The sequence below is a fragment of the Mastigoproctus giganteus genome, chromosome 2 (genome assembly GCF_048544385.1).
Source record: "Mastigoproctus giganteus isolate SK-2022 chromosome 2, ASM4854438v1, whole genome shotgun sequence".
NCBI classification, from domain to species: Eukaryota; Metazoa; Arthropoda; class Arachnida; order Uropygi; family Thelyphonidae; genus Mastigoproctus; species Mastigoproctus giganteus.
In genome coordinates this window covers 262496953-263072001 of record NC_143576.1, presented here as the reverse complement: position 1 = coordinate 263072001, position 575049 = coordinate 262496953, and the positions used below count along the sequence as shown (strand labels likewise).

At 38.3% G+C, this 575049-nt stretch overlaps 3 protein-coding genes and 2 non-coding genes across 6 annotated transcripts; 3 read left to right on the top strand and 2 right to left on the bottom strand.

Moving 5' to 3' along the window:
* The first annotated feature begins 17473 nt into the window (after window positions 1–17473).
* LOC150090444 (bestrophin-2a-like) lies at window positions 17474–202440 on the top strand. 2 transcript variants are annotated; one of them, XM_090389888.1, is made up of 10 exons: window positions 17474–18002; window positions 85042–85176; window positions 88595–88761; window positions 106820–106977; window positions 120335–120412; window positions 132827–132982; window positions 143334–143414; window positions 143554–143705; window positions 175923–176182; window positions 202143–202440. In XM_090389888.1, the coding sequence occupies exons 1-10, from the start codon at window positions 17824–17826 to the stop codon at window positions 202187–202189; spliced, it is 1413 nt and encodes a 470-aa protein (XP_090246014.1). In that variant the 5' UTR covers window positions 17474–17823; the 3' UTR covers window positions 202190–202440. The 2 variants fall into 2 exon arrangements, with proteins under 2 accessions (XP_090246014.1, XP_090246012.1); XM_090389886.1 differs by having other exon boundaries at window positions 175923–176192.
* A 33812-nt stretch (window positions 202441–236252) lies between these two features.
* On the bottom strand, window positions 236253–504413 carry LOC150090443 (integrin beta-PS-like). Its single transcript, XM_090389885.1, has 22 exons — window positions 504108–504413; window positions 460754–460835; window positions 449949–450040; window positions 448013–448117; window positions 438411–438495; window positions 421056–421187; window positions 420385–420481; window positions 416111–416201; window positions 408233–408319; window positions 395702–395785; window positions 390019–390096; window positions 379402–379587; window positions 372176–372252; window positions 354587–354638; window positions 343607–343762; window positions 335605–335744; window positions 313808–313880; window positions 295518–295817; window positions 280961–281087; window positions 280527–280643; window positions 269310–269479; window positions 236253–236733 (listed from the first exon to the last, which is right to left on the bottom strand). The coding sequence occupies exons 2-22, from the start codon at window positions 460821–460823 to the stop codon at window positions 236662–236664; spliced, it is 2391 nt and encodes a 796-aa protein (XP_090246011.1). The 5' UTR covers window positions 460824–460835; window positions 504108–504413; the 3' UTR covers window positions 236253–236661.
* A 29550-nt stretch (window positions 504414–533963) lies between these two features.
* On the top strand, window positions 533964–573311 carry LOC150090440 (uncharacterized). The gene is made up of 6 exons (XM_090390314.1): window positions 533964–534045; window positions 558888–559020; window positions 562776–562918; window positions 570692–570809; window positions 572854–572979; window positions 573062–573311. Exons 1-6 carry the CDS (start codon window positions 533964–533966, stop codon window positions 573309–573311), a joined length of 852 nt encoding a protein of 283 aa, XP_090246440.1.
* TRNAF-GAA (transfer RNA phenylalanine (anticodon GAA)) lies at window positions 560939–561011 on the top strand. The gene has a single exon. It is a non-coding gene; the product is annotated as a tRNA-Phe (tRNA).
* On the bottom strand, window positions 561425–561497 carry TRNAF-GAA (transfer RNA phenylalanine (anticodon GAA)). The gene has a single exon. It is a non-coding gene; the product is annotated as a tRNA-Phe (tRNA).
* Window positions 573312–575049: the final 1738 nt, after the last annotated feature.

The window sequence follows — 575049 nt, the reverse complement described above, 5'->3', positions numbered from 1 at the left end:
TATAGTGTGCTCGCCAAATTTGCACAAGACTTATTTGCAAGAAGGAGAACACAAATTGCAATCAATAATGCACGCCGTTAGCCCAGGGCTCCATGCACATGAGCATCCAAACTGAACCAGACTATGGCCGTTATGGTGGGACCTCACTCTCTCTCCTAGGATTGAACATCCATCACAAATGATAAGCGATCCGACACCATATATGCGGACTCCTACTAGACAATGATCTCTCTCTGGACGAGACGCTTTCTCCAATGTGCGACGCAACGACTGGACCACATGACCACAGCAACTCTGCTGCAGCACGACGCCTGGCGTTCTGAACTGGGCAACTTTTCCCAGTTCACTTTTAAAAACCCTATCCCTAGGCAGGGAAGGGGAAGAGATGGGCCTCTGTCTCATCCCCACCCCTGCCCCCCTTTTCTCCCTGGTGGGGCTTGCTCCACTGACACTCCTGGGATCGCCTTCTCTTTCGTTCCCATACTTCTACCAGTTCCCCCCAATCTACCTTTACCGACCGTGAATATCCCACTGCAAGCTGCTAAACTTAAATGTGGAAAATTAAACCTAACCTTCATTTAAAACCTATCTCGGCCTTATCTAAACCTCTAGTGTCTACCCCATTTTTTTTTTTTTTTTTACATAGGCCCTAGCCACTGAAATCTCAGGAAATTAGGTGGCAGGGCCTGCCAGAGTATATAATGTAATACTGGTGTACCTGGTCTGCCTCCACGGGGCCAAGTGTGGGCAACGTTGGGCCTCAGTAGGGGTCCAGCGGCTAAATGACCAGATGAACAACGGTACACGACAGTACACATGTACAAAATCCGTACACTTTTAAATCTCTAGCCTCAACAGTGTTCTGTTTCACATGACAATGTATACAACGCGGAGATGGGGGAAAACCCCTGGTGCCGTTTGACACGAATACACTTTACACTTTACTTTACATCAATAGCAGTGACTAGTCTGCGTGGGTAGCACAGTGGTATCGTCACTGTCCTCCTCACACCGGGTGAAAAAGGCCCGGGTTTGAATCCCGTCGATGATGCGAGGAACTTTAGTGGAATTTTTTTCACTCCGTGGCTGAGTTAGTCGGTCTCAGGCGTAAATAGCAAGGTTTTTTCCCCCTCAGAAACTGAGATTTTTTTGTCCAGCAAAACAGGCAAATCGACCAGAGAACACACGCAATTTACAGACACGAATACGGGTTAATGTAATCATTTACGGGTAACCCTAATATAGTAATTTGATTTTTTTTTTATAGCAGTGACTAACATTTATTAATTTGATTGCTTGAACTGTTTTTTTTATAGTGAATTGATTTTGCTTATCTAAGATTAGTTATAGCCCTGAACATTAAGTAGTTACCTTCATATGACATCCTTTTGACAGTAATTCCCCACAGCATATCCTGCAGTTCCACAGTTCCATAGTTGACCACAAAGGTAGGATACCGGAAGAATTTATTCTAAACCATAATTTAAGTGTTCTCAGTGTGCAGGGGAACCCTCCACATTTGATAACTTACATGGAAGTTCCAATATTCATGTTATCATTGCAAATCAGCAACTTAGCAGGAGGGTTTGTCATTGGGATGTGATGCTTGGTGGCATCAACAGTGACCACAGGGCCATATTGTTTCATGTACTGCTGACTGATCTCCATTTAGATAGTAATAGTAGTAGTAGTAGTAGTAGTAGTGGCATGTGATGCAAGAAAGCAAATGTATGAGCTTATGCAGCATCAGCCAAAAAAAAAAAAAAATCACACCATTCCCTCCAAATGCCTGTCCAGTTTCTCCTTAAATTTATTCAACCTATCAACTTCCACAACGACAGATGGAAGTTTGTTCCAGCAATTAACCACCCGCTGGCTAAAGGCAAATTTCCGCACATCTATTCTACATCTGTCTTTTCTTAATTTGAATTTATGCTCCCTTAGATTCGTAATCTGAACAAGTGGAAGGATCCCATCAGAATTCAGCGTGCTCAACCCATTCAAGGCCTTATATACCTCAATCAGATCACCGCGCAGGTGCCTAGTCTCCAGACACTGCAATTTCCAGAACTTAAGCCTCTCTTCGTAAGAGGATCCCTTCATTCCCCTCACCAATCTAGTTGCCCTTCTCTGTACACGCTCAAGTAAATCTACCTCCTTCCTAAAATGAGGCCTCCAGACCTGTACGCAGTACTCAAGGCGTGGCCTGACCATTGCCTTATACAGAGGGATAATCACCTCCTTTTCCCTGCTAGCAAAATTCCTATATATCATTGACAAAACCCCATGACCTGCCCTGGCAGCCTGTCTGCATTGCTCAGAAAACTTCATATCTGACTGCACAATTACTCCCAGGTCTTTTTCATTTTCTACCACCTTAAGTGTAGTACCACACAGTTGGTACGTTTCTCTGGGGTTACTTCTACCCATATGCAGTACTTTGCATTTGTCAAGGTTGAACTTCAGTTGCCACTTCTTAGCCCATCTGCCCAAATTATCTAGATCCCGTTGCAGTAGCACACTGCCATTACTGTCATTAACAACCCTGCCAACCTTTGTGTCATCTGCAAACTTCGACATTAAGCCTGATATACCTTCATCAATATCATTGATAAATACACAAAACAACAGAGGACCCAACACCGAACCCTGTGGGACTCCACTAATAACATTAGTCCACGAAGAGCAGCACCCATTGATTACCACCCTCTGTCTTCTCTCACTTAACCATCCTTTTATCCGTTGTAGCAACTTACCCTTAATACCATTCTGCTCCAATTTGTACAATAGTCTTCCATGCGCAACAGTGTCAAAAGCTTTCCTGAAATCCAAATATATGATATCAAAATTATTTTTCGCATCCAGTTCCTTTGTAACCACATTATAATATCCTATCAAATTTGTCAGACAAGACTTTCCCTTAACAAACCCATGCTGTGTCTGAATTATTGCTGCAGTCTAGTCTAGATGATCCTGCAATGCATCTTTAACCAGCGACTCCATTATTTTACCCGGAACAGAAGTTAAACTAATTGGTCTGTAATTACTCGTGTCACCCTTCGATCCCCCTTTGTGAATTGGGGATACATTTGTACATCTTCAGTCCGTGGGCACCTCCCCTGAGTCCAAGGATGCTCTCATAATTATGGCTAAGGGTTTGCTTAGTTGCTTTGCCGTCTCCTTTAATATAACTGGATAGATCCCATCCACCCCAAGTGCTTTTCTTACGTTTAACTTCAACTATTTCTCTTCTACTTTGCTCTCGGTTATTACAAAATCATTAAGTATCTTGCTACAATTTGATAACCTTCTGCCATTTTCAAACCTTAATAATTCCTCACGTGTGAATGTAGATGCAAAATATTCATTTAGTTTGTTTGCTATCTGAGCAGGATCATCAACAGTCGAACCATCGATGTCAAGTGGACCAATCAGATTCATCCCCTTCCTTTTAGAGTTTATATAAGTAAAGAAATCCTTGCTGTTTCTCTTAGCATCTTTTGCCAAGGATTTCTCGTAATCTGCCTTCGCCTGCCTAACCTCCTTTGTAACTTGGTTACAGATCAACTCCTAGCTATCATAGGCTTCTGTGTCACGTGTTAATTTGTATGCACCCCATGCATTTTTCTTCTCTGTTACGAGTCTCATTAGTTCATTTGACAACCATTTAGGCCTAAACCTTGAACAATATTTCTTAATAGGTATGAAACTTTTAGTAGCTTCCACGATTAATTCCTTGAATGCTTCCCACTTAGAATTTACTGTTGGTAACATCATCAGTTGATTCCACTGTACAGAATTTAAAAACTGTCGGAGACCACTGTACTCGCCTTTACGGAAGCAAAAACCTTTTCCTTTACCCCTGATAGTAATTAAATCTTTAAGTAAATCCCACGTCAGTACACTGTGATCACTGCCACCTAGTGGTTCTTTTATCTGCAAATAATTTGGCATTTGATCATGTAAGATTTGGTTATAAATGAATTAACCGGAATAAATGTAAGTATTCTTTAGAAATATCTTTTAATAATAATATTTTGAGTCAATTAAACAGTTTGAATGCTGTTCAATATGCATTTTATGTGCAAAATGCTCTGTATAGAGCTTTACTGTTAGCTGCTAAAAGGGAAAGAGAAAATAAGAGATGTGTGCCTTGGTGGTCCAATGGTTTTGATGGTTTTACGAAAGGAAGTGTTTACCCTTAAGGAAGAAATACAAAAGATGTAGAAGTAGAGATTCTGCTGATGCAATAGTGTTTAAAGAACTGTACAGAATTAAAAGTAAATAATATCACAAAGAAATATATGAACATAAGTTAGCAGCATGGAGGGATTTTGTACTAACAACAGGGAAAACAGATCCCTGGGGACTTTGGTTTAAATTGTCAAGAGACAAACTGCACATTAATGTTATTAATACGGTTAACTCAAATAATATAGAAACTTGTGATTGACTTTCAACCATTAAAACTATTACAGATGAGCTGTTTGTGTATGATACTGTGGATGATGATACTGAGGAACAAAGGAAAATTAAGGTTGATAATTTTAGTTATGTAGGAAATAATGACATACAACTGTTCATTACTCAGGAGTTATTAATGATATGTTCTAAATTAAATGAAAATAAAACTCCAGGCATGGATATGAGAGAAAATAATTGTATAACTAAGATGAATGAATATTATCCTGAGATATTGGTAGTTATGTATAACAAGTGTTTGTTGAAGGGTAATTTTCCAGGGTTCTGGAAAATTGCCCTTCTAAAGCTTATACATAAATCTCGTAAACCTGTTAGTAATCCTAGAGGATATAGACCTATTTCGCTGTTGGCAAATTTGAGAAAACATTTGAGAAGTTGTTACTTTTAAGATTAGAACATGTGTTTATTAAGTCCAAAATGGAGTTTATAGGTCAGTTTGGATTTAGAAAAGGTCTTTCAACCGAAGATGCTATAAATACATTGGTGAGTTATAGTTCATAATCAACAAGTAAATAAGTTTTGGCATTATTTGTAGATTTTGAAGGTGCGTTTGACAAGGTGTGGTACAAAAACATTTTATGCTCATTAAGAAAAATAAATTGTCCTCAAATATTGTATCAAACATTAAGAAGTTATTTATGTAGTAGGAGAGTTCAAGTATATTCACAACATTTGAAATTTGGCAGATCTTAATAAAGGCTGTCCGCAAGGATCGGTGCTCGGTCCGGTGTTGTGGAATTTGGTGTTAAATGAGTGGCTGGAGAAAGAAATTCTGCATTGTAAGTTGGTTGCGTTTGATGTTACCATTGCAAATGGTAACATCATACACTTTAAGCGATTTAGTAATATGTACTGAGGGTAAATCCAGGTTAGTATTAGAGCAGACGATGGGAGTTGTAGTAAAAGATCTGAGTATGTGGGTAGGTGTAAATAAACTTAAGATCTCAAATAAACTTAAGATCTCAGTAATGATGTTGCTGAAAGGCAAGTTAGATTATGGAAGGCCACCGAAATTAATAATTAATGGAAATCAAATACCTTTGAGATCTCAAGTTAAATACTTAGGAATTTTACTAGATGACAAATTGTCATTTTTTCCGCATCTTGATTATATAAGTAATAAGATAAAAAAAAAATTACATCAGCAATTATTAGAGTAACAAAAACTGACTGGGCACTTGGGAAAAAGGGTCTTGAGTTTATATTATAAGGCAACATTTCTCCCAATCGTAGTTTACGCTGTATCTGTATGGTTTAAGCGTATAAATATTGTTAAGTTTAGAAAAAAGTTATTATCCCTACAGAGAGTAATAATGTTGGCTTTTATAAGAGCATGCCAGACCGTTCCAACAATTACTTTACAGGTAATTGGAGGGGTGTAGCCTTTAGATTTATATGCTATTTGTAGAGCATTTTGTTGTTTTTTTGAGAAAAGGATAAGAACAAGATTTTTGGGGGATAAATATTACTTGTATGGATGTTAAAAAAGAAAAGGAACTGATTAGAAGCAGATTAGTAAAGATGTGGCAATATCGTTGGGAGCAGAGTTTAACGGGAGAAGTTACCAGATTATTTATTCCCTATGTGCGGTTTAATCACAATGTAAAAAATAAGAAATGGTTTTACCCAAATATCGAAACATCATATTTAATTACGGGGCTTTGAACCAAAAGTTGTTTTATTTTGGGTTAGAAACTCATCCTAATTGTAGTTGGTAGATGACTTTCATCAACCGGTGAAATACCAGCACTTTGCTTATTGGAGGCTTGAAGTGGTGAAACCCATGTTTAGTCTCTAGAGCAAAGTTTCCGGCATCCCCCTTCCCCCATACTTCTCCTTCAACCCATGCACGGTACTAAGTACTATAGGTTTTGATACCTTTCGTGTTTGGGGGTTTCATAAAAAAAAAAAAAAAAAAAACATGCACACTGCCGTAATCGTGGGATCATATTTTATTTGATTTCCCCATATATGAGAACTACAGGAGGGAGTTAACACCTTGTTAACACCATGTCAGAGGACAAGAGTACGTTTGTTTAGATTATAAAGAAGCTTTTCACGCCTTACAAAATTTTGCAAGATTCGTTTTAAAGAAGAGAAATCTCTTTTTTGTTGCTCACAGTTCATAAATGCTGTACACTTTTTTTTTTCTCACTGGATTAATTTGGCCTTGTGGAGGGGAAGGATTTTTATTTTATTTTTATTATTATTTTATTTTATTCATTTATTATTATTTTATTTAATTTTTTATTGTTATTTACTTATTTTTATTTTACTTATTATATATACTGTATATATATATTTTTTCTCTCTCTCTCTTTGCTGGCCATCTAGTGAGTTACTAGAACTGAGGATGCTAGCATCAAGATAATTAGTATTGACTACTGTACTTGGTGCGGGATTGCAATGTGTTTTTCCATAAATGGAATGGCAGGTTGTTTGTGTATTTTTTCCCCCCTGGCTTACTTTGGATATGTGGGGAGAAATTTAATTGAATTTTTTTTGTTTATTTAATTATTATTTTTATTTCTTATTCTAGTTTTATTAATAATTTTTATTTATTTTATTATTCTATTTATTTACTTTATTTATTTTATTTATTTACTTTATTTATTTTATTATTCTATTTATTTACTTTATTTTATTTATTTACTTTATTTATTTTATTTATTTACTTTATTGATTTGTTTTATTTCATTATATTTATTTATTTTTTTTACTATTATTTTTTATTTTTATTATTAGCATTAGCATTAGTAGAGGCATATGATGCAAGAAACCAAGCTTATGCAGCATCAGCCAAAAAAAAAAAAAAAAAAACACTCCCATTTCACCCCTCCGTTCGTTCGAAATACCTGAGCCTTAAATTTCTTTAGGCTATCAACTTTTATTATTATTATTATTATTATTATTATTATTATTATTATTAGCCATATGGTACAAGGAAGATTGAGACTTATGCTGAACCAGCCAAAAAAAAAAAAAAAAAAAAATTCCCGAGTTACCTAATGAAAGAGAGAGAGAGAGAGAGAGAGAGAGAGAGAGAGAGAGAGAAGTAGAAAGGAATCACCAAGAAAGAGAAGAATGATGATATCCAGCTCAGGACTCTGGGTTTGCCAAGCCCATACGCACCGGATGTGAGCCCTCAGGGTCCACAACAACGGATGGAAGTCTGTTCCACCAACCAACTACCCGCTGGCTAAAGGCAAAATTTCCGGACATCTATCCTACCTCTGTCTTTAATCAATTTGAATTTATGCCCTCTCAGGTGATTATTCTGAGCAAGAGGAAGAATCGCATCGGCATTGAGCATGCTCAAACCATTCAAGCCTTTATGCACCTCTATCAGATCACCTCGCCGGTGCCTAGTCTCCAGACACTGTAATTTGCAAAACTTGAGCCTTTCTTCGAAAGAGCAACCTTTTGTTCCATTCACTAATCTTGTTGCCCTTCTCTGTACTCCTTCCAGCAGCTCTACATCCTTCTTGAAATGAGATCTCCAGACCTGTATACAGTACTCAAGGTGTGGCCTGACCATTGCCATTACGAAGGGAATAATCACCTCCTTATTCCTGCTAGAAAAATCTCTGTATATCATTGACAAGACACAATGAGCTACTCTTGCAGTCCGTCTGCACTGCTCAGAAAACTTCATATCTGCCTGCACAATTACCCACAGGTCCTTTTCATTCTCTACCACTATCAGCGTAGTACCACAGTTTTGATACGTTTCTCTGGGGTTACTGTTTCCCATATGTAGTACTTTACATTTTTCAATGTTAAACTTCATTTGTCACCTCTCAGCCCATCTGCTCAACTTTTCCAGATCCTGTGCAACAGCATAGTGTCCTTAACAACCCTGTCAACTTTTGAACATTAAGCTTGATATACCACCATAAATATCATTTATAAATACAGAAAACAATAATGGACCCAACACTGAACCCAATGGGACTCCATTAATAACATTAGTCCACGATGAGCATTGTCCATTGATTGCCACTCTCTGTCTTTTCCCCCTCAACCATCCCTTTATCCATAGAACCAATTTGCCTCCAATGCCACACTGCTTCAATTTGTGCAGCAGTCTTCCATGTGCAACAGTATCAAAAAGCTTTCTAAGATCCAAATATATAATATTAAAGTTATTCCCTGTATCCAGTTCTTTTGTGACTGCATCATAGTATCCAATCAAATTCGTCAGGCAAGACTTTCCCTTAACAAAACCATGCTGTCTCTGAGCTATAACTGAAGTCTTGTCTAGATGATCCTGCAGTGCTTCTTTAATCAGTGCCTCCATTAATTTTCCTGAACAGAAGTTAAACTCACAGGTCTATAATTACTTGTGTCAGCCTTTGATCCTCCTTTGTGAATTGGGGTCACATTTGCACATCTCCAGTCCATGGGTACCTCCCCTGAGTCCAAGGAAGCACTCATAATTATGACTAAGGGTTTGCTTACTTCCTTTGCTGTCTCCTTTAATATAACTGGATAGATCCCATCCGCCCCAGGTGCCTTTCTTGTGTTTATCTTCAACAATTTCTCCTCCACTTTCCTCTCAGTTATTGCACAATCATCTAGCTCACTGCCAGAGTTTACTTCACTTCTGGCATTCCCCTTCCTGAATAACTCCTCATGTGTGAATGTAGATGCAAAATACTCGTTTAGTTTGTTAGCCACCTGAGCAGGATCCTCAACTGTTGAACCATCAATATCCAGTGGACCAATCTCATTCATCCCTTTCCTTCTCGAGTTTACAAAGGTAAAGAACTCTTTTCTGTTTTTCTTTGCATCCGTTGCCAAGGATTTCTCATAATCTGCCTTTGCCTGCCTAATCTCCTTTGTGACTTGGTTACAGACCAACTTATATCTATCACAGGCTTCCATGACACCCATTAATTTATATGTATCCCATGCCTTTTTCTTCTCTGCCATATGTCTCATTAGTTCATTTGACATCCACTTTGGCCTAAACCTTGAACAATATTTCTTAGTTGGTACGTAAAGCCTAGTAGCTTCCATGAAAAGTTCTTTGAATGCTTCCCATTTTGAATTTGCTGTTGGTAACATCATCAGTTGGTCCCACTGTATAGAATTTAAATACTGTCTCAGACCGTCGTAGTCGCCTTTATGAAAGCAAAGACCCCTCCCTTTACCCCTGATGGGGGGTTACCTCTTTGAGTCAATTCCACTTCAGCACACTGTGATCACTGCCACCTAGTGGTTCTTTTATCTGCAGGTTCTTAATGCATGAAGAATCACTACTGATAATCAGATCAAGAGTATTACTCCCTCTAGTCGTCTCCCAAACATGCTGATGTAGAAAACAATCATTCAATAAATCCACAAAAGCCTTGCTAGTGTGTGAGTGACCAGCCCCCAAATTCCAGTCAATATCTGGGAAATTAAAATCTCCCATAATAAGACTCTCTGATTTACTGGCCCACTCTATTTCCCTGTACAGTTTCTTATTATTATAATCATCAGAGTCATTAGGCCTATAGCACACTCCTTCTCTAAATTCTGATCTCCCAATGCTTATGACACACCAAACTGACTCGACACTGCACTGTCCAGCGATGTCGACTGGCTCACTTCCTTGGATTTTTTTGTGTTTCTTAACTAATAGTATAAACCCTTCTTCTTTCCTATCCTGTCTATCCTTTCTGTACACATTGTACTCCCCCAATTCCAATTCTGCATTCCTTCTATCTGTGTGAAACCACGTCTCTGATATCCCAACAATATCTGCCTTTGATGTTTTGAGTATAATAGTATAACCCCTCCTCCCTTCCTATTCTGTCTATCCTTTCTGTACACATTTTACTCCCCAAATTCCAGTTCTGCATTCCTTATATCTCTGTGACTCCATGTCTCTGATATTCCAACAATATCTGCCTTTGATGTTTTGAGCAATACATCAAATTCATCAAATTTATTTACTAAACTCCCAGCATTAGTGTACAAGCAAGTATACATGCACCTGTTCCTATTGTTAGCTACCCTAACACAACCAATGTGCTTAATTGTACCGCAATGACTCCCAGCAGTCTCTGAAATACCCTGCATCTTGTTTTCCAGGCTTCTGTTCATTCCAATAGAATCAGTGCAAGAATCACTTTCACCTCTGCCAGTGGCTACTGTTAATCTATTAGTCTTTGTATCCCTCCCAAGCTAGCAGTTTTCGGACCCACCTAACACTGCCTCGATAGCATCAGAAATATTATTATTATTATATTATTATTATTATTTATTTATTTATTTATTTTTTGCTGGCACTCAGGTTGGGCAAACTGGGTGCGGGATGTTGGCACCCACTTGTATAGCACTTCTTGAGGTGGGTGCGAGATTAGTGCCAATTTGCACAATAAGAGAATTTGTAGAAACAGGTTGGAAAATGTGCCTGGGACGGGCATCAGGCACAGGCACATTTTCCAACCTGTGTCTACAAAAGCTCATCTGCAAACATGATATTTAACCTGATATACCTTCATCAATGATATTGATGAAGCAGTATCTTCATCAATGATATTGATGTAGGTATATCAGGTTTAATGTCCATGTTTGCAGATGATACAAAGGTTGGCATGTTGTTAACGACAGTAAAGACAGTATGCTACTCCAACTGGATCTAGATAAGTTGGGAAAATGGGCTGAGAAGTGGCAACTGAAGTTTAACATTGATCAATGCAAAGTACTGCATATGGGTAGCAATAACCGAAGAGAAACGTTCCAACTGTGTGGTACTACGTTCAGTGAAGTGGAAAGCGAAAAAGACCTGGGGTAATTGTGCAGTCAGATATGAAGTTCGCTGAGCAGTGCAGACAGGCTGCCAGGGAAGGTCTTGGAGTTTTGTCAATGATATATAGGAATTTTTCTTGCAGGGACAGGGAGGTGATTATCCCGTTATACAAGGCAATGTTTAGGCCGTACCTAGAGTACTTTGTACAGGTCTGGAGGCCTCATTTTAGGAAGGATGTAGAGTTGCTAGAACGAGTACAAAGAAGGGAAACAATATTGGTGAAGGGAACAAAGGGATGCTCTTACCAAGAAAGGCTTAATTTCTGCAAATTGTAGCGCCCCGAGAGTAGGCACCTGCGTGGTGATCTGATTGAGGTGTATAAGGCCTTGAATGGGTTGAGCAAGCTGAATGCTGATGGGATTCTTCCTCTTGCTCAGACTAAGAAGCTGTGGGGCACAGTTTCAAATTGAGGAAAGATAATTGTAGAATAGATGTGAGGGAATTTGCCTTTAGCCAGCGTGTAGTTGATTGATTGGTGGAACAGACTTCCATATTTTGTTGTGGAAGCTGATAGCCTAAATAAATTTAAGGCTGAGCTGTAGAGGCTTTTGGAACGAATGGAGGGGTGAAATGGAAGGCTTTTTTGGGCTGATGCTGCATAAGCTTGCTTTCTTGCATCGTATGCCTCTAGTAATGCTAATCTCTGCCAACTAGGAAATTTAGGCGTAAACCGAGGTTGACATCTATGCGAAAGATTAGGTACGGAATTTCACAGCCTCGGATTTCATGGGAGAACCGAAGCCTACCTTAACATTTTGTACAATTCCAAGCTTCATGCAGTTGTGCAGCTGTTCATTACAGACCCATATTTGCTTCAACAGGATAATGTCCTACTCCATACTGCCAGTGCTGTTCGAGAAACTGTCATGGACATGAAACGAATAAGAGGTGGAACGGCTGGTGTGGAGAATCCTGATTTGGAACCCTGCGAACACCTGAATGATGAATTGGAACGTCTTGCGAAGGCCAGACAAATATGTCCTACATCGGTAACTCAATTGGTCATGATTCTAATGGATGCTAGAGGAATGGAGGGCTAATCGCAAAGAAAACTGATCGCTGAGATATGAAGAAAATTCTAGACGGTTTGTTTTGTTCGAGCAGAAGCAACACTAAGGAAACGAGGCATTCTGTGGTCAGTTTGTCCATTTTTCCTGCAAAAGAAAAAACGTTTTCGGACAAAAACTTGTATAGGAATATATCTGAGGCTTTTTGGACATAGTGTCGAAGAACGGAATCATAAACATTATACTATTCACAAAGGTATCAAGAAATTCTACGAAATATTTTGTCCGAAGGTATAAATGAGAAAATTATACTGTGCTGAGTCTAAAAAGATATAGCGCCATTATTTTCATGAATTATGGTCATGGCTCTTCAAAACAAAGGAGCAGTCCTCAGCTACCAAGCTTTTAATCGGGAGTGTGAAAAAAAAAAGAAAAAAAAAGTCATATTAGGGTCACCCAAGAATTAATTCATCCTCTTCTCGATTTGCCTACTTTTCTGGACGAAAAACACGAGTTTCGCGGGGGGCAAAGCGACATTCACAACCACGATAAGTAAAACTTCAGAACTACAACTCATAACAAAATAACTCCTAACTAAAACTCTTCATAAGTAAAATTCAGCTAAAATGACTCAGTTGCTCAGCAATATGCTTCCCAGTTTTCGCACCAGAGCTTGTACCTACCATGAGGTTTAGAGAGAGAGGGGGCGCACATTCCATAGTTTGCCTAGAGTAGAGTTTTTCTGGTTTGTCAGGGGCACCGCGTAGCCACTGCCACAATTCCTTATTTATCAGCTTTGTAAAAAAAAAAAAAAAATATTATTTTAGGGTTACCCGTAATTAAATACATTAACCCGTATTTGTGTCTGTAAATTGCGTATGCTCTATGGTTGATTTTCCTGTTTTGCTGGACGAAAAAACCCTAGTAACTGGGGAGAAAAACCTTGCTATCTACGCCTGAGACCAACTAACTCAGCCACGGAGTGAAAAAAACCCATTAAAGTTCCTCGCGTCATCGACGGGATTCGAACCCAGGCCTTTTCCACCTTGTGTGGGGAGGACGGTGACGATACCACTGTGCTACCCGCGCAGACTATCAGCTTTGTAAGCAGTATGAGAGCTTGAGCCAGTTTGGCTGTAATGGGTGATCATTCTCGAGTGGGGAAATTATCATATCGATAGCTCCGTCACCGCGGAACTTGAAAAGCCAGGTGTGAAAAGCCAGTTAAACCACATGCACTGTAGTCTAAAGCAGTCACTCACATGCTCCTGATTTCAAGATATTTCAAGATACTTCTTCATTACAGTAATTAGATTATATTCTAACGAATGCAACTACCCTGCTCTCGGAGTTTTTACGGGCCCTGTCTAAAACACATAATACAAATTACGGGTTCTAGACAACTATCCTATTTGTCTAGGCATATATTTGGTTTTGGCCTGCCCTTTCAATTGATTTGTTCCACATTTCCTTGTTCCCATGTTCCACAATTCTCCGCTTCCCTCTATGATATTTTTAGGAATCAAAATTGCAACACCAACTTTTACGTCACAGTCTCTATATCCGTTTAAGGAAATATAGTTTCCATTTATTAGTTTTATAGTTATTTTTTCCATTCGCTTGGTTTCTGCTTAGCCCATTACATTTAACTCCTTAAAGTTATAGAATCCAAGTGATCTCACATTGCAGCTAACTTGGCATCTTTCAGTGTTCCGAGGACTTTTAGAACCCTCTGCCTTCTTTTTTTTTTTTTATAATTACTACCATGATTAGTTAGAGTCCCGAGGGCCTCCAAGTGGACGGTCTTATTTATTAATTTTTGAAATTCATGTGGAAACCAGTGAAGTCAAGTCGTATTGCTTCATGTTGGCAAAACGTCTTAAAATAAACATTTCATGGGTTCATTTACCAAGCTGCATCTCTCCCACTTCTGATGGACGTGCTAATTCAAATAATAATGGAGGAAGACGGTACCATGTGAAGATGCACGAAGTGGTTTGTAGTCATATAGGCTAACCAGACTTAACCTAGTCTCTAATAGTTAAAGAAAAAAAATTCCATCAGCAATTTAGATCACAGGGACAGCGAAACTGTACCTTATGGATCCCTTATGCTCTCCATATGTTATAATGAATAAGTAAATAGGGACGTGCAAAATGGTTTTCGGCACCAGTGTGAGGGAACATTTCACACGTACCTACTGAAAAAGATAAATAGAATATACAGGATGATCGTAAATAGTGGTCCAGAGTAAAGGAGTCGGTACACTGTGTTCTTAGGTATCACGTACAGGAATTTCAGTTACTTTTAGTCAAGATTCTCGGAAAAAAATAAATTTCATTTTTTTTTTAAATTTCTGTGTCTTGCATCACTAATTTGCCTATAATTTCAACAAATATCAATATTTTTTAATTCTGTTTTTTTATTATTACTCCTGAATAGGTGCACTATCGTAAACAAATACATTCGACTAATTTAAAGTCAAAGGTTTTTAAAGAAATTCATTTTTTTCCTATTTCGATACTCATCTCCAAAAAGTCATGTGACTTTAGGTGCATATTGTCTAAAAAAAATGTACTACACTGTCAGTGCCCATTAATTTAAAAAAATCATTATTAAATCAAGATTCTAAAATGGTACAACATTAATTGCTAACAGTTCAGAAAAAAAAGTTATTGGCATTTAAAACAAAAAGCAGCTTAATTGCCTAAGATATTTTGGATTCAAAGCTTTTTTATTTTAAGTTCTTTGATTGGGTTTTTTGAAATAAAACATTCTTTTCAAATTAACTATTTATTTCAACTAAACGAAATGCTCAAAATGGCCACCATTAGCGGTGATGCATGCTCTGCATCGCCCAATAAAAGATCGTTTGAGTCTGCGAGCAAATCCGTTTGCATTAATTTCTTCAGCCGCCGTTTGAATCCTTTGACGCAATTGTTCGACAGAAGTGATTTCCTCTTTGTAGACCTTTTCTTTCAGACACCCCCAGTAGAAAAAATCTAGGGGGTTGAGATCCAGTGAACGTGGTTGCCATAAAATTGGGCCTAACCGCCCAATCCATCTTTGTGGAAAAGTTTGATTTAAATGTTCTCGTACAATAACAGCGAAGTGAGCGGGACAGCCATCATTCTGCAGCCACATTGTGTCTCGTATTTCTTGGTCGACATCTCTCAATAACTCAGGGAGGTCGTTTCGCAAAAAATTTAAATAGTTTTCCCCATTCAATGTATCGGGTAGCTCAAAAGGGCCAATTATTTGCCCTCCAATGATCCCTGTCCACAAGTTTATTTTAAATTGATACTGGGATCGATCTTGCCTCATTAAATTGGGATTTTCCAGCTGCCAGCTGTGAAGGTTATGCATATTAAAATAACCATCTTTTTTACATGATGATTCGTCACTCCATAAAATCTATGGAAATTTATTTTTTTCCGAGAATCTTGACTAAAAGTAACTGAAATTCCTGTACGTGATACCTAAGAACACAGTGTACCGACTCCTTTACTCTGGACCACTATTTACGATACACCCTGTATATAAATATATATAATTTTATTTTTATTTAGGGACTGAGGCTTGAGAATTAAAGAGAGTAATCAGGATACGCTACACCAACCAGACCGGGATAAATTAGGCAGGTAGGCTGGGAAACAACAGCAGAGGTTTAACATTGATAAGTTCTTCTTCTTTAATGCTGCCGCCATTCGGCAGCATTAAAGAAGAAGAAGAAGTTCAAGTTACTGCATATGGGTAGCAGTAATCCCAGAATAACATACCATTTACTATTTGGTTGGTACTAAGGAAGTGGAGACTAAAAAAGATCTAGGGCTAATTGTACAGTCCGACAGGAAGTTCTCTGAGCAGTGTAGACGGGTTGTTAGGACAGTTCAGAGAGAGCTGCCAATGGTACACAGCAATTTTGCTAGCAGACACAAAGTAGTGATTATCCTATACTATAAGGAAACAAAGCGCCTGCGAGAAGACCCGATTGAAATGTTTACGGCTTGAAATGGATTGAGTAAACTTTTTTTTTTTTTTTTTTTTTTTTTGATTTGGTAGTTGTTGGCGCATCGGCTTCTGTGGCCATATTGCACCTCCCAAGGTTTTTGCAGTACTTTGATCCAAGCCCGAGGCGGGAATCGAACCCGCGACCTTTGGGTTGCCGGGCAGGTACTTTACCCACTCGGCTAGCCCGGTCGGCTAAGGATTGAGTAAACTAAATGCTGATGGCATTCTTCCTCTTGCTCAGACAACCCATATGAGGGAGCGAAAATTTAAATTAAAAAAAAAAGATGGCTGAATGATTAATGTGTGGAATTTGCTTTCGAGAGTAGTTGATATTTGGGATAAACTTTCACCTGGTGTTGTGAAAGGGACAGTTTGAATAAATTTAAAGGACTGGAGAAATTATTAGTAGGGACGGGTCAGGTAGATGAAGTGATTTTTTTGTTTTTTTTTTTAATGACTGTTAGTGTATAACTTGCTTCCTTGCATTGTGTTATAGATACTAATTCTAATTTGCTTAACTTGGAGTAGCCGTGGTCAACTGGGAAGTACAATACAGTAGTAGAGGCGTTTGTGTTGATCGATGGTTCGATTCCTCTCGATCTCTAATAAATGAAAGATAATATTCTTGTCAAATAATTAGATATAAACTGCTTTGATCTATGTTGTCGTGCCAGAAGATAAATAGAACTTTTTTTTTTTGCAAACATCACAAGACAAGTATGTAGCAATGTTCTCAAATAAAATGTTTTACTGGGAGGAACACACACAACTTTCATTTGCCTTTTATCAGGCTTATCGACTGATGCGTGTGGCCATTTTGGTCGTGATTATGCATTTATACCTGTGGTGATAGACCGAGGTCTATATTAATATAGCGAATGTATGTTATACTCTCTCTCTCTCTAAGCATTAATTAAAGTGTTGCACACTACATAACTGCATTGAATTTATGTGGCCACTAGAAAGTAACCAGTCGTGCACAACGAAGAGACAATTGTTTTCATGCGTTACTGTAACTGTTTTTAACATTTGGAACGTTCGGTGGAGAGGCGCAAATGCCCTTTTGGCCAGCTGGCAGAGACTGCGGAGGAAACTTTGCCAAATCCAATTTTAGCACCCTTTCCACGGCGTTCCCTCCGCCGCAGCCTTCGCGGCTCTGACTTCTGCGAACTTCTCGAAACGAATTTTAGTGGAGCGTGATCGTCTGTCATTTGGGACTCATACTGTTACAGGTGTCGTTGCGAGGGCGGTTTGTATACGAAAGTGTATTCGCCTATTTTTTTTTCATTTCTCATTGATCCATCCATTCCATCCTCGAGTTTAACTTTCGTAGCAGGATTTTACTAAACAAATCTTTCGTTACTGAATATCAACGCACTGTTTTCTTAATTCTTTTGGTGTTCCTATATCTAAGCCTTGCTTCTTCTTCTTTTAGAAGAAGATTACGTGCAGGATAAACCTGGTGTCTTGATATACAACATTCCGTAACGGCCAACAGTTCATTATCAAAGGATTACGAAAATGACAGTGAGTTACCAGTACGACGTTGCTTCGTCCACTTCGGGAGGTTTTATCCGTTTACTTTTCAGGTGGAGGGGTAGTGTTTGGAAGGCTGTTTACAGAGAAATGTTAGTGTTCACTGGTATCTACGTTATTCTAACCATGTTGTATCGGTTTGGGCTTTCTGAATTACACAGAAGGTAAGTTGTTTGTTTCGTTCTTTTTTTCTTACCTCAAGATTATCTTGAGTAGTAACACAAACTTCAAAGTTAATGAATGGTGTACTGTATACTTTGAAATTTAAAATCTTAGAGGTTAAATTATCGCTGAGATAATTGATTGCTTTTTGCCTATAAATTTTGGCAGCAGCCATCTAATACAATAAATAAATAATAATAATAAAAAAACAATATAAAGAAGTAGTATACAAGTTTTATTTATTTATTTTCCCTGCAATCCCAAGTTAACAGGAATATTTGTCTTAACACGTACAGTTTTCTATCAGTATATCCGCTAAGGGTGAATGTATGAAAATGCGTGAATATTTAATTATTTATTTATTCATTATTAATTTTATTTTCAAAGGAAGTTTACTTACAGCTTGTTGTGGAGAACCATTTTTTTTTTTCATTCGTTGAAAATTTTATGAAAAATTACAGAATTTGTTTTTCAAAAAAAAAAAAAAAAAAAATCTTCGAAATAATATGCACACAAAAGCATTGTAAATCCCAATTTTCGCACGACTATTTCAGAGGGCAGTACAACAAGATATTCTTATTGTCGCGCTGCCCCCTGAAACAGTTTTGTTGCTGTAGTAGCGTTTTAGGAGCATCAGCGACTAAGGCCATATTGTTCCGTGTATACGGTCTGTAAATTGCGTGTGTTCTGAGGTCGATTTTTTGTTTGCTAAACGAAAAATCCGAGTCTCTGAAAAAAGAAATCATGCTACCCTCGCCTGAGAACGACTAACTCGGCCACGGAGTGAAAAAAACCCATAAAAATAACCACGTCATTGGTGGGACTCAAACGCAGGTCTTTTCCACTTGGTATGGGGGGGGGGGGGTGATGATCCTACCAACTGTGCTACCCACGAGGACTTCCATTCCTTGCTAAAAATAGCGCATTATGAAGACCTGGTAAAACATCCATCAACGTTTCTAGCTTCCAGTCCATTTACATTTACAAAAACGTTGCTGCGAATTCATTAGTATATTTTTTGTTTATATTTCTTAAATATAAACAAACAAACAAAATTATTTATATCGAACATGAGTAGTAAAATTATGCAAATTTTCCTATATCGGTAGACATGAAAGCTAGCTGGCCACATTCGGCACCTTAGTACATTGTGCGCGATATTTCGCTCACTGAATTAAACGAGTAAATTATATATTTATTGAGGTGTTGTAGTAGTAGTAGTATTAGTAGTAGTAGTAGTGGCACATGATGCAAGAAAGCAAGTGTAGGAGCTTATGCAGCATCAGCCAAAAAAAAAAAAAAAAAATCACACCATTCCCTCCAAATGCCTGTCCAGTTCTTCCTTAAATTTATTTAACCTATCAACTTCCACAACGACAGATGGAAGTTTGTTCCAGCAATTAACCACCCGCTGGCTAAAGGCAAATTTCCGCACATCTATTCTACATCTGTCCTTTCTTAATTTGAACTTATGCCCCCGTAGGTTCGTAATCTGAACAAGTGGAAGGATCCCATCAGAATTCAGCGTGCTCAACCCATTCAAGGCCTTATAGACCTCAATCAGATCACCGCGCAGGTGCCTAGTCTCCAGCCACTGCAATTTGCAGAACTTAAGCCTCTCTTGGTAAGAGAATCCCTTCATTCCCCTCACCAATCGTGTTGCTCTTCTCTGTACACGCTCAAGCAAATCTACATCCTTCCTAAAATGAGGCCTCCAGACCTGTACGCAGTACTCAAGGCGTGGCCTGACCATTGCCTTATACAGAGGGACAATCACCTCCTTTTCCCTGCTAGCAAAATTCCTATATATCATTGACAAAACCCCATGACCTGCCCAAGCAGCCTGTCTGCATTGCTCAGAAAACTTCATATCTGACTGCACAATTACTCCCAGGTCTTTTTCATTTTCTACCACCTTAAGTGTAGTACCACACAGTTGGTACGTTTCTCTGGGGTTACTTCTACCCATATGCAGTACTTTGCATTTGTCAAGGTTGAACTTCAGTTGCCACTTCTTAGCCCATCTGCCCAAATTATCTAGATCCCGTTGCAGTAGCACACTGCCATTACTGTCATTAACAACCCTGCCAACCTTTGTGTCATCTGCAAACTTCGACATTAAGCCTGATATACCTTCATCAATATCATTGATAAATACACAAAACAACAGAGGACCCAACACCGAACCCTGTGGGACTCCACTAATAACATTAGTCCACGAAGAGCAGCACCCATTGATTACCACCCTCTGTCTTCTCCCACTTAACCATCCTTTTATCCGTTGTAGCAACTTACCCTTAATACCATTCTGCTCCAATTTGTACAGTAGTCTTCCATGCGCAACAGTGTCAAAAGCTTTCCTGAAATCCAAGTATATGATATCAAAATTATTTTTTTGCATCCAGTTCCTTTGTGACCACATCATAATAACCAATCAAATTTGTCAGACAAGACTTTCCCTTAACAAACCCATGCTGTGTTTGAATTATTGCTGCAGTCTTGTCTAGATGATCCTGCAATGCATCTTTAACCAGTGACTCCATTATTTTACCCGGAACAGAAGTTAAACTAACTGGTCTGTAATTACTCGTGTCACCCTTCGATCCACCTTTGTGATTTGGGGACACATTTGCACATCTCCAGTCCGTGGGAACCTCCCCTGAGTCCAAGGATGCTCTCATAATTATGGCTAAGGGTTTGCTTAGTTGCTTTGCCGCCTCCTTTAAAATAACTGGATAGATCCCATCCACCCCAGGATACTTGTATTCAGCTGATACTTGTTAGCTGATACTTGTATTCAGCCGGTCACATGGCTTTCTTTAATAGCGCCTATCGGCCGGCTAAAACGCATGCTGCTCGTGCACTATTAATTCCCCATTGATTTCTTTCCTGTGCCCTCCGATCTAATAAAAATTTATTTGTAGCAGGGAAGCCACGTGTTGGTTAAACTGATGAATACAACTGTCAGATTTAACTGTTAGAAATTCAGGTTTCTATGGAAACACCATTAAGCTGAATTACGGCAGTTTCAGTCACTCTCCACCTGGGGGCAATAAAATACTATTTCACCGTTCATATAATTAATATGAAAACAGACAAAATCAAACAAATTCTGAAATAAGCCAAAACAGCTCACCCTATTATTTCCTAATAAATTTATGTTTGAAATTGTTTTGAACACTGTTTTCTAATAATTAAATACACAGTGTTGTTAAAAAACAAAAGAAAAAAAAAAGTGCTGTAAGGGGGACGGATTCAAGTTTCGTGGAGCATGATACAATTTTAGGGGCCTTCTAGAAAAAGAATACAAAATTTCTTTGTATTTTTTTTTCTTAAAGTTGGCGGCCGCTCCTCCAATGCCACCCGAAACGAGGGGCAGTGTGACTAATGGGAAGTCGGAGTGGAAAGAGATATCATTCTTAACCGATTGTGGTTAAAATATCTTACTTTTGCAAATTTTACAAAAACATATGACCATGTGAACGCATTGCTAAGGGCCACTCCAATGGCCTCAGAAGGGACCGGTGTAAGAGAGGGGCCCTGAAGCATAAGCTTCATTAGCTTCACTGTAAATTCGCCTCTGACTGTAATAAATAATTCAAGCTCGGTTTAGAATGGGGATTCTTAGGATGATAAATATCTATTCAGTGCGTTAATGGTACAATGAAGAGTGTCAGTATCTATAGATGGCCAATTTTAAGAATTTTTTAACTTTAAAATTTTAAAGTTATGCACGTGGTTGTTGTGAAAACAGCAAAAGAAAGTGTGTAAATGCAATTTACAGGAATCTATTATGCATTATCAAATCCATCCTTGAATGTACTTTTGTTTACGACCTTACACTTTAGTTCTGCATCTGTAAAGATTCATGAGCCATTCAGGGCTCACAATAGATCAGAACGCACCGGAACGCCGTTAGGGTTCGTCAAATACAAATATATACATGGCATCGGTAATGCCATGTATATATTTGATTATTAAAATAATGATTTATTATTAACGGGCCTTCCGTTTCGTAAAATTTTCTATTTCGAACTCTGGATTCATTCGAAATTTTTTTTTTTTCTTTTTTAGGAAAACCCCAAACACGAAAGGTAATAGAACATAGAGTGCTTAGTATCGTATATGTCCTGAAGGCTGAGACAAAAGGTGCTTGTTGACCTTAGGCTTGAATATGTGTAGATTGTAATTTTAAAATATAAAAATTATGAGAAGGAAGGTTGCTCCGGAAAACAGGAGCAGAAGGGATAAATGAAGAAAAGCTGGTGGAATGTGTGATGAGTAGTTGAGGCATGTGTTCGGACTGGTTTGGAAGAGGGTGGGAACATTACAGATGACAGTTGGAAAGTAGGGTTCCCATGAAAGTATCTATAGAAAAGTCATGCATCCAGACTCGCGTTCAGGTATTCTTGCTTCTGCGTTCAAAATAAACTTAGGAAAACAGTTCGAATAGTCAAAGGAGGAGTTAAAAAATAATCCGTAAAGAAATCGCGATATTTGGAAAAGGTCGAGAAGTTCATCATCCAAACTCGCATTAATTGTTCTTAATGGATTTTGAGGACACGTAACTGTTGAACTAACTGGTTTCGTAACTGGTTGAACTAACTTCTTCTTTTCGTTAATTTTCGATTTTCAAAGCCTGGCAGTCTGTTTTTTAATTGATCATTTGACATGTATTAAGCGATCTTTTATAATAAAAGTATGTAATAGTAATAATAAGCAAAATTAATTAAAGAGCTTTTCTAATTAAAATCTTCATAGAATACAAACTGTTGTACTAGAGCGTGAATGTTCGTCTCATAAGGAAGAAACAAAACGAACAATCTGATTTCAGTAAGTATATTAAAATAAAAATAAGACAACACCAACAGCCACCCTATTGAAATTAACGACTTTTCTCTCTGTAATCACCCTTAAAACTAATTTCATATATTTTTAAATTTATATAAAAAAATATATACATTTATCCCTCCTTCCCATTCTCAATCATCCACTCAAATTCATCCTAGAATTCCTTTATTTCAACCAAATATTCTCATACTTAACTTGCTGTGTAGCTTTTAGAATATTTGCGAACGTGCTAATAACATTGTAGACACTGCACCAATGAAATACACCACCCCCACACCAGTAAATTCAGTTACACCAAGAAACCACCTTTAAGAAACGTTAGCCATTCCCACTCATTCAGAAATTTAAAAATGTTGATTTTAGTTTTCAACTTTTTTAATTGTACAGTAGAGACTCAAAAATCCGGCGCTGTTTGAAGAATTCTCAGAGGGTAGAAGTGAAACAGCTAGCTGAACTTTAAGAATAACTGCAGATGTGGGATATTTATCGGATCGAAGTTATAATGGAACATTATAACTTCCAAACACTAATTTCTCTCTATTTTACGCATTTCCTAGACTGTATGTCATTGATACCACGTACAGCAGCATATGCTACGCATAAATTCGTTCATTTTGCGAGTCATTCAGCACTGGTTCATAAAAGAATCCTTTTGATAGTACAGTAGTATGTATTTAGTTTAAAGATTAATTGCTGAAATCATATTCCACTACCAATACCTCTCATTAAAAAAGTGTTAGACAATCACAAAAATGCCCATACCAGGGGCAATATTCGAACCTGTGACCATTATTTCTTAGGTAAATAGATCCAGCGAGTACAGATTACTCGCTGGATCAATCGGCATCTTGGTTTAATACTGAGGACTATCGTTCTACAGAGATTTAGGGACCAGATTATTGTATTATATAATAAAAATAACCAATTACCAACGAATACGTAGGTTATATGCATAACCTTCATAAATCTGGGTGCCTACAGAGAGGCTGCAGAGCATTTTCTAACTGCTCTAAATCTCCAAAATGCTGGACGTGGACCTCAGGGATCTAGGGCAACCATGTCAGAAACAATTTGGTCTACACTGAGGATGGTAATGACTTTGATGAAGCGACCTAAATTATATGAAGCCATAGACAGAAGAGATCTCAATTGGTTAAATAATGAATTCAGTATGGATACAGACACTTGACTAAACCATTTATTAACTGAATCATAATATGTTAAAATTCTCAAATATACTGCGAATAAGATTTATAATTATAACATTATTATATATGTATAACATATTACAATTCAACTTGATGTTATCAACAGGTGATCTGTAATATCCATAGAAATATTTTACTGTATATAACATTTTGTTTTCCTAATTGTACTACTATAGAAGTAAAGCATCACTTGGTATATACTATAGATTCTCAATAACTCAGAGTTAAAGGAAAAAGAAAAACAGAATTTTTGAAAATTACTGCTTTTCTGTTAAAAATTAGTTGCAACTTAAAATACAGTAGCCCTTATTAATACATTGTCTTACCACTCAGAATTTTTAACTAAATTTTATATTAAAAATTTTTTTATAACTACAGAACTTTATAAATGTTCTATTAAAAATGTAAATATAAACTTAAACACTTATTTTATTTAAAATATACAGTAAGAAAATTTTTAACTAAAAGTTTAAAAAGAACTTTAACATTGTATTAAAAATATAAGCATAAACTTATCCACTCACTTTATTTAAAATATTGAGTATAAGAATTAATGTGTACATTTTCTTCATCGATTCACTGATCCACAGTGTCCTCAATATGATTTATTGAAAAGAAATTATTTTCTGTGGCATTTGGAAGACTCAATAAATCCATGTAGTACATCTATTGCTTTCAGCAAGTAGCCACATTAATGCCTTCTACATCATTACCTTCCATTTCATGCTTGTGTTTTACTTTCAATTTTATCTGGGAAGTGGTGGCATGGCTGCAGTATTGAAATCATTTCAGTATTGCAACCATTTACAAATTCATCAATGAAACTGCTTTGTGTTATGTCCAAAGCAGCAGAAATTAGATCATTTCAGATATTATGTGGAACAAAGGCACAGCTACCGAAGGCAGGCAAGGCAATTGCCTCCGGGCCTGGGCGCTTTAGGAGCCCAGCGTCTTTGGCTGTCACCTGTTTTTGCAATTTTCATTAATTAAGTAGGGGCCCGAACATGTTCTTTGCCTCCGGGCCCGAAAAAGGGTAGCTACGCTACTGGTATGGAACATTTATATCCTGACACCTACTACAATAGCATTAACAGAGGCATCATTGCAAGCTTGAACAGCATAAACCAAAAAAAAAAAAAAAAAAAAAACCCTTCCCTATTTCACCCATCCATTTGTTCCAAATGTTTGTCTAGTACTGCATTTATTTGGGCTGTAAACTTCTACAGCGACGGATGGGGGTTTGTTCCAGCAGTGAACCGCCCACTGGCTGAGGGCGGAGTTCTGCACATCTATTTCTGCAGCTTTCTTTCCTCAGTTTGAGTTTGTGTCCCCTCGGGCGATTGGTCTGGGCAAGAGGAGGAATCCCATCAGCATTGAGCATAGAACCAGTTGTTAAAAATTCAGCTAACCTTATATAATTTATTATGTTTTAATAACAACATTCTATGCTTCTTGTTTTTCTCATAGTCTATAGTAGTAGAGATTGATTCCAACAGCATTCCCATTTTTTGTTCTGGATTCACTTCTGTTTGACTTTCAGATCATTTTCTAAAATTCGGAATAATTCCTTGGATCCGGTTCAAGTTCTGTCATGGTGTTTGATGACAAGATTTTATCAATTTTCAGTTATCAATAAATCACATGATTTTTTAAAAAAAAAAAAAAAAAAAAATTATCTAACTTCAGTAGCCATTTAGAAAAATTTCAAATTCATAAATACTTCTTACATAAACACCAAAAAGGAGAGTAAAATGTTCTCTCCTGTGTTTACCATTATGATTCCCATTGATGATCACTAAAGAATTTCTAGTCCTCTCTTTGAGGTTGTAATTAGATAATTTTGGGTGAAGGGCGTAGAGTTTCCTGTGAGCTTTTTCAGGTTTTTCATCCCACACAACATGCAAATCAGCCTGCAAATGCACATTACCCACAACCATAAGTCTATTATGACATAAAAAATAAATGTGACATTAATTAAAAATTGTCGGATTAATTTTTTATGCTTACTGCTATGATAAGAATTGCCTTTAAAAGTCATTTTTTTGGCAGGCAAACACTTATCACACAAGCCATTCATCTGAGTTAAATATGTTGTTAGGACTGTAATCTTATAAAATTTAAGATAACTTTTTGCATTCATTACAAACTTTCATCACTTAATATTAGAACTCTCTTTGCAAATGTTTCGGAATAATATCGTGTCTCTTATGGAAATTTTACGAAATAGCATGATTGTTCATGAAAAATTATGATCATTCTTTATTGAAGAACTCTGGTACATATATCAGTGTGCCCAGAGACGTAATGCGGGTGGCTCGGCTTTACTGAAGTGGAAATCAGCCACTGTTGCTTAAACTGTGGGGATGTGTGTGCATGTGACAAAGCAAATATCATTTCAATAACCCTTATCACTCATTTTTTTAACTAATAATGGACTGTGTATTCCTTTTTAATTGATATTCTTCTCCGACACCTCGCTTTTCAAGCTGTTACAGGTTGGACTCATGGGAGGTCCCCCATGGACTGGAGTTGTGCAAATGCATCATCAATTCACAAAGGGGGTTCAAAAGGTGACACAAGTAGCTATAGACCTGTTAGTTTAACTTGTGTTCTGGGGAAAATAATAATGGAGTCACTGGTTAAAGAAGCATTACAGGATCATCTAGACAAGACTGCAGTAATAGTTGAGACACAGCATGAGTTTGTTAAATGGAGGTCTTGTCTGACCAATTTGATAGGATACTATGATGTAGTCACAAAGAAACTGAATGTAAAAAATAATTTTTATATCATATACTTGAATTTTAAGAAAGCTTTTGATACTGTTGCACATGGAAGACTGCTGTATAAATATGGCATTAAGGGTAAGTTGCTACAATGGATAAAGGGATGGTTGAGTGGGAAATGACAGAGTGGTAATCAATGGACACTGCTCTTTGTAGACTAATGTTATTAGTGGAGTTCCCCAGGGTTTGTGCTGGACTCATTGTTTTGTATATTCATCAATGATATTGATGAAGGTATATTAGGATTAATGTCCAAGTTTGCAGATGATACAAAGGTTGGCAGGGTTTTTAATGACTAATGGCAGTATGCTACTGCAACAGGATCTAGAAAAGTTAGGTAGGTGGACTGAGAAGTGGAAATTGAAGTTTAACATTGACAAATCCAAAGTACTGCATATGGGTAGCAATAACCCAAGAGAAACGCACCAACTGTGTGGCTACACTCAAGGAAGTGGAAAGACCCGGGGGTAATTGTGCAGTCAAATATGAAGTTTGCTGAGCAGTGCAAATGGGCTGCCTGGGCAGGTCATGGAATCTTGTCAATAATATATAGGAATTTTGCTAGCAGGGATAGGGAGGTAATTATCTTGTTGTACAAGGCAATGGTTAGGCCACACCTAGAGTACTGTGTACAGGTCTGTAGGTCTCATTTCAGGAAGGATGTAGAGTTGCTAGAACGAGTATAAAGAAGGATAACAAGATTGGTGAGGGGAACAAAGGGGTGCTCTTACCAAGAAAGGCTTAAGTTCTGCAAATTGCAGTGCCTGGAAAGTAGGCACCTGCGAGGTGATCTGATTGAGATGTATAAGGACTTGAATGGTTTAAGCAAACTAAATACTGATGGGATTCTTCCTCTTGCTCAGAGTAATCGCCTGAGCGGGCATGGATTCGGATTGAGGAAGGACAGTTGTGGAGTGGATGTGTGGAGGTTTGCCTTTAGCCGGTGGGTGGTTGGTTGGTGGAGCAGACTTCCATCTTTTGTTGTGGAGGTTGGTAGCCTAAATAAATTTAAGGCTGAGCTGGACAGGCATTTGGAACAAATGGGAGGGGTTGTTTTTTTTTTTTTTTTTTTTTTGCTGATGCCATAAGCTTGCTTTCTTGCATCATATGCCTCTGCTAATGCTAATTTTGAACCTCTATAATTCCGAGTTTACAAAAAGCATTATTTATCAAATTTAAAAAAATGAAAATAGAAATTATATAAAAACAAAAAAAATGACAACTTATTAAAATACAAAAAATGACAGGATGTAATACACATACATACCTCAAAATATGTTGATGAATAAAATTCAAATTTAAGATTATTCATTTAAACATTAAAAAAACATACATGAACATAAAGCACTGAAATTTTAATAATTTATCTTTCACTTATTTCAACTTAAAAATAAATAAAAGTTTGTTTAAAATATTAATTTAAATTTTCTCCTGTTTCCATTTCTGGGCATTCCCTGGCTCAATGTGTTGCATAATGGCTTCAACTTATTCAGAGATATCAATCAGCATGTTCGGCATCCCAGATACATACCTTTGAAGGGTAACTAAGCCTTAAAAGCATCTTCCTTAGGTGGGAAAGGCACATCCAAACTAGCATCAATGTTATTTTCATAGTCTTCATCGCTATCACTCACAGTGGTTTTCGATTTGTTAATCATGGGATCATACACAACCGATAGCCAAGTCATTATCGAAGGAAAATAGTCTCCAAAACTGACAGCCCCAATATATTTCTGTCGATTACTTCCTTCATTTCTGTACTTTTGAACACTTCTGCAGGCTGCAGAGATAGTCTATTTCTCTTAAAAGACGTTTTCTATGATTTATTTTTTTTTTTCAACAGTGACCTGTACTTGTTAAGTAATTCTGCCGGTCTCCTACTCTTGATATCATTAGTGCCAACGTGTACAACTATATCACCTTTTGTGCCCTTAAAAGATGATATCTGCTCTACAACGTCATCAACCTTTGCCCCTTGCAGACATTATGCTTAATTTCTGGTAAAATTTCACATTAACTTTCTAATCAAATACTGACATTTAACTTACTAACACCACAATGGCACTATATGCTTTCTACTGCAATGTGTACATCAAACAAGAAAGAAACAAACCTTGGGGAACACCAGCATTAGTGAAGAATCCAGCCCAGGTTTCTGGTTAATGGGATACAAACCACTGGCTTCCTTGCGTAGCCAATGAAATGTTTCACCTGTGGCCGCAGCAACCTCAAGAAACAGTTGATGACAGGTCATTGCAGGGTTTCGTCTTGCTGTTAGAGTCAGATAGTTGTCTTTTCTGGTTGACGTAGCCCTGAGCTAGATATCATCATTCTTCTCTTTCTTGGTGATTCCCTTCTACCTCTGACTCTTGTTCTCTCTCTCTCTCTCTCTCTCTCTCAGGGTAACTCAGAATTTTTTTTTGGCTGGTGCAGCAAAAGCCTCAGGCTTCCTTGCACCATATGGCTAATTATAATAATAATAATAATAATAATAATAAAACTGGAACTTTTCAAAAATCCGTATCGTGATGGTGCAGTGCCTCCCGAGAATCTGGATGAAGTCCGTGTGCTTGCATACCGTTCACCTACCGTCATGGGCCCAGGCAGTATGGTGCTAGGCAGTGCAAGTGCACCACCTTTGGATTTCGAAGTAATGCACATTTTTTGATTTTTCATTAATTTATTGAAACGTAAGGCATTGCATGTATTCGAAAATTTGGTGAACAAAAAATGTACTCCTACATGCACCACATTGCAAAATATCCTGCCAACGCCCATGCCCACCTTAATGTCCTCGTGAGCAGCACAGTTGGTAGCATTGCGGTCCTTCCAACACCGATTGAAAAAGAGCTGGGTTCGAGTGCTGTCGATGACGTGAGGAATTTTTATGGGCCTTTTTCACAAGGTGGCTGAGCCAGTCGGTCTCAGACGATGGTAGTATGCTTTTTTCTCCCGGAAACTCTGGTTTTTCGTCCAGCAAACAGAAAATTGACCATAGAACACGCACAATTTACAGACAGTATACACGGATCAATATGGCCTTAGTCGCCGATGCTCCTAAAATCCTACTAGTACTACTACTAATCATCTGCCTCAGATTGACATCAATATGCCCAGATTAATTGGAATAAACAGGAGGGAAACTCACTCTGGGGTATTTTTCTAAATAAACTATATGATTATTATTTTTACTACCAGCATGTCAGAGAAAACACTGTCGGAAAGAACATACTTGATCTTATCATTACTCACGAATCAAATGACATCACAGGGCTTAAAGTACAGGAACCGTTAGCGGCAGTAATCAAGCAGTCGTTAATTGGAAGATGAAGAAAGATGTTTCAGTAGTCAAAGGAAAAGACGGGTTTTAATTTCAGAAAAGGGAACTAGGACAGTTTAAGGCGCTACATGGCATCCATCAATCGGGCGGATTGCAGAGGTAGGGCGAATACATTAAAATTGTAGAACACCTTTGAAACAATAATTACGAAAGCCATGAACACATTTAAAATTAAGAAAATACAACACGATAAGGATGCCGAGATGGATGAATAAGCAGCTGGCCAGTCTAAGAGAGCAGAAAAGAAAGCATGAGAAAGTTACACGAGCTGTGAAAAGCACTGAAGACTACAACAGCTACAGGTTAATCTGTAATAGTAGCACAGTGGTTATAATCACTGTGCTCCATACACCAAGTGAAAAAGTCCTCGGTTCGAATCCCATCAACGACGATAGGAACTTTTATGGGCTTTTTTTCGCAACGCAACTGAGTTACTCGGTCTCTGGCGTGGACATCAAGGTCCGCAACCCCCGAAACTCGTGTTTTCTTCAGCAAAACAAGTTCAAATTACGGGGAAGAGGGTTAGACTAGATCGAAGAAACTTTGCTATAAGTACAGTGAGTGACAAAATTAACAGAACACGAAAAAAAAAAAAAAAAAACGTGGTGTAACTCCTGCAGCTTGCGATGAAGTGGAGCAAAATTTGGTATGGTGGTGTGCCATAGAATAACGATGAAATCAGCAGACAATGAGAAACTTCGGACAGGTATAAAGGACAGTTATAGGGGTTGTATAAGAATTACCAAAAAGGTCACATTATAGAAGCCGATACAAGATGATCTAAAATATAGTCATATGACATCAGTACGGAGTATGATCCCCTCCAACGGCTAAACAGGCCTAAGCGCGATGAACCAAGCTCGACATTAGGATGTCTATAAGATTGTGTGGCAACAAATCCCATTCTTCCAACAGCGCAGACCTTAGCTCACCAAGTAACCGAGGAGTTGGCCGTCCGCGTGAAATGCGACACCCAAGGGCCACACATGTTCGATCGGATTAAGTCTAGTCATCGTGCTGGCCACGGCAGTCGTTGGATATCTTCAGTTTCAAGATATTCCTCCGCCGCTTGAGCTTTATGTGCAGTGGCGTCGTTGTGCATGAAAAGATAAACAGAATTTATTTATTTAAAATCTGGGCTAACCTCACCCCTAAAATTTCGTGCATAGGTTTCATGGGTCTGTTCTCGGTACTCTTCGCAGTTACAGTACCTCTATCAAAAACATAAAGAGGGTGCAGCCGTTGATCATTATTCCGCCCTACACGACAACACCGCCTCCACCGTTGTGTCCCTTTCTTTGATGTTGGAGGGATGGTACCGCATTCTTAGTTGTCTCCAGATGAAATAATGTCTAGAATCTGTTTGTAGACTAAAATGGGATTCATCAGAGAACAGAACTGTACCCCACTTGTCAGGGCTCCAAGCCACACGTTCATGGCACCAGTTTCGACGAGCTCTTCGGTGGTTTCTGGTTAATGGGATACAAACCACTGGCTTCCTTGCGTAGCCAATGAAATGTTTCACCTGTGGCCGCAGCAACCTCAAGAAACAGTTGATGACAGGTCATTGCAGGGTTTCGTCTTGCTGTTAGAGTCAGATAGTTGTCTTTTCTGGTTGACGTAGCCCTCGGCCCTCGGGTGACCTTGGCCAGCTCTTCTCGTAATGGTTCCTGTCTCCTGAAACTGCTTCCATAGTGCCAAAAAAAAAAAAAAAAAAAATTGTATATATATATATATTATTATTTTTTAATTTGATCTGTAAATTGCGTGTTTTCTCTGGTCGATTTGCCTGTTTGCTGGACGAAAAACTCCTAGTTTCTCGGGGAAAAAACCTTGCTATCTACGCCTGAGACCGACTAACAGCCACGGAGAGAAAAAAGCCCACTAAAGTTACTCGCGTCATCGACGGGATTCGAATCCGAGCCTTTTCCATCCGGTGTGGGGAAGACGGTGATGATACCACTCTGCTATCGCGCAGACTCTTCCATAGTGCCGAGACAACACTGCGTGACACATTAAGCCAACATGCCACTTCTGCGTGCGACTGCCGCTTTCGTGGACAGTACAGTTGATAGGATCGCCGTCATTTCAAAACCAGATGGAAAAGACCTGAGTTCGAATCATGTCAATGATGGGAAGAAATTTTATGAGCCTTTTTCACAACGTGGCTGAGTTAGTCGGTATCAGGCGAGGGTAGCATGATTTTTAGTCACGGAAATCGGGTTTCTCATCCACCGAAACAGAAAATCGACCTGAGAACATACGCAATTTACAGACAGCATACACGGAATAATATGGCCTTAGTCGCTGATGCCCCTAAAAAACCCTACAACAACTGCGATTGCCCGACTTCAATTCGCCCAACGGTCCGCCATCTCAAAGAATATCATCTAATCGACGATGGCTTGTCATACTGAGTACTGTAGATGTGGCTACCTCACTGAGCAAGCCAAAACACGGGAATAAAGTGACGTGGTTGCAACCCGTATTTTTATAAGCATGAATAATTTGCATAATGTTCGGCTCTGCAAGGTGGCAGATCGATTTCTATTGGATACGTGGAATTTGAATTCCACCGACGCTTATTATATCTAGGCGCCTCTGCAGCCAGGTGGGAAGGAGCAGCATTGCTTCTTGATTAGACCGGGGTTCCAGCCTGTTACCACCAAATACGGAGGATGCGGAAAGGTCAGGGAATGACCACCGCATATCCCGGAGCAATATGGCCTTAGTTGCTAATACTCCTTAAAACCAAACAACAAGCTTATTATATCAAATATTCACCTTCTGCGACGCTGTTCACAATAAAATATTCATGAAAAACATTTTGTTCTGCTAATTTTGTCGATCAATGTATTATTGGTGTCAATCATATAGTGCAAGAAAGTCGTCTGCGTGACAGTAGTATCGTCACCGATCTCCCCCACCGCGTGGAAAAAGCCCCAGTTCGAATCCCGTTGATGACGCGAGGAACTTTAATGGACTTTCTTTTTTTTTTTTTTCACTCCGTGGCTGAGTTAGTCGGTCTGAGGCGTAGATAGCATGGTTTTTTCCACAGAAACTGGGGTTTTTCGTCCAGCAAAACAGACAAATCGACCATAGAACACACGCAATTAACAGACATAGGACACACAGCACGGTAGCTGAATTTAATTATTCGGGTGGCCTAAAAAATAATACTTTTACTTTAGTGCAAGAAAGTCAATTTCTGCTGTACCAGCCAAAAAAAAAAAAAAAGAAAGAAAAAGAAACAATAGATAAGAAAATACAAAACAAATTCGGGGCTTAGTGTCAGACAACGTTAACTACAAAATTGCATTTTTGTTTTGAGACAACTTTAGTTTAACTTTTTACAAATGACAATGCATATCATGTCATAGAAATGTATTTCTCTAGTAGTTTACAAGTTAGCTTGGGCAATAAGCACATTTCCGATAAACCAAATTACTTTTTCTTGGTTAATTACAAAATCGTTTAATATAAAATGATTTTTTAGTTAACGTTGTCTGACACCAAACCCTCGAATTGTGCGCTTCCCTTCTCAAGTAGGTAAATGTCCAGTTGATCTTTGAATTTCTTCAAATTGTCAGCCGCAAATACCGCAAGGGAAGCTTGTTCCAGTATTCAACAGCTCCTTGGTTAAAAGAAAACTTTTTACAATCTAGTTCATACTTCTTCCCCTGTAATTTGAATTTATGGAATTCCCCAGTTCAGGAATTCTTTATAACAGCAAAAATCTCGCCTTCATTCATTTTACTAACCTCCCCCAGAGTCTTATAAACCTCAATCAGGTCCTCTGTAAGGAGCCTGGTTGCCAGGCTCTGTAGCCTACACAGTCGAAGTCTTTCGTCGTACGGTAGCCCTTTGCCGATCTCACCATGCGAGTTGCCCATCTTTGGACCCTTTTAAGAAGCTCAATCTCTTTTTTCAGACAAGGTCTCCATATTTAGACACAGTATTCCAAATGCAGTCTTACAATTGCTTTATACAGTGGGATTATGACTACCCTATCTCTACAGAATAGGGAGGTCATAATCCCACTTCCTGTTCGATAAATCATCGATAGGATCACTCCGTCCTATAGATGATTTATCTTTTCTAGCCGACTGTCTACACTGCTCAGAAAACTTTATATCTACTCATATCATAACTCAGATCCGTTTCTTCCCATACTGTTTTTAATTCAACCCCATCAAATGTATAATTTATTTCGGGGTTGCTATTTCCCAGGTGTAAGACCTTGCATTTTGCTGCATTAAAACATAGTTGCCTCTTTTCTGACCATTCTTGAAGCCTGTTCAAATCACCGTAACTTTAACAGGCTTCAGGAATGCTGCTTAGCGCTGATCATTAACGATTCTTCCAATCTTTACGCGGTCTGCAAATTTTGACATTACGCCTTTTATCCCTTCATCGATGTCGTTTATGAAAATCAGACACAAGAGTGGTCCAAGAATCGATCCTTACGGGTTACCACAGCTGATGTTACACCAATCTGAAGAACACCCATTAATCTGAACCCTCTGCCTTCTGCCCTGCAGCCACTCTGCAACCCACCTAAAAATCTTTAGAATAATCCCAACATGTTGCAGTTAATGCAGTAGCCTCTGAAGAAGGACTGAGTCAAACGTTGTTGTTGTTGTTGTTGTAGTGTTTATGCACATCAGCAATTTTGGTCATATAGCGCCATGTATATAACATGTCTGTAAATTCCGTGTATTAGCATTAGTATGCCATATGGTGCAAGAAAGCAAGCTTATATAGCATGAGCCAAAAAAAAAAACACCCTTCCGATTTCACCCATCCATTCGCTCCAAATGTTTGTTTACCTCCACTACAACAGATTGCTGACCTCCACTACAACAGATGGAAGTTTGTTCTAACTAACAACCACCCGCTGGCTAAAGGCGAATTTCCGCACAACTATTCTATAATTTTCTTTCCTCAATTTCAATTTATGCCCCCTCAGGCGAGTAATCTGAGCAAGAGGAAGAATCCCATTAGCATTGAGCTTGCTCAATCCATTCAAGGCCTTATACACCTCAATTAGATCACCTCCCAGTTGCCTAGTCTCCAGTCGCTGCAATTTGCAGTACTTAAGCCTTTCTTGGTAACACCTACCCTTTGTTTCACTCACCAATCTCGTTGCCCTTCTCTGTACTCGTTCCAGCAGCTCTATATCTTTCCTAAAATGAGGCCTCCAGACCTGTATACAGTATTCAAGGTGCAGCCTGACCATTGCGTTGTACAAGGGGACAATCCCCCCTTATCCCTGCTAGCAAAATTCCTGTATATCATTAAGAAGACATGAGAAAATCTTGCAGCCTTTTTTCACTGCAACAAAACTTTATATCTAACATATCTGGTCCTTGAGGTTGTCACAGACATTCTCTCAGATATGCCAGACAAGCTGTACTTGCTACCTGGGAGTCTAAAACGTTAAACTTTAGTTGCCACTTCTCAGCCCATTTGCCTAACTTATCTAGATCAAGTTGGAGTAGCATACTGTCTTTACTGTCGTTAACAACCCTGCCAACCTTTGTATCATCTGCAAACTTGGACATTAAACCTGATATACTTTCATCATATCATTGATAAATATACAAAACAACAGTGGGCCCAGGACAGAACCCTAGGGAACTCCACTAATAACAATTGTCCACGAAGAGCAGTCTCTATTGATTACCACTCTCTGTCGTCTCCCACTGAACCATCTCTTTATCCATTGTAGCAACTTACCCTTAATGTCATACCTCTCCAATTTGTACACCAGTCTTCCATGTGCAACAGTATCAAAAGCATTCCTGAAATCCAAGTATATGATATCAAAATTATTTTTGGCATTCAGTTCCTTTGTGACATATAATATCCAATCAAATCGGTCAGACAAGACCTCCCTTTAACAAACCCATGCTGTGTCTTAACTATTACTGCAGTCTTGTCTAGATGATCCTGCAATGCTTCTTTAACCAGTGATTCCATTATTTTCCCCGGAACACAAATTAAACTAACAGGTCAATAGTTACTTGTGTCACCTTTTGAACCCCTTTTGGGAATTGGGGATACTTTTGCACATCTCCAATCCATGGAGGACCTCCCCTGAGTCCAAGGAAGCTCTCATAGTTACGGTTAAGGGTTTTCTTACTTCCTTTGTGCCTCCTTGAACTTCAACAATTTCTCCTCCACTTCGCTCTCCGTTATTACAAAATCACTGAGCAGCCTGTTAGAGTTTAATAAACTTCTGGCACTCTCCTCATTGAATAACTCTTCGTGTGAATGTAGATGGAAAATACTCATTCAGTTTATTAGCTACCTGAGCATGATCATCAATAGTCAACCCATCTATGTTAAGTGGTCCAATCCGATTCATCCCTTTCCTTCTAGAGTTTATGTAAGTAAAGAACTCTTTGCTGTTTTTCTTTGCATCTTTTGCCAAATGGAATGTGAAAAATATCATACAAAACCACATGCACAACTATAAGATTTCTGTGTAATGGATCCCTTGATTAACTGTTACAATTCTAGATGATGCAAAGGCAGAATTATGTGCAACAATCACCAAAATGAGATCTTTGTTGGGTGGCTCCACATAATTCCTCTACACACAATTTACATGCTGAAACATGGATTCTAAGCCAATACATCTTTGAAGTTTTGCACCATCTTCCATATTCTTCTAACCAATTCCTCCTCAGAATTCTCCTTCTTTCTATCTTGAATTACTTTTCTCGTAAAAAAGAATTTTCACGATGGTATTCTATGTAACGCAATAATTTCTGAAAGTGAGTCTTGGTTTAAAGGTCAAACGGAAGTGGCTTCCAAAACTATATCTATTGGAGGCAGCAGAAATTGACCTCCGTCTGTTGATTATTTAGAATAGTTATGGATTAGGGATTTTTCTTGAGCAATTCTTGGACTTTCTTTGTGTCTATTATTGACATTGGACGTGATGATTCTCTATCTCAGTCACTTTTAAGTTTTTATACTTGAACATGCAACAGGAAGATACCTATATCTTCATCTGAAATGACCTTGTTGCAAGACATATATCTTCACGGTATTACGGTAGTTACAATCATCGTTCTCCCTACAATGGTGAAAAAAAGCCAGCTATCACATCTAGTCAATAAGGCGAGGAAGTTTTATGAACTTTTTTTGACAACGCGGCTGTTAGTCCGTCTCAGGAGTAACGTGTTTTTTTGTTTTTTTTTTTCGCCTAGCAAACAGACTGAAGAAGACGTGCAGTTACAGACGCAATATACGCCTTAGAGGCTTTGCTTTAGCACTCGATAGACACCTAACATCATCTGCAGAACTTGAGGTGCTTCCTGTAATCTATGTGCACCGTTTCTGAAGGTCGATACGTATCAGAGGAGTTTATAGGATTCGATAACAGCGAAATGTTGACATTTTCCATCTGTTAATTAGGGGTGGAGCTATATATAAACTTACAGATTGCGGAAGAATGCTCCTGCTCCATCAGAATGCAGTAAAGATGAAACACGACAATAATCTCGTGAGTTTACCTAAGCTCGAGAACTTCTATGAAGGAACGAGCCACAATGTATAAACAAACTGTCTGCTTAAAATACTTGCCTCTTCCTATTAGGACTCCATCAGCCATATCACGCATCTTGACCTGTTTGGGAAGAGGTGCGTTATCTACTAAAAGCCGTAATTTCGCTGTTCTGTAAATAGCCCTCAAAGTTTCCGCGAATTTATTAACGAACCATGAAACTTAAGGAGAAACCAGGACTTCACCGCTGCTCAGTTCTCAAACTGTCTGAAGTGCTCTTCAATGGGACATACTTCTTAATATTGTACTTGCGAAGTACCGGAAGCTGTACTACTTTTCAGAGAAATTAAACAGAATGAAAAACAGTGTTTGCCAAGTTGGACGACTCTGTAGTACCGGTATTTATAATTCCTCAAGTTAATATACACTTTATGAACGGTCAAGTCGCCCATATTTGACATTATGCTGTGAGGTAGAAAATAAAATGATATAGTATCCTGAACAAGGGAAGAGGAAATAGGATTTGTAGTGTCCTGTTTGCCGAGACAATCCTTTGGATTATGAATTTAAGAAAGTAAGAGAATTTATCACGAAGAGGAGTACGATAAATAAAGTCATAATGAAACTATCTTTTCTGTATTTCAAGATGAGGAATTCCGTCCTTAATTATGGACGGAATTAAAAATACGAATTACGTACAGGATTCAGTTCTGCAGAAATTTTCCGGAACCGTTCTAAATTTAAAATTAAGATAGAAAAAAAAAGTACAGCAGCTCGCACAGGACTGTGATGAAATAACCCTTGAGAAATTGTATTATTATACAGAAAAAATATTAATTAAAACAGAGGCCTCCAACAGTTACAGGTGATAAAAGTTACAGGTGAAAACCTGACTGCTTCTTACGTTTTGCACACCAGTGTACTAGTCAGTGCAGCTTTATGATAATTATTTCTAAATATGACTAGTTTCAATATTACCGTCGAGTCGGTATGAACTATTTTACAATCGGTTTGCTCGATTTTTGAGGTGAAAAGCATAAAAACCATTGGGTCGGATTGAAATGTGGCTGAAATCGCGTTCATCATCATCATCATCAGCCATTTTCAATCCACTGCAGGATGAAGGCCTCTCCAGCAACTTTCCAGTTCCTTCTGTTTTGAGCACTGGCCATCCATTTACTACCCAAAAACTCATGAATTTCATCTATCCATCTCCGCCTTTGTCTTCCAGGTTTTCGTCTAGCTCCTCTTGGGTACCATTCTGTTATTTTCTTAGTCCATCTGTCATCATGTCTTCGAGCTAGGTGTCCTGCCCAAGACCATTTTAGTTCTTTAGTTTTGATAAGGATATCCTTTACTTTAGTTTGCCCTAACCTATGTGTTTCTCTTCTTATCTAACAGTCTGATTTCCAATATAATTCGTTCTATTCTTCGGTGTGTAGTTCTCAGCTTCTCTTCCATTCTTTTGGTGAGTGCCCAAGTTTCACTTCCATAAGTCATGGTGAGGAGTATACATTGGTTCATTATTTTACGTTTCAGACAAACTGGGATATTCCTCTTCAGTATGTGACTATATTTCCTGAATGCTATCCATCCAAAATTTATTCTTCTCTTGACTTCCAGCCATTTATCATTATTACAGCTAATGACTTGTCCCAGATAAGTATATGACTCCACCTTTTCAATTACTGCTCCTTCAATCATTATTTTCCTTTCTGTGGCATACTTGTTCATCATTACTTTTGTTTTAGCCATATTCATCTTTAGTCCAAAATCCTTACTAACTGTGCATAACTGATTAAGATTTTCCTCTAATTCTTTGGGATCGTGGCTTATGATCACAATGTCATCTGCAAATCGTAAATGGTTTAGGTACTCTCCGTTCACATTGACTCCTTTCTGCGACCAGTCTAATCTTCTGAAAGCTTCCTCAAGGGCAGCAGTAAACAGCTTCGGAGATATTGTGTCTCCTTGTCGAACTCCTTTCTCGATTTTAAATTTCATACTGTCTTTGTCTAGTCTAATAAAGAAGGTAGCACTCTCGTATATTTTCTTCAAAATCATAATATGTGAGGTATCTATGACTTGTCTTTCCAGTGCCCAAAACATTGCCTTATGCTGTATGGAGTCAAATGCCTTTTCATAATCCACAAATGCCAGACATAATGGTGTTTTATATTCATTTGCTTTCTCCATTAGCTGTGACATTACGTGAAGGTGATCCATAGTTGAGAATCCTGTCCTAAAGCCAGCTTGCTCTTTCGGTTGATTCCCATCAAGTATTCTTTCTAATCTGTTGGTACTGACCCTTGTGAAGAACTTGTAGATGTGGGATAACAAGCTAATTGGTCTATAATTTCCAATTTCTGATTTATCTCCTTTCTTATGCAGCAAAACTATGATTGCATTATTCCACTGCTTAGGCGTCACACCTTTTCTAATGCACTTTGTGAAGAGCCTTGCCAGTTTTTGTGTTATGTCTCTTCCTCCCAATTTTAACAACTCTACAGTAACTTCATCTTCCCCCGGGGCTTTCTGATTCTTCATTTTCTTCAATGCATGTTCTACCTCATCAGGAAGAATATCGGGTATGTCGTATATGTTGCTACTTTGCAATCCATCTTCCCCACTGCTGGCATCATTCCCTTGCTCTTTGTATAATGAGCTATAGTAGTCTTCTGCTATTTGAATTATGCCTTCTCTGCTATTTATAAGTACACCATTGCTATTCTTCAGTTTCAGTATCATTTGTCTTTCTGTATTACTGCTCATGGCTGCTGATTTAAATCCTTTGTTTTCCCTTAATGCTTGTTCTACTTTTCTTGTGTTAAATCTTCTTATATCCTCTCTGAGTTTCTTTCTAATAGCTTTGCATAACTCAGTATACTCAATTTTTCCCTTGTCAGTGTTTATCTTGCTCTTCATTTTTCGCCTTCGGTTCATCATAACAAGTGTTTCTTGACTAATTTTTACTTCTTTGGATTTCTTTTTCTCTATAGGTTTCTTGGGCTTTATCACTTTCAGAAAGTTGTAATATTCTTCGTCGATATCTTGGTCCTGAGCAGTCTGCAGAAGCTCAAACTTGTTCTTAAGTTCCAGTACATACTGCTTTTTCTCCTCTTCTGTTATCTCAAAGACCTGTGTATTATTTACTCGAGTCAGTTTTTTCCTTTCCTTTCCTACATCTATATCAAGTGTACACCTTACCATTCTGTGATCACTTCCAACATTTACCTTATTCAGGACGGTAACATCATTCACAATATATCTTCTGTTAGTGAGGATGAAGTCGATTTCATTAGTTGTTAATCTATTTGGACTCTTCCATGTCCACTTTCTGTTTACCCTTTTCTTGAAAAAAGTGTTCATTACTGACAATCCTTGAGATTCTGCAAATCCCACAAGTCTTTCACCTCTTTCATTTCTCTCACCAATTCCAAAATTTCCTATAGTTCCCCTTTCTGCGCTGCTTTGTCTTTTTTCAACCTTAGCATTGAAGCCCCCCATAATAATAGTGTAGTGGGTTTTCTGCTCATCTAGAAGACTCTTAATTTCGGTGTACATTTCTTCAACCTCTTCATCATCATGGCTCGATGTTGGTGCATAAATCATTATAACCTTTAGCTTGTACCTCTTAGAAATCTTGAGTATTAGTCTTGACACCCTTGGCGATGTACTTTTGAATTCCAAAATGTTGTTTTTAAAATCTTTATGGACCAGAAACCCAACTCCACCTTCACTCCTTTCACTGTTTCCATTGGTGTACAGCATATTTCCACTTGATAAACTTATAAGTGATTCATTTCTTCTTCTTGTTTCAGCCAAACCGATGATATTCCAATTCACATTTTCTAATTCCTTTTCCAGCTCTAATATCCTGTCTTCACCGATGAGTGATCTTACGTTATAACAGGCCAAGTTCAGTTTCCGTGCATGGCAGCCTGGTCGTACCCAAAGATTCTTAGCACCCTCTGCTTCCACTCTGATCCTCTCGCTGCCGTAAGAGGGGGAGTGAAAACTGCTGGGGACTGAGGGACATTTGTTTTGTTGTGCTGTCATATGCTGGAGGGTCTGATCTTTTCCTCTTCACGCTGACCAGGCGTCTTGATGAGAACCACTCTACACATTTGTTGCCACCTAAGTGATGTAACAGGGCTTACCATCGAGAAGGTATGCATTAGTGGATTTTAGGGAGACAGGCCAACCGGACTTCTCCTAAATCTTCTGTAATAGAGAGATATTGGATGCATCAGTGTTTTAGGCTGAGTGTCTGATAACACACAGGATACCTGTTCCCCTCTAAGCCCATCTTAGTGTATGATGTACCTAAGGAATTAACTCAGGAAGATATTATTAGGGATTTATATAAGAAAAATCTTCAAGATTATGGATATGAGGAGCAAGAGATCAGAGAGGGCACTGTTTTTAGATTTAGTAACAGTTCCAAGGCAAGGTTTAATAATTGGGTGATTGGGATAGCTCCTCACATGTGGGAAAATTTGATGTGTAATGACAGGTTGTATTTTGGATATACGTCACACAAATTCAGGCGTTTTACAGTTGTGACTAAATGTTTTAAGTGTTTGGGGTATGGTCACTCTAACACAACACTCCACACACAAGACCGTGTCGTGTGGTCATTGTGCTCAAGGTGGCCATCTCTTTGTTGATTGCCCAAATAAAAATAAAGATCCATGCTGTGTGAACTGCAAACGCAGAGGTAGAGCTTATGATCACTCATTAAGGAGTAATAGTTGTCCTGAGTATAAAAAGGCTCTAGAGTTTGCAAGTACGCGTACTTATGATGGATAACTGTAGTACGTTTAATGTGAATGGTAGTTTTAATAGAATAGAATAGAATCTTTAATTGCAGCATGATATACATACAATTAGTCCCGTCACGGCATGGCGGTGCCAGGGGTTAACAAACATAAAGATGAAGGTAGTGTGCTTAAGTTGGTTCAACTCAACGCCCAAAGATGTCGTGCGGTTACTGATGAAATTAGAATGGTGGCCGTGCAAGAAAGTGTTGACATTTTGTGCATGCAGGAGCCGTATGTTGGTTGCTTTGCACATGGACATAAAATTGTTGGTTTTCCTGCTGATTCCAGAGTTATAGGTGTAGTTGATGTTAAACCTAAAACAGCAATTGTGGTCGTTATTGCAGATAACTGTCCTCTCAGGGCTGTGAAGTCAGAACTCAACATGTGTAAATATTAGTACTCCTAGGCTGTCTTTTAATTTAATATCTCTTTATTGTCATCCAAGTCAGAAATTGTTAACTCTATCCATTAAATGGAAACAGTTTTCAGTGAAATTGGTTGTAGTCATTTAATTATTATTACATTGGATTCCAATGCAAAGTCTAACTTATGGTTCAGTGGCATGACTGATCAGAGAGGTCGCTTAATGGAGGACTTTATTTTAATGAATAATTTGGGTCGAACATTGATTTGACTTTAGTTACTCAGGGATTATCCAGACGAATCTGTTATTGGCTTGTGAAAACAGACTATACGAATAGTGATCATAGATCTTTGGTTTTTCATATTAATTTGGCTGATTTTGATACTAGTTTAGATTTTGATAATTTTGAATTAACTAGATTTACTTATAAGAAGATTAACTAGTCTAGTTTTGCACGGTCAGTGGCTTTAGATTTTTCAGAAGACAATATGGTTAATTTGAATTTCTTAAATGCTTGTGAGTATGCTGCTTTCGTTCAGTCTTCATTGCTTAGAGCCCTCAGTTGTGCCCCAAGAAGACGAGTTAAGAGGCGAGTTCTTAATTGGTGGAATGCGGAATTATCCAGGTTAAGGAAAGAAGTATTTTTATGTAGGAAGGCATATCAGAGGTATAGGCGGTGGGGGCTGGATGAGGCTCAATTTTATCATGCATGTTATAGGAATAAAAAGAAAATTTATTAAAGGAATATTTGACAATACGAAATTTTTAGAAATCTTCAAGTACCGTGTTAATAGACTAGAAAGAATAGCGAAAGCTTAAAAAGCGGTACTCACCTTGAAATTAATCTGCGATGGTTTACTTAGGTAGCGTGGTTAATGTTTAAGTGAATCACCGGATTCACTTACATAGTTTTTTTAAATTATTCTTCTTTCTTTTATTTCGATGACAACCAAGGATTGGATGTGTACACTTCTGTTTCCTTGAGCCCATTTAACTCAGTCAACTTTTACCTACTTCCCTCCCATTTTAATTTTTCAATTTAACCATTCAACTTAAACATTAACCACGCTACCTAAGTAAACCATCGCAGATTAATTTCAAGGTGAGTACCGCTTTTTAAGCTGTCGCTATTCTTTAAAGGAATATTTATGAGAGTAAATTAAAGGCTTGGAGAAGTCTAGTTACTAGTGTGGGCAATACAGATCCTTGGGGATTAATTTATAAACTAAGTATGAATAAAGTAAGACCTGGAGAGATAATGAATACAGTAATCGTTAATGGTGTGGAAACAACTGATTGGATTACAACAGTGCGGGCAATAACATCTGAGTTGTTTCCTCATGAGGAAGGAGAATGAGGGGGTAGACAACAGAGCAAGACGGTATCAGGGACTCTAATGTAACATACATTAGAGTCCCTGATACCCTGATATTAGCTTAGTAAATAAGCTAATATCAGGGACTCTAATGTAACATACATTAGAGTCCCTGATATTAGCTTATTTACTTTAGAGGAATTGAGAGCCGTTTCTAAGCAAATTAACATTTCCAAAGCTCCGTGGATCGATTTAGTAGAAAATATCGCTGTTCTTAAAGTGATTGAACTTTATCCTAACATCTTGTTAAACTTATATAATAAATGCTTACTTCAAGGTACCTTTCCTGGGATCTGGAAAGTTGGTTTGATTAAGCTGTTAGTTAAGAAGGGTAAAAAATCGAATGACCCAAAAAGATGGTATAGACAATTTCGTTATTGGCCAATCTTGGCAAAATTTTTGAAAGATTGTTATTTTTAAGACTGAACCAAGTCATGTATAAAGATGGATTGACCCTGCCTTATCAGTATGGTTTCAAGAGAGGGCATTCTACGGAGGATGCCATTAATGATCTCATGAATTTCACCAACCAGGCAGAGGATAAATATGTGTTAGCCATCTTTATAGATAGATTTTACTGGAGCTTTTGACATGGTGTGGCATGAGAGTATTCTGTCTGCATTAAGGGGTATGCAATGTCCAGACTTATTGTATAGAACGATACACAGTTATTTATATGGTAGGAAAATTATACTGAAAGCTAAGCATCTACAGTTTAATTGGAATCTTTCGAGAGGGTTTCTTCACGGGTCTGTATTGGGCCCACTTTTTTTGAACTTAGTCTTTCCTTAATTTATGGCTAGAACAATCAGCTGAAAATCTGCATAAGATTGCTTATTCAGATGATTTGGTTTTATGTGTTACTGATAAATCCAGGATTGTGCTTGAAGTAAGAGTGGCCCAGGTGTTTGAAAGTCTAGTGTTATGGGCTGATCTGCATAAACTATTGATATCTACAACTAAAACTGTTATGATGCTTCTTAAGGGGAAACTAAATTATGCGCGACCGCCAAAAGCTTTAATTAAGGGGAGGCCGATTCCCCTAGTATCTGAAGTGAAATATCTAGGTATAAGAATTGATGATAGATTATCGTTTTTTCCACATTTTAAATTACTTACATGAAAAAGTTTAAAAATTTAGTGCAGCAATAATTCGATTAACTAGGTCAGATTGGGGATTGAAAAGGAGAGTTTTAAATTTATACTACAAGGCAGTCTTCTTACTCAGAGTTGCGTACGGAGCATCAGCATGGTATTTCAGAGTTACTAACGTTAAATTTAAACAGAAATTGTTATCGATTCAGCGCTCAATGCTTTATATTATTTCTAGTTTGTGCAGAACAGTCTCAACGAATGCTATGCAGGTTTTGGCCTGGCATTTGCCTCTAGACTTGTACATTGTGTATCGGGCCCTTTGTTATTACTTAAAAAAAGGCATAGTGGTTTCTTTCATGAATATTACATCTGATGTCACTATAGAGATAGCTAAAGCTAAGAAAAATGGTCTAACACAGTTGATTGGTATGTGGCAACAGAGATGGGATCTTAGTGTCACTGGGGAGGTGACTAAATTGTTCATTCCAACGGTTACATTTACCTTTGATAATAACAACAAATGGTTTTTCCTTCTATGGTAACATCGTTTATTTTAACTGTCCATGGCTCATTGAATTTTAAACTACATTACTTTGTTCTAGTCAGCTCTCCTTTATGCACTTGCGGTCAACCTGAGACTTGGAGTCATTTATTATATCATTGTAGTTTGTATGTTGAACATAGAGAAAGGCTAAAAGTGCAGATTGGTAATTTAGTTAGAGGCTGTGAAAGTGATCTTATTGCTAATCAGGATAAATTTCAAGCACTGTAAGAGTTCTGTGTAACTGTTTTTCAACGGAAAAGACATTGGAATAATCTAATGCTTACTAATTAAGATTTGGTTATATACACTTTGATTATCTGTTTTTTTTTTTTTGTTTATATTGTATGTATATGTGTGTGTGTATATTTATATGTATGTGTGTATACGTATATATATATATATATATATACAGTGTATTTTTTTTTTTTTTTTTTTTTGCTGGCTCTCAGGTGTGGGCAGCCTGGGAGCGGGATTGCTGGCACCCACCGGTATAGCACTACTTCCGGTGGGTGCGGGATTTTGGTGCATGAGGCACTGTTAAAATAGTAGACCAGGCCCAGTACCAAGTGACTATGGGCGGCCATTAGGGAGCAGCTGGCACCTAGACAGCTGCTCCCTGGTGGTGAAGAGGCCTGCTATACAGGCCTGTTTCGCAGGGGTTCTGCACAAATTCAGTTTATCAGGTGGAGATAGACGGAAGTCTAGGTGCCACCTTAGAAATAATAATAATAATAATAATGTTGACAACGGTAATTGTAATGGTGGTCTGTTCATCTTATATTGAACCCAGCTAAAAATAGTGAAAAAATTGTAAACATAATTTGTAATTCTGGCCTTGGGGGCTGGATGATGACATTTGAAAAAGTTTATTAAAATTTTTTTTACAAGGCATGGCCATTGCATTTACATTCGTATAACACCTTTCTGTCTTTAGAATAACATTGGATCTAAACAGAGAGATTTTCCAATGCCATGCAAGCTATTCGACAAATATTTAACATATAAACCGTTATGCTGAATATTAATTAATATTCAACACTTTATACCACTTTATATATGTTTTATACTTCGCAAACTCGCGATGCAATGTTTGAATTTGTTTAATGTTTCCTTTATATGTGGTTAGCCATTTTAGTGTTTGATTACCATATGACCTGCGTATCTATGGGTGTCTTATCTGTTTCTCAAGACTCGAAATAAATAAATAATTACCAAATATTTTTGATTGTCAACACATAAAGAGTGTTTAAAAAATTTTGTAATAATGATTGTTAAGAATTATTAACTATTCTGTAGAATTCTAAATCGTCAGCATGTTAAATTTAGTATTTCGAATAACGAAAAACAATTCTTTAATATGCAAATTGAATGATAAAGGCATAAAATCCATTATTCTTTATTATACTATTAGCCGTTATTATTATGAGCATTCCACCAAACCTTGCAGAAGCCCATAATCCAAAATTCATATGATCCTAATAACCCAATAGTCAATGTAAGATTCCCATAATTATAATGATCCAATAGTCATATGTAACTTATATGTCCCGGTCGAAGGAATTGCAATCTTATACGTATGACTACTAAATACTGTATATCAGATAAACAAAAAGGTTAGTGCAGTTACTTCAAAGTTACTATTTTTAACTTTGTGGAAGAATATGTGAAAGCCATCTACAATGGCTTACACATAATTACCATCGATGCACTGCGAAAGAACAAAGCCTTTGCGGTAGCACAGTACATGCAATCATCGGTTGCATGTACTGTGGAACCCATGGATTTTCAACAAATCCGTGGGTTCGAATCCTGTCAATGACGTAAGGAATTTTTATGGGCTTTTTCACAACGTGGCTGTGTTAGGCAGCCTCAGGCGATGATTGCGAGGGTTTCCTCTCGGAAACTTAGGTTTATCGTCCAGCAAACGGGAAAATCGACCACAGAATACACACAACTTACATACAAAATATAGTGATGCATAACAAATGAACGTGTAGTACATAGTACGAACATGTGATGCTGTTGCTGAAGAAGAGCTCCATTTAATGAGAGGGGTAGGTGTACATATTAAAGACCTCCCGGTGAACATTTCAGGAATCGGTCCGATTATGCAGCATGCAAGGATCAAGTTAAGCTAGCTGGCTCCTCGTGAGTTGGTCATTAACAATTTTTAAGCCGTTGGAGGAAGAGAAACGTATAGCAGAAATTATTGAAGACTAGTAAGGTATGGAAGCAAGTTAAATACGCTAACGACCACGCATGGTTGAGGTGAACTAACGTTCAGGAGTTGGCCAACGTAAGACACAACACATATCCAGTGGTATCTTGCGTGCAATTTAGAAGCCGCCCCACGGCTTCCCTTATAGTGTCTCATCTGTGGCATGTAGGCAGCAGCAATGTCCAACAGCGATCTGTTCGAAAATATGTGACAAGTTCGAGGTTGAATTCTGATTTCCTCAGAAACTCTGCAAAATCACCTCCTCTAATATTCTCCTGTGGAACATGACCGCCTGTGGGCAGCTTTAGTTGTACCTTCAGTGGAGTCTTGATTTGGTTCCCCGTGCCTATAGTGTCAGCTAATTAGGAATAGCAGTATTTGATGGGAAGGGGGGGGTTAATTTAAATAAATAAAAATGAATATGTTGTTTATACTCCGATTCGGCCACACAGAATTAAAGGATTTTACAAGTTAAGAGTATACAAAAACAGCGTCATCTTGAACAGTCACTTGGGCCAGAAACACAGTCAACTCTAACGCTTGTACTGCTGTATTCTCGCATTTGACCACTTTGGTGGAATACCGTCACCAATTTATCGTAGATGATAATCACTATGAGCGCAATTTTGACAGCCGACAATTTTGACTGTTCTGGTCTGATCTCGCAATGATCTGTATTTAGATTGTTAAGCCAAGCAGCTGTAGGGAGAGATTGGAGAGGGCTGAAAATTCAAAGCCTATATCATCACAGCTTGAACTCATGCATCAACTGTAATGTTTTTTTAATATAAAAACTGTTACTCTGACGTTCTACTGTCGAGTTATGCAAAAATTTGTGAATTCTTTTTTTTTTTTATCTTAATTCCACTGCCTTATCGGTGACCGAGCATTCATATGTTATAGTTGGCTAAAGTGCAGTTAGTTAACAAAGAAAGTCGAGTAAAACTGAGAATTTTGAGGCCTTGTGTACCACCTTGAAGCACCAGGATTGTACCATCTAATAGGCCTAGTTTACCTCCCACCTGACCACATAGATGCATCTAGGCTTGAGCTTCAATCTTGGCTGATGACCAATCTGAACTCAGCACTCCCTACCATTCTTGGTGGTGATTTCAACATGCCACTTCCAAGGCATTCCTTGGCACTACATGACTTAACATTAGCATTAAAATCTGCAGACCTTATAAAACTTGATACGCCACCTACAAGAGATGGACAAGCTCTCGACCTCCTTTTCCACAGCTGACCAGTTGTAAAAATGCAGCTTTCTCAGTTTTCCTTTACGTCAGACCACCTACCCCTCACATGTACCATCGTTGTCACAAAGGGGATAAACACCTCCGTAAGCTAACATCACAACGTAGCTAACCTACTCTCTAAGATCTCTCAGGCCGCAGGTTGTTATGTCTCACCTGACTGCTTATGACTGGTTCAGAATAAAAAGTTTAAATATAGAAGAAGCAACTATTGAACTCTCACAACAGCTGAAACTTATTGCTACAGCTGGAGCATCAAAAGAACTCACAGTATCTGTCCATACCAGAAACTGGTTCAATAAAAACATCAAGGTGGCTTTCACAAGAAAGCAAAAATCATACAGAAGGTGGCTGAAATCAAGAACCTTAGCCAACCAGGAAACATACAAAAGGGACCGTGCTCACTTCCTCAGATTAAAGAAGTCAGTCCACAACAATCTTATCCTTTCGCACATGAAACAGTCTAGAACAGGGGTGGCCAGCTTAATTTGTGATGCGACCGACTTTTTTTCTTCAAAATCTGCCGCGATTTACCATCTCAAGAATTTTATTGCACATGGTTAAAAAGGTTAATCAACACATTGAAAAATATTGTTTATAAATTTTAAAATTAAATACAATTCAGAATTCTTATTTTAAATTCGCACGTATTTAAATTTTTAATTTATGTGAAGTTTGTCTTCGCTCATCTGCCAAGCTTTCAAAATCGGGGATATACTGTGATAAGTCAAGAATCTTCTATATGCAAGTCCGTAAGAGTAGAGCGATTCTTCGTCTTTTTTTTTTTTTTTTTTGGTTTCAAATACGAAAAGGCCAATTCACATAGATATGTCGAATCAAAACAGGAATTTAAAAGTTCACTGCATTTTTTTACATTTGAATACTTTTGTCGGCAGACCTATTTTCAAGTAATATTTTTTCTGCAGTTTGTTTTGTATCTAAGTAGACATTAAATAGATAAGAAATATATTGAACAATGTCTTCAATTGTTTTAAAATCACTGAATCTGGTTTCAAAATCGCCCACAACATTCTCATTTTTAGAAACATATTTCTCACTATTAAATTCTAAAACAGGATATTTTTGCAAATGATCTTTCATATCTGCAAAATGATCGAATTTTTTTCCCTTTGAGATCCTTTGCCATTGCCAAAAATTGATATTTATATGCAGAAATACTACTAATCACGTCACCAACATTTTTATTTTTTCCTTGTAATTCCAAATTTAGATCACTTAATTTACTAAAAATTTCTAAAAATGCGTCTTTGATGAAGAAACGACTCACTTTAAATGATGCTACAGTTACTGCTTTCGATTGTAAATTAGGTGTCACGAAAAAATTTTGTTGCGCGAATAATCTGGATTTAAGTTCTTTTAATTTATTTTTTTCTAAGGTCTCTATTAGGAAGAAAATACAATTGGCATTTTATATTTACCATGGAGTGCGTTGAAGTGCCTTTCTAAATTTCCTTTTTTGGGTATAGCCACGGAAGCATTGCAAATCAAACAACGACATTTCCTTTCATCATTACAAAAAAGTATTCTAGTTCCACTCTTGATGAAAATTTTACTCTTTTTCGTAGTATTCAATTTAAATCAAACGGTATTAAATTAACGTATAAGTACTGTCCAGTTATTAATATTATGTAATCTAAATAAGAATTCGACACATACGCTATGCTCTCCACAACTAACTGCGTGAATTATCACTAGACAAGCCTATCGGCTGCGCGGCGACAAGAGTGGTCATGTGGTTCAACGGATTTGTAATAAGTGTATGCAGTGGGGCACATAATAATAACATTTAGATTTTGACTAATCTATTTTTAGCCGAAATTAAAGCCACGATCGACTTGTTGGCCACCCCTGGTCTAGAAGGATTCTTGCACGACAAGACCACAAGTTTGGTATGGACAAAGGACTTCTTTTCAAAGTGGGCTGAACAGACCTTCAGAGAACAACAATCGCCAACTACCGGCCTTCAACTGTTGTGGACCGTTGTATCCCACAGGCCATGAAAGAAATCACCATTACTAAGGAACAGTTAATTAATGTTATTAACAACTTACCAAATAAAAGCTACCGTTGGGCCAGACGGCTTCCCCCCTATTTGCGATAAAAATAGCCTCAATTTATATTGTTGAACCCCTTTTACATATTCTCTAACGCATAGTGAAAACTGGGGGACTGTCCCGTCTCTTTGGAGGACCTACTATATCAAACCGGTTCCAAAAAAAAAAAAAAAAACCCATCCAAAGTTACCAACTGATTTCCGTCCTATATCCATCGAATTCTCCCTCTTGAAGATCTTTGAAAAGCTGTTACTTCCAAAAATAATTGACCACTGCCTCCGTGACACCTCGATGCACCACCGATCTACAATAACAAACCTTTTTGACACGCTGTTTCGGATTCAACATGCCATCAGTAAACTATTTTTTTTCTTTGACGTAAAATCAGCTTTCGACAATGTGTCAATTAAAACACTGCTTCATTTATTACAGAACTACTACAAGGCAACCGCCTCACTAATCTCCATCCTTTGCAACCTCCTTAACGAGAGGATACTGATAATATCCCATAGTCGCTACCAGACTATGACAACGGTAAGACGAGGAGTAGCACAAGGTGGAGTGTTATCTACCACGCTCTTTGCACTAATCTTACAACCATTTCTAGCGAGGTTTAGAAACTTCGACTCTTACGCTGATGACTTGAAGTTGTTCGTCATCTCTGATGACATTAAAAGCGTTCAAGAAATAAATGAAAACACTGCTACACAAATCACTACATTGAAAGGTGTTTCACTCCCATCGCTTTATACGCGTCTGAGTTATGGTCTTCAGTCCCATCAAGTACTGTAAAGAAATACCTGGCAATTGAATATTGGGTTCTGATGTGGTTGAACAGAATCCATGGGAACCCATTCACCATCTCTAGATCTATTCTACATGCGAACATGAACATGACACCACGGAAGATCAAAATTCTGGAAAAGAACCTCATCACTCTTGCCAAACTGTTAACTAACAGGATTGATTCTCCCAACGTGCAAGAAATCATCTTAGCCTCAAGTACCCACCCAAAAGAGCGACATAAACAACGGTATAAGTCGACTCTTACCAACTTTGTCCGTCTTAGAGATATGTTCCCTGCAAACATTATGGAACATTTCAACAATCTTCAAATTAACCCCAACGAACTGTTGGATGACAAGAAATACAGGAAGAATATCCTGGAAGACTTGCATCGAAGCACCGACCTCCAGTGAATCTCGGCAAACACGATCAAGTCATTTCATCTACCAGTCCATCACAGACGCATAAAATTCTCTGAAGTTCAAGATTTCACAAGGCTGTCATTTAATAGGTTGAATTTATGTAAACTTAATTAATTCTGTATATATGTAAATTTAAGTTCAAATGTAAGTTTTTCCCTCTTGAAATATGTATACATATGCTGTTCCAACTCCAGGCAAGCGCATTGTCAAATGTTATCTATTTCCTTTTAATATACACTGTGCTGCCACTTTATTAGGTACACCCCTGCGGTGCACACAAATGGTTTGTCCCACAACGTTGCAAGTCACATGACCACAGTTGTGGATATAAATGCAGCAGAACAACCTTTCTAGTATTAGTTAAGCGTACAAACCGTAGCAAGAATAGGGCAAAATGAGTGATCTAACGGACTTCGAACGTGGCATGGTAGTAGGTGCAAGACGTGCTGGGACAAAGCATCTCTGAAACGGCAGTTCTCCTGAACTTTTCATGCACCACAGTTTCAAGGTTGTATCGAGAATGGTGCAACGAACAGTAAACATCCTCTCAACGGCACTCCTGTGGAAGAAAATCGCTTGTTGATGAGAGAGGTCAAAGGAGGATGGCTAGAATTGTGCAAGCAAACAGACGGGCCACAATGTCGCACATCACGTCAGAATACAACCTTGGTGCGCAGAACAAAATATCGCAACGGACCACTAGTCGCACTTGTCGCGAATGGGCTACAACAGCCGACGGCCACATCGCGTACCTTTGTTATCAATGAAGAACAAGAGAGCACGCCTCCTGCGGGCACAGCAACACCAGCACTGGACTATCGAGAATTGGAAAACAGTGGCTTGGTCTGACGCGTTGAAGTTCCTGGTGCATCATGTTGATGAAAGGCTCAGAATTTGGCGAAAACAACACGAATCCATGGACCCGTCATGTCTGACGACTACTGTGCAAGGTGATGGGGCCAGTGTTATGGTGTGGGGAATGTTTTTTTGGCACACGTTGGGTCCATTGATACCCCATAGATTCACATCTGAATGCCATATCGTACCTAAACATCGTTGCTGACCAAGTGCATCCGTTCATGCTGACAGTTTATCCTTAGTCAGATGGTTATTTCCAGCAGGATAAAGCCCGGATCACTATGGAATGGTTCCATTGAAGAACACATACAATGACTTTTCTTTGCTGCCGTGGCCCCGCTCAGTCCCTGAATCTCAATCCTATTGAACATACTAATACTAACATCTTTGGGATGAGTTTGAAAGGGCTGTTCGCTGCAGGCCTACACCTCCGTCGAATCTCAAGGAACTGCGTGACACACTCATGTCTGCACGGTACTCCATTCCTACAACGTTTTCAGCACCTTGTTCAATTCATGCCTAGACGAATTCAGGCTGTTTTGAAGGCTAAAGGAAGCTCAACGCGCTACTAGGTAGGTGTACCTAATAAAGTGCCAGCATAGTGTATGTATGTAAAATAAATAAATAAATTTTCTGTTTATACTCCGGGACGACCAAACAGTCAGAGGAGTTTACAAGATAGACAGAATACAAGAAACAGCACCGTATTCATGTATGTATTTTTCAATTATAATTCCATGTACACCCTTCTAGCCAACCAGCTGTACAGGGGGTGAAATGAAGCTTAATAAACTGAATAATAATAATAATAATAATAATAATTTTGGAAGTGTGTGATTGTTTTTTTTGTTTGCGAGCATTTCCTAGGATGCCCTTATCAGTGTTCCTATTGGCCACGATGTTTCTGCACTGAGATGAAAGAAGTTTGCTAGGCTCTGAACGATGTAAATAATTTCATTTTATTCAATTGTTTCACTAAAAAAACTGTTGAACGTGACTCTAATTACGATGGTTAACTTGTCCTAACTTTTTACTTTTTGGATTATTACAGAGTTATTATTTTTGGATTATTACGTCCCCTATCATTTTTGTTTTCTTTTGGCGAAAAACTATAGCTACCATTTCGAGTTTTTGTTCCTATGCTAATATCTTCAGGCTTTGTTTCAAAGTGTGTGGCACTCAACCGTCCTGCGTACAATTCGGATTTGTCACCATGTGAGTTTCGTGTTTTTGGTTCTAGTTTTAAAGGACTTCGTTTTAAGGCTCACACTGAAGTCATTCACAGGCAATACAAGCGTATCTAAGTGCTAAAGGTGACATTAAAAAAAATAATAATATATAAAAGTCTTAAACGTGAATTTATTTCAACTAGCCTCATCAGGCTAGTTGATATAAATCAAGAATCTCCCTCAGCCCCGGCAAGGAGGACCGGATGGATCAAAGTTTAATTCTTGCATCCGAGGTCTTTCCCTGAATTCTAGGATAAGGACGCAAAAATGAGAGAGAGATCCATTGGGGCCCAAAAGAGGTCCTTGTGCCAAAGGTTGGAACTCGCTGAAGTTGCTCTTTCGTGAATTAGATCTTTAGAAGCTAACGGAAATTCGTCGCTACTACCACAGTAGCTATTAGCGTTTTGTTTCCACACTGTAGAAAAGGCCTCGATTCCACCCAGTCTAGTAGAGCATTCGCTATAGATGCGAGAAATCTCTTATCATTTGAGCTCAACCAACGGCGTTTTTTTTTTTTTTTTTTCGCGGAGTTAGTTGGTCCCAGTTGGTTTCATTACTGTAAATTTCGTCTGTTCACCATCAACCCCACCTTAGAATACACGCAATTTATAGACACAATTAACGCCTCATGGTCTTTGTTGCCTTGGCGCAAAAATCAACCAATTAAAGGGAAAATGTTTTTCTTGCCCTCAGGTTTTCAATTCAGTGAACAGTACGGTGTTTTAATTTTCAATGAAAACATTATTTTTATAACAATTTTGTGGTTGGTGAACTGTCTGCACACATTTTAGGCCGTCTGCAACATGATTTCCAAGCGCCTACTAATCACTTGTTTGATCATTCGCCAGAAAATGTCTTCAAGAAATGCCAAAAAAAAAAATTGGCACTTTATTCTGGATGCAAGCTTGAGATAAGTTGTGAAGAAGATAAAAGAAACTGTTCGAACTCCTTTCTTAGCACTGTGGAAGTATAAAAGCCGAATATCTTCAAATAACTTAATTCGAGTGTAACATACAGGCTTGTTATCTCACACTCTCAAGGTAGGTTGTGGCCACGGTGGTCTGCCCGCGGGGGTGGAATGATAAAAGGATTTAAACTGCCTCGTTAACGCATTGCTCACAGAAGAAGAAACTTTGCCTTTGCAGCGGGATGCCAACATGATTGCACTACTTTCAAACAAATGGCATCACCAAAAGGTTAAGGTGTCATTTATTTAAAGCGATTACCTGCTGTCTGATTAAGGGACAGCACCTACTGACACAGGCTAGCACAGCGGTATCTCATCTTTTAAGTATATGACAAATAAAGTTAGCCATTTCTTTGAAAGTAATGCAGCAGGAGGGCGACTCGTGACGTAGTTATTGTTTTTGTTCGCATAACGCAGTTGTTATAATCACAGTTGTTACGTTCCACATCAGATGAGGACAGCGAGATTTTATTCCTCGGAAACTCGTTTTTCGTCCAGCAAAACAGGCAAATCGACCAGAGAAAACACACAATATATAGACATAATACACATTAGTGTAATAAGTTTATTCTCGTGGAACTCTAATATGGCAGAGTTTTTATTTTTTTTGTCTTTGTACTCCAGTAATACTGAATTCGTTTTCTCTCCACACAACATAAAAAAGCTACCGGATACCATTCATTTTGCTTAACAAGGCCGTGCTCACAAAGTTTTTTTTTTCGTTGATTTTAGGTCCACCGACTGCATTTAGAGAGAATTCCCATGTGTTTGTTATTAAAGTGCCAGAAGAGAATGCAGTTTCCTTCCCAGACTTTCAAAACAAATACAGTCGTCGGCATCTCTCAGCGCTAGAAATGTTGGCCCAGTTCCAGTCACGTAGAAAGTCGGTGACACGTGTTGCTCTGTGCATGTTAGAGACTGAGTGGTACTGGCACTTGCTCAGATCGAAATGGTAATTATTTCTTTTGGAAGTACAGGTGATGGATGAAGGTATTTTTCCAAGTGCAGATAATCATTTAAGATTTAAGAACTTGGTGATCCCCTCTCCTACATGTACGGAGAATAGGTCCCTAATATTTCACTAAAAAGAACAAACTGAGAACATAGAGAGATTGTAAATAAAAACAAACAAAAAACTAATACCTTTTACTATAGTATCTGATTTGTTTGTTGTTCTTAGGAGGGCGACTAAGGCCATATTGCTCCTTGTATATTGTCTGTAAATTGCGTTTGTCTTAGTTCAATTTTCTGTTTGCTGTTCGATAAACGGAGTTTCCGGAATAAAAAACCATGCTACCCTCGTCTGTGACCGACTAACTCAGCCGCGTTGTGGAAAATGCCCATAAAAATTCCTCCCGTCATCGCTGAGATTCGAACTCAACGGGATTCCAGTCTTTTCTGCCAGATGTGGGGAGGACGGCGATCTTACCAACTATGCTACTCACGAGGGCCCTGCTTTGTTTTCTCTCAGGTCTATACACATACAAAAAATAATTTGCTGAAAATTAAGTTTTAAGAAAGGCATAAACATAGTGTGCATAGTGTTAGGGTCGGGCGCCACCTGTGGTTTCCCATCTGCGCCATATGTACACTGTGAAGAAATACAGAACACTGTAAATGCCAGAAAAGTGTAGTGTGTTGAGTGTGTAGTTTTGTGTTGGGTTCTGTTGTGTGTCCTGGCATTTGGCCGCAGGACCCCAGATGGGACCCCCACGTTGCCCGCACACACCACTAGGAGGTAGCCAGGCATAAACAATGAAACAATCGATTCAAAGTACTGCATTGTTAATTTTTTCAGGAAAAATTGATAATGCGGTACAGCAATCTAGAATTACACGTACGCCGTTGAATCCATCTCTTTCAACTCAGAGAGGGTTATAAATCTCCAGAGAAAAGTTCGTAAACTGTGTCCTTTAACATGCGAGGATTTTTATGTATTTGCGCTAAACAGTTTCATCTCACTCTTCTTCGTATACAGTAATTAACAGGATGCAGAAAAATTATTTAATTTCATTATACAAAGTTTGAGGGAATTTCTATGGAAGCATCGTGCTTCATTACTTTTGAATTTGTCGCTTGTTGAATTTTTACTTATTTTAATTATATTAGGAGTGTGACTACCAAACTGTTTTGTAAGTTAAGTTGCAGTCAAATAATGCGAAACACCAGAATACCTGCCATGTAGGTTTATTCGTTTTACTTAGCTCTTGTAATCCTGACATTCAGTTGGCGATTAACGTAAAATGTTCCTTCTCAATTTTTAATGATGTTGATTAGCGCGAATGACATAAAAATCTTCACATGGATTTCTATATCAAACCCTGCCAATTCAAAGAGACCAAAAGTGTAGGAGTTAAGCATGTTTATCGGTCTTGATATATTATTGGAATCTGTCTCTCTCGGTCTCGTCAATGAGGACAGGGCTGTTGTTATGTTGTTGTTAGGAGCATTAGCAACTAAGGCCATATTGTTCCGGGGATATGCGGTGATCATTCCCTGACCTTTCCGCATCCTCCGTATTTGGTGGTCACGGGCTCGAACCCCGGTCTAATCAAGAAGCGTGTGCTACGCACTGCTGCTCCTGCCCACCTGACTACGGAGGCGCCTTGAGGACAGGGCAGATCAAGCTTTAATTCTCGTACCTAGCCCTTGAACTATAGGATCGATCCCGCTTTGTGTTTTTTTTTTAATTAATGAAACGACCAAACACGAAAGGTATTAGAACCTATAGCGCTTAATACCGTACGTCGGTTGAAGGTTGAGAAGACGAAAGCAGATCTTGTTGACATTAGACTTGAATTTTTATAGATTGTGATTTTCAGGAAATACGTGTGAAGGGAGGTTGTTGCATGAAACCGAAGTTGAATGAATGAATGAGGAAGAAGGAGAAGAAAAGTTGACTCTATGAGTTTAAAGTTGGACATTAAAAGTATTTGGACTGGTTTCGAAGAGAGAGGTCTTGGAATTATAGACGTTAATTCAGAACAAAACATTCAAGTTACTTCAGTCCCTACAGTTCAAAACATTCAAGTGTACTACAGCCCCTACTCAGAGCATTGTCCTCAAGTTCAATTAGAAGCTGGCTATCTAAACTGTCATGTATGTCTTTTCATCCTGAAGTCATTAAGATGTCAGAAATTTAGATATTCCAAAAGAGCATGTCGTGGAGTCTCAGTCTGCCGAAGGTGTGGAGTTACTGAGCATAAAACTGAATGCCTTACAGAGATTACTAAATGATCAAACGGCAAGGAAAATCATTTAGCCTATTCAAAATATTGCGAACGATAGGGACAACCATCCAGAAGTACAAAGATAAGAACAAAATAACCTCCAAGGAAGCTAAAAATTGCATCACACATCACTCACAAACTTTCTTATAGCATATGTCTTCCAAATAAGCCGATTATTGCAATTCAGACAGACATTCCAGCCTCTGACTGGGCAAATAAGATCCTGCCACTGTACAAGGCAATTGCAAGACCTCTTTAAATATCCAAGTACAGAGACAGCACCTGAAAAGACGTCGATCTTGAAAGAGTCCAAACACTGTAACCTCCTTGGTGAGATCTATAAAAGGGTGCGTGTACTAAGCAAGACCAAATATCTGGGTTACACAGCCAACCATGCACCATAGAGGGGACCTCACCGAAGTGTATAAGGCTCTGAGAGGAGGCAGTAAAATGAACAAAGGCGAAACATTCACTGTTAAAAATATTTTGAAACAGGGACCATAAATTCAAATTACCCGGAAGCAATTTAGACTGGAAGTTTTCTTTTAGTCAGCGCTCAGTGGGTAGTTGAGTCTCACAAGTTAGGGGAAATTCATAGGTCAGCCGAATTCGAAGGTCATCTGTTTTTATGCTCACCTAAGTGAGGAGGGAAATACATAAGTAGGTTATTTACTTTTTATTTTTTTTAGATAAATTTTTAGTATTTTATTATTTATTTATGTTATTGCTTCATTATTATTAGTTTTTTCAACTTTTTATTTATTTTTGACGGATGCAGTAAAAGCTCGTGTCTTCCTTTCACTATACGGCTAATAATAATACTAAATATTAAAAACCATCCATGAATCACTCAAACGCATAACAAGTTTGTAGCACCGCATTATCACTCTCCAGCTAGCGTACATTCAAGAAATCACATGATCAATTCAACCGCTATTGATTGCAGCGAATCATGGATCTTGGCAAATTTGAGAAACACGAACCAATTTTTGAGATACTGTACATATCGAAAATGATTCAGACCGACTTTTTTTAAAAATAACGAGTTAAAACTGATAAGTGTAAGAAAATTGATAACAAGAAGCAGTCAGATTCATATCCCAAAAAGAAGTAATAGTTACATTTCTATTGTGGAAACTGTAGAAGCTTTGGAAGTAAAGCAGATGATATTTGCCATTTAACAAATGAACATAACCTGGCTGGAAAATAATTTTTCAGCTAGACAGCTTATATTCATTTTTTTTGTTTGCAAGAAACTTAACCTGACAGGTCAGCCCTACAGACGAGACAGAAAGTATACACAAACTACTCCTGATTGCGCTACCATACTAATTAATTTTAATATTCTAACTTCCTGAACATACCGAGATGCATCGAGGCAGCCTCGCTCATCCCTTGGCCAATCCTCTATTCATGCGATGTCGTACTAGCTGTCACCTTGCTTACCAAATGGATTGTCTCTGTGACAAGGTATGCGGCCAAAAGAAAGGTCCACAATCTCTCCACACTCTAAAGCATGGTGACAGCCCCATGACCTGAAGAAGCGCTTGGACTTTAAGCAACGCCTGCACAAATTCTGGAAGCAGTCTCAGAACGATACGGATAGAATTGCCTACTCGAGAGCTCGAGCCGAGTTTAATCACCAGAAATCCAAAGCGATCAAATCGTACCTTGACAGGACCATACGGGAGAGTTCCATATAAGGATACTCCTTCAGGTTTTCCCCCACAACTTGATTACATCACCAGGTTTACCGCCATTGTCAATCAAGATGATCAGCTCCGGCTACTAACATCTGATGCCAAATTTGATCCTCTGACCACCATATTAATATCGATACAAGAGCTAATTACTGCCATAAACTCGCTGCTAGCAACTTTCTACTACTGGACCTGATGGAATCCTGCAATTTATGCTTAAGAGCCTATGTCCTAACATCATACGGGCTCTATTACATATTTTTAACTCAGTGCTCTCAAACCGCTGCTTCCCATACCAATTGAAGGAATAACTAATGAAGCCCAGACCAAAAATCCGAACTCCATCACAGGTGAAACACTACAGTCCGATCTCAAACTAATCCTGCCTGTTGAAGCTGCTAGAAAAAATACTGCTGCCGATCCTCACCAAGCAGATTCTACCAAATTACCCCACACAAATTCACTATGCACTTCTACACAGATCAACTGTGACCAATATTTTAGAAACTACCAACCGAATCCTCACAACTTTTGAGAATAAAGAAGAAGAAGAACTAGCAGCCACCTATGTAAACATCGAATCTACATTCGACGCCGTGCACATCCCATCTCTCCTAAAGCTACTAGAGAACCACTATCAGATAGGTGGTGACATCTTAGCTTTTCTCACATCTGTGCTGCATAACCGCATAGTGAAACTGTCTGTAGGTAATTCCCAATACTGCAAAGTAATCTCGGTTGAAGTCCCTCAAGGAGCAGTACTATCTGGTCTCCTATTCACCGCCCTCATTGCTCCGCTGGTAATCCGAGAGCTAATTACCCAAATATATGCCGTCGATCTAAAGATACTCACGCCAGTTAAGGCAAACCAAGACCTTCCAAAACCAAATCTCAGAAGAACTAACATACACAATCTCAGCAATATCTACCTACTTCAAACAATTTGGTCTACGCATTAATCCTGAGAAATCAGAAACTATGGTTTTCTAGTTAAAAAAAAAAAAACCCAACAAAAATCTATCCACCCCTCAATGGAGCTTCCATCCCTCTTGTCCAAAATTACATTGACTTAGGGATAAGATTCGACCCAAATTTCTGTTCAGGCAATATGTAGACATGCTTCTCACGAAAGCCGCTAGACTAAGATGGTTATGCAAGCAGCATCTGCAACATGTGACAGACAAATCCATCATGGTCAGATACATTTCAACAATTGTTTATCCCCCGCTTCTTTATGCTGCAGAGATCTGTGCATCCGCATATTCCTCTGCCACCAAATCAGTGTTCTCCTCCGAGCATTGGCTCCTCAAATGGGCTAGCCACAAGACCAGCCAACCTCCCTAGCTCCGAACCACCGCTATGGACAACACACTCGACATCCCACGGCTCACGTGGCTCATTGATGAAAGGAGACTAGTCATTACGGTCACACTCACGACTGCTCTAATCTCCTCTCCCTCTGTCTGGGATGACTGTGCATGGAGGATCGGATCCCAACGGCGCATCTAAGAGCAAATCAACAACTATGCCCTCTTCAAACATGCCTTCACTTGTCGGACCGGTACCTTTCTCACCAGATGTTATGAAGCGTCCAAGATGTAGATGTCGACTTCAAAAAGTTTAGTTAAAATCGACAATATAGAAAAAGAATACTCCGCAGTGGGAGGCCAAGGCCACCACTATTTTAACCTGAGTCCCGAAAAACGTATTCTCTTACTCGATCCAATGTATATAATTATGCTATCGATGCCCAGTGTATTCTTATGTTACGTATTTTGTGACTAATACAGTATTCTGTACACTCATTTAATGCTTAGTATACTCAATTCATTTCTCTATTTTTCTAATGCTTTATTTAATTTATTCATTTGAATGGGTTGAATGGGTTGAGCACGCTGAATTCTGATGGGATCCTTCCACTTGTTCAGATTACCAACCTACGGGGACATAAGTTCAAATTAAGAAAGGACAGATGTAGAATAGATGTGCGGAAATTTGCCTTTAGCCAGAGGGTGGTTAATTGCTGGAACAAACTTCCATCTGTCGTTGTGGAAGTTGATAGGTTAAATAAATTTAAGGAGGAACTGGACAGGCATTTGGAGGGAATGGTGTGTTTTTTTTTTTTTTTTTTGGCTGATGCTGCATAAGCTCCTACACTTGCTTTCTTGCATCATGTGCCACTACTACTACTACTACTACTACTACTACTACTACTATTTTTATTTTGCTCTTTTATTATTTTGGTTTATTCAGGCAACTTTGTCCTTACATTACATTGTTAACCCCTAACCACTGTGCCATGACGGGCAGTTGCAGCCTTACATTTTTGTCTATCGCTAATTTGCCTGTTGGGGAACATTAATGGACACCACCCATTATGGAGTTCTCCTGAAACGGACACACAAGAGTGAATAATTGAAGCTGATTTAGACGTCCGTCACCTGATTAACAGTGATTCTGAAACCAAACTTTGAACGGCCAGTTCATTATGACCCACTAAATAGTGACCACTTGCTAATAATGTTCAAATTGCGAACAACAAAAGACCCATGTGACGAACCTGGCAGAATGTGGCAAGGAAAACCGGTTAGCTTTTAGTCTACATGAGAAATTAGATCCGATCATTTATCTCTTCCCGACCTAATTATGCAGTAACTGACAGTACAAAGCGAGTGGTAGACACAGCAAATGTCTCAATTCCACAATCATCACCAATACATCGAATAAGAATAAATCATTGGATCAGTGGTGGAATCAGGATGAATACAAGGCATGGAACCATTTCCGCAAATGTCTTACTACTGTCAATCGGATAACCTACAAGAAACTTAGAGAAAAAGCAGAGCAAATCGCCAGAAAAGCAAAGAAAGATTACTGGATTAGGGTTGTCTTAGCAATTTACAAAAGCACAAGAATATTAGATTAATTAACGGAAAGTTTCCACAAGTTCAATCACCAACCATAAGCTGAAATAGAACGAATTATCCTCACCGCAATAATTACGGACACCATGGGAGAAGCATTTGCAGAGTTATCCGCAAAACGAAATTTAGCCCAAACTGTAAGAAAATAAAAGATGAACGAGCCTGATTTCCTTATATATTTTTGCTTTAACTATTATTAATAATTACATTCATATTACTCTGGGATTACTGCTACCTATATGAAGTACCTTGCATTTATCAATGTTAAACTTCAACTGCCATTTCTCAGTCCATTAACCTAATTTTCCTAGATCTTTTTGCAGTAGCTTACCCTGATCACTGTCATTAACCACCCTGCCAACTTTGTGTCATCTGCAAACTTAGACATGAAGTATTATATACTTTCATCAATATCATTAATAAATATTGAAAACAACAACAACAATGGGCCAAGCACTGAGCTCTGGTGGACTCTACTAAAAATATTACTCCATGAAGATAAGTGACCATTGATAACCACTCTGTCCTTTTCCACTCAACCATCCCTTTGTACATAGTAGTAACTCGCCCTTAATGCTACATTGGTGCAGTTTGTATAGCAGTCTATTATGTGCAACAGTATCAAAAGCTTTTCTGATGTTTCCAAGGTTCAATTTGAGCTCACTTTGAATATGTAGTCTGTTTAGGGTTAATTATTTTCCAGGACTCCGAGTGATCAACTAATTTTTCAATGAATTCACTGATCAACAGATTCGCATTGAATTTATTTCAAAATAATCTATATATTTATACAAAATAAGCAATTTTATTGGCAGCCCAAACATTCCTAGACTTCTGAACCCTTTTATATGTGTTATTTCCCATTTACTTTGATAGTTAACGCACGTTAATATCACAATTTTATACAAAAACGAATATATTTAAAATAATATCATTAATAAAATACAATAAAAGTTGGTTTAATATAAATTAATTAAATGTCTGCAGGTGTCGGGCAAGTGCTCCGTATGTCCATACATAAATCTGGGCCTGTCTGGATCTTTATTTGTCATGTTACTGACATCTGCGTTGATATATAATAGGAATTTTAGGTCGCCATCATCATCAGCCATTTTCAATCCACTGCAGGACGAAGGCCGCTCCAGCAACTTTCCAGTTCCTTCTGTTTTGTGCAATGGCCATCAATTTACTACCCACAAACTCATGAAGTTCATCTCTCCATCTCCGTCGTTGTCATCCAGGTTTTCTAGTTCCTCTTGGGTACGATTCTGTTATTTTCTTAGTCCATCTGTCATCATGTCTTCGAACTATGTGTCCTGCCCAAGACCATTTTTGTTCTTTAGTTTTGATAAGAATGAACTTTACTTGAGTTTTCTGCCTAATCCATGTGTTTCTCTTCTTATCTAACAGTCTGATTCCCAATATAATTCGCTCCATTCTTCTCTGTGTAGTTCTCAGCTTCTCTTCCATTCTTTTGGTGAGTGCCCAAGTTTCACTTCCATAAGTCATGGTGGAGAGTATACATTGGTTCATTATTTTACGTTTCAGACAAACTGGAATATTGCTCTTCAGTATGTGACTATATTTCCTGAATGCTATCCATCCAAAATTTATTCTTCTCTTGACTTCCAGCCATTTATCATTATTACAGCTAATGACTTGATTTCTGATTTATCTCCTTTTGTATGCAGCAAAACTATGATTGCATTATTACACTCCTTCACGCATTTTCTAATGCATTTTGTGAACATTCTTGCCAGTTTTTGTGTCATGTCTTTTCCTCCCAATTTTAACAACTCTACAGTAACTTCATCTTCCCCCGGGGCTTTCCGATTCTTCATTTTCTTCAATGCATGTTCTATCTCATCAGGAAGGATATCGGGTATGTCGTATGTGTTGCTAATTTGCGATCCATCTTCCCCACTGCTGGCATCATTCCCTCGCTCCTTGTATAATTCTCTATAGTAGTCTTCTGCTATTTGAATTATGCATTCTCTGCTATTTATAAGTACACCATCGCTGTTCTTCAGTTTCAGTATCATTTGTCTTTATATATTACTGCCCATGGCTGCTGATTCAAATCCTTTGTTTTCCCTTAATGCTTGTTCTACTTTTCTTGTGTTAAATCTTCTTATGTCCTCTCTGAGTCTCTTTCTAATGGCTTTGCATAATTCAGTATACTCAATTTTCTCCTTGTCAGTGTTTATCTCGCTCTTCATTTCTCGTCTTCGGTTCATCATGACATGTGTTTCTTGATTAATTTTTTCTTCTTTGGATTTCTTTTTACCTGTAGGTTTCTTGGGTGTTATCGGAAAGTTGTAATATTCCTCGTCGATATCTTGGTCCTGAGCAGTCTGCAGAAGATCAAACTTGTTCTTAAGTTACAGTACATACTGATTTTTATTCTCTTCTGTTATCTCAATTTACTCCAGTCAGTTTTTTCCTTTCCTTTCCTACATCTATATCAAGTGTACATCTTACCATTCTGTGATCACTTCCAACATTTACCTTATTCAGGACGGTAACATCATTCACAATATATCTTCTGTTAGTGAAGATGAAGTCTATTTCATTAGTTGTTAATCCATTTGGGCTCTTCCATGTCCACTTTCTGTTTACCCTTTTCTCGAAAAAAGTGTTCATTACTGACATTCCTCCAGATTCTTCAAATTCCACGTGTCTTTCGCCTCTTTCATTTCTTTCACCAATTCCAAAATTTCCTATAGTTCCCCTTTCTGTGCTGTTTTGTCTCTTTCTAACCTTAGCATTGAAGTCTCCCATAATAATAGTGTAGTGGGTTTTCTGCTCATCTAGAAGACTCTCAATTTCGGTGTACATTTCTTCAACCTCTTCATCATCATGGCTCGATGTTGGTGCATAAATCATTATAACCTTTAGCTTGTACCTCTTAGAAATCCTGAGTAGTAGTCTTGATGCTGTTTTTTATATATTTATGGACCAGAAAGCCAACTCCACCTTCGTTCCTTTCACTGTTTCCATTAGATCGCCAGTGGAGTAAAAAAAAAAAAAAAAAAAAAAGCTTGTAATAGTTAATAGCCTGCTAAATAAAATGATCTGCAACGTTTTAAAAGTGCCTATAAGTTTCATCCCGAGTATGTAGGAGACAACCATTACTTTTGTTTGTCTCTTTTTGTGCCATTTTCTCTCTTCAGCGGGAAAAGCTCAACTGGACAGCCACGCCTAAAATCATCGGTTCTTTTGGTATATGTTCCTTTCTGTGACAATATTATGGCAAGAACAAGCATCAACTGTAAAAGATGAATCAGTTGACAATCGTAAAGTTTGTATTCTGTTTATTGAGCTGAAAACACTCAGGAAAAAACATACTGATAGTGGAGGGCCGAATTTCTGGAATATCTGTGACAAAAACAAGTTCTGTTTTCAAAATAAACGTTATCCGTGCTTCTCAGGTGAGCAATGAAGTAAAAAAGTTGTTACAAAGGGGAGGCCAAAAGTTTAGCTGGAGGTCACGCAATTTTTGATATCGTGCCAATACGTGTGGTGTAGAAAGCTATGAAAAAAGAAATACCGTTCTTGCTCTGATGTTTTTGTCACAGTTTTCACATTTTTTTGGTTTGCGCATGTCTGTCTGTCTGTCTATCTGTCCATGCTTTGAATGGTCTCCAAGCTTCGGCTGTCGTACTGTCTTCATAATTTCACAATGTGAAGGCCCCGCGAAATTTTCACTGGAACAGCTTTCATATTGTTTATGATGAACATCATAAACAATTTAAATTTTCCAAGTTTATTTTTAACATACGTATTGAAGATGGCTGCTGACTAAATAGTGGTACCGACTGCGGCCCAGATCGAGGAGGATAAAATTTCAAATATTAAATGTTGGTATGAATTCCAAGGCGCATTATGATTGATTCGACTTTTACGAATTTAAATAAGCGTATATGTGGGATATTACGCATTCTCTTCAACCTCGTTGCCTTCAATCCACGTAGATGGATCACTCGATTTTTTCTCGTTTTTAAAGAAGTGGGAAATCGTTGGTTCGATGAATCCGTCTGTAATAATCTTGTTAAGGCAATCATTTGTATTAACAGGTCTGCGGTTGTCAGGTGCCCTTCCCTTATTTTAACTTGGACGTTGAACTAGAGTGGGTGTTCTGGGAGTCCGAATAAGCTATTTTAATTTTTTTTTTTATGCCATCGTCTTTGTCCTAAAATGAAGTCTTTTAGACAGCTGCGACTGTAATTTTAAGAATTTCCGTATCTTTAAGTTGCGGTTGTATGAAGAAGAGCTCTCACGGTAGTACAGTTGGTAAACCGCCGTCCTCTCCACACAGGGTGGAGAAGACCTGAATTCGAATCCAGTCGATGACGCGAGGAATTGTTTTGGATCTTTTTTACAACATGGCTGATTTAGTCGGTCTCAAGGTAACGTGGTTTTTTCTTCCGGATACTCGGGTCCAGCAAACAGCAAATCGACCACTGAAAACATCTAGCTTACAGACATATACAAAGGTGTGGCTAAAATGAAACGAGAATGGTTGCTTCCCAACGCCTTACACTGAGTGGACAGAAATCATGGAATACCTACCTAGTGACGGGTAAGCCCACCTTTAGCTCGGATAACGGCAGTCACACGGCGAGGCATTGAGTCCATTAGTTCACAAAAGCGTTTCACAGGTATATCCATCCATGATTGCTGCACCGCTGTCCAGAATTCTGTCGCATTTTTGGGTGAAGGATCCAAAGCTCGAATGAAGTTTTCCACAGAATCCCAAAGATGCCGCACAGGGTTCATGTCCGGTGACAGGGACAGTCATACAACACATAACCTTCACCCGAGACTGACTAACTCGGCGACGAGGTGGAAAAATCCCCTAAAAATTCCTCTCGTGTCGACAGAATTCGCACCAAGGCCTTTCCACACAATGAGAAAGAGCAGCGATTATATCCATTGTAATTACTGATTTGTATAAAGCAGAAGACTCGTATTTCCTTAAATTAATATATTATAAATTTCTTACTATGACTTTATGACTTTTAATTTGATGTGTACAGTTAATGAATGCTATTCTGGTCACTGTGTTTCATTGCCACATAATCTGTGTGGACCATCCTTATTTTGAATTTACAAAAAAATGAAAATAAAATAAAAATTAAAGCCATCTAATCCAGCTATTCTTCGTTATTACCATGAAGATCTCGACAGCTTTCTGTCCTCTTTCTTCCTCGGTACTTATCTGGAAAAATTTGGGTTTGAAATACTGTCCAGAACTAAAGGAACCTCTTAAAGATGTTTTCACTGCGCCGAAGGTGTAGGATTGCACCTTAAGATAATTTGTCTTTCTCTCTCTGTAAAACGCAAACCAATAAGAGAATATTTTTCTACGAACATAATGCACACTGATATGTATTTGCCCCTGTATTTGAATTTACCCTGCTCTGTTTTGTGGCGAAATAAATTGGAAAAATCTATTATTTTTCTTAGAGTTCGCATCACCTCCGATTACATCATGGTTAGCCGGCTCCCGTACATCCGTAATTTACTTTTATTAACTCAAATGTAAGCCACGATCTGGCACCTTGACCACTCGAAAATAATCAATCAGTTCCATACCAGACCACGCAGTAAAGAGAACAAGCCATGCCCTGGTCACTCTGGGACCTTTACATTGTTGCTACTCCATTGTTGACAATAGTACGCCCATCACTGTTTAATTTACCCCGAAATATTTCAAACCGGAAACTGTGTTTCGACGAATTGTTACGAATGATATTTGAGCCCAATATAAAGTGAAGCTCTTGTCCATTTTTCTTATTTCTATTCAAAGTGGAGTGAAAGATCTTCTGAGTGATTTGGATAAGTTTAGATTTACTGGCCTTAAGATGGATCTCAATGGGAAGCAATTTTTTGTAGATTATGAGGGTCAGAAAATGGAAATGGCACATCGTAGTAGTTAATTACCTAAACGGTAATTTTGTGATTATTAGGTGATTAGAGATCACCTAGATCAGGAGCACGTGCATTACTTATAATGGATGCTTATCACCTAACGTCCAGATGCTGTATGGGTGAGACGAGGGTATGTAGGTGGACATTTAGCACCTTCTGTTAATATACTGTAAGTGTTCTTCCTCAGATAGGATGTGCGATGGCGTGTGTTCAGTGATTTCGAAGATATGATATGGCTTTGCCGTGTGCAATGATACGAAGTTCACTTTGCATACAGTCAGCATCCAGTCACTTGATTTCGTCAGGAGCACGTGCATGTATTAATGGCTTCCTTTGCCTTTGATGTGGTATACAACCATTCCACAGTCAGGACGCAATCGTTTTCAACTTGAAGCGCGCAAAGGAGGGCCAAAGGCCCAACAATGAATATCTCGAACATATGAAAGCAAGGTACGGACAGGGATTGATGAGTTTGGAATCCCAATAATAGCTGATTTATTTCAGATGAGACTGCGATTGTGGTCGTTTCAGTACGACTAAAGAGATCATTTAAAATATGACCACTCTACATTAGGGCCAGTGATAAGCTAATCCTCACTTTGTAGCTATCTTTTGCTAAGCACTCATAATTAGGTGGTCACTCAATTAGTGATCATCTAATTACATACATTTTACATACCATATAGGAGAGGTGAGGTGTGGGGGTATGTCGATGGAAATTTAGTGTCATTCATTAATTTATTATCTATGGAACACACTGTGATAGGCTGAAACACCCGCGTGCACTGCATGCCAAAGTTTGGCTTTGGCATCTTGGAAATGGTCGGGGTGATCTGAGCGTATCAAAAGGGGAGTCTGTTTCATGTAGTAAGTGCTTATTGTGGAAGAAGTGGCGTACCATCACTTTGATCATTGCGGATTCCTCCGGAAATTGCGATGTGCGCAATGAATACATGGATGAACTGATTACCACGAGACCAAAGGAGAGGTTGAGGCGAGGGGTTTAATGGTAAATGCAGTTCCGTAGGATATAAACAAATGGATGCATTGATTTTTGTCCATTATAACAGCAGTTCATCTTTGCTTGAGTAATCTAAATTATGCAGATCGAATTTACTCTTGAGTAAATTCGATCTGCATAATTTAATTTCAAACGCTGAAAATAATTATTTGAACTTAATTTTAAAATATAATTAAAAAATTAGGGCTACTAAAAATTATTTTTATAAATGTTTCGGAGAAACTGGTGAGAACACAAGATGTCTCTCTATGCTATCCTCTGTTAACAGTGAAGAAAATCCATGTTGAAAACGCTGCTTACCAAAATAATGCTTTGAGGTTACCCCACAGTCAGGAAAACAATTTTCCCGGCAAACGTAATGTCCATGCTTCTCTGGCCAATTGAGGAACTGTCGAAACGGTATCTGCCATCAACAGTGGTACAAACTGTTATTGTGAAAAACTAATAGCGACTGAGATGGACTGCAACATTTGGTTTGCATTTCATATGGAAAATCTCGGCTATGATGTAAGCGCAACTCATTACTTACTGTAGTTAAATTATACTCGTGACTTTTCAGACCTCTAGACCTTGTAGGTGGACATTTATTGCCCGCTGTATCTGGTTTGTGCGCAATAAAATATCTATTCGGATGGAGCTCCTTGTTTCTTATACGCCAATTCGAACGCTCCTGTTACTTCTTGAACGTTCCTAAACGGCTTCTTTTAGAATTGCTAATATTATCAATTATCAAACCAACAATCATTCAACCTACGTATAAAGGAAAAATCAAAAGTGTAGCAAAGCATCGTGACCTCGAGGTGATCTTCGACGCAAAGTTACGGTTCAATCACCATCTTGAACATCTACGCCAGCAATTGAGTCGAAATCGCTGGATGGAGAAACAGCACCTTCTCTATGCAGGCTGCCATTTTCTAACGCGTCCTCTACGGAGTAGAAATTTGGGGTTCTGCATATGCAGCCGAGTTTTGGTTTTCCGAGCTCATTTAAACTGTTGCGGAAATATTTGAACAGTGTTGACTTTCTCTTTTCATCAATCAATTTCCGATAGCCGGCAACAATCTTCCCTGGGCCCTGGCGAAATAAATATCGCGGAGAACCTCAAACCTTTTGTTTGAGGTTCTCTGCGATACGAAAGATTTCATCTAGTTCTTTTACCGTTATCTCCTTCGCGGTAACATTTCCATCTGGCTCATTTAAAATTTTGAATTTTTAAATGCAAGTCTGCATTGACTTTATTAGCAGGAGACAAACATGTCTTCTTCCGATGGTTGATGGAACACACCGAGGCGGGCAGCAGGCAAACGTTAAGCTTACCGCGACTGTACGACTCGCGGTAAGCTTAACGCGCGATTCAAATATTTTTCAACTATCGCATAAAAAAAAAAAAAAAAGATCGCGTTAACTGGAAAAAACACGAAATTTGCATCGTGTAAAGTGAAAAGTGGTATCATTTTTCAAATAGCGTTAACTGAATATCACGTTAATCGAACTCGCGTTATGCGAGGCCTAGCTGTACTCGTTATTATTGATTGGCAATTAACGCAATAGCCGTTTGCTTTCCACTTAGTTTGCGGCAACGATTTGTTTATTATGACTGCGAAGTTTTCAACAGACTTTAGGAGTATCTCGTAGCCTTGAAGCTGCATAATAAAGTGACGCAACCGAGTTCGTGGCATCCGTTTTTTTATGCGCCTCAATGCTGAACAAACAACGCATTTTGCCAACTACGTATACAATAGATGTGAATCATTTGGCAAGCAAAGCGGGAAGGCCGCTGTCAGTCAGTTTTCTACTCGACAGTGACCCCGCTTAAAACAATTTAAGAGGTTTGGCAAGAAAGGACAGGGACTTTGGTAGCCACTTTATTTACTCTCCTCCATAGTGAAAGTTTAATTTTAGAAATCCGCTTGTTTGTGTAAATAAAGTGGATCAATTTGCCATTTAAGCAGTTTTGGCATTGTATTCCACAGAAACGGGCTGTTCGTAAATTAAAGAAATAGTAATTCGTAAGAGTCGGGGTCGTGCAGATAAGTTTGACGAATGAGCAACTGCTCAGGGCACCTCACTTATCGGCTACATCTCGCCCCCCCATAATAATAATAGACATCACAATCATGTCTCTTCGGGAGACAAAATGCTTAGGCACGGCGTTCAAACAATCGTATAGGGTGTAAGAAACTTAGCTAAAAACTAATTAGAAATTTTCAAATCATTTGATAATTCCAAGAAATTTTGAAAGCAGTATTTTTCCCTACTAGATCCCTACTACTGTATTAACTACCATCGCTATCGCGAGGGGGGGTCATAGAGTAATGTCCACCTTACTTCGGTTGGGGTAGTTGCTGATTAATTTCAGAGAAGATGGCTACATATCAGCTAGTGTTCTGTGCCTTTTGACATTTCTCAAATTTGGAGACCCCACGAATCATCACAATGACTCTTTTGTATGGTGGACATTTCAGTATACTGCATACACGCTTTAACAACTAAGAAATGCTATTTATCCGAATATGCCATCCTCTATTCCTCCACGACACTAATTAATGCCCATTTCACTATCCTCTTTTGAGGATAGTGAAATGGGCAACAATTTCAACGAAGCATTCTCGAGCAACTCTCCGTATTTCCCTAATCAATGAGAACCGGATGACTTAGTCAGGGACTTAGATCTCACCAAAACCAATGCAGAACCATTGACATAGGAGACAAGGCAATAAAGTTCATGGACTGGTGCTATTGCGGTCATGTTCGATGACCGCAACAGCACCAGTCCATGAACTTTATTGCATGAAAACAAACGTAAGAAGTATGTTGTAGTTCAAACACCTCCTCCAACAGATTAGCATTAGTAGAGACATATGATTTAAGAAAGCAAGCTTATACAGCATCAGCCAAAAAAACAGATGAGGCCGCCATAGCCTAGTGGTCAGGCGCGCGGGTGCATAAGTACACGTGCATGAGTGACCGGGGTTCAAGCCCGTGACTGCTGAATACAGTGCTGTTTCTTGTATTCTGGCTATCTTGTGAACTCCTCTGACCGTTTGGTCGTCCCGAAGTATAAACAGAAGATTTATTTTATTTAGTTGTAAGTTTGTTCCAGCAATCAACCACCCGCTGGCTAGAGGCAAACTTCCGCACATCTGTTCTACAACTGTCTTTCCCCAGTTTGAATCTATGCCCCCTCAGGCTTGTAATCTGAACAAGAGGAAGAATCCCCTCATCATTAAGCCTGCTCAATCCATTCAAGGCCTTATACACCTCAATCACATCGCCTCGCAGGTGCCTAGTCTCCAGAAGCTGCAATTTGCAGAACTTAAGCCTTTCTTCACAAGAGCACCCCTTTGTTCCCTAAACCAGTCTTATCTCTGTACTCGTTTTCTAGCAACTTTAGATGCTTCCTAAAATGAGGCTTCCAGACCTGTACACAGTAGTCAAGGTGTGGCCTCACCATTGCCTTATACAAGGGAATAATCACATCACCTCCTCATCCTTGCTCGCAAAATTCCTGTATATCATTGACAAGACCACATGACCTAATCTGGCAGCCTGTCTGCACTGCTCAGAAAACTTCATATCTGCCTCATACCTTCAGAAGTATCTCAGTTTAGAGTACTGGTTGCTTAGACGGATGAACAGGGTGGTAGGCCACCCCCTAACTATCTCCAGATCTATCCTACAAGCAAATCTGGGCACCACTCCCTGGAGACATATCATCGTGACAAAAAATGCCCTCACGCTTGCACGGCTTATAACGAGGCGAATTGATGCTCCATCGGTATCCACATTAATCTCTGGCCCTAGGAGGGCAAGAGGAGAGCACCCCGACTCCTGTCTCCCTCTACGTCTTATGCTGTCAAACATCGATTCCCTGAGGAACATGTTTCCAGCCAATTGTCTTCGCATCTTTAATAAATTTAGGTTCCACCCTGATAGGTTCTGTGAAGACAAGCCCTACAGGAAAGAAATCCTCAAGAACTGCTACCAGATTATGAACTTATAATACTCACCTGCTCCTGGACAGACTGTTCTTTTTTTTTTTTTTTTTAACTTGCCTATTTGTATATGACAAAGACTTTTTGTCTTCATGCAATCATATTTTGTATATTACTGTATATTTTGTACATTACTGTATATTTCATCCTGTAAAAGTCTCGGGTCGAGCATGCATGTACTCTTGTTTATTGTACATTGTGTTCCTCGCACCTTAGTCTGTAAATATTCACACCCTTCTGGCACAGAAGGGTGTGAATATTTACACCCTTCGAAGGTGACCCAAGCTTTCTTGGGAAATAAACTGATTTTAATAATAATAATAATTACCCCAAGGTCTCTTTCATTCTCCACTACTCTGAGTGTAACACCACCCAGTTGGTACATTTCGCTGGGATTACTGCTAGCCATATGTAGTACTTTGCATCTGTCAATGTTAAACTTCAGTTGCCGCTTCTCAGCCCATCTACCCAACTTTTCCAGATCCCGCTGCAGCAGCATACTGTCATTACTGTTATTAACAACCCTGCCAATCTTTGTATCATCTGCAAACTTTGACATTAAGCTTGATATACCATCATCAATATCATTGATAAATATACAAAACAACAATGGGCCCAACACCGAACCCTGAGGGACACTACTAATAACATTAGTCCACGTAGAGCAGTACCTATTGATTACCACCCCGTGTCTTCTCCCACTCAACCATCCTTTTATCCATTTCTCTAGTCTAGTACAGTAGTCATGGAAGACTACTGTACCAATTTGTACAGTAGTCTTCCATGCACAACAGTATCAAAAGCTTTCCTGAAATCCAAGTACAATATATGATATCAAAATTATTTTTTTCAACCAGTTCCTTTGTGACCGCATTATAGCATCCAATCAAATTGGTCAGACAAGACTTCCCCTTGACAAACCCATGCTGTGTCTGAATTATTGCTGCAGTCTTGTCTAAATGATCCTGCAATGCTTCTTTAACCAGTGTCTCCATTATTTTCCCTGCAACAGAAGTCAAACTAACAGGTCTGTAATTACTTGTGTCACTGTTTGATCCCCTTTTGTGAATTGGGGATACATTTGAACATATCCAGTCCGTGGGGATTTCCCCCAAGTCCAAGGATGCTCTCAAAATTATGGCTAAGCCATAATTTTGAGAGCATCCTTGCTTACTTCCTTTGCTGCCTCCTTTAATATACCTGGATGTCACTCTTCTCCTTGAATAACTCCTCATGTGTGAATGTAGATTCAAATGGTGGAGGAAGAAATTGTTCAGTAGGCTGAAACTCTTGCTACACAGAAGCAGCGATCGCCAGGAAGGCTGCTTACAGATACTCGTCCACACCACTGGAAGGTGGCCAGTTCCAGCAGATGGGACGCCTAAGGTCTCATTTCATGAGACAAATAAAAAAAATCAAATTATTATATTAGGGTCTCCCGTAAATGATTACATATACCCGTTTATGTATTATGTCTGTAAATTGCGTGTGTTCTCTGGTCGATTTGCCTGTTTCGCTCGAGGAAAAACTCCAGTTTATGGGGGGAAAAGCTTGCTATCTACGCCTGAGACTAACTCAGCCACGGAGTGATAAAAGCCCATTAAAGATCCTGGTGTCATCGAAGGGATTCGAAGCTGGTCCTTTTCCACCCGGTGTGGGGAAGAAGGTGACGATACCACTGTGCTACCGCGCCGACAGTTTATGAGAGAAATAAAATAATAAATAAATAAATAAATAACACCGGAGGTCCACACCAGAGGTAAAAAAAAAAAAAAATAATAAATAATAAAAAAAAAACACACCAACAAAAAATACAAAGATCACACTAATCAGAGTTAATCGAAGTTAAACCAGGTCTTAGTTGTGGAAGCATACTTCTTCTCAGATCAAATGCGGTTTTAGCAAAAGTTTGTAGTAGCTGAAGTTTATCTCCCTCCATCAAGAGACAAAACTGCTGTCCAGGAATCACATTCACCAGGAGATTACTAATTATTGATCGCGCACTATTATAAATACAGTACTACATTCACACAAAATATGAAACCAATTTTCCTTGTCTCCACATAAACACAATTCAGTATCTGTTAATCCTAGAGCAAATTTCTCATTCAATGAGCCGTGGCCTGTTATTATGTATAACAGGCCATGGCTCCTTCAGCGTAAACCATTCAGTTACTCTTCAAGTTAAATGATTTCGTAATAACTGCAAGCAAAATAGAGGGGAAATTGTTGAAATTGAACATAAGAAAGGCACTTGGGGTGGATCGAGTTATATGGATGCGGCAAAGGAAGTAAGAAAACTTTTAGCCATAATTATGAGAGCTTCCTTGGATTCAGGGGAGGTACCTATGGACTGTCACCTCAAGAAGAAATAACTTTGTCACCCTTCCAGCAATTACAGTGTCCCAAATCGTTTGCGATAGGTTAATTATCTCATTCATACACCGCCTCTTTCCCCTTTTAATATCTACCTGAGTATCAATTGTAACGTTATGAAACGTAACGGGTATCTTCTTCTTCTTAATCCGATAACATAGTCATCTGTATATCAGGAACAAGTCCAAAGGAATAGCCCCGGCCAACATCTGAATTGCTGCAGTAGACACGGTCCTACACACTCTCATTTGCTTGGAACCTCCCAAACACAGCACGATTAAACCAAGCACCTGCTGCATATGTTGTCATCGGGAGAAATATTGCCTTATAATATAACGGGATAAACCCCAGTCAGACTTAGAAACACGAATAACAGCACCAGAGAACTTTTTCACTTTAGCTCCTAAATATGTCAGATGTTGAAAAAATGATAGTTTATTGTCTATTACTATTCCTAGATATTTAGCTGTTGTTGTTATTGTTGTTATTTGGTTTTTAGGAGCATTAGCAACTATGGCCATATTGCTCCGGGGATATGCGGTGGTCATTCCATGACCTTTCCGCATCCTCCGTACTTGGTGGTCACGGGCTCGAATCCCGGTCTGATCAAGAAGTGTGTGCTACCACTGCTGCTCCTGCCCACCTGGCTACGGAGGCGCCAGATATTTAGCTACAGATACCATTGGTAGCTGAATACCATTTAACTTTATTTGTGGATGTCGATCAGGGTCCAATTTACTTTTAAAAGCATCATTTTAGTTTTATGCGGATTAATAATTTATAGTTTTGTGGCCAGAGATGCAAATCAGTCAATACAATATCAGCATTATGTTCAAGACTACTCGAACTCCCAGCCACTATAATTATTAAATCATCGGTAAAAGCTATTGTCCTGCAATTGGAAAAAGATCGAGCTAACCAATTTTGCAAGACAAGGGGACAACCACGATAAACCTGCTTTTTAATATAAAAGGTTGTAGATTTAACAATTATGTATCTGTCACTAATGTAACTTCCAAGCAATTTATATAATTCTTAAGAACATCCAGCAAGAGCAGCCCCTAGCATACCGAGTCAAAGGCACCCCGGAAATCCAAAAAAAAAATGGCTAATTCATATTTCAAAGCAGAATTTTCGATGTGTTCGAAGGTCTACTAAAGCATCCTCCGTTGATTTTCCGAGTGTAAACCCGTATTCTTTACTAGATATCATTCCATACTGCTCTGTTAATTGTGTAATGTGCAAAACCATCAATCTTTCTAGCAATTTGGCTTGATTAACTAGGCTTGACCTGATGCTGCCTCACAAGACGTTTCGAATTTGATTTTAAGCAAAGCTGGAGTGCACACCAGCGTCCGTAAAATGCGTACAAAGCACCCTTCTTATGAATCTTTCGATGTAGCTTGCTCGCCCTATGATTGGGATGGTATTCTTAACCCTCACCTGTGGCCACTCAGCTCTAGGGTGAGGGAATTTCGGGAAAATTCTCAAATCTCTGTGCCCAGAAATCGTAGCTAGCAACTAAAGGGATCAGAAGATATTGGAACCGACAGACTGTGCTCAATTTAACTCAAAACATCAGGAGCATCTGCAATAAGCTCCATTCTCTACAATCCTCTTGTTCCTTGAGGAATTTGGGATTATATGCCTTATGAAGACCTGGATGTCATCCAATAAACAGCTCGATACGTTGTTCAGAAACTCATCTTACCACGCAGCTACTAATGATCGTATGGGAAGAAGAGGGGGAGGCGTTATGATTATTACCATCGTAATTTTTCACTCTCTTGCCTGAGGAGCAGCAGTACAGAACGCTTTGAAGCTTTGTGTGCCAGTGTTACATGTAGAAATCCAAATATGTCTAATTTATCTTCCACCTGATCACACACAAGATCCCAGGGATGAATTGCAGTCTTGGCTCGCGACCCATCTCACCTCTGATAAACCAACCTTTCTTACAGGGAACTTCAATATGCCAACCCCTAGACACTCTGAAACTAGACGAGACTTCATCACCTTCATTGAAAATTTAGAGTTGGATTTCGTTGAGTCACACAGCCCACAAGGGGCGAACAAGCATTAGACCTAGTATTTCATCGTGCTGCAGATTTGACACTCACAATATCGACCTTCGCTTTTAATTCAGACCAGAAACCACTCGTGTTCGCTTTTACGTTCCCGTCGATGCAGCCTAGGGATGATGAAGTCCTAACCAAAACCAATTTCTCAGTTAATTTCATCAGGCAAGATATCATAATGAGTTTTCTAACATAAACCAACTGGGGAGCACTTTCTACCCTGCCGATCGAAGAAGCCACTAATCGTCTGGCTTCCCTCCTAAAGGCAGTGGCAATTCAAGGAGCTTCAAAAACCATCAGAATCTCTAAATGGACTAAACCATGGTTCTCTAGAGACCCGAAGCCCACTTTTCGGGACAAGCAGCGTGCCTACAGAAAATGGAAGAGTACTGTATCCAAAAGTGATTTTATTAGCTTTAAAAAGAAACGTGCACTTTTCCTGAAGCAAAAGCGACTCGTCAACAGTAGATACGTAGCTAATAGGTTAGTATGCTCTAAGCGGCCATTTGCAAAGCATTTCAAAGATGTTAAGCTGGATGAAGGCCTTTTCGTTGAGTGGGCCGATAATACTTTTGGTGAGAGTTACGTAAAGAAAGAATCGAATCCTCCCTTCTCCATCCCATTACGTGATTTGACTCCACTGCAACACTTAATATGACGAAAGGAGAATCTGATGAAAGTAATAGACGGGTTACCGAATAAAGCTACTGTCAAGCCTGACGGATTTCCCTTTTTATTATTAAAATATCCTGTGTCTTCGTTGTGGATGCTCTTCTGCTACATCTTTAATGAAATTTTGCGCACCTCGACAGTGTCCCAGATTTGGACACACTACTGCGTCAAACCCATTCCCAAGAATTCGAGGCCAAAAGCTGTGAAGGATTTTCGTCCGATCTCAGTGGGCTCTGGAATCCGTAAAGTTTTTAAAAAGGCAATCCTAACTCAACTTATAGAGCACTGTTTCCACCATAGACCTCGCCACCTTCACACCGTGGTTCCTGAAAGATCTATTACCACCATTCTCCTTCAAACTCTCTTTCACATAAAGAAAGCCTTGAATTCTCGAGCTCAGCTCGACATAATTTTTCTTGACGTCAAAGCTGCATATGATAGGATTTCCATCACATCGTTACTTAACATCCAGAAGAACTACTTCAGGATCTCTGATAACCTCCTCACCGTACTCAATAAAATTTTGTAGGAAAGATGGCTCCTTATAGAATACAATGGTCTTTCTCGTTCCTTTACTCTCTGCAGAGTGGTGCAAAGTGCAAAGCGTGTTAAGTGTCTAACGGCACCAGAGGTTTCCCCCATCTCCGCGTTGCTTTCATTGTGAGTGTACCAGTTCACTGGGAAGGCCAGAGTGTGGGGATCAAGTGTGTGGATCATGTGAGTGTGTAATGTTATGTACCGTTGTTCCTCTGGCCATTTAGCTGCTGGACCGCTGCTGATGCCCAACGTTGCCCGCACTTCGTCCCGTGATGGTAGACCAGGTAACCACTAGTTTAAAGTTTCACTCTGGCAGGTCCTGCCATCTAGTTTCCTGAGATTTCAGTGGCTAGGACCTTAAAAAAAAATTGCATGGGATATTGCGGTAGAATTGGAAAAGCCAAAATGGTGGGCGAACAGTGTAATTTAGATACGGTTATTTTTGACGTGTGGGGCATTCGCTTGCGTACAGATAGAATGGGGTAGGGAGAATGAAGATTGGGGGGATAAAGACAGAAGAATGAGGTCAATAGGGAAGACGATCCCAGGTGGGTTGTCTTCTCTATGCAGTCCTCTGCAGAGGGGTAAAGGTGTAAGGTGTATTGATGTCATGCGGCACCAGGAGTTTCCCCCATCTCCGCGTTGCTTTCATTGTGGGTGTACCAGTTTGCTGGGAATGCCAGAGATTTAAAAGTGTGTGGGTATTGTACATGTGTAATGTCATGTACCGTTGTTCATCTGGTCATTTAGCCGCTGGACCCCTGCTGGAGCCCAACGTTGCCCCACCTTCGCCCGTGGAGGCAGACCAGGAACCCAGTAGACTTAGTTACTCTGGCAGGTCTTGCCGCTTAGTTTCCTGAGATTTCGGCGGCTAGGACCCATATAAAAAAAAAAAAATCATAAAATCATAATCATAAAAAAATCATAATGAGTATATACATGCGTATATACACATGTATATACTCATTTCACTTGTCTGCATACACCATACGTTGTATGCCTATACACACCGCTGGGGGTTCGATATTACGTAGATGGATAGGCCGAGACTGGGCGAAGATTATTTTGAGTGTTGTTAAATTTAGTGGCCGATAGGATCCAGGATCTGAGAGGGACTTAACAGGGTTTTTGTTTAACTTTAATAAAGCTACCTTCCAATCTGTTGGAAAATATCCTTCTACAAGACATTTGTTATATAGCAATATTAACAAATGCGGAACCAATTTATAAAACCGAGAAATAAATTCATTTTCTATCAAAACATATCCTGGACATTTCTTAAAATTTAGGGTACCAATTACGCATGCTAATTCATTAAGTGTAGATTGCTCCTAGTTAACTGAGTTACATGTAAAGATTTATCTCTTCTTATCGAAGTCTGCTCCTAGTTAACTGAGTTACATGTAAAGATTTATCTCTTCTTATCGAAGTCTGATTTGACGTGTCTTCCAAGGAATCATCTTGTGGAAATAGTTTGTCAAGTATCCATTCAATGGAATCCATCCATCCTATTGTTTCTGTCGAACTTGTACGCACAGTATTAAAAACATCCGATGTATGTAGCTTGTCTCTTGTAATTTTATACAACAGTTCCCATGGATTCGAATTCCCCGACTCTTGAACGAATAATTTCCATATTTCCCTCTTACGAATTGTTATTGCTCTTCTGTAATCATTTTTCAGTGCTATGTACTCTTGATGTAATCTAGCAACCTCTCTGAGAGGCTAGTGCCGATGCCGCTGAAGTTGCGTCCTGGCGCGATACACAGATCTATGCAGCAACATTAAATCTCGTGACCACCATGGACATGATTTAGTAATACTTATCTTCTTCTAGCAGACATAGGCAGCTTTTGTAATAGAATCTTTAACATACCTAACTACTACCAGTGCAGGTAGATCTATTAAATCTTGCTGCTTAAGCATAGGAAAATCCATGCGGACAGTATCCTCAAACATTGACCAGTTTTTGTTTTAAGTGAAATCTAATTAGTTCCGGAATTCGATCCTGTATATTCTGAAATGGCTATACACTATCAACGTAGAAAGAAATAGCACTGTGATCACTAGAGCCCAGTACGAAAATACTCGCCAGTCGTACAAACAATTCCGTAACCAGCTGTTGTAATAGTTATATCAATATTACATTCTCCCATTGCTCCACTAAGCATTGATAGATGATTGGGTTTATTTATTAAATATAAATTATGACTAGAAATAAAATCTTCCAACATCAAACCTCTCATATCAGTTATTGAACAATGCCAAAACTAGATTTGGCATTAGCATCAGTTGTTATAATTACATTATGTGGTCTTAATATTAGTAAAGCATGCTCCAAGTAGTCTAAAAATTGTTAAAGGGAGAGCAATACACTGATATGAGATAAACACCGGTTTGAAACTGAAGCAATCATTACAAAGTAGCATATGAATTACATAAACTATGTACTATCACTATATCCAATTCTCTATTAAAAATTACAATACCCGTGTTAGGCTCTTCTAGCACAGAGTGTATAACTCTTGAATATAAGGGATATCCTAATATTCTAGATTTATGATTGGGATGAATTATAGCCCAATACGGTTCTTGGATTTATACCACATTCACTTGCTTTTCTTCAGCTATTTGTCTAATCTCATCTGCTACCAATTTTGAACGTTGACCATTTATTTGCAATATCCTTATCTTGCAATATCCGTATTGTTTACGCTACCAATTTGCACAAAATCATGATACATTCAACTCATCGTGCCCTAGACTAACATCAGTATTGTTATCAGCCATACTAATCATATAATGTCTTAGCCTGTACTAGTTCGAGTGGTCGCAAATACTCAGGACATCTGACATCTGGCGCTTCGAAGACTATTGAAACGCATTTCCCGGGTGAGGCCCCAATTTCAAGAGATGGGCAGCTAGTTCTTTTTGTACGACAATGCTCCAGCACGTTCCGCACCTGTTGTGAAGACATTTCTGACGAAATATGGCATTGTACAAACTGCTCAGACTTTCAGACTATATACAGATAAAAAACTTATTAGGAAGACCCAAGAGCTATCATATCTGCCCTTGTGTATTATGTCCATAAATTGTGTGAGTACTCCGGTCGATTCTCCTGTTTTGCTGGACCCCGAGTGTCCGAGGGTGAAAACCTTGTTATCCACCCTCAGATCCAAGAAATCAGCCACGGAGTGAAAAAAGTTCATAAAAGTTCCTCGCGTTATTGACGGGATTCAAACCCGGAACTTTTCCACCTGGTGTGAGGAGAACGGTAATTATAACCATTATGCTACCGCACAGACAATAACACAGACAGATAAAAGTCGCAAAATCTAGCGAAACACATTTACCGTGATCTGTTTGCAATATTCAGATGAGATACCATAAAGCACTGAAACCACCATTTGTGGGACAGTATAGTATTAGTAATCGCCATATTACTAATAAGTAACAAAAAAAAAATTATTTAGGGTCCAATGTAAATGATTACATCTACCCATATACTGTATTTATTTTGTCTGTAAATTTCGTATGTTCTCTTTTCGATTTGCCTGTTTGCTGGACGAAAAAAACCCCAGTTTCTGGGGGGGGAAACCTTGTTATCTACGCCTGAAACCGACTAACTCAGTCACGGAATGAAAAAAAAAAAAGCCCACTAAAGTTGCTCGCGTCATCGACGGGATTCGAACCCAGGTAAGGCGCCTCCGTAGCCAGGTGGGAAGGAGCAACAGGGTTCGAGCCCGTCACCACCAAATACGGAGGATGCGGAAAGGTCAGGGAATGACCACCGCATATCCCAGAGCAATATGGTCTTAGTTGCTAATGCTCCTAAAAACCTAACAACAACGAACTCAGGCCTTTTCCACCTGGTGTGGGGAGGACGGTGACGATACCACTGTGGTCGCGCAGACAATAAGTAACACCCCTGTAAAGAGAGACGTTGAGTATAAGTCAACTCGGGATAATAGCTTTACAATGGCCTTCACTAAACTTGGCGTATTTTCTTCCGCCTGTATTATAAAATCTGGATGTAATTCTTATAATATCTAAACTGTATTATTTACAAACAGGATTAAAGCAGTTTATTAGCTGGTTTATAAACTCATTTTGGAATCCATACTAATACAAAACGGTTCATCTTTTATGTTTGGAAAAATATAAATGTAATTGTTTGTAGAGTCTCCGAACAAAAGCTAACACTCAGGCGTCTAGAAATGTACCAAGGACTCTCGTGGCCAAAGGTTGTACAGGGGTTGAGCAACTGTTGCAATATATACAAATGTATATATTTTTATTTTATGAAAACCCCAAACACGAACGGTATCAAAACCTTTAGTACTTAGTACCGTGCATGGGTTGAAGGAGAAGTATTGGGGGAGGGATGCCGAAAACTTTTCTCTAGAAACTAAACATGGGTTTCACCATTCCAAGCCTCCAATAAGCAAAAATGGTGGTATTGCACCGGTTGATGAGAGCCATCTATCACCTAGAAATTTGATGATGATAATAATAATACCAAACATCAATATCTATTACTTGCGGTCTAAATAATTCTGTCTATATATATACATACAGTGTGTGTATATATATATAGTTGCTGAAGTTTTTTGAATAGTTGCTAAAGTGTTCTGTCTTCCGTCATTTACTCTTTTCCCCCTCCCCTCGAGGTTGTACCCGTGATATCGTTTGAGAAGCACTAATGTACTCGACACAACGAAATAGACGAACTAGAAGTATCATTACTTTCCTTCTGTTAATTTGGAGCATTGTTTTGCATCTATATAATTATTTATATTATTTAATTGTCCTTATTCTTTTTATTTTCCTCTTTCTACTCCCATTTTGTATCTTGCAGGTTCTTTGAAAGAATCGTATTTTTCTGCGCTACTTTTATGGATTTAATTCCACTCAGTTTTGTACTAGGATTTTACGTCACCTTTACTGCCACCAGGTGGTGGAATCAATATACTGCTATTCCGTGGCCTGACAAGTAAGTTTTTTTGTTTTTTTTTTAAATTAAAATGCATGTATATCTCCACATATGATATGCGCTAAAATAAAGTAAATTTACATTAAGTAAAATTAAATAAAAAATTAAAGTAAATAAAAGTAAAATTTTATTAAGTAAAAAGAGGTAACGTGCAGCCATTATCAACCCACAGCAAGATGGAAGCCTCCTCAACAATTCATGCTGAGGGAAATGGACCATAATCTGCCACGCTGGTTCAGTGCGGGTTGGCAGATCGACCGTATTCAGGGACTTGAACCCCGGTCTACTCAAAGAGCGTGTGTTACTGCACTCCCACTCATGACCACTCGGCTACGGAGGCCCCTAAATGGTTCCAACTAACATCGATCGTGACTTATTGTGTGGGCAAAGTAGTTTCAGCAAGGCTTTTGTGTGGCGAACTTAACACCTTCAAAATGCGCCAACGGTCTTGTCTGCTGTGACAGCTCGATATCTACCAGAATGACAGCAACGCTGTATCAGTTCGCTAAATGTCTTCAAATTTTCGACACCAGTTTTAAACCTGAGCTCTTACCGGGATATACTTTTTGGAAATGGTCCAGAAATGCAGCTTTTGTTCCACTATCCTATCCATTTCCCCATGACTGAAAATAATGCTCAACAGCAAGTTTTTTGTAATTTTTTTTATTTTGACGTTCCAAAATTGTGCACACTGCCAGAAATTACATAAACGCAACTCCAACAACACACAATATTACCAGTTTATAACGTTTGTGATACACGATGTTGCCACTACGGTAGCTTTCATTTTGTTGTACAGTACTTTATTTTGGCGTATAAATATATTTAAATGAAGGTTAATTAATAAACAACTTAATATATATTGGTTGTTGCCATTCTTAAAGAACAACAACAAACCAAATTAACAAGGTGACCATGCCTGAAACAGGAACAGTAACCATAACAAATGGATATTGCAAAGCAAGATAATATTATAAGATGGCAGAGGGATATTTCAGCTTAGGAAATCAAATGAAGCTGGAACACATTAATGCTTTAGATGTTCGGTCACCGGGGTCTTTCTGCTCCTTCTGGAGGTAGACGGCGAGAACTGGTCACCAAAGTTTGGTCTTATGTCCAACTTATACCGAGACATATTGGATAGTATTACCTAAACAAGCGAACCCGCTATTTATCACGGATTACAAAAATAATATTGAACATATGTTTGAATCAAATTACAGAAAAGAATACAATAGTTATTTTGATAGCACGTTCGTAGCAAATTTCATCAAAATCGATCAATCCATTTAAAAGCTATAAAGATTTAAAGTTCTTTAAAGTTCAGTGAAAAATATCTCTCATTCCTGGCACATGAAAGGTAATTTATTAGAGGACTATATTACTCGAGTCCACATTTCTTTAAGGGAGCCGGCAGAGACTTTAATATTGCAGTTTTCGAGTAATTAATTCATTTTTAATGATCAGCAAAAAAAAAAAAAAAAAATCTACAAACTTAAAATAACAAAAATGTTTTTATTTTATTGATTTTTAACTTACTCATTTATTATGTATTTAAGTGACTTGTTGCTTTTTGATCTTCACATCTACTTGTGGGCACATACATATAGTAAACACAAACGGGAGGGCATCATGCACATTGCACCAGGATGCTTATTAACTAACTATTAGCTCATTAACTGTCTAACCCCTGAAAAGACAGAACGCGGAAATTTTGATAAATGTTATTTATCAAAATTATTTGAAGGGCACAAAAAGCAGAATCGGTGAAGAAGACTAGAGTTAATTAATAGCATTGCATCATTACATCACTTGGGTACCTACCCACCGAAGAAGGGCCAAATAGCCCTGAAACAGTGCCTGGGTGGTGGTATCCACTGAGAATAAGTAACTACAGTCTTCTCCTTTAGGTGAAGCGTTACTTATTCGAAGTAGTGCAATGTCATAGCAACTCGTCGTGAAGGTATTCACAATATGAGATATGACTTAAACGATGCCGTTTTTGCAAATAATTTGCTAATCTAGAATTGGCTGTGTACTAATATGATGCAGTTGCACTCACTTGTACATGGTCTAACTCTCTCGCAGCCTGAGGCATAAGCCCTTAATGCATTATAGTCTTAACAGCATTTTAAGAGTAGAAGGCATAATTTCAGAGAATCAGAGAGCTAATAAATATTGTTTTCAAAAATGAAGAAAGTGTGGGCTTAATCGAATTTTTTTACGTCCTATTTTTAATACATTTTTTCCATACATCATTATTTCCTTCTTTTTTTTTATCCCTCATTCCTTAAATATCTAACTGCGAGTAATTTTGACACTTCAAAGGTAAATATTTGATAAACTTGGAGAAATCTCTGGCAAAGAATGCAAAGAAAAACAGCAAAGACTTCAATGCGTATATTAACAGTACAAGGAAGGGGTTTAATCACATTGGGCCACTTGATGCCTAGGGGTTAACTGTCAACGACCCTGCAAATTGCAGGATTGTACGTTTCTTGGTTCTGCAAATTGCAGCGTCTGGGGACTGGGCACTTGCGAGGTGATCTGATTGAGGTGTATAAGACCTTGAATGGTTTGAGCAGGCTCAATGCTGGTGGGATTCTTCTTCTTGCTCAGATTACGAACCTAAGGGAGCATAAACTCAAATTGAGGAAGGATGGTAGCAGGATAAATGTACGGAAGTTTGCCTTCAGTAAGCGGGTGGTTGATTGCTGGAACAGGCGTCCATCTGTTGTTGTGAAAGTGTATGGGTTGAACAAATTCAAGGGAGAACTACTAAATAAATTCTTGGAGGGGTATGGCTTTTTTTTGGCTGATGCTATATAAGCTTGCTTTCTTACATCATTTGCTATTACTATCTTCGCAATAGCACAGTGTTATAGTCACCGTCCTCTACAAACCGGACCAAATACGGAGGATGCGGAAAGGTCAGGGAATGACCACCGCATATCCCCGGAGCAATATGGCCTTAGTTGCTAATGCTCCTAAAATCCAAATAACAACTACAAACAGGGTTCGAATCTCATTAAGAATGCAAGGAATTTTTATAAACTTTATTTTTTATTTCAAGAGGCATTGCCATTACCAATGTTTACCGAAATTTAAAAAACATGTGCCTTTTATTTCTGTAAATCTACCCAGCAATATGCAAAATGCATACATTTGTATATGTGTGTATTGCTATTGTTTCTCTTGTGGCGACTTCTGAAAGTAATATTTGTTTAAGTAAGATTCCTCTGCGCCCTTTGAAATATGTAAACTTCAGATATGAATGGAATACTGTATATCCTTTCCATAGGTAACAAATATCTCAGGTTATGTGAACTTTGATCATAATCATTCCGTAAATGCAAAGAAAATATTCTATTTTTTATTCATTTCCATATTTACTGACATAAATTGGTTGTCTTTTCAGGTTAATGAACATAATTTGTCTCTATGTTCCTGGAGTTGACGAAACAAGTAGAGTTTTGAGGCGTACTATGATGAGGTATCTCAATCTGACTCTAGTGTTAGTGCTGAGGTCCATCAGTATGGCAGTGAAGAGGCGTTTCCCAACAAAGGACCATCTGGTGGAAGCAGGTTTGTAATTAGTCAAATAAAAAAAATAAAAAAAAAAACACGACAAATAGTACAATGAGATTTTTAGTGTTAGTATTGGCAATGCGATGCAAGGAAGAATAGCTTATACAGTACCAGCCAAAAACAAAAAAAAAAAAAAAAACCCCACAAGATTTCATTTCCTCACTCCTTCCAATAATATTTCCAAACCTTTCCTAAATTTATTCAACTTATTAACTGTCCACAATCAGGCGAAATTTTATTCCAACAATTGACTACATTTTGGCTGAATGCGAATTTCCATACATCTATTCTGAAATCATCATTTTCCAATTTAAATGTATGGCCTTTCTGCGTTTCATCTGAGGAAAAAGCAGTAGTAGTAGGGTTTTAAGAGCATTATCAACTAAGGCCATATTGCTCCGCGTATACTGTCTGTGAAAATGGTTATTGCGTGTGTTCTATGATCGATTTTCTGTTTGCTAGGCCGACTAACTCAGCCACGTTGTGGAAAAGGCCCGTAAAAATTCCTCACGTCATCGACGGGACTTGAACTAAGGTCTTTTCCACCCTGTGTGGGGAGAACGACAATTCTACCAACTGTGCTATCACGAGGGCTCTGAGAAAAAGTAAAGTTGCCATCAGCATTTAGTTTACTTAACACTTTTCAAGCCTTATACACTTCAGTTAGGTCATGATGGAGAAATGCCTAGTTTCTAGAAACTCCGATTTACAGAACAGAAGTCTTTCTTGGTAAAAATATCCTTTTGTGACCCCCAACTAATCTTGTTGCCCCTCTTTGCAGCCATTCCAGCACATCTACATTCTTCCTAAAATGAGGCCTCCAGACTTGTTTGCATTACTGAAGATGCCGCCTAATCGTTGCCTTATACAGCTAGATAATCATCTCCTTATCCCTTCTGGCAAAGTTCCTGTATATTCCTCTATTTTTGACACCCCGTAGATTCTCTTGAAGTACCATGCCCTGATTAGTTCATTAACCTTTGTGCTCACCTTTGTTAAAAACATCACAATTAGACACCCAACTTTGAATACACACAAATATCATTAATAAATATTAAGAACCGTAATGCTCCAACAATCCCTGTGGAACCCCACTTATCACATTGGTCCACAAAGAGCACTAGCCATTTATGACCACTTTTGTCTTCTACCACTTGACCATCCATTTATTCATAGCAGTAACTTCCTTCTAACGCCACAATGCTCCAATTTGTACACAACGATCATACATGTGTTACACAGCGGCGTAGTTACAATCTTTTGCACCCGGGGCGGATCCTTCTGGTGTCATCCCCTAAATAATGTAATCAACTTGAAAAAAAAAAAAAAAAAGTCTTAAAACTTAATTGATTTTAAGAAAAATCGCAGAAAACTAAGAAACATTTTGCAAGGAATGTTAACAATTTAGTAAATAAAGTATAGTCTATTGACATAGTATTTAATATAATAACAAAAAGCCTAAAAGAGATACAAAATATGAAAATCAATAAGAGAAGAGATTTATAATTTCCATTTTCGTGTCTTCATTTCGGCAAATTTATGGATAACCTCATCAAAATTAATTTTAATGGTATATTAATTTTCAATAGATAATATAATAAGATTTGATAATCTAGTCTGACCACTGATGAGCGGAAGTAATTTTTAATTAATTTTAATTTGGAAAAGCTTCTTTTGCAAGAAGTTATGGATACAAATCCGAAAAATCCCATTTATAATAAAGAAACTCCCCAAACTGCAAAGCTGTCCACTGTTTTGCTTCCTCAACAGTTATTTTTGCAGCTATAAGTGACATCTTGTCGGACACTTTCTAATACAATTTCTTAATGACGAAATTCATCGAAAATTTCGGTCAGCTTTGAAATATGCATCTCATATTCTTCTTTCTTCGCAACAACCAAATTAAACGGTTGAATAATGGCAAACGTTGAAAGAGTTTCGTCCATTGCTTTCGAATGAAGCTCCAATTTTCGACGAAATCTATCCAGGCATTAATACATCGCTCTTTTTAATTCTTCTTGGAGTGAGGTTCGCACTTCTTGGACGTTCGCACAATGTTTGTAGAGCGGAAGTTATTTTTTCAAATTCACTTTGACCATACTTATAGATTCATAGTCTGCACGAATAGCACAGTGGTATCGTCACCGTCTTCCCCACACCGAGTGGAAAAGCCCGGATGATACAAGGACCTTTAATGGGTTTTTTCCACTTCATGGCTGAGTTAGTCAGTCTCGGGTGTAGATAGCAAAGTTTTTATTCCCAGAAACTGGGTTTTTCCGTTCAGCAAAACAGGCAAATCAATCAGCGAACACACGCAATTTACAGACACAAATACGGGTTTATGTAATCGATTACGGTTATTTGATTTTTTTAAATTTTTTATTACAGATTCGTAATATGCACTCCACCTTGTCTGGGCAAGTCTTTTGACCGTGTCATTCCTGTATATTTTTTCATTATTTCCCAACGGTGTGGAGAGACAGAAAAGAAAGAATAAAGGTGTTTCCAAAGACGAAACGTTTGCAAATGAATACGCTCCGCATAAATTTAACGAGTGGTTTGTACAGGGCATAAACAATGCTTTGGGATTAATTTTCTTGATTTTAGATCGTACCCCACCATGAATTCCTGCCATGGCTGTCGCATTGTCATAGCCTTGATCACGGGACATATTTATATTCAGTATATCCTTTTCTAAATTATTCAAAATTTCTTTTGTGAGTTCGGCTGCTGCCTTTCCAACTATGGAGAAGAAGCCTAAGAATGACTCTTTCACTTCAACCTTGTCACCTATAATGTGAACATGTTTAATTACTTCACACATTTTGTCAGTGTGGGTCTGACAAAATGTGACAGTACACCAGTGATAGGTCTGGTGTACTGTCAAATGGAATTCCAAAATATTTAGCTTGTTTTATTTTATCAGCTACTATTTTTTCCCTCACATAATTTCCTAAAATGTTAATTAACTCATTTTGAATCTCTGGCGATAAATATGAACGTTCTTTCCCATCAGATGAACGTTCAATTCTTAAAATTTGTTCTTTCAAAACGGGATCATAATTTGAATTTGAACTATACCATTTATCCAAAAATTTCCTTTATTTGTAGAAAATATGGATTCATCATGTCCACGAAAAGGAAGATTCTGACGAGCCAGAAATAAGATTACATCTAAAAGCCAACGTAAAACATCTCTCCGTTTCTTTCTTTCTTTATCCAGTACTGTCTGATGAATGTGGTCAATAGTTTGTTGAAACTTCAACCCTGCGCTTAAGGTTTTCTACTTCTCCAAGCACGAGATATGCTGTTCACTGTTTTCATGGTCAAATGCCTTTGGATTTAATTTCCACCAAGTTTTAAATCCAGTGATAAAGTTCGATGTTTCGATTTATTCTCCAATCAAAATAGTTTGCAACAAAAACAAAATTAATTTCCTGATGATGGTGAATAAACTATCCATGTTCTTAAATTTCTCCTTTTGGCAGTGTTTTATAAAGCCAGGAAGCTGTTAGCTGTCGAAATTTCTCTTTATTTTTTTCTCCTGTTCTTTCAACAGTGTAAAAAAGTCCGTCCTTATTTTGAAAATATTCACTGTCATTCTTAATAAAACAAATTCTCAAATGATTTGGTACCGGGACAGGCCAAAAAGCGATGTTGGAATACTTTAAAAAATATGGTCATTTCCTCTTCCTTTTCAGAATCTTCTCTCTGCTCATGTGCATTTTTACTAGATTCTTTCTCGACTAGTGGAAGAATTTTCTAGATTCACTACACTAGTGGATGAATAATTTTCTCTGTTAGATCCTCTTGGGAAGATGATTCTTGTACTTGCTCTTCTGGTCTATCATGCTGAATATCTGGCATTGCTTGAATAACTTCACTTGCTTTCTTTGTACAGAGAAATAAAAAAAAAAAAAAAACCGGATAAATTAAAATGAAAAATGAGTTTTCAGGAAACACAAAGGCTCCCTTGCATACTTCGTATAAATCCATCACCAAAAATGTGGTGCTAACTTGTAAGAACTATGGAAAAAAAAAAAAAAATTGGTTTAGCTAAACTCGTTTGTAAAGCTGAATATTGTTTTGATTCCCAGTTTTATATGCCTTAATAACATACCAAAAATTTAAACAAAAGTATTGTATTACAGTTGCAGTTGGTTGACATACAAATCGAATTATCTTGTCGTTACACGCCGACCAGGCTAGCCGGGTGGGTAAAGTGCCTACCTAGCAACCCAAAGATCGCGGGTTCGAATCCCGCCTCGGGCTTGGATCAAAGTACTGCAAAAAAAACCTGGGGAGGTGCATTATGGCCACAGAAGCCTATGCGCCAACAACTACCAAAAAAAAAAAAAAAAAATTGTCTTTAAACAAATTGTGTCACGTAGAAATTTCAACTAACAACTGCAAATTTAAGTGGAGAAAGACAAATTAAAAAAAAAAAAAAAGAAGTTTGTGCTGAACTCCAGATTATAGGTATATCTTATCTCCACGGTGGGGGCATGGCCAAATTCGGGACGAATTCATGCAAAAAAAAAAAAATTTTTTTATAAACTTTCATTTTTGTGTAGTGAAAAAAGGTTACGTTTGTTTAAGCTAGTAATTCGGGACGGATTCAAGCAAAAGAAGCCACTTTCTTTGGAGATGTACCCGTAATCTGGAATTGTTCCAAAAGTTTAAATTATTTTGTTAAAGTTAATACTTTCTTTCTAGTATTTTCAAATGATGGCACCCCTTTCTGGCTGGCACTTTGGGAGGACATCCCAGCTGCCCCTCCCCCCTGTACGGGTGGTATAATACCAAAGGCTTTACAGAAATGAGCCTCGTGGCAAAAAGAAAAATGCATAGGATACAAATAACTTATCAGGGGACACAGAAGCCTATGGAAGGTATGTAATGAAGTCACAAATGAGGTTAGCATTAGTAGACGCATACGATGCAAGAAAGCAAGCTTATGCAGAATCAGCCAAAAAAAACCCCTCCCATTTTACCGCTCCATTCGTTCCAAATGCCGGTCCAGCTCAGCATTAAACTTATTTAGGCTTTCAACTTCCACAACAAAAGATGGGCCCATCCGTGTTGTCCATGTTGGTCCGTGTTGGGCCCATCGTTGTTTCCTGTATTTATCAATGATATTAGTGATGGTATATCAAACTTAATGTCGAAGTTTGCAGATGATACAAAGGTTGGCAGAGTTGTTAATGACAGTAATAAATGTATCCTGCTGCATTAAGATCTGGGGAGGTCGGGCAGATGTGTTGAGAAGTTGCAACTGAAGTTTGACATTGACAGATGCACAGAACTGCATATTGGTAGCAATAACCCAAGAGAAACGGACCAACTGTGTGGTGCTGCACTCAGGGATGTTGAATGAAAAAGACCTGTGGGTATTGTGCAGTCAGATATGAAGTTGTCTGAGCAGTGCAGATGGGTTTCCAGAACAGGTCATGGGGTCTTGTCAATGGAATTTTGAGAGTAGAGATAAAGGATTCACATCTGGTGAGTATGGGCTTGGCATATCTAGGGTCCTCAGCTGGATATCATCATTCTCTCTCTCTCTCTCTCTCTCTCTCTCTCTCTCTCTCTCTCTCTCTCTCTCTCTCTCTCTCTCTCTTTCTCTCTCTCTGTCTCTCTCTCTCCCTCTCTCTCTCTCTCTCAGGGTAACGCGGGAATTTTTTTTGGCTGGTGCAGAATGAGATTCAGGCTTCCTTGCGCCATGTGGCTAATAATAATAATAATAATTACGACTCCGTACTTCATAGCTGGCTAATAGAGACCCTGAAGATCTAAAAGGGCAATCCGGAAGTAAAAAACGTCTTAGCAGAAACGAAGACGAAGACAAAGTGGAGTACCACCATTAAGGTCGAAAACATCACAACCAGGCCAATTCCCATCAGGAGAGGAATCTTTCAGGGAGATGCCCTGAGCTCATTGTGGTTCTGTCTATCACTTAACCCGCTATCCACCATGCTCAACAATAGAAAGTACTGATATAACCTGAAAGAAGGAAGGAAGAACCTGTACACTCTCACCCACGTGATGTACACCGATGACATCAAGCTCTATGCGGGAACCGAGAAGCACCTCCAGCAACTACTCCAGATCACCAAAGAATTCAGCAGTGATATTAGGATGGAATTCGGTCGAGACAAATGCAAGACACACGGATTACACCAGGGAAAATTAGTAAACCGAAACTACCAGCTGCACACTGGTAAAGAGATCGAAGCCATGGCAAAGGGAGAGTCCTAAAAATACTTGAGGATGATGCAGGCTCAGCAGTTACACCAAAAGGAAATTAAGGCCTGTCTGACCGAAAAATAACATCAGAGACTCAGAAGCCTGTTGAAAGCAAACCTGAACGGTGGGAACACAAAGCCATAAAAACATATGCAGTTCCAGTACTAACATCGAGCTGGAGGATATCATGAGAAAGACAGGGACAATGATTAGCATTTGCATTAGCATTATTAGAGGCATATGATGCAAGAAGGCAAGAAGGCAGCATCAGCCAAAAAAAAAAAAAATCCATTTCACCCCTCAGTTCATTCCAAATACCTGTCCAGCTCAGCCTTAAATGTATTTAGGCTATCAACTTCCACAACAAAAGATGGAAGTCTGTTCCACCCTCCAACTACACGCTTGCTAAAGGCAAATTTCCGCACATCTATCCTACATCTGTCTTTCCTCAATTTGAATTTGTGACCTCTCAGGTGATTATTCTGAGAAAGAGGAAGAATCCCATCATCATTCAGCATGCTCAAACCATTCAAGGCTTTATACACCTCAATCAGATCACGTCGCAGGTGCCTAGTCTAAAGACATTGTAATCTGCAAAACAAAAGCCTTTCTTCGTAAGTACAACCCTTGGTTCCATTCACTAATCTTGTTGCCCTTCTCTGTACTCGTTCCAACAGCTCTACATCCTTCTTAAAATGAGGCCTCCAGACCTGTATACAGTACGCAAGGTGTGGCCTGTAAATTGCTTTATAAAGAGGATAATCACCTCCTCATCCCTGCTAGAAAAATTCCTATATATCATTGACAATACATCAGAAGCTACCCTTGCAGACCGTCTGCACTGCTCACAAGACTTCATATCTGCCTGCACAATTACCCCCAGGTCCTTTTCATTCTCTACCACTGTCAGTGTAGTACCACAGAATTGATACTTTACTCTGGGGTTACCGATTCCCATATGTAGTACTTTACATTTGTCAATGTTAAACTTCATTTGCTACCTCTCAGTCCATCTGCTCAAGTTTTCTAGATCCTGTTGCAGCAGCCTACTGTCATTAGTGTCATTAACAACTATGCCAACCTTCGTATCGTCTGCAAACTTGGACATTAAGCTTGATATACCATCACCAATATCATTTATAAATACAGAACACAACAATGGACCCAACACTGAACCCTGAGGGACTCCACTAATAATATTAGTCCACGATGAGCAGTGTCTATTGATTACCACTCTCTGTCTTCTCCCACTCAACCATCCCTTTATCCATAGCAGCAATTTGCCTCCAATGCCACACTGCTCCAAGTTGTGCAGCAGTCTTCCATGTGAAACAGTATCAAAAGCCTTTCTAAGATCCAAATATATGATATCAAAGTTATTCCCTGCATCCGGTTTCTTTGTGACCACATCATAGTATCCAATGAAATTGGTCAGGCAAGACTTTCCCTTAACAAAATCATGCTGTGTCCGAGCTATAACTGAAGTCGTGTCTAGATGATCCTATAGTGCTTCTTTAACAAGTGCTTCCATTAATTTTCATGGAAAATAAGTTAAACTGACAGGTCTATTATTACTTATGTCGCCCTTTGATCTTCCTTTGCGAATTGGGGTCACATGTGCACATCTTCACTCCATGAGTACCTCTCCTGAGTCCAAGGAAGCTTTCATAATTATGCCTACGGGTTTGCTTACTTCCTTTGCTACCTCCTTTAATATAACTGGATAGATCCCATCCACCCCAAGTGCCTTTCTTATGTTTATCTTCAACAATTTCTCCTCCACTTTTATCAGTTATTACAAAATCATCTGGCCTAAGTTCTGCAAATTGGTGTCTAGAGACTAGGCACCTGGGAGGTGATCTAATTGAGGTGTATAAGCCTTGAATGGTTTGAGCAAGTTCAATAGTGACAGGATTCTTCCTCTTTCCCAGATTAGTCACCTGAGGGGACAATAAATTCAAATTGAGGAAAGACAGTTGTAGAATAGATGTGTGGAAATTTGCCTTTAGCCAGCGAGTGGGTGGTTGCTGGAATAAACTTCCATCTGGTCTTGTAGAAATTGGCAATAAATTAAAGTCAGAACTAGACAAACATTTGTAGTTAATGGATGGGTGAAATTGGAAGGTTTTTTTTTTTTATTATTCGGTGAGGTAGAGAAGGAGACTTCGAAAACTATTGACAACTTCCTTCTACGCATCCGTTAAACTTAGAACATGTTCGCGCTGTCATCCATTTAGCGACATGATTTCCCTTTATGCTAGTGGTGAGCAGCGGCGTAACAGGATTTGTTGTCAGCAGGTAGATTCACAATTAAGGCGCCATTTTCTTCCTAGAAAAGCGCTACAAAATATCAGAATTCGGTGTCAGTGGGTACAATGTACCTACTAACCCTGACTACACCACTGATGGTGGCAATCTTGTAATTCAGAAGTGGGAGGGGGACGCATGATAAAAGATATAGGTAATTTTTTATTTTATATTTCATTAATGTCACCACAAATTGTTGCCCGGTGTTCATGTCGCTGTTTTGTTCGTAGCATAATCAAAGCAACAAAACGAAATACCGCGATAGTTATTTTTATGAGAGATAAATTTATGAGAGATAGATTGGGAGTTACTCAAAGAGGTAACTACCATTAGGGGTAAAGGGAAGGGGTATTGCTTTCGTAAAGGCGACTACAATGGACTGAGACAGTATTTAAATTCTATACAGTGGGATCAACTGATGATATTGCCAACAGCAAATTCAAAATGGGAAGCATTCAAAGAACTTATCGTGGAAGCTACTAGGCTTTACATACCAACTAAGAAATATTGTTCAAGGTTTAGGCCTAAATGGTTGTCAGATGAACTAATGAGGCATATGGCAGAGAAGAAAAATGCATGGGATACATACAAATTAACACGTGACACGGACGCCTATGATAGATACAAGTTGATCTGTAACCAAGTTACAAAGGAGGTTAGGCAGGCGAAGGCAGATTACGAGAGATCCTTGGCAAGGGATGCGAAGAAAAACAGCAAAGAGTTCTTTACTTATGTAAACTCTAGAAGGAAGGGGATGAATCAGATTGGTCCACTTGAGATCGATGGGTCAACTGTTGATGACCCTGCTCGGGTAGCTAACAAACTAAATGAATATTTTGCATCGACATTCACACATGAGGAGTTATTCAGCGAGGGGAATGCCAGAGGTGTATTCAACTCTAGCAGTAAGCTAGAGAATCTTGTAATAACTGAGAGCAAAGTGGAGGGGAAATTGTTGAAGATGAACACAAGAAAGGCACCTGGGGTGGATGGGATCTATCCAGTTATATTAAAGGAGGCAGCAAAGGAGGTAAGCAAACCCTTAGCCATAATTATGAGAGCTTCCTTGGACTCAGGGGAGGTACCCATTGACTGGAGATGTGCAAATGTGACCCCAATTCACAAAGGGGGATCAAAGGCTGACACAAGTAATTATAGACCTGTGAGTTTAACTTCTGTTCCCGGAAAATTAATGGAGGCACTGGTGAAAGAAGCACTGCAGGATCATCTAGACAAGACTTCAGTTATAGCTAGGACACAGCATGGTTTTGTTAAGGGGAAGTCTTGCCTGACCAATTTGATTGGATACTATGATGCAGTCACAAAAGAATTGGATGCAGGGAATAACTTTGATATTATATACTTGGATCTTAGAAAGGCTTTTGATACTGTTGCACATGGAAGACTGCTGCACAAATTGGAGCAGTGTGGCATTGGAGGCAAGTTGCTGCTATGGATAAAGGGGTGGTTGAGGGGGAGAAGACAGAGAGTGGTAATCAATGGACACTGCTCATCGTGGACTAATGTTATTAGTGGAGTCCCTCAGGGTTCAGTACTGGGGCCTTTATTGTTTTCTGTATTTATAAATGATATTGATGATGGTATATCAGGCTTAATGTCCAAGTTTGCAGACGATACGAAGGTTGGCAGGGTTGTCAAGGACACTACTGACACTATGCTGCTGCAACAGGATTTGGAAAGGTTGAGCAGATGGGCTTCGAGGTGGCAAATGAAGTTTAACATTGACAAATGTAAAGTACTACATATGGGAAACAGCAACCCCAGAGCAACGTATCAACTCTGTGGTACTACACTGACAGTGGTAGAGAATGAAAGGGACCTGGGGGTGGTGGTGCAGGCAGATATGAAGTTCTCTGAGCAGTGCAGACGAGCTGCAAGAGTAGCTCATGGTGTATTGTCAATGATATATAGGAATTTTTCTAGCAGGGATAAGGAGGTGATTATTCCCTTGTATAAGGCAATGGTCAGGCCACACCTAGAGTACTGTATACAGGCCTGGAGGCCTCATTTCAGGAAGGATGTAGAGCTGCTGGAACGAGTACAGAGAAGGGCGACTAGATTGGTGAATGGGACAAAGGGGTTCTCTTACGAAGAAAGGCTTAAGTTTTGCAAATTACAGTGTCTGGAAACTAGGCACCAGCGGGGTGATCTGATAGAGGTGTACAAAGCCTTGAATGGTTTGAGCATGCTCAATGCTGATGGGATTCTTCCTCTAGCTCAGAAAAATCACCTGAGAGGGCATAAATTCAAATTGAGGAAAGACAGATGTAGGATAGATGTGCGGAAATTTGCCTTTAGCCAGCGGGTGGTTGGTGGGTGGAACAGACTTCCATCCCTTGTCGTGGAAGTTGATAGCCTAAATAAGTTTAAGGCTCAGCTGGACAGGTATTTCGAACGAACAGAGGGGTGAAGTGGAAGTGGTTATTTTTATTTATTTATGTTACTTTTTTTTTTTTTTTTTTTTTTTGGCTGATGCTGCATAAGCTTGCTTTCTTGCATCAAATGCCTCTACTAATGCTAATGCTAATGCTAAATGCTAAAAACTTTTGCTTCGTTTATAGTCCTGGCGCCTCCGTAGCCAGGTGGGCAGAAGCAGCAGTGCTTTTTGATTAGACTGGGGTTTGAGTCCGTGATCACCAAATACGGATGAAGCGAAAAGGTCAGGGAATGACCACCGCATGTCCCCGGAGCAATGTGGCCTTAGTTGCTAATGCTCTTTAAAACCAAATAACAACAATTTATATTCCTATAAAAATTTTACGTCGTAGTTTAATATAAATTCGTCGACTTTTTATTTCTTTTGAATATTTTGTGGTTTTTTGTTCCCCAAATTTTATCGCGGTGAACGGAAAATGTGTGCGGTTCGGTCAGCGGCATTGTTGAAATTCAAACAAAGGTAAAAAAAAAAAAAAAAACACTGATGTCGAGGCAGCTCGTTCGTTAATTTTTGTGAACGGTTATTTCTGGAAAACACAGCAAACCTGCGAAGACAAATATACAACTCGTTGGTAAAAATGTATTACCGTGAATGTCCATTTACGTACTGGCTTACTCATTAGCATTAATAGACGCGTATGATGCAAGAAATCAAGCTTATACAGAAGCAGCCTGCTCAGTTAGCTGAAAAACTGAATAAGTATTTTGCCTCTACGTTCACACATGAATTCTGAAAGAAAGTCCAGGCCAAATATACAACCAACAGTTATCAAACTAACAGGGAGGTAAATGAATCTTCAATAACAGAGCAAAGGAGAGGAGAAATTGTTGAAGTTAAACATAAGAAAGGAACCTGGGGTGGACGGCATTAAAGGGAGGCAGCAAAGGAAGTGTGCAAAACGTTAACCATAATTATGTTTGGTTTGATTTTACTGGCACAAAAACAACTGTCGTTATACTGCGCCAACCATAATTAGCAGAGCATCCTTGGATTCAGAAGAGGTTCCTATGGACTCGAAATGTGCAAATGTATCCCCAATTCACAAAGGGTGACACGAGTAATTGCAGACCTGTTAGTTTAACTTCTGTTTCAGAGAAAATAATGGAGTCACTGGTTAAAGAAGCAATGCAGGATCATCTAGACAAGACTACAGTTATAGTTCAGATGCAGACAAGGGGAAATCTTGTCTAACCAATTTGATTGGATACTACGATGTGGTCACAAAGGAACTGGATGTAAAAATAATTTTTATATCATATACTTGGATTTCAGAAAAGGTTTTGATACTGTTGCACATGAAAGACTGCTTTATAAATTGGAGACAAATGGCATTAAGGTCAAGTTGCTGCTATGGATAAAGGGATGGTTGAGTGGGAGAAGACACAGAGTGGTAATCAGTGGACTCTGCTCTTTCTGGACGTGTTATTATAGTGGAGTCTCCTAGGGTTCAGTGTTGGGCCCATTGTTGTTTTCTATATTCATCAGTGATGTTGATGAAGGTATATCAGGCTTAATGTCCAGGTTTGTAGATGGTACAGAGGTTGGCAGGGTTGTTGATGGCAGTAATGACAGTATGCTACTGTAATGGGATATAGAAAAGGTGGGCAGATGAAGTGAGAAGTGGCAACTGAAGATAAAAATTCACAAATGCAAAGTACTGCATATTGTAGAAGTAACCCCAGAGTAATGTATCAACTGTGCTGTGCTACACTCAGGGCAGTGGAGAATGAAAAAGACATGGTGTAATTGTGCAGTCAGATATGAGGTTTCCTGAGCAGTGCAGACAGACTTCTGGAGCAGTTCATAGGTTCTTGCGAATGATATATAGGAATGTGCTAGCAGGGACAGAGAGGTGATTATTCCTTTGTATAAGGCAATGGTCAGGCCACACCTTAAGTACTCCATACAGGTCCGGAGGCCTAATTTTAGGAAGGATGTAGAGTTACTAGAATGAGTACAGAGAAGGGCAACAAGATTGGTGAGGGAACAAAGGAGTGCTGTTACCAAGAAAGGCTTAAGTTCTACAAATGACAGTGCCCGGAGACTAGGCACCTGCAAGGTGATCTGATTGAGGTGTATAAGGCTTTGAATGGTTTGAACAGCTAAATGCTGATGGGATTCTTCCTTTTGCTCAGATTATTATTATTAGCCACATGGTGCAAGGAAGCCTGAGGCTTATGCTGCACCGGCAAAAAAAATTTCCCTATTACCCTGAGAAAGAGAGAGAGAGAAAGAAGTAGAAAGGAATCACCAAGAAAGAGAAGAATGATGATATCCAGCTCAGGACCCTGGGTGTGTCAAGCTCATACTCACCAGATGTGAGCCCCTGGGGGTATGCAGGGAGTAAATCCAAAGGAGAGGGCATAAATCCAAATTGAGGAAAGATAGTTGCAGAATAGATATGCAGAAATTTATCCAGCAAGTAGTTGATTACTGGAGCAAATTTTCATCTGTCATTGTGGAAGTTGATAGCTTAAATAAATTCAAGGAAGAACTGGACACTTTTGGAGCGAATGGATGGGTGAAATGGGAAGTGTTTTTTTTCTAGCTGATGCTGTATAAGCTTTCTTCCTTGCAGCATAAGCCATTACTAATGATAATGCTAATCCAGTACTGAACAGGTTAATGTTTTCCCTATGCATTTTACATTTTCCATATTTTTTAACATTTACATTTTCTTTCTTTAATAATAATTATTAATTTAACATTTTATCTGATTAAATTTATTATTTTTTTTATTTTTTTATTTTTATTTATTATTATTATTATTTGTTTTTTTTTCGAAACAATAATATTTTGTCCATTAATTTTTTTCCCCCTAAAATTGTCAATTATGCTGGTCCCTTGGGAGCAGTTTTTTTTTGCTAGTTCTTTAGGGTTTAGGATTCGCTGGTCTCCAGTTTATTAGCGACGGAATTTTAAACTGCTTATACGCAGATATGGGCTTCCTAGATACAGGAACTGCTGGCATCCATTGCTATTGCACTTTCTCCACTGGATGTGGGATTCTTTGTGGTATTCACCACCGTACGAATTATAGGACTTGCGCTTATTTCTATGGGTGCTGGAAATGTTACATTTAGTTTAGTACATGTACAGTTGGGCCTGCCTCCTCGTGGCGTGGATGGGTATTGGGAAGCAGCCTTCCTCATTATTTCTGCTTCCTGGCAGCAAAGCAGCCGGAAACAGCTAAACAACCCACACGCTATGCAAACATAACACTGCACTCATTTCTGGCCATTGTACAGAGTCTTATATATATCATCACAGAGAACCATGGCAGAGATGAACTAACATTTAGGGGCTACCTTGTGTAAGACACAACATATGTCCACACACACGTCCACATATACGTTTTACACTCTTATAAGTTACAGCTCCTATATTCCTATTTATACAGGGTGTTTCAAAATTATGTATACACATTTTAAAAATTTATATTTAATGAACAACATGCACAAATGTAATTTTCTTAAATTCATTTTGTAGCTTAAAAATAGACATTTTTTTTTTACAATAATTTAATTTTTGTTTTATTTTATAGATACCTCAAAAACAATGGAGAGTACCCAATTAAGTTTTGAAGAAAGAAAGGCAATTATAAAATGGTATTGGAAATATGAAAATGTCAATGAAGTTTAGCATGCTTGGAAATCACAATATGGAACAAAAGTGCCCACATGTTTAACAATGCTCGTTTGTGGGATAAATTTGAGGAGCACGGAACCATTCAGAATATCAATAACTTAGAATGTGGCAGGAAGAGGACATCAAGAAGTAATGAAAATGTTGAAGCTGTAAGAAATGCAATCTTGGGTAAAACAATAAAAGTAAAGTTTTATTGTAAAAAAAAATTGTTTTTTGTCTTCAAAGTATAAAAAAAATTTACATTTGTATATACAGGGTGTCTCAAAAATACATGGCATAACTTCAGGAATGAGTTCCTCATATGTAGACAATAAAAATATTTTATATCAACATAGTTCCGGAAATGCTTGGTTTCCGAGTTTTGAAGGTCTGTCTATGACACTTAACTGTTCACATCACCTTATAGTAATTGTTCAAAATGTCCACCTTCTGTCTGAATACAGGCCTCACATCGACATCTGATGGACTCACGAAGACAATGCCAAATTCCTGGCGTGTTTTGTATTGTCTCACAACCTGCCACGATTCGATTGCGGAGAGTTTCCACATCAGCTGCTGGAGTCAAATACACCAATGACTTTAAATTGCCCCACAAGAAGAAATCTAGTGGATTTAAATCAGTGAGCGTGGAGGACAGGCAGTTGGTCCACCCCTCTACTTCAGGAGTCGTAGATCTTGGTCGTCCTCTGTTGGCAGCACGAGGTGTAAAGGTCCCATGTTCACAAAGGCGGCGATGGATACCTTCAAACGTTTTCCTGTCTGGACATCTTCGTTCTGGGAACCTTTCGTAGTACAAATGACAAACCTCCAGAGCATTGCCATCTGCCAAACCGTACATAAAGTGCATATCCGCTTGCTCCTGATTTGAGTACATGGTCGGAATGGAAAACCACCAGATTCTGTCAGTACCTTGTGATGAAGGAAATCACCTGTGGGAGATAAGACATTCCGGTTAATAACTCAGGAACCAAGCATTTCTAGAACTATGTTGATATAAAATATTTTTATTGTCTACATATGAGTAACTCATTCCTGAAGTTATGCTGTGTATTTTTGAGACACCCTGTATATTTCCCATTAAATATAAATTTTTAAAGTGTGTATACATAATTTTGAAACACCCTGTATATAGACCATCTATACAGGGTGTTTCAGTTAAACGTTTCAGAACTTCTAAGAGGGGTAGAGTACATCCTGACAACTCGAAATCATATAGCAATGTGGGGTCGGAAATGCTTTCCTGAAGCGGTGTTGTACACAGAAGCACCATAAAGAAAAGAGACCGTAAGTGAGAAATCGTTTTAATAATACATGAAAAGAAGCAAAAGGTACATGGATTAAAGTAAGTGTTCGAAGTTTCTTCCACGGGCTACAATGCACGCCTCACATCTCCGACGCATGGACATCCGAACATTCTGGAATACTCCAGGCAGCGTGTCCAGACACAGCAATTGGAGGATTATGCACCTCGTATTGCTTTCGCACAGTGGTACCTTGGAAAATGTGCTACAAATCCTCTTTTTCCTGCTGAAGTGTTGTTTTCCGATGAGGCATCCTTCACAAGGGAAGGAATTTTCAACACGCATAACGACCATATCTGGGCGGTCGAGAACCCGCATGCAATACGACGTCGTGCAGCACAGATTCGATTTTCGGTCAATGTATGGGCCGGTATTATGGGAGATCACTTCATCGGACCTTACCTGTTACCGTGTCGTCTAACCGGACCTATCTACTTGATCTTTCTGCAGCAAGTATTGCCACAACTTTTGAGAGATGAACAGATTTCTGCATCGACGCAACAGACAATGTGGTTCCAACACGATGGAGCCCCTGCCCATTATAGCAGAGATGTTCGTAACTACCTGGATGTCACATTTGGTCAACAGTGGATCGGATGTGGTGGTCCCGTGCGTTGGCCTGCTCGGTCACCCGACCTATCATGTCTTGATTTTTATTTCTGGGGTCATATGAAATCGCTAGTTTATGACACCCCTGTTGACAATGCTGAGGAGCTGGTTGCAAGAATCGCAGTAGCTGCCGAAGAAATTCGAAATTCGCCTGGAGTATTCCAGAATGTTCGGATGTCCATGCGTCGGAGATGTGAGGCGTGCATTGTAGCCCGTGGAAGAAACTTCGAACACTTACTTTAATCCATGTACCTTTTGCTTCTTTTCATGTATTATTAAAACGATTTCTCACTTACGGTCTGTTTTCTTTATGGTGCTTCTGTGTACAACACCGCTTCAGGAAAGCATTTCCGACCCCACATTGCTATATGATTTCGAGTTGTCAGGATGTACCCTACCCCTCTTAGAAGTTCTGAAATGTTTAACTGAAACACCCTGTATACCCAAGTGTATTGTTTACTGACACCGACCAAAGATACCATTTATAAAATACTTATACTAAATAGGTAGCCAGGAAAGCCCATAGTGTCCTATCTCTGATTTTTTGAATAATTCCACATTTGGAATACTGTGTCCAAGTATGAGGAAAGACTTTGATTATGTGGGCTATAGAGTGTGGCAAGCAGGCACCCTTGGAGGGGATCTGATTGAGGTCTGTAAGGGTCTTAAGAGGGGTTAATAAAATGAATGAAGATAGAATTTTCACTGTTATAAAAAATTCCAGAACTAGGTGCAAAAAATTATAGGGGAAGAAGTTTAGACTAGACTGTTGGAAGTTTTCTTTTAGCCAGTGAGTTGTTCATTCCTGGAACAAGTTGCCTCCAAAGGTAATTGAGGCTGACAGTTTGAAAAAATTCAAAGGTCAATAATCCACAATAGTAATAATGAATCCAGAGCTCACAGGCCTCTTTAATCAAAGGTCAACTGTATGCAAGGAGGGAAGTGCATGTGCATAATTTGTATTTTCTTATTTATTTAGTATTTTTTTTTTTTTTTTTGGCTGGTGCAACCAGCTGCTTACCTTACCTTTTTTGGTGCAGCAAAAGCCTGTGGCTTTCTTGCACTAAAAAGGTAAGATAAGCAGCAGCTGTGATCAATCCACTGTAGGATGGAAGCCTCCTCAACAATTCATGTTGATTGAAATGGACCATAATCTGCCATGCTGGTCCAGTGTGGGATGGCAGATTGACCATATTTGACAGTCAGGGGCTTGAACCCTGGTCTACTCAAAGAGTGTGTGCTACTGCACTCCTGCTCCTGACCACGTGGCTACGGAGGCCTTCTCTTGCACTATATGGCTAATACTAATTATAGTATTAAATTAACACTATTACTACAGTACTGAATTGTTTACAGTTTAACTTAAGATCTTGATATAATGATGTGGTGACTATTATTACTGTCATTCCAATAAGTCTGAAATGAATTAAAATTAATTTACTCTGCTTCTTTTTTTTTTTTTTTTTAATTATGTCTTATTCTTTGTTAGGTTTCATGACCAAACTTGAATTGGAGATGCTGCAATCAGTACCTTCCACTGAATTTAATACTTTCTGGATACCATGCACATGGTTTATAAACCTCCTCAGGGATGCTCGGAAAGAACGTAGGATCACAGATTCCCATGGTGTGAAACTTATTATGGAGGTCTGTAAGAGAATTTCCCCTGTATTTTGTAACACATTTAAAATGACAAATTTCTTTTCAATGCAATCTTACATTATGATAAGAATGAAAAATTCTCTGTATTTGCATATAGAGATAGAGTTAGTTAGGATTAAAGATCACTTCGTATATGAATAGTTGCAGCTTATTGTATGACGCTGCGATATATGTAACAATACCACATTTAATAAGAAAAGCAAAAGCTGAATATGGGAAATCACTGGCAAAAAAAGATAATGGGGACAAAAAGTTTCTTATATGTAAATGCAAAAATCATACACAGTGTGCCAATTAAATAACAAGACTGTATGCACTCTGCATTTAGTATTAATGTAATAGGCCAAAATAGTACATGATTAGATTTGCTAGAGTGTGCTCTTTCACGAACTACTGACTGGACAAGTTGAAACTTGTCCAGTCAGTAGTTCGTGATTTATGACGGAAAGAGTAATAGTAGTTTTGTGCATGTCGTCGGAAAACTGAAAATGGAGCAAAGAGCAGTATCAAATTTTATTGTAAATTGGGAAAAAGTGCTACAGAAACTTTTGACTATTTAAAAAAGTTTATGCTGATGCATGTTTGTCTTGACCAAGAGTGTTTGAATGGTTTTCTCGTTTTTGTAAAGGACGTGAGTCGTTAGAGGATGATCCCTGACCTGGCCACCCCAATGCACCCTCACATTCTTGACATTTGACAAAAAAATTGATTCCAGTCATCAACCCCCCCCCAATTCTCTGGATCTGGTTCCTGCAGATTACTTTTTGTTCCCCAAAATGCAAATAGCCATGATAGGAACATGATACGGGACAATAGAGGACATCCAGGCTGCAGTGACTGACCAGTTGAAAGCAGTTCCAGAAGTGTTTTCAAAACCTGTATAAAAGATGTAAACAGTGTATACACATTGGAGGTGATTACTTCGAAAATATATAACCTTACTTTGCATTTGCCATTAGTGTTATTCTTTTTTTTGTAGTGGTGTAAGTCTCGTTATTTAATTGGCACACTGTGTATAGGTCACCTCCAGTCACTGATGATTTAGCCAGAATTGCTGATGGGTTGAGCAGGTATTTTGCATCCATTTTTACAATTGAAAGCACATTTGAAATGGGAGGTGGAGGAGAAACAGAGAAAGTGAGTCAGATTATAATGAGATTAGTGATATAATGATCTCTGAGAAGTACATATCAGAAAATCTACATGGGCTGAAAGAAAGTATGGCTTCTGAGGCAGGTGGGGTTCTCCAATTATATTAAAGAACATAGCAAAGCAGTACATCATACCATCTGGATTGTTACTGAGATCATCACTATGCTGGAATAAAGGCAAAGTTAAGTTGGAAAGTGGATAACTGTAGAGTGGAGAGTAAGATAATGAAATTAGTGATTAAGAATGAAATCCTAAATGGAACACAGCATGGGTTTTTGAAGGGGAAGAAAGCATTTAGATGCTGGAAAAAATTTCAATATTGTGTATCTAGATTTGAATAAAGCTTTTGATTTAGATCTCAATGGGAGGCTCCTATACCAACTGGAGAAAGCTGGGATTACTAGGAAAGAAAACAGAGGGTGGTATTTAATGGACATTCTTCAGAGTGGATTAATGTAGCAAGTGAGGTCTGTCAGGGTTCATTGTTGGGCTGTTCTTATTTCTTATTTAGCTAAATGATATTGATGAGAGTATACAGGAAAAGATGTCAAAGTTTGTTGATGATTTAAAGGTAGATAATATTGTAAACAATCAGGATCAAACTATGCTGCTTCAGAATACTTAGATTGGTTACACATGGTCTTAAAGATGCCAACTGGAATTTAATCTTACTAAATGTAAGGTTTTGCATTTGGGAGTGAATAAATCTGGGGGTGACATACAGACTAGGGAGATGCAAAATTAAAAAAGATTAAGGGGTTATGATACAAGCAGGTGTGAAGTTTTGCTTGAAGTGTATGCAGGCAGCCAGGAAGGCTCAGGGTGTACTATTAATGATCAATAGGATCTTTGCTACCAGGAAGAAGGACATTATTTCTCATTATAAAACAATGGCAAGACCCCATTTAGAATACTGTATTGAAGTCTGAAGTCCTCACCAAAAAGAACATGGTATTTCTAGAGAGGGTCAAAAGAGGGAAACTAAATTGGTTGAGAGTGCTAAGAGTTGTCCCAATAGGGAACATGTGGACTGCAGAGCCTGGATACCTCAGGAGTAATGTAATAGAGGTTTATGAGGCCCTTAAAGGATTAAGCTTTATGAATTGGGGGTATTTTCACATTGTTAGGTGAAGCTATAACAGGGGAACACAAATATAAATTTTGGAAGGCAGTAAAAGATTAAATCTCATGCTCATATAGTTCATGTTTAGGCAGTGCTAATTGATAGAATAAGTTGCCTCCTAAGGTAGTTGAGATGGAGAATCTGAAAAAGTTTAAAGCAGAGTTGAATTTTTATTTTTAGAAATGGTTAAACATGATTGTGATTTTGTATCATTTGGCCTGCATAGTACTAATTACATACTAATCATTTACAAATTGCACAGCTTGGTACTAAATATTGAAATGCAGACCTTTTGCACTGAAAGAATTATATTTGATCCTGGAGACAGAAATTGTATCTCTCTTATTCTCAACTACTACTGCTATCTGACTTTAAATATGTAGTTCAGTCTTACAGACAAAATGAAACTAGTATAGACAAGAAAAGACTATTTGGACAAAGATATACTGGAGGCAATTTAGAGTTCATCTAATGTGTGCTGAGGGTACAAAGTACCCTCAGCACACATTAGATGGTGGCATCAGACGTGAAAGCAACTGGGTGCAGTGCACCAGGTATTGAAAGCATCTGTGACTTCTGAAAGGAAAGCTGGTCCCAGAGATTTATCATGGATATTCTAACTGTGATGATAGCTAAAACTGCCACTCAAAAATCCAAAATGCAGTTCAGTGATATTCATATTCCATTTGTGAGTCAAGTGTATGCAATTTCAGTAAGTCATTCTGAAACAGATGGATCCATTCTTTGTATCTTCATGCTGGTGGTGCTTAGTAACTGAAGTATATCTCCCATGTGCAAGATCTAAAAATACTATTAATGCTAAGATAAGCAGAGCTCAAGGAGTATCATCCACACCACAGAAAGGAATGATCAGCTTTTGTGACTCCAGGCAGTATTAAATAGTAGAAGACTCATCACCTGGTGGAATACCACCACTTTGTTTATTGAGGTCTGAGCAGCCAAAACCTATGTTTTTCATCCAGAGCTGTGCTCTGGTAAGCCAAACATAAGTTTTTGCCATGTTATTTCTCCACATCTCTTCTAACATGCAGTATGAGCAAATAGACAGAGACAAGAGGCATTATACACTGGAGATGTGTAAACATTTTTCCTATTCAAAAAAGTGGTTCAAAGAGTAAAATAGGGAACAAAGATATGTAAGTTTGACTTAGGTGGCAGGAAAGATTATAGGACCTTTAATTAAGATGTAATAGGATCATCTGGGCAGGAATGGAATTATAGTGGAATCACAGCACGGCTTTGGTGAAGAGAGATCATGTCTGACTATTCTGATTAGCTAATATTAGGTCACAAAAGAGCTGCTGGATGAAACTAAAAATTTTGAATTCATTTACTTAGATTTCAGTAAAGCTTTTGATACAGTCCCACATGAATGATCGTTGCATAAACAGGAGCAATATTGCTTTAACTGTGGCAAAACTAGCATAATGCAAGGTCCAGATCACCACTTGGGGTGGGGGGGGACTCAACAACTTTGATTTGGTATGGTTGTTAAAGATCACATGGAGGTGTTGGGCAATCTGAAGAGGAGGCCTAGAATTTATTGTTTTGCCAAACATTAGGATCAAGTTACTATTATAGATTTAGGAATGGTTAAGTGGTTGTAGACAAAGAAAGAGTAGTTATCAATGGGTGCAGCTCTTTATGGACTAATGTTGAGTGGAGTCTTACAAGGCTACCAGGCTCTTTATTGTTTCTGCTGCTTAAAAAAATTAACAGAACAAAATGTTTTTCATGAATATTTTATTGTGAACAATGTTGCCAAAGGGAAATATTTGATATAATAGGTATCCTGGCATGCAAATTCCAAGTATCCCATAGAAATTGATCTACCACCTTACATAGCTGCACATTATGCAAATTATTCATGCCTATAAAAACACAGGTTGCGACATCACTTCATCCCATTTTCTGATTTGCTTAGTGGGATAGCCACATCTCTGGTATACAGGATGGCAGGTCATTGTCATTTAGATGATTCTTTGAGATGGTGGGCTGTTGGATGACTTGAAGTCGGACAGTTGCAGGCGGAGGTGCCACATTGGTTTAATGTGTCACGCAGTTTTGTCTCAGCACTATAGAAGCAGTTTCAGGTGAAAGGAACCATTACAAGCAGAGCTCACCAAGGGCTATATCAACCAGAGCAGACCATTATCTGGCTCTAACAGCAAGACAGAACTTTTCGATGTGGCTGATGCTGTATAAGCTTGGCTTTCTTGCATCATATGCTTCTGCTAATGCTGATGTCCTGTCATTAACTGTTTCTTGAGGTTGCTGTAGCCACAAATGAAAACATTTCCAACTGGCCTGTGTTAAGAAGATTCAATTCAAGTGGAGCCTATGCATGGAAGCTAGTGATTTGTATCCCATTAACCCAAAACCACTGCAGAGCTCATCGAACCCGGTGCCATGAACATGCAACTTTGAGCCCTGAAAAATGGGGTACAGTTCTGTTCTCTGATGAGTCTTATTTTGGCCTACAAATTCTAAATATTTCATCTGGAGACAACGAGGAATGTGGTACCATCCCTCCCTCCAACATCAGAGAAAGGGAAACTTATGGTGGAGGTGGTGTTCTCGTGTAGGGTGGAATAATGATAAATGGCCACACCACTCCATGTTTTTGATAGGGGTACCATAACTGCGCAGAGGTACTGAGAACAGATCCTCAAACCCTATGTGCGACTTTTTAGGGGTGGTTGGTCAATTGCATGTTGACTTTCTTTCATGCATGACAACACCACTGCACATAGAGCTCAAGTGGTGGAGGAATATCTTGAAACTGAAGATATCCAGTGACTGCTGTGGACAGCATGATCACCAGGCTTAAATCTAATCAAATATGTGTGGGTTGTTTGTTATTTGGTTTTTAGGAGCATTAGCAACTAAGGCCATATTGCTCTGGGGATATGCGGTGGTCGTTCCCTGACCTTTCTGCATCCTCTGTATTTGGTGGTCATGGGCTCGAACCCCGGTCTAATCAAGAAGCGTGCGCTACGCACTGCTGCTCCTGCCCACCTGGCTACGGAGGCGCCATATTTGTGGGACGCCCTTGGATGTCGCATTGCACATCGACAGCCAACTCTTCAGTCATTTGGTAAGCTAAGTTTTGTGCTGGTGTAAGAATGGGATCTGTTGTCACAGAATCTTATAGACACCCTTATATGGAGCATGGTTCAACACTGTCAGGCCTGCTTAGCTGTTGGAGGGGATCATACGTTATACTGATGTCATGTGACCCTATTTTTGAGGATCTTATATCGACTTCTGTAAGGTGACCTTTTGGTAATTCTTATACAACCCTTATTGTTATTATTGTTATTGTTATTTGGTTTTTAGGAGCATTAGCAACTAAGGCCATATTGCTCCGGGATATGCGGTGGTCATTCCCTGACCTTTCCGCATCCTCCGTATTTGGTGGTGACGGGCTCGAACCCCGGTCTAATCAAGAAGCGTGTGCTACGCACTGCTGCTCCTTCCCACCTGGCTACGGAGGCGCCACAACCCTTATAAATGTCCTTTATGCTTGTCTGAAGTTTCTTGCTGTCCTGTGATTTAACACTAGAACATGCAAAGCCTTACATTTTGGTAGCAGTAATCCTAGAGCGCTGCACCACTTGGGCAGCACAAAACTCAAAACAGGTGATAGGGTGGTTCATGTGATTATGTTAGTTATGCACAGGAACTTTCACAGCAGAGAAAAAGAGCTGCTTTCATTATATAACGAAATTGTTGGGCCACACCTTGAATATTGCAAACAGGCTTGGAAACATCTCTCCTATAGTGAACTGGTGCAGTGTGCCAGAGATTAGCATTAGCATTAGTAGAGGCATTTGATGCAAGAAAGCAAGCTTATGCAGCATCAGCCAAAAAAAAAAAAAAAAAAAAAAAGTAACATAAATAAATAAAAATAACCACTTCCACTTCACCCCTCTGTTCGTTCGAAATACCTGTCCAGCTGAGCCTTAAACTTATTTAGGCTGTCAACTTCCACGACAAGGGATGGAAGTCTGTTCCACCTACCAACCACCCGCTGGCTAAAGGCAAATTTCCGCACATCTATCCTACATCTGTCTTTCCTCAATTTGAATTTATGCCCTCTCAGGTGATTATTCTGAGCAAGAGGAAGAATCCCATCAGCATTGAGCATGCTCAAACCATTCAAGGCTTTGTACACCTCTATCAGATCACCTCGCTGGTGCCTAGTTTCCAGACACTGTAATTCGCAAAACTTAAGCCTTTCTTCGTAAGAGCACCCCTTTGTCCCATTCACCAATCTTGTTGCCCTTCTCTGTACTCGTTCCAGCAGCTCTACATCCTTCTTGAAATGAGGCCTCCAGGCCTGTATACAGTACTCTAGGTGTGGCCTGACCATTACCTTATACAAGGGAATAATCACCTCCTTATCCCTGCTAGAAAAATTCTTATATATCATTGACAATACACCATGAGCTACTCTTGCAGCCCGTCTGCACTGCTCAGAGAACTTCATATCTGCCTGCACAACCACCCCCAGGTCCCTTTCATTCTCTACCACTGTCAGTGTAGTACCACAGAGTTGATATGTTGCTCTGGGGTTGCTGTTTCCCATATGTAGTACTTTACATTTGTCAATGTTAAACTTCATTTGCCACCTCGAAGCCCATCTGCTCAACCTTTCCAAATCCTGTTGCAGCAGCATAGTGTCAGTAGTGTCCTTGACAACCCGGCCAACCTTCGTATCGTCTGCAAACTTGGACATTAAGCTTGATATACCATCATCAATATCATTTATAAATACAGAAAACAATAAAGGACCCAATACTGAACCCTGAGGGACTCCACTAATAACATTAGTCCACGATGAGCAGTGTCCATTGATTACCACTCTGTCTTCTCCCCCTCAACCACCCCTTTATCCATAGCAGCAATTTGCCTCCAATGCCACACCACTCCAATTTGTGCAGCAGTCTTCCTTGTGCAACAGTATCAAAAGCCTTTCTAAGATCCAAGTATATAATATCAAAGTTAGTCCCTGCATCCAGTTCTTTTGTGACTGCATCATAGTATCCAATCAAATTGATCAGGCAAGACTTCCCCTTAACAAAACCATGCTGTGTCCTAGCTATAACTGAAGTCTTGTCTAGATGATCCTGCAGTGCTTCTTTAACCAGTGCCTCCATTAATTTTCTGGGAACAGAAGTTAAACTCACAGGTCTATAATTACTTGTGTCAGCCTTTGATCCTCCTTTGTGAATTGGGGTCACATTTGCACATCTCCAGTCCATGGGTACCTCCCCTGAGTCCAAGGAAGCTCTCATAATTATGGCTAAGGGTTTGCTTACTTCCTTTGCTGCCTCCTTTAATAGAACTGGATAGATCCCATCCACCCCAGGTGCCTTTCTTGTGTTTATCTTCAACAATTTCTCCTCCACTTTGCTCTCAGTTATTACAAGATTCTCTAGCTTACTGCTAGAGTTGAATACACCCCTGGCATTCCCCTCGCTGAATAACTCCTCATGTGTGAATGTCGATGCAAAATATTCATTTAGTTTGTTAGCTACCTGAGCAGGGTCATCAACAGTTGACCCATCGATCTCAAGTGGACCAATCTGATTCATCCCCTTCCTTCTAGAGTTTACATAAGTAAAGAACTCTTTGCTGTTTTTCTTCGCATCCCTTGCCAAGGATCTCTCGTAATCTGCCTTCGCCTGCCTAACCTCCTTTGTAACTTGGTTACAGATCAACTTGTATCTATCATAGGCGTCTGTGTCACGTGTTAATTTGTATGTATCCCATGCATTTTTCTTCTCTGCCATATGCCTCATTAGTTCATCTGACATCCATTTAGGCCTAAACCTTAAACAATATTTCTTAGTTGGTATGTAAAGCCTAGTAGCTTCCAAGATAAGTTCTTTGAATGCTTCCCATTTTGAATTTTCTGTTGGCAATATCATCAGTTGATCCCACTGTATAGAATTTAAATACTGTCTCAGACCATCATAGTCGCCTTTACGAAAACAAAAACCCTTCCCTTTACCCCTAATGGTAGTTACCTCTTTGAGTAACACCCACTTCAGCACACTGTGATCACTGCCACCTAGTGGTTCATTTATCTGCAGATTCTTAATGCATGAAGAATCACTACTGATAATCAAATCAAGAGTATTACTCCCTCTAGTTGCCTCCCGAACATGCTGATGTAGAAAACAATCATCCAATAAATCCACAAAAGGCTTGCTACTGTGTGAGTGACCAGCCCCCAAATTCCAGTCAATATCTGGGAAATTAAAATCCCCCATTATAAGACTCTCTGATTTACTGGCCCACTCTATTTCTCCGAACAGTTTCTTATTATACTCATCAGAGTCATTAGGCCTATAGCACACTCCTACTCTCAATTTTGATCTCCCAATGCTTATGTCACACCAAACTGACTCGACACTGCACTGTCCAGCGATGTCGACTGGCTTCACTTCCTTGGATTTTATGTGTTTTTTAACTAATAGCATAACCCCTCCTCCCTTCCTATCCTGTCTATCCTTTCTGTAGACATTGTACTCCCCAAATTCCAGTTCTGCATTCCTTATATCTGTGTGACACCACGTCTCTGAAATCCCCACAATATCTGCCTTTGATGTTTTGAGCAATACCTCAAATTCATCAAATTTATTTACTAAACTCCTAGCATTGGTGTACACGCAAGTATACATGCACCTGTTCTTTTTCTTAGCTACCCTAACACAACCCATGTGTTTACTTGTACCCCAATGATTCCCAGCAGTCTCTGAAATATCCTGCATCTTATTTTCCAGGCTGCGGCTCATTCCAATAGAAGCAGTGCAAGAATCACTTTCACCTCTGCCAGTGGCTACTGTTAATCTATTAGTCCTTGTATCCCCCCAATCTAGCAGTTTTCCAACCCACCTAACACTGCCTCGATAGCATCAGCAAACATTCTTGCACCCTTTCTATTTAAGTGTATCCCATCCCTGTAGAAGCAGTCTCTCCTGTTAACAAGTACAGACCAGGCTGAAAAAAATTCTACCCCTTGAGCCCTGCACAATCTTTCCAGGGCCGAATTGATTGACAGGGCTCTCATCATATACTCCCTCCTATCGTGTCTGGGCAGAATTGCAGACACTTTCAATTTCAACCCTAATTCACGGCTTTTTTTCATCAGTGACCTGTACTTGTCAAGTAATTCCGCCGGTCTCCTACTCTTAATATCATTGGTGCCAACGTGTACAACTATATCACCTTTTGTGCCCTTAAAAGATGATATCCGCTCTACAACGTCATCAACTTTTGCCCCTGGCAGACATACCCTGGTCCTGTTCCACCTATCCTTTTTACAAAGCATGTTTCCCGTTTCCCTGACAATAGAGTCACCAACAACTACTAGTTCCTTCGGGACCAGCGCATTCTGCCTTGGGGGTTGTCTCTGTGTCACGCGATGCCCAAGTGCAAGCTCTGGCGTTGATGTGGGCAGCTGAGAGCTTGATGGGCCCCTCAATTTAGTTTCTTCGAGGGCAACCACCCTGTCCTTCAAGCTCTCATATAGGCCCACAAGAATGCCGAGTTGTTGCTTGATATCAATACACTCCTTGCATCGCGCACACACAAAGACATCCCCCTTGGCAGTATCATGTCCCGTACCCGATTGCTCTGCAAACATCAAGCAAACAGTGCATTTTATAAGGCTGTGAGTCAGAGGACAACTGCCCCCCTCAGTTCTGCTCTGAGCCACAGCACTTCCATTAGCTTGAGCCTTTTGCTTTGCCGCTCTGGTCTGAGTCATGATTCTATTAATTTATTAATTAATTATAATTAATTATGTTATGTTATTAATTATGTTAAATATAATTAATTATATTACGTTTGTAATCTAAGTCGTTATATGTATTTATTTAAACGTACAATTTAACTGCTAACGAAGTTCAACTAACGCTATCTAGTACGGTATATAACTATCGTATCACAAAGGATGGATCTCCTAAACAAGCCTACCATTCTTATATTGAACTGGTAAAATTAAGAATAGGGCCACAAAATTGAATTTTGCACTAGGACCCACAAGACTTTGCTATGCCACTGCCTAGAAATCCTATTTTTAGAAGGATACGAAACTGTTGGAGATGGTACAGAGAAGAGCCACAAGGTTGGAAGGCTATGAAGGAGTATTCTTTTAAAGAGAGATTTGAATTCTGTGGAATAGTGTTTGGAAGCCAGGCATCGGCCTAGACCTGTGTGAGGTATTTAAGGCCTTAAAAGAGTTGAGGAAACTAAACACTAATGGCATTGTTACACACGTGGCATTACAAAAGGGATAAATTTTGGTTGCGAAGAGTTAATTGTAGGATAGTTGTCCAAAGATTTTACTTTAGTCAAAGAGTGATTGATTGTTTGAATAAATTCCTCCCGAATTTCTTGGAGTTTGGAAGCTTATCTAAATTTAAGGCAGGATTAGAGAAATTCGTGAAAGAAATGGGTAAATGAAGAGAGGGAAGGAGACACTAATTACTCCATTTTTTTTTTTTTTGGCTCATGCTGCATAAGCTTGCTTACTTATATCATTTTGCCAGTATTAATGCCGACCGGGCTAGCCGGGTGGGTAAAGTACCTGCCTGGCAACCCAAAGGTCGCGGGTTTGAATCCCGCCTTGGGCTTGGATCAGAGTACTGTAAAAACCTTGGGAGGTGCATTATGGCCACAGAAGCCGATGCGCCAACAACTAAAAACAAACAAACAAAACAGTATTAACATTAATATATATACTCTCCTCCAACATAGCACATTAAGTTAGGAAATAGTGGCCTTTTCCAGTGGTCAAATTATATATAAAACAATTGGAAAGTTGGAAGCAGGTTGTGATGAGAAAGAGACCTCAATACACCCAACTTCCGAGATGAGAAAGAAACATTCAAGAGAACAGGGATAACATTTGGACCACCTACTATGAAAAAGATGTTTAATAGGGTGGGATAATATGTATTGTATAGCTACAAAAGCCTGACTATCACTTCATAACTCTAGCAAACAACTGCCATGGTGCATGGAGTATAACAAATAGAACTTATAGCAGTATCAGAAGATGACAGGGAAGTTATCAGGAATCACATGCTACATAGAATGTGCATGAGAAGAATGCATCTGAATGTTGTGTATGCTTTTGTTATACACCGATGAGCCAAATCATTAAGACCAGCGAGTCGTTATGCAAATCGAAGCAACTGCAGGTGAACAACGGCGCATGTGCGGGTCAGGACACAGTATAAAAAAAACACCTGATACTGAGCTCCGTTAATCAGTTTTACTCTTGTTCTTCAAATGGGAAAGGTAGTGGACTTAAGCGAGCTTAACAAAGTCCAAATTGTAATGGCCAGATGACTGGGTCAGAGCATATCCGAAACGGCACAGCTGGTGGGATGCTCGTGGTCAGCCGTGGTGAGTACCTAGCGAAAGTGGTCCGAGGAGGGGAAACCCACGAACCGTCGGTGAGATGTTGGATAACCGTGGCTCATCGATGCTCAAGGTGAGTGAAGGTTCTCCGGGATGATACATGGCAACAGAAGGACGACTGTGGTGCAACTTGCCAGTAATTGGAATGCTGATGATGGGAGTAATGTGTTACAACACACAGTACATCGAACCCTGCTGAAAATGGGGCTGTGTAGCCGCAGGCCACTCTGAGTGCTCATGCTAACCACAATTCATCTGCGACAGCACCTACGATGGATACATGAGCATTGAAACTGGACCTCGAGTGATTGTAAGAAGGTTGTCTGGTCCAATGAATCATATTTCCTGTTGCACCATTTGGATGGCCGGGTACATGTGCATTGTTTACCTGGGAAAATGATGGCATCTGGATGCACTGTGGGACTAAAACAAGCCAGTGGCGGCAGTGTCATACTTTGGGTGATGTTCTGCTGGGATACCCCGAGTCCAGTCATCCGTGTGGGGCACTTTGACATCTTCCACCTACCTAAATATCATTGCTGACCAGATACACCCTTTCATGTCACGGTCTTCCCCTCTGGCGATGCCGTCTTTCAGCAGGATAATGTGCCATGCCACACTACCCGGATTGTTCGAGACTGGTTTGCAGAACATGAGGAAGACTTCTAGGTATCACCCTGGCCTCCAAATTCCCCAGACATCAATCCCATCGAGCATCTGTGGTTTGTGTTTAAACAGCAACTCCAATCTGTGGTATCTCAACCACAGACCTTACAGGAGTTAAAGGATCTGCTGGTTACGTGTTGGTACCAGATACCACAAGACACATTTAGAAATCTTGTAGCATCCATGCCTCGATGAGTACGAGCTGTTTTGGCTGCACGTGGAGGACCAACATCATATTAGGTAGGTGGTCATAATGTTTTGGCTCATCGGTGTATAGGCTGCATTGTACCCACAGTAAAGTTTAGTTGTGGTAGCATAATGATTGAGGTTTAACATGGTTTGGTTATAGTAGCATAATGGTTGGGGTTTAACATAGTTTTTCCCAAAAGACAGACCTATGGCAGGTCCATTGGCATTTCCACATAGGATCATCGATATCTACCATAGCATTCTAGACAATTCTGCCCTACCTGCATAGGAGAATTCTATGAAGGGGATGCTAATTATACCAACTCCATGATGATATACCATGTGAAACAACTCAACCAATAATTTAGTTGTCAGGATAATGTTCTGGAAAAATTTTACCCTGACCATCCATTTGAATGAACTAGATATTGTCTTGAGGGATAAGTAACACATAATTCTGTTATATAAATTCAGGTGCCTTGTTGAGATTGCAGTACCTTGCAGGACTGCTGTTGTAATTAGCATTAGCATTAGTAAAAGCACATGATGCAAGAAAGCAAGCTTATATAGCATCAGCCAAAAAAAAAAAAAACCTTCTCATTTCACCCATCCACTCGCTCCAAATATCTGTGTAGTTCTGCTTAATCTATTTAAACTATCAACTACTATTAATATCTGGTGGCACCAAAAATAAATTTTTGCTTTACTCAAAAACTAATCTGCTTTCTCTCTCTGTTTTTTTTTCCTAAGGAGTTCAATGAATTCAGATCTAAATGCGGATTACTCTGGAGTTATGACTGGATAAGTGTACCCCTTGTATACACACAAGTAAGTACCACAAAACTACACTTTTAAGAATTTTTATAACCTACTAAAAATATGCATATGTTATGTAGAGAATGGTATGATAACTAGCCATTGGATTATATGCACTAAAAACAGGTAAAATATGCACCAAAATGCTAACATATGCACTGCAATTTTTACATTTATAACTCTTTTATTACAATTAATCAAACCACAATTTCTTTGTTTGTTTGTTTGTTATTTGGTTTTTAGGAGCATTAGCAACTAAGGCCATATTGCTCCGGGGATATGTGGTGGTCATTCCCAGACCTTTCCGCATCCTCCGTATTTGATGATCATGGGCTCGAACTCCAGTCTAATCAAGAAGCGTGTGCTACGCACTGCTGCTCCTGCCCACCTGGCTACGGAGGTGCTGCAATTTCTTTGTATTCAACATATTAAAGTAATAAAACCGTTTATGAAAAATTATTTTAATATCTTTTTTTAAATGTTTTTCCTTTCAAACTCACACCTGGAATAATTTTTGTTACAATTCACAATTATATTTCTCAACGTGGTCCATTGTAAATTTGTAGTCTTTATCGTCCAAGATCATTTTAAACGCAGCGAATGGCCTTTCTACTTCTATGGAAGTGATGGCTTGGCTGTATAAAAAATGTGAACTTTTGAAGCCTCTACTTGAAATGAAGTTTATTTCCTTTCCCATTTATAAATTCACCTATTTTCCTTAAAGTGTGAAATCCTGAGTTCTTTTATAAAACATTAGTGGACATTGTTTTTGTTAAGCGGTTCCTGTGGTTCCCCACAAATCTATATTGAGTACTCTCTGAAGTATGCACAACATTGCAAGGCCAGTCAGTGTGGGTTATGTGTGAGTAGTGTGTTGTTTGTGTTGTTTAACTGGCCTCTTAGTTCCTGGGAGGCTCAGTCACCGTGGAAGGAGCCTTTCATCATCAGTCCTCTGGCATGAGGAACCGGGCCAGGAAAGTAGAAGGAATGCCTGACGAGCTCTCTCTCCATTTGCAAAGCAAGAAAGGAGAGAGGCCAAGTTAGAGGAATGGAGCATGATGGATAGAAAAGATTAGAAAAGGGGAAGGAAACAAGGGTAGGCAGAGCTGAAGGCAACCCCCCAGCAGAGGGGCCAAATGGCCAGGTGATCTCATGCCTGACAGTTGACCAGCGTCAGCAGACCCCCTTCAATGAGGACTCATCGAGGGTGGTTAAAATCCTACCTGGGGAGTGTCCCAGGCTAGCAGAAGAGCCTGAAAGCAACTAATCCCACGCCAATGGAGAGGCAGTGTCAGCAAAGGAACTTCAAGGAGAAAAGGTGAAGGCAGGAATCCCCTTGGTTTATCCCCTGCAGAGAGAAGTGTCGGCAAGAATCTCTGGTGGAAGCTTTGTCAAGAGAAGTTGAGAATAACCAGTGAAGTCTTCTAGGAGCAGCAGGGAACATGTTGGAGCACTGCAGAGAAGATGAAGTTACTGTGGATGGACAAGGAAAAATTAGAGACAGCTCTCGAGTGCCCACATAATAGAGACTTGGTGATGTGATTGCAATGGTGTATCCTGTGGAGCACAGACTCATTACTGGGATTAGTATATCCTTATGGCTGACAAGTTATTTAATTTCTGGTGTGACTGGCAGTGGGGAAGCTAGTTGACAGAATGAGCTGTGGTAGTCACAGGTGTGCCAGTTGGTGGTTGTGAGTGATAGCGGCGTCTGTTGAAGACCGCGGTGGCATAGGTCAAGAATGCTTTGTAGGCTTCTTCTGATTCCAATACCCTAGCCTCTGGATGGATTGTCGGCGCATTGAGGGCCAGAAGCAGCTGGTTGCGGATGTCAAGATAGATCGGAGAGGAGGGCATCAATGTGGTTCCAGTCCTCTGGCTCTCCACAGATGCAAAAAGCATCGACAGCCAGACCAAAGTTGAGAAGATGCCTTTTAAATGATCCATGGTCAGTCAAAAGAAAGGGACGTGTAGACATTAGGATAGAACCTGTTGCAACTTCGTTTGTTGAGGAAGGTGACATCCGGAATAAAGAGTTTAGTAATTTTACCTGTTGATGAGCTGTTCCATCGTGTCTGTCATAGGGAAACCAGTTCAGTTCACACACGGGTCATCTTATGTTTGATGTTAGTGTCTGTACGTGTTTTAATGGTGAGTATTTCAACCTCTTTATTCTTCTTGATCACATGAGAGAGGCCGAAGTATATGACATGGAGATCTAGAGTTAAGCATCTGATAAGAACTTGTAGTGCAGTGGTTGATGTGGTCCAAACATGCACCAGTCATTTGCATCATCATAAGCCGCTAGACCTAAAGGATCAGACTTTGCATTCTTACTATTTTATAAAACATTATTGTATTTTATTCTTATTTCTTCTCCTGTGCCTCCAGGCATGGTTGATATTTGCAATTCAACATTTTCCATCTCTCCAATTGTGCTGCTCAGAGAAAGTTCCCACATTTAAAATTTGGTTATACAACTAGATAACCAGCTGAAATGGATCTGGATGAACAATAAATGTTTTCTAGCCAAAGAATCAGAAAGCATTCCCTTAGCACTACCAACAGCTGCCGAATGCCTACTATCCAAATATGCATTTAAAAAAATTCATTTATAGAATTAAAATTTTTAGCATAAAATTATGCCCTCATAACCACGTTCCCCATCTAACGAGAACAGGATCAGGTGGGAGAGGAAGAGTCGGTAGCATATTTCTGTAAGTTGCTAATCTCAAAGGCACTTTGGACAAAACTTTTGGCTAAGGTAAAGAAAGCCAACATAAGAACCATGGTAAACTACAGGATACTTACTGGACAAACCAGTTTTGCCATTATCGCAGTCTCTCCCTGCGTTCTCAGCAAACAGATGGTGTGTTGTTGGTCTTGAGCAGAAGTCGAGAATGATATATTAATTGACACATAGGCATGACAGACGATGTAATGATTCTTTGAATGATGTAATGATTTTCATGAAAAAAGGAAATGGTTTCTTTATTTTTCATTACATTTCCTAACCTGACCTTTAAGGTTAGGTTAGGAAATGATAGGAAAAGAAAGAAAGATTCTTTATATATCTACATATCACCGTCAATCAATCACTTAATGCTATGATGTTATCGTCTGTTGTGTTCACACACCAATTAGTATATCATCTGTCACGCTTGCATGTCAATCAATATATCATTTTCGACTTCTACTGCTGCTACTGATAACACACACCGTCTGTTTACTGAGAATGCAGGAAGTAACTGTGGTGGCAGAAAACCAGTTTGTCTGGTAAGTTTCCTGTAGTTTGCCATTGCTCTTGTGTTGGTTTTCTTTACCTTAGCCAATCTTTTTTTGTACTAGAAATAAGTTTAATTTCACTAAAATTTCACCAAATGTTTGTTTGTTTGTTTGTTATTTGGTTTTTAGGAGCATTAGCAACTAAGGCCATATTGCTCCGGGATATGCGGTGGTCATTCCCTGACCTTTCCGCATCCTCCGTATTTGGTGGTGACGGGCTCGAACCCCGGTCTAATCAAGAAGCGTGCGCTACGCACTGCTGCTCCTTCCCACCTGGCTACGGAGGCGCCCTCACCAAATGTAAGCCACAGGCTAAGCAAGTAACATGGATTAGATTTGGATAGAAAACTTGTAATGGCAAAGCAAAAAATACAGACTGTTTTGCTATGAGTTGATTCTGGGCATAATAACTGCAAAAGAATCATTACAAAATCTTGCTATTGTAGAGCAATTCACCTTTTTTTGAGGGTCTTACAAGCAAGTAAATAAAGACATGATGGTTCTGTGTCTAATTTTCCACTTATAAAATGGGCAATTAGCAGCCACAAATGTCTGTCATTTCGGTAACGGAGATCCAAATGTAGTTTTCTCTAATATCTTGATGAATTTCACGAATAATGGCATCATAAAGAGCGTTAAGGTAATTCTTTCCCAAGGCAGATTTGTCTGGAATATTTTGATATATACAATATCATCTGGAGACTAGGCACCTGCGAGTAGATCTGATTGTGGTGTATAGCACCTTGATTTGATTTGAGCAAGTTCAATGCTGATGGGATTCTTCCTCTTGCTCAGATTACACACCTGAGGGGGCACAAACTCAAACTGAGGAAAGACAGGTGTAGAATAGATTTGCGGAAATTTGCCTTTAGCCAGTGAGTGGTTGATTGCTGTAGTAAACTTCCATCTGTTGTTGTGGAAGTTGATAGCTTAAATAAATTCAAGAAAGAACTGGCCAAACTTTTGGAGTTTTTTCAAAAATTTCTTGAATACTCGATTGTTTAAGTGATAAAAAAGAGGTCTAAATAAAGCTGCAGAACATAAAGGTATCATTTGCAATCAATATGATACTGGGAATCAAGCCCAGTGAGTTTGAATGTGTAGTGGTGGGAATGCCTTAATGTACATTGGATTATAGGATTTCTCAAAATTCTGAAGACCTCCATCTGGAACATCATACACAATTGGAAGGCAATCAAATATTGTCAAGGAATTTAAAAGATATCTCTAATAGTTGGTCATGTCTGGAAAAACATAAAAAATGTTGCCAAAGAATCATTTAAGAGGTCCATACATTTATATGTATATAGGAACAGTTGCCACTGTACATATTGTATTCAAAGCATTGCACCAACAGGTTCCACTGATGAGCTGCTGACAGACCATCCATCACAAAAGCTAATGGCAGGATAGGTTTCACACTCAATGGAACTAGACTTACTTCTGGATGGGTAGAAAACAGATCTTCTTGAGCATTGAATCCTGATATATGCTGTTTTCATTAAACAGAAGACTACAGGTGTAGTGCCATCCCAAGCAAAGTTTTGAAAAGGACTACATCACTCCATGAAGCATAGTGATGGTAGCAGCAGTCTTCTGAAGATTTGTACCTGCTCTTTATAATAATTGTTGGTCAAAAGATTTTGTGTAAGACACTTTGCAGAAGAGAACTTTGGTAATGTTCTTCCAACACCAATGCAGTTTTATATTGCAGAATCTTGTTTCTCTCAAGAGGCAGTATCCTGTCACAAAGTTCAATGCATGATGACTTAGTTTGCAAAGAAAAATGTGAAATATGGACTGGGATGTTCAGAACTCCAATCTGAGCCCAACATAATAGATTACATATTAATCACTTTTAGATGAATTGGAAACTGTTCTGCTGTGTTGTATCAGGTAAAGGAGGAACTACACAGCATTAAAATATGATATTCTAAAATCTTTTCTTCAGTGTTTCAATATTCTTGATAGCATAATATATTTTGTGCTCTCACAATGACATATGTTTTGCTTTTGAATAATTTATGCCTGTACTAAGTTTTTCATGAAATAGTTAGTGCCACTGTATGAAATGTACAATAATGATATTTTTTTTATGATGATTTCAAATGTGCAGCCTGTTTTTAACTAAGTATCTTCAGTTAGGAAGATATTTTGTGTTTGTTTTCACATGCTTAGATTCTGGTCTGTCTGTTCATATTAGTTATAGTGCTCATTGAGAGTTCTGGAGTCAATGGTTTTCTAAATCTCCCCTACCATATTCCGTGGTAGGACGGATTTGTGATTTGTACGGAGTGAACAGCTGTTTGGAAGAAAAGTAATGCCAAGAGTGAAAGAGAAAACCAAGATTTTTAGATGCAGAGGAAGCAATATTTGTAATGTGCTTGTGCCAAGAGAGATTAGAAGTCAGGGTAATCCCAAAAGAGATATATCAACTTGCCTAGAAATCCGAGTGTCACCAATGATAAGCATAGGAGCAGAAGAATCCTTTTTGTGAGATATAAGACAAGACTGAGTTTTAGAAGGATTGAAATCAACTAAGTTGTCTTTGCCCCACTGGAGAATTACCTGGAGATCGGCATTTAAGGAATTGGTAGCAGATATTTGAGGCATTGAAGCTGATTGAGCAGGACAAGGTTTCTCAAAATGGAAAGTGGAAAGTGCTATTATCAGAAAAACTATGGATAGGATTTCCAGTCAATGGAAGAAGATAATTAATATACAAGAGGAACATAGTGGGGGAAAGAACTGAACCTTGGAGGACACCAGCATTAGTGGAGAAGTTAGAAGACAGAGAGCCATCTACCATCACCCTCAGTGAGCGATCAGAGAGAAAACTCGATAACCAATTACAAAAAAACAGTTGGCAAACCATAAGATGGAAGTTTATTAAGAAGACCTTTATGCCAAACATGATCAAAAGCCTTTGAGATGTCAAGAGCAACTTGTGTTGAGATGCTTGTGTTTCACCGAACTTTCCCATTGAATTTGTCCATAAATAGGTAACTTAGTAAAAATTTCAGAGCTGCAAGGCTCAATAACTTCCACAATTTTTCAATATATTAAAAAAATAAGAGATTACCTCAATCTTTTTCATCTAATGCTTCCAGTTAATTCTCTCCAAATGTAATGAATAAAATAAGATGAAAAAAAAACAAATTAATGAATTCCCTCACTCATAGAGATATGACCTAATTCGACGTGCAACGAGAGCCCCAACCCTGTTCTTCCCTCTTGCTCGGCACAGGTAAATGATCTTGTATACAAGATTTCGTATAGTCAGTGTGATTCATCGTACAAAGGGTCCATTCACTGCACGTTAGATTTATACGTCAAGCAATATGCTGCTTCCATCTGCACATCGTGCGCAAACGCATCGTAGTTGGCCTTTCATGCAGTCAATGATGGTCACGTATTCCTATTCAATGAAGTGGAAATTTTAAACATACAATGCAATTACATAAAATTATTAATCGCTGAAACGCTTGAAATGAAACTATACAAAAATTCTATCAATGTGCGACGTCCTTACCTAATTTCGGATTTTTGGTCTTTTGTATGCATGCTTCAATACAAATAATCTCTCTATTTTAAGAGCCAAATACACACACACAAACACTTCACGATATTCCCATCCTGTTAACACGGTGATCAGCCGAAAAGTGTGGTCTGCTTAAGGAAGGGAAATAGCTGTGCATTTCGTTTAATTTGAGTGTTCATCCAAATTTTAATTGTGATTTTAATCTTTTTTAATTGAGATTTTAATCTTTTTAATCGTGGTTTTAATTAATTTTCTGACAACATGTCTTCTCACACTGATGGCCTTGCTACGGTGGTTTGATGTGTTTCGGGATCGGGTTGGGGCTCTCGGCTTTCGATTCTGTTGCGCGTCGAATTTGGACTTATCTCTGTGAGTGAGGGAATTAATTTAATTCGTTTTTTTTTCATCGTATGTTATTAGTTACATTTGGAGAGAATTGACTGGAAGCATTCCACGAAAAAGATTGAGGTAATCTCTTATTTTTTTAATAAATGGGTAACATAAGCCAGAATATCACCAGTGGATTGACACTGACAGAATCCAAACTGGCGATCATTGATCAGATGAAAGGTTTCTACATAACTTTATTTAGGCTGCAAGATCAGAACAAGAAGAGGTCAGCTCTTTATATATGCTGCACTCAGAGTTGGAACAGTAGATGGCGTAGAGCACAAGAAAAATTGTCCATCTCTGCAGAGGCAAAACAGTATATTCTGGCCTACAATTTATTCTGAGATACTGTCATGATGGGAAGTTAATGCTGGTTACTTAAGAGGGAAAGAAAAATGGACTATAAGAAAAACTCTCTGTGTGGCAACGTTTATAAGGAAACAGAATGTATGTAGTACATTATATGTTTGATTAAAGTGTTTTCAAATGAATGACTCATTTTTAAGATAGAATATGAGAATAGAAAATATTATTGTATTATATTTGAAATTGGTCATTCATTAAGTTATTGAAATTTCAGTATATATTTCTACATGATAGGGACATAATTTTGGTATTTTTCGAATCAGTGGATCAGTTTCCTTCAGCATCTTCAACTTTTGCTCTGGAAATGTGATTTTTTTTTTTTTTTCTTGAGACAGAGGGCTAATAATGATTTCACTGCTTGAGAAGTAAAAATGGCTCCACAAATATATTATTATGATTATTGTCATCATTTACTTTATTGTGCTAAAATAATAATAAAAATAATAATTTCAGCATAATGGCTGATGCTCACTCATACTTTTGGTCTCCTTCATGGACCTCCTATAAAGTGTGGGCTCTTAATTGTTCACCATATATAAGGAACTGGAAATTTGGAAATCTTTAAAGAAAGTTTGTGATTATTTTTTTGGCAACAAAATTGTGCGAACTATAAAACATTTGATTAAGAATTTATTACAAGCCTATCAAAATCTTGGTTGTGATATGTCTGTAAAAATAAATTTTTTCCATCCCCATTCAGAATTCTGCAATACAATGTTGAAAAAAAATGCGAGTTAGGGTTGAATTTGAAATTGTCTGCAACCTTGCCCAGACACGACAGGAGAGAGTATATGGTGAGAGCCTTGTCAATCAATTCGGCCCTGGAGAGATTGTGCAAGGCTCATGGGGTAGAATTTTTCCCAGTGTGGTCTGTGCTTGTTAGGAGAGACTGCTTCTACAGGGATGTGATACACTTAAATAGAAAGGATGTAAAAATATTTGCTGCAGAAAACTGCTAGCTTGGTACGATACACTGAATAATAGATTAACAGTAGCCACTGGAAGAGGTGAAAGTGATTCTTGCACTGCTTCTATTGGAATGAGCAGCAGCCTGCAAAGCGAGGTACTGGTGATTTCAAGGGCTGCTGGGAGTCATTGCAAAAAGGTAAGTACATGGGCTGTGTTAGGGTAGATAAGAATAAGAACAGATGCATGTATACTTGCTTGTACACCAATGCTATGAGTTTAGTAAATAAAAATTTCATGAATTTGAGGTGCTGGTCAAAACATCAAAGGCAGATATTGTTGACATATCAGAGATGTTGTGTCAGATATTGTTGGGATATCAGAGACGCGGTGTCACACAGATATAAGGAATGCAGAATTGGAATTTGGGGAGTACAATGTGTACAAAAAGGATAGACAGGATAGTAAGGGAGGAGGGGTTATGCTGTTAGTTAAGAAACACACAAAATCTAAGGAAGTGCATCCAGTTGATATGGGTGGACAGCACAATGTCGAGTCAGTTTGGTGTGACATAAGCACTGGGAAAGCAAAATTTAGATTAGAAGAGTGTTATGGGCCTAATTACTCTGATTATAATGAACAACTGTACAGAGAAATAGAGTGGGCCAGTAAATCAGATTGTCTTGTAATAGATGATTTTAACTTTCAACATATTGACTGGAACTTGTGGGTTGTTCACTTGCACACTAGCAAGGCCTTTGTGGATTTATTGGATGATTGTTTTCTACAGCAGCATGTTCGAGAGGCAACCAGAGGGAGTAATATTCTTGATCTGATTATCAGTAATGATTCTTCATGCATTAAGAATCTTAAGATAAAAGAACCAGTAGATGGCAGTGATCACAGTGTGCTGATATGGGATTTACTTAAAAATATACCGACCATCTGGGGTAGAGGGAAGGGTTTTTGCTTTCTTAAAGGTGACTACAGTGGTCTGAGACAATTTTTAAATTCTATACAGTGGGACCAGCTGATGATGTTACCAACAGCAAATTCAAAATGGGAAGCATTCAAAGAATTAATCTTGGAAGCTACTAGGCTTTTCATACCAACTAAGAAACGTTCGAAGTTGAGGCCTAAATGGATGTTAGATGAACTAATGAGACTCGTGGCAGAGAAGAAAAATGTATGGGATGCATATAAATTATCAAGGAAACAGAAGCCTATGGTAGATATAAACTAGTATACAATCAAGTCAGAAAGGAGATTAGGCATTCGAAGGCAGAGTATGAGAAATATTTCGCAAAGGCTGCAAAGAGTTCTTTACTTATGTAAACTCTAGAAGGAATGGGATGAATTAGGTTGGTCCACTCAATATCTATGGTTTGACTGTTGATGATCCTGCTTTGGTAGCTGACAAAGTGAATATTTTGCATCTAGATTCACATATGAGGAGTTATTCAGGGAGGAGAATGCCAGATGTTTATCAAACTCTGGGAGGAAGCTAAATGATTTTGTATTTAACTGAGAGCAAAGTGGAGGAGAAATTGTTGAAGTGAAACATAAAAAAGACATCTGGGGTGAATGGGATCTATCCAGTTATATTAAAGAAGGCAACAAAGGAAGTAAGCAAACCCTTAGTCTTAATTATGAGAGCTTTCTTGGAATCAGGGGAAGTCCCTGTGGACTGGAGATGTGGAAATGTGAACCTAATTCCCAAAGGAGGATCAAAGGGTGACACAAGTAATTTCAGACCTGTTAGTTTAGCTTCTCTTCCGGGAAAATGAATGGAGGCACCGGTTAAAGAAGCACTGCAGGATCATCTAAACAAGACTGCAGTTATACTTCAGACTCAGCATGGGTTTGATAAAGCAAAGTCTTGTCTGACCAACTTGATTAGATACTATGATGTGGTCACAAAGGCAAAAAATAATTTTGATATCATATAATTGGATTTTAGGAAAGCCTTTGATACTGTTGCACATAGAGGACTGCTGTTCAAGTTGAAGCAGTATGGCATTAATGTTGTATGACTGTTAGATAAGAAGAGAAACACATGGATTAGGCAGCAAACTCAAGTAAAGGACATTCTTATCAAAACTAAAGAACTAAAATGGTCTTGGGCAGGACACGTAGCTCGAAGACATGATGACAGATGGACTAAGAAAATAACAGAATGGTACCCAAGAGGAGCTAGAAGAAAACCTGGAAGACAAAGGCGGAGATGGATAGATGAAATTCATGAGTTTTTGAGTAGTAAATGGATGGCCAGTGCTCAAAACAGAAAGAACTGGAAAGTTGCTGGAGAGGCCTTCATCCTGCAGTGGATTGAAAATGGCTGATGATGATGATGATGGGTAAAGGGATGGTTGATTGGGAGAAGACAGAGAGTGGTAATCAGGAGACACTGCTCTTTGCGGACTGATGTTATTAGTGGAATTCCCTAGGGTTGGGGCTGGGTCTATTGTTGTTTTCTGTATTTATTAATCATATTAATGAAGGTATATCAGGCTTAATGTCCAAGTTTGCAGATGATAAGAAGATTGGCAGGGTTGTTAATGACACTAATGACATTATGCTACTGCAACAGGATCTAGAAAAGTTGAGCAGATGGGCTGAGAGGTGGCAGCTGATGTTTAACATTGACAAATGTAAAGCTCTACATATGGGTAGCAGTAACCACAGAGTAACATATCAACTGTGTGGTGAAAAAGACCGGGGGGTAATTGTGCAGTCAGATATGAAGTTTTCTGAGCAGTCTGCAAGGGTAGCTCATGGTGTCTTGTCAATGATATACAGGTATTTTTCTAGCAGGGATAAGGAGGTGATTATCCCCTTCTATAAGGCAATGGTCAGGCCATACCTTGAGCCGTTGTAGAATTTGACAGCTTAAATAAATTTAAGGCAGAACTAGACACATTTGGAGTGAATGGATGGGTGAAATGGGAAGGTTGTTATTTATTTATTTATTTATTTTTGACTGATGCTGTATAAGCTTGCTTTCTTGCATCATATATCTCCACTTATTCTAATACTAAACATGGACATGTTAGTGAAAAATATAGTAAGCATTTTCAATATATTGCTTTTTGGAGAAACATTACCAACTAAGATGAAGGCCCAGTGTGCTAATAGGCTATTGCTGGACATTGATTAGAGAGGCCTTTGATCGTTGCAAAAGAATAAAACAAATAAAAAAATATTCACTACATATTTATGCAATTTATTGTAATGCTAAAAATTTCAATAAGCATAACATGCATGTCTCTTTAAATCTGCACTTGCTGGGTAATATTTGACTTTAAATTTGGATTCAGTTTATCAAAATCCATGACATGTATCATATTTGAGAAGGCAAAAATGAAAAGCTTAAAATTTGTTTTCTAGTGTCATGAATAATAAAAAAAAAAAAATGTTTTGTTTATAATATTTATTATTGTTGTGGAAGAGATGCCAGACATTAGCTATGGTAATACCCAATATGGCATGCAGACTAGGGGTTAACATATGATAGACATATGATAATAACATGACCAACTTGATGCCCAAATTAAGCCACTCTTATGCTACATAAAAAAATTGCAGTTAACTGCAACAAGGACAACAGTTTTCATGCACAGTATAAGATTGATTTAATGTAGACACCATTTAATTTATTCTTTGAGTTGAAATAAGAAGAGACCATTGGCACCATATATGCAATGTGAGAAAATAAAATAATCATAATTACCTTGGTAAATGAAAGTTTTGATTGATATTCAAACGTCCTTCATTGAAGGATATGTTTATAGGCCATGTGTGTAAACTTTGACTGCAGATAATACTTCCTAAATAATTTGTCATTTTATTTTTTAAGGCAACACTTTTATTTTACAAAAGTATTTTGAATAATATCATATGATCTGTTTCTCCATCCCCACACCCCATTTTCTTTTCAGGTTGTTACCTTAGCAACATATGCATTCTTTGTAGCATGCATCTTTGGTCGCCAGTATGTAGAAAATCCAGAAAGTGCCATATCTGGTTATAAGTTCGAATATTACGTCCCAGTGTTTACCATTTTCCAACTGTTCTTCTACATGGGACTTCTCAAGGTGTGCATAATATATTATTTTTTCAGTTATTATTTCAGTGTAAGATGCATTCTCTTTTTACTTCCTCCCTAATAAACTCTTGCTGTTGCTGCTTAAATATTTTTATATAATTAATAACAGATGTTTAAACAATGATATTTCCAAAGGAAACACACTTTTTCTGTTTGGGAAGAAATGTTGAATTACTAAAGTGACTTAGATAGTCAGGTTGGTAATACAGTGAAACTTCAAAAAAAAAAAAAAAAAAAAAGTGAATATAAATTCAAGGAAAATCTAAATTGAAGACATTACAATTTTGCAATAAAAATTAATAATAAACAATGCCAAAATACATTAACTTTTTTTTAAATTCTGCAGTATTGCCTTTAAAATTTATGAAAATAAAAATTAATATAATAAAAATTTCTGCTCTATATGAAGAATTATAGCTAAAAGGCTTCTAGTTGTTCTTTAATGGTATTAGTTTGAAAACATTTTAGAAACAACTCACCTCCTTATTATTTAAATTTTCATATTGAAGCAATTAAATTAAAAAGAAGGAAGACTAATAAGTTAAGGACCATTAAAATGTACCTCAATATCCTGAAAGAGGCCTCTGAGGTCGGGAAAACTCATGTCTAAGAATATATAAATTCATACACCGACCATTGAATAAAATTTAATATGACTACAATTTTTACAAAAAAAAAATATATATATATATATATATTTACAATAAACTATTACGGAATGCTAAAAACTGTAATAAAAAGGTCATTTACAATAAAATTTGCTAAAATATAAAACATTAAAAGCGCTAAAAATCTGAAGCTTTCGGGAGCGTCAGCTCCCTTCTTCAACAGTGATATAACTTCCTGCAACATCTCCTTAAGTAGCAGGCTCACGGTACCTCCACACTGGTATTTCTCCACGTGGTTCAATCGGCACATGGTCAGAACTGGAAGCGGAAATGTCTCGGGAACGTGGCAAAGAAAATCGTTCATCCGACCTTAATGTAATTGTTTCAAAGATAGGATTTAGGTCGGATGAACGATTTTCTTTGCCACGTTCCCGAGACATTTCCACTTCCAGTTCTGACCATGTGTCGATTGAACCACGTGGAGAAATACCACGTGTGGAGGTACCGTGAGCCTGCTACTTAAGGAGATGTTGCAGGAAGTTATATCACTGTTGAAGAAGGGAGCTGACGCTCCCGAAAGCTTCAGATTTTTAGCGCTTTTAATGTTTTATATTTTAGCAAATTTTATTGTAAATGACCTTTTTATTACAGTTTTTAGCATTCCGTAATAGTTTATTGTAAATATATATATATATATATTTTTTTTTTTTTTTTGTAAAAATTGTAGTCATATTAAATTTTAAATTTTATTCAATGGTCGGTGTATGAATTTATATATTCTTAGACAAAATGTACCTCTTTGAAGTGCATTTCATTGAGTGAGTTAAAATATGCCAAGAGGTGAAAAAAAGATAATTTAATATGGTGGGATAAAGACAATGGCAAGGAGAGAAGTAATCTTTTTGTAAGAACACATTGTTATAATATGGCAGTAGGCAGTGTGTAAGAACACATTATCAATTTCCATATGACAATTGGGCCTCCAACTTACTGTGTATGATACATACACAAAGTACAGTATAGTCCTCTAACAAGAAGGCCCTTGACTTTGTTGCAACTGACTAGTTCATTGAAATAAGAAGATCAGCTCCAAAATATTTGAAAAAAATTCCCATCGAGCAAGCAGGATTCCGCCCAAACCGAAGTTTGTAGATCAAGTCCTCTGCTTAACAATGCACATTGAGGCAGGGTTTCAAAAACATCTGAAAACTTCGGTAGTCTTCATTAATCTAACTGCAGCTTATGTTTGGAGACACGGCTTAATATATACAAAATACTCCGTACAATACCCTGCAAAACAACTGCCAGACTTATTGATAACATGCTCACACATAGAACTTTCCAGGTGATAATAGGACACACAATGAGCAATAAAAAGAAATTCAGCAATGGCCTACCCCAAGGCTCATTCCTTTAGCATTTAGCATTAGCATTAGTAGAGGCATTTGATGCAAGAAAGCAAGCTTATGCAGCATCAGCCAAAAAAAAATAATAATAATAAATAAATAAAAAATAACCACTTCCACTTCACCCCTCTGTTCGTTCGAAATACCTGTCCAGCTGAGCCTTAAACTTATTTAGGCTATCAACTTCCATGACAAGGGATGGAAGTCTATTCCACCAACCAACCACCCGCTGGCTAAAGACAGATTTCCTCACGTCTATCCTACATCTGTCTTTCCTCAATTTGAATTTATGCCCTCTCAGGTGATTATTCTGAGCAAGAGGAAGAATCCCATCAGCATTGAGCATGCTCAAACCATTCAAGGCTTTATACACCTCTATCAGATCACCTCGCTGGTGCCTAGTCCCCAGACACTGTAATTTGCAAAACTTAAGCCTTTCTTTGTAAGAGCACCCCTTTGTTCCATTCACTAATCTTGTTGCCCTTCTCTGTACTCGTTTCAGCATCTCTACATCCTTCTTGAAATGAGGCCTCCAGACCTGTATACAGTACTCTAGGTGTGGTCTGACCATTGCCTTATATAAGGGAATAATCACCTCCTTATCCCCGCTAGAAAAATTCCTATATATCATTGACAATACACCATGAAATACTCTTGCAGCCCGTCTGCACTGCTCAGAAAACTTCATATCTACCTGCACAACCATCCCCAGGTCCCTTTCATTCTCTACCACTGTCAGTGTAGTACCACAGAGTTGATACGTTGCTCTGGGGTTGCTGTTTCCCATATGTAGTACTTTACATTTGTTAATGTTAAACTTCATTTGCCACCTCTCAGCCCATCTTCTCAACCTTTCCAGATCCTGTTGCAGTAGCATAGTGTCAGTAGTGTCCCTGACAACCCTGCCAACCTTCGTATTTTAGCCTTTACATTGCAGACATGCCTGAGACCCGCTCCAGATACTTTGGCTATGCAGATGATTGGGCAATAGCAACAAGACACAAATCAATCGAAAAAACAGAAGGGATTTTAACAACTGACCTATCCACCTTGGGAAAATTCTTTTGAAAGTGGAGGCTCCAACCTAGTGCAGCCAAGACTGAGGCATCTTGCTTCCATCTCAATAATAAGATGGCGACTGGAGAGCTGCACATACACTTTGAGAACGTCCGTCTTAACCACAACAAATATCCAAAATACTTGGGTGTCGCACTAGACAGAACATTATCTTACAGTGAACATTTGACAAGGATTGCAGCAAAACTGAAAACAAGGAATAACATTCTGCAAACGCTATGTGGTACCACATGAGGCTTCTCTGCTTCAACCTTACATTCGTCCGCTCTCGGTCTTGTCTATGCAGCTGCAGAGTACTGTGCTCCAGTTTGTCTTAACAGTAGCCACATAAAAAAAGGTGGATGTACAGCCAAATAACGCCATGTACATCATAACCAGAACAGTCAGGTCCACCCCTACCTTTTGGCTACCCATCTTGAGCCACATCCTGCCAATATATCTCCAAAGAAAATGTGCCCTCATCAGAGAATACAGAAAAATAATAGACAACCCCGAGCTACCAACAAACTCTGACATTCAAGACCTAGGAATAAACAGGCTCCGTTCCAGACATCCACCAATCTTGATGGCTAAAATGTTGCAACAAGCCAATTTCAACCTTCTGGATACCTGGATGCAAGAGTGGCTACAAAACTCCCCTCCTCAATGTCATACCATGTCTTGTATCTCTGAAACATCACCTGGTTTTGACCAGCCTTGTAGGATATGGCTAGCACTAAACAGAGCACGAATGTGCCACAGTAGATGTGCGGACCTTCTCCATAAGTGGGGTGAAATTCCTTCCCCAGTGTGTGACTGCAGAGCCAATAGACAGACCATCCAACACATAATAGAGGACTGTGCCTTGCTAGCCTACGAAGGAAACCCTGGAGACTTCTGGTGGTGACCGATGCAGCAATTGACTATTTAAATAAGTTAAATGTTCATCTGTGATTCTCGTTCTGTTTAATTTAATTTTATACTTAATTTCATATCTATCATTCTTGAGTCATGTAATTTGATTCTATGTGTACTGTACAAGCCATACGATAAATAAATAATAAATTGAAATAATAGGTCGATTTGTTAATTTACTGCCAAAACCTGTTAAGGTTTTTTTTGCTTTACATTTACTTGACATTGCCATTGTTACTCTTTTGCTTTTGTAGGGGATTGTTTATCTAAATTTTAAGATTTTTATTATGATGTCAGTTTTACAGAAGGGCAAAGGTAATAAGAAATGTATGCATTAGTGTCAAATGTTGAAAGGAAGCAAGCTTATACAGCATCAGCAAAAAAAAAAAAAAAACACTGCCAACCAAATCTATCCATTCCCCTTAATAATTTGTATGGTTCTTCCATAAATTTATCCAAAATATTTAAAAGTATTTATTCACAAAACCAGGTAGAACTTTGTTCTGACAGCCAGTCACTCTATGGCTGAAAGCAAATTTTTGCACATCTATCTTACAACCATCCATCCTCTTTCAATTTAAATTTATGTTCCCTTATGTGTGTTTTCTGAGCAAGAATTATGATGCCATATCTGTCTACACAGCAGGCCCCTGTAGCCGAGTGGTCAGGAGCGGGAGTGCAGTAGTACACGTTCTTTGAGCAGACTGGGGTTCAAGCCCTTAACTACTAAATACTGATATGGTCGATCTGCTAATCTGCCCTGGACCAGCCTGGCAGATTATGGTCCATTTCCATCAACATGAACTGTTGACGAGGCTTCCATCCTGAAGTGAATTGATAAAGCTGCAGTTTACCTTTTTTACCTTTATCTGTCTAAATTACTCAGAAAATGTCATGTCAAACTGTACAATTTTCCCCTAGGTCTTTTTCTTTCTCCACTGAGTATTGCATTTCTTGAGTGCAGTACCACCCAACTGGTATTACTGATTCCTTTATACGGTACTTTGCATTTGTCAATGTTAAACTTCAAATTCCACTCAGTCCATCTGCCTAATTTTTCTAGGTCTTGTTGCAACATCATACTGATTTCTATCTTTAGCCACCCTGTCAATCTATGTATCATTAGCAAAATTTGACATTAAACTTGGTACGTCTCCTTGAATATCATTAATAACTATTGAAAACAATAAAGGGCCAACCACTGAACCTTGATCAACTTTACTAATGAAATTGGTTTATAATTTATTTACCTAAAAACTGAAGTCAGCTAACTGAAAAGACTGTACTTGAATCTCATACAGACAAAAGAATGAACATAATTACAAAGTTATAAAATATAGTTTATTGTGGGCATTAGCATTAGCATTAGTAGAGGCATATGATGCAAGAAAGCAAGTTATGCAGTATCAGCCCAAAAAAAAAAAAAAAAATTCCATTTCACCCCTCTGTTCCTTTGAAATACCTGTCCAGCTGAGCCTTAAATTTATTTAGGCTATCAACTTCCACAACAAGGGATGGAAGTCTGTTCCACCAACCAACTACCCGCTGGCTAAAGGCAAATTTCCATACATCTATACTACGTCTATCTTTCCTTAATCTGAATTTATGCCCTCTCAGGTGTTTATTCTGAGCAAGAGGAAGAATCCCATCAGCATTGAGCATGCTCAAACCATTCAAGGCTTTATACACCTCTATCAGATCACCTCGCTGGTGCCTAGTCTCCAGACACTGTAATTTGCAAAACTTAAGCCTTTCTTCGTAAAAGCAACCCTTTGTTCCATTCACTAATCTTGTTGCCCTTCTCTGTACTTGTTCCAGCAGCTCTACATCCTTCTTGAAATGAGGCATCCAGACCTGTATACAGTACTCAAGGTGTGGCCTGACCATTGCCTTATACAAGCGAATAATCACCTCCTTATCCCTGTTAGAAAAATTCCTGTATATCATTGACAAGACACCATGAGCTACTCTTGCAGCCTGTCTACACTGCTCAGAGAACTTCATATCTGCCTGCACAATTACCCCCAGGTCCTTTTCATTCTCTACCACTGTCAGTGTAGTACCACAGAGTTGATACGTTGCTCTGGGGTTGCTGTTTCCCATATGTAGTACTTTACATTTGTCAATGTTAAACTTCATTAGCATTAGCAGAGGCATTTGATGCAAGAAAGCAAGCTTATGCAGCATCAGCCAAAAAAAAAAAAAAAAAAAAATTTGTCACCTCTCAGCCCATCTGCTCAACCTTTCCAGATCCTGTTGCAGCAGCCTAGCATCAGTAGTGTCCTTAACAACCCTGCCAACCTTTCTATGTATCGTCTGAAAATTGGACATTAAGCTTGATATGCCATCATCAATATCATTTATAAATACAGAAAACAATAATGGACCCAACACTGAACCCTGAGGGACTCCACTAATAACATTAGTCCAATATGAGCAGTGTCAATTGATTACCACTCTCTGTCTTCTCCCCCTCAACCACCCCTTTATCCATAGCAGCTATTTGCCTCCAATGTAACACTGCTCCAATTTGTGCAGCAGTCTTCCATATGCAACAGTATCAAAAGCCTTTCTAAGATACAAACATATAATATCAAAGTTATTCCCTGCATCCAGTTCTTTTGTGACTGCATCATAGTATCCAATCAAATTTGTCAGCCAAGACTTTCCCTTAACAAAACCATGCTGTGTCTGAGCTATAACTGAAGTCTTGTCTAGATGATCCTGCAGTGCTTCTTTAATCAGTGCCTCCATTAATTTTCCTGAACAAAAGTTAAACTCACAGGTCTATAATTACTTGTGTCATTCTTTGATCCTGCTTTGTGAATTTGGGGTCACATTTGCACATCTCCAGTTTATGGGTACCTCCCCTGAGTCCAAGGAAGCTCTCATAATTATGGCTAAGGGTTTGCTTACTTCCGTTGCTGCCTCCTTTAATATAACTGGATAGATCCCATCCACCCCAGGAGCCTTTCTTGTGTTTATCTTCAACAATTTCTTCTCCACTTTACTCTCAGTTATTACAAGATTATCTAGCTTACTGCCAGAGTTGAATACACCTCTGGCATTCCCCTTGCTGAATAACTCCTCATGTGTGAATGTCAATGCAAAATATTCATTTAGCTTGTTAGCTACCAGAGCAAGATCATCAACAGTTGAACCATCGATATCAAGTGGACCAATCTGATTCATCCCATTCCTTCTAGAGTTTACATAAGTAAAGAACTCTTTGCTGTTTTTCTTTGCGTCCTTTGCCAAAGATTTCTCGTAATCTGCCTTCGCCTGCCTAACCTCCTTTGTAACTTGGTTACAGACCAGCTTATATCTATCATAGGCTTCTGTGTCACATGTTAATTTATATGTATCCCATGCATTTTTCTTCTCTGCCATATGTCTGATTAGTTCATCTGACATCCATTTAGGCCTAAACCTTGAACAATATTTCTTAGTTGGTATGTAAAGCCTAGTAGCTTCCAAGATAAGTTCTGTGAATGCTTCCCATTTTGAATTTGCTGTTGGTAACATCATCAGTTGGTCCCACTGTATAGAATTTAAATACTGTTTCAGACCATCGTAGTCGCATTTACGAAAGCAAAAACCCTTCCCTTTACCCCTGATAGTAGTTACCTCTTTGAGTAAATCCCACTTCAGCACACTGTGATCACTGCCACCTAGTGGTTCCTTGGCGCATTATAGCCTTAATTGCTAATGCACCAATAAAATACAAATCAAAACCTAGTGGTTCCTTTATCTGCAGATTCTTAATGCATGAAAAATCACTACTGATAATCAGATCAAGAGTATTACTCCCTCTAGTTGCCGCCCGAACATGCTGATGTAGAAAACAATCATCCAATAAATCCACAAAAGCCTTGCTAGTGTGTGAGTGACCAACTCACAAATTCAATGACAAACGTACTGCTGAAAACATTAATCATCTGGTTTAAACTACTTTTATTTATTACTGGCATTACCTTTTTTAAAAGTGACTTGTTATTCTTAATTTTTTCATAAAATTCATTGCAGCCTAATTCAATGTTTAGTTTGCATAAAATTAGGACCTTTCACTGTTGGCAGCCAATTTACCTCTTTCTTCAGACCATACATTGCTCATCTCTGAGAACACTCCTTCAACTGGAGCAGAAGTGCTTGGAAGGCAGAAAATGTACTCCACAACTCGGCTGAGGTTGGGTACAGAAATATTTCCATTCTCTTCTAGTACCTTGAACAGATTTTTAACTCCTTGTTGTGTAAATTTATTATCATGTCTTTCTTCAAGGTCTCTTTTCAATTTTTCAAATTTGATAAGAATATCAGTCACACTTACATTTGTTTTTTCCATTGTCTAGATTGTTTTCTTCAATAACGTGAGTTTTCCCCGAAGAAACCACAGATAAATTTCCCAAAAATTATTCTCAGAGAACTTTTTTATCATTACCAGGCAGTGTTCTTGAGAGCAAAAGTAATACTTTAGTCCATTATAAATTTGGAGGATCCTCTCAATAGCTAGAAGTAGAGAAAGAAATTGGGTGTTGCCACATTGCAGAACATTTTTGTACTCAATGTCTACAGATTCACAGAACTCTTCCAGCTGGTTATGCACATGATGTAATTGCGAAAATATTTATATTTTACTACGAGGGCTTTTGCTACAATAGGTAAGGCATCATTTGCAGTTTGAAGCTAGTTGTGAATGATATTGGCACCACAACCAACACCCATAATATTTCTTTCCACTTCTTTCTTTAATTTTTTTTTTTTTTTTGGTTGATGCTGTATAAGCTTGCTTTCTTGCATCATATGCCTCAACTAATGCTAATTGGCTGTAAACATTATTTTCTCCTTTCTGTTGCACACCTACAAAATTGGTGTTACAGTTAACAGCACAAAACCCAACAACTTTTTTGATTAATCATGGTTTTTGATAATTGACAACAAATACTTTATCTATATTTCTGAAGTTTCTCCAGGAACTGACTGAAAAGCTAAAACCCTAACTTTTATCCCTTGTTCTGGTATAAACTATTGAACAACACATGATACAATTTTAACTTCTCTTCTGTTGGAAGCACTGGTTGTTATGGATATAAAATTTGGTTTACTTAACTTTTCATTAAGTTCATCAGTTGCCATTAGTGCAATTACTTTTAGAATAATAGCCTCACACTTCGTTCTTACAAGTTCAAACTTTAGTTCAAAGAACTGTTAACCTTGATGAACAGTTAGCTGTTTTGAAGCTTAAATTGTGAGCAGCAGTATGGAATGCAAAAGTTGCTTCTTCAGCAACTATTAAAAGTTCTTTGTCAACTGATCAGTTCTTTTTAAAAATTATGGAAGTTTTGAAGAACTGGCAGCTGCAGCCAGACTAGCCTTATATCTTTCACATTTCAGATGGTCTTTTATGTCTGAATGCCTACCATGAGACACTTAAAATCCAGATGAACACTGTTCACACTTAACCCTACCAACATAACCATACAACTTTTTCATAAAGGATATTCTTCTTTTAACCGATCAGTAAATGTACATTTTCTTTTTGGCATTTTTAAACTGTAAATTTAAAGAGTTTATGTTTTTTAAAAAATCCACTTCAAAATGTAAAATATCATTCACAGTTGTAACAAAATAAACTCTCTTTTACAACTAAAAATCTTTCTCTTATAATATCGTTTTTTGTGCCATCTGTTAGCTGCCTATAGGAAGAAGTGGTAGACGCACTAAATTTTAATATAATAAATTTAAGTTCTTTTATTCTGACCAGGATAAAATGACAAACTGGCTTTGATGCCAGAACAAGACTTAAAAACAAGGATGTATGGTAAGCCTAACTATAAGTATCATTATTATTCTCTTCACTTAATCATTAATTTTATATTCTTTAGTATGTTGTATTATATGGTGCAGAAAGTTTCCAAGAGGTTTAACTTAATTTGAACTAATATATGAAAAATGTATTTTATATTAATCATCTGGTTGGATTCATCTTTTCATAAATTATCTCATCTCTGTCAACTTATAAATAAATAAACCTTTACTGCAGGTACATACCATAGCCTATAAAATCTGAACTGAAAAGGTACATTATGTCTGTCATAGCAGGAAGACAGAGACTCACAGATTTTCTTCTTTATGTGCTAGATATCTAGAAAATTCAAGGCTGAATTGATTGGCCAATTTTGGGAAAATGGAGAAAAGGATGAATGACTGGGAAAGTTATTATTATTATAACTATTTTTATTGGCTGATGCAGAAAATGTCTGTTTCCTTACATCATTTTGTCATTTTAATACTAAGAAATAAATTTGTTTATAAGTATTAATACTAATCCAAAAAAATAAATTTCATTACATTTTAGGTGGCTGAGCAACTTATTAATCCATTTGGAGATGATGATGAAGATTTTGAACTAAACTGGATCATTGATCGCCACTTTAAGGTAAGTACTCCTACTAATATTTACATTTTTTAATATATGTATGTGCATGTATAATTTTTTAATGTGTACATGTCATTTTTTAATATGATTTCCAAGATTAGCTGTATATTCAAACTATTCCACTACTTTTTAATTGCAGGTTTCATACTTGGGAGTAGATACTCTAAACACTGTACCACCTCCCTTAGTCAAAGACTCTTATTTCTATGAATTGGACATGAAGTTACCTTACACAGAAGCTTCTGTTAGCTACAAGAAGAGAACTTATAGAGGCTCAGTGGCAAGAATGCAGTGAGTATATTTTTATTATGAATTTGGCATTCTTAAACCAGGAGTGGACTGGCTTAAGTGGCTAGGTGGCAGTTGTGCCGGGATCACTACCAAATTTAAACTATTGACTAATAGCCATTGACACAAGTGATAAATTTGCATGCAGAAGATACCACTGACACTTGTATCACATTCAGACTCTCAAAAACTTAGAGAAATTGAAATTTCGAGAAAAACATAAATCCCCAAAATCCTATGAAAGAGCATCTGAAGGAAATCTTTATTGCCTGAAGGGGTGCAGGCTAAATACAGCATTACCATTACAGTAAGCAGATTGCCAGTGGTTAAAAAATATAAAAAAAATGAAACATAAAAATTCAAAATCCCTTAAAAGTCATAAGAAAGCACTGCAAGAATAGCTGTATATGCCAGCAAAATGAAAGCTATTTAAAGTTTAATCAATAATGAAAAATTTGAAAACTGAAAAAATGATACTGAAATTATACAGTGTACTGAGGGTGAGTGATGGCTGATTAAATCTAGTGCATTTTTTTGATAAACTATAAATATGAAATACAAAATACTAGTATGAATCACAAAATATAATTTTGCAATGATCATTGCTTCGGGTAAAGTCTGGTAAGTTGTTAATGTTAAATAGTAATATGATGACACAAATTATTGTGGCTAAAGAATTGACTGCTAGTTTACTATTTTGAAGCCAAGTTATTATGACATAAATTAGCTGCATCAAAGAGAATGCCTTTAATTAATAAATATTTAACTCTGGCTTATTCTTTATTTCATGGTTAAAGTTGGTAATGGGCATAATAGAATGATTAATTATGTGTAAATTAGTCAATTATGAGATCTACACCTATTTACAATAATTGAGTATGGCATTTTCATAACTGATTATATGCAAATTAGTTGATTACAAAATCAACAATAGTACCTGAATGAAATATATATATATGCATAGTGAAGAAAATTAATAAAGGAAGAAAAAGAAGTAATAAAATAAGAAATTTCTGCAATTCCAGTGGTTGATACCTAATGAAACACCAGGATTCTGAGTTGTACAGCAACATTCCTTTGATTTTTTTTTTTTTTTTCTTTTCTCTTCTCTCTCTTACTACTTCTTACCTTTATTTTATCACCTTTATCTTCTCTCCTTTTCTCTTTCTCACCCTTTACTCTCTTATCTCTCTCTTATTTATCTTTATTTATATTTTTATACAGCAGACTCTCGACTTACTAGGAAGTGGATTAAGTGGAACACTTCAAGACTCCAAATTAAAAAAAAAAAAAAATCAACCAGAAATCATAAAATTCAAGTAATAACTAGAATAGGTATAAACAGATGTTTTGCAAGTTGTAAATAAGCAACAAGAAGTGGCGTTATAAGTTGTCATTGGGAGATTAGTGTACCTATTACTTGCAACCCCCACTGTCTTCACACCCGCTGCTCAAAAAAAAGAAAAAAAAAAGAGAGAGACCAAATGTTTAGTTTGTTTTAGTGTGTCGCATCGATTGTTGTATTCTGTTGCACCGCAAAAGGAGTGCATTATAGCCTTAGTCGCTAATGCGCCAATAAAACCCAAGCAACAACAACAACAGCACCGCAAAAGGACAAATTTTGTCTCATTATTTATGTCAGGAATGTTGGAATTTATTTTTTTATAGTAACTATTTTAATGGAGGAAACACAGTTAAAGCCATAAACACCTATGCAGTCCCAGTGCTAACATACTCATTCAGGGTCATAGACTGGACTAACACTGAGCTGGAGGATATCATGAGAAAGACAAGGACAATGATGACCAAGAGCTGCCAACACTACCCAAAATCTACCGTGGAGAGACTGACAATTGCCCAGGAAGAAGGAGCCTGATAGACCTCATTGAGCAACAGAAGACAGTGATAGTTAACCTGAAGGATTACTTCCAGAAACACACACCTTATTCTACCATTTGGTCCTTGAGGTTATCACAGACATTCTCTCAGATATGCCAGACAAACTGCACTTTCTACATGGGAGTCTAAAACGCTGATGGAACTGATATTCGGGTGACACTCAAGTCAAGTGGACCCAATTTCAGCGAAGTCCGGATGGTCTGTGATAGCCAGATCCTCTGCTTGCACCTTCACGATGGTGGGACTGTTAGTAATCCTGGGTATAACCTCCATGCACAAGTACATGGTGGGTGACCACCCAGGTGTGAACCAACATAAGCAGGGGTTGAGGTGTGGTGCCCACACCACATGGAGGAATGCCACCCCTCTATGTTACCAGGCAGTACTAGGTGGTAGATGACTCTCATCAACCGGTGCAATACCACCACTCTGCTTATTGGAGGCTTGAAGTGGTGGAACCCATGTTTAGTCTCTAGAGCTAAGTTTCGGTTAACCCTTCCCTATCTCTTCCATCATGCAGTATGATTGATGACTTTTGAGGTTATGATGAACATCGTGGCAAGATCCAATATTCCTTACATTTCGAGGGTACAGCTCTAAAACGGTGTTCGCAGGCTAGTTAGTACACCAGACCGAACCTATTGGTAACTCTCTAGGAGGCTTCTGGATCAGCTAGTGTATAATCTTGCTACTTCTACTCTGCCAGATAGTGACTGGAGGGAGTCTGAGTAGTGTGTATGTGGGGAGCATTGTCGAGGCCACATTATGTCAAGGATCTGGATATATACTTACCATGTGTACGCCATATCCAAAAATTTCATTACTTCATACAGCATGTCCCATTCACTTTTTCTTACTATTGAATACACCATGAATTGTCAAACTACCAGGCCATAAGAAGACAGACAAGCGGTATATCCCACTCAACCTAAGTGAGGAGTCTCCCCCAACCAGGAAGTACAAATGAAGTTAGAAAGATGGGCAGAGAAGACACTCCATGGCAGACAATACAATGATCTCCATAAGGATCACATAAATAAAACTGCTTCCAATACATGGCTCACGAGCGGGACACTCTTCCCCGAGACTGAAGGATTCATGCTCGCCATCCAAGACCAGGTAATCAACACCAGGAATTATAGAAAATACATCGCCAAGGAGCCCGGAGTGTTAGATGACACATGTCGACGCGATGCCACCTGGCCTCAGAAATGATCCAACACATCACTGTGGGATGCAAGGTGATCACCCAGACTGAGTACACTCATAGACATGACCAGGTAGCCAAGATAATACATCAGAAGCTAGCAAGAAAATACCAGTTGATCGAAGAAAGTGTACCGTACTACAAGTACGAACCCCAGGCAGTACTAGAGACCCCAACCCACAAGCTGTACTGGGACTGCGCCATAATAACGGATAGGACAATCCTGCACAACAGACCAGACATAACCCTTGTGGACAAGAAGGAAAAGGCTACCTATCTTTTTGATTGACATAGCGGTACCCAACACTGGCAACCTGCAGAAAATCCAAGGGGAGAAAATCAGGAAGTACACAAACCTAAGACAGGAGATCAAAGAGATGTGGCATATGCAACAAGTAACGACCATCCCAATCATCGTGTCAACCACAGGTTTGGTGCCAAAGACCCTACATAACAGCCTAGCAGCAATAGGTCTCCCAGCGAACACCTGGGAGACCTATTGCTGCTAGGAACACAAAGTCGCCATCCTGAACACCTGTAGGGTAGTCAGAGAGTTCTTCGGCCAATAGTAACATCAGACATAACAACAGCCACCCTGTGTACTTGGTAGCAATACCCGTCACGAGGTGGAAGCCCCAATCAGGGAGAAATAATATAAAAGGAATAATAATAATAATAATATGCAACAGTATCAAAAGCTTTCCTGAAATCCAAGTATGTGATATCAAAATTTTCTTTTGCATCCAGTTCCTTTGTGATCACATCTGAGTATCCAATCAGATTGGTCAGACAAGACTTCACCTTAACAGACCCATGCTTTGTCTGAACCATAACTGCAGTCTGGTCAAAAGATCCTGCAATGCTTCTTTAACTAGTGACTCCATTATTTTCCCTGGAAAGTTAAACTAACAGATCTGTAATTAATTGTGTCACCCCCTGATCCCCCTTTGTGAATTAGGGATACATTTGAACATCTCCCGTCCATGGGGCCCTTCCCTGAGTTCAAGGATGCTCTCATAATTTTGACTAAAGGTTTGCTTACATCCTTTGCTGACTCCTTTAATATAACTGAATAGATCCCATCCACCATAGGTGCTTTCTTTTGTTTAACTTCAACAATTTCTCCTCCACTTTGCTCTGAGTTATTACAAAATTATTTAACTCCCATTTAGAGTTTGATGAGCTTCTGGCCTCCACTTCCATACAGAATTCCTCATGTGTGAATGTAGATCTAAAATACTCATTTTTCCTTGAGTTTAAGGATGCTGTCATAATTATGACTAAAGGTTTGATTACTTCCTTTGTTGCCTCCTTTAATATAACTGGATAGATCCCATCCACCCTAGGTTCTTTTCTTATGTTTAATTTTAACAATTGCTACTTCACTTTGCTCTCAGTTATTCCAAAATCATTTAGCTCCCTGTTAGAGTTTGATGAGTTTCTGGCCTCTACTTCTGTACAGAATTCCTCATGTGAGAATATAGATGCGAAATACTCATTCAGTTTGTCAACTACCTGAGCATAATCATCAACAGTCAAAACATCAATATCAAGTGGACCATTCTGATTCATCCCCTTCCTTCTAGAGTTTACATAAGTAAAGAAGTCTTTGCTGTTTTTCTTTGCATTCTTTGCCAGAGATTTTTCATAATCAGCCTTTGCTCGCCTAACCTTCTTTGACTTAATTACAGACTAACTTATATCTACCATAGGCTTTTGTGTCGTCTGATAACTTATATGCTCCAGTGAATTTTTCTTCTCTGTCACGAGTCTCATTTGGTTATCTGGCATCCAAGTAGGCCTAAACCTTGAACAGCATTTCGTAGTTGATATGAAAAGCCTGTAGCTTCCAAGATTAATTCCTTGAATGCTTCCCATTTAGAATTTGCTGTTGGTAACATTATCAGTTTGTTGCACTGTACAGAATTTAAAAATTGTCTGAGATAACTGTAGTCACTCTTATAAAAGCTAAAAACCTTCCCCTACCCCTGATGGTAGTTACATTTTTAAGTAAGTCTCACATCAGTATACTATAATCACTGCCACAGAATGCTTGCTTTAATTTGCAGATTCTTAATGCACGAATAATCACTGCCAATAACCAGATCAAGAGTATTACTCCCTCTGGTTGCCTCTTGAACATGCTGCTGTAGAAAACAATCATTCAATAAATCCACTAAAGTTTTGTTAGTGTGCAGGGACCAACCCACAAGTTCCAGTCAATATCTGGCAAGTTAAAATCCAACATTATAAGACTTTCTGATTTACTGGCCCACTCTATTTTTCTGTACATTTGTTTCTCATACTCATCAGAGTCATTAGGCTTATAGGCAGTTGTATGCTGGTAAATTTTTAACAACCTGCTTGCTAAAAAAAAAAAAAATAACAAGACCAATATTATGTGTGTATATATTTATTGTAAGTTTTATTGATTTACGATACTTGGAATAAAAAAAAATTTCAACAATAATAAAATATTTTTTTATTATAATTTCCATATAGCCAATTGATTCTGACAAAATGTTTTTGTTGACTTTTACCGAGCTGTTGCATCCATAGCCAATCTATGGTTGCGATTTAACCATGATTTGGCAAATGTAGTGCATCCCAATTCACTAACTCTTCTCCCAATAAATTTATCGTTGTTAAATTCAATATATGATGATATCACAATGATATCATTGTCCTTGAGGTTGGTCCTTGAGGTTGTCACAGACATTCTCTCAGATATGCCAGACAAGCTGTTCTTGCTACCTGAGAGTCTAAAACGCTGATGGAACTGATATTCGGGTGACACTCAAGTCAAGTGGACCCAATTTCGGCGAAGTCTGGACGGTCTATGACATCCAAATCCTCTGCTTGCACCTTCACGATGGTGGGACTGTTAGTAATCCTGGGTATAACCTTCATGCACAAGTACATGGTGGATGACCACCCAGGTGTGAATCAACGTAAGTAGGGGTCGAGGTGTGGCGCCCACACCACATGGAGGAATGCTGCCCCTTTATGTTACCAGGCAGTACTAGGTGGTAGATGACTCTCATCAACTGGTGAAATACCACCACTTTGCTTATTGGAGGCTTGAAGTGGTGGAACCCATGTTTAGTCTCTAGAGCTAAGTTCCGGCCAACCCTTCCCTATCTCTTCCATCATGCAGTATGATTGATGATTTTTGAGGTTATGATGAATGTCGTGGCGAGATCCAATATTCCTTACATTTCGAGGGTACAGCTCTAAAACGGTATTCGCAGGCCGGCCGCTAGATAGTACACCGGACCAAACCTATTGGTAACTCTCTAGGAGGCTTCCGGATCAGCTAGTGTATAATCTTGCTACCTCTACTCTGCCAGATAGTGACTGGAGGGAGTCCGAGTAGTGTGTATGCGGGGAGCATTGTCGAGGCCACGTTATGTCAAGGATCTGGGTATATTCTTACCACATGTACGCCATATCCAAAAATTTCATTACTTCATACAGCATGTCCCACCCACTTTTTCTTACTATTGAATACACCATGAATTGTCAAAATAATAGAGCAAGCTTATCTGCAAAAAGATCTAAACCTCCCAAGGACTTCCTAATTCATTTCACAAATATACGTGGTCTCAATTCCAATCTCAACGATGTCCATTTCCACTTGCAGTCTTCCAAACCCCATGTACTTTTTCTGACTGAATCTCAGTTATCAGTTGATTCAACTACTGCTCATCTCAGATGTCCAAATTATTTGCTGTATGATTCCTTTCGCCTCAAAGGTGGTACTTGTGCATATGTCCGTTCTGATATTCCCTGTCAGAGACTTGGCAATTTGGAATCTCCTCTCTTTGATCTTCTCTGGCTTAAAATCTCTCTACCTTATGGTGTAAAATTCATCTGTTGTCTCTACCGTTCTCCCAACTCCACTAATCACTTGGAGCTCTTTGACTTCCTCTCTTTGCAACTTGACTTTCTCCAGTCCAGCTTTCCTAACAGTGAGGTAATTTTCCTTGGTGATTTTAACGTTCACAACTCCAGCTGGCTTCCGTTTTCTAGTCACACCGACCCAGCAGGTCGAGATGCTGAGGCTTTTGCAATTACTAATGACCTAGCACAGATTGTTCATTTACCTACAAGAATACAGGACAATCCTAATCATGCAGCCAATACGCTTGATCTTTTTCTCACAAACAACCCTTCTAAGTACAAGGTTGAAGTGAGAGGTCCTTTAGGCACTTCAGATCACAACTTGGTGATTGTCTCTTCTCCAATGGAACCTTTATCTCATGGCTATTCCCAACCTCGTATTGTTTGGCATTACAAGAATGCAAAATGGGATGACCTGCGAGACTTCTTTTCTTCTTTTCCTTGGTCTGATTACTGTTTCAAAACTTCTGATGTCAACGTTTGCTCAGATCGTGTCAGTGAAATTATTCTTGCAGGAATGGAATCCTTTATCCCACACTCCACTTTAAAATCTTGTCCTTTATCTAAACCTTGGTTTTCCAATAAATGTGCTAAGGCTGTCCAAGAGAAGAATGTTGCATATCGTAATTGGCTTGTTTCTAATTCTTCAGTTTCATTTTCTGCCTACACCAAAGCTCGCAACAATTGTAAAGCAGTTATTAATCAGTCCAAACTAGAGTTTGAACAGGCTAAGAGTAGAAAACTTGCTTCTTGCCCTAATGGTAGCCGAGCATTCTGGTCTCTTACCAAAGCTATTGGCCGCAACTTTTGCCCATCTCTGCTCCCACCTCTGTCCAAACCAGATGGTTCTGTTGTCACTTCAGCCAAGGATAAAGCTGACCTGCTAGCATCCCATTTTTCTTCCAGCTCATGTATTAATGATCTTGGTAAAACACCTCCCACCATTCCTAACACGCTCCATTCAATGCCTCCTGTGGTCTTCCGTCAAAAGGATATCAGAAGGATTTTGATGAATCTTGATGCTAAGAAAGCTCCAGGTCCTGATGGTATTTCTCCACTTGTTCTCAAAACCTGTGCTCCTGAACTTACTCCTATTCTTTGCCGCCTTTTTTCACTTTCTTATTCCAAAGGTGTTTTTTCTTCTGCTTGGAAATTTGCTCATATCCAGCCAGTTCCTAAAAAGGGTGACAAATCCCTCCCATCTAATTATCGTCCCATTGCAATTACTTCTACTCTTTCTAAAGTAATGGAGAAATCAATTAACTGCCAACTCTTAAACTACCTAGAAACCTTCCGTCTGATCAACGATCGCCAGTATGGATTCTGTCAGTGTCGATCCACTGGTGATATTCTGGCTTATGTTACCCATTTATGGACTAATTCAATGGAAAGGTTCGGTGAAACACAAGTAGTTGCTCTTGACATCTCAAAGGCTTTTGATCGTGTTTGGCATAAAGGTCTTCTAAACAAGCTTCCATCTTATGGTTTGCCAACTGTTTTTAGTAATTGGTTATCCAGTTTTCTCTCTGATCGCTCACTGAGGGTGATGGTAGATGGCTCTCTGTCTTCTAACTTCTCCACTAATGCCAGTGTCCCCCAAGGTTCAGTTCTTTCCCCCACTCTTTTCCTCTTGAATATCAATGACCTTCTTCCATTGACTGGAAATCCTATCCATAGTTTTGCCGATGATAGCATATTGCATTCAACTTTCCATTTTGAGAAACCTTGTCGAGCTCCAAGTTCTCGAAAATCTGCTGCCAATTCCTTAAATGCCGATCTTCAGGTAATTCTCCAGTGGAGCAAAGAGAACTTAGTTGATTTCAACCCTTCTAAAACTCAATCTTGTCTTATATCTCGCAAAAAGGATTCTTCTGCTCCTATGCTTATCTTTAGTGACACTCCGATTTCTAGGCAAAATGATATATCTCTTTTGGGGATTACCCTGACTTCTAATCTCTCTTGGCACAAGCACATTACAAATATTGCTTCCTCTGCATCAAAAAAACTTGGTTTTCTCTTTCGCTCTCGGCGTTACTTTTCTTCCAAACAGCTGCTCACTCTGTATAAATCGCAAATCCGCCCTGCCATAGAATATTGTTCCCACATCTGGGGTGGTGCCCCCAAAACCTCTCTCAGGCTTCTTGATTCCATTCAGAAGAGGGCAGTTAGGTTAATTAATGATTCATCTCTAACAGAGTCTCTCCACTCGCTTTCTCATAGACGCACTGTTTCTGCTGCATGCCTCTTCTACAGATACTTCCATGGGCACTGTTCTTCTGAATTGGCTTCTATAATTCCCGCTCTCTCTTTCAAAACAGTCCGAACACATGCCGCCACCAGCCAACATCCATTTACTGTCCAACTTCAAACCCACAGAACAAACTTTTTATCTTCCTCATTTATTCATTCAACTGCCGTTTTCTGGAACACCCTTCCTTCATACGTATTTCCTGAAAATTACAATCTACAGAAGTTCAAGTCCAATATCAACAAATATCTTCTTTCGTCTTCTCAACCTCCAACCCAAGCACGGTACTAAGTACTATAGGTTCTAATACCTCTCGTGTTTGGGGTTCTCATAAAAAAAAAAAAAAAAAAAAAAAAAGATATATCACAGCAATTCTAGAAATGCAAAATCTTTGACAGATGTCAAGCATGGGAATGTCATTACATTAAGAAGAAGCAGCCCAGGTAAAATTAAGCAGATGTTTGTTGGAAATAATATTCCTGTAAAATTGTTAGTTCAGATAATTCTACACGGGCTACCACATAGAGAGGTGCAAAATACTATCATATATTGGTTGCACTTACTAAATTTCGGTCCAACAGTCAGCATTTTGCCCATTTAGTGGAAATGTCTGAAAGTGTTGGCAATTCTGCCCAGACATCATAGGAGGGAGTATACGGTGAGAGCCTTGTCAATCAATTCGGCCTTGGAGAGAATGTGCAAGGCTCATGGGGTAGAATTTTTTCAGCATGGTCTGTGCTTGCTAACAGGAGAGACTGCTTCTAAAGGGATGTAGAACCAGTCTAAATTATCAGGTGCAAGAATATTTGCCGACTGGGCTAGCCGTGTGGGTAAAGTGACTGCCTGGCAACCCGAAGGTCGCGGGTTCGAATCCCGCCTCGGGCTTGGATCAAAGTACTGCAAAAACCTTGGGAGGTGCATTATGGCCACAGAAGCCGAAGCACCAACAACTACAAAAAAAAAAAAAAAAAAAAAAAAGCAAGAATATTTGGCACCCCCGTAGCCAGGTGGGCAGGAGCAGCAGTGCACAGCACATGCTTCTTGGTTAGACCGGGGTTCGAGCCTGTGAGCACCAAATACGGAGGATGTGGAATGGTCAGGGAATGACCACCACATATCCCCGGAGCAATATGGCCTTAGTTGCTAATGCTCCTAAAAACCAAATAACAACAATAGCAAGAATATTTGCTGATGCTATTGAGGCAGTATTAGGTAGGTCGGAAAACTCGTAGCTCAGGGGGATACACAGACTAAAAGATTAACAGTGGCCGCAGGCAGAGGCAAAAGTGATTCTTGCACTACCTCTATTAGAATGAGCAGCAGCCTGGAAAGCAAGGTGTTGGGGATTTTCAGGACTGATGGTAGTCATAGTGGAACAAGTGAATACGTGGGCTGTGTTAGGGTAACTAAGAGTAGGAACAGGTGCATGTATACTTGCATGTACACCAATGCTAGAAGTATAGTAAATAAATTTTATGAGTTTGTAGTGCTAGTCAAGACATATAAGGTGGATATTGTTGGGATATCAGAAACATGGTGTCACACAGGTATAAACAGTGTAGAATTGGAATTTGGGGAGTACAATGTGTACAGAAAGGATAGACAGGACAGGAAGGGGGGGGGGAATTATGCTGTCAGTTAAGAAACACACAAAATCTCTAAGGAGATCCATCCAGTTGACATTGGTGGACAATGAAATGTTGAGTCAGTGTGGTATAACATAAGCAGTGAAAAGGGAAAATGAGAGTAGGTGTTTGTTATAGGCCTAAAGAATGTGATGAGTAAAATGAGCAGTTGTGCAGAGAAATAGAGTGGGCCAGTAAATCAGAATGTCTTATAATGGGGGATTTTAACTTTCCAGATATTGACTGAAACTTATGGGTTGCTCACTCACACACTAGCAAGACTTTTGTGGATTTATTGGATGACTGTTTTCTACAGCAACATATTCGAAGGGCAACCAGAGGGAGTAATACTCTTGATCTGATTATCAGCAGTGATTATTCATGCATTAAGAATTTGTAGATAACGAAAACACTGTGACAGTGATCACGGTGTACTGATGTGGGATTTACTTAAAGTTGTAACTACCATCAAGGGTAAACGGAAGGAATTTTGCTTTCGTAAAGGTGACTACAGTGGTCTCAGACAGTTTTTAAATTCTATACAGTGAGACCAGCTGATGATATTAAAAAAGTGAATTCTAAATGGGAAGCCTTAGAGGAATTAGTCTTGGAAGCTATTAGGTTTTTTATACCAACTAAGAAATACTATTCAAGATGTAGACCTAAATAGATGACAGTTTAACTAATGAGATTCATGGTGGAGGAAAAAAATGCGTGGGATGCATATAAATTATCAGCTGACACAGAAGCAATGGTAGTTATAAATTAGTCTGTAATCAAATCACAAAGGATATTAGGCTGGCGAAGGCAGATTATGAGAAATCTTTGGCAAAGGATGCAAAGAAAAACAGCAAAGACTTCTTTACTTATGTAAACTCTACAAGGAAGGGGTGAATCAGATTGGTCCATTTGATATTGATGGTTTGACTGTTGATGATCCTGCTGTGGTAGCTGACAAACTGAATGAATATTTTGCATCTACATTCACACATAAGGAATTCTGTAAGGAATAGGAGGAGAGAAGTTTAATAAACTCTAACAGGGAGATAAATGATTTTGTAATAATGGAGAGCAAAGCGGAGGAGAAATTGCCGAAATTAAACTTAAAAAAGGCACCTGTGGTGGATGGAATCTATCCAGTTATTTTGAAGGAGGCAGCAAAGGAAGTAAGCAAGCCCTTAGCCATAATTATGAGAGCATCCTTAGAGTCGGGGGAGGTCTCCATGGACTGGGGATGTACAAATATATCCCTAATTCACAAAGGGGGTTCAAAGGGTGACAAATAATTATAGACCTGTTAGTTTTACTTCTGTTCTGGTGAAAATAATGGGGTCACTGGTTAAAGAAGCATTGTAGGATCATCTAGATATGACTGCAGTAATACTTCAGACACAGCATGAGTTTGTTAAGGGAAAGTCTTGTCTGATCAATTTGATTGGATACTATGATGTGGTCACAAAGGAACTGGATGCCAAAAATAATTTTGATAACATATACAGCAGGCCCCCATTATAACGCGGTTCGCTTTACGCTGATTCGCTATAACACTGTTCTTATATTATAACCCGTATCTGACTATAACGCTGTCACAGATCACTATAACGCTCGTTTACAGATTACATTTTTGACATATTTAACGAAATCGTTTCATTTGATGGAGTCGATAGCTTGAAAATGAATAGCAAAACAGCATTAAAACGTTTCCCACGCCGACTTGAGCAATTTTCCCACGCTCAGTGAAATTTTCTCACACGCTAATTTAAGTATACTCACTTGTTACGTAGTTCCGAGATCAACATTTTAAAAAATTATCAAATATATTGCTTGTAATATTTGCGTTATATGCATTTATCCGAAGTCTAGTTAGTCATCACTCAGTACAGTATTAGACATCGTGCATAACGGACAGTTTACTTGAACATTGTATCATAATTAATTCAACCAACGCAGTTATATTTTCGAAGAGCTAATAATGACCGACAGGAATGAAAATGCAACAACGTCTGGGCGCAGTACGAAGCCTATAAATGTAAGAAAAAGACTGAATTTGAAAATTAAATTAGACGTTTTGAAGCGAATCGATTCCAGTCAACGACAAGCGGATGTGTGCCATAATTTAGGACTCGCAAATTTCACTGTAAGAACAATTATGAAAAAATAAAGAATTAATTTTAGCAGCGGGAAAGATAGCTGTTCCACTGCAAGCAACTAGGACTAGACCGGCTATTAGGATTGAAATGGAAAGACTAATTTTATTGAAGATAATATTCCAATGCAGAATTCAGTATGCAGAATTAAATATAAAAAAAAAAAGAGAGAGAGAGAGAAAGAGATTAGCCAATATTAGCGATGATCTGAAGAAAACTCGCCTAAAAAAAAAAAAAATGTGGAACCATTTAAAACTGGTAGAATAGATTTAAAATCCCGGGAGAAGCCGCTAGTGCAGATTAAGGAGCCGAAACTTTCAAAAAAGAACTTGTTAAAATTATTGAAGAGGGGTATTATGTGTTATACTTCTCAACAAGTTTTTAACATAGATGAAGCAGGACTTTTGGGGAAACGAATGCCTAAAAGAAGTTTCATATTGAAAGAACAAAAAACATGCCAGGTTTCAAAGCGGCGAAGGATCGGTTGACTTTATTGTTGGGTGGTAACGCTGCGGGCCATTTAAAATTAATACCCCTTTTAGTTTATTTGGAAGAGGGCCAAAGTTCAACTCAAAATCCACACATTTTTCATGATTAAATTCACCCATTAAATTCATTATTTTAATTGGAATTTTGTTTACTTTTGATACGCAAGTAGTTACCACATAATTATACGTATGTAATGCAGAATATTTTATATGTGCAAATATTTGAATATTAAATATTTTGACCGACATTTGTGCATCTTTTCATTACCGTTTATTATTGATTAGGAAATATCCTATGGCACCGACCGCAGCTCACAAATACATATGTTACCTTATGGGAAAGCGGCGCTCGCTTAGCGCGGATTCACTTAGCGCTCTGTTTTTCCGGAACGAATGATCAGCGTTAAGCGGGGGTCACCTGTACTTGGATTTCAGGAAAGCTTTTGATACTGTTGCATATGGAAGACTGCAGTACAAATTGGAGCATTATGGCATTAAGGGCCAGTTGCTACAATGGATAAAGGGATGGTTGAGTTGGACCTCATTTTAGGAAAGATGTAGGGTTACTAGAACGAGTAGAAAGAAGGGCAACAAGATTGGTGAGAGGAACAAAGGGTGCTCTTACCAAGAAAACCTTATGTTCTGCAGGTTGCAGCATCCAGAGACTAGGCATTTGCAAGGTGATCTTATTGAGGTGTATAAGGCCTTGAATGGTGTGAGTAGGCTGAATGCCAATGGGATTCTTACACTTGCTCAGATTACAAACTCGAGGGGGCACAGATTAAAATTGAAGAAAGATAGTTGCAGAATAGATGTGCAGAAGTTGCCTTTAGCCAGTGGGTAGTTGATTGCTGAAACAGACTGCCATCTGTTGTTGTGGAAGTTGATAGATTAAATAAATTTAAGGTTGAACTAGACAAATATTTGGAGTGACTGAATGGGTGAAATGGGAAGGTTTTTTTTTCTTATTTTGGCTGATACTATAAGCTTACTTTCTTGCATCATATGTCTAACCAATGCTAATGGCAATGTGAAACAGAAATGATGCAAATTATGTCACTTCCTAAATGACGCTAATGCAGTCACTAATGTTGCTTTGGTAGAGGAAGTAGTGGGCATGAGCTTAAAACCTTACATCACATACTAAATATTTTGGACTGAAGTAAAACCGAGTGGTATTGAAAATGCAAGAAGACATTTAGGAAGTAAGCGGGCGTGAGCATAAGCTCAAATCTGCTACTTCCTAAATGATGCAAACTCAGTAATTAACGTTGATTCGGTAGAGTAAGTAGAGGGTGTGAGCATCAAACGTTACATTGTTCATAACTTCAGTTCTAGCCGTTCGATTTTAAAATGGTTCTGATTAAATTTAGGTCACATTATATATGCTGACTGTGAGTAAATGATATGGAAGACTGAGTATTGTGGTGAATGTGTGTGACTGATTGTTGTAGTGAATGCAAGTGATTGATTGTTAAATTGATAAATGATTAAATTGAACTGCTAAAATTCTAAATTAAATAACTCAAATAATTAAATTTATAAATTCATTGCTTGAAAAATGACCCGTCACCACCAAATACGGAGGATGCGGAAAGGTCAGGGAATGACCACCGCACATCCCCGGAGCAATATGGCCTTAGTTGCTAATGCTCCTAAAAACCAAATAACAACAACAACATAACTTGATAAATGATCTCTCACCTGAATAATAACAGTAAGCTGAGAGTCACTGTGGTATCGGTGCCTCCGTAGCCAGGTGGGAAGGAGCAGCAGTGCGTATCACACGCTTCTTGATTATACCGCGGTTTGAGCCCGTCACCACCAAATACGGAGGATGCGGAAAGGTCAGGGAATGACCACCGCATATTCCGGAGCAATATGGCCTTAGTTGCTAATGCTCCTAAAAACCAAACGACAACAACTGTGGTATCCTTGTGTGAATGCTTAAGTTTAAATACTTGGAAGTGAATAGATGCATGGCTGTGAGTAAATGATTTGAAAGACTCAGTAATGTTGAGAATGTGAGTGACTGGTTGTTGTGGTGAATATGAGTGACTGGTTGTTGTGGTGAATGTGAGTGACTGAATGAAGCAATGAATGTGAGTACCTGAATACTGTGGTGAAGGTGAGTGACTAGTGTGGTAAATGTGGAAGCTTGAGCAGTTGTGGGAAATGTGAATGACTGAATATGTCTGAATGAGAATGGCTGACTGTTGTAGTGAATGGGAAACTGAGTTGAGTGAGTGAACAAATGAATGCGTGGATGAATAAATGACTGTGTGCATTATTGGATGAATGTTGAGGTGCATAAGTGAAAATAAGAGTATGAGAGAGTGACTGACAGAATGACTAATCAAATGAACTGAATGAAAGAACACAAGTAATAATATCTGGCATAAAAGGAACTTTTACCCCATTATATAAGGCCACATAAATGTGTGAATATCTATTAATTTGACCAATTACTTCAATTAGTTATTCTCTCATATAGGCTAAATTAAATAATGTTGGTTACTGACATATTTGCCATATTGACTGCATACCTCACCTCCCTGGTGTAAAAGAGATTATGGATGAATGAACAAACAAAAAAAAATATTGTATTAAGGTAAAATATATAAAATGTAAGAAAAAGTTAAAAAATCTAAAGTGTAAGAAAAAATTAAACAAAAAAAAATTTTTTAAATGACTGATGGCTATGCAGGCCATCCTCATGGTTATCCAAGCTGATGCATGCTGTAGCTTTTCCTAGCTAGGTAAGGTGTGGTGTGGGATGCTGACACTGGCCACTAGGGTAACCCCATGCCAGTGTGGGACAGAGCTGCAAAACTCACGCTCCACAATAAGGATCTCTTTCCCTATGTTCTTTTATTCCTACCACCTAGGGTGATTGAGTCTCCTGCCCCCACACTGGGTGGCCCTTATCTCCCTTTTTCCTGGTCATGGGATAGCATCCCATGAAATGTAACCCACTAAATGGACACCATAACCTAAAGTGATAAGGAAATCTTGGACAGGACTAGTTCCCATGAAGGACACCATAGCTGGACACACGTGCAGCTTGCTGCTGTGGGCTGCATTCGTGCTCCCTTGCCTGGTTTACTTTTAATACCTTCCTGGTGGGGGGAAGGTATTATCCACGGCCTTATTGTCTCCTCCCCTCCTTTCCATCCCTCTCTTCCCTGGTGAGGTATGGGCCTGCTCCACTGACAAAACTGGGGCCATCTTCCTTATTCACCCCATACTTCTATCTTTTTCCCCCAGCCTTCAGTCTCTCTACCTCCCTCTCACTATACACTACAGTGTATGCCCTACACAATCCAAATTTAAATTCCAAATTCAATGCTACAATCGGGTATCACTTTCAACTACAAACCTCATTAGTGTCTCACCCCCTAGAATCGCGTGCATGTTTTTTTTTTTTTAAATAGATCCTAGCCACTGAAATCTTAGGAAACTAGGTGGCAGGACCTGCCAAAATAAAATATTAGACTACTGGGTACCTGGTCTGTCTCCACAGGGCTATGTGTGGGCAATGTTGGGACCGTTAGGGGCCCAGAAGCTAAATGGCCAGAAGAACAACGGTACATAACACAACACATACAAAATCCATACACTTTTAAATTTTTGGCCTTTCCAGTGAACTGTTACACCCACAATGAATGAAACACAGAGATGGGGAAACTTCTGGTGCCGTTAGACACAAATACACTATGTGCTATACTATATGATATATGCTGTGCAAGAAGGAGTAAGGTTTTTAAATCATCAAAGATGTTTTCACAAAAAACATCTTTTGTGCATACAAGGTACACATGCTTTTTTTTTTTTTTTTTTTTTGCTAGTGTCATTGGTCTAGGCTACCAATGGCACAGGATGTGCTGGCTCTCACCAGTATTGTACTTCTTTTGGCTTGCTTGGCCAAGACAGTATACATATAGTAGAGGTCCACCTCCTCATGGCAGGAATAGATACCTGGGGACAGCTTGTGATCTTTTAGATTACTACCTCCTAATAGCTAAGTGGCCAGATACAACACTTACAACATAACCCAAAACACACATCACGTTCACTAATAGTACAGCTGCCCTTTTTTATAGCATTCTGTATCAGCAGTGTACTGTGGCAGAGCTGAACAATGTTCAGGGACTACCTTACTTTAGACACGTAGACACATATATACATATCGCCCTAGTCTGTCCTCTGTGACAGTATGGTGCTTTTTTCACTTGTTTGGAGATGTCTGGGTTTGATTCCCATTGACTGTTTATTTACTAAGCTCAATAAAACATGCCCAGGACTAGTCCGCTGCCACTCCCATATCTGTGCCTCCTTATGCTCCACTGATAACAAAAAGAGAGAAAGAGAGATAAGATCAAAAAACCTGAACTGCCCAGCATAACACAGGAAAACATGGACATCAAGGTAAAGGAGACACCAGATGATTCAGTCTTGAAACTCTTTGCAGAGGAAGAAATGGATACAGGATGGAATCCATACTTTCCCAAAAACATAAGTCCAAGACTGAGAAAACTAATCGATCAGCACTTTGGAAGATATCACGGATCCACAAAGTATAAATAATGGCCATTTTTATACAATGGAATTGCTGTGGGTTCTGCAGGTATATTGAACAAATAGGGAATGGACCTGCTCATGGTGGAGTCATCATCATAGTGGACAACCACACTCCTTTCCAAGTAAAACCATAGATGCGGTTGCTATTTGCCTCTTTGTAAAGTTTCTTTTCACAACATGTTCAGTAGATTTTCTACCTGGGATCTACATCTTGCAGACAGACCTTTATGATCTCATTGTGCAACTGCCTGCTCTTATTCTTTTATTAGGAGATATTAATGGATATAATACCCTCTGGGGTAGTGCAGACACTAATATAAGGGGCCATAAAATAGGATGCATATTCAAAAATAATGAGCTATCTCTCCTAAATGTGGGAACAAAAATTTTTTCCCATATGCTTACCTGTACGTTTAATGCCATTGATCTTTCTATCTGCCCCTTTTTCTTCACATGGGAGGTTGAACAAAATCCCTGTGGGAGTGACAATTTCCCTGTGATATTTGTTTTGACAGCAAAAAAAAAGCCTGCGTCAACCAAACAAGGATATCTCGGTGGAAGTTTGATAAGGCAGACTGGAATCCCTTCGAATACCTGCCACAGTTTGACTTCATGACAGTCAGCCAGGAACGCACCAATGATGCAGTTACATATGTTATAGAAGGTATTATCCATGCATTAGCAATTGCAATTCCAAAAATATCTACATGGTTTCCACCATTTCCAAAACCTTGGTGGAATTCAGAATGCACAGCAGCAAGAAAAATTCAAAACAAGGTATGGGAGATATTTTGCCAATATCCCACCACAGAAAATTTAATATCTTTTAAATGTGTATGTTCCAAGGAATGCTATATCCAACATAAAAGTCAAAGAGAATCTTGGATCTGCTTTACCTCTTCCATAACCTGGGATGCTAGTTCAAAAGTAGTCTGGGATAAGATTCAGCAAATAAAGGGATTCATCATACTCTTCAGTGATCCTAGAGCACAATGGATGTCAATCGCAGATTCAACTGCAGGCAGTTGCAAATACCCTAGGGAAAACATTTGCAAAAATCTTTGCAATAACATTATTCCCCCACCTCCAGAGTTCTTGTCTCTTAAAGAGAAATGAGAGAAACATGTATTCAACTTCTTAGCAGAAGGGCTTGAACCATACAACAAGTCCTTTACACAGGAAGAAAGTTGTTGTTGTTGTTTGGTTTTTAGGAGCATTAGCAACTAAGGCCACCGGAGATATGCGGTAGTCATTCCCTAACCTTTCCACATCCTCCGTATTTGGTGGTCACAGGCTCGAACCCCGGTCTAATCAAGAAGCGTGGGCTACTCCTGCCCACCTGGCTACGGAGGCGCCGGAAGAATTAAGTGTGGCACTCTTCTTTCCCGAGCAAGTTCGGTCGGGACAGATGACATCCATTACAAAATGATAAAATACCTCTCACCACAATCTAAGGACTGCATTTTAATTTTATTTAATAGAATTTTTCTTGTCAAAGAATTTTGGAATTCCTGGCTAGAGAATTGTCTTGCCTTCCCAATGCCAGAAAAGGATCCTGCAAATCCAAGTAACTATTGTCCAATCACTCTGACAAGCTGTTAATAGAAGGTCCTGGAAAAAATGGGTAATGTTTATCTTATATGATATTTGGAAACAAATAGTCTGTTTACCAGGACACAGTGCAGATTCTGGAGAAACAGAGCCACTTTGGATAATTTCAACAGACTCAAAACTTTTGTGATGCTTTTATTAAATCCAAGCATCTTGTAGCAGTTTTCTTTGATATCTAAAAAGCATACAACACTGCCTGAAAATTTAACATATTGCAAGACCTCTATAACTTTGATCTTAGGTGTAACCTTCCTGTTTTTATTAAAAACTTTCTTTCTAATCACCAATTTCAAGTCTGTTTAGAATCCATGCTCTCTCAAGTTTTTTGTCAAGTGGAGGGAGTCCCACAAGGACTCCCTCCACTTGGAGTCCTAAGTGTCATGCTGTTTGCCAACAAAATAGTAATAGTAATAATAGTAATCATGGCATTTGATGCAAGAAAGCAAGTGTATGAGCTTATGTAGCATCAGCCAAAAAAAAAAAAATTCACACACCCATTCCCTCTAAATGTTTGTCCAGTTCCTCCTTAAATTTATTTAACCTATCAACTTCCACAAAGACAGATGGAAGTTTGTTCCAGCAATTAACCACCTGCTGGCTAAAGGCAAATTTCAACACATCTATTCTACAGCTCTTTCCTCAATTTGAATTTATGCCCCCTTAGGTTCATAATCTGAACAAGTGGAAGAATCCCATCAGAATTCAGTGTGCTCAACCCATTCAAGGCCTTATACACTTCAATCAGATCACCTCACAGGTGCCCAGTCTCCAGCCGCTGCAATTTGCAGAACTTAAGCCTCTCTTGGTAAGGGATCCCTTCATTTCCCCTCACCAATCTTGTTGCCCTTCTCTGTACATGCTCAAGCAAATCTACATCCTTCCTAAAATGAGACCTCCAGACCTATACGCAGTACTCAAGGCGTGGCCTGACCATTGCCTTATACAGAGGGACAATCACCTCCTTTTCCCTGCTAACAAAATTCCTGTATATCATTGACAAAAATCCCATGACCTGCCCTGGCTGCCTGTCTGCATTGCTCAGAAAACTTCATATCGGACTGCACAATTACTCCCAGGTCTTTTTCATTTTCTACCACCCTAAGTGTAGTACCACACAATTGCTACGTTCCTCTGGGATTACTTCTACGCATATGCAGTACTTTGGCATAAATAATATATTTATTTATAATTATAAATAAATTTATATTTATTATTATTATTTATATTTATTACTATTTATATTTATATTTATTATGATTTATATTTATATTTATTTATAAATAAATAAATATAAATAAATAAATACTTTGGCATAAATAAACTATAACACAGAGCAACTTCCATCAAAGGTAAAAAATGTGGTCTACATTGACAATTTCACCATATTTTGTCATTAATATGAATGACAAAATATCATGAAATATGACGATCACTGAAAGGCAACTGCAAAAAGCAATTGATCGTCTTACACCTTGGTCATTGGCTAAATGGGTTCATATTTTTGTCAGAGAAGACTGTTTGTGTACACTTTTGTTGCAAACATAATCTTCATCCTGACCCAGAATTAAGGCTTGGGGAAAACAACATCCCACTGGTAGCGCAGAAGTCATATTCCTATAACTTATTTTCAACAAGAGCTGAACATTCCTACAGTGTACTCGTCAGCTAAGGACAATGTGTGTCAAAGGGCTTAACATCCTTTGTCAACTTCATGAGGTGCAGATTGCTGTATTCTTTGTCTCTACCAAGGTCTTCTCCGTTCCACTTTGGATTTTTAACCAAATTTAGTCGATTTATTAACCAATTGTTATATCAAATTATCTTCTATAAGTAGATTATAGACCTAGTCAGGATCCTTAGTTTATTCTAAATTGAGATAGCGAGATTTCGAAACTAATCAATACTTACGAGTCCGTAGAAATACCGTTCGTGAATTCCCGCCATTTTTACACGATAGCATAAGCTTAGTGTAGTATACTGCATAATATAATATTGTCAATTAATCAGTAAATCTATTAATCTTGATAAACTTTATTGTCAATTAAATTGTATTTTTAACTCTATAAATATATATAACGACTTAATCGTAACAAATAATTAATACATAACTATAGTGGTACACGTGATACGGAAGTTGTATAAAGGGAACACTAGATACCGAAAAAAAAAAAAAAAAAAAAAAAAAAATATATATATATATATATATAACATAACTGTTTTGGGATATAACTTAAGGATTTAATTTTTGTTTTAAATTTTATTGAATTAAATTGGAATCATGACTCTGACCAGAGCAGCAAAGTAAAAGGCTCAAGCTAATGGGAGTGCTGTGGTTCAGGGGAGAACTGAGGGGGGCAGTTGCCCTCTGAATCACAGTCTATTAAAATGCACTGTTTGCTTGATGTTTGCGGAGCAGTCGGGTACGGGACATGATACTGCCAAGGGGGATGTCTTTGTGTGTGCACGATGTAAGGAGTGCAAGGAAATCAGGCGACAACTCAGCATTGTTATGGGCCTTTATGAGACCTTGAAGGACAGGGTGGATGCCCTCGAAGGAAATAAATTGAGGGCCCATCAAGCTCTCAGCTGCCCACATCAACGCCAGAGCTTGCACTTGGTCATCAGGCAACACAGGGGCAGCCCCCTAGGCAGAATGCGCTGGTCCCACAGGAACTAGTAGTTGTTGGTGACTCTATTGTCAGGGAAACGGGGAACATGCTTTGTAAAAAGGATAGGTGGAATAGGACCAGGGTATGTCTGCCAGGGGCAAAGGTTGATGACGTTGTAGAGCGGATATCATCTTTTAAGGGCACAAAAGGTGATATAGTTGTACGTTGGCACTAATGATATTAAGAGTAGGAGACCGGTGGAATTACTTAGCAAGTACAGGTCACTGTTGAAAAAAAGCCGTGAATTAGGGTTGAACTTGAAAGTGTCTGCAATTCTGCCCAGACACGATAGGAGGGAGTATATGATGAGAGCCTTGTCGATCAATTCGGCCCTGGAGGGATTGTGCAAGGCTCAAGGGGTAGAATTTTTTTCAGCCTGGACTGTACTTGTTAACTGGAGAGATTGCTTCTACAGGGATGGGATACACTTAAATAGAAAGGGTGCAAGAATTTTTGCTGATGCTGTCGAGGCAGTGTTAGGTGGGTCGGAAAACTGCTAGTTGGGGGGGATACAAGGACTAATAGATTAACAGTAGCCACTGGCAGAGGTGGAAGTGATTCTTGCACTGCTTCTATTCAAATGAGCAGAAGTCTGAAAAACAAGATGCAGGATATTTCAGAGACTGCTGGTAGTCATTGCGTTACAAGTAAACACATGGGTTGTGTTAGGGTAGCTAAGAATAGAAACAGGTGCAGGTATACTTGCGTGTACACCAATGCTAGGAGTTTGGTAAATAAATTTGATGAATTTGAGGTATTGCTCAAAACATCAAAGGCAGATATTGTTGGGATATCAGAGACGTGGTGTCACACAGATATAAGTAATGCGGAACTGGAATTTGGGGAATACAATGTATATAGAAAGGATAGACAGGACAGGAGGGGAGGAGGGGTTATGCTATTAATTAAGAAACACATAAAGTCAAAGGAAGTGAAGCCAGTTGACATCGATGGACAGGGCAGTGTCGAGTCAGTTTGGTGTGACATAAGCATAGGGAAATCAAAATTGAGAGTAGGAGTGTGCTATAGGCCTAATGACTCTGATGAGTATAATAATATATTGTACAGGGAAATAGAGTGGGCCAGTAAATCAGAGAGTCTTATAATGGGTTTTGTGGATTTATTGGATGATTGTTTTCTACATCAGCATGTTCGTGAGGCAACAAGAGGGAGCAATACTATTGAACTGATTATCAGTAGTGATTCTTCATGCATTAAGAACCTGCAGATAAATGAACCACTAGGTGGCAGTGATCACAGTGTGCTGAAGTGGGATTTACTCAAGGAGGTAACTACCATCAGAGGTAAAGGGAAGGGTTTTTGTTTTCGTAAAGGCGACTATGATGGTCTGAGACAGTATTTAAATTCTATACAGTGGGACCAACTGATGATGTTACCAACAACAAACTCAAAATGGGAAGCATTCAAGGAACTAATCTTGGTGGCTACCAGGCTTTACATACCAACTAAGAAATATTGTTCAAGGTTTAGGCCTAAATGGTTGTCAGATGGACTAATGAGACATGTGGCAGAGAAGAAAAATGCATGGGATACATACAAATTAATGGGTGACATGGAAGCCTATGATAGATATAAGTTGGTCTGTAACCAAGTCACAAAGGAGATTAGGCAGGCAAAGGCAGACTACAAAAAATCCTTGGCAAAGGATGCAAAGAAAAACAGAAAGGAGTTCTTTACATACTTGAACTCGAGAAGGAAAGGGATGAATCAGATTGGTCCACTGGATATTGATGGTTCAACAGTTGAGGATCCTGCTCAGGTGGCTAACAATTTAAACGAGTATTTTGCATCTACATTCACGCATGAGGAGTTATTCAGGAAGGAGAATGATGTAGGTAAAGTAAACATTGGCAGTGAGCTGGATGATTTTGTAATAACTGAGAGGAAAGTGGAGGAGAGATTGTTGAGGATAAACATAAAAAAGGCACCTGGGGTGGATGGGATCTATCCAGTTATATTAAAGGAGGCAGCAAAGGAAGTATGCAAACCCCTAGCCATAATTATGAGAGCTTCTTTGGACTCAGGGGAGGTACCCATAGACTGGAGATGTGCAAATGTAACCCCAATTCACAAAGGAGGATCAAAGGCTGACACAAGTAATTATAGACCTGTTAGTTTAACTTCTGTTCCAGGTAAATTAATGGAGGCACTGGTTAAAGAAGCACTGCAGGATCATCTAGACAAGAATTCAGTTATAGCTCAGACGCAGCATGGTTTTGTTAAGGGCAGGTCTTGCCTGACCAATTTGATTGGATACTATGATGTAGTCACAAAAGAACTGGATGCAGAGAATAACTTTGATATTATATATTTGGATCTTAGAAAGGCTTTTGATACTGTTGCACATGGAAGACTGCTGCACAAATTGGAGCAGTGTGGCATTGGAAGCAAATTGCTGCTATGGATAAGGGGATGGTTGAGTGGCAGAAGACAGAGAGTGGTAATCAATGGACACTGCTCAACGTGGACTAATGTTATTAGTGGAGTTCCTCATTGTTCAGTGTTGGGTCCGTTGTTGTTTTCGGTGTTTATGAATGATATTGATGATGGGATATCAAGTTTAATGTCTAAGTTTGCAGATGATACAAAGGTTGGCAGGGTCGTTAAGGACACTACTGACGCTATGCTGCTGCAACAGGATCTGGAACGGTTGAACAGATGGGCTGAGAGGTGGCAAATGAAGTTTAACATTGACAAATGTAAAGTACTACATATGGGTAACAGTAACCCCAGAGCAATGTATCAACTCTGCGGTACTACACTGACAGTGGTGGAGAATGAAAAGGACCTGGGGGTAATTGTGCAGGCAGATATGAAGTTCTCTGAGCAGTGCAGACGAGCTGCAAGAGTAGCTCATGGTGTCTTGTCAATGATATACAGGAATTTTTCTAGCAGGGATAAGGAGGTGATTATTCCCTTGTATAAGGCAATGGTTAGGCCACATCTTGAGTACTGTATACAGGTCTGGAGGCCTCATTTCAAGAAGGATGTAGAGCTGCTGGAACGGGTACAGAGAAGGGCAACAAGATTAGTAAATGGAACAAAGGGTTGCTCTTACGAAGAAAGGCTTAAGTTTTGCAAATTACAGAGTCTGGAGACTAGGCACCGGCGAGGTGATCTGATAGAGGTGTATAAGGCTTTGAATGGTTTGAGCATGCTCAATGCCAATGGGATTCTTCATCTTTCTCAGAATAATCACCTCAGAGGGCATAAATTCAAATTGAGGAAGGACGGATGTCGGATAGATGTGCGGAAATTTGCCTTTAGCCAGCGGGTGGTTGGTTGGTGGAACCGACTTCCATCACTTGTTGTTGAAGTTGATAGCCTAAACAAATTTAAAGCTCAACTGGACAGGTATTTCGAACGAACGGAGGGGTGAAATGGGAGTGGTCTGTGTTTTTTTATTTTTATTTATTTATTTTTTTTGGCTGATGCTGAATAAGCTTGCTTTCTTGCATCATATGCCTCTACTAATGCTAATGGATTACGGTTCTCAGGTTTATGCTTCTGCTAGAGATAGTGTACTTTGGTGGTTAGATCCAGTTCACCACTAGGCCATCCAAGATCGCCAAGGGAGCATTTTGCATATCTCCTGTCCAAAGCCTTTACATTGAAGGAAACGAACCAGCTTTGTCTCTTCAATATAAGTAGTTGTCCTTTTAAATTGAAATCCCTGCCTGACAATCTCATATGGTCATCAGTTTTTGAGCCACAATGGAAAAATCTGTATAACACCCATTGAACTGCTAACTGACCTTTTGGTATTCAAATCCAAAGGCTGTTAAATGGACTAAACATTACAGTAGAGTATGTTGCCCAGTCACCAAGGCAATTCCTTCCACCCTGGCATGCCCAACTTTCAACTTGTGGCTTCTCCATCAAGATCTGGAAGAAGCCTGCCACACTACCATCTGTCTACCAGCAACTCTTTGCATTGCATGAAGTGCAGTATTCTGACTTCATGCCAATCTACACAGATGACTCAAAGTCATAATCATATGTAGGATCAGCTGTAATCTTCCCAAACAAAACAGTTTTCAACATGATTCCACAAGAAACTAGCATATATACTGCAATGTTGCATGCAATAGATATAGCCCTTGATCACATTGTAATTTGGAAAGATAGTGATTACCAAATGTACATGATGTATACTGATTCATTAAAAATGTTACAGGCTTTATTATCTGTGAGGTATAACCCTCATCCAGTCCTGTCCTGGATTCAGCAGATGCTTTTTTCTCTTATTTCACTGATACTGCTGCCAAATCAGCTAAAAAAAACTGCCTATCAGTCCCCTATATAGACTACAGGCAATTAATATGCACCAAATTATATTTCCAATGGCAAGATTTTTGGCACAGACAGGACAAATAAACTACATTAGATGAAGCCTGTAATCAAGCAATGGGGGTCCACTCTATGCAGGGTTTGAAATGAAGAAGCTGTTCTTGCTCAGCTCTTCATAGGTCACAGTCAGATGACACACTCCTTTTTGCTGAGGGCGGATGACCCACGATGCGTGATGATTGTGAAATTATTTTAATCTTTCATCATGTTTTTATAGAATGTCCCGTGTTTAGAGATGCACGACAGCCGTGCTTTACCACTTTTAATAATTTGTCTAAACTGTTTACACTCAGCCTTATTTTAGATTAGCATTAGCATTAGTAGAGGCATATGATGCAAGAAAGCAAGCTTATGCAGCATCAGCCAAAAAAAAAAAAAAAAACCCACTTCCATTTCACCCCTCCGTTCATTCGAAATACCTGTCCAGCTGAGCCTTAAATTTATTTAGGCTATCAACTTCCACAACAAGGGATGGAAGTCTGTTCCACCAACCAACTACCCGCTGGCTAAAGGCAAATTTCCGCACATCTCTCCTATATCTGTCTTTCCTCAATCTGAATTTATGCCCTCTCAGGTGATTATCCTGAGCACTAGGAAGAATCCCATCGGCATTGAGCATGCTCTAGACACCGGCGAGGTGATCCTCTATCAGATCACCTCGCCGGTGTCTAGTCTCCAGACACTGTAATTTGCAAAACTTTATTCATCAGACCAACCCTTTGTTCAGTTTGCTAATCTTGTTGCCCTTCTCTGCACTTGCTCCAGCAGCTCTACATCTTTTCTAAAATGAGGCCTCCAGACCTGTATCCAGTACAGGTCTGGAGGTGTGGCCTGACCACTGCCTTATACAAGGGAATAATCACCTCCTTATCCCTGCTAGAAAAATTCCTGTATATCATTGACAAGACACCATGAGCTACTTTTGCAGCCCGTCTGCACTGCTCAGAGAACTTCATATCTGCCTGCACAATTACCCCCAGGTCCTTTTCATTCTCTACCACTGTCAGTGTAGTACCACAGAGTTGATACGTTTCTCTGGGGTTGCTGTTTCCCATATGTAGTACTTTACATTTGTGCGCCTCCGTAGCCAGGTGGGAAGGAGCACCAATGCGTAGCACATGCTTCTTGATTAGATCGGGGTTCGAGCTCGTCACCACCAAATACGGAGGATGCGGAAAGGTCAGGGAATGACCACCGCATATCCCGGAGCAATATGGCCTTAGTTGCTAATGCTCCTGAAAACCAAAAACAACAACAACTTTACATTTGTCGATGTTAAACTTCATTTGCCACCTCTCAGCCCATCTTCTCAACCTTCCCAGATCCTGTTGCAGCAGCATAGCGTCTGTAGTGTCCTTAACAACCCTGCCAACCTTTGTATCGTCTGCAAACTTGGACATTAAGCTTGATATACCATCATCAATATCATTTATAAATACAGAAAACAATAACGGACTGATGGACTAATGTTATTAGTGGAGGCGTGAGGGACTCCACTAATAACATTAGTCCATGATGAGCAGTGTCCATTGATTACCACTCTCTGTCTTCTACCCCTCAACCATCCCTTTATCCATAGCAGTAATTTGCCCCCAATGCCACACTGCTCCAATTTGTGCATCAGTCTTCCATATGCAACAGTATCAAAAGCCTTTCTAAGATCCAAATATATAATATCAAAGTTATTCCCTGCATCTAGTTCTTTTGTGACTGCATCATAGTATCCAATCAAATTGGTTAGGCAAGACTTTCCCTTAACAAAACCATGCTGTGTCCGAGCTATAACTGAAGTCTTGTTTATATGATCCTGCAGTGCTTCTTTAACCAGTGCCTCCATTAATTTTCCTGAACAGAAGTTAAACTCACAGGTCTATAATTATTGTGTCAGGCTTTGATCCTCCTTTGTGAATTGGAGTCACATTTGCACATCTCCAGTCTATGTGTACCTCCTCTGAGTCCAAGGAAGCTCTCATAATTATGGCTAAGGGTTTGCTTACTTCCTTTGCTGCCTCCTTTAATATAGCTGGATAGATCCCATCCATCCCAGGTGCCTTTCTTGTGTTTATCTTCAACAATTTCTCTTCCACTTTACTCTCAGTTATTACAAGATTATCTAGCTTACTGCCTGAGTTGAATACACCTCTGGCATTCCCTTCGCTGAATTACTCCTCATGTGTGAATGTCAATGCAAAATATTCCTTTAGTTCGTTAGCTACCTGAGCAGGATCATCAACAGTTGAACCATCGATATCAAGTGGACCAATCTGATTCATTCCCTTCCTTCTAGAGTTTACATAAGTAAAGAACTCTTGCTGTTTTTCTTTGCATCCTTTGCCAAAGATTTCTCATAATCTGCCTTCGCCTGCTTAACCTCCTTTCTAACTTGGTTACAGACCAGCTTATATCTATCATAGGCTTCTGTGTCACCCATTAATTTATATGTATCCCATGCATTTTTCTTCTCTGCCATATGTCTCATTAGTTCATCTGACATCCATTTAGGCCTAAACCTTGAACAATATTTCTTAGTTGGTATGTAAAGCCTAGTAGCTTCCAAGATAAGTTCTTTGAATGCTTCCCATTTTGAATTTGCTGTTGGTAACATCATCAGTTGGTCCCACTGTATAGAATTTAAATACTGTCTCAGACCATCGTAGTCGCTTTTACGAAAGCAAAAACCCTTCCCTTTACCCCTGATGGTAGTTACCTCTTTGAGTAAATCCCACTTCAGAACACTGTGATCACTGCCACGTAGTGGTTCCTTTATCTGCAGATTCTTAATGCATGAAGAATCACTACTGCTAATCATATCAAGAGTATTACTCCCTCTAGTTGACTCCCGAACATGCTGATGTAGAAAACAATCATCCAATAAATCCACAAAAGCCTTGCTAGTGTGTGAGTCACCAACCAACAAATTCCAGTCAATATCTGGGAAATTATAATCCCCAATTATGAGACTCTCTGATTTACTGGCCCACTCTATTTCCCTGTACAGTTTTTTATTATACTCTAGTCATTAGGCCTATAGCACACTCCTACTCTCAATTTTGATCTCCCAGTGCTTATGTCACACGAAACTGACTTGACACTGCACTGTCCAGTGATGTCGACTGGCTTCACTTCCTTGAATTTTATGTGTTTTTTAACTAATGGCATAACCCCTTCTTCTTTCCTATCCTTTCTGTACACATTGTACTCCCCTAATTCCAGTTCTGCATTCCTTCTATCTGTGTGACACCACGTCTCTGATATCCCAACAATATTTGCCTTTGATGTTTTCAGTATAATAGTATAACCCCTCCTCCCTTCCTATCCTGTCTATCCTTTCTGTACTCATTGTACTCCCCAAATTCCAGTTCTGCATTCCTTACATCTCTGTGACATCACGTCTCTGATATCCGAACAATATTTGCCTTTGATGCTTTGAGCAATACCTCAAATTTATCAAATTTATTTACCAAACTCCTAGCATTGGTGTACACGCAAGTATACATGCACCTGTTCCTATTCTTAGCTACTCTAGCACAACCCATGTGTTTACTTGTACCGCAGTGACTCCCAGCAGTCTCTGAAATATCCTGCATCCCGTTTTCCAGGCCGCTGCTTATTACAATAGAAGCAGTGCAAGAATCACTTTCACCTCTGCCAGTGGCTACTGTTAATCTATTAGTCCTTGTATCCCCCCAAGCTAGCAGTTTTCCGACCACCTAACCTGCCTCGATAGCATCAGCAAATATTCTTGCATCCTTTCTATTTAAGTGTATCCCATCCCTGTAGAAGCAGTCTCTCCTGTTAACAAGTACACACCAGGCTGAAAAAAATTCTACCTCTTGAGCCTTGCACAATCTTTCCAGGGCCGAATTTATCGACAAGGCTCTCATCATATACTCCCTCCTATCGTGTCTTTGCAGAATTGCAGACACTTCCAAATTCAACCCTAATTCACGGCTTTTTTTCAACAGTGACCTGTACTTGTTAAGTAACTCTGCCGGTCTCCTACTCTTAATATCATTAGTGCCAACGTGTACAACTATATCATCTTTTGTGCCCTTAAAAGATGATATCCGCTCTACAACGTCATCAACCTTTGCCCCTGGCAGACATATTAAACTTCAATTGCAATTTTTCAGTCCATCTGCCAAATTGTCTGGATCTTCTTGTAGTAGCATATCCTGATTACTGTGATTACCTATCCTGCCAACCTTCGTATCTTCTGTGACACGGAGAAGAGTTATGATTCTCCGTTTGGACTGCTCCTTTGTATTTGGCTGAAAGTTGGACCTACATCTCATCCATGGTCACACACCTTGCAAAGAAATTAGATAGCAGAGATGTGTCTGATGTTTTTAACTTTCTACACTCAATTAATTTATACATATAGATTTAAATTTATATGTTTATATATATTTTTTAACTTTATTTATACTTTAGTATATCATATTTAATTTCTTGACATAGTAGCCTATTTATAGGCTACCAAATGTATTTAGTACTGTTTTTATGTTGACTTAGTGCATTATGGCTACCAATCTGCCATTAAACGCAAAATTAACCAACCAACCAACCATAATAACATACCTGACAAGAACCACAGGTTAATACTAACTATTACAAATTCAAAAAAATCATCTCTTTTCTATGATAGAATGGGAAATTGCACTTTTTTATATAATATCTTTATTGGAATCACTGAAAATATTACACAAGTAAATTTTACATGCATACCTGATGCAATGCCCATAACAGCAAAAATGCTAAAGGATAGCCTGAGTGAACAACAGTCCACAACCATAACATTAGCCAGAGACGAATGAATCACATGATCTGCCTTTCTTTCCTTTCCCATGTTCTCTAAAGCTTGTAGTCAAGAACCAGTTGATTCCTATGGACTGCTCAGCATCCAGTGAAGAACACAACCTCTGAACTCTTTGTTTCAGATACAGATCCTCTGGTGTGATCAGAGGATCTGTATTATGTAAATTTTTAAATATTGTTTAATTATTTATCTGTAGATGAAGGAACCATAGGATTCCAAAACATAATATTAAGTTTATATTATAGGTAATCAAGTAAAATTTGTCTGTCTGCTGATGGAAGAGTCCTGTAATGGTCAATGTAATGGTTCAAGAACAGTTATTGCCTGTTAATGTAGCTCACCTTAATACTACTTTAATATAGTCTTAATAATCTCATTTCAATTGCATAAAAAAATTTATTTGCATTCTAAGACAATTTTACAGCATAGCAGCGTTAGCACAACACAATTAACAGTGGGGCATGTATTATTTGTGGCATCATGCAGATTCAAACATGAAACAGGTTAATCTGCACCACCATGAACTATTACTGCTTGATAATTGAATGTTAAAAAATGATATATACATGTTAATCTCATTACTGTGCACTTTTAAACATCATTTATTGCTGTTTTGGAGCACTGAATATTTTTATTTCCTTTATTTGTATAGAGTACCTCAGGAACAGCAGGGTCTTCTTGTTCCAGACTTCTCTGAGGAAGATGATGACGAAGTGGCTGCCCAGTACAGTGGAATGGGACACCGTCGTGCATCAGTGTGGACCATTGTTGGTGGAAAGATCAGCAATCAATTTAGTGTCAGTAACCAGAACTTGGATTCTGAATCTTTAGGAAGTTCTTATTCTATGTACATTGGACCCAATGCTCCTCCACCGCCACCACAACAAGTTGATGACAAGAAAAAAGCTTCAGGTACCTGGGGGTAAGATTCTGCCCCATTTTCTCTTTTAAATTTAAATTATAATTTCTTTCTACAAGCAACAGAAGAAATACAAGCTCTGAGTAGTTAAGTGCTTATATACAAGCTGACTTAACAACACAAGCTCTGCCTATCTGTTATAAAAGTATCTTTATTGAGCTTTGTAATTCACTTGATTGTGCATTTTTTGAAGATGCACATTCCTTTTAAATTTTTATAAGAATACAGAAAATCCATTTACTATCAGTTCTACAATTTTTTTATTAATCCAATTCTTTGCTTCGCATATGAATATATAAGTATATGCACGATTACTTGAGTGAATGAGGATCATAATTTTCAGTATGAAGCAGAAATTTATGGGGTTGAAATAAGATACTTTGTTAACTTAAAATGGAAAAAATTTGAAATTTAGATAAATATCAACAGTTTACAGTAAATATGAAATTACAGTTGCTCAGAGCGAAACGGATACAAAAAATAGATTGTGACAAGTTTAATAATAGGAAAATATACATATATATGAGATTACATACATACAAATAAAAGCTTTCGGTTGTTTAGACAACCTTCCTCAGTTAAACTGACAGTTAAGAATGGAGCATGAGGGCATGTACTGCCAATCTTGTACGTGACTGATTGTTGGATGTTGAAGCCTGTGGCTGTGATGTATGCGGACGTGGCCAGCGTTTGTCAATGGACAGGATTGCTGTTTCGGTGATAGGGTGGACTTGACATCCACTGTTCCTGTTCACTGAGATATTGGAGCATTTGATGTTTAATGACTCCAACCAGGCACGTCGCTGATAGTGGCAGGACTTATCCACAATCATGACATCGTGGTGTGGGTCAATGTCGTGGTGGGTTGCCCAAATGTGTTCGGCAATAGCTGAGTGCTCCACATCCGCTAAGCGGATTGCTCTTTTGTGTTCGGAAAGGCATTTTTTGAGCCATCTAATAGTTTCCCCGATGTAGCAGCTAGGGCAGTCATGGAAAGAGATGCGGTAGACCAATCCGCTTTGTAGTAGGGTGGGGACAGGTGTTTTTACCTTAGAGATGAGGGATCATAATTTTCTGCCTAGGAGTCGTATGCATTTTATCCCATGTGATTTTAAGATTCTACAAACCTGTTGCAATAGGTTTGGGTAGTATAGGATAAAGGCGCTCGTGGCTGAGTCATCACCTTGGATGTTTCTGTTGGTCGCTACGTGGCCACGTGTCTGTAGGTCACACCTGTCAAAGGTATTGATGGGATAGCCACACCTCGTAAGATCCTCCTTGACTTTAGCAATTTCGGTGCGCTTCTCATTTACAGAGCTAGAGTGTGTCCAGGCACGAGTTAGCAAGGTTCGTGCAGTGGCGAGAAGATGGCTATATGCGTGTGCTGACCAGAAGTTGGTAAATTGGCCAGCACACATAGGTTTACGATGGACAGTTGTCTTCAAGCGCGTACCCTCATGCCGGACAAGGGTGTCTAAGTATGGTATGGTGTTGTCTGACTCTAGCTCAATCGTGAATTTTATGAAAGGTGACAAAGAATTGAGGTGGTCTAAGATTCGGTCACCTGAATTTCTGGGGATAACCACGAACACATCGTCCACATAGTGACACCAAAAGGCAATGGGATCTGGTACATTTGTAAATGCACGACCCTCTAATTCCTCCATCGCGATGTTTGCCATGACCAAACTAACTGGAGAACCCACGGCTGTGCCGTGTACTTGTTGGTAAATGGAGTCGTTAAACATGATTGCACCGCCTGTTAAGCACAGTCTGAGGGCAGTGGAGATATCGTCTGGTGTTAGTTTGGTTCTGCTGCCAAGGGTTTCATCATTATCTAAGAGTTGCTTTGCACATGTGATGGCAAGTTCTACTGGGATGGAGGTAAAAAGTGAAACTACATCAAATGATGCCATAACTCGATCTTGTGAGATGGATATGGTTCGGATCCTTTTTATGAACTCACTACTGTTGGAGACCTTGCCTACTAGGGGAGAAAGGAGTCTCGAGACAAACTTAGCTAATTCATAACTCGGTGAGCCACAACAGGATACAATGGGTCTTAGCAGTGTGCCTTCTTTGCGAACTTTCGGTAGTCCGTAGAATTGTGGAATCTGGCAGCCGGAGGCACAGAGGTGATTACGTGTTGATTATGTTATTTTCTTCTGTTTGAGCCAACTGCTGACAAGGATGTTCACTTTCGACTCCCATTGTTCCAAGGCTTTGATGGGAGGAACGGATAAGGGTTGGTAAACAGAAGTGTCCTGCAAGAGCAGCAAGGCTTTTGTCTCGTAATCTGTGTGGTTTATTACGACTGTTCGACGTCCTTTATCTGCTGGTAGGGTGACGATGGACGAGTCTCGTTTCAGTGTCTTAAGGGCAGAAATTTGTTTGTGGCTGAGATTAGAAGAAGCAGGGCGAGCATGGTGTAAAATTGCTGCAGTTTTTAGGCGAATTGTGTTTGCCACATCTTCAGGGAAACGTGTTAAACACGCTTCTACGCCTAAGGCAATATCAGTGATCGGTGGGTTTCTTGGGAGAACAGCAAATTTCATACCCAGAGTCAACAGGTCTACTTGTTCTGTAGATAACTGTTTGTTGCTCAGGTTCAATACAAAATCTGTGCAACTTGTGGAAGGTTTATTATGCTGATGACGAAATCGACGGGATTCACTAATTAAAGCATCGAACTTACGTTTTTGACGTGTACAATAGCGTTCAGATTCTCTGACGGCTTGGTAGCACAAGGTATGGATTATATTGGTGTAAACAGGATCGGGAATTAGACTTCTAAGTTCGATCAGCAGGGCTGCTTTATTCGTTGAAGCATATTGTAAGTCTCGATGAAGGCAGCCAATCCATATGTTCAGGGTCTTGTAGCTGAAGTTTTGACAGGCACATCGCATACATTCGTTAGGAAACGGTGGTTTGTAGAGAAATCCTTTCAGGATAACTTTGTTTGATTTGCACCTGTGAGCAAATCTTAGATGTTGTTTGCCATGGGCTATAAAGATGAAATTCTTTTGCAGTTTCATGACTATGTCATATGTTGGTTGGCCAAGAACAGTTCGAATATGATTAAAGAGGCCTGTGCGCTCTGGATTCATTATTATTATTAAATTACAGTTGCTCAGAGCGAAACGGATACAAAAAATAGATTGTGACAAGTTTAATAATAGGAAAATATACATATATTAGATTAGATACATACAAATAAAAGCTTTCGGTTGTTTAGACAACCTTCCTCAGTTAAATTGACAGTTAAGAATGGAGCATGAGGGCGTGTACTGCCAATCTTGTACGTGAAGTGTGTGATTGATTGTTGGAAGCCTGTGGCTGTGACGTATGCGGACGTGGCCAGTGTTTGTCAATGGACAGGATTGCTGTTTCGGCGTGAGTCAACAGTATCACCGAAACAGCAATCCTGTCCATTGACAAATGCTGGCCACGTCCGCATACATCACAGCCACAGGCTTCAACATCCAACAATCAATCATGCACTTCACATACAAGATTGGCAGTACATGCCCTCATGCTTCATTCTTAACTGTCAGTTTAACTGAGGAAGGTTGTCTAAACAACCAAAAGCTTTTATTTGTATGTATCTAATCTAATATATGTATATTTTCCTATTATTAAACTTGTCACAATCAATTTTTTGTGTCCGTTTTGCTCTGAGCAACTGTAATTCATTAATAATAATAATGAATCCAGAGCACACAGGCCTCTTTAATCATATAACTTCAGTAATTTTTGTCACAAATTTCCTCAATAGCAACCTATACAAGAAAAGAACTCACTTAGATTTCCACAGTGAAAACATCTGAGCTCTTTCTGATAGTTCAATAATCATGATCTGTTTATCATACTATGAAGTTTTACTTCATGGAATAATTAGTTCACTGGCTCTCTTAATGAAAAGCATTTTAATTTGGTTGTGTAATATCCCAAACTAGTAATTGAAACAGAAAGAGTAATACTAAAATGAATGACATATCCATATGTATCAAGTTGTGTGTTATTCAGAATGACCACAAAAATGCCAATAGAGGTCAGAATTTTATCTGTGTATGTATTTTAGTTGTGTTTTACTGGTAGGGTAGATTTGAGATTTGTACAGAATGAGTAACTATTTAGAAGAAAAGTAATAATGAGAGCAAAAGAGAAAACTCAATTTTTTAGATACAGAGGAAGGAATATTTGAATGTGCTTATGCCAAGAGAGAAAAAGAGTAGGAGTAACTGCTAATAGACACATGGGATATTGATTAGAAATCTGAGTGTCATTGAAAATAAACAGAGGAGCAGATGAATCCTTTTTTGCAAAATAAAAGATAATACCAAGTTTTAGAAGAATTGAAATTAACTAAGTTATCTTTGCCCCACTGGAAAATTATCAGGAGATCAGCATTTAAGGAACTGGTAGTGTATATTTGAGAAGTTGGAGCTGTTTGTGCAGGGCAAGGTTTCTCAAACTGGAAGGCAAAATGCAATGTGCTATCGTCAGTAAAACTATGGATAGCATTTCCAGTCAATGGAACAAGGTCATTAATATACAAGAGGAAAAGAGTGGGAGAAAGAAAGGAATCTTGGTTTTGGTTTGTTGTTTTATGGCACATTGGATGAACCTTGGGGAATACCAGCATTGGTGGAGAAGTTAGAAGACAGAGTGCCACCTACCATCGCCCACAGTGAGCGGTCAGAGAGAAAACTGGATACCCAATTACAAAAAAACAGTTGGCAAATCATAAGATGGAAGCTTATTTAGAAGACCTTTATGCCAGACATGATCAAATGCCTTTGAAATGTCAAGAGCAACTGCTTGAGTTTCACCAAACTTTTCCATTGAATTTGTCCATAAATTTGTCTACATAAGCCAGAATATCACCAGTGTCAATGACGGAATTCATACTGGCGATCATTGATTAGATGGAAGGTTTATAGATAGTTTTAAGAGTTGGCTGTTAATTGATTTCTCCATTACTTTAGAAAGAGTAGAAGTAAGTGCAATGGGATGATAATTGAATGGGAGGGATGTCACCCTTTTTAGGAACTGGCTGGATGGGAGCAAATTTCCAAGCAGAAGGAAAAACATCAGAGAAATAAGAAAGTGCAAAAAGGCAACACAGAAGAGGAGTAAGCTCAGGAACACAGGTTTTAAGATAAAGTGGAGAAATACCTTCAGGATCTGGTGCTTTCTTAGTATCAAGATTGTTCAAAATTCTTATGATATCCATTTGAGGAAGACCACAGGAGGCCATTGGGTGGAGTATACTGGGAATGGTAGGAGATTTACCAATATCATTAATGCAAGAGTTAGAAGAAAAGTAGGATGCTAATAAGTCAACTTTATCTTTAGCCAAATTGGCAATAGAAACCATCAAGTTTTAACAGAGGTGAGAGTACAGATGGGCAAAAATTGTGGCCAATAGTGATGGCAAGAGACCAGAATGCTTGGCTACCATTTGGACAAGAAGCAAATTTTCTACTCTTAGTCTGTTCAAAATCTAATTTAGACTGATTAATAATTGCTTTACAATTGTTGCAGACTTTGGAGTAGCCAGAAAATAAACCTGGAGATTCAGATACATGTCAATTGCAATATACAACATTCTTATTTTGAACAGCCTTACCACATTTATTGGCGCCTCCGTAGCCAGGTGGGCAGGAGCAGCAGTGGATAGCACACTCTTCTTGATTAGACCGGGGTTCGAGCCCGTCACCACCAAATACGGAGGATGCGGAAAGGTCAGGGAATGACCACCGCATATCCCGGAGCAATATGGCCTTAGTTGCTAATGCTCCTAAAAACCAAAATAACATAACAACCACATTTATTGGAAAACGAAGGTTTGCATAAGATGTTATTTTAAGATGAGTGTGGAATAAAGGATATTATTCCTACAAGAATAATTTCACTGACATGATCTGAGCAAACATTGATATCAGATTTAAAACAGCAATCCAACCAAGGAAAAGAAAAAAAGAAATCTTGCAGACCATCCTACTTTGCATTCTTGTAATGCCAAACAACACGAGGCTGAGAACTGCCACTAAAGCCAGACACTGTGTAGCATGGTGTTAAGGCCTGCTATTCTTAGACTGTGGACCAATGGAAAGCTGTGTTTTGGAGTGATGAGTGACAATGCATAAGTCTACCAGTCTGATGGTTGTGCCTGGTTGTGGCAGATACCCAGAGAAAACTACCTGCTGAACTGTATCATCCCAACAATGAAGTTTGGCAGGGCAGCATGATGGTCTGGGACTGTTCATGGTTTTTAGTCTGGAACCATTGGTTGTAGTGGAAGAATCAATGAATGTCTATCTAGATATCCTGAACAATAATTCATTACCTATGTTGTAGCAGCACATTGGGGAAGGACCCAATGTGTTGATGTGATGCAGATCAGCAGAGCATTGTTCTGCTGATCTGCATCAGCAGAACAATGGAAAAAAAACATGGAAAAAAAACTGGAGAGTGTCCCTGGAGTCTAAAGCAGCATGAGAAGAGAAGAAACTGTCATAAAGGTTATTTGCAGATATGCAGGTGTCTGGATATTAATGATAGGCAGTGTATGCACATATAAAAAATATATATATGTGTGTGTTATATATTAATAAAAGTTGAAGAGAAAAGAAAATAGAAAAATGGAGGAAGACAAAAGGGAAAGATGAGATAAACAAAAGGAGGAAGTATAAATATAGAAAAGTAAAACGTATAAATATTGAAAAAGTAAAAAGCATAATAAGAAAAATACATTTTAAATATAAGACAAATATATACATATGTATATAAATATATTGTTGCTTATCAAACAACACTGGCATCTCCTCAAGTGTCAACCACCAGAATTGTATGAAAAACTGCAATATAGTGTCTTCTGTTTCTAACATAAAGTACATGCCACAGCAAAATTGAATTATGGGAAATAAGAAGGATATAAATTTAGAGTAGAACAAAGTATAGATACAAGTAAAATGATAGGTATAAGGGAGGATGTTAGCATTAGTAGAGGCATATGATGAAAGAAAGCAAGCTTATATGGCATCAGCCAAAAAAAAAAAAAAAAAATTCTCATTTCACCCATCCATTTGCTCCAAACGTTTGTCCAGTTCTTCCTTGAACTTATTTAAGCCGCCAACTTCCACAATGGCAGATGGAAGTTTGTTCCAGCAATCAACCACCCACTGCCTAAAAGCAAATTTCTGCACATCTGTTCTACAACTGTCTTTCTTCAGTTTGGATTTATGTCCCTTCAAGTGTGTAATCTGAGCAGGAGGAAGAATCCCATCAGCACTGAGCTTGCTCAAACCATTCAAGGCCTTATACATCTCAGTGAGGGGATACTTCCGCTTGCTCAGATTAAGAACCTGAGGGGGCATAGATTCAAATTGAGGAAAGACAGTTGTAGAATAGATGTGCAGAAGTTTGCACATTGGTGGAACAGACTTCCATCTATTTTTGTGGAAGTTGACAGCTTAAATAAATAAGGCTGAACTAGACAAATATTTGGAGTGACTGGATGGGTGAAATGGGAAGGGTTTTTTTTTGGCTGATGCTGTATATGCTTGCTTTCTTGCATCATATGCCTCAACTAATGCTAAATGCAATCGGATCACCTATACATAGCAGTAACTTTCCCTCAATGCCACATTGCTTCAGTTTATATAGCAGTCCTTTATATGCAACAGTATCAAAAGCCTTCCTGAAATCCAAGTATTTGGTATCAAAATTGTTTTTTGCATCCAGTTCCTTGTTCACTGCATCATAGTAACCTATCATATTGGTTAGACAAGACCGCTCCATAACAAACCCATGCTGTGACTGCAGTATAATTGCATTCCTGTCTATATGGCCCTGCATTACTTCTTTAACCAGTGACTCCATTATTTTCCCTGGAACAGTGTTACGCTAACACGTCTGTAATTACTTATGTCACCTTTTGATTCCCCTTTATGAATGGGCTTCCGGAATGGTCAGGAAAGTTTAAGCTAAATTTAATTATATAATTTGAATTTTCTTATCCACTTGGTGTTTTTTTTTTTTTGCCAGTGCAGCTAAAGCTTGTAGCTTCCTTGCATTGTATGGCAGTTACTATTACTATATCAAGCTTAATGTCAAAGTATGCAAATGATACAAAGGTTGGCAGGTTGGTTAATGACAGTAATCAGGGTGAGCTACTGCAACAAGATCTAGGAAAACTGGGATGGGCTGAGAAATGGCAGTTGAAGTTTAACATTGACAAATGCAAGGTACAGCATATGAGTAGCAGTAATCCCAGAGTAACCTATGAACTGTGTGTTACTATACTCAGGGTGTAGGAAAATGAAAAAAGACCTAGGGGTAATTGTGCAGTCAGATATGAAATTCTCTGAGCAGTGCAGACATGTGCCAGGATAGCTCATGGAATTTTGTCAATGGTATACAGAAATTTTTTGTAGCAGAAATAAGGTGGTTAGGCCACATCTCGAGTATTATTGTATAGAGGTCTAGAGGCATCACTTTAGGAAGCATGTAGATCTATTTGAATGGGTGCAGAGAAGAGCAGTCAAATTGTTGAAGGGAACAAATTGGTGCTCTTGCGTAGGAAGGCTTCAGTTCTGCAAATTGCAACTTCTGGAGACTAGGCACTTGCAGTGTGATCTGACTGAGGTGGTTAAGGCCTTGAATGGATTGAGTAGGCTGAATGTGAATAGCATTCTTCTTCTTCTTGCTGAGACTACATACAAGAGGGGGCATAAATTCAAATTTAGGAAGGATGGTTGCAGGATAGATGTGCAGAAGTTTGCCTTCAGCTAGCGAGTGGTTCATTGTTGGAATAGGCTTCTATCTCTTGTTGTGGAAGTGGATGGTTTGAATAAATTGAAGAAAGAACTATACAAATTCTTGGATGGGTGAAGTGTTTTTATTTTTATTTGTTTTTGTGGCTGAAGCTATATAAGCTTGCTTTCTTGAAACGCTTGTCACTACTCGCACTACTACTGGTTAAGACATGACCTAACCATTGTCTTACAGAACAGGATAATCACCTCCTTATCCCTGCTGGCCCCATTCCTGTATACTCTCATCATACAGGAATAATACAACAAATAGGTTTACGTTTGAGAAATTTTACTATGGAGCAGAAGGCATAAGGCCCCCCTTTTTTATGTGTAGGAAACAATTCAATTTACTATATGAAATAACAATGATAGTATGATTAAATTTTTATAATAATCCAGTCAGTATAATTAACAGGGGCAGCTCATCCATAGCACAGCAGCACTCCCAGCTATTTAAATCTAGATATACAGTGAACGGAGTTATATGAAATTTTGTGAAGAACAATGAATATTTTTATAGGACCAGCATATAATATGCGCATCCTCTATTTCCAGTAATCATTTCAATAATAAATGAATAAAAACAATAAAAACATGAAATCGCTTCCAACTTTGAAGTTTAATTAACTGTTGGCCTCACTGTGCACCAGGCAGTGACACATTTTGTATTCCAGTGAATATCTGATAGTTGGTTGCCATTGGCAACTTGCCAATATACATTTTTTATAGGTGAAATGAATCAAAGTCACTGTAAAGTGCGCAGTGCAGATTTCATCATTGGCCATGATCGGTGTGTAGCCACAATGTTGGTGTCTTTTTGTTATTCACCCTAATTCCCATTAAGTAACTAAATAATATCAGTGTTAAGTCAATACCCAACTATCAGTGTAATTATGTGATTACAGCTTAATTGCGAATTGAACTTGAACTTCGTAAGTTGAAGTTATATTATGAGGTGATGTGTAAGTAAAACATTATTTCTACAACACATGATTTTATGAAATTTGATTCAATCATGGCCTCCATGCTTCTCCATGAAGTAAATCACATGACAGCGAATAAACTTCAGCAATTTAGTTTTTCACAATTATCTCTCCAAGAAAAAAATGCAATTAAAAAAGAAGGCTGCCCCACACCAAAGATTCAAATTTCTCAGTGGGGAATAAGTAATAATAAGAAATATATTCACAGTTTTAAAACTGAATGGTATCAAAGGAAAAGTTGGCTTTGTGGTTGTGAAGTTAAAAATGCATTGTTTTGTTTTCCATGTTTACTGTTCGCAGGTGACTTGAAGTAGACAAAAAGTGGCTTTATAAACATAAACAGAATGAAAGAAAAAACTCTAAAACATGAGAGTTTGAAGAAACATATTGATAATGTCATTTCACCATTGCTTTTAGAAGTGTAAAAGTTAAAGAACAGCTTAGTGAGGCCTACAGACTTTCGATCTGCAAACATAACAATAAAGTTACTAAGAATCGTGAAGTATTATCTAAAATAACAGACTGCATTAAATTTTGTGGACAGTTTGAGATTCTTTTATGTGGACATGATGAAAAAGACGATTCTAAAAATCCAGGAGTATTCAGAGGATTAATAAATTTCGCTTGTACATTAGATTCCAATTTAAAGAACCATTTAGAAAGTAATGCAGCATTTAAAGGCATTTCAAAAACTATTCAGAATATTCTTGAATGTTTGCTGCAAATATGCTGGGATGAAATAAAAAGAGAAATTAAAGAAGTTTCATTCGTAGCTGTCATGGCTGATGACACAACAAATGTTTCAGAACATATACAAATGGTAATTTTTTCTGAGATATGAACTGAATGGAGACATTTTTGAGTGTTTTTGTGGTTTTTTCACTCCGGAAAACCAAACAGCAGACAGAATATCGAAGTGCATTTTAGATCAGTTAGACATAATCCTCGAAGGAAATACTCAAAAACTGATTGCTCAGACATTTGATGATGCATGTGTGATGAAAGGCAAGAAAGGGGGAGTTCGGGCTAAAATAAAAGAAGTGTACAAAAATGCACATTTTATTCACTGCTATGCACACCAACTGAATCTGATGATGAGAAATGCAGCAAGTAGTACTCGAGATTCAAGAATATTCTTTTTGAACCTCATGTTGATACCAACATTTTTCTCGAGATCACCACAGCGTCTCTCTGTTCTCAGAAAGCATATGGACAGCCATGTTGCCCGACCTTCCTCTACAAGATGGAACTTCAATATACGCACCGTGAACAGCATTTATGAAAATTTTGAATCCTTAAAAAAGTGCATGGAGGAACTACAAGCGACAACAAATGCAGATAAGATGATTTCAGAAGCAACTGGAATTTTGCACATCTTGAGTAATGAAAAATTCGAGTTTTGGTTAGAACTTTTCCATCAGATAATGCCTCACGTGGAAGTTATTTATAATCAAATGCAATCTCGAGAAATTGAGGCAGTTAAAATACATGAATATATAGGAAAGTTTAAGAATGCCATTCTAAAAATTATTAATTCAATGTAATGTGAAAATCCTTCAAAAACACTCATGATTGATGCGAAGGAAGTATGCGACTATATAAGTGTTGACATAGGTGAGAGATATTCTTTTACAAAGCAATTAATTGCTGCTAAATTGTTTAACAAGGAGAACTTTGTTATTTTTTGTATGAAAATGCCCATGGAAGAGGTACGGAAGACTACTGAGGCATATCCCATGATTGAAAGAGAAAAACTTCTTACAGAATTACAAGTTTTCTATAGCAGACATGATCTACACAATTATTGCAAATTAACTGACTCACTGAAATTTATCTCAGAAAATAATCTAGCTGAAGTTTTGGTGAACTTACAAAATTCATAAAAGTTCTTTTGACCATTCTGATGACTGCTTCAGAGCCCGAACACTGACATTCGACATTAAAAAGAATAAAAACATTTTTAAGGAGCACTATGAATCAGGAAAGGCCAAATGCTCAAGCAATGCTTTCAATAGAGAAAAGCTTGATCAACTGTGCACCAAACTTGGATGAAAAAGTTATTAATCTATTTTCAACAAATAAAAACCAAAGAATGGATTTTGTTTTTAAATAAAAGTTCAAGTCTGTTAATGGTAAGTGTCTAGTTAATGTTTTGTAGTATTTTTAACTTGCTTATTATTATTACTGTGTATGTCTACATGTCTTATAACCAAGGCAATTTATTGTAACTTTAAGATGCAGCACCCCTAAATGTCAGAGTCACGAGCCGCCACTGATAATTAATGATCAAAATGATATCCAAGAGCCTCAATAAAGAAGTCTTTCTTCTATGTTTTAGTAAACTTTAATACATAGGGCTGCATAAATTTTTAAAGCTGCTCAATAGTTATTACTTTGTTGCATGTTTAATATGATAATATATTGTTTTTTTTAGATAATTGCAGAAAAAATGTACAGGGTTAAATCTGGTGAATTCAGCAGGTAGGTCACTAGGTCCATAATGGCCTATCCCCTTTCCAGGAAATTGCTCATCCAGATATATCATCAAACAGCAAGAGAATAATAAGAAAGGGCACCATCCTGCATGTAATAAATAACTTTTCCCTGAAGATGTGATTAGGTAAATTCATTTAACATGCTTAGATAGAGAGCTACAGTAACTAAATCTCTTTCTGAGCAAGATAAAAAAGATCCAAACACTCCCTCAGATGATATTCCTTCCCATACAACTCTAGTATAGTCAATTTCTTTTTAAATTGAGAAGAAAGATTTTTATCTGCCTAATATACACAATAATTGCAAAGAATATCCTTATTTACTGAAAAACTACTTTGTGACCAGAATATTTTTATCAATATCAATGACTGCTCAAACCTTTAGAGAAAAATTCCATATTCCTCTCAAAGAAGGATACTATACTAATATGGCTATACAAACCTTTGATTTAAGATATTTTTATAGAGGTTCTTCATATGTCTGTTTCATTTAAAAGTCTCCAAGTCAGTTTTGATGGACTTCATAGAATTTATTCTCATGTTACAAGTGTTAGCATCATTTAGTATTAGTACTGGCAAAGGATGCAAAAAAAGCAAGCTTATACATAAGCATCAGACAACATAAAAAAAAAAAAAGAAAGGAAGAATTTTTATAGTTCTTCCTTAAATTTATTCAAACTACCCACTTCCACAACAACAACAGATGGTTGTTCTGGCAACCAACCACATGCTGGCTGAAGGCAAACTTCCACACATCTCTCCTGCAACCATCCTTCCTCAGTTTAAATTTATGTCTAGATGATACAAAGGTTGGCAGGACGGTTACTGACAGTAATCAGGGTAAGCTACTGCAATAAGGTCTAAAAAAATTAGGCAGGTGGACTGAGAAATGGCAATTGAACTTTAAAATGACAAATGAAAGGTACTACACATGAGAGCAGTAATCCCAGATTAAAATACCAACTGTGTGGTACTGTACATTCAGGGTAGTGAAAATGAAAAAGACCTAGGGTAATTGTGCAGTCAGATATGAAGTTCTTTGAGCATTGCAAACAAGCTGCCAGGATAGCTCATGGGGTTTTGTTTATTATATACAGGAACTTTGGTAGGGGGTAAGCAGGTGTTATCCCATTTTATAAGGCAATGGTTAGGTTGCATCTTGAGTACTCCCTCATTTTAGAAAGGATGTAGATCTGCTGGAATGAGTGCAGATTCGGACAATGAGACTGATGAAGGGAACAAAAGAGTGGTCCTACTGAGACAGGCTTCAGTTCTGAAAATTGCAACATCTGGAGACTACTTGCCTGTGAAGTGATCTGATTGAGGTGTTTAAGGCTTTGAATGAATGGATTGAGCAAGCTGAATGCTGATGGTGTTGTTTTCTCCTGCTCAGACTACACACGAGGGAGCACAAATTCCAATTGAGGAAGGATGGTTGCAGGATAGATATGCCTAAAGCCATCGTGTGGTTGATTGTTGGAAAACATTTCCATCTGTTTTTGTGGAAGTCATCATCATCATCAGCCATTTTCAATCCACTGCAGGATGAAGGCCTCTCCAGCAACTTTCCAGTTCCTTCTATTTTGTGCAATGGCCATCCATTTACTTATGAATTTCATCTGTCCATCTCCGTTGTTGTCTTCCAGGTTTTCTTCTAGCTCCTCTTGGGTACCATTCTGTTATTTTCTTAGTCCATCTGTCATCATGTCTTTGAGCTATGTGTCCTACCCAAGACCATTTTAGTTGTTTAGTTTTGATAAAAATGTCCTTTATTTGAGTTTGCTGCCTAATCCATGTGTTTCTCTTCTTATCTAACAGTCTGATTCCCAATATAATTTGTTCCATTCTTCGCTGTGTAGTTCTCAGCTTCTCTTCCATTCTTTTGGTGAGTGCCCACATTTCATTTCCATAAGTCATGGTGGGGAGTATACATTGGTTCATTATTTTACGTTTCAGACAAATTGAGATATTGTTCCTCAGTATGTGACTATATTTCCTGAATGCTATCCATCCAAAATTTATTCTTCTCTTTACTTCCAGCCATTTATCATTATTACAGCTAATGACTTGTCCCAGATAAGTATATGACTCCACATTTTCAATTACTGCTCCTTTAATCATTATATCCCTTTCTGTGGCATACTTGTTCATCATTACTTTTGTTTTTGTATTATTCATCTTTAGTCCAAAATCTTTACTTACTCTGCATAGCTGATTAAGATTTTCCTCTAATTCTTTGGGATCATGGCTAATGATCACAATGTCATCTGCAAATTATAAATGGTTTAGGTACTCTCCATTCACATTGAACACTTTTTGCAACCAGTCTAATCTTCTGAAAGCTTCCTCAAGGGCAGCAGTAAACAACTTCGGAGATATTGTGTCTCCTTGTCGAACTCCTTTCTCAATTTTAAATTTACTTCAACTGTCTTTGTCTGGTCTAATAAAGGAGGTAGCGTTCTCATATATTTTCTTCAAAATCATAATATATGGAGTATCTATGCCTTGTCTTTCCGGTGCCTGAAACATTGCCTTATGCTGTATGGAGTCAAATGCCTTTTCATAATCGACAAATGCCAGGCATAATGGTGTTTTATATTCATTTTCTTTCTCCATTAGCTGTGACATTACGTGGAGGTGATCCATAGTTGAGAATCCTGTCCTAAAGCCAGCTTGCTCTTTCAGTTGATTCTCATCAAGTATTCTTTCTAATCTGTTAGTAATGACCCTTGTGAACAACTTTTAGATGTTGGAAAACAAACTAATTGGTCTATAATTTCCAATTTCTGATCTATCTCCTTTCTTATGCAGCAGAGCTATGATTGCATTATTTCACTCCTTAGGCGTCACACCTTTTCTAATGCATTTTGTGAACAATCTTGCCAGTTTTTGTGTCATGTCTCTTCCTCCCAATTTTAACAACTCTATAGTAACTTCATCATCCCCCGGGGCTTTCTTGTTCTTCATTTTCTTCAACACATGTTCTACCTCATCAGGAAGGATATCAGGTATGTTGTATGTGTTACTAATTTGCGATCCATCTTCCCCACTGCTAGCATCATTCCCTCACTCCTTGTATAACTCTTTATAGTAGTCTTCTGCTATTTGAGTTATGCCTTCTCTGCTATTTATAAGTACACCATTACTATATTTCAGTTTCAGTATCATTTGTCTTTCTGTATTACTTCTCATGGCTGCTGTGGATTTCTTTTTACCAATAGGTTTCTTGGGCTTCATCACTTTCAGAAAGTTGTAATATTCCTCATCGATATCTTGGTCCTGAGCAGTCTGCAGAAGCTCAAACTTGTTCTTAAGTTCCAGTACATACTGCTTTTTCTCCTCTTCTGTTATCTCAAAGACTATATTATTTACTCGAGTCAGATTTTTCCTTTCTTTTCTTACATCTATATCAAGTGTACTTATACCATTCTGTGATCACTTACAATGTTTACCTTGTTCAGGACAGTAACATCATTCACGATATATCTTCTGTTAGTGAGGATGAAGTCTATTTCATTAGTTGTTAATCCATTTGGGTTCTTCCATGTCCACTTTCTCTTCACCCTTTTTTGAAAAAAAGTGTTCATTACTGACATTCCTCGAGATTTTGCAAATTCCACAAGTATTTCACCTCTTTCATTTCTTTCACCAATTCCAAAATTTCCTATAGTTACCTTTTCTGTTTTGTGTCTTTCCAACCTTAGCATTGAAGTCCCCCATAATAATAGTGTAGTGAGTTTTCTGTTCATCTAGAAGACTCTCAATTTTGGTGTACATTTCTTCAACCTCTTCATCATCATGGCTTGATGTTGGTGCATAAATCATTATAACCTTTAGCTTATACCTTTTAGAAATCCTGAGTAGTAGTAGTCTTGACATCCTTGGTGATGTACTTTAGAATTCCAAAATGTTTTTTATATCTTTATGGACCAGAAAGCCAACTCCACCTTCACTTCTTTCACTGTTTCCATTGGTGTACAGCAGATTTCCACTTGATAAACTTGTAAGTGATTCATTTCTTCTTCTTGTTTCCGCCAAACTGATGATATTCCAATTCTCATTTTCTTATTCCTTTTCCAGCTGTAATATCCTGTCTTCACCGATGAGTGATCTTATGTTGTAACAGGCCAAGTTCAGTTTCCGTGCATGGCATCCTGGTCATACCTAGAGATTCTTAGCATCCTCTGCTTCCACTCTGATCCTCTAGCTGCCATAGGAGGGGGATTGAAAGCCGCTGGGGACTGAGGGCCATTTGTTTCATCTTACTGTCATGTGCTGGAGGGTTTGGTCTTTTCCCCTTCACGCTGACCAGGCGTCTTGAAGAGAACCACTCTACACGTTCGTTGCCACCTAAGTGGCGTAACAGGGCTTACCATCGAGAAGGTGTGCATGAGTGGATTTTAGAGAGGCAGGCGAACCGGACTTCTCCTAAATCTTCTGAAATAGAAAGATATTGAAATAGAAAGATACTGATAACACACAAAATGCCTGTTCCGCTCTAAGCCGCTTTGTGAAAGTGGACAGTTTTAATAAATTCAAGGAAAAAGTAGGCAAATTCTTGAAGGGGATGGTCATGTAGTTTGGGGTTTTTTTTTTTGGCTGATTCTTTATAAACTTGCTTTCTTGCATTATATGCCACCACTACTAGTACTATGTGTACTCTCATAGAGTCATTTTATTTCTTTATTTTATATCAGGAATGAATATGGAAAACTAGAAATCTAGAATTTTACAAAATGGAATAATGTAAAATTCCGGATTTGTATTATCCTGAACAGGCAATTTTTCCAGTTCATTATAACAGAACAGAAAACAGTTAATCCATATGTATGCTATTGCTGATGTGTATAACGAACTAGAACTGTGCTCTGGTGTCTGTTCTAAGTCCTGTCATAATACAGTTGTGCACATTATTTTTTTTTATATTAAAAAATCCATTTTGTTAAAGAAAATACTTGTTGCACAAAATTTATAACTAATGTAGTACTGTATTTCATTAGGAATGCATAATCATAACTATTTTATTTCAAACATTTTGTTACCTTAATAATATATACTTTCTATTGTACAGGTATGCTTCACTTAATGACAGGGTTAGGTTCCTTGGAAGCAAGTCGTTAGGCAAAAGGAGGTTTTCTATTTAATTTCACATTATGATGATAGATGTGTTTCTTGAAAAAAAATTACATGAATTTTAAATATAACAGTTGTTATAGTGGCCTCCATAGCCGAGTGGTCAGGAGCGGGAGTGCAGTAGCACACGCTCTTTGAGTAAACTGGGGTTCAAGCCCCTGACTTCTAAATATGGTTGATCTGCCAACCCACACTGGACCAGTGTGGCAGATTATGGTCTATTTCCCTCATCACGAATTGTTGAGGAAGCTTCCATCCTGCAGTGGGTTGATAATGGCTGCAGTTTACCTTTTTTTATTTTTTTTATTTACAGTTATAGTGAAAGAAGTAGACATATCTATTGTGCATAACTATTAATAATAATCTAGCCACATAATGGCAAAGAGCAAAACTTTGTGGCACAGTGGTTTTTTTAATATCGAGCTGTCTCCATTAAGTCTGTAATCATGGAAGAAAGGAAAATTGTAGAATAAAAAAAAAATTATAATTTTTTTGTTTTTTATTGATTTTGGTCAAAGACAATGAAGATTCCTCTGCCTTTGTTGTAGATGTTGAGTGGTTAAGTTCATTTAAACTTGTTCTTCTTTGTACAATATCATAGCATTTGTATGTTTATTTTTATGCTCCTGTTTACTTTGCTACTTCTTTGCATACCTTCACTTTTCTCTATAAAGATAGCCACTGCAGCTTCTGTGCAATGGGTAAAAGCTTCTGATAATGTCCTTGGTTGCTATTAATTCTTTTAACAGCTGCAACATTGGCACTTATTAAACTTTTTCTTGCAGTTTTTCAGTTTTGAAATTCAAGCAGTCCATAATTAAGTTCAGGGCAAAGCCTCAAGCTATGAAAGCTAAAAAACTCATAGTAAATGTTGGACATAGCCTCTTTCTGTACACAGCTCTTAGCAAATTGGGTTATTATTATTATTATTAGCCATATGGTGCAAGGAAGCCAGAGGCTTATGCTGCACCAGGCAAAAAAAAAAAAAAAAAAAATTCTGAATTACCCAAAGAGAGAGAGAGAAAAGTAGAAGGGAATCACCAAGAAAGAGAAGAATGATGATATCCAGCTCAGGACCCTGGGTGTGCCAAGCCCATACTCACCAGATGTGAGCCCCTGGATTTGCTGCTTGAGGCATTGATCTCTTTTTGTGCATGTACTTTGTCACAACTTGCTTTGGTGTTGCACTATTCTAAATAAAACACACTGCTCTAATAGAGAAGAATATTGCTTTTTATTTAAAGTGTATGCCACTACCCGCATGAGTTTCAGTCCTTTTGTGGATTTCATTGGTGGGCAGGTAGGCATTATGAAGACCTGAGAATCCCAGTGACAAGATGTATATCCGCAATATGTGAGATGCAAGATGGCGCAGTAAGCAGTGGGTAAAATGAGTAGTAAGTAGGTGAAGTGGGTAGTAGCATGCATTTAAATAAAAAGCAATATACTTCTCTACTGGAGCAGGGTTTTTTTATTTATAGTGCAATACTAAGGTGAAGTGCCTCCACAAAATGAGACCAATTCACTAAGCAGTAAATCCAGTTTTCTCATAGTTATTTAGAGAAAGAAGCTATGCCTGACATGTACAATGACATTCAAGGATTTCTGTAGTCAAATATTCACCATGTGATATGAGTAAATCAACCACATGATCCTCACACCATTATCCTGGCTAGCCTCTTTTGCAATAATTTCCACTATGTTTCTTCGTATAGCATGCACTGGCATTCTCAAAGGTAATTTTGAATACAACTAGGCCATAGTCTTTCCATGGTCCATTCACATCTGTCTTAACTTCTTTCCATGATGTTTTTTCTATTCAGGAGTGTTTTGAGCTCATTTTGGAGGGAGTATTAAAGTGAAATCAGTAAGTGAATGAGGTAAGCACAGAACAGGTAAAAATATATGTTACATATATATGCTGTATGTATGCTATATAATATATATATGCTTTATATTCTTCAATCATATACTGTTTACTTTTCTACAACTAAAATTCTTCCACACTCTGAGCTATTAGTGTAATACAAGGGCAGGAGTGTCTATTTCTATCCTAATTACCTTCCAAATTTCGCCTCCCATTAGCTAAAAAGCTAGACAATGACTTTTAACTATAATACACAACATTTACGTAAAAAAAAAATATATATATATATATATATATTTTTTTTTTTGCAAATTATTTTCAGAATTTTGTTTTTTTGCACTGCATTGTGGGTTGCAAAAATGTTCAAAATGCATTTTTTAGATGGGATATATATCTATATGAAATAAATCCAATAAAGACTCCACCTGATATACCTAATTACCATAAATATCTTCCCAAAGGGTAAAATGCGTAATTAATGGAAATATGAGAAATCATGCAAATGATAATCATGACAATCAAACATACATTTTGATTGCATTTACATGTACAAACTGAAATGACAAGTTCACGTAATAGTATTATGTACTGTAAATCAGCAAAATAAGTCCTCAATATTTTGTTGTTCCTTCTACAGCTGCAGTTAGAGCCTTGCAACGATCTGGCATAGAGTTAATCAACTTCTGGATATATGGTTGCCCAATTTCATGGTACCACACCCTTACAATGCTCTCCTGCAGCTGAATCTTACTTATTGGCTTTTTCTGAGCAATTTTAGACAACATTATTGAAAATAATGTTGTCTAAAAATTTCAATAGGGTTCACAATTTTCAATAGGGTTCAAATTTGGACTGTTGCCGGGCCAGTCCAATGCTGTAATGCCAGCATTTCTGAGCTATGACTGCACCTTAAGGGAGGAAAAACGAGGGAAAACATTGGTGTAAGTATGTTTTTAAGCCTTTTTTTAATTAGCATTAGTAGAGGCACATGATGCAAGAAAGCTTATACAGCATCAGCAAAAAAAAAAAAACCTTCCCATTTCACTGAACCATTAATTCCAGATGTTTGTCTAGTTCTGCCTTGAATTTATTTAAGCTATCAACACCCACAACAGATGGTAGTTTGTTTCAGCAATCAACTACCCGCTGGCTAAAGGCAAACTTCTGCACATCTTTTCTACTATTGTCGTTCCTCAGTTTTAATCTATGCCCCCTCAGGTTTGTAATCTGAGCAAGAGGAAGAATCCCATAAGCACTGAGGCTGCTCAATCCATTCAAGGCCTTATACACCTCAATCAGATTGCCTCGCAGGTGCCTAGTCTCCAGAAGCTGCAATTTGCAGTACTTAAGCCTTTCTTCATATGAGCACCTCTTTGTTCCCTTCACCAGTCTTGTTGCCCTTCTCTGTACCTGTTCTAGCAACTTGAGATGCTTCCTAAAATGAGGCTTCCAGACCTGTACGCAGTAGTCAAGGCGTGGCCTGACCATTGCCTTATACAAGGGAATAATCACCTCCTTATCTCTGCTCGCAAAATTCCTGTATATCATTGACAAGACCCCATGATCTACTCTGGCAGCCTGTCTGCACTGCTCAGAAAACTTCATATCGACTGCACAATTACCCCAGGTCTCTTTCATTCTCCACTACCCTGAGTGTACCACCACATAGTTGGTATATTTCTCTGGGGTTACTGCTACCCATATGCAGTACTTTTGCATTTGTCAATGTTAAACTTCAGTTGCCACTTCTCAGCCCATCTACCTAACTTTTCCAGATCCTGTTGCAGCAGCATACTGTCATTACTGTTACTAACAACCCTGTCAAACTTTGACATTAAGCTTGATATACCTTCATCAATATCATTGATAAATATAGAAAACAACAGTGGGCCCAACAGTGAACCCTGAGGAACACCACTAATAACATTAGTCCATGTACGTAGAGCAGTACCCATTGATTACAGCTCTCTGTCCTCTCCCACTCAACCATCCTTTTATTCATTGTAGCAACTTTCCCTTAATGCCATACTTCTCCAATTTGTACAGTATTTTTCCATGTGCAACAGGATCAAAAGCTTTCCTGAAATCCAAGTGTACGATATCAAAATTAATTTTTACATCCAGTTCCTTTGTGACCACATCATAGTATCCAATCAAATTGGTCAGACAAGACTTCCCCTTGACAAACCCATGCTGTGTCTGAATTATTACTGCTGTCTTCTCTAGCTGATCCTGCAGTGCTTCTTTAACTAGTGACTCCATTATTTTGCCTGGAAAAGAAGTCAAACTAACAGGTCTATATTTACTTGTCTACCTTTGAACCCCCTTTGTGAATTGGTGCCACAACTTTAATATACCTCCAGTCTGTGGGCACCTTCCTGGAGTCCAAGGATGCTCTAATAATTATGGCTCCGGGTTTGCTTACTTCCTTTGCCTCCTCCTTTAATATAATTGGATAGATCCCATCTACCCCAGGTGCCTTTCTTATGTTTAACTTCAACAATTTCTCCTCAACTTTGCTCTCAGTTATTACAAAATCATTTAACTCCCTGCCAGAGTTTGATAAACATCTGGCCTTCTCCTCCTTGAATAACTCCTCATGTGTAAATGTAGATGCAAGATACTAATTTAGTTCGGCAGCTATCTGAGAATGCTCATCTATAGTCAAACCATTGATATCAAGTGGACCAATCTGATTCATCCCCGTCCTTTTAGAGCTTATATAAGTAAAGAAGATGTTGCTGTTTCTCTTTGCATCCTTTACCAAAGATTTTTCATAATCTGCCTTCGCTTGCCTAACCTCCTTTTTGAATTGATTACAGACTAGCTTATATCTACCATAGGCTACTGTCGCCTGACAATTTATGTGCATCCCATGCATTTTTATTCTCTGCCACAAGTCTCGTTAGTTCATCTGACATCCATTTAGGCCTAAATCGTGAACAATATTTCTTAGTTGGCACAAAAAGCCTAGTGGCTTCCAAAATTACTTCCTTGAATGCTTCCCATTTAGAATTTGCTGTTGGTAACATATCAGTTTGTACCACTGTATAGAACCTAAAAAATCTCTGAGACCACTATAGTCGCCTTTATGAAAGCAAAAACCCTTCCCTTTATCCCTGATGGTAGTTACATCTTTAAGGTGCTCTTACGAAGAAAGGCTTAAGTTTTGCAAATTACGGTGTCTAGAGACTAGGCACCAGCGAGGTGATCTGATAGAGGTGTATAAAGCCTTGAATGGTTTGAGCATGCTCAATGCTGATGGGATTCTTCCTCTAGCTCAGAATAATCACCTGAGAGGGCATAAATTCAAATTGAGGAAAGACAGATGTAGGATAGACGTGCGGAAATTTGCCTTTAGCCAGCGGGTGGTTGGTTGGTGGAACAGACTTCCATCCCTTGTAGTGGAGGTTGATAGCCTAAATAAGTTTAAGGCTCAGCTGGACAGGTATTTTGAACGAACAGAGGGGTGAAGTGGAAGTGGGTTTTTTTTTTTTTTTTTTTGGCTGATGCTGCATAAGCTTGCTTTCTTGCATCAAATGCCTCTACTAATGCTAATGCTAAGTAAATCCCACATCAGTACACTGTGATCACTGCCACGTAATGGTTCCTTTATCTGTAAATTGTTAATGCACGAATAATCACTGCTGATAATCAGATCAAGAGTGTTACTCCCTCTTTTTGCCTCTCTAACGTGCTGCTGTAGAAAACAATCATCCAATAAATCCATAAAAGCCTTGCTAGTGTGCAAGCGACCAATCCACAAGTTCCAGTCTATATCTGGGAAGTTAAAATCCTCCATTATAGGACACTCTGATTTACTGGCCCACTCTATTTTTCTGTATAATTGTTCATTGTATTCATCAGAGTCATTAGGCCTATAACAAACTCCTACCTTCATTTTTGCTTTCCCAGTGCTTATGTCACACCAAACTGACTCAAAATTGCGCTGTCTATCTATGTCAACTGGATACACTTCCTTAGATTTTTTTTCTTAACTAACAGCATAACCACTCATCCCATGCTATCCTTTCTGTACACATTGTACTCCCCAAATTCTAATTCTGCATCCCTTATATCTGAGTGGCACCACGTCTGTGATATCCAAACAACATCCACCTAGGATGTCTGAACCAGCACTTCAAATTCATCAGGTTTATTTACTATACTCCTAGCACTGGTGTACATGCAAGTACACAGGCACCTGTTCTTACTGTTAGTTACTCTAACACAGCCCATGTATTTACTTGTTTCATGACCCCCAGTAGTTCCTGAAATCCCCAGCAACTGGCTTTCTGCTCATTCCAATAGAAGCAGTGCAAGAATCATTTCCACCTCTGCCTGCAGCTACTTTTAATCTATTATTCTGTGAACCCCCCCAAGCTAGTAGTTTTCTGACCCACCTAACATTGCCTCAATAGCAACAGCAAATATTCTTGCACCCCTTTTATTTAAGTGTATTCCATCCCTGTAGAAGCAACCTCTCCTGTTAACAAGCACAGACTATGCTGAGAAGAATTCTAGACCATGAGCCCTGCACAATCTCTCCAGGCTGAATTGATTGACAAGACTCTCATCATATAACTCTTGTCGTGTCTGGGTAGGATTGCAGACTTTCAAATTTAACCCTAACTCGCGACTTTTTTTCAGCACTGACCTGTACTTGCCTAGTAAATCTGCAGACTTGTGAGACAAGAAGACAAACTCATCATTAAATCTAAATAGCATAAAATTTACCAATTTTGCTGTGTGGCAAGGTGCTGAGTCCTGTGGAAAAATGCAGTTGTGGATGTCTATGTGGTGTTCCATAATAATGGGGTTCAGGCACTTCTCCAAGATAGCAGTTAGATTTCTGCATTCACTGTTCCATTAATAAACTTAATTCGCCCCACCCCTTTGCTTGTTATGCATCCCCAGACCATCTGACTGGCAGGGAACTTTACAATCGGTGTTATGTAGTCAGGATGCCATGCCTCCGATTTTCGTCTTCTGACGTATCGTTTGCCATCGGAGCCATGCAGGTTGAATTTCGATTCGTCAGAAAAGATGGTGTCCCAATTGCTCTTTTGTCCATGAAACATGAGTTTTGGCCCAAGCAAGTCACTTCTTCCTCATTTGTTGGGTCAACAAAATGCTTCTTCTTGGGCTGATAGGCATGCAGATCACATTTCGAAAGCCATCTTTGGATAGTTTGTACACTTATTTCGACACCTAGAGCCATCTCAAAGTCCAATTTTAGATCAGGAGCACTAGCATGGCAATTTACGAAGGCATAGCCTTTTCAAATATTGATCTTGGGCAGGCGTAGTCACTCTTACAGCCTGATCCAGATCTTCTTTTCACATCACCGGTTTTATGCTTTAATTTCACCCGGGATACTGTTAACTGATGGCAGCCTATTTTATCAGCGATAGCATGCGTAGAAAGCCCTTTCTGGGACAGAGCAACAGCTACACTTTTTTTCTTGGTGTCAACTGGTTACACCTCAGCAAAACAGGATACTAATGAGCATATATACCTTTCCGCTGTATTTATAGAAATGGCTGATGCAATACCTTGCAATTACTGTCTGATGGAATAGAAGCATTATCTGACAGAATACCTTTGCTTTGTGACAAACAAAATGACTGTAATCAAACAATATGTTATACTTTTCACTATAAATTTTATTTTTTTTAAGGTGATGCAGTTTTTTTTTTGTCTGCCACTGAACATATTATATATATAACTGCAAGTAAATAGAGAATGGAAAAGGGTTGGAGCAAAAAAAAATATATATATATGTATATAGAAAAAAATTAGAGAGAATCATAGAATTAGCGAAATAGAAAAAGAGTATCAGATCAGATTAATGCCATCAAAATATTGATTAAACATTACATCAGTCTGTAAAACTGATATCACAGTATTTTTGGAACTGAATACTAGTGGAATCATATGACTAATGAAATTTATTAAGAATATGGACTATATGTTTTGGTAGTAAAAATATACCCATAGAGCCATAATAAGACCAAGTATTTAGGTAACCTAAGTTGGACTTCATTGTTATACTCTATAATTAAACACATAAATTATATTAAAATAATAATAAAAATCAAATGATGATGAAGCTTATTTTTATTATTATTTTATTTTATTGTATTTTAATATAATTTATGTGTTTAATTATAGGGTATAACAATGAAGTCCAACTTAGGTTACCTAAACAGGGACTCACATCTGGTGAGTACGGGCTTGGCACACCCAGGTTCCTGAGCTGGATATCATCATTCTTCTCTTTCTTGGTGATTCCCTTCTACTTCTGACTCTCTTTCTCTCAGGGTAACTCAGAAATGTTTTTTGGCTGGTACAGCATAAGCCTCCTTGTGCCATATGGCTAATAATAATTATAATAAATACTTGGCTCTATAGGTATATTTTTACTACCAATACCTATATTCCATATTCTTAATAAATTTCATTATTCATATGATTCCCTTGGTATTCAGTTCAAAAAAATACTGTAATATATATATTATTTATATAATATATATTATTATTTTTAAAGTGTTGTCAAAACATAGTGGGGGATGTCAGTTCACAAAATACTTGTACTATTATTACATTAATTCTATGTTAGTGCAAACCTAATAAAATCTTGTTATTTTCAGATACTCCAAAAATTGGGCTTTACCTGAAGAAAATCTGGGGCTGGTGAAATGTCTGAGCAGAATTCTACGATGAATGATCATCCTTTGAGCTATAAATCCAGGCATAAGGAATCTGTCATAAGTACAGGCATCACTCCATCAGGTCTAATGAGTGGTAGCCCAAGAAAGCCTCTCATTAAAAAGATAGTTAAACGCATCAATCCAGCTGGAAAGCCAATCCGAACGATCAACCTACTGCGGAGAGGTGGCCATCATCATCCTCATAATCAGAGATGGAGAATATTTCAGACTGATCCCAAGAAAGACTATGGACAAGAATTTTGTCACTTTTCCAGCCAATTAGCCCAGATGCTGATGGAACAGCTAGAGTAGATGATGCTCAAGTTCTAATTCATTCTGAAGTTCCAGTTCAATCACAAATCCAGCCTCTAACTATGATTTCTGAAGATACAGAGGGAGTTCTGCCAGTTAGTGGGGAACCAGAAGATACAAGTTTTACAACAGTGCCATATATTGATGAACAGCAACCAGGTGATACGCTAATTTTCATGGAATGTCCAGAACCAGAGGGGTATGTTGAGGTTGCAGATTTAGGACCAGAAATTTATGACTACCAATCACCATCATTACCTGCATTTTCTGGTGAAGCTGAACTGGATCAACCTGTGGATTTCTATGATTATGACCATGATACATACCAGCCAGGAATTCCGAGATCAGCCAGCCAGGCAATACTTGTGGATCCATATGTAGATGAGGATGTAGATTTAACAAGGTCAGGAGAGTATATGTTAAGTTCTTCTTCCTTTCCACAGTTAACATTTACTAGAGCCTCCCCAAGCATGAGTTCATTATGCAGGAATCATTCACTGGATGAAGAACGAGGGCTTGAAGTAGAAGTAGATCCTGAAAAGGATGACACTGACACCAAGACAAAGGAAAGTAAAAGAGTGTGAACATCTCTCCCAATCCTGAAAAGTCTCCAATTAGGTAAAGGGATGGAATCAGTTGATGCGGCACAAATTTGTGAAGCAAACTGAAGTTGGCAATTGATGTTTGGATAAAGAATGCGACTCAGAATCTTCTATCAGAACCAGAAGAGACAAAGCTAGTATGCCTGTTTGGATATACTGGCCATCAGTATAAACTAAGCTGTACTGAATACTTTGCAAAAATCCTATGGATTTAGATACTCCGACTGTCTGTTATTCATGCAGAAGTACAGAAATTATGTACATCACGATGTACAGTGTGTTAGTTGTCTCACGGCACTGGGGATTCCCCCATCTCCACTCACATCATGATTTACAAAAAGAAATACAAAATCCCCATAACCTCAATGGTTCTTTACCATTCACAAAAATGAGTGGTCTCCTTTTAAAAGAAGGTTAAACACACAAGCCATAAGCTATACAGATTGCTGTTATACTGAATGAAGTTCCTCTTGCTTAATCATTTTAATGCTTCTTTTTACAGTAAAATTGGTATATTAAAACATTTTTAAGTGAAGACAATACAGATCCTTGTAATCAATACAATTACATATGATTATGTAACTTAAGAAATACTTGGAAATAAAACTGCTGCTACTGTTTTAAAGTAATTTCAATCTCATTAAAACAATCCTAAAATTGTGTTTTTTCTCTTTTATGTTAATAATACAGGACCAAAAACTTCACATTTCAAAACTCATATCTGCATAAGATTTCATGTTTTAAGCCAGTGATATTTGACTTTTTGTTGGTTGAAATACTCTATGGTAATGCCAGCAACTACAATTTATGTGGTTAATCCAATATCAAATTTTTAAATTTTTAAAGAGACGCGTTTTTTTTTTTTTTTTTTTTTGTTAGTTGTTGGCACATCGGCTTCTGTGGCCATATTGCACCTCCCAAGGTTTTTGCATTTTCTACTCTGATCTAAGCCCGAGGCGGGATACGAATCTGTGACCTTTGGGTTGCCAGGCAGGCACTTTACCCACCCGGCTAGCCTGGTCGGCAAAGAGACATGTAAATGAAATTATACCGAATAATGACTGAAATTTTCAATTTTACAAAATTTTAAAACTGAAAGAGAATTAAGCCATTCAAAGTGTGCAAATGAAAATAAACTCAGTAAGCATTAAAATGTGAGAAGAAAATGGAAGTGAAAACCAAATAAAAAATTCATAATGGTAATAAATAAAATTTGTAATACGAGAAAATACTGAAAAGTTAAATTGAAGGAAGGAATATTAAAATAAAGATGAATAATGATAAAGGATGACATAAGTGTCACATATAAACCACACACACAACTTTGGTGCTTAACTACTTTGCTGTCAGAGAAGAATTCTCAATTCACCATTATCTGGAAATCAAAATAGTACAAACTTTGCCATAAAACATCTCCATATCCAAAAAACTTCAAAGTCTAAGCATCAGCCTGCAGAGTGATTACTATTTTTTAGGACTCTATGCAAGGCTGGCCTGAGCTACGGGCGAGCTGGGCAGCCGTCCCGGAGCGCTGACGCTTTGGGGGTACATGACATTGGGGGTGTCGAAGGTTTGAGAGGGCGCATATGCTTTGTGGAAGGGGAGAAAGCGAAAGATTTGGGGAAAGAGTGGAGGCCCTTTCTCTGCCACTTTCTCTACAGTGCAGTAAACAGTCGAAAATGCATCAGCCCACGTGGAATGCGTCTGATGCAAAGGCCCTCCACCCGAAAGGAAATTTCTACAAATGTAAAAAAGGAAAAATATTTTCAAAATCATGTTTTTAATGTGATAAGTCACGCAATCATGTCACTATCAGAATGATTCATGCAAATAAAAGACTATGATACTTAGGGATTTTTGTACATTTAAAAAAATGTACAAAAAATGTACCATGATGATCTATTGAAAAGGTGAAGATTTATGTCATGAAATTGTTTTTGCCTGATAAGGTACCTGAAAAAGACTTAAGTATTTTGAAATTTATAAATAACAATAAATTACAAGATACATTGCCAAATTTATGGGTAGCATTGAGAGTTATGCTGACAACTGAACTAACTGTAGCAAGTGAGGAAGGAGTTTTAGCAAATCAAAGCTAGTTAAAACATATTTGCGATCATTTATGTTGCAGGCAAGATTAAATTCATTAGCAATACTATCAATTGAAAATGATGTGGCTGCAAATTTGGATTTTACCGATGTCATTAATAAATTTTCTGATATAAAATCAAAGAAAGGAATTTCGTTTGGCACGATAAAAATATGACGTTTGATGTTAATGACAAAATATTCTTAAATTTTAGTTTTGCATTTTTAAATAGCTTTGATGTAAATTATAATGTAATGTAAAATCAATATTTATTCTGTAAGCATTTACTATTAAGTATTGTTAAGTGTCAGTCTGTCTCCAAATTCTTCTACTTCCAGATGGGATACTGATTTGAAATTTGGTATAAATATAAGTGATTGGCTACAATCCTATGTTGCATCCCATTTCTTTCACGCGAGTGGCTGAAATTTAATTATAGAAACTATTATTATATAAATTAAAGGCAAGCGTAACTGCAACCCACTGCTAGTATTTTGATAAATAAATGTCCTTAAAAAATATTGACTCTTTTGTAAAATTTTTATTGTTAATACTTTTAATATGACAATTAAAACATTATAAATATTCTGGTTGTCTTTTTTTTGTGTTTACATTTGTCTTTTTAACTTTTCTTTAGCAAAAATAAAGGATGATCCTCTTAAATTTTTTCTTTTTGGAAGGGTTCGCATGAATACCTCACCACCCGGGTTGCCAATATATCTCGGGCTGGCCCAGACTCTATGGGTAAAATTCACATAGAAGTTTTGGAAAAAGAGACCACAGTAAATTTAGACTGGTACTTTAAAACGATGGACAGGTTAGGTAAAAAAAAAGAGAGAGAGAGAAAGGCCTGGAAATACAACACTGTTGCTTTAACACATCATGTGACCTCACTGCAACTGTACAACATTGGTAAGAATTTTTAAAGGTTCATAACCAAACTTCTCATTGCAGCCATCTACCTTCTGCCCTGGTTGATATACTTTTTATGGAGAGGCTATCACTAGCACTTTGTGAGTTTGAAATATTTTTTCACCAGTCAGATGAAGTTTACTGGTTTGGAGACTTCAATATTCAACTTTCTCCTTTAGGTATTGGGGAGTCACCACTACAACTAGGCTGCTATATGACATCATGACTGAAATGGGGTCTCAAGCAGTATAACAATACTTGTACTAGAGGCAAGGTGTTACTGGATCTCATTTTTGCATCCAAGCAGATTCTAATTTTAGAAGCAGTTTCATTTCTGCCATCTGATCACAAGGCTTTGAGCTGTCAAATAAACATACAACACAAAAATAAATGCACTACTCTTGTCCCAGCCAAGCTAAACTTTAGGAAAGCAGACTGGCAATTATTAGGACATGAACTTTAGCAGTAGAGGCATTGATGCAAGCAAGCAAGCTTATACAGCATCAGCAAAAAAAAAAAAAAAAAAAACCCTTCCCAATTCACCCATCCATTCCAAATGTTTGTCTAGTTCTGCCTTGCATTTAAGCTGTGAAGTTCCACAATGACTGATGGAAGTTTGTTCCAGCAATCAACCCACTGGCTAAAGGCAAATTTCTGCACATCTATTCTACAATTGTCTTTCCTCAATTTGAATTTATGTCCCCGCAGATGATTAATCTGGGCAAGAGGAAGAATCCTATCAGCATTGAGCTTGCTCAAACCATTCAAGGACTTATGCATCTCAATCAGATCCCCTCGCAGGTGCCCAGTCTCCAGACACTGCAATTTGCAAAGCTTAAGTCTTTCTTCATAAGAGCAACCTTTTGTTCCATTTACCAACCTTGTTGCCCTTCTCTGTACTCGTTCCAGCAGCTCTACTTGATAACATTGATTGATTCTCATTCCCACAGATAAATGATATTGATGCAGTCACCAATTATCTTATTAACACAATCTCCTCTATCATTCAGGACTTCATACCTCCCAGTAAAACCTACAGGAACAGATTCTCTCATTGGTTCATGGCAGACACAACTGCAAAAATCCAAGCCAAAGAACAGTAAAGACTTCAGGGTGACACATGAAGAAGCATATATGTTCCTATATATGTACACATCAGAAACCTTAAAAGCAGTACACTCATTATATTCAATCAGTTCAACGTAGTTTCACTGTTAATGGCAACCTGAAGCCATTTTTGAACATGCTTAAGCACTCCAATAACTGCTCAACTGTAACCAAGATTACAGATACCGATGACAAGCCTATAGATAATAGATACCTGTGACAAAACTAAAGCAGATCTTTTGCAACTTTTTTTCTCCTTGTATTCTGACAGCCACGGCTGCTTCAGTTTACCGTCATCTCTGCTGACGAGGCTACTAGCGACGGTCGTTTTCAAAGCCGCTAAGTGGATTTTTGTTAATTATTGATTTGAAATTATTGTTTTTCTAAAACTTTTGATTTAAATTTAGTAGTATAACATTATTTTGTGATTTTCTGATTAATTTGGTGTATTTATTCTTTACTGGGCCTTGTAATTGCATAAAAGTATCGGTAAAGGTTTCCACGTGTTTCAACTCCGCTAACCGTTCGTAATTTTCCCGCCTTTGTGATACGATATACCGTACTAGATAGCGTTAGTTGAACTTCGTTAGCAGTTAAATTGTACGTTTCAATAAATACATATAACGACTTAGATTACAAACGTAATATAATTAATTTTATTTAACATAATTAATTATACATATAACCACTTAGGTTACGTAACATAAATAATTAGTAAAAACAAATAATTAATACATAACTTGATACGAAAGTTATATAAAGGGATTTCGCAGATAACACTCGTTACTGAAACGTAAATATTTCGTAGATATAACACTCGTTACTGAAACGTAAATATTCCGTAGATAACACTCGTTACTGAAACATAAATATAGCGTTATAACTGTGTTTGGATACAAGTTTAGGATTTAATTTTGTACAGAAATTGAAATTTTATTGAAAGTAAATCTAAATCATGACTCAAACCAGAGCAGCAAAGCAAAGGGCTCAAGCTAATGGGAATGCTGTGGCCCAGGGAGAACTGAGGGGGGCAGTTGTCCTCTGAATCACAGCCTTGTAAGATGCACTATTTGCTTGATGTTTGCGGAGCAGTCAAGTATGGGACATGATACTGCCATGGGGGATGTCTTTGTGTGTGTGCGATGCAAGGAGTGTAAGGAGATAAGGCGACAACTCAGCGTTGTTATGGGCCTATATGAGAGCTTGAAGGATAGGGTGGATGCCCTCGAAGGATTACAAGTGAGGGGCCCATCAAGCTCTCAGCTGCCCACACCAATGCCAGAGCTTGCACTTGGTCATCGCGGAACACAGCGGCAACCCCCAAGGCAGAATGCGCTGGTCCCAAAGGAACTAGTAGTTGTTGGTGACTCTATTGTCAGGGAAACGGGAAACATGCTTTGTAAAAGGATAGGTGGAATAGGACCAGGGTATGTCTGCCAGGGGCAAAAGTTGATGACGTTGTAGAGCGGATATCATCTTTTAAGGGCACAAAAGGTGATATAGTTGTACACGTTGGCACTAATGACATTAAGAGTAGGAGACCGGCGGAATTACTTGACAAGTACAGGTCACTGATGAAAAAAAGCAGTGAATTAGGGTTGAAATTGAAAGTGTCTGCAATTCTGCCCAGACACGATAGGAGGGAGTATATGATGAGAGCCCTGTCAATCAATTCGGCCCTGGAAAGATTGTGCAGGGCTCAAGGGGTAGAATTTTTTTCAGCCTGGTCTGTACTTGTTAACAGGAGAGACTGCTTCTACAGGGATGGGATACACTTAAATAGAAAGGGTGCAAGAATGTTTGCTGATGCTATCGAGGCAATGTTAGGTGGGTCGGAAAACTGCTAGATTGGGGGGATACAAGGACTAATAGATTAACAGTAGCCACTGGCAGAGGTGAAAGTGATTCTTGCACTGCTTCTATTGGAATGAGCCGCAGCCTGGAAAATAAGATGCAGGATATTTCAGAGACTGCTGGGAATCATTGGGGTACAAGTAAACACATGGGTTGTGTTAGGGTAGCTAAGAAAAAGAACAGGTGCATGTATACTTGTGTGTACACCAATGCTAGGAGTTTAGTAAATAAATTTGATGAATTTGAGGTATTGCTCAAAACATCAAAGGCAGATATTGTGGGGATTTCAGAGACGTGGTGTCACACAGATATAAGAAATGCAGAACTGGAATTTGGGGAGTACAATGTGTACAGAAAGGATAGACAGGATAGGAAGGGAGGAGGGGTTATGCTATTAATTAAGAAACACATAAAATCCAAGGAAGTGAAGCCAGTCGACATCGCTGGACAGTGCAGTGTCGAGTCAGTTTGGTGTGACATAAGCATTGGGAGATCAAAATTGAGAGTAGGAGTGTGCTATAGGCCTAATGACTCTGATGAGTATAATAAGAAACTGTTCGGAGAAATAGAGTGGGCAGTAAATCAGAGAGTCTTATAATGGGGGATTTTAATTTCCCAGATATTGACTGGAATTTGGGGGCTGGTCACTCACACAGTAGCAAGGCTTTTGTGGATTTATTGGATGATTGTTTTCTACATCAGCATGTTCGGGAGGCAACTAGAGGGAGTAATACTCTTGATTTGATTATCAGTAGTGATTCTTCATGCATTCAGAATCTGCAGATAAATGAACCACTTGGTGGCAGTGATCACAGTGTGCTGAAGTGGGAGTTACTCAAAGAGGTAACTACCATTAGGGGTAAAGGGAAGGGGTATTGCTTTCGTAAAGGCGACTACAATGGACTGAGACAGTATTTAAATTCTATACAGTGGGATCAACTGATGATATTGCCAACAGCAAATTCAAAATGGGAAGCATTCAAAGAACTTATCGTGGAAGCTACTAGGCTTTACATACCAACTAAGAAATATTGTTCAAGGTTTAGGCCTAAATGGTTGTCAGATGAACTAATGAGGCATATGGCAGAGAAGAAAAATGCATGGGATACATACAAATTAACACGTGACACGGATGCCTATGATAGATACAAGTTGATCTGTAACCAAGTTACAAAGGAGGTTAGGCAGGCGAAGGCAGATTACGAGAGATCCTTGGCAAGGGATGCGAAGAAAAACAGCAAAGAGTTCTTTACTTATGTAAACTCTAGAAGGAAGGGGGATGAATCAGATTGGTCCACTTGAGATCGATGGGTCAACTGTTGATGACCCTGCTCGGGTAGCTAACAAACTAAATGAATATTTTGCATCGACATTCACACATGAGGAGTTATTCAGCGAGGGGAATGCCAGTGGTGTATTCAACTCTAGCAGTAAGCTAGAGAATCTTGTAATAACTGAGAGCAAAGTGGAGGAGAAATTGTTGAAGATAAACACAAGAAAGGCACCTGGGGTGGATGGGATCTATCCAGTTATATTAAAGGAGGCAGCAAAGGAGGTAAGCAAACCCTTAGCCATAATTATGAGAGCTTCCTTGGACTCAGGGGAGGTACCCATTGACTGGAGATGTGCAAATGTGACCCCAATTCACAAAGGGGGATCAAAGGCTGACACAAGTAATTATAGACCTGTGAGTTTAACTTCTGTTCCCGAAAATTAATGGAGGCACTGGTGAAAGAAGCACTGCAGGATCATCTAGACAAGACTTCAGTTATAGCTAGGACACAGCATGGTTTTGTTAAAGGGAAGTCTTGCCTGACCAATTTGATTGGATACTATGATGCAGTCACAAAAGAACTGGATGCAGGGAATAACTTTGATATTATATACTTGGATCTTAGAAAGGCTTTTGATACTGTTGCACATGGAAGACTGCTGCACAAATTGGAGCAGTGTGGCATTGGAGGCAAGTTGCTGCTATGGATAAAGGGGTGGTTGAGGGGGAGAAGACAGAGAGTGGTAATCAATGGACACTGCTCATCGTGGACTAATGTTATTAGTGGAGTCCCTCAGGGTTCAGTATTGGGGCCTTTATTGTTTTCTGTATTTATAAATGATATTGATGATGGTATATCAGGCTTAATGTCCAAGTTTGCAGACGATACAAAGGTTGGCAGGGTTGTCAAGGACACTACTGACACTATGCTGCTGCAACAGGATTTGGAAAGGTTGAGCAGATGGGCTTCGAGGTGGCAAATGAAGTTTAACATTGACAAATGTAAAGTACTACATATGGGAAACAGCAACCCCAGAGCAGCGTATCAACTCTGTGGTACTACACTGACAGTGGTAGAGAATGAAAGGGACCTGGGGGTGGTGGTGCAGGCAGATATGAAGTTCTCTGAGCAGTGCAGACGAGCTGCAAGAGTAGCTCATGGTGTATTGTCAATGATATATAGAAATTTTTCTAGCAGGGATAAGGAGGTGATTATTCCCTTGTATAAGGCAATGGTCAGGCCACACCTAGAGTACTGTATACAGGCCTGGAGGCCTCATTTCAGGAAGGATGTAGAGCTGCTGGAACGAGTACAGAGAAGGGCAACTAGATTGGTGAATGGGACAAAGGGGTTCTCTTACGAAGAAAGGCTTAAGTTTTGCAAATTACAGTGTCTGGAAACTAGGCACCAGCGGGGTGATCTGATAGAGGTGTACAAAGCCTTGAATGGTTTGAGCATGCTCAATGCTGATGGGATTCTTCCTCTAGCTCAGAAAAATCACCTGAGAGGGCATAAATTCAAATTGAGGAAAGACAGATGTAGGATAGATGTGCGGAAATTTGCCTTTAGCCAGCGGGTGGTTGGTGGGTGGAACAGACTTCCATCCCTTGTCGTGGAAGTTGATAGCCTAAATAAGTTTAAGGCTCAGCTGGACAGGTATTTCGAACGAACAGAGGGGTGAAGTGGAAGTGGTTATTTTTATTTATTTATGTTACTTTTTTTTTTTTTTTTTTTGGCTGATGCTGCATAAGCTTGCTTTCTTGCATCAAATGCCTCTACTAATGCTAATGCTAATGCTAATGCTACCAATTTCCAGTCGTCAAAGATTTCATAAAGATTACACTTCAAAACCTCTTGGTGGACACAGACGATCTCACTGAAGTGAGATCGTCTATGTCCACCAATCCACTTAATTTCTGTAATATTTTGTAAAGTAATATCTGTTGTGTAAGTTAAATTTTTATCTGAATAATTTTTCCACAAGATTTCATGGTTAAGCTGGAAATGGTGACTATGATTCCTTGTTACGAGTTCACTTGTACTGCCTGTGGAATGTATTCAGAGCCTCAACCTAGAGGATAAGCTCAACCGACAATTCTTTTGTTTGTTTGTTCCCAATGTAAAGGGTATTAACAATCTTACAGTAAAACAGCACATTATTAAATGAAATTGAATCACTGAAGAAACAAATCGATGTCCTAGACCATTAAATCTGGAGACTTTTAAGGAACTCAAGTATCATTTTAACAACCTCATGTTGTGAAATCATGAGTTGCTTAGTTATGCACTTTCAAATAAATAACACTTCAAACTGTTTTCAAACTGTTGTTCCCTCATTGGGGGGGGGGGCAGATAGGCACAATTTTTTCACAGTATGAGATATGTCAAAAGGTGTAGGATATTTTAACTAAAGAACTTTATGGCCTTCCCTACTGAGTCAGTATTTGAAAGTGCATGACAAGCAACTCTATTTCAATGAGCTGTTATAATAATGATGCTGATTTTGCAAGCTTTGTTTGCATTCCTTGTGAATTTATCATGTATTAAAATTATGCTTTGGCACTACTCAATGTGTTAGTAAATTCTCACAGCACAATGCCTTAAACTGCTTTAGCTAACCAGATTTTCTTTTAACCTAATTAAAAAAGTTGCACAGCACTACCAAATCAAGTGATGAGGTAATACATAGAAGTTTGTAAGTGGCTAATTTTTTATTTTATGTTCAAAAGCACATTATTTTAGATACACATAGCAGAGAAAAACAATTTAGCTACCACAGTTTTCAAGAATTACAAGATTGTTCAAACTTTTTGATGAAAACTTGTATATATTTTGGATCTGCTGTCAAGGCTATCTTCACATCGAATTGCATTTAGGGAGCTGCTAAGTAAAACTTTATTGCGTAAATTTTTTTTTTTGCTTAAAATTAGTAGCGTGATGGTTGTTTATCTGATTAAGTTGGTGAATTTGTTCTTTAACTGACCTTCGAAATTATTTAAAAAACAGGTCATGCTTTATAAGCTTACTTTCTTGCGTCATTTGCCACTGGTTGATAACGCATCCAGTTTATTTCTACCACCATTGTGTTGTATTGATGTAAGAATGTTTGAATTCAGCTACCACTCATATAATATTGATATATGAATGATATTGGTGCTAGTTGGTAGCTTTCTAAGTAGTTTTGTAGGAGTCAACTTATTGGACGTATTTTTATTAGGTCTGTAAAACAAACTTATAGCAGTAGAAATGTAATTTTATAATGCAAAAGTCAAATAATGTAATTTAAAACAGTGTAGTTTATTCTGCTGTCCATTAAGTGGGATTGGTGCAGCATTATTATTTTCACATATTTTGTGTGTTACTTCCTTGAATTTATTGAAACTATCCACTTCCACAACAGATGAAAGCCTGTTCCACAATCAACTGCCTGCTAGCTGAAGGCAAGCTCTCACCAACTTGAATTTGTTGTCTCCTTCATTTGTCTAGTCTCAGCAAGAGAAAGAATGCCATCAACATTTAGCTTACTCAATCTATTTAAGGCCTTAAACAACTCAATCATCTCCCCAAAGTGACTAGTGCTGCAATCTGCAGAACAGAAGCCTTTCTAGGTAAGAGCAGTTTTCTTCCCTTCACCAATCTGGTTGCCCTTCTCTGCACCCATTTCAGCAGATCTACATCCTTCCTAAACTGAGACCTCCAGATCTGTATACAGAGGAATAATCACCTCTTTATCCCTGCTAGTAAAGTTTCTGTATATATCATTGAAAAAAATGAAGAGCTGCCCTAGCAGCATGCCTGCAATGCTCAGAGAATTTTATACCCAACTGCACAATTACTCCCAAGCCTTTTTTATTTTCCACTACCCTGAATATACACTCATGAGTCAAAACAAACCTACCTAAAGCAGCCAAAACAGCTTGTACCCGGTGAGGCATGAATGCTACAAGATTTCTAAATGTGTCTTGTGGTATCTGGTACCAACACGCAACCAGCAGATCCTTTTAATTCCTGTAAGGTTCATGGTTGAGACACCACAGATCGGAGTTGCTGTTTAACACAAACCACAGATGCTTGATGGGACTGATGTCTGGGGAATTTGGAGGTCAGGGCTATACCTGGAAGTCTTCATGTTCCGCGAACCATTCTCGAACAATCCAGGCAGTGCAGTACGGCGCATTATCCTACTGAAAAATGGCACCGCCTGAGGGGAAGACCATTGCCATGAAAGGGTGTACCTGGTCAGCAATGATGTTTAGGTAGGTGGTAGATGTCAGAGTGGCTGGCACATGGATGACTAGACCCAGGCTATCCCAGCAGAACATTGCCACCACTGGCTTGTTTTTGTCCCACGGCGCATCCAGGCACCATCACTTCCCCAGGTAAATGATGCACATGTACTTGGCTGTCCACATGGTGCAACAGGAAACGTGATTCATCGAACCAGACGACCTTCCAATCACTCAAGGTCCAGTTTCGATGCTCGCGTGCCCATTGTAGGCGCTGTCACCGGCGAACTGTGGTTAACATGGGCACATTGAGCGGCCTCCAGCTAAGCTGCCCCATTTTTGGCAGGGTTCGATGTACTGTAAAACAGCACATTATAAAAACAAATAATTGTTACACATTAATCCCATCACCAGCATTCCAATTACTGGTGATTTGCACCACAGTTGCCCCTCTGTTGCCACGTACCATCCGGGAGAGCCTTCGCTCACCTCGAGCAGTGATGAGCCATGGTCATCCAACACCTCAGTGGCAGTTCGTGGGTTTCCTCTCGGTTGTTATTTGGTTTTTAGGAGCATTAGCAACTAAGGCCATATTGCTCCGTGGATATGCGGTGGTCATGGGCTCGAACCCCGGTCTGATCAAGAGGCGTGTGCTACGCACTGCTGCTCCTGGCTACGGAGGCACCTGTTTCCCCTCGGACCATTTTCGGTCAGTACTAACCACGAGCACCCCACCAGCCGTGCTGTTTCGGATATGTTCTGACCCAGTTGTGTGGCCATTACGATTTGGCCTTTGTCAAACTCGCTCAAGTCCGATGCCTTTCCCATCTGAAGAACAAGAGTAACGCCGATTAACAGAGCTCAGTATCAGGTGTTTTTTATACAGAGTCCCGACCCAGACCGTAGTTCACCTGCAGTTGCTTCGATTTGCATGACTCGCTGGTCATGTTTTGGCTCATCGGTGTATTACCACACAGTTGATGAGATTAAATAAGTTAATCTGGAATTACTGCTACCAATATCTCACCCTGATTACGGCCATTAACCACCCTTTGTATCATCTGCAAACGAAGATATTTAAGCCTGATATATCTTCATCAATATCATTAATAAATATTGAAAACAACAATGGGCTCAGCACTGTACCATTGGGGACTCCACTGATAAAATTAGTTTATGAGAAACAGTGCCCATTGATAAGCACTCTGTCTTCTTCCACTTAAACATCCACGGCAGCAACTTGTCCTTAATGCCACATTGTTCCAGTTTGTGCAGCAGTCTTTTTTGTGCAACAGTATTAAAAACCTGCATTAGGGAAAGTAAGAATAAAAACATATGTATACTTACTTGCACATACACACATGCTGGGAGCATAGTAAATAACATTAATGAATTTGAATTACAGGGTACATTAGAAAGACATTGTCTTGGTGTCACTCAGAAAAAAACAGATTCAGAATTTGAATATGGAATACAATGTATATAGAAAGGAAAGTTGGATTATGCTCTAAGCTAAGAAGCATATAAAATCTAAGGCAGTACATCAATTTGGTATGGATGGCCAGAGTAATGTTGAATCAGCTTGGTGTGACATAAACGTGAGGAGTGTTACAAGCCTAATCACTGATGCATAAAACAAATAATTGTGCAGATAGAGTAGGCCAGTAAATCACTCTTATAACGGGGAATCTTAACTTCCGATTGCTGACTAGAACTTGTAGATTGCTCACCCACGCAGTACCAAGACTTCTATTTGGATGTCATTTTTCTACACCATGTTGGAGAGGTAACAAGCATAAGCAACACTTAGTCTGCTGATTATCAGATCAAGATCAGCAGGGACTCAGATCTGACTAATAATCAGATCAGATCAGCAGGGGCTCTTCATGCATTTAGAATCTGCAGATTATAAATACACGAATTGATCAATGTATTGAATTAAAGATGTGGCTGTCAAGGGAAAATTTGTTTTCATAAAGGTGACTACAAATGGTCTCAGACACTTTTTAGGATTCTATGCAGCAGGAGCAACTGATGTTAACAAGAAAATTGCTAAATGGGAAGAACTCAGGGAAGTAATCGTAGAAGCCACTATGCTTTTCATACCAAGAGATACTATTCAGTGTTTAAATTATATTTGAATTTTAGGAAAGCTTTTGATACTGTTGCACATGGAAGACTACTGTACAAATTGGAGCAGTATGACATTAAGGGCAAGTTGCTATAGTGGATAAAAGGATGTTTGAGTGGGAGAAGACAGAGTGGTAATCAATGGACACTGCTCTTCGTGGACTAATGTTGTTAGTGGAGTCCCCCAGGGTTCAGTGTTGGGCCCATTGTTGTTTTCTGTATTTATCAATGTTGATGAATGTATATCAGGGTTAATGTCTAAGTTTGCAAATGATACAAAGGTTAGCAGGGTTGTTAATAACAGTAATGATAGTACACTACTGCAACAGGATCTAGAAAAGTTGAGTAGATGGGCTGAGAGGTGGCAACTTTACATTGACAAATATAAAGTACTGCATATGGGTAGCATTAACCCCAGAGTAACATGTTAACTGTGTGGTACTACACTCAGGTTAGTGGAGAATGAAAAACACCTGGGGGTAATTGTGCAGTCTGATATGAAGTTTTCTGAAGTCTGAAAGAGTATCTCATGGTGTTTTGTCAATGATATACAGAAATTCTTGTAGCAGGGATGAGGTGATTATCCCCTTGTATAAGGCAATGGTCAGGCCACACCTTGAGTACTGTATACAGGCCTGGAGGTCTCATTTTAGGAAGGATGTAGAGCTGCTGGAATGAGAATAGAGAAGGGCAACGAGATTGGTGAATGGAACAAAGGGTTCTCTAAGGCTTAAGTTCTGTAAATTGCAGTGTCCGGAGACTAGGCACCTTGAGGTGTGCAAGGCCTTGAATGGTTTGAGCAAGCTCAATGCTGATGGAATTCTTCCTCTTTCCCCCAGATTAACCGCCTGAAGGGACAAATTCAAATTGAGGAAAGACAGTTGCAGAATAGATGTGCAGAAATTTGCCTTTAGCCAGCGGATGGTTGATTGCTAGAACAAACTTCCATCTGTCGTTGAAGTTGACAGCTTAAATAAATTCTAGGCAGAACTAGACAAACATCTGGAGTGAATTTATGGGTGAAATGGGAAGGGTTTTTTTTTTTTGGCTGATGCTGTATAAGCTTGTTTTCTTGCATCATATGCCTCTACTAACGTAATGGAATTGCAGTTTTATTTTTTTATTATTATTATTATTATTTTTTTTTTTTTAAGAAAACCCCAAACACGAGAGGTATGGTAACACTTCAATATCTTAATCATAACAGGATATTAGTGTTTTATGTAATATATATTATGTTAGATGATTGTTGTAAGATGCAAAGGTGTTTAACAAAAAATATCTGATTTTTCTTGTCAAATCAGAAGAAAAAGTCTAAAAGTCAAGTGGTCTCTCCCTCCCCCACCAAGTGGATCAAAAACTTGATGCTACATATTTGCATCACAACAGTGAACACCTTAAATCACTTAATTGTGGGTGGGCATAACCTGATGAAATTAGGATATGCTCAGGGTGAGAGATTAGCCTGTGCAGACATTGCTCCTTAAAGCTCTTCAAACAGAGAAGTTTTTCCTGATTTGTTTTCTGCTTTATTAGTTTAAATTGTCATATTAACTTATTTTCTAGAGTAGCTTTATATTCCTAGTTACGATACTTAGTTTAAAGTTTAACTTAGACAGAGATTTCGTAGATATTACTTAGTATCGGTAACGGTATCAAATCCACGTGTCACAAATTGAACGAGAGGTCTTTTAACCAAATTTAGTCGATTTATTAACCAATTGTTATATCAAATTATCTTCTATAAGTAGATTATAGACCTAGTCAGGATCCTTAGTTTATTCTAAATTGAGATAGCGAGATTTCGAAGCTAATCAATACTTACGAGTCCGTAGAAATACCGTTCGTGAATTCCCGCCATTTTTACACGATAGCATAAGCTTAGTGTAGTATACTGCATAATATAATATTGTCAATTAATCAGTAAATCTATTAATCTTGATAAACTTTATTGTCAATTAAATTGTATTTTTAACTCTATAAATATATATAACGACTTAATCGTAACAAATAATTAATACATAACTATAGTGGTACACGTGATACGGAAGTTGTATAAAGGGAACACTAGATACCGAAAAAAAAAAAAAAAAAAAATATATATATATATATATATATATATAACATAACTGTTTTGGGATATAACTTAAGGATTTAATTTTTGTTTTAAATTTTATTGAATTAAATTGGAATCATGACTCTGACCAGAGCAGCAAAGCAAAAGGCTCAAGCTAATGGGAGTGCTGTGGTTCAGGGGAGAACTGAGGGGGGCAGTTGCCCTCTGAATCAAAGTCTATTAAAATGCTCTGTTTGCTTGATGTTTGCGGAGCAGTCGGGTACGGGACATGATACTGCCAAGGGGGATGTCTTTGTGTGTGCACGATGTAAGGAGTGCAAGGAAATCAGGCGACAACTCAGCATTGTTATGGGCCTTTATGAGACCTTGAAGGACAGGGTGGATGCCCTCGAAGGAAATAAATTGAGGGGCCCATCAAGCTCTCAGCTGCCCACATCAACGCCAGAGCTTGCACTTGGTCATCAGGCAACACAGGGGCAGCCCCCTAGGCAGAATGCGCCGGTCCCACAGGAACTAGTAGTTGTTGGTGACTCTATTGTCAGGGAAACGGGGAACATGCTTTGTAAAAAGGATAGGTGGAATAGGACCAGGGTATGTCTGCCAGGGGCAAAGGTTGACGACGTTGTAGAGCGGATATCATCTTTTAAGGGCACAAAAGGTGATATAGTTGTACACGTTGGCACTAATGATATTAAGAGTAGGAGACCGGCGGAATTACTTAGCAAGTACAGGTCACTGTTGAAAAAAAGCCGTGAATTAGGGTTGAACTTGAAAGTGTCTGCAATTCTGCCCAGACACGATAGGAGGGAGTATATGATGAGAGCCTTGTCGATCAATTCGGCCCTGGAGGGATTGTGCAAGGCTCAAGGGGTAGAATTTTTTTCAGCCTGGATTGTACTTGTTAACAGGAGAGATTGCTTCTACAGGGATGGGATACACTTAAATAGAAAGGGTGCAAGAATTTTTGCTGATGCTGTCGAGGCAGTGTTAGGTGGGTCGGAAAACTGCTAGTTGGGGGGGGATACAAGGACTAATAGATTAACAGTAGCCACTGGCAGAGGTGGAAGTGATTCTTGCACTGCTTCTATTCAAATGAGCAGAAGTCTGAAAAACAAGATGCAGGATATTTCAGAGACTGCTGGTAGTCATTGCGTTACAAGTAAACACATGGGTTGTGTTAGGGTAGCTAAGAATAGAAACAGGTGCAGGTATACTTGCGTGTATACCAATGCTAGGAGTTTGGTAAATAAATTTGATGAATTTGAGGTATTGCTCAAAACATCAAAGGCAGATATTGTTGGGATATCAGAGACGTGGTGTCACACAGATATAAGTAATGCGGAACTGGAATTTGGGGAATACAATGTATATAGAAAGGATAGACAGGACAGGAGGGGAGGAGGGGTTATGCTATTAATTAAGAAACACATAAAGTCAAAGGAAGTGAAGCCAGTTGACATCGATGGACAGGGCAGTGTCGAGTCAGTTTGGTGTGACATAAGCATAGGGAAATCAAAATTGAGAGTAGGAGTGTGCTATAGGCCTAATGACTCTGATGAGTATAATAATATATTGTACAGGGAAATAGAGTGGGCCAGTAAATCAGAGAGTCTTATAATGGGGGATTTTAATTTCCCAGATATTGACTGGAATTTGTGGGTTGGTCACTCGCACACTAGCAAGGCTTTTGTGGATTTATTGGATGATTGTTTTCTACATCAGCATTTTCGTGAGGCAACAAGAGGGAGCAATACTCTTGATCTGATTATCAGTAGTGATTCTTCATGCATTAAGAACCTGCAGATAAATGAACCACTAGGTGGCAGTGATCACAGTGTGTTGAAGTGGGATTTACTCAAGGAGGTAACTACCATCAGAGGTAAAGGGAAGGGTTTTTGTTTTCGTAAAGGAGACTATGATGGTCTGAGACAGTATTTAAATTCTATACAGTGGGACCAACTGATGATGTTACCAACAACAAACTCAAAATGGGAAGCATTCAAGGAACTAATCTTGGTGGCTACCAGGCTTTACATACCAACTAAGAAATATTGTTCAAGGTTTAGGCCTAAATGGTTGTCAGATGGACTAATGAGACATGTGGCAGAGAAGAAAAATGCATGGGATACATACAAATTAATGGGTGACATGGAAGCCTATGATAGATATAAGTTGGTCTGTAACCAAGTCACAAAGGAGATTAGGCAGGCAAAGGCAGACTACGAAAAATCCTTGGCAAAGGATGCAAAGAAAAACAGAAAGGAGTTCTTTACATACTTGAACTCGAGAAGGAAAGGGATGAATCAGATTGGTCCACTGGATATTGATGGTTCAACAGTTGAGGATCCTGCTCAGGTGGCTAACAATCTAAACGAGTATTTTGCATCTACATTCACGCATGAGGAGTTATTCAGGAAGGAGAATGATGTAGGTAAAGTAAACATTGGCAGTGAGCTGGATGATTTTGTAATAACTGAGAGGAAAGTGGAGGAGAGATTGTTGAGGATAAACATAAAAAAGGCACCTGGGGTGGATGGGATCTATCCAGTTATATTAAAGGAGGCAGCAAAGGAAGTATGCAAACCCCTAGCCATAATTATGAGAGCTTCTTTGGACTCAGGGGAGGTACCCATAGACTGGAGATGTGCAAATGTAACCCCAATTCACAAAGAGGATCAAAGGCTGACACAAGTAATTATAGACCTGTTAGTTTAACTTCTGTTCCAGGTAAATTAATGGAGGCACTGGTTAAAGAAGCACTGCAGGATCATCTAGACAAGAATTCAGTTATAGCTCAGACGCAGCATGGTTTTGTTAAGGGCAAGTCTTGCCTGACCAATTTGATTGGATACTATGATGTAGTCACAAAAGAACTGGATGCAGGGAATAACTTTGATATTATATATTTGGATCTTAGAAAGGCTTTTGATACTCTTGCACATGGAAGACTGCTGCACAAATTGGAGCAGTGTGGCATTGGAGGCAAATTGCTGCTATGGATAAGGGGATGGTTGAGTGGCAGAAGACAGAGAGTGGTAATCAATGGACACTGCTCAACGTGGACTAATGTTATTAGTGGAGTTCCTCAGGGTTCAGTGTTGGGTCCGTTGTTGTTTTCGGTGTTTATGAATGATATTGATGATGGGATATCAAGTTTAATGTCTAAGTTTGCAGATGATACAAAGGTTGGCAGGGTCGTTAAAGACACTACTGACGCTATGCTGCTGCAACAGGATCTGGAAAGGTTGAACAGATGGGCTGAGAGGTGGCAAATGAAGTTTAACATTGACAAATGTAAAGTACTACATATGGGTAACAGTAACCCCAGAGCAATGTATCAACTCTGCGGTACTACACTGACAGTGGTGGAGAATGAAAAGGACCTGGGGGTAATTGTGCAGGCAGATATGAAGTTCTCTGAGCAGTGCAGACGAGCTGCAAGAGTAGCTCATGGTGTCTTGTCAATGATATACAGGAATTTTTCTAGCAGGGATAAGGAGGTGATTATTCCCTTGTATAAGGCAATGGTTAGGCCACATCTTGAGTACTGTATACAGGTCTGGAGGCCTCATTTCAAGAAGGATGTAGAGCTGCTGGAACGGGCACAGAGAAGGGCAACAAGATTAGTAAATGGAACAAAGGGTTGCTCTTACGAAGAAAGGCTTAAGTTTTGCAAATTACAGAGTCTGGAGACTAGGCACCGGCGAGGTGATCTGATAGAGGTGTATAAGGCTTTGAATGGTTTGAGCATGCTCAATGCCAATGGGATTCTTCATCTTTCTCAGAATAATCACCTCAGAGGGCATAAATTCAAATTGAGGAAGGATGGATGTCGGATAGATGTGCGGAAATTTGCCTTTGGCCAGCGGGTGGTTGGTTGGTGGAATCGACTTCCATCACTTGTTGTTGAAGTTGATAGCCTAAACAAATTTAAAGCTCAACTGGACAGGTATTTCGAACGAACGGAGGGGTGAAATGGGAGAGGGTTTTTTTTTTTTTTTTTTGGCTGATGCTGAATAAGCTTGCTTTCTTGCATCATATGCCTCTACTAATGCTAATGCTAAATTAAACATTTCTTTAACTACTCAAGTAGTGCTAAATTTTATTTTCATTTGTTACTATTAATAATTATTGAAGAGCATGTATGGTGCTATAAAAGGTTTCAAATAAATAATGCTAATAACATTTTTAGGGAATGTAGTTTTAATAGTATCAACTACACCGAAATTGGAATTTGGAAGGTCACACATAATCACATTTATATTTCTTCGGTTTAGATTGGCTGTTAACCACCTCTAAGAAAGGTTTGTAGGTCATACATGGCTCTCCAAATTTCAACTACAATGCAATTTAGCATTTAAATTGCAAAACTGTCAAAAACTCAAGTAATTGTACTCTCACCACTTTAAGTGGTGTTTATTTAACCTATTTGTAGTTGAGTATCATGATACCTGCATCATGCTTGTTTAACACTTTTGCTCCTGAATTTTCTGACAACCTTTTTGACTCAGGATTGAAAACCATGGGAATGAATAAATCTGAATTGGAGAGGAAGGACAGAGATGCTTTCGAGCTTCCTTCTCACCATGACTGAATTAGTCAATCTCTAGCAAAGATTGATCAACAAAAATATGATTTTTATTGTCAAATCAGAAGAAAAAGTCTAAAAGTCAAGTGGTTTCCCCTCCAAGTGGATCAAAAACTTCATGCTGCATATTTGCATCATGACACAGTGGACATGTTAAATCACATAATTGTGGCTGAGCATATCCTGATGAAATTAGAACCAGCACAATATATATATATATTTTTTTTATGCAATATGTTTCTCATAATACCAGATGATGAAAAAATGCTAATTAACCTGTATATATCATGTACTTTAATTTCACACAGTGCATGCTAACAAAAACAAGGTCATTTTTATAAAGTCAAATATACAACTAACATTAACAAATCATGTAGAAATCAATTCATACAAACTGACTGTAGCTCAACGACATTTGACAAAAATGGTTTCTTCATGCTTTTATGATGAAAATACAAAAACTTGTTCTATATACATTTATATTTATTTAATTTACTGAAAGTTATTAATGAAACTATGGTATTTTTCACTCAATTATCCAAAAAAAAAAAAAAAAAAAAAAGCATTACCTTCAATTTGCATGATATAAAAAACTCCATTATTGAGGAATTTTCATAGCATTTTGTTTCACTTGCAAATGCCAACACAAGCCTTATGACAAGCTTGGAAATTATATTATGATTTAATACATTCTAAAATTCTCATTCTAAAAGCAATAAAGGGTATGCCAAGTAGTTCAGTATCATAATCTGCCCCACTCTTGTTCAATTTATGGACAAAAGCTTAAGAAACTAGGTACAGTTTCTATTTTAAATAATTCACAACCATAAAATTTGAATGATATTTTTTTTTTTTTACATGAGACTACTAATTTGGCCATGTAAATAAAAAAAAAAAAAATTATACCCTGCATACTTCTCTCAAAGCGGCATAACAGCGGTATTAGATTGTTATTCACAATCTAAATGTAACAGAAACATCATGGCATCCTATTTGTATGTTGTATGAATTAAAAAAAAAATGCACATTCTTATTTAAAAAATTTTAAATCAATGTGTAATCCATCATGAAGTAGTGAATTTCAATCCCTTTATATTTAACATATATTCCAGCATCCAAGCTGATGTTTATTTTTTGCCTTGGGATTTTTTTTTTTTAATGTTTAGCAGTACTGTCCAGTGAGTGATACCTTCTTACAGAGCCCCCCTTAGGAATCCTGAAATATCACTAGATAATTTATTATTGATACTGTGCTTGTAAATCATAAGTATCAATAAAACCTATTTTTTATTCAATCCATATAGTATAAAAGTGTCCTAATATATATAACAATAACTCTACTATGTGTGAGGTTAACTTATTTAATGTAATATTTGTATAAGATAAAATTCACTTAATAATAAAATACAAGAATTCATGCAGTGTAATTAGTGTTATTCACATTTCAAATTAATTCATTATGAACAACCACAATGTCCTTCTCTTAACATAGCAATTCTCAGAAAATCTTCCCACTAATTTTACATTTGTAATAATTATACACTTTAAGCAAAGCCGGAATAAAAAAAGTGTGATTCATTTAATAAGATTTATTACAACAGTTGAATTCTACAAAAATCAAAGTAATGGCATCAGAACTCTGACTATAATTACCATTAATATCCATTTTTGAATTATCTTATTTTAATTTTTAAGATTTTAGAATTTTCCATTTTGGTTGTGTGTGTGTGTGTGTGAGAGAGAGAGAGAGAGATTACAAAACCACTAACTGAATATCTAAAAATGAATTCAATAATACTCTGCACATCCCAAAATTGGTAAAAACATAAATTACCAGGAGCTCACATCTTGTGAATATGGGCTTGGCACACCCAGGGTCTGGAGCTGGATATCGTCATTCTTCTCTTTCTTGGTGATTCCCTTCTCTCTCTCTCTCTCTCTCTCTCTCTCTCTCTCTTTCAGGGTAACTCAATTTTTTTTGGCTGGTGCAGCAAAAGCCTCAGGCTTCCTTGCACCATATGGCTAATTAATGATAATGAACGAAGAATGAAACTTGTGTTTAGAGAAAGATAAATTACAATATCAATAATATATGTACATGCCTCAAGCACAATTAGATTATGAATAATACTAACTAGTAATACCATAAAAGAGGGAAATACTTAAACATTTCTTCAAACTTCTAAAGCAAAAAATATTCTGTAGATCCAAGTTAAATTATTTAACACTGTTACCCACCGTAAAATAAAATATTGGCAACTGCACACCTTGATCTGATTTGATTTGATTTTAATGGCATATCAGCTCCTGTGGCTATAGCATGCCAGTAACCAGGGCAGCGGTTCCCAAACTGCGTGCTGCGGAGTCCCAGCGAACTCACAGGGGCACCGCTGGATAGTTTAAATTTTCGAGGGAAACACAGTGATACTTGACATCTGTCCAACACCATGTGAAATACTAACTCTAGGTAGTTCACAGTTTCAACATTACTTATTAATTTGTTTGGACCTAACTACTCAATAAATGGAACTGTTAGGTATTTCTTTTGGCCTAGGGGTGCCGTGAAAAAATTACTGAGACACTAAGGGCACCTTGAACCAAGAAAGTTTGGGAACCTCTGAACTGGGGAATTTGATTATATCTTTCCCATCTCCCAATTTTTCTGAACTGTGATTGTTTCTTGTGTACTATATTTTAAAAATGAGAATCTATGTTCCCTGTCACAGATATGCTGAGAGTAAATGCTTTCATTGAGACACTGTGGACATACTTGCTTTAGCTGGGGTGTATAAACACACCTGACATCATTGTTGCAACTCAAGCTTATGGAAAGAGTCACTTCAGAAATGCTGGATTCAATTGTATACATTTAAAGAAATAGTGTGATATTATTCTAATCAGAGTACAGCTATTTTAACTGTTGTGCGTTAAAATAACAAAATTGGTTACACTTATGCAGTGGATTCCAGTTATTTGGGTCACCAGTTAATTGGAGCAGTCATTTATTTGGGGCAAATCTTAAAGAACAGAACCTAATTGACAAAATAGCCAGGGCTTTCTTTGCTTAATTGGGACAACATGCCAATTAATCAGGGCAGGAGACTGCAGCACTCAAGATTACCCTACAGTTGTCACTGACCAGACCACGTGGCCCGGTTGGATCTCTGGAGGTCATAACCATAAAAGAATTCGCAGTTTCCTGCTTATTGGACTTTTCTGTTAGTGCAACTTATTATAAATGGCTAGTAAAAACTCCATATTATTGCATTTTCAATAATACTGTTAGCCAGAATTGTGGGGTTTTATGTTATTATGGTAAAATTAGCATTAGTAGAGGCATACAATGCAGGAAACAAGCTTATGCAGCATCAGCCAAAAAAAAAAAAAAAAAAACACTCCAATTTCACCCCTTCATTCATTTCAAATACCTGTGTAGCTCAGCCTTAAATTTATTTAGGTTATCAACTTCCACAACAAAAGATGGAGGTCAGTTCCACCAATCAACTACCTGCTGGCTAAAGGCAAATGTCTGCATATCTATCCTATAACCGTCCCTCCTCAATTTGAATTTATGCCCTCTCAGGTGATTATTCTCACCAAGAGGAAGAATCCCACCAGCACTGAGCATGCTCAAACCATTCAAGGCTTTATACACCTCTATCAGATCACCTCGCAGGTGCCTAGTCTCCAAACACAGGTACAGGTCACTGCTGAAAAAAAGCCGTGAATTAGGGTTGAATTAGAAAGTGTTACAATTCTGCCCAGACACGATAGGAGGGAGTATATGATGAGAGCCCTGTCGATCAATTCGGCCCTGGAAAGACTGTGCAAGGCTCAAGGGGTAGAATTTTTTTCAGCCTAGTCTGTACTTGTTAGCAGGAGAGACTGCTTCTACAGGGATGGGATACACTTAAAAAGAAAGGGTGCAAGAATGTTTGCTGATGTTATCAAGGCAGTGTTAGGTGGGTTGGAAAACTGCTAGATTGGGGGGATACAAGGACTTGTAGATTAACAGTAGCCACTGGCAGAGGTGAAAGTGATTCTTGCACTGCTTCTATTGGAATGAGCAGCAGCCTGGAAAATAAGATGCAGGATATTTCAGAGACTGCTGGGAATCATTGGGGTACAAGTAACCACATGGGTTGTGTTAGGGTAGCTAAGAAAAAGAACAGGTGCATGTATACTTGTGTGTACACCAATGCTAGGAGTTTAGTAAATAAATTTGATGAATTTGAGGTATTGCTCAAAACATCAAAGGCAGATATTGTTGGGATTTCAGAGACGTGGTGTCACACAGATATAAGGAATGCAGAACTGGAATTTGGGGAGTACAATGTCTACAGAAAGGATAGGAAGGGAGGAGGGGTTATGCTATTGTTAAGAAATACATAAAATCCAAGGAGAAGTGAAGCCAGTCGACATCGCTGGACAGTGCAGTGTCGAGTCAGTTTGGTGTGACATAAGCATTGGGAGATCAAAATTGAGAGTAGGAGTGTGCTATAGGCCTAATGACTCTGATGAGTATAATAAGAAACTGTACAGGGAAATAGAGTGGGCCAGTAAATCAGAGAGTCTTATAATGGGGGATTTTAATTTCCAAGATATTGAATGAAATTTGTGGGTTGGTCACTCACACACTAGCAAGGCTTTTGTGGATTTATTGGATGATTGTTTTCTACATCAGCATGTTCGGGAGGCAACTAGAGGGAGTAATACTCTTGATTTGATTATCAGTAGTGATTCTTCATGCATTAAGAATCTGCAGATAAATGAACCACTAGGTGGCAGTGATCAGTGTGCTGAAGTGGGATTTACTCAAAGAGGTAACTACCATTAGGGGTAAAGGGAAGGGTTATTGCTTTCATAAAGGCGACTACGATCGACAGAGACAGTATTTAAATTCTATACAGTGGGACCAAATGATGATGTTACCAACAGCAAATTCAAAATGGGAAGCATTCAAAGAACTTATCTTGGAAGCTACTAGGCTTTACATACCAACTAAGAAATATTGTTCAAGGTTTAGGCCTAAATGGATGTCAGATGAACTAATGAGACATATGGCAGAGAAGAAAAAAGCATGGGATACATACAAATTAACATGTGACACAGAAGCCTATAATAGATACAAGTTGATCTGTAATCAAGTTACAAAGGAGGTTAGGCAGGCAAAGGCAGATTACGAGAAATCTTTGGCAAGGTATGCAAAGAAAAAAAGCAAAGAGTTCTTTACTTATGTAAACTCTAGCAGGAAGGGGATGAATCAGATTGGTCCACTTGATATCGATGGGTCAACTGTTGATGATCCTGCTTAGGTAGCTAACAAACTAAATGAATATTTTGCATCAACATTCACACATGAGGAGTTATTCAGCAAGGGGAATGCAAGAGGTGTATTCAACTCTGGCAGAAAGCTAGAGAATCTTGTAATAACTGAGTAAAATGGAGGAGAAATTGTTGAAGATAAACACAAGAAAGGCACCTGGGGTGGATGGGATCTATCCATTTATATTAAAGGAGGCAGCAAAGGAAGTAAGCAAACCCTTAGCCATAATTATGAGAGCTTCCTTGGACTCAGGGGAGGTACCCATGGACTGGAGATGTGCAAATGTGACCCCAATTCACAAAGGAGGATCAAAGGCTGACACAAGTAATTATAGACCTGTGAGTTTAACTTCTGTTCCAGGAAAATTAATGGAGGTACTGGTTAATGAAGCACTGCAGGATCATCTAGACAAGACTTCAGTTATAGCTCGGACACAGCATGGTTTTGTTAAGGGGAAGTCTTGCCTGATCAATTTGATTGGATACTATGATGCAGTCACAAAAGAACTGGATGCAGGGAATAACTTTGATATTATATATTTGGATCTTAGAAAGGCTTTTGATACTGTTGCACATTGAAGACTGCTGCACAAATTGGAGCAGTGTGGCACTGGAGGCAAATTGCTGCTATGGATAAAGGGGTGGTTGAGGGGGAGAAGACAGAGTGGTAATCAATGGACACTGCTCATCGTGGACTAATGTTATTAGTGGAGTCCCTCAAGGTTCAGTATTGGGTCCATTATTGTTTTCTGTATTCATAAATGATATTGATGATGGTATATCAAGCTTAATGTCCAAGTCTGCAGACGATACGAAGGTTGGCAGGGTTTTCAAGGACACTACTGACACTATGCTGCTGCAATAGGATCTGGAAAGGTTGAGCAGATGGGCTGAGAGGTGGCAAATAAAGTTTAAGATTGACAAATGTAAAGTACTATATATGGGAAACAGCAACGTATCAACTCTGTGGTACTACACTGACAGTAGTAGAGAATGAAAGGGACCCGGGGGTGGTTGTGCAGGCAGATATGAAGTTCTCTGAGCAGTGTAGACGGGCAGCAAGAGTAGCTTATGGTGTATTGTCAATGATATATAGGAATTTTTCTAGCAGGGATAAGGAGGTGATTATTCCCTTGTATAAGGCAACGGTCAGGCCACACCTAGAGTACTGTATACAGATCTGGAGGCCTCATTTCAAGAAGGATGTAGAGCTGCTTGAACGAGTGCAGAGAAGGGCAACAAGATTAGTGAATGGAACAAAGTGGTGCTCTGACGAAGAAAGGCTTAAGTTTTGCAAATTAGTGTCTGGAGACTAGGCCCCAGCGAGGTGATCTGATAGAGGTGTATAAAGCCTTGAATGGTTTGAGCATACTCAATGCTGATGGGATTCTTCCTCTTCCTCAGAATAATCACCTGAGAGTGCATAAATTCAAATTGAGGAAAGACAGATGTAGGATAGACATGCGGAAATTTGCCTCTAGCCAGCGGGTGGTTGGTTGGTGGAACAGACTTCCATCCCTTGTCGTGGAAGTTGATAGCCTAAATAAGTTTAAGGCTCAGCTGGACAGGTATTTCGAACGAACAGAGGGGTGAAGTGGAAGTGGTTATTTTTTATTTATTTATTTTTTTTGGCTGATGCTGCATAAGCTTGCTTTCTTGTATCAAATGCCTCTAATAATGCTAATGCTAACACTATAATCTGCAAAACTTAAGCCTTTCCTCATGATGTTGTTTGGTTTTTATTAGCATTAGCAACTAAGGCCATATTGCTCTGGAATATGCGGTGGTCATTCCCTGACCTTTCCGCATCCTCCATATTTGGTGGTGACGGGCTCGAACCCCGGCTTTCCTCATGAGAGGAACCCTTTGTTCCATTCACTAATCTTGTTGCCCTTCTCTGTACTCGTTCCAACAGTTCTACATCCTTCTTAAATTGAGGCCTCCAAACTTGTATACTGTACTCAAGGTGTGGCCTGACCATTGCCTTATACAAGAGGATAATCATCTCCTTATCCCTGCTAGAAAAACCCCTTCACTGAAATTTTCAATCATAAAAAACAAATTTACAGAATCTCTTTATTCCTATCTTATAAGCTTCATAAACTTGTTACGCCGTATCTCAATTGCACATATTGTGTTTGTTGCGATTTGTGCTTGGTAAGGTTTTTTGTTATTGACTGCTTATTTTTATTTATTTTTTTACTTTTACAACTCCCCCACAAAAAATCAGTTAGTTAGTATGTACATATTACCACACGCTCCTTGAGTAGACTGAGGTTCAAGCCCCTGACTTCCGAATAGGGTCGATCTGCCATCCTGCACTGGACCTGCGTGGCAGATTATGGTCCATTTCTCTCAACGTGAATTGTTGAGGAGGCTTCCATCCTGTAGTGGGTTGATAATGGCTACAGTTTTTTTTATATGTAAGTGTATATTTATTATATACACTATGTTACATCACTGGTTCTGTCAACCTGCCAATCGCTTTTTCAGTCACTTCTAATAGAGATAGGAGGCTGAAATTTTGTACATATTCCTAATTCACGTGACAATGTATTCTATCAAAATCTGACCTAAATCTATCAAGCGGTGCACCACTGCATGTAATATATTGGCTACCTGGATTTCGGACTTTTTCCCTGCTTCTTATATGATTAGAAGGGTGCAATTTTGTAAACAATCTCTTTTGACATAATCATACTTTTTTATAAAAATGTTATGAAAATTTCTATTCATAAAAAAAAATAAGAAAATAAAAAATAATATAAAAACAAGTTTTTCAAAAATATACCTTAATTCCGGAAAATACAAGGTGTGGCCTTATATTTTACCCTTGCAACATAAAATGCCTCATTTTAAAAAAAACAGTAAAGGCCACACCTTATATTTTCCGGAATTAAGGTATATTTTTGAAAAATCTGTTTTTATATTATTTTGATAACCTGTGGAAAATATTCTTCCGATTTTCATGTATCATTTAATTTTTTAACTGGTAAGGTAATAAAGTGTAAATTTGTGCTTAATCCCACAAGCTCGATGTTGCAAGAATGATGTAAGATGCAGTCAGGAGGTACTTCTACTTTGAGTAGATATGCATGTGTGTGTGCACATGCATGTGTGTACACATGAAGTTGCCTGCCATTGATTCTTACAGAAGTTTCTAATAATCAGCTTAAAATCTGTGTGGGGAATTTTTAAATATAAATAAAAAATGATTACAGGAAGTCCTTGTTGTTCATCACTTCGTTAATTTGTTGTCACTTATCACATGTATATCATGGTCTGTGACAGTTCACACATGGTCTGTGACAGTTCATACTGCTGTTAAATCAGTTTGCTTTGTGTATTTATTAAGAATTTCTCAAAATTTTATTTCAACCTTAAAGTTACTTTCAATTATTTAAATGTTTTCAAGACTAGGTTTAAAAAAAAAGCTAAAAATTTCTTCAGATGCTTTAATCTACTTCTTACTATTATTAATGAAATTTACACATTCGTGTACAGCAAGTTGGTAGTAATGTAAAGTTTTTAGTGCTAGTCATGGATGGTTCGATTGCTTTAAATGAAATTTTTCTATTTAAAAAAAAGAGAAAAGGAAATAAAACAAATTAAAATCTATCTTTAAGAAAAATGAGCCTACAGTATCTGAATCCCTGCAGAAATAAATTGATTTATAGCTTATATTACATAAAACTTATAAGAACTTATACTAAGGAGAAAAATAGCTGGCGATTCAAGAGACAAATTATGAGGGAGTGGGCTAGACACACGGAGAGAGGAAGGGGGTAGGGATGTTGAGCAACCATTTTTTTTTTTACTAGTAATATTTTTATACTTTATTAAAAGTAATAAACATGATCAATAATACATAGCCAAATCTGAATTAACAGAATGTTAGCAAAACGGCATTGTTTTAAGTTATATTTCATATTGTGAATACCTTCACAACGAGTTGCCATGATATTGCACTACTTCAAATAAGTAACTCTTCACCTGAGGAGAAGACTAATGTTACTTATTCTCATATGGATACCACCACCCAGACGGCACCGTTTCAGGGCTATTTGGCCCTTCTTCGGTGGGTGGGCAGGTACCCGAGTGATGCAATGATGGCAAAACAGTTATGAAGTATAACCTCACAATATGAGAGATGCCTGATGGTGTATGATGTGTTTAGACTATAAAGCATTTAGGGCTAAGCCTCAAGCTATGGAAAAGTCTAGACTATGTATAAGAAGGGCCAAACAGCCCTGAAACTGTGCCGTCTGGTTGGTGGTGGTGGTATCCATCTGAGAATAAATAACATTAGTCTTCTCCTCAGGTGAAGCGTTACTTATTCGAAGTAGTGCAATATCATGGCAACTCGTGAAAGTATTCACAATACGTGATATAACTTAAAACGATGCCATTTTGCTAACACTCTGTTAATTCAGATGTGGCTATGTATTATTGATGCTTTTGCACTATTCTTATACATAGTCTAGACTTTTCCATAGCTTGAGGCTTCAGCCCTAAATGCTTTATAGTATAAACATGATCTTAAAGAAAATCTGGGCTATTTTATGCATACCAATCCCTTCCCCCTTTGTGTAATGTCAAACTGCCCATGTTGTTTGTCATTTCCATTGCAGTTCTAGGAACATAGCTGACAAGGACCATCTAAATTCATATTATCATTTTTCTCTACTGGGAGAGTGTTTGACTGATTTGTCTGCTAATTTATTGCCTTTGATTCCTATGTATATGGGGATGAAGTGAGAGGCATATCTCTTTTTATTTGTCCCTAGTTCTGCTAGCTTACATTATATTCAATATAATAATGGGTGATGAGTATTAAGCTGATTTTGTAATGATTGGATTGTGTCCTCAGTTAGTTGTGCTAATGCAACCAATTCTTGTTGAATTATATGGACATAATGCCAACATTCATTAATAAATAGCATAGATCCTGCAAGCTGTTAACAACTGATTAGTTCTAGAAGTATGATAAAAGGTTGAATAATAGAAGGATATAGGTTGTACAGACAGTCTTTTTTTTTTTTTTGGCTAATGTGGTAAAGGTCTACCTTCTTTGGATCATTTGGCTTTTACTAGTACTAAGAAGTCAGAAAAAAGTAATTGGCTTCATAATAAAAAAAAAAAAAAACATTTTAATGAGCCAGAAGGAATCAGTGACAAATTGTTTCATTAGCCATTAGCTAACTATCTACTTTAGCAAAATAAAAGAACTACAGTAAAATTAGCTAACTGCCATCCATCCATCCAAAATTCATGCAACCGGCAGTTTAAAAAATTATATTTATACAAAAAATGACAGTTGCACTTGTCAACCGAGTTGCAAAGAGACTGTGATTTAAATAATTAAAGATTGAAAAAAAAAAAAAAAATAATAATAATAATAATAAATAAATAAAAATGCATTACATACAGCAATACAATTTATATTATAAAATTATCTGAAAAATTTTTTAAAAAAATTGGAAATACTCTATTCATTGTTTACATTAAGTATTAATCAGATATACAGAAGAGGTACTATTTCGAAGCAGGTATTGAAACAGTTTAAGAAAATGCTACCACTGCAGTCATTTTTCTATATTTTGTTGCCTGGATACAATGTTGTCCCTCCTTCCTGTGAAGGAGGAGCAACATTAAGAGAAACTCTACGTCATTCATTGCAAGTGAGCATTTTCTCTCAAACTACATTGGGTATACCAAAAGTGACTGGTTGGGTAATGAAGTCTGTCCACCTTTGCCTAGCAGTTACTATTAACGTACTGTTTTACTTGGGCAGGTGTATTTATATAATCATATCTGTAATCCATCAATCTGTTATGCTATCCAAAAAAGTTCATAAAGTTGGAGAAAAAGCAGTTGTGCTGTTTTAACCTTAAAAATAAACTGTATATTTGTCTTCATCAAGAAGACTTGATGAAGGTTTAAATCATACCATACTTATAAAGTAGCATAATCTTGGCTCAATATCTATTATAAAAAGTTACAATTGGCAAGAAGCTTACAGACATAAGAGTACAAAAGAAAGGTTATTTTAAAATTAAGACAAAGGAAATAAAGTATAGCATATATGCTGGCAAAATTAAGTTTAACTTCACATTACGACATTTCATTATACAGCGCAGGCACTGTAAGAGTAATGCCCGTTGAATGAGCATTACGTGTATAATACAGGGATCTATATTAGTAACATGCAATTGGAAACCGATGTTGGATAACTGGGCTTATACTGCATTATGATAAATAATTTAAGTCAAAAGTTTCTCCATCAGCACTCTTAGAATGCATATTCAAAAAGAAATATGCAGCAAATGCAATTAGAAAAAAAATTAATGAAGGAAAGAGAAGTGAAAATAGCGTTGATAACAGTCAAGGTTAATGTTAAAAATGAAAGAGTAAATTACTTTTAGCATTGGATAAGAATTTGGCAAAAGAATTCAAGGTACAAAAAACTCCAAATAAGGTATAAATACAGATGCTGCCTAAGAACATGGATTATTTCTGGAACCTTTCAGACTCCATTTATAGATATGTTCAATTCTTAAATACTATTAAGAAGCACTAATCTTCATTTTAACAAAATATCTCAACAAGCATTTGGATATAATCCAATTCTACATTTGCTTGATACAGCAAAACCTGACTAGCAATAAAGTACTGATCAATTAGAATTTATCATCACATACATGAATGGCAAAGCTCACTACCTTTTCTATTTTAATGGAAACAAAACAGTTCCCAGTTATCATAAATATCTATTTACAAAAGTTTTATTTACAAAAATTCACCTAAATGGAACTGGCATCACATATAGGTGCACTTATAATAACTGTTTTGAGTAAAACAGAAAACATGTAAACAATTCCCCTATTTTTTTTTTTTTTTTCCATTCCCAAAACATACATATACATTTTGATTTTCATTCACCTTGCATTGGATAATTGCAGTACAAATATAGTTATTTTTTCCATCAATTCCTTTTTCACAGGAAGGTAAAAAAATACTTTGGTTATCAAATTTACCAAGAAAATGCTTCACTGCAACTACTATGGGATTATATTAAACATGGTTATTAAACAAAATGTCCTCAGCATTTTAATCAGCAACTGCATTTCTTCGAAAGATAAATGCAGAAATACGGTGACTGAATCACAAGGTGTCACCCAATATACTTAAAGTATCAAAAGTGAGTGTTTTTGCTACTTACTACCCAAAAAGGGGAAGTTTCTGTCTTACTAAGATCATTGTCATCCATCCCAACAAGCTTAAGTCCTCATAAAATGCCTCATCAGAGAACAGACATGAAAATCAGCCACATCTTTGATATGTTATACTACACACGAGAGAGTATAAATTCAAGTTGAGGAAGACTGGCTACAGGATAGATGTGAAGAAGTTTGCTTCCAACCAGTGGGTAGTTGATTATTGGAAAAAACTTCCATCTTTTGTTGTGAAAGTGGGTGGTTTCTATAAATTCAAGGAAGAACTAGACAAATTCTTACAGGGTATGGATGGGTGAAGTGTGTAGGTTTTTTTTTTTTTTTTTTTTTTAGGTGATGTTTTATAAGCTTGCTTTTTGGCATCATTTTCCATTACTAATAACATTTGAGAACTGTGAGAAGGTAGCTTTGAATAATGCTAAATGCTGTTTTGTGTATATTAGCTGATTAAAATCTTGAGCACTTTTGTTCATATTTATTACAATACAGAAAAGCAAACCGGCATGAGGCTTTCAACAGCCTTTCTCTTTTAAACTATTATGGAATTAATCTTATTCTATCAACTTTGACTTCCAGCAAAGTTAAGTACAGCCAAACTTCAAACTTGTAAGCACCTGAAGAAATGGAATGTTAACTGGTACCACAGAGCTCATCTTTTTTCCTTCGAAGGGGATGACAGATGGCATTATGACTAGAAGCCTAAATGGCTACCACATGAAGAGGTAGATTCAACTTGCTTGTGTACTATACATGGGGTTTTCAAACTTTGATACAGCATGCTTAAACAATGGATTTGTGTTCTGCAAATAAAAATTAGCTTCTAAATAATTTCCATAAGTTATGAAAGGCATAATTAAGTAGGTAATAATTAACAGCATACATTAATGCATATAGAAAACTTTACAAATGTAATCACGACATTTGTCCTATTAGTGCAATTCCTTAAAAAACTCTCATCTTGCCAAAACCAACAATTATAATCGTTAACTAATAATTATAATGCTTATATTATTATTATAAAAAATAATGCACACTTACACTACTCAATAATTAAACCGGACGTAATCTTATTTATAGTATAGCTGAATCTCAGCATTTCCATGATATCTTCTTACCAGTCTTCTTCCAGAGTATCAAAATAATTTAATGGTTTAGATGCACTAGATATCCACCGCAACAGACTAGCAGATCCCCCAATATCCAGAAACTCAGATTTAAAGAAAAACCCAGACTACAGCTTATAAAAAAGTCAGCCATTTTTTCGTAGTTTCCAGTGTGTATCACTGATACACCTTTGTGTATCAGTGAAAAACATCTGATACACAGAGGTTACTGGTCACATCATAGATCAATTTGTCAGAGGCTGTGTTAATGGTTTTGCAGGTTCTTGTAAATTTTGAAATTTGGAGACAACTTCAACCATTTGGAGTCATCACTGTATGTATGGATTGAAAATTGAAGGTTTTTTGAAATTAGGAAATTGAAGTAGGTTTTGATATCATATTTATGAGTAGCTCTAATTATGGAGTTAATAATTCCCAGTATACAGGGAATGCTGATGTATCACCTCAAGGAAGTGCAAAATTGTTTTTACTGGATAACAAGAGGGGGAAGGTAGGTGGTTTTATTAATAATACAGTTAATGAAATCTAGAGGATAACTGTTCAGTTAGGATCCTCTTAATAGTTCCTAATTCTTCTTTTAGATCCTTATCTTGATAGGATTTTAGAAACAACCACTTGTTAGTTCATGCTAAGAAACAGTGTGAACTAACAAGGTGGTGTTTGGCTGTCTTCCATCACCCTCCCTATAAAAACAATTTGGCACTTCCTGGGTTGGGACAAGTTGAATTCAGGGGCCTCAGAAGAATGGAAACCCACATCACTTGCTTCAGTGTTGGCTATTCTGGTGTATTTCAACATTCTTTAAGACTGGCATTAAGTTTCCAGATTAAGTCATCATGTTCACACAGTAACCTCTGTGTATCAGTGAAAAACATCTGATACACAGAGGTTACTGGACTCTGGGGAAGGAGTGGGGTGGGAACCGAAAGAATCTATCTCAGCTTCTCTTAAAGTACATAAGCTTTTTTTCTACAGCATATTTGTAATGGAAAGCCAAGATCAGTCTTTGTATGATCAAAATATCAGTCCATATCAGACAATTCAATAGTATAGTATATTCTGTTCATTTAAATGGTTAATATTTAATAAATGTACAATTATAAATAATAAATAAATAATCATAAACAATAATAATAATAAAAGAAAAAAAAAACTTATCCAAACTTAAAAAAAAACTTATCTGTGTAAAAATGAATTTATAAATAAATTGATTTTTTTTTTTTTTTTAAAGAATATGCCATGCATGAAAGGTATTAGAACTTATAGTATTAAGTATTAGAACTTAATAATGTGCATGGTTTGAAAGAGACAACATATTGCTGACATTAAACTAGAATTTAGGTGGATTGTAATGATCAGAAATACATGTGAAGGAAGGTTATTCCAGAAAACAGAAGTAGCAAGGATAAATGAGAAAAAGTTGAGTTTGGAGTTTGGTAGTGAATGGATGCTTGCTTGTTATGGAATGTGGACTTGTTTAGAAAAGAGTGGAGAAATTACAGATGTCAATTCAGAACAGTGCCCACAGAAGTATGTATAGAAAAGATATGCAGCACAAACTGAAAATCTGTGGGATGAAGAGCCGGTATTTGATAAGTACAGAGCAACATTGAAAAAAGTCGCAAATTAAGATTAAATTTGAAAGTGTGAATTCTGCCCAGACACAACAGGACTAAGTTTATGATGAGAGCCTTGTCAATTACTTTGGCTCTGGAGAGATTGTGCAAGACTCATGGGGTACAATTTTTTCAGTGTGGTCTGTACTTATTAACAAGAGAGTGCTTCTATAGTGATGGGATAATGGGATAAACTTAAACAGAAAGTGTGCGAGAATATTTCCTGATGCTATAGATGTAGTGTTAGGTGGGTTGGAAAACTGCTAGTTGGGGGGGAGATACACAGACTAATAGACCAAAAACAGCCACAGGGAGAGGTGAGAGTGATTTTTGCACTGCTTCTACTGGAACGAGCAGCAGCCTGAGGCGTCAGGGATTTCAAGGACTGCCAGGAGTCATTATGGAACAAGTAAATATATGGGCTATGTTAGGGTAACTAAGAGTAAGAACAGATGCATGAATATTTGCATGTATACCAATGCTAGGAGTTTTGTAAATAAATTTGAAGTGCTGGTCAAGATATCAAATGCAGGCATTAGTATTAGTAATGGCCACATGGTGCAAGGAAGCCTACGGCTTATGGTGCACAAGCCAAAAAAAAAATATATATATAATAAAAATAATAATAATAAAATATAATAATAAGAATAAAAACAAATTAATAATAATAATAAGAAAATTAAATTCGAATATGGGAAGAACAATGTGTACAGAAGGACAGACAGGATAGGAAGGGAGGAGTGGTTATGCTGTTAATTAAGAAACATATAAGGCAGTGCATCCAGTTGACATGGGTGGCCACTGCAATGTTGAGTCAGTTGGGTGTGACATAAACACTGGGAAAGGGAAAATGAAAGTAGGAGTGTGTTAAAGGCCTAATGACTCTGACGAGTACAACAACAATTTACAATTTAACAGAGAAATAGAGTGGGCCAGCAAATTAGAATGTCTTGTAATGGGGTATTTTAACTTTCCAGATATTGACTGGAACTTGTGGGTTGGTCACTTGTACACTAGCAAGACTTTTGTGGATTTATTAGAGAATTGTTTTCTGCAGCAAAATGTTCGAGTGGCAACCAGAGGGAGTAATACTCTTCATCTGATTATCAGAAGTGATGACTCGTGCATTAAGAATTTGCAGATAAAGGAACCACTACGTGACAGTGACCACAGTGTACTGATGTCGGATTTACTTAAAGATGTAACTACCATCAAGGGTAAAAGGAAGAGTTTCTGTTTTCATAAAGGTGACTACAGTGGTTTGAGAGTTTTTAAATTCTATACAATAGGATCAGCTGACGTTAAAAATAGTGAATGCTAAATGGGAAGCCTTCAAGAAAATAATCATGGAAGCTGCTAGGCTTTTCATACTAAATAGGAAATACTGTTCAAGATTTAGACCTAAATGGATGTCAGATGAACTAATGAGGCTCATGGCAGATATAAGCTAGTCTGTAACCAAGTCACAAAGAAGGTTATGATTACAAGAAATCCTTGTCAAAGGATGCAAAGAAAAACAATAAAGACTTCTTTACTTATGTAAACTCTAGAAGGAGATGAATCGGATTGGTCCACTTGATGTTGGTGGTTCGACTGTTGATGATTCTGCTTAGATAGCTGACAAACTGAATGAGTATTTTGCATCTACATTCACAAGTGCGGAATTCTGTAAGGAAGGGGAGGACAGAATTTTACTAAACTTTAACAGGGAGCTAAATTATTTTGTAATAATGGAGAGAAAAGTGGAGGAGAAATTGTTGAAGTTAAACATAAAAAAGGCACCTACAGCAGATGGAATCTATCCAGTTATATTGAAGGAAGCAGCAAGGGAAGTAAGCAAACCCTTAGCCATAAGGGTTTGCTTACTTCCCTTGCTAAGTACCATCTAAGGACGGGAGCATCCTTAGAGTCAGGTGAGGTCCCCATGGACTGGAATTGTGTAAATGTATCCCCAATTCACAAAGGGGGTGCAAAGGGTGACAAATAATTATCGACCTGTTAGTTTAACTTCTGTTCTGGGGAAAATAATGGAGTCGCTGGTTAAAGAGGTGATACAGGATCACCTAGACAAGACTGCAGTAATAGGTCAGACACAGCATGGGTTGGTTAAGGGGAAATCTTGTCTGACCAAATTGATCGGATAATAGGAACTGGATGCAAAAAATAATTTTGATATCATATAGTTGGATTTCAGGAAAGCTTTTGATACTGTTGCACATGGAAGACTGCTGTACAAATTGGAACCGTTTGGCATTAAGGGCAAGTTATTGCAATAGATAAAGGGATGGGTGAGTGGGATAAGGCAGAGAGTGGTCATCAATGGACACTGCTCTACGTGGATTAATGTTATTAGTGGAGTCCAAGGGCTTGGTGTTGGGCCCATTGTTTTCAATACAGTCAGTCCTCGTATAACACGTGTTTACACTACACGAATTCGATCATACACGATTTATAAATAGGGGAACGATATCTTATATAACACGAACCGAATTCGCTTACGCACGATTCGCCTTTGTGTTTACAAGAAATGGCAGTCGAACGCAGAATCACCCCAACCGAACGCAACACGATAGGAATGAAGAGAAGATTCTGAAAATGTATTTATGTTTTTTATATCAGTGAAGGGGAAACACATTTCACCATAATAACTTAAAAACCAACACAATTCCAGCTATCGGTATAATCGCAAATGCAATTAGATCGAGTTTACTACCAGTTTATAACAGATTCCACTAGCAGAAACGCAACTGGAAATTGTTTTATGGTAGTAACCCCTAGAAATGTGCTTTAGTAAAATGTGAGGTGTTAATAGTGTATCTCAGCCTTTACAGTGTTGTTTATTCAGTTGCTACACGCGCGCAGCTTTGTTTATGTGTATCAAGCGTGCAACCTTGTTTTGTAATTGTGCTTTGTTCCCTAAAAATGAGTAAAATACTTAAAAGGTGTGAAAAGGAAGCATTCTGGTAAAGACACTACATATTCAGAGAGAAAAAGAAAAGCAATATCGATAAACAGAGGCGGACTGGGTCAAAAATTCTTACCCGGGAAAATTTATAGTGGCCTCATACTATGGTTTAGGGCAAAAATCACACCGGCCTTCGGCCCACCGGGGTTTCCCCCGTAAGGCTTATGGCCAGTCTGCCTCTGTCGATAGAGAAAAAATATGAAATTATGAAACGCTTTGAGCGAAATGAAAGACCATGTGATATTGCACGTGCTACAGACCTAAATGAGGCAACGCCGAGAATTAGAAAGAATGCAGAGAAAACAAAAAACTTTCATAGCAGGAACAACTCAAAGTGTAATTAAAATCCATTAGATTAAGACACAAAGAATTGGAAGAGATGGAACAGCTGTCATCTGTTTGGATAGAAAATCAAACAAAAAAACAAGTTTGCTTAAGATAGAAGTAAAAGCATTAGCAATATTTTATTACGTAATAGTCGTAATAAAATGTGTAAGTATTTTATTACGATTATTTATTGTGTTTGGTAATGTTTTGGTTACAAATGTGTGTTCAATCTTGGGTAGTCGGCACCTAACCCCATTTTTCCCATAGGGCCTGTTGTTTATATTGCACGATTTTGCATTGCACGAGGGTTTCTAGGAACGCAACTATCGTGCTATACGAGGACTGACTGTATTTATCAATGATATTGATATAGGTATATCAGGCTGGATGTCCAAGTTTGCAGATGATACAAAAGTTGGCAGGGCTGTTAATGACAGTAAAGACAGTAGGTAATTGCAACAGGATCTAGAAATGTTATGCAGATGGGCTGAGAAGTGGCAACTGAAGTTTAACTCTGGGAAATGCAAAGTACTGCATATGGGTAGCAGTAACCCAAGAGAAATGTACAACTGTGTGATACTACACTCAGGGAGACAGAGAATGATAAAGACCTGGGGGTATTGTGCAGTCAGATATGAGGGTCTCTGAGCAGTGCAGAGAGGTGCCAAAGCTGGTAATGGAGTTTTGTCAATGTTATATAGGAATTTTCCTAGCAGAGACAAGAGGTGATTATCCCTTTGTATAAGGCAATCGTCAGACTTTGAGTACTGTATTCAGGTCTGGAGGTCTGTAGATGTAAATAATTACATCTACCCATATATTTATTTTGTCTGTAAATTGCATGGGTTCTCTGGTTGATTTTCCTGTTTTGCTGGATGAAAAAACCCAAGTTTGTGAGGAAAAGCCTTGTTATATATACGGCTGTGACCGACTAACTCAGCCACTGAGTGAAAAAATCCCATTAAGTTCCTTGCGTCATTGATGGGATTCAAACCTGGGCCTTTTCCACCCGGTGATAATACCACTGTGCTACCCGTGCAGACGGAATCGGTGTGATAGTAGAACTTGCTAAATCAGTAGGAGGGGGAAGGTTTTTATGATATGACTACTGAAGCCCTCCTGGGAAGGATCGGTGTTCTTCTTACACTGGATGGAAAAGACTTGGGTTCGAACCCCATCAAGGATGGAAGGAATTTTTATGGGCCTTTTTCACAATGTCGCTGAATTAGCCAGTCACAGGCGACAGTAGCATGATTTTTCTCCCTGAAACTAGCTTTTTTCCATCTAGAAAAATTACCTCAGAACACACACAATTTATAGACAATATATACAGAGCAACAATACCTTAGTTGCTGATGCTTCTACAATAAAAAAAAAAAAAAAAAAGATATGATTACTGAAGATGTTCAAGAATTACTGGCAGAAAAAGAGGCTGGAGAAACAGATTTGGTGGAAATGGCAACAGGGGTAAACCAAATCAATTCAGAGGATTATAACACAGATGAAAATTCTGAACTTCCAAATTTTACACTAAAAAGCATACGGGAGGGCATAAAGTTAGCCGAACAATTTGAATCTTATTTTTTGAATGCAGATTCTTCGACTGAAAGGAGCCCAAAGCTCAAAAGGGAGCTTCAAAACTGATTAGTTCCATATGATCAAAATTAAAAAGATCTATCAAGAAAAAGCAAACAAACCGAAATTACTGATTTTTTTAAAGAGAGAGAAGATACACAAAATCTAGAATGGTGCATTTTTGTTAGCTTTAGGAACGTAACCTCCCTTTCTGTATTGGTTCTTAGTCCCGTATAACACGATTTTGCACTACATGAAATTTTATAGGAACCTAACTACCATGCAGGGTATCTCAGAGACCGCTGGGAGTCGTGGTACAAGTAAACACATGGGCTGTGTTAGGGTAGCTAAGAATAGGAACAGGTGCATGTATACTTGCGTGTATAACAAAGCTAGGAGTTTGGTAAATAAATTTGATGAATTTGAGGTATTGCTCAAAACATCATAAGCAGATATTGTTGGGATTTCAGAGATGTGGTGTCACACAGATATAAGGAATGCAGAACTGGAATTTGGAGAGTACAACATCTACAGAAAGGATAGATAGGACAGGAAGGGAGAAGGGGTTATGCTATTAGTTAAGAAACACATAAAATCCAAGGGAGTGAAGCCAGTCGATATTGCTGGACAGTGCAGTGTCGAGTCAGTTTGGTGTGACATAAGCATTGGGAGATCAAAATTGAGAGTAGGAGTGTGCTATAGGCCTAATGACTCTGATGAGTATAATAAGAAACTGTACAGGGAAACAGAGTGGGCCAGTAAATCAGAGTCTTATAATGGGGGATTTTAATTTCCCAGAAATTGACTGGAATTTGTGGGTTGGTCACTCACACACTAGCAAGGCTTTTGTGGATTTATTGGATGATTGTTTTCTACATCAGCATGTTCGGGAGGCAACTAGAGGGAGTAATACTCTTCATCTGATTATCAGTAGTGATTCTTCATGCATTAAGAATCTGCAGATACAGGAACGACTAGGTGGCAGTGATCATAGTGTGCTGAAGTGGGATTTACTCAAAGAGGTAACTACCATCAGGGGTAAAGGGAAGGGTTTTTGCTTTCGTAAAGGCGACTACGATGGTCCGAGACGGTATTTAAATTCTATACAGTGGGACCAACTGATGATGTTAATGATCAGTTGGTCCCACTGTACAGAATTCCAATCCAAAATGTATAAAATGCAAATTCAAAATGGGAAGCATTCAAAGAATTTATCTTGGAAGCTACTAGGCTTTACATACCAACTAAGAAATATTGTTCAAGGTTTAGGCCTAAATGGATGTCAGATGAACTAATGAGACATATGGCAGAGAAGCAAAATGCATGGGATACATATAAATTAATGGGTGACACAGAAGTCTATGATAGATATAAGCTGGTCTATAACCAAGTCACAAAGTAGATTAAGCCGGCAAAGGCAGATTATGAGAAATCCTTGGCAAAGGTTGCAAAGAAATAAAGAAACAAGTTCTTTACCTATGTAAACTCTAGAAGGAAAGGGTTGAATCAATTGGTCCACTGGATATTGATGGTTCAACTGTTGATGATCCTGCTCATGTGGCTAACAAACTAAACATGTATTTTGTATCTACATTCACACATGGCGAGTTATTCAGGAAGGGGAATGCCAGAGGTGAAGTAAACTGGCAGTGAGCTAGCTGATTTTGTAATAACTGAGAGGAAAGTGGAGGAGATATTGTTGAGGATAAACATAAAAAAGGCACCTGGGGTGGATGGGATCTATCCAGTTATATTAAAGAAGGTAGCAAAGGAAGTAAGCAAACCCTTAGCCATAATTATGAGAGCTTCTTTGGACTCAGGGGAGGTACCCATGGACTGGAGATGTACAAATGTGACCCCAATTCACAAAGGAGGATCAAAGGTTGACACAAGTAATCATAGACCTGCAAGTTTAACTTCTGTTCCAAGAAAATTAATGGAGGCACTGGTTAAAGAAGCACTACAGGATCATCTAGACAAGACTTCAGTTATAGCTCAGACACAGCATGGTTTTGTTAAGGGAATGTCTTGCCTGACCAATTTGATTGGATACTCTGATGCAGTCACAAAAGAACTGGATGCAGGAAATAACTTTGATATTATATATTTGGATCTTAGAAAGCCTTTTGATACTGTTGCACATGGAAGACTTCTGCACAAATTGGAGCAGTGTGACATTGGAGGCAAATTGCTGCTATGGATAAAGGGATGGTTGATGGGGAGAAGACAGAGTGGTAATCAATGGACACTGCTCATCGTGGACTAATGTTATTAGTGGAATCCCTCAGGGTTCAGTGTTGGGTCCATTGTTGTTTTCTGTATTTATAAATGATTTTGATGAAGGTATATCAAGCTTAATGTCCAAGTTTGCAGATAATACAAAGTTTGGCAGGGTTGTTAAGGACAATACTGACAGTATGCTGTTGCAACAGGATCTAGAAAGGTTGAGCAGATGTGCTGAGAGGTGGCAAATAAAGTTTAACATTGACAAATGTAAAGTACTACATATGGGAAAGAGTATCCCCAGAGCAACATATCAACTTTGTGGTACTACACTGACAGTGGTAGAGAATGAAAAGGACCTGGGGTAATTGTGCAGGCAGATATGAAGTTTTCTGGGAAGTGCAGATAGGCTGCAAGAGTAGCTGATGGTGTCTTGTCAATGATATACAGGAATTTTTCTAGCAGGGATAAGGAGGTGATTATTCCCTTGTATAAGGCAATGGTCAGGCCCCACCTAGAGTACTGTATAAAGGTCTGGAGGCCTCATTTTAAGAAGGATGTAGACCTGCTGGAACGAGTACAGAGAAGGGCAACAAGAGATTAGTGAATGGAACAAAGGGGTGCTCTTACAAAGACAGGCTTAAGTTTTGCAAATTACAGTGTCTGGAGACCAGGCACCAGCGAGGTGATCTGATAGAGGTGTATAAACCCCTGAATGGTTTGAGCATGCTCAATGCCGATGGGACTCTTCCTCTTGCTCAGTATAATCACCTGAGAGTGCATAAATTCAAATTGAGGAAAGACAGATGTAGGATAGATGTGCAGAAATTTGCCTTTAGCTAGCAGGTAGTAGGTTGGCAGAACAGACTTCCATCCCTTGTTGTGGAAGTTGATAGCCTAAATAAATTTAAGGCTCAGCTGGACATGTATTTCGAACAAACGGACGGGTGAAATAGGAGTGGTTTTTTTTTTTTTTTTTTGGCTGATGCTGCATAAGCTTGCTTTCTTGCATCATATGCCTCTACTAATGCTAATGTTATACGAGAGGGTACTTGTATTGTCCTCCATGACTGTAGAGTGGTTTCATGACTCATTACCTTGTTTTCAGTGGTCTGGATTCAAACCTCACATTAGTGACTAGAAGACTTTTCAAATGGCACATAAGTTAGCTGATTTAGGTTTTTCAGAACATATGACATGCAAATCAGATGTGATCATATACTCTTACAGACCCATTCCCTTTGAGGTTGGTAGAGTAGTAGCTACTAAAAGGCCAGGCCACATTAATTGATCACAATGTGCCCTCAGTTTCTTAGGGAAATCTCAATGTGGCCATGGTGAGACAGGGTAGATAGGGTGGTAGAACAAGCTACTGGATAAAGTACTTCTTGGGAAGTTTTTGTATATTAGGTAATTTTGGTGATGCCTTCCAAACCATTTAACAATCCTGCCAACCACAAAGGTTGGCAGGGTTGTTAATGACAGTAATGGCAGTGTGCTACTGCAACAGGATCTAGATAATTTGGGCAGATGGGCTAAGAAGTGGCAACTGAAGTTTAACCTTGACAAATGCAAAGTACTGCATATGGGTAGAAGTAACCCCAGAGAAACGTACCAACTGTGTGGTACTACACTTAAGGTGGTAGAAAATGAAAAAGACCTGGGAGTAATTGTGCAGTCAGACATGAAGTTTTCTGAGCAATGCAGACAGGCTGCCAGGGCAGGTCATGTGGTTTTGTCAATGATATATAGGAATTTTGCTAGCAGGGAAAAGGAGGTGATTATCCCTCTGTATAAGGCAATGGTCAGGCCACACCTAGAGTACTGCGTACAGGTCTGGAGGCCTCATTTTAGGAAGGATGTAGATTTACTTGAGCGTGTACAGAGAAGGGCAACAAGATTGGTGAGGGGAATGAAGGGATCCTCTTACCAAGAGAGGCTTAAGTTCTGCAAATTGCAGTGGCTGGAGACTAGGCACCTGCGCGGTGATCTGTTTGAGGTGTATACGGCCTTGAATGGGTTGAGTACGCTGAATTCTGATGGGATCCTTCCATTTGTTCAGATTACTGACCATAGGGGGCATAAATTCAAATTAAGAAAAGACAGATGTAGAATAGATGTGCGGAAATTTGCCTTTAGCCAGCGGGCGGTTAAGTGCTGGAACAAACTTCCATCTGTCGTTGTGGAAGTTGAGAGGTTGAATAAATTTAAGGAGGAACTGGACAGGCATTTGGAGGGAATGGTGTGATTTTTTTTTTTTTTTTTGGCTGATGATGCATAAGCTCATACACTTGCTTTCTTGCATCACATGCCACCACTACTACTACTACTACTACTACTATTTCCTATGGTACCCCATTTCATGTGGTTAGGAACATGTAAGCTGGGTGTAAGACAATGTACTGTAAGCAATAATTCAGTGCATGACAGTTCAGTGAACAAGACAATTTGGAGCATAACAATTTCTTGAAAGACAATTTGGGTAGTATGACAATCCAAGGTATCACCACAGAAACCAGAAATTAAGAAAATCAATGAAATAAAAGGTTTGGGAAATTTGGATCGCTTAAAAATAGGAATTGCATAAATTTATAAAATAATAATAATAATAATAATAATAATAAAAATTTTAAAAAATGCAGCCAATTATACTCAGACATAAGCTGAAAGTGGGTATGCATCTATTATCTTCAGCATGAATTTTATGGTAATGAATTAAGCAGTGAATTTCACCCACATTCTACTTCCAGGGCTAGTTGAATGTGGTTAGATGACATATGCTGAGGCATCTGAAGCATGTGGCAACAAGGTACTCAGGATCAACATACACGTGTGAAAGTGCTTTTCCATTAATGAACAATATCAAAAAAGGACAAGATTGTTGACATCAGATTTGGAAGAAAATTTGTGATTATCTCTTCATAATGGAGAAATTAATGTGTGTGTGTGTGTTATGGGGGGTTTAACGGCACATAAGCTGCTGTGGCTATAATGCGCCTATTCACAGGAAAATGCTAAAAACAAAATTTAAGCATAACTGAAAACATAATTTAGGCATAACAACTTGGTTGTGTTTACAAAGATATTTTAGAATTTATCATATAGTCCAATTATTTTCAGATAAGAGAAAAACTCAATGCTTGCATCATCTCCAATAATATGTTGTAATGTCATTGGTTTTCGTAGATTACTCAGGGAACACAGGACGGATGTTCTGTCCTGTTGATAGTGAGGGCAGTCAATCAGAATATGTTTGACTGTTAAATTTTCTGAACAGTATGGATATTGAGGAGGATCTTCGCCTCGGAGCAGATGGAGGTGGGTCAGATATGTGTGTCCGATACGTGGCCGTGCAAGAACCACTTCTCTTCATACTGTTTTGGTGCTAGAGTGCCAATGCTTTGAATCGTGTTTCAACTGGTAGAGTTTATTATTTGTTTGGGTGTGCCATAGCTCTTTCCACATCACGAAACATGCTGTTTGTATGATGTGACAGTAGTCAGAGGCTGGAACCGGAATGGAGGTTAAATCAAAAGTTGAGGGATTTTTAGCAGTTTCATCAGCAAGTTCGTTACCCTTTATCCCTGAATGTGCTGGGATCCAGCAAAAGGTCACTGATTGGTGATATTCTTCAATTTGTAATAGGAGTCTTCCGATTTGATTTAACACAGGGTGAGCATTGTAGGAGGAGTTTTGCATTGCAGTTATTGAGCTGAGAGGGAGAAATTAATGGGTTGTGTTAGGGTAGCTAAGAAAAAGAACAGGTGCATGTATACTTGCGTGTATAACAAAGCTAGGAGTTTGGTAAATAAATTTGATGAATTTGAGGTATTGCTCAAAGCATCAAAGGTGGATATTGTTGGGATATCAGAGATGTGGTGTCACACAGATATAAGGAATGCAGAACTGGAATTTGGAGAGTAGAACATCTACAGAAAGGATAGATAGGACAGGAAGGGAGAAGGGGTTATGCTATTAGTTAAGAAACACATAAAATCCAAGGAAGTGAAGCCAGTCGATCGCTGGACAGTGAAGTGTCGAGTCAGTCTGGTGTGACATAAGCATTGGGAGATCAAAATTGAGAGTAGGAGTGTGCTATAGGCCTAATGACTCTGATGAGTATAATAAGAAACTGTACAGGGAAACAGAGTGGGCCAGTAAATCAGAGTCTTATAATGGGGGATTTTAATTTCCCAGAAATTGACTGGAATTTGTGGGTTGGTCACTCACACACTAGCAAGGCTTTTGTGGATTTATTGGATGATTGTTTTCTACATCAGCATGTTCGGGAGGCAACTAAAGGGAGTAATACAAAGGGTACTAGGAAAGTTTTGCAATACAGCTTTGTTTATTTAATTTTTTCAAATTAATTTCCTCTACATTCAATACACCTCTCCATCCTCCGAAACCAATCTTTAAACCAGTTCTGCCAAGTTTCACTAGGGAGTAAAGCACACTCGTTGTCCCAAGCCCGTAGAAGGTCCTCATCACTGGAAAACCGCCTCCCTTTTAGCTTCATTTTCACATGCGGGAACAGTGCAAAGTCGCAGGGAGCAAGGTCTGGACTGTAGGGAGGGTGCTCGAGAAGTTTCAGTCCTGTCGTGGTCAAATATTCGGTGCAGGCTTTGGCGCGGTCAGCTGGAGCATTATTGTGATGGAGATACCAGGTGTCCATTCTTGACTTTGGCCGCAGGTTCTTCATAGATCCAATGACTTTAGGCAGGCATTGTTCAGTATACCACTTAGCTGTGACTGTCTTCTGCGTGTCCAAAACGGCACGTTCCACAATTCCACTCGATTTGAAAAATACAGCTATCATTTTCTTCTTTACAGATCAGGATTTTCTGACAATTACGGGTGTGTCGTCATCATCAAAGACCCAAACTTTGTTTTGAGCCTTGGTCGGCAGATCGTAATAGTACAGCCAAGTCTCGTCACCTGTCACGATGTTGTTCACATACCGAGATTGTCCCTTATCAAACTTTTTTAACATCTCCCGGCACCAAGTCACACGTCGTGTCATCTGCTCTTCAGTCAGTTGACGCGGCACCCAGAGAGAACAAAGTTTCTTCACGTGCAAATGATCTTGCAGAATCGAACGAATTGCTGGTGCATTTAGGCCCAAAGTATTCTCTATCTGTTGGTAGGTCACTCGCCTGTTTTCGTCAAGCATTTTCCTCATAGCAGTAACGTTTTCCTCCGTAACTGACGTGCGTGGCCTTCCCGGCCTCTCAGAATCCTCCAGAGTGAAATTTCCACTTTGGAATTCTCTATACCACCTGAATATCGTTGTACGATGTGGACAATCATCATCTAGTGCAAGAGTCATTTCTTCTAAGCACTGGTCTATGGTTAAACCACGCACGAAAGTATACCGCAAAACTGTCCTTATCTCATTTCGTGACCACTATGCCATCGCAAGCACTTTACACTCTCACTACTAATGAATAACTGAGCCCATCGACTTCGCGCGGCGGCTACTATGCACGTATTAACATGTCTCAACATGCAGCTTCCTGTGATTCATTGTTGCGTCATATTGCAAAACTTTCCTAGTACCCTTTGTATTCTTGATCTGATTATCAGTAGTGATTCTTCATGCATTAAGAATCTGCAGATAAATGAACCATTAGGTGGCAGTGATCACAATGTGCTGAAGTGGGATTTACTCAAAGAGTTAACTACCATCAGGGGTAAAGGGAAGGGTTATTGCTTTCATAAAGGCAACTACGATGGTCGGAGACAGTATTTAAATTCTGTACAGTGGGACCAACTGATGATGTTACCAACATCAAATTCAAAATGGGAAGCATTCAAAGAATTAATTTTGGAAGCTACTAGGCTTTTCATACCAAAAAAGAAATATTGTTCAAGATTTAGGCGTAAATGGATGTCAGATGAACGAATTAGACATGTGACAAAGTAAAAAAATGCATGGGATACATATAAATTAATTTGTGACACAGAAGCCTATGATAGATATAAGCTGGTCTGTAACCAAGTTACAAAGGAGGTTAGGCATGCAAAGGCAGATTACGAGAAATCTTTGGCAAAGGATGCAAAGAAAAACAGCAAAGAGTTCTTTACTTATGTAAACTCTAGAAGGAAAGGGATGAATCAGATCTGTCCACTTCATATCGATGGTTCAACTGTTCATGATTCTGCTTAGGTAGCTAACAAACAAAATGAATATTTTGCATCGACATTCACACATGAGGAGTTATTCAGGGAGGGGAATGTCAGAGGTGTATTCAACTCTGGCAGTAAGCTAGATAATCTTGTAATAGCTGAGAGTAAAGTGGAGGAGAAATTGTTGAAGATAAACACAAGAAAGGCACCAGGGGTGGATGGGATCTATCCAGTTACATTAAAGGAGGCAGCAAAGGAAGTAAGCAAACCCTTAGCCATAATTATGAGAGCTTCCTTGGACTCAGGGGAGGTACCCACAGACTGGAGATGTGCAAATGTGACCCCAATTCACAAAGGAGGATCAAAGGCTGACACAAGTAATTATAGACCTGTGAGTTTAACTTCTGTTGCAGGGAAATTAATGGAGGCACAGGTTAAAGAAGGATTGCAGGATCATCTAGACAAAACTTCAGACACAGCATGGGTTTGTTAAGGGGAGGTCTTGTCTGACCAATTTGTTGGATACTATGATGTGGTCACAAAGGAAATGGATGCAAAGAATAATTCTGATATCATATATTTGGACCTTAGAAAGGCTTTTGATACTGTTACACATTAGCATTAGCAAAGGCACATAATGCAAGAAAGCAAGCTTATATAGCAGCAGCCAAAAAAAAAAAAAAAAAACCCTTCTCATTTAACCCAACCACTTGCTCCAAATGTTTGTCTAGTTCTGCCTTGAATCTATTTAAGCTAGCAACTTCTACAATGAAAGATGGAAGTTTGTTCCAGCAATCAACACCCCGCAGGCTAGAGGCAAACGTCCGCACATCTATCCTACAACCGTCTTTCCTCAATTTCAATTTATGCCCACTGAGGCGATTATTCTGAGCTAGAGGAAGAATCCAATCAGCATAAGATTTCATAAGCCATTCAAGGCTTTATACACCTCAATCAGATCACTTCGCAGGAGCCTAGTCTCTAGACACCGTAATTTGCAAAACTTAAGCTTTTCTTCATAAGAGCAACCCCTTGTTCCATTCATTAATCTTTTTACCCTTCTCTGTACTCGTTCCAACAGCTCTATATCCTAAATGTAGAGTAAGCAGTACTCTACATTTTTCAAGGTTAAACATCAGTTGCCACCTCTCAGCTCATCTGCTCAACTTTTCTAGATCCTATTTCAGCAGTATGCTGTCATCAGTACCATTAACAATCCTTCCACCTTTGTATCGTCTGCAAACTTGGACATTAAGCGTGTTTTACCACAATCAATATCACTAATAAATACAGGAAACGACAATGGACCCAACACTGAACACTGGGGGACTCCACTAATAACATTAGTCCACGAAGAGCAGTGTTCATTGATTAACCACTCTCTGCCTTCTCCCACTCAACCATCCCTTTATCCCTAGCGGCGATTTGCCTCCAAGGCTGCACTGCTCCAATTTGTGCAGCAGTCTACCATGTGCAACAGTATCAAAAGCCTTTCTAAGATACAAATATATGATACGATATCCAAATATACTTACTTCCTTTGCCGCCTCCTTTAATATAACTGGATAGATCCCATCCACCCACGGTGCCTTTCTTATGTTTATCTTCAACAATTTCTTCTCCAATTCCCTCTCAGTTATTACAAAATCATTTAGCTCACTACCAGAATTTAATTCACCTCTGGCATTCCTCTCCCTGAATAACTACTCATGTGTAAATGTAGATGCAATATACTAATTTAGTTTGTTAGCTACCTGAGCAGGTTGTTGTTATTTGGTTTTTATGAGCATTACCAACTAAGGCCATATTGCTCCGGGGATATGCGGTGGTCATTTTCTGACCTTTCCGCATCCTCTGTATTTGGTGGTCACGGGCTCGAACCCCAGTCTAATCAAGAAGCATGTGCTACGCACTGCTGCTCCTGCACACCTGGCTATGAAGGTACCACCTAAGCAGGATCATCAACAGTTGAACAATCAATATCAAGTGGACCAATCTGATTCATTCCCTTCCTCATAGAGTTTACATCAGTAAAGAACTCTTTGCTGTTTTTCTTTGCATCCTTTGCCAAAGATTTCTTGTAATCTGCCTTTGCCTGCCTAATCTCCTTTGAGACTTAGTTACAGATCAGCTTATATCTATCATAGGCTTCCGTGTCACCTGTTAATTTATATATATCCCATGCATTTTTCTTCTCTGCCACATGTCTCATCCATTTAGCCCTAAACCTTGAACAATATTTCTTAGTTGATATGAAAAGCATAGTAGCTTCCAAGATAAATTCTTTGTATGCTTCCCATTTTGAATTTGCTGTTGGTAACATCATTAGTTGGTCCCACCGTATAGAATTAAAATACTGTCTCAGATCACCATAGTCACCTTTACGAAAGCAGAAACCTTTCGCTTTACCCCTGATGGTGGTAGTAGTAGTAGTAGTGGCATGTGATGCAAGAAAGCAAATGTATGAGCTTATGCAGCATCAGCAAAAAAAACAAAAAAAAAAAAAAAAACACACCATTCCCTCCAAATGCCTGTCCAGTTCCTCCTTAAATTTATTCAACCTATCAACTTCCACAACGACAGATGGAAGTTTGTTCCAGCAATTAACCACCCGCTGGCTAAAGGCAAATTTCCACACATCTATTCTACATCTGTCCTTTCTTAATTTATGCCCCCTTAGGTTCGTAATCTGAACAAGTGGAAGGATCCCATCAGAATTCAGCGTGCTCAACCCATTCAAGGCCTTGCCATTCACATCACCGCGCAGGTGTCTAGTCTCCAGCCACTGCAATTTGCAGAACTTAAGCCTCTCTTGGTAAGAGGATCCCTTCATTCCCCTCACCAATCTTGTTGCCCTTCTCTGTACACGCTCAAGCAAATCTATACATACTTCCTAAAATGAGGCCTCCAGACCTGTAAGCAGCACTCAAGGCCTGGCCTGTCCATTGCCTTATACAGAGGGATAATCACCTCCTTTTCCCTGCTAGCAAAATTCCTATATATCATTGACAAAACCCCATGACCTGAACTGGCAGCCTGTCTGCATTGCTCAGAAAACTTCATATCTGACTGCACAATTACTCCCAGGTCTTTTTCATTTTCTACCACCTTAAGTGTAGTACCACACAGTTGGTACGTATCTCTGGGGTTACTTCTACCCATATGCAGTACTTTGCATTTGTCAAGGTTAAACTTCAGTTGCCACTTCTTAGCCCATCTGCCCAAATTATCTAGATCCTGTTGCAGCAGCACACTGCCATTAACAACCCTGCCAACCTTTGTATCATCTGCAAACTTCGACACAAAGCCTGATATACCTTCATCAAATATCATTGATAAATATACAAAACAACAGTGGACCTAACACCGAACTCTGTGGGACCCCACTAATAACATTAGTCCAAGAAGAGCAGCACCCATTGATTATCACCCTCTGTCTTCTCGCACTTAACCATCCTTTTATGCATTGTAGCAACTTACCCTTAATACCATTCTGCTCCAATTTGTACAATAGTCTTCCATGCGCAACTGTGTCAAAAGCTTTCCTGAAATGCAAATATATGATATCAAAATTATTTTTGCATCCAGTTCCTTTGTAACCACATCATAATATCCTATCAAATTTGTCAGACAAGGCTTTCCCTTAACAAACCCATGCTGTGTCTGAATTATTGCTGCAGTCTTGTCTAGATGATCCTGCAATGCATCTTTAACCAGCGACTCCATTATTTTACCCGGAACAGAAGTTAAACTAACTGGTCTGTAATTACTCGTGTCACCCTTTGATCCCCCTTTGTGAATTGGGGATACATTTGCACATCTCCAGTCCGTGGGAACCTCCCCTGAGTCCAAGGATGCTCTCATAATTATGGCTAAGGGTTTGCTTAGTTGCTTTGCCGCCTCCTTTAATATAGATTGGTGAATGGGACAAAGGGGTTCTCTTACGAAGAAAGGCTTAAGTTTTGCAAATTACAGTGTCTGGAAACTAGGCACCAGCGGGGTGATCTGATAGAGGTGTACAAAGCCTTGAATGGTTTGAGCATGCTCAATGCTGATGGGATTCTTCCTCTAGCTCAGAAAAATCACCTGAGAGGGCATAAATTCAAATTGAGGAAAGACAGATGTAGGATAGATGTGCGGAAATTTGCCTTTAGCCAGCGGGTGGTTGGTGGGTGGAACAGACTTCCATCCCTTGTCGTGGAAGTTGATAGCCTAAATAAGTTTAAGGCTCAGCTGGACAGGTATTTCGAACGAACAGAGGGGTGAAGTGGAAGTGGTTATTTTTATTTATTTATGTTACTTTTTTTTTTTTTTTTTTGGCTGATGCTGCATAAGCTTGCTTTCTTGCATCAAATGCCTCTACTAATGCTAATGCTAATGCTAATACAAAAGGGAAAAATATAAAGCTCTAAAAAGCAAAATAGACAACCTATATAAAGCTGCTAAAAGGAAATGGTTGAAAGACAAAGCAAAGCAGTGTGAAGAGGCAAATAAATGCCATGATTCTAAAACAGCTTATAAAGGAATTCTCTAAAACATACATTCCGAAAACACTGACAATGAAAAAAAAAAAAAAATAAATAACTGGATAGATCCCATCCACTCCAGGTGCTTTTCTTACGTTTAACTTCAACAGTTTCTCTTCCACTTTGCTCTCAGTTATTACAAAATCATTACGTATCCTGCTACAATTTGATAACCTTCTGCCATTTTCAAACCTTAATAATTCCTCATGTGTGAATGTAGATGCAAAATACTCATTCAGTTTGTTTGCTATCTGAGCAGGATCATCAACAGTCGAACCATCGATGTCAAGTAATTACCTCTTTGAATAAATCTGAGTTTAGCATACTGTGACAACTGCCACCCAGTGGTTCCTTTGTCTGGAGATTCTTAATGCATGAAGAATCACTACTGATAATCAGATCAAGAGTATTTCTCGATCTAGTTTCTTCCCGAACATGTTGTTGTTGTAGAAAACAATCATCCAATAAATCCAAAAAAGCATTGCTAGTGTGTGAGTGACCAACCCACAAATTCCAGTCAATATCTGGAAAATTAAAATCATCCATTATAAGACACTCTGATTTATTGGCCCACTCTATTTCTCTGTACAGCTGTTTATTATACTTGTGAGAGACATTAGGCCTATAACACACTCCTACTCTTAATTTTGCTTTCCCAGTGCTTATGTCACATCAAATGGACTCGAAACTGCTCTGTCCAACCATGTCAACTGGCTGTACTTCCACGGATTTTTTGTGTTTTTTAATGGATAGCATAACCCATCCTCCCTTCCTATCCTTCTTGTTCACATTGCAGTCCCCAAATTCCAGCTCTGCATTCCTTATATCTGTATGAGAACACGTCTCTGATATCCCAACAATATCTGCCATGCTCCTAGCACTGATGTACATGCACCTGTTTCTACTCTTAGTTACCCTAACACAGCCCATGTATTTACTTGTTCCACTATGACTCCCAGCAGTCCTGGAAATCCCCATTGCCTTGCTTTCCAGGCTGCTTCTCAACTGCATTTCAATAGAAGCAGTGCAAGAATTACTTTCACCTCTGCCAGCGGCTACTGGTAATCTATTAGTCCGTGTATCCTCCCAAGCTAGAAGTTTTCCGACCCACCTAACATTGCCTCGATAGCATCAGCAAATATTCTTGCACACTTTCTATTTAAATGTATCCCATCTCTGTAGAAGCAGTCTCTCCTGTTAACAAGTACAGAGCAGGCTGAAAAAAATTCTACCCCTTGAGCATTGCACAATCTCTCCAGGGCCGAATTAATCAACAAGGCTCTCATCATACACTGTTTCCTATCGTGTCTGGGCAGACACTTTCAAATTCAACCCTAACTCACGGCCTTTTTTCCAACATTGACCTGTACTTGTTAAGTAAGTCTACTGGTCTCGTACTCTTAATGTTATGAGTGCCAACATGTACAACAGTATTACCTTTCGTGTCCTTAAAAGATGATATCTGCTCTACAACGTCATCAACCTTTGCTCCTGGCAGACATACCCTGGTCCTGTTCCACCTATCCTTTTTGCACAATATGTTCCCCGTTTACCAGACAATAGAGTCACCTTCAACAACTAGTTCCTTTGGGACCAGTGCATTCTGCCTTGGGGGTTGCCGCTGTGCTGTGTGATATTCAAGTGGAAGCTCTGGCGTTGATGTGGGCAGCTGAGAACTTGATGGGCTCTCAATTTAAATTCTTTGACGGCATGCACCCTTTCCGTCAAGCTCTCATATAGGCCCATGACAACACTGAGTTGGCACCTGATTTCCTCACACTCCTTACATCATGTGCACACACAAAGACATTCTTCTGGCAAAATCATCTCCCGTTCCTATTGCTCCACAAAAATCAAGCAAGCAGTACATTTCAAAAGGCTATGATTCTCAGGATAACCCCCCCTCCCCAGTTCTCCCCCTAGCCACAGCATTCCCATTAACTTGAGCCTTTTGCTTTGCTGGTCTGGTCCGAGTCATGATTTCGATTCAATTTCAATACAAAAACATAACCCTAAACTTATATCCCAATGCATCGAGTATTATCTGCGAGTTACTTTAAACGACTTCCGTATCTCCTGTCAAGTTATATGCATTAATTTATAATGTTACATTTGTAAAATCTAGGTCGTTATATGTATTTAGTTAAAAAAGTACAATTTAATTGACAATGAAATTAATAAATTTCACTGATTAATTCATAATACTATATTATACTAAGCTAACAGATTTCTAATACAGTGCTACGTGTTTCGCTATCTAGTTTAACGTTAAACCTTACGCTATCAAGTTCAGGATATACGTTGTATATTAGAACGATTGCCACAAGTTATGAACAGTAAATCAACAGATACTAAGTATTAATTAACTTCCAAAATCACTATCTAAATTCAAAATAAACTAAGGAGCTTGACTAGATCTATAAGCTACTTATAGAAAATAATTTAATATAACAATTAAGTCAATAAAACGGCTAAATATAATTAAAAACTTAGCATTTGCTGGAGCTGCAAAATCTTGTCCAACACGTGGATTGATACCCTTACTGACACATGGACGACTCCTGCACAAAGTAGAGCAGCGTGGCATTGGAGGCAAATTGCTGCTATGGATAAAGGGATGGTCGAGGGGGAGAAGACAGAGAGCGGTAATTAATGGACACTGCTCATCGTGGACTAAGTTTATTAGTGGAGTCCCCCAGGGTTCAGTATTGGGTCCTTTATTGTTTTCTGTATTTATAAATATTGATGATGGTATATCAAGCTTAATGTCCAAGTTTGCAGACGATACGAAGGTTGGCAGAGTTGTCAAGGACACTACTGACACTATGCTGTTGCAACAGGATCTGGAAAGGTTGAGCAGATGAGCTGAGAGGTGGCAAATGAAGTTTAACATTGACAAATGTAAAGTACTACATATGGGAAACAGCAACCACAGAGCAACGTATCAACTCTGTGGTACTACACTGAAAGTGGTAGAGAATGAAAGGGACCTGGGGGTGGTTGTGCAGACAGATATGAAGTTCTCTGAGCAGTGCAGACGGGCTGCAAGAGTAGCTCATGGTGTATTGTCAATGATATATAGGAATCTTTCTAGCAGGGATAAGGAGGTGATTATTCCCTTGTATAAGGCAATGGTCAGGCCACACCTAGAGTACTGTATACAGGCCTGGAGGCCTCATTTCAAGAAGGATGAAGTGTCTGGAGACTAGGCACCAGCGAGGTGATCTGATAGAGGTGTACAAAGCCTTGAATGGTTTGAGCATGCTCAATGCTGATGGGATTCTTCCTCTTGCTCAGAATAATCACCTGAGAGGGCATAAATTCAAATTGAGGAAAGACAGATGTAGGATAGATGTGCGGAAATTTGCCTTTAGCCAGCGGGTGGTTGGTGGGTGGAACAGACTTCCATCTCTTGTCGTGGAGGTTGATAGCCTAAATAAGTTTAAGGCTCAGCTGGACAGGTATTTCGAACGAACAGATGGGTGAAGTGGAAGTGGTTATTTTTTATTTATTTATTTTACTTTATTATTTTTTTTTTTTTGGCTGATGCTACATAAGCTTGCTTTCTTGCATCAAAGGCCTCTACTAATTAGCATTAGCATTTAGCATTAGTAGAGGCATTTGATGCAAGAAAGCAAGCTTATGCAGCATCAGCCAAAAAAAAAAAAAAAAAAAAAAAAAAAGTAACATAAATAAATAAAAATAACCACTTCCACTTCACCCCTCTGTTCGTTCGAAATACCTGTCCAGCTGAGCCTTAAACTTATTTAGGCTATCAACTTCCACGACAAGGGATGGAAGTCTGTTCCACCCACCAACCACCCGCTGGCTAAAGGCAAATTTCCGCACATCTATCCTACATCTGTCTTTCCTCAATTTGAATTTATGCCCTCTCAGGTGATTTTTCTGAGCTAGAGGAAGAATCCCATCAGCATTGAGCATGCTCAAACCATTCAAGGCTTTGTACACCTCTATCAGATCACCCCGCTGGTACCTAGTTTCCAGACACTGTAATTTGCAAAACTTAAGCCTTTCTTCGTAAGAGAACCCCTTTGTCCCATTCACCAATCTAGTTGCCCTTCTCTGTACTCGTTCCAGCAGCTCTACATCCTTCCTGAAATGAGGCCTCCAGGCCTGTATACAGTACTCTAGGTGTGGCCTGACCATTGCCTTATACAAGGGAATAATCACCTCCTTATCCCTGCTAGAAAAATTCCCATATATCATTGACAATACACCATGAGCTACTCTTGCAGCTCGTCTGCACTGCTCAGAGAACTTCATATCTGCCTGCACCACCACCCCCAGGTCCCTTTCATTCTCTACCACTGTCAGTGTAGTACCACAGATTTGATACGTTGCTCTGGGGTTGCTGTTTCCCATATGTAGTACTTTACATTTGTCAATGTTAAACTTCATTTGCCACCTCGAAGCCCATCTGCTCAACCTTTCCAAATCCTGTTGCAGCAGCATAGTGTCAGTAGTGTCCTTGACAACCCTGCCAACCTTCGTATCGTCTGCAAACTTGGACATTAAGCCTGATATACCATCATCAATATCATTTATAAATACAGAAAACAATAAAGGCCCCAATACTGAACCCTGAGGGACTCCACTAATAACATTAGTCCACGATGAGCAGTGTCCATTGATTACCACTCTCTGTCTTCTCCCCCTCAACCACCCCTTTATCCATAGCAGCAACTTGCCTCCAATGCCACACTGCTCCAATTTGTGCAGCAGTCTTCCATGTGCAACAGTATCAAAAGCCTTTCTAAGATCCAAGTATATAATATCAAAGTTATTCCCTGCATCCAGTTCTTTTGTGACTGCATCATAGTATCCAATCAAATTGGTCAGGCAAGACTTCCCCTTAACAAAACCATGCTGTGTCCTAGCTATAACTGAAGTCTTGTCTAGATGATCCTGCAGTGCTTCTTTCACCAGTGCCTCCATTAATTTTCCGGGAACAGAAGTTAAACTCACAGGTCTATAATTACTTGTGTCAGCCTTTGATCCCCCTTTGTGAATTGGGGTCACATTTGCACATCTCCAGTCAATGGGTACCTCCCCTGAGTCCAAGGAAGCTCTCATAATTATGGCTAAGGGTTTGCTTACCTCCTTTGCTGCCTCCTTTAATATAACTGGATAGATCCCATCCACCCCAGGTGCCTTTCTTGTGTTTATCTTCAACAATTTCTCCTCCACTTTGCTCTCAGTTATTACAAGATTCTCTAGCTTACTGCTAGAGTTGAATACACCTCTGGCATTCCCCTCGCTGAATAACTCCTCATGTGTGAATGTCGATGCAAAATATTCATTTAGTTTGTTAGCTACCCGAGCAGGGTCATCAACAGTTGACCCATCGATCTCAAGTGGACCAATCTGATTCATCCCCTTCCTTCTAGAGTTTACATAAGTAAAGAACTCTTTGCTGTTTTTCTTCGCATCCCTTGCCAAGGATCTCTCGTAATCTGCCTTCGCCTGCCTAACCTCCTTTGTAACTTGGTTACAGATCAACTTGTATCTATCATAGGCTTCCATGTCACCCATTAATTTATATGTATCCCATGCATTTTTCTTCTCTGCCACATGTCTCATTAGTTCATCTGACAACCATTTAGGCCTAAACCTTGAACAATATTTCTTAGTTGGTATGTAAAGCCTAGTAGCTTCCACAATAAGTTCTTTGAATGCTTCCCATTTTGAATTTGCTGTTGGCAATATCATCAGTTGATCCCACTGTATAGAATTTAAATACTGTCTCAGTCCATTGTAGTCGCCTTTACGAAAGCAATACCCCTTCCCTTTACCCCTAATGGTAGTTACCTCTTTGAGTAACTCCCACTTCAGCACACTGTGATCACTGCCACCAAGTGGTTCATTTATCTGCAGATTCTTAATGCATGAAGAATCACTACTGATAATCAAATCAAGAGTATTACTCCCTCTAGTTGCCTCCCGAACATGCTGATGTAGAAAACAATCATCCAATAAATCCACAAAAGCCTTGCTACTGTGTGAGTGACCAGCCCCCAAATTCCAGTCAATATCTGGGAAATTAAAATCCCCCATTATAAGACTCTCTGATTTACTGGCCCACTCTATTTCTCCGAACAGTTTCTTATTATACTCATCAGAGTCATTAGGCCTATAGCACACTCCTACTCTCAATTTTGATCTCCCAATGCTTATGTCACACCAAACTGACTCGACACTGCACTGTCCAGCGATGTCGACTGGCTTCACTTCCTTGGATTTTATGTGTTTTTTAACTAATAGCATAACCCCTCCTCCCTTCCTATCCTGTCTATCCTTTCTGTAGACATTGTACTCCCCAAATTCCAGTTCTGCATTTCTTATATCTGTGTGACACCACGTCTCTGAAATCCCCACAATATCTGCCTTTGATGTTTTGAGCAATACCTCAAATTCATCAAATTTATTTACTAAACTCCTAGCATTGGTGTACACACAAGTATACATGCACCTGTTCTTTTTCTTAGCTACCCTAACACAACCCATGTGTTTACTTGTACCCCAATGATTCCCAGCAGTCTCTGAAATATCCTGCATCTTATTTTCCAGGCTGCGGCTCATTCCAATAGAAGCAGTGCAAGAATCACTTTCACCTCTGCCAGTGGCTACTGTTAATCTATTAGTCCTTGTATCCCCCCAATCTAGCAGTTTTCCGACCCACCTAACATTGCCTCGATAGCATCAGCAAACATTCTTGCACCCTTTCTATTTAAGTGTATCCCATCCCTGTAGAAGCAGTCTCTCCTGTTAACAAGTACAGACCAGGCTGAAAAAAATTCTACCCCTTGAGCCCTGCACAATCTTTCCAGGGCCGAATTGATTGACAGGGCTCTCATCATATACTCCCTCCTATCGTGTCTGGGCAGAATTGCAGACACTTTCAATTTCAACCCTAATTCACGGCTTTTTTTCATCAGTGACCTGTACTTGTCAAGTAATTCCGCCGGTCTCCTACTCTTAATGTCATTAGTGCCAACGTGTACAACTATATCACCTTTTGTGCCCTTAAAAGATGATATCCGCTCTACAACGTCATCAACTTTTGCCCCTGGCAGACATACCCTGGTCCTATTCCACCTATCCTTTTTACAAAGCATGTTTCCCGTTTCCCTGATAATAGAGTCACCAACAACTACTAGTTCCTGTGGGACCAGCGCATTCTGCCTTGGGGGTTGCCGCTGTGTTCCGCGATGACCAAGTGCAAGCTCTGGCATTGGTGTCATTTGTGTCATTAATGCCAATGCTTTGCAATTATATTTGATAAAATCAATGAATCTTCATTGGCTAATGCTTTACTAATATTAGCTTAACATAAATTTAAAATGTTTTTCTGTCTTTTAAATTACTTTTTTTTTTTTCTTCTTGAAGTTTAGCTTTTCTAATATCACTAAATTTGGGAAAAGCTTCATGAAAATTCCTATGGCATGTTTGGTAATATCTTTCACAATTCGACTTCCAATAGCCAGCCAAACACATCTGACATAATTAGCAAATTACACCAGTTCCACTACCAGTATTTTTGCCGCTACGAATATTTAAGCTACCTAGCCAAAGAAACAGTGCCAGTTTCTGGACTTACTTTTTCCTCTCACAGCTGCAGTACCAAAAAACAATGGCAACAATCTGAAGGACCTTAGAACATTCTCAATTCAAAACATTAATTGGGCTAAATTTAGAGCATCTCAGAACTTTCATTTCAAAGTGACGGCTGCAAACCTTAACCTCTCTGGAGCTGAATATGCTTGTTATGTAAGGTCATCCATCTTCAGAGCCACTGAATATGCTGCCAAACGAAAGAAAGTGCACATTCCTCATACTCCTTGGCGGACACAGGAACTTGCCGATCTCAGAAAACAAACGCATGTGGCACGGAGAGCCTTTCAACGCCATAGGTACTGGCCTGATCCTGAAATTAATGCTCTCAAGCAAGAGTACAAGGAGAAGTGAAAAATCTACCATAAAGCCATCGCAGAGAATAAATTAAGGTCTTGGAGACAATTGGTTTCCCAAGCAGGGAACACTGACACCTGGAGGCTTATACACAAGATCTGTAAGAACAAAATTATCTGCCCAAATATATACAACACAGTGCAATATCAAAACAGTGAAACATATGACTGGCACTCAATAGTTGAGAAAATCATTGAGCACTTCTTTCCCGAAGATGATCCCAATCTTGACAATATGCACCAAATTCAATTTCGAGCAGACAATGCCACTTATGAAGGTACCCTGGATGTTGATCTTTTCACTGCTGTTGAACTTGGTGCTGCGGTGTCCAAGATGAATCCGAAAAAGTGTCCAGGCTTTGACCTGGTAGAAAATGCAGTCATCACCAGATTTCATGAGCTCTACCCTAATATTTTGTTAAATCTTTACAACAAGTGCTCCTTGAAAGGCATATTCCTCAATTTCTGGAAGCACGCAATGCTTAAATTATTCAAAAACCAGGAAACCAACACTGTTAGCCAACCTGGGAAAGCTGTTTGAAAGAATGATTGGTCCCAGAATTCAAACTATCCTAAACTCACAAAACCTTTCATCCAACTCGCAGTATGACTTCAAGAAAGGATCCTCCATGGAAGATGTGCAAATGTATCCCCAATTCACAAAGGGGATCGAAGGGTGACACGTGTAATTACAGACCAGTTAGTTTAACTTCTGTTCCAGGTAAACTAATGGAGTCACTGGTTAAAGATGCATTGCAGGATCATCTAGACGAGACTGCAGCAATAATTCAGATACAGCATGGGTTTGTTAAGGGAAAGTCTTGTCTAACAAATTTGATAGGATATTATGTGGTTACAAAGAAACTGGATGCAAAAAATAATTTTGATATCATATATTTGGATTTCAGGAAAGTTTTTGACATTGTTGTGCATGGAAGACTATTGTACAAATTGGAGCAGAATGGTATTAAGGGTAAGTTGCTACAATGGATAAAAGGATGGGTGAGTGGGAGAAGACAGAGGGTAGTAATCAATGGGTGCTGCTCTTCGTGGACTAATGTTATTAGTGGAGTCCCACAGGGTTCGGTGTTGGGTCCACTGTTGTTTTGTATATTTATCAATGATATTGATGAAGGTATATCAGGCTTAGTGTCGAAGTTTGCAGATGATACAAAGGTTGGCAGGGTTATTAATGACAGTAATGGCAGTGTGCTACTGCAACAGGATCTAGATAATTTGGGCAGATGGGCTAAGAAGTGGCAACTGAAGTTTAACCTTGACAAATGCAAAGTACTGCATATGGGTAGAAGTAACCCCAGAGAAACGTACCAACTGTGTGGTACTACACTTAAGGTGGTAGAAAATGAAAAAGACCTGGGAGTAATTGTGCAGTCAGATATGAAGTTTTCTGAGCAATGCAGATAGGCTGCCAAGGCAGATCATGGGGTTTTGTCAATGATATATAGGAATTTTGCTAGCAGGGAAAAGGAGGTGATTGTCCCTCTGTATAAGGCAATGGTCAGGCCACGCCTTGAGTACTGCGTACAGGTCTGGAGGCCTCATTTTAGGAAGGATGTATAGATTTGCTTGAGCGTGTACAGAGAAGGGCAACAAGATTGGTGAGGGGAATGAAGGGATCCTCTTACCAAGAGAGGCTTAAGTTCTGCAAATAGCAGTGGCTGGAGACTAGGCACCTGCGCGGTGATCTGAATGGCAAGGCCTTGAATGGGTTGAACACGCTGAATTCTGATGGGATCCTTCCACTTGTTCAGATTACAAACCTAAGGGGGCATAAATTGAAATTAAGAAAAGACAGATGTAGAATAGATGTGCAGAAATTTGCCTTTAGCCAGCGGGTGGTTAATTGCTGGAACAAACTTCCATCTGTCATTGTGGAAGTTGATAGGTTAAATAAATTTAAGGAGGAACTGGATAGGCAATTTGGAGGGAATGGAATGGTGTGATTTTTTTTTTTTTTTTTTTTTTTTTGGCTGATGCTGCATAAGCTCATACACTTGCTTTCTTGCATCACATGCCACTACTACTACTAGATGCCATTGCAGCCCTTGTAAAACACTACACATTCCACAGCAGTCTATGAGATGGCCATCTTAGTGGATTTTGAGGGTGCCTTTGATACCCTTTGGTGGGAGAGTTCCCTCAGGTCCCTTAGACTGGCAAACTGCAATCAATATCTTTACAAAGTCATAAGATCCTACTTCAGTAACAGATCAATCCAGGTCACTGCCCAGCACCTGTCTTATTCAAAATTTATAAACTGAGGTTGCCCACAGGGGTCAGTGCTAGGACCACTCCTTTGGAACTCCGTACTTGATCAGTGGCTCACCAGAAGTTTTGACAACTGCATCAATTTTGCCTATGTAGAGGACTTGGTTATTTGCATTGCAGGAAGATCCAGGAGAACCCTTGAGGACCGAGCAAAGATTGTCCTGGATGGTAAGCTGGACCCTCACAAATAAATTGAAAATATCAAACATAAAAACAAAGCTAATGATCTTCAAAAACAGGATGGATTACCGGACCCCCTAAAGTACTTATTCACGGGAAGCAAATTCCATATGTGGCACAAACTAAACACCTTGGCATCATATTTGACGACAGGCTCAGTTTCCAACTACATGTGAACAGTTTGCAAACAAAACCAAAGCCTTCACTACAGCCATCATCAGGATCTCCCATTTGGACTGGGGACTCAGCAAAAGAACCCTATCTCTCTACTATAAAGCTGTGTTTTTGCCAATTGCCTCCTATGCTGCTGGGGTCTGGTTCCACAGGGTCACTAACAGTAAAATCCAAGCTAAACTCCTTTCCATGCAAAGAACCATGTTGCTTGCAACACACTGAGTACCAAGAACAACCTCAACTAATGCACTGCAGATTCTAACAGGGGTCCATCCCCTGGACCTATATATAGCTTATAGAGGCTGCATCTACAAGCACAAGCACAAAAGGCCTGCCAACCTCACTCCTTGGAATAGACTGCAATCCTGCTACAAATATCAAACAGGAAAAAATAAACCTATGGAATAAACTCCTCTCCCTTTGGCAAGTTAGATGGGATGAAAGTCCCACTGGAGAGGTCACCAGATTTTTTATCCCCCCCATGTCACCTTTTCCATGAATAAGCCGTATTGTAATTGGTTCTACCCATCCATGAGTACATCCTATATCCTAACAGGACATGGTGCTCTTAAAGCAAAACTGTTCCGATTTGGACTGGCGACAAATCCTCATTGCTCCTGTGGGGAAGAGGAATCCTGGAACCACATCCTATCGTCCTGCCCCAACTACAAAGAACAACGGACAACACTTAAAAATAAGGTTCAGAACATCTCAGAACTCAATCTTAAAGCCTTAATTGAAAATGAGACTAAACTTTCAAGAACGATGTCTTCATCAGAAGAATGCAGATATTTCACCACACTGGATAATTCGACAAGCTGTTGCCGAGCTGTTTCCTGTCACCTACCAGTCATCCTAGACTTGAATTCTTTTGATCTCTGAGGTTGTTCAGAGATGTCAACTACTGGTGTTTTTTTAATTATTATTTATTATTTTTATTTTATTTTATTTTATTATTATTTTTTTTTCTGCTGGTACTCAAGGACTGGGCATCCTGAGTACAGGATTGCTAGCATCCACTGGTATTGCACTACCTCCAGTGGATGCAGGATTTTAGCGCACTACTGAGGTGCAGATTGCAGATTATGCCCGGTTCCACATGCCTTGGGACAGCCGTCAGGCAGCAGTTGCTCAGGTGTTGGCTGCTCACATTTCAGGCCCTGTTTACACAGATTCTGTAGTCAAGACAGAGAGAATTTGCGGAGATGGACCCAGGTCCTGGAGCCACTACAAACAGGCCACATACATACTATCATCTATTACCAAATAATCATATTCCCAAGAGGACTGAAATGCATACTTTTCATTTTTTGTTTCTTTGCATTTGAAATGTGTAGGCCTGAATCAGATGACTGCGAAGGTAGTGTTAATGCATCATTTTTTATCTCATCATGTTCGTTTCGGTTTCTTTTTAAAAACTTATCCATTTTGAAAGGGTTTAGTAACTTTAGTTAAATCTGTTAAAAGAAAATAAATTTAAGCATTTGCACACAAAATCAAAAGATTTCTTACTATAACACTTTCATCACCTTTAAAGTCAGTCCTGTACATATACGGTACCTATTGCAGCAACACAACTGAGCGAAACCCAGCAGAAACCTGTTCAAATATGTTCTAACCTGTTAAAACTAGAAACTGAGAATTGCACGAGGCAGTATCTTTGGTCTGTAGCAACACTATGGCAACAATAATGATCGTACTCTTAACAAAGTATTTTGTAAAAATTTTTAAGAATACCATCAAAGTGTCAAACCTTGGCCATTTTTGAGATTAAAACATCGCAAAATATATAATTTTCCTCCAATTACTAAGAAAGGATTTTCTAGTGAAGATAAGCATGGATTTTTGTAGAATATTGCAGAAAGTTAAGAAATAGAAAGCACCTTTTTTAAATACAAAGATTTATATATAAATTTTTTAGCTTGAGCGAAGCTAAAAAATTTATCAAGAGCAAAATATATTTTTTGAAGAGCACAATGGTGCTTGCGAGCACCAGGTTAAGAACCCCTGCACTAGAGCAAGAGATGAACATGTGCCTGCTATCCCTCTTCTGCTCAAGCACTTTGGCTCGAATGTAATTCACAGTTAAAGTTATGTTAGTTTATTTTAGTTCTTCCTTTGAAGAAAGAAGCAAAGTAGCATCTGATATGTAAGGCTTTGTATGATGTACCTTTCTACAAATTCCATAATTCAAATCTGCAGGCCCTTATGAAGACAAAGTGATTTGTTGTTCAAGAGGGGAAAAGTTGTGTATACTCACAGTATCCTGGAATTCTGTTTGTCTTAACTCTTCCACAAATTTCTGATAATCTCTTCTGTCTTTCAAAAATACACATAGTCTACCAATAAGCAGCACAACCAAACCAATCAGAAATACTCCTGCTGTAACTCCAAGGGCAATCCACAATATCTGCTCCTTTTGTGGACAATCTACAAGAAATACGTTTTAAAGTTTTAAGAAATTATACAAATATGGGCACAAAAATACATACAACATTGCCTGCTTTACAAACATACTTGATTTTCATGTGAAAAATCACAAATGTTAAATAAAAAAAAAAGTGAAAAAAAAAAAAAAAAAAAAAACAAAGAAAAAAATAAGTAGAATTGTTAGCTACAGGGTTTGTAATGAATGTGAAATGTCATTAAAAACAGGCACTACTACACTAAAATTTACGTCATATCATGTATACAGAAGCTGTTTATTTTTAAACTGATTTACAGTGGTACCTCAGTATATGTCCTAATCCATTCCAGATCCTTGGACTTAAACCAAACAGGACGTATACCAAACGAATTTTTCCCATAAGAAATAAAGGGAAAATGATTAATCCGTTCCCATTAAAAAAAAATCCTATTGTTATTGGCATATTATACATTGATGGGGTTTAAATACTGCTTAATACTAAAATACATAAATACAAAAGCAATTAGATGAAATAAATGAAAATCTAACAAACTTTAATTTTCTCTTTTCTGTCTCTTTTCCCTACTTGGACCTGGTTGAGGATCACCAGGTTTGATGTTTACTAAAAATCTGTCCAAAGAACTTTGCTTCTGCCTTCTCCTCAGGATGTTTCGGAAATGTGACATTGTCTGGTCATTCCAGACAACGCCATTATGGCTTGTTTGGGCTTTGTTGGGGTGGTACTTCTCTGCAAAGTTTTTGACATCCATCCATTTGGCAAAGATTTCCTTGATTAATGAAGTAGGGGCTTCCTCTATCTCCTCCTCCTCCGAGCCTGAAGAGAGTGTATCCATCTTAGTCTTGTGCTCCTCCTTCTCAAGTTCCTGCAGCTCCCCGGTGGTCAGCTCTTCCCTGTGCCCCTCCACATCACCATCACTCACATCCAGACCCATGGACCTGCCCAGAGAGACAATATCCTCCACTATAGGCACAGCTTCAAAGTCCCTTTCATTCACTGCTTCTGGCCACAAATTCCTCCAAGCAGAGTTCATTGTTCTGTAGGAAACTTCCTGCCAGGCTTTGTCAATGAGAGATATGCAATGGACGATAGTAAAGTGATCTTTCCAAAACTCTCTCAGGGTTAATTCTGTGTCAGAGGTCACTTCAAAGCACCCCTGGAATAGTGCTTCAGTGTAGAGTTAGGGGGAAGGAACTTTACAGTGATGAAGTCAAACTCCGGCAGCACATAGTCCTGCAAGCTTGGAGGGTGAGCTGGAGCACTGTCCATTATGAGGAGGGCCTTCAGAGGCAGGTTTTTCTCCTCTAAATAACTTTTTACACTTGGCCCAAACATAACATTAAACCACTCACTGAAATATTCTCTGGTTACCAAAGCCTTGCTGTTTGACCTCCACATCACGGGTAACTGAGTTTTCTGCACGTTATGTTTCTTAAAGGCCCTTGGGTTTTCAGAGTGGTAGATCAGTAGAGGCTTCAGTTTGCAATCCCCATTTGCATTGCCACAGAACAAGAGAGTTAGCCTGTCCTTCATTGGCTTGTGCCCTGGCAATGCCTTTTCCTCTTGTGTAATATACGTCCTGTTAGACATTTACTTCCAAAACAGGCCTGTTTCGTCATAATTAAAAACTTGTTGGGGAACAAAACCCTCAGCCTCCACAAATTCCCCAAACTCTGTAACAAAATTATTGGCGGCATCTTTATCAGCACTGGCTCCCTCTCCATGCCTTTAAACACTTCACTTTCTTGGCTCGTTCCTGCTTTGTTTTTCAAAAGATCGGCATGCATCAGTTTTGCCTTTTTGCAAATCATTGCCTCCGATACGCTATCGCCAGCACACTGTTTTTATGTTATCCAGATCAAAAGCAATTTCTCAACATGCTCTAATGTCCCTGATCTTTGTTTGGTAATCGATTTCACCCCCCTTCGCAACGTTAGCAGATTTAATAATGTCTGTTTTTCCCAATCATAGATATCGCCGTTCTCGGCATACGGTATGCAGCAGCCAAGTCCCAGATACGCATGCCACCTTCATACTTTTCAACAATCTCTTTTTTCACCTCCATGATGATCCTAACCATTTTCTTCGTTGCTTGGCTCTTCTCATTAAGAACTCAAAAGAATTAGAACTCATGGTTAATGAATTTACAAAAAATTTACACGAAAAAACACAAAATCACGTGAAAATTCACAGAGAGTTATATCATGGGTTGTTCACTGAATGGCAGAAACTGTCGTACTAACACTCGTGGGCAGTCGTGGCAGAGATGCCTGATCTTACCCCCTCTCCAGAAACCGAATTCAGTCGATCGAGGACGTAAGTGCGCACCGTGTGTGCATACGTCCTTGGTCGGTTTTATTCGGAAAGCCGAGTGAGAACAGGCGCGCATACTTTGGTAGTGTCCATCCTTGGTCGGCTTTTATTTGGTTTTTGGAGAGGGGGTAAGATCTGGCCTCTGAGTCATGGCTTTGTCTTGAGAGAGGTAAACAAGGGTAGCACGCAGTGTCGTGACTCATTTTGATGCACGCGAGTTGTATTCCAAACAAAATTTTTCGCGTCCAAACAGGACGTATACTGAGGTACCACTGTATTAGTTAGCATTTGTAGTGACAAATGATGCAAGAATGCAAGCTTATAGAGTATTGGCAAAAAAAAAAAAAAAAAAAAAAAAAAGAGAGAGAGAGAGAAACAACTTCCCACATCACCTCTTCATCACATTTCTGCCTTGCCTGGTGCACCCTTTTAGGCAAGAAAGATAATTCATTTGATCACCATGAACATGGAATAGTTTGCCTACTTTTCCAAATTTATTCAGAGTACCCACATCCAAAACACCAGATGGAAATCTATTACAACAACCAACTACCTGCTGGCTGAAGGCAAACTTCCACACATCTTTCCTGCAGCCATCTTTCTCAAAGTCTCCTCGTGTGTAGTCCCATCAAGATGATGGAAGCCATCAGCATTGAGCTTACTCAATCTATGCAAAGCTTTTAAACGACTTGATAATATCTCCTCACAGGTGCCTAGTCTACAAATGATGAAATTGTCAGAAATGAAGCCTTTCATGGTAACAGCAACTTTTCCTTCCCCTCACTGATCATGTTCTTCTCAGCATCCATTCCAACAGATCTGCATCATTGCTAAAATGAGACATCTAGACGGCTTCAAGATGTGGCCTGACCACTGTTACCTTATACAATGGGATAACCACTTCCATATAACTGCTGCAAACTTTCTATATATCACTGACAAAAGTCCATGAGATGTCCTAGCAGCTCATCTGCACTGCTCACTACTACTCTCAGAATGATACCACATATTTGGTATTAAAATCATTTACCACTTTTCAGCCAATCTGCTTAATTTTTCTAGATTATGTTGCAGACGGACATGTTGATTACTGTTATTAAGAATCCTACCAACCGTATGGTTTAACACGCTTTTTGTAATTAGGTATCCACTTTTTCTCTGACTGTTCACTGTGGATGATGATAGATGAATCTGTCTTCTGAGGTCTCTGCTAATGCTGGTGTTCCCAGATTCACTCTTTATTCCACTATTTTCCTCTTGTATATTAATAACCTTCCATTGACTGGAAATCCTATCCATAGTTTTGCTCATGATAGCACATTGCATTCTACCTTCCAGTTTAAGAAACCTTGCCCTGCACAAGTAGCTTAAACTTCTCAAATATCCACTATCAATTCCTTAAATTCTGATCTTCAGTGGGGCAAAGATAACTTAGTTGATTTCAATCCTGCTAGAACTCGGTCTTGTCTTATATCTCGCAAAAAAGATTCTTCTGCTCCTATGCTTTTCTTCGATGACACTGATTTCTAAGCAAGATCATATATCTCTATTGGGGATTACCCTGACTTCTAATCTCTCTCGGCATAAGCACATTACAAATATTGCTTCTTCTGCATCTAAAAAACTGGGTTTTCTCTTTTGCTCTCAGCATTACTTTTTTTCCAAACAGCTGTTCACTCTGTACAAATCACAAATCTGTCTTACCGTGGAATATTGTTCCCACATCTGGAGTGGTGTCCCCAAAACTCTCTCAGGCTTATAGATTCCATTCAAAAGAGGGCAGTTAGGCTTATTAACAAATGATCTCTAACAGTCTCTAAACAGCAAAGACATTCTGTTTCCTGCATGCCTTTTCTATAGATACTTCCACGGGCACTGTTCTGAATTGGCAACTACAATTCCTGCTCACTCTTCCAAAGCAATCTGAACACGTACCACAACCAGTCAACATTCTTTTACTGTCCAACTTCAAACTCACAAAAGCAACTTTTCTTCTTCCTCATTTATTCATTCAAATTCTGTTTTCTGGAACAACCTCCCTTCATGCATATTTCCCGAAAATTACAATATACAGATATTCAAGTCTAATGTCGACAAGAAACTTCTTTCATCTTCTCAACCTTTAGTCCATGCACGGTACTATAGGTTCTTATACCTCTTGTGTTTGGAGGTTTCATTAAAAAAATAAATAAATAAATAATAATAAATAATTAATAATAATAATAAAAAACTCTGGTTGCTTCCCTAAAAATTATTGTGTGTATACCATTTACTCCAGGAGCTTGACCCACCTTTTGGTTTGCAAGTTTTTCTAATAAATGGTCATCTCTTAATTTTGAAATCACTAATTTCATGTCTCAGCTGCACTTGTTCAGCTTCTCCTGAGCACAAAGGGTCTTTCATCAGTAAAAATCGATGCAAAATACTAATTCAATTCATCAGCAACATCAGCTGAGTTATCTACGGCTTTTCCACACCCAGTGTGCAAGGGTTCGATCTGATTAGTTTTCTTTTTCTGTGTATTCCCATACATGAAAAACTCCTTGTCCCCATTCTTTCCTCTCGTAATCAGTGCCTTCTCACAATCAATCTCAGCCTCCTTTACCTTATCTGTGGTACTATTACAGATCAACTTGTAGCTGTACTAGACTTAAGTACTTTTTACAGCTCTGTAACTTTCCCATGTTGTCCTTTTCTTGCTTTATTAGATTGGCTAGTTCTGTATTCATCTATCTCAGCATCAACAAAGTGACTGTTGGAACAAACATCCATCTGGCATTGTGGAAGTGGATAGTTTGAATAAATTTATGGATCATTAGACAAATTATTAGAGGAGATGCCAGATGAGGTAAGTATTTTTTTTTTTTTTTTTTGGCTGATGCTCTACAGGTGCACGTCATCATCATCATCAGCCATTTTCAATCCACTACAGGATGAAGGCCTCTCCAGCAACTTTCCAGTTCCTTCTGTTTTGATCACTGGCCATCCATTTACTACTCAAAAACTCATGAATTTCATCAATCAATCTCCGCCTTTGTCTTCCAGGTTTTCTTCTAGCTCCTCTTGGATACCATTCTGTTATTTTCTTAGTCCATCTGTCATCATGTCTTCGAGCTATGTGTCCTGCCCAAGACCATTTTAGTTCTTTAGTTTTGATAAGAATGTCCTTTACTTGAGTTTGCTGCCTAATCCATGTGTTTCTCTTCTTATCTAACAGTCTGATTCCCAATATAATTCGTTCCATTCTTCGCTGTGTAGTTCTCAGCTTCTCTTCCATTCTTTTGGTGAGTGCCCAAGTTTCACTTCCATAAGTCATGGTGGGGAGTATACATTGATTCATTATTTTACGTTTCAGACAAACTGGGATATTGCTCTTCAGTATGTGACTATATTTCCTGAATGCTATCCATCCAAAATTTATTCTTCTCTTGACTTCCAGCCATTTATCATTATTACAGCTAATAACTTGTCCCAGATAAGTATATGACTCCACCTTTTCAATTACTGCTCCTTCAATCATTATTTCCCTTTCCGTGGCATACTTGTTCATCATTACTTTTGTTTTAGCCATATTCATCTTTAGTCCAAAATCCTTACTAACTGTGCATAAGTGATTAAGATTTTCCTCTAATTCTTTGGGATCGTGGCTTATGACCACAATGTCATCTGCAAATCGTAAATGGTTTAGGTACTCTCCGTTCACATTGACTCCTTTCTGCGACCAGTCTAATCTTCTGAAAGCTTCCTCAAGGGCAGCAGTAAACAGCTTCGGAGATATTGTGTCTCCTTGTCGAACTCCTTTCTCGATTTTAAATTTGCTACTGTCTTTGTCTAGTCTAATAAAGGATGTAGCACTCTCATATATTTTCTTCAAAATCATAATATATGGAGTATCTATGCCTTGTCTTTCCAGTGCCCGAAACATTGCCTTATGCTGTATGGAGTCAAATGCCTTTTCATAATCGACAAATGCCAGGCATAATGGTGTTTTATATTCATTTGCTTTCTCCATTAGCTGTGATAATACGTGAAGGTGATCCATAGTTGAGAATCCTGTCCTAAAGCCAGCTTGCTCTTTCGGTTGATTCTCATCAAGTATTCTTTCTAATCTGTTAGTAATGACCCTTGTGAAGAACTTGTAGATGTGGGATAACAAGCTAATTGGTCTATAATTTCCAATTTCTGATTTATCTCCTTTCTTATGCAGCAAAACTATGATTGCATTATTCCACTGCTTAAGCATCACACCTTTTCTAATGCACTTTGTGAAGAGCCTTGCCATTTTTTGTGTTATGTCTCTTCCTCCCAATTTTAACAACTCTACAGTAACTTCATCTTCCCCCGAGGCTTTCCGATTCTTCATTTTCTTCAATGCATGTTCTACCTCATCAGGAAGAATATCGGGTATGTCGTATGTGTTGCTACTTTGCAATCCATCTTCCCCACTGCTGGTATCATTCCCTCGCTCCTTGTATAATTCTCTATAGTAGTCTTCTGCTATTTGAATTATGCCTTCTCTGCTGTTTATAAGTACACCATCGCTATTCTTCAGTTTCAGTATCATTTGTCTTTCTGTATTACTGCTCATGGCTGCTGATTTAAATCCTTTGTTTTCCCTTAATGCTTGTTCTACTTTTCTTGTGTTAAATCTTCTTATGTCCTCTCTGAGTCTCTTTCTAATGGCTTTGCATAACTCAGTATACTCAATTTTCTCCCAGTCAGTGTTTTTCTTGCTCTTCATTTGTCGTCTTTGGTTCATCATGACAAGTGTTTCTTGACTAATTTTTTCTTCTTTGGATTTCTGTTTCCCTATAGGTTTCTTGGGCTTTATCACTTTCAGAAAGTTGTAATATTCCTCGTCGATATCTTGGTCCTGAGCAGTCTGCAGAAGCTCAAACTTGTTCTTAAGTTCCAGTACACACTGCTTTTTCTCCTCCTCTGTTATTTCAAAGACCTTTGTATTATTTACTCGAGTCAGTTTTTTCCTTTCCTACATCTATATCAAGTGTACATCTTACCATTCTGTGATCACTTCCAACATTTACCTTATTCAGGATGGTAACATCATTCACAATATATCTTCTGTTAGTGAGGATGAAGTCGATTTCATTAGTTGTTAATCCATTTGGACTCTTCCATGTCCACTTTCTGTTCACCCTTTTCTTGAAAAAAAGTGTTCATTACTGACATTCCTTGAGATTCTGCAAATTCCACAAGTCTTTCACCTCTTTTATTTCTTTCACCAATTCCAAAATTTCCTATAGTTCCTCTTTCTGCGCTGTTTTGCCTTTTTCCAACCTTAGCATTGAAGTCCCCCATAATAATAGTGTAGTGGGTTTTCTGTTCATCTAGAAGACTCAATTTCAGTGTACATTTCTTCAACCTCTTCATCATCGTGGCTCGATGTTGGTGCATGAATCATTATAATCTTTAGCTTATACCTCTTAGAAATCTTGAGTATTAGTCTTGACACCCTTGGTGATGTACTTTTGAATTCCAAAATGTTGTTTTTAAAATCTTTATGGACCAGAAACCCAACTCCACCTTCACTCCTTTCACTGTTTCCATTGGTGTACAGCAGATTTCCACTTGATAAACTTATAAGTGATTCATTTCTTCTTCTTGTTTCAGCCAAACCGATGATATTCCAATTCACATTTTCTAATTCCTTTTCCAGCTCTAATATCCTGTCTTCACCGATGAGTAATCGTACGTTATAACAGGCCAAGTTCAATTTCCGTGCATGGCAGCCTGGTCGTACCCAGAGATTCTTAGCACCCTCTGCTTCCACTCTGATCCTCTCGCTGCCGTAAGAGGAAGAGTGAAAGCTGCTGGGGACTGAGGGCCATTTGTATTGTGTGCTCTCATTGCTGGAGGGTTTGGTCTTTTCCTCTTCACGCTGACCAGGCGTCTTGAAGAGAACCACTCTACACGTTCGTTGCCACCTAAGTGACGTAACAGGGCTTACCATCGAGAAGGTGTGCATGAGTGGATTTTAGGGAGGCAGGCCAACCGGACTTCTCCTAAATCTTCTGTAATAGAGAGATATTGGATCCATCAGTGTTTTAGGCTGAGTGTCTGATAACACACAGGATACCTGTTCCCCTCTAAGCCCCAGGTGCACGTATAAATGTAAAAAAAATAAAAATAAAAAAATAAAATAAAAAAAGTAGTACAATCACTAATGCTACTGCTGAAAAACAGAAGTGAATTTTGTCAACTTTGGTGAAACTAGAGTATGACATATTGGATGGACATCCAATGCATGCAATCTATGACAGCACTAAAACAGGTTATTTTTATTTATTTTGATTTATTTATTTATTTTTTATCACAAACGACTCTCCCATGTCATGTCTAATGTTTTCATGTTTACACCAACCAAACTGCAGGAGAGATGGATACCGAGGATAAAGCAGAAGACAAACAAAAATTATTACAAAATATTACACAAAACAAAATCAGGGCTACAATAAAAATATAAAACATAATAAGCAAATGATAAAAATGATAAAATAAAATGGATAGAATGGATAAAATACAACATAATGATAATAGCTTTCAGTATCGGATCACACCAACTGTAAAAATAATTGGGTGTGATAGACAATTTATAGTAAATATTACTTTCTTATATGTGATATATAATCCCAAAAAAAATGTTCTTATTATATGTGACAGCACATTTACCTGTTTTATACAATTCAGGTATATGTGCACTCACATTTATTTAATTCCTTCCTCATGATTCATGTGATATCAATTTTCACCAAATTCTGCTGTATGTCATTCACCAATATGTTTTCAATTTTGAGATTATCTAAGTTATGAATAAGCAATCTGCACAAATACAACTCCTTTCTTTGTTAGTGTTTCAAAAAGTTTTATCAAACAGTTCTCAGAAGGGAAAATTCCTCAAGGAACATACTGATTTTAATTACCACAGACTACATGCCTCAAAATTTATTTCCTATAGTTTTATTTTCCTCAAGTTACTAATTAATAATATGCCAGTTATTCCTGCATTTTAAAGACAATCAGAATAGCTCAGCTGCTGCATAAGATAAAAGTAAATTGCATTATTTTATATCATCCTTGATGGAATCAATGGCAGTTATACTTGGAAAATTATGAAATACATTGGCTACTCAAAACTTATAAAAAGCTTCAGTGCTCTCAGCTGGTGATAGTTTTTTTTTTCAAAAAGTAGAAGAGGTATAAAATTTTAATGTTTTGCAATGGCTTTTTTTGTACAGGCAACCCCCGTATAACACGATACTTCTACAACAAGGTTTCGCTCACATGGTTTGAGAATTGCTGGAAATCTTGCATAACACGGTATTTTTGAGCTTTTGTGCTGAGAAACCTTGCTATAATGTTAGATGTAATTTTCAACATTTCCATCATTTTTTGTGAATCCCTGCTGTTGACTCGCTGGTCGTGATCGCCTTTGTGATATTTTTCTAAAGCACATTTCTGGAGGACACTACCATAAAACAATAAAAACAATTTGCAGTTTCCGATTTATTGGTCTTTTCTGTTAGTGTAATCAATTATAAATGGGTGGTAAACCAATAGCTGGAATTCTGTGAGTTTTCATGTTATTATGGTGAAATGTGTTTCCCCTTCCATGAGATATTCAATCATATAAAAGACATAAATAAATTTTCAGAAACTCATGTTTGTTGTGTTCGTATCATGTTTGTTGCAACTTGTGCGTAACGTGTTCTTTGTTATGAATTGCTTATCATTTTTACTGTTTTAAATTTTACAAAAAAAAAAAAAAAATAGCAGTGAACAAAATATCAATTAGTATGTACGTATTACAGTATGTATTAATTAAGCTATGTATGTAAGCATAAATTTATTTTTATTTTGATAACTAAAATATTCTGATTTTCACATATCATTTTAAGTGGGGGTCCACTGTATTTTGTTGGGAGATCCCCTGGGTTAGATTCTGTGCTATTCAACTTGAACTTGTTTGAGACCATAAAAAATAATCATGACTTCGAAGAGTGCAGTTCGTGACTTTTAAAGAGAGCAGAAGGTACACGAAATCTAGATGCTGCAGAAGAGATTGTACTTAGCAGCGATGAAGAGGAAGAAAATTAAATAAATGTACATTATCTCACATATAAGTATCACAGTTTGTAAGGTAAGACATTTGTTCAGCTATTACTATTTAAGTTATTACTATTATAAAAATAAAGTTAAAATATTAAGTTATTACTACTATAAAAATTAAGTTTCCGATAGTTATAAAAAAAATATTTTTTGCGTATTTTTGTTAGCTTTTGGAACGTAACTTCCCTTTTTGTACTGGTTCTTAGCCCCATATAACACAGTTTCACATTACACAAGATTTTGTAGGAACCAAACTACCGTGTTATATGAGGATTACCTGTATTTACTTTATTATCATACAAAAGAAGAACATATAGTATGAATATCAGGGCTAGTGTGATATTTCATTAATAGTTTTATGTCACTGTTTCATATTTTTAAACTGCATGTCATTTGTTTCAATACATGAACAATAACCTGTTCATGCCACTTTTGCTGTTTTGATACTCAAAATTTTGATGGAACTTACTAATAAAATTAAGTAAATACTAATAAAATTAAATAAAATCATCTAATTTAATTTCTTCCCTAGAACAGTGGTTATCTACAATGTCTCCTAATAGTAAATAAAATATAATAAAAAAAAACTTTAATTAAGACAACAAATTTACCTTTCTCTTGCTTCACCCACACCATAAGAAGATTATTTTCATCATAATTATAAAGAAAGGTAAAGCTGCAGTCATCATCATCTTTAAAGATGCAACGCCTGTCATCTGGTGATTTTTCTGGAAGCAATAAGGGGAGAAGGAACTTCAGAATTCTAAAAACATTTTGTATTAAAATACACTCTCATTATGTGTATCCTAGTATTTTTTTTCATCACAGGAACATTAAAATATTATTCTTAAAGGTATGTACATCTTCTACTGGCCACTTCCTTTATTCAGTAACATTAAATTGAATTAAACCTAGTAAAGAACATTAGTATTTTGGTCATTAACACATATTAATGCATATTTTGGTGAAATGGCAGAGTAAAGGAAAAATCTGCTTGCATATGAAGTTAACTTCTTCTTGTATTTTATTAAATTAAACAAATTACCTTCAAGTGCTTCTACAACAGTAGCAGTAAACGTACAGTTTCCACATTCATCTTCACTGAGTATCCCAGATTGGAAGACACGACACTGAACACAAGAGCGCAATTCAGTACACCTTCCATCACATGTCTATTTAAATTCACAAGTAAACAATGCATTACCATTAATTAAACCAAGAAAAATTTTTTTAAACAAAATAATTAAAAATAAACTTTTTTAAAGTAAAATTAAAATCATTTTAACATTTTGTAAGAACATGACATGGTTGGTCTCGAAAAGGCATCTTATTAAAAGAAAAGAAGAATACTAACTATGCAAATTGTGTTTTAACTAGATTTTATTGTTTTAAATTGGGTTATAGATAAAAATGTATTTGTGTAACTTAATCAACCTACATAATTATAAATGGCGACATTTCTAAATCCTGTATGAAATTTTGTCATCAGATCTAAATATTTGGGGAAGGACTAGAAAACTAATGATGAAATCAAATGAAAACTAAAATATCCCATATTAAAAGTTCTTTTTGCATATCATGTTAAATTTTTAACATACAGGACATTACTAAATTATAGTAGTGGCCAGAGCTAATGGTATAACAGAAAACTCAACAGCATAGTGAGTCGAAGTTTCAGTCCAAAAGTGATTTGTGTTACCATAGTGACCTGTACACTAACTGTGCATAACAGATTTGAATGATGATTTATTCAGACAATAGTAAGGCCTGTGACACCATCTCATGTGAACACATTTCAAAATGGTAACAATGTGCCTTTAGTGGAAAGGTACTAGTGGTGGATAAAAGTTTGTTAAATGACAGAAGACAGGTTTATTTATTTATTTATTTTTTAAAGAAAACCACAAAGACAAAAGCTATTATAACCTACAGTACTTATTACCATACATAACATTTCAGGTTAAAAAAAACAGAAGATACTTGCTGACATTAAAAATGAATTTCTGTAGATTATAGTTTTCAGGAAATACATGTGGTGGTATGTTGTTCAAAGAAACAGAAGCAGAAAGGATAAATAAGGAAGATGAAAATTTGGTTCTGCAAGTTTGGAGTAGGACAGTGAATGGATGCTGACTGGTTATGGCATGTGTTTGGACTGCTTTGGAAGAGAACAGAGGAATTACAAATGCCAATTCAGAACAGCGGAAGTATCTACAGAAAACGCATGCAGCAGAAACACATAGGACAGACTTTGTAAGAGGTGGGTTATTAATTAACCTGACTACCTTCTTTTGAATGGAGTCTAGAAAGTAAGAGAAGGTTTGGAAGCACTATCCCAGATGTGGGGTCAATATTCCACATTCCACGGGCGGAATGATTTCGGATTTATAGAGTGAGTAGCTGTTTAGAAGAAAAGTAATGCTAAAAGTGAAAAAGAAAACTTTGAGCTTTAGTAGCATTTAGTCTTTTAGCAATAGTAGTGGCATATGATGCAAGAAAGCAAGCTTAAAGAGCATCAGAAAACCCACCCACCCACATGTGCACACTTCTCATTTCACCTATCCATTCCCTCCAAAAGTTTGTGTAGTTCTTCCTTGAATTTATTTAAGTTTATCAACTTCCACAATAACAGATGAAAGTATGTTCCAGCAATCAACCACTCGCTAGCTAAAGGCAAATTTATGCATATCTATTCTGCAACCGTCCTTCCTCAATTTAAATTTATGTCCCTTCAAGTACATAATCTGATCAAGAGAAAGAATCTTACTAGCACTGAGCTTTCTCAAACCATTCAAAGCCTTAAATGCCTCAATCAGATCACCTTGCAGGTGTCTAGTCTGTAGATGCTGCAATTTGCAGGACTTAAGCCTTTCTTGGTAAGAGAAAGAAAGGCTCCCTTCTCTGTACTCGTTCCAGTAGCTCTACATTTCTAAAAACGAGGCTTCCAGACATGCATGCATTATTCAAGGTGTGGCTTGACCATTGCCTTATACAAAAGGATAATCGCCTACTTATCCCCGCTAGCAAAATTCCTGTATATCATTGGCAATATATCAATGTGTGTGTGTGTGTGTGTGTGTGTATATATATATATAGAATATTATTAGAAAAAATAAATCAATCCAATAATAAGAATACCATCAGGGACTTAAGAAAACGCAAAAAAAAAAATTATTATTATCGCTTTTTACCGACAATCTAGATGACTTCAACTGGGGCCAACCACCCAGAATGAAGGCAAAAAACGACAAGAAGTTCTCTGTTTCTGTGATGATCAATATATGCTAAGTAATTTAAATCTAAACCAAATATAAACCATTATAGGCCGAATATAAATCGAATATAAATAAATCGAATGAAGATAATTAATTAAGAAAAAATTTTGAAATATTAGAATCAAAGGTAAGAAATATAAGTAAAATATAAATGTAAGCATATATTAATCATCGTTGACCCGACAGAGAACGTAATTTAATGATTAAAATAAGATTAAATATATAATACATACTACATTTGACCGTATCTAGGACATAATGTAATAGTCGTCAAAATAATAAGTGGTGCCCCCTATGTGATGGATACGGTAAAAATAAATAAATAATTAAATTAAAGCAAAGAGAAACATGCAGATAGTAAGAAGAAAAACTAAAGGAGTAGGAAAAATAGAACCTGAACTCCACAAAGGCGAAAAATAGTGGTATAGATAAGAAATAGTTTCTCCTACGTCCTCGGATTGCCCTAATAATTTCGGAGAAATAAAAATAAAGATTGTAGGACAGCTTAAAGGCATTACAAGTATAGGCTCGGGTATGCCCGAGCCTATACTTGTAATGCCTTTAAGCCTATACTTGTAATGCCTAAGTTGTGGCTCGGGTATGCCCGGGATCGCAAACCCGTTCCTATAGCACCCTGAGCTGAGGGTCCTACTATAGGAACGGGTTTGCGATCCCGGGCATACCCGAGCCACAACTTATATCTTGTAATGCCTTTAAGCTGTCCTACACTCTTTATTTTTATTTCTCCGAAATTATTAGGGCAATCCGAGGACGCAGGAGAAACTATTTCTTATCTATACCACTATTTTTCGCCTTTGTGGAGTTCAGGTTCTATTTTTCCTACTCCTTTAGTTTTTCTTCTTACTATCTGCATGTTTCTCTTTGCATTAATTTAATTATTTATTTATTTTTACCGTATCCATCACATAGGGGGCACCACTTATTATTTTGACGACTATTACATTATGTCCTAGATACGGTCAAATGTAGTATGTATTATATATTTAATCTTATTTTAATCATTAAATTACGTTCTCTGTCGGGTCAACGATGATTAATATATGCTTACATTTATATTTTACTTATATTTCTTACCTTTGATTCTAATATTTCAAAATTTTTTCTTAATTAATTATCTTCATTCGATTTATTTATATTCGGCCTATAATGGTTTATATTTGGTTTAGATTTAAATTACTTAGCATATATTGATCATCACAGAAACAGAGAACTTCTTGTCGTTTTTTGCCTTCATTCTGGGTGGTTGGCCCCAGTTGAAGTCATCTAGATTGTCGGTAAAAAGCGATAATAATTTTTTTTTTTTTTTTTTTTTTGCGTTTTCTTAAGTCCCTGATGGTATTCTTATTATTGGATTGATTTATTTTTTCTAATAATATTCTATAGACATTATGGGTGTATTGCATGATTGCTTGCAACTGCATTAACCCATAAATTTTAGTTATTGTCTTTTAACTTTCTTTCCTTTTATCACTAATATAACTATTAATATATATATATATATATTGTTATTTCTTTTTGTATTATCATTCTATTGTGGTTTATTCCGTCTTTGTTCATTTTCTTAATCACAGGTATTTTCTACACATAGGTATTATAGTTAATACATTACTGGTCTTTAAGCTAGCCTAATCTCGGTTATCTTAATTTCCCATGGCCTATATATTCAGGATTTTTCAACTTGTTACGTATTGCTAAAAAAATTCATATCAATTATTGATGAAAAACTGTAGCAATACTATTTTAAAACAATATGATATAATATTAAACATATTTATACATTTTTGTATTACATCTTTATACATTTTTGTATTACATCTTTATACATTTTTGTATTACATCACATGGACGTCAATCCCCTACTTCATCGGGGGCTTTGAGCGGATTGACGGTCCATTCGATGTAATGCATTTTTTACTTACCCGTTTCTGTTTGCATCTATCACAGTTTTGCTATTTTATCCAATTACTAAATTCTAAGTTTCTATTTTTAATTTTTTGGTCCCATGTTTATCTTAATTGTTATTAGTTAAATCAGTATTATTTATTATAAATTTATTATGAACCCAATTTAATTCCCCATAATTTCTACAGCAACTGTGATAGAATACACAAAGCCCAACGGGTAAGTTTATTTAATATATTGCAATAACATTACTTACTTGATGTGTTTCAATGGAGGTCGTAGAGTCGAAGAGTCGAAAAAGGGAATATACATAATATATATATATATACATATATATATATTATGTGAGGTAAAAGTTAGGCAAAAGTAATAAAAATAAATAAATATGGCTATGTAGCTATCATTAGAGGCAGCAAATGCACATCCTCCACATGATGCCTAATTATATCTGATAATTAAAATAAATATGATATTTAAAATAAAAACATCAGCCAGTAGTACGGCAATAATACAGAGCAAAACGAAACGCAAAATAATATAAAATAAACAAACAGGGAAGGGAAAGTAGAGATAATAGGACCAAAAGGTAGTCGATAATCCCCTGTATAATTTAGTCAATTAAGTCATTAAACCCAATTAATAAAAAATGATGTAAATTTAAAATAATGCCAATTATAAATAATTTAGCGGTACCCCCCTCGAAGGTACCAGTTCCAAAAGACGAATATCACCAAAAAAAGGTTAAAGAACTACCAAAAACTAAAATATCAAAATAATAGATCAAAATGATAGACTGACCATCATGCCCCATATCGACAGACGACCACGAGGCCAATAATGGTCATGGAATCGCTGCATTTCAATCGTCATACAAATCATCGCAAAGGCAGAAATATCGAAGAACCAAACCACCCCTCCATTCTCCGATAGATCAACCAATGCAGAGGATTTGCATGGCGGTGGTCCTTATGCAGCGAAAAATAATCTATAGAACAGACAGCACTCTAAATCAGAGCCACACCACTGACATAATGCAAGCTTAACCAGCTTATATAATAGAAAGGAAAAGAATAGATGGCGGCACAGGCACTGCTTATTTAGCATATCAACCCACTACTACCACTAATTTATATTATGTGAGGTAAAAGTTAGGCAAAAGTAATAAAAATAAAAATAAATAATAAAGAATAAAAAAAATAAAGAATGGAGGGGTGGTTTGGTTCTTCGATATTTCTGCCTTTGTGATGATTTGTATGACGATTGAAATGCAGCGATTCCATGACCATTATTGGCCTCGTGGTCCTCTGTCGATATGGGGCATGATGGTCAGTCTATCATTTTGATCTATTATTTTGATATTTTAGTTTTTGGTAGTTCTTTAACCTTTTTTGGTGATATTTCACGTCTTTTGGAACTGGTACCTTCGAGGGGGGTACCGCTAAATTATTTATAATTGGCATTATTTTAAATTTACATCATTTTTTATTAATTGGGTTTAATGACTTAATTGACTAAATTATACAGGGGATTATCGACTACCTTTTGGTCCTATTATCTCTACTTTCCCTTCCCTGTTTGTTTATTTTATATTATTTTGCGTTTCGTTTTGCTCTGTATTATTGCCGTACTACTGGCTGATGTTTTTATTTTAAATATCATATTTATTTTAATTATCAGATATACATATATATATATATATATATCCCTGCTCAGAGAACTTCATATCTAACTGCACAATTACCCCAGGTCCTTTTCATTCTCCATAACCCTGAGTGCCATCAAAGAGGAGCAAAGGAGTAGTGGTCTCTTTTTTGCAACAGATAAGAAAGGACTGAGTTTTAAAGGGATTAAAATTAACTAATTTATTTGTCTCACTGAAGAATTACCAGGAAATTGGTATATAAGGACTTAGCAGAGGATATGCGAGAATTTTAAGTTTTGTGAAGGACAACAGTTTCTCAAAATGAAAGGTGATATGCAATGCACTACAATCAGCAAAACTATGGATATAAAATAAAAGAGGAAACGAGTGGGAGAAACAACTTTTGTGAACACCAGCATTAGTGGAGAAGTTAAAAGACAGAGAGCCATCTATCATCACTCACAGTGGGCAGTCAGAGAGAAAATTGAATACCCAATTGCAAAAACAACTGGCAATCCATAAGACAGCAAGACTCTTATGCAAAATACAATGAAAAGTTAGAAATTTCAAGAGCAACTGCTTGTGTTTCACTAAACTTTTCCATTAAATTTGTCCAAAGATGAGTAAGCCAGCTAATACTTCACCAGTTGATCAGATAGAGGAATTTCAAAACAGCTTGAAAGTTGGCAGTTTATAGATTTCTTCATTACTTTGGAAAGAGTAAAGGTAACTGCACAATGGAATAACTGGATGATGGATTTGCCTGTTATTAGGGACTGGCTGGGTATGAGAAAATTTTCAAGTAGAAGAGAAAAATCAGATTGGAAGAGAAAGTGTAAAAAGGTGACACAGAACAGGAATAGGCTTAGGAGAAAATGGTCTGAGAAGTGGAGAAATACCATCAAAATCTGGAGTTTCATGGCATGAAGAATGTTCAAAATTCTTCTAACTTCCTTTTGTCAGAAGTAAACAGGAGTTATTAACTACAGTGTACTGCTAATAAGTCGGTTTTATCCTTAACTGAGGATGCGATAGAACCATCAGATTTTAACAGAGGTGGGAGTATACATGTAGAAAAGGTCTATTCAATAGCTTTGGTACAAGACCAGAATGTCTGACTACCATTTGGGCAAGATGCAAGTTTTCTACTGTTAGACTATTCAAAATCAAGTTTTTGGATTGATTGATAATTGTTTCATAATTAGAATGAGCTTCTATTAGAATGAGCAGCAGCCTGGAAAGCAAGGTAATGGAAATTTCCAGAACTGCTGGGAGTCAAAGTGGAACAAGTAAATACATGGGCTGTGTTAGGGTAACTAAGAGTAGGAACAGGTGCATGTATACTTGCATGTACACCAATGCTAGGAGTATAGCTAATAAATTAGATGAGCTTGAAGTGCTAGTCAAGACATCAAAGACAGATATTTTTGGGATATCAGAGACGTGGTGTCACACAGATATAAAGCAGTGCAGAATTGGAATTTGGGGAGTACAATGTGTACAGGAAGGATAGACAGGACAGGAAGGGAGGAGGGGTTATGCTTTTAGTTAAGAAACACAAAATCTAAGGAAGGGCATCCAATTGATTTTGGTGGACAATGCAGTGTTGAGTCTGTTTGGTGTGAAATAAGCAGTGGGAAAGTAAAAATGAGAGTAGATGTGTGTTATAGGCCTAATGAATCTGGTGAGTATAATGAGCAATTGTGCAGAGAATAGAGTAGGCCAGTAAATCAGAATGTCTTATAATGGGGGATTTTAACTTTCCAGCTATTGACTGGAACTTGTGGATTGGTCACTAGCAAGACTTTTGTGGATTTATTGGATGACTGTTTTCTACAACATGTTTGAGAGGAAACCACAGGGAGTAATACTCTTGATTATCAGCAGCAATTATTCATGCATTAAGAATTTGCAGATAAAGGAACCACTGGGTGACAGTGATCACAATGTACGGATGTGGGAATTACTTAAAGATGTAACTACCATCAAGGCTTTTGCTTTTGTAAAGGTGACTACAGAGGTCTAAGACAGTTTTTAAATTCTGTACAGTGGGATCAACTGATGATGTTACCAACGTTGAATTCTAAATGGGAAGCCTACGGACTTAATTTTGGAGGCTACTAGGCTTTTCATTCCCACAAAGAAATACTGTTCAAGGTTTAGGCCTAAATGGATGTCAGATGAATTAATGAGGCCTGTGGCAGAGAATAAAAATGTATGGGATGCATATAAAGTATCAGGTAACACAGAAGCCTACGGCAGATATAAACTAGTCTATAATCAAGTCACAAAGGAGGTTAGGCAGGTGAAGGCAGATTACAAGAAATCTTTGGCAGAAGGTGCAAAGGAAAACAGCAAAGAGTTCTTTACTTATGTAAAATCTAGAAGGAAAGGGATGAATCAGATTGGACCACTTAACATAGTTATGTTGATTATTGATAATCATGCTCAGGTAGCTGATAAACGGAATGAGTATTTTGCATTTACATTCACACATGAAGAGTTATTTAGTGAGGGGTGTGCCAGATGTTTATCAAACTCTGACAGGGAGCCAAGTGATTTTGTAATAACTGAGAGCAAAGTGGAGGAGAAATTGTTGAAGTTAAACATAAAAAAAAGGCACCTGGGGTGGACGGAATCTATCCAGTTATATTAAAGAAGGCAGCAAAGGAAGTAAGCAAACCCTTTGCCATAATTATGAGAGCTTCCTTGGACTCAGGGGAGGTCCCTATGGACTGGAGTGTGCAAATGTATCACCAATTCACAAATTGGGTTCAAAAATTGACATAAGTAACTACAGACCTGTTAGTTTAACCTGTGTTCTGGGGAAAATAATGCAATCACTGGTTAAAGAAGCACTGCAGGATCATCTAGACAAGACTGCACTAATAGTTAAGACACAGCATGGGTTTTTTAATGGGAGGTCTTGTCTGGCCAATTTGATTGGATAATATGATGTGGTCACAAAGGAACTGAATGCCAAAAATAATTTTGATATCATATTCTTGGACTTCAGGAAAGCTTTTGATATTGTTGCACATGGAAGACTGCTGTACAAATTGGAGAGGTATGGCATTAAGGGTAAATTGCTACAATGGATAAAGGGAATGGTTGAGTGGGAGATGGCAGAGAGTAGTAATCAATGGACACTGCTCTTCGTGGACAAATGTTATTAGTGGAGTTCCCCAGGGTTCGGTTTGGGCCCATTGTTGTTTTGTATATTTATCAATGATATTGATGAAGGTATATCAGGCTTAATATCCATGTTTGCAGATGATACAAAGGTTGGCAGGTTTGTTAACGATAGTAAAGACAGTATGCTGCTCCAACTGGATCTAGATAAGTTGGGAAATGGGCTGAGAAGTGGCAACTGAAGTTTAACATTGACAAATGCAAAGTACTGCATATGGGTAGCAATAACTGAAGAGAAACGTACCAACTGTGTGGTATTACACTCAGGGAAGTGGAAAGTGAGAAAGACCTGGGGGTAACTGTGCAGTCAAATATAAAGTTCGCTGAGTAGTGCAGATGGGCTGCCAGGCAGGTCATGGAGTCTTGTCAATGATATATAGGAATTTTTCTAGCAGGGACAGGGAGGTGATTATCCCGTTATACAAGGCAATGTTCAGGCCACACATAGAGTACTTGTGTACAGGTCTGGAGGCCTCATTTTAAGAAGGATGTAGAATTGCTAGAACGAGTACAAAGAAGGGCAACAAGATTGGTGAGGGGAACAAAGGGGTGCTCTTACCAAGAAAGGCTTAAGTTCTGCAAATTGCAGCACCTGGAGAGTAGGCACCTGCGAGGTGATCTGGTTAAGGTGTTTAAGGCCTTAAATGGATTGAGTAAGCTGAATGCTAATGGGATTCTTCCTCTTGCTCAAAGAACCTGAGGGGGCACAGTTTCAAACTGAAGAAAGATAGTTGTAGAATAGATTTGCAGAAATTTGCCTTTAGCCAGTGGGTAGTTGATTGGTGGAACAGGCTTCCATCTTTTGTTGTGGAAGCTAATAGCCTAAATAAATTTAAGGCTGAGCTGGACAGGCATTTGGAATGAATGAAGGGGTGAAATGGGAGGGTTTTTTTTTTTTTTTTTTGGCTGATACTGGAGCTCGCTTTCTTGCTTCGTATGCCTCTACTAATGCTAATGCTAATAATTTAACGTAGGCAAAAAGTGAAGCTGGAGACTTTGTTGCAAGCCAATTGTGATTTGCAATGTTCTTAATTCAGATTTATTAAAAAACAAGGTTTAGATAGAAGACAGGACTTTAAGATGGAATATGAAATAAAGGATTTCAAGCATACAAAAATAATTTCAATGACATGATCTGAGAAAACATTGACATCAGAAGATTTAAAACAGTAATCCAATCAAAGAAAACAATAAAAATCTTGCAGATCATCCTAATTTGCATTCTTGTAATGTGAAACAACGGCTGCAAATGATCATGCGAGCCTCCACTGGAGAAGAGAACAGCACCTAGAGAACTAGTAACACTGACTGAACAATTTGAAAAACAATTTGTTTTTCAGATAAAGATCAAGCAAGTTGGGTGTGCTTTTAGGATAGTATAATCTGGTAAATAAATGAAGAAACTGAATGAGGTCATTAGTAATTGCAAAAGCCTTGGCATCTTGTTCAGCTGGGTCTGTGCAACTAGAGGGAAATTGGGAGAACGACAGTGGCATCAGATGAGTTTGACAGAATCAGGTAGATTATAAGCAAGAGTAGATCAAAAGTAGGAGATTCAAAGTTAGGTTTCTGACAAGGAATATCAGAGTGGACATATGAATAGGTACTGCCTTTGAAGCAAAAGGCATCTTAATACAAACAGATTTGAGTAGTTGGTTGAGGCAACTGATATTTGGGATTCTGTCAGAAAAAGTAAGTGGGACTTGCCAAACTGTAGGCAGCAATGGATATCATTTAGATTGGAATTAAGAATAAGATAAATTTTGATTTGTGAAATGATGTTTTTTTTTGGGAGATTTGATCATTTTTGCAGATATGTTTGTTCTATTAGTCTGACTATTCATAATGCATTCAAGTAGATAAAGTAAAAGTAGAGTGGGGACGTATGAATTAGTGAAATTTTTGGATATGGTGTACATATAACAAGAATATACAAGCAAGCTTTTTGACATAACACGGCCTTGACAATACCATCCTGCTTACACACTACTTTGATTCCTTCCAATCACTGGCATAGGTTTAGTATTAGTAATAGCCATGTGGTGCAAAGAAGCCTAAGGCTTATGCTGCACCAGCCAAAAAAGGGAGTAAATAATAATAAAATTAAATAAAACAAATAATTAATAAATAATAAAAGAAAGGGAAATACACAACCTATGCATTTCCCTCCTCCCGTAATCCAGCTGACTTTTGAATTTCCCCAAACTGTCAGCCTCAACCACTCATGTAGGTAACTTATTCTAGTATTTTATAACTCGCTGGCTAAAATAAAACTTCCTTGCAATCCAGTCTAAACATCTCCCCCTGTAACTTGAATTTATGTCCCCTAGTTCTAGAATCATTTATAACCATGAAAATTTCATCTTCATTCATTTTACTATTGCCTCTCAGAGCAATAAGCACCTCAATCAAATGTCCTCTAAGGTGCCTAGTTTCAAAGCTGTGCAACCCACATATTCAGTCTTTCTTCATATGGATGCCTTTTTGCTGATCTCACCAGATGAGTTATCAGTATCTGGACCCTTTCAAGAAGCTCAATGTCTTTTTTCAGGTGCAGTCTCCATACTTGAACACAGAATACCAAGTGTGGTCTAACAATAGCCTCATATAATGAGATTATGACGTCCTTATCTATACTAGAAAATTTTCTATAAATCATCAATAGGTCACCATGGGCCTTCCTTGCAAGCTGTCTACAATGCTTGGAGAACTTCGTGTCTGACTGTATCATTACTCCGAAGTCCCTTTCTTCACACTATTGCTTTAGTTAAAACTAAAGATTATACACCTGCTGATCCAGATGCCCAAGAATTACTAACACGTCCAATCCAGTGGACTATCTAGTATCTGGCCTGAGAAAATAATTTTAGAGCTGAACTTAAAATGTAGGGAATACTGGAACTTGTCATAATGCCCATCATAACCTCAAAGGTCATCACTCATACTGCGTGATGGAAGAGATGGTGGTTGCCGGAGATTTTCTCTGGAGACTAAACATGGGTCACATCACTTCAAGCCTCCAATAAGCAAAATATTGGTATAGCACTAGATGAAAAGTCCTCTACCACCTAGTATTGCTTGGTGATAGAGGGGCAGCAATCCTCTGAGTGATATGGATGCCACACCTCACCTGGCTAGTCACCTCCAGTGTACTAGGTGCAGTGTTTCATCTGGGGGACATACTCAGGTTTATTAACAGTCTCAGCATTGTGAAGGTGGATTTGATTATTGCAGAATGACCAGTTTTCACTGAAATTCAGTTCCATCAGAGTTTTAGACTACAAGGTAGCAACCTATCTTGTCATACCTAAAAGAATGTCTGTGACAAATCTCGGGACCCTCTGTGACCTAAGGTGATTATAAATGGATGCTGTTCTGAGTGGATAGTCTCAAGTGAGATCCACAGGGTTTAGGTACTTGATATCATGTTATTTCTGATATCTGTTAATGACACTGATGATGCCATATCAGATTTTATTGTTAAAGTTTGCTTATGATACAAAGTATGAGCAATAAATGATAGTATAAAGAACAGTGAAAATCTAAGCACTTCAACCTGATATAAAGAAACATGGCTTTAATTTTTTAAAGGAATAAAAAGAACTCAGATAAATACAGAGTGAAATGTGGTATTCCTTGGTTTTTAATTTATTTTTAAGATGTGAAAGTTTAAACTTTAGTTAACCTTTCAACTTCTGAAGAAAGGACTGGCATAAGTTTTTTTATTTTGGCTGATGCTGCATAAGCTTGCATCATATGCCTCTACTAATGCTAATGCTAAGTCCTATAATGTACCTTCATTAAGAGTAGGAGACCAGCGGAAATATTTAACAAGTACAGGTCACTGCTGAAAAAAGCTGTGAATTAGGGTTGAATTTGAAAGTGTCTGCAATTCTGCTCAGACACGATAAGAGGGAGTATACGATGAGAGCCTTGTCGATTAATTCAGCCCTGGAAAGATTGTGCAAGGCTCAAGGGGTAGAATTTTTTTCAGCCTAGTCTGTACTTGTCAACAGGAGAGACTGCTTCTACAGGGATGGAATACACTTAAATAGAAAGGGTGCAAGAATATTTGCTGTTGCTATCAAGGCAGTGTTAGGTGGGTCGGAAAACTGCTAGCTTGGGGGGATACAAGGACTAATAGATTAACAGTAGCCACTGGCAGAGGTAAAAATGATTTTTGCACTGCTTCCACTAGAATGAGCAGCAGCCTGGAAAACATGATGAAAGGTATTTCAGAGACTGCTGGGAGTCATTGAGGTACAAGTAATGACTCCCAGCAGTATGTATACACTGATGCTAGGCATTTGGGAAATAAATTTGATAAATTTGAGGTATTGCTCAAAACATCAAAGGCAGATATTGTTGGGATATTAGAGACGTGGTGTCACACAGATATAAGGAATGCAGAACTGGAATTTGGGGAGTACAATGTGTACAGGAAGGATAGACAGGATAGGAAGGGAGGAGGGGTTATGCTATTAGTTAAGAAAAGCATAAAATCCAAGGAAGTAAAGCCAGTCGACACCGCTGGACAGTGCAGTGTCGAGTCAGTTTGGTGTGACATAAGCATTGGGAAATCAAAATTGAGAGTAGGAGTGTGTGCTATAGGCCTAATGACTCTGACGAGTATAATAAGAAACTGTACAGGGAAATAGAGTGGACCAGTAAATCAGTCTTACAATGGGGGATTTTAATTTCCAAGATATTGACTTTTGTGGGTTGGTCACTCAAACACTAGCAGCAAGGCTTTTGTGGATTTATTGGATGATAGTTTTCTACATCAGTATGTTCGGGAGGCAACTATAGGGAGTAATACTCTTGATCTGATTATCAGTAGTGATTCTTCATGCATTAAGAATTTGCAGATAAAGGAACCACTAGGTGGCAGTGATCACAGTGTGCTGAAGTGGGATTTACTTAAAGAGGTAGCTACCATCAGGGGTAAAGGGAAGGGTTTTTGCTTTCGTAAAGGCGACTACGGTGGTCTGAGACAGTACTTAAATTCTATACGGTGGGACCAACTGATGATGTTAACAATAGCAAAATGGAAAGCATTCAATGAATTAATCTTGGATGCTACTAGGCTTTACATACCAACTAAGAAATATTGTTCAAGGTTTAGGCCTAAATGGATGTCAGATGAACTAATGAGACATATGGCAGAGAAGAAAAATGCACAGGATACATATAAATTAATGGGTGACATGGAAGTCTATGATAGATATAAGCTGGTCTGTAACCAAGTCACAAAGGAGATTAGGCAGGCAAAGGAAGATTATGAGAAATCTTTGGCAAAGGATGCACAGAAAAACAACAAAGAGTTCTTTACCTATGTAAACTCTAGAAGGAGGGGCATGAATCAGGTTGGTCTGCTGTATGTTGATGATCCTGCTCAGGTGGCTAACAAACTAAATGAGTATTTTGCATCTACATTCACACATGAGGAGTTATTCAGGGAGGGGAATGCCAGAGTACTCTGGCATTCCCCTCCCTGAGTAAAACTCTGGCAGTGAGCTAGATGATTTTGTAAGAACTGAGAGGAAAGTTATATATTACATAAAACTTACACTGCAGTCTTCACAATAAGGTCCACCATATCGACCCCTGTCATCCCTATCACATTTACATCGTCCACAGGAGCATTCACCATGCCCACTACATATTTTACCAGTATCATCTTCAGGGGAAATGCAACTGCTGGTATTGAGAGTACAGTCGCAAGCATCACCTGTCCATCCAGGATTGCACACACAGATATCACAGCAGCGCCCTCTAGCTGGACCCCCACATACTCTGTTTTCAGCATCTCTTTCACAGGAAAAGGTGTCACACTCACAATAATCACCATATATCTGTTCCTCAGGTATCTAGAAAAATGATAAAATTTCAGTTGTTCCATAAATGACAATTTATCAAGAACTGCGGCGTACATACACAGATGCACTCAAATAGAAAGTTAAACAATACATTTAACATAATTCTGTTATATCTTACTGCTTATAATGTACACATACCTGCCAATATTTAAAAATCTGAATGTGGAAAACATAATACTGATGTATTATAATCTAATAATACTAATAGAAGTGCAGATGAAGAATTTTGGGCTCCTGGGAAAAGATAAGTTTTTTTTTTTCGGAAAATTTTGCAGTCTTTTTTTACTTAATTCACATATTAATTGTTTTCCAAAATTAGTGTAATAGTCTCTGTCACATTCGTTAGCTTATTTTAAAACTTAGCCAGGATTTTGTAAGTTACAAATTAATATTCATAGAGCTTTGGTATCCGTGATTTGAAGTAAATATTGTAGTAATAGTAATAGAAATAACCATATAGTGCAGAGAAGCCACAGGCTTTTGATGAACTGGCTGGAAAAAAAAAAAATTATTAAAAAAAAAAAAAAAAAAAAAATAGAAATACAGTTGGACCTCTAATGAACTTCCACGTAGATAGCAAAAATTTCTATTTAGCGAACTTTTCTGATTCTCCCCTGGTAATTACACTGAAAATAGTTTCTGTATAACGAACTGATTTCGAGAGACCCAGGTACCCACTGTTCACACCTCAAGCCTTTAGGTAAGAGAGCTGATGCTATAGAAAGCACGAATTAAGAGCTAACACATTCCACAATTTAGTGGTGCCTGTAAAACCTATTCAACTGCCTCTATTGTACCAAAAAGTTGCACTGTTCAACTGCTATCTGTGTCCACAGCCATTGGCAAAGATTTCTGCATATTCCCAATATGGACAAAGGCTCTAGTCAACCTGTTTTCTACTGTAAGCACCCTATTAGAGAATTAGGAGAGAGTGATTTTCCTTTATCCTGGAATCCATCTGTTTTGCAGAAACGAGTTGTCCACATTTTCACTAAACTTCACCTGTCTCTGTTTACAAGGTAGGTACAAGTGGTCCCTAAATCAGTTTTGCTTTAGCTACTATGCAAGTAACCTTGCAATGTCTAAGAGAAAATCCTTGATAGCAGAGGAACAAGTGGAAGTGCTTAATAGTGTAGACTGGGGAATAAAAATTAAAAAAAATCGCTTCAAAATTTGGTATCCCTGCCAGTAGCGTGTCAACCATTCTGAAAAACTGTTTTTATTCTCAAATTGTTTGAAGAAACAGGACCCAGTCATAAGCATTTGAAATTATGCCCATATGAAATGTAGATGAAGCCATTTTTAAGTAAGTGAAGTTGATTCAACACCAAAACGTGCTGATATCATCAGGGCCATTAATAAAATGAAAGGCTATGGAGTATGCATCTTTTCTGGGGGTATAAAGCCACTTCTGGTTGGCTGGACAAATTTAAAAAGCACCATGGCTTACTCAAAAAAGTTATTTCTGATGAAAGTGGAGTTGTAATTGAAAAAGACTGTACTCGTTGGAAAGAAGCAGTTTTGAAAAAAAAAAAAAAAAATTATGGAGGACTACGAGCCCAAAGGCATATTCAAAGTTAATGAAACAAGTCTATTTTTTAAATGTTTGTCGAATAAGACACTGACTTTTAAAAGTGATAAACGTTTAGGTGGTAAAAACAGTAAGGAGACAATTAGTTTTCATTGGTGCAAATATGGCTGGTAATGAAAAACTGAAGCTTTTGGTAACAGGAAAAAGTAAACGACCCCGATGTTTCAAAGGAGTAAATTTGTTAGAGTTGCACTACAACAAAAAAATTTTGCATGACAAGCAAAATTTTCAAACAATGGATTTTAAATTTAGATAGAAAGATGATGAAAGAAAACAAAAAATCACTTTGATTGTTGACAATTGCCCTGCCCACCTACACTCAGTAATTTCGAAACTTATACGTGTGAAGCCTGTTTTCTTCCCTCCGAATACTTCTTCTAAACTACAGCTAATGGACCAAGGCATTATCAAGAATTTGAAAATGCACTACTGAAGGCAAGCGCATAGTGAAAAAATATTATGCTGAGAACAGAAACCAACCAACCAATAGATTCTGTTATAGATTTGCAGATCTACAAATCAGAGTTGGCAAAAGTGTGGAGTCAAGAATTGACTGAAACAATGATTAAGAATTGTTTCACAAAAGAAGGTTTTGCTAAAATGCCAATTAATAGTGATGAGAGGGATAAACTACAGCTTTATCAAGAATTTGAAAATGCACTACTGAAGGCAAGCACATAGTGATAAAATATTATGCTGAGAACAGAAACCAACCAACCAATAGATTCTGTTATAGATTTGCAGATCTACAAATCAGAGTTGGCAAAAGTGTGGAGTCAAGATTTGACTGAAACAATGATTAAGAATTGTTTTGCAAAAGAAGGTTTTGCTAAAATGCCAATTAATAGTGATGAGAGGGATGAACTATACTGGGAAGAACTCCAAGTGAGATGTTTGATCAGTGGAGAAACTATTCTTGACAAAGTTTTAGGAATTAGAATTAGTTGAGGCATATGATGCAAGAAAGCAAGCTTACAGAGCATCAGCCAAAAAAAAAAAAACCACCTTCCCATTTCACCCATCCAGTCACTCCAAATGTGTGTGTCTAGTTCAGCCTTAAATTTATTTAAGCAATCAACTTCCACAACAACAGATGGATGTCTGTTCCAGCAATCAACTACCTGCTGGCTAAAAGCAAACTTCTGTACATCTATTCTACAACTGCCTTTCCTCAATTTGAATCTATGCCCCCTCAGGTTCTTAATCTGAGCAAGTGGAAGTATTCCATCAGCATTGAGCCTGCTCAAACCATTCAAGGCCTTGTACACCTCAATCAGATCACCTCGCAGGTGCCTAGTCTCCAGATATTGTAACTTACAGAACTTAAGCCTCTCCTGGTAAGGGAACCCCATTGTTCCTCTCACCAATCTTGTTGCCCTTCTCTGTACTCGTTCTAACAACTCTACATCATTCCTAAAATGAGGCCTCCAGACCTGTATGTAGTACTCAAGGTGTGGCCTGACCATTACCTTATACAAAGGTATAATCACCTCCTTATTTCTGCTAGCAAAATTCCTATATATCATTGACAAAACTCCATGACATGCTCCAGCAGCCGGTCTGCACAGCTCAGAAAATTTCATGAGTGACCGCACAATTACGCCGGGGTCTTTTTCATTCTCCATCTCTCCGAGTGTAATACCACACAGTTGGTACGTTTCTTTTGGGTTACTGCTGCCCATATGCAGTACTTTGCATTTGTCAATGTTAAATTTCAGTTGTCACTTCTCAGCTCATCTGCCTAAATTTTCTAGATCTTGTTGCAGTAGCATACTGTCTTTACTATCATTAACAATCCTGTCAACCTTTGTATCATCTGAAAACTTGGACAATAAACCTGATATACCATGATGGACAAAAAACTGCATCACCTTAAAAAGAGTAACATTTGTAGTGAAACGTATAAGATATTGTTTGATTACAGTCATTTTGTTTGTTGCAAAGCAAAGGTATTGCATCAGATAACACTTCTATTGCATCAGACAGTAATTGCAAGGTATTGCATCACTCCTTTCTATAAATACAGCGATGGAATGGTACACACGCTCATTAGTATCCTGTTTTGCAGAGGTGTAAGCATAGCTCTGTATGTTCAGTTGACACAAAGAAAAAAAAAAGTGTGGCTGCTGCTCTGTTCCAGGAAGGGCTTTCTATGTGTGTTATCGCTAATAAAATAGGCTGCCACCAGTCAACAGTATCCTGGGTGCTGAAATTAAAGCATGAAACCGGTGATGTGAAGAGAAGACCTTGATCAGGCCGTAAGAGAGTGACTATGCCTTTGTAATTGCCATGCTAGTGCTCCTGGTTTAAAACTGGACTTTGAGATGGCTTCTGGTGTTGAAACAAGTGCACGAACTATCCAAAGATGCCTTTTGGAATGTAGTCTGCATGCCTATCGTCCCAAGAAGAATCCTTTGTTTACCCAACAAATGAGGACCGCATGTTTCGTGGACAAAAGAGAAATGGGACACCATCATCTTTTCTGACAAATCGAAATTCAACCTGCATGGCTCGGATGGGAAGGGATAAGTCAGAAGATGAAAATTGGAGGCATACCATCCTGACTGCATAACACTGACTGTAAACTTCCCCGCCAGTCAGATGGTCTGGGGATGCATAACAAGCAAAGGGGTGGGGAGAATTAAGTTTATTAACAGGACGGTGAATGCAAAAACCTACACTGCTATCTTGGAGCAGTGCCTGAAACCTGTTATTAGGGATCACCACACAGACGTCCAAAACTGCACTTTTCAACAGGAGTCAGCACCTTGCCGCACAGCAAAATTGGTAAGTTTTATGCTATTTAAATTTAATGATGAGTTTGTCTTCTTGTCTCACAAGGTTTAAAACATACTTACACCAATGTTTTCCCTCATTTTTCTTCCTTAAGGTGCAGTCATACCTCAGAAATGCTGGCATTACAGTGTTGGACTTGCCCAGCAGCAGTCCAGATTTAAATCCTGTAGAAAATTGCTGGTACATAATGTCATTTAAAATTGCTCAGAAGCAGCAAACAATTAAGATTCAGCTACAGGAGAGCATTGTAAGGGTGTGGTACCACGAAATTGGGCCACCATATATCCAGAAGTTGAATACCTCTATGCCAGATCGTTGCAAGGTTGTAATTCCAGCACAAGGAGGAATAAAAAAAATAGTGAGGACTTATTTTGCTGATTTACAGTACATAATACTATTACATTAACTTGTCATTTCAGTTTGTACACGTAAATGCAATAAAATGTATGTTCGGTTGTCATGATTGCCATTTGCATTATTTCTCATATTTCGTTTAATTATGCATTTTACCCTTTGGGAAGATATTTATGGCAATTAGGTATATCACGTGGAGTCTTTTTATTTTGATTTTATTCACAGAGATATATATCCCATCTAACAAATGCATTTCAAATATTTCTGCAACCGACAATGCAGCGCAAAACACATTACAGTATACCCTCGATTTAACAGACCCTAACAAATAATAATACAGTAATGTACATATTAATCTCGACCATATTATTTTTTTTTAAGTTATACAAAACTTCAGTGTTATTATTAATTAAAAATTAATAATAATTACCTACTTTTATTTTTATAATCAAATTCAGGAAATTGTTTTTTTATTCTTTCTGAAAACATGTTCAAATAGCTGTTTTCCCAGATTACAGATAACAGAGCAGGTGGTGACTTGCAAGGTGAACATGACTCGTGACACTAAATGGCAGGTCTACTGACTCGCTTTGTTTTGGTCTCAATCTGCCTCAAGCTATCGTGCGGTCAGTATACAGAGTGTTTCTGTGATTTCTGAATTGTGACTGTATTTATTAAATAATTTTGCAATCCTTACCATTTAAAATGGTATCAAGTGATAGAGGAGTTAAAAGAAAGTGTGTGAACTTAAATGTGGCACAGAAATTAGAGCTAATTGAGAAATTAGACCAAGGAATCTGAGTAGCACGTGTTTGTGAAATTTACAGTGTAAAAAACAAACTGTTTCTGATATCCGTAAATCAAAGGCCAAATGCAACATAACTTTATACTGTACTGTATATTAAAAAAAGTAAGAGATTACCTCAATCTCTTACTTTTACTCGTATACTCGTGCCATATATTGTATTAAAGCTTTTTTTTTTTACATTAAGAACAATAAAAAATGCTCCCCCAGGTTACATTCGATTCGATTTAATGGACACCCCTTCTCCCCTATCAGTCTGTTAAATCGAGGGTTTACTGTATTGGCAAAATTCATAGGTGATGCAGTTTTTTTGTCCGCTGCATAGTTATGAAAATTAACTCTTTATATGCAAGATGATGTGCTCAATTGCAGGTTCCTAATTACTGTAGTTTATCAGTGCTAATTCCACCTACAAAAGCAACACTAAGTGGCAGTACCATGTGCATTTCAGTTTACCATGGTTCAGAGCCAGCATGACTACTAAATACAGTAATGACTATATTTATTGTCAAAATGATTAATTGTAAACTACTCTGATTTATGTGATCATGCTGGATTATAAAAAGAACAGTAAATGCAACCTAGAATTACAGCTAACTTTGTAAATGAACAAACTAATAAGGTTGTTAATAAAAAAAAATAATAAACTGTAATCATTATGGAAGCGGATAGTCTGCTGGTCTGTTTGTTCTTAGCAAATTTCATTATCTGATATCTTTGTAATCACAGCCCTCAAGGGTTTGTGAGAAGTAGTATATCTCATGTAAAGTTTCAGCATGATTTTTTATGCTACATCACTTCAATTTTATTATAATTAGAAAAAGTTATTTCTTCAAGCTTGTCATGAAAAAGAAATGCTGTTTATCACAAAACAAGTAAATGTACAATTAATTCTTAACAAGGTGCTATATTGCCACCAATATACCAAGACATGCCAATACTAAAATAAAATCAAATCATAAAATAAAAAACTTAAGGAAAGGTAAAGCAACATTCACCCTCAGTAGTGTAAGTGCATGATTCTCCCACTCAAAGAGATATACTCCCACAGCAACCAAAGCACGAATACCTTCCTAATAAAAATAAATTAACAAAAGACAGTAAAATTCAAAAACACTACACATTCAAGGGACACCAGTGCTTGTGAACTCAAAGAATATTTCAATCACTGACTACTTTTTGTCTTTGTATGATTTGAACACAAAAAATAGTAACAAATGGACTCAAATCATGAAGTATGCTATGGCCATTGCCTCTATAAATTAAATAAGAAAATGTAGCAAACAAAATGTAAACTTGAATGTTGACCCAGAAACTGACAGGCTGGAAATTTTCAGTGGGAAGTGCCATTCGTACTATGGTTATTGAGTGAGTGTATCTCTTTGAGTGGGAAGTCATGCACTTAGCATTAGTACAGGCATACGATGCAAGAAAGCAAGCTTATGCAGCATTAACCAAAAAAAAAAACACTCCTATTTCACCCCTCCGTTCATTCAAAATACCTGTCCAGTTGAGCCTTAAATTTATTTACGCTATCAACTTCCACAACAAGGGATGGAAGTCTGTTCCACCAACCGACTACCAGCTGGCTAAAGGCAAATTTCCGCACATCTATCCTACATCTGTCTTTCCTCAATTTGAATTTATGCTCTCTCAGGTGATTGTTCTGAGCAAGAGGAAGAATTCCATCGGCATTGAGCATGCTCAAACCATTCAAGACTTTATACACCTCTATCAGATCACCTCGCCGGTGCTTAGTCTCCAGAGAGTGTAATTTGCAAAACTTAAGCCTTTCTTTGTAAGAGCAACCCTTTGTTCCATTCACTAATCTTGTTGCCCTTCCTTGTACTCGTTCCAGCAGCTCTACATCCTTCTTGAAATGAGGCCTCCAGACCTGTATAGAGTACTTAAGGTATGGCCTGACTATTGCCTTATACAAGGGAATAATCACCTCCTTATCCCTGCTAGAAAAATTCCTGTATATCATTGACAAGACACCATGAGCTACTCTTGCAGCCCGTCTGCACTGCTCAGAGAACTTCATATCTGCCTGCACAATTACCCCCAGGTCCTTTTCATTCTCTACCATTGTCAGTGTAGTACCACAGAGTTGATACGTTGCTCTGGGGTTGCTGTTTCCCATATGTAGCACTTTACATTTGTCAATGTTAAACTTCATTTGCCACCTCTCAGCCCATCTGCTCAACCTTTCCAGATCCTGTTGCAGCAGCATAGCATCAGTAGTGTCCTTAACAACCGTGCCAACCTTTGTATCGTCTGCAAACTTGGACATTAAGCTTGATATATGATCATCAATATCATTTATAAATACAGAAAACAATAATGGACCCAACACTGAACCCTGAGGACTCCACTAATAACATTAGTCCACGATGAGCAGTGTCCATTGATTACTACTCTCTGTCTTCTCCCCCTCAACCATCCCTTTATCCGTAGCAGCAATTTGCCTCCAATGCCACACTGCTCCAATTTGTGCAGCAGTCTTCCATGTGCAACAGTATCTAAGCCTTTCTAAGATCCAAATATATAATATCAAAGTTATTCCCGGCATCCAGTTCTTTTGTGACTGTATCATAGTATCCGATCAAATTGGTCAGGCAAGATTTCCCCTTAACAAAACCATGCTGTGTCCGAGCTATAACTGAAGTCTTGTCTACATGATCCTGCAGTGCTTCTTTAATCAGTGCCTCCATTAATTTTCCTCGAACAGAAGTTAAACTCACAGGTCTATAATTAGTTGTGTCAGCCTTTGATCCTCCTTTGTGAATTGGGGTCACATTTGCACATCTCCAATCTATCGGTACATCCCCTGAGTCCAAGAGGGCTCTCATAATTATGTATAAGGGTTTGCTTACTTCCTTTGCTGCCTCCTTTAATATAACTGGATAGATCCCATCCACCCTATTTACATGATTGTTATTTTATATTGTACTTAATACGTAGTCATATAGTTATAGTTACGCTGGTTATTTTTTATTTTTAATTTAGATAAAGAGTTTTTGTGGATTTTACTTACGATAGGTAAAACCGTTATTTCGTTCCATTTTTGTAGCCATTGTTTTTGGATATAGTGGTAGGGAATTCAAATTTTTTAATTGAGGTAGCTAGGTAGCTCTAACGCATAATTATATAGTAATACGCTTCACTGTTTCTATTTAATAGTTTCTATTCAAATACTATTGATATTTAATTTATTGATTTTATTAATTTAAACTACCATGCCCCAAACTAGAGCAGCAAAGCAACGGGCACAAAGTGGCAGGAGTGCTGTGACTCGGGGGAGAACTGAGGGGGGCAATTCTCCAACGCATCACAGCCTAAAGAAATGTGCAACTTGTGAAATGTTTGCCGAACTCTCTGGAACGGAACATGATATTGCCATGGGGGATGTCTTTGTGTGTGCGCGATGCAAGGAGTGTATCGAAATCAGGCAACAACTCAGCGTTCTTATGGGCCTATATGAGAGCTTGAAGGACAGGGTGGATGCCCTCGAAGGAACTAAATTGAGGGCCCATCAGGCTCTCAGCTGCCCACATCAACGCCAGAGCTTGCACTTGGTCATCACGCAACACAGCGGCAACCCCTAAGGCAGAATGTGCTGGTCCCACAGGAACTAGTTGTTGTTGGTGACTCTATTGTCAGGGAAACGGGGAACATCCTTTGTAAAAAGGATAGGTGGAACAGGACCAGGGTATGTCTGCCAGGGGCAAAGGTTGATGACGATGTAGAGCGGATATCATCTTTCAAGGGCACAAAAGGTGATATAGTTGTACACGTTGGCACTAATGATATTAAGAGTAGGAGACCGGCGGAATTACTTAGCAAGTACAGGTCACTGTTGAAAAAAAGCCGTGAAATAGGGTTGAATTTGAAAGTGTCTGCAATTCTGCCCAGACACGATAGGAGGGAGTACATGATGAGAGCCTAGTCGATCAATTCGGCCCTGGAAGGATTGTGCAAGGCTCAAGGGGTAGAATTTTTTTCAGCCTGGACTGTACTTGTTAACAGGAGAGATTGCTTCTACAGGGATGGGATACACTTAAATAGAAAGGGTGCAAGAATATTTGCTGATGCTATCGAGGCAGTGTTAGGTGGGTTGGAAAACTGCTAGTTTGGGGGGATACAAAGACTAATAGTTTAACAGTAACCGCAGGCAGAGGTGAAGGTGATTCTTGCACAACTTCTATTAGAATAAGAAGCGACCTGGAGCGAGGGTTGTTGGGGGTTTCAGGGACGGATGGCAGTCATCATGGAATAGTTGGGTATATGGGATGTGTTAGGGTAACAAGGAATAGGCATAGGAGCATGTATGCTTGCATGTATACCAATGCTAGAAGTATAGTAAATAAATTTGATGAATTTGAAGTGTTGGTCAAGACATCAAAGGCGGATATTGTTGGGATAGCAGAGACGTGGTGTCACAAAGATATAAGGAATGCAGAACTGGAATTTGGGGAGTACAATGTGTACAGAAAGGACAGACAGGACAGAAAGGGAGGGGGTGTTATGCTGTTAATTAAGAAAAACATAAAATCAAAGGAAGTGCACCCAGTTAATATAGATGAACAGTGCTCTGTTGAGTCAGTTTGGTGCGAGATAAGCACTGCGAAAGGAAAAATAAGGGTAGGAGTGTGTTATAGGCCTAATGACTTGAATGAGTACAATGAACAATTGTACAGAGAAATAGAGTGGGCCAGTAAATCTGAATGTCTTATAATGGGGGATTTTAACTTCCCAGATATTGACTGGAACTTGTGGGTTGGTCACTCACACACCAGTCAGACTTTTGTGGATTTATTGGATGATTGTTTTCTGCAGCAGCATGTTCGAGAGTCAACCAGAGAAAGTAATACTCTTGATCTGGTTATCAGCAGTGATCATTCGTGTATTAAGAATTTGCAGATAAAGGAACCACTAGGTGGCAGTGATCACAGTGTGCTGAAGTGGGATTTACTCAAAGACGTAACTACCGTCAGGGGTAAAGGAAAGGGTTTTTGCTTCCGTAAAGGGGAGTACAGTGGTCTCAGACAGTTTTTAAATTCTGTACAGTGGGATCAACTGACGATGTTACCAACAGTAAATTCTAAGTGGGAAGCATTCAAGGAATTAATCGTGGAAGCTACTAGACTTTATATACCGATTAAGAAATATCGTTCAAGGTTTAGGCCTAAATGGTTATCAAATGAACTAATGAGACTCGTGACAGAGAAGAAAAATGCATGGGATGCATATAAATTATCAGGTGACGCAGAAGCCTGTGGCAGATATAAGCTAGTCTGTAATCAGGTCACAAAGGAGGTTCGGCAGGCGAAGGCGGATTACGAGAAATCTTTGGCAAAGGATGCTAAGAAAAACAGCAAGGATTTCTTTACTTATATAAACTCTAAAAGGAAGGGGCTGAATATGATTGGTCCACTAGACATCGATGGTTCGACTGTTGATGATCCTGCTCAGAGAGCAAACAAACTGAATGAGTATTTTGCATCTACATTCACACGTGAGGAATTATTACAGTTTGAAAATGGAAGAAGGTTATCAAATTGTAGCAGTGTGCTTAATGATTTTGTAATAACTGAGAGCAAAGTGGAGGAGAAATTGTTGAAGTTAAACATAAGAAAGGCACCTGGGGTGGATGGGATCTATCCAGTTATTTTAAAGGAGGCGGCAAAGCAACTAAGCAAACCCTTAGCCATAATTATGAGAGCATCCTTGGACTCAGGGGAGGTTCCCACGGACTGGAGATGTGCAAATGTGTCCCCAATTCACAAAGGTGGATCGAAGGGTGACACGAGTAATTACAGACCAGTTAGTTTAACTTCTGTTCCGGGTAAAATAATGGAGTCACTGGTTAAAGATGCATTGCAGGATCATCTAGACAAGACTGCAGCAATAATTCAAACACAGCATGGGTTTGTTAAGGGAAAGTCTTGTCTGACAAATTTGATTGGTTATTATGATGTGGTCACAAAGGAACTGGATGCGAAAAATAATTTTGATATCATATACTTGGAGTTCAGGAAAGCTTTTGACACTGTTGCGCATGGAAGACTACTGTACAAATTGGAGCAGAATGGTATTAAGGGTAAGTTGCTACAATGGATAAAAGGATGGTTAAGTGGGAGAAGACAGAGGGTGGTAACCAATGGGTGCTGCTCTTCATGGACTAATGTTATTAGTGGAGTCCCACAGGGTTCAGTGTTGGGTCCACTGTTGTTTTGTGTATTTATCAATGATATTGATGAAGGTATATCAGGCTTAATGTCGAAGTTTGCAGATGACACAAAGGTTGGCAGGGTTGTTAATGACAGTAATGGCAGTGTGCTACTGCAACAGGATCTAGATAATTTGGGCAGATGGGCTAAGAAGTGGCAACTGAAGTTCAACCTTGACAAATGCAAAGTACTGCATATGGGTAGAAGTAACCCCAGAGAAACGTACCAACTGTGTGGTACTACACTTAAGGTGGTAGAAAATGAAAAAGACCTGGGAGTAATTGTGCAGTCAGATATGAAGTTTTCTGAGCAATGCAGACAGGCTGCTAGGGCAGGTCATGGGGTTTTGTCAATGATATATAGGAATTTTGCTAGCAGGGAAAAGGAGGTGATTGTCCCTCTGTATAAGGCAATGGTCAGGCCACGCCTTGAGTACTGCGTACAGGTCTGGAGGCCTCATTTTAGGAAGGATGTAGATTTGCTTGAGCGTGTACAGAGAAGAGCAACACGATTGGTGAGGGGAATGAAGGGATTCTCTTACCAAGAGAGGCTTAAGTTCTGCAAATTGCAGTGGCTGGAGACTAGGCACCTGCGCGGTGATCTGATTGAGGTCTATAAGGCCTTGAATGGGTTGAGCACGCTGAATTCTGATGGGATCCTTCCACTTGTTCAGATTACGAACCTACGGGGACATAAGTTCAAATTAAGAAAGGACAGATGTAGAATAGATGTGCGGAAATTTGCCTTTAGCCAGCGGGTGGTTAATTGCTGGAACAAACTTCCATCTGTCGTTGTGGAAGTTGATAGGTTAAATAAATTTAAGGAGGAACTGGACAGGCATTTGGAGGGAATGGTGTGATGATTTTTTTTTTTTTTTTTTTGGCTGATGCTGCATAAGCTCCTACACTTGCTTTCTTGCATCATGTGCCACTACTACTACTACTACTACTACCCCAGGTGCCTTTCTTGTGTTTATCTTCAACAATTTCTCCTCCACTTTACTCTCAGTTATTACTAGATTATCTAGCTTACTGCCAGAGTTGAATACACCTCTGGCATTCCCCTCCTGGAATAACTCCTCATGTGTGAATATCGATGCAAAATATTCATTTAGTTTGTTAGCTACATGAGCAGGATCATCAATAGTGGAACCATCGATATCAAGTGAACCAATCTGATTCATCCCCTTCCTTCTAGAGTTTACATAAGTAAAGAACTCTTTGCTGTTTTTCTTTGCATCCTTTGCCAAAGATTTTTCGTAATCTGCCTTCACCTGCCTAACCTCCTTTGTAACTTGGTTACAGACCAGCTTATATCTATCATAGGCTTCTGTGTCACATGTTAATTTATATGTATCCCATGCATTTTTTTACTCTGTCACATGTCTAATTAGTTCATCTGACATCCATTTAGGCCTAAACCTTGAACAATATTTCTTTGTTGGTATGAAAAGCCTAGTAGCTTCCAAGATTAATTCTTTGAATGCTTCCCATTTTGAATTTGCTGTTGGTAACATCATCAGTTGGTTCCACCATATAGAATTTAAATACTGTCTCAGACCATCGTAGTCGCCTTTACGAAAGCAATAACCGCTCCCTTTACCCCTGATGGTAGTTACTTCTTTGAGTAAATCCCACTTTAGCACACTGTGATCACTGCCACCTAGTGGTTCCTTTATCTGCAGATTTCTAATGCATGAAGAATCACAACTGATAATCACATCATGAGTATTACTCCCTCTAGTTGCCTCCCAAACATGCTGACGTAGAAAATAATCATCCAATAAATCCACAAAAGCCTTGCTAGTGTGTGAATGACCAATCCACAAATTCCAGTCAATATCTGGGAAATTAAAATTCCCCATTATAAGACTCTCTGATTTACTGGCCCACTCTATTTCTCTGTACAGTTTCTTCTTCAAACAGGCCTCTGAGGTTGGGTATATTCATATTGTAGTTTTAAATGTTTTCCACCAACCTTATGTAGAAATAAAACACAACGAAAACGACAACTGGAATCTTGATAACTATGTATTTATAATAAATTATATTTGCCTGTATTTACAATAAATTATATTTAACGTTACAACTAAAATATATAAAATATATATTAAAATATATTGGGTTAAGAACAATAAAACCATAAAATACATTAAAATATACTAAATTAAAAGCGATAAAACCATACCTTTCAAAGGCTCCTGCCTTCTTCTTCAGCGGTATTTTCTTTGTTCTGTGGTGCATTTTTAAATACCAGCAGGTTCACGGTACTCATCACGTGTTCCATTCTCTTGTGTTATGGAACTGGAAGTAGCTTGGGAGTGGGTCATATATGGAACCCTTCATCCCTTCTGAGGATAGTAGCCTCGAAGAGGGGATGGATCCGCGTTCCTCTATCTCTATTAATGTTCACTGTAGATCTGGTGCTGCTTCTCCCAAAAATGCTCGGCCACGGCGGACTTACCGCACTCCGCATTTCTTATTGCCTTTGTGTGCTCCCACAGACGATCTTTGAGATGGCGTTTTGTTTCCCCTACATAACACTCCCCACAATCCGGGCATCTAATACTATATACGACCCGACTTGCATTCTCTTTTTGAATGGGGTGCTTTACTTGTGACACGACTGTGTGCAGCCTCCGCCCCGGAAGCTGCACACAACGTGTCTGCTAATTTCTTAGTACTCTAGTTATATGCTCGGTTAAACCCGGATAGTAGGTATGTATGCAGTGGATACTGGTGTAAAAGATTCGCCTCTCCTCTGATTTCCTTTAATATATTTTTCTATAATCCTCTGGGGGTAGCCACATTTTGTAAGATCCGTCGTGACGCGTTCATACTCTACCTTCGGGAGTGGGTCATATGGAACAGTTCATCGCTTCTGAGGATAGTAGCCTCGAAGAGGGGATGGATCCGCGAGATTTTAGGCAAGCCATAAGATTTTATGGCTTGCCTAAAATTCATAAAATGGGTGTACCACTTATGCACTATCTGGTTTCTTAGCCAAATTATTATCTCCATTAGTAGGACTTTCCGAATTTAGTGTTAAGGACAGTAAAGACTTTGTGCATTTTATAAGAAGCCAACGCATAGAATAGAATGAAATTATGATATCTTTCGATGTGACATTTCTATTTACATGTATTCCGATTTACCATGGAGTGCGTTGTGCACACATGGCCTTACAGAGAGACCACCCTAAATACTAGAACACAATTAAATTTAGAGGATATTGAGAAAGGTATAGAATTATGCCTCTCAAGCACCACTATGGTGTTTGATAATATTATGTATAAGCAGGTTAACGGTACAGCCATGGGCTGTACCGTTAACCTGCATTAGTGCGTTAACCTCCCCCATTAGTGCAATTATAGCTAATTTAGCTATGGAGGAGCTCAAGGCTAGAATATTTAATGTTAGTGTTCTCCCTATGCGTCCCTGGAAAGGATATGGATGATACGTTTTCAATTATTCGAAAGAGGAGTGAAGATCAGGTGTTGAATATTTTAAATGGCTTCTCCCCATTCATACAATTTACCTCGGAGGTAGAAGAAGGAGTTTTGCCGTTCCTAGATGTGTTGGTCTGTAGGGAAGACCAACAACTAAAGACTAAGGTCTTAGGAAATCGATGTGTAAAGGTCAATATTCCCACTACAATTCAGCTCAAGCCAGCCATTATAGGAACAGTGTGGTTAGAACATTAGTTGACAGGGCAAAAATCACACTGTAGTACCTCTGAGGATAGGAAGGTAGAGTATGAACGCATCACGACGGATCTTACAAAATGTGTCTACCCCCAGAGGATTATAGAAAAATATATTAAAGGAAATCAGAGGAGAGGCGAATCTTTTACGCCAGTATCCACTGCATACATTCCCTACTATCCGGATTTAACCGAGCACATAACTAGAGTACTACGAAATTATCAGATGCGTAGTGTGCAGCTTCCGGGGCGGAGGCTGCACACAATCGTGTCACAAGTAAAGGACCCCATTCAAAAAGAGAATGCAAGTGGGGTTGTATGTAGTATTAGATGCCCTGATTGTGGGGGGTGTTATGTAGGGGAAACAAAACGCAGTCTCAAAGATAGTCTGGGGGAGCACACTAAAGCAATAAGAAATGCCGAGTATGGTAAGTCCACCGTGGCCGAGCATTTTTGGGAGAAGCAGCACCAGATCTCCCCAGACGATGCTATCACCACCGATAGGGTGCATAAGTTCTGGGACCGCAAGTGGCTCGAGAGTTTGCGGATCTGTTCCACAGTGAACCTTAATAAAGATAGAGGAATGCGGATCCATCCCCTCTTCGAGGCTACTATCCTCAGAAGGGATGAACGGTTCCATATGACCCATTCCCGAGCCACTTCTGGTTCCGTAACACAAGAGAACGGAACACGTGATGAGTACCGTGAACCTGCTGGTAGTTAAAGATGCACTGCAGAATAAAGAAAATACCACTGAAGAAGAAGGCAGGAGCCTTCGAAAGCTATGGTTTTATCGCTTTTAATTTAGTATATTTTAATGTATATTTTATATATTTTAGTTGTAAAGTTAAATATAATTTATTGTAAATACAGGCAAATATAATTTATTATAAATACATAGTTATCAAGATTCCAGTTTTCGTTTTCGTTGTGTTTTATTTCTACATAAGGTTGGTGGAAAACATTTAAAACTACAATATGTAGAGTTTCTTATTATACTCATCAGAGTCATTAGGCCTATAGCACACTCCTACTCTCAATTTTGATCTCCCAATGCTTATGTCACACCAAACTGACTGGACACTGCACTGTCCAGCGATGCCAACTGGTTTCACTTCCTTGGATTTTATGTGTTTCTTAACTAATAGCCTAACCCCTCCTCCCTTCCTATCCTTTCTGTACACATTGTACTCCCCAAATTCCAGTTCTGCATTCCTTATATCTGTGTGACACCAAGTCTCTGATATCCCAACAATATCTGCCTTTGATGTTTTCAACAATACCTCAAATTTCATCAAATTTATTTACCAAACTCCTAGCATTGGTGTACATGCAAGTATACATGCACCTGTTCCTATTCTTAGCTACCCTAACACAACCCATGTGTTTACTTGTACCACAATGACTCCCAGCAGTCTCTGAAATATCCTGCATCTTGTTTTCCAGGCTGCTGCTCATTCCAATAGAAGCAGTGCAAGAATCACTTTCACCTCTGCCAGTGGCTACTGTTAATCTATTAGTCCTTGTATCCCCCCAAGTAAGCAGTTTTCCAACCCACCTAACACTGCCTTGATAGCATTAGCAAATAATCAGTAATACTCACTCTTAGTAGTGCACTTGCACTACTAAGTGACACTCTAAGTGACAATTTATATTAATATTGGGGTGCCTTAGTTGGTAGTCTGATGTAGAAAACAATCATCCAATAAATCCACAAAAGCCCTGATAGCGTGTGAGAGTGACCAATCCACAAATTCCAGTCAATATCTGGGAAATTAAAATCCCCCATTATAAGAATCTCTGATTTACTTACCCACTCTATTTCCCTGTACAGTTACTTGTTTCATGGTAAACGGTGTTTCTTTTTCATAATACACTAATTTTTATTCTTGTGCCTTAGCTTAGTTTTAGATTTTTGCACTAGATTTCTTATGGTCTGTTTTACAGATTTTGTGGGAGAGGGAAAGTAACTTTACATTTAGGTTAACAAATAATGTTGGTATAATAAACTTGTCTATATATCTTGTGACACTGCTTTTTAAGATTTATTGTTAAGCTTTCATTCAATGATTTAATTAGTTACTGAACATTACAAAGTCTATGGATTTTCAAAATAACGGAGAAAAGCAATTCCAGATAAACATGCAATCAACTCAATGAATGAATGCATGTCGGTTTATAATGTAATTAAAATTTATTATTTATTATCCATCCCAGAGAGAGAGAGAGAGAGAGAGAGAGAGAGATAAAGATTGAAATGGACAGACACCCATTAAACTTATTGTAATATTAAATTTGATAACCAGTGCAAAAAATATTTTTTATTTAACAAAATTTACTTTGTCATGAGGTGTTCTACTCAAAAAGTGAATTAAGAAATCATTTGGATGGGGAAAATCTTATTTTGCACCTTAATTACACTATAGATTTATTCATAAAATGCAGAAATCTTCGACTATGATCAAAAATAAAATGTATAAACAAATTTAATTCTGCTTACTTGTGCAGGGTTGCATTCACAGACACCACAGACACATTCTCCTCGGTTGGAGCAGTAGTCAGAACTGTTGCCTCTAAAATATCAATATTTTATTGACATCTAATATAAATTTTAAACTGAAAAAAGATATTTACATTTATCAATAATGAGTGCAATTCCCCAGATGAATAGGGAAATTGTACCTTTTTAGGGGCATCAGCATATACAGTGTGAGGAAGGGAAATGAGAGATTTTAAAAATTCAATAATTACATAAAGAATCTGTATCTGCCAAATTACAAATACAGTAAGACTCCCGTATCCACGGGGGATACGTTCCAAGACCTACCATAGATGGCTGAAACAGCAGATATAAGCGAATACCTGCTGACCCCATATATAACGTGATTTTCTTGTACATACATACGCATAATAAAGTTTAATTGATAAATTAAACATCCAGTAAGACATTACCAACATTAAATATGGTAATAATAAAGTACAGCAGACTCTCGATTTACCGGGACACTTCAAGACTCTAAATTTAAAAAAAAAAAGAAAAAAGACCAAATGTTTAGTTTGATTTAATGCATCGCACTAAATCAAACTAAAACATTTAATTTAGTGTTGTGTTCTGTCGCACCACAAAAGGACAAATTTTGTATCATCAGGGATGTCGGAATTTTTTTTTTTTTTTTTTATAATAACTATTTTTTTTTTTTTTGTTTAGAAATTGCGAAAATGATGGGCAAATGCAAGAGTTGTGCTTTCAAATTAAACAAAAACTTGAAATTATTCAAAAGTTTGAAAACAGTGCACCCATTAAATCTGTAAAAGCCATTATAATTTTGGTGACCAAACTTTGTAAAAAATAAAGGGAAGCTATTCGATTTAAAACTGACATCGTAAAAAATAAAGGGAAGCATTGTATTGGACACGCGAGTAGTACATGTTAAGTTTTTTCGTTGTTTTTCCGTGGTTAACCACGGGTCACTGAATCAGCGGATACAGGGGCACAACTGTATACCACCTTTAGAGTACATAGCATGCTGTTTATTTTTTGAAGTTTATATCCTTGAGGTGACCTCCATCTCTGTGCAGACCTTCTAATTTCCACACATTTCCCATGATACAGTGTAGCATCTCTAAAGGAATTCTTTCTTTCAGCTCTTCAATACTGTGTGGGTGAAGAGAGTACACCTTGCATTTTAAGTTCCCCCATAAAAAAGTCACATGCTGACAGGTCTGGGGGACCTTTGAGTTCAAGAAATGCCACCATTTCTGGTGATGATATGTGCCATCTTATTGAAACCAAACAACCTCACTAACTTGAGGAAACTTAGTAGCTAGTTCATCTGTCAAAAAAGTTGATCACATTAGCATAGTGGCCTGATGTCACAGTTGTTACCCTTTCATTATCATTTTCAAAAAAATATGGACTTATAATGATGTGAGATGATATTGCATGCAACATTGTTACTCAGTCAACTTTGCAATGGTTGCTGGTGGAATTGAAGGATTTCTTCCAACTAATAATGAAAGTTTTCTTTATTAATAAAACTGTTTAAATGAAAATGAGCTTCCCCATCAGATATCCATAGATTTTGAATAAGCCTTCATTGTGATCCATTTGAGTTAGTATTTCTTGACAAAAACTTTTACAGGTAAAGAGATCATGAGGTTTCAATTCTTTCAGTATCTCTACCTCATAAGGATGGAACTTAAGTTGTTGTAGTAGGGTTTTAGGAGCATCAGCAACTAAGGCCATATTGCTCTGTATATACTGCCTGTAAACTGCATATGTTCTATGGTTAATTTTCTGTTTGCTGGGTGAAAAACCTGAGTTTCCAGGAGAAAAAAAAACCAATGCTAAATTCAGCTGAGACCTATTAACCATATTTCAACCATTTCAGCCATGTTGTGAAAAAGACCCATAAAAATTCTTCACATCTTCAATAAGATGTGAACTCAGGTCTTTTCCACACATTGTGGGGAAGACTGATTCTATCAACTGTGCTACCAACATTCACTGCTCTGATATGGAACCTGAAGCATACTGCCCGTTGGCATGCACTGCTTTTAAACTTATCTGATAGGAGTGTTTGAAGAATATTGCACCAGGACTAAGTTTCGCCCTCTTTAATCATTTAAATGAATTCAAGAGGGCGGAACTTAAGTCCTGGTGCAATATTCTTCAAACACTCCTATCAGATAAATTTAAAAGCAGTGCATGCCAACAGGCAGTATGCTTGACTCCATATCAGAGCAGTCTTGACAGCTGCGATGTTTTCTGATGTCTGGGCACTTCTTATTCCACCTGGAGGCTTTTATTTGAGAGCAGAACCAATTTCTTCAAAATTACATACTCATTTTTTGATGGCACGAGTAGACACAACAGGATCCTAAAACTTAAGCTTAATGTGAACATGAAGTAAACATCAAGTGGCCTCTTAACTGTTATTTTTGTAAAATGTCTTAATGGCAAAAGCATGCTGTGCACCACTCCACTCCAGGGCATGATGCATTAAATGGCACAATATGGACAACAGTATGTTGGGTGATGCAATCCTCACAACCAGAGCAGAAAAAAACTGGCTTGTAAAATCACCTGTTTCCCTGCCCAGTCCTGTATGTGTAAAGTGCATAGAATAACTCTACTCATAGTGGGCAGGTTTTCTCGAAGTTAAATATTTAGTTCTTTTAGAACAATTTATCAAGTCTTCCAAAATTTAATTAAACTAGACCAATAGAAATCTGCAATATTATTTTTTACTTATATATATACCTTTTTTTTCATACATATCACATAGGCCGACCATATTATGTCTGTTGCCATGTGCTGATTGGAGGAATAAAGGCAATAAATGAAATGTTCATGGTTCATGCATAAAAGTTGCTCCTTTTTGCTTGTTTGCCCCTTTTTGCTTGTGGATCCCAAATGGTTGTATTTCAGACACAGCAAACTGGTCATGAGTGTCCCCACACCAATAAGAAAGACCAACAGATGAGAGACATGCTTAAATATGAAAGCCACCTCATGAAACCTGAACCAACTCAGAGAGAAAGATAAAATGAAAAATTGTTTAAACAAAATCAAATGGATGAGCAAATTGAAATGAAAGGCATAGTAAAGCTATAAAACAAATTCAAAATTTGGAAATGAACTAAATAAATTTTTTTTTTTTTTAAATATAATGAAATTGAAAACTGATACTCAACCAACAGGAAGCACAACTGTGGTAGGTACCTGTGCAAGGTGTGCAACTGAAATAAGGTAAGCACTCAACACATGCAAATGTTGATCCTCACTTCAAGCAGAAATGAGAGAAAACTTATGAAAGATAAATATCTTGAAAAACCTAAAGCAACTACAGAGAAAGAGAAAACAAAAAATGGTTTAAACAAAACCAAATAGATGAGCAACTGAAAATTAAGGCAGACTAAGACAGAGTAAATAAAGTTAAAATTAAAACAAACTCAAATTTTTGAAATGGAATACTAAATAAACAAAGATGGGGGATATGGAGAACAAGACATTAGAGAACATGAAATGGTGGGGGGCTGAAGAAGCCTAGAAAGACAAAGTCCTAAAAGGCTACAATACCAAAATAGCAAAAGGACTGTGTGCTGTCCTTAGTTGATAACTAAGGCAGGGGTGACCAACTTAATTTGTGATGCGATCTACTTTTTTTCTTCAAAATGTGCCACGATCTACCATCTCAAGAATTTCATTGCACATGGTTAAAAAAGTTATTCTTATTATCATCTGTTTATTAACCTTAGGTTCATCCCCTGAACCCAGTTAATCAACAAATATTTAAAAATGTTGTTTATAAATTTTAAAATTAAATACAATTCAGAATTCTTATTTTAAATTCATACGTATGTAAATTTTTAATTTATGTGAATTTTGTGTCTTGTTATCTGCCAAGCTTTCAAAATCGGGGATATACTGTGTAGGCCAACCGTAAAGAATCTTCTGTATGCAAGTCCGTAAGAGTAGAGAGATTCTTCGTCTTTGTTTCAAACACGAAAAGGCCTATTCACATAGACATGTGGAATAAAACAGCAATTTAAAAGCTCACTGCATTTTTTTACATTTGGGTACTTTTCTCGGCAAACATATTTCCAAGTCTTTTTCTGATGATCTGGCTTATAGCAAGATATCGTTTCGCAATGTAATAATTTCATTTTGAAGTAGTATTTTCTGCATGTGAAAAATTTTGGCGATTTTTTCTTCAATTTGTTTCGTATCTAAGTCAACAATAAATGGATAAGAAATATATTGAACAATGTCTTCGATTGTTTTAAAATCACCAAATCAGGTTTAAAAATCATCCACAACTTTCTCAATTTCAGAAAAATATTTCTGTCTATTAAATTCAAAAACAGGATATTGTTGCAAATGACCTTGCATATTTGCAAAATGATCGAATTTTTTTTCTTTGAGATCTATAGCCATTTCCAAAAATTGATATTTATATGCAGAAATACTATTAATCATGTTACATTTTTCTTTTCCTTGTAATTCCAAATTAAGATCACTTAATTTCTGGTAAAATCTGCAAAAAAAGCCAGATCACACCACTCTGCATCTTGTAGCTGCTGATAATCATCTCTCCTTCAATCAACAATTTTTTTTAAAATTTCATTCAGCAAATTTCGAAATCTCAGTAGAAACTTACTCTGACTCAGCCAACTCACATCTGTGTGTAATATCAGATCTGGTTAATTTTCATCGAGTTGCATTTTGAAAAGTCTCCTTTGAAGAGATTGTCCTATGATGGAATTCACGATTTTGAAAGCTATGTCCATAACACTTTTAGTATTTAATCTTTTGCTGGCTAACACTTGTTGTTGGATGATACAGTGGTAATTCAAAATATCTGGGAATTCATCATCCTTTTGGCACAATGCGATGAATCCGTGATGCCCTGTCACTGCTTTAGCTCCTTCTGTTGTTATTGATACGAGCTTAAATAGTGGTAATTTAATTTTTTCAATAAAGTTTTTGAATGCGTTAAATATATCAAGGCCTCTATAGTTCTTTCTTTTAACGAAACCATACCCAGCAGTTCTTCTCTAGTGGTAGAATCGTTGAAAACCATACAAATAAAAACCAGCAATTGAGCAGTATCACTGACATCTGTAGATTCATCCAGTTGTAAAGAAAAGGTCACACAATTAGCAATATGAGCACGCAATTGTTATCTCACATTTTTACTAATTTTTTCGATGTGTCGCATCACAGTATTTCGAGATAATTGCAGATCTTGAAGAGCACTTCTAATTTCATTTTTGTTCATAAAATTTTCAAAAAAAGTCTGATTTCTAAAAATACGTCTTTGATGAATTGACCATCAGAAAATGGTTTGCATTTTTTGCAAGAAGATGACTCACGATAAATGATGCTAGTTACTGCTTTAGATTGTAAATTAGGTGTCATGAAGAAATTTTGTTACGTGAATAATCTGGATTTAAGTTCTTTTAATTTATTTTTTCTAAGGTCACTTAGGCAGAAAATCCGATTGGTATTTACCATGGAGTGCGTTGACGTGCCTTTCTAAATTTCCTTTTTTGGGTATAGCTATGGAAGCATTGGAAATCAAAAAACAACATTTTTATTTTATCATTACAAAAAAGTATTCTAGTTCTCACTCTTGATGAAAATGATACATTTTACGCTTTTTCATAGTATTCATTTTAAATCAAAGGGTGTTCTTCTTCTTCTTCTTTGGTCCTTAGCTGGCAGCTGGGGGAGGCGGTTGGCCACGCAACCAGTATGCTGCTGTAGGTGCCGCAGGGTTTCGGACTTGCTCTGTGATGTTCTTCCATACCTTACGATCCATGGCTTCAGTCCTGGCCTGGTTAAGGTCGAGATGTCGGCTCTTCAAGTCATCTTCCACTTGCTTGGCCCACGTTTTCCTAGGCGCGGTCCGTTGGATGCTCCATTGGGTGGGTCGTTGTCTCCAAAGGAGTGTGGATGGTATTCTGTTCGTGCCCATTCTACATACGTGGCCAAACCATCTGAGCCTTCGCTTCTGGATTTGGTCGGCAATGGTTGGTTGCTGTTGGCATCTGGCGCGGATGGTATCATTAGTGATGCGGTCACGAAGAGAGATGCCCAAGATCTGCCGCAGGCATCGCATTTGGAATACCTCAAGTTTGTTCAAATCTAACTTGAGACAAATCCATGTTTCCGATCCGTAAAGAAGAATGGGCAGGATCAAAGTCCGGAAGAGTCGGATTTTAGTCTTTGTGGAAATGTTGGTCCTCTTCCACAGACACCATTTGAGCGAGGCGAACGCAGTGGCCGCCTGTCCAATTCTGCTGTGGATTTCCATGGTGGATGCAACTTTCTTCTCCTGGACCAGCGACCCAAGGTATTTAAATTCCTGCACTTGCTCGATCTGGACGCCTTCGAGATAGATGGTGGCTTGCGACCCATCTGTTGTCAGGGCCTTTGTCTTACCAGCATTGATCTTCAAACCGTATGGCCGGGCAATGCGGGCAATGTCGTAGAGGATGTCCATGGCTTCAGCGTCGTTACCGGCAAGGATAGCACTATCATCAGCAAACATCAGGTCAGTCACATAGTGATCCTTGTCATATTGTATGCCCTGTCTGTTTCTGAATGCTTGCCTCATAATGGCGTCAACCACGATGTTGAAAAGCAACGGGGAGGCTACATCCCCTTGGCGGACTCCAGTTTGGATGGTAAATTCCTCAGATAAATCGTTCTGGATGCGCACCTGGCTGGTTAAACCGTTGTATGCAGTTTGGAGGAGTGTGATGACTTTTCGAGGTACATGTTCAACCTCTAGTAGTTTCCATAAGGCAGGCCGGTGGACACAGTCGAAAGCAGACTTAAAGTCAATGAAAACAATGACGGTTCGCTGTCCACACCGGATCCTCTCCTCCATCAGCTGACGAATGGCAAAGATTTGATCACAGCATCCTCGCCCGGGTCTAAATCCTGCCTGTTCTTCTCGACTGGTTTGCTCGCGATGTTTTTGCAGTCTTGACTGGATGATCTTCATAAAGACCTTTCCGATGATGGAAAGGAGGCTGATGCCACGGTAGTTCTTGCAGTTCCGGTTATCACCTTTCTTGTGGATCGGTACGATAATGGCTTTCCTCCATGTTAACGGAATTTGTTCAGTGCACCAGATGGTTTTGAGGAGTGAGTGTAGTCGGCGAAGCAGTACATCTCCCCCAGCTTTGATCGCTTCTGTGGTGACTTGGTCCACTCCTGGTGCCCTGCCATGCTTCAGGGATTGTATGGCTGCTTTCACTTCTTCTACTGTTGGCTCAACATCGACCATGGAGACCTCAGGGGGGTCGATCGAGAGTGCTGTTGCTGGCGGTCCCTGAGGTGGGTCGTGATTATACAAAGCTTTGAAGAATTCACTCCACCGTTGCAGGCGTTCGGATGGTGATCTCACGAAGGTCCCATCAGCATTCTTGATGTTGTCACTAGTCAATTTGGTCTTTCCACTCAGACATCTGAGGGTGCGGTAGAGAGTGCGGTACTCGTTTTTGGATGCCGCCACTTCAAGATCGTCTGCCACTTGGTTCCAGTATGCTTCTCTTTCTGCTGTCATTCTTTGTCGGACTTCTCGGTTTAGCTGCCGGTACCGTTCAAAGTCGACCAACTTTGCCTGTTTCCGTTTGTCCACGAGGTCGAGGCACTCGTCTGATATCCATGGTTGCGTTCGACGTCGGGCAGGTGGACATAGGGGCTTGGCACATTCCAGGATGGCATCAGAGATCTGCTTTTCTTCTTCATTTATATCCTCGGGCACGGCCAGCATCTCGAAGCGGTTGGATAGGGCGATCTGATATGCCTGTTTGTTGGCAGCATTCATTAGCTGCCTCCAGTCCAAAGGGTGTTAAATTAAAGTATAAGTACCTTCCAGTTATTTATATTAAGTAAGCTAAATAAGAATTCGACAAACTATGCTCTCCACAACGTAACTGCATGAATTTTTACTAAACAAGCCTAGCAGCTGCACGGTGACAAGAGTAGTCACGTGGTTCAACAGATAAATAAATTTGATGAATTTGAGGTATTGCTCAAAACATCAAAGGTAGATATTGTTGGGATATCAGAGACGTGGTGTCACACAGATATAAGGAATGCAGAACTGGAATTTGGGGAGTACAATGTGTACAGGAAGGATATACAGGATAGGAAGGGAGGAGGGGTTATGCTATTAGTTAAGAAATAGCATAAAATCCAAGGAAGTAAAGCCAGTTGACACCGCTGGACAGTGCAGTGTCGAGTCAGTTTGGTGTGACATAAGCATTGGGAAATCAAAATTGAGAGTAGGAGTGTGTGCTATAGGCCTAATGACTCTGACGAGTATAATAAGAAACTGTACAGGGAAATGGAGTGGACCAGTAAATCAGAGTCTGATAATGGGGGATTTTAATTTCCAAGATATTGATTGGAATTTGTGGGTTGGTCACTCACACACTAGCAAGGCTTTTGTGGATTTATTGGATGAATGTTTTCTACATCAGAATGTTCGGGAGCAACTAGAGGAAGTAATACACTTGATCTGATTATCAGTAGTGATTCTTCATGCATTAAGAATCTGCAGATAAAGGAACCACTAGGTGGCAGTGATCACAGTGTGCTGAAGTGGGATTTACTCAAAGAGGTAATTACCATCAGGGGTAAAGGGAAGGGTTATTGCTTTCGTAAAGGCGACTAGGATGGTCTGAGACAGTATTTAAATTCTATACAGTGGGACCAACTAATGATGTTACTAACAGCAAATTCAAAATGAGAAGCATTCAAAGAACTTATCTTGGAAGCTACTAGGCTTTACATACCAACTAAGAAATATTGTTCAAGTTTTATGCCTAAATGGATGTCAGATGAATTAATGAGACATATGGCAGAGAAGAAAAATGCATGGGATACACAAAAATTAATGGGTGACATGGAGGCCTATGATAGATATAATCTGGTCTGTAACGAAGTCACAAAGCAGATTAGGCAGGCAAAGGCAGATTATGAGAAATTCTTCGCAAAGGATGCAAAGAAAAACAGAAAAGAGTTTTTTACAGATGTAAACTCTAGAAGGAAAGTGATGAATCAGATTGGTCAACTGGATATTGATGGTTCAACTGTTGATGATCCAGCTCAGGTGGCTAACAAACTAAACAAGTATTTTCCATCTACATTCACACATGGGGAGTTATTCAGGAAGGGGAATGCCAGAGGTGAAGTAACCTGGCAGTGGGCTAGATGATTTTGTAATAACTGAGAGGAAAGTGGAGAAGATATTGTTCAGGATAAACATAAAAAAGGCACCCAGCGTGGATGGGATCTATCCAGTTATATTAAAGGAGGCAGCAAAGGAAGTAAGCAAACCCTTAGCCATAATTATGAGAGCTTCTTTGGACTCAGGGGAGGTACCCATAGACTGGAGATGTGCAAATGTGACCCCAATTCACAAAGGAGGATCAAAGGCTGACACAAGTATTTATAGAACTGTGAGTTTAACTTCTGTTCCAGGAAAATTAATGGAGGCACTGGTTAAAGAAGCACTGCAGGATCATCTAGACAAGACTTCAGTTATAGCTCAGACACAGCATGGTTTTGTTAAGGGAAAGTCTTGCCTGACCAATTTGATTGGATACTATGATGCAGTCACAAAAAAACTGGATGCAGGGAATAACTTTGATATTATATATTTGGATCTTAGAAAGGCTTTTGATACTGTTGCACATGGAAGACTGCTGCACAAATTGGAGCAGTGTGGCATTGGAGGCAAATTGCTGCTATGGATAAAGGGATGGTTGAGGGGGAGAAGACAGAGAGTGGTAGTCAATGGACACTGCTCATCGTGGACTAATGTTATTAGTGGAGTTCCTCAGGGTTCAGTGTTGGGTCCATTGTTGTTTTCTGTATTTATAAATGATATTGATGATGGTATATCAAGTTTAATGTCCAAGTTTGCAGATGATACAAAGGTTGGAAAGGTTCTTTAGGACACTACTGACACTTTGCTGCTGCAACAGGATCTGGAAAGGTTGAGCAGATGGGCTGAGAGGTGGCAAATGAAGTTGAACATTGACAAATGTAAAGTACTACACATGAGAAACAGTAACCCCAGAGCAATGTATCAACTCTGTGGTACTACACTGACAGTGGCAGAGAATGAAAAGGACCGGGGGGTAATTGTGCTGGTAGATATGAAGTTCTCTGAGCAGTGCAGACGGGCTGCAAGAGTAGCTCATGGTGTCTTGTCAAATGATATACAGGAATTTTTCTAGTAGGGATAAGGAGGTGATTACTCCGTTGTATAAGGCAATGGTCAGGCCACACGTTGAGTACGGTATACAGGTCTGGAGGCCTCATTTCAAGAAGGATGTAGAGCTGCTGGAACGAGTACGGAGAAGGGTAACAAGATTAGTGAATGGAACAAAGGGTTGCTCTTACGAAGAAAGGCTTAAGTTTTGCAAATTACAGTGTTTGGAGACTAGGCACCAGCGAGGTGATCTGATAAAGGTGTATAAATCCTTGAATGGTTTGAGCATGCTCAATGCCGATGGGATTTTTCCTCTTGCTAAGAATAATCACCTGATAGGGCATAAATTCAAATTGAGGAAAGAGATGTAGGATAGATGTGTGGAAATTTGCCTTTAGCCAGCGGGTAGTTGGTTGATGGAACAGACTTCCATCCCTTGTTGTGGAAGTTGATAGCCTAAATAAATTTAAGGCTCAGCTGGACAGGTATTTCGAACGAATGGAGGGGTGAAATGGGAGTGGGGTTTTTTTTTTTTTTTTTTGGCTGATGCTGCATAAGCTTGCTTTCTTGCATCATATGCCTCTCTACTAATGCTAATGCAATAAAGGAAATATTTAAAATTCGTCGTGTACAACCAAAATTAAAGCCGTGATCGACTTGTTGGCCACCACTGAACTAAGGATTAACAATTCCAACATTTTATTTTAAACACTTTTAAAAGTGTTATTTAATCATCTTATAAAATTGTTGATTTTTAGTTGATTAAACCACACAGTCTTCATATTTTTGCATTATGAATACCACTGCATATTTATTTCCGAAAATACTGTTTCAACATTTCCATCATGTGTAGAATGACAATTTCAGGAACATTAAATTTTTAGTATTTGCTTACTGATTATGCCAAACACGCTATACATAACATGAAAGATTCATTTAATGGTGAATCAAAAAAAATTTTAAATAAATTTCAGCAGCTTTCCTTTTTAAAGAAAAAGGGATCTTCAATACTTTGAAAAATTAATACTTGATTAATAGGTATAAACTTAAACAGCATGTTTCTGAAGGCATCAATAATTTGTTACATGTGATGTCTTCTAAAGAAGAAAATTCTCTCAATTCTTTGGTGTGCAATGTATATGAGGGGATATCAAAGGGTTTGTACCCTTACCTAGAAATAATTTCACAGGAACTTTAATCCTTTTCTATGTACTCTCCACGTAGAGTAACACATTTCTTCCATCAATGGATCAGTTGTTTAATGCCTTGATCATAGAAGTGTACACTTTTTTACCTGAAACCATGATTCCACTTCATTGATGACTTCCTGAATCAAAGCAACTGCTTTGACATCTCTTTAGTCTCTGGATCACACTGGTACATCCAGCTTTCTTCATTTGTCACCAACCGATCAAACAAGTTCTCAACATCCTCATCACACAATCCAACAGTTGCATTCGACACTACTTCTGCAAAGGATCAGCAATCTTGGAACCCATCATGAGGAGACCTTACACATGTGCATATAGTCATTTAAAATGCTGTGGGTAGACCCATAACTAATTCTCACTGCATTTGCGATGAAATGAATTGTCACATGTCTGTCACTCAGCACCAGCTACTCAACCTTTGCAACCATCTCACTGTCTGCAAATAACTGGAGGAGAAATTGTTGAAGTTAAACATAAAAAAGGCACCTGGGGTGGAGGGGATCTATCCAGTTACATTAAAGGAGGCAGCAAAGGAAGTAAGCAAACACTTAGCCATAATTATGAGAGCTTCCTTGACTCATGGGAGGTCCCCATGGACTGGAGATGTGCAAATGTATCACCAATTCACAAAGGGGGTTCAAAAGGTGACACAGGTAAATATAGACCTGTTAGCTTAACGTGTTCTGGGGAAAATAATGGAATCACTAGTTAAAGAAGCATTGCAGGATCATCTAGACAAGACTGCAGTAATAGTTAAGATGTTGTTGTTGTTATTTGGTTTTTAGGAGCATTAGCAACTAAGGCCATATTGCTCTGGGGATATGCGGTGGTCATTCCCTGACCTTTCCGCATCCTCAGTATTTGGTGGCTCACGGGCTCGAACCCCGGTCTAATCAAGAAGCGTGTGCTACGCACTGCTGCGCCTGCCCACCTGGCTGCGGAGGCGCCACTCAATAGTTAAGACACAGCATGGGTGTGTTAAAGGGAGGTCTTGTCTGACCAATTTGATTGGATAATATGATGTGGTCACAAAGGAACTGAATGCCAAAAATAATTTTGATATCATATACTTGGATTTTAGGAAAGCTTTTGATACTGTTGCTCATGGAGGACTGCTGCACAAATTGGAGAGGTATGGAATTAAGGGTAAGTTACTACAATGGATAAAGGGATGGCTGAGTGGGAGACGACAGAGATTGGTAATCAATGGACATTGCTCTTCGTGGACAAATGTTATTAGTGCAGTTCCCCAGGGTCCGGTGTTGGGCCCATTGTTGCTTTATATTTATCAATGATATCAGGCTTAATATCCATGTTTGCAGATGATACAAAGGTTGGCAGGATTGTTAACGACAGTATGCGACTCCAACTGGATCTAGATAAGTTGGTCAAATGGGCTGAAAAGTGGCAACTGAAGTTAACATTGACAAATGCAAAGTACTGCATATGGGTAGCAATAACTGAAGAGGAGCATACCAAATGCGTGGTACTACAATCGGGGAATTGTAAAGTGAAAAAGACCTGGGGGTAATTGTGCAGTCAAATATACAGTTCACTGAGGAGTGCAGGTCATGGAGTCTTGTCAATGATATACAGGAATTTTGCTAGCAGGGACAGGGAGGTTATTATCCCATTATACAAGGCAATGGTCAGGCCACACCTACAGTACGGTGTACAGGTCTGGAGGCCTCATTTTTGGAAGGATGTAGAGTTGCTAGAACAAGTACAAAGAAGGGCAACAAGGTTGGCGAGGGGAACAAAGGAGTGCTCTTACCAAGAGAGGCTTAAATTCTGCAAATTGCAGCATTTGGAGAGCAGGCACCTGTGAGGTGATCTGATTGAGGTGTATAAGGTCTTGAATGGTTTGAGCAAGCTGAATGCTGATGGGATTCTTCCTTTTTCTCAGATTAAGCACCTGAGAGGACACCGATTCAAACTGAGGAAAGACAGTTGTAGAATAGATATTCAGAAATTTGCTTTTAGCCAGCAGTAATTGATTGGTGGAACAGACTTCCATCTTTTGTTGTGGAAGTTGATAACCCAAATAAATTCAAGGCTGAGCTGGACAGATATTTGGAACGAATGGAGGGGTGAAATGGGAGGGTTTTTTTTTTTTTTTTTGGCTGATGCTGCATAAGCTTGCTTTCTTGCATTGTATGCCTCTGCTAATGTTATTCTCTTCCATCATGCAGTATGATTGATGTCTTTTGAAGCTATGATGAACGCCATGATGAAGTCCAAATTCCTTACATTTCGAGGGTACAGCTCCAAAACGGTGTTCGCAGGCTGGCCACTAGTTAGTACACCGGACTGAATCTATTGGTCACACACTAGCAAGGCTTTTGTGGATTTATTGGATGATTGTTTTCTACATCAGCATGTTAGGGAGGCAACTAGAGGGAGTAATACTCTTGATTTGATTATCAGTAGTGATTCTTCATGCATTAAGAATCTGCAGATAAATGAACCACTAGGTGGCAGGGATCACAGTGTTCTGCAGTGGGATTTACTCAAAGAGGTAACTACCATCAGGGGTAAAGGGAAGGGTTATTGCTTTCGTAAAGGCAACTATGATGGTCTGAGACAGTATTTAAATTCTATACAGTGGGACCAACTGATGATGTTACCAACAGCAAATTCAAATGGGAATTTGCTGTTGGTAACATCATCAGAACTTACCTTGGACAGATATCTTCTACAGATATTTCCATGGGCACTGTTCTTCTGAATTGGCTTCTATAATTCCTGCTCGCTCTTTCAAAACAGTTCAAACATGTGCCGCCACCAGTCAACATCCATTTTCTGTCCAACTTCAAACTCACAGAACCAACTTTTTATCTTCCTCGTTTAGTCATTCAACTGCCGTTTTCTGGAACAACAACCTTACTTCTTACATATTTCCTGAAAATTACAGTCGACAGAAGTCTAATGTCAACAAATATCTTCTTTTTTTCTTCTCAACCTCCAACCCATGCACGGTACTAAGTACTATAGGTTCTAATACCTCTCATTTTTGGGGTTTTCATTAAAAAAAAAAAAAAAAAAAGGCAAAATTACTCACCAGGCAATCAGCACAGCACAATGGAAGCCGTTTCCACCAGCAAGATGATAAACATAACTGGCAACTGAACAAGGGCAGGCTATGCCATCAAGACAGTAAAAATACAGTTGTGCCCTGGTACAGAACGGCTCACTCAGCCTGTTGTCTCCTGCTGTAGTACAGTTTACTCAGCCCGTTAGCTAAAGAGCTCTGTATATTTCTCTCCCCAAAAAGTTGTTCTCTGTTCCTCTTGAATAGTGCCAATCACTCCAAACAACTTGGCAGGATTTATAAATTAACATGTTTGTTGGGTGCCTGAGAAGTCCTCAAAAAAAAAAAAAAAAAACCCCTTAATGCTCATCAACATTCAATCAAATGTACGAATTACATTTTAATTAAAAGTAATTGTTTAATTATGAAATTAAACAATTATTGTCCCAAAAGTTATTTTTTATGCCTATGATTAATTTACATCTGTGCTAATTTTCTGTAGCTGTACTGGCAAGTTTCCCATGTTTACGGCTGTAAAGTGCTATGGTCACATGAACCATTGCTTGCATATTACAAAAATATTCACTTTATGCATCTTCCTGCTGAATGGAGTTATGGAAAGAAGCACCCACTTGAGAGTTCTAATAAATTTATTAAAGCATTGTTTATAAAACTTCTCTTTAGGAACTGTCATTTCCTGACCAGGAGTTGCTTTTAGCTGCACAATGCAGCAGTATCACTGGTCAGCAATGTTGTTTTCAGTTTAATTTTGGTTTCAGCTCAGTTCTGGTTTTCCTACTGTTTATATGCATTTTGTGCCCACATGATTGATTTTAGTTTACAGTGCAAGTAGTTTCAGCTTCTTCCCCAACCCTTTTAATAGTCTCAAAGAGATCAAGTGAGTCAGCTAATGCCAATAATGAGAAGGTGAAATGCTTGTAATTGGGAACTAAATTGCGCATTCTAAAAAGACTGGATTCAGGAGATCTGAAAATAAACAGTATTGCAAGCTGTTATTATAAATAATGTATATACACTATATATATATATATATAAGGTTCAGTAATTTCTAGGTAAATTTTCTTGCATAACTTATATATTTAAAGTTAATAATTAAAGGTTTAAATTGTTTGTGCTACATTTATTTCTACATATTGTTATAAAGAGAAATTGTGCCTTAAAATCAGCCAGAAACACTGGTCACACCAACCAGTTAAAATTATTTACACATTTTCTAAGGATAAATCTCCTCCACTTAACACAGATTCACTTAGTACCCTGTTTTTACAGTCCAATTAAGAGTGCTAAGTGGGGAGATACCTGTAAATTCTTAACACCTTTTATCATGACCTGGCTTCCCAGGATTCCATATCCCACTGTTTCTAGTTCTTCGTGCCATCTAATGTAACAGCTGTTTTGTCACTATTATATTATTATTATTGTGTTATCAGTATTTTAAATCCTGAAGGAGGCATGGTATGGTTTTTACTGATATTAAGTTTTTAAATTAAGTAAATTATGTATGTACAACACAGTGTAGTGTGTTTTTTTCAGCAAAGAATATTAAGTAAAAAAATTGGAGTTAGATTTCAGTGCAGATGTTGAAATAATTTAATAATAGGTACTTCATTGTGTTACATATTTCTGATTTGCTGTCTCAGGGAAGCTTTGTTCCTTAAAGAGATAGAAAGAGGAAACAAAGCTTCTCTAAGAGAGCAAGACAGAAATATGTATCACAGCAAATTTTTGTTATTAAATTACTTCAACATTTGCATTAAATATAGCCCCATTCCTTTACTTAATTTCAATTAGAAGTTTTTTTGTTTCAAATGATTCCTGGTCTCTCATTAAGCTGCTTATGTTTAATTAACATGTTGATATGGCTGCTAACCGAGACCACCTACTGTTGTTGTTGTTATTTGGAGCATTAGCAACTAAGGCCATATTGCTCCGGGAATATGCGGTGGTCATTCCATGACCTTTCTGCATCTTCCATATTTGGTGGTGACGGGCTCGAACCCCGGTCTAATCAAGAAGCGTGTGCTACGCATAGCTGCTCCTTCCCCCGAGACCACCTACTATCTCACAAGGAGGCCAGTAAGACCCGAAAGGGCTGCAATAGCAGTGCCCTGACTTTATAATAATTAATGGATTTTCCTTCTAGGTGACATTATTCAATTAAAAATATTAGTAATTATAGGTAAAGTTGTAGAGAAAAAATGTTGTTTCCACAAATCTTACAGAAATATATAGCACAGTAAAATTTTTATTATTAAATTATTAGTTTGTAAAACTTTTCACACAAAATATATGCTTATACTGTAGTTTTTAGTGTTTTGCACCAACCTTGCGTAGAAATAAAAATAAAAACACCAAGGAAACTGAACTTTTGATAACTGTGTTTATAATAAATTACAATAACCTGTATTTACAATAAATTTAACTTTACAATAAATTATACATACGAATTATTAAAATCTGCTACATTACAATCAATAAAATGCATTAAAATATACTAGATTAAAAGCGATAAAAATCGTAGCTTTCAAAGGCTCCAGCCTTCTTCTTCAGCGGTGTTTTCTTGTTCTGCAGTACATCTTTAAATATCAGTAGGTTAATGGTACTCCTCACGTGTTTTCATTCACACGTGTTCCGTTCTCTTGCGTTGTGGAACCGGAAGTGGCTCGAGCGGAAGTCATACGGAACCGTTCATCCCTTCTGAGGATAGTGGTCTCAAAGATGGGATGAATCCGCGTACCTCTATCTCTATTAATGTTAATTGTAGAACAAATCCGCAAACTCTCGAGCCACTTACGGTCCCAGAACTTATGCGCCCGATCGGTGATGATAGCATCGTCCGGGGAGATCTGGTGTTGCTTCTCCCAAAAATGCTCGGCCACGGCGGACTTGCCATATTCCGCATTTCTTATTGCCTTAGTGTGTTCCCCCAGACGATCTTTAAGACGGCGTTTTGTTTCCCCTACATAACATTCCCCACAATCCGGGCATCTAATGCTATATACGACCCCACTTGTGTTCTCTTTTTGAATGGGGTCTTTAACCTGAGACACGATTGTGTGCAGCCTCCGCCCTGGAAGCTGCACACAACGTGTCTGGTACTTTCTTAGTATTCTAGCTATATGATCAGTCAAACCCGGATAGTAGGGAATGTATGCAGTGGCTATTGGTGTAAAAGGCTCGCCTCTCCTCTGATTTCCTTTAACATATTTCTCTATAATCCTCTGGGGGTAACCACATTTTGCAAGATCCGTCGTGACCCGTTCATACTCTAACTTTCTATCATCGGAGGTACTGCAATGTGATTTTGCTCTATCAACTAAAGTTCTTATCACACTGTTCCTATGATGGTTGGTCTGAGCTGAGCTGTAATGCGAATACTGCCCTTTACACATGGACTTCCTATATACCCTAGTCTTTAGCTGTCGATCTTCCCTACAGACCAACACATCTAGGAACGGCAAAACCCCTCCTTCTTCCACCTCCGATGTAAATTGTATGAATGGGGAGAAGTCATTTAAGATGTTCAACACCTGATCTTCACTCCCCTTCCGAATAATTGAAAACGTATCATCCACATACCTTTTCCAGGGGCGCATAGGGAGAATACTAGCATTAAATATTCTGGCCTCGAGCTCCTCCATAGCTAAATTAGCTATAATTGCGCTAATGGGGGAGCCCATGGCTGTACCATTAACCTGCTTATACATAGTATTGTCAAACACCATAGTGGTGCTTGAGAGGCATAACTCTATTCCTTTCTCAATATCCTCCAGCTTTAGCTGCGTTCTAGTATTTAGGGTGGTGCATTTTATTGATTGTAATGTAGCAGATTTTAATAATTCGTATGTATAATTTATTGTAAAGTTAAATTTATTGTAAATACAGGTTATTGTAATTTATTATAAACACAGTTATCAAAAGTTCAGTTTCCTTGGTGTTTTTATTTTTATTTCTACGCAAGGTTGGTGCAAAACACTAAAAACTACAGTATGAATATACCCAACCTCAGAGGCCTGTTTGAAGAATTATTTCGATGTTATGGCCGTCCAATTGTGCAGTACGTCAGAGAATTTCAGAGACATAGTGTTAGGGAGGCGAAACATGAACAGCATTTGAGGTTTGCCCATCGATGCAAGACGCATAATCTCATTCCACGAGGCTTTCAAACAAAGCTACCCTTTGAAGATGAACGAGTATTTAACATTACCAAGTGGTATCAAAAGAAGATCCTTAATATATGGATCGAAAAATTACATGACAATTTATACCACATTAGGAGAGGTAAAAGGCAGTGCTTGGATAAGATAAATGACAAGTTGACTCCGATACACTTAGCAGGAGTGGTTAGTGTGGTAGCAGCTAAAGCAAAACAAATTTCGGACAGTTATAGACGGAGACAAATGGGGAAGTTTGACAAGCTTAGAGAACAAACCAAGCTTAGGGGCAATAGTGATAGCACCACCAAGGATTTTGTGGTGAATATGAGCAATAAACAATTAACTAAAGAGCAATTGGAGGTTCTAAATTTAGGACCGAAATTTGCCATGGTACCGCCCAGATTACCCGTTGCAGAAGTAGCAATGGGCGTGGAAAGGGCTATAAACAAACTTCCCGAAGCTACAGCTAATGAAGTTCGAGTAAAAGTAGCAGCGATCCTAAGTCAAGCTAAAGATGCCCCCTCCAATCTTAATGTGAAGCAAAAATTAGCGCTAAGAAGCCTTAAACAAGATGATAGCATCGTAGTCCTACCCGCGGACAAGGGCAGAGCAACTGTGGTTCTTGATAAGGAAGCATATAGAATTAAAGCGTTGGGTTTATTGGAAGATCAGATGACTTATAAAGTTATTCAGAAAAGTCCACTTCTTAGTTTGGAACGGCAAGTGAACAGAATGGTGCAGGGTTGGCTTAAGTCTAACAAAATTTCTAAGGAACAATATTGGATGTTGCACGCTACAGGTAGCCAAATGCCAAGATTTTACGGCTTGCCTAAAATTCACAAAGTAGATGTGCCACTTAGACCCATAGTCTCATTTATAGGCAGTCCAACCTATGCACTTTCTGGTTTCTTAGCCAAATTATTATCCCCACTAGTGGGACTTTCAGAATACAGTATTAAAGATAGTAAAGAATTTGTGCAGTTTATTAGAAGCCAACCCATAGAAGAGAATGAAATCATGATCTCTTTCGACGTGAAATCGCTATTTACATGTATTCCAATTGAGCATGGGGTGTGGTGTGCACACATGACGTTACAGAGGGACACCACCCTAAATACTAGAACGCAGCTAAAGCTGGAGGATATTGAGAAAGGAATAGAGTTATGCCTCTCAAGCACCACTATGGTGTTTGACAATACTATGTATAAGCAGGTTAATGGTACAGCCATGGGCTCCCCCATTAGCGCAATTATAGCTAATTTAGCTATGGAGGAGCTCGAGGCCAGAATATTTAATGCTAGTATTCTCCCTATGCGCCCCTGGAAAAGGTATGTGGATGATACGTTTTCAATTATTCGGAAGGGGAGTGAAGATCAGGTGTTGAACATCTTAAATGACTTCTCCCCATTCATACAATTTACATCGGAGGTGGAAGAAGGAGGGGTTTTGCCGTTCCTAGATGTGTTGGTCTGTAGGGAAGATCGACAGCTAAAGACTAGGGTATATAGGAAGTCCATGTGTAAAGGGCAGTATTCGCATTACAGCTCAGCTCAGACCAACCATCATAGGAACAGTGTGATAAGAACTTTAGTTGATAGAGCAAAATCGCATTGCAGTACCTCCGATGATAGAAAGTTAGAGTATGAACGGGTCACGACGGATCTTGCAAAATGTGGTTACCCCCAGAGGATTATAGAGAAATATGTTAAAGGAAATCAGAGGAGAGGCGAGCCTTTTACACCAATAGCCACTGCATACATTCCCTACTATCCGGGTTTGACTGATCATATAGCTAGAATACTAAGAAAGTACCAGACACGTTGTGTGCAGCTTCCAGGGCGGAGGCTGCACACAATCGTGTCTCAGGTTAAAGACCCCATTCAAAAAGAGAACACAAGTGGGGTCGTATATAGCATTAGATGCCCGGATTGTGGGGAATGTTATGTAGGGGAAACAAAACGCCGTCTTAAAGATCGTCTGGGGGAACACACTAAGGCAATAAGAAATGCGGAATATGGCAAGTCCGCCGTGGCCGAGCATTTTTGGGAGAAGCAACACCAGATCTCCCCGGACGATGCTATCATCACCGATCGGGCGCATAAGTTCTGGGACCGTAAGTGGCTCGAGAGTTTGCGGATTTGTTCTACAATTAACATTAATAGAGATAGAGGTACGCGGATTCATCCCATCTTTGAGACCACTATCCTCAGAAGGGATGAACGGTTCCGTATGACTTCCGCTCGAGCCACTTCCGGTTCCACAACGCAAGAGAACGGAACACGTGTGAATGAAAACACGTGAGGAGTACCATTAACCTACTGATATTTAAAGATGTACTGCAGAACAAGAAAACACCGCTGAAGAAGAAGGCTGGAGCCTTTGAAAGCTACGATTTTTATCGCTTTTAATCTAGTATATTTTAATGCATTTTATTGATTGTAATGTAGCAGATTTTAATAATTCGTATGTATAATTTATTGTAAAGTTAAATTTATTGTAAATACAGGTTATTGTAATTTATTATAAACACAGTTATCAAAAGTTCAGTTTCCTTGGTGTTTTTATTTTTATTTCTACACAAGGTTGGTGCAAAACACTAAAAACTACAGTATGAATATACCCAACCTCAGAGGCCTGTTTGAAGAAAATATATGCTGTTCAGTAATATAAACCAGTTTTCTCACAACTAGTTATGGAATTTTTTACTAGAAGGCATCACAAATCAATAAGTGGACTGGTTATGGTCTGGTGGTTAGCATACACAGTTACAAGTAGGATGGCTGAGGGAGTGAGTACACATATTGTTAAAAAAAAAAAAAAAAAAGTGGCAATGCTTGATTCAATCTGTACGCAGTCACAGTGTAACCTTTGGAGTAGCTGATTGAGAATAAATGGCAATTTATCAAACTCCTAAGTTCTAATTTGTTATACCAATTAATTACACTTAATTAAATACTAAAGTAAATGTAGGTAATTCAACTAATTTTTTTTTTTATCACTGTGCAATGGCAATTTATCAAACTCCTAAGTTCTAATTTGTTATACCAATTAATTACACTTAATTAAATACTAAAGTAAATGTAGGTAATTCAACTAATTTTTTTTTTTTTTTTATCACTGTGCAATAATTCTACCTTTTGCAGAGAGCCATTTTGTCTTTCCTCACATTATCATCTCCTTCGCATTCACACTGTCTTCCAAAATAATTCTGGTCACAACTGCAAATTCCACACTGATGAGATCCATTCCCAGAACAAGATTCACTCAACAACTCCTAAAATTCCAAAGAATAAAAAATTACAAAGATTACAAACATCAAGAAATAATATTATCAAACATCAGCATATTATCAAAACACATATTCGAAAATCTGCATAATTTTTAGGAAAAGACTGTAATCCACATAAGTAATATGCTTCCTCCCTTTTTTTTTTGCATTCATTAAAACTTATTTTAATAATAAGTGCTTTGCATTTATTAACCTAACTGATATGCCTATTGGAAAACAGGCCTTCAGCTTTGGGTTACATATCACAAAACTTTCTAGAGACGACCGACAAACTGACTTAAAATAAATATAGTAAAATAATATCTACATAAAAAAAAAAAAGTTTTAGTATTTTATGTAGATATTATTTTAATATATTTATTTTAAGTCAGTTTGTCGGTCGCCACTAGAAAATTTTGTGATATGCCTATTATTATTCTTTTATAACATGAAAAGAAATCCAATCTCGCTGCTGTAAATGAAAATAAAAAAAATACATTATGAAAAATCTGTGATATTAATCCTTTAAAAAGTAACATATATGGCATAGCTAACAATTGCACAGTTTCTTCAGTGAGACATAATATATCAGGAAAGTGAATGGCAGGAAAAAGAGCAAACTTCTCCATTACAAATAGCTATAAGATTAACAAAGGAGTCAAGGTGTGTTTGATTAATTGAGGTCTACATGGTTTTCTCCATATGCTGCTGCAGCATTTGAAAAGGCAAAAGGCCAAGACCGGCAAGTGTGTGTGTATGTAGGTGTGTGAGTATGTGTTTTGTTATGTTGAGTGCTGCCACCTAGCACCTTCACAGCCAGGGGACACCAGGTGTCCTGACTTCCAACTTTGGCCATGAGGAGGCATGGCAGGGTCCACATTCCTACCTGAGACGCTTACTGGAGCTATCAGGCAAGCCTGGGAGCCCCGAATTTTTCGAGGAAACTAACAATGGAGTGCACGATTGTGTCATCTGTGATTTATTTTAAACTTCCTGAGGATAAACTACCCCCTGAATGAAGCAAAATGATTAAGCATGATGAGCCGATATACAGAAACTCCTGAGAAAAATCAGATATATTGATAGCCTTTTATTTTTTCTTTTGGAGTCCAATTGCATTATTTGCTTAACTTTGGTGGTATATATCTGAATTAATTCTTATCAATATTTGTTACATTCACCTCTCAATATCAGTCTACGTAATCTAGGGGTTAAAGCGAAAGTTTACTGGTCCACAAGTTGCAGGTTCGATCCTCGCTCAGTTTAAATATATTTGTTTCTATTTACTACATTTTTATTCTATAGCATAGCAAAACTACAAATTCTTCTTCACTTAAAATTCTTGAAAGGTTCCCATGCATGGACTGGTAGTGGTTTAGAAATATTATAAACAAATATAAAAAAGAAGTAGAAAATAAAAACAAAAATGCAAAAATAGAGACAAAAAAATTAAAAAGTACAGTAAGTATAAATCTGCAACCGTTGGATTAGGAAGTTCTCATCTTGACCCAATGGCACAGGAGCCAATAGCAATAGGACTTCAGCAATAAGCTGGGGGGGGGGATTCACAAACTAAAAGATTAACAGTAGATGCAGGCAGAGGCAAAAGCGATTCTTGCACTGCTTCTATTGTAAGGAGCAGCAGCCTAGAGAGCAAGTTGCTGGGGATTTCAAGAGCTGGTGGTAGTCATCATGGAACAAGTAAATATATGGGCTGTGTTAGGATAACTCAGAGTAAGAACAGGTGCATGTACACTTGCATGTACACCAATACTAGAAGTATAGTAAATAAATTTGATAGACTTAAAGTGATCAAGGCATCAAAGGCAGATATTGTTGGGATACCAGAGAAATGTTGTCACAGAGATATAAGCAGTGCAGAATTGGAATTTGGGGGAGTACAATGTGGACAGAAAGGATATATAGGGTAGGAAGGGAGGACGGGGGTTATGATGTTAGTTAGGAAATACAAAATCTAAGGAAGTGCATCCAGTTGACATGGGTGGCCAGTGCAATGTTGAGTCAGTTTGGTGTGACATAAACACAGGGAAAGGGAAAATGAGAGTAGGAATGTGCCAGCAAATCAGAATGTCTTGTAATGGGGGATTTCAACTTTCCAGATATTGACTGGAACTTGTGAGTTGGTAACTCTCACACTTTTTTTTTTTTTTGTTAGTTGTTGGCGCATCGGCTTCTGTCGCCATAATGCACCTCCCAAAGTTTTTGCATTTTTCCTCTGATCCAAGCCCGAGGCGGGAATCGAACCCGCGACCTTTGGGTTGCCAGGCAGGCACTTTACCCACCTGACTAGCCCGGTTGGCAACTCTCACACTAGCAAGAATTTTGTGGATTTACTGCAGGATTGTTTTCTGCAGCAACATGTTCGAGGGACAACCAGAGGGGGTAATACTCTTGATCTGATTATGAGCAGCGATGACTCATGAATTAGGAATTTGCAGATAAAGAAACCACTAGGTGACAGTGATCACAGTATATTGATGTGGGATTTACTTAAAGAACTACCATCAAGGGTAAAGGAACGGTTTTTGTTTTCGTAAAGGTGACTACAGTGGTCTCAGGCAGTTTTTAAATTCTACACAGTGGAATCAACTAATGATGTTAAAAACAGTGAATCCTAAATGGGAAGCCCTCAGGAATTAATCTTGGAAGCTACTACTAGGCTTTTCATACCAACTAAGAAATACTGTTATTTGGTTTTTAGGAGCATTAGCAACTAAGGCCATATTGCTCCGGGATATGCGGTGGTCATTCCCTGACCTTTCCGCATCCTCCATATTTGGTGGTGACGGACTCAAACCCCAGTCTAATCAAGAAGCGTGTGCTACGCACTGCTGCTCTTTCCCACCTGGCTACAGAGGCACCTACTAAGAAATACTGTTCAAGATTTAGGTCTAAATGGATGTCAGATGAACTAATGAGGCTCGTGGCAAAGAAGAAAAATGCGTGCATATAAATTAGCAGGTGACACATAAGGCTATGGCAGATATAAGCTAGTCAGTAATCAAGTCACAAAGGAGATTAGGGAAGCAAAATCCTAGGCAAAGGATGCAAAGAAAAACAACAAAGACTTCTTTACTTATGTAAACTCTAGAAGGAAGGAGATGAATTAGATTGGTCCACCTGATGTTGGGTGGTTTCACTGTTGATGATCCTGCTCAATTAGCTGACAAACAATGAGTGTTTTGCATCTACATTCACACATAAGGAATTCTGTAAGTAAGGGGTGGACAGAAGTTTACTAAACTCTAATAGGGAGCTAAATGATTTTGTAATAAATGGAGAGCAAAGTGGAGGAGAAATTGTTGAAGTTAAACATAAAAAAGGCACCTGGGGCAGATGGAATCTATCCAGTTATATTGAAGGAGGCAGCTAGGAAAGTAAGCAAACCCTTAGCCTCAATTATGAGAACATCCTTAGAGTCAAGGGAGGTCCGTATGAACTGGAGATGTGCAAATGTATCCCCAATTCACAAAGGGGGTTAAAAGGGTGATGCAAATAATTATAGACCTGTTAGTTAACTTCTGTTCCAGAGAAAATAATGGAGTCACTGGTTAAAGAAGTGATGCAGGATCACCTAGACAAGACTGCAGTAATAGTTCAGACACAGTATGAATTTGTTATGGGGAAGTCTTGTCTGATGAAATTTGACGGGATACTACGATGTGGTCACAAAGCAACTGGATGCAAAAAATAATTTTGATATCATATACTTGGATTTCAGGAAAGCTTTTGATACTGTTGCGCATGGAAGACTGCTGTACAAATTGGAGCAGTATGGCATTAAGGGCAAGTTGCTGCAATGGATAAAGAGATGGCTGAGGGGGGGGGGGGGCAGAGTGGTAAAAAATGGACCAGCATCCATTTATTACCACTCTACGTGGACTAATGTTATTAGTGGAGTCCAAGGGTTCATTGCTAGGCCCATTGTTGTTTTGTGTATTTATTAATGATATCAATGAAGGTATATCAGGCTTAATGTACAAGTTTGCAGATGATACAAAGGTTGGCAGGGTTGTTAATGATAGTAAAGACAGTCAGGTAGATGGGCTGAGAATTGGCAGCTGAAGTTTAATATTGACAAATGCAAAGTACTGCATATACTTTTGGGTAGAAATAGCCCAAGAGAAATGTACCTACTGTACGGTACTGCACTCAGGGAGGTAAGAGAATGAAAAAGACCTGGTGGTAATTGTGCAGTTAGATATGAAGTTCTCTGAACAGTGGAGACGGGCTGCCAGAGCAAGTCATGGAATTTTGTCAGCAGAGACAAGGAGGTGATTATACCTTTGTATAAGGCAATGGTCAGGCCACGCCTTGGGTACGGTGTACAGGTCTGGAGGCCTCATTTTAGGAAGCATGTAGAGTTGCTAGAATGAGTGTAGAGAAGGGCAATAAGATTTGGTGAGAGGAACAAAGGGGTTCTCTTACCAGGAGAGGCTTAAATTCTGTAGGTTGCAGCATCTGGAGACTAGGCACCTGCGAGGTGATCTGATTGAGGTGAACAAGGCCTTAAATGCTGATGGGATACTTCCACTTGTCGAGATTAAGAACCTGAGGGGGCAGAGATTCAAATTGAGGAAAGGTAGTTGATTGCTGGAAAAGACTTCCATCTGTTGTTGTGGAAGTTGACAGCTTAAATAAATTTAAGGCTGAACTAGACAAACATTTGGAGTGACTGGATGGGTGAAATGAGAAGGTTTTTTTTGGCTGATGTTCTATAAGCTTGCTTTCTGGCATCATATGCCTTAACTGATGCTAAATGGTGCAAAGCAAACTTTCTCCCCTGATTTTCTCAGGGTTTCTGTACATGGAGTCATGCTTCTTGGTCATTTTGCTTAATTTAAGGAATATTTTATTCTAACAAATTTTTAAAATAAATCAAGGATTTCATGATCATGCACTCTTCTTTAAGTACATTAGTGTTGTTTGACAATACTGTAAAAAGCAATAACATGACTTTCTACTGAGTGAACATAATATCTTGTATGACATCTTGAGTGACCTTAACATCTTGGATGCAAAAGAATGCCAAATTGTTTCCATATTGGCTTAGATTTCTCCAAAGTAATATTTGTCCCTGAAGTCCTTGTGAGTGTGACTCTGAGGTCTGTCCACAATCAATTCTAGTAATCTTCATTGCTTACAATTAGCTGTTCTTGGACATACATCATCTTAAAAGACTTTTTTTTTCTTAACTCTTCCTTTTCTTTGAATATCCTTCTCTTTCTTCCATGCATCATTTCCGCACCTATTGTATTACATTTTGTGGCTGCATATTTCTGAAGCTCTTAACTGCAGGTTAGTTTTTGAAATAACTTTTCCATTCTTTTTTAATTTAATATACAAAACTGTAGTTAATATATAGTTTGAATACTTATAGTCACGTAGGTTAGTTTATTTTTGTATTTAGATAAGTATCTGGAAAGCTACAGCTTAATATTCAGACAGCCTTTGCTATCATTATTTTGGTGGGAACTTCGCAACTTTCATTGGGTAGCTTAAATTTAATTTTATTAGTGGTTAAAAGTATTCTTTTGTATCCGTATTGTAAAGTATTTGGAAAGCTAATATTCAGATAACCTTTATTATCAATATTTTGAAGGAATTTCTTAACTTTTATTTGGTAGCTTAAATTTAGCTTCTTTAGTGATTTAAGTTTTATCAACAGTTTAATTTCTGCGATATTTTGTTAACATAAATTCTGTAATATATTGAAAATTTTAATTTTGTAATCTTTGTAAATTTCAAATTTTACTTAAATTATGGTTGCAACAAGATCCACTTACAATAAAAAGTCCAGGGTCATCGTGACTCAAAACGGAAATGCCTGCAGAAATTTCCGGTGTGAATCATGACTGTCATTTGTATAGCTTGTGGCATGTATTCTAAGACTGGTCTAGCAGACAGACCTAGCTCAGCTGACGATTCTTTTCTTTGCACTAGATGTAAGGAGTGTACCAATCTCAAATTACAACTTGGTGTGTTATGAGAAGAATTTGAGTGAATGAAAAACGAGTGCTTTCCCTCGAAACAAATGTAACTGGGAACACGTCAGGGACTCAAGCATCTCCTGATCTGCCAAGTGATGCACCTCCAATTAGGGTACCAGACAAGAAGAGTCAAGCACAGACTGCTCATGTCAAAAGTGATCAAATGGATGCAGTGAAATTTGAGCTCCAAAGTTTTTTTTCCATTTTATTTACTTGATTCTCATATTACATCATATCATACTTTATAAGTAGCTTTATAGACCTAGTTACACTTGTTATTTTCATTTTTAATTTAGACAGAGATTTTGTAGGTTACTACTTAATGTGTAAAACCGTTGTTTTGTTTGAATCTTGCTGCCATTGTCATAGTATAGAATGAGTGGTAAGGAATTCAAATTTTTAATTGAGGTAAATAGGTAGCTAACGTAAAACTAGATAGCGTGGTACGTATCAATGCATTTATAAATCTATTAGATAGTGTAGTATTGATAATTGGTTAATTAAATTGATTAATCTTATTAATTTTCATTGTATTCAATCAGATATCACGCCCCAGACTAGAGCAGCAAAGCAACGAGCACAAAGTAGCAGGAGTGGTGTGGCTTGGGGGGGGGGGGGAGAACCAAGGGGTGGTTCTGCAATGCATCACTGCCTCAAAAAATGTGCAGCTTGTGAAATGTTTGCAGAACTTTCTGGAACAGGACATGATCTAGCCAAGGAGGATGTCTTTGTGTGTGCTAGGTGCAGAGAGTGTCAAGAAATTAGGTGCCAACTCAGCATTCTGATGGACACCATGAGAGTTTGAAGATTCGGGTAGATGCCCTTGAAGGTATTAAAATGGGGGGCCCATTAAACTCTCATCTGCCCAACTCAATGCCAAAGCTCCCTCTTGTGCATCCAGCTACACAGCAGCAATCTCCCAGACAGAATGCTTTGGTACCTCAGGAGATAGTTATTGTCGGTGACTCCATTGTTAGGGAGCTGGGTAACATACTGTGAAAAAAGGATAGGTGGAACAGGACCAGAGTATGTCTGCCAGGGGCAAAAAAGTTGATGACTTGTAGAGCAGATATCTTTTAAGGGCACAAAAGGTGATACTGTTGTACATGTTGGCATTCATGACATTAAGAGTACAAGATCAGTAGACTTATTTAACAAGTACAGGTCAATGTTGAAAAAAAAGTCATAAGTTAGGGTTAAATTTGAAAGTGTCTGCAATTCTGTTCAGACACGATAGGAGGGAGAGTGCATGAGAGCCTTGTCAATCAATTCAGCCCTGGAGAGATTGTGCAAGGCTCATAAAGTAGACTTTTTCTCAACATTCTCTGTCCTTGTTAACAGAAGAAACTGCTTCTACAGGGATGGGATACACAAATAGAAGGGGTGCAAGAATATTTATTGATGCTATCAAGGCAGGGTTAGGTGGGCTGGAAAACTGCTAGCTTAGGGAGATTCACAGACTAATAGGTTAACTAATAGAGTAGCCTCAGGCAGAGGCGAAAGTGATTCTTGCACTGCTTCTATTAGAATGGAGGGAGGGGTGCTGGGGTTTTCAGGGACTGGTAGGAACAAATAAAGGAAGTCCTGCTTAGTGCTCTTTAAGGCTAATCTCTTTGAAAGTGTTATAATGGGAGTTTAATATATTAACTTTTGTATTTTGCAATTGAAAAGTAAATAAGCAATCATTATTACTTAATGTACAGGGAAAATGAACTCCAGTTTGGATGCATTAAGAGATTAAGATATGGCTGACAGTAATATATATTCTTAGTTCTATACTTGTTGCTACTACAAATCACATTAGATTGTCATGTGTCATGACTACTTCAAAGGTTTGATTATGTTATATTTACTTACACGACTTTCTGGTTTCTCACAATCACACTCGCAAATAAGATTAATTTTAAGCTCTACATATTCTCCTATTCCTACTGGAGATATAAGAACAGTCTGTTCCCACTGACTGTGATCTTTTGGACAAGCCAGTGCTTCAATCTCTACATCAAATTCTACCTGAAAAATAAAGTGTCAGTTACAGATATTACTTAAAGTACTGCTGCAGAATTAACTACATAAGTATTTAGAACAATTCTGTGAATTATTTCTTGATTGCAATTTTCCAAATTTTAAGAGCCTATTTAGTTTCATATTGAAAAAAAAAAAAAAAAAAAAAAAAACTTCAAGTGACCGTTATGTTTTAATTTATTACTAGGGGGCTTTGCCCCCTACTCTCTGCACTCGCTTCTTTCGATAATGATAAAATAACCTAAAATACTTACAGAAGCTTTTGACACTGGGTGTTCCTCAGCTATGAATACATAAATACATTACATATGGAAATTAAGAATGGTACGATTCTTAATTTTGATAAACAAAGTGTGTGCACGAGGTTTATCTAGTATGATCACGCTAAAACAAAAGCTTGTTTTACAAAAGTAAAACAAGCTTATGTTACGTATTTTAGTATTTGTTATGTATACCACGTACCCTAGTGGAGACCGAACACCGAACCCTAGTGGAGTCCCACAAGGTTCGGTGTTGGGTCCTCTGTTGTTTTGTATATTTATAAATGATATTGATGAAGGTATATCAGGCTTAGTGTCGAAGTCTGCAGATGATACAAAGGTTGGCAGGGTTGTTAATGACAGTAATGGCAGTGTGCTACTGCAACAGGATCTAGATAATTTGGGCAGATGGGCTAAGAAGTGGCAACTGAAGTTTAACCTTGACAAATGCAAAGTACTACATATGGGTAGAAGTAACCCCACAGAAACGTACCAACTGTGTGGTACTACACTTAAGGTGGTAGAAAATGAAAAAGACCTGGGAGTAATTGTGCAGTCAGATATGAAGTTTTCTGAGCAATGCAGACAGGCTGCCAGGGCAGGTCATGGGGTTTTGTCAATGATAGATAGGAATTTTGCTAGCAGGGAAAAGGAGGTGATTGTCCCTCTGTATAAGGAAATGGTCAGGCCACGCCTTGAGTACTGCGTATAGGTCTGGAGGCCTCATTTTAGGAAGGATGTATAGATTTGCTTGAGTGTGTACAGAGAAGGGCAACAAGATTGGTGAGTGGAATGAAGGGATCCTCTTACCAAGAGAGGCTTAAGTTCTGCAAATTGCAGTGGCTGGAGACTAGGCACCTGCGCGGTTATCTGATTGAGGTGTATAAGGCCTTGAATGGGTTGAGCACGCTGAATTCTGATGGGATCCTTCCACTTGTTCAGATTACGAATCTAAGGGGGCATAAATTCAAATTAAAAAAAGACAGATGTGCAGAAATTTGTCTTTAGCCAGCAGGTGGTTAATTGCTGGAACAAACTTCCATCTGTCGTTGTGGAAGTTGATAGGTTAAATAAATTTAAGGAGGAACTGGACAGGCATTTGGAGGGAACGGTGTGATTTTTTTTTTTTTGTTTTTTGGCTAATGCTGCATAAGCTCATACACTTGCTTTCTTGCATCACATGCCACTACTACTACCTCGCATCCCTCTTCTCCCATTGGCTGAAGAAATATCACTAGGAGGAAAATTATTTTAATGTATAGAAAGATAACTTAAAATAAAAGTTGATTATGATGAGAGCCTTGTTAATCAATTCGTCCCTGGAAAGACTGTGGAATGCTCATTAGCATTGGTTGATGCATATGATATAAGAAAGCAAGCTTATACAACATCAGCCAAAAAAAAAAAAAAACCACCCTTCCCATTTCACCTATCCGGTCACTCCAAATGTTTGTCTAGTTCAGCCCTAAATTTATTTAAGCTATCAACTTCCACAACAGATGGAAGTCTGTTCCCGTAATCAACTACCTGCTGGCTAAAGGCAAACTTCCAACCGTCTATTCTACAACTGTCTTTCCTCAATTTGAATTTATGCCCTCTCAGGTTCTTAATTTGTGCAAGCAGAAGAACCCATCAGCATTGAGTCTGCTCAAACCATTCAAGGCCTTATACTGCGAGGTGATCTTGATCAGATCACCTCGCAGGTGCCTAGTCTCCAGATGATGCAACTTGCAGAACTTAAGCCTTTCTTCGTAAACGCACCCCTTTGTTCCCCTTCACCAGTCTCGTTACCCTTCTTTGTACTCATTCTAGCAACTCTACGTCCTTCATAAAATGAGGCCTGCAGACCTGTATACAGTACTCAAGGTGTGGCCTGACCACTGCCTTATACAAAGGGATAATCACCTCCTTGTCTCTGCTAGCAAAATTCTTGTATATCATTGACAAAACTCCATGACTTTCTCTGGCAGCCTGTCTGCACTGCTCAGAGAACTTATCTGACTGCACAATTACCCCCAGGTCTGTTTCATTCTTCACCTCCCTGAGTGTAGTACCACACAGTTGGTACTTTCTCTTGGGTTACTGCTACCCATATGGAGTACTCTGCATTTGTCAATGTTAAACTTCAGTTGCCACTTCTCAGCCTATCTACCTAACTTTTCTAGATCATCCTGTTGCAATAGCAAACTGTCTTTACTATCATTGACAACCCTGCCAACCTTTGTATCATCTGCAAACTTGGACATTACGCCTGATATACCTTCATCGATATCATTGATAAATACACAAAACAACAAAGGGTCCAGTACCAAACCCGGGGGAACTCCGCTAATAACATTAGTCCATATAATCAATGGACTAATGCCACCTCCCACTCAACCATTCCTTATCCATTGCAGTAACTTGCCCTTAATGCCATACCACTCCAATTTGTACAGCAGTCTTCCATGTGCAACAGTATCAAAAGCTTTCCTGAAATCCAAGCATATGATATCAAAATTATTTTTTGCATCCAGTTGCTTTGTGACCACATCGTAGTATCCCATCAAATTGGTCAGACAGGACTTCACCCCTTAACAAACCCATGCTGTGTCTAAGGTAGAATTTTTCTCAGCTTGGTCTGTGCTCATTAACAGGAGAAACTGCTTCTACAGGGATGGGATACATTTATGGGATACAAAAATGCTTATTATTATTTCTTTATTCATAAAAATGCTTATTATATATATATAATATGCTTAGTATTGTTAGTGTAACTTTAATAAACTTTACTTAACCTTACATTGTTCAACATATTATAATAAAAATGTCAAATAAAATAACTGTCGCATTTTTTAGTTCCTTCAATCCAGTTACAAGTATTAATATGTACAATTTCATAATACACATTATGCAAATTTGGTCGGTTTAAGTGGATTTTCTGGAACCAATTATCCTCGAATAACGAGAACCCCATGTACCCTATAATTTTAAGGGAGGCGGCAAGTGAGTGCATTGAACCATTGAGGCTAATTATGAGAGAATCACTGGGACTCAGGAGAGATTCCGTTGGATTGGAAAAAGTGCCAATGTATCTTCAGTACATAAGGGTGGTTCTAAAAGCGTGGTGAGAAATTACCGACCAGTCAGTCTAACTTCAGTAGTAGGGAAAATCACTGAGGCAATAAAAGTAAAAGTAAAGTAAAGTGCAGCCATTATCAACCCACTGCAGGATGGAAGCCTCCTCAACAATTCATGTTGAGGGAAATGGACCATAATCTGCCACGCTGGTCCAGTGTGGGTTGGCAGATCGACCGTATTCAGCAGTCAGGGGCTTGAACCCCGGTCTACTCAAAGAGCGTGTGCTACTGCACTCCCGCTCCTGCCCACTCGGCTACGGAGGCCGTCCTAATCAAGGGTGAAATTCAGGATCATTTAGATAGAAATAGAATTCTGAAGGATACACAGCATGGTTTTATAAAGGGAAAATCATATTTAACAAATCTGGTTAACTATTTTAACAGGCTCACTGAGCTGGATTTAGAGAATAATTTCCACATTGTTTATTTGGATTTCAGCAAAGCATTTGACTTATTCCCACATGAATGGTTACTTTCTAAATTTGCAGATGATGTAAAAATTGGTAGAGTAGTTAATGATTACCGCTAAGCATAGCTTCTTCAGGGTGACCTAGACTGACTTCAGGAATGGTCAGAAAAGTGGCAGCTATGCTTTAATCTAGCAATGTGCAAAGTGCTACACCTGGGAAACAGTAACCCCAAAATAACTTATACACTTGGTGGAGGTGAACTAAAGTCAATAGTGGAAGAAAGGGATTTGGGAGTTACGATAAGATCAGACATGAAGTTCTCCAAGCATTGTAGACAGGTTTCAAGGAAGACTCATATTGTCCTATCGATGATTTATCGAACATGTTCTTGTAGGAATAAGGATGTTATAATCCCACTGTATAAGGCTATTGTTAGACCACACTTGGAATAGTGCATTCAAGTGTGGAGACCACATCTAAAAAACACCTAAAAAAGACATTTAGCTTCTTGAAAGGGTCCAGAGATGGGTAACTTGCCTGGTGAGTTAGGTAAAAGTATGTTCTTATGAGGAAAGACTTTGAATATATGTGGGTTGCACAGCTTGGAAACTAGGCACCTTAAAGGCGACCTGATTGAGGTGATTAAGGCTGAGAGGCAATAGTAAAATGAATGAGGACAAAATTTTCAGTTATAAATGATTCAAGAACTAGGGACCATAAATTCAAGTTACAGGTAGAGATGTTTAGACTGGATTGCAGGAAGTTTTATTTTAGCCAGCGAGTTATAAATTATTGGAATAAGTTACCTACATGGGTGGTAGCGGCTGTCAGTTTGGGGAAATTCAAAGGTGAGCTGGATAGTTACCTATGGGAGGAGAGAAGAAATACATAGTTTGTCTATTTCCTTTTCTCTTATTATTAATTATTTATTTTTATTATTATTTTTTTATTGTTATTCATTTATTTTTGATGTGTAAACATGTTTGGCAGCACCTACTAAATTTCAGACCGTAGTAAAACCAATCTGTCACAATTTTATGAAACGGAAATGAAGTCAATTCTGGAAATGGCATCAGTTACTTTTCAGATAGGATCTGACACTAACTCAGTTACTTTCTGGAAGTGATATCAATGACATAATTTCTGGAAAGTATATATTGATTACAAAATAAAGGAGCTTTTGTATTGTAAATATTTTATTGATTATCCACAAATTTCAATAATTTCAGATGGAAGACAAGACACAATGGATTTATGATAACTGAAGTAAGAGATATATAATTACAACTGCAATATACACCGATGAGCCAAAACGTTATGACCAGTGAGTTGTTATGCAAATCAAAGAAAGTGCAGGTGAACTACAGCCCATGCGCAGGTCGGGACACGGTATAAAAAACACCTGATACTGAGCTCCGTTAATCAGTGTTACTCTTGTTCTTCGATGGGAAATGCAGTGGGCTTAAACGAGTTTGACAAAGGCCAAATTGTAATGGCCAGACGACTGGGTCAGAGCATATCCGAAATGGCACGGCTGGTGGGATGCTCACGGTCAGCCGTAATTAGTACCTACCGATAGTGGTCCGAGGAGGGGGGAACCCACAAACCGCAGGCGAGGTATTGGATGACCACGGCTCATCGAGCTGTGGTCGTCCAATGCTCACTGAGGTGAGCAAAGGCTCTCCCAGATGGTATGTGGCAACAGAAGGGCAACTGTGGTGCAACTCGCCAGTAATTGGAATGCTGGTGATAGGAGTGATGTGTCACAACACACAGTACATTGAACCCTGCTGAAAATGGGGCTGTGTAACCACAGGTTGCTCTGAATGCCCATGCTAACCACGGTTCGCTGGCAACAGCACCTACAATGGCACGCAACCATCGAAACTGGACTTGGAGTGATTGGAAGAAAGTCGCCATGTTCCGATGAACTATGTTTCCTGTTGCACCGTGTGAACAGCCGGGTACGCGTACATCATTTATCTGGGAAAGTGATGGCGTCTTCTGGATGCAATGTGGGACGAAAACAAGCCGGTGGCGGCGGTGTCATGCTTTTGGCAATGTTCTGCTGGGATATCCTGGAGTCCAGTCATTAATGTGCCAGGCACTCTGATGTCCACCACCTACCTAAACATCATTGCTGACCAGGTACACCCTTTCATGACAATGGTCTTCCCCTCTGGCTGTGCCGTCTTTCAGCAGGATAATGTGCCACGCCACATCACCTGGATTGTTCAAGGCTGGTTCACGGAACATGAGGAAGACTTCCAGGTATTGCCCTGGCCTCCAAATTCCCTAGACATCAATCCCACCAAGCTTGTGTTGGAACAGTAACTCTGATCTGCGGCATCTCAACCACAGTTGTTGTTATTTGGTTTTTAGGAGCATTAGTAACTAAGGCCATATTGCTCCAGGGATATGTGGTGGTCATTCCCTGACCTTTCTGCATCCTCCATATTTGGTGGTCACGGGGTCGAACCCTGGTCTAATCAAGAAGCACGTGCTACGCACTGTTGCTCCTGCCAACTTGGTTACGGAGGTCTCAACCACAGACCTTACAGGAGTTAAAGGAGCTGCTGGTTATGTGCTGGTACCAGATACCACAAGACACATTTAGAATAGCGTCCATGCCTCGGCCGGGTTATTGTTATTTGTTTTTTTAGGAGCATTAGCAATTAAGGCCATATTGCTCCAGGCATATGCGGTGGTCATTCCCTGACCTTTCCGCATCCTCCGTATTTGGTGGGCACGGGCTCGAACCCCGGTCTAATCAAGAAGCGTGTGCTACGCACTACTGCTCCTGCCCACCTGGCTACGGAGGCGCCGCCGCGGCCGGGTAAAAGCTGTTTTGGCTGCACATGGAGGACCAACATCATATTAGGTAGGTGGTCATAATGTTTTGGCTCATCGGTGTATCTAAAAACCTCTTAAAAACAGCGTCGATTGATGTACCCAATCCTGTAGTTGAGATTGAGGGATCAGTGTTCATTGTGAGATCGAACATTTCTTGCAGGAAAGTAATTAATGGTTTAGTTTCTTCCAATCCGAAGTTAAAGTTGAAATTGCTACTCATGATCATGGGTATTTTATGTAAATCTTTCTTAAACAGTGCTGGACCTTGAATTAACCATAGGGGCTCACATCTGGTGAGTATGGGTTTGGCACACCCAGGGTCCTGAGCTGGATATCATCATTCTTCTCTTTCTTTGTGATTTCCTTCTACTTCTCTCTCTGTGGGAAACTCAGAATTTTTTTTTTTTTTGGCTGGTGCAGCAAAAGACTCAGGCTTCCTTGTGCCATATGGCTAATTATAATAATAATCGAGTACAGGAGAAAAGCAAAATGAATGAAGTCAATTACATATTGTATATCAATGTTAGGAGAAATATAGACAACCGCTGTAAATATCACTTGACCATTGGGTAAAAGGCACTCCGCTGTACATATATTGCTAACAAGCCGAATAGTGACTGTCGGACCAGTTGTTTGTCAATAGATGACATCTAATTTTGTCCCTAGTCTTTCTTGTTACGATATATTGCGACCACAGCTGTCTGTTTGGTTTCACGCTTGAAATGAACCACACAAATGAAGTTTGGGGTACTGACACTCTCGTTATTTTCTAACCAAATCTCAGATAGCAGCAAGATTTGCCATTGGTGTGTAACAGTGTCAATGAGGCTGGCGTGGTGTGCCTGTAGGCATTGGCAGTTGATTGAGAGAACTGAGAGTTCCTTCCTATCATGGATGAATTGGAGCAGGTTGTCCTGTCTTGTTTGTAGCCAATTAGTCGCAAACCTACTAAAGTCATTTTGTAGATTGATGGTGGATGCAGCGTTTTTCAGGATGTGGTAGAATCTCTTGTTGCCGGTCAGCGAGACAATGTAAAGTCCACCGATGTCAGTGATGCACAACATAAACCTGCTGCTGTTCATGCCCCTTTTCATACTCGTAAACCACCGTATCAATGTGCTGCCTTGTGACTTGTGTATCATCATTGCACAAGCTGATATGAGAGGAAGGGGATTTCTTTTGGCACAGATTGTGTGGTTGTTGTTCAATGATATACTCATGGTTCATCTTGTGAGCGGCACGGTTGCATGATTGATGTTGTTTGCTTGTATCTCACTGCCTTTTTGCTAGCTGACTTTCTGATCTTAGCCAAGGTGTTAAATTCGAGCCACAGTGTTCATGCAACCCATGAAGTTTTGTGCGACTGATTCCACCTTTTCCTCTGCAGCCCCGAGGACTGCGCGGTTGTACTCATTGATGGAATTATTTCGCAAGTAGAGTCATATACCGTTTGGAAAGAGGCGATCGGCTTCCTCTCGAGCGAAGAAATGGGACTCGATAAGTTCTTGATCATTCTGATCTAATTTAGATCTGTTACCGATTTTGGTTAACACGGATGGGAATGTAACATTCAATTGGCACATAACTTGACTGAGTTTGTAGTATTTGAGGTCGAGCCAGGGAATGGGGCCGGCGATACGCTGCTTTATGTTTATAGACCAGGGTGGTTCGAACTGGAGGTAGCTAACACAAGTCCCCGATTAGGAGCATGTCCTGCCCATCGAAGCTCCTGTCGACATTTCCAATTATCTGTTTTAACCTTGCGTCCATTTGTGATAACCACTCAGCACCGATTATTAGCTTGACATACTTAAACAGTGATCTGTATTGTTGTGCGACTTCCACCGACAGAAGCAGATTTCTATAAATGGATATCTTGAGGGCAGCGTGCACACAGCAGTTCAATCTATCGCAATGGCAGCCTTACCAGTCAAAGTGCATGTAATGTAGCCGTTACAGTACTGTCTGTATTACTGAAACGGTTGTATATTTCCATCAAGAGGTGAATCATAAATGTTTATCCGCAACCAGCTGGGCTGGTCAAGAATATTTGAATATGTTTGTGATTGGGAGATAACAAACTCAAAATTACATGCATGAGTAGAATCTTTTGCTTGTCATTGCCATTCTCATTAAGTTGCAGAAGTTCTCATTGGTCATCAAGTTTTCGCATTTCTCTACAATTGTGCAGAGTTGGTTGAGCGTGGTGAGCTTTAGTAGCTTGTTCATCTCGCTGCTTGGATGATTGTAAAAGTTTTGAAAGGGGTCTTCTTCTTCTTCTTCTTGCAGTCATGTTACAAGGCTATGCAGGTCATAACCGTATGCTTCGTCGGTGTCACTGTCATTATCTGGACATATCGTCTTACATATTTCAATCGTTTTGCGAATGTCCGAGTCAGATTCATAAAATTTACGCTGTTCTAGTATGAGCTCTTCATTCTCGTCATAGATCTTGACATATGTCATCTGTTTCCTCATTGCGAAATGGAACGTGCAGCATTACCATCTTGTGCTTCTACTCGAGATCTTGAGCCAAGTCATAATTTTGATAGTGTATTATGCGTAGATACTGTCGTTTCTTGCAGATCTCGTTAGCGCTGCATGTGTAATTTGTGACAAAGCACGATAGAGTAACATTCAAGTGGTGTCTCTCTTTTCATATTCGTCAAACCAATTCTCTTTCCATATGTCACACTAATCCTCTGGAAGGTTCTCTTTGTTGGACTTCCTCACTCTGTTGATCAGCCAAACAGTGGGAATGTAAAACACCACCGTGGAGCTGTCCGACCTGGGCTGACGTAGAAAGTACCAGGCAGCTTCTTGACTCATGATCTCGATGCTGTTGAGCATTTCGATGGATAGTTTTCTGGTGATTTCGACAATGTCGAACTTTGGGTGATTGTTCATGATCGTCATGATCTGTTGCTGCAAATTGCCGATCCCTCGGTTTGTCTTATTTACATACTCAACAACGTACAAGCGCGAGTTGGTAACGCTGCACACAGAGGTTATAGCAGCGTGGCATTCAGTCCCTTTCACTACTACTTAGAAAATTATTGATGTGAAAACATCTAGGCACCTAACAATGGAATGTACCAAAAATGCAGATTGTAACAATGCAGATACTTATATTATTGTAATCATACTATTCAGCAAATGGCTACAATTACAATCAAATGGGTAATTAGGCTATTGGCCTAACCTCTTCCAAATGTTGATTCAGTAGAGTAAGCAGGGGGCACGTGCAAAAAACATATCGTTTGTACTAAATATTTCGGACTGAAATATGACGCTAACATGTCACTAACATTGATTCGGTAGTGTAAGTAGTGGGGCACGAGCATAAAACGTTACATTGTTCATGATATCAGTTGTAGCTGTTTGATTTTAAAATGGTTATGAATTTCTTCAAAGATGTTTACACAAAAAACATCTTTCGCGTGTACAGGGTACATGCGTGGTTTTTTTTTGCCTGGTGCAGCATAAACCATAGGCTTCCTTGTACCATATGGTCATTACTAATACTAATTGATGGTTCTTTCTTAGGATCAGCGTTATAGTATGGGTCGATGAAGGGGTGGTGTGCAGCTGGGCATGTGATATGTGAGACTGAGATTTTATAATAGCGATCTGATAGATGGAAGTGAAGGTGGAGAAAGCAAATTGTTGGGATTCCTCTTAGCCAGCCAAGCAGGCAGAATCCTCCAACCACTGAAATCCCAGAAAAAGGAGATGTGATTACAAGTCACTTTTAATCAATGATAAGAGGGCAGCCTGGGTATTCCCAGGGCCAGGGCCACTGCAGACTTGTGGAGGTTTTCTGTGTTTGTGAGTTACCCATTTCAGGAGGTGCTACTGACACTCGGACCTTTGCTCCATAGAGAAGCAGGGAGTACACAATGGTCTTTACATACTTTGCTGTTGGTTGTGATCTTATCTGAGATGTAATGTAAATGCTGTTTCGCTCTCCACTTAAGGCATGTTGCACGACTGATAATTTTATCAATGTGATGCTTAATTTCAGTTTAACTATCACATTCAGTTGATCGTTAAACATTGGTTTCTTGAAAACTGCAGATGAATAAAATGGCATGAATAAATCATCTTGTCAGAGAAAAATTAGGGAAATAAAATTCACAAATAATTTTAAATATGCTTCATTAAACTTACAGTTGTTCCAACCTGAAGTCCTTCACAAACATAAGTTTCCTTTCTTTCATGCCTATTACAAAAATATACAAATTTGCCATTAGTGCTTTAAAAAATGGGCAGCAAAGTGCTTGTATATGAAATGAAATATACTCCTATAAAAAAAGGTAAACTGCAGCCATTATCAACCCAACGCAGTATGGAAGGAAGCCTCCTCAATGATTTATGTTGAGGGAATGAAACCATAAACTGCCACGCTGGTCCAGTGCAGGTTGGCAGATCGACCGTATTTAGCAGTCAGGGGCTTGAACCCTGGCCTACTTAAAGAGCGTGTGCTACTGCATTCCCACTCCCGACCAGTTGGCTATGGAGGATCTAGTATATATATTTAAGAATATATTTATAGTATATTCAAGGGTAATCTTTCATATGCTGCAGAATGTATTTTACTGAAGGGCAATTTTATTGTTTCATTAAAAAATTATTACTTTATTTAAGAAAACAGCTGCAGCCACTATTTTCTCAAATTAAATAAATAAATATCAATTTATTTTGTCGAAATAAAAATTTCGACAAAAGTCTATATTTCTTTTGTCGAAAAGAAATATATACAGGTGATCCCTGCTTAACGCTGATAATTTGTTCTGGAAAAACAGAGTGCTAAGTGAATCCGCGCTAAGCGAGCGCCGCATTCCCATAAGGTAACATATGTATTTGTGAGTTGCGGTCGGTGCCATAGGATATTTCATAATCCTAATAAACGGTAGTGAAAAGATGTACAAATGTCAGTCAAAATATTTAATATTCAAATATTTGTACATATAAAATATTCTGCATTACATATGTATATAATTATGTGGTAACTACTTACGTTTCAAAATTAAACTTAAAATTCCAATTAAAATCATGAATTTAACTGATCTAAATTGATTTAATTTAATTGATAAATTTAATCATGAAAAATGTGTCAATTTTGGGTTGAACTTTGGCCCTCTTCCAAATAAACTAAAAGGGGTATTAATTTTAAAACCCCCGCAGCATTACCACCCAACAATAAAGTCAACCGATCCTTCGCCGCTTTGAAATCTGGCATTCGTTTCCACAAAAGTCCTGCTTCATCTATGTTAAAAACTTGTTGAGAAGTATAACACATAATACCCCTCTTCAATAATTTTAACAAGTTCTTTTTTGAAAGTTTCGGCTCCTTGATCTGCACTTGCGGCTTCTCCCTGGATTTTAAATCTATTCAACCAGCTCTTACAAGTTTTAAATGGTTCCACATTTTTTTTTTTTTTGGTGAGTTTTCTTCAGATCATTATATTGGCTAATCTCTCTCTCTCTCTTTCTCTTTTTTATAATATTTAACAACTGAATTCTGCACTGGATATTATCTTCAATAAAATTAGTTAAAGTCTTTCCATTTCAATCCTAATAGCCGGCCTACCCCTAGTTGCTTGCAGTGGAACAGCTATTTTTCCTGCTGCTAAAATTAATTCTTTATTTTCTTATAATTGTTCTTACAGTTAAACTTGCAAATCTTAAATTATGGCACACATCCGCTTGTCTTTGACCAGAATCGATTCGCTTCAAAATGTCTAATTTAATTTTCAAATTCAGTCTTTTTCTTACATTTATAGTCTTCGTACTACATCCAGACGTTGTTGCTTTTTCATTCTTATCGGCCATTATTAACTCTTCGAAAATGTAACTGCGTTGGTTGCATTAATTATGATACATGTTCAAGTAAACTGTCCGTTACGCATGATGTCTAATACTGTACTGAGTGATAACTAGACTTCGGATAAATGCATATAACGCAAATATTACAAGCAATATACTTGATCATTTTTTAAAATGTTGATCTCGGTAATATGTAACAAGTCACTGTACTGCAATTAAATTAGCGTGCAAGAAAATTTCACTGAGCGTGGGAAACGTTTTAATGCTGTTTTGCTATTCATTTTCAAGCTATTGACTCCATCAAATGAAACGATTTCGTTAAATATGCCAAAAATGCAATCTGTAAAAGAGCGTTATAGTCAGATACGGGTTATAATATATGAACAGCGTTATAGTGAATCAGCTTAAAGCGAACCGCGTTATAACGGGGTCCTGCAGTACACTTCTTAAATAATGCCCCCATATGGCATTTGGCCAGTGGGGCTCACATTAATAATGAAAACATAAATAGTATACACATATACTTCATTTAATAGCAGGGTTGGACTTCTTGAAATTGAGTTAAGCAAAGTATTGTTAAGTAAATGGACATTTTTTGCATTAGAAATTAATAAGAGGAGTTAATTTCTAATATTATTATCAACGTAGAACATATTGAGTATTACAGCTCTGATTCATACTATCTAATACATTTTTTACATATACAACTGTTCCAATCATATATGCATTCCTTGAAAAAAATTTAAGAATTAAATTTTGTAACAATAACTAAAGCTCAGCTGCATTAGCATTAGTAGAGGCATACAATGCAAGAAAGCAAGCTTAAGCAGCATCAGCCAAAAAAAAAAAAAAATGTTGCTCCTATTTCACCACTCCGTTCATTCCAAATACCTGTCCAGTTCAGCTTTAAATTTCTTTAGGCTTTCAACTTCCATAAAAAAAACAGAAGTCTGTTCCACCAATCAACTACCTGCTGGCCAAAGGAAAACTTCCACACATCTATCCTACAACTGTCTTTCCTCAATTTGAATTTATGCCATCTCAGGTGATTATTCTGAGCAAGAGGAAGAATCCCATCAGCATTGAGCATGCTCAAACCATTCAAGGCTTTATACACCTTAATTCACGCCGGTGCCTAGTCTCTAAACACTGTAATCTGCAAAACTTAAGCCTTTCTTCATAAGAGCAACCCTTCGTTCCATTCACTAATCTTGTTGCCCTTCTCTGTACTTGTTCCAAAAGCTCTACATCCTTTTTAAAATGAGGCCTCCAGAACAGTACACAATACTCAAACTGTGGCCTGACCATTGCCGTATACAAGGGAATAATTACCTCCTTATTCCTGCTGAAAAATTCCTGTATATCATTGACAAGACACCATGAGCTACTCTTGCAGACTGTCTGCACTGCTCAGAAAACTTCATATCTGAATGCACAATTACCACCAGGTCCTTTTCATTCTCTACTACTGTCAGTGTAGTACCTCAGAGTTGATACGTTACTCTGGGGTTACTGCTTTACATTTGTCAATGTTAAACTTCATTTGCCAATTCTCAGCCCATCTGCTCAACTTTTCTAGATCCTGTTGCAGCAGCAGCATACTGTCATTAGTGTCCTTAACAACCCTGCCAACCTTCATATTGTCTGCAAACTTGGACATTAGGCCTGATATATCATCATCAATATCATTTATAAATACAGAAAACAACAATAGACGCAACACTGAATCCTGAGGGACTTCACTAATAACATTAGTTCACGATTAGCAGTGTTCATTGATTACCACTCTGTCTTCTCCCACCCAACCATCCCTTTATCCATAACAGAAATTTGCCTCCAATGCCACACTGCTCCAATTTTTGCAGCAGTCTTCCATGTGCAACAGTATCAAAAGCCTTTCTAAGATCCAAATATATGAGATCAAAGTTATTCCCTGCATCCAGTTCCTTTGTGACCACATCATAGTATCCAATGAATTGTCCGAGCTATAACTGAAGTCTTGTCTAGATGATCCTGCAGTGATTCTTTAACCAGCGCCTCCATTAATTTCCCTGGAACAGAAGTTAAAATAACAGGTCTATAATTATTTGTGTCGCCCTTTGATCCTCCATTGTGAATTGGGGTCACATTTGTGCATCTCCAGTCCATGGGTACCTCCCCTGAGTCCAAGGAAGCTCTCATAATTATGGCTAAGGGTTTGCTTACTTCCTTTGCTGCCTCCTTTTATATAACTGAATAGATCCCATCCACCCCGGTGCCTTTTTCAATTCCTACTATTAGTTCCCACTCTCCCTATATATATTTACATATCTTGTTCAAATTTTCAATCGTTAATAAAATACTTTTTATTCATCCGCTCAAGTTCAAATAAATTTTTTTAAACTTGTAGTGGATGATACTTGATGTTAATACAGTTTTTCAAATATTAATTCATTAATTAAATTTAATTAATTAATTTTAGTTTTATATGGGAGAAAAAAATTTCTCTTATATAAGATATTTAGCAGGATATAAATTTAGGAATAAAATTGAAATCAACAGGCAGTAGCTCAATCGGTAAAATGCAAGGATTTCAGTATTTTTCACGTGAAGGTGAAGAATGCGAGTTCAATTCTTGCGAAAATCAATAATTTTTTGATAAATTTTTGTTATTCATCCACTCAAGTTCAAAAACATTTTTTTAAACTTGTAGTGGATGACACTTGATGTTAATACAGATTTTTAAATATTAATTCATTAATTAAATTTAATTAATTTTAGTTTTATATGGGAGAAAAAAATTTCTCTTATATAAGATATTTAGCAGGATATAAATTTAGGAATAAATACCGTCAGTGGCGAAGCGTATAGATCGCTGGAAAAAAATTTCTTTTTCAGATTCTTTTTTCATTCTGGGTTCTAGTCTGAGTCAAGGAGGGAACAAAATGGAAAATGAAACGTGAATAAAAATAATAGTCCAACACCATATATAGAAAGGAAAATGGAAAATTGCAAGGAAATTCGCTTTCTATTTTGCCACTTAATATTGTGATTCTTTCATATGTATATACATATTTATATTAATTGTAATTATTTCATAAAAAGTAACTAAAATAAAATTTTTCTTTGTTGACCTAAGTAGGAATTGACTTTAAAAATTTTTTTTTATATTACTTGTTTATGTTTATCTTCAACAATTTCTCATCCACTTTCCTCTCAGTTATTACAAAATCATCTAGTTCACTGCCAAAGTTCAATTCACCCCTGACATTCCCATCCCTGAATAACTCCTCATGTGTGAATTTAGAAGCAAAATACTCATTTAGCTTGTTAGCCACCTGAGCAGGATCATCAACAGCTGAACCATCAATATCCAGTGGGCCACTAATCATCCCTTTCCTTCTAGAATTTACATAAGTAAAGAACTCTTTGCTGTTTTTCTTTGTATCCTTTGCCAAAGATTTCTCATAATCTGCCTTTGCCTGACTAATCTCCTTTGTGGCTTGGTTACAGACCAGCTTCTATCTATCATAGGCTTCCATGGCACCCATTGATTTATATTTATACCATGCATTTTTCTTCTCTGCTACTTGCCTCATTAGTTAATCTGACATCCATTTAGGCCTAATTCTTGAACAATATTTCTTAGTTGGAATGTAAAGCCTAGTAGATTCCAAGATTAATTCTTTGAATGCTTCCCATTTTGAATTTGATGTTGGTAACATCATCAGTTGGTCCCACCGTATAGAATTTAAATACACTCTCAGACCTCCGTAGTCACCTTTACGAAAGCAAAAACCCCTCCCTTTACCCCTGATGGTAGTTACCTCTTTGAGTAAATCCCAATTCAGCACACTGTGATCACTGTCACCTAGTGGTTCCTTTATCTGCAGATTCTTAATGCATGAAGAATCACTACTGATAATCACATCAAGAGTATTACTCCCTCTAGTTGCCTCCTGAACATGCTGATGTAGAAAACCATCATCCAATAAATCCACAAAAGCTTTGCTAGTCTGTGAGTGACCAACCCACAAATCCAGTCAATATCCGGAAAAATTAAAAACTCCCATTATAACACACTCTGATTCACTCGCCCACACTATTTCCCTGTACAGTTTTTTTATTATACTCATCAGAGTCATTAGGCTTATATCACACTCCTACTCTCAAGTTTGATCCCCCAGTGCTTAGGTCACACCAAACTGACTTGACACTGCCCTGTCCAGCGATGTCGACTGGATGCACTTCCTTGGATTTTGTGTTTCTTAACCAATATCATAACCCCTCCTCCCTTCCTATCCTGTCTATCCTTCCTGTACACATCGTACTCCCCAAATTCCTGTTCTCCATTCCTTATGGGATATCAGAGATGTAGTATCACACGTATCTGATATCCCAACAATATCTGCCTTTGATGTTTTGACCAACACCTCAAATTCATCAAATTTATTTACCAAATTCCTCGCACTGGTATACATGCAAGTATACATGCACCTCTTCCTATTGTTAGCTACCCTATAACAACCCATGTGTTTACTTGTACTGCAATGACTCCCAGTAGTCTCTGAAATATTCTGCTGCTCATTCCAACAGAAGCAGTGCAAGAATCACTTTCACCTCTGCCAGCGGCTACTGTTAACCTATTAGGCTGTGTATCCCCCATAAGCTAGAAGTTTTCTGACCCACCTAACATTGCCTCGATAGCATCAGCAAATATTCTTGCATCCTTTCTATTTAAGCGTATCCGATCCCTGTAGAAGCAGTCTCTCCTGTTAACAAGCACAGAGCAGGCTGAGAAAAATTCTACCCATTGATCCTTGCAAAATCTCTCCAGGGCTGAATTGATCGATAAGTCTCTCATCATATACTCCCTCCTATAGTTTCTGGCCAGAATTGCAGACACTTTCAAATACATCCCTAATTCACGGCTTTTTTTTGACAGTGACCTGTACTTGTTAAGTAATTCCGTCAGTCTCTTACTCTTAATATCATTAGCCAACGTGTTACAACAATATCACCTTTTGTGCCCTTAAAACAATATAACAATAAGAGAAAACTGAAACTGCATGGATTGCTGGCTTATTTAACACAGAATTATCCAATCCATCAGGTCTATAAAATGGAAGAGAAAAAAACACACACACACACACACACACACACACACACACACACACACACACTGTGTGTGTGTGTGCGCGCGCATATATATACACACACATACACAGGGTGATTCACTACCAGTGCGACAAACTTGCAGGTGGTGTAGGGGGCACAAAGACGAATCGGAATCACATAACATTGCAGGGTCCGAAATGCCTTCGTCATGCGGTAAAGGACGTTGAATGGGAGGTCGCGTGAACAGCGATCCCGCTGGAAGTCAGCATTTGCGAACCGGTTCCCGAGGCAGTAGGATGGACGAGTATTCAAACGTTGAACTGGCCGACATGCACCTCGCGTATGGAGCTGTGGACTGTAATGGGCGCGCCGCTCTGCGCCTGTACCAGGAATGTTTCCCGCACAGGCATGCTCCTCATCATATGATTTTAATCGTATGATGAGAAGGTTATGTGAGACTGGTTGTTTCAGGAGAGGTACCATGAATCGAGAGCGAACGACGAGGACGCCAGACAATGAGAAGAATGTCCTATGTCTTGCAGAAGGCAATCCGAGTACAAGTACTCGAGCGATAGGCCAACGATTGGGTATTTCCCAATCCACTGTATGGAGGATACTGTCAACAAACCAAATGAGTTCATACCATCTGCAATGCATCCAATCATTGGAGCCTGCGGATTATCCACTCTGGAGGACTTTTGCTACTTGGTTTCTTCAACAGAAATGGTTCGCAAATGCTGACTTCCAGCGGGATCGCTGTTCACACGACCTCCCGTTCAACGTCCTCTACTGCATGACGAAGGCATTTCAGACCCTGCAATGCTATGTGATTCCGATTCATCTTTGTGCCCCCTACACCTCCTGAAAGTTTGTCGCACTGGTAGTGAATCATCCTGTATACACACTTATATTTGAATAATGTTTGAAATAACTGAAAACTGAATCTTACATAAAAAAGGGGTAAAGCATACATCAGAGGCAGCAAGAAGCATTTTCCTCTACATGATGCTTGAGATATAAACTTAAGTGAGAATAATGATTTAAAAAAAAATAAATAAAAATGCCAGCAGCATGACAAGACAGAAGAGTGAAAATTATGAAATTATACGTAACGATCACACCAACAAGGTGGGAAAAGAAAATTATTACAGCGGACACTCTCCAAGATAATTTAGAAAGTTTAAATGCAAAGATAATAAAATATAATCAATTAAATTTTGAATAGCGAATTATATGAAATTTAACGGCATCCCCTCTGAGGGGAACCAGGTCCAAATTTATGTGAAATATCACAAGGAGAGATGTAAGTAATACAATAAAATAAAATAAAACAAAAGCAGAAATAGACTGACCATTATGCTCCATCTCAACAGAGGACCACAAGGCCAATAATGGTCAGGGAATCGCTGCATTTCGATCGCTAGACAAATCGCCGCAAAGGCGAATCAATCGAAAGATCAGTCCACCATCCAATCCCCAGATCGAACCGCCAATGCAGAGGACTTGAATAGCGGTGGTCCTGATGCAGCAAAAATAAAAATAGGGCAGATACAAGCACTGAAATGCAAAGCCACACCACTGATAAAAGTAATCTTAACCAGATTATATAGACAAAACATGAACTATGGATGGCAGATGTATGCTTTACCCCTTTTTTATGTAAGATTCAGTTTTCAATTATTTCAAACATTATTCAAATATAAGTATATCACATGACAGTAGTCGGCTGATTTGCTAATGCTGCGCCTCTGCTGCCATCCATAGTTCATGTTTTGCCTCTATAATCTGGTTACGTTTACTTTTGTCAGTGGTGTGGCTTTGCATTTGAGTGCTTATATCTGTCCTATTTTTAATTTTCGCTGCATCAGGACCACCGCTATTCAAGTCCTCTGCATTGGCAGTTTGATCTGAGGATCGGATGGTGGACTGATCTTTCGATCGATTCGCCTTTGCGGCGATTTGTCTAGCAATCGAAATGCAGCGATTCCCTGACCATTACTGGCCTTGTGGTCCTCTGTTGAGATGGGGCATAATGGTCAGTCTATTTCTGCTTTTGTTTTATTTTATTGTAGTTGTTCACATCTCTGCTCGTGATATTTCACATAAATTTGTACCTGGTGTCTGTCAGAGGGGGCACTGTTAAATTTCATTTAATTGGCTATTCAAAATTTAATTGATTATATTTTATTATCTTTGTATTTAGACTTTCTAAATTATCTTGGAGAGTTTGTGCAATAATTTTATTCTCTTCCCTCCCTGTTGGTTTGATCGTTACGTATAATTTCATAATTTTCCCTCTTCTGTCTTGCTATGTGCTGCTGGCATTTTTATTTATTTATTATTTTTTTTAATCATTATTCTCACTTAGGTTTATATATACACACATACATATCTTGGTCACAGTGAAGATTCTTCACTTGTGGGCATATGTGGTTCAGTTTATTTAAATTATAAGTTTATAGGTACATTGATATCTACATTTTTTTCTTCTCTTTGTACAATTGTGCAGTAAGTAGCATCTGTATAATACTATTTTATATTAAAATATAAATGTGCAAGGCATAATATGATATGGGCTTAAATATACTATAAAATATCAGTGTAAATACACCATAGTTAGCTCATAAAATAAAAGTAATTGTAGTTTACTTTTATGAGCTAACCTATGATGTATTTACACTGATATTTTATAATATTATTTTATGTCTGCATGATACTATTAACTTTGCTACACATTTGCATGTCTTTATTCTTCTCAGCAAAGATAAACATTACAGCTTCTAAACAGGCACAAGCTTCTGCTGTGTCTTTGATTGTTATTAATCTTCACCATGTGATTGAAAATTGACCATATCAGCCTTCTCAACATTGTCAAAGCAGCTTTTTTTCTCTGCCCTTTCTTTTTTTGCATATCCAGTACTGGCTCTCCCAGTCCATGGTAATTTTTCTTCAAAAACCAGCATGAATTCCATGCTGCTTTTTCATTTCATAAGCATTTTGAAACAATTTTAAAAGGGGCTATCAAAGTGAAATCAATAAAAATATTATGTAAATACAGACCAAATGAAAATAGTTATAGATCCTTCAGTTTGGTGGCAAACATCACAACAATGATTAATAAAAATATTTTAAGATCTTGTTATAAATATCTCTCTCCAGCGCCTAGAGAGTAGGCACCAGCTAAGTGATCTGATTGAGGTGTATAAGGCCTTGAATGGGTTGAGCAAGCTGAATGCTGATGGGATTCTTCCTCTTGCTGAGATTAAGAACCTGAGGGGGCTGTTGTTATTTGGATTTCAGGAGCATTAGCAACTAAGGCCATATTGCTCTGGGGATATGTGGTGGTCATTCCCTGACCTTTCTGCATCCTCCGTATTTGGTGGTCACGGGCTCGAACCCCGGTCTAATAAGCGTGTGCTATGCACTGCCCACCTGGCTACGGATGCACCACCTCAGGGGGCAAGATTCAAATTGAGGAAAGACAGTTGCAGAATAGATGTGCAACAATTTCCCTTTAGCCAGCAGATGGTTGATTGGTGGAACAGACTTTCATCTTTTGTTGTGGAAGTTGATAGGCAAAATAAATTTAAGGCTGAGCTGCACAGGCATTTGGAACGAATGGAGGGGTAAAATAGGAGGTTTTTTTTTTTTTTTTGGCTGATACTGCATAAGCTTGCTTCCTTGCATCATATGATTCTACAAATGCTAATATTTTTGTAGTATTTTTCAATACCATTACGATTAAATGTTGCTAAGCAAGGTTTATCTGTATATTAGGTAAATCGCAATTAACAAGCATACATTTGAACCTTATTAAGAAGTTTTACAAGGGATTGGAGGTTTAGAACTTCTTATAAGGGGGAAACTTCTTAGAAGTGAAAATGACCTAAGAATATGAAATGTTAACAATACAAATAAAAATTAAAGGATATACATACATAAGTTAAAGATGATTTTTAAGTACCATTTCGAATTTATATATATATATTTTTTTTTATGTAAACCCTAAACACGCGAGGTATTACTACCGTGCTTGGGTTGGAGGTTGAGAAGACGAAAGAAGATATTTGTTGACATTGGACTTGAACTTCTGTAGACTGTAATTTTTAGGAAATATGTATGAAGGAAGGTTGTTCCAGAAAATGGCAGTTGAATGAATAAACGAGGAAGATGAAAAGTTGGTTCTGTGAGTTTGAAGTTGGACAGTAAATGGATGTTGGTTGGTGGCAGCACGTGTTCGGACTGTTTTGAAAGAGAGAGCGGGAATTATGGAAGCCAATTCAGAAGAACAGCGCCCATGGAAATATCTGTAGAAGAGACATGCAGCAGAAACAGTACGTCTATGAGACAGCGAGTGGAGAGACTCTGTTAGAGATGAACCATTAATTAACCTAACTGCCCTCTTCTGAATGAACTCAAGAAGCCTGAGAGAGGTTTTGGGGGCACAACCCCAGATGTGGGAACAATATTCAATGGTGGGGGGGGGGAGGAAGGATTTGCAATTTGCAAACAGAGAATAGCTGTTTGGAAGAAAAGTAACGCCGAGAGCAAAAGAGAAAACCAAGTTTTTTAGATGCAGAGGAAGCAATATTTGTAATGTGCTTGTGCCAAGAGAGATTAGAAGTCAGGGTAATCCCCAAAAGAGATATATCATTTTGTCTAGAAATCGGAGTGTCACCAAAGATAAGCATAAGAGAAGATCTCCAGATACTCCAGTGGGAGAATTACCGGGAGATCGGCATTTAAGGAATTGGTAGCAGATTTTCGAGAAGTTGAAGCTGATTGAGCAAGACAAGATTTCTCAAAATGGAAAGTGGAATGCAATGTGCTATCATCAGCAAAAATATGGATAGGATTTCCAGTCAATGGAAGAAGGTTATTAATATATAAGAAGAAAAGAGTGGGGGAAAGAACTGAACATTGGGGAACACCGGCATTAGTGGAGAAGTTAGAAGACAGAGAGCCATCTACCATCACCCTCAGTGAGCAAACACAGAGAAAACTGGATAACCAATTACAAAAAACAGTTGGCAAACCATAAGATGGAAGCTTGTTTAGAAGATTTTATGCCAAACACGATTGAAAGCCTTTGAGATGTCAAGAGCAACTGCTTATGTTTCACCAAACTTTTCCATTGAATTAGTCCATAAATTGGTAACATAAGCCAGAATATCACCAGTGGATTGACACTGACGGAGTCCATACTGGCGATCGTTGATCAGATGGAAGGTTTCTAGGTAGTTTAAGAGTTGGCGGTTAATTGATTTCTCCATTACTTTAGAAAGAGTAGAAGTAATTGCAATGGGACGATTATTGGATGGGAAGGATTTGTCACCCTTTTTAGGAACTGGCTGGATACGAGCAAATTTCCAAGCAGAAGGAAATACACCTTTGGAATAAGAAAGTGAAAAAAGGCGGCAAAGAATAGGAGTAAGTTCAGGAGCACAGCTTTTGAGAACAAGTGCAGAAATACCATTGGGACCTGGAGCTTTCTTAGCATCAAGATTCGTCAAAATCCTTCTGACATCCTTTTGATGGACGACCACAGGAGGCATTGAATGGAGCGTGTCGGGAATGGTGGTAGGTGTTTTACCAAGATCATTAATACATGAGTTGGAAGAAAAATGGGATGCTAGCAGGTCAGCTATATCCTTGGCTGAAGTGACAACAGAACCATCTGATTTGGACAGAAGTGCGAGCAGAAATGGGCAAAAGTTGCTGCCAGTAGCTTTAGCAAGAGACCGGAATGCTCAGCTACCATTAGGGCAAGAAGCAAGTTTTCTACTCTTAGCCTGTTCAAAGTCTAGTTTGGACTGATTAATAACTGCTTTACAATTGTTGCGAACTTTGGTGTAGGCAGAAAATGATTTTCTGCCTACACAATGAAACTGAAGAATTAGAAACAAGCCAAATATGATATGCAACGTTCTTCTCTTGAACAGCCTTAGCACATTTATTGGAAAACCAAGGTTTAGATAAAGGACGAGATTTTAAAGTGGAGCGTGGAATAAAAGATTCCATTCCTGCAAGAATAATTTCACTGACACGGTCTGAACAAAAGTTGACATCAGAAGTTTTGAAACAGTAATCCAACCAAGGAAAAGGAGAAAAGAAATCTCACAGGTCTTCCCATTTTGCATTCTTGTAATGCCAAACAATACGAGGTGGAGAATAGCCATGAGATAAAGGGTCCATTGGAGAAGACACAATCACCAAGTTTTGATATGAGGTGCCTAAAGGACCTCTCACTTAAATTGTGTACTTAGGATTGTTTGTGAGAAAAAGATGAAGCATGTTGGCTGTATGGTTAGAAATGTCTGGTATTCTTGTAGGTAAATGAACAATCTGTGCAAGGTCATTAGTAATTGTAAAAGCCTCAGCATCTCGACCAGTTGGGTCGGTGTGACTAGAAAACGGAAGCCAGCTGGAGTTGTGAACATTAAAATCACAAAGAAAAATTACCTCACTGTTAGCAAAGTTGGACTGGAGAAAGTCAAGTTGCAAAGAGAGTTGCAAAGTCAAAGAGCTCCAAGTGATTAACAGAGTTCGGAGAATGGTAGAGACAACAGATGAATTTGAAACAATGAGGTAGAGAGATTTTAAGCCAGAGAAGATCGAAAAGAGGAGATTCCAAATTACCAAGTCTCTGACAGGGAATATCGGAACGGACATATGCACAAGTACCACCTTTGAGGCGAAAGGAATCATACAAAGAATAATTTGGGCAACTGAGATGAGCAGTACTTGAATCAACTGATAACTGAGATTCTGTGAGAAAAAGTACATGGGGTTTGGCAGACTGCAAGTGGAAATGGACATCGTTGAGAGTAGAATTGAGACCACGTATATTTGTGAAATCAATTAAGAAGTGCTTGGGAGGTTTAGATCTTTTCGCAGATAAGCTTGCTCTATTAGTTTGACAATTCATAGTGTATTCAATGGTAAGAAAAAGTGGGTGGGACATGCTGTATGAAGTAATGAATTTTTTGGATATGGCATACACATGGTAAGAATATACCCAGATCCTTGACATAATGTGGCCTCGACGATGCCCCCCACATACACACTGCTCGGACTCCCTCCAGTCACTATCTGGCAGAGTAGAGGTAGCAAGATTATACACTAGCTGATCTGGAATCTATTTTAGTTGCTGTTTGTTTTTTTTTTGGAGCATTAGCAACTAAGACCATATTGCTCCGGGATATGCGGTGGTCATTCCCTGACCTTTCCGCATCCTCCGTATTTGGTGGTGACGGGCTCGAACCCCGGTCTAATCAAGAAGCGTGTGCTACGCACTGCTGCTCCTTCCCACCTGGCTACGGAGGCACCGCTGATCTGTAAGCCTCCTAGAGAGTTACCAATAGGTTCGGTCCAGTGTACTAACTAGCGGCCGGCCTGCGAACACCGTTTTAGAGCTACCCTCGAAAACTAAGGAAGATTGGATCTCACCACGATGTTCATCATAACCTCAAAATTCATCAATCGTACTGCATGATGGAAGAGATGGGGAAGGGTTGACCGGAACTTAGCTCTGGAAACTAAACATGGGTTCCACCATTTTAAGCCTCCAATAAGCAAAGTGGTGGTATTGCACTGGTTGATGAGAGTAATCTACCACCTAGTAATGCCTGGTAACACAGAGGGGTGGCATTCCTCCATGTGGTGTGGGCACCACACCTCGACCCCTGCTTATGTTGGTTCACACCTGGGTGGTCACCCACCGTGTGCTTGTGCATGGAGGTTATACCCAGGATTACTAACAGTCCCACCATCGTGAAGGTGCATGCAGAGGATTTGGTTGTCACAGATCTTCCGGACTTCGCCGAAATTGGGTCCATTTGACTTGAGTGTCACCCGAATATCAGTTCCATTAGCATTTTAGAATCCCAGGTAGCAAGTACAGCTTGTCTGGCAAATCTGAGAGAATGTCTGTGACAACCTCAAGGACCTATGGGTCCTTGAGGTTGTCACATCCTTTACACTGCCTATGGGAAAGTAATTTTTAAACTGAAGATTTCTAATGTTTAACGTTCTGTTCATTAAACTCATTACCAAATACTTCAGACAAGCATAAACATGTGAAAAGAATTTCCATAGCGTTAAAATAAAACTGCCAAGGAGGGACAAATAATTATGGCCAATATGGTAGACAGACAAAAATATGGATTTTTTTTTTAAAGAATTAACAAAAATACTAATGGTAATCTACAGAAATAAAAAATATTACAAATTCAGCTTTTAATATGCCTTAAAAGGTCACAGTTACAATAAGACACGGCAACAATCCACTAAGTCAGCAGTTCCCAAACTGCTGAGATCTTCGGATAGACCCCTTCAAAAAAAAAAAAAAAAGTTTGCAGACCCTTTTATATATATATAGCAAGACCCCTGTATCCGCAGGGGATACGTTCCAAGACCTACTGTGGATGGCTGAAATCGCGGATATAAGCGAACACCTGCTGACCCCATATATAATGTGATTTTTTTGTACATACATATAAATTTATATGTAAGTATAGACATTACCAACATTAAATACAGTAATAAAGCACAGCAGACTCTCGATTTACCAGGATTGGATTAACCGGGATACTTCAAGATTCCAAATTAAAAAAAAAAAATAAATAAATAAAATAACCAGAAATCATAAAATTCAAGTAATAACTAGACTAGAATAGGTATAAACAGATATTTTGCAAGTCGTAAATAAGCGACAAGAACCGGATTAGTGTACCTATTATCTTGCAACCCCCGCTGTCTTCACGCCTACCGCTCAAAATAAAAGACCAAATGCTTAGTTTGATTTAGTGCGTTGCGTTGATTGTTGTGTTCCATCACACCACAAAAGGACAAATTTTGTTTCTTTATTTATGTCAGGGATGTTAGAATTTTTTTTTTTTATAGTAACTATTTTATTATTTTTTTTGTTTAGAAATCACGAGAATGATGGGCAAACGCAAGAGTTGTACTTTCAAATTAAACAAAAACTTCAAATTATTCAAAAGTTTGAAAACGGTGCATCCATTAAATCTCTAAAGAACCATTATAATGTTGGTGATCAAACCATACATGACATTGTACAAAATAAAGGGAAGTATCGTATTGGACATGCGAGTAGTGTGTTAAGTTTAGTTTTTTTCCCGTGGTTAACCGAATCAGCGGATACGGGGGCACAATTGCATCTCTCTCTCTCTCTCTCTCTCTCTCTCTCTCTCTCTCTCTCTCTCTCTCTCTCTCTCTCTCTCTCTCTCTCTGTGTGTGTGTGTGTGTGTGTGTGTGTGTGTGTGTGTGTGTGTGTGTGTGTGTGTGTGTGTGTGTGAACACTGGGTTTTCTGAAAAGAAAATTCAAAGTTTTATGTAAAACAACTCAACTTTATCCTTATTTTAACATAAATATATAATAACTTTATTTATCATCAATTTACTATACACAGAACAAATAATTTGACCAGTTCCAGAGAGTCTGTTTTGTGAACCCATGGAGCTGGTCTACGGACCCCAGTTTGGGAAACGCTGCACTATGTAATTCTGAACTCTTCAGAACTTAATGGTAAATGTTCTGCTGTGCTTCACGTAATTGATACTATCCAATTATGGATATCAATGAAAACAATTGCAATATGTTACTTCCACATTAAATTGTTTAATATTTTTTAAATATAAAAATAAAGAATTTCTATTTAAAAAATATAGTAAATGGGAAAATGTCATTATAATAATACACTGTGTATTCTTTATCATGTACTTTTTATGTAGGAAAGCTTTTTACCTGAGAAAATAATACATTACAATATATAGAGCTGAAATTGGGAATTAAGAAACCAAACTTAGTACAAGGGAAAACTTCTTTTGCAGGATTTTCTTATCTGGGTTCTACTGTATTTAAAAAATAATAGACAATAAATAAAATGAAAAAATAAAATTAACAAATTATTATTATAATAATTGCGCTGGTCTCAAAGCCCTGAAATAACCATGGTATTGCACCTTGGAAAAAGTGACTATGGTCATATCATTCCTGCTTCAATGCATGCCATTTGTAACAGTTGAAGTAGGCCACACAATTCTCACCCCCTCCTCCAGCCTGGCATGCCAGTTCTCATTCCAAGGGTGTCATACAGCAAAATTTCTATACATGTTGCACATAACCCTTGAAGTTTGCTGAATGAAATATTTAATAATCTCCTCACGAACTATAAATACCCTATGTATTGTATTCATGGGATAGGATCAAGAATTACACTAATGGTTGTGCAAAATTAAAAAAGAATAAATAAATAATAAAAATTTTAAAAAAATGTTAAAAATATTCAAATTGTGAATTATGTTATATAAACCGCTTTGGCTTAGAATTATTTCCATTTAGTTTTAAGGATTAATCAATTTCCAATTTTTATTCATTAAGTTTAACGTGAGATTGTTATTTTGGAGAGATTACACTAAAATTCACAATGATATCAGCTTTAATTGATATTTTCGTTTTTATATTAAAATGTTTTTTTTTGTATACTTTATGCACTGGTAAATTTTAGTAACTGAAACTGAGATTATAATATCACTTTATTTTGGTAGGCAGATTCTATATTTAAGGCCAGTTCTATAAACAGCATTTGGCAAATGCAGCAAACTGATTTTTCTAATTTTTTGATGAAAACCATGTTTAAATTTGAATAATACACATAATTTACACTTTAAATTTTTTTAAAAATATAATATTAAAATGATATATTGTAAAAATCAATATTATAATAATATCTTTATTACAATATACCATTACTGTAATAATGATAACTTCCAAAGTTAAAATAGTATTTACAAAGAATATTATCATACCCAAGGCAACTGGAGAAGTAATTAATCTGAATAAAGTCACTTGAATTATCTTTCAGTTCCACTGTTGATCGAATTCTCTAAAATAGGAACATGACTATTACAAAAATAATAATAGTAAAATGAGAAATAACTAACAGAGTATTTGCATTGTATGTTATATAACTGATGATAAAGGTAATCATGTATATTACACTCTCAAAAGCATTCAGACACTGCTTTCCAAGGAAGTGTTCACTTGTTCATGAAAATAATGATATGTGAACTCACCTTTTTGTCTTAATTATAGCCACAGCCCTTCTATAGATACTTTCAACTAATTTATTATGACAGGTGGATAACATATTTGTCCCAATCCAAAATAGTCAATAACAAGTTCAAGCCTTTAACATCAGAGCTTGTCACTTTTATCACCACATATAGAAGGCTGTAAAAGAGCATAGCCATGGGCCAATTTACACACTGCATAGGTTCGCTCATAAGTTATTCACAAAAATAACTTGAGTGAAATCTCTTTCTCTCTCTCTCTATATGGAAAACTATGCCATAACTGTTTATACATACAGCTAAAAAAAAATGCAGTGTATTACAGGCGCAGTACATTTTTTTATTACAATCTTGATACAACATGCCTCTTCGTACAGTGGTTTCGGATATAGCGTGGCTAAGATTATGTCCCCCAAAATGAATTATGGAAAAAAAAAAAAAAAAAAAAGTAGTGTGTTCAAAGAAGTAGCAATTTCATATTGGAAACTGGAAAAAATGAATACAGCATATACTCGGATCTACTCTACATCCTACTACTGTATTTCCAGGAGGGAAAATTAGCTAAAAATTGGCTGTAATTCACTTCAAGTCAGTTGCAAAATAATTTTTGTAAACAACAGGACTCATCAGAGACTAATTACTGTAGACACCCAGTTTCTCCCCTCAGCAAGAGAAGCAATAAAAGAGAATATCAGTGGAATGTTAATTCCAAACAGCTACCTCTGGAGGGGAATATGGCTACCATTTGTCAAGTGTATTACACATTAGTTACAAAGTAAATTTTTATCAACAACAGCACAACATTGTTTCTTTGACTAGAAGTTACACTCAGGATAGCAAAAACTGCTAAGGACTAAATTAAACAAAAATATACACAAAATGACAAGTGATTTATGGAGAACTCATGTGATTTCACTTCAGCACTATGATAGGCTAGACAGTTTGTTTCTGATTTTAGTTTTCTGAAAGCACAGTAAATTCTAAAGAATCAAAAATAAATACATGGCAAAATTAGTAAATCAGTAGGACTGAAGTGATGGCTACCAAAAGAAAAATTATAAAGTTGAAGAAAAGTTAAGATTATCGAAAGAGTTAAGAGTGGCAAAACAAAATGCAATATAATTCGCGAATGAAGGATTCTAGAAAGAATGATCCGTAGTTGGATGAAAAAGAAAAATTGCATTCATTCATAGACTCAACAGAAGATGCAGTAGGCCTCCAAAGAAAGAAAACTAGACTTTGTGAAAACAGTGATGTGGACTAACGCTTATACAAGTAATTTCTACAGATGCAGAGTGGAGTACTACTAATAAATAGTGTAATTTTGAATGCACAGGCACTTAAATTTCATAAGCTATTTGGTAGAGATGATGACATATTTAAAGCTTCTGAAGGGCAACTTTGGAGATGGAAGACTCATCATGGGATATATCAGGTTGGTCTTGCAGGCAAATCTACATTTGGTGACATTACAGCAGCAGAAGCAGCATTTCTGAATTTCAGAATAATGTGATTCAAGATGATGAATTCACAGATGAACAGCTACACTATAAACTTCTCCCAACAGGTCACTGGATATTAAAAAGGCACCCAACAAAGTGGGCATGAAAACTAACAGAGAGAATTAGTGTGCAAACAAGCCTGGAAATCACAAGCTAAAGCCATTGTGCATTAGTAAAAATTGAAGTAAAAATTAAAGTCCTGTGTTTTAAGCATGTCAACATGAAATATGTACCTGTGATTTATATAAACAGCTCCAATGCTTGAATGATGAGTGATATTTTTGATTCATGGTTTGAAAGCGAGCTTAAATCATCAGTGAAATGCTATTTGCTTTTTGAAAAACCTGAATAAAAGGCTGTTACTGTTGGTTCACTGCCTAACCCATCCTTTGGGTGATGTCCTCAAATCGAAAGATGGCAAGATCAGAGTAGCATTTCTGCCAAGGAACCCAACGGCATTAATTCAGCCCATGGATCAGGGCAGTATTTGAGCCTTTAAAGCCTACTATCACAGTGAACTACTTGCTGGTATTGTGAACTCAAAAATTCAAGTTCTAGAATTTCTGAATTCATTAACACTGAAAGACGTTGCATACAGTACTGGATTAGCATGGAAGAAAGTAAGTAAAAATTGTAACTGAAAAGTGCTGGAAAAGAAAAGATCACTAATAACCTTGAATTAGCAGCATTTTCAGAACAAGAAGCAAAGGCTACTTGTAACATACCTGGAGGTATGTCTTGCCACCAAGTATGGCTACCATTTGTCAAATACTTGGCTGCATGGATTGAAGTGTATGCAGAAGTTCCAGTTGTGCATTACCTGAGCAAGGAAGAAAGAAATCACAGCCTCGGTAAACAGTGGGAAGACAACTGGCAAACAGAAGGCCAGTAACACAGGGAGTGATTCAGAAGATAATGTGGATGCTGTACATAAGGAAAAAGCACAGAAATTAAAGTGCTTGAAAACATTAATGAGGTGATGGCATGGTTAGAATGTCTGAGTGATAGTGAACATCTTCATTTATTGCATCTTACAATCACTATTAAGAATTAGGTATTGAAAACATACTGCCATCAGTTCCAGCAAACTAAATTACAATGCTATTTCAGAATAGATGTGTAAAATGTAAGTCCATAACAGCACTGCGTATTATCAGAATGTAAAGGGAATGATATACCTTTAATACTTTATGCATTTCAGTCTGTACAATGTGCAAGGCTCATGAGGTAGAATTTTTCTCAGCGTGGTCTGTGCTTGTTTACAGGAGAGCCTGTTTTTACAGGGAAGGGATACACTTGAATAGAAGAGTGTAAGAATATTTGCTGATGCTATCGAGGCAGTGATAAGTGGGTTGGAAAAATACTAGCTCAGGGGGATACAAAGACTAATAGTTTAAGTAGAGCCACAGGCAGAGGTGAAAGTGATTCTTGCATTGCTATTATTGGTACATGTAGCAGCCTGGAAAGCAAGGTGTCTGGGATTTCAGGCCTGCTGTGGTACATCATGGAACAAACGAATACATGAGGTGTGTAACTAAGAGTAAGAAATCGTGCACGTATACTTCCATGTACACTAATGCTAGGCTGTAAATAAATTTGAAATACTGATTAAGTCATCGAATACAGACATTGTAGGAACAGCAGTGTCACTCATACATAAGTATATAGGTAAGACAGACAAGACAGGAGAGGTTATACTCTTAGTTAAAAAAAAATATTAAATCGAAGGCAGAGCATCCAGTTGACATGGGTGACGAGGGCAATGTTGAGTCTGATATAAGCATTAGAAAAACAAAATAGAGAGTAGGAGTGTGTTACAAGACTAATAACTGTGATGAGTAAACCAAACAGCTATACAGAGAAACAGAGTGGACAAGCAAATCAGAATTTCCCATTATGGGAGATTTTAACTTTTCAGATGTTGACTGGAATTTGTGGATTGATCACTCACACACTAGCAAGACTTTTGTAGATTTCTTGGATGACTTTGTTTTGTACAGTAGCATGTTAGTAGTAGTAGAAGCATATGATGCAAGAAAGCAAACCTATGTAGAATCAGCCAAAAAAAAAAAAAAAATACCATTTCACACATCCATTCCCTCTAAAAGTGTCCAATTCCTGCTTGAATTTATTGAAGCTATCAACTTCACAACAACAGATGGAAATTTGTTCCAGCAATCAACTACCCACTGGCTAAAGGATAATTTCCACACATCTATTCTACAGCTATCTTTCCTCAATTTGAATTTATGCCCCGTCAGGTTCGTAATCTCCAGATAATGCAATTTGCAGTTCTTAAGCCTTTCTTGGTAGGAGGATCCCTTCATTAACCTCACCAATCTTGTTTCAGAAACTCTACATCCTTCCTAAAATTAGGCCTCCAGACCTGTACGCAGTACATCCTTCCTAAAATGAGGTCTCCAGACCTGTACATAGTACTCAATGCGTGGCCTGACCATTGCCTTATATAAAGGGACAATCACCTCCTTTTCCCTACTAGCAAAATTCCTGTATATTATTGACAATACCCCATGACCTGCTCTGGCAGTCTAACTGCACTGCTCAGAAAACTTCATATCTGACTGCACAATTACTCCCAGATCTTTTTCATTCTCTACCACCCTAAGTGTACTACAACACATTTGGTACATTTCTATGGGGTTACTTCTACCCATATGCAGTACTTTGCATTTGTCAATGTTAAACTTCAGTTGCCACTTTTCAGCCCATTTGCCCAACTTATCTAGATTCAGTCATAGTAACATACTGTCTTTACTGTCGTTAACAACCCTGCCAACCTTTGTGTCATCTGCAAACTTAGACATTAAGCCTGATATACCTTCATCAGTATCATTGATAAATATACAAAACAACAGTGGGCCCAACACCAAACCCTGGGAAACCCACTAAAACATTTGTGCACAAAGAGCAGTGTCCACTGATTACCCTCTGTCTTTTCCCACTCAACCACCCTTTTATCCATTGCAGCAACTTGCCCCATACTGCTCCAATTTTTACAGTAGTCATCATGCACAACAGTATCAAAAGCTTTCCTGAAATCCAAGTATATGAAATCAATATTATTTTTTGCATCCAGTTCCTTTGTAACCACATCATGTTATCCAATCAAATTTGTCAGACAAGACTTTCCCTTAAAAATCCCATGCTGTGTCTGGATTATTACTGTAGTCTTGTCTAGATGATCCTGCAATACTTTAACCAGTGACTCCATTATTTTCCCTGGAACATAAGTTAAACTAACAGGTCTGTAATTACTCGTGTCACCCTTTGATCCCCCTTTGTGAATTGGGGAGATAAATTTGCACATCTCCAGTCTGTGGGGCCTTCCCCTGAGTTCAAGGATGCTCTCATAATTATGGCAAAGGGTTTGTTTCCTTACTTCCTTTGCCACCTCCTTTAATATAACTGGGTAGAATCCATCCATCCTAGATGACTTTCTTATGTTTAACTTCAACAATTGCTTCCCCACTTTGCTCTCAGTTATTACAAAATCATTAAGTTCCCTGTTAGAGTTTAATAAGCTTCTGTCCTCCACTTCCATACAGAATTCCTCATGTGTGAATGAGATGCAAAATATTCATTCAGTTTGTTAGCTATCTGAGCAGGATCATCAACAGTCAAACCATCAATATCAAGCAGACCAACCTGATTCATCCCCTTCCTTCTAGAGTTTACACAAGTAAAAACTCCTTGCTGTTTTTCTTAGCATCTTTTTCCATAAATTTCTTGTAATATGCCTTCGTTTGTCAAACCTCCTTTGTGATTACAGACTAGCTTATAACTATGATATTCTTCTGTGTCATCTGATAATATATATGCATCCCACACACTTTTCCTCTCTGCCATGTCTCATTAGTTTATCTGACATCCATTTAGGCCAAAACCTTGAACAATATTTCTTAATTGGTATGAAAAGCCTAGTAGCTTCTAAGATTAATTCTTGGAATGCTTCCCATTTAGAATTTACTGTTGGTAACATCATCAGTTGATCCCACTGTACAGAATTGAAAAACTGTTTGAGACCACTGGAGTCACCTTTACCAAAGCAAAATCCCACCCTTCACCCATGGCAAATCCCACATCAGTACACTATGATCACTGCTACCTAGTAGTTCCTTTTTCTGCAAATTCTTAATGTACGAATAATCACTGCTGATAACCAGATCAAGAGTATTACTCTCTGTGGTTGCTTTTCAAACATATTGCTGCAGGAAACAATCATTCAATAAATCAACAAGTCTTGCTAGTGTGCAAGTGACCAACCCAAGTTCTAGTCAAAATCTGGGAAGTTAAAATCCCCCATTATAATACAATCTGATTTACTAGTCCACTCTATTTCTCTGTACAACTGTTCATTGTACTCATTAGAGTCATTAGGCCTATAACACACTCCTACTCTCATTTTCTCTTTCCAGCACTTATGTCACACCAAACCGACTCAACATTGCACTGTCCATCTATGTCAACTGGATGCACTTCCCTAGATTTTGTATTTCTAAACTAACAGCAGAACCCCTCCTCCCTTCCTATCCTGTCTATCCTACCCATACACATTGTTCTTCCCAAATTTCAATTCTTCACTGCTTACGCCTGTATGACACCATGTTTCTGATATTACAACAATATCTGCCTTTGATCTTGACTAGCACTTCAAGTTCATCAAATTTATTTACTATACTTCTAGCACTGGTGTACATGCAAGTATACATGCACCTGTCCTTACTGTTAGTTACCCTAACACCCATGTATTTATTTGTTCCATGATGACTCCCACCAGTCTTCAAAACCCCCAGCACCTTGTTTTCCAGGCTGCTGCTCATTCCAATAGAAGCAGTGCAAAAATCACTTTCCCCTCTGGCTGTGGCTACTGTTAATCTGTTAGTCATTGTATCCTCCCAGCTAGAAGTAAAAAGAGGAAGCAATACTCTGGAGCTGGTTATCAGCAGTGCTTCTTCATGCATTTAGAATCTGCAGGTTAAAGACCCACTGATGGAGCGATCACAGTGTACTAATGTGGAAACAAGAAAATCATAAAAGACATGTGAATACCGGAAATCTTCAAACAAAACTGGAAAATTGACAGGTATTTAACTAGTCAGTAATGTACTTCAATAGTGTTAGAGGTGTCAATGCTTTTCAGAGTACAGCACATACTATAATACACATGCTTGTGTTATATGCATAAAGATGAATATCTCTATCCCACTCAGATAAACTGGCATCTCCGTAGCCAGGTGGGAAGGAGCAGCAGTGCGTAGCACACGCTTCTTGATTAGACCGGGGTTCGAACCCGTCACCACCAAATACGGAAAGGTCAGGGAATGACCACCGCATATCCCGGAGCAATATGGCCTTAGTTGCTAATGCTCCTAAAAAAAACTAAATAACAAATAAATAACAAACTCAGATAAACTATTAAAGTAAATTTAAAATGCTTACATTATACTGGTCTCTAATCAGATGTACAATATTTGATGAATCTGAGGCCAATAATTCTACATGAGAACCATCTACAAGGTCAACAACTCTTTCGTAGGTAAACAACGCATTTTCAGGAACAGCAAATATAACATTTATCTTATTTTCCACAACTTTTGTGTTGATTTGACTGAGAGATGGGTAATCCTAATGATGAAAGAAAGAAAAATAATATATTATAATATTTATTTTAAAGTGAATGACGTTAAACAAATGTCTAACTCTTTCAGCAGTTAGTTTGCCACACGTGGGTGTGAGTTCTCTCACTGAATTTTTGACAGCAGCGGGCTCTGAAGAGCGAGTTTTTTGTGGAATTTTAAAATTTTGTAAAAACAAAAACTTTGTGAATAAATGCTTTAATATACTAAGGTGTTCTTATATTGACTTAATTGCTCAATATCAAAGTAAAATTGTCAAAAATCAAATCAGAATTAAAACAAAATCCAAAAAAAAATTCTGTAAATATAAACCAGTCATTACTTTTTTTAATGCAATAATATCCTCTGCATCTATTTACATAACAGTAAGTCTTAATTGTTTATATAGTAATGTTAGAAGTGTCGTCAATAAAATGAGCGAATTCGAACTGCTGGTTAAAACAAGAAACACGGACATAATAGGGCTTACGGAGATATGGTGCCACCCGGAAATTGGGGATGATGAGTTTCAATACGGCTTGTATAATGTATTTAGGAAGGATAGGGTAGATAGAAGGGGTGGTGGGTAATGCTTCTTATCAGAAGCAGCCTGAGTGCGACGATAGCTTTCCCAGATTCAGACGTTTCACATGCTAGTATAGAATCTGTACGGTGTGAGATAGTTGGAAACAAAGGTATAATACGAGTAGGGGTAATCTACAGACCAGGTGATTGTGAAGATTATGACGAAAGCCTCTACGTGCAAATGGAATGGGCAAGTAAGCATCAATGTCTTATTATGGGCGATTTCAATTTGCCTCTAATTGATTGGAGAAAATGGGAAGGAAACTCGACATGGGGAACAAAATTTTTAAATCAACTAGATGATTGTTATTTGTATCAACATGTCAGGGAAAGTACTAGAGAAAAGAATATCCTAGACCTCATCATCAGACATGAATCAGATGACATAATAGGGCTGACAGTAGAGGAACCAGTAGCAGGAAGTGATCACGGAGTTCTACGGTGGATGATGATGATGATGAGAGAGGTAGCAGCAGTAAAAGGCAAAGGAATGGGTTTTAATTTCAGAAAAGGAAATTACGATGCCTTAAGGTACTACATGGCCTCTATTAACTGGGTAGATATCGTGCAGAGAATGAACACATTTGAACTGTGGTATGCTTTTAAAACATTAATCACAGATGCCTTGAATGCGTATATACCATTAAAAAAAATACTCCACGAGGAAGGTTCCAAGTTGGATGAATAGTGAAGTTGCCACATTACTTGAGCAGAAAAAGGTGGCATGGAAAGGTTACAGAGCAATAAAAAGTACTGAAGCCTATAACAGCTACAAGGTGATCTGTAATAGAACCACAGAAAAGGTTCGACAGGCAAAGGCAGTTTATGAGAAATCACTAGCAAACAGTGCAAAGAGGGGGGGGGGGTAAGGAATTCTTCACATATATAAATGCCAAGAAGAGCAGGGCAAACCAGATTGGACCTTTACGTAAGGGAAAGGCGATATTATTAAATATACCAGCTGCCATTGCAGATGAACTCAACAGTTATTTTGCATCGATATTTACGAATGAAAAACCTTTTGTAGCAATGGGAAATTGTGGGAGCGAAGTTGAAAAATATGTAATTAATGATATTGAAATTTCGCAAGATTATTTAATGAAAAAACATTCGAGTCTACAGGCCAGTAAGGCCCCTGGAGTTGATGGAATATACCCTATAATCTTAAGGGAGGTGGCAAGTGAGTGCATTGAACCATTGAGGCTAATTATGCGAGCATCACTAGACTCTGGGGAGATTCCGTTGGATTGGAAAAGTGCCAGTGTATCTCCCATACATAAGGGTAAGAGTGAAGTGGGAATTATCAATCTGTCAGTCTGACTTCAGTGGTAGGGAAAATCATGGAAGCAATGATCAAGGGTGGAATTCAGGATCATTTGGATCGAATTGAAATTCTCAAGGATACTCAGCATGGTTTTGTAAAAGGAAAATCATGTTTAACAAATCTGGTTCGCTATTTCGAAAGGGTCACTCACGAGCTGGATTTAGGGAATAATTTCGACATTGTTTATTTAAATTTCAGCAAAGCTTTTGACTCAGTCAACCACATGAGTGGTTGCTTTATAAGTTGGAACAGGTTGGAATCACTGGGAAAATCCTTAGATGGATAGTAGGATGGCTTCAGGGCAGGAGGCAGAGGGTGATAAATGGCTATTCCTCAGATTGGGTTGATGTAAGAAGTGGGGTTCCCCAAGGATCAGTATTAGGACCACTGTTGTTTTTAATTTTCATAAACGACACTGATGAAGGGATAGAGGGCATGATGTCTAAATTTGCAGATGATGTTAAAATTGGTAGAGTAGTTAATGATCACTGTCAAGCTGAGCTTCTTCAGAGAGACCTAGATAGACTTTAGGAACGGTCAGAAAAATGGCAACTATGCTTTAATCCAACAAAGTGTAAGGTATTAACACCTGGGAAACAGTAATCCCAAAATAACTTATTCACTTGGTGGAGTTCAACTAAACCCAGTACTGGAGGAAAGGGACTTGGGTGTTACTATACGGTCAGACATGAAATTCTCTGAGCATTGTAAACAGGTTGCAAGGAAGGCCCATGGTGTCCTATCGATGATCTATCGAACTTTTGCAAGTAGAGATAGGGACGTGATAATCCCATTATATAAGGCTTTTGTTAGACCACACTTGGAATACTGTGTTCAAGTAAGGACACCGCATTTAAAGAAAGATATCGAGCTTCTTGAAAGGGTGCAAAGACGGGTCACTCGCCTGGTGAGATAGGCAAAAGGGTGTCCTTATGAAGAAAGACTTCGAATATGTGGGTTGCAGAGTTTGGAAACTAGACACCTTAGAGGAGATTTGATTGAGGTGTTTAAGGCTCTGAGAGGCATCAGTAAAATGAATGAGGATGAAATTTTCAAGATTATAAATGATGCTAGAACTAGGGGACATAAATTCAAGTTACGGGGGGAAATGTTTAGATTGGACTGCAGGAAGTTTTATTTTAGCCAGCGAGTTATAAATTACTGGAATAAGTTGCCTACGTGGGTGGTAGAGGATGACAGTTTGGGGAAATTCAAAGGTCATCTGGATAGTACCTTCGGGTGAGGGAAGCGCATAGGATAATAGGTTTAATTTCCTTTTCTTTTATTAATTATTATTATTTATTTATTTTATGTATCATTGTTTAGTTCGGTTTTTTTTTTTTTTTTTTTTTGGCTGGTGCACATAAGCCATAGGCTTTCTTGCACCATGCGGCCATTACTAATACAAATACTAAATACTAAATATATTTCTTGATTAAGTTTTACCAAATTAGGTCGAATTCCACACGAATGCTTCAATTTCAGTTTCTGTTGTCCGAATCAAATCAGTAGTTTCAACAATGTGATTCTCTTCTGATTTTCAAAGCTATTTTCTGTGCTGCCATCTATTATAAATAGTGTCTACAATTAGCTGAAAACGGATGAGATAGTAGCATATTTTGAAAAAAATTAAGAGAATTTGTACATAATAAATGAATTATTTGAAATGACCTTCCAGAGCCCATGCATGAAAACAGATCTATATACATACTCCTGAAAGAGTTAATAATAAAGTGATGAACATTAATGCCAAATGAATTCTGCAAAAAAAAAAAAAAAAACAAACAAATTTATTAAGCTCTAAATAAGATATTATTACCCAAACCGAGCAGAATAGGATTTTATGTACCACAGCAACTTATGCTATATCTGTTTTGTCTTCACAAGCACGTGTTCAGAAGCTGAAAAACCCTGCAATGACTCACAGGGAAAACTTACTCCCTCTGTTTGAGACTGGCTAACTACAGCCAATTAGTACATTACATGAAATGGACTTCACAAATTTCTCCAGTCTATGAATGACAAGACTTGAATCCAGACTTCTACAAACAAGTGGCAAAATCACTATATACTGTGATGGGACTCAGTAGAATATTATTCCTAGTATGCTAAACAGTTTAGCTTAAATTACATTTTTGAACTTTCTTTGAGATTCTGTTAAAAACAGTAGAGCTAAGAAATATCCATCTGTGATGAGAATTTAAAACTGTTTCAGAATGTCATAACATTTTCAGAAAGTAAGTTTTTATTATTTAATTAAATTATATAATATTGGTGTAGATACACCATAGTTTACCCATAAATTTAACTACATATTATATAGTTAATTTAAACCCATATCATATTATGTTTTGTGCATTTAGTCTTTAATTACTTAATTAATTGATAATACATAGTTTTATACAGCTCTCAATTGTTTATCTCAATAAGATAAAATTTGTATTAATTAGAACTTTTATTTTTTTTCTGTATCCTCATATTACAAGATCTGTCAATGGCACATGATGATACTATCATGGGTTTGTTTATTGTTAGTCCTGAAGAATAGAAAGTATTAATTGATATTTTGCTTATAATCTTTCATTTAGGAAAATACCAAAAAAAAAAAAAAAAACAAACCACATTCTTTATTTGGCTAAACAGTTCAGAATGTGCTGGGTTTCTATTTATAAGCAAAATTTTTAATAGGATGAAAACAGATCGGGGAGGAAAAAAGAAAGCATTTACATCCAAAGAAAATATAACAAGAACTGAAAATTCATATGTTAACATTCAAGAGGGATGACTGTACCCTGGGGTAATATCAGGGGCATCAAGATATACAGAAAAGAGGAACCCTCCATTCCTTTTTTCTATAGTTCTCTGAACCCAGAGCAGCTCCAGCTGACTCCTGATGCCCCTGGGTAATGTATATGGACAGCAGCACACACACTTCAAAAAAGCTGTTGCACTAGTTTTCTGTGGAAATAAAAACAGTTACAATGAAGTTATTGATTAATTCCTGACATCCTCTTATTGAACCCTAACTTTCTCCAATTCAACTTGACTAAGATTGAGTTAATTTTCCTTGGTGATTTTAATGTTCACAACTCTAGCTGGCTTCTGTTTTCTAGTCACACAGAACCAGCTGGTTGAGATGTTGAGGCTTTTGCAATTACTAATGACCTACCAGAACACCAGACAATCCTAACCACATGGCCGTTTGATCTTTCCTCACAAATGTCCCTTCTAAGTACAGGGTCGAAGTGAGTGGTCCTCTAGGCATCTCAGATTAAAACTTGGTGGTAGTCTCTTCTCCAATGAAGCCTTTCTCTTGTGGCCATTCTCAATCTTATGTTATTGGGCATTAGAAGAATGCAATCTGTGAGAATTTCATTTCTTCTTTTTCTTGGTCAGATTAATGTTTCAAATCATCTGATGTCAACATTTGCTCAGATATGTGTCAGTGAAATTATTCTTGTAAGGATAAAATCCTTGATTCCACACTCCACCTTAAAATCTTGTCCTTTATCTTGGTTTTCCAATAAATAGGCTAAGGCTTTTCATGATAAGAATATTACATATCACAATTGGCTTGTGTCCAATCTCCAGGTTCTTTTTCTGCCTACATAAAAGTTTGCAAAAACTGTAAACCAGTTATTAATCAGTCCAAACTAGATTTCAAACAGGCTAAGAGTAGAAAACTATCTTTTTGTCCAAATGGCAGTCAAGCATTCTGGTCTCTAGCCAAAGCTATTGGCAGCAACTTCTGTCCATCTCTGATCCTATTTCTGTCAAAACCAGATGGTTCTATTTTTTTTTTTTTTTACGTGAACCCCAAACACGAGAGGTATTAGCATTGGGTTGCAGGTTGAGAAGACGAAAGAAGATATTTGTTGACATTGGATTTGAACTTCTGTACATTGTAATTTTCAGGAAATACGTATGAAGGAAGGTTGTTCCAGAAAACAGCAGCTGAATGAATAAATGAGGAAGATGAAAAGTTCGTTCTGTGGGTTTGAAGTTGGACAGTAAATGGATGTTGGCTGGTGGCAGTATGTGTTCGGACTGTTTTGAAAAAGAGAGCGGGAATTATAGAAGCCAATTCAGAAGAACAGTGCCCATGGCAATATCTGTAGAAGAGACATGCAGCAGAAACAGTACGTCTATGAGACAGCGAGTGGAGAGACTCTGTTAGAGATGAATCATTAATTAACCTAACTGCCCTCTTCTGAATGGAATCAAGAAGCCTGAGAGAGGTTTTGGGGGCACCACCCACAGATGTGGGAACAATATTCCATGGCAGGGCGGATCTGCGATTTATACAGAGTGAGGAGCTGTTTGGAAAAAAATTAACGCCGAGAGCGAAAGAGAAAACCAAGTTTTTTAGATGCAGAAGAAGCAATATTTGCAATGTGCTTGTGCCAAGAGAAATTAGAAGTCAGGGTAATCCCCAAAAGAGATATATCATTTTGCCTAGAAATTGGAGTGTCACTAAAGATAAGCAGGAGCAGAAGAATCCTTTTTGAGAGATATAAGACAAGACTGAGTTTAGAAGGGTTGAAATCAACTAAATTGTCTTTGCCCCACTGGAGAATTACCTGAAGATCGGTATTTAAGAAACTAGTAGCAGATTTTCGAGAAGTTGAAGCTGATTGAGCAGGACAAGGTTTCTCAAAATGGAAAGTGAAATACAATGTGCTATCATTATCAAAACTATGGATAGGATTTCCAGTCAATGGAAGAAGGTCGTTAATATACAAGAGGAAAAGAACTAAACCTTGGGGGACACCGGCATTAGTGGAGAAGTTAGAAGACAGAGAGCCATCTACCATCTACCATCACCCTCAGTGAGCGATCAGTTGGTAAACCATAAGATGAAAGCTTGTTTAGAAGACCTCTATGCCAAACACGATCAAAAGCCTTTCAGATGTCAAGAGCAACTACTTGTGTTTCACCGAACCTTTCCATTGAATTAGTCCATAAATGGGTAACATAAGCCAGAATATCACCAGTTGATTGACACTGATGGAATCCATACTGGCAATCGTTGATCAGACGGAAGGTTTCTAGGTAGTTTAAGAGTTGGCGGTTAATTGATTTCTCCATTACTTGAGAAAGAGTAGATGTAATTGCAATGGGACGATAATTGGATGGGAGGGATTTGTCACCCTTTTTAGGAACTGGCTGGATACGAGCAAATTTCCAAGCAGAAGGAAAAACACCTTTGGAATAAGAAAGTGAAAAAAGGTGGCAAAGAATAGGAGTAAGTTCAGGAGCACAGGTTTTGAGAACAAGAGGAGAAATACCAACAGGACCTGGAGCTTCCTTAGCATCAAGATTCATCAAAATCCTTCTGATATCCTTTTGACGGAAGACCACAGGAGGCATTGAATGGAGTGTGTTGGGAATGGTGGAAGGTGTTTTTCCAAGATCATTAGTACATGAGCTTGAAGAAAAATGGGTTGCTAGCAGGTGAGCTTTATCCTTGGCTGAAGTGACAACAGAACCATCTGGTTTGGACAGAGGTGGGAGCAGAGATGGGCAAAAGTTGCGGCCAATAGCTTTGGCAAGAGACCAGAATGCTCGGCTACCATTAGGGCAAGAAGCAAGTTTTCTACTCTTAGCCTGTTCAAACTCTAGTTTGGACTGATTAATAACTGCTTTACAATTGTTGCGAGCTTTGGTGTAGGCAGAAAATGAAACCTAAGAATTAGAAACAAGCCAATTACGATATGCAACATTCTTCTCTTGAACAGCCTTAGCACATTTATTGGAAAACCAAGGTTTAGATAAAGGAAGAGATTTTAAAGTGGAGCGTAGAATAAAAGATTCCATTCCTGCAAGAATAATTTCACTGACACGGTCTGAACAAAAGTTGACATCAGAAGTTTTGAAACAGTAATCCGACCAGGGAAAAGAAGAAAAGAAGTCTCGCAGGTCATCCCATTTTGCATTCTTGTAATGCCAAACAACACGAGGTTGGGAATAGCCATGAGATAAAGGTTCCATTGGAGAAGAGACAATCACCAAGTTGTGATCTGAAGTGCCTAAAGGACCTCTCACTTCGACCGTGTACTTAGAAGGGTTGTTTGTGAGAAAAAGATCAAGCGTATTGGCTGTATGATTAGGATTGTCCGGTACTCTTGTAGGTAAATGAACAATCTGTGCAAGGTCATTAGTAATTGCAAAAGCCTCAGCATCTCGACGAGCTGGGTCGGTGTGACTAGAAAATGGAAGCCAGCTGGAGTTGTGAACATTAAAATCACCAAGGAAAATTACCTGACTGTTAGGAAAGTTGGACTGGAGAAAGTCAAGTTGCAAAGAGAGTTGCAACACTGTGTCAAAGAGCTGTAAGTGATTAGTGGAGTTGGGAAAATGGTAGAGACAACAGATGAATTTGACACAGTGAGGTAGAGAGGTTTTAAGCCAGAGAAGATCAAAGAGAGGAGATTCCAAATTGCCAAGTCTCTGACAGGGAATATCAGAACGGACATATGCACAAGTACCACCTTTGAGGCGAAAGGAATCATACAGTGAATAATTTTGGCATCTGAGATGAGCAGTTGAATCAACAGATAACTGAGATTCTGTCAGAAAAAGTACATGGGGTTTGGCAGACTGCAAGTGGATTGATTTTGATTTGGTAGTTGTTGGCGCATCGGCTTCTGTGGCCATATTGCACCTCCCAAGGTTTTTGCAGTACTTTGATCCAAGCCCGAGGCGGGAATCGAACCCGCGACCTTTGGGTTGCCGGGCAGGTACTTTACCCACTCGGCCAGCCCGGTCGGCACTGCAAGTGGAAATGGACATCGTTGAGATTAGAATTGAGACCACGTATATTTGTGAAATGAATTATGAAGTGCTTGGGTGGTCTAGATCTTTTCGCAGATAAGCTTGCTCTATTAGTTTGACAATTCATGGTGTATTCAATAGTAAGAAAAAGTGGGTGGGACATGCTGTATGAAGTAATGAAATTTTTGATATGGCGTACACATGGTAAGAATATACCCAGATCCTTGACATAACGTGGCCTCAACAATGCTCCCCACATACACACTACTTGGACTCCCTCCAATCACTATCTGGCAGAGTAGAGGAAGCAAGATTATACACTAGCTGATCCTCATAGAGAGTTACCAATAGGTTTGGTCCGGTGTACTAACTAGCGGCCGGCCTGAGAACACCCTTTTAAAGCTGTACCTTCAAAATGTAAGGAATAATTAATCTCGTCACGATGTTCATCATAACCTCAAAAGTCATCAATCATACTGCATGATGGAAGAGATAGGGAAGGGTTGACCGGAACATTATTATTATTATTATTATTTTATTTATTATTTTATTATTATTTTTTTTTTGTTGATGTAGCAAACAAAAGCTTGGTTTCCTGTATTCTTAGCCTTTACTGATACTAGCAGTGGATACTCATGTCTTGAATAGATTGTTAATATTTAAGATCTGGATGGATTCTTAATTTCATTCAGTTGGCAAAATTCGGGTGACATGACTTCCCACAACATAACTTTAGAAGTGATGGTATTATTCCCTCAACCATTCCAAGACCCTACACTTACTTAATAGATAAGTAGAGAGATTTAAGCAAATAGTTTATAATTTAATCAGATGTGAAAAATGATATTAAGACTGTATAAAGCTTCACTCATGCCTGCCTAGGCACCTAGTAGTTTATCAAGAGATTGTGATGAATACAAAAAAAAACAAAAAAAAAAACACACACATTCCTATATTCACCAAGCCTATATAGAAAATGATGTAACAAGATAAGTAACCTTATGGTTAGCAGCAATCCATGAATAACATAGAAACTGTGTGGTACCACACTCAAGATAGTGGAAAATGAAAGAGACAAGTGAGTAACTGTGCAGTCAGTCATATAAGTTCTCTGAGTTGCTAGGAGCTCGTGAAGTTTTGTCAATGATATATAGAAATTTTTCCAGCAGGGATAAGAGGTAATTATTACACTCTACAGGGCAATGGTTAGACCACATCTTGAGTACTGCCTACATGTCTGGAAGCCTCATTTTAGTAATTATGTAGATTGTTGGAATGGGTGCAGAGAGAGCAATGAGATTGGTGGGGGGGGGGGAACAAAAGGTTGCTCTTACCAAGAAGGGCTTCAGTTATGCAAATTGTAGTGTCTGGAGACAAGCTACCTGTGACGAGATCTAATTGCAGTGTTTAAGGTTTTGAATGGACTGAGTAAGCTAATTGTTGATGGCATTCTTGCAATTATCCACACAGTTATCCTTGCTTGGACAATACACATACGGGGACATAAATTTAAATTGAGGAAGAATGGTTTCAGGATAGATGTACAGAAAGCAAACTTCCATCTAGTGTTGTGGTAGTCTGAATAAACATAAGGAGGAATTAGATAAATTATCAGAGGAGGATAGACAGGTTATGTGGGAAATTTAATATTTTTTTTGGCTGATGCTCTATAAGCTTGCTTCCTTGCATCATTTGCTATCACTAATACTAATGCTAATCTGAAATTAATATGAAAATTTCATTTAAAACCCAAAATACCTGATGCACACTTTCAGTGTAATAACCATCACTATCAAGATGACAAAGTCCATCATTGGGTTTCACTATTCCTCCAAGCTGAAATGACAGAAGGGAAAAAAATATATATATATACATATCAATGATATTATCTGTTCAGATAAATATTTTACAAACATAAATTCATAAATTGTTTCCCTTCCCCTTGCCCCAGGTATTTTGCAGTTTCATTTGTTATTGACAGTGGCCACCTACGGAGTAATTAATAGCAAATGTATATGAAACATTTGAGTAATTCTGTTAAATGAAAAAATATCCTACAGAATGAGCATTCCAGTAGAAACTATAATTTAATGAATCCTGAAGTACCAAGAAAACTTTCCTACACTAGACATGTTCTTTAATTCTCACATAGGATGACATTTGATTTACTTTGGAAAATGTTATCTAGTTTAAGATCTAAAATTACACTAATACTTGTTAAGCAAAACATCCAGAGTTAAGATTGTAATCTTAACCAATTAAAGTAAAATAGCCACTTATATTTGGCAGAGTTACGACTTTTGATTTCAAAAATAATTTGATTAGAAACTTATTTTGAAATAATTAACACTAGTTAATTTAAATGATTTTTGATTGAAACAAACTTCAAAAACAAGTTCATTTTTATTATATTCCTTACACAGAAAAATTAGAAGATTTCTGAGACATTACAACTTCTATTCAAATAACAAACAATTCCAATACAAAACCAAAATTATTCACTTAGAAAGTTACTGAGGTCTGTCAACTGGTTAAACACCAAATAAACTGAATTTCTCTTTTGAAAAGCTCTTAAGTTCATTTGGTGTTTAATAATGGAAAACACATTAGGTTTCCAAGTAAATCTGGCCAAGTAATTGCATGTTAACAGAAGGGACTGCTTCTACAGGAATGGGATACACCTAAATAGAAAGGGTGATAGAATATTTGCTGATGCTATCGAGGCAGTGTTAGGTGGTTCGGAAAACTGCTAGCTTGGGGGGATATAAGGACTAATAGATTAACAGTAGCCACTGGCAGAGGTGAAAGTGATTCTTGCACTGCTTCTATTGGAATGAGCAGAAGCCTGGAAAACAAGATGCAGGATATTTCAGAGACTGCTGGGAGTCATTGCGGTACAAGTAAACACATGAGTTGTGTTAGGGTAGCTAAGAAAAAGAACACGTGCATGTATACTTGCGTGTACACCAATGCCAGGAGTTTGGTAAATAAATTTGATGAATTTGAGGTATTGCTCAAAGCTTCAAAAGCAGATATCGTTGGGATATCAAAGGTGGTGTCACACAGATATAAGGAATGCAGAATTGGAATTTGGGGAGTACAATATGTACAGAAAGGAGGGGTTATACTATTAGTTAAGAAACACATAAAATCCAAGGAAATAAAGCCAGTCGACATCGCTGGACAGTGTAGTGTCGAGTCAGTTTGGTGTGACATAAGCAATGGGAGATCAAAATTGAGAGTAGAAGTGGGTTATAGGCCTAATGATTCTGATGAGTATAATAAGAAAATGTACAGGGAAATAGAGTGGGCCAGTAAATCAGAGAGTCTTATGATTGGGGATTTCAATTTCTGGGTTGGTCACTCACACACTAGCAAGGCTTTTGTGGATTTATTGGATGATTGATTTCTACATCAGCATGTTCGGGAGGCAACTAGAGGGAGTAATACTCTTGATCCGATTACCAGTAGTGATTTTTCATGCATTAAGAATCTGCAGATAAAGGAACCACTTGGTGGCAGTGATCACATGTGCTGAAGTGGGACTTACTCAAAGAGGTAACTACTATCAGGGGTAAAGGGAAGGGTTTTTTCTTTCGTAAAGGTGACTATGGTCGTCTGAGACAGTATTTAAATTCTATACGGTGGGACCAACAGCAAATGATGTTACCAACAGCAAATTCAAAATGGGAAGCATTCAAAGAATTTATCTTGAAAGCTACTAGGCTTTACATACCAACTAAGAAATATTGTTCAAGTTTTAGGCCTAAATGGATGTCAGATGAACTAATCAGACATTTGGCAGAGAAGAAAAATGCGTGGGATACATATAAATCTATGATAGATATAAGCTGGTCTGTAACCAAGTAATTATTGTGAGATTATTGTGGCAGATTATGAGAAATCCTTAGCAAAGGATGCAAAGAAAAACAACAAAGAGTTCTTTACCTATGTAAACTCTAGAAGGAAAGGGAGGAATCAGATCGGTCCACTGGATATTGATGGTTCAACTGTTGATGATCCTGCTCAGGTGGCTAACAAACTAAATGAGTATTTTGCTTCTATATTCACCCATGAGGAGTTATTCAGGGAGGGGAATGCCGAAGGTGAATTAAACTCTGGCAGTGAGCTAGATGATTTTGTAATAACTGAGAGGAAAGTGGAGGAGAAATTGTTCAAGATAAACATAAAAAAGGCACCCGGGGTGAACGGGATCTATCCAGTTATATTAAAGGAGGCAGCAAAGGAAGTAAGCAAACCCTTAGCTATAATTATGAGAGCTTCTTTGGACTCAGGGAACTGGAGTTCCCTGAGTCCAAATACCCATGGACTGGAGATGTGCAAACGTGACCCAAATTCACAAAGGAGGATCAAAGGGTGACACAAGTAATTATAGACCTGTTAGTTTAACTTCCGTTCCAAGGAAATTAATGGAGGCACTGGTTAAAGAAGCACTGCAGGATCATCTAGACAAGACTTCAGTTATAGCTCGGACACAGCATGGTTTTGTTAAGGGAAAGTCTTGCCTGAGCAATTTGATTGGATACTATGATGTGCTCACAAAGGAACTGGATGCAGGGAATAACTTTGATATCATATATTTGGATCTTAGAAAGGCTTTTGATACTGTTGCACATGGACTGCTGCACAAATTGGAGCAGTGTGGCATTGGAATCAAAATTGCTGCTATGGATAAAAGGATGGTTGAGTAGGAGAAGACAGAGAGTGGTAATCAATGGACACTGCTCATTGTGGACTAATGTTATTAGTGGAGTCCCTCAGGGTTCAGTGTTGGATCCATTGCTGTTTTCTGTATTTATAAATGGCAGGGTTGTTAAGGACAGTAATGACAGTATGCTGCTGCAACAGGATCTAGAAAAGTTGAGCAGATGGGCTACATATGGGAATCAGTAACCCCAGAGTGATGTATCAACTATATGGTACTATACTGACAGTGGTAGAGAACGAAAAGGACCTGGGGGTAATTGTGCAGACAGATATGAAGTTTTCTGAGCAGTGCAGACAGTTGTAAGAGTAGCTCATAGTGTCTTGTCAATGATATACAGGAATTTTACTAGCAGGGATAAGGAGGTGATTATTCCCTTGTATAAGACAATGGTCAGGCCACACCTTAAGTACTGCATACAGGTATGGAGGCCTCATTTTAAGAAGGATGTAGAGCTGTTGGAACGAGTACAGAGAAGGGCAACAAGATTAGTGAATGGAACAAAGGGTTTCTCTTACAAAGAACAGCTTAAATTTTGCAATTACTGTGTCTGGAGACTAGGCACCTGCAAGGTGATCTGATAGAGGTGTATAAAGCCTTGAATGGTTTGAGCATGCTCAATTCTGATGGGATTCTTCCTCTTGCTCAGAATAATCATCTGAGAGGACAAAAATTCAAATTGAGGAAAGACAGATGTAGGATAGATGTGCAGAAGTTTGCCTTTAGCCAGCGGGTAGTTGGTTGGTGGGACAGACTTCGATCCTTTGTTGTGGAAGTTGATAGCCTAAATAAATTTAAGGCTGAGCTGGAAAGGTATTTGCAACAAACGGAGGGGTGAAATGGAAGCTATTTTTTTTTTTTTTTTTTTTGCTGATGCTGCATAAGCTTGCTTTCTTGCATCATATGCTTCTACTAATGCTGATGACACGTTCACGGTAATACAAAGGGGATACAAAACTGAAGTACCTAATTGGTTCACTATATATTCAGTTTACCTTGGAGGTGGAACTGGAAGGGGGCCCTTCCATTCCGAGATGTATATGTGTATAGAGAAGGGCAACACTCGAGAACCAAGGTTTATAGAAAACCTATCTGTCATGGCCAATACACACACTTTAAAACTGCCCAGGCCGGTTGCCACAAAAATAGTGTGGTCAAGGCCTTAATGGGTAGGGGTCCCATTGTTCGTCATCTGAGGAGAGGGACGACAAGACCAAACAGGTTACGGCTGACCTTAACGTGTGGCTACTCCCAGAGCATAATTGAGGGATGTTTGAGAGATATGAGTAGTAGTTGTAGGGATGTTTTCACACCTGTTGCCACTGCATACATCCCCTACTATCTGGGCATCTTGGAACCCATCGCTCGTATATTGCCCTCATGTCAGATATGCTGTGTGCAGCTTCCGCGCTGGAAACTGTGCACGGTAGTGTCTGCAGTTAAAGATTCTACTCAACTAACGACACTAGTGGGGTTGTATATGAAATTGAGTGCCTGGATTGTGGGGGAGATGAAGCATAGGCTGCATGATCGCCTGGGGATACATGACCGGGCCCCTCAAGACAAATGTTGGTTCAGCTGTAGCTGAACATGCCTGGGAAACTGGGCATGGTATTATGACTAAAAAGCTGTGATTGTAGATAGAGCGCATGGTTTTTGGAACTGGAAATGGCTAGAGAGTTTGAGGATATGTTCGTCTGGACGCTATAGTCTTAATATGGACAACGGCTGTCGTATTCACCCACTTTCTGAAGCCCTTATCCTAGGGAGAGACGAAAGTTTTGGAACAGTTTATTCCAATGCACGGGAAGTGGATTGAACAAAAGTGCCGTAGCTCGTGTTGCATACCTGCTGGTACGTATAGGTGTACATATATAGATTGTTGGATAACCTGTAATGATTATTGCTGATGAAGGCGGCTGCTGCTGCTGAAAGCTACAGTTTTAATGGTTTTTAGTAATTTTAAATATCTTTTTAGCATTTTTATTTTACATTTCTTGTTGGAATATAATCTCATTTTATTATATTTTATTTTAATATACAGTTTATACAGTCAGTACATGTAGTTTATTTATTTAATAAAGGTATTTTATTGATTTGAGTCAGTGTTTTAGTAGCATTATAGATGAATCATAGGGTTCCTGACTACAGAGGCCTCTTCAATGAGGTGCCTCCATAGCCAGGTGGGAAGGAGCAGCAGTGCGTAGCACACGCTTCTTGATTAGACTGGGGTTCGAGCCCGTCACCACCAAATACGGAGGATGCGGAAAGGTCAGGGAATGACCACCACATATCCCGGAGCAATATGGCATATGGCCTTAGTTGCTAATGCTCCTAAAAACCAAACAAACAAATGTCTTCAATGAAGGAAATGTAACTGCTAAATTGAACATCATCTCTTTTGATGCCTTTGCTGGCTCTTTTTAGAAACTTTCAGAATGGCGTAATAAGTGCATTCAATGAGGTGATGATTACTTTGAAAAAAAAATAAACCATTTTTGAGATCCTTCACTTTGTGTTGTTTTTATTGCACCAGTACAGGAACTTTATTGCCACACCTCGTATATAAAAGGTGAAGGAGTTCCTAGTGATGTTTTACTCATTCATTAGTGTTCCAATACTTCAGGCAACAGAATGCATTTGTGCATGGTAAATTTAAAAAAAAACCATTATATATATTTTACAAGTTATCTTCAAAATATAAACAAATCTTACCTTTCCATCACCAGCATGATGAAAAATAGAATCAGTAGCAAATATGACAACTTTCCTTGACTGTGTATTCCATCCAATTTTTTCCTATAATCAAATACAAAAAAAAAAAAAAAAAATCATAATAAATAAATAAAAAAAGAAAAGAATAAAGTAAAAAATTGCAAAAGGGCTAAACATTTCTTCAAAGGTTGAAACAGTACCATTCCTTCTTGCCTTTAAAAATACTTTAGTAAAAAAATATATATATTATAGTCTTACTCTGTAACTGAATGTACTATTAACATTAAAAATATGAATGATTAATAAAGAAATATATATCTTTAATTAAAAGAAATATATTTCTCCAATATACATATATACACTATATGAGATAAGTATGGATATAGACAGTATGATGATGGTTATTAAATATATTACATGGAAGTATAGGATAATGCCATTGCCATCATAACATATACCCTAAGACCATAATATAATATGTAGACATGTAGACATGTATAGTATCTTATGTAGGACGGCACCTGAACGAAAGTTCATCTCCGTCTTTGTACACTGTGATGGTTACAGAAAGCACTGTAACAGGCCAGAAATGTGTGTAACGTTATGTTCGTGCAGTGTGTGTGTTGTTGTGTTGTTTAGTTGTTTCTGGCCGTTTTGTCACCAGGCAGGCGATCACCTGGAAAGCCTGCCCAGTGTCCGTCTACACCACGGGGAGGTAGGCCACAACTGCGCAAGAACCATGGCCAACCTCAACAGTCACGTACTGAATGTCCAAAGAGGATTTGGAGCCATTCAAAAGAACCCCGCGCCAGCAAGCCGGCAACAGCGCGCGCACGCACACACACACACACACACACACACACACACACACACACACACACACACACACACACACACACACACACACACACACACACACACACACACACACACACACACACACACACACACACTCCCAGGAGAAAGGACAGCAGAAGACGAAGAAATAAGGATGAGAATAGCATAAAGTAAAAAAAAAAAAAAAAAATAAAAATAAAAATAAAATCTTTATCCATTTCTTGCCCACATCTGTATGCAGTGCTGCCCAAAGTGGTCCACAAAGAGAAAAGGTGTATTGTCAAACAGAAGTTGTAATGTCATTCAATCATGATCGGCAGGAACAAGTTCTAGATATAATTCTGAATTCTGTTAATCTGGAGTGGTGTCAGAAGTCTCTGGTAGATGACGGTATCACTGAGCAGAGGTTTAGTTGAAGAGAGTCTTGATAAAGGATGAGTCAGAGAAGTGCAGCATCTGTCAAAATCTTTGTGTGTTCTTGAAAGCCACAACAATTTTGTATATGACGTCATCAGGACGACGAGGCAGCGCACAGTTGTATTATGATTTATGATGCATTTTCAGTTTCATTTCTTGAATTAACATTGAGGTTGAGAGCCTTCCTGCGATTAAAAGCAGCATTGCAGAAGGTTTGAAGGGCCTGGAAATTGTTGACAGAAATGAGTATCTTCTCACCTCCGGGACACAAGTTTGGTACTGTTGCCTTAAGAGCCGATCTTAGATCATCGTAAATGGAGCATTCAAAAAGTACGTGAGGAGAGTCTTCCGGTAGCCCACATCGACAGGAGACTGTATTGGAAAGTCTGACTTGGTAGAGTTTTGCGTTAAGCGAACCATGCCCAGTTAGTATGTAGGAGGTAAACAGTGAGGGTGAAAACCATTTTCTGGTGGATGATGCAAGTAGTGCAGTTACGTCGGGAACGAAGTTTTTGGTGATAGCTCCTTTTTCGGTAGAATTCCATCTATTCTGCCAGGTATTCACTAACAAATTCCAGCATCTGGTTCGCTCAGTTTTGGGATCAGTCTGAGGGTTAACAATGATTCCCTGAAATTCCACGGAAATGCCTTTGCGGATGTAAAAGCAAAGCCCTCTAAACACAACATGCAAGTCAAGTGGTATGGTGCCTGCAAGAGTCTGTAAAGCTGGAGTTGATACTGTTCGGCAAACGTGAAGTAGGCTGAGGAGAAAGCAACGTTGAATAGTGGATAACTTGGTTTGTACTGTTTTGAGTGCAGTACGTCTAAACCAAAGGCTGGCAGCGTAGGTTGTAATTGGGATTATGGCAGCATTGTAAAATAGATGTAGGGTTTTAGTGTTCAGTCCCCAGTCATGTCTGGTAATTTGGAGCAGCATCGCGGTAAAACTCTTAACTTTGACAGACAGATGTTGAATATGCTCAGTAAAGGAAAAGCGGTCGTCGATGATGACTCCTAAAAATTTGGTGCTTCGGACAAGTGGAAGTGATTTCTTGTCAAGTTTTACAACTGGTGGTCTGCGATAGTCTAATTTGTGTTTAAAAATCATGATCTTCGATTTTGTTGGGGATAATTTTAATTTGTTCTTAGAGGACCAGGACGATAGTTCAAAGAGTACTTTATTGGCATAGAGTTCTAATTCAGATCTTGAGTTTCCATTCACTAAAATGATAATGTCATCTGCATACGCAAGTTGTCGCACATTTTGAAATTCAGGAGTCCTAAGCAGCCAATCATCGAGAACTAGGTTCCAAATCAAGGGACCTAAAATAGATCCTTGGGGGCAACCACGGGAGACAGATCTGTTAATCTTCGTGCTTTTAGTGATGACGGTGACGGTGCGATCAGCAAAATAGTTTCTAACAAGTTTATAAAGCTGAAGAGAGCAGTGATTGGAACGGAGTCTGCTGAGGGCACTTTCCCACCATAAATTATCAAAAGCGCCCTCAAAATCGATAAAGATTGCCATAACGTACTTGGAAGTGGAGCAGTCAATGAGGTGGTGGAGTTCTAATAAGGCGTCTTCGCATCCAAGCCCTTGCCTAAATCCGTATTGAAGAGAGGATGTGGAGCTTGTGGCTCCCTGCAGTGTGGTTATTTTATTGGCAATTAATCTCTCTAACACTTTTCCCAGGTGAGAGAGCAAGGCTATGGGGCGGTAGGATCTCGCATTATCTAGTGGCTTACCAGGTTTATGTAAAATCTTAAGAATGGCGTGTTTCCACGGTTTGGGAAACGTTCCAGTATTTAAGCAGTTGTTGAATAATTTAAGTAGAACTTTGGGCCTTAGGTCATAAAAGTGTTTGATAAATATGTTGTCAATCAGGTCATCGCCAGGACATTTGTTTGACTGAATTTTATTCAAGATTGAAGTAAGTTCTTCTGCAGTGAATGGACTTGTTTCTTCTAAAGGAAGGTATTTTTGGTTTAAATCACGAATAGATAGATGGTGTGAAGTGTCAATAGTGAGATCATCGTTAGGCAGCAGTTGGTCCAAGATGGCATTTATGGAGTCTGTTAGTGTAATAGTTTCCATACTGTTGGAGGTAACGGAGTTAAAAATGTCACCCAAGATCATTTTATTTTTAGCAATTTTATAGATGACGCCCCAAGGATTATTATTACCAGACGTACGGACAAAATTGTGCCAGGATTGCAATTTGCTTTCATAAATCAATTTTACGTATTTTCTTTTGAGAGTTTTGTATTCTTCATGTAATCTGTTGACTTCTTCTTGAGACCAAGTACGCCGTTTACGCTGAAAATTTCTTCTGGCTTTATGTACAAGTTTCCGAGTAGAGGATAGTTCGTTATTCCACCAAGGTGTGCAGTTAGTTTTTAGTTTCTTTTTATGCGTAGATTTCTGAATTGCAGTGATGATAATGTTTTGAATCTGCAGTGCTAGTTGTTCGGTGGTAAGAGATTTAAAATTTTCTAGGTTGTCTTCAGGCAATTGAGAGAGAACGGAACGATTAAAACGTTCCCATTTTATGTTTCTAAGAGAGTAACGTATGAGATTACGAAGAGGTTGTTGAGGAGCAAGAGTTGATCCCAGCAGGAAGACGATGGAGCGATGGTCACTTGTCGTTAGGTCAGTTTCTACGTGCCAGTCAATAATATAAGGAGCAATACGGGCTGTAGCCAGAGAGATGTCTATGTTTGATTCACCCAGGGAATTGGAAAAGGTACATGGCTGGTTTGGTTGATTCAAGACGGTAAGTTGATGGGAGAAGATGGTATCCTCAAGCAGTAATCCCCGCGCATCTGTGAAAGAACTATGCCACAATGCAGACTTGGAGTTTGAGTCGAGTAAAATTAGCAGAGGAATAGGGCCTAATAAACTGAATACGGAATCAATATAGTGTAAGTGAGGAGTCAAGTCAGATGACGGGGGGCAATACATTGAGATAACATAAGTCGAGTGATTAGGACTCAAGACTTGAATGCAAATAGCATGCTGTGATGTTAAACAGGACAAGAGTAAAACGTCAACATTTTTATTAAATATTACGATGGCTACCTTAGGATCTGTATGAGTCGGTTGTAAAATCCGAGAAGAGCAAGGATATCCGACAATTCGTCCTTTTTTATGATATGGTTCTTGAAGAATGAGAATGTCAATGAGTTCCTCCTCAGATACACGACGTAGCTCATCTGCCACGGTGCGTGAATGGTGAGCATTGGCTTGCAGAAATTTTAAGTTTACAGTCGAAATATTTGGCTGGGAAGCGCTTGAACTCGATAAGACTGTGATATTAAAAGGGAATTGTTCGTTGCCTTACTGTGTCTTGAGCCTTTATGTATTCAGGACAGTTGATATCTCTGACCGAATGATTAGCATCATGTTTGTGCCTCTTGCAATTAATGCAGACAGGCGGTTGATCCTTGCTGGGGCACTCAGCAAAGATATGGCCTAATTTGCCACAATGTCCACAAGAAGGTCTTTCTTGTTTACACATACTTGAAGTGTGTCCGAAAGCAAGACAACAATAGCACTTCGTCACAACAGTGAACGGCTTAAATCGGTGAGAGGTCCACCCAATAAATAACCTGTCTAAAGTAGAGATAGCCGAAAAAATACGTGGGGTAAAGTCAAACACCCAATTCGAAGTATTCTTTGATTTGGAGCTAGTTTTAAATCGGAAAGTGATCTCTTGTGAGATTTCTTCACGTGTGAATTTAAATTCTTTCAGGTTTTTGAAGTAGAAATCATCAAGTATTTCCTCTTTGGTTAAATCATTATCAATATTATATACCAGTAAGGTTGGATTCAATTTCTTAGGTATCTCAGGGGTGATTCCAACATCAGACAGGATTTTTGAGGAAGAGATGGTATCCAAATCTTTACGTGAATCAGTTTCTAAAATTACGCCTTTGTTTTTAATAAGACGGAGAGCTTTAACTTTGACTTCTTTCAATTCTTGCTTTAAGGTTTTAACTACACGTTCTTTAACATCAGTGCTCGTAGTAAGAGTAGAACTCTCGGATGCCTTTAGGAGTAATAAATGTGGTTTTCTGGTTGAAGTAGTTTTAACATTAGCGGATTGCAGACTGTCTGTTTGGTTAATAGAATTTTTTGCAAGGGATTGTGCAGTAGCCTCAGAAAAGTTTTCAGGAGAAACTACGTTCAAAGAAGTATCAACTAATTCTGTAGAAGTTGAAGATTTTGCCACAGAAGCATATGAGAGAGGTGTGGGCATAGTTTTTGAGTCATCACTTCTTATCTGCCGCATCTTTATTTTCATCTTAAGAGCTTCGTTTTCTGTAATCAAGCCATTCACAACTAATTCAAGACCGCTCCAAGAATGAAGAATAGCTTTGATGGCAGTTTTTGTAACCTTACTATTGTCGTTTAATAAATAAGTTTCAATTTCTTCTCGCAGGAAAGTAAGTGCATCGACAGGGGAAAGATCTGAAAGTAAAATAGTCCCGACGTTTGGTATTTTAATTTTCCTGGCAGTTGCAGTAGCAGCCCTAGTCAACATGTCCGGACTAAAATGTTTTATTTGTGAAGAATCAGTAACGATATTTGTGGTCGTAGAATTTGGTACTTTGCTTGAAGATTCAAGATGTTCTGATTTAGCCTTAGGAGCGGTTACACTTGTAGTTTCCCTTGTCTTACTTTGTTCCTGTGAAGAAACGAGGGGTGGAAACTCATCGGTGTTTACCGACAAATTAGTGGCGCCTGTATTTTCTTCCACGTTGGGGGTTTGTTCTTGGGAGGGATCAAGTATGGAGAAGTCTCCTTTGTCACGTGGCAAGTTAAAAGCTTCACTAAAAGCCTCTGTCATCCTGAAGGGTTTTTGCCCTTGAGGTATTTACCTCAGATGGTTAAATAGTAATATGGCGAGGAGTGGCAAGGAGGAAACGGTATAGTATCTTATGTTAGAATACATGTATCAGTATTGATGAAGAGTAGTTGTTGTTATTTGGTTTTTAGAAGCATTAGCAACTAACGCCATGTTGCTCCAAGGGTAAGCAGTGGTCATTAGCATTAGTAGAGGCATTTGATGCAAGAAAGCAAGCTTATGCAGCATCAGCCAAAAAAAAAAAAAAAAAAACCACTTCCACTTCACCCCTCTGTTCGTTCAAAATATCTGTCCAGCTGAGCCTTAAACTTATTTAAGCTATCAACTTCCACAACAAGGGATGGAAGTCTGTTCCACCAACCAACCACCCGCTGGCTAAAGGCAAATTTCCGCACGTCTATCCTACATCTGTCTTTCCTCAATTTGAATTTATGCCCTCTCAGGTGATTATTCTGAGCGAGAGAAAGAATCTCATCAGCATTGAGCATGCTCAAACCATTCAAGGCTTTATACACCTCTATCAGATCACCTCGCTGGTGCCTAGTCTCCAGACACTGTAATTTGCAAAACTTAAGCCTTTCTTCATAAGAGCACCCCTTTGTTCCATTCACTAATCTTGTTGCCCTTCTCTGTACTCGTTCCAGCAGCTCTACATCCTTCTTGAAATGAGGCCTCCAGACCTGTATACAGTACTCTAGGTGTGGCCTGACCATTGCCTTATACAAGGGAATAATCACCTCCTTATCCCTGCTACAAAAATTCGTATATATCATTGACAATACACCATGAGCTACTCTTGCAGCCAGTCTGCACTGCTCAGAGAACTTCATATTTGCCTGCACAACCACCCCCAGGTCCCTTTCATTCTCTACCACTGTCAGTGTAGTACCACAGAGTTGATACGTTGCTCTGGGGTTGCTGTTTCAAATACATAGTACTTTACATTTGTCAATGTTAAACTTCATTTGCCACCTCTCAGCCCATCTGCTCAACCTTTCCAGATCCTCTTGCAGCAGCATAGTGTCAGTAGTGTCCTTGACAACCCTGCCTACCTTTGTATCGTCTGCAAACTTCGACATTAAGCTTGATATACCCTCATCAATATCATTTATGAATACAGAAAACAATAATGGACCCAACACTGAGCCCTGAGGGACTCCACTAATAACATTAGTCCACGACGAGCAGTGTCCATTGATTACCACTCTTTGTCTTCTCCCCCTCAGCCACCCCTTTATCCACAGCAGCAATTTGCCTCCTATGTCACACTGCTCCAATTTGTGCAGCAGTCTTCCAGGTGCAACAGTATCAAAAGCCTTTCTAAGATCCAAGTATATAATATCAAAGTTATTCCCTGCATCCAGTTCCTTTGTGACTGCATCATAGTATCCAATCAAATTGGTCAGGCAAGACTTCCCCTTAACAAAACTATGCTGTGTCCGAGCTATAACTGAAGTCTTGTCTAAATGATCCTGCAGTGCTTCTTTAACTAGTGCCTCCATTAATTTTCCTGAACAGAAGTTAAACTCACAGGTCTATAATTACTTGTGTCAGCCTTTGAACCTCCTTTGTGAATTGGGGTTTCATTTGCACATCTCCAGTCTGTGGGTACCTCCCCTGAGTCCAAGGAAGCTCTCATAATTATGGCTAAGGGTTTGCTTACTTCCTTTGCTGCCTCCTTTAATATAACTGGATAGATCCCATCGACCCCAGGTGCCTTTCTTGTGTTTATCTTCAACAATTTGTCCTCCACTTTACTCTCAGTTATTACAAGATTCTCTAGCTTACTGTTAGAGTTGAATACACCTCTGGCTTTCCCCTCGCTAAATAACTCCTCATGTGTGAATGTCGATGCAAAATATTCATTTAGTTTGTTAGCTACCTGAGCAGGATCATCAACAGTTGACCCATCGATATCAAGTGGACCAATCTGATTCATCCCCTTCCTTCTAGAGTTTACATAAGTAAAGAACTCTTTGCTGTTTTTCTTTGCATCCCTTGCCAAAGATTTCTTGTAAGCTGCCTTCGCCTGCCTAACCTCCTTTGTAACTTGGTTACAGATCAACTTGTATCTATCATAGGCTTCTGTGTCATGTGTTAATTTGTATGTATCCCATGCATATTTCTTCTCTACCATATGCCTCATCAGTTCATCTGACATCCATTTAGGCCTAAACCTTGAACAATATTTGTTAGTTGGTATATAAAGCCTAGTAGCTTCCAAGATAAGTTCTTTGAATGTTTCTCATTTTGCATTTGCTGTTGGTAACATCATCAGTTGGTCCCACTGTATAGAATTTAAATACTGTCTCGGTCCATCGTAGTCGCCTTTACGAAAGCAATAACCCTTCCCTTTACCCCTAATGGTAGTTACCTCTTTGAGTAAATCCCACTTCAGCACACTGTGATCACTGCCACCTAGTGGTTCATTTATCTGCAGATTCTTATTGCATGAAGAATCACTGCTGATAATCAAATCAAGAGTATTTTTCCCTCCAGTTGCCTCCTGAACATGCTGATGTAGAAAACAATCATCCAATAAATCCACAAAAGCCTTGCTAGTGTGTGAGTGACCGCCCCCAAATTCCAGTCAATATCTGGGAAATTAAAATCTCCCATTATAAGACTCTCTGATTTACTGGCCCACTCTATTTCCCTGTACAGTATCTTATTATACTCATCAGAGTCATTAGGCCTATAGCACACTCCTACTCTCAATTTTGATCTCCCAATGCTTATGTCACACCAAACTGACTCGACACTGCACTGTCCAGCGATGTCCAGCATAACCCCTCCTCCCTTCCTATCCAGTCTATCCTTTCTGTAGACGTACTCCCCAAATTCCAGTTCTGCATTCCTTATATCTGTGTGACACCACGTCTCTGATATCCCAACAATATCTGCCTTTGATGTTTTGAGCAATACCTTAAATTCATCAAATTTATTTACTAAAATCCTAGCATTGGTGTACACGCAAATATACATGCACCATTTCTATTCTTAGCTACCCTAACACAACCGATGTGTTTACTTGTACCGCAATGACTCCCGGCAGTCACTGAAATATCCTGCATCTTGTTTTTCAGGCTTCTGCTCATTCCAATAGAAGCAGTGCAAGAATCTCTTTCACCTCTGCCAGTGGCTACTGTTAATCTATTTGTCTTTGTCTCCCCCCCAAGCTAGCAGTTTTCCGACCCACCTAACACTGCCTCGATAGCATCAGCAAATATTCTTGCACCCTTTCTATTTAAGTGTATCCCATCCCTGTAGAAGCCATCTCTCCTGTTAACAAGTACAGTCCAGGCTGAAAAAAATTCTACCCCTTGAGCCTTGCACAATCTTTCCAGGGCCGAATTGATTGACAAGGCTCTCATCATATACTCCCTCCTATCGTGTCTGGGCAGAATTGCTTTCAAATTCAACCCTATTTCACGGCTTTTTTTCAACAGTGACCTGTACTTGTTAAGCAATTCTGCCGGTCTCCTACTCTTGATATCATTAGTGCCAACGTGTACAACTATATCACCTTTTGTGCCCTTAAAAGATGATATCTGCTCTACAACGTCATCAACCTTTGCCCCTGGCAGACATACCCTGGTCCTGTTCCACCTATCCTTTTTAATTCCCTGACCTTTCCACATCCTTCGTATTTGGTGGTCACGGGCTCGAACCCTAGTCTAATCAAGAAGTGTGTGCTACGCACTGCTGCTCCTGCCCACCTGGCTACGGAAGCGCCCTACACCAAAGCTCTCAACAATTGTAAAGGAGTTATCAATCAGTCCAAATTAAAATTCAACCAGGCTAAGAGAAGAAAATTTGCTTATTGTCCAAATGGTAGTCGAGCATTCTGGTCTCTTGCCAAAGCTATTGGCTGCAACTTTTGCCCATCTCTTCTCCCACCTCTGTCAAAACCAGATGATTCTATTGCCACTGAAACCAAATATAAAGCTGACCTGCTAGTATCCTACTTTTCCCCCTAACTCGAGTATTGATGATCTTGATAAACCAGCTCCTCAATTCCCATTAGATACCATTGAATGCCTCTTGTGGCCTTCCATCAAAAGGATGTCAAAAGAATTTTTAACAGCCTTGATGCCAAAAAAAAAAAAAAAAAGCACATGGTCCTGATGGAATTTCTCCGCTTGTTCTCAAAACCTGTGTTTCTGAGTTACTCCTGTTCTGCATCACATTTTTCCACTTTCTTATTTCAAAGGTGTTTTTCCTTCTGCTTGGAAATTTGCTCATATCCAGCCAGTTCCTACAAAGGGTGACAAATCAATCTCATCCAATTATTGTTTCATTGCACTTACTTCTACTTTCTAAAGTAATTGAGAAATCTACAGGGCATCCAAAAAGTCTGGAACCAATGCTTACTGCCATTTACACCATGGGCGTAAATGAAATCTACTAACGTGTCCACCCTGACTCTCCACGCATTTTCAGCAATTTCAGCACTGGTCCGTCTAATGGATTTCTGTGGGCTGCCATGAAAATTAGCAATCACTCCAATTAGAGTGTTTTCATTTACAGAAGGACGACCACATCGAGGCTTGTCGTCGACAGATCCAGTCTAAACTTGTTCACCAGTTTCCCAACTGGGCTGTGCATTATTGGATTCCTTTCAGGTGTCTGGCATTAAACTCATCTGCCACTTCCCTCTGGATCCATCCCTAATGATCACTAAGAAGGACTACCTCCACCCTTTTTTCATTCAGTGTTAATGCCATTTTTCACTTGTAAAGAAAAACATATTTTTACCATTGGTTCCAGACTTTTTGGACACCCTGTATTAACCTATCTAAAAACATTTCATCTGATAAATGATTGCCAGTATGGATTCTATCAGTGTAGCTTCACTAGCCTATGTTATCCAATAATGGACAAATTCAAGAGAAAGTTTGGTGAAAGTCAAGCAGTTGCTCTTTCAAAGGATTTTGATCATGTTTGGCATAAAGGTCTTCTAAATAAGATTCCATCTCATTTAGAAAACTAGATACCCATTTACGAAAAACAGTTGGTCTGTCAACTGTTTTTTTTTGTAAATGAGTATCTCGTTTTCTCTCTGACCACTTGTTGGGTGTGATGGTTCTCTGTGCTTCTAACGTCTCCACTAATGCAGGTGTTCCCCAAGCTTCAGTTCTTTCTTCCACTCTTTTCCTCTTGTATATTAATGATCGCCTTCCATTGACTGGAAATCGTATCCATAGTTTTGCTAATGATAGCACGTTGCATTCAACCTTCACTTTGGGATACCTTTCCCTCCGGATGCCTCCGTAGCCAGGTGGGCAGGAACAGCAGTGCGTAGCACATGCTTCTTGATTAGACCGGGGTTCGAGCCCAAGAGCCACCAAATACGGAGGATGTGGAAAGGTCAGGGAATGACCACCGCATAGCCCCGGAGCAATATGGCCTTAGTTGCTAATGCTCCTAAAAACCAAATAACAACAACCTTTCCCTCCACAAACAGCTTCAATTTCTTGAATATCCACTACCAGTTCCTTAAATGCTGATCTCCAAGTAATTCTCCAGTGGGGCAAAGATTACTTAGTTGATTTCAATCCCTCTAAAACTCAGTCCTGCTTTATATCTCACAAAAAAAATGGGTTTTTCTGCTCCTATGCTTATCTTTCATTGCACAAAGATTTCCAGACAATTTCTCCACTACCAGTTCCTTAAATGCTGATCTCCAAATGATTCTCCAAAGATAACTTAGTTGATTTCAATTCCTGTAAGAATCGAAAAACCTAAGTCTGAAGCTAGATTTCAATATTGAAATCCAAAACAAAGCCAATTTTATTTTGTTGTTGAGATTGTTGGGATCTAATTATACCAACTGTCCTTTGCAATACAATAAATTAATTAAAATACTTCATGTGGAAAAGTGTCTGTATTAAATTCCAGGATATGGATATTCTTCCTTTAGCAGATATGCAATTATACATAGTAAACAACAGGGCAGTTATTTTAACGTACAGCTCATAAGTTTACATACATTGAGCTGTCCGACTCTAGCTATAGAAGCAACAAAAGTGAAATATTTGTGACCTTTGTTATTATGCAAGAGCAAGTGACTAAATTTTGCTACAGTACAATTATTTTATTATCTTTCTCATATCAAATAAAATTAATGTTTAATCATCTATTCACAAACATGTCTACTAAAATTTTATTAAATAATTTTTAATATTTTTTAAATGAGAGAAATTTGGAAATTCATTTGAAATCAATACATTATACATTATTAAGCATTAATACATTATCTGACTTTAAAGTTTTATCTCTTGTTTAATACAAACATATTCCGCCTTGTTTGGCTACTCTGAACCCAGTTAATCACGATGGATATACTTTGGTCCCTTGAACTTCAAATTAAAATCACTGCAGTGCTATGAATTCCTGGTACACTTACTTTACAAACAATCACTTGCATCATGGCATCAAATCCTCCTTCTGCATTATCTAAATTTCCAGAAACGGAAGCACCAGACACTTCTTCCTGTTAAATTAATATGAAATCAATATAAATAAAAGATATTAACATGATTAAAATTTTATTTATTGTAGAATTTTTAACCAAAACAGAATACGGACAATAAGTATAATACAAATATATCACACAAGTGGTCAGATTCTGTTCTAAAAGCAAAAGAAACAAAATACTTTGTTGCTATCAATATAAATCAGCTCCTGGTTTTTAGAATTAAAAAATGTTAACATTTAAGAAAAATTTTTTTTCTATACACATGCATACAACTATTTATTGTTGGACAGGAAGAACATTTAAAGAGTGGTTTTATTTACCCTCCTGCTCCTCCTTCCACAGCCCAATAAGCTCAAACACTTCACTTTTATGGAGAAAGTTTGCAAGCATCTGTCCATGGCAAAACTCTGATCCATGTACTCATGATTATAATGAGTAGCTTTGCTTCTTCTATAACATGTCTCTTCCATTGCCTTCAACGTTCAATTTCTCATTTTGGTTCCATTTTTGCAGAAATTGCAAAAGTCAAGTTTCTTTTTTAGATTTCTTTAATCACAATGATCACTCTGAGAGGCTCGCGTGTATTCTAGCAACTTAACATAACAATTATTATCTGCCACTCATCATCATATATCTGTCAGTTTAAAAAGATATTGGACTTTCTACTCATAATGTTGTTTGATATTGGATAAAAGATATTGGACTTTCCACTGATTATGTTGTTTATTAACTGTGCTTTTCAATTCCATTTCAACCACCTTAAGAGGTTAAAACTCAGTATGGCACATAAATACAATGTCAAAAGAACTCTGAATGCCCACCAGGTCAAAATTTTGCCAAGTTATTGGTGGTTTTTTTTTTTTTTTTTTTTTGTCATAATATAACGAACTCAATCTTGCAGAAACAACTGCTGTTAAGTTAAGCCTTGGTAAGATAAATGCTGACTCTTGGTGAATGTGTGTTTTTGCCTTAACAAACTTTAATCATATATGATTACTAATCTTAGGGACTAAGTTATAAAAATAAAACAATGATATACGAACTCAGAAAAGGCATTTCTGCCTTTATCCTTGACATAGAACTCTCCTTAAATACAGCTGTTAAAAGAGAGAAAGCTCGATGCTTAAATGAGCTTATTAACGTGTGGCAGACCAGATGAGACACCTCAGCCGTGGGGGTGATGACCAGAAATTTGCTCCCAGATGTGACCTTTGTGACGCCCAAAAAGAATAGTGTCTGGTTTTCCCCCAGTCTTGAATCCTCGTTCCTTATAACTGGGCATGGATCACTTAATGAAAAACTTCATCAATTTGGGCTTAAAAATACTAACTTATGCTTCTGTGGACAGAGCGAAAATTAAATTGGCACCACTTAATATTTGAATGTGTCCAGTATCAAGAATACAAAGACTCCCTCAAGAGCAAGATCCCCGATTTCTCCCCAGGCCACGCCCATCAACTTATCAGCACCTCAACTAACCTCGCTGCTTTCCAAACCTTCGCCACAGATGTCTCTGCCTTTGCATGTAAATGTCATTAATTGCAAACCATCAACAAACTAACTCCAACTAAACCTCTCTTTCTTTCTTTTTCATATATATAAATGCACCATGAGAACATTTTTTCCATCTTCACTATTTTATTTCCTCCCCCCCCTTTGCCCTCTTCATTTTTTTTTTTTTTTTTTTGTTTTTGTGTGTTTCCTTTTTTTCCCCTTCTTTTTCTTTTATTGTTTTTTTCTCCTCAGCTTTTCTCTCTCTCTCTCTCTCTCTCTTTTTTTTTTTTTTTAATACACCACGGGAACTTTTTTATTTATTTTCTCCTCTGGAGTGGACCCCGGGAGGAATATGGCCCACCGTTTGGCAACATCAGGTGGGTCGGAGTCTTGAATTGAGACACTATGAGCACAATTGGGACTGGCCCACCCACCTTCCCGTGGTGTGAACGAGTACCCAGAATCCTCTCTCCAGGTGATTAATGCTTCTGGGTAGCCAAGTGGACAGACACAACAACAGAACACATGCATAATACACACAAAGGTACATCACACACACACACACACACACACACATAACTGGCCCATTTGTAGTGATACTGTTCTTCACAGAGATACGAGGCAGAGTTGAACCAACATTCTAGGAGCCACACTATACAAAAACACATGTCCATACCACCTGAATTGAGCTTTAATGCTTTCCATGGTGAGTGCTGACACTCATTATTAGTTTATTTTACTAATTTCTTTGTTTTTATTTCAAAGTTAGTTTGAGATATGGGCTGCAGTGGATACATTATCCACTGCAGCCCATATCTAACAAACCAATTGGGTGGTACCTACTGAAGATAGTGGAGAAAGAAAAAGACCTAGGGGTATTTGTACGGTCTGACATGAAGTTCTCTGAACAGTGCAGGCAACTGTTTGAACAACACATAGCAGCACCCTGTCAATGAGCTACAGGAATTTTTCCAGCAGTGACAACGAAGTGATTATTCCATTGTACAGGGAACTCATTAGGTCACACCTTGAGTACTGCATACTAGTTTGGACACCTGATTTTGAGAGGGATGTAGATCTGTTGGCACTGGTACAGAGAAGATCAATAAGATTAGCCAGGTACACAAAATGATACTCCTGCCAAAAAAAATAGTAGTAAAGGTTTTCAAACACTGCAATTTTGCATTTTGAAAAGTGAGACCACATTGAAATGTTTAAGACTTTAAATGGATTGAGTAAACTAAATTCTGATAGTATCATTATTCTTTCTTGGACAACAGACATAAGGAAACACAAATTTAAATCGAAAAATGGTTGCAAGAGGGATGTGTGAAAATTTGCTTTCAGCAAGGTAGTAACTGATTGGTGAAACAAGCCTCTCCCATTGTTGTGGAAGTGCTTAGATAAATAAATTTAAGGAAAGATGAGACATTGTTATAGAGGGAATATACAAAAGAGTTAGGTATTTTATTTTGTTTATGTATAGTATTAGTTTTGCCAAATGATGATAGCTCAATGCAGATTTCTGCATTGAAACCATCTTTTTTTCAATTTAAATTTGTCATCTGAGAAAGAGTAAAGATACAACAAGCATTTAATTTTATTAACCGTTTTAAAGCCTTATACAGGTCTATTTGGTTGCAAAGCAGATATCTAGTCTATAGAGACTGCAATTTTCAGAACCTGCTTTTATTGGTAAGAATATCCTTTCATGTCAGCAACTCACCATGCTGCTCTTCTCTGCACCCTTTCCAGCAGATCTGCTTTTTCCTAAAATAAGGGTTCCAAACTTGTATGCAGTATTCAAGATGTAACCCAACCATTGCTTTATACAACAGAATAATCAACAGTTTGTCCCTGTCAGCAAAGTTTCTGTATATCACTGACAGAAGACCATGAGAGGTTCCAGAAGCCTGTTTGCACTGATTAGAGAACTTCTGTTGGACTGTACAATTACCCCACAGGTTATTTTTCTTATCAATTACACACTGAATTTGGGTCTACCCAAACCGCACATTACAGGTTTACTTATACCTGAGTATACTTTACCTTGCATTTATCAATGCTCAATGTCAATTGCAATTTTCTGCCCGCATGCCTAGTTTACCTTGATCTTCTGGAAGCAGCATATCTTGATTACAGTCATTAACTATCCTGATCACCTTTCTTCACCTCAGACATTAAGCCTAAAATTCCTACACTACTTTTCACACAAAACAAAAATTTATCATTAATGAAAAGCTTTATAATTAATAAATATTAAAAACAGTAAGGGACCAAAAACAACAACTCCAGTGGTTTTCCACTCATTACATTAGCCCATGAACAGCAGTGGCCATTTATTAGCATTAGTAGAGGCATATGATGCAAGAAAGCAAGCTTATGCAGCATCAGCAAAAAAAAAAAAAAAAAGAACCGCTCCCATTTCACCCCTCCATTCGTTTCAAATACCCGTCCAGCTCAGCCTTAAATTTATTTAGGCTATCAATTTCCAAAACAAAGGATGGAAATCTGTTCCACCAACCAACTACCTGCTGGCTAAAGGCAAACTTCCACACATCTATCCTACATCTGTCTTTCCTCAATTTGAATTTATGCCCTCTCAGGTGATTATTCTGAGCAAGAGGAAGAATCCCATCAGCACTGAGCATGCTCAAACAATTCACGGCTTTCAACATCTCAATCAGATCACCTCGCAGGTGCCTAGTTTCCAGACACTGTAATTTGCAAAACTTAAGCCTTTCTTGTAAGAGCAACCCTTTGTTCCATTCACTAATCTTGTTGCCTTTCTCTGTACTTGCTCCAACAGCTCTACATCCTTCTTAAAATGAGGCCTCCAGACCTGTATACAATACTCAAGGTGTGGCCTGACCATTGCTTATAAGGGAATAATCACCTCCTTATCCCTGCTAGAAAAATTCATGTATATCATTGACAAGACACCATGAGCTACTCTTGCAGACTGTCTACACTGCTCAGAAAACTTCATATCTGCCTGCACAATTACCGCCAGGTCTTTTTCGTTACTGCTTCCCATATGTAGTACTTTACATTTGTCAATGTTCAACTTCATTTGCCACCTCTCAGTCCATCTACTCAACTTTTCTAGATCCTGTTGCAGCAGCGTACTGTCATTAGTGTTCTTAACAACCCTGCCAACCTTCGTATCGTCTGCAAAACTTGGACATTAAGCTTGATATACCATCATCAATATCATTTATAAATACAGAAAACAACAATGAACCTTGAGGGACTCTGCTAATAACATTAGTCCATGATGAGCGGGTCCATTGATTACCACTTTGTCTTCTCCCACTCAACCATCCCTTTATCCATAACAGCAATTTGCCTCCAATGCCACTCGGCTCCAATTTGTGCAGCAGTCTTTCATGTGCAACAGTATCAAAAGCCTTTCTAAGATCAAAATATATGATATCAAAGATATTTCCTGCATTCAGTTCCTTTGTGACCACATTATAGTATCCAATCAAATTGGTCGGCAAGACTTTCCCTTAACAAAACCATGCTGTGTCCGAGCTATAATTGAAGTCCTGTCTAGATGATCCTGCAGTGCTTCTTTAACCAGTGCCTCCATTAATTTCCCTGGAACAGAAGTTAAACTAACAGGTCTATAATTACTTGTGTCGCCCTTTGATCATCCTTTGTGAATTGGGGTCACATTTGTACATCTCCAGTCCATAGGTACCTCCCCTGAGTCCAAAGAAGCTCTCATAATTATGGCTAAGGGTTTGCTTACTTTCTTTCCTGCCTCCTTTAATATAACTGGATAGATCCCGTTCACCCCGGGTGCCTTTTTTATGTTTATCTTCAACAATTTCTTCTCCACATTCCTCTCTGTTATTATAAAATCATCTGGCTCACTGCCAGATTTTAACTCACCTCTGGCATTCCCCTCCTGAATAACTGCTCACATGTGAATGTAGAGGCAAAATACTCATTTAGTTTGTTAGCCACCTGAGCAGGATCATCAACAGTTTAACCATCAATATCCAGTGGACCAATCTGATTTGTCCCTTTCCTTCTAGAGACTATATGGGTAAAGAACTCTGCTGTTTTTCTTTGCATCCTTTGCCAAAGATTTCTCATAATCTGCCTTTGCCTGCCTAATCTCCTTTGTGACTTGGTTACAGACCAGCTTATATCTATCATACGCTTCCATGTCATCCATTAATTTATATGTATCCCATGCATTTTTCTTCTCTGCCATATGTCTCATTAGTTCATCTGACATCCATTTAGGCCTAAACCTTGAACAATATTTCTTAGTTGGTATGTAAAGCCTAGTAGCTTCCAAGATAAATTCTCTGATTGCTTCCCATTTTGAATTTGCTGTTGGTCCCACTATATAGAATTTAAATACTGTCTCAGACCACTGTAGTCGCCTTTACAAAAGCAAAAACCCTTCCCTTTACCCCTAATGGTAGTTACCTCTTTGAGTAAATCCCACTTCGGCACACTGTGATCACTGCCACCTAGTGGTTCCTTTATCTGCAAATTCTTAATGCATGAAGAATCACTACTGATAATCAGATCAAAAGTATTACTCCCTCTAGTTGCCTCCTGAACATGCTGATGAAGAAAGCAATCATCCACAAAAGCCTTTCTAGTGTGTGAGTGACCAACCCACAAATTTCAGTCAATATCTGGGAAATTAAAATTCTCCGTTATAAGACTTTCTGATTTACTGGCCCACTCTATTTCCCTGTACAGTTTCTTATTATACTCATCAGTCATTAGGCCTATAACACATTCCTACTCTAAATTTTGATCTCCCAATGCTTATGTCATACCAAATTGACTCGACACTGCACTGCACTGTCCAGCGATGTCGAATGGCTTCACTTTCTTGGATTTTATGTGTTTCTTAACTAATAGCATAACCCCTCATCCCTTGCTATCCTGTCTATTCTTCCTGTACACATCGTACTCCCCAAATTCCAGTTCTGCATTCCTTATATCTGTTTGTTTGTTTGTTTGTTTGTTTATTTGGTTTTTAGGAGCATTAGCAACTAAGGCCATATTGCTCCAGGATATGCGGTGGTCATTCCCTGACCTTTCCGCATCTTCCGTATTTGGTGGTGACGGGCTCGAACCCCGGTCTAATCAAGAAGCGTGTGCTATGCATTGCTGCTCCTTCCCACCTGGCTACGGAGGCGCCTCCTTATATCTGTGTGACACCATGTCTCTGATATCCCAATAATATCTGCCTTTGATGTTTTGAGCAATATCTCAAATTCATTTACCAAACTCTTAGCATTGGTGTATATGTAAGTATACATGTACCTGTTCCTATTCTTAGCTACCCTAACACAACCCATGTGTTTACTTGTACTGCAATGACTCCCAGCAGTCTCTGAAACACTCTGCATCTTGTTTTCTAGGCTACTGCTCATTCCAATAGAAGCAGTGCAAGAATCACTTTCACCTCTGCCAGCGGCTTCTGTTAATCTATTAGTCCTTGTATCCCCCCCAAGCTAGCAGTTTTCCGACCCACCTAACACTGCCTCGATAGCATCAGCAAATATTCTTGCATCCTTTCTATTTAAGTGTATCCCATCCCTGTAGAAGCAGGGTCTCCTGTCAACAAGGCTGAAACAAATTCTACTCCTTGAGCCTTGCACAGTCTTTCTAGTGCCGAATTGATCGACAAAGCTCTCGTCATATACTCCCTCCTATCGTGTCTGGGTAGAATTGCAGACACTTTCAAATTCAACCCTAATTCACGTCTTTTTTTCAACAGTGACCTGTACTTGTTAAGTAATTCCACCGGTCTCCTACTCTTAATATCATTAGTGCCACGTGTACAACAATATCATTGTTGTACATGTCATAATGCTTTTCCCCTGGCAGACATACCCTGGTCCTGTTCCACCTATCACTATTCTATAACTTATAACTATTCTCTCTTACCACTTAACTGCTCTTTATCCATAATCTTAATTTGCCCCTACTTCCACATTGTACTAATTTATAAAACAATCATTAATATGGTATACTATCAAAGGCTTTACTAAGTATATGATGTCAAAATTACACTTTGCATCTAGTCACTTTGCGACAACCTTATAGTGACTAATCAGATTGGTCAGGCATGATCTCCATTTAAGAAATGCACGCCATGATTTGCTTTATAGCTTCATTTCTGTCAAGATGATTAGTAAGTTACAACACACATTAATTGTAAGCTGGATATTCTTTTCAAGCAACCATGTATTAATAACCTATAATTTTTCAAATACTATTTTAATAAGTCAAAAAATTATAATTTAACTGTAACCACAAGAAACTTACAGTGAAATGAGTAACATTGTTCTCCAAAGATAGGTGATTTCGAAAGCCATATGGACGACTACATACAACATCCCGGCATGGATTGGCAAGTCTATAATTGAAAGAAAATTTGAAACAATGTAATATTTATAAGGCATGATTCTTAAGAAGCTAAACTAAACTGAAGAACCCTTACAGGCTATGTTGCTGAGGATAATGTTTATTTCTGTCAGAATACTATGCCTTTACATAAACAATGTTCAATATTATTACAGGTATACTTCTCTTATCAATACTGTCAGTTTCCAATTACACACTGCCTGCCAGAACTGTCGCTGGTTTTACACATATTTCATTTTTGTTTAGATACAGGAGTTCCTGAAGACTATCAGTTATTGATGGTTTTCAGGAACTCACCATCAATAACATAAAAATTCACCACTCCTAATTGCTACCATTGTGACTGACTAAGAGTTATTTTATTTGTTATTTGGTTTTTAGGAGCATTAGCAACTAAGGCCATATTGCTCTGGGATATGCGGTGGTCATTCCCTGACCTTTCCGCATCCTCCATATTTAGTGGTGATGGGCTCGAACCTCGGTCTAATCAAGAAGCGTGTGCTACACACTGCTGCTCCTTCCCACCTGGCTACGGAGGCGCCTGACTGACTAAGAGTAGAAACTGGTGCATGTATACTTGCATATACACCAGGACTAGAAGTATAGTTAATAAATTTGATGAGCCTGAAATGCTAGTCAAGATATCAAAGGCAGATATTGTTGGGATATCAGAGATGTGGTGTCACACAGACATAAGCAGTGCAGAATTGGAATTTGGGGAGTACAATGTGTACAGAAAGGATAGACAGGACAGGAAGGGAGGAGGGGTTATGCTGTTAGTTAAGAAACACAAAATCTAAGGAAGTGCAATGTTGAGTTTGTTTGGTGCAACATAAGCACTGGGAACGGAAAAATGAGAGTGGGTGTGTGTTATAGGCCCAATGAATCTGATGAGTTTAATGAGCATTTGTGCAGAGAAATAGAATGGGCCAGTAAATCAGAATGTCTTATAATGGGGGATTTTAACTTTCCAGATATTGACTGGAACTTGCTGATTGTTCACTCGCACACTAGCAAGACTTTTGTGGATTTACTGGATGACTGTTTTCTACAGAAACTTGTTCGAGATGCAACCAGAGGGAGATTATTCATGCATTAAGAATTTGCAGATAAAGGAACCACTGGGTGACAGTGATCACAATGTACTGATGTGTGAATTACTTAAGGATGTAACTACCATCAAGGCTAAAAGGGAAGGGCTTTTGCATTCGTAAAGGTGACTACAGGGGTCTCAGACAGTTTTTAAATTCTGTACAGTGGGATCAACTGATGATGTTGCCAACCTTGAATTATAAATGGGAAGACTTCAGGGATTTAATTTTGGAGGCTACTAGGCTTTTCATTCCAACTAAGAAAAACTGTTAAAGGTTTAGGCCTAAATGGATGTCAGATGAACTAATGAGGCTCGTGGCAGAGAAGAAAAATGTATGGGATGCATATAAAGTATCAACTGACACAGAAGCCTATGGCAGACATAAACTAGTATGTAATCAAGTCACAAAGGAGGTAAGGCAGGTGAAGGCAGATTACAAGAAATCTTTGGCAGAAGATGCAAAGGAAAACAGCAAAGAGTTCCACCAATCAAGCACCCGCTGGCTAAAGGCAAATTTCGCACATCTATACTACAACTGTCTTTCTATATTTTGAATCTATGCCCCCTCAGGTTCTTAATCTGAGCAAGAGGAAGAATCCCATCAGCATTCTGCTTGCTCAACCCATTCAAGGCCTTATACACCTCAATCAGATCACCTTGCAGGTGCCTACTCTCCAGGTGCTACAATTAGCAGAACTTAAGCCTTTCTTGGTAAGAGCACTCCTTTGTTCCCCTCACCAATCCTGTTGCCCTTCTTTGTACTCATTCTAACAATGCTACATCCTTCCAAAAATGAGGCAGTCTCCCACTCAACGATCCCTTTATCCATTGCAGCAACTTATACGTAACGCCATACTGCTCCAATTTGTACAGCAGTCTTCCATGTGCAAGAGTATCAAAAGCTTTCCTGATATCCAAGTACATGATATCAAAATTATTTTTGGCATTCAGTTCCTTTGTGACCACATCATAGTATCCAATCAAATTGGTCAGACGAGACCTCCCTTTAACAAATCCATGCTGTGTCTTAACTATTACTGCAATCTTGTCTAGATGATCCTGCAATGCTTCTTTAACCAGTGATTCCATTATTTACCCAGAACGGAAGTTAAACTAACACACAAGTTAAACTATCCTTCTTATATAGTATATTCTCTGTCTTCCTGGCAAGATTCGCCAACAATAACTATTTCCTTTGTTACTAGTGCATTCTGCCTTGGAGATTGCGCTCTGTGTTGCCTGATGCACAGGAGTGAACCCTGCTTTGAGCTGGGCAGCTGAGAGCTTGATGGGCCCTCATATTAATTTCTTCATGGGCATTTACCCTACACCTCAAGCTCTCAGACGCCAATCAGAACGCTGAGTTGATGCCTGATACCGCTTGGCAGGTATATAGGTACACTGCATCGCTGCATTCATGTTGATGGTAATTCGATGTCAGCATGGATAAATGTTGTGAGCTAACTGAATTTGAAAGACAGATGATAGTGGGTGCCCGACGCATGGGTCATTCTATTGTGGAGGTGGTACAGAAATTGCACTATCTCTGTTCGACAGCATAAGAGTGTATCAGGAATATGCCATTTCCTGAATAACATCTTATCATGGACAGCGCTGTGGGCAGAGAAAGGCTGTGGATGAACGTGGCCATTGATGTCTGTCTTGCATTGTTTCAGCCAACCGGAGATTGACAGTGGGACAAATCACCGCCGAATTCAACGAGGGAGATGCTAGAAATGTCTCCACCAGGACCATCAGGTGATCATTAGCCACAATAGGTTATGGGAGCTACCAACCTACAAGTGTCCTATTGCTAACACTATAACACAGGATTCTACACCTCAACTGAGTGAAAGAACATCGGCCCTGGACTTTGGATGATTGGATATGGGTCTCCTGGTCCGATAAGTCCCATTTCCAGTTATTTTGAGCAGCTGGGAGGGTGTATATCTGGTGGAAACCGCACAAAGCTATGCACCTGTCATGTCAACAAGGAACTGTTTAAGCAGGTGGAAGGTCGTCAGTAATGGTCTGGGGTGTGTTTAACTGGCACACATTGGGACCTCTGAACAGTCCAGGTTACGTGTCCATTCTTGCAGACCATCTGCATCCCTTCATGGTAATCTTGCACCCACAGGGCAATGGACTCTTCCAGCAGGACAATGTGTCTCCCCACAGAGCTGTGGTGACTAGAACATGGTTTGAAAAGCATTCTGCAGATTTTTATCACCATGGAATGGTTTCCCTATTCATCGGACATGAACCCTGTGAAGCATCTTTGGGATGTCGTGAAAAGGTCCGTTCGAGCTTTGGATCCTCCACCTAAGAATGTGATGGAATTATGGACAGTGGTGCAGCAAGCAAGGATGGAAATACCTGCGGAACGTTTTCGTGAACTAGTGGACTCAATGCCTCGCCGTGTGACTGCCCTTATCCAGGCGAAAGGTGGACCTACCCATTACTAGGTAGGTATCCCATGATTTCTGTCCACTCAGTTTTTATATATCTTAGTTGTATAAAAAGTTTAGTAGTTTTTTTAATTACTTCTCTGTATGTTTCCCACTTAGAATTTGCAGTTGGTAACATCATCAGCTGGTCCCACTGAAAGGATTTAAAAACTGTTTAAGACTCCTATAAGTCATCTTTATAAAAGCAAAATCCCTTTCCTTTACTTCAGTGCACTATGATCACTGCCATTAATGGCCCTTTTATCTAGATATTTCCAATGTATGAAGAGTTGTTGCTGATAATCAGTTCAACAGTATTACTATCTCTTGTCTCTCTAACCTTCTGGTGTAGAAAACAGCCATCCAATAAATCTTGAAAAATTTTGCTACTGTGTGTGTGTGATCAACCACAAGTTCCAGTCAATGTCTGATGAGTTAAAATCCATCATTATAAAACATTCTGATTTCTTTTTGTTAATTTATAACAAAAAATATTTTGTTTTAGTGAAATTTCCATTAAAATGTATTTACAAATGGAATTACTCTATTTATGCCAAGCAAGCCATATCAAAAATTGGTTGGTTAAACATTAACAATTTTTAATGAATACATAACCTCAAAATTTAACAGCTTACCTTTCAGGAACCATATCAGCATAAGGCATAACTACTTTGTCAATGAAGGACCCAAAACCAAGTCTAAAATTACTAGTAATATTATACATGCTGTCAGCTACAAAATAAAGTATAAAAACATTTTATAAACTAGTGATGTCAAACAATAACAGTTTTTTCAGCAGTTTGCATGCACAAGCCAGACTAAAAAGTAAAATAAAAAAATAAAAAAATAGCTTGAAATTTTACAGTTTACTTAATTTACTGAGATTACCTTTCTGGGATATATAAGTTATCGTATTAGCATAACAGAGAAAATTAAGCTAAGGGCTCACCCTTTCTTTGTACATGTATTTAAAACTTTTTTTTTTAGGTGGACTTTACAGTATGTGGTAATGCCTATTAAATTCATCATGTCTATCCACCTCGGCATAATACATTCTGCTTTGACTGAATGAATCTAGTAAAAATTTACTAGATTCATTCAGCCAAAGCAGAATAGTAAATTTAGTAAAGTCGTATACTAAATTTACAAGAATGAATCTAGTAAATTTAGTATACGACTATGCAACTGGACCTAATCCTAATTTTTCTGTTCTGATCATTCTGGAAATCTCAATAAGAAAAACTTAACATCTGAATAGGCAACGAATTTCAAGTTGAAAAGTTAATATTTAGTAATTATTACAAACCAAGATTGTCAGCTAATTCAGCCAATTTATCCTTATGTTTTTTCATTGACCATGTAAGGTCCATGAGAAAATAAAGGTCTACTGGATAATCTTCTGCTTGTCTGAACTTCAGCTTGAATTTCTGCAATTCATCTGTTGAGAAAGTAGAAACTTTATGTTAAATACTATTGCTAGAAAAGTAAGTCATCTACAAATTATACACATTTAAGATATTTTGAATAAGGCTTACACTCTCTACAATGGTAAATCATGGGCAGTCCTATATATTTTTTTTTTATGTAAACTCCAAACATGAGAGGTATTAGAACCTATAGTACTTGGTACGATGCTTGGGTTGGAGGTTGAGAAGATAAAAGAAGATATTTGTTGACATTGGACTTGAACTTCTGTAGACTGTAATTTTCAGGAAATACGTATGAAGGCAGGTTGTTGCAGAAAACGGCAGTTGCATGAATAAACGAGGAAGATGAAAAGTTGGTTCTGTGAGTTTGAAGTTGGACAGTAAATGGATGTTGGCTAGTGGCGGCACGTGTTCGGACTGTTTTGAAAGAGAGAGCTGGAATTATAGAAGCCAATTCAGAAGAACAGTGCCCGTGGATTTATCTGTAGAAGAGGCATGCAGCAGAAACAGTACGTCTATGAGACAGCGAGTAGAGAGACTCTATTAGAGATGAATCATTAATTAACCGAACTGCCTTCTTCTGAATGGAATCAAGAAGCCTTAAAGAGGTTTTGGGGGCACCACCCCAGAACTGCCTTCTTCTGAATGGAATCAAGAAGCCTTAAAGAGGTTTTGGGGGCACCACCCCAGATGTGGGAACAATATTCCGTGGCAGGGCTGATTTGCGATTTACACAGAGTGAGCAGTGTTTGGAAGAAAAGTAAAGGCGACAGCGAAAGAGAAAACCAAGTTTTTTAGATGCAGAGGAAGCAATATTTGTAATGTGCTTGTGACAAGAGAGATTAGAAGTCAGGGTAATCCCCAAAAGAGATATATCATTTTGCCTAGAAATCGAAGTGTCCCTAAAGATAAGCATAGGAGCAGAAGAATCCTTTTTGCGAGATATAAGACATGACTGAGTTTTAGAAGGGTTGAAATCAACTAAGTTGTCTTTGCCCCATTGGAGAATTACCTGAAGATCGGCATTTAAGGAATTGGTAGCAGATTTTCGAGAAGTTGAAGCTGATTAAGCAGGGCAAGGTTTTTCAAATTGGAAAGTAGAATGCAATGTGCTATCATCGGCAAAACCATGGAGAGGATTTCCAGTCAATGGAAGAAGGTCATTAATATACAAGAGGAAAAGAGTGGGGGAAAGAACTGAACCTTGGGGGACACCGGCATTAGTGGAGAAGTTAGAAGACAGAGAGCCATCTACCATCACCCTCAGTGAGCGATCAGAGAGAAAACTTGAAAACCAATTACAAAAACAGATGGAAGCTTGTTTAGGAGATCTTTATGCCATTAAAATCACCACGGAAAATTACCTCACTGTTAGGAAAGTTGGACTGGAGAAAGTCAAGTTGCAAAGAGAGGAAGTCAAAGAGCTCCAAGTGATTAGTGGAGTTGGAAGAACGGTAGAGACAACAGATGAATTTGACACAATGAGGTAGAGGGATTTTAAGCCAGAGAAGATCAAAAAGAGGAGATTCCAAATTGCCAAGTCTCTGACAGGGAATATCAGAACGGACATATGCACAAGTACCACCTTTGAGGCGAAAGGAATTATACAGTGAATAATTTGGGCATCTGAGATGAGCAGTAGTTGAATGAACCGATAACTGAGATTCTGTCAGAAAAAGTACATGGGGTTTGGCAGAGTGCAAGTGGAAATGGACATCGTTGAGATTGTAATTGAGACCACGTATATTTGTGAAATGAATTAGGAAGTGTTTGGGAGGTTTAGATCTTTTCGCAGATAAGCTTGCTCTATTAGTTTGACAATTCATGGTGTATTCAATAGTAAGAAAAAGTGGGTGGGACATGCTGTATGAAGTAATGAAATTTTTGGATATGGCGTACACATGGTAAGAATATACCCAGATCCTTGACATAACGTGGCCTCGACAATGCTTCCCACATACACACTACTCGGACTCCCTTCAGTCACTATCTGGCAGAGTAGAGGTAGCAAGATTATACACTAGCTGATCCGGAAGCCTCCTAGAGAGTTACCAATAGGCTCAGTCCGGTGTACTAACTAGCGGCCGGCCTGCAAACACCGTTTTAGAGCTGTACCCTCGAAATGTAAGGAATATTGGATCTTGCCACGATGTTCATCATAACCTCAAAAGTCATCAATCATACTGCATGATGGAAGAGATAGGGAAGGGTTGACCGGAACAGAGCTCTAGAGACTAAACACGGGTTCCACCACTTCAAGCCTCCAATAAGCAAAGTGGTGGTATTTCACCAGTTGATGAGAGTCATCTACCACCTAGTACTGCCTGGTAACATAAAGGGGCAGCATTCCTCCATGTGGTGTGGATGCCACACCTCGACCCCTGCTTATGTTGATTCACACCTGGGTGGTCAGCCACCACGTACTTGTGCATGGAGGTTATACCCAGGATTACTAACAGTCCCACCATTGTGAAGGTGCAAGCAGAGGATTTGGCTGTCACAGACCATCCGGACTTCACTGAAATTGGGTCCACTTGTCTTGAGTGTCACCCGAATATCAGTTCCATCAGCGTTTCAGACTCCGACGTAGTAAGTACAGCTTGTCTGGCATATCTGAGAGAATGTCTGTGACAACCTCAAGGACCAATATAATGAAGTCTGTTATAAAAAATAATAAAAATGAGGACCAACTGTACTACAGGCTATATCTAATCTTATTAAGTATATAAAGAGTTAGCCAATTAACAGTGCTAAGTATTCTTCTACTTGTTAGGAGTGCAATTCCACCACCAAAATGGCTCTTTCAATGGTGAATGCCACCTCACTAATAGATAAGCAGGCACTTACTAATTCTGCATTTAACAAATCAGTGACAAAGTTACACTACAAAACAGTAAAAGATTCTGAAATTTGTGCTTGGTATAAGCATATATAAATAAATAAATGACAGTTTATTAGAAAGAAGGGTAGTAGTGCATCAATACATAAAAATAGAGCCATCTTACACACCCTGTATATTCAGGGCCAGAGGGATTTACATCAATAGGAAACAGGATAATTGAATTATCCAAAACAAAAATAGTATACTAACTTCACTTTTTTCAAGAACCTTAAATGTTATAGTTCATTTAGAAATAACAAGTACATCAAATGCAAGACTTTTTTTTTTGACAGGCTACCTGTTAAGCTTCTGTATCTCAGATAATTTTTATGCATCCCATTTGATGGATGGGTAGGGAAATACCCTATCCAAAGCATCAATCCTATTAGTTTTAGGGACAGGTGTCAGTCAAACTAATCCCAGACAAGTGGGATTAGAGATTTAATCTGTTACAGCGGGTGTCCAAATTCAGGTTAATAAGTTTTTTTTTTAGTTGTTGGCGCATTGGCTTCTGTGGCCATAATGCACCTCCAAAAGTTTTTGCATTTTCTACTCTGATTCAAGCCAGAAGCGGGATTCGAATCTGCGACCTTTGGGTTGCCAGGCAGGCACTTTACCCACACGGCTAGCCTGGTTGGCAGGTTAATAAGTATCTGTGTTCTAGAGATGTTGGGAAATATAGATTTTACATTCACCTACTTTATCATTCTGATACTCAACTGATAGTAATGCCTTAAAATTTGAATTAGATGTTGCAGACTACACTTCGATACAATCTATCAAAGAGGAAAGAGTGCAATTAGATATTTTTGAACATGTAGTTGAAGGATTAGAGACATGCAGAACACCTTGTCTGAAAATCCAAAGATATATCACAGATTTCATTTTCAACTACTAATATGGTAGTTGAAAATGAAATCAATTTGAGTTAAAATGTGCTCGATCTTTATGTATGTGACTGAGCCAACTGTATCTTTATTATGAAAGAATGGACAGAGTTGGAATGGTACTCCTTACAAGTTATAGCCATATGGACTTAATAAACTGGGTTAATTTCAAGACCTACTTAAAATAGTTGGTAAAGAGTGTGACATATTTACTAATCTTTCTTCTTCGGAAGTGGACAAGGCTGACCAGCTTTTAATCATTTGCTTAGCTAATTACTGAAAGTTTGAAAGAGCAATAAGGAAGCAAAAGTCAAGAAGAGCAGAGTTAATCAAATTTCACCTTGAAGAATACTAGCAGACATCCCATAGTAATAGACTTGGCCCTAACCATAAAGAATAAGAGTGCAGCAGAGACGTGCCGAGGGTGAGGCAAACGAGGCTCTTGCCTCAGATTAAAAGCTGAAAGGGGTGCCAAAAGAAAGATTAAATAATTGCCAACATTGCCAAGATTAACAGTAGGGAGGAATTTTTCATTCTTGCCTCAGGTACTAAAATGGCTCGGCATGGCCCTGAAGTGCAGTCTGCAAGCAAACTGCATGTGATTGCCCGTCACCAGAAATGAAGTAGAATTGCCCAAGTAGCCAGATCAAGTTGTAAATTGAGATTGATAGCATTAGAGACTAAAAATAAGGTCTCAAAGAAGATTATAAATTTTTTTTCTCCTTTTGATGTGGGAGAAGCAAGAGAGCATAATTTGTTATGTAAGAGATGAGAGAAGAAATCTCTTGAAAATGTTTTAGGAGATAATATGCAATAGAAGTGGGGTATCTATACTTGTGGACAGAAGAAATAAGGTTTTAATACTTTAAAAATATTAGGTGAACCAAGAGGACAGAAAGCACTTTTCCTTTATGCATCTATTATAGATGTAAGTGGAAAATCATTAATATATGCACTGGCCAGTTTAACTACAAAATTAGGAATACTGTCTGCACAAGATGAGTTAGACAAAAGAAGCCTATTCATTTCTTTTTTGAGTGCATTAACACCAAAAAAATATGAGAGAACAATGGGGTCAGCATGAATGAATTGATGGGCAAGAGTCATTGTGCATTCCATTCCTAGATGTCTTTAAGGCAGCAAGAAAATTTAAGCCAAGTATTCAAGATCAGATAGCAACATATTGGCAGCTGAGGTGAATGGATAAGTTTCTGAACCTTAAAAATATGTTTAAAAAAAAAAAAAAAAAAAATCTTTCTTCATCATTTTCAGCTTGCTAACTGCAATTGACTTTAAACTTGATTTCAATAAATCACACATAAAACTTTAAAGATTAACAAGGTATCTTTAGCAAACATTCTTGCGTATAATAAATTTTCAAAGAATGCTGGCAATTACAAGACTCAGGCTTGTCAGGAACAGGAATGCTCACTGTATGAAACATGAAGTGTGTGCCAACAATGATTCCAGATGATGATGCATAAATATTACAAAGCCAGAGAGCATTCTGACTAGAGGAAAACATTCAGCAGTAAAGCAAGCTTGCTATCAATAACTGTACATAACATACGCCAATCAACACCTGCCTATAACATAATTATAACTTATTCTTAACTATGTGATAATTAACTATGTGATACAAAGCAGTATGTACTGGAACTTAAGAACAAGTTTGAGCTTCTGCAGACTGCTCAGGACCAAGATATCGACGAGGAATATCACAACTTTCTGAAAGTGATAAAGCCCAAGAAACCTATAGGGAAACAGAAATCCAAAGAAGAAAAAATTAGTCAAGAAACACTTGTCATGATGAACCAAAGACGACAAATGAAGAGCAAGAAAAACACTGACAGGGAGAAAATTGAGTATACTGAGTTATGCAAAGCCATTAGAAAGAGACTCAGAGAGGACATAAGAAGATTTAACACAAGAAAAGTAGAACAAGCATTAAGGGAAAACAAAGGATTTAAATCAGCAGCCATGAGCAGTAATACAGAAAGACAAATGATACTGAAACTGAAGAATAGCGATGGTGTACTTATAAACAGCAGAGAAGGCATAATTCAAATAGCAGAAGACTATTATAGAGAATTATACAAGGAGCGAGGGAATGATACCAGCAGTGGGGAAGATGGATTGCAAAGTAGCAACACATACGACATACCCGATATTCTTCCTGATGAGGTAGAACATGCATTGAAGAAAATGAAGAATCGGAAAGCCCCGGGGGAAGATGAAGTTACTGTAGAGTTGTTAAAATTGGGAGGAAGAGACATAACACAAAAACTGGCAAGGCTCTTCACAAAGTGCATTAGAAAAGGTGTGATGCCTAAGCAGTGGAATAATGCAATCATAGTTTTGCTGCATAAGAAAGGAGATAAATCAGAAATTGGAAATTATAGACCAATTAGCTTGTTATCCCATATCTACAAGTTGTTCACAAGGGTCATTACTAACAGATTAGAAAGAATACTTGATGAGAATCAACCGAAAGAGCAAGCTGGCTTTAGGACAGGATTCTCAACTATGGATCACCTTCACGTAATATCACAGCTAATGGAGAAAGCAAATGAATATAAAACACCATTATGCCTGGCATTTGTGGATTACGAAAAGGCATTTGACTCCATACAGCATAAGGCAATGTTTCGGGCACTGGAAAGACAAGGCATAGATACTCCATATATTATGATTTTGAAGAAAATATATGAAAGTGCTACATCCTTTATTAGACTAGACAAAGACAGTAGCAAATTTAAAATCGAGAAAGGAGTTCGACAAGGAGACACAATATCTCCGAAGCTGTTTACTGCTGCCCTTGAGGAAGCTTTCAGAAGGTTAGACTGGTCGCAGAAAGGAGTCAATGTGAACGGAGAGTACCTAAACCATTTACGATTTGCAGATGACATTGTGGTCATAAGCCACGATCCCAAAGAATTAGAGGAAAATCTTAATCAGTTATGCACAGTTAGTAAGGATTTTGGACTAAAGATGAATATGGCTAAAACAAAAGTAATGATGAACAAGTATGCCACGGAAAGGGAAATAATGATTGAAGGAGCAGTAATTGAAAAGGTGGAGTCATATACTTATCTGGGACAAGTTATTAGCTGTAATAATGATAAATGGCTGGAAGTCAAGAGAAGAATAAATTTTGGATGGATAGCATTCAGGAAATATAGTCACATACTGAAGAGCAATATCCCAGTTTGTCTGAAACGTAAAATAATGAATCAATGTATACTCCCCACCATGACTTATGGAAGTGAAACTTGGGCACTCACCAAAAGAATGGAAGAGAAGCTAAGAACTACACAGCGAAGAATGGAACGAATCATATTGGGAATCAGACTGTTAGATAAGAAGAGAAACACATGGATTAGGCAGCAAACTCAAGTAAAGGACATTCTTATCAAAACTAAAGAACTAAAATGGTCTTGGGCAGGACACATAGCTCGAAGACATGATGACAGATGGACTAAGAAAATAACAGAATGGTACCCAAGAGGAGCTAGAAGACAACCTGGAAGACAAAGGCGGAGATGGGTAGATGAAATTCATGAGTTTTTGAGTAGTAAATGGATAGCCAGTGCTCAAAACAGAAGGAACTGGAAAGTTGCTGGAGAGGCCTTGCCTTCATCCTGCAGTGGATTGAAAATGGCTGATGATGATGATGATGATGTGATAATTAATTGACGTTTCTGGAATTTTCAGTAGAAAATTCAAAGAACATATTTTCAAAAACAGTTATTAGGAGTTTCAGCTGTGTGGATGAAGTAGATGAAGTGTGAAATGCTGAAATACTGTTAGCATCAGATTGATCCTGTGTGGCCTGACTCAAGGCTAACAGTGACAAATGTAAGGTACTACACATGGATAGTAGTAATCCCAGATTAGCATTAGTAAGAGGCATATGATGCAAGAAAGCGAGCTTATACAGCAGGGGTTCTTAACCTGGTGCTCGCGAGCAATTGTGATCTTTAAAAATAAATTTTGCTCTCAACCGATCCTAAAATGGGTGCTCGCGAGCATCTTCACTTAAGCTAAAAAATTTATATATAAATCTTTTTTTAAAAAAAAGGTGCTTTCAATTTCTCAACTTTCTGCGATATTCTACAAAAATCCATGCTAGTCTTTGCTAGAAAATCCTTTCTTTTGTTAGTGATTGGAGGAAAATTATATATTTCACGATGTTTTAATCTCAAAAGCGGTCAAGGTTTGACACTTTGACGGCATTATGGCAACAAAGTTTGACACTTTGTTGCCATAATGTTACTACAGATCGAGGAGACTGCCTCATTTGATTCTCAGTTTCTGGTTTTAACAGGTTTCTGCTGGGTTTCGCTCAGTTGCGCTGCTGCAATAGGTACCGTATACGTATAGTGCTGACTTTAAAGGTGATGAAAGTGTTATAGTAAGAAATCTTGATTTTGTGTGCAAATGCTTAAATGTATTTTCTTTTAACAGATTTAACTAAAGTTACTAAACCCTTTCAAAATGGAATGTTTTTAACAAGAAACTGAAATGAACATGATGAGGGGAAAAAATGATGCATTAACACTACCTTCGCAGTCGTCTGATCTATTTGCAAATAAACAAAAAATTCAAAGGTATACCATTTCAGTCCTCTTGGGAATATGATTATTTGATAACAGATAATAGTAGGGGAACTGGTGTAATTTGTTTATTTATGTCACGTGTGTTTGGCTGGCTATCGGAAGTCGAATTGTGAAAGACATTAGCAAACATGCCATAGAAATTTTCATGAAGCTTCATGAAATTTTCATTTCATGAAATTTCCAAATTTAGTAATATTAAAATAGCTAAACTTCAAGAAGGAAAAAAGAAACTTGAAAGACAGAAAAATATTTTAAATTTAGGTCAAGCTAATAGCAGAAAACTGTTAGCGAATGAAGTTTAATATATTTTATCAAATATAATTGCAAAGAATTCATTGCCTTACGTTAGTGGTGAAATAATAAAAAATTGTGTAGTGTCATCATTAGAAGTGCATGATAGCATCTTACCAGAAAAACCGAAAGCTACCTTGATTAGCTCCGCAAAAATATTCCTTTGAGCAATGATACAGTTTCAAATCGAGTTCATAAAATGGCAGATGTAATATTCAATGAATTATTTGGTAGAATCGAAAGTTATTTTTTTCACTGGCACTTGATGAAACAACAAAATGTTTTGGGCATGTCACAATTTTGTTCGTTTGATTTGTTTGTTTGTTTCATTCAACATGATGGCAGCTGTGAAGAAGATTTTTTGGCTATTTTGCCCCTTACTGGTCATACAACTGGAAAAGATGTATATGACACACTTACGAAATTCCTCACAAAATTGATCTGAGTAAACTGGTACCAATTGTTACCAATAGGGCAGATGGGGAGGGCTATCCTATGGATTGCAAGATTGATGATGCAATAATGTATTGTTCTCGAAATATTTGACCAGTTCAGATATCAATTTGAATTTGATATAGTCTGCACATTTCTAAATTTTCCTTAAAAAAAAAAAATACTTAGTAGCAGGTTTATTATTTGATTTGAAGATTTGGCATAGGTCAGAAAAATATAAAATACAGAGGCACTAAAACCTGGAACAAATTTCCTGCAAAAATCAAAAATGTCACTTCACTAAACCGATTCAAGAAACTACTAATTGAACACATCACCAGGGATGTCTGATTCAAATTACCTTCCACTCAACTCCTGGATTTTAAAAACACAGAGGAAATCATTACCAATATAAAAATAATGTAGAAATAACATAAAGGCCCCTGGAATGGATGGGATCTATCCAGTTATATTAAATGAGAAGGCAAAGAAAGTAAGCAAACCCTTAGCTTTAATTATGAGAGCTTCCTTGGACTCAAGGAAAGTCACCACAGACTGGAGATGTGCAAATGTATCCCCAAGTCACAAAGGGGGATCTAAGGGTGACAGCAGTAATTACAGCCCAGTTAGTTTAACTTCTGTTCCAGGGAAAATAATGGAATCACTGGTTAAAGATGCATTGCAGGATCATCTAGACAAGACTGTAGTAATAATTCAAACACAGGATGGGTTTGTTAAGGGAAAGTATTGTCTGACAAATTTGTTTGGATACTATGATGTAGTTACAAAGGACTGGATGCAAAAAATAATTTTAATATCGTATACTTGGATTTCAGGAAAGCTTTTGACACTGTTGCACATGGAAGACTACTATACAAATTGGAGCAATATGGTATTAAGGGCAAGTTGCTACAATGGATAAAAGAATGGTTGAGTGGGAGCAGACAGAGTGTGGTAATCAATGGATGCTGCTCTTTGTGGACTAATCTTATTAGTGGAGTCCTTCAGGGTTCAGTGTTGGGCCCACTGTTGTTTTGTACATTTATCAATGATACTGATGAAGTTATATCAGACTTAATGTAGAAGTTTGCATATGGTATAAAGGTTTTCAGGGTTTTAAATGATAGTAGTGGCAGAGTGCTACTGCAACAGGATCTAGAGAATTTCAGCAAATGGGCTGAGAAGTGGCAACTGAAGTTTAACATTGGCAAATGCAAAGTACTGCACATGGGTAGAAGTAACCTCATATGCCAAAAAACATATCAACTGTGTGGTACTACACTTAGGGTGGTAGAAAATGAAAAAGACTTGGGAGTAATTGTGCAGTCAGATTGAAATTTTCTGAGCAGTGCAGACAGGCCCAGAGCAGGTCATGGGGTATTGTCAATGATATATAGGAATTTTGCTAGTAGGGAAAAGGAGATGATTATCCATTTGTATAAGGCAGTGGTCAGGCCATGCCTTGAGTACTGCGTACAGGTTTGGAGGCCTCATTTTAGGAAGAATATAGAGTTGCTTTGGCAAGTACAAAGAAGGGGAATGTGGGGGTGGTCTTACCAAGAAAGCTTAAGTTCTGAAAATTGCAGCATCTGGAGACTATGCACCTGCATGGTGATCTGATTGAGATATAAAAAGCCTGGAATGGGTTGCACAGGCTCAATTCTGATGGCATTCTTCCTCTTGCTCAGATTACGAACCTGAGGGTGAATAAATTCAAACTGAGGAAAGACAGTTATAGACGAGATACGTGGAAATTTTCCTTTAGAGGGTAGTTGATTGCTGGAACAAACTTCCATCTGCCGTTGTGAAAATTGATAGTTTAAATATATTCAAGAATTCAGTACATGCCTCTGCTGCTACTACTGCTGCTGCTACAAAAAAGAAGAAAACAAATCATAGGGCCCTTGTGCACAGGGTATGGGAAAGTCTTGACAACCCAGCTGATGTTGCGGATGAACTGAATAGATACTTTGCAGAAGAAAGACCCTTCGTGCTGAGAAGAGGCCGTGCGAGTGGGGCTGGGCCATACGAAATTAGTGATTTTTCACAGATGATTTTTTATTAGAAAAACTTTTGAGCATAAAGTTGATGGCATATACCTGGTAGCTCTGAGGGAAATGGCAAGGAAGTGTACAGAACCATTGAGGCTAATTATGAGGGCATCTTTGGACTTGGGGAGGGGGGGAAAAAGATTCCTTTGGATTGAAGAAATGCCAACTTATCACCAATACATTAAGGCAGTTCTAAGAGTGAAGTTAGTATTCTGCAGACTGGTAAGTCTGATTTCTGTGGTAGGAAAAATCTTAGAGGCAATGATTAAGAGTGCAATCAGGAAAATTTAGATAGATATGGTATTCTGGAGGACACACAACATGGGTTTGTTCACGGAAAATCATGTTTAACTAAATTTGTACGCAATTTTGACACAGTTAGTCATGAGCTGGATTTACAGAACAATTTCGACATAGTTTATTTAGATTTTAGCAAAGCATTTGACTCGGTCCCTCATGAGAGTACTGTATATGCTTGAACAGGATGGGATTACTGGTAATTTTCTAAGATGAATTGCTGGGTGGCTACAGGGCAGAAGGCAGAGGGATGTGATTAATGGATGATATTTTTTGGATTTGTGTAACATCAGGATTGGGGTACTTCAAAGATTAGTTCTTGGACCACTGTTTCTCATTTTCATAGATGAGATCAGTGAAGGGACAGAAGGTGTGAGGTCAAAATTTGCAGCATGTATGACTATAAATACTTCAAAGATGGTCAGAGAAGTGGCAGCTATGGTTTAATGCTGCTAAATATAAGGTCTTACACTTGGGGCAACTTACAATAGCAACCCCTAAATAAATTATACACTTGGTGGGGTTGAAATAAAAAGAGGAAGAAAGGTATCTGGGCATTACAATACCGGCATATATTAAGTTTTCTGAACAGTGTAAACAGGCAGCGAGGAAAGCCCATGGTGTCCTATCGATGATTTATTGAACGTTATCCTGTAGTGCGGTCATAATTCCACTGTATAAGGCAACTGTAAGACCACATTTGGAATACTGTGTTCAAGTACGGAGACCTCATCTGATAAAGACATTGAGATTCTTGAAAGGGTCCAAAGATGGGCAACGTGAATGGTGAGATCACCAAAAGGATGACCATATGAGGAAAGACTCCAATTATATCGGCTACAGAGTTTGGCAACCAAGCACCTCAGAGGTGACCTGAGAGGGATTAGCAAAATGAATGAAGGTGGAATTTTCACTGTTATAAAGAATTCCAGAACTAGGGGCCATAATTTCAAATTAGAGGGGTTGAGATTTTGGTTTGGATTGCAGGAAGATTTCTTTTAGCCAGTGAGTCGGTGATTGCTGGAACAAGTTGTCTTGGCAGGTAGTTGAGGCTGATAGTTTGAATAAATTCAAAGGTCAAATTAAGAGTTACCTGCGTGAGGAGGGAAGAATATAATTTGTATTTTATTATTTACTTGATTTTTATTTTATTTATTTTTTGTTTTTTTGCCAGTGAAAGGAAGTCACAGGTTTTTGCCTGTGGCTTCCTTTCACTGGCAAAATTCAAGGTGTAGAATTTTTCTCAGCCTGATCTGTGCTTGTTAACAGGAGAGACTGTTTCTACAGGGATGGGATACACTTAAATAGAAAGGGTGCAAGAATATTTGCTGATGCTATCGAGGCAGTATTAGGTAGGTCAGAAAACTGCTAGCTTGGGGGGATACTCAGAGGCTAATAGATTAACAGTAGCCGGTGGCAGAGGTGAAAGTGATTCTTGCACTGCTTCTATTGGAATGAGCAACAGCTTGAAAAACAAGGTGCAGGGGATTCAAGAGACTGCTGGGAGTCATTGCAGAACAAGTAAATACATGGGCTGTGTTAGGGAAGCTAAGAAGAGGAACAGGTGCATGTATACTTGTGTGTACACCAATGCTAGAAGTTTGGTAAATAAATATGATGAATTTGAGGTGTTGGTCAAAACATCAAAGGCAGATATTGCTGGGATAACAGACATGGTTTCACACAGATATAAAGAATGCAGAATGGAATTTGGGGAGTACAATGTGTACAAGAAGGATAGACAGGATAGGAAGGGTTATGCTACTGGTTAAGAAACAAAATCCAGGGAGGTACAGCCAGTCAACATGGCTGGACAGTGCAGTGTAGAGTCAGTTTGGTGTGATATAAGCACTGGGAAAGCAAAATTGAGAGTAGGAGTGTATTATAGGCCTAATGGCTCTGATGAGTATAATAAACAACTGTACAGAGATATAGAATGGGCCAGTAAATCAGAGAGTCTTATAATGGGGAATTTTAATTTCCCAGATATTGACTGGAATTTGTGCGTTGGTCACTCACACACCAGCAAGGCTTTTGTGGATTTATTGGATGATTGTTTTCTACAGCAGCATGTTTGGGAGGCAACTAGAGGGAGTAATACTGTCCCATTAGGCACCATAGTCATAATGCCTATGAAGGAAGGAAAAAAAAAAAAAAAAAACCGAGTTCACTCATTTCACTGTGACTAACGAAAAACGAGCTGAGAAAACGTGCACAATCTACTCTAGGAGCTTCAATTCAATACGCAATCTAGCGACTGTTCTCGAAACTAGAAAAATTGAAGTGATGGTCACTTCGTCATTTGAGGTGGTTTATCATTTATTATAGTTGAAACTTGAGTCACGTTAATTGACGTGATTCGTAGTCAAAGTGTTAAAACAGAAGAAACTTTTACCCCCGTCTTTTAAGCAAATTTCGGAATTAAAATGCCTGGTGCCTACGAACACCAAAATCCAGCCCTGGTGGCAGAGAAGAAAATGCATGGGATATATATAAATTAACAGGTGACACGGAAGCCTACGTTAGATATAAGCTGGTGTGTAATCAAGTCACAAAGGAGGTTAGGTAGGCAAAGGCAGATTATGAGAAATATTTGGCAAAGGAGGCAAAAAAAAAAAAAAAAAAAAAAACAGCAAGGAGTTCTTTACATATGTCAAGTCTAGAAGTAAGGGGATGAATCAGATTGGTACACTTGATATCGATGGTTCAACTGTTGATGATCCTTCTCAGGTAGCTAACAAACTAAATTAATATTTTGCATCTACATTCACATATGAGGAGTTAATCAGGGAGGGAAAATAAATTAAACTCTGGCAGTAAGCTAGATAATCTTGTAATAACTATCAGTAAAGTGGAGGAGAAATTGTTGAAGATAAACATAAGAAAGGCACCTGTGGTGGATGAAATCTATCCAGTTATATTAAAGGAGGCAGCAAAGGAAGTAAGCAAAACCTTAGCCATAATTATGAGAGCTTCCTTGGACTTATGCAAGGTACCCATGGACTGGAGTTGTGCAAATATGACCCCAATCAACACAGGAGAATCAAAGGTGACACATGTAATTAAAGACCTGTTGTTTAACTTCTTTTCCAGGAAAATTAATAGAGGCACTGGTTAAAGAAGAATTGCAGGAACATCTAGACAAGACATCAGTTATAGCTCAGACACAGCATAGGTTTGTTAAGGGGAAGTCTTGTCTGACCAATTTGATTGGATACTACAATGTGTTCACAAAGGAACTGGATGCAAAGAATAATTTTGATATCGTATATATTGGATCTTAGAAAGGCTTTTGATACTGTTGCACATGGAAGACTGCTGCACAAATTAGAGCAGTGTGCCATTGCAGGCAAATTGCTGCTATATAAATAAAGGGATGGTTGAGCGGGAGAAGACAGAGTGGTAATCAATGGATACTGCTCTTCGTGGATTAATGTTATTAGTTGAGTCCTCCAGGATTCAGTGTTCGGTCCATTGTTGTTTTCTGTATTTATTAATGATATTGATGATAGTATATCAGGTTTAATGTTGAAGGTTGCAGACAATACGAAGGTTGGCAGGGTTGTTAATGACAGTACGCTGCAGCAACAGGATCTAGAAAAGTTGAACCGGTGGGCTGAGAGGTGGTGACATTGACGTTTAACATTGACAAATGTAAAGTACTACATATGGGAAACAGTAACCCCAGAGCAACGTATCAACTCTGAGGCACCACACTGACAGTGGTAGAGAATGAAAAGGACTTGGGGGTAATTGTGCAGGCAGATATGAAGTTTTCTGATCAGTGCAGATGGTCTGCAAGAGTAGCTCATGGTGCCTTGTCAATGATATACAGGAATTTGTTTAGCAGGGATAAGGAGGTGATTATCCCCTTGTATAAGGCAATGGTCAGGCCACACCTTGAGTACTGTATACAGGTCTGGAGGCCTCATTTTAAGAAGGATGTAGAGCTGTTGGAACGAGTACAGAGAAGGGCAACAAGATTAGTGAATGGAACAAAGGGTCGCTCTTATGAAGAAAAGATTAAGGTTTGCAAATTACAGTGTCTGGAGACTACGCACCTGCGAGGTGATCTGATTGAGGTGTATAAAGCCTTTAATGGTTTGAGCATGCTCAATGCTGATGGGATTATTCCTCTTGCTCAGATTAATTGCCTGAGAGAGCATAAATTCAAATTGAGGAAAGACAGTTGTAGGATAGATGTGCGGAAATTTGCATTTAGCACGCAGGTGGTTGATTGCTGGAACAAACTTCCATCTGTTGTTGTAGAAGTTGATAGCTTAAATAGATTCAAGGCAGAACTAGACAAACATTTGGAGTGAATGGATTGGTGAAATGAGTTTTTTTTTTTTTTTTTTTGGCTGATGCTATATAAGCTTGCTTTCTTGCATCATGTGCCTTTACTAATGCTAATGAAGCCATCTTGGATTCAGCTACATGCATGTTATCCTCCTTCTCTTCATCTCCCTGCCAATCAAATGACACTTACCAGTGCATCACAAAAAGTAAAGTTCTACTATTGCCTATATTGCCACTCCAAGAATCATAATTTGGGCTATATAGATTATAACCTAAAATGACCCAAATTAAAGTCAAATTAATTTTTTATATATTCACTTTATGTTGTTACTCAGTAGTGGCAAATGATGAATGGAAATAAGCTTACATAGCATCAGCCAAAATAAAAACTACCACCTCATCTGTCTGTCTCCTATAATAATTTGTCGAATTCTTCCTTAAGTTTATTCTATCTACCAACCTCCACAATACCAGATGGAAGGTGGTTCCAACAGTCAATCACTCTCTGGCTGAAAGCAAATTTTCATACACCTATCATACAACCATCCTGTTTTCAATTTAAATTTATGTTTCCCTTATGTGCATCATTCCAGCGAGAGTTAAGAATCCATCTAATTAAATTTACTCAATCCATTCAAGGACTTAAACACTTCAATTCAATCAGGTCTCCCTGCAGCTGCCTAGTTTCCAGATACTTCAATTTGCAGAACTGAATCTTTTATAGTAAAAATACCCTTGACTAATCTTGCTGCTCTTCTCTGCACATACTCCAACAGATCTGCATCCTTTCTAAAATGAGACTTGGTGCCTCCGTAGCCAGGTGGGCAGGAGCAGCAGTGCGTAGCACATGCTTCTTGATTAGACCGGGGTTCGAGCCCGTGAGCCACCAAATACAGAAGATGCAGAAAGGTCAGGGAATGACCACGACATATCCCCGGAGCAATATGGCCTTAGTTGCTAATGCTCCTAAAAACCAAACAACAACAACAACAAAATGAGACTTCCACACCTACATCGTGTAGGTCTGGAAGCCTCATTTTAGGAAGGTATATACTCCGGGTGCAGCCTAACCATTGCCTTATCATATAGTGTTAGCTTCAGCAATAAAATCCTAGTTATTAAATTTATTGAATTCTGCTATGGTTAGAAGCTGCATTTATAGCTTTCCAGATAAAAATCAAATAATTTTGCCAAGCTTACCTTAATAATCAAGATTTTTTTCACTCACTACCTTAAACAGTAAGGAACATTTCCAAGTTTCACTTGATCTATCCCTTATAAACAGACCCTTCAAGCTTCAGAACAAATGCCATATGCAATCTAAATGAGTGTAAGTAGATGCATTCTACAACTTATCTGTGTCAAGAATATCAGATAATAAAAATCATGTTCATGATATATTTCCTGTACCTTCAAATACACCAATATAACTTTCCAAAAAGTTTCCAAAATTTTATTAAAACAAATTTATACTTACGTTGTCGTAAAGAAAGTTTCAATTTTTGTGGCTTCAGCTGAATAGCCACACCGGCAAGGGCCCCAGCGTCACTTAGTTCTTCATCCTGTAAAACAGATTCAACCATATGTAGAGATGGGTAAATAAATTTAGTGGTAAAGTGAGATTAACGACATAGAGAATTTCCAATTCTCACATTTTTAGCTTATTATGATTATTGTTTTGCATAAGTTCATAGTTGCCAATTACCAACTAAAAATAATGTCTAAATAATGTCCATAAATTTATGTCAGATGAATTATTGAAACAAGTAGCAGAGAAGAAAAATGCATGGGATTCACATAAATTATCAGGTGATAGAAAAGCCTATGGCAGATATAAACTAGTCTGAACAAATCAGATCAACAAAGGAGGTTAGACAAGCTAATGCATATTACAAGAAGTCTCTGGCAAAGAATGCCAAGAAAATCAGCAAAGACTTCTTTACTTATATTAACAGTAGAAGGAAGGGATTGAATCACATAGGTCCACTTGAAGTCGATGGTTTAACTGTTGATGATCCTGATCAGGTTGCTGAAAAACTGAATAGGTATTTTGCATCTACATTTACACACAAGAGAACTTCTTTAGGGAGGAGGATGCCAGAAGGTTATCAAACAGGGAGCTGAATGATTTTGCGATAACTAGACATCAGATTATATGCACGAAAAAACAGGTAAAATGCTAATATATGCACTACAATTTCTTTGTATTCAACATATTAAAGTAATAAAACCATTTTAACATTTTAAAAGTTTTAACATTTTTTAAAAAGTTTTCCCTTTCAAATTCACATCTGAAATAATTTTTGTTACAGTACACAATAAACAGTATATTTCTCACAGTGGTCCATTGTAAACATTGCGACTACGATGGTCTGAGACAGTATTTAAATTCTATACAGTGGGACCAACTGATGATGTTACCAACAGCAAATTCAAAATGGGAAGCATTCAAAGAACTTATCTTGGAAGCTACTAGGCTTTACATACCAACTAAGAAATATTGTTAAAGGTTTAGGCCTAAATGGATGTCAGATGAACTAATGAAACATATGGCAGAGAAGAAAAATGCATAAGATACATATAAATTAATGGGTGACATGGAAGCCTATGATAGATATAAGCTGGTCTGTAACCAAGTCACAAAGGAGATTAGGCAGGCAAAGGCAGATTATGAGAATTCCTTGGCAAAGGATGTAGAGAAAAACAGAAAAAGAGTTCTTTACCTATGTAAACTCTAGAAGGAAAGGTATGAATCAGATTGGTCCACTGGATATTGATGGTTCAACAGTTGAGGATCCTGCTTAGGTGGCTAACAAACTAAACGAGTATTTTGCATTTACATTCACACATGAGGAGTTATTCAGGAAGGGGAATGCCAGAGGTGAAGTAAACTATGGCAGTAACCTAGATGATTTTGTAATAACTGAGAGGAAAGTGGAGGAGAAATTGTTGAGGATAAAATAAAAAAGGCACCTGGGATGGATGGGATATATCCAGTTATATTAAAGGAGGCAGCAAAGGAAGTAAGCAAACCCTTAGCCATAATTATGAGAGCTTCTTTGGATGCAAGGGAGGTACCCATAGACTGAAGATGTGCAAATGTGACCCCAATTCACAAAGGAGGATCAGAGGCTGACACAAGTAATTATAGACCTGTGAGTTTAACTTCTGTTTCAGGAAAATTAATGGCGGCACTGGTTAAAGAAGCACTCTAGGATCATATAGACAAGACTTCAGTTATAGCTCGGACACAGCATGGTTTTGTTAAAGGAAAGTCTTGCCTGACCAATTTGATTGAATACTATGATGCAGTCACAAAAGAACTGGATGCAGGGAATAACTTTGATATTATATACTTGGATCTTAGAAAGGCTTTTGATACTGTTGCACATGGAAGACTGCTGAACAAATTGGAGCAGCGTGGCACTGGAGGCAAATTGCTGCTATGGATAAAGGGATAGTTGAGGGGAGAAGACAGAGTGGTAATCAATGGACACTGCTCATCGTGGACTAATATTATTAGTGGAGTCCCTCGGGGTTCCGTATGGGTCCATTATTGTTTTCTGTATTTATAAATGATATTAATGATGGTATATCAAGCGTACTGTCCAAGTTTACAGACGATACAAAAGTTGGAAGGGTTGTTAAGGACACTACTGACGCTATGCTGCTGCAACAGGATCTGGAAAGGTTGAGCAGATGGGCCGAGAGGTGACAAATGAAGTTTAACATTGACAAATGTAAAGTACTATGTATGGGAAACAGCAACCCCAGAGCAACGTATCAACTCTGTAGAACTACACCGACAGTGGTAGAGAATGAAAGGGACCTGGGAGTAATTGTGCAGGCAGATATGAAGTTCTCTGAGCAGTGCAGGCGGGCTGCAAGAGTAGCTCATGGTGTCTTGTCAATGATATACATGAATTTTTCTTGCAGGGATAAGGAGGTGATTATTTCCTTGTATAAGGCAATGGTTAGGCCACACCTTGAGCACTGTATACAGGTCCAGAGGCCTAATTTCAAGAAGGATGTAGAGCTGCTGGAACGAGTACAGAGAAGGGCAACAAGATTAGTGAATGGAACAAAGGGGTGCTCTTACGAAGAAAGGCTTAAGTTTTGCAAATTACAGTGTCTGGAGACTAGGCATCAGCGAGGTGATTTGATAGAGGTGTATAAAGCCTTGAATGGTTTGAGCATGCTCAATGCCGATGGGATTCATCCTCTTGCTCAGAATAATCACCTGAGAGGGCGTAAATTCAGATTGAGGAAAGACAGATGTAGGATAGATATGCAGAAATTTGCCTTTAGCCAGTGGGTAGTTGGTTGGTGGAACAGACTTCCATCCCTTGTTGTGGAAGTTGATAACCTAAATAAATTTAAGGCTCAGCTGAACAGGTGTTTCGAACGAACGAAGGGGTGAAATGGAAGGGTTTTTTTTATTTTTTTGGCTGATGCTGCATAAGCTTGCTGTCTTGCATCATATGCCACTACTAATGCTAAACTTGTAGAGTTTATCATCCAAAATCATTTTATATGCAGAGAATAACCTTTCTACTTATGTGGAAGTGGCTGGGCTGTATTTAGAAAATGTAAGCTTGTGAAGCTTCTCCTTAAAAGGAAGTTCATTTCCTTTCCCATTTATAAATTCATCTATTTTCCTTAAGGCTTAAAAATCCCTGAGTTTTTTTCTAAAACATTAATTCATTTTCTTCTCCAATACCTCCAGATATAGTTGAAATTTACAATTCAACTTTTACCATCTCTTCAGTTGAGCTGCTCAAAGAAAGTTCCCATGTATATGGAAAAAGGTTTGGTTATATACAATTAGGTAATCAGGTTTGGTTATACAGTCAGTCCTAGTATAACACGTGTTTACACTACACGAATTCGATCATACATGATTTATAAATAGGGGAACGATATCTTATATAACACTCAACTGAATTCGCTTATGCACGATTCGCCTTTGTGTTTACAAGAAATGGCAGTTGAATGCAGAATCACCCCAACCGAACGCAACACGATAGGAATGAAGAGAAGATTCTGAAAATGTATTTGTTTTTTATATCAGTGAAGGGGAAACAGATTTCACCATAATAACGTAAAAAGCAACACATTTCCAGCTATCAGTATAATCCCAAATTCAATTAGATCGAGTTTACTACCAGTTTATAACAGATTCCACTAGCAGAAACACAACTGGAAATTGTTTTTATTGTTTTATGGTAGTAACCCCTAGAAATGTGCTTTAGTAAAATGTGAGGTGTTAACAGTGTATCGCTGGCTTTATGGTGTTGTTTATTCAGTTGCTACACGCACGCAGCTTTGTTGATGTGTATCAAGCGTGCCTCCTCATCTTGTAATTGTGCTTTATTCCCTAAAAATGAGTAAAATACTTAAAAGGTGTGAAAAGGAAGCGTCCTGGTGAAGACACTGCAGATTCAGAGAGAAAAAGAAAAGCAATATCGATAAACAGAGGCGGACTGGATCAAAAATTCTTACCCGGGAAAATTTATAGTGGCCTCATACTATGGTTTATGGCCAAAATCACACCTGCCTCCGGCCCACCGGGGTTTCCCCGGTAAGGCTTATGGCCAGTCCGCCTCTGTCGATAGAGAAAAAATATGAAATTGTGAAACGCTTTGAGTGAAATGAAAGACCATGTGATATTGCACGTGCTACAGACCTAAATGAGGCAACCACGAGAATTACAAAGAATGCAGAGAAAATAAAAATTACTTTGATAGCAGGAACAACTCAAAGTGTAATTAAAATCCATTAGATTAAGACACAAAGAATTGGAAGAGATGGAACGGCTATCATCTGTTTGGATAGAAAAATCAAACAAAAAATAAGTTTGCTTACGATAGAAGCAAAAGCATTGGCAATATTTTATTACGTAACAGTCGTAATAAAATACGTAAGTATTTTATTACGATTATTTATTGTGTTTGGTAATGTTTTGGTTACAAATGTGTGTTCAATCTTGGGTGGTCGGCACCTAATCCTATTTTTCCTATAGGGCCCGTTGTTTATATTGCACAAGGGTTTCTAGGAACACAACTATCGTGCTATACGAAGACTGACTGTATATAATTAGGTAATCAGGTTTGGTTATATACAATTAGGTAATCAGATGAAATGAGTCTGCATGAAAAATAAATGTTTTCTAACTAAAGAGTGCATTGTCTTAGCAATGCACTCTTTAGTTAGAAAAGTGCAAAGGCAATAACAGAATTTGAATGCTTGAATAGTATGTATTCATTGTACTATGCAAGGAACCAACAAATTCTTTTATAAAATCAAAATTTTTAGCATAAAACAATGTCGCTTGTAACTATGTTCCCCATCTTGTGAGAACAGGATCATAATTTGCTATTCTAAAAGGTTACTTTGACAAAATCTTTTAAACTAGAAATAAGTTTGTTAATTTCACAAAAATTCTCCTGGATTGCCTCTGCCAACCTATGTAAGCCATGTGCTAAGCAAGTAACATGGATCAGATTTGGATAAAAAAAAAAAAAAAAAAAAACTTGTCAGGCAGAAGCAGCTTTTACCATATACGAAGTGGCATCACTAACAAAAATGCAGACTCATTCACAACGGGTTGATTCTGGCAATAATAACTGCAAAGAGTCATTACAAAATCTTGCTATTGTAGAGTAATACACCTTTTCGAGGAACTTACAAGCAAGTTAATAAGGACGCAATGGTGTTACGTCTAATTTCCTACATATAAAAAGAGCAATATAGCAGCCACAAATGTCTGCTGTTTTGTCAATGGTTATCTAAATGTAGTTTTTACTAAAATTTTGACAAATTTTGCAAATTATCATCATAAATAGCATTAACATAATTCTTTCTCAAGGTAGAAAGTTTTCAAAAATTGCTTGAAGACTGGATTGTTTAACTTATCGAAAGGGGAATTGCTGCTTAACATGGCGAGCCACAAATCTCTGAAAAAATCATTTTTCTCTTCTTTTGAAATTGGTTAAAAGTGACTTCTCTGGAAATCTTTCCTTGTTTTTCCTTTGCTTGGCCATAATTGCAATGCTGTTTTCAAACGTTGGTCATTCTGGAATTTTTTTCTTGCATGGAACATTTTTTTCACAAACAACACAGTACACAATAATGCCATCCATAGTAAAATCTTTTCCTTTCTGTGATTGACAATACACTATTCAATAAGAAGTTTTGTAACAGATTTAATCTTTGGCATGTTTAACAAAAACATTTCATTTGATGTAGTCAACAGCAGAAGAATGAATAGCAAAATAGCATTAAATTTTTTTTTTTTTTTTTTTTTATGTAAACCCCAAACACGAGATGTATTAGAACCTATAGTACATAGTACTGTGCTTTGGTTGGAGGTTGAGAAGATGAAGAAGATATTTGTTGACATTGGACTTGAACTTCTGTAGATTGTAATTTTCAGGAAATACGTATGAAGGAAGGTTGTTCCAGAAAACAGCAGTTGAATGAATAAACGAGAAAGATGAAAAGTTGGTTCTGTGAGTTTGAAGTTGGACAGTAAATGGATGTTGGCTGGCGGAGGCACGTGTTCGAACTGTTTTGAAAGAGAGAGCAGGAATTATGGAAGCCAATTCAGAAGAACAGTGCCCATGCACCAGAAACACTATGTCAAAGAGACAGCGAGTGGAGAAACTCTGTTAGAGATGAATCATTAATTAACCTAACTACCCTCTTCTGAACGGAATCAAGAAGCCTGAGAGAGGTTTTGGAGGGACCACCCCAGATATGGGAACAATATTCCATGGTAGGGCAGAGTTTCGATTTGTACAGAGTGAACAGCTGTTTGGAAGAAAAGTAAAAAAGAGAAAACCAAGTTTTTTAAATGCAAAGGAAGCAATATTTGTAATGTGCTTGTGCCAAGAGAGATTAGAAGTCAGGGTAATCCCCAAAAGAGATATCATTTTGCCTAGAAATCGGAGTGTCACCACAGCTAAGCATAGGAGCAGAAGAATCCTTTTTGCGCGATATAAGACAAGACAGTTTTACAAGGATTACAAGGATTGAAATCAACTAAGTTGTCATTGCCCCACTGGAAAATTACCCGGAGATCAGCATTTAAGGAATTGGTAGCAGATTTTTGAGAAGTTGAAGCTGATTGAGCAGGGCAAGGTTTCTCAAAATGGAAAGTGGAATGCAATGTGCTATCATCAGCAAAACTATAGATAGGATTTCCAGTCAATGGAAGAAGGTCATTAATATACAAGAGGAAAAGAGTGGCAGAAAGAACTGAACCTTGGGGAACACCGGCATTAGTGGAGAAGTTAGAAGACAGAGAGCCATCTACCCTCACCCTCAGTGAGCGATCACAGAGAAAACTGGATAACCAATTACAAAAAACAGTTGGCAAACCATAAGATGGAAGCTTCTTTAGAAGACCTTTATGCCAAACACAATCAAAAGCCTTTGAAATGTCAAGAGCAACTGCTAGTGTTTCACCGAACTTTTCTATTGAATTAGTCCATAAATGGGTAACATAAGCCAGAATATCACCAGTGGATCAACGCTAACAGAATCCATACTGGCGATCGTTGACCAGATGGAATGTTTCTAGCTAGTTTAAGAGTTGGTGGGTAATTTATTTCTCCATTACTTTAGAAAGAATGGAGGGATTTGTAACCCTTTTTTGGAACTGGCTGGATATGGGCAAATTTCCAAGCAGCAGGAAAAACACCTTTCGAATAAGAAAGTGAAAAAAGGAGGCAAAGAACAGGAGTAAGTTCAGAAGCACAGGTTTTGAGAACAAGTGAAGAAATACTATCGGGACCTGGAGCTTTCTTAGCATCAAGATTTGTCAAAATCCTTCTGAAGTCATTGGTTAAAGATGCATTGCAGGATCATCTAGACAAGACTGCAGCAATAATTCAGATACAACATGGGTTTGTTAAGGGAAAGTCTTGTCTGACAAATTTGATAGGATATTATGATGTGTTTACAAAGGAACTGGATGCAAACAATAATTTTGATATCATATATTTGGATTTCAGGAAAGCTTTTGACACTGTTGCGCATGGAAGACTATTGTACAAATTGGAGCAGAATGGTATTAAGGGTAAGTTGCTACAATGGATAAAACGATGGTTGAGTGGGAGAAGACAGAGGGTGGTAATCAATGGGTGCTGCTTTTCGTGGACTAATGTTATTAGTGGTGTCCCACAGGGTTCGGTGTTAGGTCCACTGATGTTTTGTATATTTAATAATGATATTGATGAAGTTATATCAGGCTTAATGTCAAAGTTTGCAGATGATACAAAGGTTGGCAGGGTTGTTAATGACAGTAATGGCAGTGTGCTACTGCAACAGGATCTAGATAATTTGGGCAGATGGGCTAAGAAGTGGCAACTGAAGTTTAACCTTGACAAATGCAAAGTACTGCATATGGGTAGAAGTAACCCCAGAGAAACGTACAAACTGAGTGGTACTACACTTAAGGTGGTAGAAAATGAAAAAGACCTGGGAGTAATTGTGCAGTCAGATATGAGGTTTTCTGAGCAATGCAGACAGGCTGCCAGGGCAGGTCATGGGGTTTTGTCAATGATATATAGGAATTTTGCTAGCAGGGAGAAGGAGGTGATTGTCCCTCTGTATAAGGCAATGGTCAGGATAGGTTGAATAAATTTAAGGAGGAACTGGACAGGCATTTGGAGGGAATGGTGTGTTTTTTTTGGCTGATGCTGCATAAGCTCATACACTTGCTTTCTTGCATCACATGCCACTACTTTTTTTTTTTTTTTTTTTTTTTGGTAGTTGTTGGCGCATGGGCTTCTGTGACCATAATGCACCTCCCAAGGTTTTTGCAGTACTTTGATCCAAGCCCGAGGCGGGAATCGAACCCACGACCTTTGGGTTGCCAGACAGGCACTTTACCCACCCGGCTAGCCCGGTCGGCTATGCCACTACTACTACTACTACTACAACATCCTTTTGACAGAAGACCACAGGAGGCATTGAATGGAGCATGTTGGGAATGGTGGGAGGTGTTTTACCAAGATCATTAATACATGAGTTGGAAGTAAAATGGGATGCTAGCAGGTCAGCTTTATCCTTGGCTGAAGTGACAACAAAACCATCTAGTTTGGACAGAGGTGGGAGCAGAGATGGTCAAAAGTTGCAGCCAATAGCTTTGGCAAGAGACCAGAATATTCGGCTACCATTAGGGCAAGAAGCAAGTTTTCTACTCTTAGCCTGTTCAAACTCTAGTTTGGACTGAATAATAACTGCTTTACAATTGTTGCGAGCTTTGGTGTAGGCAGAAAATGAAACTGAAGAATGAGAAACAAGCCAATTATGATATGCAACGTTCTTCTCTTGAATAGCCTTAGCACATTTATTGGAAAACCAAGGTTTAGATAAAGGATGAGATTTTAAAGTGGAGTGTGGGATAAAGGATTCCATTCCTGCAAGAATAATTTCACTGACACTATCTGAGCAAACATTGACATCAGAAATTTTGAAACAGTAATCTGACCAAGGAAATGAAGAAAAGAAATCTCACAGGTCATCTCATTTCGCATTTTTGTAATGCCAAACAATACAAGGTTGGGAACAGCCATGAGATAAAGGCTCCATTAGAGAAGGGACAATTGCCAAGTTGTGATCTGAGGCGCCTAAAAGTTGTAGTAGTGTACTGTCATTAGTGTCCTTAACAACCTTGCCAACATTCGTATCGTGCGCAAACTTGGACATTAAGCTTGATATACCATCATCAATATCATTTATAAATACAGAAAATAACAATGGACCCAACACTGAGGGACTCCACTAATAACATTAGTCCACAATGAGCAGTGACCATTGATTACCACTCTTGTCTTCTCCCACTCAACCATCCCTTTATCCATAGCAGCAATTTGCCTCCACTGCCACACTGCTCCAATTTGTTCAGCAGGAATCCAACTACTGTGTTATATGAGGGTTACCTGTACATAAAACCATACCTTGGCTACAGCAAGTATTAAAATTTCTATGCAGTCCAAAAAAATTATATGAATATACTTATCTTTTAAAAAAATTTTAGTCAAGCGAAAAGGCACTGAAAGTAAATCTTACCTGCAATATACTTAAATTACCAACTGGGTTGTAAGTATTTTCTGTGTCACACCCTGAGGAAAGTAGCATATCACTATCATCACATCGTGGTACTTGTTCATAACCCTTTTCGGAAAAAAAGAAAAAAAAAAAAAAAGTTGAATGAATTCCATACAGAACATAATAATATAGAGAAAAAGAGATACATAACTAATATAGAAAGGTAAACTTTATGGGATACCAGAAACAATAACTAATATAATGCAATTTCAATCAATTCATGGCATACAGCATTCAAAATAATGTAAAATAATATCATTATCACCATCAGCCATTTTCAATCCACTTCAGGATGAAGGCTTCTCCAGCAACTTTCCAGCTCCTTCTGTTTTGTGCAATGGGCATCCATTTACTATCTACAAACTCATGAATTTCATCTGTCCATTTCCATTGCTGTCTTCCAGGTTTTCTTCGAGCTCCTCTTGGGTACTATTCTGTTATTTTCTCATTCCATCTGTCGTCATGTCTTCGAGCTATGTGTCCTGCCCAAAACCATTTTAGTTCTTTAGTTTTGATAAGAATGTCCTTTACTTGAGGTTGCTGCCTAATCCATTTGTTTTTCTTCTATATTAATAATGGAACATACTACCTACTTTATCTGTCCATACTCTTTAATAATTAGTTCTTTAAATTTATTCACATTATCCACTTCCATACCAATGGATGGAAACCTGTTCCAGCAATCACCCACCCATTGGCTGAAGGCAAACTTCTGCATCCATCCTTCCTCAATTTAAATTTATGCTCCCTTACGTGGATAGTCTGAGCAGGAGGAAAGATCTCATCAGCAGTGAATTTGCTGAAGCCATTGAAATCTATAAACACCTCAATAAGATCACCTCACAGGTGATTAGTCTCCAGATGCTGCAATTTACAGATGCCTCCAGACCTGTATGCAGTACTCAAGATGTGGCCTGACCATTACCTTATACAGTGGGATAATCACCTCCTTATCCCTGCTAGCAAAATTCCTGAATAACACTGACAGAACTCCATGAGCTATCCTGGCAGCTTGTCTGCACTGCTCAGAGAATTTCATATCTGACTACACAATTACCTCAGGTCCTTTTGCCCCTGGCAGACGTATCATGGTCTTATTCCATCCATCCTTTTTTGCATAATATATTTTCCATTTCTCTGACAATAGATTAATAGATTCACCAACAATATCTATCTCCTAGGGAACCAATGCATTCTGCCTTGGGGGTTATCGCTGTGTTGGCTGATGATCAATTACTCTCTGGCCGAAAGCAATTTTCATACATCTACTCTGTAGTTATCCTTTTTCAATTTATGTATCCTTATACACATAGGCCTCTGCAGCCGAGTAGTCAGGAGCAGGAGTGCAGTAGCACACACTCTTTGAGTAGACCAGGGCTCAAGCCCTTGACTGCTAAATACAGTCAATCTGCCAACCCGCACTGGACCAGCGTGGCAGATTATGGTCCATTTCACTCAGCATGAATTGTTGAGGAGGTTTCCATCCTGCAGTGGGTTGATAATGGCTGCAGTTTACCTTTTTTTATACATATTATCTGAAAATAAGTAAGGATTCCATCAGTATTTAGTTTTCTATATCCATTTAAAGCTTAAAGACTTCAATCAGGTTTCCTCACAGGTGTTGGTTTCCAAGCACTACAATTTGCAGGACTAAAGTCATTCAGCCCGCGCATGATAGTTATGCTATCGGCCCAAATTACTTGTGCTATCTTTAAGTTAGCTGTCCAAAAAAATGATTTCAGTATCAAGCTTTGCATTTCTTTCCAAGCTTCATTCCTTCTTCTGAATGGAAGCAAGAATCCATGCCCACATACTGCATGAGTAGAAGCACAACACTTAATATTACTATTCTACAATAAAAATGGGAAATGCATGAGATAAAATCATGTGATCTTACCTTCTGAGAACACCATGCACATCTAGGTTCTGATATACACTCGCCACAAGTATGATATGAAATGCAAGGTTTGGCAATCAAATTTTCAGGCACTAGATATGGGATAAAAGTCATAAATTAGCTAAATTATCACATGTACAGTGTTCTTCCCAGGACCTATTGAATAGGCTCACTGCCCGGTGAATTTAACTGACCGTGCAGCTAAAATTTAAGCAATTCTTGTGGTACCGTATGGTACTGCTCACTGATCTTGATCGATATTAATTCGATCATACTATGCGATCGAGATCAATGTGACAGGAGCATATAACGCAATAAATTATGCAATTAATTTTTGCTCTAGATCATTTAAGTCACATTTATAAATAACAGAAAATTTTATAATATTGCGAAGTATTACACTTCCCCATCCAGCTACGTCATAATGCCACCCAGCTGGCAATATTTTCTGGGGAGAACACTGATGTATCAGTCTTAATTCTTCAAGAGTATTTCTGAATGACAATGAAACAAATGCACAAAATATCTAACAACAATAATTTTTATCATTTGACACACATACTGATATTTAAAAATCTTAGTGATTTGTCTGTACAGGTATCCAAAATGATACACGTCTTAGAGGATGAAGTGTGGATGGTTAAAGAGAAAACAATATAAAAATGTAGAATACTGACAACTTTTTATGCTTGATATTACTATTAGTATTAGCCATAAGGTACAAGGAAGCTCAAGGCTTTTGCTGCACCAGCTAAAAATAATAATAATAAAAGTACCTATTTCACTCTCTCTTCATCTAAGTGACTCTAGCTTACATTTGAATTTCCTCAAGCTGTCAGCCTCACCCATCCACGGAGACAATTTATTCCAGTAATTAACAATTTGTTGGCTAAAGATAATACTCTATAATCCAGGCTAAACCTCATCCTCTGTAATTTTAGTTTATGGCCACTAGTTCTGGAATCATAACTCAAAATTACACCCTCCTTCATTTTACTTTCTCCTCCAAAAGTCTTATATATTTTAATCAAGTCTCCTCTACAGTTCATAGTTACCAAGCTCTGTAGCCCACATATTCAGTCTTTTCTAACTTGAATGCCTTTTAACTGATCTTATCATGTGTTGCCAATCTCTGAATCTTTTCAAGAAGCTCAATGTCTTTTTTTTCAGATGCAATCTATACTTGAACCCAGTATTCCAAGTGTGGTCTTATAATTACCTTATACAGTAGGATTATGACCTATCTATCTATACAACCAAATATCGGAAAAATCCTTGATAGGACACCATGGGCCTTCTTTGCTGCCTGTGTACACTGTTTGGAGAACTTCATGTCTGATCGTATCATAATCCCAAATCCTTCTCTTCCTCTACTATTTTTAATACAACCTCACCAATTATGCAAGTTATTCTGGGATTGCAAAGTCCTTACTCGTTCTTGAACAACACATATATGAGGATATAAACTAAAACTGAAAAAGAATGGCTGTAGGATAGATATGCAAAAATTTTCCTTCTGCCCAAGAGTAAATGGTTGTTGTAATAAGCTACCAACTGGTGTTGTACATGTAAGTAGTTTGAATAAATTTAAGGAAGAATTAGACAAATTATTATGAGGAATTAACAGATGAGTTGGGTAGTGTGTGGAGTTTTTTTTTTTGGTTGATGCTGTATTTGCTTCTTTGTATCATTAGGCCATCAATAAGTTGAATATGATGCAAAGTTGCATTAAACATAGCAGCCAGTTTTATGACCATCCCTGAAATCTGAATCATGCTGGAGAATCTAGCTAAGTAATCCATCCACTGGTCAAGATCAATCCTTAGTGATGTGTTTGTGGGCAGGAGTTATACTTAATATTGCCTTCCTTGAGGATATATTTAGATTTCATGAAAGCTTTGGATATTGTTGCATATAAAAGAATGCTGTATATGCTGAAGCAGTGTAGAATTAAGGGCAAGTTACTGCTATGGATAAAGGGATGGTTGAATGGGAGAAGATACAGGGTGGTGGTTATCAATGGACATTACTCTATGTGGACTATGTTATTACTGGAGTCCCCGGGGTTTGGTGCTAGGCCCATTGTTGTTTTCTATATTATATTTAAAGTCTAAACCAGGGAAAATAATGGAGTCACTGGCTAACTTTATGATACTGATGAAGGTATAACAGGCTTAATGTCTAGGTTTGCAGATGATACAAAGATTTGCAGGATGATTAATAATAGTTATCAAGGTATGCTACTGCAACAACAAATAGCAGCTGAAGTTCAACTTTGACAAATGCAAGGAGGGTACTGAATTTGGGTAGCAGTAATTCCAAATTAATGTAACAACTGTGTGGCAATATACTCAGCATTGGAAAAAAAAAAAACACATGAAGTTAATTGTGCAGTCAGATATGAAATTCTCTGAGCACTGCAGACAGGCTGCCAGGGCAGCTCATGCAGTTTTGTCTGTGATATACAGGAGCTTTGCCAGCAGGATCAGGAGGCGATTATCCCATCGTAGAAGGCAATAGTTAGGCTACATTTTGACTACTAAATACAGGTCTCAAGGCCTCATTTTAGGAAAGATGTGGATCTGCTGGAACAGGTACAAAGAAGAGCAATGAGATTGGTGAAGGGAAAGGATGGTCTTACCAAGAAAGACTTCAGTTTTGCAAATTGCAGCATATGAAGACTAGGCACCTGTGAGGTGATCTGACTGAAGTGTTTAAGGCTTTGAATGGATCCAGCAAGCTCAATGCTGATGGCATGCTTCCTCTTGCTCAGACTACACACATGAAGGGGCATAAATTAAAATTGAGGAAGGATGGTTGAAGGAAATATGTACAGAGGTTTGCCTTCAGACATCTCTTTTTGTGGAAGTGAGTAGTCTGAATAAATTCAACAAACTAGACAAATTATTGAAGGGGAGGGATGAGTATGTGATATGGAGAGTTTTTTGTTTTGTTTTTTAACGATGCTTTATAAGCTTGCTTTCTTGCATCACATTCCACTACTAATAAAAATTTCTCACATATCTGCCATATATCTTGCATCTTCATGCATTAAAAATCTCCAGATAAAGTAAAGTAAAGATATAACTACTGTCAAAAGTAAATGGAAGGAATCTGCCTTCACAAAGGTGATTATAACAGTCGCAAACAGTTTTAAAATTAGTTTCAGTAGGACCAACTGATGACATCATAACTGTATATCCTAAATGCGAAATGGCAACAGAAGCTACTATGCTTCTCATACCAATGAAGAGAGACACGGAAAAATGCATGGGATGATTATAGATTGTCGGAGGCACGCAATCCTATGGTATGTGTAAACTAATCATAGTCACTAAGGGGGTAGAGAAAACTAAGGCAGAGTATAAGAAGTCTTTGACCAAGAATACAAAGAAAAGTAAAGAAGAATTCTTTGCTTATGTTAGCACCAGAAGGAAATGGATAAACCACATTGGTCCACTCTATACAAAAGAGCACAACTATTAATGATCCTATTCAGGTGCTGATAAAATGAATCATATATTCAAGCATCTATATTCACCTACAAATACGTTTTTAGGGATAGGAATACTAAAAATATATCAAATAATAACTTGTAGGAAAGTGGAAGAGAAATTGTTAAAGCTAAAAGTAAATAATGCATCTGGGCTGGTGGAATCTATCCAATTTTATTAAAGGAAAAGAATCAGAAAAAAAAATGCACTGCTTGCACTTGCACAGCTTCTATTGGAATGAGCAGAAGCCTGAAAAACAAGATGCAGGATATTTCAGAGACTGCTGGGAGTCATTGCGGTACAAGTAAACACATGGGTTGTGTTAGGGTAGCTAAGAATACAAATAGGTGCATGTATACTTGCGTGTACACCAATGCTAGGAATTTAGTAAATAAATTTGATGAATTTGAGGTATTGCTCAAAACATCAAAGGCAGATACTGTTGGGATATCAGAGACGTGGTGTCACACAGATATAAGGAATGCAGAACTGGAATTTGGGGAGTACAACGTCTACAGAAAGGATAGACTGAATAGGAAGGGAGGAGGGGTTATGCTATTAGTTAAGAAATACATAAAATCCAAGGAAGTGAAACCAGTGGACATCGCTGGACAGTGCAGTGTCGAGTCAGTTTGGTGTGACATAAGCATTGGGAGATCAAAATTGAGAGTAGGAGTGTGCTATAGGCCTAATGACTCTGATGAGTATAATAAGAAACTGTACAGGGAAATAGAGTGGGCCAGTAAATCAGTGAGTCTTATAATGGGAGATTTTAATTTCCCAGATATTGACTGAAATTTGGGGGCTGGTCACTCACACACTAGCAAGGCTTTTGTGGATTTATTGGATGATTGTTTTCTACATCAGCATGTTCGGGAGGCAACTAGAGGGAGGAATACTCTTGATCTGATTATCAGCAGTGATTCTTCATGCATTAAGAATCTGCAGATAAATGAACCACTAGGTGGCAGTGATCACAGTGTGCTGAAGTGGGATTTATTCAAAGAGGTAACTACCATTAGGGGTAAAGGGAAGGGTTATTGCTTTCATAAAGGCGACTATGATGGACTGACACAGTATTTAAATTCTATACAGTGGGACCAACTGATGATGTTACCAACAGCAAATGCAAAATGGGAAACATTCAAAGAACTTATCTTGGAAGCTACTAGGCTTTATATACCAACTAAGAAATATTGTTCAAGGTTTAGGCCTAAATAGATGTCAGATGAACTAATGAGGCATATGGCAGAGAAGAAACATGCATGGGATACATACAAATTAACACATGACACAGAAGCCTATGATAGATACAAGTTGATCTGTAACCAAGTTACAAAGGAGGTTAGGCAGGCGAAGGCAGATTACGAGAAATCTTTGGCAAGGGATGCAAAGAAAAACAGCAAAGAGTTCTTTACTTATGTAAACTCTAGAAGGAAGGGGATGAATCAGATTGGTCCACTTGATATCGATAGGTCAACTGTTGATGATCCTGCTCAGGTAGCTAACAAACTAAATGAATATTTTGCATCGACATTCACACATGAGGAGTTATTTAGCGAGGGGAATGCCAGAGGTGTATTCAACTCCAGCAGTAAGCTAGAGAATCTTGTAATAACTGAGAGTAAAGTGGAGGAGAAATTGTTGAAGATAAACACAAGAAAGGCACCCGGGGTGGATGGGATCTATCCAGTTATATTAAAGGAGGCAGCAGAGGAAGTAAGCAAACCCTTAGCCATAATTATGACAGCTTCCTTGGACTCAGGGGAGGTACCCATAGACTGGAGATGTGCAAATGTGACCCCAATTCACAAAGGAGGATCAAAGGCTGACACAAGTAATTATAGACCTGTGAGTTTAACTTCTGTTCAGGAAAATTAATGGAGGCACTAGTTAAAGAAGCACTGCAGGATCATTTAGACAAGACTTCAGTTATAGCTCGGACACAGCATGGTTTTGTTAAGGGGAAGTCTTGCCTGACCAATTTGATTGGATACTATGATGCAGTCACAAAGGAACTGGATGCAGGGAATAACTTTGATATTATATACTTGGATCTTAGAAAGGCTTTTGATACTGTTGCACATGGAAGACTGCTGCACAAATTGGAGCAGTGTGACATTGGAGGCAAATTGCTGCTGTGGATAAAGGGGTGGCTGATGGGGAGAAGATAGAGAGTAGTAATCAATGGACACTGCTCGTCGTGGACTAATGTTATAAGGGGAGTCCCTCAGGGCTCAGTGTTGGGTCCATTATTGTTTTCTGTATTTATAAATGATATTGATGATGGTATATCAAGCTTAATGTCGAAGTTTGCAAACGATACAAAGGTAGGCAGGGTTGTCAAGGACACTACTGACACTATGCTGCTGCAACAGGATCTGGAAAGGTTGAGCAGATGGGCTGAGAGGTGGCAAATGGAGTTTAACATTGACAAATGTAAAGTACTATGTATGGGAAACAGCAACCCCAGAGCAACGTATCAACTCTGTGGTACTACACTGACAGTGGTAGAGAATGAAAGGGACCTGGGGGTGGTTGTGCAGGCAAATATGAAGTTCTCTGAGCAGTGCAGACTGGCTGCAAGAGTAGCTCATGGTGTACTGTCAATGATATATACGAATTTTTGTAGCAGGGATAAGGAGATGATTATTCCCTTGTATAAGGCAATGGTCAGTCCACACCTAGAGTACTGTATACAGGTCTGGAGGCCTCATTTCAAGAAGGACGTAGAGCTGCTGGAACGAGTACAGAGAAGGGCAACAAGATTAGTGAATGGAACAAAGGGGTGCTCTTACGAAGAAAGGCTTAAGTTTTGCAAATTACAGTGTCTGGAGACTAGGCACCAGCGAGGTGATCTGATAGAGGTGTATATAGCCTTGAATGGTTTGAGCATGCCTAATGCTGATGGGATTCTTCCTCTCGCTCAGAATAATCACCTGAGAGGGCATAAATTCAAATTGAGGAAAGAAAGATATAGGATAGACGTGCGGAAATTTGCCTTTAGCCAGCGGGTGGTTGGTTGGTGGAACAGACTTTCATCCCTTGTTGTGGAGGTTGATAGCCTGAATAAGTTTAAGGCTCAGCTGGACAGGTATTTCGAACAAACAGAGGGGTGAAGTGGAAGTGGTTTTTTTTTTTTTTTTGGCTGATGCTTATGCATAAGCTTGCTTTCTTGCATCAAATGCCTCTACTAATGCTAATAATGCTAATGTAAGCAAACATTTGGCCACAATTATGAAGAGCATCCCTGGATTCCAATAGAAGCAGTGCAAGAATCATTTTCACCCCTGCCTGTGGCTGTAGTTAGTATATTCGTCTGTTTATCTCCCAAGCCAGCAGTTTTTTTCTGATCCAGCTATCACCGCCTCGACAGCATCAGCAAATATTCTTGCACCCCTTCTATTTAAGTGTATCCCATCCCTGTAAAAACAGTTTCTCCTGTTAACAAGTACAGACCACGCTGAGAAAAATTCTACCCCATGAGATGAGCCTTGCACATTCTCTCCAGGAGTGAATTGATTGACAAGGCTTTCAACATGTACTCCCTTCTATCATGTCTGTGCAGAATTACAAACACTTTCAAATTCAATCCTAACTTGTGACGTTTTCCAAACATTGCCCTGTACTTGTTAAGTAAGTCCTCAGATCTCCTACTCTCAATAATATTAGTGCCAATGTGAAAAATAATATCACCTTTTTGTGTACTTAAAAGATGATATCTGCTCTATAGTGTCATCTACTTTTGTCCCTTGCAGACATACCTTGGTCCTATTCCACCTATCCTTCTTACACATTTTTCCCATTTTGCTGACAACAGAGCCATCAACAATAACTACCACCTGTGGGACCAGTGCATTCTGCCTTAGAGATTGACGCTGTGTTGCCTGATGCACAAGTGTGAGCTCTGGCATTGAGAGTTTGATGGGCGTATTCTGCCTCAGAGATTGCCGCTGTGTTGCCTGATTCACAAGTGCGTGCTCTGGCATCGAGTTGGGCGGGTTTTTTTTTTGTTGTTGGGTTTTTAGGAGCATTAGCAACTAAGGCCATATTGCTCCGGGATATGCGGTGGTCATTCCCTGACCTTTCCGCATTCTCCGTATTTGGTGGTGACGGGCTCGAACCCCGGTCTAATCAAGAAGCGTGTGCTATGCACTGCTGCTCCTTCCCACCTGGCTACGGAGGCGCCAGTTGGGCGGGTGAGAGTTTTATGGGCACTCCCATTTTAATTTCTTCGAGGGCATCTACTCTACTCTTCAAACTCTCAGTTGGAACCTAATTTCTTCACAACTTCTGCACTGCACTGCACCACACACACAATCATTTCCTGTTCCAGGAAGATTTGCAAACATTGCATCCTGTTTGCATGTTTTGTTTGGTCATGATTTGTAGGAGAATAGCCCGCTTCAGTTCTCCTGAGCCACAGCTCTCCCACTACTTTGTTCCCATTGCTTTGCTGCTCTAGTCTCAGGCATCATTCCATTTAAATATAATTTCATTGATTAACAATGAAAATTAACAAAATTGATTAACTGACAATACTATACTACGCTAACAGATTCTTAAATGAAGTGATACGTATTATGCTATCAAGTTTTAAGTTATACCTTAAGCTTTCAAGTTTTACATTATGCCATCAAGTTAAAATATAAGTTACGCTATACCATTATGACTGCAGAGTTTTAAATTAGCTATATCCTCACTAAAAGTAAAAATTTCTTAGTTAAAAACAAAAAAGAATATGACTAACAAGTGATTAGAATCTTGAAGCTACTTATTTATCACAAGTACAGCCCTACTATCCCACTGCACTACTAGTTACGTGCTACGTTTCATACCAAAACACAATACAATAGCAGTATGAAATCACTAGCTAAATTTAAAATTAAGCTAACAAATGTGACTAAGACTATTAAACTATTTGTCAAACATAATTTAATATGTTAATTAATCAAAAGGAGGTAAAAATTGCCAAAAAAAATTATTCATTTCCACAAGCTGAAAATTCTTCATCCTCAAGTTGTAGGTTCGTACCCATCAGCCCTATTCATAAAGGGTGGGGGGAAATCAAAGGGCAATGTGAGTAATTATAGATCTGTAAGCTTAACTTCTGTGACAGAGAAATAAGGAATGGAGTCAGTGGTCAAAGAAGTAATGTAGGATCACAGCATGGATCTATTAAGAGGACATCTTGTCTAACCAATCTGATTAGATGCTATGATGAAGTAACAAAGAAACTGGATGCAAAAAAAAAAAAATAAATAATAAAATACATCACACTTATATTTCAGTAAACATTTTGACCGTTCACATGAAAGACTGCTGTACAAATTGAAGCAGTGTGGCATTAGATATATGCTATGGATAAAGGAATGGTTAAGTGGCAGAAGACAAAGGGTGGTTATTAAGGGACTAATGTTATGAGTGGAGTCCTTCACAGTTCAGTGTCAGGCATCTTAAGGTTTTTAATATTTACTAACAATATTCATGAAGGGATATCAAGCTTAATATCTACATTTGCAGATGATACAAGGGGTGGCAGGGTGGTTAATGACAGAAATCAAGGCATGCTACTGCAACAAGACCTGGTAAAATTATAGAGATGAGCTGAGAAGTTGAATTTTAACATTGATAAATGCAAAGTACTGCATAAGGGTAGCAGTAACCCAGAAGAACATATCAACTGGATGGTACCACACTCAAGGTGGAGGGAAATTAAAAAGATCTAGTAGTAACTGTACAGTATACAAAGTTCTCTGAGCAGTGCAGATAGACTACTAGATTAGCTCATGGGGTTCTGTCAATGATATATAGAAATTTTGCCAGCAGCAATAGGAGGGTCTGGATCTACTGATATAGATACAGAGAAGAGCAACAAGATTAGTCAGTGGAACAAAAAGGAATTCTTCATAAGAAAGACTTCATTTCTGCAAATTTTAGCACCTGAAAACTAGGCACCTGTGAGGGGACAAGATCGAAGTATAAAAGGGTTTTTCTCAGACAATACAAATAAGGATACATAAATTTAAATTAAACTGGAAAAGGCTTGTTGCAGGATAAACCATGAAAATTTGCTCTTAAGGTAGGTTTCGACAAATTGTTAGAGAAGATTTGCAGATGATGGTTTTTTTTTTGCTAATGCTATATAAGCTGAACTTGCATAATTTGCCAATACTAATAAGGCCATACTGTTCAGATGTTCAGTCAAGTTTATCGAATTTCTCATCTTCATCCTGCTGATAATGATTCTCAAAAATTTACAGAGTTGAGTGAGCTTGATAGCAATTCCCATGCATGTTATTATTATTTATTACTAATACTGGCAAATGACATAAGGAAGCATTTTATTCTTTAGAATGTTTCACCAACGGGATGGATTCTACAATAATTACAAACACAAAGAATGCTTGATGCAACAGCACAAGTCACAGATATACCACAACTATATTTACCTTTTGGACCGAAAACTTGGCATATATTCTGCAAATAATTTACTGTAGGTGTGAAGATGGGGTTGGAGAGGAGCACACAGTCCAAGACTAAATTAGCATTATGCAGGGAAAAATTCTACAACAGCACAATTTTATTAACTGATTTCTAGACCTGAACTAAGCAATCAGTTTTCTAGAGCAGCCCGATAAATAAAGCCACAAGGAGAGGTAATATCGTTGACTTCGTCTCAGTTAAAGACTCTTCAAATATTAGAAATTTTCAAGAAAGAAGCCACTGTCAGAAGTGACCATAACATCCTGAAGTGTGAGAAGTAATCAAAGAATTTACAATTTCAGTGGGGAAGTGTTTGAATTGCATAAATATTTGAATTCTATTCCATTGGATTCATCTATAAAAGTTAGAGTTTCAATGATTGTTTGTTTGTTTGGGGATTTTTTTGGTGCATTGGCATCTATGACCGTAGTGCGCCAGAGTTTGAATGATAAACGTTCATGAAAGTGATGCTAGAGGCTAATAACCTGTATGTACTAATGAAAAGATGATTCAAAAGGTGGGTCCCAATTTGCTGACCAATAAACTTGTGAGTGTAGTAGCAGAAATGAAAGTTGAATGGGAGTAGCAGTTATCAGGGGATACAGAACAATACAGCAAGTATAAGTGGTCTGCAACAAAATGACTCAAAGGTAAGGCATTATGTTAAAATACAAGATGCTAATGCACAATTCAATCATTTTCTTAAATTTAAAATGGCTTCTAAACAGAATATAAATAAATAAAAATACAGTATAAGTTCTAAGATATTTTTCACTTATAATAAAAGAAACTAATGATAACATTTTTAAAACTCCACATCCTTACCTTGTGAGGCACTTGAGATAACAAGAGTAACTAACAGGTAAATTACTTGAAGAACGTAGAGTCCTTTCATTCTTTTTGGTATCTAATAAAAAAGAAAGCAAATTCCTTTAAAAGAAGCTAACAGTTATGCACTAAGTCAGAAATGGTTAAAGTGGTCTAACTTAAAAAAAAAAGAAAAGAAAAATACTAATGACAACACTGAAAGAAACTGTAGTGTGTTGTGGGGGAGGAGGAAAGAAGAGGACAACATATACAAAAATCAAGAAGAAAGTGGTAGGAGAAGTATAAAATAATATAAAAATAAAATAACAGAATAACATCAAAAAGGCCTAAAAATAAAACAGAATACCAAAAAGCATTTCTGTTGATTCACTATTTTCAGTCAATGTCTGACTTGTTCAGCTATTGTGCCACAGGATAAATAAGTAACAAGTTTTGGAGCAGACACTTCCTCTTCACATTTACTGGACCTTGCCCTCCTTTTCTTTTAGCTATTTGGTAAGCTGAAACCACTAACCTACAGTTAAGAGGATACTGGTCTGTACTGCTGACATTAAACAGACTAGCTTAAGTACCAGAAAGAGCCTTACAAATGGTTCTGTGTAATACAAAAACAATATGTAAGAAAAAAAAAAAAAAGACAAAGAAAAGATTAAGCTACAAAATATTAAAAAATATAAAACATTACACATAAAAAATAAATCTGACAGATGGTTCTTAAATGAATAAAGCTTCGATAGGACTAATTTTATGTGGATGCCACTTTCTGTATGAAACCAGGTCCTTTATAAAGCATCAGTTCAACAAAGTGTAATTAAAACCAATACTGGTAACTTTCAGAACAGGAATACATTTTTTTAAAGACAAATTAAATCCATCATAATAAGTTTTATTTGTATTTTGGGTGTTGTTAAAATAAGATAATTAGAAAAACAGTATTCAGTACCTAATCTGTAGTTTAAAGTATAAAAAACTCTTCAATTCTGGTTAATGAACTTAAAGGTTCTCTTCTCAATTTTTATGAAATTTTTTCCTATCATTTTTGGTTTGCTATTAAATGACTACTTCATGAATAGAACTAATTTTTTAATCACAATAAAATAGACTATTTTTGATAACACTTTCTGATTTTTCTGAGAGTGAAAACATTTTTTACAAATAGATTTTTTGGTATTAAAATTCTCTTATAAATTCCATTTTAACAATATATGAAATCTGTATATTAACAATAAATGAAATCTTTGTATATTTAAATAAATAAATCTTTATTTGTCCTACCAAATTTAAAATACAGGTGTACATTGGTAAGTGACAAATTCCCTTCACGGCAGACAATGCCAGGGGATTATCATAAAATGCGAATAAAAGAATGTCTAAAATATACAAGAAAGGTTAAATATACACGAAAAGATGACATTTAAACTACCTTACTCTTCACTACATTTCTGTCTAGAGTCCTGGCAATTGTAATACAAAAGTTCATGTTAACATCACATCCACTGATCAACTTGTGCGAGATATACATTATTCAATTGCGTACACACAGTTCTTGACAGAAATTCACACAACTACTAGGCAACAGTAGCCTCAGCGAGCCACACTGCGGTTTGTTTCCTATATTTCGGGTCTTCTATGAGCCTTAGTAGGTCAATTCCGATATGTGTTAGGCACTGAATTGATTCTAACGCACTGGCGGGTATAAACCTGTCGGCCATCTTCAGTCTGTTGGTCTTCATTCTCAAAGATTTGGTGCCTCTTAATGCAGATGGCGGAATGTGCCACTCACAAAGCTGCCAGAAGCATGGTGATGATATCGTGCCAGTCATCATTTTGATTGTAGTTATTAATCGTTTCCAGGAGATGATGTCTGGTAAACGCTGCAGTTTAAGCTGTTCAGAGAGCTGCGTGGTCCTTAACTGTTGAGGGAGATGGTGCTTATGGTTTGCACACTTCAGCAGCCAGAATTCACTCGCATATATTCTCCTAATGTGGGTAAGGGTGGCTGACGCCCACAATTCAGCGCCATACAAAATGGCCGAATACACTGTGGTTCTTAAATATCGTGCGGTTGTTGCAGTCTGTTTCACGTGCAAGAGGTGCTGTTTTGTTGCCCACCGTAAGTAGTTCATTTTCTTCACAATCAGGTCAATATGAGAGTTGAACGTAAGTTTCGTATCAAATGTTACTCCGAGATCTTTATGCGTCTCAACAACTGGGATAGGTTTGCCATTAAGTTTCGGGTGTACGAGCGTAGGCGATTTTTTGAGTGAGTACACCATGATTACAGTCTTCTGCGGATTTAGGGCCAAGCCAAATTTGTCTAAGTACACAAATAAGTTCAGAAGCTTATAATTAATCTGCTCACACAATGCCCTGTTGTTCATGGACGGTTGGACGGGTGTTGGGATCTTAATGTCATCTGCATAAGTGCATACATCAAGGGATGTTTGATACTTTAAATACTTATTATTATTATTATTTATTATTATAATTAGCCATATGGTGCAAGGAAGCCTGAGGCTTTTGCTGCACCAGCCAAAAAAAAAAAAAAAAAATTCTGAGTTACCCCTGAGAGAGAGAGAGAGAGAGAGAGAGACGGGGGAGGTCAGAAATAGAAGGGAATCATCAAGAAAGAGAAGAATGATGATATCCAGCTCAGGATCCCGGGTGTGCCAAGCCCATACTCACCAGATGTGAGCACGGGCTTGGCACTCACCATGAAATATACCCATTTCAATTAGAAATGGGTATATTTCATGGGTTCTCTACTCACTTGATAGATAACCCAATGAATTGTCAATATCTCCATAACAAATGCTTTTGGAAACAGCAAAAACAATCAGAAGTATCGAGGGGGGGCAGCTGTCCTGGATCCATATTTTGTGTGTGTGTGAGAGAGAGAGAGAGAGAGAGAGAGAGAGAAGAAAGGCTGAACCACTGCTATATACAGAAAAGAGAAGAAATTGAAAGGGAAAGAAGATCTCAGATTACATGAAATAGGTACAATTCATAATGGAAGCAAAAGTATGATAAAAATATATCCAGATTCACCTTGACACAAGATTTTTGCAACAAAATTTTACAACAAAACAACTTCAGTTAGGTGGCCTAAGTATGTGTCAGTGACAATTCAGCAAATTTTCAGTGTATTTGTAGAAAAATTTGTACATAACTTTCATGTCTGCCAGTGAGCCTTTTTTGAACATTATCGAGTAAAAAAAGATAAGTATTGCTTACTTGCATTTATATATTACGGTACTTGGCTAATTTAATCACCTTTAAATAACTTAGTCCTAAGAGAACGTTACTTATCACATGGTCCAAAAGTTAATTTCATGAAATCAGTCCAGCACTCGACATGTTTTAATACTGTTACCTGGGAAACAATGCTACAAAGGGTTAATCCCCTAAATCACAAGCTGCCTACTAATGGCTTAAGAAAGGCTTAAGTTTTGCAAATTACAGTGTCTGGAGACTAGGTACTAGCGAGGTGTATAAAGCCTTGAATGGTTTGAGCATGCTCAATGCTGATGGGATTCTGCCTCTTGCTCAGAATAATCACCTGAGAGGGCATAAATTCAGATTGAGGAAAGACAGATGTAGGATAGATGTCCGGAAATTTGCCTTTAGCCAGCGGGCAGTTGGTTGGTGGAACAGACTTCCATCCCTTGTTGTGGAAGTTGATAGCCTAAATAAATTTAAGGCTCAGCTGGACAGGTATTGTGAACGAACGGAGGGGTGAAGTGGAAGTTTTTTTTTTCTGGCTGATGCTGCATAAGCTTGCTTTCTTGCATCAAATGCCTCTACTAATGCTAATTTGATCTTGAGTCCAAAGAAGTAAAACCTTGCTTCTTTGGACTTTTCTTTCCCAGATGCCCTACTCCACCTTGCTGAAATAAAACTGGATGGTTAATTTACCCAGTTAATTCCAGTTAATTGCCTGTCATTCCAATTTAATTTCATAATTTTACGAATAATTAGAATATTATGATAATTTCACATTCATATTCATGAAACTATCGTGGACAATTTCATGAATATCAACACAACAAAAAGTTATTATTCAAAACTCTAAGCTAATATCAAAAACAAATATAGGCTCTAAATGAAACATGGAAACTGACAAATTAACAGAAAAAGCACCATTTAAAATGCCCAAAGAATATATAGCACAGAACGAAACACACAGATGGTTTGTGTCATTCTCAAAAAATTGATGTCATCCATTTAATATGCTTAAGATGGTTCTGTTATGGATGTGGATCAACAGAAAAAAGGATGGAAACAAGAACGTGATCTGCATGACCATTATATCATGAAACAGGATCACAAGATATGCATGAGTCTCCCTTGAAGCAAAGTGATGAGGATGAGCAATATGCCTGTGCAAAATATGCAGTCCTCTCATGACAGAAAAATGACACGGGCAAACGTATAAATGAAAACGAACAAGTCAATGTATCGTACATTGACACTGATACACACAATCAAATTAAAGCATGGATTGATTACGCTATGATACAAACAATGTAGTCTTAAACCAAGTGTTCAGCAAACTGATCACCAAAATCAGTCTATACCCAAACAGAGGAAGTGATTACCTTCCCATAGGATAAAATTAAAAGAACTATGAGATCATGGTTTGTATATGATAGCAAAAACACGGGTGAAAGAAGCAATACAGAAGACAGGATGACAACAAGCTAATTTCCTTAATACCACCAATGATAATGTTTTGCTCATAAGGCAAGAAATAAGAGGTAGAAGAGAATAGACTATAAAAAGAACATAAGGAGCAGATCAACATTCATAGTGAGCAGTATGACAAAATCCTACAGGGCATGCAGGAGGTAACAGACATCATTCTGCATGGTTTTTGATGTTTGTAAACTAATAGCTGTTTCTAACTCAGTTTTTATGCTGATTTTGGAAATGATTAATTTTTTTCTATCATGTACTGTTTTCTCATAACTCATTTAAGTTGATGTGATGAGTTGTATTATTAAATGTATTAAGTTAAGAGTAACTGCTGGGAATTTGTAAACTCAGTCTTCACATGTTGGCAACATTGCCTTCAGTCATTTGTTTCTTGATCGTGAGAGCTCCATGCATCAATATTTATCACTAAGAGCTCAGTTATTTTTGAGGTTATCGTGTTAAACTTGTGCTAAAAAGTGAGTAAAATGTCTTTGTGCAAGTGTTTGAACAATCCAAACTTATTTTGTTATATTTGTGGAAGTTATGCAGCAAAAATACATATTGTGCTTATTTGGAGTGAAACTGGATGATCAAGATAAACAATGAGCTACACAAAGTTTGCCAAACCTGTGTTGAAGCACTGAGATTGTGGAAAAATGGTAAAAAGAAGGCTATGCCATCTGCAATTCCCATGATTTGGTGGGAGCCTACAAACCATTGTGATGAGTTTATAGATTTTACTTTTGGTTAGTTAACAGAGTATGAAGGGCATTGTGTATCCTAATATTCCATCTGCCATTAGACAAGTTCCACATGGATATAATCTGCCAATTCCATGCCCTCCACTTCTATTGGAGAATAAAGTAGCAGAGAGTGCAGAAAGTAAAGCTTCTGAAGATGAAACTGAAGTATACACACCTGGAGACTAAATCTTCACACTGATTTCACAGCATGAACCCAATGATCTGGTAAGAGATTTAAAATTATCAAAGTAATCTGCAGAACTCCTTGGTTCTACACGTAAGTCAAAAAATCTAACACATGGGACTTTTTTCTAATGATACAGACACAGAGAACGAGAACTAGTCCCCTACTTTTCTGAAGACAATTCTATGGTTTCTTGCAGTAATATAAATGACTTAATGAGCTATTTAGGAATTAGTTACAACACTACACAGTGGAGACTTTTTATTAATTCATCAAAGAGAAGTATCAAAGTGTTTTGCTCCACAATGGAAATAAATATGAGTAAATTTCAGTAGCTCACTCTGTGCATTTAGCATTAGCATTAGTTGAGGCATATGATGCAAGAAAACAAGCTTATACACAGCCTCAGCCAAAAAAAAAAAAAAAAAACCTTCCCATTTTGCCCATCCAGTAACTCCAAATAGTTTGTCTAGTTCAGCCTTAAATTGAGAAAACATTTTTCGTGAGAAATTTTTTGAGGATATTTCATGAGAATATTTCTGAAAATATTTTTCAAGAAGGGGAGTAGCATTATCTAAAACCATTTGTAAGTGAATGCAGCATTCCACACACTCAGGCCCTATGATGGAAGTGAGAAGCTATGCAGCACTCATGTCTACAGGAAACCAAAAAAGTTCAACCTTGTGAATATGATTGGATAAGAGCAGAGTCCCAATTTCCCTCCAAATTTTTTTTTTTTTTTTTTTTTATGAAAACCCCAAACACAAAAGGTATCAAAACCTATAGTACTTAGTACCGTGCATGGGTTGAAGGAGAAGTATGGGGGAGGGGGATGCCGGAAACTTTGCTCTAGAGACTAAACATGGGTTAGCATTAGTAGAGACATTTGATGCAAGAAAGCAAGCTTATGCAGCATCAGCCAAAAAAAAAAATAAATAAATAAATAAAAATAAATAAATAAAAAATAACCACTTTCACTTCACCCCTCTGTCCATTCGAAATACCTGTCCAGCTGAGCCTTAAACTTATTTAGGCTATCAACTTCCACGACAAGGGATGGAAGTTTATTCCACCAACCAACCACCCGCTGGCTAAAGGCAAATTTCCTCACGTCTATCCTACATCTGTCTTTCCTCAATTTGAATTTATGCCCTCTCAGGTGATTATTCTGAGCAAGAGGAAGAATCCCATCAGCATTGAGCATGCTCAAACCATTCAAGGCTTTATACACCTCTATCAGATCACCTCGCCGGTGCCTAGTCTCCAGACACTGTAATTTGCAAAACTTAAGCCTTTCTTCGTAAGAGCACCCCTTTGTTCCATTCACTAATCTTGTTGCCCTTTTCTGTACTCGTTCCAGCATCTCTACATCCTTCTTGACATGAGGCCTCCAGACCTGTATACAGTACTCTAGGTGTGGTCTGACCATTGCCTTATACAAGGGAATAATCACCTCCTTATCCCTGCTAGAAAAATTCCTATATATCATCGACAATACACCATGAGCTACTCTTGCAGCCCGTTTGCACTGCTCAGAAAACTTCATATCTGCCTGCACAACCACCCCCAGGTCCTTTTCATTCTCTACCACTGTCAGTGTAGTACCACAGAGTTGATATGTAGTACCATGAAGGGGTTTCACCACTTCAAGCCTCCAATAAGCAAAGTGGTGGTATTTCACCGGTTGATGAAAGTCATCTACCACCTCCCTTGGCTTTCAGCTGTGTACAGCAATGCACATGCAATAAAGAGTTCTTCTTGCTGTGAGTCAAGATGAAAAATTAGTTCCTCAAGGCAGTCCCAGAGAAATCACAACTTCTTGCTCATCTCATATGTCTTTAGAATAGAGAAGGCCATATTTAGTCATTCTCCATCTGCATCTGTCAGACAAGGATCAAGATGTGATAATACACATGCATAGCGGCAATCCAAGTACACTCCCTCATTTAACAGAATTGATAAGCTGCACAAATTAGTCACTAACCAGAAAAGGTGTCACTTATGCACAGATAAAAATACCAAGAATGAGGATAATAACTCTCCTGCAGATCCCCAGAGCAAAGTAATGAACACAGTTTCAAAGAGGAGCAAAACTTGTCATCAATCTAGAAATAGAGTTAAAGTGATCTACAACATAACAGCCACACAGACAAGGTCATTAGTTTTTGTATCAAGGCTCAAAACCAAGAGTATATTTATATATATTATTTTTATAAAACCCCCAAACAATGAAAGGTATTAGAACCTATAATACTTAATACCATACATGGGTTGAAGGTTGAAAGTAAATATTGTTGACATTAAGACTTGAATTTCTTAAATCACAATTATTGGGAAATACATATGAAGGAAAGTTGATTCAGAAAACAGAATTAGAAAGGATAAATGAGGAAGAAAAAAAGTTGGTGCTGTGAGCTTGGAACTGGACAGTGAATAGATCCTGACTGGTTGTTGAATGTGCTTGGACTGGTTTGAAAGAGAGTGGGAAAATTACAGACGCCAATTCAGAACAATATTGAAAACAGCCAATTCAGAACAATAGTGCTCAGAGAAATATCTATAGAAAGGGCATGCAGCACAGCAAAAACTGAGTTTTTATAAGACAGAGTATGGAGAGTTTGTAAGAGATGAGTCATTAATTAACCTGATTGCCTTCTTTTGAATGGAGTCTAGAAGCTTGAGAAGTTTTGGGGGCACCAACCCAGATATGGGAACAATATTTCATTGTAGGGCAGATTTGAGATTTGTACAGAGTAAATATTTGTTTAGAAGGAAAATAACACTGAAAGTGAAGAGAAAAACCCATTTTTTTATGCAAAGAAAGCAATATTTGTAATGTGCTTATGCCAAAAGAGATTAGAAGTTAGGCAATCCGTGGCAGAGATATGTGACCTTGTTCAGAAATCTGGGTATCATTGAAGATTTTCAATGATTTTGAATTTCAATTCTTCATTTTCTTTATATGGCATTTATTACATTTGTGGTGAAATAAATATAAGGAATTCCTTACATTTATCATATTTAATTGTTAGGAGTGTGTAAAATATTAGCTCCCATTAATACATTCTCTTATACATGCATATTCCAGTGTTTAGCTGTAGCCATGCAAACTGAGAATGCCGAATTGTTTTATGGCACATTGGCATCTCTGATCCATGTAGTCATGCCAGTGTAAAAACAGAACTAACTATATACAATGAAAAATTTAAACAAATAAAAACCCAAATTGAGTTTTTATTTTTTTTTTAAATTTCACATGTTGTTAAAGCTTTGATTCCAAGAGGTCATTTTATAACTAGGCTATACAGCATAAAACTTCCCATCTTATCCTTCCTGCAGTTGGGGTTTACATTAGCACAGAAACAATTCTCCTCCTTCCACGCGATTCACGAACGGTCCCACTTGCTGTACTCGTTTACAACCAGCAGACTTGGCGGTGTGGTAGTTTTGCCACTGCCTTGAATTTATTTGATTTTGTTTATAAGTATCTTCGTATACATATGAAGCAATTAAAATGTTTTCCTTTCTTTAATTATGCATTTCAAAACCTGTAATCAGAAGATTCTTATGCTCAGAAAAATATAGTAAATAATGACATGGATGTGTTCCGTGATGTTTTTTATAGGTCTGACAAATTACAACTACACACACACACACGTATATATATATATATATATTAAAATGGATGGAATAAATTTATTCAAACTCTACGGTACTCTTCAATACGTAAATTTAAAACAATCCAGTTTACAATCCTCAAATAAACAGATACCGCATATAAATAGCACTAGACTACGCCTACTTGCATATTAGACGTCTATTTCAATTAGGTTACGAAAACTTCGTTTTGATGGCTTTACATTAATCACATTAATTTTATAGAATTGTTCAAACCCCTAGTCTGAACAATTCTATAAAACAACACAAGAAACGTGGAAGAGAAATATTTAGTACTTACCAGAATTCAAATCTTAAGCAATATGAACCCAAAACTCCCGCTAAATATTCTTAGCCGGAAACTGCCACTTACATTCATCAGACCTCTTGCTGAGTAATTTATGTCGAAACAGGAAAACGCAAGCCTTTGAGTCATATTTTATTAAGAATATCGACAAACTAAGAAAATGTACCTCGAATCTTTCACGCTATCCAAGAAATATTTTGCATCACTTACTGAGTGCACTTTCTTTGGAAATAATATCTCACGAACTAATTAATTGAAAAGTATTCCGCACATATACCTCCCACAATGACAAATTGCGCTCATAAATTTACACGGTCACATCACCTGTTGCTGCAAAGACCACTTTGATTTCAAACATAAAACTACTTGTGCTGCCACCTATTCCTCCAGTGAGACGACTTGAAAGCAAAGCGGAGAAGTTGCATTCTAGTATTGTGCTCGTTTCTTACACTCAAGAATACATCAACGTAAATTAAAAATAAATAAATAAAATAAACTTTTTCTGATAGAGAAGCGAACTTGCAAAAGAATTTTAAAAAGAAATAAATATCAGTTTAATTAAACTCAAGAAGGAGATTACACAGAAGTACTACTAAGTGAAAGTTCAATAAAACTTTATTTAGTAAGAAAGTTCAATAAAAGGCACTTTACCACGTGAAATATTTAATTAGTTTATTGGCATGAGAGGACAAATTGATACAATTAGTAGTCCCAATAACTTTTAATAAAATTGGATACGTTTTAAATTTCTATGATGAGATCCATCTTTGTCCTGAAATTCGAGCCTGAAACACCATAACTTAATCATAAACATTATAGACCTCTCCGAGTAAGTACATGCATTTTATTTGTTACTTAATTGTCCTTGTGAAAATATTGATAATCTGGAACCCATATTATAGATTATTAACAATATTATGTTTCCATAAAATTCAGATGAGCAAGTTCTGTGTAAATAAAACGTACGGTGGCCCAACACGGTATAGGTAGGTGGTCATAATTCAGTGATCACTCCGTGTATATTGTACTACTCCTCAAATACCGCTGCTGTCACAATGAAATTGCCTTCACTCACCTGTATAAAAATATCTGCCTCCATATTCAAATCATCTGTTCTGATTCCATAATTAACTCGTTGCAGATCGTTGACTAACGACTTGCTCGATAATAACTAATTCTATGTATCTTAATAACAAATCTAATCTAAATGCTCCGTCATAAGAAGATCGTGGCTTCGTTTATGACATAACTTCTTTCACGCATCTCACTAGATAAATCCTCAAATTACAAAATGGATATAGAATCAGGAAACAAGAAATAATCAGTTAATCCCAACGCATAGGATCAGAAATAAGCATTAATGCATGTAAAGAACCCTGTAGCATACTTATTGTTTTTTATTTATTAAATGTGGCTAGTCCCAGCCAGCTTCTCTGTATAGGGTTTGCGGGGTTAGTAGTAGTAGTAGTACTACTACTACTACTACTAACCCTATACAGAATACAGTATAAATGCTTTATATAATACATATAATAATAGTACAGTAAGATAAAATAATACAATACATATTGGTATTTGTTCACCATCAAATCACGTCATTTAAGAGTCATCGAAGTTACTGAATCATAAGGAGATGCACAAGTTCCAGATGAAATAAGGAATCCACCCTGAAACCGTAAATCACATTCCAATTGGATTAGAGTAAGCAAAACAAATTTTAAAATGCCCTCTGCTTTGAAACGCTGGTTTTTAAAACAGTACCTTTTCAGTCGCGTTTGCAAATGCGTAAAGAGCATATTGTCTTCATTTCCATCTGTTCGTATTTAATACAAATTCTCCTTCCAGTGGATGAAATTTTACATCTGGATCTTTCAAAAAGATTTGCCGAGCCATTCCAAATTTAATAAGAATCAGATGGAACGAAAATCAGACAGACATTAACAAACCAAATGCTAAATAAAATAATATCAAGAAATCAAGTATTTATTTATTTTTCTAATTAAGAAGCACATATGCCACATCAGGCTACTGTGATCAGAAGTTTCGTTTTTCTCATTATCCTGACAAATACTCCCGCTTTTTTTTTTTTTTTCTCTTAACAGCCCCATTTTATATAGAACTTACATGGCAATTTATGTTACACGCGCATTTCTTAAGTTTTTCTTAAGTGAATCTTTTTTCTAATCCCCCCCCCCCCACAGTTTATATTAGATTTTCATTAGGTTGACTGCACAGCAGGCCATGCTCTGTCTCATGGCTGTAACATTCGTTTTATAAGCAAGACCTATTGCATGAATAGTATTAGCATTAGTAGAGGCATACGATGCAAGAAAGCAAGCTATACAGAATCAGCCAAAAAAAAAATAATAATGCTTCAGGTTAAAAGTATTTAAACAAAACAATCGTAATCAAATAACGTTTAATCTGTCCCCAGCACGGTTTTATAATACGTGTAAGTGAAAGCATAGAGACATCCGTAATAAACACGGTTCAATGTTAAAAAAAAAGAAAAAAAAAAGTTACATGAGTCATGTGTTCGCAATACGCTTGCGCACCAGTTTCAGGTGTTGTTGCTGTTTTTCGGGCTTGTTAGGTATATGCGCAAAGGTCTTTTACGTCTTCTTTCTTTCTGTCTGCCCGCATAATAATAACTCGACTCCTAATGGATGGATTTTCATAAAATTTTGCATTTGGCTTGTTCAGAAAAATTGTCGAGACAAGCAAATTTAATTAAAATCGGACCAACAGAAATCCGTTTTTTTTTTTGGTTTTTTTTTTCATATATATCACATGGCTGTCCTTATACTGTACATTATAGCTGAAGCACAGGATATTATGTTTGTTGCCATGCGCTGCTTGGAGGAATGATTGAACTACTTGGCGGATGCACAGAACGCATGTCTTTGATTTTTTTTACTCGTTTTTTTTTCTCTTTTTGTAGATTGTGCATTATTCCTATTTGCTAACGTGCCTGAAACGTAAATATATATTAACATCCTGAAACTGAAAATATTAAAAAAAACTGAAAGTTAAAATATACTGATACCACATAGCCTTATTCGCTTTAGTGTTCAAAACACACCTAACACATTTTTCCTAACTAATAACGAAATGCTTTGAGTTTGATTTCAAAAGGAAGACATACTGACCTTACCGACTGACTCCCCGGCCAAATTCTGTTTTTTTCAACAATCTTAATATTACGTAAAAATGCACCTAAACCTTTTTTTGGTTCCTCGTAAATTTCTTCCATACTTTTTGAAAAATTTGCGTAACCCTTCCCCTCTGGATTCGCTCTTAATATTTGTCACAAGTGCGATAACATCTTATATTTGCATTGTTTGCGGAATATTTATTTTCGTATATCCATAGTAAAATAAAGTGTAATTTGGAAATAAAAATGTAATAAATTATCATGAAATAAAATGCTAAAATAAATGCATGCATAAATAAACTCCCGTTTACACTCGGTAGAGCCCTTGTTTTGTAGCCTTCAAGACCAACAGGGCAGTGTTATTTTACCTGTTGAGATCGTAGCAAGGAGACGAAAAAATGAATATAGTATTACTGGAACAATTTCACGCTGTGGGGAGGAGGGTACGCATTTACCTTTGCCGCAGTGGCGCGTTATCCTATAGGCAAAAAACACATCTGCCTAGGGCCCGGATCAGAGGAGGGGTCCCAAAATCACTGTTTTAAAAACTCATTGCTGTTTTTTACTAATATTTTTAAGTGATTTTTATCGGAACCTGCCAAGGTCAATAAACTTTACTTGAAGATTAATTTTGATGAAATTTTATATTTAGTTCTTATGTCATATAATTTGTTTGTTTTTTTGTCACAATAAAATGAAATTGAAAATGTTCTTTATTAGTTTTTTCTTTAGATGGGGTCGCCAAATTCCATTTTGCCTTGGGCCCCAGGAAGGTATAAAGCGCCACTGCTTTGCCGCAGTATCACAGACAATATAGGCATTAGTTTGCATGATATTCATTAAATAAATGTATGTCATTTGCTTGTTCTTATGGTGTGGTGAGAACCTCACGACCACATCGGCGATTGCTATTTGTGTATGGCAAAAATATCATGGATGTCCAGAAAATGTAAGCGCGGCATCAAATATCCTAACATATATATTCAATAAAGCCTGTTCTACATAATGAAGACCTACCGATACCCAGATCTTCCAAAATCCTGGGATGCAGGAAGCAGTGAGGAATATAGCAAGGATTCTTGTGTTGAAGACTTTGCTGGACCGTCTTATGTTCTTTGGACTACCAACCAGCAAATTATAACGCCACATTTAATTAAGCAAGAAGAGTTGAATAATTTAGTTCGTGATTTAAATTTATGTAAAGAGCGAGGAGAACTCCTTAGTTCTAGGTTACAACAGTGGAACTAAAATTGTAGTATATCGAAAACGTCACAAAGTGTTTTAAAAATATTGCGTTACGGAAGACAGATTACACAATCTGTCTTCCGTAACCTGTTACACAACCTTTCTATAAAGACATTAGTGGTCTCTTCTGAACGAACAGGGCTTGTTGTTGGAGCACAATCCCAATGAATGCTGTCTATTTTACTGATGCCTCAAAATTAAATTCGTAGTTTTGCTCGACAATGGAAATACATTCCCGTCAGTTCCTCTATTCCATGCTGAGGTTGGAAAGGAACACATGAAAGTGTAGTAGTAGTAGTAGTAGTAATGGGGGCATGTGATGCAAGCGCATGAGCTTATGTGCCATCAACCAAAAAAAAAAAAAAAAAAATTTCATACATCCTGTCCTCCAAAAGTTTGTCCAGTCCCTCCTTGAATTTATTTAAGCTATCAACTTCCACAATGACAGATGGAAGTTTGTTCCAGCATTTAACCACCCGCTGGCTAAAGGCAAATTTCTGCACAACTGTCTTTCCTCAATTTGAATTTATGCCCCCTCAGATTCATAATCTCAGCAAGCGGAAGAATCCCATCAGAATTCAGCGAGCTCAACCCATTCAAGGCCTTATACACCTGAATCAGATCACCTCACAGGTGCTTAGACTTCAGCCGCTGCAATTTGCAGAACTTAAGCCTTTCTTGGTCAGAGGACCCCTTCGTTCCCCTCACCAATCATGTTAGAGATCCTGAGTGCTATAAAGTATCATGACTTTTCTGGGAATGTCTGTAGTGACCCGAAGGTAATTTGATTATTCAGTGATGTGCAGGGAAGTTTCACCAAATGCTGTTGTTTTCTGTTATTGTGGGACAGTCGGGCAAAATAAAAACATTATAAGAAAAACTCTCTTACTGGCAAACATTTCTAAGGAAATAGAAAGTATGTAGTACGTTATTTGTTTCATTAAAGAATTTTAAAATGAACAGACACATTTTTAAGATTAGCATGTGGCCCATTGTATGATATTTGAAATTGGTCGTTCATTGTGTTACTAAAATTGCTGTATATCTTTCAATGGAGACGTGCTAGAGACGTACTTTTCTTAATTTCTTAGGAAATTAAGCAAATAGAGAAGAGCTTTTAATGTATTTAAAACATATTGGCCTGTACAGGATCATCATCATCAGCCATTTTCAATCCGCTGCAGGATGAAGACCTCTCCAGCAACTTTCCAGTTCCTTCTGTTTTGGCCATCCATTTACTACCCACAAACTCATGAATTTCATCTATCCATCTCCGCCTTTGTCTTCCAGGTTTTCTTCTACCTCCTCTTGGGTACCATTCTGTTATTTTCTTAGTCCATCTGTCATCATGTCTCCGAGTTATGTGTCCTGCCCAAGACCATTTTAGTTCTTTAGTTTTGATAAGAATATCCTTTACTTGAGTTTGCTGCCTAATCCATGTGTTTCTCTTCTTATCTAAGTCTGATTCCCAATATAATTCGTTCCATTCTTCGATGTGTAGTTCTCAGCTTTTCTTCCACTCTTTTGGTGAGTGCCCAAGTTTCACTTCCATAAGTCATGGTGGGGAGTATACATTGGTTCATTATTTTACGTTTCAGACAAACTGGGATATTGCTCTTCAGTATGTGACTATATTTCCTGAATGCTATCCATCCAAAATTTATTCTTCTCTTGACTTCCAGCCATTTATCATTATCACAGCTAATAACTTGTCCCAGATAAGTATATGACTCCACCTTTTCAATTACTGCTCCTTCAATCATTATTTCCCTTTCTGTGGCATACTTGTTCATCATTACTTTTGTTTTAGCCATATTCATCTTTAGTCCAAAATCCTTACTAACTGTCGTAAATGGTTTAGGTACTCTCCGTTCACATTGACTCCTTTCTGCGACCAGTCTAATCTTCTGAAAGCTTCCTCAAGGGCAGCAGCAAACAGCTTCGGAGATATTGTGTCTCCTTGTCGAACTCCTTTCTCAATTTTAAATTTGCTACTGTCTTTGTCTAGTCCAATAAAGGAGGTAGCACTCTCATATATTTTCTTCAAAATCATAATACAGAATCGTATAATTTAGCATCTCTAACGATATGCTGGTGTAAATAGGCTATGAACAGATACAATTTGACCTCAGTAGCCCTTGTGTCGTTAAAACCAATACCAAAGACAACGTATTTTTGGAATCAGCGGAATTATTTCTTTTAGAATCTGCCACTTTTGATTCGGAGGTACAATTTTTTTTTTTCAGGGTTGTTGGCATTAACAAAAACAAAAAAAAAAAAATCCTACCTATTTGATTCCCTGCTCACTTAGGTACCAATTCTACTGATCTTTTAATTTTCCCAATTATCAGCCTCAAGCATCCATAAAGATAACTTATTCCAGTAATTAATAAGTTGTTACAACTTATAAGTTGATTTGTAAGAAGACCACATGGTGGCAAAGCCAGTATGAGAATTCGCTAGCCATGAGAACTAAGCATAGAAACCAGAAGTTTTGGTCTTATGAAAATACCAAGAGGAAAAGAGTAAAACTAGAAAAGGTCCCTTTCTCAATGGAAACGGATCAATCATAGATAATCCAACAGATGTCGTAGCTGAATAGATACTTTAAATGAATCGTCACAGCAGAAAAGTCCCTTTCGGGTGGAAAATATTGTGCTAACATACCTGAACGTTGTTTCCTACAGCTTATGTTCTGATCCGGTTTCCTGCTCATCTTTTCTTTTCTTTTTAATTTTTTTAGCTGGATCATTTATGGGGATGGATTCAGTTGGACTCTACATTTCGTGTAGAAGTGGCATTATTTTTCTGGTACCACTGGTTGGGCCCCCAATGGCACGGGATGTAACCCTGTGGTTAGGGATCGCAGACGCTTATAGGACTTACACTACTTCCTGTGGGTGCAGGATTTGGTCTCTAAAGGACAGTACTAGTTTAGTTGTGGCTCGTCTCCTCACGGTGTGGACAGTACTAGGAAGCAATCTTTCAGGTGAAATACATATGGAGGGAGGTTATTCCAGAAAACGGAAGTTGAGGGAATAAGTGAGGAAGAAGAAAATTTGGTTATGTAAGTTTGATGTTGGTCAGTAAAAGAATGCTGACTGGTTGGTCAGTAAAAGAATGCTGGCTGGATGTACTTCCAGTCCGAATGCACGCGTTCGGACTGGAAGTACATGTATCTATAAAAATGGCATGCAGGAAAAACATAACGTCCATGACATGGACAGTGAAGAGATTTTATAATAGAAGGGTCGTTAATTAACCTGACTGCCCTCTTTTGAATGAAGTACACAAGCCTAAGAGAGGTTTTGGGGGCACATCTCCAGATATAGGAACAATATTCATATTCAATACGCATTAATATACAAGAGGAAATGAGTGGGGGAAAGAACTGAACCTTGGGGAACACCAGCATTAGTGGAGAAGTTAGAAGACAGAGCGTCATCTACCATCACCCACAGTGGGCGGTCAGAGAAAAAACTGGAAACTCAATTACAAAAAAACAGTCCACAAGATGGAAGCTTATTTAGAAGACCTTTATGCCAAACACGATCAAAAGCCTTTCAAACGTCATGTGCAACTGCTTCAGTTTCATCAAACTTTTCCACTGAATTTGCGATAGATGGGTAACATAAGTCAGAATATCACCAGTAGATCGTCACTGACGGAATCCATACTGGCGGTCGTTGATTAGATGGAAAGTGTAGATAGTTTAGTAGTTAGCGGTTAGTGGATTTATCTATTACTTTAGAAAGGGTAACAGTGCAATGATATGTTTTAGAAACTGGCTGGATATGAGTTTTTTTTTTTTAAATATATATTGTATGTACATACTGATGTAACCATATTAGTTTAGTTGTAGTTTTAGTTTTAAGTTCCCTTAATTGTTATTTAATAACTTATGAATGTTCGTACATAATTCTTAGCTTTGTTCGGTTATAAAAAACTCCAAGAGAAATTTAGGCTTCTTACGCATTTTTTTTTTTTTTTTTTCTGAGTACGGGATCGCTGTACCCTTGGGTTCGGTTTCCCCTTTGGGTGTGAATTATTTTTCTTCATCTGAACATCACCAAGGCTCATAGTTGAAGTCTCCCTCAGTGCGGATGGGTATATTGTGAAGGCTATCTGGCTCTTCTAAATTGATGACTCAAAGTGTTACAGATTTACACAGTGAAGTATAACAAACGTTCCTGGTGCCGCCGAATCTGTGACTCACAGACATTCCAAGCAGAAGGAAAAACACCAGTGGAATAAAAAAAAAAAGTGTAAAGAGGCGATAGAGAACAGGAGTAAGCTCAGGCGATCACGTTTTGAGAACAAGTGGAAAAATACCATCAGGACCTGGGGTTTACTTACTTGGCATCAAGATTGTTCAAAATTCTTCTGACATCATTTTAACGGAACACCACAGGAGGAATTGAGTGGACTATACTGGGAATGGAGGAGGTAGTTTATCAAGATCATCAAAAAGTAGGATGCAAACCGGACAGCTTTAGCTGAAGTGTGAATAGAACCACCAATTTTTAGCAAAAGTGGGAGTACAGATGCGAAAAAGTTGCTGCCAATAGTTATGGCAAGAGACCAGAATATTCGAATACCATTTAGACAAGAAACGAGCTTTCTACTGTTAGCCTATTCATCATCTAGTTTGGGCTGATTGATAAGGTTGTCACGAGCTTTACAGTTGTCACGAGCTTTCTTTAGGTAGAAAATGAAACCTGAGGTTTGGACGCAAGCCAATTCCGATATGCAAGATTCTTATCTTGAACAGCCTTAGCATTGGAAAACCAAGATTTAGATAAAGGAAGAGATTTTAAGGTCGAACGCAGAACAATGGATTTCATACCTACAAGAATAATTTCATTGACACGATTTGAGCAAATATTGTCATCAGAAGATTTCAAACAGTAATCCAACCAAGAAAAGAAGAAAAGAAATCTTGTAGACTATCCTATCGTAGACTATACGCATTTTACATTCTATAATTCCAAACAACACTGATCTGAAGTGCCCAGAGAAATAGTAATAGCAGAGGCATGTGATGCAAGGAAGCAAGCTTATGTAGCATCATCCAAAAAAAAAAAAAAAACCATTTCACACATCCATTCCCTCTAAATGTTTGTCTAGTTGCTCATTGAAATTATTTAAGCTATCAACTTCCACAATAACAGATGGAAGTTTGTTCTAGCAATTAACTACCCACTGGTAAAGGGCAAATTTCCACACCTCTATTCTATAACTGGCTTTCCTCAATTTGAATTTATGCCTCCGCAGGTTCGTAATCTGAGCAAGAGGAAGAATCTCATCAGAATTCAGCTTGCTCAACCCATTCATGGCCCTATATATCTCAATCATATCACCTCACAGGTGCCTAGTCTCCAGATACTGCAATTTGCACAACTCAAGAATTTCTTCGTAAGACCATCCCTTCATTGCCCTCACCAATCTTTTTACCCTTCTCTGTACTCGCTGAAGCAACTTTACATCCTTCTTAAATGACGCCTCCAGACTTGTTGCAGTACTCAAGCCGTGGCATGACAATTGCCTTATACAAAGGGATAATCATTTCCTTTCCCATACTAGCAATATTCCAGTACTGTATAACATTGACAACACCCCATGACCTACTCTGGAAGCCTATTTGCACTACTCTGAAAATTTCATATCCGACTGCACAATTACTCCCAGGTCTTTTTCATTTTCTACCACCCTAAGTGTAGTACCACACAGTTGTTAGGTATCTCTGGGGTTACTTCTGCCCATATGCAGTTCTATGCATTTGTCAATTCAGTTGTCACTTCTCAGCCCATCTGCCCAACTTTTCTAGATCTTGTTGCAGTAGCACACTGTCATTAACAACCCTGCCAACCTTTGTATCATCTGCAAACTTCGACATTAAGCCTGATATACCTTCATCAAAAACATTGATAAATATACAAAAAACAGTGGGCCCAACACCGAACCCAGGGGAACTCAATAACGTTAGTCCACAAAGAGTAGCGTCCATTGATTACCACTCTCTGTCTTCTCCCACTCAACCACCCTTTTATCCTTTGTAGCAACTTACCCTTAATACCATACTGCTCCAATGTTTACCGCAGTCTTCCATTCGTAACAGTGTCAAAAGCTTTCCTGAAATCCAAGTCATCATCATCATCACATCATCAGCCATTTTCAATCCACTGCAGGATGAAGGCCTCTCCAGCAACTTTCCGGTTCCTTCTGTTTTGTGCAATGGCCATCCATTTGCTACCCAGGTATATTGGTAGTAAATCCAAGTATATGAAATCAAAATTATTTTTTTCATCCAGTTTCTTTGTAACCACATCATAGTATCCAATAAAATTTGTCAGACAAGGCTTTCCCTTAACAAACCTATGCTGTCTGATTACTTCAATTTCTTATTACTGCAGCCTTATCTAGATGATCCATCAATGCATCTTTAACCAGTGACCCCATTATTTTTCCCGGAACAGAAGTTAAACTAACTGGTATATAATTACTCGTGTCACCTTTAGATCCCTCTTTGTGAATTGGGGATAAATTTGCACATCTTCAGTCAGTGGGGATTTCTCCTGAGTCCAAGAATGCTCTCATAATTATGGTTAAGAGCTTGCTTACTTCCTTTACTGCCTCCTTCAATATAACTGGATAGATCCCATCCACCCCGGGTGCCTTTCTTATGTTTAACTTTAACAATTACTCTTCCACTTTGCTCTCACTTATTACAAAATCCTTTAGCTCCCTGTTACAGTTTGATAAACTTCTTGCAATCTCCTCCCTTAATAACTCCTCATGTGTGAATGTAGATGCAAAATACTCATTCTGTTTGTCAGCTATCTGAGCAGGATCATCAACAGTGGAATCATTGATATCAAGTGGACCAATCTGATTCATCCCCCTTCTTTCTTGAGTTTATATATATCTAAAGAAGTTCTTGCTGTTTTTCTTAGCATCATTTGCCAAAGATTTCTTGTAATCTGTCTTCACTTGCCTAACCTCCTTTGTGACTTCATTATAGACTAACTTATATCTACCATAGACCTCTGTGTCAACTGATAATTTATATGTATCCCATTGCATTTTTTTCTCTGCTACGAGTCTCATTAGTTCATCTGACATCCATTTAGGCCTAAACCTTGAACAGTATTTCTTAATCGGTATGAAAAGCCTAGTAGTTTTTCATACCACGATTACTTCCTTGAAGCTTCCCATTTAGAATTTGCTGTTGATAACATCATCAGTTGGTCGCACTGTATAGAACTCATATTTACCGTGCACTTGTAAGGATTGTTCTTCAGAAAAAGATCAAGAGTAAGGATTTTATTTTATTCTGGTAGGTAAACGAACAATCCGTGCGAGTCATTAATAATTTCTGATGCCTCAGCATCTCGACCAATTCGGTTCTTGTGTTTAGAAAACGGAAGTCAGCTAGAGTTGTGAATATTAAAATCGCCAAGGAAAATTACTTCACTCTTAGAAACGTTGGTTGGAGAAATTCCAGCTTCAAAGAGAATAGGTCAAAGAATTCCAAGTGATTAGTGAAATTAGGAGATCGATAGGGGCAACAGATAAATTGGACAGAGTGTAGTAGAGAGATTTTAAGCACAGAAGATCAAAAGAGGAGAATCCAAATTACTGAACCTCTGACAGGGAATATCAATGCAGTCATATGCACATGTACCACCTTTAAAGCGAAAGGAATCGTACAGCGAATAATTAGGGAAAATGATATGAGCAGTATTTGAATCAACAGATAATTGGCATTTTGTCAGAAAAAGTAAGTGGGGCTTGGCAGCTTGTAAGTGGAAATGAGACTATGTATATTTATGAAATTAACAAGTAAACGTTCTGGAGATTTAAATCTTTTCGCAGATAAATTTGTTCTTTTAGTTTGACTGTTCATGGTGTATTCAATAGTAAAGAAACGGTGGGGGGCATGTTGTATGAAGTAATGAAATGTTTGGTTAGGGCGAACACACGGCAGATATAAATCCAGCTCCTTGATGACAGCCCCTAGGAGTAATATGAGATGCGTCTACTCGTGGAGATAGGGTTGGTCATAATGTTTTTTTCACATGACTGTATATGGTCATTTTATATAGATTAATGTATGATCACAGAGAACTATGGTGGCGGAGTTGAACAAAAGTACTGCAGACAACTTTCATAGCATATCACGTCTGCATACATGATATTAAAGAAAACTACCAGGCTTGAAAGTGCGTCAAGTCCCAGCTATCGATGGTATTTTGAAAGAGGCTGCAAAAAGAATTCTCCTTAATTTGAAGGATACTTAGGAAGCCATGAGTAGATTCAGGTATATAAAGTAGCGACAACATTTTGCCAATACACTAAGGAAGGAGGGGACTAAGCATCAGATTAGTAATTATCGACCGGTCAGTTTTAACCTGAGTGGCAGACTATGCCATGCAGTCAATGATCATGACGCATTATAAGATCATCTTGAGAACTATAACAGCATAAATGGATCACATGGCTTTTTGAAGCGAAAATCTTGTTGGACCAACCTGATAAACTACAATGGCATGATCAAGCAGAAGTTGGATGCAAGAAACAATTTTGACATTATATACTTGGATTTTAGCAAAGCATTTAGTACGGTTTCACAGTGGCGCTTACTGTACAAGCTCGAGTGGGTTGGCATTACGGACAAGCCCCTGAGGTGGATTAGTATTATGACGGCGAAATTATGAAAGGAAACGAACTTTTTTTTACGTCTGTCAAAAAAGAAAAGGGAGGGGAATTCTCATTTATTCATACCTTCCCTTCGTTTTACCTTTCCATCATCCCTACTTTCGCTTTTCCTTCCCTTCAATTTCGCTTTAAACTTTACTAAGCACTTCGCTTCAACTACTATGATAAGAAACTTATTCCAACGATTTAGAGCACGCTGCTCGAAAATAAATTTTATGATATTTAGCCTTTTGTTACTCCTCAAAATTTTGTATTTGTGTTCCGCCCTCTTCTTCTCTCTTCCACCAAACGAAACATATCCTCCTCGTTCATTTTACTGCTTCCCTTCAGGGTTTTTAATATCACAATCATGTTCTCCACGTATGATATCCAGTTTTCACACTTTGCAGTCCGCATGTTCTAAGCAGTTCTTCATATGGACATAGGTTAGCATCCCTCACCAATCTTTGTTGTCCTTCTTTGAACTCTTTCTAGAAAGAAGCTGTATGTCTTTCTTCAAGTGTGGTCCCCAAATCTCAATATAATATTCTAACTGAGATCGCACCATCATCTTATGTAAAGGGACAGTGGCATTTTTTTCAAACTTGCATAAGTCTTGAATATCATAGATAGGACACCTAGCAGTGGCGTAGCTACCATGTAAGCAGGCAAGGCAATTGCTTCCGGGCCCAGGCCCTTTAGGGGCCCGGCGTCTTTGGCTGTCTTCTGTTTTCGCAATTTTCATTAATTAAGTAAGGGCCCCGAATATGTTCTTTGCCTCCGGGCCCGAAAACGAAAAATATCCTGTGTGATCAAATCGTAACTCGTAAGCTTTTTCGTCCTGAACCACTTTATCTACGCTCTCCCTAGCTTTTAAGTCATTCCTTGATTTCTGTTCCTTAAGACAAATTAGTTCTAAATGTAAGTGCAAAACGTTACATTTAGAAGCAAGTTTTCTTAAAGCCTTAAGGATATTGGATTATTTTTCTTGAAGCATGACTTCCTTCCAACGTTTAGCTTTTACGAATGCTAATACTATTCGCGAGGTAGACCATCAATGTTAGAATGTGTGCTCTCAGGGCTAGCACAATGGTTATAATTGTTGATATTCGACAGCACGAGGAACAGGAAGTCAAAATCGAGGATTTTTTTTTTTTTCGCACAGTAGGTTTTCACAAGAAAATCGACTGACTGAGTTAGTTGGTTTCCGACGAGGGGTGTACGATTGATTTTTTCTCTTGGAAAGTCGAGTTTTTCTTCCGGAAAACAAGGAGGCCGATCATACATAACGCTCATTTAAAGATGCAATACTTCTCCTCATAGCCTTAGTTTCCATGATGCAAATACTAAACACATCCCTCATAGCGTTATAGTCGATAGTGCTCAGCCGGCTTAATGAGCCTCTGTTGGCTATCCTGATGGCATCTGCAGATTTCACCAGCCATCGTCTCTCATCTGAAGGTCTCATCTGCAGAAATTGTCTAAAGTTCATTTACAGAAACACTAACGGCAATGAGGAACTCATGGTTGCTCTGTGTTCGTCTGATTTTTGAAGACAGTGACGTCACGATTATTTAATTAACTCAATTTTGCTTTAATGAAACGTTACGAACCACTTCTTTGCCCTTTGTTGTCACCTATATAAACTGAGGGTATACTTTTTTTCTCTCATTCGGCAGAAATTTGGACCTGTAATTTGTCACCTAAATATTTGGGTCATGTAATTACCACTTGGGAGAGGTGAAGTGTGGGTTATGTTGGTGGAAATCGTGCATCCATTTGATACTTCGTTCATGGATTATGAGAGATGAACAGAAGTGTTAACTGGCCATTGGTACAAGCAAACACAAGCAACGTTTTGTGCTTTTGACTGAGTTCTAACAGTGGGTTGGCTTGCACTACTATCTCTAGAGGCTTGCGGATGAGTAATGAATTTCGTTGCCGTTGAAATGGTGTGTGTTATCATGTATTGTCGACGCGTGGAGTGCCGTTGGTTTTCACAAGAATCCTAACTTGTGAAACTTATTAACTTAACGATAATAATGAAAGACCAACGGCATTTGAATGAACACCGAACATAAAATGGAGTGGTTGTGGCGAGGAATTAAATTATGTGGGGTATTGGTATGCATTATATTATTATTAATTTTTATCACTATTTTAGAAAATATTTACACTGAAAATGAGGCTCCTCTTCGGGTTAGGCCGCCGCCCACGGCCGGTTTGGCGGTAGCGTTAACGAGGCTCTGCTAATCAGAGCCATTTACATAAAGAGCCTCACGGATAATAAGCATTTATTTAAATGTTAAATTTCCATTGGAAACGCAAGCTAATTCGTCTAGTTGAAAATAAAATTTATGTGGCTTTTATGTGAAAACATTTATGTATATATAAAGATATTTTTTAATACTCCGGCACGACCAAAGTCAGAGAGGTTTACAATAATCGTTTCAACGATAAATGTAGTGAAAGTTATACAGGATGCTTCAATTAAAAGCAACTGGGCCCACTTTAAACTCATGCACGATTCCACTCTCCCATTTGAACAGTATACTTCGTATTTTTTTTTTATTTATGGATATTTTTGGCAAGTAAACTTGCCAAAAATTTCATTGATTCGAACATGCTGACGCCAGGTTTAATTATGAATAATTAAATAGATATGTACTGGGAGAAACACTAAAATCACTATATAGTGATTCAGTGCTGATTTTAGCACTGAATCACTATATATGTTCGAACTTGCAATTAGTTTCGGAAAACTTGTTTCGAAGCCTCAACAAACGGGGCACATTTGAGAAGTAAATTCGTCAATTATTTAAATTTACATTTTACAATCCACTTGGATCACAAATATCACAGTCAAGGAAGACTCAGATCTCTAACGAGGAAAGTCTACACTGAAATATTGTCTATCAAGGGGTTTTATAAAGCAATGCATGGAAGTCCATATGGAAAGGAATGATATGAATCGAAATGGGTAATATATGGTTTGGATATGAGGCATTCAAAATTTCAGCGCTGTCCGATTATTCATTCTCGTTTTAGAGTATTTTAAATTGGAGCTCCTTATGGGCAGCTGTCCTCACGGCGTCAGAAATGACAGATGTCTTTTCAAGATTCAAAGTGTTCTGTCAGAGTTTGTGTTTTTTCGGTTCTTTTTTTAATATCAGAGTTGCCAATTTGTTATCATGTGCTACTATCATGGCTGGGAAGTGGATCGTTCTAATGCTTTCTTGTTAGTAGACTGTAAGGGTGGCTGACCTTTTCTGATAAGTGGATTCTTAGAAGCTGACGTAGGAACATGTGCTGTCAAAATCAAGTTAGTGTTATGAGTCAAAATGTCAGACAGTTTCAGTTTCTAGATCGCGGAGCGTATTCTTGAAAACTATTCGTTCGCAAAGATAATTTTTTTTTATTAAAAATTACACTACCCAACATGATTTTTACCTCCAGCAAATCAATGGTTGTTTATGGTCAAGTTTTATGTATAGAATTTAAAATCAATCATAAAAATTTCCTATCACGTCTCAGTTTTAAGATATAGATAGATAACTGGATTCTGTACAAAGGTATCATTACTGTTTGAAATACAATTTTTAAACTTATTAACTTTTGGTTGGTTTTGTTTATTGGGAAAGTTAAGCAAGTACATCATTACTGTTCTTGCAATATAGTATATTTTGATTTTGATGCACTTTTCCAGATAAGTCAGTATTTTTATTAATTTTATTACACCATTCAACTGTTCAATATATAGTGTATGATAAACTACGCTACAAGAATTCACTTTCAAATTTACCAATTGCTTTTATTGTTTTTAGGTTAATGCATTGTTAAAATGGAGAAGACAAAGCACAGAACTTGCGTCAATCACCCAGACAACTTTTGCTATGTTTGTGGACACTTAACCCCAAAAACTCAGAGGAAGAAAATATACAATGTCACAAAAGTTGCATATTCATTGTACTTCAGCTGCAAGATCCGTGACCAAGAAAAAAATTGGACTTCACATATCTGTTGTATTGTGCAACGAACTTAAGGCTGTGGTTATATGGCTAGCTGAGAGCATTGCCTTTTGCCGTCCCTATGGTGTAGCGCGAGCCCAAGAATCATTTCGACGACTGCTATTTCTGCCTGACAAAAATAAACGGTATTTCCAAAAAGAGCAAGCACTGCATCAAATATCCAAATATCCCATCAGCAATTAGGCCAGTGCCACACGGTAAAGAACTCCCAGTACCTGTGCCACCAAAATCTTGGGGTATTGGAAGTAGTGATGAAGCTACAGAAGAAATCGTTTTACCATATGTCGCGGAACCATGTACTTCACATGATTTGGACTACGAGCCAGAAAGAGAAAAGGCCACACACTACATTAAACAAGAAGAATTAAGCGACTTGATGAGAGACTTGGGCTTACCCAAAGAGAAGGCTGAATTACTCGGATCCAGACTACAACAGTGGAACTTACTCGCCAGAGGTACAAACATTACAATATACCGTAAGCGAAATGAAGAGTTTTCAAGATATTTTGCAATGGAAAACAACATGTGTGTCTGCAAAGACGTCGTTGGTCTTATGCACGAACTGAACACTGACCACAATACCTCTGAATGGCGTTTGTTCATTGATGCGTCAAAGCTAAGTTTGAAATCAGTATTGCTTCATAATGGAAATACTTTACCATCAATTCCTCTTGTTCATGCAATTGGCCTGAAAGAAACTTATGATAGTATGTCCCAGATTCTTGCTGCTATACGTTATAATGACTATGGTTGGAATATTTGTGGTGATCTCAAAGTGATTGGACTACTTGTTGGGTTGCAAGGTGGTTTCACTAAATACTGTTGTTTCCTGTGTTTGTGGGATAGTCGTGCAACAGCCAAACACTACGTCGTACAACACTGGGATAAGAGAGATGAATATATTCCTGGAAAAAGCAATGTAAAATATGTTTCATTGGTTGATCCACAACAGGTTTTTCTTCCCCCCTTTACACATCAAGCTTGGACTGATTAAGAATTTCACTAAGGCACTGGATAAAGAAAGCAGAGGATGCGCATATTTACTGAAATTGTTTCCAAATTTATCTCATGCAAAGCTGAAGGAGGAAATTTTCATAGGTCCTCAAATAAGAAAGCTCCTAAAAGATGAAGAATTTCACAGAAACCTGAATGATGTTGAATTAGCTGCATGGAGATCTTTCAAGGCTGTGGTACACGAATTCCTCGGAAAGAGAAAACAAGAGAACTATGAGCAACTGGTGACAAACTTGCTGAAATGTTACAAGAACATGGGGTGCCGAATGTCATTGAAAATGCATTTCCTTCATTCCCATCTGGATTTCTTTCCCGAAAACTTAGCAGATGTCAGTGATGAACAAGGGGAGGCTTCCACCAGCACGTATCTGCAATGGAAAAACGATACCAAGGTCGCTGGGACTCTGCCATGATGGGAGATTACTGTTGATTCCTTAAACGGGAAAGCAAACTGCAGTATAAAATGAAATCATTGAGTGGGAAACATGTCTAAATAACATATATTGTGTGTAATAATTACAACCATGTATGCTGATATTGTACAAAAACAAGGCATTTAAAAAATACGCATATCTTTTGATGTAGACGTGACAGAAGTAAAAGATTGGCTTATTTAAAAGTATGACTTATTTAAAATATGCTTCTTAATAGGGTCGGGGTTCCTAAAGCTCATTAACTCCTGTTTGGAGGCCCAGAGTGCTGCATATGTTTTTTGTTTTAAGCGAAAAAGCATTCTCGTTCTGTGCCAGTTCAAACAAACTAGTCCTCGCTGGGCACGGTGGATATAACGACTGTCCTCACCACACTGGTAGAAAATGTCCGAGTCTGAATCTCGTCAATGAAGTGAGGAAACATTACGAGTTTTTCTCACAACGAGATATTTGTCAGTCACACGCAAGGATTTCATGGTTTTTAATCCCGGAAACGTGTTTTTCTTCACGCCAAACAACAAATCGATCATAGAATACGCGCAATTTACAGACACGATATACTGTCCCCACATAGCCTTCGTTGGGTCTGTAATGTGGTGGTAAATTAAGGCCGCTATTGCCCTCGAAGGTAACACGGTGAATATAACCAGGGTGTTGCCATGCCGGGTGGAAGAGATCCGAGCTCAAATTCTGTCAATGACGCGCGAAATTTTTATGGGATTTTTCCACAACGTGGATCGTTCTCAAGAGAAGGTCGTATGGTTTTTTTCCTGGAATTTTTTTTTTTCCCCCAATGAACAGATCGAAAAACGCGCAGTTACAAACATAATGTGGTGATGCATCGTATCCTTTGTTGGTTCGGCGATTAATACTCATCTAACTTAGTCTATTTTTAATAATGGAAGCAAAGTGGCCTGAGTTTGTTAAATCAGTTTCAATTTCTCCACTATAATTTTTTTAAATTGTGCTGTTTTAGATTAGATTTCATAATCGATTACTGTATTTGGATTACTGAAGTAATAGATTATGGAAATCATTAGATTATGCCATCACCAGTCAGAACCAATAGAAAGGAACTTATATTGTTTGCATAACAAAAGGTAAGTTGGTTTTGTTGCTAATTTATAGGGTTCAGTAGCTAATTATTCATTTCAGTCATTTGTACCATATTAAAATTTGTTTTTAAATAATTATTTTTTAAAATTATTTTAAAATAATTATTAATTGTTAAATATGTATTATTTATAATAAATAAGGAGTTATTAATTATTAGTGTAAATGAACAAAGTTGAATAAATGGAAACGATAAATTTTATGAAAAGAAGAAATAAGAGAACTTAAAAAAGAAATAATAAATGAGATATCGCTTTGCTCTGATTACAAACGGAGCAGTGCAATTCGTAGGAGCGCAGAGGGACACCTTTTATTCGGTAGCCTATCCTTATGATTCAGTCTACATTTGTTTTTTCGTGCACGAAAGTCGGGCAGGTGTGGCGATGTCAGTTTTTTTTCTTTTTAATTTCCAAGAAAGTCTGAGGAGTTATTCGTGCGTTTAAACTTTCACGGCTTGTTTCGCAATGTAAGTGGATACTCGCTTGTTCCGTGGCAGACATAAAAGAAAAACGAAACAAAAAATAAGTACACGAAGAAAGAGCTCTTTCAGGTTAGAAGAAGAGCTGCTTCCCGGCAGGCAGCTGTCACCGCCTGGCCCGGCCCATAACGTTAATAAATTATTCTGGCACTTCGGCGGCTGGAAATAACTCTGATAATTACACGCAATCGTGCTGGTAAAGAATTAACAACGATTACATATACTCTAATTTAATAACCCCCTTAGAAATTTTCATATATAAATACCCCTTTTCCAAAGGGGTTATTTGTCCATTTTCTGACCGAGGTTTTCTACTTTCGCAACCAAGAGTATTGATGCGCGCTGTAAAAATCATGCAGCATTCGGAAAAAAAAAAAAAAAGAGAAAGTTTTTTGTTTATTCCTATGCCTGTTTTATTAACAAAGCAAAACAAATTTCGGGGGAAAAAAAATTAAAATCTCGCAAGTTGTACGGTACGTGTTCAAATAGAAATTTCCACAAATATTTTTATAACTGCACATAAAAAATCATCTAAAAAACAAATTACGTTTTAATTTTTCTAAGATCAAAGAGGTTAAAATATAAGAGTGGAAACCGCTTCCAAGTTGAAGCCAACTGTTGAAGACAATCATAAACATCATTCATCGGTACTGCTTTGTTATGTGGTATGTATTATAATTGCTCGACTTAAGAATCAAATTACAAATATAGTACGGTAACTGATTTTTGTTGTTCATTTATAATGCCACCCTGTTTAGCTTTCGACTAAAACAGGCAGTATGCAAAAACAGGCCTACAAATGCAACTTCCCAGAAATTACTTTTCACAGGCAAAACAGATTTCGGGAATGATCCTAATTCTCTCAGGTTCAGGTTAATCGAATGTAAAATTATCAAAATTAGAACTTAGTATTAGTAGTGGCAAGTGTTGCAAGAAAGGAAGCTTATAAACCATCAGCAAAAAAAAAAAAAACCTACACATTTCACTCATTCGTATCCTCCAAGAATTTGTCTAGTTCTTCCTTGAATTTATTTAAACCATCCACTTTCACAACAACAGATGGAAGTTTGTTCCAACAATCAAACCACTCACTGGCTGAAAGCAAACTTCCGCATATCTGTTCTGCAACCATCCTTCCCCAATTTGAATTTATGCCCCCTCATGACTTTGAGCAAGTGGAAGAATCCCATCAGTCTCAGGACACTGCAATTTCCAGAACTTAAGCCTTTCTTGGTAAGAGTACCCGGTTGTTCCCCTCACAAATCTTGTTGCACTTCTCTGTACTCGTTCCAGCTGCTCTACATCCTTTCTAAAATGAGGCCTCCAGACCAGTATGCAGAACTCAAGATGTGGCCTACCCACTGCCTTATACAATGGGATAACACCTCCTTATCCCTGCTAGCAAAATTCTCGTATATCATTGACAAAACCCCATGAGCTGTCCTTGTAGCCTGTCTGCATTGCTCAGAGAACTTCATATCTGACTGCACAATTACCCCAGGTCTCGATCGCATTCCACTACTCTGAGTGTAGTACAACACACACTTGGTACGTTAATCTGGATTAGTGCTACCCATACGAAGTACCTTACATTTGTCAACATTAAACTTCAACTGCCATTTCTCAGCCATCTGCTTAATTTTCCTAGATCTTATTGCAGTAGCTCACCCTGATTACTGCCATTAACCACACTTATAATACAATTAAAAATGAAATAATAAAATATTAGACGGTAATGCGCATAATTCACTATTTCGAATTGTAATATGCAATACTAAATTACGCGCTTCCCTCCTCACTTAGCTAATTATCCGGTTGACCTTTGATTTTCTTCAAATTGTCAGCTTCAACTACTTGCGGACGCAACTTGTTAATATAATCAACGACTCGCCGACTAAAATAAAACTTCCTACAATCTTGTTTAAATCTCTTCATATCTGAACTTTATATCTGAAATTTGAGTTTTTGGGCCCCTAGTTCTTGAATTCTTTATAACAGTGAAAAATTTGCTTTCATTTATTTTACTAATCCCCTCTCAGATAAACCTCAATTATCCCTTATAAACTTCAATCAGGTCTCATCTAAGGTGCCTGGTTACCAAGCTCTATAGACCACATAATCAAAATCTTTCCTCGTACGGTCGTCCTTTTATCGATTTAACCATGCAAATTGCCCGTATCTGGACCCTTTCAAAGTCCCTTTCAAAAAAAGCTGAATGTATTTTTTCAGATGAGGTCTCCATACTCGGACACAATATTTCGCATGCAGTTCTTACAATTGCCTTTTACATTGGGATTATGTCCTCCTTATCTCTACAGGGTAACGTTCGATAAATCATCGAAAGAAAACAATGGGCTTTCCAGGCCGGGTGTTTACATTGCTCAGAAAACTTCACATCTGTCCATATCGTAACTCCCAGATCCTTTCTTTTTCTACTGTTTTTAATTCAGCAAAGTTATCTTAGGGCTGCTGTTCTCCAAATATAAGATCTTGCATTTTTCTCTATTAAAACAAAGCTGCCGCTTTTAAATAGGATAATATTCTTGTAGTTTCTATCTTGTAAAACTCTAATCCTGTGTGGTTATCCTGGAATGATTTCTATTTGGGCAGTACAGTGGTTATAATCACCGTCCTCCCCACACTGAGGAGAAAATTCTGGGTTCAAATTTGAGATGATGGGAGTTGAAGCTGCATACATTTATTTTGATATTCTTAAAGTGCTGGTCAAATATGATTCCTTCATCCCAAGTAACACCGAAGTCCTTGTGGTGAGAATATGGCTCACCCCGCAACTAGTGATTTTAATGTCGAGATTGTTCAAATGGTATTTGATGGGGTGGAAGATTTTCGTCGGCGTGAAGTATTTCATACATTTGCATAGGTTAGGAAGTAATTTCCGTGGCTTCCCGCCGAGCCGTACAATGTGGAGTGACACGTTAACTGATCACCTTCGCATGGAAACCGTTTTGATGTTTTTATGTAACATAATAATTGCACTGAGTCTAAAATCTCTCTTTTTTGGGGTTTGCGTATTGAGTACAGGGGTGACAAAGTAGTAATTATAGACTTTTGGGATGGAGTTGAAATCATCGAACAGCAGGTGATGGGAATACAAGATCAATGATTCTTTCCAGAAACTGAAAAAAACAGACTGCGACAACTACTGCTGAATCACCTATTAAAAATGGACTTCACACAGCAGCATGACACAATGTATACAGTAAAATCAGAGGAAAATATATGCATGCAAGAACCTTCCATTTATGTTGTCTTTTTTTTCCCCCTTTGGGAATAGAGGGAGAAAAAGGTACTGGAGCACAGAGTCTCGTTGACATTTTTAGAATTGTTCATACATCAAGTTGACAGTCACATTCCAGAGACGAAATAAAAACCTGATTTCCTGCAGTTTTCTTTTTTCTGGTCGTCTTCGTTGCATGAGTAATAAAAAAGTCATAGCCGAGTGGTCAGTCACGAGGGTACATAAGTACACGTGCTTTGAATGACCGGGATTCAAGACGGTGACTGCTAAATACGGTGCTGTTTATTTGTATTCTGTCTACCTTTTGAACTTGTGTGAACATCCGGGAGTATAAATAGAAAATTTAATTATTTTAACTCGTTATCAAATTTCTAGTAAAGCATTTTGATTAACTTTTGGATGAAGCACATTATAATTATCTTGAAATGTATTTTTAATACATCAAAATGTAGGCCATTTTGTTATACAGTGCTACAGAAATGGCGATGATATTTAATGAAGTTTCCTCACGAAACCCCGCGACTTTTTTTTAATATGTAATTGTCATCATTGGGGTATTTGATGATGGCGCTGCACAAACAACGGAATTTCTGTACCGAAACATAACTATTATATACAGTATCTCTCTCTATACGTTAAAAAAAGTGTTTCTCCTAGTGATGTTTATTCAAGCCAATGGGAGAAGAGAACGGGGCAATTACGTCACGACAAATGCAATTAATTATTGACAAGTGCCTTCATAACGTTCACCAGCCTCGTGCTTCCCTGTTACAATGGAACGTTTGATGTTCCATTGCAACATTTTTATACATTAATGAATATTGTATATTTGCAAATACAGTAGTTTAGTATTTTGTAAATATTTTAAATATTTATATAGTTTGTAAATATAAATTTAAAATATCATGCCCCAGACTAGAGCAGCAAAGCAACGGGCGCAAAGTGGCAGGAGTGCTGTAACATGGGGGAGAACTGGGGGGGGGGGAGGATTCTTCAACACATCACAACCTGAAAAAAATTTGCAACTTGTGCAATGTTTGCCGAACTCTCTGGAACAGAACATGATCTAGCCAAGGAGGATGTCTTTGTAGTAGTAGTAGTGGCATGTGATGCAAGAAAGCAAGTGTATGAGCTTATGAAGCATCAGCCAAAAAAAAAAAAAAAAAAAGAATCACACCATTCCCTCCAAATGCATGTCCAGTTCCTCCTTAAATTTATTTAACCTATCAACTTCCACAACAAGAGATGGAAGTTTGTTCCAGCAATTAACCACCCGCTGGCTAAAGGCAAAGTTCCGCACATCTATTCTACATCTGTCTTTACTTAATTTGAATTTATGCCCCCTTAGGTTCGTAATCTGAACAAGTGGAAGGATTCCATCAGAATTCAGCGTGCTCAACCCATTCAAGGCCTTATACACCTCAATCAGATCACCGCGCAGGTGCCTAGTCTCCAGCCACTGCAATTTGCAGAACTTAAGCCTCTCTTGGTAAGACGATCCCTTCATTCCCCTCACCAATCATGTTGCTCTTCTCTGTACACGCTCAAGCAAATCGACATCCTTCCTAAAATGAGGCCTCCAGACCTGTACGCAGTACTCAAGACGTGGCCTGACCATTGCCTTATACAGAGGTACAATCACCTCCTTTTCCCTGCTAGCAAAATTCCTATATATCATTGACAAAATCCCATGACCTGCCCTGGCAGCCTGTCTGCATTGCTCAGAAAACTTCATATCTGACTGCACAAATACTCCCAGGTCTTTTTCATTTTCTACCACCTTAAGTGCAGTACCACACAGTTGGTACTTTTCTCTCGGGTTACTTCTACCCATATGCAGTACTTTGCATTTGTCAAGGTTAAACTTCAGTTACCACTTCTTAGCCCATCTTCCCAAATTATCTAGATCCGTTTGCAGTAGCACACTGCCATTACTGTCATTAGCAACCCTGCCAACCTTTGTATCATCTGCAAACTTCGACACTAAGCCTGATATACCTTCATCAATATCATTGATAAATATACAAAACAACAGTAGACCTAACACCGAACCCTGTGGGACTCCACTAATAACTTTAGTCCAAGAAGAGCAGCACCCATTGATTACCACCCTCTGTCTTCTCGCACTTAACCATCCTTTTATCCATTGTAGCAACTTACCCTTAATACCATTCTGCTCCAATTTGTACAATAGTCTTCCATGTGCAACAGTGTCAAAAGCTTTCCTGAAATCCAAGTATATGATATCAAAATTATTTTTTGCATCCAGTTCCTTTGTGACCACATCATAATAACCAATCAAATTTGTCAGACAAGACTATCCCTTAACAAACCCATACTGTGTCTGAATTATTGCTGCAGTCTTGTCTAGATGATCCAGATAAGTTTATGCGCTGGTCCCAAAGTTATTGTTGGTGACTCTGTTGTCGGGGAGACGGGAAATATATTGTGTAAAATGGATAGATGGAACAGAACCAGGGTATGTCTGCCAGAGGCAAAAGTTGATGACGTTGTAAAGCATATATTATCTTTTAAGGGCGGAAAAGGTGATATTGTTGTACACGTTGGGCACTAATGATATTAAGAGTAGGAGACCGGCAGAATTACTTAACAAGTACAGATCAATGTTGCAAAAAAGTCGTGAGTTAGGGTTAAATTTGAAAGTGCCTGCAATTCTGCCCAGACACAATAGGAGGGAATACATGATGAGAGCCTTATCAATCAATTCGGCCCTGGAGGGAATGTGCTAGGCTCAAGGGGTAGAATTTTTTTTCAGTGCGGTCTGTGCTTGTTAACAGGAGAGACTGCTTCTACAGGGATGGGATACACTTAAAGAGAAAGGGTGCAAGAATATTTGCTGATGCTATCGAGGCAGTGTTAGGTGGGTAGGAAAACTGCTAGCTTGGGGGAATTCACAGACTAAAAGATTAACAGTAGCCGTAGGCAGAGGTGAAGGTGATTCTTGCACAACTTCTATTAGAATAAGTAGCGACCTGGAGCGAGGGATGCTGGGAGTTTATAAAAGGGACGTAAATGCTTCCCCGTGTGTGTGTATCTTTTCTATAAATTTTAGTTCCTAATTTAGTGCCCGCTTTGTATATTGTAAGATTGAGAAAATTAATCTTGTTGTCAGATTCTACTTCAAGGGTGTATTTAAGTCTTTCATGTATTGCATTAAATTTAATAAAAAGACTATCAATTTTCCGGTCTCGAATGGGTTTAATTTCGCGATAAATGATAATCATTACCCTATTAAGGATTGCATCATCGAGTTACAAACCAAATTAGAGAATCATCCGGATAAATACCGAATCATTCATGAGACAAACGCTATTATTAATTCACGGTTAGTATCTCAACCAAACATGAGTAAACAACAGCTATCCGACATTGGTAAACTAAGGGAAAACCGGAATACTATCCTACAAAAAGCTGATAAGGAAGACACTATCGCGATCTTAGATAAAAACACGTACATATACAAAATGCAACACATTCTCTCCGACACAAATACCTGTAAGGTCGATAACACGTACAATAGCTCCAGACTAAAGAATAAACTTGACATTATCTTAAGGAGGCCAACAGCCAGTAAGGAAATTAGCCTACACACGTTACAGCAAATCGGCATACGGAGCAACGTTCTTCCATACATGTTTGGCATCACCAAACTTCACAAACCAGGCCACCCCTTACGGCCAATCGTTTCTTTTTGTAAATCTGCTTTCGCTAATCTATCAACCTTCTTAGTTAAAATTACATCACCCCTTGTGAAATTTTCAAAATTTAGAGTTTATAACACCGGCCAAGTCTTTGAACACATAAATACCATTACAATTTCCGAAAATGACATCTTAGCCTCTTTTGATGTAATTTCTTTATATACTAATGTTCAACTGGATTTCACGCTACGAGAACTTTTAAAGATGGACAACACCTTAGCCAAGCGCACTTCTCTTAACATTAAAAGTATTCTAGAGCTCATTTCGGTTTTACTTGACGCCAGACACTTTCGGTTTCGAGACCATATATATGAACAAACATTCGGACTTCCTATGGAATTAGCTATCTCAGACCCCTGTCGGAAATTTACCTAGCTACTATTGAACACCAAGTACTCCAATCTTTTCCTTCGGATATCAAGCTTATATGCGTGGCGCTGACGACGTGTTATTAATAGGAGACAAGTCCACTATTGATAGTCTTTTTATTAAATTTAATGCAATACATGAAAGACTTAAATACACCCTTGAAGTAGAATCTGACAACAAGATTAATTTTCGCAATCTTACAATATACAAGGCGGGCGCTAAATTAGAAACTAAAATTTACAGAAAAGATACACACACGGGGAAGTATTTACACTTTCAATCGCATCACCCACTTAGCACAAAAAAGTCTGTTCTTTACAACCAGGGTTACAACGCTATTAAATGCACCCCTTTACAGGGTGATTTAGCTACAGAATTACAGTATCTCACAAAAACGTTCATGGCTAGGGAATAAATACCCTTTACAATTCATTCGACATACAATCTCCATTGTAGGAAATAGGATCAATAACCCACGCAATCACAATAACAAACAAAACACACGGATCGTTCTCCCCTATCACAGTCAACTTCGTCAAGTGTTCGCCAATACAGACAAAACATTAACATTTTCATCATATAACAAACTGGGGACTATATTTAACACATACAAAGAAACTCATGAATATTCGATACGTGACATCAACAACATCCTCTACTTGATTAAATGCCAATCTGGTTGTAATGCATGCTATATTGGGAGTACCAGCACTACATATGGCACAACTAAAACTTCTAACGCACGTGCGTATTATCACCACATTAGCTTTAAGACTAATGAAGCCAGCACGAAACTCACGCAGCATGTACATGCCCATAATCACAACCCACTAATCGATTCGGCCATTACAATTATAAAATTAAAATCAAGTTATAAATTTTTCCAACAGGAAGCAAGCACTTGTTATAGAATGGTGTCGCCGTAATACCGTATTAGACGTTTTAAACACGAAACTTCCAACGAACCTTTCCCCCATTTGGAACCATGCACATATGAAGTTCCTAATGTCCTAAAATGCATCATGGGAACTGGAGATCTCTTTAAGTACACAACTCCTTTTTCCTTCATTATTGCCAACCGAAGACGTTATTACGAAAGTCATCCGTTATGACTATTGGCTTGATTTATTATTTTTTCACAGCTTTAACAAATTTTATACAGGACAACCAGGGGATGGAGCAGTGCACGTCTTCCTCCTTTGGGCTGGGCAAAATTTCTAAATTACAGTTGTAATAGTCTCTACTCTATTTATATTTCAACAGTTTTATCTTTATGCAACTTAATTGAATTTCCACAACTTTCGCCTAAAACACCGTACAACTAAGCGGTTATTTGAAATGGGTACTGTCAATTTAAGCTTTGCTATTAATTTTATCAACAATCCTATTTGTTGATTATATTTGAGCATTGTTTCCTTGCCCCCATTTTCACTTTCATTATGCAACTCCAATTTCCTAAAGAAAGGAAAGCATACATTTAAAATGGCAGTAAAGTACCTATCTCTAGATCAGACCTCATTTCAAATGCAATCATAAATTAAAAACATGAATTTACATAGCCTTTGGTTGGAAAAGAAAAGGTTCTTAAAGAAATTTTTCACAAATCATAAAACTCACTCGCTTAGGAATTATCCTCCAAGTAGTTGAATGTATCTGAACAGCGCACAGTCAAGGATAAAAAAAGCATTAAAACAGGAGAAAGAAAGAAACACGTAAATACAGAAAATCATGTAGCTGTACTGAACGCATGAACGTTTCGTTGCTTACGTCAGCATTATTTCCAACAATTTCCTTTTCACCCAGGGTTACGATGCTTGGAGGACAGTGGTATGATGAAAATGGAATGGGGAGTGTGATTAAATTGAAAGGAACATTAGCAACTGCATTGCTAACGACAGACTCAACTTCATATTTAAAAATAATATAACATGCATATTAGAGGTGGAAGATGGGGAACAGGAGGGACTCCGTTCCACGAATTCTTTGTGTTTGGTTCACAGTCATTATAGTTTTTCCCATAAAATGAAAATGAGTCTTCTCAGCGAGAACGTGTTTCAAAACTTGAACTTTTTACCAATAAAAAAGAGGGCTGTGAGCCATCTCTTCTGTTTATCACTGGATATGTGGGTAAAACTGGAGCTAAGTCTTGTTTGCTCGCTCTTGTAAGAGTACTCAGTTTGTTGTATTTACCTCAGTATATACTTGGATTATCATTTGTTTCGCGACTTCCGAGTTCAAATCTCTTCAGACACTACAAGAATTCTTAAAAAGCTCTTGCAGAAGATCTCTAAAAACCTCTTTCAAAAATCTCAAGCAGAATGAGAAGGACACTATCGTTTCATTTACGAAAAGATTTTTTCCTTCTTATGGAAACTTTTTTTCATAATTAGCCAATAAAACATGAACGTGAATCTCATGAATTCGTCAATAATATATTAAAAACGATATTGAAGAAGGAATAAAAGGATGATATCAAAATTTGCGGTTGATGTAAAGATTGAAAAGTCATTAATGATCAGTGCAAACAGCGTTCCCTCGGGATGAATTGAATAGGCTTCAAGAATGGTCAGAAAAGTGGCAGCCATGTTTTAATAGAGCAAAATGCAAGATCTTACACTTGGAGAATAGCAACCTCAGAATAACTTATACATTTTGTGAGGTTTAATTAAAAACAGTAATCCCGATATACAAGGCAATTGTAAGACCGCCTTTGGAATATTATGTCCAAGATGAATTGAAGACCTCATCTGAAAAAAGACACTGGGCTTCTTGAAAGGGTCCAAAGATGGGCAGCTCATATAGTGAGATCGGAAAAAGGGCGACGCAACCGTACGAGGAGAGACTCCGATTATGTGAGTTACACAGCTAGACAACCAGGTACCTTAGAGGGAACCTGACTGAGGTTTATAACGCTCTGAGAGGGAGTTAGTAAACTGAATAAAGGTGGAATTTTCACTCTTATAAAAAATTCCCGAACTAAGGGCCATAAATTCAATTACAGGAGAATATGTTCAAATTAGATTGTTGGAAGTTTTCTTTTAACTAGTGAGTTGTTGATTACTGGAACAGATTGACTCTGACGGTAGTTGAGTCTGACAGTTTGAAGAATTAAAAAGTCAACTGGATAGTTACCTACGTGAGGAAGAAAGCGCATAATTTGTATTTTCTTATATACAGTACTTTTTTAAAATTTTTTTTTGGCTGGTACAGCAAAAGCCTGTGGCTTTCTTGCACTATATGGCTAATATTAATACTAATACAAAATCGATAAACTTATATGAGACTCAATTTTTTTCGTGACATTTAAACAGGGTATGCCATGATTCGTGACATCAGCCGACCAGGTTCGCTCCTCCATCGTCAAATTTTTGTGAAAAATTACCATTGCAACATCACTGAAAAAATGACTTTTATGATCATCGGATTGTGTTGCAGCTCGTACATGAATCACAAGGCATCCTCCTGCGTTAATTACATCGACAGTCTCTACTGCAATCTTCTGGATCTCCTGAGTGATTCTGCTTCTGCTGTAGTAGTGTTTATGTTTGTCAACGTGTTTGCTCGTGTCATGGGTTGGATCTTCAGGGCCTCCAAAATCCAAAACCGCACTCGTAGATGCACCTTTCAACTATTACTATTTGTTTTCGTTCGAATTTGAGCTCTGCTCTATGTAGTATTTCGCTTTAAATTGAACGAGATACATTCTACAATTCAACTTTATACTCACGCTTTATCATTACTCCCCTACATCTAACGTAATTGATATTTCACATGTGATTATCATATAGTATCCATTACTTTTGATAACAAATAAACTTTTTTGATATTTCCTCCCTAAACCATACGAACCTTGGTTTGTTTGTTTAAAGTAGTTTAGTACTGAGAAGGTACCTGAAAAATGTTGGAAAATTGCATATAGCTAATAATTTCGCAGTGGAATAGCACCTATAATATATTCATGCAGGACCGAGCACTCCATTTTTCTAACAGTGTGCAAGTAAGATGAATTGGATAATATTTGTATTGACGATTTATTGTAAACTCTACTGACTTGATTGTCGTGCCGGAGTATAAACAGAAAAAAATTATTTAAACTAAGTGTACTCACGTACACTATTATTAGTTACTTGTAGTGTGTCTTGTTATCAATAAAATAAAAAACAAAATCTTGATGAGCTAGGAAGAGAATTCGTATTAGCATTAGTAAAGCCAAATAACGTACTGAAGAGGACTATTTCTGCATCTCATTTAATTCTGCTTTGAATTTAATCAGTCACTGTCTTTCTTACACTGCGAAGCAGCAATCCGCTGTCCTTTAGTGAACTATATGAGATACGATCTTCAGTTATTCCCCGATATTTTATATCTGTGTCCCTGGTTCTCGTCTAACATAGGAAGAGAGAATTGCCCTCCCTCCCTCATTCATTTTAAGTTAAACGAAAGAAGCTGGAGGAAGACTGAATGCGCAACCATACAAAAGAAGGAAAATTCGGATTAATCAGTCAATTGATAAACTATTTTAACCTATAGAATGCATAAAAATAAACGATTCAGTCTTAAACAGCGTATTTTCCCGATTTTGAGACTTTAAAGGTGTAAGTGTTAAGATTTTTTTCTTAAAAGGGGGCAGGTGAGCTTCGAATACTTTTAAATTTATCTTTATTTCGTTTTAAATCAATTAATTACAATTTAAACTTTTAAATAATACCTTGAACACGCTTTAGAAACCCAAAACTTTAAGAATATTTAGAAAAAAAATACTGTTTTATTAATTTTAAAAAATTTTGTCAGAGCTGAGAAAGAAATGACACGCGATGGTTAAACTTGAACTCTCGGGTTCACTTTCCACCAATTCACGTTAATAACGGACCAACCAAGTAGACCTGAACAGACGTTATTGTATTTGAATCATTGGCCCACTTCAACAAGTTATGATTAATCCGAAACTACAACGACGTTACTCCCTCCATTTACGATTTGTTGGAGACTTTCGAAACACTCAAGAACAAGTTTTGTTTTTACTTCAGATTTCTTTTTAGTTTTTTCAACGCGGACAGTTAGAAGCGTTTATCACAAGTGGGGGCTCAACACGGCCAAGTGCCACTTTACCGTGTAGCTCAAAATAAGCTTACGTCGATTAGGAACGTGCTCTGGACAGATGCCAGAAAGATCTGTCGGCGTGATGGTGCAAATAGTTTCTGTTACGGTTGACACGAGACCCGACCAACAGCGTGCGAATATCCTTTTCTTTTAAAATGGCTTCACCGGATTTCAAGTAAGTGCTGCGACATGGAACTCAAGTTGGGAAACAACGTTCCTTTCACGCTCTCTTACGCAGTACCGTTACGTCAAAGACCTCACTGCATTGTGTAAAAGAAGACCGGTTTTTCGAAATAAGAAAAATCAAATATGCAAATATATACTATATTTTAACAATATTTTAGTAATATTGAACTCATTTACAGTCAATGCACGTTCTTTTAAGATAAGGAAGGTATTTGTCGAAAATATTTAAATACTTTCGACAAACACCTTTGTATCTTAAAAGAACAAATTTTACAATCTGTCTGTGAAAGCTTATCTCCAAAATTTACTGGCGAGCAAACAAACCCTAAAACAATTACCAGGATGTGACAAGATAAATGATGGTAACATTGAACGTAATGAATCTTGTAAGTGCTTCGGATTACTTTATAACCGATAAAAAAACGAGTACGAGCAATGATATTTTCAAAAATTTAAGGTGAATGGTGCCCTTTTTTAAGGGCATTATTCATCGAACATTTCTTATATTTTAAAAAAGCACTGGTAACAAAAGTAGTTAAATTCAAAGGAAGATTATTTTGCTTTTAATTAGCTGTAAAACATTTAACCCTAACGGTTATATTTGGAGTTTCTGCACTTCTCACTTCGTTCATTAAGATATGATAGTTAGCATTCGTATTTTCACTAAAACAGTCGCGTCAGCCCAAAGGAATGTAAGAGACAGGTTGGGGAAGCGTTGCCCAGCGACTCATGGTGAGTCCAACTGGTTTCTCTTTATCAGATCACTCGTTATGTTTCAAAACGTGAGTGGGGATCTCCAAAGTGAAACGCGATCGAAGCCCCACCAAGCTGTTTGCCCTCATCGCGTATAGATTAAGGTAAAGTACTTTATATCGACCTCAACTTACTTCCATTCCCTGTTCCTTCCTCCCCACAATGACACAAACATTAACATCTAGACAGGTACAGAGAGATAAACAAAAATCTTACTTGTTGTTTGGCGCCTACGCTGTTATCCTGCGTTCGAGTCGTTGGTTGTAGATTGTCGAGCGACCAGGGACTGGTGCTGGGGCAGGTCAAAAACAGCAGCCTCTTTCAACGGCTGTCCGTACGCTATTGTAATGGACAGGGTCATTATTATCGAGATAAGGAGACAGGAAATAAGTTGTTGTGCAGGGCTGTTCGCTCCATACAGGCAGAAGGCGATAGTTGGCAGAAAAGTTGAAGAGGCAAACAGTCTCGAGTCAAGGTTCACGGCTTATCAATTTTCTGTTTATACAGAATGAGTCTAACACGTTATTGGGGAGGGAGGGGAAGAAGCGGTAAACAGTTTTATTCTGTTCTATTGGTGAGTAATACTCTTGGCACGAAGAAGGAAATAACGACAGATGACGGAGCATGCGCGGTGGTGTGATGGATCGATTATCGGCAAGCAGCAATTTAGGTGTATTAGGATAGAACCGTTACGGCTTCCTGCATAGGACCGAACTTACAGCTTATTTTTATTTTATTTTTCCTAATAACATTCCTGCAAAAAACATTTAAATGCTTCTCTTTTAGAATAAAATCACCGAAAAACTGAATTCGTTTTCTAAGTAACTGTTTTCTAAGTTTAAAAAGTTGTTCAACAAGCTGGCTTGCTGAATTTAGTGAACTTGGAATATTCTTGGTTTGTGATAGGAATTAGAACCACCTCGAATCACCTGACTGAGAATCTCTATTTCAGTGTTGCTTGAGTTATCGTTATTATACGAAAGCTTCTTTTCCCAGATGGCCAAGTTGAAGACAAATTCCAACCATCCTGCTGGAGGAAGTTCAAAAAGAATGACTCAAAATGGAGAATCCTGAGCAGAAATTCACTCCAAATATTCAGGACAATGGAATTATGGCAAGGTTTTACTTCTAATTACCTGCCTCAGAGCGTAACAGGCGTGCACGTCAGTGGATGGTGGTGTGAATGAGAAACTAGTGGAGCTGAATAAATACTATTCATTTCCACTAGTTTCTCTTTCACACCACCGCTATGATTGCGATGCGATATTTTACTTAGTAAGGCATATGGTGTAAATAATCACTGGTATACCTCTCCATGTAGTTTGCTACTTGTAATTTGTAATAGATGAAATACTGTTCATGTTTCTCTACTAAAAATCAGTAAGTTGAAATTTCAAGCAGCCTCCTTGACGATATATTAGTTTAGCCCCTTGTCACTTGTTTGGGGAGGTGAGTTCACATTCCGTCGTTGATTTCAGGAATTTCTAAAGGTCTCTTCAGTTGGGGACAGTTAGATAATCTCAGGAGGGAGATGGGTGAGAGTAGTTTCTCGTACGAGGTACTCTAGAATTCTTTCTTCACCTCACAAAACATGCAAATCGGTACATGAATGCACACATTTGTACTGGTACAAATATAATACCATTACAGTTATGGGATGTCGCTTTTTTGTTTCCCTTTTCTTGTTTGATTGGATTTGATCTCTACCCTACTGAAGTCTCAAACAGCACACAAAACGCAAATCTAACTGCAATTCACAGAAAATTCTAGATTCTAGAGTGTGTAAAGCGGGTGTTAGCATAACATTAAAGACACATTTTTTCAATAAAAAATCTCAAACCTTTAAGGAATATTATATACAGCATTTACATAAAAAAACAAATAATTACATACAAGCATACCAATTTCCATATATTACAATACAATACATTATCTCTCTCTCATCAACTATGCTCAAGGCCGTTCCCCTTCCGTTACAATTTATTAAGATCAGTTTGTATCAGTTGTATCTTACTTAATATGAATCATCAATGATTACTCAATCATTCTTTTACATTACCAATTTTTATCACTTACATCAGTAAAACTCATTTCAACTGTTATTACTCTTTTGTATATTTGTTTCTAGCCTTTAACACCTTAAATGTATTACAACTGGTATTCTCTTACCTCAGTAAAATCACTATAAATCGCTCATTCTGCTTTAGTTACTCTCCAGTTACCATCTTAGTCATCCCTCTTTACCTCATGAGGTTTCTCTATTAATAAAATTTCTTTCTCTTTACACCTCACCTGGTATGTTATTGTGTTGGCACCTGGCCTAAATTAATGATACAGGTTAACATATCCTTACAATACTACCCCTATAAATATAATTTCTACACTAATTCCTTTATACTATTACTTTCCCTTTATTTATCCTTGTGCCGCCCTTTCGTAACCCATCAACATTAACATTTATTACCATTTATCTCAACTTCAGTAACTAACTGGCCTAATACAACAGGAATGTTCTTTTTTTTAAAAGGACTATCACACAATTCCTTACAGGGCTAGATTATGAGCCCTTGAGTTCAGGATTTGAGAAACAAACAAGGACAGACTTACGTTCCGAAATGGCCGCTGATTCCACATTCCTTGTGCTTATGCTTCCTTCTGGCTGACAGGCTTACGTTCCTTTCTTGGGCACTCTGGTTTTCTTTCGAGGCTGACAGGCACACGTTCACATCTGGGGCATTCTTGACATGATGCACCTTCTTGTATAGATGATATATTCACATGTGTGCATACTTGGCTCATTCTCTGTGGTCGGAACTAGAACCCATGAGCAGTTCCTTCGCGAGTTTCCTTTCAGACTCTTTACAAGAGCCTACATTACTAAGCTCTCCTATCTAACTCTGTCCCATCGCACTAAAAAAACCACAATCCACTCTCTCCCACGTACCTTCAAGAACTCTATTTTTACCACACTTAACTCTCCTTTCGAACCTTTACTTCACTGAAATTTGAAACGCCTCCCCAGGGCTTGCAACCATTCCTCATACTCTCCTTAATTTTCCATTCTTTTCTATTTAACCACAGGGGCTCACATCTGGTGACTATGGGCTTGGCACACCCAGCGTCCTAAGCTGAATATCATCATTATTCTCTTTCTTGGTGAGTCCCTTCTACTTTTGTCTCTCTCTCTCTCTCTCTGGGTTACCCGGACTTTTTTTTTTTTTTTTGGCTGGTGTAGCAAAAGCCTCAGGTTTCCTTGCACCTTATGGCTAATAATAATAATAACCATGGCAGAGGGAGAGGCCTACAAATACTTGGGGATGATGCAGGCTCAGCAGTTACAGCACAAGGAAATTAAGGCCCACCTGACCGAAAAATAGCATCAGAGACTCAGAAGCCTGCTGAAAGCAAAGCTGAACGGAGGAAACACAGTTAAAGCCATAAACGCCTTTGCAGTCCCAGTGCTAACGTACACATTCGGGGTCATAGACTGGACTAACACCGAGCTGGAGGATATCATGAGAAAGACAAGGATAATGATGACCAAGAGCCGCCAACACCACCGAGAGCTGCCGTGGAGAGACTGACAATTGCCTGAGAAGAAGGAGGAAGGGGCCTGATAGACCTCATTGAGCAACAGAAGACAGCGATAGTTAACCTGAAGGATTACTTCCAGAAACACACAGCAGCACTCCACCAGGCCATAAGGAAGATAGACAAGCGGTATGCCCCACTCAACCTAAGCGAGGAGTCCCCCCCCCTCAACCAGGAGATACAAACGAAGCTAGAAAGATGGGCAGAGAAGACACTTCATGGCATACACTACAATGATCTCCATCAGCGTCATATAGATAAAATTGCTTCCAATGCATAGCTCACGAGCGGGACGCTCTTCCCCGAGACTGAAGGATTCATGCTCGCCATCAAAGACCAGGTAATCAACACTAGGAACTATAGAAAACACATCGCCAAGGAGCCTGGAGTGTTCGATGACACATGTCGACGATGCCACCTGACCTCCGAAACGATCCAACACATCACTGCGGGATGCAAGGTAATCACCCAGACTGAGTACACTCATAGACACGACCAGGTAGCCAGGATAATACATCAGAAGTTAGCGAGGAAATACCAGTTGGTCGAAGAAAGTGTACCGTACTACAAGTACGAACTCCAGGCAGTACTAGAGACCCCAACCCACAAGCTATACTGGGACCGCGCCATAATAACGGATAGGACAATCCCGCACAGCACAATAGACCGGATATAACCCTTGTGGACAAGAAGGAAAAGACTACCTATCTGAGAGACATAGCGATACCCAACACTGGCAACCTGCAGAAAACCCATGGGGAACAAATCAGGAAGTACAGGAACCTAAGACAGGAGATCAAAGAGATGTGGCATATGCAACAAGTAACGACCATCCCCAATGATCGTGTCAACCACAGGTATAGTGCCAAAGAGCCTACATAACAGCCTAGCAGCAATAGGTCTTCCAGCGAACACCTACAAGGAACTCCAGAAAGTTGCAATCCTGAACACCTGAAGGATTGTCAGAGTTCCTCGACCAACAGTAACATCAGACATAACAACAACCACCCTGTGTACTTGGTAGCAATACCCGTCACGAGGTGGAACCCCCAATCAGGGAGAAATAATATAAGAACAGCAATAATAATAATAATAATTTGCTAAAACATTTGACCCCAGCCGTCTCTCTAGCGCACAAACCAACCCTTCTCTAGAAATTTCTTATTTTTTTCACACGGCAGTATGGCCCTTTCATGTTTGCCGGTCACCTCCATAACACTCAGTTTCGTGTTCCCCTCTTCTCTGCTACTCTGCTAAATATGGCCAACTTACCAAAATGTCGACTACCCTGACGCTGTTTTCTTTTGACACGAACACTGGACGCCCACTAATTTCCTGTTTACTTCCTAATGGTGGCTTAGATCAAAAGAGACGCTTCATAATCCAGTTTCACGGTCCTATTGTTCTTGCCCTCACAACCCTTTTCTTGCCCGTTTGCAAATGGCACCCCCTCCCTATTCCTGGCTGCTGTCCCTGTTAGCTCTCTTATATTATTTAAAATTACTTGTTTCCATTTAGTTGCTATTTAAACACATACGTCTATAATTTTCCCATCCCCAAATCCAGTGTTTCTCCAAACTTTAACCTTATTTACATTTAAACTTAATATCCGATCTTAATACTTACTGTTTTTAAACTTAATACTCCATTTCCATCGCCCTTCCTGGATTTATTTTAGCAAAACAAATATTTCTATTTTATTTGTAAGATTTAGGTCTTACACGGTCAGTGCAGGATTCTGTAGTCTGGAGTACGGACGCACATATTTTCTGTATGCACAGGCCTGCAGAGTATTTTAATATGAATGAATATGAAGGAATGGAAGATAAGAATGAATAAATTTCTGTTTATTATCGTGGTGGCTGAGGCCAGAGGAATTTGCATATTTATAGTGGCTCTATATACATATGGAATTAAGGGCAATCAGGATTTTCTAGTAGTACAGTTGACAATGGGTCATTCAAATTCGTGACAGCGTCACGAATTTGAACGCAGTATTTAAATGCAGTAAACGAAAAGAATAATAATCACATTAAATGAAATTCATGTGGATATGTGGATGTGGTGTGTCTTAGGTAGGGCGGCCCCTGAACGCCAGTTCCACTCTGCCATGGTATTCTGTGATGATACAGAACTCTGTAAAGTGTTCAGAAATTAGTGTACTGCTATATTTGTGCAGTGTCTGTGTGTTGTTTTATTTGTTTCTGGCCGCCAGGATGGCTGCTTCCCAGTACCCGTCCACACCAAGGTCACGACTATACGCATGCTGTCTGAGATGGACATAGGACAAAGCAGGTCTTATGGATGTCAACAGATTCCGCACCACTAGGAGTAGCAAAGAAGGGCTCAACCCGGAGACGCCAATCCCACATCATCAGGGTGTGTCAGTACGTTTATGCACACTCACAAACACATATACGGAATCACACGCATACACTGATAGAAGAAATCGAAAAAGGAAGAAATAAAAGTGTAAAGAGGGACAATACAACATAAAATACCTACTCTCCAAACAGATGTTTGTGCCAGCAGTCACGCACCGATTGTGATGCCAGCAGATGCAGATACTGGCCAAAGGCATTCAATCAAAAAGCCCTGAAGATGTGCACCAGCCCTCGTGGATAGCACTCTTGGTAGGATCGTCGTTCTCCCAACACCGGGTGGAAAAGACCTGAGTTCCAATCCCATCGATGACGGGAGGAATTTTTATGGGCCTTTATCACAACGTGACTGAGTTAGTCGGTCTCAGGCGAGGGTAGCATGGTTTTTTCTCCCATAAACTGGGATTTTTCGTCTAGCAAACAGAAAATCGACCTCATAACACAAGCAACTTACACACAGTATACACGGAACAATATGGCCTTAGTTGCTGATATTCCTAAAAATCCCTGCTACAACTACCATGTGTTCCTTAATAATACGCTTGAAGAATAGCAGTGTGGTGCATCTTCAGAAGGGTTTTAGCATTAGTAGAGGCATTTGATGCAAGAAAGCAAGCTTATGCAGCATCAGCCAAAAAAAAAAAAAAAAAACTTCCACTTCACCTCTCCGTTCGTTCGAAATAACTGTCCAGCTGAGCCTTAAACTTATTTAGGCTATCAACTTCCACAACAAGGGATGGAAGTCTGTTCCACCAACCAACCACCCGCTGGCTAAAGGCAAATTTCCGCACGTCTACCCTACATCTGTCTTTCCTCAATTTGAATTTATGCCCTCCCAGGTGATTTTTCTGAGCTAGAGGAAGAATCCCATCAGCATTGAGCATGCTTAAACCATTCAAGGCTTTATACACCTCTATCAGATCACCTCGCTGGTGCCTAGTCTCCAGACACTGTAATTTGCAAAACTTAAGCCTTTCTTCGTAAGAGCACCCCTTTGTTCCATTCACTAATCTTGTTGCCCTTCTCTGTACTCGTTCCAGCAGCTCTACATCCTTCTTGAAATGAGGCCTACAGACCTGTATACAGTACTCTAGGTGTGGCCTGACCATCGCCTTATACAATGGAATAATCACCTCCTTATCCCTGCTGGAAAAATTCCTGTATATCATTGACAATACTCCATGAGCTACTCTTGCAGCCCGTCTGCACTGCTCAGAGAACTTCATATCTGCCTGCACAACCACCCCCAAGTCCCTTTCATTCTCTACCACTGTCAGTGTAGTACCACAGTGTTGATACGTTGCTCTGGGGTTGCTGTTTCCCATGTGTAGTACTTTACATTTGTCAATGTTAAACTTCATTTGCCACCTCTCAGCCCATCTGCTCAACCTTTCCAGATCCTGTTGCAGCAGCATAGTGTCAGTAGTGTCCTTGACAACCCTGCCAACTTTGTATCGTCTGCAAACTTGGACATTAAGCTTGATATACCATCATCAATATCATTTATGAATACAGAAAACAATAATGGACCCAACACTGAGCCCTGAGGGACTCCGCTAATAACATTAGTCCACGTTGAGCAGTGTCCATTGATTACCACTCTCTGTCTTCTCCCCCTCAACCATCCCTTTATCCATAGCAGCAATTTGCCTCCAATGTCACACTGCTCCAATTTGTGCAGCAGTCTTCCATGTGCAACAGTATCAAAAGCCTTTCTAAGATCCAAGTATATAATATCAAAGCTATTCCCTGCATCGAGTTCTTTTGTGACTGCATCATAGGTATCCAATCAAATTGGTCAGGCAAGACTTCCCCTTAACAAAACCATGTGTCCGAGCTATAACTGAAGTCTTGTCTAAATGATCCTGCAGTGCTTCTTTAACCAGTGCCTCCATTAATTTTCCTGGAACAGAAGTTAAGCTCACAGGTCTATAATTACTTGTGTCAGCCTTTGATCCTCCTTTGTGAATTGGGGTCACATTTGCACATTTCCAGTCTATGGGTACTTCCCCTGAGTCCAAGGAAGCTCTCATAATTATGGCTAAGGGTTTGCTTACTTCCTTTGCTGCCTCCTTTAATATAACTGGATAGATCCCATCCACCCCGGGTGCCTTTCTTGTGTTTATCTTCAACAGTTTCTCCTCCACTTTACTCCCAGTTATTTCAAGATTCTGTAGCTTACTGCTAGAGTTGAATACACCTCTGGCATTCCCCTTGCTGAATAACTCCTCATGTGTGAATGTCGATGCAAAATATGCATTTAGTTTGTTAGCTACCTGAGCAGGATCATCAACAGTTGACCCATCAATATCAAGTGGACCAATCTGATTCATCCCCTTCCTTCTAGAGTTTACATAAGTAAAGAACTCTTTGCTGTTTTTCTTTGCATCCCTTGCCAAGGATTTCTCGTAATCTGCCTTCGCCTGCCTAACCTCCTTTGTAACTTGGTTGCATATCAACTTGTATAATTTTGATATCATATACTTGGATTTCAGGAAAGCTTTTGACACTGTTGCGCATGGAAGACTATTGTACAAATTGGAGTAGAATGGTATTAAGGGTAAGTTGCTACAATGGATAAAAGGATTGTTAAGTGGGAGAAGACAGAGAGTGGTAATCAATGGGTGCTGCTCTTCGTGGACTTATGTTATTAGTGGAGTCCCACAGGGTTCGGTGTTGGGTCCACTGTTGTTTTGTGTATTTATCAATGATATTGATGAAGGTATATCAGGCTTAATGTCGAAGTTTGCAGATGACACAAAGGTTGGCAGGGTTGTTAATGACAGTAATGGCAGTGTGCTACTGCAACAGGATCTAGATAATTTGGGCAGATGGGGTAAGAAGTGGCAACTGAAGTTCAACCTTGACAAATGCAAAGTACTGCATATGGGTAGAAGTAACTCCAGAGAAACGTACCAACTGTGTGGTACTACACTTAAGGTGGTAGAAAATGAAAAAGACCTGGGAGTAATTGTGCAGTCAGATATGAAGTTTTCTGAGCAGTGCAGACAGGCTGCTAGGGCGGGTCATGGGGTTTTGTCAATGATATATAGGAATTTTGCTAGCAGGGAAAAGGAGGTGATTGTCCCTCTGTATAAGGCAATGGTCAGGCCACGCCTTGAGTACTGCGTACAGGTCTGGAGGCCTCATTTTAGGAAGGAAGTAGATTTGCTTGAGCGTGTACAGAGAAGAGCAACACGATTAATGGGTTGAGCACGCTGAATTCTGATGGGATCCTTCCACTTGTTCAGATTACGAACCTAAGGGGGCATAAATTCAAATTAAGAAAAGACAGATGTAGAATAGATGTGCGGAAATTTGCCTTTAGCCAGCGGGTGGTTAATTGCTGGAACAAACTTCCATCTGTCGTTGTGGAAGTTGATAGGTTAAATAAATTTAAGGAGGAACTGGACAGGCATTTGGAGGGAATGGTGTGATTTTTTTTTTTTTTTTTTTGGCTGATGCTGCATAAGCTCCTACACTTGCTTTCTTGCATCATGTGCCACTACTACTACTACTACTATCATAGGCTTCTGTGTCATGTGTTAATTTGTAAGTATCCCATGCATTTTTCTTCTCTGCCATATGCCTCATTAGTTCATCTGACATCCATTTTGGCCTAAACCTTGAACAATATTTCTTAGTTGGTATGTAAAGCCTAGTAGCTTCCAAGATAAGTTCTTTGAATGCTTCCCATTTTGAATTTGCTGTTGGTAACATCATCAGTTGGTCCCACTGTATAGAATTTAAATACTGTCTCAGTCCATCGTAGTCACCTTTACGGAAGCAATAACCCTTCCCTTTACCCCTAATGGTAGTTACCTCTTTGAGTAAATCCCACTTCAGCACACTGTGATCACTGCCACCTAGTGGTTCATTTATCTGCAGATTCTTAATGCATGAAGAATCATTGCTGATAATCAAATCAAGAGTATTACTCCTTCTAGTTGCCTCCCGAACATGCTGATGTAGAAAACAATCATCCAATAAATCCACAAAAGCCCTGCTAGTGTGTGAGTGACCAGCCCCCAAATTCCAGTCAATATCTGGGAAATTAAAATCTCCCATTATAAGACTCTCTGATTTACTGGCCCACTCTATTTCTCTGTACAGTTTCTTATTATACTCATGAGAGTCTTTAGGCCTATAGCACACTCCTACTCTCAATTTGAATCTCCCAATGCTTATGTCATACCAAACTGACTCGACACTGCACTGTCCAGCGATGTCGACTGGCTTCACTTCCTTGGTTTTTATGTGTTTCTTAACTAATAGCATAACCCCTCCCCCCTTCCTATCCTGTCTATCCTTTCTGTAGACGTTGTACTCCCCAAATTCCAGTTCTGCATTCCTTATATCTGTGTGACACCACGTCTCTGATATCCCAACAATATCTGCCTTTGATGTTTTGAGAAATACCTCAAATTCATCAAATTTGTTTACTAAACTCCTAGCATTGGTGTACACGCAAGTATACCTGCACCTGTTTCTATTCTTAGCTACCCTAACACAACCCATGTGTTTACTTGTACCGCAATGGCTCCCAGCAGTCTCTGAAATATCATGCATCTTGTTTTTCAGGCTTCTGCTCATTCTAATAGAAGCAGTGCAAGAATCTCTTTCACCTCTGCCAGTGGCTACTGTCAATCTATTGGTCTTTGTCTCCCCCCAAGCTAGCAGTTTTCCGACCCACCTAACTCTGCCTCGATAGTATCAGCAAATATTCTTGCACCCTTTCTATTTCAGTGTATCCCATCCCTGTAGAAGCAATCTCTCCTGTTAACAAGTACAGTCCAGGCTGAAAAAAATTCTACCCCTTGAGCCTTGCACAATCTTTCCAGGGCCGAATTGATCGACAAGGCTCTCATCATATACTCCCTCCTATCGTGTCTGGGCAGAATTGCAGACACTTTCAAATTCAACCCTAATTCTCGGCTTTTGTTCAACAGTGACCGGTACTTGTTAAGTAATTCTGCCGGTCTCCTACTCTTAATATCATTAGTGCCAACGCGTACAACTATATCACCTTTTGTGCCCTTAAAAGATGATATTCGCTCTACAACGTCATCAACCTTTGCCCCTGGCAGACATACCCTGGTCCTGTTCCACCTATCCTTTTTACAAAGCATGTTCCCCGTTTCCCTGACAATAGCGTCACCAACAACTACTAGTTCCTTCGGGACCAGCGCAATCTGCCTTGGGGGTTGCCTCTGTGTCACGTGATGCCCAAGTGCAAGCTCTGGCGTTGATGTGGGCAGCTGAGAGCTTGATGGGCCCCTCAATTTAGTTTCTTCGAGGGCATCCACCCTGTCCTTCAAGCGCTCATATAGGCCCACAAGAACGCTGAGTTGTTGCCTGATATCGATACAGTCCTTGCATGGCGCACACACAAAGACATCCCCCATGGCAGTATCATGTCCCGTACCTGATTGCTCTGCAAACATCAAGCAAATAGTGCATTTTATAAGGCTGTGAGTCAGAGGACAACTTCCCCCCTCAGTTCTGCTCTGAGCCACAGCACTTCTATTAGCTTGAGCCTTTTGCTTTGCTGCTCTGGTCTGAGTCATGAGTCTATTAATTTATTAATTAATTATAATTAATTATGTTATTAATTATGTTAAATATAATTAATTATATTACGTTTGTAATCTAAGTCGTCATATGTATTTATTTAAAAGTACAATTTAACTGCTAACGAAGTTCAACTAACGCTATCTAGTACGGTATATAACTATCGTATCACAAAGGCGGGAACTTACGAACTTTATATCTACGGACCCTTAATTAACTTTCAAATCTCGCTGTCTCAATTCAGAATAGACTCAGCAGGTTATGTTGATTGTGTTGCGTAGAAGTGATGGTATATTTAAATAGTTGGAGCTCCAGATTTCGCAGTTCCAGGAAGATTAGGCCAAGATGATGTTGGTGGCGTCCTTCAAACAATTTCTTGGCAAATTTTTGGAAGGCAATGAAAATTTGTTGATATAAGGGCATGTTCATTTACAGGAGAGAAATAATGTGCCAAGGTTGATATTTCTTGATGAAGATCATGGTAGAGGGTACAATGAAACCCTCTACCAAGATATAAATGAAATTCAGTTAAAAGCTAAAAATATTTAAATTTTACAGTAGCCATTGGTCTCGGGTCTCCGACTTTGGAACATTGGAGAAACTGGGCTGTTGCACCATCGTAACCCAATATTTACGCAGTCTCCAACCCAGGTCAATGTGGGGTCTTATTTTTCGGCCAAGATGGTAGGTTTTAAAAGCGGACCAAAAAAAGGTTAACGAAAGAGGAGAAGAAATGAATTAAAAGAGACTTGCCAAATAAAGCGACAGTAAAAGGATTTACAGCGAAAGAAAATAGTTAAGTAACCTACCCAACAATAATTAGGCCAGGCTACCTTAGATTATTTAATTAAGTAATTGTGTAATAATTATCTTTAAATTACAAAGTGTACGAACTGCAGTCAGAAAGTTCAGGAACTGAAGTAATATTTGGGAAACGATGAAACTTATCGATTATTCGGACGGCTCGCCCTTCGGAGTAGTCTCCTTGCATACACCGATTCCAACGCTTCTGCAACTTCTAGAAGCAATCCAATAAGTTTCTAGAATCTAATAAATCATTAGGTCTAAAACACACAATAAGTGTGTTTTAGACCTAATGATTGTGATAAGTAAAATGAGCAATTGTGCAGAGAAATAGAGTGGTCTAGTAAATCAGAATGTCTTATAATGGGGGATTTTAACTTTCCAGATATTGCTAGAACTTGTGGATTGGTCACTCGCACACTAGCAAGACTTTTGTAGATTTATTGGATGACTGTTTTCTACAGCAACATGTTCGAGAGGCAACCAGAGGGATTAATACTCTTGATCTGATTATCAGCAGTGATTATTCATGCATTAAGAATTTGCAGATAAACGAATCACTGGGTAACAGTGATCACAATGTACTAATGTGGGATTTACTTAAGGATGTAACTACCATCAAGGCTAAAGGGAAGAGCTTTTGCTTTCGTAAAGGTATCAGACATGTTCGACAAGGGTATCAGACAGGTTTTAAATTCTGTACAGTGGTATCAAATGGTGATGTTACCAACGTTGAATTCTAAATGGGAAGCCTTCAGGGCCTTAATTTTGGAGGCTACCAGGCTTTTCATTCCAACAAAGAAATACTGTTCAAGGTTCAGGCCTAAATGGATGTCAGATGAATTAATGAGGCCCGTGGGAGAGAAGAAAATATATGGGATGCATATAAAGTATCAGGTGACACAGAAGCCTATGGTAGGTATAAACTAGTGTGTAATCAAGTCACAAAGGAGGTTAGGCAGGCGAAGGCAGATTACAAGAAATCTTTGACAAAGGATGCAAAGAAAAACAGAAAAGAGTTCTTTCCTTATGTATACTCTAGAAGGAAAGAGATGAATCAGATTGGACCACTTAACATAGATACGTTGACTATTGGTAATCATGCTCAGGTAGCTGACAAACGGAATGAGTATTTTGCATCTATATTCACACATGAGGAGTCATTCAATGAGGGGAGTGCCAGAAGTTTATCAAGCACTAACAGAGGGCAAAGTGATTTTGTAATAGCTGAGAGCAAAGTGGAGGAGAAATTGTTGAAGTTAAACATTTTGATGAATCTCGATGCTAAGAAAGCTCCAGGTCCTGATGGTATTTCTCCACTTGTTCTCAAAACCTGTGCTCCTGAACTTACTCCTATTCTTTGCCGCCTTTTTTCACTTTCTTATTCCAAAGGTGTTTTTCCTTCTGCTTGGAAATTTGCTCATATCCAGCCAGTTCCTAAAAAGGGTGACAAATCCCTCCCATCCAATTATCGTCCCATTGCAATTACTTCTACTCTTTCTAAAGTAATGGAGAAATCAATTAACCGCCAACTCATAAATTACCTAGAAACCTTCCGTCTGATCAACGATCACCAGTATGAATTCCGTCAGTGTCGATCCACTGGTGATATTCTGGCTTATGTTACCCATTTATGGACTAATTCAATGGAAAGGTTCGGTGAAACACAAGTAGTTGCTCTTGACATCTCAAAGGCTTTTGATCGTGTTTGGCATAAAGGTCTTCTAAACAAGCTTCCATCTTATGGTTTGCCAACTGTTTTTAGTAATTGGTTATCCAGTTTTCTCTCTGATCGCTCACTGAGGGTGATGGTAGATGGCTCTCTGTCTTCTAACTTCTCCACTAACGCCGGTGTCCCCCAAGGTTCAGTTCTTTCCCCCACTCTTTTCCTCTTGTATATCAATGACCTTCTTCCATTGACTGAAAATCCTATCCATAGTTTTGCCGATGATAGCACATTGCATTCAACTTTCCATTTTGAGAAACCTTGTCCTGCTCAATCAGCCTCAACTTCTCGAAAATCTGCTACCAATTCCTTAAATGCCGATCTTCAGGTAATTCTCCAGTGGGGCAAAGACAACTTAGTTGATTTCAACCCTTCTAAAACTCAGTCTTGTCTTATATCTCGCAAAAAGGATTCTTCTGCTCCTATGCTTATCTTTAGTGACACTCCAATTTCTAGGCAAAAGGATATATCTCTTTTGGGGATTACCCTGACTTCTAATCTCTCTTGGCACAAGCACATTACAAATATTTCTTCCTCTGCATCTAAAAAAATTGGTTTTCTCTTTCGCTCTCGGCGTTACTTTTCTTCCAAACAGCTGCTCACTCTGTATAAATCGCAAATCCACCCTGCCATGGAATATTGTTCCCACATCTGGGGTGGTGCCCCCAAAACCTCTCTCAGGCTTCTTGATTCCATTCAGAAGAGGGCAGTTAGGTTAATTAATGATTCATCTCTAACAGAGTCTCTCCACTCGCTGTCTCATAGACGCACTGTTTCTGCTGCATGCCTCTTCTACAGATACTTCCATGGGCACTGTTCTTCTGAATTAGCTTCTATAATTCCCGCTCTCTCTTTCAAAACAGTCCGAACACGTGCCGCCACCAGCCAACATCCATTTACTGTCCAACTTCAAACCCACAGAACCAACTTTTCATCTTCCTCATTTATTCATTCAACTGCCGTTTTCTGGAACAACCTTCCTTCATACGTATTTCCTGAAAATTACAGTCTACAGAAGTTCAAGTCCAATGTCAACAAATATCTTCTTTCGTCTTCTCAATCTCCAACCCAAGCACGGTACTAAGTACTATAGGTTCTAAAACCTCTCGTGTTTGGGGTTCACATAAAAAAAAAAAAAAAAAAAGCAAGGCACACGGTTGCCAGAGCGAACATAACCTTGGACGGACAAATGACTCTCTTTGGGCTTATTGAAGAGCAAATTCTTCAAACGACATGCCGGTATAACATTTCGTGGGTTTCTGTTGTGCTTTTCTCTAATTTAAAACAAAATCTGGTGCAAATTCGCTGCTCAGTAATATCAATTTTACGCGTTGAAGCCGTTTTATGTGTTTTGTCGTATTTTAATATTCGAAGAAACAAACACATACATTGTTTTTTATTGAACGGGTTCCATTTGTACTGAGAAACGGGTGATTCAGGCGCTACTTTGTCTATATGAGTCCCCCAACACGTTGTGACAAGCCACAACTCACTGCGATGCCGCGATTTCAAGATATAAAATCAGTTCCCGAACTTTTTGATCATACCGCGTAAAAGTTAATTTATACAAATCTATCAGGATAGATTACTTAAATAGCGAGAACAACGTTTTTTAGGTATTATCCAATGTTTTATTTTATGATTGGCTTATGATGTTCCAACTATGATCCTTCCACTGAAAATCGGACAGATTTTTATAAGTCGGTAGCGTTTGTCTATTTAATTCTGTCAATCTAATTAGTAAATAGATTATGGTGGAATATGCACGAAGTTCATAATATTAGCTTAATGACACAGACAGACTAAATAGGAATAATTTTTAGGAGGTTCGCTATTTATCTACTTGAAAAAAATTTCCGAAGCAGTACTTGTTTTACTTAAGGAGTGACTAAGAAGTCTCATCTTCAATTTCTTTATTTAAAATATTTTAAAAAATGAAATAAAAATCGTTCGGGGTTGTATATTTTACAATTATTTGTTTTTTTAACCGTTAGAGTTCCCTGATGAGTATTTTTATTATTACTGTATGTTCTGAAGCATGCTCACTGTTGTAGAAAAATAACAAAGGGTTTCAATAACGAAAATAATGAGATAAAAGGGGTCAGTGACCTTCGTGTCAAGCCATCTGCACCAGAGAAAAGAAAATGTCATTTCTCACTTGTTCTAGAAGGGAATCCGAATCACTGCAAGCATTTGAAAACACGCGACCTCAACCAAGTTATGAAATGTGACGTGGTGTGTGCGAAGCTAAAGACCGCTAGAAAAGATGAACAGGAAATGATCCGGCATGGAATGAGAGTGGTGCTTGGCATCAATGAAGACAGAAAGCGTGAAGAGTTAAGTAAGGACAATAGGTTGACAGTAAATGATGAAAGCCAAAGACATCCGACTGGGATGAAAGTGTCCAAATTTTAGTCACTTCCTGGTTTCGGCGTTTAGTTTCCATTTGAGTAATCCTGGGAGCGCACTGGAATATGGCAGAAATATATTTTTAAAAAACATCGGCCTGAGAATAATGTGTCCGATGTGCCCGATAAACAGAGCCTCTGTGTTCGCGCTTTGCCAATCTGAATGGAACATTATTAATCATTACGATCTCCTATTTCGCAGAGGTCAGTGTCCACGTAACGTACACCGACTGCTAAAACTTCCTGCTGCGAAGAACACTGACCCCTAATGCCTGTGCAACCCCCTCTTTTCCTCCACTCCTACCGTCACCAAAACTGCTGCGGGTAATAACGAATAGCGCGTGCCATTCAGCAGCCCGGTACTATGGTGGTGGGATGACCTCCGACCTTTAGTATTGTTAACCATCAGCGACACTGAACTCATCTGTGTATTCTTGCTGCTCGAAAGGGAATTGTAAATAATTACACAATGTTGCTACATGGAAGCGTGTTTCGGAGAAAGGACTTTGTTTGTCCTTCCGCGGGAACTCGCAGAGAGAGAGAGAGAGAGAGAGAGAGAGAGAGAGAGAGAGAGAGAGTTAAATTTAAAACCTTTGAAACGAAGCACGTTTAAAATACGTTGGAAAGCGAACGAACAGCTGGCCATCTTCACTGGCACCAGGGCTTCACTGATCCCTGTCAAGGAAACGAATGAGTACTTCTTAAATTTCTTAGTGCTGGGTGTAACTCACACGCATCCACGAAGTCAGCCTCAGCCTACAGTACACACAATAAAAATTAAAAGAAACTGAACTTAGTCGCTAAGATTGATGAGTGTGGAAGGTCACGGGACTGGAAAGCGAGTCCAAACATTCCTCCAGTTTAGAATAGCGGCGTAGCCAGCCAGGGTTTTTTACTTGTGGAGGAAGGATAATATACGATCGGGTTGACATTATTAAAAGACATAAATATATATTAAGCACACGATTTACAGTGGTGGCCACATAAATTGAATCGCTGTAAATTTTCTCCCAAAACAAGCAGCACAATTTAAATAATTGCCCCTATAACCATAAATTTGTCGCACACTGATGTAAAGTGATTATGCATTTTATTGATAAGAAAAAATAAAAATAAAGAAAAAGCTATTTAAACTTATTTATTTAGAAATAATTACAGAAATAATCTGCAGGACATATGAATGCCTTTTCATCGTGACCAATATTTGTAATAAGATAAAAAAAAATAATAATAATAAATCAATAAAATACGAGCAGCAAGCAAATACCGTAAATACCAGACATGAATAGTGATTTCTTGCGATGTCTTGCTTTTGTCAGCGATTTTCTATCCCATATACTCCAACAGTTTTCAGTTGGGTTGAAATCGGGATTATTTTCACGATAAGAATCGGTACTGCTGTTTTGAATTAACTTCGTCACCTAAAGATAAGAAAAAATATTGATAAAACAGTCAGTATTTAAAACAGGTTAAAATGAGCATAATATGAATTATATTCAGCGATATGTAATGTTCTATTAACCTTACGTGCAGTGTAGCAAGACGCAGAGACTTGTTGGAGAACATAATTTTCTCTTTCTTGAAAGAGATCTCTGATTACGAGCAGACGAGTCTCTTTTAAAACTTTTGTGCAGTAGTCAACGTTTACAGAACCATAAAGAAATATATTCTGCCTACTCTAGTGCTCGTTATGCATCCCCAAACCACCTGGTCCAATGGAAACTTTACTGTTGATTGAATACAGTGGAAAAGTTTCGTTAGATCTACGCCGAATGTAACATTTCCCATTCGATCCGTTGAAATTAAATTTGGATTCATATTATTACAGATATTACAGATTCTAGATATTAGAAAGAATATTACAGATTCCCATTGTTCAATTGTCAATTCCCAGTTGTTCAATTAGCATGTTCATGAGGAGAAAGTAGTAACCTGGGCTAGAGCCCAAGTTACCATTTTCTCCTCAAGGATTTTGTCAAAAAGTGCTTCTGATGAATTGTTTTCGGAACACTCGTTAGAAGTCTTCGTCGGACAGTTCTATCACTTGCATTTACCTGAGTATGCTGCTTCCACATGGAGTTTATGTCTGTGGAACTTGCATGGAAGCATAGACGATTCAAATCTCAGTCTTGTGTACTGCAGTGCTTTTCTGTTTCAGTCCGGTACCGAATTCTCTTTTGACATCTTCTGTCTCGCGTTTCTTTTTAAGTGTTTTGACACATTAGACTGGTTGCAGCCACTTTTGAAGCTATATGCCGACTAGAAAAGCCTTCCGTATCAAGTGCATGAATGATAAAATAGGAAATGAAGACAGTAGCAGGTGAATACGTTTATAAACGAGGTGATGCAACACCGCTCTAATATTACAGAATGATGATGCAATATCCCACTGATTTTACAGAATGATGTAATAGTAGCTTGAGATGACATAATTTTACCTATAGATGGAATTATTAAGGAAATATTAAACTTTACAGTTTATGTGACAGCCACTGTATTTTAAATTAATTTTAATCGTTAATGAAACTTATGAGAGATGAGGACACTGATCTCATTTTGGATACAATCCAATAGAACATTGATCGCGGAGCAACTTTCGAACCTTGAACCGCAATTGTCTGATTTGCTTTTGTATTTAATGCTTTCATACATCATTATAATTTCGTATTTTACAAATAAAGTTTGACAAGAGTCTCGTCCATCATCAGTCTTAATTATATCTTCAGCCAATGACAATCTGATGTTTGTTATCTCTTGCTTTCCTCCTGCACCTCCGTCGACCTGTCGAAGGTGCGGCTAAGTGAGCTAGCCCAATGCTTGACCTTGAAACGACTGTACTTCATGCGAGTTGACTTGTTTCTTGTTGAAGTGCTTGGCCTTCTTAAGGTAAGGCTAATGGATTAGAGCGCACATTACTGCAATAGAGATGGGGAAAGGGAATCAAAATGGGATTCATAATACATTAGGATAGAAACTGTGTCTTGGAATGAATCTGAGGAAAGTCAGTAGAATAGAACTTGTTGGCAGCGATCAACGTAATTTACACTATTCTTGACATATTACATTGTGAATGCGTGATAGCAAATCCTGTTACATCATCAACATCGTACCTTATCTACCAGCACAACACACCTCTTGTACATTTATGATAATTGCTATTCTCCTCTTCTGAGACAAAAAAATAAATAAATAAATAAATAAATAAAATACCTGAATTAATAAGAAGAGGACAGCAATCTTTGTAAAGAACAGTTAAAATATTAAGAGATTCTGGGAAACGACCGCTCCCTTAAATCTAAAACTGCAGATTCAAATATTCCCTTTAAGTACACAGACGTAACGAATTGTTTCCAAACAAACTTTAGATAAATTATATTCATCATTACTTCTAAATAAATCAAATATTTTCCAGAGAATTTCAAAAGATAAAAATAAATATTCATTGACAGTTTATGAATGTTAATACACGTTTATTTGAATTAATATTTCAATGAATACTTCAATGAATATTTATTTATTGAGGTTCATTTTTCAATGCTTATTATTCATTCTTTTATTTAAAAACGTTGTTAGCACGATCATATAATTTTATTTCTTTTATTTCATTTCATATACAATTTTCGGTATAAAAGGTTCTGTATAAACGCGAATACTTACCAAGGTTCCCTCTGCAACCACCATTTTCCCTATCGTTTGCGCCCTCATGGATAGAATAGTTTGCAGAATCGTCGTCCTCCCATACCGGGTGAAAAAGACCTGAGTTCCAATCCCTTCAATGACGCCAGGAATTTTTATGGGCCTCTTTCACGTGACTGGGTTAGAAACTGGGTTTCGTCAAGCAAACGTCTTGACGAAAATCCTGAGTTGGCCTAAGTTGCCGATGCGCCTAAAACTCTACAACACTCAAGCAACCCTAACATTTGCAAGCCAAAATCATACTGATCAATGTGATGTTGTGGATCTACAGATACACAGCATTGCGTTCTTCTCTTTTTATGATTGTTACGCAATTCACAGTATTTTTTATCTTTAAAATTAACTTAAAGTGCAATTTTGGTTTCGTTACTGTTCCAATTGTTATGCCTGATGAAATGATTAAACGTGGAATTCGGAAACGTCGAAAATTAGGAAGTAATTCTGCTTTCTGGGATTTTAACGTACTTAATGTAGCACGTTTTAAGCAATAAAATTTACCTGATAACAACAGTCCATGTGGTTTAATTTGTGTTATTTTTATTTAAATAATTTCAAATAAATGTACATTGACAGTCGATTAGATATATCCATTTATTAATTTCTGAGCTGCCGCTTCACCGACCTATGCTTAAATTTGTCAATGAATGCTGCATGATTCCAAACGGAACTATCAATTATTGCTGGAGAATCTTTCCGAAAAGCGTCATCATCCCTCAGCCGGTTATTGTCCTGAAGAAAATTGATCTGCAATAACGATTTTATCAGCATGGCCAGCACTTGTAGGTAGAAGGAATCTATTTTGTAGAGATGGCATTTATTTGAAAAAAGGTGGTGCAAGGGTTTTTGCCAGTATCATTGAGGATACCTTAAGAGTCCAGGGAAATTGTTAGTTAGGGTAAAGAAGATTAATATAGATTCGCGTTTATCTGATGATATAGTCAAAGTAATGCTTGCGCACATCTCAAGGATTCTTCTTGTTCTGAGGATGGAAACGTTTCAAACAAGCAGGAAGATAACGCTACGGAAACAGGCAAGAATACTTAGTCTTAACTGTTCTACAGTAACGTCAGGAGTGTTGTCAACAAAATGTGTGAATTCGAACTCCTGGCTAAAACGACTAATGCTGATAACAGGCCTAACGGATACGTGGTGTCACATTGAATTTGGGGTTGATAAGTTTCATTGTGATTATACAATGTATGGAATACCTTTAAAGTAATAATCGTAGAAGCCATGAACGCATACATGCCATTAAGAAATGTAGCACGAGGAGGATGCCAAGATGAATGAATATGGACCTGGTTAGTCTAAGAGAGCAACAAAAAATGGCATGGGAAAGTTACAAAGCGATTAAAAGTATTGAAGCCTACAACATATACAAATCGATCTGTAATAGTACCACAAATACAGTGAGGGAGGCCAAGGCCGAGTGTGAGATAGTGCTGGTTAAGAGAGTGCAAAGAATGAAAACAAAGAGTTTTTCGTACTTGTGAATATAAAGAAGAAGAAGAAAACGAGTCAGATCGGACCCTTGTGTACGGGATATGGGAAAGACTTATATAACCTAGCTGATTTTGCTGATGAATTGAACAAGTACTTCGTAAAGATCTTACTAAAGAAAGACCCTTTGTGGTGACGAGATGCTGTGCAAGTGAAGCTGGAAGCCTGAAATTAGCGATAATGAAATTTTAGATTATTTATTAGAAAAATTTTCGAGCTTAAAGTCAAGTAAAGCTCCTAAAGTTGACGGCATATATCCAATAATTTTAAGGGAGGCGGCAAGAGAGTGTGCATTGAACTTTGAGGTTAGGAAAGGACGTTACGTGTTGATTTTAAATTAAATTTATATGTCTAAATAACCACCAATATACCACATGAGTTTTTTAAGTTAGTTTATTCAGTCTACTGGCTAAATATACAATTCAATAAGGAAACATTTGGGAAACCTTGACGAAATCGATCATCACAGCATACTTGACTGTACAGTACTGTTAATTTGTACTCGGCAAGCAGGAGGTTGTTAACAGTACAGCGTATGGTCTGATGATGGGTTCCGGTAAGATTAACGAAACGTTACTTAATTAAATAGTATATTTAGTCAATAAGCTAAATAAACTAACTTCAAAAAACTCACGTGGTGTAATAGTGGTTATTTAGAGAGTTAATCTTCATTGAGGTAAATACGAAATCGGAAGACATTCCTTTGGATCGGAGAAGTGCGAACGTATCGACAATGTGCAGTGGGGGTACTAAGAGTGAAGTCAGTAAATACAGAACGGTAATTTGACTTCATTGGTAGGGAAAATCTTAAAAGCAATGATTAAAATTGATCCGAGAACATTTAGACAGAAATGACATTCTGAAGGCCACACAACATGGTTTTGCTAAGGGAAAATCATATTTAACTAACTTAGTAGGCTATTTTAACACAGTTACTCATGAGCTGGATTTAGGGAACAATTTCGACTTAGTTTATTTGGATTTCAGCAAGGCATTTGACTCAGCTATCATGAGAGATTACCGTATAGGCTGGAACGTGTTGGGATTACTGGCATGGATTTAAGGTGGATTACAGAATAGTTGCAAGGCAGAAGGCAGACGGTTGTGATTAATGTGTATTCTTCAGATAGGTGTAATGTCAAGAGTGGGGTCCATCAGGGATCGCTTCTTGGACCACTGTTGTTTCTCATTTTCATAAAAGACATCGACGAAGGGTAAAGGGAGTGATGTCAAGATTTTCAGAAGGTGTAAAGATTGAGAGAGTCGGTAATGATCAGTGCTAAGCAACACTTTTTCAGGATGATTTGAACAGGCTGCAAGAATGGTCAGAAAAGTGTTTTAATGCAAAATGCTCTTGGGGACAGCAGCCCGAAAATAACTTATACACTAGGTGGGATTTAATCAACAACAGTAGAGGGAAAACGGAATCTGGGAGTTACGATACTTTCAGATGTGCAGTTCTCTAAGCAGTGTAAACAGGCAACCAGGATAGTCCATGGCGTACTGTAGATGATTTATCGAACAATGTCCCGTAGAAATAGGGAGTTCGTAATCCCATTGTATAATGCATTTGTAAGACCGCATTTGGAATACCGTGCCCTCTAGCACAATTGGTAGAATTTCCGTCCTCCCCACGCCGGGTGGAAAAGAACTGAGTTCGAATCCCATCGATGACGGGAGAAACTTGTATGGGCCTTTTTTCACAACGTGGCCGAATTAGTCGGTCTCAGGTGAGTGTAGTATGGTTTTTTTTCCTCCCGGAAACTCGGACTTTTAGTCCAGCAAACAGAAAATCGACCTCAGAATACACAAATTTACATACAGTATACACGGAGCAATTGGACTTAGTCGCTGATGCTCCTAAAGCCCTACTACAACAATATTGGAACACTGTGCCCAAGTATGGAGATGGCATCTAGAAAAGAAAGTGTCCAAAGACGGACAACTCGCATAGTGGGATCGGCAAAAAGGGCAGTTGAGGGTGACAATTTAAAGAAACTCTTTTTGCTGGTGCATGTTGTTTCTGTGCACTGTGCTGCTAATACTAATGATGGTATCACCACATCTACTATAGTACAAGAAGCCATGAAATTTCTCTTTTTTCATCACATGTTGGACATTTAAATATTTTGTTAATTACCCCAAAGAATGATAAATATTATACAGTTGTAATTAAAAATGGTTAGGTTTAGAGATAAAATTGTAGAGTTTTTTTAAGTGTTCTGTAAAGTTATAATCTTTGTAATTAATAAGAACATGGCAATTTTTCACTTCTGTGATTCATGGGAAAAGGAAAAAAAAAATTTTAGAAGTAATAATTGCTGCATTTCTACTTTTACGATTTTATTGAAACTTTGGACTGCTCGAACACGTCCTTGTAAATGAACAGAATACAAAATTTCATGAAAATCTGTCTACCGGGAGTGGAGCTGTTACATGAGGGAGGACAGAGAGAGAGGGAGAGCCTGTCATATTAGTGTCACCCTAGAATTATCTCATTTACCCATTTGTATTGTATTATGTCTGTAAAAATTCTGGAACTTCATGAAGCATAAGAACATAACCAGTAGAAAGTTACAACTCCGTAACGCAGATGGAATTCTCTTATCTGACGAATTCAGTATTGCTCAAGAGTTTGCCAAACACTTTTCCAGAATTCAAACAAATGATACATTGAGATCTGCCTCATTTCCTGACTTCACACCTGTTAAAGATGATATCCTCATTAATCTCTTTATCACTGATGAAGATTTAAATTCGGCATTAAAAAGCACGAGAAATGACTATACTAGAGGCCCAGATGACATTCCAGGCTTATTTTGGAAAAGGACTGTCACTACATTGAAACCCCTCATACTGCGGATCTTCAACCTGTCTCTCAGGCTGGGGAAGTATCCTAAGCACTTTAAGCAGGTCAATATAGTTCCTATTTTCAAAAAAGGTGATAAAAATGACGTATGCGATTACAGACCCATAACCTTGCAAAACAGCCTGGCTAAACTCTTCGACACAGCAGTGCACAAACATCTCTTCGAATTCTTCAAGCCTTTTGTCGATCAGAATCAACATGGTTTCTGCAGTGGCAAGTCAGTAGTCACAAATTTACTTCCTTTCTGGCAATACACCTCTGAAGCTCTTGATAACCACCTACAAGTTGATGCAGTCTACACAGATATATCCAAGGCATTTGATAAAGTCCCGCACGAACAACTTCTGGAAAAACTTAAGCTATATGGTATCCGTGACCCTTTGCTCTCATGGCTACGCAGCTATATTACGCATCGTTCCTTGAGCGTTATCATCGATCAAGTGAACTCAGACTGTTTTATACCACTAAGCGGAGTACCACAAGGCTCTCCCTTAGGTCCTCTTCTCTTCATTGTTTTCGTAAATGATCTTCCTTCTTTCATGTACACCTCCAATGTTCAAGTTGCTCTCTATGCAGATGATCTTAAGATCTACTCAGCAGTGAAGGCGACTACCGATTCTCAACAACTTCAATGTGCTCTCAATAAATTCTCTCTGTGGCTATCTCTGAATGGCTTGTCTGCTAACCCCTCGAAGTGCAAAGTTATCTCTTTCTCATCTTGCAGATCTCCACAACTAATGAATACGGAGTATAGTATTAACTCTGTGATCATCGAAAGGTGTGACCAAGTTAACGACTTAGGGATTCTCTTTTCCAGCAGTGCTAAATTCGATGCCCATATCCTTAAAATCACCAGCAAAGCATTCAAAACACTGGGATTCATCAAACGGAACACATACAAGTTCAAAAACTACAGATATGCGGTTATCCTTTATAAAACTATTGTTCTGCCAATCCTTGAATTCAGTTCACCCATCTGGAATCCTCACACAAAGACTTTAACTAACAAAATTGAAGCAGTCCAAAAAAACTTTGTCCGTTACCTCACGTACCGCAATCCTCTATTCTATCACTCAGTGTATTATGAATCGCTGTGTGATTACTTTCATCTGAGGCCTCTGTGCACTAGAAGAGTTACTGCTGACATCGCCCTTCTAGCCAAAGTAATCACTGGAATTTACGAAGCATCTGATATCCTGAGTAAAATAAACTTCAATGCTCCTTGTAGACAAGTCAGGAACCTTACACCGTTTCGCCTTGACTCTGCCAACACGGACTTTATGAAGTTCAGTCCACTGAACAGAATCAGCAAATCAGCAAACGACTCTCGCATTGACTTCTTTGACAACTCCCAATCACTGATGAACTCCATCCACAAGTTTGCCTCTTCACTTAAACTGCAAAGTGACTAGCTCACATCTAATTATTGTAGTTTATTATTATTTGTTATATTATTTTTCTGTTCTCTAACGGATTAATTATTACTTGTTTTACCGGTAACTTAACTTAACGCAATCCTCTTTTGTACATATGCTTTTATTCTTTGAATCTATATCAATGTTTATCGTCCTGTAGGATTTCACATTATTGTTATTATGTTTATTGATCTGATCTCAGATACACTGTTAATGGTTACCTGTTGTGTATCTTGTTATTAATAAAATAAAATAAAATAAAATAAAATAAAAAATTGCGTGCGTTTACTGGCGGGTTTGCCTCTTTTGCTGACAGAAAATTCGAGTTTTCGATGGGACTGAACCTTGCTACCCTTGCGTGAGACAAACTAATTCAACCACGTAGGAGAAAAAGCCTATAAAAGTACCTAATCTCATTAAGGGGATTCGAACCTCGGCCTTTTCCACCCGTTGTACGAGAACTATGATTATAACCACACCATTCGCGAAGACAATTTGGACAGATAAAAAAAAATAAAAAAAAAACCTGTCATATTAGGGCTATCCAAGAACTTATATGGCCACTTATATGGTGGGGGAGTCTGATCAGTTTGACTCCCCCACCTCCGGGAGACTGGTTTTGCTGAACGTAAAACCCGTGTCTCCTGGTGGGAGGCTTTATTATCCACGCCTGAGACCGACTAAATCAGCTAGGGAGTGAAAAAATCTCATAACAATTCCTCGTGGAATTGACGGGATTCGGATCCGGGCCTTTTCTACCGGTGTGGGGAGGACGGTGATTATTACCACTGTGTTTCTGCGCTGGCTGGATCGGAGGGACAGACAGACAGACGGACGGGCATGGTGAAGACAGCAGGCCCTTATGTATGTTTATATATACGGTATATGCGAATGCGCCTGAAAACATGATGGGCAAGTATAGACCAGTGAGTTTGACTTCTGTGGTGTGAAAGATCATGAAACTGTAGTTAAGAATATAATACATCTGCAGTGGCGGACTGGATCTAAAAATATTGGTTGCCAGGAGACAAAGGGGGCCTACCCACAACTATTATATTTTCAAGCTACTAAAAGGTCATTAACATTTTTAACACAGTGCCTAATGTTATTGCAAGGGGGGCCCACTTGCCATCCGGCAAGCTGACACCCTGACCAGTCCGCCACTGTACATCTGGAAAGGAGTATAGGAGATATAATACATCTGGATAGGAGCGGTATCGTATCCTTAATGGATCACGGCATAGATTTCGCGAATGGGAAGTCTTGCCTGATCTGCTAATTATTACGACAAATTGATCAATCTGTTAATTATTAACAAATTTATAAAATAGTTTGATGCAAGGAACAACTTTGACATTATTTACCGTGATTTCAATAAATCTTTTGATGCGGCTCACCACGAAAGCTTATTATATAAACAGTCTATTATATAAATCGCCCAATATTGCCATATAATGGCAATATACTTCGTTGGATTAAGATCTAACCTAAACGTCGGAAACAGAGTAGTCATAAATGAACATACATCAGGGTAGATCAGTGTACAAGTGGAGTCCCTAGAGTCCCTCAGGGATTAGTGTTGGGGCCGCGTCTGTTCCTTATCTTCCTTAATGACATTGATGAGGGAGTGCAGGGGAAGTTTTCAAAGTTTGCCGATGACATAAAAGTAGAAATGAGACGTTGTCAATGTCCAGAACCAGAAGCGGTTGCACAAATGGCTAAAAAATGGTAATTGAACTTTAATGCTTCTAAATGTAAGAGTTTGAACCTAGGGAACAGAAATCCAGGAGTTACAAGCTATGGTAGGGGGGGAGAGAGGAGATAAAACTAGTTGAGGATAAAAAGACTCAAGCGTTATGATTCAGTCAGACGCGAAATTTCCCATGCAGTTTACACTGACAGCTTGGAAGACACATGGTGTCTTGTGTCTTAGCAGGTCTTATCTTATCTTGATATATAGGCTCTTCTCAAGTATAGAAAAAAAACGCCATTATCTTTTTATATAAGACAATGGTGAAACCGCATTAGAATGTGTGTTCAGGTCTGGAGGCCACACTTGAAGAAAGACATAGGGCTTCTAGAACGGGTTCAAAGAAGGGCAACTAAATTGATGAGGAACACTAATCGATATCGTTATGAAGAACGACTTAGCAAACAGATATCTTATAAGGGGGAGGCGATTGAGCTATATAAGGCCCAGAAGGAATCGATAAAATTAACGAGAAAAATATGTTTTAACTGGTAGGAGAAACAACAACCAGCGGGGCACAAATATAAAATTTTGGGGATTAATGGAAGTCTGTATCACATGAAGTTTATAAGCAACGTTTTGTAGATAATTGAAACACACTACATACAGAACTACAATGGTGGAGGCGAATAGTTTGGTAAGGTTCGAAGCAGAATTGCAAAGCCACTTTTTTGTAAAGGGAAAAGATATAGAAGTGATAGGGTATTTTTCACTTTTTCTGGCATATACAGAAAAAGTCCGCTTTCTTGCATTATTTAGTCTTTATGATAGTAATACTAATAGTAATGATACTGAAGCCACGAGTGGCCTAAAACTAACTTGATACCAGCGAAAACTAAAACACCTCAATGATGAATGGGGGCCCTAAAACAGTGATGACTTACGCTTTATTTTTAAAATGATCTTTTCTGTATTAGTTTTAAGAAAGAGAAATGGGTTATTAATTAAACATGACATCATTAGTGTCTTCATTAGAGTCTTTCGCGGGACAATAAGTAATGCAGTAATCCACATTCTATAACGCAAGGGTTGTTTGACAAATTACCTTACGGTTTGATCAGCTGAGACAATTAGTGTGAAAGAATATGTCATTAGGGGTGTGCAGGTTGTAATATCCATTAAGAGCATTTCACTGAATTTCGTTTCAGGTCTCTATACCGCTGCAGTAGAAAAATTTCCAGGTATGCAACTTTAAAACAATTTAGATCAAACTCGATTTCATTTTTATTGGGTTGATATCGATCTTCGGTCAGTAGCAGTTCCTCTGGTGAATTTGGACCTAACGCTGTCTTTAAACCTGATTTTGAAGCGAAACCTTACAGATAATAAAAAATTCTCTTGCCAGAAAAAATAATCTTTTTGGACATTGAAATGTTTATTGATTACTTTAAAGAGTGCTATATCTGTATTTTATGTAAACATTCTTTAATACTATCAATTTAATTGCTTAAAAGCCATTCACAATTATTTAAACTGTATCCCGGAACCAGGAAGTTAGATAGCAAAAAAAAAAAAAAAAACTTTCCCCTGTTTCGTTTCCTTTCATATCAGATTCATAATTAATTTGATAATATTGTCTGATTTATTTCGACTTAAGCTAACTTAATGTATAAAAACAAAAATATCCTCGAATGCCTAATTGAATTCCGTCAGTATTTTTCATATCATTATATTTTATTTACTTTTTGTCTCATGACGAACAGGAAGGGGCGGGAAGCAAGGGGTTGATTATATTCTCTCTATTAGATGAATTGCACGACACTCAGGATTTAAGCGACCAGCCCTCATTGTTAAACTTCCCTCAGCTACCCAGATATGGGCGATAGCGTTGTTTGAATGAACTGAATCGTGCATAAATCTGCGGCTTCCTGGCGGTGGTCAAAGCCCGTCACCCGATATCCGCAGACAGGTGCGACATTTTAGTTGATGTGGCACAAGATGACCATACCGTATAAAATGCTATAAAATTGTTTCATTTCGACGTTCCACTGTGACATGTAGCATCCGGAACGAGGACCAATGATTGACGTTTGCTGCGTTGACGACAAGTGATGTCACTGGGAGCAGGATTCTCTCTCATATTCTAGTTTAGAGCCCATTCGGAATGGAGTTAGTTGAATCCCTTTTTATATGCTGGACTTAGGATGTTCCATACCGAATAGATGGCGAATTCTACCAGTGGTCATGGGAAGACATACTGTCCGGAAAGGGTGCTCCTATATGTGTAGCATGATAGAGTGGAAAGAAAAGATGACTTTTTCGTGACTTCTTTCAATAATTATAGGAAAACTTCCACAACTGCAGCTACTTGTGTTAGAGGAGTAACTTTAGATATATATTTGGGGATGCAACAATGGGACAATGAGTGATAAAAGAAATCCCGGAATCATATGGAATAAGAGGAAGAGATGCTCTATGCTTGGTGCTTTGTTATTGTTCCAAAGTAAGTATTACATCTAAAATTGAAATACGATATTAATCTGAAAACGTAAAACTTTTTAAAAGTTGTAAGGTTTCATTGGAATAGCTTCCTGTGAAAGAGTTATTTGTCTTGTATACAGGAAGCATATCTTCATTTGTAATTGATAAATCGGCTTAATAGAATAGGACAGTTGATCTACAGTCAACCTTTCTGAAGCAAATTTTATTTATTTATTTATGAATAACACATACATAGCAAGATAGATAGATAGCATTATAGGAATAAGAGTAGCTGCAGCTAAACAATAATTATTAATTAAGTTGTTTTTTTAGGTAAGGAATGTGTAACAATAGCTTTTTGAAATACTATGGACATTTTAATTAGTTGGGAAGCACTGCCCAGCAGAGTTATGGTGACAAATTTTAAGATAGCATTAGTAGAGGCATATAATGCAAGAAAGCAGGCTTATATAGCATCAGCCAAAAAAAAAAGTTTCACCCATCCATTCACTACAAAAATTTGTCTAGTTCGGCCGTGAATTTATTTAAGCTGTAAACTTCCGTGATAAATGGAAGCATTAGCATTAGTAGAGGCATACGATGCAAGACAGGAACTTTATTCAGCATCTGCCAAGAAAACCCCTCCCATTTCACCCCTTCATTCATTCCAAATGCCTGTCCAGCTCAGCCATAAATTATTTAGGCTATTAGCTTCCACAACAAATCAACTACCTGCTGGCTAAAGGCAAATTTTCACACATCTATTCTACAACTATCTTTCCTCAATTTGAAATTGTGCACCCTCAGGTTCTTAGTCTGAGCAAGAGGAAGAATCCTATTAGCTTGCTCAACCCATTCAAGATAAGAGCTCCTGACCAACGTATGTATAATATTTACATATAGAGGATAGAATACTTCATAAAGAAAAAGAAAAATATTTACACACACACACATACATACATGAAAAAATAAGAAGGAGAAAGCCGATTAGCAAAATCATTTAGCATTACGTACTACATTTAACTTCTGTAAGTTTAACTAATGTTAAACTTACAAATTTAGATGATCCACTATTGAAACAATTTCTTTATAAATTACTATAATATTATTACAGTACTAATAGATAAGAAAACACAATTAATAAGATAATTAATAAGATAAATATTATTACAGGTTTATGCCTTAAAGAGTAATGCTGGTAACAGTAAAATTATGAGTATGTATACTGGATTTTATTAGCTAATATTCCGCCACAGTTATATATTATTATTATTTTTAATTATTTCAATTTCACTGCAATTTATGGTTCCGTTGCAAGGTGGCTGGCTACATACGGGTTACACCTGGCAAACGAAAGCCACGCAGCAGCTTTAATGGATGAATGTGTGTGTTATGTTATTTGGGTTCCGTTGCTGCGATTAGTACTGTTTCTTAATAAGGTTAGTAAGATTTCAAACAAGCTATTCCGATAACTTATTGTATTAAACAGGAAGTTATTGGAATTACTATTTTTGATGCATTTAAAAATATTTTTCAAAATATACATTTGATATTTTGCTTACACCCTACTTCTGAGACTAGAGTGCTTCTAATATTCAAATTACGAATACGTATGTGCGTATTCATAAGTACGTATATTATAAAGGAAAGCTTTTTTGAAGAGCTATTATTTATAAATAAATTATTTGTATTATTATTATTGCATTTGTAGCTAAAATAATTCATAAATAATATAGTAGCCATTATTTAAGGATTACTTGGTTAGTCTTCAGTACAAACGCACTTACCCATGGATCTTTGCGACAGAGTGATAAGCAGGTCTAACTTTTATTAAACATATTAACGATATTAAATTCTTTAAAACAGAAATTTTTCTGCAACCTGGATATATATACATATACGAAAGGACCCTTGGGACACATGACCAGGCGAGTGCGATGTTTCCCAAGAGGGATATAAAAGATGCAGTTGATGGCAAAACACGAATTTCACAATACCCACTAGCAGAAGCAAACTCCACACCTCACAGAGCGCAATCAGCTACCATGGTTTCCAAAGTATAGACCACAGAGTCATTGTATTTTCGACCACAGTACATTCCCTCAATTAGACGATTAAATTTTTATAAATAACAGTAGTTATCAGAGAGTAGTTACTAGAAATGTTCGTTTCTTCCCTCCTATTTCGCCTCATTTCGAGATGAAACATTAATTGTACACGGGACACTCAGAGATAAACATTGTACTTTGAGAGAGGAGATGGAGACCAGCTACCATTAGATCATTTGCGATATATGCATTTATGAATCGTAAACAACAGCATGGGGCATTCTTTTCAAGAATGAGATTGCAGAATGGCAAAAACTGCTCAATGCATAATGCAAAGTGTGTATGAATTGATGAACAGTTTGTATAGGTCGCTGCCACTGACTGAGGTCACTGTAATTGTACTACAGTGCTATTACTTGTACTGTTTGTAACCCAAAGTAATATATCCTTGGGTGGGAAGTCCGGTGCAGCAGGTAACTCAGCCGTATTACACAGTTTTTTTATGGAAAATGATTTCCGAGATGCTGGTTTTCCTGGGTTCCAGGCATGCCTTACAAAAAAAAAGTGCGAAATGAAATTTGCTTCACGTTGAAAATTGCACAAAAATTAGCTAAATTTTATTTTTGGCTATAATGCGCTTCGCTTTTTACGCGGGTGTTAAAGTTCCCCCTTTGTCCGCGTCCGCGTTATATCGCGATTGTATACAGGGATTGACAAAAATATCGGTTCTTCAGAAATTCCCGTTACTATTTTCTTTATATTATTATAATTCAAATGCATAAATTATTTACATAAGCAGAATTTTTTTGGTTATTTAAATAGATAGGAATTGTTTATATTTACATATTGTAATTTACTGAAAAGTATTAAGCTCAAGCTTTTACGATGAGTCTGCAGGTTTCATTCAATTCAGAATTTGGTATCAGTACGGTTTATTGTCGTCGATTTTATTTGGATTAATGTATGTGTTTAAATGCTGTATGGTGTTGAATAGGAACATCTCTCCTAAGGAGTCCAGGTTAGTGAGTGTCATGTTGGGTGTTAGGCGTGCTTCCGTTGGTTTCTATTCTTGTTTTGGGAATGGGATAATATTTCCACGGATGAGACACGAATCCTGCGAGATAGCAGCTTAGCGACTGTGGACAGGTTTTTAATGAGAACATAAATAAAAATAATAAATATTGGTGTAACGGCCCCTAAGCATGCTTTCATAATCGTAAGTGTATTAGCCTGCAGAAGCGTGTCTTCATGGTCGGTTTGCAGGTTGTACAGGATGAAAAACTTGGAAAAACTCCCGGGGAGAAACCCCACCTGCACCCTCCGGCTGAGATTGGCTAACTACAGCCTCTAATGAAGAGAACTCTAGAAATTCTTTCAGTCTTCGATGGGAATCGAACCCAGACCCCTCCAGAGGAGTAGCAGTTGGTGATGTATCGGGCTCACCACGGAGGGCTTTTATCGAGAATATTATTATTATTATTAATATATTAGGGTTACCCGTAATTAATATTAGAGTTACACTGGTCGATTTTCCTGTGTTGCTGGACGAAAAAAAAACCCCGTTTCTTGGGGAAAAACCTCTACTCCTGAGACCGACTAACTCAGCCACGTAGTGAAAAAAGCCCACTAAAGTTCCTCGCGTCATCGACGGGATTCGAACCCAGACCTTTTCCACCCGTTGTGGGGAGGATGGTTACGATACCACTGTGCTACCCACGCAGTTTTATTGAGAATAGCGAATTGCTGGGGGCTATGTCTAAATCGATAAGAACAGATTTGCAGATGGCGAAAAGATTCCCTTCAAACAGTTCAACCACTGCATCATTAAATACTGTGATGTTTATAGCGATTATTTTATTTTTGTTTCAGGTGTTTTCAGTCTAATGAAAGTTAGCTAGAATTTTAATTACCATGTATGCTTGGGGTCTGAAGAAATTAAATTTTAGAGCTTTACTGCAAACATGGTTCTGTTGCATCTTCTCAATGTGAATTTAAGAGAACTGCACCACAGAGTCCTCGGATAGCGAAGTGGTTATAATTGCACTCCTTCCAGATCGGGTGAAAAAAGCCTGAGTTCGAATCTTGTAAATGGGGCGAAGAAGTTTTACAGACATTATTCATAACGTGGCATGGTTTTTCCTCTCTTAAACACGGTTTTTCATCAGGCAAACAGGCACGCATGCACGCACTCACACACACGCTCAGAAAATCAGCAAGTAGACATTAATTGCCACAGAACAATATTTTTTAGCAATACATACGCTGCGTTTAAGTTAATGGTGCACGTTTAGACGAAGTGTTGGCTTCATAGTTTCACCAAAGAGATGAGTCTAAATAAATCTCCAAATTGTAAATCTCAACCGCCTACTTCTGTCACTGACTTACGGAAAGATTTGATCTAGCAGAAATCGTTATCCTATCCGATTTTCGTTCTTTTTTTGTTCCTTCTCGTATCATTGTTCCCATAATCAGTCCCCATAATAAAACAGTTCCCCTTCCTTCCTTGATATGTGCCTAAAAATTTTTGATTTCCTTTACAGGTATGGCTGCCAAAAGACTGTTCTTCATTCCTGCTTCAGCAAGAGTTCATTTATCTGTTTTCTTTATTATGTCGTCATTTTTAAATTTATCATACCATATTTAAATTTATGTTTCTTTTCCATAGACGTTGAAAATATGGACAGAGCCTGCCTTATTGTATTCCCCCGTACACAGCTTGTGATTTAAATCATCTTCGACTTGAAACCAGCGAATTCATTCGGCATTTCGCTTTCTTTGTGTGAGCAATACAATTTAACATCTAAGTAGTTTTAAGAAGAATTTTCCTTCCACAGAACTGTGTAATTTGTTTGATCTGCCGCCTTCCAGATTGCTATAAAAACGTTTTCCAAATTTTTGCATTCTGTCGCTGAATATTCAACAACGTTGTTTTAATCATTTGTCGCTACCATGAAGGCCCCTCATCTGATTGGCCTTTGTCTGGTATTATACGCAATCTGCAATAATGAAAACCCCATTTCATAGGGAAGGTTGTGTTTTGTTTCTGTATTCCACCTTCACTAATTGTTTTCTTGGCCGAATAACGACGATGTTAGCCCACCTCAAATAGTCAGCATGTTGAAGCCCTCCCTAATAATGATTCACAGAATGGGTGTGGGCGTTGAAGCGAGCATGCACGTGTGTGTCAAATGGTCAGAATGAGAAACCCATTTCGTTTTTAAACAATCCCGCACGCACAACTTGCGAGCAGGTGTTTTGTTGGTTCAACGTTGACCTGACCCGCACTTAAAATGTCACGTTATGGAGGTAACGCCTTAATTTAGGCCATAAGTATACCTCTGTTTTCCGACCTTATTGCCCGCTCATAGGGCTTGTAATTTAGGGCTGATGCTAACAGGTGGCGCTGTTAGTGTTGACGTGAATCGGAGGTGTCCAGTTCAGATCAGATCAGTTAGAGGGTCTGTTTCTAGTTTTCAGAATCGGGCTACAGCCAAATATTTTCACGAAGATTATTCGTTAGGTTTTGAGGAAAATTTTATTTATTTAAAATAGATTGAGATATTTTATGAATTTTTATTGATATTTTATAAAACTTGCTATATCTCATTTTTAGAGACCTTTGTGGGCTGTGTATGACTGAGCTGCATTAGATGAATATAATACAATCACAAGCAAAAACAGTGACACTTCTGATAATTTGGTTGATTATAAGATAAACTTTTATCCAGAAGTTAAAAAAATATTCCTTATTTTTATTTCGAGCTTTCTACCATGTCTTTAATTATGTATGGTTTCAATCACATTCATTACAAGAGTGGGACATGAAATGCATTGTAACTGCAGATGATCAGTACGGCTAGAGCCTTGAAACGTTGTGCTTCACGTTAACATTTAGAGCACGTACGTTACAAGCCAGCTATTATTAGTTAGGCGAGTTCTGTTGTAACTTTCCAAAAGGTGCACGAACACTAACTTTTCTTCCTTCCTTGTGGTATCTGTATCAGTGAGTTTCTTCTGGCTTCCCAACCCGCAACCAGACTACGCTGTTAGAAGAGCATAGGCTTCTGCATTAGAAAAGAAGGAAGAAAATGGTATTAATATTAGCCATGTAGTATACGGGAGCCCTAGGCTTCTGCTGCACCAAAAAAAAAATAAAATAATAATAATAAAATAAATAATAATTAAAATAAAATTAATTAATTAAAAAATAAAATAAAATACCTATTCGACTCCTTCCTCACATAGGTATCTATTCAGTTTACCCTTGAATTTCTCCAAACTGTCAGCCTCAGCACCGATGGACGCAACTTATTCCAGTAATTACCAACTTGCTGGCTAAAAGAAAACATCCCGCAATTCAGTCTAAACTCCTTCCTTCGTAATTCGAATTCATGGCCCCTAGTTGTGGAATCACGTCTAACAGGGAAAATTCCACCCTCATTCATTTTACTTTCGCCTCTTGCGGCCTTATACATACTTCAGCGAAGTCGTCTCTAAAGTTCCTCGTTTTCAATTTCTGTAGCCCGTATTAAGTATTTCCTATTATGGACGGCCTTTTTTTCCGATCTCATCATGCGTGTTGCCCATCTTTGGACTCTTTTAGGAAGCTTGATTTCTTTTTTTAGTTGTCGTATCCATACTTTAACCCAATATTTCAATTGTGGTCATACAGCTGCCTCACACAGCCCCCCGAAGTGTAAAAGCTATACGTCCTGTTGTTTGTTATTTGGTTTTTAGGAGCATTAGCAACTATGGCCATATTGCTCCAGGATATGCGGTGGTCATTCCCTGACCTTTCCGCATCCTCCCAATTTGGTGGTGACGGGCTCGAACCCGGGCTAATCAAGAAGCGCGTGTTACGCACTGCTGCTCCTTCCCACCTGGCTACGGAGGCGCCTCTATACGTCCTCTTGGGTAGCACGGATGGTAGGATTGCCGTCCTCCCCACGCCTGGTGAAAAAACCTGAGTTCGAATCCCGTCGATGACGAGAGGAATTTTTTATGGGTATTTTAGACAACGTGTTTAAGTGAGTTAGTTGGCCTCAGGCGAGGATAGCATGTTTTTTTTTTCTACCGGAAACTCGGGTTTTTCTTCCAGTAAAACAGAAAATCTACCTCAGAACACATGCAATTCACAGATAATACACACGGAGTAATATAGCCTAAGTAGCCGATGCTCCTAAAACCCAATAACAACAATGTATAAGCTATTTTGGGTTTACTGTTGCATTTTGTTGGGGTTGCCTTGCATTTTGCTGCATTAAAGCATAACTGCCATTTTTCTGACCATACCTGAAGTCAATCTGAATCGTCCTGAAGGAGCTCGGCTTCGCTGTGATCAATAACTACCCTACCAATCTTAAGCATCATCTACAAATTTTGACGTCACACCCTCTATCCCTTCGTCAATGTCATTTTAGAAAATTAATAGTGATCCCAGTACCGATCCTTGGTGAAGCTCCACTTCTACGTTACGTAACCCAATCTGAAGAATAACCATTAATCACTACCCTCTGCCTACTGCCATCCTGCGATCCATCTAAGAATTTTCCCTGTGATGCCAACATATTCAACTTATTTAGAGTACATTACATTTACGATATTATATATATAATACGTTCAGTGTAAATCGAGATATGTAAAATCATGAATAATTATTTGGAGTTAAGTTGTTTTTTGCGATTGAAATGTCTCAGCACCAAGCCCTCAACCAATCCATGTTTAAATACTTCTTCATAAAACAGAGAAATGAAAATAATATATATATATATACTGTGTATATATATATATGTATGTTTTCTCTTTTTTTTTCACTTTACTGTCTCTGTTTCTGCATTTCTAAGTGACCAGAGTTTCCTTTGATTTATAAAACCATTCCTTTTATTTTCTTAATTTCTAGACTTTGCCTGATACACCGAATTGTCGCGCTCTCCACATTGTCTTTCACCAAATGATCACATGCAGCGAACTGTCCTGCACCGAATCAATCGAATTGACGTCAGCTCTGTAGCATACGTAGAAAAATGATATATCAAAATAAAGCTAACTTTTTTTATCTAGAAATGCGGCTTTGTCATTTTGATTTATTTCTGTTCCATCAAAAGTTATGTAATAAGAGGCAAGCGTTTTAGCTCACCTTCTTATGTAGTTATGTTACAGCAAACGTAAAAGTAGAGCGATATAAAATGCAGACTTATTATTGGTCGCTTACAGAGTACAGTCCGCAAACATAATAGATTAAAGCGGTTCTTTGGCAAACAACGGAATGGTAACTCTGCCATGGAGTGACTGAATTAATGAAGAGCCAAGATTATGAATTATGAACAACTAAAAGACTGTCATATAACCACACGATGATTAATCGTTTTCAGACAATATGAGAAGAGTTTTACATAATTAAAGGGCATTGCTGGGGAGAACATTACAGATGACAGCAAATTATGGAGAGAAGTATTAATAAATGGACTGCAGAAGCAAACTTGAAGGAAGCAGAGGATCGAAGCAGGGTCGATCGTCCCTCTCCCTACAGCCTGACTAAGTTGGAGAAAATAATAAGAGCTTTATGATATTAAGTTATAGTATGGTAATTGTTCCTGTTTTGTATTGGTTAGATAAAAATTCGACACAAATTCAATCTGAATTCAAGGGTTAGTGTTCAATTATTGTCAATCACCGATATCATCATCTTCTCACCGTCGCTACTGTGCAACACGCGACAGTGTTAGGTCCCAGAAGATGTCCACGAAAAAAAATACGTATAGGACCTATCTTCTTCATTTATCCCTTCAAGTTCTGTTTTCTGGAACAAGTGTTCTCACTCTTCAATCCATGCTCGTGGAACTTATAGTACCAAGTACTATAATTTCCAATACCTTTCGTGTGTGAGAGTTTCATAAAAAAATCACCGTCCTTCCGCACTGGGTGGGAGAGCCCTGGTTTCGAATCCCGTCAATGATGAAGAATTATTTGAGCTTTTTTTTTTTTAAACGTAGCTGAGCTTGTCAATCTCAAGTGAGGGATTGCATGGTTTCCTTCCCCAAAGCACAGGGTTTCCACCCAAATAGTAAACCGACAGAATACACACAGTTACATAGCCGTAGTTCGCTTTGGCGCTTAACACACATTGACCTCTAAAAGTATATTTTACCTACCATAACTTGAAGGCTCAGACTGTTATTTTAATCTCCTAATAAGGATTAAAATACACTGGAACCCTGCTGGTCGCGCTTTCATCCTCCACGGAAAACATTTTTGAGACTACAGTTCGGTGTGTGTGAAGCTCCAAAGCAACTAAGGCTACGAGACATTAGTGTATTGCCTGTAATTTCGCATATTCTTTGGTTGGTTTGCTGGATGAGAAACTCGAATTTATTGTAGGGAAAAATCACACAGCCTCTCGTATTTTCATCCTAAGGATGAAAAAGCAGTTTCAGTTTTAGCGTACTGGCCTCAAGTCAACTAATTCGGAGACTTCATGATCAGGCGCGTCATGAAAAAACTTTATCCCGAAAAAAATAAATAATAAATAAATAAAATAAATCCATTCTTAAATCCACTAAAACAGTGGTGCACAAAACTAAAGAGGCATTTCAGAACGCACAACTCATCGTGCTGTCACGAATGGGATGTCGCAGCAAACGACCAGAGTACACCCTTCTCGACAAAAAAAAAAAAAAAAAAAAAAGGTACGGTTATAGCGGACTAAGGAACACCAACACTAGTCAGTTGTGGAATGAAACAAGTTAAATCCACATTGCATTACATTTCAGGCGAGTTCGATTATCAGTAACGTGACTAAAATTTTATACGAAATCTTAATCTTCTCAAGAAGTCTTTCCGGAAACCTCATCAGATGATTTTCGCGACACGTTAGGTGGCCTTGATTCGAGAATTGTGTATTAGTTTACTTATTTTTAGTGAGGGGTGCACTGGGTAAATGGGCTAACACATTGTCGTGATATGTGGTACAAAGGTGCAGAAGAATATTCTAATAAAGTAATGACAATTTGAAAGGGATCGGAGCTGCCGTTCCAAATTTATCGAAATCTTTGTTTGATGGGAAGGCGAGGGCGGGGCGGGTTGGCGACTATGGAAGCGGAATTTTACCTAAAACTTCCACACCGACCAACAAAATACGCAGTGAAATTGCTGTCATTCTGACTTTTCCTTCTGAACCCGAAATGTACTTTCATTCAGATATATAAATTTCTGTGGGGGGAAGTGAAGAGGACCGGGAAGCTCTGAATGAGGAATTAGGCGAAAACGCAACACACGCTGAAAATTTTGTGCCGATCTGACTTTTCCTTTCCGAGTAATACTTGAACATAAGAAATTAAGACAGATTTCTGTAGGGTGGGGAGAAATAGGGAGTTAAACAAAACTCTCTCCCGAAATTTCCAGGGACGAACGCAATGTTCTCTGAAAATTTGTTGCCGATCTAACACATTTTCTTATCGAGTAATTTCCAAACATCCAAAATATACTTCCATTTATGTAGACAGATAACTTTAAATTTTACAAAAAAAAAAAAAAAAAAAATCTCGATTTTAATCAAATTTGGGATACTTCGACAAATTTCTCTAAAGGACCAGAATAAAAGAAATCGTGTAAATCCGCTCACTGGGACAGATTTGCACGATTTTTGATTTACACGAGTTGTTATATAGAACGAACACGGTGAAAACAAGAGGCGCTTTATGCATCTGTGGACGCGCCTAAAAAGAATATCTGGTCTGATTCCCGCTGTTTCATGCAGATAGGTGGATCCAGGGGCATATCTAAATATCATCGTAAGGTGGGGGGGAATGGCGACCAGGCTTTTGAGTTTTTTTATTTTTTTTTATTGGAACGCCTCCTACGTTCGTTTTTAATTTAAAATTTTTGCTTAAGGGGGGCATATTCCCCCTCTGCCCACTCCTGTATACGCCCCTTGGTGGACCAGAATATGAAAAAAAAAAACAGCACGAGTCCATGGACCCCATCCTGCTAGGTTTGATCAAAGCCATTTGCTGATGGCGGTGTAATGATGTGCGAAGTGTTTTTGTTGTGCTCATTGGGTCCTTTAATACCAGTGGAGTAAAATTTGATGCCACAGGTTACTTGGAAGTTATTTTCCATCAGGCGCATCCCTTCATGACTGTACTATATCCGTCTGCGAATGGATTCTTCCAACAGGATAATGCACCATGTCACAAGGCCCGAATTTTGCAGAACTGGTTTCAGGATCATGAGAATGAAATCAGCCTACTACGGTGGCCCGTCACCACCTAATACGGAGGATGCGGAAATGTCAGGGAATGCCCGGAGCAATATGGCCTTAGTTGCTAATGCTCCTAAAAACCAAATAACAAACAAACAACTACGGTGGCCTCCCTGGTCACAGATCTGAAGCCGATTGACAACCTGTGGAACGAGCTCCGTGCAAGGAGAGATCCGCAACCATCCACTTTGCAACAACTGTTGGAAAGAGTTGGGTCAACATGAACCGTCTTCCCTGTGGTACAATTTATACAGTCACTGAGTCCTTGCCACGGTGAATCCACGCTGCTCTGAGGGCTAAAGGAGTGGCCCTACTTGCTATTAAGTAGTTGTACCTAAAAAAATGGTCAATCAGTGTAATAATAAATGAATAAGCATTGTTATTACAACTAACTGACCATTTTTTAGACACCAATTCTGTATTGACCGATCCGGAATTGGTGCCTTCGTGGGCAGAACAGTTCGTATAATCACTGTCCTCCTCACACGGTGGAAAAGACCTGAATTCGAATCCCATCAAAAACGTGAGGAATTTTTATGGGTCTTTTTCGCAAAGTGGCTTAGTTAGTTTGTCTCAGTCTAGGGTAGCACGGGTTTTTCTCCCAGAAACTGGGGTTTTTCGTCCAGCAAAACAGCAAATCGACCACAGAACACACGCAATTTAGAGATATATTATATACGCCGCAATATGGCTTAAGTTGCTGATATGACTAAAACCTACAAAACCCAACCAGCCGTAACTCGCGTTCAGTCCTTTAATCTTCTGCCTTACCAGCGGCTAGAAATGTGACGCGTGTTCAAATACAGACGGAAGACGAAATAGTGGAAACAATTGTGATAAGAGTTACAAGTATGCCCTAATATGGTGTTGTGTCACCCTTCACTTTTAAAACATATTGTATTCTACGTAAAATAGATTCAAATAAATTTTTAGAAGAATATTGGACCATTCTTCATGGAGGAACGTTTCAAGCTCCTTGAATGATGAAGATGGAGGAAATCTGCTTCTTACTCTCCTCTCCAAATATGCCCACAGTGGCTCAATACGTTTAAGTCTTGTGATTGTGCAGGCCATGAAAGATGCTTAGCCTCAGTTTCATACTCCTCAGACCAAGATTATACACGTCTGGGTGTATGTATGTATTGGAGCATTATCATCTTGAAACATGGCATCGTTTGTAGGAAACTGTTTGCACCGTGGAATGAATATGGTCACTCACAATATCAAAGTAATCAGTGGCAATAATTCGCCCATTCAGGGAGATCATAGAAGAACCTAAAGAATACCAAAATATTGCCGCCCAAACCATTGTCCATTTCCCTCCCTCCATATTTACGGTTGGCACAAGACAGTTAGGACAATGCACTTCCTCTGGCATTCGCCAAACGCAAATTCTCGATGTCTGAAGACGTGTTAATGATGATTCGTCTGAAAATATGACTTTTTTCTAGTTACCAATTGTCCACTTTTGTGCTCCTTACACCATTGCATCCTCCTTTTAGCATTACCATCAGTAACGAGTAGTTTAGCAATAGGCTTTGCCATTAATTTCAGCTTTATGAGGTTCTCGCTGAACTGTTTTGCTAGAAACTGGGTTGCTGAGACTCGCATTAAGTTCTAGATATTTTTGAGGCTGTAGTTTTTATGTTTTTGGGCTACAGTCCTTTTCCGGTGGTCTTCTTCATTGCGTTTCGATTTTCTGCCAATTCGTCCTATCAAATTTTGTTTTTCCATACAGTTGCTCTGGATACGTTAAACATATCAGCAGTTTTAGTCACCGATGTCCCTGCTAAACGTGCACCAACAGTTTGACCTCTTTGGAATTCAGACAGATCGGTAATTTTATTCATGTACCTTTTATAAAATAATTTTTTTGTAAAATAATAAGAGGAGTTTACCTCAATATAGTACGTAGAACACTTCCGTATGATACTCTCCAGAAATTAAAACGAAAAAATCGAAAAACTTACATTAGAGTAAAAAATAATTAAAAACCAATTAAACACAATTAAAAATCAATTTAACGCAATTAAAAAAGAATCTAACGAAAATATTCAAAACGATTTTCCTTCCTGAAGCTGACAACGCTTTTCGATGTCGTGATCACAGGAATGAAAATTATCGAATAGGGGTGAGTATGAAACTTAAATAGTGATTATTTGTCTTCGCTCATGCGTGTAAAAGTCCACGCATCGGAGATCAAATATGGGCGACGAACATTAATAGAATTCTCATGTAATTTAATTTATACGGTTTCTTTTTTTTTTAGTTATTGGCGCATCGGCTTCTGTGGCTATAATGCACCTCCCAAGGTTTTTGCAGTACTCTGATCCAAGCACGAGGCTGGATTCGAACCCGCGACTTTTGGGTTGCCAGGCAGGCACTTTACCCACCCGGCTAGCCCGGTCGGCTCTACGGTTTCTGCAATTAATAGTCGCGTATAATTAAATTGGACATTAAGTATTTTGGCCTCGTTAAATAAAAAAAGTATGTTTTTCGTTAATGGCATGAAAGGCTAATTCTGACGCTGCTGAACGAGAAGCACGAACTGAGGCTTCATGTTCATGTACACGAATATTCAGAGAAAAACGCGTCGAACTTTGGTAAGACGAGTTGCAATCACTGCAAGAAATGTATACCAGGGGTCATTAATTTGTGTTGCGAACGCGGAAAGAACCGAGCGATAGTTCAGTATAGTGTGTAATTTTCGTATTGGCCTGGCCACAATTTTAAATTCGGTATCTTTAAAGAATCTATTAAGCTGTTTGTGCCACTGTTAAACATATGGGACAGAAATAAAGTATTTTTTGATATTATTATTGTTGGTGTAGTATTTTGTATCCTATCCTTAGCCTGTACCCTAATCCGGTTTATGTGGCAAGGGGATAACCCCTGTTTAAGAACCCGCTAGTTAATATTTGTATTTCTGAGCCCAAAGCAGATTCCGTCGTTGAATATTTATAGGCATTTAGAATTTGATTAAAGATAATCGATCTTTTGTAGGTGAACGGTGATAGCAATTATAATGTAGAAGCATACCGGTGTTTGTAGGTTTCCGATAGATGCTAAATTGGATTTTATTCGAGTCCCGAGTAAGCGTGAAATTTAGAAAGTGTAATGACTTTGTATCCGTATCCTCCCTTTCCAATGTAAATTTGAGTCTAGAATGAATATTATTAAACGAATGTAAAATGTCTTGGTTAGTACTACTATCAGTAATAACTAGAACATCGTCTAAATACCTCCCATAGTATGTGATACGGGGTCGAAAAGGTGTCAAATGTATATGCTCAATCTTTCAGATATAGATCTCTGACATTAAGCCGCTCAGGCTCAAACCCAAAAATTTGTTTGTACACCTTGTCTCGAAAGGTGATGTAGTTAGCCTCAACTAACAGTTTAATTAAGTGAAAAATTTCCTTTATAGGTAGCTTCGTATAATTAATCGGTGTCGAGTTTTTATTTAACATATCCCAAATAATATCTAATGTGTATTCAACGTTTACATTCGTATATAACGAGGTAACATCTAGTGAGAATAATTGTCATTGTCGCCGAGTCTCCAGTCTTTAAGATTATTAAATAATGTATCGTAGTTCTTAATCCCAAATTGTATTACCTGTCTAAAGGGTTTTATACATGTGTGGCTAAGAATGAAAATGCCGACTTCCTGTGGGAAACAATAGGTCTAATAGGAAATCCAGTCTTGTGTAATTTTATCTGACCGAAAAGTGCACGAATAATTCCTTTAACTGAGCCACGTTAACCACGTATCGAAAAAACGACTACATTACTATGGCTCAGTTAAAGGAATTGAAGGCCAGAACATACAATATTCCTGCACTTTTCGGTTATTTCTGATGTTTTGGTTATTTCTATTTGTAATGGCTGTATATGTTATACAGCCATTACAAAATCTGCTACTTTCATATCAGGTGTTTCCATTATTTTGTCCACCCCATGTAGTATTTGTTCATGGTCTGGCATGTGTGGTTTGTGCGATGAAAACCATGAACTAACGGAGAAAAGCCGGACCTGTGAGCTCGAATAGCAGTTTTGGAAAGGCCTTTCAAAATATCCTCCAGTCATTTGCTAGTTCTGAACAGTTCTGAACAGTTCTGAACGCAGATCCTTTCTTCAGCGCCTGTTTCAGCTGCAAAGTCATTATGCCTGTCACAGAGCCCGAAGTAAGCTGCTGTTTCTGCTGGATAAGATCAGTGCTGTCACCATTTCTAGTAATCTAATTTCGTTTAACAATCCATCCACATGAAGCGACTTTGTTTCACTTGCGCAACTCAGGAGTGTTTTCAATTCTGTAATAAAGGTTTAGGTCAATCGAGTGTTCGGTAGTTTTTGATAGAGCGTCTCCCATTAATCAGTGAGATTTCCCACGAAGGTCTTTTGGAATTTGTCCCTGAGCTGAGTCACAGCTCTCAACTTGCGTAATCGGTAATATACAGTATTAAAATATGCTGTTTTGCTGGCAATGGCTTGGTAGTGGGAAGCTCCCCCACACACATACACACACACACACACACACATATATATATATATATATATATATATATTTGTGCGTACATTTACCTACAATTTATTTTTAACAAACACTTGATTTTAATCCAGAAATGTGTATCATTAATAATACCGTTCAAGTGCCAACATTAGAAGCTTTTGAAAAGTTTTGCTTGACAGCAATGGTTCTCAGTAGTCGCACTGTGTTCTGTGAGAATAAAATGAACACAGGAAGCGTCCTGTCTCTCTCCCTCAATAGAGAGAAACTCGGCCAAGGTGGGGGGGAGACGGAGAGAGAGAAAGAAATGTAGACATGTATAGTATCTTATGTAAGGCGGCTCCCAAACGCTAGTTCAACTCCGCCGTGGTATGCTGTAATGATACAGGACCTCTGCAGAAAGGCAGAGGTCCTGTATCATTACAGAAATGTGTGTAATGCTATGTTTGTGCCGTGTATGTGTTTGTTTAGTTGTTTATGGCCACTTTGCTATCAGGAAGCAACAAGCACCAGAGAAGTGCGTCCTGTTACCCTTCTACGCCACGAGGAGGCGGGTCACAAGCGCGAACCACAGCAAACTTCGAGTGTCACGTACTGAATATTCAAACCATTCAAAATATGAGCAAATAAAGTAAAATAAAAATAGCAATGTAATAAAATGTTAATAATAAAAGTAATTAAAAATAAAAGGAATTAGAATGTTAAAAAAAGAATTTAAAAAAGAAAGAGAAAGAAGAAAAAAAACCTTAATAAACTTCCCTTTCGTATTGAGAGGAAATATTTCTTAACTTCAGCCTGCAGCACGAATCTAACCCGGGCCTTCTCTGTATGATGTGAGAAATTAGTGACGGTGCTACTGCGCCACCTGCGAAGTTCATGAACTGTCTTGTGTTTTTTAACATTTAATTTAATAGGACAAAAATTTAACTAACTACTTATCACTATGTATTTTCCATTTACACCAACTTCCATTTAATTTGGATAAACTGTTTCGCAGTTTAACCTCTAAATACTTTAAAACTGCAACTTTTCATCCTTGTATGTACAGAGAATTATTATCTCTGAGAATTATTATATAAAAAGTTCAGAGGCTGTAAATGCTAGTTGGAATCAGAACTATCCCGAGAGATTTCTTTTCGAAATAGTGGCCTTCACATGTAAATACACTTAATGCAAAGTTCTATCCAGGATTTTTTTTTTTTTTTTTTTTTTCACCTGCGTATGTTGCTGCCAAATTTGTGTCCTTTGACCTCACGTCTTAAGGCCAGGAACGACCAAATATCACATGGGAGGGGATCCGTACGGTGAATGTTCTAGTGATGTACATTTGACAGTCTTTGGTGCTCCTCGTGCCAAATGCCTCGTGCCATGCTCGTAATACCATGGCTCCTGGAAACAATAATCACCAGTCACTTTTGTTATGGGATATGTAGTGTTGCAGGACGTTGCAGAACGTCACAAAAAGAGAATCAGCGTTGCCTTTCCTATGGAAGGAGCGTCCTTCCATCAAGTTTCCTTTCTTAATATAATGCTGTCACTAGCTGCATACCAAAGCCCCACTAATGCATCATATCTACAGTATAAGCTTGCTAGATAAGCACCAGCCTCTCCGGGCCACTTTTTTCCAGCTTCCCACAAAATTAAACCGAAATTTCTTGCCTTAAAGCTTCAAAATATCGTTTACATCCGACATAGCGAAACGTTCTTTACTTCTCTGTGTGAATGAGAAGATGAACAACCACGCTTGATTGAGACCTATACCCTTACCAACTCAGGTCCCACTGCACCCTCCTTCAGCGCCACAGTGCATCGAGTTTCAGAACTTTAAAAGCATTATCCCTCATAACCACACGGCAAACGATTGATGAAGCCAGAAATGTTTCTAACCCTCACGGAAGAGATGTGATGAATTTAATAGTTGTAAAACAATACAAGAAGATCTTGTATTTTTTCTTGGGAACATCAAGAAAAGATTGTATTATCGCGGGAACATCAAAAAGTCTTGTGTTTCTTTCGTGGGAACAAAACGAAGAATATTTTGTTCCCACTAAAGATCAATAATAATAATAATAATATTTTATAGCTTTGGGTATTTTGACCACTGAAACGATGATTCCGTTGCTTCCTTTAAATAAAAATAAATTTTCTGTTTATACTCCGGGACGACCAAACCGTCAGAGGAGTTCACAAATAGACAGAATACAAGAAACAGCACCGTATTCAGTAGTCACGGGCTTGAACCCCGGTCACTCAAGGCACGTGTACTTATGCACCCGCGCGCCTGACCACTAGGCTACGGCGACCTATAACTTTAACAGTGTTACAAAGTAATTCAAAAATGTGTGCACTTGTAATAACAGAAATGCAACTTCGAAAATGTTGGTATATGAGTTTAAAACCAAAGTAAAATGTATAGATGCACGTCTGCAAGCACACTCAATCAGTTTTTAATATTTGATGGAACTTGTTATAACTTTAAAATAGTAAATATTTGTGTTAAGTGTATCTCCTTATTTCTTACTATTTATTACAGAAAAATAAAATTGTATTATTACAAGTGAACAGGAACTTTTAAAATACCCTGTGGATATAATTAGATAACCGGGAAGCCCCTTTTAAGATCTGGGGGCTCCGATTTGGTCCCGAACATGGAATATGAATAAAAGATACTTTACAATCGCTACAGACATTGGCATATTCTAAAGAAATCTCACAAATTTAGTAGTATTAGAATTAGTAGTATTAGAAATAATGCATGGGAAGCGAACTTATACAGTATCAACCAAAAAAACTTACCCATAATCATCTCTCCATTCCCGCTAATAATTTATGTTCTGAAAGTATATTTTAATGAGAAATATGAATGGTGTACAAATCGCCGTTGAGACTGACATTTACGCATCCAAAGAGTTAACTGCCTGCATCCACAACTTGAATGTAAACAGGTAACACTGTCGTTTTCTTACACGTGTCTGACGTTATTTAAAGACCAAATGTAAGTGTAAGACTACTGTTTTGTTTTCAAGATTTACAGAGATTTAGATGTTAATAGACAAACTGGCGTACACTGAAGGCTCTTAATAATAATTTCCTGTTTACTAAACCAGACACATTCCATTGAAAAATCACGTCAATTAGTTAACAGGTTTGAATTATTATTATTTTAGGTTGAAACAAAATAAAAGTGAACACGCAAGCTTTGACTTCCTTTTAACTTGAATCGCCTGAACTCCATCAACTCAAAAATAATGAAAGCTCAGGAGATGAGAGGAAATCACTGGATTGTAAAAGAGAAGACAAAAAAAACAGAATTACCCTTTTCAAAATCGTTACCTCTAGATAAAAATGTTTAATTGAGTCGTCTTTTTTTGTGTTCTCTTATAGGATGCATCTGGTATCAGAGAGGATTAACGAGAAAGCTTATCAGCCCATAATATGTAAAGACACTGCACAATCGAATGCTTATTACCGAGGTTTAAAAATCCTTAAAAAATACGTAAATTAGGCAGAAAAGTAGCTTTTTTTTTCGTCTGAGTGACGAAGCGAAATCATGCTGCATCAAAATGGTCAGAAACAGTATTTCAACTTGATGAGATATAGCCGAACGTTTCTACACATCCCTAAATACGCAATTATGGGGAGAATCTGAATAACAAATAGGTTATTCAGATTAGTATATATATAAAATTAGTACAGACCTGTACTTTGGCAATCTCTCTCTGGACTGAAATTTAAAAAGTTTTCGTTAAATTCATCAGGTAACAGAAATATTATTAGAGTATCTCTGTAAATTGCATAAGTGGAATAAAAAAGTAGTCATGTTTAGGGTTAGCAGAAAAGGACCTCCTCCACCCACGTGTAGAAGAACTCTTTATTATATACAGAAAGCACATTGCTGTATACAACTCCCTTCACGGCTACAAGCCAGGGGTTTACATAAAAGAAATCACACAACATAATAAACACACACAAAAAAAGAAGCATTATGACTCCTGAAAGATTTGAACACTGGGATTCAAAGCAGCGATGAATAGGTCTCCGGGAGCAGGTTCTAATGTCCTCTGACGTGGTCCTGGGAAGTAAGTCGACCGAGTACTTTCTGCCTATATTCCTTGTCGACTGCGAATTTGTATAGGTCAGTCCAAGGACTGTATGTCTTGCAGCATTTGCACGGGTAGGAACCGATCAGTTAGCTTTAATCGGCTTGGAATGGCTTGTAGGATTGGATTAGCCCTAAGGCTTGGGACCGGGATCCTCCATCCGCAGTTAGCCCAGAAATCTGGTACTAAAATAATGCCGACCATCATTTTGATGGCAAAGACGAGTCTTCTCTCGTGAATAATGGCAGGAAGACGTCTGACGTCTTCCTGCCATTACTCCCAACACCAAGGACCACCCAGAGCTGCCGCTATCTGGCTGGTCCTTGGTATAGGGGGAAGCCGAAATTTCCACATGGCCCACTTCAGTAGCCAGAATTCCCCCGCCAAAATCCGTCTAAGATGGGTCGTAGCAGTTGAAATCCAGACTTCGGCGCCATAGAGTATGACCGGATAAACACATGTCTTAATATATTTGCACCCAACAGCCTGGTCATGGACGTGCATTAGTTGTTGTTTAATCATCCACCGGAGTCGACAGAATTTTATTTGCAAGTGGTCTATGTGCGGTAGAAAGGAGAGCTTTTGATCAAAAATAATGCCCAGATCTGTTGTTGGACGGCAGAAATCGCGCATCCTCTTAAAATGGGTTGTACTGTTGTTGGGCTCAGTTTGATCAACTGTTTTGACTTCTCGGGATTGATTTGAAGTCCGAAACCGGAGAGGAAGGCCTCAAGGTTCCGGATTTTCTGAAGGATTAAGGTATTGATGTATTCAGCAGTGTCTCAAGGGCTGATGGGAGTAAACAGTTTTATGTCATCGGCAAAGGTGAGGATGTCAGTTCGGCTTGTCACAAATGGCAGGAGAACAGCTGAGAACAAGATTCCGGACAGGACCCCGCCTTGTGGGACTCCAGCTGTAATAGTCCTGGTATAGCGCAGAACGCCATCGTGAACAATAATGGTCCTGTTCTCCAGCATTGTCTGAATAAACCAGAGCACGTCTCCACCAATGAGGTAATACTTACGTAGTAGCCTTGCCAACGCGTGAACGGATACGGAATCAAATGCTGCCTGGACGCCGATATACGTAACGGTGCTCAAATGCCTCGAGGATCTTGGTAGTGGTGGTGACTAGATTTGTAACGATGGATCTTGACCGGGTAGCATAGTGGATCTGCGGTAGCTGTTGTGGCATAATTTGGATGGTTAATGTTCTCAGAAGAGAGCTCTCAAACAGCTTTAATAGGCATGATGCAGAGGAAATTGGACGGAAGTGACTGGGCTGAGAAGCAGAGCGTGTTTGTTTTCGGCAGCGGTCTTACAAGATAGACATGCCACATAGGAGGAAAAAAAATTGATTAAGGATCTTGTTAAATAACGACAGGATAGGATCAACAACAAATGTACTGAGGCATTTTAGCATAAACTGAGGAATTCCGTTGGCACCTGATGCGGCCGTAGGTGCTAAGCTATTCATTGCGTCGATCAGCTGGTATTTGGTGAGGTGAACTGAATTTAAGGGGTCTGTCGAAATCTGATTGATTGGGAACTTCATTGGCGTAGTGGATTCTGGCTGAGCAGCGAACCTAGTTATATGGTCGAGCCAGCTGCTCATATTGAGTGAGTCAATGGCGTCCTCTGATGCGATTCTATGGAAGGGCTTCCCCTTATTTATGGTATCCTCTAGGTGAAGTTTTATCGCCTCCCTCTTGTTCCGAATAAAAAGCGCCCTAGCTCGGGAATAAGCAGTTCTGTCCGAGGGTGAGCCCGGGTTTTTCCACTTTTTGTGCAAATTCTGTTTAACGTGAAAACTTTCAGAGACTTTTGGATTCCACCAGGCCTTTGAATGCTCCGTGATGGTTAGTTTCTTCGTTGCAGCATAGAGAAAAACTGGCTATCCATGTTGTCATCAGATCAATTCCGAGTTCGGGATCACATTCCTCAAGGACATCCCATGGGATTGCTTGAGCCGCATAAACACACTTTTCAGGATTAAGGTATTTGGGCGCTGTAATTGTTTTGGTTGTGACTTTCCTTCTTCCAGAAGTGATGGGCATTTCTATTTGCACAGAGAGAATGATGGGGTTATGATCAGACTGTATGTTGCTTGTAGGGTTTTGATTAGCCACACAATTTGCTGACACGAATGCAAGGTCTAATGTGCTTTCTCTACCCTCGTGGGTGGTGTGCTAACCAGTTTGAGACCTAATATACCTAGACGCTGACTCAGTCTCCTCTTGAGGTTTCCTTGAGTATTCGGGAGATCGAAATCCCCACACAAGACGTGTTTCAGTGATGAATGGAGATGGTTAAGCAGCCAGTTGAGGAGTTCATCAACTATTTGTGCGCCTGGAACCGGTGGGATATACACTGCGACAATGCCGAGAGAATTGTTCTGGCTGTTATTGTTTTTAGGTTTTAGCGTAACTAGAACTGCCTCGAAAGAGTCAGACTGGCTCGATACTGAGTGGAGGATAGAAAATACCTGCTCATTGAAAAAAATCGCAGCTCCTCCTCCCCTCCGTTTTCTCTAGACGTGCACACCATCTGATACCTTGCAGACCAACTAGAGGAAAATGTTTCTTCATTGGGGTGAAGCCAGGTTTCTGCGAAGCAAACCACGTCCAGTGAACTGGACAGCAAGAGCTCCTCAACTTCATTCAGTTTATTCCTCATGGATCGCACATTTTGGAATAGGAGTTGGAATGAAGCTATTCTCTTTACCGTGGCGAGGGATGTACGCGGTCTGATCCTTCTGTGATGCGTCGCTGGTCTTCGATATGTTGAAACCATGACAGGGATCGCAAAATTCGGGGAGAGAGATGATAGAGATTTTGGGTAATTTTCAATCTCATCTTTCAATGACTGTTGGGAGCCGATTTTCCGTTAGTATGTTAAGGGCGAAGCATGGATTTACCTTGTTTTTCCTACGGCTATTCCCATGCGGAGCAGTTGGGTTGTTAGTGGAGAATAGAGATACATCGTATAGTCAGAGTCTGGACTGTTGTGGACACATTTCAAGAGCGTTTATGGATATCACTTCTTTCCTACTTCGTGCTTCATAAAATGGCCTGATGATGGTGCTGAGGGGCCATTTGGTGCATGTTCCAATCATTTCAAACTGACTTCTAACACAATAGATGCGAAAAGATTTTTTTTTTTTTTTTTGATTTGGTAGTTGTTGGCGCATCGGCTTCTGTGGCCATATTGCACCTCCCAAGGTTTTTGCAGTACTTTGATCCAAGCCCGAGGCGGGAATCGAACCCGCGACCTTTGGGTTGCCGGGCAGGTACTTTACCCACTCGGCTAGCCCGGTCGGCGATGCGAAAAGAAGCATATTCTGTGCTTCGAGTGTTCAATCTCTGAATCTTAAATTCTAATTGCAGTTCCTCAATCAGTACATCTGTGTATTATATGTTTATAAATTGTATGCATTTTCAGGCCGATTTGCCAGTTTTTCTGGACGAAAACCTTGCATTCCTCATCTGAACATCTGTGTATTATATGTTTATAAATTGTTCATTTTCAGGCCGATTTGCCAGTTTTTCTGGACTAAAACCTTGCATTCCTCATCTGAACATAACTAACTCAGCTACGGAATGAAAAATGCACGTAAAACTTCCTTGCATTGAAAAGATTTGAACGCGGGCCTTTTCCAACCAGTATTGGGATGCCGGTGATTATAACCAGTGTGCTATCTTCGAAGGTTGCCTCAGTGAGCTGCCAATTTTTTCATCGTCATCATCACAGCAAATTGATCAGAGATCCATGCTAATACCCTCGCGGATAACGCAGTGAATATAATCATTGTACTACCACGACGGCATTAGCATGGACATACGTTCTCTCCCACACCAGCTGGTAAATGCTCTGGTTCGAATCCCATCAATGACTAGTGCGTTTTTTAATAGGCTTTTTCACAACATGGGCGAATTAGTCGGTTTCAGGCTGGCGCTGCATGGCTCTCTCCCGGAAACTCGGATTTTTCGTCCAGTAAACAGGCAAATATACCAGAGAATATGCGCAATCTACAGATGCAGTATACTGTCGCCTCATACCCGTAGTTGCTTTGGCTCTTTTAAATTAATTTAAACGATGTCAGAAATTTTATTATTTATGATCTCATCAAATGTTGAACTGCAACTGTGGTGGCACGGTTTGCGTTCACGTAGCCATGATCTTGAAGAGAAAAACTAAATAAGCAGAATGATATATAGCCGCTAAGAAACTAAATCTAACTACTCAGTTTCTTATCTAACCTATATTTATCAAAAAATAAACCTTCGGCAGTTAAGTGTAAAAGCATCCGTCTGTCTCAATGAATGAACTTTTTAAACACTTCGTTCTGTACTGTGGGTTTATTTATTTTTATAATGTTGAAGGATGTTAAATAACATACAAATTAAACAAATTAAATGGCTGATGACAACATGGCTTTAGATGAAGAATGGCAAAATTTAAGAGGAATTTAGAAAGCTCTCTTTAAAGACTTTGGACCCAAAAAGGTTAAAGAGGGTGTCCGAGCAAAGAATCAAAAATCAAAAATAAAATAAAATAAAAAACGCCAGCAAGATGGAACGGTACCTAATTTCATTGAAGTATAACTAACTTTCTCAAGAACACATTCATAATCTTATTACCGGAATTGATATGAAATGGCCTCCCCTGCGACTACAATTAGAAGACGAGGTTTTTTTCAGTATTTATCCAAATCATTTTAATAATTTTTTGAGAAATTGTGTTTTTCAGTTAACCTTAATAATTGAAAATGAAGCCAGTCCAATTGAATTGAAGGTACAGATAATTTTCCCTAAACAGATTTTGCAATAAGTAAATAAATATCTATTTATAAAATTTAATTTCGTAGTGAGATGCTATTTTATATTCACCCCATATATAAGTCAATTTGGTTGGTTAATCTTACTCTGTTTATACCACTTTCTTTCAGTGTTTGGTGTGATACAAGCTACCGACTCTTGTCCTTACAAGTTGAGTACGTGTACAAAAATGGTTCAGCCTTTTCTCAATGATCTCCGTTATATGTTTCCTACAAATCTGAGGGATGTTGCCAGCATGTGCAAGTAAGAAAGCTAGTACATAAATCATTTTAACCGAAATCTTAATATCATAAAAGCAGTCTAGTTTTAATTTTTATTTATTTTTCATTTTTTTTTTATTTAGAAAACAAAACACTTGTGACAATGAATCACATGTGAGGTTGTTATTGTTTTGTCACGGTAACTAAAAATATGCGGTGTCAGTGTACTGTATTTATAAGTTGCGTGTATTCTATGCAATTCCATGGGAAACAGCAGTCCTCCTGGTGGCCCTCATGGGGCAAGCAAATATATGCACTGGGTTAGAGCTATACTAAGAGCAGAAACAGGCGCACATATACTCGTTTGTGTACTAATTCTGGGAATATAGTAAATAACGTTGATGAATTTGAAGTACTGATTAAGTCAGCAAATGAAGACGTAGTAGACACCGGAAACGTGGTGCCACCGAGACTTAGGGGATGCAGATTTGAGTATGTGTACAGAAAAAACAGGGAACGGGGGGAGAAAAGTTGTGCTCTTGGTTAAGAGGTACGTGGAATTTAAGGCGGGGCACCCGGTTGGTGTGGGTGTCTAGTGTAATGTTGAGTCAATCTGGTATGACTAAGCATTGGGAAAACAAAGGAGTATGTTATAAGCCGAATGACTATGATACTTACGATCAAGAAGTATAGAGACAAATAGAGTGAGCCACTAATTCAGAATGTCTTATAATGGGGAATTTTAACTTTCAAGCTAAAATATTGATCAGAATTTTTGTAGATTGGCTGCTCGCTTTCTATAGAGAAAGCAAGTTAAAAGAGGCAACAAGAGAAAGCAGTACCCTTGATCTGATTGTTAGTGTCGCTCTTCATGCATTAATTATCTCCAGATAAATGAATCATTAAGTGGCAGCGACCATAATATATTGATATGGGATTTATTTAAAGATATAATTACTATGAAGATAAAGGGAATGAATTTTGCTTTCGGAAAGATGACTACAGTGGCCTTAGATAGATTTAACTTCCAGTGAGACCACCTGACGATATTACCAACTGCAAATTCTAAATGGGGTGCATTCAGAAGAGTAATCATAGAAGCGACTAAGCATTTAATATTACTGTTAGTACGCTGGTGTGCAAAACTTAAGGACCAACACTATTTCTAAAGGTTACAACCACAAAATCAAACAAAACAGCCTGTGGCGATTTGCATAACTGTGGCTGTTCAGTAAAAAGCTGGTGCGTATGCAAAAATTTGAATCGTGATGAGAGGGATCACATAAACAGATAAAATCAGCAGTTATATGCAAATTACCAAATAGTGAGCACGATTGTTAGAGATATTCTATGGGTTTCATACGTGCTACAGACAACGAAATGGCGAGTAGACGACATCTGGATGTCTTTACCCGGGATCGAATAATTGGGAAGCTCGAAGTGGGAGGAGCATGGCTGCAGAGTTCGGTATCGCCCATAGCATTGTCTCACGTGCGTGGTCGGCCTTCAGAACGACAGGTACAGCGCTTCGAAGAACCAGAGGTGGTCGTCTACGAAAAACAACCGCAATGATGACCGCTATATACTCCTACAGGCCAAGAGGGACCGATACCAGACAGTGGGATCTATTGCAAACCAGCTGCATCTACGTCCTTAATCTATCCCAATGTAACTTCGTTCTCCGTAAACAAGGTACAAAGTGCTGCCATCTAGCGGTGTCGTGATATAGTGGTGAACAGTTGAATGAACTTTTCCTTTTATAATGATGAACAAATTGTAAACGTAGGCAATTTCGATATACAAAATAATGGCTGAAATCATGATTATCGTTTATTATTCCAATGCCATTTATCACATTTTAGATGATTTGTAACTATTATTTTTTTATTGTTATAATCAAAAGGGCCCTCTAGCGAAATTATTCCACGCAAACATGGTATAATTAAAGCGTTCTGAAGAGTGCCGAAATAGCTCAGTTGGGAGAGCGTTAGACTGAAGATCTAAAGGTCCCTGGTTCGATCCCGGGTTTCGGCAAACTGTTTTTGGATTATAAAAGCCATCTGTTATGTACGGAAATAAAATGGTGATGGTTGATGACTTACTGCATTGGCTTTTCAATTTTTTTTTTTTTTTGCTGGAACCATTTTCAAATTCAAGTCTTCTACATAAGGCAAATATAACAAAAATAAAATAATTAACCGTAAATTGAAAACGGTAATACACGTGTACACATTAAATGAAACGATAAAATCATGAAAATATAAATGTGTACACGTGTATTACCGTTTTCAATTTACTGTTAATTATTTTCTTTTTGATATATTTGCCTTATGTAGAAAAATGGTTCCAACAAAAAAAAAAAAAAAAAAAAAAACTTTTAAAAGCATCGACCGTCGCCATTTTATTTCCGTACATAACAGATGGCTTTTATAAGCCAAAAACTATTTTGCCGAAACCCGGGATCGAACCAGGGACCTTTAGATCTTCAGTCTAACGCTCTCCCAACTGAGCTATTTCGGCACTTCCCGAATGGAAGTTATCATATTGTGTTTGCGTGGAATAATTACGCTATAGGGGCCATTCTGATTATAACAATATGATAAAGATTATCGGAGCATTTTAAATATTAAAAATAAAAGGATTAAACATTATAGTTGTCGGAGATCGGCTAATGACCGGGTCAGGTTGGCCCAATCAACAGCTGATCTCCGACAACTGCAAGCGTTCCGCACATTTGTGAGGCCAGATAGCGCTGTTTTGAAACGAAGCCTTCAAGTTATTAAGAGTACGTATCGAGGTCTTCTCAACAAAAATCTTAATAATTAATTACGTTGTACGGAGTATTCATTTCATCGTTACTTTTAGGCTTTCAGACCGTTAACCATGTGATACTAAAGTATCGGAACATGAGCATTACATGGGGTTTTGCAAACCACGTTCCGATTCTAAAGTATCGGAACGTGGTATGCAAAACCTCTGCAATCCCTTTGCGGAATTACATGGTTTCGCAGAACATATTTTGAATATCACTGCTGTTAACATTTCTTAATTCCTATTAAAATATTGTTAATATAATTCAAAAACTTTCGTTCCAGACTTTGTTTTCCTATGTTATCTACCCTTCTTTCATTCAAAAACAAACATAACGAAGATAGTAAAATCGAAGCTCGTCTCCCCCCTCTCTTATTATCATTACTATCGTTATTAAAAATCTACCAGCTTGAGAACCTATGCCCATAATAATACTGAGAATTGTCAATTTAAATATTCGATTAATTCAAATGTTTGTATCGCAAAGCTAGTTTGAACTTCTAGAAGAAGAAGAACCCTTTATTGTATACAGAAGGCGCATTGCTGTACACATCTCCCTTCACCGCTACAAGCCAGGGATTTACATAAAAGGAATAGTACAGCATAATAAACAAAGATGAGAAGGATTAAAAAAACACACACACAAAAAAAAAAAAACAGCATTGTGATTAAAGAAAAGTTTGAACACTGGAGTGATGGATCCATGGCAGTGATGGGCAGGTCCTCCGGAGCAGGTTCTAATATCTTGTGACGTGGTCCTGAGAAGAAAGTCGAGTACGTTCTGCCTATATTTCTTATCGACTGCGAACTTGTAGAGGTAGCCGTCCAAGGAGTGTATGCTAATGCCTTGAAATTAATTTTAAAAAATTTAATTTTAATAAACGTCAAGCCCCATTTTGTGACACAAAGAAAGACAAATAATTTCATATTTGTCTTTCTTTGTGTTCACTTGAACTGCTAATCATAATAGTGTGGTCGTTTTTGCAGGATGTGGAGCAACTTCGTCGACTGCGTTCGAAGATATACTGGATCGTGTACTACTGAGGACCAGAGGTCAAAGTTTAATAATGCTGTCAGCGATTCCATCGACACTGTTCATGCGATATGTATTTCGGAGAAACATCAACGAGGTAATTATTGAATTTAATGTTTCAAATAATTTCTGTTTGTGTTTTACTTCCTACTCAAGAGATGGCAGCAACGTGCAGCGAAGAACATTCATTGTTAATTAATAAAAACATGCTTAAAAACACACAGGACCAAACCCAAGAAACATGTGCACAGTATTTACATAATGACCTCTTGTCTTATTTGGGTTTATTTTTCATATTTACACCTTAATCTATTCCTTTATTTCATTTTTCTGCATGTTTGAAGCTAATCTTCTGTCAGACATGATCGGCTTACACATTCTAGGATTACGACAACAGTAGCACGGAGGTTATAATTAACCACCTCCCACACCGTGTGGAAAATGTGGAATTCTTGTCAATGAAGCGAGGAATTTTTATGAGCTATATTCCCAACGTGGCTGAGTTTGTCGGTCTCACGAGAGGATTGCGTCGTTTTTGTTCCGTAAACGCTGGTTTTTCGTCCAGAAAACAGCAAACTGACCGAAGGCTCTCGCAATTACATGCACAATATACTAATGCCTTAGTTTCTTTGGTGCTTAGCACGCATTTAGCCTAAACTGCAGCAGTTCCAAGGTTCAACGGAGACTGAAATGCGGTACAAGGAAATGCAAACAAGCAGGGAAATGTAAAACCCCATCTGATGGTCACGAGACTGTGATGGCCACAGAGATCACATCCGGAGAGCAGTTGACTTCTTGTCCCCAGCCAAGAACATAACCCTGAGTCCTGAATAACTGTGGCGAGATCGTCAAAACGCATTCGAAAAAAGAAGCCGACAGCGGGAGTGGCAGAGTTTGACCCTTTATAACCCTCAACAACGATGTATTTTGCGTGTTTCGGAACTATTGACGCTAACCGGGTAACGAAATAACACCAGACACACACACACACACTACCTTCCGGTATTTGTTCGTTTTCACTTCCGACATAGGTCTCTCACCCACTCCATGCTGCTCGTAGTGAAAGAGGTCACTGCTTCCGGAAGCGATTTTTTTTCTTTCTCCTTCCGTTTCGCTTTTATTTGTGATTTCGATGGAGGTGGGGGTCATTAAAGGCTCATCTGTCAGTTTATAGGGAACAAAAGGATGGGCTTTTGTTTTGTATGCCCTTGTCCTCGTACCGAGAGTGCTAATCAGCTAGTATTTCCTATCCACAACAGTCACTGACCCTGTGCTCTCTCTCTCTCCATGAAGACTCTCTCTGCTTTTTGTTAACAATGGCTATTTTCATCGTTCCATCAGTTATCTGGTGGCATTCTAACTGCGCCAGGTGAGGAGAGTCATCTTCATTACGGGGATCATTGTTTGGATTACCTTCTAACTGACCATTCTAATTGTTGGTGCAAATGTTCTTGAGGGTGCATCCATAAACAGCAATTTATAATACGATAGTAAGAAGGTGATTCAAATATGAATGAAAATTTGTATAAAATTTTGTTAGCTCTAAGTATCAATAATAAAAACACTGTGTGTGTATTATAGCTTTCCTCTTTATCTACACTTCCGTCTTCCTACTAACTTCCGGGTGGCTATTTCGAATGAGCTATCTGTGGTTGGTGTCGGAACCAGAACTGCCCGACTTCGATAACATCATCATTAATTTGGCACAATTAGCTGCCTAAGAACTCTTTTAATCATCTGAACAAATAATCAGATGTAACGCCCGGACTGTCGAAGGGACGAGGAGCACCTTCCATTTCAGCAGCGCCTTAAGCGTATTAGTGTTAGTAGTGGCAAATGATGCAAGAAAGCAAGCGTATAGAGCATCAGCAAAAAAAAAAAAAAAAAAAAAAACTATACACATTTCACCCATCCATACTCTTCAAGAATTTGTCTGCTTCTTCTTTGAATTTATTCAAAGCACCCACTTTCAAACAACACATGGAAGTTTATTCAACCATCAACCACCTCCTAGCTGAAGGAAAACTTCTGTATCTATACTGCAACCATCATTCCGCAATTTGAATTTATGCCTCATAAATATGTGTAGTCTGAGCAAGAGGAAGAATACCATCAATGTTCAGCTTATTCAATCCATTCAATGCCTTAAACACCTCAATCAGATCTCGCAGGTGCCTAGTCTTCAGCCGCTGCAACTTGCAGAACTGAAGTCTCTTCTAGATAAGAGCAGCCAATGCCTGCTAATTGACAGCTCAGGAGTTTAATCCTCCCATGCGGTGTTGAATACGTCAAATGGCGCTGAATTCTACAGTAATTGGAAAGCAGGGATATAAATAAAATAAATATTTCATATGGTTACACGAGAATACAAATTCATGAATCCATGTGCAGTTTCCGCAAATTACGTCTGTTTTTCGGTAGGTTTGTCTGATTTGCTGGACGAAAAGAAACGCTGGATTCCCGAAGTAAAAACCCTCGCTGTCATTGTCTGGGACGAGGCTGACCAACTCAGCCAAAATGTGAAAAAAGTCTGTAAGAGTTCCTTACGTCTTTGACGGGATTTCAACCCAGGCTTTTTCCGATGTGTGAAGCAGATGATGATTATAACCCCTGCGCTACAGCGAGAACTCGAAAGTAGGGATGACAAACAAAATTAATAAATCGAGATACTGATCGTATAATAATGGAAAATCATATATCGATATTGGTGATATATCGCAACCAAAGTATCTATATATCAAAATTTATTGTATTGTCTTTTGTATTGTTTATCGTCCCTACTAAAATGGAGGCGCTAAACAATCCAAAATAAATAAATACTATATAAATAATAAAAATTTTCATTTATACCGTGTATCCGATCGCACTCATCTATTTTAGTGATATATTGTGCTGATACAATTAGGGTTTTTCGAGTCCGAGTCTTTTATTAATTACTCGGACTCAATACTTGGTTCGAGACTCGACGAGTCCGAATCCTGCTTTTCCGTTGTTTTAAGTACTGTTATCTTCACTTGTCTGTTAAATGTTCTGAATATAATTATGATCTAATCATATTGCTATTTTTTTCATCTCATATGTGAGATGGCGCTGCGTTACAATAACTCGCCTCGTTCATTCATATAACGCGTCATATCAAAAAAATACGATTGTGATGCAAATATTTTAAGATTTAAACAAAAGTTTCTTTACTGTTTCTGCACATTTTTATTGCAAGCTGAGGTTAGATAGTAAGTGATTTATTTTGTAGTTATTTTTCACGGATGTGCACATTTTCTGTATTATATCAAGTTTCACAGAAACTGAGATTCTCCGAACAGTTCGAATTTATAACTTGGAATAATCTTTACTTTTAACAAATTAAATTTGTTACTCTACTCTCGTGATTATCTTGTTTTATATAAAATTTTAAACGCATTTTTACCTGTTAATATTAACTATTGTGTTCTTTATTTAAATTTATTAATACTTTTTGTACAATTTCAGATAGTTTGAAAAAAAAAAACTTTAATTATGCCAAAGGAAAAAGAGCTCAAAGGTCTGGGAACATTTTTGCAGCAGGACCGAACTCCCAAGTCCAATGCAAGAAATGTTCATTAAATTATCGAACAAAGATGGAAACACTTCAACTATGATAAAACATTTAAAAACGAAACACCGAATAGATGAAAAACAAGAATGTAGTTCTTCCAAAAAAGTAAAAATTTTAGATAATTATTTTGTTAAAAAATCTTTGGATGAGATTGTTTCGGAATTAGCTGATGATAATATATCTGTAAGACCAATTACAAAATCCAGTTTTATTCGAGAAAGTCTTTGTAATTCAGGTTATAAGCTTCCTAGAGCAAAAAAGACGTGATGAAATTGATTCACAATTTTTATCAAATTAAAAAGTCAGAAATTACAAATTTAATATAGGAAAAATTGAGTAAGAGTAAAAGATTTACTCTCTCTCTCTCTCTTGATGAGTGGATAAGTACAAAAATGAGACGATTTTTAAATATTAATCTTCGTGGAAATGATGGTGTAACATGGTTTAGTTCGAATTCAAAATTCGTGTTCTGCTCTGCAATTAGTAGAACTCGTAAGAAATCATTTGAAAAATTTCAATATCAATTTTGAAGAACATATTTTTGGATCAACTGGTGACGGTGCTAGTACTGTATTATGTTAAAATATGGTTGTGAGTCTCCTGTATTATATCATTTGTGTCTTAACCATACAATACATTTAGCTGTATGCGATGTTTTGTACAAGAAAAGCATGAGTTACGAGGAAAATGAAGTTGAAACAGTTGATGATGACTTTGCCGATTCAGATTATTCAGAAGATGATTTCTCCTTTGATAAAGAGAAAGAAGAACTCTGTGTTGATGCTGACCAATTAGAATTATCAAAGTCTTATGACTTGAAGAAAGATATTCAAATTGTTCGTCAAACAGTAAAATATTTTAAGAAGTCTACTGTGCGCAACGGTTTTCTACAACAGAAAATAAAATGCGAATTAGGATATGAAATGGAATTAATCACAGACGCATTGGAATTCATTACTTGATGTGATTTTAACTTTTTTTAAGACTGTTTCGATTGATTAAAGCAGCTCTTGAAGATCTTGGTAATATGGATTTAATAAAAATCTCAACGTTAAATCGCTTCACGATTTGAGTAACTCCTTAAAGCCGATTAAATTAACTGTAGAAGCGCTTAGTAGACAAGTTGCAAATCTTTATTTGGCACATTTGGCAGTTAACTTTATGCTAAAAAAATTGGAAAAAATTCCAGGGAATTTAGGTCAAGAACTATTAAATAAAATAAAAACTCGTATAAATGAACGTCGAAATGAAAATCTTGAAGACATTTTGGATTTTCTTGTAAATGCTAATAGATTACCAAAAAACGGCTTATAGATTTTGCAACGAACTTAATGATTAGCCTGTTTTCAAGTGAAATTGTTCAATTTAATGAGAATCAAACTGATTATTAATGAGAATTAATAATCAGTTTGATTCTCAATATGACAATGGAAGAAGAATTAAAGACAATTTTAGAAAACGCAAAAAATTCTCGTCCTCCACTTTCAGAAAGAAATTTTAATAAATTAAAACAAGAATTTATGTTATTTTTAAGTACTAAACAAAGAACTGAAAATCTGGACAAATTATATTATGCTTTATTAACAATTCAACATCGACAACGGCAAACTTTTGCACTAAAGTACGTTCTAGATTTTCTGACATATCACTAAATGCCTTAGTTTTTTTTAAAATACTGGTTTTTAAATAAAGTTAAAGCGTAATTTATTTTACTTATTGTTAGTTATTACTTAGAATGTATTTCTGGATGTGAAATATAAATCTAAATAAAAAGGTTTACTAATGTACATAATACCTATTTGTTACCAAATCTATTTATAATGTTAATATTTGTGATGTAATCAAAAAAAGAAAAGGTTGCTCAGAATTTTTTAAGCTAGGACTCGGACCCCAACTCGGTATGTTGGACTCGACTCGGACACAGACTCGCTTAGCCCCAAAATACCGAGCCTTCCCAAACCCTAGATACAATGGCATTTAATAGAGGATTCATTATATACACAGTATATACCGAAACATTAATATACAATATATTAAGAAAGGGGTGCTGTCTCCACTCAGTTGAACGCAAAATCTGAATTGGTCTCATCAATTTGGATGGATTTGTATGTTCCTGAATTCAAATTAGAAAGAATGCATGCACAGTAGAAACAGAAGGAATCTCCAGCACCGAAAAGATTTCGAACCCAAACAGCATGAAAAGTTTTGCCTAAGTTCTATGAGAAACAAAAGATCGAAAGTTGAGTCATCAGGTTTTGCTTCTCCATGTCAATGCAACACAAAGCCTTGGTTGCACGGGCTAATACTCATGAATGTGGATTTGAACAATTAATCCATACATCGTGTATGTACTACAATGTCATCTTTCTTAATCAGAATTCATTTAGCTTGAGTAACTTGCTGACCACTTAACCCGTAAAAGTTCAAGTTCCTCTTCTGGGATATTCACGAGGTCCCATTCAGAAATGATACCATTACATTAATTATAATCGCGTGTGGTGTTACTCGTATGTTTACTCACCCGAAGGATGAGAATTTCAGGAATGTGGCGGCATATTTTTAACCGTGTGTTTCGACCAAGAGATCCCCAGATTTGTTTTCTTGCCGCAGCAGTCTTCTCCCGGTATGTCTAATGAGTCTGCGCGTGTAGCACAGTTGTATCGTCCCGTCCTCCCCACACCAGGTGGAAAAGGCCCGGGTTCGAATCCCGTCGATGACGGGAGGAACTTTAATGGGCTTTTTCCCTCCGTGGCTGAGTTAGTCAGTCTCAGGTGTAGGTACCAAGGTTTCCCACAGAACCAGGGGTTTTTTTCGTCCAGAAAAAAAAAAAAAAATACAAATCGACCAGAGAACACACGCAATTTATAGACACAAATACGGGTTTATGTAATAAATTACTGGTGACCCTAATTTGATTTGATTTGTATCTCTAATGATACAGGGAGAAGGGAGAAAAAAATATATTATTTTAGGGTTCCCCGTAATTAAATACATTAACCCGTATTTGTGTCTGTAAATTGCGTATGTTCTATGGTCGATTTGCCTGTTTTGCTGGACGAAAAAACCCCAGTTACTGGGTAGAAAAACCTTGCTATCTACGCCTGAGACCATCTAACTCAGCCACGGAGTGAAAAAAGGGAGAAGGGAGAATACACTACATACAAATGGCCGGTTTTGGCGCAAGCTTCAACACAAGATAAACAATAGCGGCTAATGGGGGGAACCCTGGGGTCCGCCACAACAACACATGAATATCTCTAATGATAAATGGAGAGTTTACTGTGTCTTGTTGGTGACAGATAGAAATATCAAAAAGTTAAGATAAACTCTCATATTAGAGCCCATCCGAGAATTACCTCATCTACCGTGTTCATTATGTCTCTGAATGTGTGTATGCTGTGGTCTGTTTGGCTGTACAGAAAACCCGAGTTTCTGGGAGGGATGCCTTGCTCTCTTCGCCTGAGACTGACTAACTCAGCCAAGGAGCGAATTAAGCCCATAAAACTTCCTCGTGTCGTTGATGGGATTCGAACCTGGGCCTTTACCACCTGGTGTGGAGAGAGGACGGTGATTAAAATCGCTGTGCTACCGTGAAGACAAAAGGTAGGATAAAAAAAAAAAATCATATTAGGGCCAGCCGAGAATTCTTTCATCTACCCACGTGTGTTATGAAATTGCTGACTTTTTTATTTATTACTTGGTGCCTGGCTGGCGATGTTATCACTCTCCTTCTGTTTTTCGATGGTATCAATTTTGTCATTGATGAATGCTAATGCACTTCCGTTTCTCAGCCATTTTCACAAAATGATGAAATGCCGTGCAGTTTCTTCAAATATAAATCTCAGAGTACAGGAAGGCTTCGATTGCTGTATTCAGAGAGTAAAATTTCTTGCCTTTTCGCGAAATTCATGCAAAAGGAATTTCAAACATCAACGAACAGTTTCTCCTTTCCATAAATAAATTAACATCAGAAAAGAAACGACTTTTTGCGCAGTATTTAAAGAACGGGCAAAGAACTTTGCCCGTTCATTGAACCCCACAGAGAATAAAAATCTTCACATTTGGGTTTTGCCAGCTGGTATTGTTACAGGAAGCCTCCAGCCTTCCAGTTTGCTGCAAGAAGAATCTTATTTATTATTAAAATATTGTATTTAATAATTTTATATAAACTAAAATTATAGGTTCACCCACATCCCCTCTGTATATAGCGCATGTGCGCTGCACCATATATTAATGGTCTCAGTGTTTTCATTACCCATCTTTGTGTTTTCTTCGCAGATTACCTCTCCCATGCGTCTTGTTTCAAGAGTGTTTCGGTGAACAACTGCGGGACTTATTACAGGAGGCTCGTGGATCAGGTGGCTAACTCTGGAGCGACAGATGAGCACATCTGCTGGTGAGTTTGCTGCGGGAGTTTTAAGGTTTCCATTGGGAGTTACTGCGTAGTTATAATTGCGCGCAGCCTCCCACATTCATACCTGTAGAAAAGACCTTCTGCAACACACGAAGCATCGCACGGGCAAACTGATAAGTTACTTTTAAGTATAGTTCAGTGATCAATTCAGCATAGGGTAGAAAGATATTTACAAAATAACTTTTTTTTTTCATTTGAATAATATAGATATTATTTTTATTGTTATTAAATCAGTGTATTAATTAAAGTATCACCCGTGGACGCCTTACCAACAAAGATGAACATGGTACTTGGAATTAAATCAAACTGGCAATTTAAGAATAAATTTAAACGACTCTCAATACGTAAAATTTCAGTCCAACTGTTTTTATTTCTTAGAAATGATATTTACTATTACTATCAGCTATACAGTACCAGTAAGCCACACGCTTTTGTTGTTATTGTTGTAGGCTCTTAGGAGCATCAGCAACTAAGACCATATTGTGCCGTGTATACTGTCTGTAAATTTCGTGTGTTCTGAGATCGATTTTCTGTTTGCTAGACGAAAAACCCTAGTTTCAGGGTGGTAAAACCATGCTTCCCACGCCTAAGACTGACTAACTCAGCCACGTGGTGAAAATGACTCATAAAAATTCCTCACGTCATCGACAGGGCTCGAACTCCGGTCTTTTCCACCCGGTGTGGGGAGGACGACGATATTGCCCACAAATTAAGTCATTATATTAGGGTTACGGGTAACCCTAATATAATAACTGATTACATAAACCCGTATCTGTAAATTGCATGTATTCTCTGGTCGATTTGCCTGTTTTGCTGGACGAAAAAACCCCAGTTTCTTGAGAAAAAACCTTGCTATCTTCGTCTGAGACCGACTAATTCAGTCACGGAATAAAAAAAGTCCACTAAAGTTCCTCGCGCCATTGACGGGATTCGAACCTTTTCTACATCTGGGTAATGCCCCCAAAACCTCTATTTCAGGCTTCTCGAGTCCATTCAAAAGTGTGTAGCCAGGCTAATTAATGACCCATCTCTTACAACCTCGCTTCAATCTTTGCCTCATTCAGTTTCTTCTCTATGCCTTTTCTATAGATATGCCCATGGGCACTATTCTTCTGAACTTGCATCTGTAATTCACCCACCCTTCAAAACTAGTTCGAACACGTGCTGCAAGTAGTCAGCATCCATTCACTGTCGAACTCGAAACTTACAGAAGCATATTTATCTCTTTATTTAGCCTCTTCTACGTGTGTTTTCTTGAAGAAACCTTTTTTACTATGTTTTTTCCGAAATCCAATCTTGTCTCACTTCTCGAGTTTGGAGTTTTAATAGAAAACTAAAGTTTTGTAGCTCACATTATGCGAAGTCATACTGCTGACCTTTTTCCGAAATCTCAACAAGCGGGTTGACTGTCTTTGGACACGTTCAATACGCTCGATGGTTTTTTTTTTAGTCGCAGTCAAATACTTGGGCACAGTATTTGAAATGTGGTTTTACAATCGTCATTTACAGGAATTATGGCCTGCCTATATATACAAGCAAATGATTTAACTGTAAAATTGGGGGCTGGAGGCGCCATGGTCTGGAGTGTTTCTTCCGGTATGGAATAGATCCACTGGTCGAAATGGATGGAACCATGAACAGTGCATCCGACATTAATATTGTGGTTAATATGTGTGTGTGCCCTAAGTTTTGAAAATCCTATAGAAGTCGCCCTTACAGTTTTATTTTGTTAACACGATATTGCCCCATGTCTAAATGTTATCTCCACAGTAATGCTAACACGATATTGCTCCATGTCTAAAAGCAAGAACTGTAAATGCGTGTTTTCAAGAGTATAACATTTGAACATCAATCTCAACCCAGTAAAATATCTTTGGGATGAACTGGATTGGCAAAATTGAGCAGCGTGTTGGTCAAAGCTAGGCCAACACGCTGTTCGTTTCTTTGAACAAATACATGTTTTCTTGAGTAGTACAAGTGTTTCATGGCTTATGTTATGATTTTCTCACTCTCTTTTTCCCTGTAGCGCCTATGGGCAGTTCAAAAGTTGCGTCAGCGTTCCCTTGCTGAGGAACTGTGGGATTCGAGCCCATTCCCTGATGGACCATTCCATGACCTACCTGGTGACCCACTGTGGGAATACTTTCTATTCGTAAGTAGGCCTTTTCTGATCATGCGTACACATTTGTGGAGTTAAGGTGCGTCCAGATGGTAACTCTTTGTCTTCCTTTCAGGATGTCGTACACCTGTCCCACTGCGCCTCCAGCTCTCGAAACGACCGTGAAGGTGCCTGTCGCTACAAGCAAACGAAGCATAACCACAGTGACTACATCATCACCTCCTCGTACTGTCATTTATACCCTCCCGCCCCTGCAAGGAAGCAGGACCTCCGCGGGATCAATCCCCATCCCCAGGCTTCTAGTAACCTTCGTCATCAGTCTGGGAATTTTATGTTGGCGTTTCCTTCTAGCGACCTGGATGTGACGCGATTTGGCTAGGATTCGAACAATGTTAACTCCATGTGAGATTCGTTTATGTGACTTGATCAGCACAGACTCATTATTATAGGATACTTCGCTTCCCTATTTCTTATGAGTACGAATCTATTTATTCTTTTATTATTATCAGAGGACATGTTTAATTGTCACCAGGGATCTTGTTTTGCACGTGCGTGTCTATTTTATAATAAACAGTTGCATTCTATTACCATTACCATGACCTTCGTCTAGTGTGGACATTGTTTTGCGTCAGGTGCAGATGAAATCATGATTGTCCCTACAGTAAGGTCAGCGGAATAAAGAATCGATATTAATAGCGATACCTCATTCCTCGAGACGTTGACAGCAATCAGCTCAATACTGAGCTACGGTGGCACCATCTCTCGGCCATTGCCTACAATGTTTAAAATTTTTTTGCATTTGTGTCTAAATGTATGATATTGCATGTATGATCTTCCTCTAATTAAAGTTAATTCACTGTACAAATGAATATATTTAAATTTAAATAATTGAAAAGGAATAATTATGTAAATTGTATTCAAGAAACCTGAATTACCAGTTAAATTGCTATAATGGCCGTTGTAATTACTATGTATAATGACCAGTTGAAATATTGGCACGTGATCATGTCATTTTGTTTTACATTTTTCTAGTTGATAAATTAACCATTTAAACGGGTTAACCGTTACTCTAATTTCAGTGTCGTAGGCCAATAACCTTTGAGGATACGCGTATTGAATCTGTTATATGCCTAAATATCACAAGGGACTAAATTTTTGTCCGTTGTCTGTATGGTAGAGTGACTTCTGAACTCCACCGTGGTACACTAAGATGATGCAGAACTCTATAAAATTACCAGGATTGCGTGTTTGTGCAGTGTGTGTGTTTGTTGTTATGTTGTTTGGTTGTTTCTGACTATTTAGCTGCTGAGATGCAACGATCGCAGTAAGATACCTCCCATTACCAATCTACGCCACGCGAAGGCGGGCCGCAATTAAGCACGAATCGTGGCTGACCTCAATTATTGCGTACTGAATGTCCAAAACGAATTTGGAAACATTGAGAGGAATTGTCGGAACGTTAGCATCGGCACACACATCATTTCCTTTTAAAAATGATCTGACAGGATAAATAATAATAATAATAATAAAAGAAACTGCAATATTAGGGTTACCCGAGAACCAATTCGTCTGCCCATGTGTAATATGTGTAGCGTGGGTTGTCTGGTCAATTTGCCTGTTTTCCTGGAAAAATATCTCCAAGTTTCTGGTGGGAGAGAAAAGGGGAGAAGATAAAAGAAAACGATTGAAAGTTCCTGGCATCACTGACGGGATTCGAACCCAGATCTCTTCAGCATGGTGTGGGGAGAACAGCGATTATAACCACTATGCCACCCACTCGAAGAAAGGTACAGCGGAGTGAAAATTCCACACTGGAAACGAGTGCCAGCAGTATAATTCCGCACTGACGGATGTCAGTGCCAGCATAAGTAAATAATCCCACAACATCAGTGACAGCGTCATGCAGAGTTGGCTGGAATTGAAGGATAGGAAGCAAAGTGAAGATCAAATGGCACAGTTGTGTGATCTACGAATGTACAATCTACGAGGGCTGATCGTTTAATTCTCGGACTGGTGCAACATTTTGTTTACCACGCGAATTTTACATAACTGTCGCTAGAGGCGTTCTCCATGATCGCTACTGAGCAGACTGTGCATATGCCA

What these genes read in the sequence shown, in the direction of transcription:
- LOC150090444 (XM_090389886.1), top strand. Translation starts at nt 17,824, where the DNA reads ATGACAGTGAGTTACCAGTACGACGTTGCTTCGTCCACTTCGGGAGGT. An exon ending in GGACCATCTGGTGGAAGCAG is followed by an intron (nt 88,762 to 106,819) that starts GTTTGTAATTAG and finishes ATTCTTTGTTAG; the next exon opens with GTTTCATGACCAAACTTGAA. An exon ending in TACCCCTTGTATACACACAA is followed by an intron (nt 120,413 to 132,826) that starts GTAAGTACCACA and finishes TTTTCTTTTCAG; the next exon opens with GTTGTTACCTTAGCAACATA.
- LOC150090443 (XM_090389885.1), bottom strand. Translation starts at nt 460,823, where the DNA reads ATGAAAGGACTCTACGTTCTTCAAGTAATTTACCTGTTAGTTACTCTT. An exon ending in GCTGATATGGTTCCTGAAAG is followed by an intron (nt 416,202 to 420,384) that starts GTAAGCTGTTAA and finishes TTTCAATTATAG; the next exon opens with ACTTGCCAATCCATGCCGGG. An exon ending in GACTTCAGGTTGGAACAACT is followed by an intron (nt 343,763 to 354,586) that starts GTAAGTTTAATG and finishes TTTATTTTTCAG; the next exon opens with GTAGAATTTGATGTAGAGAT.
- LOC150090440 (XM_090390314.1), top strand. Translation starts at nt 533,964, where the DNA reads ATGAGTGATAAAAGAAATCCCGGAATCATATGGAATAAGAGGAAGAGA. An exon ending in GATGTTGCCAGCATGTGCAA is followed by an intron (nt 559,021 to 562,775) that starts GTAAGAAAGCTA and finishes TCGTTTTTGCAG; the next exon opens with GATGTGGAGCAACTTCGTCG. An exon ending in ACAGATGAGCACATCTGCTG is followed by an intron (nt 570,810 to 572,853) that starts GTGAGTTTGCTG and finishes TTTTCCCTGTAG; the next exon opens with CGCCTATGGGCAGTTCAAAA.